Genomic DNA, 576,716 nt, shown 5'->3' with positions numbered 1-576,716 from the left:
ACGCTGAAGTAAACAGTCGTAAAACTGTGTACGACGAAACTGATTCTTTATTGGGCGAACCTGTGCCCACAAAAGCAAGCTACACTCAAAGCACAACGAAAGCGGCGAACACAGTCGGCGGTCGTCGAAAATCTGATCAGCGGCGAAGCGCGTCGGCTTTTATACCTGAGTCATCGAAGGTTCCAGATTAATCCCTGATGCCCGCGTGTCTTCCAGAAAGTTCTAGACAATTCGCGTCGGTCATACAATCAGATAACATAAGCGTCGGTGAAAACAGGCAACGGAAAGAAGCATCGATAACGTTCTAGAAACTTCCGATACAGGCGCGTCCTGCGCCGAGCGATTTGTTAGCCGGTGGAAAGCGGCCACCGGTGAAAGATAAACATGTATACGTGTCAATATTGACCCAAGGGATATTTGCAGCCATTATCATCATCATCATCATCATCATCATCATCAGCCTATATTTTATGTCCACTGCAGGACGAAGGCCTCTCCCTGCGATCTCCAATTACCCCTGTCTTGCGCTAGCGTTTTCCAACTTGCGCCTGCAAATTTCCTAACTTCATCATCCCATCTGGTTTTCTGCCGACCTCGACTGCGCTTCCCTTCTCTTGGTGTCAATTCTGTAGCCCTAATGGTCCACCGGTTATCCATCCTACGCATTACATGGCCTGCCCAGCTCCAATTCTTCCGCTTAATGTCAACTACAATATCGGCTATCCCCGTTTGTTCTCTGATCCACACCGCTCTCTTTCTTTCTTTTAACGTTAGTCCTAAGATTTTTCGTTCCATCGCTCTTTGTGCGGTCCTTAACTTGTTCTCGCGCTTCTTTGTTAACCTCCAAGTTTCTGCCCCATATGTTAGCACCGGTAGAATGCAATGATTGTACACTTTTCTCTTCAGCGACAGTGGTAAGCTCCCAGTCAGGATTTGGTAATGCCTGCCGTATGCACACCAACCCAATTTTATTCTTGTGTAAATTTCTTTCTCGTGATCAGGGTCCCCTGTGAGTAATTGACCTAGATAAACGTACTCCTTTACAGACTCTAGAGGCTGACTGGCGATCCTGAATTCTTGTTCCCTCGCAAACAAATATGCAGCTTTAGAAAAGGAAGATAAAGACAACGTAGAGGTAATGAATGAAACCGTAACTAGGTTGATCTCAGAAGCAGCAATTGAAGTGGGAGGTAGGGCACCAAGGCAACCAGTAGGTAAGCTCTCCCAAGAAACAAAGGACCTAATAAAGAAACGACAGAAGATGAAAATGTCCAACTCAAGAGATCAGATAGAATTCGCTGAACTGTCAAAACTAATCAACAGAAAAAAAAGTAAGGGATGTTCGAAATTATAACGTGGGAAAGATTGAGGAAGCCGTAAAATATGGACGCAGCATTAAATCAATAAGAAGAAAGCTTGGCATAGGACAAGGCAAGAGGTATGCACTGAAATATAAGCATGGTAATATCATCAGCAATTTCGATGACATAGTAAAAGCAGCGGAAGAATTCTATACTGACCTGTACAGTGCCCAAAACAGCCAAGCTACTTTCATTCAAAATAGTGATGAACCGGATACAGAGGCTCCTTCTACAACTAGCGCTGAAGTTAGAAGGGCCTTGAAAGACATGACCAGGGGAAAAGCTGCTGGAGAAGATGGAAGAACAGTAGATTTAATCAAAGATGGAGGAGATATCATGCTTGAAGAGCTTGCGGCCCTTTACACGCAATGCCTCACAACTTCATGTGTACCACAGAGCTGGAAGAACGCCAACATTATACTAATCCATAAGAAGGGAGACGTTAAAGAACTGATGAATTATAGGCCCATTAGCTTGCTTTCTGTATTGTATAAATTATTCACCAAGATAATTTCCAATAGAATCAGGGCAACACTTGACTTCAGTCAACCAAGAGAACAGGCTGGCTTCAGGAAGGGATATTCTACGATTGATCAATGTCATAAATCAGGTAATCGAGAAATCTGCGGAGTACAATCAACCTCTCTACATGGCTTTTATAGATTATGAAAAGGCAGCTATTATGGTCTCGTACAAATCGACGTTGAAAGCGTTCGTCCTGTCGTGTTTGAAGGCTGCTGTCAAAAACGACTGTTCCGATGTTGTCGTGCTTAACTTTTGCCAAGAGCACATTCCGTCTTCTCACGCTGTGCCAGATAGTATTTTTCTGGCAAGGAATCTGCGCAAATGCCTTAGGATTTCTTAAAGACGAAGCGTATTTTCAATATCAAAGCTTCAATGAATATGCTAACGTACTAAGCATCCTGACTGGCTCACACAATGTAAATAAATACGATAAGCATCAATAAACATTCTAACTTTAACAGCGAAGTGCTCGAACCACCCTGCCGCGTCTAATTTGATGGTAGAACTGCACTTGAGCAGAGTAAAGTCCCTAAAAAAATAAAGTAGCGCCATTCGTGTCGCCCATGCAGGCTCCTCCTCTCCCGCGTGTCTTGCAGATTGTAAATGGAGCCAGTTGAGGGGTGGCATGGCTGTTGGCCGAAAAGATGGGCTTGTTCAAATCTTTCCGCTAAACGGACTAGAGCGCTGCGGTCTAAAGCGATTCATTGGAAGAGTGTTCGAGAGATAAATACGGCAAGTATCATGCTTTGTAGACCAGTGAAATAATAAAAACGCTTGCACTGCAAAAAACATCACCTCAAGCAAGCAATACTCGATGCGAGAGCCGACCGTTTGCTTGCGGACGCGCTCGGCGCTGACGCTCTCGATGGCAGCGCCACTATCGCCGTGTAAACTCGGCGGCGCTAAGAATCTGCAAGCATGACGCACTAGATTTTCTGAAGGTAGTGAAGGCGCCATTTTGTCTGTCCACTGCGTTGTTTATTTTGGCACGCGATGCCGACCCGAAGAGCCGCGCGCCGCTTTCGCTTTCGCGTCCGTAGTTTCCTCCTGGACGCTGTAGGGGCGCTGCTGCAGCTACTGAGAGAGGAGGCAGAGGCGAAGGGGTGCGGTTGGCGCTACTTTATTTTTTTAGGGACTTTAGAGCAGAGGGCTGCCACGCGCGTCATACGACCACAACGTACTTGAAGAGCAAGGAGAAGCTCAGCCTCCACGGATGCAACATTAACTCAGCGCGGTGTGCGACGTCAATCCGCTAAATTCCACGATGGCAAGTATTAAAGCACCACGGCAGCAAATAAGGTACCAGAATTCAATCAGGTGCTAACTTGGCGTGGCGTACCTCGGTAATTCTTGCTGGCATCCCCATGTATTTAGCCTTGCAGCCACCAGGGGGACCTTGTTTTAACGAATGTTTAGTGCACAGCATAAAAACATGCTCCGTGCATCAGCGCTATCTTTTTGAAACATCGTCTTTGAGAATCAATCGATCAATTGGTCCTTCGATCAACAAATGTTTCAATGTTCACTTATCGCAGCATACAGGTACGGTATACATAGAATTGTGACTCGCTACCACAAAGTTTCTAACACATTTCGTCCCAATAACCTCAACGGTATTGAATGTTTATAACTTTATCAACAAAGCTAGCATGCAAAATAAGCAACGTTTTAACAAAAGCAGGTACCCAAAGGAGCGCTGTCTGCACTTTTCGAAACAATGCAAGTCCCTCCTTCCTTTTCTTACCGAAAGGGACAATATAGCGGACTAGGTTGAACCCCATGGAGTTACCAACACTGAATGTTGCCTTTTAAAATGAATAACGGTCTCAAACTGCACTCGAAAGCCAAACTTTAGGCTAAATATAGTGTTTATATAGGCGCCAATATTGATAGTAGGCACTTATATGCATTTATAGGCATTTAGGCACAAACGCCATAATAGGCATTTATCGGCACTATAAAAATACTGTAAAAGCCCTTTTTAACCCCTAATTAATGCTCATATATCGAAGTGTGGCAAGAGGAGCGCAAGGAACAAAATAGGCACTTGCCTAAAATCTGGTCTTTACTGATCATCATCAACATTAGCTAATAAATCAACATGAGCCAAATAATAAATCGGTCCAATCACAGCACGGCAGTTACACGCAGTTGATTCTGCCGTTAACAGCGTGTTCAAATGGTTCATTAATTACAGAAAATTACAGAAGCAGCGCGACACAGGACGAGTGAAGAGCTCAGGACAGAGCGCTGTCCTGTGCTCGAGTACTGTCTGCCACTCATTGAGTTTTTCTGGATTCTTTCAAAGCAAACTAATTTCAATTATTTTCCATTGACGTTTTAACATTTGATAGCATTCTAAGCGGAGCCACACCGAATGTTTTATTCAGCCAGGCAGTGATGACACGCAGCGCTCACATTCAATCCTTCTCTACGGGAATCGTCGAACCTGGTCGGAGCGAGCGACGAGTAAGCGTATTGAGACGGAATGTGCGGACATCATTACTGCGGCGACGGTGGTCTACAGAATGCATGGGCAAGGAGGCATTCCATGGCAGAAGCTTGTTCTACAACGGCTTACGGGCCAATGTAGCGATGGAGAAGAGAGAATGAGGAAGGCAGGGAGGTTAACGCGTGCAGGCGCTTCTGCGCTCCTTGAGAGCGATGGAGAAACTGTTGACAGAGGTTTGTATGAGGGTAGTTAGCAGAACTGCGCTGCCTGGGCGCAATGGTATCATGCGTCGTTTATCAAGACGCAGCGAAGCTTTGTCTACCTGGGCGGTGTCCGTCTAGCCGACACAACGGTAGTCGTCGGCTCGGCGTCTGGAAGAAACGCCGTGGTGACCGTGGCAGTAGAAAGGGTAGCATCGAAGGCAGAGGTGGGTTTCGCCCGCGGTGTAAATATTACAGCTGTTATGGGCTCATTCCAGTAGCCGTTTCGGTTCGCGATGATGAACCCTATCGCCGGAAATGCGAAAAAAGTATCGAACCCACGCCCGCTGCGCGAGAGCCACTCTACCACAGAGCCACGCAATTGACCCTTTTCGCGGAGCAGTTTGTTTTAGAGAAACGAGATGGCGCTTACGGCGGCGCGCCATTAAAACCCCTTGATGTTAGAAAGTAGCGACACGCTTTGATCTACGCCGCAACACGCTTGCCGGCGCGGCCAACCTCCTCTTTTTCTCCCCCTCTTTCGCGGAGGCAGCGCAGCCGCCACGCTGAATGGCTGCTGCGCGCGAGACCAATGCCTCCTTTAAAGACTAGATGCCTGCCGCGTGGTCCGGTAAACCCGGTTCCGTGTCCTCTCCCTTTTCTCTTCTCCGCGAAAAGGCAACGAGCGCCGCTTGTGGCGCACGTGTGCAACTTAGATCACGTGCTGCGGCCTCTGAGATTACTGTAGCATCTGTTACCGTCTCGGGCTGTGTTCCAATACTTTCCATCATCGTAGACAGTCTACTTTCCATCATCGTAGACAGTCCACTTTACTTTGCAGGCGCTGTAGAAGGGCCGGCGGAAGTCGTCGACCGCCGCTGCCACCGCCGCCGGAAGTTGAAAAGGCAACGAGCGCTGCCTCACGGAATTTATGCTGAACTAAGGGAACCGCCGTCCCAATAGGAAAGCGAGCAACGCGACGGGCATCTAGTAAAGGAGGCATTGGCAAGACTACCCCGTCAGGTGACCCTGACGTCACGAAACCGGCGCGAAACTTGCTTTCGCGCGCCTTTAGTTTCTCCCACCCGTCATGCGCAGTCCAAGTGGTGGTCGCCCTGCCGCTCCGAACGTGTGTTTCCCAAGTTTTTCCATCCTTTCGTAGGAATCTGAGATTCGTTCTCCGTGAAAATGCCTTGCTGCTGCGCGTTTCAATGCAGCAGCAGGCCAGATAAAGGGCAAGGCTTATTTTATATCCCCCGAGGTGAACGGAATGTCGTGCGTCGGAAGCAGTGGCTCCATAACATCGGCAGAAGGGATTTCGCCCCTTCTAAGCACGCCATTCTTTGCGAGGTGAATGAATTGCAGCTTTCCTCATATTTGTGGATGAAGTTGCATGGAGATTTTAATGCTCTTCGCATAGCCGGACTCTTCGTTCAGTTCAATACAGAGCACCGATAACTGTGCATATAGTTGTTGTTTTTTTTAAAGTGAGTCGGCTGAAATTTTCGTTGACTCTTCGAGCCGTGACAAAGCTTTTTGTGTTTTCGCGCGTGCGTTAGTTTTCAAATGTATGTAATTTGTGAGTTAATGCCTGTAACTCATATTTTGTAGTTGTGTGCGTGTGTGTGTGCGTGTTTGTGTATGTGCGTGCGTGTGTGCGTGTATGTGTTTGCATGTATGTGTGTGCGCGCGTGTGTGTGTGCGTGTGATCCTTGCGCCTGATACTTGTGAAGCCAAGGAACTATTTTACTCTTATTGCGTGCTTATTGTATCTTTGCAAAGTTTCAATACTGCGAGCATTTTTTTTTTCTTTACGTACTTTATGTTGCGAAGGCATGAACCGCAATATATAGGTAGATAAGTGGCATTATGTATTATTCGCGCATGCTCATTAAGTACAAGCCACGCGCTTCTGACAATATCCCTCAATTCTGATAAAGTTGACATCTTGAAGTCTGTAAGTTAATAATCAAGTGCCAGTCTTAGCAGTTTCCGTGTAAGCAATCAGCCTTTTTTTTTTTTTTTTGAGAGAGAGAGAGAGACTTAGGTTACTCCCAGAGGTGATGGAATGTAATTTCTCGTCGTTTCATAGTGACGGAATACAGGCGCGTGTGTAAAGTTCTATGTTGGCTGTTTCGCAAACACAGCACGTATTTTGCACAGTGGCATTGGTACAAAGGCTTTTGGCCCACTCATTTTGGCGAATTCACTTTAAGTAAACTATCACATTTCTTCTTGGTTACCTTCTCTGAGCCTTTTAAGAGCGAAGATTGTGAACCAAATTCTCGTTTATACTCTACGCTGCTTATATTGTATGCACCCAATACACCTCCGCGTTACGGACAACCCAAGTGGCGACGTAGAGGTAAACAGCTCAGCCACTGCTTGGTAATGATTTTTTCGGAGCGCTTCCGCCTGTATTTATCAAAGCGTCCTCAAAAAAAATGTCACGACGTTCTATCGGAAACGTACTTTCGTCATGACAGTTTCACAAGTGATAAGTTCCCATACAACGCTTCAAAGGGCCGAATAAACAAGCGCGCGCATTGATTCTAATGCGGCTGCAGCGAGCCACTGGAGGGTTCAGCGCCGCGCCGGCCCGGTGAGGGGGAGAAATCCGAGGAGAATTGAGGAGGGAAGCGCGCGCGCGGGGGAGAGTGTCGCTACTTTCTAACATCAAGGGGCTTTACGCGCCATACGTCTCCTCAGCGACCGCGCACGAATAGGAAACCACTATCGCTTCTGCCATGCTTCCGTGCAATCAGCTGTCGGAAATGCAGCTGAGTTTTCGTTAACGAACTGTGCTCTAATCATGCTAGATTAAATCATGTGGATTGAAGACGTGTGCTGTAGTTGGCTGCAAAAGTAGTGACGGGCATGTTAAGGAATGGAATGAATCTGTGTGGCCAAGTTCGCGGACAGCTGCTGCAACTGTCAGAACGTGTTACCAGCACTTCGAGATATCCGGCTTTCCGCGAGGATACAGAAATTTGCTCATCCGCCAGCATTGTATCGCTAACCTTCAAAGAAAGGGCTTCAGCAACCGAACGTCGGCAAGAGTGAGTACCACTCGTTAAACAATGACAGAGGGAGTAGCATCGCTTCCTATCATAGTAAGCTTCGCGCACGTTATTTATACGCATCTATCCCAAATGGCAGGAAAACTTACGCCCACTCTATCGACGACGTATCAAGAATAAGTGAATACGCGCACGCTTGAATATATGCGTCGCGGGATCGAATCCCGGCCACGGCGGCCGCATTTCGATGGCGGCGAAATGCGACACCCGTGTACTTAGATTTACGTGCACGTTAAAGAACCCCAGGTGGTCCAAATTTCCGCAGTCCCCCACTACGGCGTGCCTCATAATCAGATCGTGGTTTTGGCACGTAAAACCCCATAATTTAATTTAATTTTAATGAATATATGCGCTCTATATACGCACAATAAATGACGGACTACACCGATGGCGCACGAATGGTCGAAGCTGAATGTTTCGTGACGGTTCACAAGAGTAAGCGAGTTACTGGCGGTAATATATATTTGCTACAAGGTATTACAATGTACAAAACAGCTAAGCTCCAAGCCTTGCGCGCAGCAAGGACAAATCTATCGGCATTGAGCACACCCGCGAGCGATTAGGCAGAAAATAATCAGATAGTGGCCCTACCGAGGAACTTCCCTGAGTCAGAAACTGACAAGCCGCTGCTTCAAAATATTTCCCAAATAAAGAACAAAGAGCAAAACACACTAATCCTGATTCAATTCATGAGCGGAATGTTTGGATAGATTGGAATACATATTTAACCCCGCTTTTAGAACAAGCGCCTTCATGCTGCTCGCGCCGTTAGGACAAAGCTTAATGAGCTTCGAGAGTGTTTTTACATGCTCTCTGAAGCTGTGATCAAAGCTTCGTGTTGTTCACCCAGCTACCGTCTACGATATCTCCCGAAACAGAGGCTTTCTAAGCCGCACCGGCGTCATACACTTCCATTGTAAACAAGGAGGCAACGGAGGAAGTTGAGGCAAGCAATGGACGCGTCACCATGTGATAAAACATGGCAGCGCCCACGGGATCCCCGCGAAAAGGGTCAATAGACGAGAAAACGATCGCCAGAAGGCGCTACGATGGATGGATGGATGAGGCTGAACCCTTTAAATCGGGCGGTGGCATACGCCACCTAGGCGTGACTATTAACATATTTTGTACTTTGTGGTGGGTGAAATTTCACTCCTGCCTTGATTTTAGCCACCAATCAGATAACCTTCGTTTGGTTATTTCTACCCGCTTAAAGTCTATTTTGCCTTGACTGCCCCTAAACCCCAATGCTTTGAAAAAATCAGCCCCGTTGCTTTGCACTGTAGGGTTAAGCCCTTTACAGAAAAGTATGAGGTGTTCAGCCGTTTCCTCTTCCTCTCCACACGCACCGCACAACGTGTACTTGACTCGGGACATCTTAGTCCGCAATACTCCCGTCCTGGCTTCAAACAACAAAGTGCTTCCCCTAGAATTATCATATTGTGATATGACGATTTATTAGACGTCTCACGCAATCGAGGCAGTCCACGAACGCTGATGGTGCGCACAGCGACAGACGCAAGAGCACTTCTTCCTCTTCTTCACTACAATGGCCCCCGGGAGAGAAGATGAGCCATCCTGGCGACCTACGGCGTAGGTAGGATCAGGGGGTCATAGTATGGCTTAAGTCGGCTGACATGAACCGTGTCACGTCCGCGATGTCTAAGGTCGTGTGATGGCGTCACAGGCTCGACAACGTAGTTGACAGCCGAGGTACGGTCGATGACGCGGTAGGGACCATCATAGCGTGCAAGAAGTTTGGTTGAAAGGCCAGGGCTGTGAGGTGGGATCCACAACCAAACAAGGGAACCAGGCGGAAAATGTGGTGTAGGCACGTTACTGTCGTGCCGCACCTTTTGGCGACCTTGGGCGGCGGTCGTAAGGGTACGGGCGAGCTGCCTACAGTCCTCTGCGTATTTGGTGGCTTCAGACACTGGCGTGCATTCAGAAGCGTCGGGTCGGTATGGGAGCAGGGTGTCCACTGTACACGAGGGCTCGCGGCCATATCAATCAATCAATCAATCAATCAATCAATCATTTATTCATGTATCAGTGTACATGGTCGGCAGAAAGAATGGCGAAAAGCCAGTGGTAGCTTGTGTGGCGGTATTATAGGCATACGTTACGAACGGCAAAACAGTGTCCCAGTTACTGTGGTCCGAGGCAACGTACATAGTCAACATGTCACCGAGTGTGCGGTTGAACCTCTCTGTCAAGCCGTTCGTTTGCGGGTGGTAGGCGGTAGACTTGCGGTGAACGATGCTGCATGCAGCGAGAAGGGCTTGTATTACTTCGGACATGAACACACGCCCCCGGTCGCTGAGCAGTTCGCGTGGTGCTCCATGTCGAAGAATCGCAAGATGAAGAAGGCAACGTCACGCGCAGAAGCCGCCGGAAGTGCGGCAGTCTCGGCGTAGCGCGTCAAGTCGTCGACACCTACAATTATCCATCGTTTACCCGAGGAACTGCAGGGAAGTGGCCCGTATAGGTCTATGCCGACGCGATCAAATGGCCGGGCCGGGCAGGGGAGCGGCTGTAACTCGCTAGGAGGGCGCTGTTGAATTTTACGCCTTTGGCACGCCGTGCAAGCGCGTACGTACTGGCGCACGAAGTGATACATGCCGTGCCAGTAGAAACGCTGCCTCAGCCGAGTGTACGTTTTCAGAACGCCGGCGTGACCATTATGAGGAGCGGCATGGAAATAAGCGCATATGTCCGTACGCATGTGTCGTAGTATCACAAGCAGCCATTTGCGACCATCAGGCAAATAGTTTCTGCGGTAAAGGACGTTGTCGTGGACAGCAAAGTGAGCTGCTTGGCGACGAAGTAAGTAGACGACGTAGTTTCTTGAAGGCGTCGTCACACGAAGTTGACCACGTGGAGATGCCGCTGCTAGCCGTAAGCAAATTGGTCAGTGGTGCGATAATAGTGGCAAAATTGCGCACAAAACGCCGAAAGTAAGAGCAGAGCCCTATAAAGCTGCGGAGTGCCTTAAGAGTAGTGGGCATCGGGAACTCTGCGACCGCGCGAAGCTTGGCTGGGTCAGGAAGTACACCATCCTTCGAAACAACGTGGCCCTATATGGTTAACTTGCGGGCAGCAAAACGGCACTTTTTGATGTTGAGTTGGAGGCCGGCAGAGGTGAGGCAGGTAAGTATATCACGCAAGCGAACGAGGTGCGTCGGGAAATCGGGCGAAAACACGACAATATCATCAAGGTAGCATAGACATGTTTTCCACTTGTAGTTACGAAGGATAGTGTCCATCATACGCTCGAAAGTAGCGGGCGCGTTGCAGAACCCGAATGGCATTACGGTAAATTCATACAAGCCGTCGGGCGTGACGAAAGCGGTCTTCTCACAGTCATCTTCAGCCATCGGCACTTGCCAATAATAGCCGGAGCGAAGATCCAAAGATGAGAAGTACTCCGCGCCTTGTAGGGAGTCGAGGGCGTCATCTATCCGAGGCAGCGGATAGACATCTTTACGAGTTATCTTATTGAGCCGACGGTAATCCACACAGAGGCGTATTGAGCCGTCCTTCTTGCGTACTAATACTACAGGAGACGCCCAAGGACTGTGGGAAGGCCGAAGGACGCCACGGTGCAGCATATCGTCGACTTGCTCGGTAAGTAGCTGTCGCTCGGCTGCCGACACGCGGTATGACCGCTGGCGTAATGGTGGATGGGAACCGGTGTGGATGCTGTGAGTGACGGTCGCCGTACGTCCCAGGGATGGTTGGTCGCAATCAAACGACGAGCGAAAATTCTGAAGAAGCGCGAGGACTTGCTGGCGGTGCGGAGGTGGCAGATCGGCGTCCAAGGCATATTCAAGAACGTCTGACGACGACGACGACAATGATGATGATGATGATGATGATGATGAGATGATGATGATGATGATGATGATGATGCGCACAGCAATGGAGAAGTGAGGGTGTCGAGCTCATAACAGGCCATGTCGTCGGAAGTATCGAGAATGTGAAGCGGGTCAAGGGGCGGAACACGACCAAGGGATTCTCCACGCAGTAAGGTCACAGGGGATTGAAGCGGGTTACACACAAGCATAGTGGATAATCCAGATACAGTGTTGAGGACGGCAAATGGTAGAGGTAGACCCTTGCGACGTAGAAAATGAGGCGATGGTGTAAAAAGCACCGTAGCGTCTGGCGCGGCAGAGCAAGATACGGGCACAAGAACCGACATCTCGGGTGGTATGTTCGTATCGGAGACAACGGTGAGCTTGGCGGCTTTACTTTCAGAAGGGTCAGGCAGCAAGGCTTCGGAAAGCGGGAAAAGCGCTACTTCGGCCCGAGCACAGTCGATGATGGCACGATGGTGAGACAAGAAGTCCCAGCCGAGAATGATGTCATGTGAACATGAAGGAAGCACGAAAAATTTAACAACATAAACAACGTCGGCAATGAGCACTCTTGCGGTACATTGAGCAAGCGGTGCTATATGCTGCGCACTCGCGGTACGCAGTAGCAAACCAGACAATGGCGTGGTGACCTTGCGGAGCTTACGACAAAGCTTTTCGTCCATAACAGAAACCGCAGCCCCAGTATCAATAAGCGCAATTGTGGCGGTTCCTTCGACCAAAACGTCCAGTAAATTGCGTGGCGACTGTGCAGGCCTTGTAGAAGTCGCGAAGCTGGCAATTCGTGCCTGCAGAACTGCAGCAACTAGTTTCCCTCGCTAGGTGACTGGCGACGACGTAAGGGGGAAAGCGAGCGACGACGTGGTGACGGAGAACGATGGTTGCCGAAAGGGCGTCGAGAAGACGGCGGATACTCTGGGTCGGGATCACGGTGTAAGATACCGTGGTCGGGATGCATGGAATGGCCGGTAGCATCGTGGGAATATCCATACCCAGGCGTTGAGACAGCAGGGTTAATAGGTGGCATGCGACGATGGCAGAAGCGCGCGACATGGCCGGCGAAACCGCAAGCGAAACATATGGGTCGGTTGTCGCGCGTGCGCAAGGGTTCTGAACTTGGCTTCGAGGCGGAATAGGAGGCGACACGGGAGTTAGCACTGCTTGAGGTCGCACTGTCGCAGGAAATGCGAATGTCGGCGGCGCAGGTCGCGCTGCGACTGCGGCATAGGTCAGAGGTGCCGCCACGGGAGGACATGGTTGAGCCAAAGGTAGCGAGTCGGCAAGTTCCTCGCGAATGGCTCTCCTAATGGGAGCAGCCAGAGATGTGTCAGGCTGTAGGGGTCGATCGCTGATAGGCAGCATAGACAGTTGGCGCGCCACCTCCTCACGGATAAAATCCTTAATCTGAACGGAGAGTGAAGATTCTGGCGAGGAGTTGGAGGGAAGCGTGAGGCCCAAGAGAGAGTGGCCGGGTAAAACAGCGCTGCGCGCAAGGACCCTCTGGCGACGCAGCTCATCGAAGCTCTGGCAAAGAGTTACGACAGCTGCGACTGATGAAGGATTTCGTGCGAGAAGCATTTGAAATGCGTCGTCCACGATGCCCTTGACGATGTGCTTCACCTTGTCCTCTTCACTTATGGTAGAATCGACGCGGGCGCAAATACCGACGACATCCTCTATGTAGCTGGTGTACGTCTCGCCGGGCTGTTGAGCGCGCTGGCGTAGACGCTGTTCAGCACGGATCTTTCGTAAGGCTGGGCGGCCGAAGACTTCCGTGAATGCTGCCTTGAAAGCGGACCAGGATTGGAGTTCCCGCTCATGATTGTGGAACCAGAGGTTCGCAACGTCAGCAAGATAGAAGATGACGGAACGTAACTTCGTCGGGTCATCCCACTTGTTGTTCTCACTGACGCGCTCATAGGTAGAGAGCCAATCTTCCACGTCAGTCTCACCGGCTCCGCTGAAGACGGGGGGGGGGGGGGGGGGGGGGTCCCGCTGCTGCTGGACGGCGCCGCAGATGATGGGCGCGGCGGAAGCTGCAATATATATGTTTTCTTTGGCAACTTCTTGCTTGAAAGTTCTGTATGTTCCCAGTGCTGATTTTGTCTGCATCCCTGTTTTCCACAGACCCCTCTCTGTTTCTTTAACCTTTTTCTTAACCACTGTTTCCTGGTTTGCACCCCTCCTGCAGTCCAAATATTTGATTGACAATTTTCTGGTCCGCTTCCTCCATTTTGTGTCAACATTCCTCATGTACAAATAACTGAAAACTCTCCTTGCCCACCGCTTTTCTGCCATTTCTCTCAATCGCTCCTCAAATTCTATCTTGCTGCTAGCTTCCCTGCCCTCGAATGACGTCCATTCGTAGAGGCGCTACTGCGCTTCTACGACGTATCAAGAATAAGTGATATAAGCGGTATCATGATATATGCGGAATGACTTAGAGGCGCTACTGCGCCTCCTGACAGCGCCCCCAATGTGGAAATGTCAAGCAGCGCGGTCGCGCCGTGGTGCAGTCTCTGCTTTGGTGCCGCGCGGGCAAACTTTAGGTTGAGTGGTCTATAGAGAATTTTCCGCTGCCCGATAGGCGAGTCAACCTAAAGTTTGCCCGCGCGGCACCACCGCCGAATACTCCCCTGGCGGAAGGATGGAAGTGTCGAAGGTCGCCGCCGGGCCAGCGCGCGCCCGTGTTCTCTACGGCGTGAGCGATCGTGCACGTTCTTTTCGCGACGGCGAGCGCCACCTTATCAACCAGGAAAATGGGCACGCAGTACTGCTGTGTTGTTGAGTGCTACAACAGCCTCGAAAGGTCTAAAGCCGCCCGTGAAGTACGTCCTATAGATTTCCGGGGAGGTGGTACCAGAAGGACAGACAAGCGTGGATAACTGCAGTGCGCCGAGTCAAGTAAGTCACGTACTTTCGCATTCGTATGCAGTATCACGGCCGCTCGATAAAAACGCAATAGTAATGTGCCTGTATTTAACGCATGGCCGTTTGTTTAGACGTGTCGCGTAGTTGAATCGTACAGTGACATCCGCCGCGTTAGCTTAGCGGTAAATGCATACGTGTTGCACCGCTGAGCTCGACGACGCGAGCTCGATTCCCGGCCACGGCGGCCGCATTTCGATGGAAGCGAAATGCAAGAATACACTTGTTACCGTGTACTTTGGTTTTTGTGCACGTTAAAGATTTTTGTGCACGACCAGTGGTCAAAATTATTCCCGAGACCCTCCATTACAGCGTGCCTCATAATGATATCGTGGCTTTGGCACGTAAAAACCCCGAATTTAATTGATTCTACTGTTCGTTCACTCGTGATCGGCAAGGACGAGCTCAAGAGAATTGTATCCCTTTTCCAAACGCTGCAACTTAAATTGCTATCTGTGCAGGCAACAAAAGGGGCCGCGCGCTACTTGTCTTTTGTGCGGTGGCGTATTTAATGCAAGCTGCGGTCATCGCGTGCGTCGGTAAGCGGCAGATCGAAAAGCAGCTGCCCGAGACATGCGCGTTATGTTTGTTGCTTGGCCATGCTTTCTAGGTTCACAATATCCAAGCATGCTTTAAATTGCCAGCTTGCAAATTTTTCCTGCTTCACTCTCCCTGCCAAGAATCTTCGTTTCGTGTAATAGCCAGCCATCGATGTGAGCTTACTTTAGCCGCGGCGCGGCTAAAGTAAGCTCACACCGACGAGAAAGTAGATTTGCTTTGATGAGGCATGTACCGCTAATTCTTGCGCTCGTGCGGCTGGTCCCAAGGTAATTGCTGGTTACCGTGATCTGGGTTCATTTCGCGGAGCAGTTTGTACGAGCGATTTCTCATGAGCAGTGAAAAGATACCTTGCTCACTAATGCAATGAGTTGCCATGGATGACTTCGACATCTGCATTGAATAAGGCATGATATACATTAAATATTTATACAGTATGATATCAGGCATTATGCGCATATGCAATACTTACATCGTTAATTACTTTTATTGGCTTATTAGTGCCTAATACATGTGTTCTTTCTGTGCTGATGCCACTCCCTGGGAGCCAAAATGAGAGCAACCATGTGTGCGCGCCCAGCGACCAACGAAACCAACCGCAATCGTCACCGTCTCTGCACACCTCTGCAAGCATGCATGACCACTTTGTGACTGCATCATAGAGAAATAAAAGTGACCAAATTACTGAACTCGGTGTGTACCTCTCTAACTCAATGTCGTATATAAAACCTTGTTGGACACCTCCGACACGCACTTTGCTTTCACTGTCACATCACCGCCCACAATTTGTGCAACACCATACACGTGTGGAAGTAGACGCTCCCTTTTGTTGAGGTTGCCGCCACGAAAAAAGCTGTCGGCGTCGGCAACCTTCTTGAAACCACACTGCAGTCTTTGCATCGCTGTTCAGCAAGCAGGCGATCTGCCGCCGTCAAAAACGGAGCGCCGTGAGCACGAGCAGCGAAGGAAAGCGCGGGCGAAACAATGTAAACAAAGCAGAGACTGCACCACAGCGCGACCGCGCTGCTTGACATTTCCACATTGGGGGCGCTGTCAGGAGGCGCAGTAGCGCCTTCTGGCGATCGTTTTCTCATCTATAAGGCAAGCGCGCAGGGGCAGACGACCCCAGCCTCCGCTAGTATGATGGAGCCATCTAGGTAAGGTGCCTGCAAACGCAGCGTGCCCGACATTCAAGTTGCAGTTGTAAGGCTTGGTCGGGCTCAGCAGACTGCTGTGCAGAGAGCATTACAAGCCGCAGCTCGCCGTCGACGCCGGGCGGACAGTTCTGATCGTTCATGTCAAACAAGGTGAACAGGCTGCCGCGAAGGCTGTTGTGCGTGGTGCCCAAATTAGAGCTACTCTTGAGCCGCTCCTACGCTGTGATTGTGCTGCGTGTGCCGCGCAGGCTTCTGACTTTTTTCTTACACCGTGGTTTCGCCTATGGATGGGAAAGAAGGGGCTATATCTAGCTGTGCGTTGAACGGTCGACTTATGGGCGCACGTGACAAAAGGGAAAATGTTACGATCTGTACGAATGTAAATGGAAATTGCATCACATAAAGTTTCGTAAAAGCATTCCAGATGTCCAGATCCAGAGATACCTAGCAGTACAGATGTACTGGTTAACGGTTCCGTTCCCTACGAAATCACGCAATGAAACAAACGCAACCTAAATGTTCTCACTGCAACGAATATGCACCTTCAAGCTAATCACTATGACAAATAACTTTCTAAATGCATCCGGCTATTTGCTTACAGTCGATTGTTTCTGAAAAAAAATTGTTCAGCGAGGTGACGGAGAGAGTCAGCAAGAAGATGTAGGAAGTTTATAAATTGATGCCAGGGTGTGTAGAAAATCCCTTTTTCAATATTCCCCGAATTTTCCAGGTTTTCTCTGACTTTTGGAGTAAAAGTTTCCCAACGAAAGAACACTAGAAGACACCCACAACTTTTCACAGATGTCTAGTTTAACAGATTTGGTCATCCAGAGGAAACAAATCCTGACGGAGGGGGGGGGGGAGAGAGAGAGATTTGCACTTTAAACCAGCAGCAGGGAAGTATAATAGCCTTTTGCTCAGTTTTTGTACATTAGCACTATACTATATGTTCAAAAAGAGATGAACTCGTGACAACTGCTGTGCTATACCGGGGGTACGGTGGCTAGATGGGTAGATGTGCCGACCGGCGCGCCTGGAGTGTAGTTCACCGCGTCTCCGCGTCATGTCGCAAAATTGGCGCTGCGGCCAGGTTCCGCAGCGCGCGTCATCTGCTACAGGTGGCAGACGGCGCGCAAAAAATAAGGCCCGTATTGGAATAGTTGTATGACGTCTGTTCTTGTCAGCTTGAAAAGTGAAGAGCTCCGGGTCTCGCTTACGGTTTGAAAGTTCCTAAGAGATGTGCAATGTTCCTCATCGGAAAAATGCCCGACGAGATTAGCGGCGGTATTGCTCCCCCAAAGACCACCAAGGACACTTACTGCTTCGCTCCGAACTGCAAGTCGGGTTCTATATCTCTGAGAAAGAGGCCTAAAATATCTTTATTTTCGGTGCCAAAAGACCTTAACCTTTTTAGGAAATTGAACTTGCCCTTCATCGAGCAGACAAGCAACTGCAGCCGACATTAGTTGTGTGCGAGCGACAAGTTCAAGAACATTTTCCCTCAGCGCGATTTCACCCATGTGGTCAACGGAGAGGTTGACCTGATTCCAAGGGGAGCCTCCATGGCTTACCAACGATGCAGTACCATCAATTCTGCCAGGTGAAACTTAGGCCCGACAAATGCAAGTTCAGACAACCTTCAGTTACTTATCTTGGGCATCGAATAGATCGTGAAGGATTGCATCCCATTGATAATAACATAGATGCTATCACGCAAGCGCCACGACCACGTAATGTCACAGAGTTTCGTTCATTCTTCGGCATGCTCACGTATTATGCACGATTCTTGCCAAATATGCCCTCGCTTCTCTCTCTGTTGTACCGACTAATGGAAAAGAAATCGCGCTGTGAGTGGTTGCCACCGCATCAGGCTGCATTCGAACAAGCCAAAGAAAGCCTGAAGAACGCACAACTGTTGGTCCATTTAGACCGCAACAAAGAACTGAAGCTAGAATGCGACGCGTCTCCCTGGGAGCAGTGCTGTTTCATTCGGAAGGGAATAGGTTCATTCCGCTCAAGAACGCTAACGAAGGCAGAACAGAATTATTCGCAGTTGGAGCGAGAAGCGTTGGCACTGATTTTTGGCGTATCTCGTTTCCGCGATTATCCTTTAGATCGCCAGTCTACCCTGGTCACAAACCCCTGCTCGGGCTACTGAGGCCTGATCATCAGGCACCAACGATGGCGGCAACTCGCATTAAACGGTTGGCACTGTTCCTGGGCAGCTACCAGTACAAGCTGCAGTACGTGCCTGGGAAGCAACTGCTGACAGCAGATGCCCTCAGCAGACTTCCAGCAGAGGCGACTGGTCCAGCGTTGGATGGCGACCCACCCGAGCACCTCTTGTCATTGGAGGCCCTGGATGAAGGTATTGTAACCACCCACGAATTACAAGAGCTAACCGCCAAGGACCCAGTTCTAGTCCGTGACGCACACTATATATTGCATGCGTGGCCACGAACGGTTAAAGGAATGGAGAAGTCGCTGCTGACGTTCTTCGACCGCAAGTTAGAGCTGTCGTGGGCCCACAAGCTAGTCTACTGGGCAAGTTTGGGTTGTGATACCATCTGCGGCACAAAGAGGGGTGTTACAGCTGTTACATGAAACGCACCAGGGCTCATCGGCCACGAAATCAGTCACACGGTCATTATTCTGGTGGCCGGGCGTTTACAGGGACATAGAGGACGTGTCGGCACAGTGTGAAAACTGCGTGCAGAATCTACCCATGCCGGCAGCAGCCCCGCCAGTAAGTTGGCCTAAGACATATGACAAGTGGTCTCGGATCCACATTGATTTTGCAGGGCCAACAGCAGGCCAGATGATACTTGTGGCTGATGCGCATACAAAATGGATTGTAGCGGTTCCCATGAGGCACGCGAACACAGCTTGTACTCTTCGCTGTTTGCGAAGCGTGTTTTGCCATTTTGGAGTACCGCACACAATCGTGTCTGATAATGGCACTCAATTCACAAATGAGCCAAGTTCGTAACAAGAAATAACATTGTACATCTGCGTACAGCGCCGTTCTATCCGCAGTCGAACGAAGCCGCCCAAAGACGGTTCGAACCGTGAAAGATGGGTTGCGCAAGACGACACAAGGGGCGCTGGCAAGATGACACAGGGGCCTCATGCGAACCCTCCAAAGGGAAGGAAAGTCTCCCTCTCCTGGGCTACCAGATACGTTCGTGCCTGGACACAAGTTTGCCGCCTAGGGCTACAGGTTCTGCAACAGGCAAGGACGACTGGACTGTCTTGTCAGGCAGCTGTATGTCATTAGGACGGGAACAAACAGCGCGAAGGAGACCAGCACACTCCTCCATACTGTATGTGCGGGCACCGGCCCAAAGTGGGCACCAGGGCACGTGCAGTCCGGAGCTCCGGAGCCAGGATGGTAAAGGTCGAAACTCCAGCCGGAGTAGTGCAGCTCCATGTCGACCAAGTCCGCCACCGTCATGAAGGTACAACTGGAAGGAATGGTCATGACACCATTGCAAGCCAACAGTTGGACGGGCGACTTGACACAACTGGCACTGGCTCTTCGACTGGCGCGACAAGCACGGTCCCGGCAGCACCACAGCATCGCGCGGCGGACGAGGAAACGACCGCGGCTGAACAGCCACCGACGGACCACAATGACGACCCAACTCGACCGACGGAGGAAGTTTCAGACCGCGGAAACGACTAACCTTACACAGCCTCCACTACGGCGATCGACAAGAACTCGGACGGCGACACAGCGGTTCTAAATTAAGTGGGAAGCAATGTGTTCTGTGTTGCTGCGCACCATGCAGCCAAGCCAGCTCCTCGAACCCCTTTACCGCTGGCTACTGTGCCAAGATATCGTCTGCGTTTTCTTTCCCTTTTACCACTGCAATATATTGCAGCGGTGGCTTCAATAAACGTTGTTCCACCACCAGCTAGCGTCTCGTTGTGCTGCTGCCTGTCGCAGCCGGTTACTACAGAGTAAAATATGGATGCAGCACGAAATCGGTGAGAAAAAAATTTGGCATAGGAAGTATGCATGGAAAGATAAGCAGGGTAATATTATCCTCAATTTCAATGACAAAGTAAAAGCAGCGCAAGAATTCTACCTGTACAGTGCCCAGAGCAGCCACGCTACTTTCATTCGAAGTAGTGATTGATGAACAGGGGACGTATTCTGAAACGTTACACTTCGGCGATATTTCGCTTTTCGCCTTCAGATGCGCGCTGCTTGGCTGTTTTAGCAAAATTGGATGAGCTGACTGGCTGGTTTAGCCCGACGTCATTCAGTTTTGCACAACCAGCCAATAAGCGCGTATCTGAAGGCGAAAAGCGAAATATCGCCCAAGTGGAACGTTTCAGAATACGTCCCCAGGAAACAGCGGCTTCTTCTGTAACTGGCGATTAAGTTAGACGGGCCTTGCAAGATATGACGAGGGGAATAGCTGCTGGAAAAGATGAAATAACAGTCGATTTAATAAAAAATGGAGGCGATATCATGCTTGAAAAGCTTGCGGCCCATTATACGAAATGCCTCACGACTTCAAGTGTACCATAAAGCTGGAAGAACGCCAACATTATACTAATCCATAAGAAGGGCGACGTTAAAGAATTGAAGAATTTAGACCCATTAGCTTTCTTCAAGTATTCTATAAGATATTCACCAAGATAATTGCCAATAGAATCAGGGCAACACCTGACTTCAGTCAACCAAGGGAGCAGGCTGGCTTCAGGAAGGGATATTCTACGATGGATCATATACATGTCATCAATCAGGTAATCGAGAAATCTGCGGAGTACAATCAACCTTGCGATATGGCTTTTATAGATTATGAAAAGGCACTTGATTCAGCAGGGATACCAGCAGTCATAGAGGCATTGGGTAATCAAGGAGTACAGGATTATATATATATATATATATATATATATATATATTCGCTTAAAGGAATGGAGAAGTCGCAATGTGTGTGCGCGTGCGTGTGTGTGTGTGTGTGCGTGCGTGCGTGCGTGTGTGTGTGTGTGTGTGTGTGTGTGTGTGTGTGTGTGTGTGTGTGTGTGTGTGTGTGTGCGTGCGTGCGTGCGTGCGTGCGTGCGTGCGTGCGTGCGTGCGTGTGTGTGTGTGTGTGTGTGTGTGTGTGTGTGTGTGTGTGTGTGTGTGTGTGTGTGTGTGTGTGTGTGTGTGTGTGTGTGTGTGTGTGTGTGTGTGTGTGTGTGTGTGTGTGTGTGTGTGTGTGTGTGTGTGTGTGTGTGTGTGTGTGTGTGTGTGTGTGTAAAAAAATAACAGCACGTCGCAAAATATATCAGAATGTTAAGGCCGTTCCGGCCGAGGACCGGCCTCGGTCGGAGTGAAGGCCGGACCCCGGTCGAAACGTCGGTAACATCCTGGCATTTTTTTTTTAACGTCGGTAACATCCGGGTCACCATCGTCATCGTTTTCTATGAGTAAGCAAGCAACGCTCGCGCAACAATTCTCATGGCGCGCGTGTCACGCAAGCAACACTGGCGCAATAATTTTGATGGTGCGCAGGTCACCATCGTCACCGTGTTAATTTAGGCACTCGAACCCTTGAGTTTATGTGGGAGTCAAACCCACCACCTTTAGCGTTAAGGCGAGTTATACCCCTGTCACACGGGCATTCGAAAGTCTTTTGAGCAAAAAGAGTTTCGCCCGCAGACACACGACAGGGAGCGATCTCTTTTTCAGAAGCGGTCTTTTCTGGAAGAGGAGTTCGCCGATCTCCTTCACGGCCGAAAAGGAGTAGCCTCGAAACCTGTGGGCACCAGCAATTATCATATATTAAAGAAAGTAACGCTAATCATAAAAAATAATTTTATGTCTCGCAGAAGGTGTAGCAAACCCAGCAATGCTCATTTCCTTCTGTACTCTCGCAAGCAGGTCGAATAGGCTGGGGATGTCACGTGATGACGCTCTTTAAACTACTACAATAAATCTTTATATTAACGTTTCTTATGTTAAATTTATTTGGAAAACGTGTAAACAATAAGTTTTCACTTTATATTTCGAGATACATAAGTTTTTTTTTTGTTTTGTTTTTTTTTGCCGATATTGTTTCGAACGCTAGCGCCACGCTTTTGGTAGCGTGTCCAGAAGGAAACACTAAAAGGAGATCGTCGGCGCCGTGTGTCTGCTGCGCAACATCTCTTCATTCAAAAGTCTTTCAACTTGGTAAAAGACCGCTTGCGTAAAAGAGTTTTTGCGTGCTCGTGTCTAGACTTAAAGCACTCGAACCCAATACCTTTGGTGGGGGCTGAAACCATCACCTTTGATGTTAATTAGGATGATGATTAATAAAGGCATATTAAATTAAGGTAGCGTCAATTAAGGCAGCAACCTTTGTTCAGAAAAAACAATCAATAAGCAGTAACAACACATTCGAATGAGAATGTCAAGTAATTTAATGAACGTCTCTTGAGCGCACAGGCCTTCACCCTCTCTGGCGTTTGCTAAAGTGACTGTCAATTTTTGTACTACTCAGAGAGCGCAGCTTTGTCAGTCCATACATTTTTAGGTGCTGCAAAAATATTTTGCGAGGACAGGCTGCTCTTGTGAGTAGGTTTTATAGCTGGAAAGGTATACGTTGGGGCGGATCCAGGTTTTTTCTGAGGGGGGGGGTCAGCTTCTGTCAATGATGATGATGATGATAGTAGCCTTTCTGTTTTACCGAAATTCACCGTCTCTGCTCAGGATAAACCCGCGTTTTATACGGCTAGAGCAACACCTGTAGCCCACCGTGGTGGCTCAGACAGCGTTGCGCTGCTGAGCACGAGATCGCGGGATTCGCGGCGGCCGCATTTCGATGGAGGCGAAATGCAAAAACGCCCGTGTGCTTGCGTTGTAGTGCACGCTAAAGAACCCCAGGTGGTCAAAATTAATCCGGAGCCTTCCACTACCGCGTGCCTCATAATCAGAACTGGTTTTCCCTTACGAAAATGTCAGATATGGCCCTTATATGTTTTATATATGGCCATATTTGGACATATAAGTGCCCATATAAGGCCTTATACTGCCATATAAGGATCCATGTAAGGACTTATACTGCCATATAAGGGTCCAGATACGGCCTTATACTGCCATATAAGGGTCCATATATGGCCTTATACTGCCATATAAGGGTCCATATATGGCCTTATACTGCCATATAAGGGTCCAGATATGGCCTTACACTGCCATATAAGGGTCCAGATATGGCCTAATACTACTATATATGACTGCAAGTAAGGCTTTATAACGTCATATAAGGGTACAAATAGGCGTTCTACTGTCATATATGGCTGCAAGTAAGCGCCTTATATTGCCATATAAGGATTTAAAAGTATACCTAAATTGTAGTTGTAACCCCCCCCCCCCCCCTCCACTCACGCGTCCAGCCCCACCAGTCCAACGTGCACCTTCAGCGCTCAGTGCACACTGTCATTACCATTCAGGAGATGGCTTGAGGTCGAATTTTCCGGATTAACAAAAACACTCTATCACCTACTGTCTTCTATTTACTCATTCACTCACTCTTAACCCCCAGAAAGAGGAAGAAGACCTGTAGCGAAACCAGATATCGGTTTCTCCGAGCTTATAGGAAAAGGACGTTACCCAATACAGCCATGTGCTTGGCGGCTGTGCCTGATAATCCCGGGTGTTCAAAACTAAGCTTTGTGCTTTTCTTAAAATTAGGCACTGGGAGGCACACGAAGACCACCTGTGCAAATAAGTTATGTGGCCAGGGGGGCACAAAGTGAGATGATAATTATCGCTGTGAGCAGCCCAGTTAACTAAAATTGAACAATTATTTTTTGTCGACTGTAGTAAGCGAGTATGTTTGTATTGAAAACTTAGAGGCACTCGTGTTTATTACTGCAGTCAATAAAAAGTTAATTATTCAATTTTAGTCAATTAGGCTGCTGACAGCGATAATTATGATCTCACTTTGTGCCCCCCTGGCCACATGACTTATTTGCGCAAATGGTCTTCACGTGCCTCCCAGTGCCTAATTTTAAGAAAACCATAAAGCTTAATTTTGAACACCTGGTATGTCTAGCCTGTATTGTTTCTTAAAATAAAATTTGGGATGATCTGTTGCAGGTTCGTTATAAATGCGTAAGCACGGGTCCGTCTTTGGAGTTCTGTAGGGACACCTTGTTTTCTTTAAGGAGATTCTATGTGTTCGGCTGAGACACCTTCGTTTGCTTTGGAGCTCCAACGCGGCAACCACTACGCTGGTTGTTTACGATATGCGAATCACCGCATATGAAGACTCACGACGCCACCTACAAGAAGAGCGATGCGGCGTAGTAGCCGAGAGCGCGAGCCAACGTCTTCATGTTATGTTTCCCACGCGACGCCATCCTTTTACACAAGTCGCGTATCTGCTCCCGTTTCTCTAACCACGCGACTAGAGATGGGTCGCTCAGGAGCCAGCCGGATCTTGTGAATGGCTCTATTTAAACAGCGAGGGAGCGGTCGTTCAGTAAAAAAAAATGTCACAGTTTCGCCCTAAGGGCGAAGCAATGAATGCGATAGCAACACAGCAATGTCATACGAAGTAAGGTGAGCGGCTTTGGTAGCAATATGAATTGTAGTAAACATGAGCTGATTAAGTAAGCAGGTGTGCTGCGGCGTAAGTAGACCGACATGAAGAGAGACTCGATGACCACGAGAAGGCGCGTGTGAAACGGTGGTGTTGATGAGAAGCGCTTCCCGTGGGCAGCGCGCGTGCGAAGGGACACACCTGTAGCGCTGCACTGCCGATCCGGGCAGCATTACATGTGTAGCGTGCGTTGGAAAATGTGGCCCGACTATTACTAACTGAATTAACAAGCGTGGTGTGAGCGCGCACAAACAAACATGAATAGATCACACTGAATGACTGCAGACAACGACTGTCAAAACGCTGGCAGCGAGCGCATACGCCGCCGCGGGGCGAAGGTACGTGCGGTCTATCGCTGCAACGGAAACTGAGCGGCGAATGCACGGCGCATAAAGGTCAGAGCCGTGTGGAGATAAGAGACGGTGCGGGCGAGCGACGAGCGCGGTTGTTGGCAGAGTAGAAGTGCCCCCCCCCCCCCCCCGCGCTCCCTCCGGCGCTGGCTTCCCGCTTCCTTGCTTGCGCGTGGGTGATTGAGTGCGTTCGCTCTCCGTGATAGCGCGCGTCCCCGCACGCTTCCGCTCGGGCATACGGCGCGCGGCGAAGATTTTATCTATAGGGAACCTCACGGCGACGGCGACGGCAGAAATCCGGTTGAAGTGTCCATATAATTGCTATCGCAATAAAATGAGCGGCGGTTCTCTTGGAGAAAGGGAGCCGGTTCTCTCGCGTTCAGAGAGCCGTGCCGATGCGTTCCGTCAGAGGCGGGTCTTCTGCTGGGTTAGGGTGCCTCGATGCCAGCGCCGCCGTTCAGGGTGGTGCCATCCTTTGACCGCCCCCGCGCTGCCGCTTTCTCGCTGCGACGCCATCTTGAATCACAGCGAGCGGTTGCGATTGCTTGGTGCCGGTGCTTAGTTCGAGACACAGTGCGCGCGGATGCTTCGCTGACGCTTCTACTTGCTGGACAGTGTTCAGCCGCATGAATGACAAGCTTGTCAAGTGCATCGAGTCGACATGACGGGCTGTTGTGTTCCCAAGTGCACCGGATCGACGCGTAAAGGGCTTCGTTGTTTACGCTTCCCCCGGGACCCAGAGCGAAGGAAGAGATGGGAAGTCCAAGTAAAGCGGTATCACTGGAAGACAACGGATAGCTCCTACATTTGCGAGGTAAGTGTCAAGAAAGTTTAGACTATCGCACCGTGTTTTTCATTTAAATAAGAAAGTATTCTCTGATCCTCGCTCACTTGCCAACGTTCGCTCACGAACTAAGCACTGCACCGATGCACTGCACCGATGCACCGATGCTGTCATGGTTTGCGAGCGCGCGTCGCATAGGCTTTTGCCGTTTTGATCGGCGCAGTCTATGCGAGTAGTACCCTTATTTTAAGGACTGACGAAAATGCTTCGCCGCGAAATAGTCTTACATTAGCTACAAATCGTCATGTAAACCACCTATTTTACTTTTGCACGGGAAGCACACATCGTGTGTGTCTCTTGTTTCTTTTTTTTTTTCTCAGTTTCTTTTTTCGCTACTAGTTATTTGGGACTAAAGAACGCAGTGCTTCTGGGGAGAGCGGCTGTTGTGTACGTGGCAAGCAAATCATTGTGATTTTCTCTGATTTCTCAGCAGATACCTTGCGGATCTCAGGTTGTTACGTTATATAGCTGATTTTGTAGACGAATATATTTGTAGCGTGGTCCTCGTAAGCCGATGGTCATTCGTGCTCATTCCCGATCGTAGTGGGTACTGTGACGGTCTTTAAATGCCTGTGCAGGGTATGCCCAGGTGTAGTAGAGTTACGGGGCATCATGGAACCAGAATGTTTCGGCGCTTCTGGCATAGTGTCTGTTGTAGCCTGTGCATTTCTTCGAAACGTGTGAAGGGAAATAATACAGCATTACTTCCGCGAAAATTTATTTTTAAGCACTGTAATGGGTTCTCTGTATTTACAAGGTAACTTTCATATTAATAATCACTTTTGTTGTTTTACTTGTACTTATAAACACTTTGAAGAGGACCAGTACGAGGGAAATCGACAGGATGGGCGCCGTCTGTTAAAGTCAACAGCCCTACATCATCATGGACTATATTTTCGAAGTGAAAAACATTGCTAATCTGTATTTGACTGTTTTAGTTTCATTTACGGTTTTTGTACGCGATATGTATGCGGTGTTGTTTATTTTTTCAATGTAGTTATCAGTGTTCTAATGGCTATTTATAAAATGTTCTGCACTCGCCATCGATGTGTTTGGCTGATGCGACGTATTCGATGGTAGCTGATGTATTCTGGCTGGATATCTTGATTAATATTACCCGCGGTTGCATTTTCTTGTTTGTATTCTTGTTTTCAATTTATATTGTGTGTAATAAGGTTGATTTACTCACTTGAAATCCACCCCTACCCATGTAATGAATAAATTTTAAAAAACTCTCCCTATCTCGAATTGTGTGTGTCGAGCCTACCTTGCGAATTTTTTTATCTCGTCTTTCAACATAACCTTCAGGCGCCACACAGTACATATAATTTTTCATGTACATATCTCTTTCATGATTGACTGTACTAGACATTACTAAGTAAATGTATTTTGTGCGTCGTTTGGTTTCTTGTGTGTAATACGCAAGATTGACACAGACAAGTTACGTTACATTTTAAGGACGATAGTCTTTCTTGGGGAACTTAAACGCTGAAAATTTGGTTTGTTTGTCTGTCTGTTTGTCTGTCTGTCACCCGATTCAGCCACCCGGCCAAAGTTGGACCACTTGCTTACCTCCCACACTACTTAAACTGGTACGGCTGTTCATACTTGTGAACGTTATCGATCACAAAGTAAATATTACGCATATCTGAGGCGCAACATCACTAGGTAAGTATTAGGAGGTGCGTTCCTTTAATATAAAATACATAGATACGTAACTCTAAAGACCCTAGTTTCTTAAGCTGAGCTGAAAATGCCATGCTATGCGCGCCGACGAACGACGTTCCCCGACTGCCCGCCGACGAGCGCCCTCTGCCATGGAGGAAGGAAACCCTCTGCACAAGCTCATGTTTCCCGATGTATTGCCAGATGGCGTCCATGTCTCACGCAGCGCCTCCTCAATTTTATCAATGTTAGCCAGATGCGGCCGATTCAACATAAAGGAAGCGCTGTCTGAGGCAGGGCAAAACATAAATGGCCGCTTGATGAAATAATGCGGTAAAATGAAATCTGTTCAAACAAACCTTCATGCCAGGACGGAAATGGTACGAGAACAGCATCACGGGTGGCCGCGGATCAGACCAGCACTCATGTAGTACGGCCGGCAGAAGACTATCGTCTTTCGACGACATTTGCAGCGAAGCACGCAGATACGCGGCAATTTTTTTTTCTCTACAGCACTGTCATGAGTGAGTGGACAGCGTCAAAGCACTGCGTAGGAGCGTCTGCTCCAAACACCACCGAGTGGCCGACAAAGAAGACGATGTTGGCGGGCGGTGGCACGAGCGACCGCACGAAGGAGAAAGAGAATCGACCAATCAGTGGTGGACACGAAACCACAGGCTGTGGTACGAGGAACGAGGAGAGGGAAGAGACTGTGACGCCCGAAGACGAGGAAGTGTTTCAGAAGCAGGGCATTCTCGTAGGAAGCTTCCAGCGACGGCTTCAGGGTTCGCTCTCTGCCAGTCGGTGCTGCGTGTTCGGCTCTGGGGGTTGCGGCCAAGGATTGTGTAGTTTCTGACTCTATTTTGATTGTTAACTGTTTTAGTAGAGTACTTGTTGTCTAATATAAGTGCTTTTTTGCCAATCAGACCAGACAGATGTCATTTTCGTCACCAGGGCCAGGGGCTTCCCTCTGGTCCGCCTCTATACCCTCGCAGGATTTACCTGTGGATTTGTTTCTGCACAACGGCGTCAGATCAGTTCCCGTGGCTATCGTCCCAACCAATGATGGCTTCATACGGATGAAGAACCCGAAAGCGATTCAGGTGGAACTGAGATCGGCGACAGCCCATTTCCTGAATATCACAGAGGTCCGCCAGTTTGGCAGAGGAGATGTTCTATGCTTTTCCCCAGACCAGCCCTGTGTACAAGACCTTCTTAAGTGTTCCACGTTTGCTTCAAATCCGGTAAGGGAATTCATTCTACCTCACTTTGCGTGTGCGAAAGGGCTGGTGCGTGGCGTTGATGTTAACATGACACCAACAGAAATATTAGAGATGTTTTCTCCAGCAGGTGCAATTTCAGTCTATCGATGCGGACGTGTGGTAGACAAGAGCAAAATTCCTACTGAATCGGTCATTGTCACTTTTGCAGGAACAGATACACCAACAGAAATTAAGGCATGGCCCCTAATCTATCGAGTGGAACCTCTATCCCCTCGTCCTCTCCAATGTGTCAAGTGTTGGCGCTACGGACACACTATGAGAGGATGTAGGTCTGCTCCTAGGTGCCGAGTTTGTGGGGAGGAACACAATTCCAGCGAGTGCACCAGCAAGGAAGAAAAGTGCTGCCTCTGCAATGAAGGTCACTCTGCTGATGATATGAATTGCTCGGCAAGGGCACGAGAAATACAAGTTCTTGAAATCATTGAACGAAGACGTTGTTGTCGTCAAGAAGCCATATCTGAAATGCAGGCTAGAACACAGTGATACGCAGCTGTCACAACCCGTCATACAATCGCCACGGAAGCGTCTCTGTCAATTGCTATTGCTGATGCAGTCGAAAGGGCAATGGAGAAGGCCATGGAGCGACTAGCTGGAAACCTTTGTGAGTCCTTGTCACAAATCCTAACTAACCAGATGGCGCAGATATTCGGCACAACAGCAGCTATTAGCATGACTTCACAAACTACTGAGTGTCCAGGAACATCAAATGTTCCTGGACACGAGGTAGCGCCTAAACTCACGTCCCAAGATGATCAAATTGGTGGTCCATCTGTTGATGTAAGCAAGAACCACAGTGAAGGCATCAATGTGGATGCAGAAAGCTCAGATGAAATGGACATGGACCCACGATCGCTAAAGCGATCTAGATCCCCTTTGTCGAAAACAGCCACTTCACTTATTTACTCAAAGACGAAAAAATACCTCAAAGACAACCTTACAAAGAACGATTTCTTAAAAGACAGCATTTTTAATAAAGCAGTTACTGAGTCAATCCTTTCGCAACCATAGGATTCCTCAAAATTCTTCATTGGAATTGCCGATCCATTCACTCTGCCGTAACAGATTTATTGTATTTGGCATGGAAATTCTCCCCGGATATTATTGCACTGCAAGAAACATGGCTTTCAACACATCAATCTTTTCATGTAAATAACTTCCGATCTTTCCGATTAGACCGTCCTTCGAAAGGCGGAGGCTTAGCATTTTTCATTAGTAATAGAGTTAGTCTTAAGGTGAAGATTTCATATAAACATATGTCCCCTGAAAGTGAAATTTTTGCCTTAGATGTAACCTTACCGGGCTGCCTACCATTCACTTTAGTAAATGTATACTTCCCTGCGGGTGTGCAAGACACTCGATGTTTGGATTCCGCGGTGTCGTCATGGTGCAAGGATAAAATCCTTGTGGGAGATTTCAACTCCCATCACACGTGTTGGGGTTTCCGAACAGATCAATGTGGCAAACGTTTGTGGGATTGGTCAATAGATAACCATATGACTTAATTGTCTCAACACCAGAATTCCTACATTTATTTGCAATCGGTCGCGCTCAGCCTTAGATTTAAGTTTCATAAGTTCATCTCTCACTAGTTCATCTTGGGCAGCCTTGGACTGTGCCACCAACAGTGATCACTGTCCAATAATATTTGAAATTGCTTGCCCGTTAATACCATCGTGCTCTCAGATCCGAGTATTCGTAAACTACAATAAATTTAGAAATGATTTAAAAGCACATTTGGCTCACCATTCTGAAGAGCGCGAAGAAACAAAACCTGTGAAAATTTGTGCTGTAATCAAACGATCATACAAAGAAGCTGAATTTATTGTTGAGTCTGCCAAGAGAGCCTCTCATAGTCCTTGGTGGAATCCAGACTGTACACGCGACTACAGACGAAGAAAAGCAGCTTGGAAGAAACTACTTTATAACCAGTCCCCCCAAAATTGGGCTGATTACAAATTCTACGCTGCTGTATTTAAACGCACAGTAGCTAAATCTAAAGAAGATTATGATAGGAAACACTATGATTTCCTTTCAAATCCCAAAAACAAAAAGGCGCTGTTTAGATATATGCGAAATCGAAAAATTCTGCCACCACCAATTAATATTGATTATGTAACTCTATCATCGGATGAAATGATAAAATCACTAGAACAGATTGCAAAAGGCCTTGAGCGTAGATTCATGTCGTCTATGTCACATAACTTGCAAAAACCAGCCCTAACGTCAGACTTCAACGAAGTTACTGTGCCTGAATTAGCTCAAGTAATTCGAAACTTACCCTTGTCAGCTCCAGGTCCTGATGGAATTACAGTGCATATGATAAAAATTTTATTCTAAATATCTCCTTGTGACCTCCTAAGCATTATAAACTATTCTCTAAACAACGCCTGGATACCATACGATTGAAAACTAGCTAAAGTAATCCCGATACCTAAAGAACAAGGATTAGGTTACACCATAGAAAATATTAGACCTATCTCTCTTACTTCTAATATGGTCAAACTCATAGAGAGGATTCTACATTACAGAATTACTGTCTGGATGTCGGATAATTTAACATTGAATCCAAATCAAATAGGCTTCAGAGCTGACTGCTCTATATGGTGTGCCCATGCTGATTTAGAGAGCCGCATACAACTCGCTAGAAAAAGAAGACAATATTCTGCTTTAGTGACATTAGACATAGCTAAAGCATATGACTCCGTGGAACATACAGTTTTACTGAATGTACTACGGAATCATAATGTCCCAAAATATATTATTGCGTGGTTGGCAGAATTTTTGAGATCAAGAGAATTTTATTGCTTTAAGGATGGCTGCTCTTCCTCTAAATTCAAACAGACTCGTGGTGTCCCCCAAGGAGCAGTCTTATCTCCAATATTATTTAACATATTAATGAGCTCCATTCCAGCCAATCAGGACGTGCAAGTTTACGTTTATGCAGATGATATTGCATTCTTCGCGGCCGAAAACGACATATATTCTTTATACCAAACATTGCAGAGATACTTGAGTATGCTTGAGGTATGGCTTCAATCAATTTGCATGACATTAAATGTAAGTAAAAGCGCAATATTGGTGTTCCCACTAACGGATCCGGTTTCAGTCTCTATAGTTTACAATCAAGAACCAATTCCCCAGGTTGAATCTCTTAAATATTTAGGTATCATTTATGATGCAAAACTCAACTGGAGTCCACATATAGAAAATGTAGCATCTAAAGCACAGCGTGCTTTAGGTTTACTACGCAGACTGAGCAACCGAAAGTATGGGCTACGCAGGGACGCCCTCATAATGATATTGTGGGCGTTTATTACGCACATCTTCCTCATCTGTATGTTATCATCATCATCCTCGCACTTTTACCTATCCGCCTCTTCGCCTGTATATGTGTTCATCATCATCGCCTGCGTGCTGCGCTGGTTCGCTGACGAGCTCCCGGGCCTAATAAACGTCGTTCCAACCGAGACGTCACAAGTGGTGGAGTGTGCTCTTCGGTCCTACGTCCTCTGGCCGTCCGGTCTGCCTCCTGGAGCTTCGTTCAGGTCGCCGCTAGCTGACGGTGGGCGCAAGCCCACCGTCAGCTAGCATGCCGCAGGACGTGCAGCCTGGCGCCCCTATTGCCTCCATTCCGACATCGCAAGTGCCTCCTTCCTTTATCATCAACAGCGCCCAGCGTGACCCCCATCTCTTCGCTGGTCTTCGCAGAGAGGATGTCGAAGACTGGCTGGACGATTATGAGCGAGTCAGTTCCGCCAATCACTGGGATGATGTTAATAAACTACGCCATGTCTCCTTCTATCTGTCTGGCGTGGCGAAGACATGGTTCTTTAACCACGAGCCCGAATTGACCGACTGGACTCTCTTCAAGCACCAGCTTCGTGAAGTGTTCGGCACACCGGCTGTTCGGTCCACTCTAGCCAAGAAAAGCCTCGATGCTCGCAAACAACACCTGGGTGAGTCGTACACCTCCTACATCGAGGACGTCCTTGCACTCTGCCGACGTGTGAATTCTTCAATGTCGGAGTCGGACAGGGTACGCCACATTCTCAAAGGCATTGGAACTCTTGCCTTCAATGCACTCGCCACTAAGAATCCGGCTACCGTCGCTGACGTCGTAATCACTTGTCAGCGCCTCGATGAGCTCGAGTCTGTCCGCCTACAGCCCGACATTGACGATGCCCATTCTACGGGGGACCATGACCTACGTACACTGATACGCACGCTCATACGCGAAGAGTTACAATCGATGGGGTTAACCTAACCTTCGACGTATCCCAGCCAACCTTTTGGTGCGTCATTGCGTGACGTTATCAGGGAAGAGCTGGCGTCCTTGACCTGCGCTGTGCCAGCACAAGCTCCTGTCCCTCAAGCATTACCAACTACCGCACGAGCGACATACGCGCAAGTTGCTGCCAAGCCTGTCGGCCACGTCACTTCTCCGTTGCCGCTACCAACTTACGCGTCGGTTGCTACTGCGCCCACGGTTCACTTCCCGTCATCACCGCCAGAGCCTTCATCGGCCCATCTGACCTCCCTGTCACACGGTACACCGAACACCCCCTACTACCCCCCTTGGCGTCCGTCTCGTCCTACGTGCTATTATTGTGGCTATCGCGGCCACATATCACGCTTTTGCCGCAAGCGCCAGCAAGACGAGCGTCGGGGCTACGATATGTGTGAGCGCGATTTTTACAGTGGGGCCTCTTACCAAGGGCGGCGTTACTCTTCACCTTCGCAGCGCTCTCCATCTCCGCCTGCATCACCTGATGCACGAGGCGCTTACCGTTCGGCCAGACGCCGTTCTCCATCACCCTACCGCCGCTCATCGTCACCACTTAGGCCTGCCTCCCTTACCTCTACCGTTCGCGCGGAAAACTAAGCGATGCAGTTTCCGGAGGAAAAACTGCATACACACACAAGACTGAAATTCCTCCAGCGCGCCCATCCAATATGATCCGTGTGTACGTTGAAGGGGTGCCCGTGGATGCTTTAGTGGATACTGGTGCGGCTTTGTCGGTTATGAATGTTCATTTGTGTTCCCGTCTGAAGAAAGTTATGACGCCTTACGATGGTCCCACGCTGGTTGCAGCCGAAGGGAACACTATTCGACCTGCTGCCTTCTGTACTGCGCGTGTACTTATCGATGACATTCTCCATCACATACAGTTTGCTGTGCTATACCCGTGCTCTCACCAGCTGATTTTGGGATGGGATTTTCTATCTTCTGCCTCTGCTGCTATTTGTTGTGGGCAGCGTGTGATACACCTTACCGACACCGAACACTTGCTTGGCGAAGAAACCCACACGCCACTTCACCTGACCGCTGCGGAAGATACGGAACTACTCCCAGGACAAATCCAACTAGTTACTCTCCTATCCGACAACATTGACCATGGTGACGTCTTGGTGTTCCCTTCTTCACGTTGCCTTACTACAGGCATAACATTTACATCAGGAGTTGTTCGATTCCACAATGGATCTGCACTGGTCACTGCCACGAACGCAACTCCAGAAAAAATCCTCCTTCCGCAAGGCACAACCGTTGCATCTGTCGCCGATCTGGAGCCTGTCTGCGTCTTGCCACTTACACCAGTCTCTTCTGGGGACCCATCTTCTGGTGATTCTTCTTCGGCCGCCGCCCTTACAGCAGTCATCAGCACTGACTTGAAACCCGCGCAGACGCAACAGCTGCTGGCTTTGTTGAAAAAGCACGCCAATTCTTTCGACGTGTATTCGTCAACGTTGGGCCAAACAACCGTTGCAGAGCACCGCATTCTGACAGACAAAACATCTATCGTACGGCGCCGCCCATACCGTGTGTCTCTAGCCGAGCGGAAAATCATCGAAGACAACGTCGCAGACATGCTGGAACGCAAGGTAATTCGCCCCTCGGCTAGTTCTTGGTCGTCTCCTGTTGTCTTGGTCCGCAAGAAAGATGGCTCCGTGCGCTTTTGCGTCGATTACCGGGCGCTCAACAAGATAACTCGAAAAGACGTCTACCCTATGCCGCGCATTGATGACGCCCTTGATTCCCTCCAAGGTGCGGAATACTTTTCCAGCCTGGATCTGCGTTCCGGCTATTGGCAAATCCCCATGCACGAAGACGATAAAGAAAAAACGGCGTTCGCAACCCCCGATGGACTGTACGAGTTCAACGTAATGCCTTTCGGGCTCTGCAACGCGCCTGCGACTTTTGAGCGCATGATTGACACCGTGTTGCGTGGCCTGAACTGGAAGACCTGCCTGTGTTATCTGGACGACATTGTCATTTTTTCATCCACATTTAATCAGCACCTACAACGCTTGGATGAAGTTTTGACGTGCCTCGCCCGCGCTGGTCTTCAGCTGAACACCAAGAAATGCCGTTTCGCCAGCAAAGCCATTAAGGTCCTGGGTCATGTCGTGAGCAGGGATGGCATTCAGCCGGACCCTGATAAGACTGCTGCAGTTCTTCGCTTTCCTCGTCCTGACAGACCCAAAGACTTGCGCAGTTTCCTTGGCCTCGCCTCTTATTTCCGTCGCTTTATCCAGAACTTTGCCTCCATCGCAGCTCCATTACACAAGCTACTAGCTTCCGGTGTACCCTTTCTGTGGTCCCAGGAATGCGAATTGGCGTTTGCACGCTTGAAGGACGCCCTCACCTCTGCACCTGTGCTTTGCCATTTTGATGAGGCCGCACCGACTCTCCTACACACAGACGCGGTATAGGTGCTGTTCTTCTGCAACGCGACAACTCTTCGCGAGAGAGAGTCATTGCATACGCCAGCCGTGTACTCAGCGCTTCCGAAAAGAACTATACGATCACTGAGCAAGACTGCCTGGCTATTGTTTGGTCGATACAGAAGTTTCGCCCTTATCTCCACGGCCGCCATTTCACCATCGTTACGAACCACCACGCTTTATGCTGGCTTTCCACGCTCAAGAACTTGTCTGGACGCCTGGGTCGCTGGATTTTACGCCTCCAAGAGTATGATTTCGAAATCATATACAAGTCCGGGAAGAAACACCGAGACGCCGACGCTCTTTCTCGCTGCCCGCTTCCTACGGCCCCGCTCGACGCCTCTGCAATCGCTTCGCACGTCACCAGTTCGACCGACACTGCTACGGTTTCCTCCCTGGCCTCTATGTACCAACTGCCTTTCGACGATGATCAGCCACTCGCCTCTCGTCAGCTGGCTGACCCGTACTGTCAACGCTTCATTGATCACCTCTCTGGGGCTTCTCGTCCACCTAACGCGCGCCTCCGTCGCCAGCTCGCGCACTTTAAGCTGGACGATGGCGTGCTGTATCGCCGTATTTACCATCCTGACGGGCAACGCTGGGTGCCAGTTCTACCACGCTCTCTCCGACTTCGTGTCCTCAACGCCTTTCACGATGATTTGACAGCTGGCCACCTTGGGTTCCATAAAACCTATGACCGCATTCGAAGTCGTTTCTATTGCCCTGGCCTTTCTGCTAGCGTCGCCAGATACGTCGGTTCCTGCTCTTCCTGCCAGCGTCGCAAGCTCCCAACATCTGCTCCTGTCGGCCAATTACAGCCGCTTCCGTGCCCTGCAGCCCCGTTCGAGGTTGTTGGGATCGACCTTTACGGGCCCCTTCCGGTCACTACTGCTGGCAATCGATGGATAGTGACTGCCGTCGACCATCTGACGCGCTACGCTGAGACAGCTTCTGTGCTTACTGGCTCTGCTTCGGAAGTTGCTCACTTCGTTCTTGAAGCCATTATTCTACGCCATGGTGCTCCTCGTGTACTGCTCAGTGACCGTGGAAAGGCGTTCCTTTCCCAACTGCTAAACGAAGTTCTTCAAGCCTCCGGCACAGCCCACAAGACAGCTTCTAGCTATCAACCCCAGACTAACGGCCTGACCGAGCGGTTTCATCGCACCCTTGCCGACATGATCGCCGCTTATATTCAACCAGACCACAAAAACTGGGATGTTCTTTTACCATTCGTCACTTTCGCCTATAACACGGCCGTGCAGCGCACAACTGGCTACTCGCCATTTTACCTCGTTTATGGACGCTCCCCTACTTTCTTTCTGGACGTTTCATTCTTCAACTCCAAGGCTAATACATCTCTATCATCGTGCGAAGAGTACATTTCCCGACTCGACCACTGTCGCCAGCTTGCTCGCCTGAACACAGAGGCCAGACAACAAGACCGGAAAAATATTTACGACGAATGCCATCGCGTTGTATCTTTTCGACCTGGTGACGAGGTCCTGCTCCTGACTCCTGTTCGCACCCCTGGTTTATGCGAAAAATTTCAGCCACGGTTTATCGGGCCGTACATAGTCCTTGGACAGACTTCGCCTGTCAACTATCGCGTTACTCCTCTTGACGCCCCCACAGACCGCCGTTGCCGCAATACCGAGGTTGTCCACGTCTCCCGCATGAAGCCCTTCACGCGGCGTGCCTCGACACCTTGACGGCCGGCCAGGATGGCCGCTTTCACGTCGGGGGGAAATTAGTGTGGGCGTTTATTACGCACATCTTCCTCATCTGTATGTTATCATCATCATCCTCGCACTTTTACCTATCCGCCTCTTCGCCTGTATATGTGTTCATCATCATCGCCTGCGTGCTGCGCTGGTTCGCTGACGAGCTCCCGGGCCTAATAAACGTCGTTCCAACCGAGACGTCACAATATACAAAATGTACATCCGTCCAATATTGGAATTCGGCTGTGTATTATTCTCAGGAAGACCTGAGAATAAAACTAAGCCTCTGGTCCTTTTGGAGCGTGAAGCCCTGCGCCTGTGCCTGGGACTCCCTAGGTTTGTAGCAAACAATGTTCTTTATCAGGAAGCGTGCCTACCAACATTGCCCTGCAGATTCCGCATCTTAACAATACAAACATTTCTAAAATTTTACAGTTTTCCAATTAGACGATCCGAGTATGTATTTATAAACGATCCAAACTCCTTCTTTCTGGCTCATTGGCCACGTTTTCACACCCCACAGATTATTTTTGTACAAAAACAATTAGACAGTTTAAATGTAAAAATTCGAGACGTTATTCCATCGTATGACTCAAATCAGAATTTAAAGATTGAATTCGATGAAATTTTCCCACAGAACCCTAAGTTTCATTCAGTCAGGTTATTAAATAATTTATTGCAAGATTACCTTGCACACGTACACACAATTAACATAATTGCCACTGACGCTTCTGTGAACGACGATAAGGCGGGCGTGGGCATTTTCTCTATGTCACTTGGCTGGTCATTCTCCTTGAGACTGCCAGATTTTACTCCCGTATTTGAAGCTGAGCTAATATTATTTGAATAATATCGGTCCTTCCAGTGGTGGCACAAATAACCGCGATCAGATATCGGAATTTTTTAATTCGTAGAGATATAATTGAAACAATAACATCATGGACTGAATTTCAACACCTAAAATTTCCGTGGAAAATACATTGGTGTCCATCAAGACAATCGGAAGTAATAATCACAAAATTACGCTGCCGTGTCCCAACATTAAACCTATATTTACACAGGGCTGGTCTGGCGATATCGCCGCTGTGTCCATTCTGTCTAGAAATAGAAACCATAGAACACTACTTTTTAATATGTCGCCGGTATAAATTACAAAGAAAAAGACTTCTTGAAATTCCGCTCGCTAAATTAGGGGTAAATTTAACATCAGAAATAGTACTCTCTTTCGGTGCCTCGGTATTCGGCTTTTGCCACAGGGACGTGTTTGATGCCGTTTGTAGTTTCATTCAATCAACTAAACGAATAAAATTTTAAATACATACTTTTACAACTAGAGATATAGCATGACATTTATATTATAAAAAGTGCAGTATACGAAAATTATTCTGTCTGTTCTGATTACTAAATTGCACTGTAACAGTAGTTTCAAAAACCGTAGCTAAAAGTTCAGGTGCCCAATTCTTGGCCAATCCCCCTGAGTGGGTACGATCCATGTGCTGAGGATATCATCATCATCATCATCATCAGCTCGAAGAAGAGATCGCTCGGAGACAGGGGTGCAAAGATCGCTGGTGTCGAGGTCGGTGTCGTCGGGGTCCAGACCCGAACCCGAGAGCCTCAACAGAACCAGCACGACCCCGGCTGTCCCTGGAGAGATCCCCCGAGCGTAAGGCTCGGTTATTCCTGCGGCAGCTGCTGCTGCTGGCGTTCCTGTTCCTGTTGCTCTTACTGTTGGCGTTCCTGTTCCCGCTGGCGTGCCTGTTCCTGTTGGCGTTCCTGTTGCTGTTCCTGAGCCGCCGTGCGGAGAGCAGAGGTCACCTGGGGGTGACCAGAGGCCTGGAACGACGCTGGCGAGAGGCGCCAGGGCGAAGCCGCGAGCCAGGGAACCAGTACGGGCGCCGCTCAGCTGTAGCGGTCGGACTTGGTCGGTCTTCGACTCCGACAACCTTGGACTCGGACGTCCGGGTTGGCTCTACCGTGCGTCCGCGACCCTCGTATGCCACTGCCCGCCACGTCACTACTGCCGTCAACGCAAGTGCCAGTGCACGCCGTCAACACAAGTGCCCGAGTAAATAAGACTCGATGATTTTTGTTTCTTTGTTTTAGATTCAGACTCTTCTCGCGTGGACTAACCGGGTTAATTGTACTTTTGGTTTTTATGTACTTTCTGTGTGCTGTTTAGTGTTCTTTTCTTTTCCCCCTTTTTCTTGCTTTGAATATTAAGTTTGTTTTGAAAAAAAAATGGCTTCGTCTTTCCTGAACGGAGGCTCTGCCTCAGTTTAACAAATCATACACGAAGAACCTGACATCACAAGCACTAATTAAACCATATTTTCCCATCGCAGTTATTTTTGCACCAGCTTAATCCTGTCAGCACACAGTTTTGTGGGCAAAAAAGCAAGATTGCGCGTAGATATCGTCAAATAATTGCAACGAACGCGAAGAGCACGCGCAACGCAAGGGAAACTCAAGGTCGATCCACATAGGTCGCGAAGCTTCGGGCGAAAAGCGGTTCAGAACCAATTGTCACCGACATCAACAAGGGTGGTTATGAGAGCAGCGATTGAAGCGCGACTATGTTTGGAGGGAATTAACACTGGGAAAGAAAAAAGCGTTTTTAAATTAAAGCGAGACGAAGTTAGATTCATTCAACGAAAATAAAATTCCTAATTCATTTTATATACGCATGGCGAGAAAGGATACAACTGTATTTTACTAGATCATTATCAATAAATACATTTTTTTCAGGGCCCACCGTGAGAGCACCCATCGATAGCGGCGGGCATTGACACCGCTATCACTTGCAAAGCCATGCAACTCTTGGAGCGCGTGGAAAGGCGCGCTCGTAAAGTTCACCTGTTACAATACGCCCCCCTCACATGTTGTGTTGTTTTGCATGTCGACGTTTGTCTGAATTAGGTGACGCGGGTAGTTTTATTGTTTCTTAACCTGTGCAGTCAAAAGTAGCGAGTTGCGACCATCAGATACTTGTTTACTTTAGTTGTTTTCGTGCAACAGCGCTGGCTGACGGTCTTGGCGTCCGACGAAAGGACGAGCACTCTACGCAATCTACGCCCAAAGCGTTCGTCGGCCTCCAAAGAAAGTATGTTCTGTGCAGCGATGCGATTTCGACACCCGTACGGCTTTTCCGGCATCGCTTTTCGCGCTGAAAACTCGGAACGCCCATGAAGTCGAATGGCGGGGCATTTGAATATAAAGCTCTAATGGCAGGCCTCCGAAAACAAATTTCGCGCCTATGAAAACAAAATGACGTCACTTATTTTTTTAACGGATATGGCGTCAAATAACTTTTTCTTCCGCCGGAAGTGTTCCCTCCTCACACAGATGGCGCTAAGCCCCATGAACCGCCGGGAAGCAACCATGTTTTGAACGTATGGGCTTCTATGGAAGCTTCGCTACCAGATGTATTTACCTTGGGAAACTAACCGCCGTGCGCGAGTGGCTACGGTAAAGGAGGCGTGACGTGTAAGCCAAAATACAACAGCGAAAAAGAAAAACTTCCACACACAGGGGGTCGCAAACCTTATATACCAAGCTTCGACGCGCAAAATATATATATATATATATATATATATATATATATATAGTGCGTATTTCCAACATACACACGGCATATTAAATGTGATTGAATTAGGCAACTTGGGGCATGTTCCCAGTGCCATACATTTACGTCTTCGACTTTCGACGAGTTAACGGCTATTGGTTTTAAAGATGTGCAGATGACATTTACGTCTTCGACTTTCGACGAGTTAACGGCTATTGGTTTTAAAGATGTGCAGATGCGATACCAATAAAAAAATCCTCAACAAGGCAAAGCTTCACTTCGGAAGCGCGCCGCGAATAACACTATTTATGAACGCAAGCGTAGCCGAGTCTGAGCTCGTGTGATTCAATATGGCGTTGCCAGCGGGGTTGTCTCCACTAGAGTGTACTAGACTATGGTCGAGTGGGCCGAACGGCGCTCTCCCGCTGAGGCGCCGCGTGTGGAAAAATTGTGCGAGGGCCCTGCGAGCGAACTGGATTGGGGCGGAGACGCGCTCCGCGGCATATTCAACGTACTTTCGCTGCGGGCGCCGAGGCCGATTGCGCATAGTAGCTCTTAAAATAGTGCTTTATTTCAACTGCAAATTTATGTTTACACCATTTTGCCAAACATATATATTTGAGGCATGGGTTATACAACGCGACGTCGTCAATTTTGCTGTCGTTGTCAAGCGCGTCGTCTGCTAGCGAGCGCGCGTTAGCTGGCGGACGCCCAGTTTTTCTCGCAGAGCGCCTGTGCAGTATATTTTTTTAATGTTTAGTTGCTTTGGTGCGCCCATGACTCTTGACGGCCGGTACCAAATGTAGTTTTAGCCAGGTGAACTGCTGTTTTTACCACTGTCTTCTAAAAGTAACTGGTATCTCTGCAACATAAAGCTACGTGAGAAAATTTTATTATCGATATCGTGTCATTTTACGCACGCTTCTTGTTGGTGGATGTTGATCAGGGACAATCATCGAAGAAAACAGCATTAGAGTGAAATAAACTAGGTTTATTAACTGCGTGGCGCGAAGACTGACCAATGTATTTATAGATAATTAAATCAAAGAGTGCATAGACATATATGTTCACGATATATATGTAAGGGGAAAATAACAAATAGTCTAAATGCACGAAGTGAAAAAGCGAGAACTCCCGATCGGAATAAGCGCATGTGTTTGCAGTAACACACTTATTAGGGAATACTGCACATAAAACTCTCATTCGCAGAATTAATAATATTCAAACATCCTATATATATATATATATATATATATATATATATATATATATATATATATATGCATATGCAAGTGTTGTTGATATACTGTACGACGCCGAATAGTCGTTTCCGTTCGAATGTAACGCATAACAGCACTGTTGAAGTCTCAAAGGTGAGCGACCGATGGAAGTGAGGACTGTTATTCCGGATGATTGTGCTGCCGGAGAGTCGTGGTTGTTGTGCAGAGGCGCAGTTCCTGAGAGAATTAACGCATGGGTGTTAATAAGTCCTGCTTAACAAGTTCCTAGCTGTCATTGAATATAAACGCCCCGTTTTGGGGTAGCCTGTAAATCTGCTAACTTGATTCAGACAAGGAATACTTTTTTTGACAGTCTCATCATGTTTGCAACCCATTAAAACTGGGTGCCCCATGTGGTACCACACTTCTTCAACGAACGCAACAGATCTGCACATCTCTACGTGAATGTGAGGCATGCCGTTCCTTTAATTGTTTCATTATGATCGTTATGATATAACGCACCGAATAACAGAAAGCAGTCGTTTATAATGTACAAGCTGCTGAGTTGAGCGGTCATACATTTGGGAACGACATTACATTTATGTATCAAATATAGGATAAGCGCGTAACATGTTTTTCTAGGAAATAAGACTGGAGAATGATTTATTTTACCCCTAGAAAAAAGCCGAAGAACGCAGCCACCTACGTCTTTCTCTTTTTTTAATTTAAATTTGGTTTTACGTAGCAAAACTACGATGTCATTATAAGGCACCCGGTTTAGTTTCCACCACCTGGGTTCTTTAACGTGCACCTAAATAGAAGTGCACGAGTCTTTTTTCATTTCGTTCCCATCGAATTCCGCGACCTGGATTGAACCCGCGAGCTCCAGTTTAGCAGCGTAACGCTGTATCTACTATATAGCCACTAATTAGGCTACCGCGCAGGCTTTCTTTCTCTACTTTTTTTTAATTTTTGAAGTATCGACTGGAAAAAAATTCGACGTTCGGCTTACGGCCAAATATTAGCATATAGAATGACTAACTAAAACCATTTTCGGCGCTCGATCGCGGTCCGACTGCAATAAATGACCCCGTACCAATTACTCCGCATTCTGTTACGCCAGGAAGGCGGAAACTTTAATGGGATGCTGCGCTGCAGTTTACTCTTTTTTTTTAATCCATAACAATGCTTCCCGTAAATCTGAGTACAGGCGCCGGATGGGGCAGATATGCTTTACTTGTTTGAAGCGGCAAGCAAGAAGGTTACATGTGTTTCTTCGTCTGCTTTTCACAAGACCTACTGATGGAAAACTATATGCGCAACAATGCGCACGAGAGATACATGCTGCTTGAAGAACGAGAAAAACATTTGTTCTCCAAATGGAACCGTACAATAAAAAAAAGTGGTCGCAGTTTCACCTGAAAGGCGAAGCATCAATTGCGATAGCAAATTTGTAGAGAGCTATACGGAGTAAATGATAGTAGCTTTACCAGCTGTATAAACTTGGACATGCAGCAGCACCGGTAACACGCAGAACTAATGTCGACGCCGTCGGCGTTTTGCCCGCGTTCGCACAAAATGCGTACGGCGTTGCTGACTGCTGCCGGAGCCTCTGATATAAATAGGCACTTGGTGCCGCAGCTAAAAGTCATCTCCCTTCCATCCCCCCCCCCCCCCCCCACCGCCTTTAGCGCGTCGGAAGAAGGCGCGTTTGCTCTACATGTATGGTGATTGTAAAGGAGGAAAGAGACGCCTACTTCTGCAGCCCTTAAGGAAGCACGGCGCAGAACGCGCGTTTGTTTTCCGCCGTGGGTTCACTCCCCGTGAAAGAGCGCGTCCCTCGCGCCCTTTCACTCGCACATACAGTGTTCGGCGGCGCGCGGCAACGATTTCATCTCCATTGACGTCATACGGAACCTCACGGCAACGGCGACGACGACGGCGACGCCGACGGCAGAAACCTGCTTTGGAGTGTCCATATAATTGCTATCGCAATAATAACATAGTAGAATGAAAGCCGACACTGCGGCCGCAATGCACGCGCAATTACCGAGCGGCATTAAAAAATAAAATAAAAAAGTTGTCGCAGCTTCACCCGAAAGGCGAAACATAAATTGCGATAGCAACTTAGTAGAGAGCTATACGGAGTAAGGATAGTAGTTTTATTCGCTGTACAAACTTGGACATGCAGCAGCACCGGCAACACACAGCACTGTTGTCGACGCCGTCGGCGTTTTGCCCGCGTTCGCACAAAATGCGTGCGGCGTTGGTGACTGGCCTCTGATATAAATAGGCACTTGGTGCCGCAGCTAAACGTCGCCTCCCTTCCCTGCCCCCCCCCCCCCCCCCCCACGGCCTTTCGTGCGTCACAAGAAGGCGCGTTTGCTCTACATATATGGTGATTGTAAAGGAGGAAAGAGACGCCTACTTCTGCAGCCCTTAAGGGAGCACGGCACAGAACGCGCGTTTGTTCTCCGCCCTGCGTTCACTCCCCGTGAAAGCGCGCGTCCCTCGCGCCCTTTCACTCGCACATACAGCGTTCGGCGGCGCGCGGCGACGATTTCATCTCCATTGACGTCATACGGAACCTCACGGCGACGGCGACGGCGACGGCGACGGCAACGGCGACGGCGACGCCGACGGCAGAAATCTGCTTTGGAGTGTCCATATAATTGCTATCGCAATAAAAAGAGAAAGAAAGGAATTTATTCTTAAGGCATAAATACATCTCATATGCAATTATAAACACCATTTGAGCGATCTGAACGCAAATACGAGCAAGCGAAGTAGTACGAATGACCCTGCCGAGCTGCATCGCCAGCAGTTTCCAACGGCGCGACCTTGATGCGGCCCAATGATGATGATGATGATGATGATTTATTGGCATCCCCTTTGAAACGGGGCGGCGACAAATAGTCACCTAGCCTGCTTGATTTAATCAGGTATACTATACATGTTCTTTATCTAGCCTTTTTGTCTACCTCTCATTATTTTTCTTTTTCAAAAAATTACCTTGTACCGCTGCCTATGATTTTAAGAGATCAGGTCGTATCCATCTTTTCCCTGCTTTTTTTCCACCAGTACTCTAATCGTCTCTTGCTGATCTGTACGGCTGATCCGTTTATGTTTCCTTCCACTTTAAACCCAAGCGTTTCTGGGAGTTGCACGTTACCTACGGTTCTCGCTGGGTGGATCCCGTCGCATTCCATTAGGATGTGCTGAGTGGTCTCTGGATCTTTACTGCAGCATACACATGTCTCATCTAGTTCCGAATATTTGTTCCGATATGTTTTCGTCCTTAGGCAACCGGCTCGAGCCTCAAATAGCAAGGCACTGCCCTTTGTGTTATCGTACAAATTTTCCCTTCTAATTTCTTTCTTCTCATTCTTGTAAAACTCCATTGTCCTTTTTGTTTCCATTCTTTGCATCCAATTCACGGTCTCTATTTCTCTCACTTTCTTTCTGATGACCCCTGGTTGTCTATTTACAGTTTCGATTATCCTGTACTTGGTTGCCAACTTCCTTGACCTTTTCCTCCATTCTGTGTCCACGCTTTTCATGTAGAGATACTTGTGCACTTTAGCCGCCCATTTATTTTCATCCGTGTTCCTGAGCCTTTCTTCAAAACTAATTTTGCTCTGTGCTTCTCTGACTTCAAAAGAGGCCCAACCCATGTCACCATGCACTGCCTCATTTGTCGTATTACCGTGTGCTCCCAAAGCCAACCGGCCTACTGATCATTGGTTAACTTCCAAACCCGCCAATATATTCGATTTTAAGCATATAATGGCATTTGCGAATGTTAGCGCTGGCACCATTACTCTTTTCCAGATTCCACGCACCACCTCATACTTATTGTGGCCCCATAGTGCTCTGTGTTTCATTATTGCTGCATTCCGCTTCCCCTTTATTTTCAGATTATCTTGGTGGTTGCTTGAGTAATTCTTTCGTTCGTTTATGTGTACGCCGAGGTACTTATATTGCTTCACTATGGGTATTACTTGCTGTTGAATGGACACCACGAAGTTACTCGTGTATTCATTAAAGATCATAATCCCTGATTTCTCTGTGCTAAACTTAAGGCCTAGATTTGTCGCTGCGTTCCCACAGATATTCGCAAGTATCTGTAAATCTTTTTTATTGTCCTTGGCTTCCTTGGCTTCTGCTGTTGGCTTCTTATGATATTATTGTCCGCTAGTAGCACAATGTCGTCTGCGTACATCAGTCCAGGGACCTTCTGTTGCACCATTTGTCCATTACGCATGTAGGATAAATCAAAACCTAATTCGCTGTTTTCCAGTCGTCTTTCTATGCCCTTGACGTAAAGCATGAACAACAATGGTGACAGAGGGCATCCTTGCTTCAATCCTTGGTGAATTCCCACCATTTCATTTCCTTTTCGGCCTTCCCATACAACTTGTACTTGGTTGTCTCGATATATCTCCCTAAGCAGCTTCACGAAATCGTCATCTATGCCTTCGTATTGAATTCGTATTCCACAACAATTCCCTGTCTACGTTGTCATAAGCTCCTTTAATATCTAGAAATGCTATCCATAAAGGTCTTTTCTGAGCTACTGAAATCTCTATGCACTGAGTTAGTACAAACATATTGTCTTCTAAGCGTCTGCCTGGCCTAAACCCATTCTGTAGTTCCCCCAATACATCGTTTTCCTCCACCCACTTCGACAGTTCTAATTTTATGGCTTGCATTGCTATTCTATATATCACCGACGTTACTGTAACTGGCCTGTACGAGCTCGTCTTATCCTTATCTCCTTTGCCTTTGTAGATGAGTTTCATCTTGCTTTCACGCCATCCAACGGGAATATTCGTTGTTCTAATCACTTGCTCTATGGCATTAGTCAGCAGTGCCTTGCTTTTTGGACCGAGCTTTTTGATTAGCTGTATTGGGAATTCATCGGGTCCTGCTGCCGTGTTGTTAGGGACATTTTCTGCTGCCTTTTTCCAATAAAAGCTTTCTATGCTAAATTTTGATCTCTCAGGCCTCTCTGTTGTTGCTGGGTCTGTTGTCTGAACTACGCTTTTTCTCGTACTGAAGTTATGCCTGATAACATCTGTGATGTACCGCAGCGCATCATCGCCTTCATAGATGTTACCGTCTTCATCCCTTATAGCCGTTTGCGAGTTTCTAGCACCATTTTTGCAGCGCCCCCTGGGCAACGCAAGAGCCCCATAGGTAGTACTGTCGAAACGCTCCTCTAGCTTGCGCTGTGACTGTGCTGCGTGTGCCGCGCAGGCCTGGCATTTTTTCGTCAACTCATTTTCATTTACCGTGCAAGGTCGACAGCGCTCGTTGGAACAAAGTACCGCCGTCGAGTTTTGTGTGAAACTCGGCAAGTCTGCAGAGGAAACTTTTCCTATTATAAAGACAGCTTTTGGTGATAATTGTTTGTCACAACGTCAAGTTTACCGGGGGCACAAGGTCTTGTTAGAAGGTTGTGAAGAGGTCAGCGATGAAGCCCGCGCTGTACCGCCATCAACGACCATCACCGACGAAAATGTGACACGCGCGAGAGATCTTTTGTACTCAGACCCTCATTTGAGTGTCCGTTTAGTGGCACAGACAGTAAACATTCCAAAAAGTACCGTTCACAAGATTTTGAAGAATAATTTTCAGAAGCGAAAAGTGTGCGCGAAGATCTTGCGCAAAATGTTAATGGACGACCAACAATCGAACCGAGTTGAAAGGTGCCAGGAGGTTTGGAACTTGTGCGAAAGTGACCCCCACGTTTTGCACAATGTCATCACAGGTGACAAGACTTGGGTGTTTGAATACGACCCCGAAACAAAAAGGCTAAGTGCCAAGTGGCACAGCTCGGTGTCCCCTCGCCCCAAGAAGGCCAGAATTAGCAAGTCAAAGGTCAAAAGTGCTCAAGCGACTCAAACGAAGGATTAATCGCACCCGGCCTGATATCGCCCTAGCAAAAATTCTAATACAAAAACTAATAGCCTATTAGGTTATTGACACTAATACAGTCTATTAGGTCTATTAGTGTATTAGTCTAATACATGGGTTCTCAAAGTGGGTTCCGCGGAACCCTGGGGTTCCGCCGGCCCCTGCTCGGGGTTCCGCGAGCCACTGATAAATTTTCCGTGGTCCCGCGCTAACCAAGTGGCTAAAACGGCGAAAATGAGGTGCGCTCGATCTACAGAACCTCCGTTACTCACGCCCGAGTGTCCAAAAGCACTCACAGCGCGTAACGGCAACGCGCGAACTAACTAATAAATTCGCAAGCCGCTTGTAGCCACCCAACCTCCGAAAACGGGCATTACGCCTAAGCTTTCGCACTTAAATCTCGGAGGCCGTAATTTACCAATATGCGCATTTCTGCCGTTTGTAGATAGCGTAGGTGCCGATTGCGTGCGCACTAATGTATACGTTGGAGGAATAAAACAATGAACAAAAAAAAAAATGCGCGGAACACCGCAAATACGCGCCGCAGAAGAGCAAGAACGGCGCTAGCGTCCAACCGAAACGAAGCGGCGCAGTCCGCATCGCCATGGTCCTCAGTGGCAAGCGTGCGCGGCACGTGATTGACAGCAACGCCGGAGCGCTTCGTGCCTAATTGCGCCCTTAAGACTTTATTCTTGCGTTTATCGCCGCGCATAACACCGCGTTGGCGGCATGCCGCGTGCCTTCATAAGTGCATAGTTGCCATCCATGATCGCATCGATAACCACCGCAGTTTCGTCCACAGCAGTTGAGGCAAACAGTAGTTTCGTTTTCACTCGGTGCGCGCGTCGGCTGCGTGCCTTCACAAATGCGTAGTCACCAACCATGGTAGCGTCGACAGCGACCGCGAATTTGTCCGCACTTCTTGCAGCGAAAGGTAGTTTCGTTTTGACTTGGTGCGTGCGTCGGCCGCCTGCCTTCTGAACCGCAAGGTCGCCGTCCATGATCGCGTCGATAGCGGCCGCGGTTTCGTCCGCACTTGTTGCAGCGAACGGTAGTTTCGTTTTGACTTGGTGCGTGCGTCGGCCGCCTGCCTTCTGAACCGCAAGGTCGCCGTCCATGATCGCGTCGATAGCGGCCGCGGTTTCGTCCGCACTTGTTGCAGCGAACGGTAGTTTCGTTTTGACTTGGTGCGTGCGTCGGCCGCCTGCCTTCTGAACCGCAAGGTCGCCGTCCATGATCGCGTCGATAGCGGCCGCGGTTTCGTCCGCACTTGTTGCAGCGAACGGTAGTTTCGTTTTGACTTGGTGCGTGCGTCGGCCGCCTGCCTTCTGAACCGCAAGGTCGCCGTCCATGATCGCGTCGATAGCGGCCGCGGTTTCGTCCGCACTTGTTGCAGCGAACGGTAGTTTCGTTTTGACTTGGTGCGTGCGTCGACCGCCTGCCTTCTGAACCGCAAGGTCGCCGTCCATGATCGCGTCGATAGCGGCCGCGGTTTCGTCCGCACTTGTTGCAGCGAACGGTAGTTTCGTTTTGACTTGGTGCGTGCGTCGGCCGCCTGCCTTCTGAACCGCAAGGTCGCCGTCCATGATCGCGTCGATAGCGGCCGCGGTTTCGTCCGCACTTGTTGCAGCGAAAGGTAGTTTCGTTTTGACTTGGTGCGTGCGTCGGCCGCCTGCCTTCTGAACCGCAAGGTCGCCGTCCATGATCGCGTCGATAGCGGCCGCGGTTTCGTCCGCACTTGTTGCAGCGAACGGTAGTTTCGTTTTGACTTGGTGCGTGCGTCGGCCGCCTGCCTTCTGAACCGCAAGGTCGCCGTACATGATCGCGTCGATAGCGGCCGCGGTTTCGTCCACACTTGTTGCAGCGAACGGTAGTTTCGTTTTGACTTGGTGCGTGCGTCGGCCGCCTGCCTTCTGAACCGCAAGGTCTTCTTCTTTCTGGGGTTTTACGTGCCAAAACCAGTTCTGATTATGAGGCACGCCGTAGTGGAGGGCTCCGGATTAATTTTGACCACCTGGGGTTCTTTAACGTGCACTACAACGCAAGCACACGGGCGTTTTTGCATTTCGCCTCCATCGAAATGCGGCCGCCGGGGCCGGGATTCGATCCCGCGCCCTCGTGCTCAGCAGCGCAACGCCTGCTGAGCACGAGGACGCTGACTGAGCCACCCCGGCGGGTGAAAGAACCGCAAGGTCGCCGTCCATGATCGCGTCGATAGCGGCCGCGGTTTCGTCCGCACTTGTTGCAGCGAACGGTAGTTTCGTTTTGACTTGGTGCGTGCGTCGGCCGCCTGCCTTCTGAACCGCAAGGTCGCCGTCCATGATCGCGACGATAGCGGCCGCGGTTTCGTGCGCAGCGGTTGCGGCAAGCAGTAGTTTAAAGCTGTCGAAGATTAACAGCCCCGGCTACATCGCGATGGGCGGACAATTTGTTGACGAGCAGCTGACTGGCGAAAAAATAATCGGGATGTACGCGCGCGAGGCTTTCGCCGCTGCTAGCAGAAATCAGTCATGAGATGACGAGAATTTCAGCTTCTGCACTGGTCTTGTGCTAAATAAATATAATCAGAATTTGCTGATTCATTGAGTAAATAAAAGTGTGTTGATGTAGTTAAGCATTTGTTTATTGTTTTCTTGATACCCTCGATAATTCGACATTTGGTTAATTAGGACATTTTAATTCGGTTAACTTGGAGGGGGGGGGGTTCCTTGGCGCATCATGGAGCTTATCAGGGTTCCCTGGAACGAACATGCTTGAGAACCCCTGGTCTAATAGATATTGGTGTATTAGTCTAATAGGCCTATTAGTCTAGTAGGTCTATTAGTGTATTAGTCTAGTAGGTCTATTAGTGTATTAGTCTAATAGGCCTATTAGTGTTAGTCTACTAAGTCTATTGCTGTGAAAGAAAATGTTGCAATGCACCAGATAACGAAAAACAGGTAAGATTTCTAGAAGCATTTATTAGCACAGCATATCTTTTTACAGATTCCTCTTTCGAGATCTTCGTCAGGTCAGCAATCTTGATTGAGAGAGCTTTTCGTTGACTTCGACCAGAGGACGTCCTTTTGATGAAGTGGTTAAAAAAACCTGGGTACAAAAATACACACATATAGAAACAGTTGAAAGCAGGGGTGCTAGTTCTACCACGAAACGTTTAAGCTGGCAATATTTGCTTCCAAACTAGAATAAATGCGGCTCGGCAATATTTTAGGACAGCTGATATATGCTAGTTAGCTCAAAATATTTATAACAAACAATGACGTTACCTGACGTGACAGGACAATTACAAAGCACACAAAAACAACATAAGATGTGTGTTCCATCGAAACTGTAGACAGATATAAGGAACTCTAGACAGAAATCTTGCACAGCGTTGTCGGAAACAGGCATGTTATTGCTGCAACGCTCACAGCTATCGGCCCGACAGCACTGTACTTACGTCCACCGTCAGGATTTAAAAAAAAAGAAGAAAACGCTTCATACTGTACTACAGAGGCATAAATAAGAAGTATAATTACCTCGAAATGGCAAATCGGCGCCGGGGAAAACGCTGCACATCGATGCACGCTGATAGATCCACAAAGCCGCGAAGGACAGGGGTAAAACAGTTGCCTTGCGTTGTTTTGAAGTATTAACAGCATCCATAGATAAAACTATCCAAATATATTAGTTCACGAATGAGATTACGCAGGCGCTAACACCACGGGTTCCTTAAAAACACATCGTTCATTCACTAACACGCACGCCTCGCCTTGACATGGCGGCCGCCATTGCACACGTGCTGTGCGCAACTACGGCTTACTACGGTCGCAGTTTTATATCCTTCCCAACCGCCGTGTTCCCTTCTCTGCGATACTGCTCTTTGATGTCAATAAATATTACGGCCTTTTATATGCGGTATCAAGTCAGTAATTTAGGTTAAAAGTTTTTACATTTACTTTTTGCGCACTTCAACAGAAAATACGACACTAACGAAACTTCAGCCGCAAACAAATATGGTTGCTGCTAGAGTGTACTAGATACAGTGAACTAGAAGTATTGGGTAGTGGAAAGAGCGGAGGGCTGGGCGCACAGGCAGCGTGAAGCCAAGAGCGAAGACTCACCGCCGAATGCGGTACAGCTGCCCCCACCGCAGAGGCCTCCTGTCCCCATCGCCACGGAGCTGCCCGGGATTTCGAAGAGGCGCTCGCCCGCTTGCGCCCTGCAGCAGACGGCCGCCTGCCTCCTGGACGAGACCCTCGGAGACCACCTCCTGGTGTACGTCGACGGTTCGGTGGTACCGGACACCGGCTCTGCCACGGCGGCCTGCACGGCACCAGCCCTGCAGAAGAGCAGGCAGTGTCGACTGCCCAGACACGCCAGCTCGACTGCAGTGGAGGTGGCAGGCCTCCACCTGGCCGTCGACCTACTCTCCGAGGAGCTTCCTGGGGTACCAGCGGCCATCCTCTGCGACTCCAAGGCAGCCCTCCTCGGCCTGCAGAGGCCAGAAAGCGCCAGCCTTGGAGTCGCACTGCTGTCTACCCGGCTGACAGCGCTGCAGGACGCAGGCCACCCGGTGTCCCTGCACTGGATCCCCGCCCACGTAGGGATCCCGGGCAACGAGGCAGCCGACACCCTGGCGAAGGACGCCCACCACACCACTGTGCCCCTCAGTCGGGCCGTGACGGAGGGCGACTTCACAGGACTGAGGCTGCGGCGACACCTGGCGACCCACCACCCAGACAAACGGGTGGCACTGGGATGCCCCCCACGACCACTCCCCCAGCGAGGCCTGGCTCGCAGGGAGACCTCGCTCCTTCTCCGGCTCCGCATCGGCTGCAGCTGGACGGCAGCACGCAGCTACCGACTGGGACGAGCGACATCCCCGGCCTGCAGCTCCTGCGGGGAGCCGGAGACGATCGAACATCTCCTGCTGGCCTGCCTGGCGTACCTCCAGCAGCGGGGCCCACTCCTGCAGGAGTTCCGCCGCCTGGGCCTCCCCTCTGGCAAGGAGGAAGATCTCCTCTTCCCCGGCCGACACCACCTTTCTGCACTTCGAGGTGTCGTGGAGTTCCTTGACTCGTCAGGGCTCTCCGCACGCCTCTAAGGACATTTCTACAAGCGGGGAGGCCTCACGGCCTCCCACCCCACCCCGGGCCTGACCGGCCTGGCACAACACCCCTGCAGACTCTGCAGCACACCAAGGCCTTCCATCTCGGCCTGATACGTGCCGCCTATGCCTGCCGGTTTTGCTTCGCCCAGCCATGGCGACTCCACTCTATCCCTTCTTTCGCTCCCACTTACCCCTCCCCGTTGGCGCTGAGCCGTGCTCCCTCAAGGGCTGCAGAAGATAGCGCCAACCTTTCCCTTTCCCTCAAGAACCACTTATCAAGAGCGAAGACTCCGCTAGAGGCGCTAGTGTGCTCTTCCCGAGGAGAACGTGCCGGTTGGAGCCCGCGTTGCTCGCGTAGCTGCAACACCTCGTCGTTCTTGGTGTTACGAGCCCGCGTGCTTTTCGTGTTTTTGCAAGTGAAGCTACTGAAAGTGCCGAGCATGACCGTTTCTCTGTTCGATGCTGCCCTGTTGTCGCTTTTTGGATAATGTAAGAGAAGAAGAAAAAAAGCGATACGCATTGCTATGCGCCCGGATGCAAGTGAGGGACTGAGGGTATCCTGGTTTTCGAGAAGTAAATGAGCGCACGTTGCCACTTTTTGGAGTGCCTAAAGACAGTGACCGGCGGAAACAATGGGAGAGAAATCTTCGCTGCAAAGATAAGCCACTCTACGAGACTTCAACTGTGTGGGAGAGGCACTTTGATGCGCATTTTATTTTGCGCGACTATGTTCACTTCATCAACGGTGAGGAAGTAAGGATTCCTCGAGGGACACCGGCGTTGACCGACGCCGCGGTGCCCACGCTCCTGCCCGATTTGCCATCCTACCTCTCAAAGGAAATGCGTCAGAGAAGACCAGAGAGAAAACGCGTTGCAGTGTGCCCAGCTGTACGCACGAAGAAGGTGCGTTTGTCTCGTCGCGACGTTCATGAGTCATCATCCCCAGATGGTGGTGCGGATGGCAAGGACTGCCTGTATGTGACAGTGCCCCAGCATAATCTTCAAACTATCGTAAACAGTGTGGATATTAGAAAATACATTTTTGGGGCATGTTTTGTTGCAGGATGATCCGAGACGTCATTGAAATAATGAGATCCAGACTTCCAAGCCAAGCTCTGCAGCCAGAATCTGCTTCTGTGGAAAAGCTTCTTTCGTTTTTGACGTGCCTGACCGAATGGGAGCTGCATGTAGGTGGTCGAGGTGGCTTCCTGTCCGCATCTACTGCTGTTGGCCTGACAGTCGCAGTTGCAAGCGTTCTGTCGTTGCTGACCTACATGACAAATAATGTTAGCTACGAGTACTTAATGACCTCAAAGCTGAGTCAGAACCCAGTTCAAAATCTCTTCGGTATAGCACGGCAGTCAAGCGGTTCCAATACCCCAACAGTTTCTCATTACTGCAGTGTGTCTTGCCTAAGTATTTATGGGCTTGCCAGATCTGTTGCTAATGGGAATGCTGGCCTGGTGTTCTTACAGCAATCCTTGAGTCAGACATAATAGAAGGCCCAAAGCCTGGTAAAACTGACATAATCCAATGCCTTCTTCATGATAACATTCCCATTGCAGGGTATCAAAAGCAGCTAGGGCCCTGCACCAGACCATGTCTCCATGTTTTCAAGCAAAAGTGACGACCGGCTCATTTTTTTACATTTATGGTAATGTTGCCAGGAAGTTTTTGTTGAAATTGGAGTGCGATGAATGCCACAAATTGCTTCTCCCAAAGAAGGAGGATGTTGATAGTCTTGCTGCAGCTCAGTACACCAGGCTGCGAGACAATGGTGGCCTACTGTATCCAACCGGATGACTTTTCAGGTTTATTAAAAGATAAGAAAACCTTTTCACAGCCACATTCAGTGCACAGGAGCTGCATCATGAGAGTGTTAAGATGTTATTACTCTTAAGAGAAACCAACAAGACCGGATAGGGTGCGCCAGCCATACAGAATCTTTGATGGTGAAAGTTGTAGCTTTTCATGTTACCAAACGGTTGCACTTTTTTGTGAGGTCCTTAAACCATTCCAAAGAGTCGGGTGACCTCAAGATATATGAAGTTGAGCCGCTGTACATAAGTATGTGAAATGGTATTGTGTACTCTCTACCGTGCAACTCATCTGTTGCAGTATGTTTCTTGAAAATGCCTCCCCCCTACCGACTGATACTGAAAAACAAAATCTGTCTGCAGGCGGCTCATATACTCCTGAAATGCACATGTTCATCGCTTGCCTAAATCATAATGATAGAAGAATGCAGCAGTATGCATGCATTCATTAGAAATTTTAAGCTAAATATTTCGACAAAATTACCTGCTGGTTGGAAAAATTTATTAGGGCTTAGACAGTGACTCCAACAAAGTAAGGGTATTTATTAGCCCGACGTAATATAAACCGCGTGAAGGGCATCCTACCCTCTGTGTATGTCCATGGCCCTGGAGACACGGCGAAAAGAAGAAAAGACCCCCCGCTCTAGGTCACCAACACCAAAACATCTCGCTGCACACCGCAACCTCCGAAGAATACCCCCTGAAGAAGGAGCCGAAGTGGCTCCGAAACGTCGGGTTAATACATACCCTTACTTGGTTAGAGTTACTGTTCCTATTTGTATTGAATCCTATTCAATACAAATGTATTTTCTATGTTTCGAACGGGACTTGTGACTGGTGCAACTGGGTAAAAAAAAGTGAAATTTTTATGCTAAATGTCTGTCGATGCAGCACGAAGTGCATGCATCGCGATAACATACATTGCAGGTACGAACCGTGCCCTGCCATCCCATACTACAGATCTTAGGGTTCTTTACATAAAATCATACTGACATACTTGGCATGACACAGCATTCTGAAACTCTGCCGCCGCACTCGCCTGCTGCGCTCTGCCGCGGACTCCCTCAGCCGGTGCTCGGGAAGTGAGCGCGCGCGCCATCTGGTGAGCTTCTACACAATATGCCTCGCGCCGAGGCCGCCGCTTCTTCCACTACCCAATATTTTCTAGTGCACTGTAGTACTAGAATAGAGTGTACTAGAAGCTTTTGAGTGGCGCGAGCGCCTGCCTGAGCGCGGCCGTTTCAGCGTGGAATGATGCGGTGGCGCTGGCGTCGACCAATCTACCAGCGCGGATGGCTGGCAGGCGTTCCGCGTACGTGTTCGTACCTCTCCGTCGAGCCTAGGATGATCTTTTTCATTCTTTGTTATACCCCCTTTTCCAAAAATGTTAATGCAAATAAATATTATTTGACATTATTGTTACTGAAGTTGCCGCCGACTGTGTTGCAGCTTGAAGTAGCGTAGCACATCGTACCGCATAACGAGCGCTTCCCCCCCCCCCTTTTTTTTTTTTTTTTACAGTGTACAGTTACACGAGATACCAGCTAGCCGGCACACATCGGAAGCCTCCCTCATCCCCCCCCCCCTTCCCTCGAAAAAAAGAAAAAACAATGTGTTGCATATAAGACGAAGAACTCCGCCAGTTCCACGTAAAACACCAATGTTGGAATCAAATAAAGGGCGCGTTGCTTGTGGTTGCGTTCACTCACAAAAAAAGCAAGCTTTATTGACAATGTCACTGTCTGAAGAACAGCAGAGTTTTTCCAGAGCACCCTATCATTTTAAATATGGGAATGCGTTTATTGTTGTAGGACCCACAAAAATGCACATACGTAATGCTGCAGAAAAACGCCTTCAGTGAAACATAGCAGTGCAAGATTTCGAGAGTTTAAAGGCAACACCACTGCAAAGTCCTATTAACAATCGCATACTTATACAAACAATACATTTGCAATTAAAAATGATAAAAAGAATAAAATTATAGAGCCAGGATACACAATATAACATAAAACAAAACAGAATAGCAGAGCTTAGGTTGTCTTTGTAAAATGCATTTAAATAAATAAAAATGTTATTATGGTTGCAAAATTGTTTAAACCGACTCTAAAGTGGAACAATGAATCAGCTTAGTTCGAGTAATTGTGCTCCGAGAACCCTAAAGCTGCTAAATTAACCATCACAGATTCAAGATGAAATTTTATTTTCAGATTTTGCGTCAGAGTTTGCACGTTCTCTTGCTTACAAACCTCTTCTCAGAAAAATCATCTCTCTTCTTGGTGACCCTTAAAAAAATTAATAGTAATAAAATATGCTCAAAAACTGACATCCTTTTTATGCCAATGCAGCAATTTATAGCCTACTCAATTTCAGGTGCTGCTGTGCGCTTCTTCGTTTTTCATCTCGCGACTTGTTCAGACCCAGTTTCTGCTGCTCTACAACAGAGTGGGACGCTTGCAACAAGCTGCAGGGCATCTGAGGCCTCTTGAACCATTACTAAACTAGACTTGCTGATTAGTTTGTCTTGCACGAACGCTTCACATTCCACGCTTCCGTTGTTTGCACTGCTGAAGAATACGGCTCGTTCAATGGAAAGTTCACGCGTGCTAGAATTCAGTGAGCACGCTACGTATGACACGCCGTCAAACCCGGGAAACTCGTGCAACGCCCATGATTTTGACGGTAGGTCAAGCCCACGAAGGTCGTCGAGAGTGACAACCGCTTCAGACGAGGGACTTGAGCTTGCCTTGTCAGCTTCGTCGCTACCTGCAGAAGTTGCACAGTTAGTGTCCACAAGCACCTGCGCAGGAGTGCTAATGCGGCGCCGCTTCCTGTTGTCGTTCTCAGCCGGCACACCCTGATGCCGCCGCTTTGTTTGGGTCCGTGGAGCCGGAGTTTTCAGCGTCAGATATGCAGGCAGGTTGGGCAAGATCGCCGGGACTGCATCAGGGGCAAGCATCGGCGTTCCCCTAGGAATACGGACTTCAACACCATCGATCACATGCACGTAGTCTCTCACAATGAAATGCGATTCGAAGTGTAAGTCGCACACGGCACAATCGGCGTCAAGCGGTTTGTCAAGCCGATGGAGGTTCCGCTCCCAAAGAAGTCGTCGTTCTTCGTCTTTCGGGGCCTTAAAAAGGGATAACTTTCGACTTTGTTGCACACGCGGATATCCAGTTGTGCAACCTGGCGCGTAACAATGGTTTAAACGCTGTTTTTTTGCCATTACGCGACCAAAACAGAGATGCCGACTACAGAGGCTACCATGCCGCCGAGCAAACCTGGGTAGATTGGGCGATGGCAGCACCGCCGCTACTTTCGCCACAAGTTGGGGAAGGGGCAAGCAAGGGAACAGCGCTCCGGTCGCGCCACTCAAAAGCTTCTAGTACACTCTAACTAGAATATGGTCGAGTGGGACGAGCGGCTGGGGCGGCGCATGCTTTGTCGTGAGGCGCCTAACGTGGAAAAATACTGGGGCGGCGCTGCGGTCGAAATGGATTGGGCTGCATCAAGGTCGCGCCGTTTTGAAACTGCTGGCGGTACTGCTCGGGAGGGTCATTCGTACTACTTCGCGCGCTGGTATTTTCGTTCAGACCGCTCAAATGGGGTTCATAATTGCATATGACATGTATTTATGCCTTAAGAATAAATTACTTTCTTTCTCTTTATTTATTTTTTATTATTTTTCTAATACCGCTCGGTCATTGCGCATGCATTGCGGCCGCAGTGTCGGCTTTCATTCTACTATGTTATTGCACGGTTCCCTTCGGAGAAAAAAATATTTTTCTCGTTCTTCAAGCAACATGTATCTCTCGTGTGTATTGTTGCGCATAAAGTTTTTCATCAGTAGGTCCTGCGAAACGCAGAAGGAGAAACATATGCAACCTTCCTGCTTGCCGCTTCAAACAAGTATACAGCATGTCTGCCCCATCCGGCGCCTTGTACTCAGATTTACGGGAAGTATTGTTATAGAAAAAAAAAAAAAAGCTGCAGCGCAACATTTCATTCAAATTTTCGCCTTTCTCGCGTAACAGAATGCGGAGTAATCGTTAAGAGGTCATTTATTGCAGTCGGACCTCGAGCGCCGAAAACAGTTTTAGTTAATTAAATCAAATCAAAGGGGAATTACTTTTGTTATACAATAATATAAAAAATGCGTACAAAGATATTTGATCCCATAGCCTAAAGCGGCCATTCTATATGCTAATATTTGGCCGTAAGCCATACGTGGATTTTTTTTCCAGTCGATACTTCAAAAAAGAAAAGAAAACAAAAGAAGGTCTGCGCGGTCTGCCTAATTAAGGTCTGCCTAATTAGTGGCTATATAGTATAGTGGATACGGTCTTGAGCACGTGGGTTCAATCCAGGTCGCGGAATTCGATGGGAACGAAATAGAAAAAGACTCGTGTACTTCTATTTAGGTGCCCGTTTACGTGCACGGTTACGGTTACGTGGTTTTGCCACGTAAAACCGAATAATTTGCTTATATTAAAAAAAGACAAAAGCAGGTGGCTGCGTTCTTCGGCTTATTTCTGGGGGTGTCAACAACATAAATTATTCTCGAGTCTGATTTCTGAGAAAAACATGTTAAGGCTTATCCTACATTTCATGCATAAATGTAATGCCGTTCCCAAATGTATGACCGCTTAACTCAGCAGCTTGTATATTATAAACAGCTGCTTTTAGTTATTCGGTGCACTATCATAACGACCATAATGAAACAATGAAAGGAACGGCTTGTCTGACATACACGTAGAGATATGTGCAGATCTGTTGCGTTCGTTGAAGAAGATAAGTCTTGCACCACACGGGGCACTCAGTTTAACGGGTTGAAAACACGGTGAGACTGTCAAAAATCCTTGTCTGAATCATTTAGCAGATTTACAGGCTGCCCTAAAATGGGGCGTTTATATTTGATTGAGAGCTAGGAACTTGTTAAGCAGGACTCATTACCACCCGTCCGTGAATTCTCTCAGGAACTGCGCCTCTGCGCAACAGCCCGACTCTCCGGCAGCACAAACATTCGGAATGACAGTCCTCACTTGCATGCAGTCACTCACCTTTGAGACTTCCATAGTGCTGTTATGCGTTACAATCGAACGGAAACGACTATTCGGCATCGCACCGCGCGCACACACACACACACACACACACACACACACACACCACACACACAACACACACACACACACACACACACACACACACACACACATATATATATATATATATAGATATATAAAAGATGGTTTTGCCTGCTATGAATATTATTTCTGCGAATGCGAGTTTTATTTGCAGTATTCACTAGTAAGTGTGTTTGTTACTGCAAACACGTGGCTTATTCCGGTCGGGAGTTCTCACTTTTTCAATTATTGCATTTAGAAGATTTGTTCTTTTTTCCCTTACATATATATCGTGAACATATATGTCATTGTACCCTTTGATTTAATTACCTAGAAACGCATTGGTCATTCTTCGTGCCACGCAGTTAATAACCTGGTTTATTTCACTCTAATATTGTTTTCTTCGATCATTGTCCCTGATCAATATCCAGCAACAAGAAGCGCGCGTAAAATGACACGGTATCAATAATAAATTTTTCAACCTAGCCTTCATGGTGCGGAGATACCAGTACTTTTAGAGGACAGTGGTAAAAACAGCAGTTCACATGGCTAAAACTACATTTGGTACAGGCCGTCCAGAGTCATGGGCACACCGAAGCAACTAAAACATAAAAAAAAAAAATGTACTGCACAGAGGTTCTGCGAGAAAAAACGGGGCGTCCCGCGCTCGCTAGCAGACGACGCGCTTGACAAACGACAGCAAAATTGAAGACGTCGCGTTGTATAATCCATGCCTCAAATATATATGTTTGGCAAAATGGTGTAAACATAAATTTGCAGTTGAAATAAGCACTATTTTAAGAGCGTACTATGCGCAAATCGGCCTCGGCGCCCGCAGCGAAAGTACGTTGAATATGCAGCGGAGCGCGCCTTCCGCCCCAATCCAGTTCGCTTGCAGCGCCCTCGCACTATTTTCCACAACGCGGCGCCTCAGCGGCAGAGCGCCCGTTCGGACCACTCGACCATTGTCTAGTACACTCAAGTTGCTGCTATTGCCATGGGTACAGTGTACTAGAAGAGTTGTAGTGCGCTCACACCGCGGCAGAGCTTGACGCACTTCATGTCGCCGCCGACAGTGGCGCGGTTCACAGCGTCACCTAGCCATGGCTAGGTGGCGTATGCCACCGCCCGATTTAAAGGGTTCAGCCTCATCCTCCATCCATCCTTAAAATCATAGGCAGCGGTACAAGGTAAATTTTTTGAAAAAGAAAAATAATGAGAGGTATACAAAGTGCTAGATAAAGAACATGTATAGTATACCTGATTAAATCAAGCAGGCTAGGTGACTATTTGTCGCCGTCCCGTTTCAAAGGGGATGCCAATAAATCATCATCATCATCATCACCTGAAACTTTCCTACGCGTCGCGGTAAAACAGCTATCGCGTGTTGCTGTTTTCACCGTATAAAAGTAAAAGGCACGACGTGCAGCGCACGAAAGTTCTTTTGGTGCACCTTCGCAGTGTGCAGTGAAATAAATTACTATTGTTGCGGCTGATCTACAGTGGGTTGGCGATTTTTTTTTAGCCGGAGGCACGGATGAACTATGCTGTTCTGTTAAAGGCTTGATACTGGCCGCTGCAGTCACGGTAGCAGGGGGCACTCGAGTTTTTCTGCAGCTGATCGATAAAATGGCCAGTGTGGTTTCGCCACAACGACCGCACTCGGCGTTTCCAGCACCACCCGCGCCGAATTTAACACCACTTCCTTTGTTTGTTTTTCTCGCAGGTGAGGCGTGCAGTGCCTTAGACATTTTCACGTTGCTCCATCTATTCGCGAAATATTTAGGTATCACTGCTGCACATTTAAGCTGGTTAGCTGGTTATTTAGTATTACATCTTCGTACGTTAATGCGACATGAAATCGAAAGGATGAAAATACCAGGTACACGGTGAGCAAAAGATACAGACCAGGGTCGCCAAAAAAACTCAATTTCTTCGTAATTAACATGCATAAAGTGGAATGACCAGTACACGTTAAAGCTCGCAATGCCAAGATTGGACTAGAGTCCTCAATTTCAAGTTGCATTCGCAGGCAGTTGAAAAAAATCAGCTTTATCGCACAATCCTGGTCCCTACGCTCACGGGTGACATTTCGCAATAATTACAATGTTTATTTACAACGAAGTAAAGAATGATCCCGGAAGAGACGGGAGCAGCCGGTGAAAATTCCACAATAGCTACGTCAAGTGCGCTTTCGGCTTTCTTCGCGGTGCTGGTCCCTTTCACACCATTTCCTTTTGTTCCTGGGCTCGGTTGTCTTCGTCACGTACTGTGGTAAATTCGAAGAATCGTGGGAACAGCGTTTTCTGATAGCAGTGGCAATTGTCACGAGGAATTCACACTCTTTGCATTCTATATTTATAAGGTGCACGGTCCCTAATTATGAATCGCGGTTCGAAGTGTAAATCACAGACTCGCAAGATTCCTCCAGTGTCTTATCTGCGCGGTTGAGGTTCCTCCCATTCCTTTCGCCGTTCTCATCACGTGGAACGTGAGCAAAGAAGCCTTTGGGCATCTTTCACACGACTGTAGCAGATCTGCACTCGGGTTCAAAGCAGTATTTTCGACGGCGGCTAGCCATTCTCACTCACTAATGGCGTTTTTCACTGGCGATCTGGAGCGGCCGCCGAAATCCTGGGCGAGCGCTCGCAATCACCAACCCTAACTGCCAGCGGAGAGCGAAATGCTCTGCGCGGATCGTACCGAAGTTGCGCACACACGTCACAGAAATCAACTTCCGCTCTGCATGTTTTATGGCCACCAAGATCACGTCCCCACGAGTGAAAAGTGCGTATTCTTTCGTCCTTTTCCGCCCGAATCCGCGCCTCGGCAGCGGAGCAAGTGAGAGCGATCCGGCGGAGCGAGTTGATCCGAAACGACCAGTGAAAAGCGCGAACCCGCTCCAGATCGACCAGTGAAATTCGGATTCGCAGCCGTGGAGCAAAAAATCTTGCTCCAGATCGACCAGTGAAAAACGCCATAAGAGTGCCATTTGAGTCAAAGCGTCAGCAAGAGCAGCAACAGGATACTGCTGAAAACGCCGGCGGGACTTGCAGTCGAGAGCCGACAACGTCGACTTAAGTGGTTAGTTTTCAGAAAGAAAGGTTGGCGCTATCTTCTACAAGCCCTTGAGGGAGAACGGTCAACGTCGCGATCAAACAGAAGTACTCCATACCAAGCGAGGGAAGTTTCAGGATGGATGGATGGATGGATGGATGAGGCTGAACCCTTTAAATCGGCGGTGGCATACGCCACCTAGCATGACCATTAACATAATTTGTACTTTGTGGTGGGTGAAATTTCACCCCTGCCTTAATTTATCACCAATCATATAACCTCTGCTTGTTATTTCTACCCGCTTAAAGTCTATTTGCCTTCACTGTCCCTAAACCCCAATGCTTTGAAAAATCAGCCCCGTTGCCTTGCACTGTAGGGTTAAGCCCTTACAGAAAGTAGAGGTGTCAGCCGTTTCTCTTCTCTCACACGCACAGCCCAACGTGTCTATACATTGGTACTTGACTCGGTACATCTTATTCCGCAATACTCCTCTGGCTTCAAACAACAAAGAGCTTCCCCTAGAATTATCGTAGATATTTTCTTTGGCAATTTCTTGATTGAAAGTTCGGTATGTGCCCAGTGCTGATTTCGTCTGCATCCCTGGCTTTCCACAGACCCTCTCTGTTTCCTTAACCTTTTCTTAACCGCTGTTTCCTGGTCTGCACCCTCCTGCAGTCCAAATTTGATGACAGTTTTCTGGTCAGCTTCCTCCATTTTGTATCAACATTCCTCATGTACAAATAACTGAAACTCTCCTTGCCCACCGCTTTCTCCCATCTCTCTCAATCGCTCCTCAAATTCTATCTTGCTGCTGGCTTCCCTGCCCGAATGACGTCCATCCCATGTCACCCTGTACCCCCTGATTTGGTGTATTCCGTGTGCTCCCAGAGCCAGTCTACCTACCCTCGCGCTTAACTTCCAACCGTTGCTCGAACCTCTGATCTCATGCACAGGACCGCATTGCCGAAGTCAAACTAGGGACCATCACCCCTTTCCAAATCCCTCACCACTTCGTACCTATTGTAATCCACAGGAGAAACTGGCGGCAGCGCCTCTGGCGGCCGGAGCAGGCGACACTGAGTGGCGCCGCGGCGACGCGGCGCAGGGATATGGCAGTGAGCACATGCCCCTATTCTAGTACACTGTAGCCATGGGTGTTCTGTGCTATTTGCACCGTCGTTCGTAGCTGACCGGGCAGCGCGATTCTTGCCTTGCAGATTCCCAAGTAACCACGGACATCCGGGCAACGTCCGACGGACGTCCATTTGGGATATTCCGAGTCCGTGGGATATCCGTGAATTTCCAGCGTACGTCCGGGGGCGTCCCTGGAAATCCAAAGGTAACCGCTTTGGTCGCGTTAGGACGTCCGACGTGGATATCCAACACGGATATTCACGGACCTTCAAGGTATATATAGATTTGTGTGCGCACACCTTGAAGCATGAATAGTGGAATGCATTCAAGCACCTATATAGATATATATATATATATATATCTATATATTATATATTATAGATAGATATATATATAAATCCTGGTTCGGTGCTTCAATGCATTTCACTGTCACTGCTTGCTGTAACTAAACGCAAAATATGGCCCACACAAGCTTCAAAACACAGAAGTATTTTACTGCTAGCTTAAACTAACTCCAAAATGCACACATGAATAATGTCATAACAACAATATACGCGCCGATAAAAAAGAAATTGACAGATCCAGATAACATGACTGAAGCTAGGACAGCGCGAATACATAAAAAAAACCAATAGAAACTCCTTTCAGCATGTTAAACAGAGCAACAAATATGGAAAGACAACACCATTAAATGAGGTGGTGTTCGATTATCACATTTACTTATTTGTTCTGTCAAACCTACGACGATTCATTACAGGCACAAGCTTTAGAAAAGAAAAGAACAGTTAAACAAGAATATACGGTGGCAGAAACCACAAACGGCAGCACAGTACATAGTGTGCGCCTGCCTCTTGCTCGTCGCGCGGGACCCTGGCCGGCACACGCGTGTCACATTGCTCCAAAGCGGAGCGGCTTCCCGCTGGCCGACGCGCGCCGTCGCGCACTGTCTGGGCCTGCACATTCAGTTGCGCGGTACCGACCGGCGAACACCACGTTGCACTGCTAGGAAATAAACAGTTGTTTCTTTACGACGATGTGTTGAACTTCAGCACCAACTTGCCAGTCAGCACCAACTTGCCAGAAAAGTTCTTTTGAATGTGTTGACTTGCCACTCGGGCCGTTTGACTGCTGGCTGCCGGTGAGGGATCCGAGTCCTCAAATACAGCATTGTGTGCAGTGCGCTTTCTTTCGCGGTACCCTTTTCACTCACTTTAGGGCTTGATGGCACTGCAAACAAAACACATTCCGTTATTGTAATGGCTAAAATAGAGATCGATGTAGCCGTCATACCTCAATAGCTGAGCAGGCGACTTCGGCAGGCAGTGAAGATGGCAAACGAACCGACAGTGCACCGCCGTAAGAGTGTACTAGAAAAAGCTTCTAGTCCTCTACCGGCCGCATGGACACTTCGCCGCCATTGAGACGATGGCTTTACCGGATGGATTGGATCGCAACACGACACTGAATCGTCGCACAGCGTGCTTGCCAGTTTTTGACACAATCAACGTCAATATAGTTGTTGAAACTAGAGTGTACTAGACAATGGTCATTCTAGTACACTCTAGTTGAAACATTATTATTAATATATAAAATTAGACAGTGAAACAATTACTTGTTTTAGGAATAAGTGGTGTCGTAAAACTAAACATTTTGGACGTGTTTCCAGCTTCCAATGAATTCAATTAGCGAAAGCGTAGTAAAGTATAGCCTTAGAGATTGGAAACTACTACATGGCGCCTGTTTTATTTTTTGCTTCTGTAATCATTCATGCAGCCAGCGAAAACATAGCCTTTGACATCTGTTAGGCGGCTGAGATAAAGGTCACGAGTTCGATTCAGGTCGTGGCGGCTGCATTTTGATAAGGGAAAAATGCAAAAACGGTCGTGTACTTCGATACTGGTGCATGCTAAGGAACCCCCAGGTGATCAAAATTATTAGATAATGGTCCTGGCAAAATAAATTCGAGAATTTTTCCCAGTTACAAGTTGGAGGGCGGGGCTCATAATCGGCCTTTCTGCAATGATGGATAGCTTTAGTACACTCGCTCCATGTTCCATAATTAGTGATTTCTAGTGGGCGATTCAATGTTCTGCAAGTTTTCCATAAACATAATTTTAAATGTTACTGTACTCATGATCTAGGCATGTAATAGAATAATGCCAATTGCTGTATACGGAGAAAAATTGCGCAATTTTATGCTAGAGTGGGTTTGTCCAAATATTAAATTTTCATAATTGTCATCTTAAGTTGCAAGGATAGGTCAGTTACTCGTTTTGCCTTGCAAAAAGAACTCCAAGCATCCGATAGAGTGCAGAAACATGCAACTATTAATTACAAACCTATACAATTTCCAACCATAATTTTCATATTAGGACATCGATCCATCCATGTCCTAACTTATGTATGTCCTAGGCATGCACATTTATGTACAGCCACTGGACGATCAAAATCGGATGTCCCCTGGACATCCGAACGGCATATGGACATTCCTTGTACGTCCTATGGACGTCCGTGCTGGATATCCTGATGGATGGACATTCGGACTTGTGGCGGACGTCCCACGGATATCCGTGGTTACTTGGGTTACAGCTGGTAATTCGTTTTTTCTTTGTTTTTTTTTTCATGGGGAAGTATTCGCTGTGCTGTAAACACTAGCTGTTTCCTCAACGACTCATCGCGACGAGGTTCAGTGAAGCAAAATTGGCAAGACCATGTTGGCGCACGTCGCTTTTGTGTATGTCGCCGAGAGATGGCCAGTTTCACTAGCTTAGTGCGCTGAAACTAATGCAAACGTGCGAACGCAGTCTGCAGCACATTTGTACAGCAGGCCTGATTTTTAATTATTCAGTGATTAAATAGAAACACCTCTCCATGCAAGCAAGGGGTCCGCTAGTCTATTTTTTTCATCAACTTTCACCAGCAAACACGAGCTGTGGATCCAGCAATACATGTTGTATCAGACCAGAAACAATCTGCATAAGACCAATAGGACCTATTAGTCTAACAGAGATACTAGTAGACACGCAACACTGTTTGCATAAGACTAATACGGGGCCTATTGGTCTTATAGGTAAATCAGTACGACTAATAGAAATTTCTATTGGTCTAATACAAAACTGATACAACTAATACAAAACTGTATTAGACCAATACAAACTTCTATTAGAATTTTGCTAGGGCGGGGGCGATTGGAAACTTCACCATGACAATGCACCATGCAGCCTGCACCGCCTTCCTCGTGACCCGCTTCCTGGCCGATTGAAAGATGCCAACGGTTCCCCAGCCGCCTACAGTCCTGACGTGGCTCTCCCAGGCTTCTTCTTTCTGCGCTTGAAAATTCCCATGAAAGGACAACATTTCGCGACAATTGGCAAAGTCGAAGAGGCTTGCACCAAGGCTATAAAGGACATTCCTAAGCTTAGAGGCCTACCGTCAGTGGCGCCTTCGATGGTTGGAAATCTCGCTAGAAGCAATGTAACGACGCAGGAGGAGCCTATTTTGAAACATTTTATACATGGCTTGCACGTGACGTCACGTCCGCCCGCGCCGCTGCGCGCGCCATGCCGGAGCACCGCGCGCGCCGCCTTCGCATCTGATCGCGTGCGCTTATGCGGTCTCACTGTGTTTTCTAAGCGGATTTCACCGCTCCTCCCGAGAAATGCCACCCGTTTACAGTAGGCCTGCGTTTAACGAGGCATTTGACGCAGGACTGATCGGTTCGGCGCGTGCACGATATCAAGAAAAAGTGAAACTGTGCGACGATGTGGACCCGTACACGTTGCGACTGAGTGCGGATACGACGATGGACGTTAGCGCTTTCCCCGAGGTCTCGCACGGATGCATTGTAAACTGCCTAGTTTACACTGCATCCGTGCTTCGCGACACTGGAGGAAATGAAGGCTTATAAATCGCTTGAATCCCACAACTATTTCACAAGCGGTTGGGTGAAAACACTGTCGGCGAAGCGGCTGCAAGGAGAAAAGGTGCTCCTACTAGGAGATGTAGGCTGCAGCCCCCGTTTTCCATGCCGCATTTTGTTTATAACATTCAGAGGCATTCCCTGGTTAGTCAGTGGTGCGTGCAGGAGACACGCAAGATTGGAGCTTGGTGCAAAGAAACGAACTGATAGTCCATTTAACAACCACGCAAAAGCGGAGTTTATGTGCTAGGGTCTGAAAATTTTCAAACAGGATATGCAGCTTGCGCGAGTGTTTTGTGGCTGGGAGAATGATGTGCGTACTTTCCATGCTTTATTTGGATCGATATTTCTGCATTTTTTACATGTAAGTTTTGATTTCAACAGTTTTCAACGGGCTGTCTGTGTATGTGGGTCGTCGTCACCGTCGTCGTAGCGGTTTTCGGGTGGCGTTGCGCCGACTGCTCTTGCCGGTGCAGCGGTCACCGCGTCGACCTCGGGAGTCGGTCGTTTGAACCATCGCCTTGCAGCACGCTCGTAGCGCACAGTGCCTTCATTATTTGCTTTGTAGCCTAGCAAAAGCGTTGCGCCCAGTCCGGGTTCGTTTCTTCACAGAGCTTGGACGGTCTTCCTACAAATTCAACAAATGTGATTCTAGTGCAGCGTGAAGTGCGCATTATGTAATATTGCGCAGGCTTAGCTGTTACGAAGTGGGCGCCGCACACTCGAATGTTTGGGAGATTGCCCTTGAGATCAGCACGCTTGATACGCGCAAGCCACAGGCTGCGCCGCTTCGAGCTAAGTGCTTTCGTTCGTTCGTCTTGCCATTCCACAACCTTCGGAAGCCGAAAAAGGTTCGTGTTTGCCGACTCCTTCCTTGAGCTGCTTTTACTGCGGTTGCAACACCCAACAACTGCGCAAATAGCCATTGCAAAACAGTGCCATTCGCATACGACTAACAGCGTGGTGCCATATGGTGGTGCTCCGGTTGCTCCGGTATGGCGGAAACCTAACCCAGCATTGGCGGAAGTGACGTCAGTGCAAGCCATGTATTGTGTTGTACCGATCTGATCAATAGTTTCTTTTTAATCGACATTACTGACATTACTTTTCGGACAAACCCTGTTAATAATAACAACTAACAGCTAAACTAAGAACTACGCATGGGCAACTTTTTTTTAACTGTAGCACTCATTGTGATCACAGTTACACGTTGACAATATCGAGCACGAGCGCAGTACCCTACAAGTTTTTCATTGTAACTTCGCAGTTTTATTGTCGTACATTAAAGGGCAACTCCGTCGATTTTTCGATGTCAACGGATGTCGATGAAATTCGCTGGGTCTGTTCCTCTGAATACCTCCGTCATGTCCTAAATAAAGCAGGCTTGAGAGTTGCACAGATTTTTTACAAATGAATTTAATCTATTGCCTCGAGCACCCTACCTTACCCCTCCTCAGTTATAGGCCACATTGTGTATGACGTCAGGAATGGTCCACGCAGAGCATGCCGGTATCATGCAGACGACAGCGACGAGAGCGTGCAGGAGTCGACTATCGTGAGCTAGCGCTTGGCGTGAGATGTTGCTGTCGCGAGAAGTTGCATTCCTGTGGACGGGCAAGTGATGCGGAGTGGCAAGCGGTGTTGCGTTGTTGGCTGCACGAACTTCAGCCCTCGCCATCCCCAGACACAGTTTGAGCCGATCCCGATCGCGTTCAGCCGAGGTTAAGCCTATCACAGTGGCCGAGTTCGTGCGTCTGCTTGGCGGACCAGACCCACTGATATGAAGCTAATTAAGCTATTAGGACGAGGAAAGCTGCTTCTGTAGTTCAGTTTTGACCATACGGATTTGAAATAAACCATTCCTCATTTCGTACAGTGCACACGCAAAAAGCTAGAAGCGACAACACGACGCGCAATCAACATCCGTATACGTTGCCGTTCTCGAATGCGGCCGGTCGCACTCGCCGGCGCTTCCCTAAATGAAATGTGACTACGCAAATCCATGGGTGTATTATTACCTATTGTTATGCTGACTGATTATTTAGCTTACGAGGTGCACTGTTTCTCTCGTATCCCAAATGGGCAGCAAGCGGAGGCCCCTTCGATACAGCATGTGTAAACAACCGTCTCGTTCAGCTGCCAACGATGTCATACTTCATGGCATCTTCGTTTCCGCGAGCAAACTATACATTCTCTAAATGAACGTTCATACGCGCAATGTCCCAATGTCCCACTAATTTTGCGCATGAAGATAATACGAAGAATGATAAGCAGGCTGCACAACGCTTCCCTCCCAGTGAACCATTAATGTACCATAGATGTCCATAGAACATCATGTTTGAGACATTGCACACATCCTATAGATATCTATATTTATCCAAACAACATTACAAATACGTACCATGGATAATCTAAGTCCCATCCAGATCACGTTGCTCTAACGTTGAAAGGATGTCGCAGCTGGACATAAGTAACCTCTAATAGATGTTCTTTTTGGGGATGCAGGAGGTCCATAGAACATCTAGTGGATATTTCCTGCTGACGCTATACTGAGCTGCATACCTGCGAGTGCCACAGCAGATGTACTATTGAATACAAATGAAATGGGAACAGCAGAGTGTGTGGCCAAAACGTAACTAAAAGCACAGTCTGCGGCGTCGGCCAGCGATCATTTTACACGCATGTGGTTACATGTACAACCACATGTACATGCATGTGGTTTCGATGCGGAGTGCGGGGCTGCTTGTCCTAGTGCGTATTACGTCACCTGTATTTTGTTTGATGCTTGTATTCTCACCCCACTATTGCAGTGCCAATCCTATCTGTGATTACTTTTAAGGTCGCTAGCACTGTTGTTGCGCATCCAATGCAATACATTTTTCGTGCTATTTAAATTACGATTAGACACTGTCAGCTTTGATGGTGGTAACAAAAGCAGAGCAATGCACGTTAGCAAGCTGGGTAGCATGCCAGCTATATCACACTACAGATGTAGCGATGGTGCTAGTCACCATAACACTGTACTGCCAGGTGGGTATGGCACTGTCGAGGAGAGATGAGAAAACAACTTTCGGACAAAATACGGGTGACGTTTATCGCAATAGGGCGAGCAGCGCTGCACTCTTCCTCGAGAACTACATCCCCACGCACGTGCACAACGACTGGCCGACGACATGCACAGTATACCTTTAGTTATGCTTCGGCCACACACTCCGCTGTTCGCATTTAATTTGTCCTCGATGGTACGTCTGCTGAGGCACACTAATGGCACAGTTACCCCCATTGTCGGCATGTAGCTGGTGACTTTGCTTGAAATGTTTTGTTAACGTGTGAATGTGAAAATATAAATTGCAACACTTATTAAGGTGAAATCCTTAGATGGCTCAATGGTCGAAAAATCCGATGTCCAGCGTTGCAGCACCAAAATTTAATGGCACCAAAATTGGGGATTGAACCTTCGACCTTTGGTGTTAATTAGGTCGAAGCAAATTCAGGCATAGTTCATTAAGATAGAGTTAATTGAGGCACTCTAACCCACGGCCTTTGTTGGGAGTCAAAACCACTTGGAGAGATGGGCGAATCGGCCACATCTCCAAATTATCTCCAAGTTGGATTCCAATTGACATGGTGAAGGTAGAGTCGAACCCACTACCTTGGGTGTTCATTAGAGCGAAGTTACTTAAGGCAAGTTAATTAGGGCAGAGTTAATTAAGGCATTCGAACACTCGACCTTTGGTGGAAGTCATACCCACGACTTTTGGTGTTAATTAAGGCAAAGTTAATTAAGATACAATTAAGGCACTCAAACCCTCGACCTTTGGTGGGAGTAGAGCCCGCAACCATTGGTGTTAATTATGACGAAGTTAATTAAGGCACTCGAGCCCACAACTTTGGTAGGAGAAACAATAGAAGTAACAACGCATGCAAATGAGAATGACAAATAATTTAATTAATGCTTCGTGAGTGCGCAGGCTTCTGCCTTCATCCTCTTCAGTGTTCGCTAAAGTGACTGTCAACTTTTATATATAGTTCTAGCGCTCATCAAAATGCGAAAACTGTGCTAACAAAACCGTAAATCCGCATTTTGATCATTATGCATCATTACAAATCCTGCAATGGATAAATGAAAAATAGTGAGTTCAGTAAGCACTAGGTAAAGCACACCAGTTAAACTCACAATGTCATACCAATGTTACTTTTTTATTTATACAACTGATAATAGTCTTTATTACAAAAAGATCGGCCCCCAGCCACGCACATGTATGAATTATTCATTACATGTTCTCGCTGATATACAAACAGGTTAAACGCGGATCTAAAAAAAAAACGTAATCAAAAACAGATTCTTGAAATTCAACTTCATTAAAACACAAGTAACGAGTAGGCACAAAATGACTGTAGGCACAGTGCACATTATAATTAAAAGAATAAAACTGATTAGTAAGAGAAGGTAGTATAACATACTAATTAAGGACCAAAGCGCATGGCCTGCTTGCAGCACTGCTTCTGGGGCCACCGGATTCAAGATAGAAAGCCAGTACTTCTAGCTGCATTGAAAAATATATGGTGAAATAAATTTCCACGCAAGCAGAAATCCAGAGATGAATGTTCATCTTGATAGGCAACTTGGTCAGGCAGCTTCTCAGATCACAAAAGTGCCAATAACATAATGCTGCCAGAGACTTAGTGATAGGCATGCAAATGAGAAATATCCCTGACACTTGAAGAGGAACGCAGGAAACCAAGCGATACAAACATGTGCGAAAATTAACCATCAAAACATTGCCCTCCCGAGTATTCCCGTAAGCGCTCCGCAAGGCGAAGCAAACGTACACAAATAGCACTCAGAAGCACAGCTCGAAATTCAGCACGCAACTGTACAGTTCTGCCTAGTATACACGTACTTGGGCCATGGTCAACCGACCAAAAGTCGAAAAGACACAAATAAAGCACACGCTGCTCACGCCCGGAACATTGCTGCGCACTTGCACTATCTAGTACACTCATAGAGAAAGAAAAAAAAGTTTCTTTCGAGGCGCGTGTTGCTGAATTGATATCAGTGGCGATGCGAAGTCAGAGCTATTGCGAGTTCAAGCTGGTTCAAGCTTCTTTTTTCTTTATAAATTGTCGTATTACATCAGCAAGTTAAAGGTTACGTATTTTCAACAGTGTACTAATAGATATAACTGAAAAATAAAGCATCTTTGTATGAGAAAGAAAATGACGTAACCGAGACCGAAAGCATAGCGAAAAAATGGCGAAAGTATTGGCTTTCGCGCGGTGTCCGGCAGCAACGTTACTAGACCTCCAACAGTGCGAGCAAAGGTCGTGCTAAATTTCAAAATAATTAATTAAATGCTTTTGCTCTCCTAGCTTCCCATTGTTATGCATTAGAGACAATTTGCTTGTATTTCTGCGGCATAGTGCGTGCATCGACTCATAACGCACTATGTACGATCAATGCACGAGAGCTTTGAATGTGCAAGAGATGTCAAAATCATAAGGACATTCGACGTCCTCTGGATGACCTTTGACTGCCACGTACCAGTCGAACGTACGATAGATGTAAACTGGACGTCGTTAAATGTCTTGGATATTTGGTCTTTTGTGGTACATCCAATGGATATTTGTGGTTCACTGGGCTACTACGGTCTCCCGCTCGCTCTTTCCGAAGGTGTGTGGTAGCACGTATCAGCGCGACCCAGAGTGATGTAACGGTGCTTACATGCACAAGATCTACGTGTTTTGGTATGTTCTGACATTAATTGATGTCACCGATGAGCGGCTATCTCAAGCGAACGACGTACGAGTGGTCGCTGTACCTGCCGATGTAAACAAATGCACTGGTCGGTGCTTTGGACTGTCAGCGGCGTTCTTGTGGGATACAAATGCGGAAAGTCGTGCTCCAGATCTTACAGTGAGCATGCGATGCGGTTCGCTGAGAGGGGTAAAACACCTAAAATAGCAAGCAGCACGTATATCAGTGGTTAGGGCTACCCTTGGTCTTCATGTCGCAGCGCGATATGTTGCGCATGGTTGCTGGCTCTAGTGGTGGAGGACGGCGATTCGTGGCTATTGAATTCTTCTGAATCATAACTGTCACTGTTTGACAGATCCGAATAGGTGGTGCAGCTTACATACAATGTCACCCGAAGGTCCGGCGCGGTCACGAATAAGCTGAGCGTCTGCTCTTCGCCGCTTTCGTTCACCCCGCGGGCGAGACCGGCATGCGTTGCGCGCCTTCCCCGCCGGGGATACATTCGTGACGTCACACGCAGAGGTTCGCTCGGCTGCTTGCTCAGGTCGTTTCGGTTTCGTTTTTGCGCTTTTTTGCATATTTCAAATTATTTTCGACTTTGCGGAACAATTCTCCTATCAGGTGCGTCACAGGAGGGTCTCGGGAACCTAAATTTTATTAGCTCGACATGGTCAAAAAATCGCTGGAGTTGCCCTTTAAGCATAGGAGGCTCAAAGCCGCCGGATCCGTTTATCTGAGTGGGCGTTTTTGCGGAGCGGGGCGAAGCCTCGAGCAGCGGCTGCGAAGTGGGGGAGCGTGACGGCCAACGCCAGCGCGCGGGCCTAGGATGGCGTCGCGTGTAGAGATGGGCAAAACGGCTCACTTCAGTGAGCGGCTCGGAACGGCTCAGCTCACTGAAATGAACCGGTTCACTTGAACGGCTCATCGGTTCACTTAAACGTGTAACCTGTGTTATGCATATTCTATAGTTATGTGGCTTTGAAAAAAAAAAACGATATATGCATAATTTAATAACCGTGTTATTGGTATTTTCGCTGTTTAGAGAATATTTTTACATATATTAAAAGCGTGAATTTTTAGTTGTAATGAAGCCTTCTTTTCTGACATTGGGGATAAAATGTTATGATACTGTGACAGGCAGAATACGACGTACGTTTCTTAGAAAAAAAATATGTAACTTCATCGCCATTACAGGAGCTTGTCCGTTTTTGTGGTACTTTAAAATCAACTTTTGTCAAACGAAGAACACAATGATTGTACATTATGTGTCAACTTATTCATTTATTCACTACGTACGTTCACTATAATGTGAGTAAGCTGTAACGCCATGCAAAATGAATGTAGAAATCATTTCTTGAAGTACAATACAAAAATCATACGAAAGATCCACAAAACTGCCGCACGTACCTTTCGTTTTTTTTTTTTTTTTCTCGAGTGCACGCGCGGTACTGGCGATCATGCCATCATGCACCAGCACAAAAATAAAAAAAATAAATGAAGTTCTATTACAACAAAACAGATCATTGGCCTCGTTTTATTGACGTGCTAATGATACACGCTCAGAAAATGCACTGAAGTAGATGTCATGGGGGACATTTTCATGACTACACTAATTAGCACAAATGAAGACCAGGGCGTAAACTGTACGTTCACCTCTTGTGTTTAAAGGGCCCCTAAACCAACCAGAGGTCGAAATTTAGTTGTGGTGCTGCAGTTTTGCACGAGTCTACAACGAACACGTAGCCGCGAGAATTTTTTGAAATGGTGCCGTAATAGCGGTTACACGCGTTTCATGATCGAAAAACGGCCCTCGCTCGTTTCGCTACTCTCCTAATCGGCTTGTCTCCCCTCCTCGCCGAGTGCTTCTCGAAAGGTCACGTGACAAACGTCATAGCCAACGCGCTTCTCAAAACACTGCATACTTCCGGTCACGTCCACGCTAGCGGCACATATACCGACGGTGAACCGTCCGCCAGTGCCGTAAAACGTCTGCCGCGCGAGAGGTGTCCAAAGTAGACGGCAGTTCGGCCGGCGCCCCGCCCGCTGCACCATCAATGGTCCAATCGACGACCGCGAACCTGCGCGCCTCCGCCACCGGCAACGAAAACATCAGCTGCGGCCGGGAAACGACGGGCTCAGCTGTGCTCGCATCGCAGCCGACGGCGCCGCGAATATCAGCGTATTTTTCTTTGAGCACAAGTTTGCGAAGAGCGATAATAACGATAAGAAAATATTGCGGCTTGTGAGCGTCGGTATTTCATTCCAAAGCGCCGTCCGTTTTAGCTTTGAAGGGAACCAGAAAAGGCCTAGCGTCGATATCGGCGCCGTCGAGCGATCAGCGGCGGTGAACGTGCCGCACAAATGAGTCCCGGTCTCATACGTACGGCAAGGAAATCTCGCCGTTCGCGAGCAAGAACCACTGTCGAACGGCGGCCCGCGAATGGCAAAGGGCGTGCGATGAGTTACCGTGACGGTGCCGGTAACGTGGACTAAGCGCTTCTCGGCTACCCGCTGTTGCCATAGCTGTTGTTGCGGTACCAGCCCGTGTTATGCGAAGCGTACCGCTATGGACCCTGTGTTGAGCGCACGTCTGGAAAGGCACTTCTTCGATTTTCCACTTCTGGCTACCCGCGGGCTGCCAGAGCCAGCCTGCACGCCTTCGTTTTTTTCTCCGGTTGCTCCGCCGACCGCGTGACGCACTTCCGCCGCGCGTTCCTTTTACTCGGGCTGGACGCTTCTGGCTACCCGCGGGCTGCCAGAACCAGCCAGGACGATTTTGTTCTGGCTGCTCTCTGGAAGCTCTCTGGCTAGCAGACGACAAAAAGAGGCGATGCGCACTCGCCGCCAACTTTGTGAGGACTTGACGGATTGCAGCGCGGGCGCTTGAGGACTTTTACCTCGCTCAGCCAACTGGCTTGCGTCGACGCTATAGCGCGCGCCGCCCCGGCTGTTGTGGTTTTGGACTTCGTCTCGCGAACTCGTCGGCGCGGTGCGTGGATCGCCGATTGCGTTGCTTCTAGCGTTACTAGCTGTCGCACTCTGTTCGCGCAGCTAATCAGACCGCTAAGCACGACTGTGTTGGAACGCGAGCGATTTGGCACTTGCGTTGCGGGCTGTAATTGCCGATTCGCAAGGGCGCACAAACGAGCAACACGACGAGGAAGAGCAGAAAGCGCGCGTACCTGCTAGCAGACTAACCGGATCTCGTAGGTTCTTGTTCAACCAATGGAGATCGTTTCCGCAGTTGACATCATCAGATTCCCCCTGCTGACATCGTGACGACCGCTGGGGATACCGGAAAGGCGAGGGGAGGAGAACGGCACTGTTTTGTGGCGCTCCCGCGGCGCGTAGCGCTGCAGCGTTTGGCATCGTTGATCGTGACGGCATTCTGAACTCACCGATCTCACCGATCGCACGATGTGCGATCGGTGAGAGTCGTGCGACATCGTTCGAACAGCAGCAGGCAACGAACGGTACCATCCTTTGCCAATTAAGACTTCTTCTCCCCTCGGTGGCATAGGGTGCCACACCATAAGACGCACAAAAAACCAAGGGGACTGCTGCGCACACACACACTGCGAGCGAGTACCAGTACCGCGAGTCGGCCCACACCGGCCACCATACGTGGGTCGGAAATCGAAAAACATCGAAACTTAGCAGAAGACCCAGCTCTGACGGAACGGTTCGGCGCGGCTCATAAGTGGATAGCAAAATGACGATGTCGTCAGTTAGCGACTTCCGGTTCGCTGGTTAGCGCTTCTGTTGCTTCGTTCAGCCTTGTCAGCAGTTTTCTACAGTGCGATTTCCCGCTGTTCGCGAAGAAAACACGCTTCAGCAACGTGATTATGGATGGCTGCTCGGCATTAGGGTGCGCGAACTCTTCCGTGAAAGGAAAAAACAGTGTTTCGTTTTGCATGGAATGAAGCGCACAAACGTAAATGGGCAGTTGCCGTCAAACGAGCGACCATGAACGGCGAGCTGTGGGTACCGAACGTAGGAGCCAGAATATGTGAAGATCATTTCGCCACAGGCAAGCGTTTTGGCGAACAACTTCGTCTACTAACGTTCTAGTACAAATACCCTCTTTTTAACAATCAGTTAAATACACACAAGTGCACCCAGCAAGGATCCTCAGAACATTGATTTACGTGCCGTCTTGATTCCGGCACAACGAAAAGGCAACTGAGGCTGCACGAAAGAGGGAGGAGATGTAACGTCAAAATAATTCGGGCACTTTTGAGATACTTAAATCAGTGCTTTCTCTTTGCAGTTATACACGACATGCGTCTCTTGACAAAAAACGGGAGACTGCGAAGGCACAGCAGCCGACTACATGGCGCGCGCTGGGCACCGCTGCAGACAAAACAGCGGACGAAGCGATCGACTGTACCGTTTGTTAAGGGATGCGTTATCAACAGCCACTTATTAGGTTGACTGACCACTTATTAAAAACTTCTTCTAAGTTAACGAACGTTTATATCCGCTCGACAAACGTTTGCGCCTGATAAACGTTATGACTGTTTGACGCGACACAAACACGTCAGGGCATGAAATGCCTGCCACATAAAAATACACGAGTCAAGCGACGCGATGTAGTCGTTTGCTCGTTCCGTGCGACAATCGGTAGTACTTGACTGATGTATATCCAGTTCCGACTTCGCGCTATTGGCTAGTCGCTCATAGCACTTCCAAGCGACGAGCGACGAATTCTAGATTTCCAGAACCGAGCGATCGAGCGACAAGAACAATCGATCTGTTTGCGCGACGGCCCATTTCGTCGCTCGAAGCCGTCGCTCGTCGCCGTCGCGCACAAAATCGCTCTCATGCGCTTTGGGCTTAAGGGCGCCAACATAAGTACGAAGGAGCGATGGCTCACACCTACGTTTTGGAACCGCCCAGCGGTGGTTATATCGTGGTTTTTCACCAAAGTTCCGCAGTATATAAAAGACATAGCGCGTGAAGCATGGGCATCAAGTGACGGCGTCGTGGTCTCGAACCGGAAGTTGTAGCAGAATACGCCGTACCCCACAATTTCTTGCGACAACCGAGGTTTTGCTATCCACCTATTCAAGCAGAGAGAACCGGCTTCCTCACTCCGAAAGAACCGCCGCTCACTTACTGAACCACGGCTCCCTCGGTCTTCAAAAGAGCGGCCCGCTTCCGAGCGCTCAGGAGCGAGCCGGATCTTTTGAAGAGCGAGGGAGCCGTGGCGAAAAGAGCGGCTGGCTCCTGAGCGAGAGAGCCATGGTTCAGTAAGTGAGCGGCGGTTCTTTCGTTCTTCAGCCGAAGGTGAGGGGGTGAAGGAGACTCTTGCGAGGAAGGGTGGGAGGGCAGTTGCTCTCGTACCGCTAATAGATGGCGCGGAAGTCGCACCCAAACCCAGCCTAAAACCCCTTGATCTTGAAAGTAGCGACACTCTCCTCCGCGCGCGCGCTTTCCTCCTCAATTCTCCTCGCCCGCCGGCTGCGCGCGCGCGCACGGCACGCTATTGCGCCTGGGCTCCCGCGGACGGGCCGCAGAATTCAATGGAGCCGCATTATTTGGGCCAGTTGCGCGCCCCAGTGGCGTAGAATATTTTGAGAAATGGTGATAACAGCATGGAGAATGCTGAAGGCAACGTTTATGAGGAGGTTGGTTTTATCTTAAAGCCGTATGAATGACACACACTGATTTAAAAGGAGCTTTGAGGCGAGTTCTATACTCCAGTTATTTTTTCTGCCACACGATACGCTGCTTTACTTTTTGCATCTGATCTAGTATTGCTTGAGGTAGATCGCTCTATGTTTGGCAGTTTTTTCTTGTATGTGCGCGATGTGCACCGCAGGTATTATATTCAGTGTGCCTTCTTATAATGAATTACTGGCGAGAGCATCGTCCGTCCATGTGTTTGTCTCAATGTCAAAGTAGCTTTTGCGCTGTGGTTTCTGCATTGAATAGGACGGTTGCGCAATTTCAGTGCGGTGAAACAGTGCCGGCAGCCACTCATCACCCACAATAACAGAATCTGAGGAAAGGTATTTACAGATTATTCTTTAGGCGTCGGTGTCAATGAAGCTTAAAAAATAATCGGTATACCTATGGGAGAAGGCATTCTATATTTTTAGGCAGAAGAAACGCCTCTGGAAAAGGTATTTTGATAGTTCACACCAACATACCGTTTAATTGTGTAGTAGGCGGATAGTTAAAATTGTGATTTTGATTAGACATCAGAAAAACATTTATCACACAAAAAACAAAAGGAATGGTCAGTAAGATGCTTTATTTTCGTGCACGCGCAAAAAACTTTATTGACAAGATACAGATAACGTAGAAGAGTATCATATAATATTCAGAATGAGAAACAATGCTAGTGTACAAATATGCCATTTCCGAGTGAATAAGAGTGACGACGTGCGAGGTGATGGAGTCCCAGCAGAATATTCAGCATTCTGAGGAGAACCCCATTTTTATGCAACGTACAAATTGCCGCAGCAAAAACGCTAATGAGCAGGCCGGAAGAATTGAAAAATGCAGCATTAGGGATGCTTTGATACGAGCAATAAGAAAGGCGCCTTACCTCGCAAACAACACTGTTCCTTGTCGGAACAAAGTTCTTCCGGCCAATGTTGTGCAGCCACTGCTTCTTGCGCAAGCCATCACGCTTTCCTTGCGGTATCGTAAAAACTGCATAGCCATCATCACGCTTCTTGCTGCAGTTATATGCGCAGCAGCACGGCATAGCGCCAGCAGAGTGCACGAAACAGCGTGCAATGTTAGCGTGCGACGTTCTCTATACGCCGAGCCAGCCGAGCTGAGGCGCAAAATGGCGCGAACGAAAAAGCAAAACACAAGCAAAACGGAAGCTCCGCTCGTTTCCAAGGGCAACGGCAGGGAGACCAATCATCGTGCAGGAAAACGGGCGCAAGACCGTCTGCCGCGGAGGGGACTCGCGAGGGGCGAGGAGAAGGCGAGGAGGTCGCGCGCCGCGGCAGAGTACAAAGAGTGGTGGTACTTTCCTACATCAAGGGATTTTCACCCAGCCTTCACTCACGAGTGAAGCCGACGGGAGCGGACGTGTCGAGTTGAGGTGCCATTTCAGCGCACCAGGAGCAGCGTGCCAAAGAGATAAGTTTTGTTATTTTATATTTCACTTTTTGGTTTTTTTAGGAGGGTTAGCTTAGCCAAGCAATCTTTATAAATTATTTTAAGGCTTTCTCACTTCTTGGTCTTCTCGCTTAGATAAAAGTAGGTAAAGAATTTTTTTTCCACATCTACGCCTTGTTAGTACGAGATGATGGTTGGTACTAGGGGGAACCCACGCGTGCGTTGTGAGTGCGAGCGTTCCTACGCGCTGGAAGAAACGCGGTTTAAGTCAGCACGCGAAGCGAATGGCGCAGATTTTCTGTAGGATGTGTGTGCTAGGGTCGCGGCTAGACCGCCTAGAGCAAGACAAGGATAAGTTAGCTAAGCGTGTTGGAAAGCTAGAAAAGGAACTTAAAATCGAGCAGACAGAGGAAGGAGGCAGAAGAAAAGCTAGCTAACGCAGAAATCCAGCTGAGCGCCACCATTCTGCAAAGCAATGATGAACGCATCGAGGCGAGCACCGCGAACGGAGCTGGCTCCGATGCGAGTGCAGAGACAGCCGAACCCGCCACGCCGGGAAGCAGTGGCGGAAACGTCAGTGATAGTCACGAAGGGGATACCACTGACGCGGCCGGGGAAGAAAACAAAGCCAAGGGCAAGGATAAGAAAGGAGGGGAGGGCATTGTGACTTCGGGGGCAGCTTTCGGCGGTGAGGGGGAAGGAAAGCGTCGAGTTGTCTGTTGGGGATTCCAACATGCGTAAAGTAGAACCGGCGATAGCAGAGAGGGTAGGAGCAACGAACGAGTCCAGGTTAGCGCGCTTCCGGGAAAGCCGATTAGAGAGGTGATAGCGAAGGCCAAGGAACGCATGTGGTGATGATGATGATAATAATTTATTGGCATCCCCTTTGAAACGGGGGGGGGGGGGGGCGACAAAGTCACCTAGCCTGCTTGATTTATTCAGGTATATTATACATGTCTTTATCCATCATGTTTGTATACCTCTCATTATTTTTATTTTTCAAAAATTTACCTTGTACCGCTGCCTATGATTTTAAGAGATCAGGTCGTATCCATCTTTTCCCTGCTTTTTTTCCACCAGTACTCTGATCGTCTCTTGCTGATCTCTACGGCTGATCTGTTTATGTTTCCTTCCACTTTAAACCCAAGCGCTTCTGAGAGTTGCACGTTACCTACGGTTCTCGCTGGGTGGATCCCGTCGCATTTCATTAGGATGTGCTGAGTGGTCTCTGGATCTTTACTGCAGCATACACATAGCTCATGCTATGGGAGAGACACCTAGTGGTGATAATGGGCGAGTGATTGACGTACTGCACGGACGAGGAGCAGGGATCGCAAAGCAAATAGCCAAATGGGTCATCGACCTGCGGAATGTTTCAAAGGAAGTACAAATCGCGGTGTGCACGGTGCCAGAGGTTGAAAGGCAGGGTTATGAAATTGAACGGGCAGTTCTGGCAGTAAACAGGGAAATTTGGACTCTAGCTAAAGCAATGAATTTTACGGTCATTGTTATCAACCGAGAAGTGCACCGAGCAGGCCGCGAAGGCGCTTTTGTGCGTGACGGGATACATTTTAGTGAAAGTGTAGCAACACCGGTCGGACGTCGATTCGCGGCACGAGCTTTAGCTTTTTTAGGCGGGCCCCAGGCAATCAGGAAGCAGGATTAAGTATTGAACATAGCGAAACACCAGTAAAGGGCAGAATTAGGCTACCAGGAGTCAGGAAAAGACGCAGAAAGGATTAGAACAGAGAAGGTAAAATTTGCTACATTAACATGCAGGGTGGTCGCAAGCAGGAAAAATGGCTGGACATTCAAACGCAACTGAATGATGAAGCGATTAGCGTGTACGCCTTGACCGAAACGCATGTACGAGATTTGGAGCAGCCGCCTGTTATTGACAACTTGTATGGGAAGGGTGCAACAGAATTACCGGGTCAAGGAAAGGCGGAGGCGTAGGCGTACTAATTAGGCGAGGTCTGAAGTGGCGAAGGGTAAACGAGACATGTAAAGAGCATTTATGGATTAGTGGCACATGGCAAGGTAAAAAGACGTGTCTTGGAGTAGCTTACCTATGGACAGGTAGTGATAGCAGAGAAAAAAAATAAGGAATTGGTTGATTGCATTAGAAACGATATTAATGAGTTCAGTAACTCGGGCCAGGTGATATTAGTGGGAGATATGAACGCGCACATGGACGATTTAGACGGATATACTGATTACAACGGCTCTCTAGTGCTGGATTTGTGTGATGAACAGAACCTTATAGTAGTTAACAGGGAGAATAAGTGTCATGGACAGGTAACGTGGCAATGCGGAAGCAGGCAGTCATGTATCGACTACGCCTTAGTCTCACAAATGGTCTACGAACAACTAGACCAAATGATAATAGACGAAAATGGAAAAAACAGCCTGGGAAGCGATCATATAGACGTTTAGCATTAAAGTTTGAGCGAGATACCAGCGCAGAACATGAACCAATACCTCAGAGTTTTAAAAATGAATGACGAGCAAATAACAGAGATCGCAAACAACACAGAGAAGAAAATTGAGGCTTTTCCTACAGCAGTCTGGGAATATAAGAACTGGTGGAGGTTATGCAGCATGAAATAAGGCGGACACGGCAAACAATTGTTGGATTGGAAAGAGGAAACCACGTAAGTGGTGGAAAAGGAAATTAAACAAGCTATAGAAGAGCGTAAAGAGGCATCTAGGGTTCATCGAGAAGCCAAAAAGTTGGGATTTCAAGAAGAAGAGGTGCTCCTTAGATGGAATACATACCGAGAAAGAAAAGGGTTGCGAGTGAGCTCGTGCAAGAGAAAATTAAATGCGCAAGTGAACGTTGGGTGCATAACATTCACAAAAGAGACAAAGGCGCACCAAAAAGATTCTGGAACCATATAAAAGCACTCGGAGCTCCAACTAAAAACTCGCAAACGGCTATAAGGGATGAAGACGGTAACATCTATGAAGGTGATGATGAGCTGCGGTACATCACAGACGTTATCAGGCATAACTTCAGCACGAGAAAAAGCGTAGTTCAGACACAGACCCAGCAACAACAGAGAGGCCTGAGAGATCAAAATTTAGCATAGAAAGCTTTTATTGGAAAAAGGCAGCAGAAAATGTCCCTAACACACGGCAGCAGGACCCGATGAATTCCCAATACAGCTAATCAAAAACCTCGGTCCAAAAAGCAAGGCACTGCTGACTAATGCCATAGAGCAAGTGATTAGAACAACGAATATCCCGTTGGATGGCGTGAAAGCAAGAGACTCATCTACAAAGCAAAGGAGATAAGGATAAGACGAGCTCGTACAGGCCAGTTTACAGTAACGTCTGTGATATATAGAATGGCAATGCAAGCCATAAATTAGAACTGTCGAAGTGGTGAGGAAAACGATGTATTGGGGGAACTACAGAATGGGTTTAGGCCAGGCAGACGCTTAGAAGACAATATTTTGTACTAACTCAGTGCATAGAGATTTCAGTATCTCAGAAAAGACCTTTATGGATGCATTTAAGTATTAAAGGAGCTTATGAAACGTAACAGGGATTGTTGTGGAATAGAATTCAATCGAGGCATAGATGACGATTTCGTGAAGCTGCTTAGGGAGATATATCGAGACAACCAAGTACAAGTTGTATGGGAAGGCCGAAAAGGAAATGAAATGGTGGGAATTCACCAAGGATTGAAGCAAGGATGCCCTCTGTCACCATTGTTGTTCATGCTTTACGTCAAGGGCATAGAAAACGACTGGAAAACAGCGAATTAGGTTTGATTTATCCTACATGCGTAATGGACAAATGGTGCAACAGAAGGTCCCTGGACTGATGTACGCAGACGACATTGTGCTACTAGCGGACAATATCATAAGAAGCCAACAGCAGAAGCCAAGGAAGCCAAGGACAATAAAAAAGATTTACAGATACTTGCGAATATCTGTGGGAACGCAGCGACAAATCTAGGCCTTAAGTTTAGCACAGAGAAATCAGGGATTATGATCTTTAATGAATACACGAGTAACTTCGTGGTGTCCATTCAACAGCAAGTAATACCCATAGTGAAGCAATATAAGTACCTCGGCGTACACATAAACGAACGAAAGAATTACTCAAGCAACCACCAATAATCTGAAAATAAAGGGGAAGCGGAATGCAGCAATAATGAAACACAGAGCACTATGGGGCCACAATAAGTATGAGGTGGTGCGTGGAATCTGGAAAAGAGTAATGGTGCCAGCTAACATTCGCAAATGCCATTATATGCTTAAAATCGAATATATTGGCGGGTTTGGAAGTTAACCAATGATCAGTAGGCCGGTTGGCTTTGGGAGCACACGGTAATACGACAAATGAGGCAGTGCATGGTGACATGGGTTGGGCCTCTTTTGAAGTCAGAGAAGCACAGAGCAAAATTAGTTTTGAAGAAAGGCTCAGGAACACGGATGAAAATAAATGGGCGGCTAAAGTGCACAAGTATCTCTACATGAAAAGCGTGGACACAGAATGGAGGAAAAGGTCAAGGAAGTTGGCAACCAAGTACAGGATAATCGAAACTGTAAATAGACAACCAGGGGTCATCAGAAAGAAAGTGAGAGAAATAGAGACCGTGAATGGATGCAAGAATGGAAACAAAAGGACAATGGAGTTTTACAAGAATGAGAAGAAAGAAATTAGAAGGGAAAATTTGTACGATAACACAAAGGGCAGTGCCTTGCTATTTGAGGCTCGAGCCGGTTGCCTAAGGACGAAAACTATCGGAACAAATATTCGGAACTAGATGAGACATGTGTATGCTGCAGTAAAGATCCAGAGCCACTCACATCCTAATGGAATGCGACGGGATCCACCCAGCGAGAACCGTAGGTAACGTGCAACTCCCAGAAACGCTTGGGTTTAAAGTGGAAGGAAACATAAACGGATCAGCCGTACAGATCAGCAAGAGACGATTAGAGTACTGGTGGAAAAAAGCAGGGAAAAGTGGATACGACCTGATCTCTTAAAATCATAGGCAGCGGTACAAGGTAATTTTTTGAAAAGAAAATAATGAGAGGTAGACAAAAAGGCTAGATAAAGAACATGTATAGTATACCTGATTAAATCAAGCAGGCTAGGTGACTATTTGTCGCCGCCCCGTTTCAAAGGGGATGCCAATAAATCATCATCATCATCATCATTGGGCCGCATCAAGGTCGCGCCGTTGGAAACTGCTGGCGATGCAGCTCGGCAGGGTCATTCGTACTACTTCGCTTGCTCGTATTTGCGTTCAGATCGCTCAATGGTGTTTATAATTGCATATGAGATGTATTTATGCCTTAAGATAAATTCCTTTCTTTCTCTTTTATTGCGATAGCATTATATGGACACTCCAACAGATTTCTGCCGTCGCCGTCGCCGTTGCCGTCGCCGTCGCCGTCGCCGTCGCGCGTCGCCGTGAGGTTCCGTATGACGTCAATGGAGATGAAATCGTCGCCGCGCGCCGCCGAACGCTGTATGTGCGAGTGAAAGGGCGCGAGGGACGCGCGCTTTCACGGGGATGAACGCAGGGCGGAGAACAAACGCGCGTTCTGTGCCGTGCTCCCTTAAGGGCTGCAGAAGTAGGCGTCTCTTTCCTCCTTTACAATCACCATATATGTAGCAAACGCGCCTTCTTGTGACGCACGAAGGCCGTGGGGGGGGGGGGGGGGGGGGCAGGGAAGGAGCGACGTTTAGCTGCGGCACCAAGTGCCTATTATATAATAGGCACTTGGTGCCGCAGCTAAACGTCGCCTCCCTTCCCTGCCCCCCCCCCCCCCCCCCACGGCCTTTCGTGCGTCACAAGAAGGCGCGTTTGCTCTACATATATGGTGATTGTAAAGGAGGAAAGAGACGCCTACTTCTGCAGCCCTTAAGGGAGCACGGCACAGAACGCGCGTTTGTTCTCCGCCCTGCGTTCACTCCCCGTGAAAGCGCGCGTCCCTCGCGCCCTTTCACTCGCACATACAGCGTTCGGCGGCGCGCGGCGACGATTTCATCTCCATTGACGTCATACGGAACCTCACGGCGACGGCGACGGCGACGGCAACGGCGACGGCGACGCCGACGGCAGAAATCTGCTTTGGAGTGTCCATATAATTGCTATCGCAATAAAAAGAGAAAGAAAGGAATTTATTCTTAAGGCATAAATACATCTCATATGCAATTATAAACACCATTTGAGCGATCTGAACGCAAATACGAGCAAGCGAAGTAGTACGAATGACCCTGCCGAGCTGCATCGCCAGCAGTTTCCAACGGCGCGACCTTGATGCGGCCCAATGATGATGATGATGATGATGATTATTGGCATCCCCTTTGAAACGGGGCGGCGACAAATAGTCACCTAGCCTGCTTGATTTAATCAGGTATACTATACATGTTCTTTATCTAGCCTTTTTGTCTACCTCTCATTATTTTTCTTTTTCAAAAAATTACCTTGTACCGCTGCCTATGATTTTAAGAGATCAGGTCGTATCCATCTTTTCCCTGCTTTTTTTCCACCAGTACTCTAATCGTCTCTTGCTGATCTGTACGGCTGATCCGTTTATGTTTCCTTCCACTTTAAACCCAAGCGTTTCTGGGAGTTGCACGTTACCTACGGTTCTCGCTGGGTGGATCCCGTCGCATTCCATTAGGATGTGCTGAGTGGTCTCTGGATCTTTACTGCAGCATACACATGTCTCATCTAGTTCCGAATATTTGTTCCGATATGTTTTCGTCCTTAGGCAACCGGCTCGAGCCTCAAATAGCAAGGCACTGCCCTTTGTGTTATCGTACAAATTTTCCCTTCTAATTTCTTTCTTCTCATTCTTGTAAAACTCCATTGTCCTTTTTGTTTCCATTCTTTGCATCCAATTCACGGTCTCTATTTCTCTCACTTTCTTTCTGATGACCCCTGGTTGTCTATTTACAGTTTCGATTATCCTGTACTTGGTTGCCAACTTCCTTGACCTTTTCCTCCATTCTGTGTCCACGCTTTTCATGTAGAGATACTTGTGCACTTTAGCCGCCCATTTATTTTCATCCGTGTTCCTGAGCCTTTCTTCAAAACTAATTTTGCTCTGTGCTTCTCTGACTTCAAAAGAGGCCCAACCCATGTCACCATGCACTGCCTCATTTGTCGTATTACCGTGTGCTCCCAAAGCCAACCGGCCTACTGATCATTGGTTAACTTCCAAACCCGCCAATATATTCGATTTTAAGCATATAATGGCATTTGCGAATGTTAGCGCTGGCACCATTACTCTTTTCCAGATTCCACGCACCACCTCATACTTATTGTGGCCCCATAGTGCTCTGTGTTTCATTATTGCTGCATTCCGCTTCCCCTTTATTTTCAGATTATCTTGGTGGTTGCTTGAGTAATTCTTTCGTTCGTTTATGTGTACGCCGAGGTACTTATATTGCTTCACTATGGGTATTACTTGCTGTTGAATGGACACCACGAAGTTACTCGTGTATTCATTAAAGATCATAATCCCTGATTTCTCTGTGCTAAACTTAAGGCCTAGATTTGTCGCTGCGTTCCCACAGATATTCGCAAGTATCTGTAAATCTTTTTTATTGTCCTTGGCTTCCTTGGCTTCTGCTGTTGGCTTCTTATGATATTATTGTCCGCTAGTAGCACAATGTCGTCTGCGTACATCAGTCCAGGGACCTTCTGTTGCACCATTTGTCCATTACGCATGTAGGATAAATCAAAACCTAATTCGCTGTTTTCCAGTCGTCTTTCTATGCCCTTGACGTAAAGCATGAACAACAATGGTGACAGAGGGCATCCTTGCTTCAATCCTTGGTGAATTCCCACCATTTCATTTCCTTTTCGGCCTTCCCATACAACTTGTACTTGGTTGTCTCGATATATCTCCCTAAGCAGCTTCACGAAATCGTCATCTATGCCGTCGTATTGAATTCGTATTCCACAACAATTCCCTGTCTACGTTGTCATAAGCTCCTTTAATATCTAGAAATGCTATCCATAAAGGTCTTTTCTGAGCTACTGAAATCTCTATGCACTGAGTTAGTACAAACATATTGTCTTCTAAGCGTCTGCCTGGCCTAAACCCATTCTGTAGTTCCCCCAATACATCGTTTTCCTCCACCCACTTCGACAGTTCTAATTTTATGGCTTGCATTGCCATTCTATATCACCGACGTTACTGTAACTGGCCTGTACGAGCTCGTCTTATCCTTATCTCCTTTGCCTTTGTAGATGAGTTCATCTTGCTTTCACGCCATCCAACGGGAATATTCGTTGTTCTAATCACTTGCTCTATGGCATTAGTCAGCAGTGCCTTGCTTTTTGGACCGAGGTTTTTGATTAGCTGTATTGGGAATTCATCGGGTCCTGCTGCCGTGTTGTTAGGGACATTTTCTGCTGCCTTTTTCCAATAAAAGCTTTCTATGCTAAATTTTGATCTCTCAGGCCTCTCTGTTGTTGCTGGGTCTGTTGTCTGAACTACGCTTTTTCTCGTGCTGAAGTTATGCCTGATAACGTCTGTGATGTACCGCAGCTCATCATCACCTTCATAGATGTTACCGTCTTCATCCCTTATAGCCGTTTGCGAGTTTTTAGTTGGAGCTCCGAGTGCTTTTATATGGTTCCAGAATCTTTTTGGTGCGCCTTTGTCTCTTTTGTGAATGTTATGCACCCAACGTTCACTTGCGCATTTAATTTTCTCTTGCACGAGCTCACTCGCAACCCTTTTCTTTTCTCGGTATGTATTCCATCTAAGGAGCACCTCTTCTTCTTGTAATCCCAACTTTTTGGCTTCTCGATGAACCCTAGATGCCTCTTTACGCTCTTCTATAGCTTGTTTAATTTCCTTGTTCCACCACTTACGTGGTTTCCTCTTTCCAATCCAACAATTGTTTTGCCGTGTCCGCCTTATTTCATGCTGCATAACCTCCACCAGTTCCTTATATTCCCAGACTGCTGTAGGAAAAGCCTCAATTTTCTTCTCTGTGTTGTTTGCGATCTCTGTTATTTGCTCGTCATTCATTTTTAAAAACTCTGAGGCTATTGGTTCATGTTCTGCGCTGGTATCTCGCTCAAACTTTAATGCTAAACGTCTATATGATCGCTTCCCAGGCTGTTTTTTCCATTTTCGTCTATTATCATTTGGTCTAGTTGTTCGTAGACCATTTGTGAGACTAAGGCGTAGTCGATACATGACTGCCTGCTTCCGCATTGCCACGTTACCTGTCCATGACAACTTATTCTCCCTGTTAACTACTATAAGGTTCTGTTCATCACACAGATCCAGCACTAGAGAGCCGTTGTAATCAGTATATCCGTCTAAATCGTCCATGTGCGCGTTCATATCTCCCACTAATATCACCTGGCCCGATTTACTGAACTCATTAATATCGTTTCTAATGCAATCAACCAATTCCTTATTTTTTTTCTCTGCTATCACTACCTGTCCATAGGTAAGCTACTCCAAGACACGTCTTTTTACCTTGCCATGTGCCACTAATCCATAAATGCTCTTTACATGTCTCGTTTACCCTTCGCCACTTCAGACCTCGCCTAATTAGTACGCCTACGCCTCCGCCTTTCCTTGACCCGGTAATTCTGTTGCACCCTTCCCATACAAAGTTGTCAATAACAGGCGGCTGCTCCAAATCTCGTACATGCGTTTCGGTCAAGGCGTACACGCTAATCGCTTCATCATTCAGTTGCGTTTGAATGTCCAGCCATTTTTCCTGCTTGCGACCACCCTGCATGTTAATGTAGCAAATTTTACCTTCTCTGTTCTAATCCTTTCTGCGTCTTTTCCTGACTCCTGGTAGCCTAATTCTGCCCTTTACTGGTGTTTCGCTATGTTCAATACTTAATCCTGCTTCCTGATTGCCTGGGGCCCGCCTAAAAAAGCTAAAGCTCGTGCCGCGAATCGACGTCCGACCGGTGTTGCTACACTTTCACTAAAATGTATCCCGTCACGCACAAAAGCGCCTTCGCGGCCTGCTCGGTGCACTTCTCGGTTGATAACAATGACCGTAAAATTCATTGCTTTAGCTAGAGTCCAAATTTCCCTGTTTACTGCCAGAACTGCCCGTTCAATTTCATAACCCTGCCTTTCAACCTCTGGCACCGTGCACACCGCGATTTGTACTTCCTTTGAAACATTCCGCAGGTCGATGACCCATTTGGCTATTTGCTTTGCGATCCCTGCTCCTCGTCCGTGCAGTACGTCAATCACTCCGCCCATTATCACCACTAGGTGTCTCTCCTCCATAGCATGAGCTATGTGTATGCTGCAGTAAAGATCCAGAGACCACTCAGCACATCCTAATGAAATGCGACGGGATCCACCCAGCGAGAACCGTAGGTAACGTGCAACTCTCAGAAGCGCTTGGGTTTAAAGTGGAAGGAAACATAAACAGATCAGCCGTAGAGATCAGCAAGAGACGATCAGAGTACTGGTGGAAAAAAAGCAGGGAAAAGATGGATACGACCTGATCTCTTAAAATCATAGGCAGCGGTACAAGGTAAATTTTTGAAAAATAAAAATAATGAGAGGTATACAAACATGATGGATAAAGAACATGTATAATATACCTGAATAAATCAAGCAGGCTAGGTGACTATTTGTCGCCCCCCCCCCCCCCCCGTTTCAAAGGGGATGCCAATAAATTATTATCATCATCATCACCACATGCGTTCCTTGGCCTTCGCTATCACCTCTCTAATCGGCTTTCCCGGAAGCGCGCTAACCTGGACTCGTTCGTCTGCTCCTACCCTCTCTGCTATCGCCGGTTCTACTTTACGCATGTTGGAATCCCCAACAAAGACAACTCGACGCTTTCCTTCCCCCTCACCGCCGAAAGCTGCCCCCGAAGTCACAATGCCCTCCCCTCCTTTCTTATCCTTGCCCTTGGCTTTGTTTTCTTCCCCGGCCGCGTCAGTGGTATCCCCTTCGTGACTATCACTGACGTTTCCGCCACTGCTTCCCGGCGTGGCGGGTTCGGCTGTCTCTGCACTCGCATCGGAGCCAGCTCCGTTCGCGGTGCTCGCCTCGATGCGTTCATCATTGCTTTGCAGAATGGTGGCGCTCAGCTGGATTTCTGCGTTAGCTAGCTTTTCTTCTGCCTCCTTCCTCTGCTTCTGCTCGATTTTAAGTTCCTTTTCTAGCTTTCCAACACGCTTAGCTAACTTATCCTTGTCTTGCTCTAGGCGGTCTAGCCGCGACCCTAGCACACACATCCTACAGATAAAATCTGCGCCATTCGCTTCGCGTGCTGACTTAAACCGCGTTTCTTCCAGCGCGTAGGAACGCTCGCACTCAGAACAACGCACGCGTGGGTTCCCCCTAGTACCAACCATCATCTCGTACTAACAAGGCGTAGATGTGGAAAAAAAATTCTTTACCTACTTTTATCTAAGCGAGAAGACCAAGAAAGTGAGAAAGCCTTAAAATAATTTATAAAGATTGCTTGGCTAAGCTAACCCTCCTAAAAAAACCAAAAAGTGAAATATAAAATAACAAAACTTATCTCTTTGGCACGCTGCTCCTGGTGCGCTGAAATGGCACCTCAACTCGACACGTCCGCTCCCGTCGGCTTCACTCGTGAGTGAAGGCTGGGTGAAAATCCCTTGATGTAGGAAAGTACCACCACTCTTTGTACTCTGCCGCCGGCGCGCGACCTCCTCGCCTTCTCCTCGCCCCTCGCGAGTCCCCTCCGCGGCAGACGGTCTTGCGCCCGTTTTCCTGCACGATGATTGGTCTCCCTGCCGTTGCCCTTGGAAACGAGCGGAGCTTCCGTTTTGCTTGTGTTTTGCTTTTTCGTTCGCGCCATTTTGCGCCTCAGCTCGGCTGGCTCGGCGTATAGAGAACGTCGCACGCTAACATTGCACGCTGTTTCGTGCACTCTGCTGGCGCTATGCCGTGCTGCTGCGCATATAACTGCAGCAAGAAGCGTGATGATGGCTATGCAGTTTTTACGATACCGCAAGGAAAGCGTGATGGCTTGCGCAAGAAGCAGTGGCTGCACAACATTGGCCGGAAGAACTTTGTTCCGACAAGGAACAGTGTTGTTTGCGAGGTAAGGCGCCTTTCTTATTGCTCGTATCAAAGCATCCCCTAATGCTGCATTTTTCAATTCTTCCGGCCTGCTCATTAGCGTTTTTGCTGCGGCAATTTGTACGTTGCATAAAAATGGGGTTCTCCTCAGAATGCTGAATATTCTGCTGGGACTCCATCACCTCGCACGTCGTCAACTCTTATTCACTCGGAAATGGCATATTTGTACACTAGCATTGTTTCTCATTCTGAATATTATATGATACTCTTCTACGTTATCTGTATCTTGTCAAATAAAGTTTTTTGCGCGTGCACGAAAATAAAGCATCTTACTGACCATTCCTTTTGTTTTTTGTGTGATAAATGTTTTTCTGATGTCTAATCAAAATCACAATTTTAACTATCCGCCTACTACACAATTAAACGGTATGTTGGTGTGAACTATCAAAATACCTTTTCCAGAGGCGTTTCTTCTGCCTAAAAATATAGAATGCCTTCTCCCATAGGTATACCGATTATTTTTTAAGCTTCATTGACACCGACGCCTAAAGAATAATCTGTAAATACCTTTCCTCAGATTCTGTTATTGTGGGTGATGAGTGGCTGCCGGCACTGTTTCACCGCACTGAAATTGCGCAACCGTCCTATTCAATGCAGAAACCACAGCGCAAAAGCTACTTTGACATTGAGACAAACACATGGACGGACGATGCTCTCGCCAGTAATTCATTATAAGAAGGCACACTGAATATAATACCTGCGGTGCACATGCGCGCACATACAAGAAAAAACTGCCAAACATAGAGCGATCTACCTCAAGCAATACTAGATCAGATGCAAAAAGTAAAGCAGCGTATCGTGTGGCAGAAAAAATAACTGGAGTATAGAACTCGCCTCAAAGCTCCTTTTAAATCAGTGTGTGTCATTCATACGGCTTTAAGATAAAACCAACCTCCTCATAAACGTTGCCTTCAGCATTCTCCATGCTGTTATCACCATTTCTCAAAATATTCTACGCCACTGGGGCGCGCAACTGGCCCAAAATAATGCGGCTCCATTGAATTCTGCGGCCCGTCCGCGGGAGCCCAGGCGCAATAGCGTGCCGTGCGCAGCGCGCGCAGCCGGCGGGCGAGGAGAATTGAGGAGGAAAGCGCGCGCGCGGAGGAGAGTGTCGCTACTTTCAAGATCAAGGGGTTTTAGGCTGGGTTTGGGTGCGACTTCCGCGCCATCTATTAGCGGTACGAGAAAGCAACTGCCCTCCCACCCTTCCTCGCAAGAGTCTCCTTCACCCCCTCACCTTCGGCTGAAGAACGAAAGAACCGCCGCTCACTTACTGAACCATGGCTCTCTCGCTCAGGAGCCAGCCGCTCTTTTCGCCACGGCTCCCTCGCTCTTCAAAAGATCCGGCTCGCTCCTGAGCGCTCGGAAGCGGGCCGCTCTTTTGAAGACCGAGGGAGCCGTGGTTCAGTAAGTGAGCGGCGGTTCTTTCGGAGTGAGGAAGCCGGTTCTCTCTGCTTGAATAGGTGGATAGCAAAACCTCGGTTGTCGCAAGAAATTGTGGGGTACGGCGTATTCTGCTACAACTTCCGGTTCGAGACCACGACGCCGTCACTTGATGCCCATGCTTCACGCGCTATGTCTTTTATATACTGCGGAACTTTGGTGAAAAACCACGATATAACCACCGCTGGGCGGTTCCAAAACGTAGGTGTGAGCCATCGCTCCTTCGTACTTATGTTGGCGCCCTTAAGCCCAAAGCGCATGAGAGCGATTTTGTGCGCGACGGCGACGAGCGACGGCTTCGAGCGACGAAATGGGCCGTCGCGCAAACAGATCGATTGTTCTTGTCGCTCGATCGCTCGGTTCTGGAAATCTAGAATTCGTCGCTCGTCGCTTGGAAGTGCTATGAGCGACTAGCCAATAGCGCGAAGTCGGAACTGGATATACATCAGTCAAGTACTACCGATTGTCGCACGGAACGAGCAAACGACTACATCGCGTCGCTTGACTCGTGTATTTTTATGTGGCAGGCATTTCATGCCCTGACGTGTTTGTGTCGCGTCAAACAGTCATAACGTTTATCAGGCGCAAACGTTTGTCGAGCGGATATAAACGTTCGTTAACTTAGAAGAAGTTTTTAATAAGTGGTCAGTCAACCTAATAAGTGGCTGTTGATAACGCATCCCTTAACAAACGGTACAGTCGATCGCTTCGTCCGCTGTTTTGTCTGCAGCGGTGCCCAGCGCGCGCCATGTAGTCGGCTGCTGTGCCTTCGCAGTCTCCCGTTTTTTGTCAAGAGACGCATGTCGTGTATAACTGCAAAGAGAAAGCACTGATTTAAGTATCTCAAAAGTGCCCGAATTATTTTGACGTTACATCTCCTCCCTCTTTCGTGCAGCCTCAGTTGCCTTTTCGTTGTGCCGGAATCAAGACGGCACGTAAATCAATGTTCTGAGGATCCTTGCTGGGTGCACTTGTGTGTATTTAACTGATTGTTAAAAAGAGGGTATTTGTACTAGAACGTTAGTAGACGAAGTTGTTCGCCAAAACGCTTGCCTGTGGCGAAATGATCTTCACATATTCTGGCTCCTACGTTCGGTACCCACAGCTCGCCGTTCATGGTCGCTCGTTTGACGGCAACTGCCCATTTACGTTTGTGCGCTTCATTCCATGCAAAACGAAACACTGTTTTTTCCTTTCACGGAAGAGTTCGCGCACCCTAATGCCGAGCAGCCATCCATAATCACGTTGCTGAAGCGTGTTTTCTTCGCGAACAGCGGGAAATCGCACTGTAGAAAACTGCTGACAAGGCTGAACGAAGCAACAGAAGCGCTAACCAGCGAACCGGAAGTCGCTAACTGACGACATCGTCATTTTGCTATCCACTTATGAGCCGCGCCGAACCGTTCCGTCAGAGCTGGGTCTTCTGCTAAGTTTCGATGTTTTTCGATTTCCGACCCACGTATGGTGGCCGGTGTGGGCCGACTCGCGGTACTGGTACTCGCTCGCAGTGTGTGGTGTGCGCAGCAGTCCCCTTGGTTTTTTGTGCGTCTTATGGTGTGGCACCCTATGCCACCGAGGGGAGAAGAAGTCTTAATTGGCAAAGGATGGTACCGTTCGTTGCCTGCTGCTGTTCGAACGATGTCGCACGACTCTCACCGATCGCACATCGTGCGATCGGTGAGATCGGTGAGTTCAGAATGCCGTCACGATCAACGATGCCAAACGCTGCAGCGCTACGCGCCGCGGGAGCGCCACAAAACAGTGCCGTTCTCCTCCCCTCGCCTTTCCGGTATCCCCAGCGGTCGTCACGATGTCAGCAGGGGGAATCTGATGATGTCAACTGCGGAAACGATCTCCATTGGTTGAACAAGAACCTACGAGATCCGGTTAGTCTGCTAGCAGGTACGCGCGCTTTCTGCTCTTCCTCGTCGTGTTGCTCGTTTGTGCGCCCTTGCGAATCGGCAATTACAGCCCGCAACGCAAGTGCCAAATCGCTCGCGTTCCAACACAGTCGTGCTTAGCGGTCTGATTAGCTGCGCGAACAGAGTGCGACAGCTAGTAACGCTAGAAGCAACGCAATCGGCGATCCACGCACCGCGCCGACGAGTTCGCGAGACGAAGTCCAAAACCACAACAGCCGGGGCGGCGCGCGCTATAGCGTCGACGCAAGCCAGTTGGCTGAGCGAGGTAAAAGTCCTCAAGCGCCCGCGCTGCAATCCGTCAAGTCCTCACAAAGTTGGCGGCGAGTGCGCATCGCCTCTTTTTGTCGTCTGCTAGCCAGAGAGCTTCCAGAGAGCAGCCAGAACAAAATCGTCCTGGCTGGTTCTGGCAGCCCGCGGGTAGCCAGAAGCGTCCAGCCCGAGTAAAAGGAACGCGCGGCGGAAGTGCGTCACGCGGTCGGCGGAGCAACCGGAGAAAAAAACGAAGGCGTGCAGGCTGGCTCTGGCAGCCCGCGGGTAGCCAGAAGTGGAAAATCGAAGAAGTGCCTTTCCAGACGTGCGCTCAACACAGGGTCCATAGCGGTACGCTTCGCATAACACGGGCTGGTACCGCAACAACAGCTATGGCAACAGCGGGTAGCCGAGAAGCGCTTAGTCCACGTTACCGGCACCGTCACGGTAACTCATCGCACGCCCTTTGCCATTCGCGGGCCGCCGTTCGACAGTGGTTCTTGCTCGCGAACGGCGAGATTTCCTTGCCGTACGTATGAGACCGGGACTCATTTGTGCGGCACGTTCACCGCCGCTGATCGCTCGACGGCGCCGATATCGACGCTAGGCCTTTTCTGGTTCCCTTCAAAGCTAAAACGGACGGCGCTTTGGAATGAAATACCGACGCTCACAAGCCGCAATATTTTCTTATCGTTATTATCGCTCTTCGCAAACTTGTGCTCAAAGAAAAATACGCTGATATTCGCGGCGCCGTCGGCTGCGATGCGAGCACAGCTGAGCCCGTCGTTTCCCGGCCGCAGCTGATGTTTTCGTTGCCGGTGGCGGAGGCGCGCAGGTTCGCGGTCGTCGATTGGACCATTGATGGTGCAGCGGGCGGGGCGCCGGCCGAACTGCCGTCTACTTTGGACACCTCTCGCGCGGCAGACGTTTTACGGCACTGGCGGACGGTTCACCGTCGGTATATGTGCCGCTAGCGTGGACGTGACCGGAAGTATGCAGTGTTTTGAGAAGCGCGTTGGCTATGACGTTTGTCACGTGACCTTTCGAGAAGCACTCGGCGAGGAGGGGAGACAAGCCGATTAGGAGAGTAGCGAAACGAGCGAGGGCCGTTTTTCGATCATGAAACGCGTGTAACTCCGCTATTACGGCACCATTTCAAAAAATTCTCGCGGCTACGTGTTCGTTGTAGACTCGTGCAAAACTGCAGCACCACAACTAAATTTCGACCTCTGGTTGGTTTAGGGGCCCTTTAAACACAAGAGGTGAACGTACAGTTTACGCCCTGGTCTTCATTTGTGCTAATTAGTGTAGTCATGAAAATGTCCCCCATGACATCTACTTCAGTGCATTTTCTGAGCGTGTATCATTAGCACGTCAATAAAACGAGGCCAATGATCTGTTTTGTTGTAATAGAACTTCATTTATTTTTTTTATTTTTGTGCTGGTGTATGATGGCATGATCGCCAGTACCGCGCGTGCACTCGAGAAAAAAAAAAACGAAAGGTACGTGCGGCAGTTTTGTGGATCTTTCGTATGATTTTTGTATTGTACTTCAAGAAATGATTTCTACATTCATTTTGCATGGCGTTACAGCTTACTCACATTATAGTGAACGTACGTATGTGAATAAATGAATAAAGTTGACACATAATGTACAATCATTGTGTTCTTCGTTTGACAAAAGTTGATTTTAAAGTACCACAAAAACGGACAAGCTCCTGTAATGGCGATGAAGTTACATATTTTTTTTCTAAGAAACGTACGTCGTATTCTGCCTGTCACAGTATCATAACATTTTATCCCCAATGTCAGAAAAGAAGGCTTCATTACAACTAAAAATTCACGCTTTTAATATATGTAAAAATATTCTCTAAACATAGCGAAAATACCAATAACACGGTTATTAAATTATGCATATATCGTTTTTTTTTTTCAAAGCCACATAACTATAGAATATGCATAACACAGGTTACACGTTTAAGTGAACCGATGAGCCGTTCAAGTGAACCGGTTCATTTCAGTGAGCTGAGCCGTTCCGAGCCGCTCACTGAAGTGAGCCGTTTTGCCCATCTCTACACGCGACGCCATCCTAGGCCCGCGCGCTGGCGTTGGCCGTCACGCTCCCCCACTTCGCAGCCGCTGCTCGAGGCTTCGCCCCGCTCCGCAAAAACGCCCACTCAGATAAACGGATCCGGCGGCTTTGAGCCTCCTATGCTTAAAGGGCAACTCCAGCGATTTTTTGACCATGTCGAGCTAATAAAATATTTAGGTTCCCGAGACCCTCCTGTGACGCACCTGATAGGAGAATTGTTCCGCAAAGTCGAAAATAATTTGAAATATGCAAAAAAGCGCAAAAACGAAACCGAAACCTGAGCAAGCAGCCGAGCGAACCTCTGCGTGTGACGTCACGAATGTATCCCCGGCGGGGAAGGCGCGCAACGCATGCCGGTCTCGCCCGCGGGGTGAACGAAAGCGGCGAAGAGCAGACGCTCAGCTTATTCGTGACCGCGCCGGACCTTCGGGTGACATTGTATGTAAGCTGCACCACCTATTCGGATCTGTCAAACAGTGACAGTTATGATTCAGAAGAATTCAATAGCCACGAATCGCCGTCCTCCACCACTAGAGCCAGCAACCATGCGCAACATATCGCGCTGCGACATGAAGACCAAGGGTAGCCCTAACCACTGATATACGTGCTGCTTGCTATTTTAGGTGTTTTACCCCTCTCAGCGAACCGCATCGCATGCTCACTGTAAGATCTGGAGCACGACTTTCCGCATTTGTATCCCACAAGAACGCCGCTGACAGTCCAAAGCACCGACCAGTGCATTTGTTTACATCGGCAGGTACAGCGACCACTCGTACGTCGTTCGCTTGAGATAGCCGCTCATCGGTGACATCAATTAATGTCAGAACATACCAAAACACGTAGATCTTGTGCATGTAAGCACCGTTACATCACTCTGGGTCGCGCTGATACGTGCTACCACACACCTTCGGAAAGAGCGAGCGGGAGACCGTAGTAGCCCAGTGAACCACAAATATCCATTGGATGTACCACAAAAGACCAAATATCCAAGACATTTAACGACGTCCAGTTTACATCTATCGTACGTTCGACTGGTACGTGGCAGTCAAAGGTCATCCAGAGGACGTCGAATGTCCTTATGATTTTGACATCTCTTGCACATTCAAAGCTCTCGTGCATTGATCGTACATAGTGCGTTATGAGTCGATGCACGCACTATGCCGCAGAAATACAAGCAAATTGTCTCTAATGCATAACAATGGGAAGCTAGGAGAGCAAAAGCATTTAATTAATTATTTTGAAATTTAGCACGACCTTTGCTCGCACTGTTGGAGGTCTAGTAACGTTGCTGCCGGACACCGCGCGAAAGCCAATACTTTCGCCATTTTTTCGCTATGCTTTCGGTCTCGGTTACGTCATTTTCTTTCTCATACAAAGATGCTTTATTTTTCAGTTATATCTATTAGTACACTGTTGAAAATACGTAACCTTTAACTTGCTGATGTAATACGACAATTTATAAAGAAAAAAAGAAGCTTGAACCAGCTTGAACTCGCAATAGCTCTGACTTCGCATCGCCACTGATATCAATTCAGCAACACGCGCCTCGAAAGAAACTTTTTTTTTCTTTCTCTATGAGTGTACTAGATAGTGCAAGTGCGCAGCAATGTTCCGGGCGTGAGCAGCGTGTGCTTTATTTGTGTCTTTTCGACTTTTGTGCGGTTGACCATGGCCCAAGTACGTGTATACTAGGCAGAACTGTACAGTTGCGTGCTGAAATTTCGAGCTGTGCTTCTGACTGCTATTTGTGGTACGTTTGTTCGCCTTGCGGAGCGCTTACGGGAATACTCGGGAGGCAATGTTTTGATGGTTAATTTTCGCACATGTTTGTATCGCTTGGTTTCCTGCGTTCCTCTTCAAGTGTCAGGGATATTTCTCATTTGCAATGCCTATCTCTAAGTCTCTGGCAGCGTTATGTTATTGGCACTTTTGTGATCTGAGAAGCTGCCTGACCAAGTTGGCTATCAAGATGAACATTCCATCTCTGGATTCTGCTTGCGTGGAATTTATTTCACCATATATTTTTCAATGCAGCTAGAAAGTACTGGCTTTCTATCTTGAATCAGGTGGCCCCAGAAGCAAGTGCTGGCAAGCAGGCCATGCGCTTTTGGTCATTAATTAGTATGTTATACTACTTCTTACTAATCAGTTTTATTCTTTTTAATTATAATTGTGGCACTGTGCCTACTAGTCATTTTGTGCCTACTCGTTACTTGTGTTTTAATGAAGTTTAATTTTCAAGAATCTGTTTTTGATTACGTTTTTTTTTTAGATCCGCGTTTAACCTGTTTGTATACAGCGAGAACATGTAATGAATAATTTCATACATGTGCGTGGCTGGAGGCCGATCATTTTTGTAATAAAGCTTTATCAGTTGTATAAATAAAAAAGTAACATTGGTATGACATTGTGAGTTTAACTGGTGTGCTTTACCTAGTGCTTACTGAACTCACTATTTTTCATTTATCCATTGCAGGATTTGTAATGATGCATAATGATCAAAATGCGGATTTACGGTTTTGTTAGCACAGTTTTCGCATTTTGATGAGCGCTAGAACTATATATAAAAGTTGACAGTCACTTTAGCGAACACTGAAGAGGATGAAGGCAGAAGCCTGCGCACTCACGAAGCATTAATTAAATTATTTGTCATTCTCATTTGCATGCGTTGTTACTTCTATTGTTTTCTCCTACCAAAGTTGTGGGCTCGAGTGCCTTAATTAACTTCGTCATAATTAACACCAATGGTTGCGGGCTCTACTCCCACCAAAGGTCGAGGGTTTGAGTGCCTTAATTGTATCTTAATTAACTTTGCCTTAATTAACACCAAAAGTCGTGGGTATGACTTCCACCAAAGGTCGAGTGTTCGAATGCCTTAATTAACTCTGCCCTAATTAACTTGCCTTAAGTAACTTCGCTCTAATGAACACCCAAGGTAGTGGGTTCGACTCTACCTTCACCATGTCAATTGGAATCCAACTTGGAGATAATTTGGAGATGTGGCCGATTCGCCCATCTCTCCAAGTGGTTTTGACTCCCAACAAAGGCCGTGGGTTAGAGTGCCTCAATTAACTCTATCTTAATGAACTATGCCTGAATTTGCTTCGACCTAATTAACACCAAAGGTCGAAGGTTCAATCCCCAATTTTGGTGCCATTAAATTTTGGTGCTGCAACGCTGGACATCGGATTTTTCGACCATTGAGCCATCTAAGGATTTCACCTTAATAAGTGTTGCAATTTATATTTTCACATTCACACGTTAACAAAACATTTCAAGCAAAGTCACCAGCTACATGCCGACAATGGGGGTAACTGTGCCATTAGTGTGCCTCAGCAGACGTACCATCGAGGACAAATTAAATGCGAACAGCGGAGTGTGTGGCCGAAGCATAACTAAAGGTATACTGTGCATGTCGTCGGCCAGTCGTTGTGCACGTGCGTGGGGATGTAGTTCTCGAGGAAGAGTGCAGCGCTGCTCGCCCTATTGCGATAAACGTCACCCGTATTTTGTCCGAAAGTTGTTTTCTCATCTCTCCTCGACAGTGCCATACCCACCTGGCAGTACAGTGTTATGGTGACTAGCACCATCGCTACATCTGTAGTGTGATATAGCTGGCATGCTACCCAGCTTGCTAACGTGCATTGCTCTGCTTTTGTTACCACCATCAAAGCTGACAGTGTCTAATCGTAATTTAAATAGCACGAAAAATGTATTGCATTGGATGCGCAACAACAGTGCTAGCGACCTTAAAAGTAATCACAGATAGGATTGGCACTGCAATAGTGGGGTGAGAATACAAGCATCAAACAAAATACAGGTGACGTAATACGCACTAGGACAAGCAGCCCCGCACTCCGCATCGAAACCACATGCATGTACATGTGGTTGTACATGTAACCACATGCGTGTAAAATGATCGCTGGCCGACGCCGCAGACTGTGCTTTTAGTTACGTTTTGGCCACACACTCTGCTGTTCCCATTTCATTTGTATTCAATAGTACATCTGCTGTGGCACTCGCAGGTATGCAGCTCAGTATAGCGTCAGCAGGAAATATCCACTAGATGTTCTATGGACCTCCTGCATCCCCAAAAAGAACATCTATTAGAGGTTACTTATGTCCAGCTGCGACATCCTTTCAACGTTAGAGCAACGTGATCTGGATGGGACTTAGATTATCCATGGTACGTATTTGTAATGTTGTTTGGATAAATATAGATATCTATAGGATGTGTGCAATGTCTCAAACATGATGTTCTATGGACATCTATGGTACATTAATGGTTCACTGGGAGGGAAGCGTTGTGCAGCCTGCTTATCATTCTTCGTATTATCTTCATGCGCAAAATTAGTGGGACATTGGGACATTGCGCGTATGAACGTTCATTTAGAGAATGTATAGTTTGCTCGCGGAAACGAAGATGCCATGAAGTATGACATCGTTGGCAGCTGAACGAGACGGTTGTTTACACATGCTGTATCGAAGGGGCCTCCGCTTGCTGCCCATTTGGGATACGAGAGAAACAGTGCACCTCGTAAGCTAAATAATCAGTCAGCATAACAATAGGTAATAATACACCCATGGATTTGCGTAGTCACATTTCATTTAGGGAAGCGCCGGCGAGTGCGACCGGCCGCATTCGAGAACGGCAACGTATACGGATGTTGATTGCGCGTCGTGTTGTCGCTTCTAGCTTTTTGCGTGTGCACTGTACGAAATGAGGAATGGTTTATTTCAAATCCGTATGGTCAAAACTGAACTACAGAAGCAGCTTTCCTCGTCCTAATAGCTTAATTAGCTTCATATCAGTGGGTCTGGTCCGCCAGCAGCAGACGCACGAACTCGGCCACTGTGATAGGCTTAACCTCGGCTGAACGCGATCGGGATCGGCTCAAACTGTGTCTGGGGATGGCGAGGGCTGAAGTTCGTGCAGCCAACAACGCAACACCGCTTGCCACTCCGCATCACTTGCCCGTCCACAGGGAATGCAACTTCTCGCGACAGCAACATCTCACGCCAAGCGCTAGCTCACGATAGTCGACTCCTGCACGCTCTCGTCGCTGTCGTCTGCATGATACCGGCATGCTCTGCGTGGACCATTCCTGACGTCATACACAATGTGGCCTATAACTGAGGAGGGGGTAAGGTAGGGTGCTCGAGGCAATAGATTAAATTCATTTGTAAAAAATCTGTGCAACTCTCAAGCCTGCTTTATTTAGGACATGACGGAGGTATTCAGAGGAACAGACCCAGCGAATTTCATCGACATCCGTTGACATCGAAAAATCGACGGAGTTGCCCTTTAATGTACGACAATAAAACTGCGAAGTTACAATGAAAAACTTGTAGGGTACTGCGCTCGTGCTCGATATTGTCAACGTGTAACTGTGATCACAATGAGTGCTACAGTTAAAAAAAAGTTGCCCATGCGTAGTTCTTAGTTTAGCTGTTAGTTGTTATTAATTATACAGGGTTTGTCCGAAAAGTAATGTCAGTAATGTCGATTAAAAAGAAACTATTGATCAGATCGGTACAACACAATACATGGCTTGCACTGACGTCACTTCCGCCAATGCTGGGTTAGGTTTCCGCCATACCGGAGCAACCGGAGCACCACCATATGGCACCACGCTGTTAGTCGTATGCGAATGGCACTGTTTTGCAATGGCTATTTGCGCAGTTGTTGGGTGTTGCAACCGCAGTAAAAGCAGCTCAAGGAAGGAGTCGGCAAACACGAACCTTTTTCGGCTTCCGAAGGTTGTGGAATGGCAAGACGAACGAACGAAAGCACTTAGCTCGAAGCGGCGCAGCCTGTGGCTTGCGCGTATCAAGCGTGCTGATCTCAAGGGCAATCTCCCAAACATTCGAGTGTGCGGCGCCCACTTCGTAACAGCTAAGCCTGCGCAATATTACATAATGCGCACTTCACGCTGCACTAGAATCACATTTGTTTGAATTTGTAGGAAGACCGTCCAAGCTCTGTGAAGAAACGAACCCGGACTGGGCGCCAACGCTTTTGCTAGGCTACAAAGCAAATAATGAAGGCACTGTGCGCTACGAGCGTGCTGCAAGGCGATGGTTCAAACGACCGACTCCCGAGGTCGACGCGGTGACCGCTGCACCGGCAAGAGCAGTCGGCGCAACGCCACCCGAAAACCGCTACGACGACGGTGACGACGACCGCACATACACAGACAGCCCGTTGAAAACTGTTGAAATCAAAACTTACATGTAAAAAATGCAGAAATATCGATCCAAATAAAGCATGGAAAGTACGCACATCATTCTCCCAGCCACAAAACACTCGCGCAAGCTGCATATCCTGTTTGAAAATTTTCAGACCCTAGCACATAAACTCCGCTTTTGCGTGGTTGTTAAATGGACAGTATCAGTTCGTTTCTTTGCACCAAGCTCCAATCTTGCGTGTCTCCTGCACGCACCACTGACTAACCAGGGAATGCCTCTGAATGTTATAAACAAAATGCGGCATGGAAAACGGGGGCTGCAGCCTACATCTCCTAGTAGGAGCACCTTTTCTCCTTGCAGCCGCTTCGCCGACAGTGTTTTCACCCAACCGCTTGTGAAATAGTTGTGGGATTCAAGCGATTTATAAGCCTTCATTTCCTCCAGTGTCGCGAAGCACGGATGCAGTGTAAACTAGGCAGTTTACAATGCATCCGTGCGAGACCTCGGGGAAAGCGCTAACGTCCATCGTCGTATCCGCACTCAGTCGCAACGTGTACGGGTCCACATCGTCGCACAGTTTCACTTTTTCTTGATATCGTGCACGCGCCGAACCGATCAGTCCTGCGTCAAATGCCTCGTTAAACGCAGGCCTACTGTAAACGGGTGGCATTTCTCGGGAGGAGCGGTGAAATCCGCTTAGAAAACACAGTGAGACCGCATAAGCGCACGCGATCAGATGCGAAGGCGGCGCGCGCGGTGCTCCGGCATGGCGCGGACGCAGCGGCGCGGGCGGACGTGACGTCACGTGCAAGCCATGTATAAAATGTTTCAAAATAGGCTCCTCCTGCGTCGTTACATTGCTTCTAGCGAGATTTCCAACCATCGAAGGCGCCACTGACGGTAGGCCTCTAAGCTTAGGAATGTCCTTTATAGCCTTGGTGCAAGCCTCTTCGACTTTGCCAATTGTCGCGAAATGTTGTCCTTTCATGGGAATTTTCAAGCGCAGAAAGAAGAAGCCTGGGAGAGCCACGTCAGGACTGTAGGCGGCTGGGGAACCGTTGGCATCTTTCAATCGGCCAGGAAGCGGGTCACGAGGAAGGCGGTGCAGGCTGCATGGTGCATTGTCATGGTGAAGTTTCCAATCGCCCCCGCCCTAGCAAAAATTCTAATAGAAGTTTGTATTGGTCTAATACAGTTTTGTATTAGTTGTATCAGTTTTGTATTAGACCAATAGAAATTTCTATTAGTCGTACTGATTTACCTATAAGACCAATAGGCCCCGTATTAGTCTTATGCAAACAGTGTTGCGTGTCTACTAGTATCTCTGTTAGACTAATAGGTCCTATTGGTCTTATGCAGATTGTTTCTGGTCTGATACAACATGTATTGCTGGATCCACAGCTCGTGTTTGCTGGTGAAAGTTGATGAAAAAAATAGACTAGCGGACCCCTTGCTTGCATGGAGAGGTGTTTCTATTTAATCACTGAATAATTAAAAATCAGGCCTGCTGTACAAATGTGCTGCAGACTGCGTTCGCACGTTTGCATTAGTTTCAGCGCACTAAGCTAGTGAAACTGGCCATCTCTCGGCGACATACACAAAAGCGACGTGCGCCAACATGGTCTTGCCAATTTTGCTTCACTGAACCTCGTCGCGATGAGTCGTTGAGGAAACAGCTAGTGTTTACAGCACAGCGAATACTTCCCCATGAAAAAAAAAAACAAAGAAAAAACGAATTACCAGCTGTAACCCAAGTAACCACGGATATCCGTGGGACGTCCGCCACAAGTCCGAATGTCCATCCATCAGGATATCCAGCACGGACGTCCATAGGACGTACAAGGAATGTCCATATGCCGTTCGGATGTCCAGGGGACATCCGATTTTGATCGTCCAGTGGCTGTACATAAATGTGCATGCCTAGGACATACATAAGTTAGGACATGGATGGATCGATGTCCTAATATGAAAAATTATGGTTGGAAATTGTATAGGTTTGTAATTAATAGTTGCATGTTTCTGCACTCTATCGGATGCTTGGAGTTCTTTTTGCAAGGCAAAACGAGTAACTGACCTATCCTTGCAACTTAAGATGACAATTATGAAAATTTAATATTTGGACAAACCCACTCTAGCATAAAATTGCGCAATTTTTCTCCGTATACAGCAATTGGCATTATTCTATTACATGCCTAGATCATGAGTACAGTAACATTTAAAATTATGTTTATGGAAAACTTGCAGAACATTGAATCGCCCACTAGAAATCACTAATTATGGAACATGGAGCGAGTGTACTAAAGCTATCCATCATTGCAGAAAGGCCGATTATGAGCCCCGCCCTCCAACTTGTAACTGGGAAAAATTCTCGAATTTATTTTGCCAGGACCATTATCTAATAATTTTGATCACCTGGGGGTTCCTTAGCATGCACCAGTATCGAAGTACACGACCGTTTTTGCATTTTTCCCTTATCAAAATGCAGCCGCCACGACCTGAATCGAACTCGTGACCTTTATCTCAGCCGCCTAACAGATGTCAAAGGCTATGTTTTCGCTGGCTGCATGAATGATTACAGAAGCAAAAAATAAAACAGGCGCCATGTAGTAGTTTCCAATCTCTAAGGCTATACTTTTACTACGCTTTCGCTAATTGAATTCATTGGAAGCTGGAAACACGTCCAAAATGTTTAGTTTTACGACACCACTTATTCCTAAAACAAGTAATTGTTTCACTGTCTAATTTTATATATTAATAATAATGTTTCAACTAGAGTGTACTAGAATATGACCATTGTCTAGTACACTCTAGTTTCAACAAACTATATTGACGTTGATGTGTCAAAAACTCATGGCAAAGCACGCTGTGCGACGATTCAGTGTCGTGTTGCGATCCAATCCAATCCGAGGTAAAGCCATCGTCTCAATGGCGGCGAAGTGTCCATGCGGCCGGTAGAGTGTACTAGAAGCTTTTTCTAGTACACTCTACGGCCGGTGCACTGTCGGTTCGTTTGCCATCTTCACTGCCTGCCGAAGTCGCCTGCTCAGCTATTGAGGTATGACGGCTACATCGATCTCTATTTTAGCCATTACAATAACGGAATGTGTTTTGTTTGCAGGTGCCATCAAGCCCTAAAGTGAGTGAAAAGCCGTACACGCGAAAGAAAGCGCCACTGCACACAAATGCTGTATTTGAGGACTTCGGATCCCTCACCGGCAGCCAGCAGTCAACGGCCCGAGTGGCAAGTCAACACATTCCAAAAGAACTTCTTCTTGGGCAAGTTGGTGCTGACTGGCAAGTTGGTGCTGAAGTCAACACATCTTCGTAAAGAAACAACTGTTTATTTCCTAGCAGTGCAAACGTGGTGTTCGCCGGTCGGTACCGCGCAACTGAATGTGCAGGCCCAGAAAGTGCGCGACGGCGCGCGTCGGCCAGCGGGAAGCCGCTCCCTGCTTGGGAGCAATGTGACACGCGTGTGCCGGCCAGGGTCCCGCGCGACGAGCAAGAGGCAGGCGCACACTATGTACTGTGCTGCCGTTTTGTGGTTTCTGCCACACGTATATTCTTGCTTTTAACTGTTCTTTTCTTTATTCTAAAGCTTGTGCCTGTAATGAATCGTCGTAGGGTTTGACAGAACAAATAAGTAAATGTGATAATCGAACAACACCTCATTTAATGGTGTTGTCTTTCCCATATTTGTTGCTCTGTTTAACATGCTGAAAGGAGTTTCTATTGGTTTTTTTTTATGTATTCGCGCTGTCCTAGCTTCAGTCATGTTATCTGGATCTGTCAATTTTCTTTTTTATCGGCGAGTATATTTGTTGTTATGAACATTATTCATGTGTGCATTTTGGAGTTATGTTTAAGCTAGCAGTAAAATACTTCTTGTGTTTTGAAGCTTGTGTGGGCCTATTTTTTGCGTTTAGTTACAGCACAGCAGTGACAGTGAAATGCATTGAAGCACCGAACCAGTGCATTTATATATATATATATATATATATATATATATATATATATATATATATATATATATATATATAGGTGCTTGAATGCATTCCACTATTCATGCTTCAAGGTGTGCGCACACAAATCTATATATACCTTGAAGGTCCTGTGAATATCCGTGTTGGATATCCACGTCGGACGTCCTACGGACGACCAAAGCGGTTACCTTTGGATTTCCCAGGGACGTCCCTCGGACGTACGCTGGACATTCACGGATATCCCACGGACGTCCGGAATATCCCAAATGGACGTCCGTCGGACGTTGCCCGGATGTCCGTGGTTACTTGGGAATCTGCAAGGCAAGAATCGCGCTGCCCGGTCAGCTTACGAACGACGGTGCAATAGCACAGAACACCCATGGCTACAGTGTACTAGAATAGGGGCAGTGTGCTCACTGCCATATCCCTGCGCCGCGTCGCCGCGGCGCACTCAGTGTCGCCTGCTCCGGCGCCCGCCAGAGGCGCTGCCGCCAGTTTCTCCTGTGGAATTACAATAGGTACGAAGTGGTGAGAGGGATTTGGAAAGGGGTGATGGTCCCTAGTTTGACTTTCGGCAATGCGGTCCTGTGCATGAGATCAGAGGTTCGAGCAAGGTTGGAAGTTAAGCAGCGAGGGGTAGGTAGACTGGCTCTGGGAGCACACGGAAATACACCAAATCAGGGGGTACAGGGTGACATGGGATGGACGTCATTCGAGGGCAGGGAAGCCAGCAGCAAGATAGAATTTGAGGAGCGATTGAGAGAGATGGGAGAAAAGCGGTGGGCAAGGAGAGTTTTCAGTTATTTGTACATGAGGAATGTTGATACAAAATGGAGGAAGCTGACCAGAAAACTGTCAATCAAATATTTGGACTGCAGGAGGGGTGCAGACCAGGAAACAGCGGTTAAGAAAAAGGTTAAGGAAACAGAGAGGGGTCTGTGGAAAGCAGGGATGCAGACGAAATCAGCACTGGGCACATACCGAACTTTCAATCAAGAAATTGCCAAAGAAAATATCTACGATAATTCTAGGGGAAGCTCTTTGTTGTTTGAAGCCAGGACGGGAGTATTGCGGACTAAGATGTACCGAGTCAAGTACCAAGGTATAGACACGTTGTGCTGTGCGTGTGGAGAAGAGGAAACGGCTGAACACCTCATACTTTTCTGTAAGGGGCTTAACCCTACAGTGCAAGGCAACGGGGCTGATTTTTTCAAAGCATTGGGGTTTAGGGACAGTGAAGGCAAAATAGACTTTAAGCGGGTAGAAATAACCAAGCAGAGGTTATCTGATTGGTGGATAAAATTAAGGCAGGGGTGAAATTTCACCCACCACAAAGTACAAATTATGTTAATGGTCATGGCTAGGTGGCGTATGCCACCGCCCGATTTAAAGGGTTCAGCCTCATCCATCCATCCATCCATCCATCCTGAAAACTTCCCTCGCTTGGTATGGAGTACGTTCTGTTGGATCGCGACGTTGACCGTTCTCCCTCAAGGGCTGTAGAAGATAGCGCCAACCTTTCCTTTCTGAAAACTAACCACTTAATGTCGACGTTGTCGGCTCTCGACTGCAAGTCCCGCCGGCGTTTTCAGCAGTATCCTGTCTGCTTGCTCTCTGCTTGACGCTTTACTCAATGTGCACTCTTATGGCGTTTTTCACTGGTCGATCTGGAGCAAGATTTTTTGCTCCACGGCTGCGAATCCGAATTTCACTGGTCGATCTGGAGCGGGTTCGCGCTTTTCACTGGTCGTTTCGGATCAACTCGCTCCGCGCCGGATCGCTCTCACTTGCTCCGCTGCCGAGGCGCGGATTCGGGCGGAAATAGGACGAAAGAATACGTCACTTTCACTCGGTGGGGGACGGTGATCTTGGTGGCCATAAAAACATGCAGAGCGGAAGTTGATTTCTGTGACGTGTGTGCGCAAACTTCGGGTACGATCCAGCGCAGAGCATTTTCGCTCTCCGCTGGCAGATTAGGGTTGGTGAATTGCGAGCGCTCGCTCCAGGATTTCGGCGGCCGCTCCAGATCGACCAGTGAAAAACGCCATTAGTGAGTGAGAATGGCTAGCCGCCGTCGAAAATACTGCTTTGAACCCGAGTGCAGATCTGCCTACAGTCGTGTGAAAGATGCACCAAAGGCGTCTTTGCTCACGTTCCACGTGATGAAGAACGGCGAAAGGAATGGGAGAGGAACCTCAACCGCGCAGATAAGACACTGGAGGAATCTTGCGAGTCTGTGATTTACACTTCGAACCGCGATTCATAATTAGGGACCTGTGCACCTTATAAATATAGAATGCAAAGAGGTGTGAATTCCTCGTGACAATTGCCACTGCTATCAGAAAACGCTGTTCCCACGATTCTTCCGAATTTACCACAGTACGTGACGAAGACGACACCGAAGCCCAGGAACAAAAGGAAATGGTGTGAAAGGGACCAAGCAACCGCGAAGAAAAGCCGAAGCGCACTAGACAGTAGCTATTTGGAATTTTCACCGGCTGCTCCCGTCTCTTCCGGGATCATTCTTTACTTCGTTGTAAATAAACATTGTTAATTATTGCAGAAATGTACACCCGTGAGCGTAGGGACCAGGGATTGTGCGATAAAGCTGATTTTTTTCAACTGCCTGCGAATGCAACTTGAAATTGAGGACTCTAGTCCAATCTTGGCATTGCGAGCTTTAACGTGTACTGGTCAATTCCACTTTATGCATGTTAATTACGAAGAAATTGAGTTTTTTTGGCGACCCTGTGGTCTGTATACTTTTGCTCACCGGTGTACCTGGTATTTTCATCCTTTCGATTTCATGTCGCATTAACGTTACGAAAGATGTAATACATAAATAACCAGCTAACCAGCTTAAATTGTGCAGCAGTGATACCTAAATATTTCGCGAATAGATGGAGCAACGTGAAAATGTCTAAGGCACTGCACGCCTCACCTGCGAGAAAAACAAACAAAGGAAGTGGTGGTTAAATTCGGCGCGGTGGTGCTGGAAACGCCGATGTGCGGTCGTTGTGGCGAAACCACACTGGCCATTTTATCGATCAGCTGCAGAAAAAACTCGAGTGCCCCCTGCTACCGTGACTGCAGCGGCCGTATCAAGCCTTTAACAGAACAGCATAGTTCATCCGTGCCTCCGGCTAAAAAAAAATCGCCAACCCACTGTAGATCAGCCGCAACAATAGTAATTTATTTCACTGCACACTGCGAAGGTGCACCAAAAGAACTTTCGTGCGCTGCACGTCGTGCATTTTACTTTTATACGGTGAAAACAGCAACACGCGATAGCTGTTTTACCGCGACGCGTAGGAAAGTTTCAGGTGATGATGATGATGATGATTTATTGGCATCCCCTTTGAAACGGGACGGCGACAAATAGTCACCTAGCCTGCTTGATTTAATCAGGTATACTATACATGTTCTTTATCTAGCACTTTGTATACCTCTCATTATTTTTCTTTTTCAAAAATTTACCTTGTACCGCTGCCTATGATTTTAAGGATGGATGGATGGATGAGGCTGAACCCTTTAAATCGGGCGGTGGCATACGCCACCTAGCCATGGCTAGGTGACGCTGTGAACCGCGCCACTGTCGGCGGCGACATGAAGTGCGTCAAGCTCTGCCGCGGTGTGAGCGCACTACAACTCTTCTAGTACACTGTACCCATGGCAATAGCAGCAACTTGAGTGTACTAGACAATGGTCGAGTGGTCCGAACGGCGCTCTGCCGCTGAGGCGCCGCGTGTGGAAAAATAGTGCGAGGGCGCTGCAAGCGAACTGGATTGGGGCGGAGGCGCGCTCCGCTGCATATTCAACGTACTTTCGCTGCGGGCGCCGAGGCCGATTGCGCATAGTACGCTCTTAAAATAGTGCTTTATTTCAACTGCAAATTTATGTTTACACCATTTTGCCAAACATATATATTTGAGGCATGGATTATACAACGCGACGTCTTCAATTTTGCTGTCGTTGTCAAGCGCGTCGTCTGCTAGCGAGCGCGGGACGCCCCGTTTTTCTCGCAGAACCTCTGTGCAGTACATTTTTTTTTTTATGTTTTAGTTGCTTCGGTGTGCCCATGACTCTTGACGGCCTGTACCAAATGTAGTTTTAGCCATGTGAACTGCTGTTTTTACCACTGTCCTCTAAAAGTAACTGGTATCTCCGCACCATGAAGGCTAGGTTGAAAAATTTATTATTGATACCGTGTCATTTTACGCGCGCTTCTTGTTGCTGGATATTGATCAGGGACAATGATCGAAGAAAACAATATTAGAGTGAAATAAACCAGGTTTATTAACTGCGTGGCACGAAGAATGACCAATGCGTTTCTAGGTAATTAAATCAAAGGGTACATAGACATATATGTTCACGATATATATGTAAGGGAAAAAGAACAAATCTTCTAAATGCAATAATTGAAAAAGTGAGAACTCCCGACCGGAATAAGCGCACGTGTTTGCAGTAACAAACACACTTACTAGTGAATACTGCAAATAAAACTCGCATTCGCAGAAATAATATTCATAGCAGGCAAAACCATCTTATAGTTATATATATATATATATATATATATATATATATATATATATATGTGTGTGTGTGTGTGTGTGTGTGTGTGTGTGTGTGTGTGTGTGTGTGTGTGTGTGTGTGTGTGTGTGTGTGTGTGTGTGTGTGTGTGTGTGTGTGTGTGTGTGTGTGTGTGTGTGTGTGTGTGTGTGTGTGTGTGTGTGTGTGCGCGCGTGCGATGCCGAATAGTCGTTTCCGTTCGATTGTAACGCATAACAGCACTATGGAAGTCTCAAAGGTGAGTGACTGCATGCAAGTGAGGACTGTCATTCCGAATGTTTGTGCTGCCGGAGAGTCGTGGCTGTTGCGCAGAGGCGCAGTTCCTGAGAGAATTCACGGACGGGTGGTAATGAGTCCTGCTTAACAAGTTCCTAGCTCTCAATCAATATAAACGCCCCATTTTAGGGCAGCCTGTAAATCTGCTAACTTGATTCAGACAAGGATTTTTGACAGTCTCACCGTGTTTTCAACCCGTTAAAACTGAGTGCCCCGTGTGGTGCAAGACTTATCTTCTTCAACGAACGCAACAGATCTGCACATATCTCTACGTGTATGTCAGACAAGCCGTTCCTTTCATTGTTTCATTATGGTCGTTATGATAGTGCACCGAATAACTAAAAGCAGCTGTTTATAATATACAAGCTGCTGAGTTAAGCGGTCATACATTTGGGAACGGCATTACATTTATGCATGAAATGTAGGATAAGCCTTAACATGTTTTTCTCAGAAATCAGACTCGAGAATAATTTATGTTGTTGACACCCCCAGAAATAAGCCGAAGAACGCAGCCACCTGCTTTTGTCTTTTTTTAATATAAGCAAATTATTCGGTTTTACGTGGCAAAACCACGTAACCGTAAGCGTGCACGTAAACGGGCACCTAAATAGAAGTACACGAGTCTTTTTCTATTTCGTTCCCATCGAATTCCGCGACCTGGATTGAACCCACGTGCTCAAGACCGTATCCACTATACTATATAGCCACTAATTAGGCAGACCTTAATTAGGCAGACCGCGCAGACCTTCTTTTGTTTTTCTTTTCTTTTTTTGAAGTATCGACTGGAAAAAAAATCCACGTATGGCTTACGGCCAAATATTAGCATATAGAATGGCCGCTTTAGGCTATGGGATCAAATATCTTTGTACGCATTTTTTATATTATTGTATAACAAAAGTAATTCCCCTTTGATTTGATTTAATTAACTAAAACTGTTTTCGGCGCTCGAGGTCCGACTGCAATAAATGACCTCTTAACGATTACTCCGCATTCTGTTACGCGAGAAAGGCGAAAATTTGAATGAAATGTTGCGCTGCAGCTTTTTTTTTTTTCTATAACAATACTTCCCGTAAATCTGAGTACAAGGCGCCGGATGGGGCAGACATGCTGTATACTTGTTTGAAGCGGCAAGCAGGAAGGTTGCATATGTTTCTCCTTCTGCGTTTCGCAGGACCTACTGATGAAAAACTTTATGTGCAACACACGAGAGATACATGCTGCTGGAAGAACGAGAAAAATATTTTTTCTCCGAAGGGAACCGTGCAATAACATAGTAGAATGAAAGCCGACACTGCGGCCGCAATGCATGCGCAATGACCGAGCGGTATTAGAAAAATAATAAAAAATAAATAAAGAGAAAGAAAGTAATTTATTCTTAAGGCATAAATACATGTCATATGCAATTATGAACCCCATTTGAGCGGTCTGAACGAAAATACCAGCGCGCGAAGTAGTACGAATGACCCTCCCGAGCAGTACCGCCAGCAGTTTCAAACGGCGCGACCTTGATGCAGCCCAATCCATTTCGACCGCAGCGCCGCCCCAGTATTTTTCCACGTTAGGCGCCTCACGACAAAGCATGCGCCGCCCCAGCCGCTCGTCCCACTCGACCATATTCTAGTTAGAGTGTACTAGAAGCTTTTGAGTGGCGCGACCGGAGCGCTGTTCCCTTGCTTGCCCCTTCCCCAACTTGTGGCGAAAGTAGCGGCGGTGCTGCCATCGCCCAATCTACCCAGGTTTGCTCGGCGGCATGGTAGCCTCTGTAGTCGGCATCTCTGTTTTGGTCGCGTAATGGCAAAAAAACAGCGTTTAAACCATTGTTACGCGCCAGGTTGCACAACTGGATATCCGCGTGTGCAACAAAGTCGAAAGTTATCCCTTTTTAAGGCCCCGAAAGACGAAGAACGACGACTTCTTTGGGAGCGGAACCTCCATCGGCTTGACAAACCGCTTGACGCCGATTGTGCCGTGTGCGACTTACACTTCGAATCGCATTTCATTGTGAGAGACTACGTGCATGTGATCGATGGTGTTGAAGTCCGTATTCCTAGGGGAACGCCGATGCTTGCCCCTGATGCAGTCCCGGCGATCTTGCCCAACCTGCCTGCATATCTGACGCTGAAAACTCCGGCTCCACGGACCCAAACAAAGCGGCGGCATCAGGGTGTGCCGGCTGAGAACGACAACAGGAAGCGGCGCCGCATTAGCACTCCTGCGCAGGTGCTTGTGGACACTAACTGTGCAACTTCTGCAGGTAGCGACGAAGCTGACAAGGCAAGCTCAAGTCCCTCGTCTGAAGCGGTTGTCACTCTCGACGACCTTCGTGGGCTTGACCTACCGTCAAAATCATGGGCGTTGCACGAGTTTCCCGGGTTTGACGGCGTGTCATACGTAGCGTGCTCACTGAATTCTAGCACGCGTGAACTTTCCATTGAACGAGCCGTATTCTTCAGCAGTGCAAACAACGGAAGCGTGGAATGTGAAGCGTTCGTGCAAGACAAACTAATCAGCAAGTCTAGTTTAGTAATGGTTCAAGAGGCCTCAGATGCCCTGCAGCTTGTTGCAAGCGTCCCACTCTGTTGTGGAGCAGCAGAAACTGGGTCTGAACAAGTCGCGAGATGAAAAACGAAGAAGCGCACAGCAGCACCTGAAATTGAGTAGGCTATAAATTGCTGCATTGGCATAAAAAGGATGTCAGTTTTTGAGCATATTTTATTACTATTAATTTTTTTAAGGGTCACCAAGAAGAGAGATGATTTTTCTGAGAAGAGGTTTGTAAGCAAGAGAACGTGCAAACTCTGACGCAAAATCTGAAAATAAAATTTCATCTTGAATCTGTGATGGTTAATTTAGCAGCTTTAGGGTTCTCGGAGCACAATTACTCGAACTAAGCTGATTCATTGTTCCACTTTAGAGTCGGTTTAAACAATTTTGCAACCATAATAACATTTTTATTTATTTAAATGCATTTTACAAAGACAACCTAAGCTCTGCTATTCTGTTTTGTTTTATGTTATATTGTGTATCCTGGCTCTATAATTTTATTCTTTTTATCATTTTTAATTGCAAATGTATTGTTTGTATAAGTATGCGATTGTTAATAGGACTTTGCAGTGGTGTTGCCTTTAAACTCTCGAAATCTTGCACTGCTATGTTTCACTGAAGGCGTTTTTCTGCAGCATTACGTATGTGCATTTTTGTGGGTCCTACAACAATAAACGCATTCCCATATTTTAAAATGATAGGGTGCTCTGGAAAAACTCTGCTGTTCTTCAGACAGTGACATTGTCAATAAAGCTTGCTTTTTTTGTGAGTGAACGCAACCACAAGCAACGCGCCCTTTATTTGATTCCAACATTGGTGTTTTACGTGGAACTGGCGGAGTTCTTCGTCTTATATGCAACACATTGTTTTTTTCTTTTTTTCGAGGGAAGGGGGGGGGGGGGGGGGATGAGGGAGGCTTCCGATGTGTGCCGGCTAGCTGGTATCTCGTGTAACTGTACACTGTAAAAAAAAAAAAAAAAGGGGGGGGGGGAAGCGCTCGTTATGCGGTACGATGTGCTACGCTACTTCAAGCTGCAACACAGTCGGCGGCAACTTCAGTAACAATAATGTCAAATAATATTTATTTGCATTAACATTTTTGGAAAAGGGGGTATAACAAAGAATGAAAAAGATCATCCTAGGCTCGACGGAGAGGTACGAACACGTACGCGGAACGCCTGCCAGCCATCCGCGCTGGTAGATTGGTCGACGCCAGCGCCACCGCATCATTCCACGCTGAAACGGCCGCGCTCAGGCAGGCGCTCGCGCCACTCAAAAGCTTCTAGTACACTCTATTCTAGTACTACAGTGCACTAGAAAATATTGGGTAGTGGAAGAAGCGGCGGCCTCGGCGCGAGGCATATTGTGTAGAAGCTCACCAGATGGCGCGCGCGCTCACTTCCCGAGCACCGGCTGAGGGAGTCCGCGGCAGAGCGCAGCAGGCGAGTGCGGCGGCAGAGTTTCAGAATGCTGTGTCGTGCCAAATATGTCAGTGTGATTTTATGTAAAGAACCCTAAGATCTGTAGTATGGGATGGCAGGGCACGGTTCGTACCTGCAATGTATGTTATCGCGATGCATGCACTTCGTGCTGCATCGACAGACATTTAGCATAAAAATTTCACTTTTTTTTACCCAGTTGCACCAGTCACAAGTCCCGTTCGAAACATAGAAAATACATTTGTATTGAATAGGATTCAATACAAATAGGAACAGTAACTCTAACCAAGTAAGGGTATGTATTAACCCGACGTTTCGGAGCCACTTCGGCTCCTTCTTCAGGGGGTATTCTTCGGAGGTTGCGGTGTGCAGCGAGATGTTTTGGTGTTGGTGACCTAGAGCGGGGGGTCTTTTCTTCTTTTCGCCGTGTCTCCAGGGCCATGGACATACACAGAGGGTAGGATGCCCTTCACGCGGTTTATATTACGTCGGGCTAATAAATACCCTTACTTTGTTGGAGTCACTGTCTAAGCCCTAATAAATTTTTCCAACCAGCAGGTAATTTTGTCGAAATATTTAGCTTAAAATTTCTAATGAATGCATGCATACTGCTGCATTCTTCTATCATTATGATTTAGGCAAGCGATGAACATGTGCATTTCAGGAGTATATGAGCCGCCTGCAGACAGATTTTGTTTTTCAGTATCAGTCGGTAGGGGGGAGGCATTTTCAAGAAACATACTGCAACAGATGAGTTGCACGGTAGAGAGTACACAATACCATTTCACAAACTTATGTACAGCGGCTCAACTTCATATATCTTGAGGTCACCCGACTCTTTGGAATGGTTTAAGGACCTCACAAAAAAGTGCAACCGTTTGGTAACATGAAAAGCTACAACTTTCACCATCAAAGATTCTGTATGGCTGGCGCACCCTATCCGGTCTTGTTGGTTTCTCTTAAGAGTAATAACATCTTAACACTCTCATGATGCAGCTCCTGTGCACTGAATGTGGCTGTGAAAAGGTTTTCTTATCTTTTAATAAACCTGAAAAGTCATCCGGTTGGATACAGTAGGCCACCATTGTCTCGCAGCCTGGTGTACTGAGCTGCAGCAAGACTATCAACATCCTCCTTCTTTGGGAGAAGCAATTTGTGGCATTCATCGCACTCCAATTTCAACAAAAACTTCCTGGCAACATTACCATAAATGTAAAAAAATGAGCCGGTCGTCACTTTTTGCTTGAAAACATGGAGACATGGTCTGGTGCAGGGCCCTAGCTGCTTTTGATACCCTGCAATGGGAATGTTATCATGAAGAAGGCATTGGATTATGTCAGTTTTACCAGGCTTTGGGCCTTCTATTATGTCTGACTCAAGGATTGCTGTAAGAACACCAGGCCAGCATTCCCATTAGCAACAGATCTGGCAAGCCCATAAATACTTAGGCAAGACACACTGCAGTAATGAGAAACTGTTGGGGTATTGGAACCGCTTGACTGCCGTGCTATACCGAAGAGATTTTGAACTGGGTTCTGACTCAGCTTTGAGGTCATTAAGTACTCGTAGCTAACATTATTTGTCATGTAGGTCAGCAACGACAGAACGCTTGCAACTGCGACTGTCAGGCCAACAGCAGTAGATGCGGACAGGAAGCCACCTCGACCACCTACATGCAGCTCCCATTCGGTCAGGCACGTCAAAAACGAAAGAAGCTTTTCCACAGAAGCAGATTCTGGCTGCAGAGCTTGGCTTGGAAGTCTGGATCTCATTATTTCAATGACGTCTCGGATCATCCTGCAACAAAACATGCCCCAAAAATGTATTTTCTAATATCCACACTGTTTACGATAGTTTGAAGATTATGCTGGGGCACTGTCACATACAGGCAGTCCTTGCCATCCGCACCACCATCTGGGGATGATGACTCATGAACGTCGCGACGAGACAAACGCACCTTCTTCGTGCGTACAGCTGGGCACACTGCAACGCGTTTTCTCTCTGGTCTTCTCTGACGCATTTCCTTTGAGAGGTAGGATGGCAAATCGGGCAGGAGCGTGGGCACCGCGGCGTCGGTCAACGCCGGTGTCCCTCGAGGAATCCTTACTTCCTCACCGTTGATGAAGTGAACATAGTCGCGCAAAATAAAATGCGCATCAAAGTGCCTCTCCCACACAGTTGAAGTCTCGTAGAGTGGCTTATCTTTGCAGCGAAGATTTCTCTCCCATTGTTTCCGCCGGTCACTGTCTTTAGGCACTCCAAAAAGTGGCACCGTGCGCTCATTTACTTCTCGAAAACCAGGATACCCTCAGTCCCTCACTTGCATCCGGGCGCATAGCAATGCGTATCGCTTTTTTTCTTCTTCTCTTACATTATCCAAAAAGCGACAACAGGGCAGCATCGAACAGAGAAACGGTCATGCTCGGCACTTTCAGTAGCTTCACTTGCAAAAACACGAAAAGCACGCGGGCTCGTAACACCAAGAACGACGAGGTGTTGCAGCTACGCGAGCAACGCGGGCTCCAACCGGCACGTTCTCCTCGGGAAGAGCACACTAGCGCCTCTAGCGGAGTCTTCGCTCTTGATAAGTGGTTCTTGAGGGAAAGGGAAAGGTTGGCGCTATCTTCTGCAGCCCTTGAGGGAGCACGGCTCAGCGCCAACGGGGAGGGGTAAGTGGGAGCGAAAGAAGGGATAGAGTGGAGTCGCCATGGCTGGGCGAAGCAAAACCGGCAGGCATAGGCGGCACGTATCAGGCCGAGATGGAAGGCCTTGGTGTGCTGCAGAGTCTGCAGGGGTGTTGTGCCAGGCCGGTCAGGCCCGGGGTGGGGTGGGAGGCCGTGAGGCCTCCCCGCTTGTAGAAATGTCCTTAGAGGCGTGCGGAGAGCCCTGACGAGTCAAGGAACTCCACGACACCTCGAAGTGCAGAAAGGTGGTGTCGGCCGGGGAAGAGGAGATCTTCCTCCTTGCCAGAGGGGAGGCCCAGGCGGCGGAACTCCTGCAGGAGTGGGCCCCGCTGCTGGAGGTACGCCAGGCAGGCCAGCAGGAGATGTTCGATCGTCTCCGGCTCCCCGCAGGAGCTGCAGGCCGGGGATGTCGCTCGTCCCAGTCGGTAGCTGCGTGCTGCCGTCCAGCTGCAGCCGATGCGGAGCCGGAGAAGGAGCGAGGTCTCCCTGCGAGCCAGGCCTCGCTGGGGGAGTGGTCGTGGGGGGCATCCCAGTGCCACCCGTTTGTCTGGGTGGTGGGTCGCCAGGTGTCGCCGCAGCCTCAGTCCTGTGAAGTCGCCCTCCGTCACGGCCCGACTGAGGGGCACAGTGGTGTGGTGGGCGTCCTTCGCCAGGGTGTCGGCTGCCTCGTTGCCCGGGATCCCTACGTGGGCGGGGATCCAGTGCAGGGACACCGGGTGGCCTGCGTCCTGCAGCGCTGTCAGCCGGGTAGACAGCAGTGCGACTCCAAGGCTGGCGCTTTCTGGCCTCTGCAGGCCGAGGAGGGCTGCCTTGGAGTCGCAGAGGATGGCCGCTGGTACCCCAGGAAGCTCCTCGGAGAGTAGGTCGACGGCCAGGTGGAGGCCTGCCACCTCCACTGCAGTCGAGCTGGCGTGTCTGGGCAGTCGACACTGCCTGCTCTTCTGCAGGGCTGGTGCCGTGCAGGCCGCCGTGGCAGAGCCGGTGTCCGGTACCACCGAACCGTCGACGTACACCAGGAGGTGGTCTCCGAGGGTCTCGTCCAGGAGGCAGGCGGCCGTCTGCTGCAGGGCGCAAGCGGGCGAGCGCCTCTTCGAAATCCCGGGCAGCTCCGTGGCGATGGGGACAGGAGGCCTCTGCGGTGGGGGCAGCTGTACCGCATTCGGCGGTGAGTCTTCGCTCTTGGCTTCACGCTGCCTGTGCGCCCAGCCCTCCGCTCTTTCCACTACCCAATACTTCTAGTTCACTGTATCTAGTACACTCTAGCAGCAACCATATTTGTTTGCGGCTGAAGTTTCGTTAGTGTCGTATTTTCTGTTGAAGTGCGCAAAAAGTAAATGTAAAAACTTTTAACCTAAATTACTGACTTGATACCGCATATAAAAGGCCGTAATATTTATTGACATCAAAGAGCAGTATCGCAGAGAAGGGAACACGGCGGTTGGGAAGGATATAAAACTGCGACCGTAGTAAGCCGTAGTTGCGCACAGCACGTGTGCAATGGCGGCCGCCATGTCAAGGCGAGGCGTGCGTGTTAGTGAATGAACGATGTGTTTTTAAGGAACCCGTGGTGTTAGCGCCTGCGTAATCTCATTCGTGAACTAATATATTTGGATAGTTTTATCTATGGATGCTGTTAATACTTCAAAACAACGCAAGGCAACTGTTTTACCCCTGTCCTTCGCGGCTTTGTGGATCTATCAGCGTGCATCGATGTGCAGCGTTTTCCCCGGCGCCGATTTGCCATTTCGAGGTAATTATACTTCTTATTTATGCCTCTGTAGTACAGTATGAAGCGTTTTCTTCTTTTTTTTTAAATCCTGACGGTGGACGTAAGTACAGTGCTGTCGGGCCGATAGCTGTGAGCGTTGCAGCAATAACATGCCTGTTTCCGACAACGCTGTGCAAGATTTCTGTCTAGAGTTCCTTATATCTGTCTACAGTTTCGATGGAACACACATCTTATGTTGTTTTTGTGTGCTTTGTAATTGTCCTGTCACGTCAGGTAACGTCATTGTTTGTTATAAATATTTTGAGCTAACTAGCATATATCAGCTGTCCTAAAATATTGCCGAGCCGCATTTATTCTAGTTTGGAAGCAAATATTGCCAGCTTAAACGTTTCGTGGTAGAACTAGCACCCCTGCTTTCAACTGTTTCTATATGTGTGTATTTTTGTACCCAGGTTTTTTTAACCACTTCATCAAAAGGACGTCCTCTGGTCGAAGTCAACGAAAAGCTCTCTCAATCAAGATTGCTGACCTGACGAAGATCTCGAAAGAGGAATCTGTAAAAAGATATGCTGTGCTAATAAATGCTTCTAGAAATCTTACCTGTTTTTCGTTATCTGGTGCATTGCAACATTTTCTTTCACAGCAATAGACTTAGTAGACTAACACTAATAGGCCTATTCTGCTTATGACAACAGCTTATGACAACGTAGACAGGGAATTGTTGTGGGATATTCTTCAATACGAAGGCATAGATGACGATTTCGTGGAGCTGCTGAGGGAGATATATCGAGACAACCAAGTACAAGTGGCATGGGAAGGCCGAAAAGGAAATGAAATGGTGGGAATTCACCAAGGATTGAAGCAAGGATGCCCTCTGTCACCATTGTTGTTCACGCTTTACGTCAAGGGCATAGAAAGACGACTGGAAAACAGCGAATTAGGTTTTGATTTATCCTACATGCGTAATGGACAAATGGTGCAACAGAAGGTCCCTGGATTGATGTACGCAGACGACATTGTGCTACTAGCGGACAATAAAAAAGATTTACAGATACTTGCGAATATCTGTGGGAACGCAGCGACAAATCTAGGCCTTAAGTTTAGCACAGAGAAATCAGGGATTATGATCTTTAATGAACACACGAGTAACTTCGTGGTGTCAATTCAACAGCAAGTAATACCCATAGTGAAACAATATAAGTACCTCGGCGTACACATAAACGAAGGAAAGAATTACTCAAGCAACCACCAAGATAATCTGAAAATAAAGGGGAAGCGGAATGCAGCATTAATGAAACACAGAGCACTGTGGGGCCACAATAAGTATGAGGTGGTGCGTGGAATCTGGAAAGGAGTAATGGAGCCAGCGCTAACATTCGCAAATGCCATTATATGCTTAAAATCGGATATATTGGCGGGTTTGGAAGTTAACCAAAGATCAGTAGGCCGGTTGGCTTTTTTGGGAGCACACGGTAATACGACAAATTGGGCCTGGATTGGGCCTCTTTTGAAGACATGGATTGGGCCTCTTTTGAAGTCAGAGAAGTACAAAGCAAAATTAGTTTTGAAGAAAGGCTCAGGAGCATGGATGAAAATAAATGGGCGGCTAAAGTGCACAAGTATCTCTACATGAAAAGCGTGGACACAGAATGGAGGAAGAGGTCAAGGAAGTTGGCAACCAAGTACAGGATAATCGAAACTGTAAATAGACAACCAGGGGTCATCAGAAAGAAAGTGAGAGAAATAGAGACCGTGAATTGGATGCAAAGAATGGAAACGAAAAGGACAATGGAGATTTACAAGAATGAGAAGAAAGAAATTAGAAGGGAAAATCTGTACGATAACACAAAGGGCAGTGCCTTGCTATTTGAGGCTCGAGCCGGTTGCCTAAGGACGAAAACATATCGGAACAAATATTCGGAACTAGATGAGACATGTGTATGCTGCAGTAAAGATCCAGAGACCACTCAGCACATCCTAATGGAATGCGACGGGATCCACCCAGCGAGAACCGTAGGTAACGTGCAACTCCCAGAAACGCTTGGGTTTAAAGTGGAAGGAAACATAAACAGATCAGCCATAGAGATCAGCAAGAGACCATTAGAGTACTGGTGGAAAATAAGCAAGGAAAAGATGGATACGACCTGATCTCTTAAAATCATAGGCAGCGGTACAAGCTAAATTTTTGAAAAAGAAAGATAATGAGAGGTATACAAAAATGCTAGATAAAGAACATGTGTAGTATACCTGATTAAATCAAGCAGGCTAGGTGACTATTTGTCGCCACCCCGTTTCAAAGGGGATGCCAATAAATCATCATCATCATATAAAGGCGCTAATGGCACAGGCGGCGCGTAATCCCGGGTCAGCTCAGGCGTGCGGCGGGGACAGCGCGGAGACTCAGGCAGAGGCATGCCATGAGAGCAGGGAGGGACGCCTAGGGGCCGTTGAACAGCAGGCGAGAGCCGGCGGCAACACGGCGGTTCCACAACTCTACAGCGAGGTAGTGCGGCAGGCTTCGGGTGGGAAGGGACGAACGGCAGGAAGCACATCGTCACGTGTCAGTGGCGCACGGCGGGTGGAGAACCAGCTAGCTCGCGGCGAACTGGAGGACGACAATCGCAGGCGGGAGGCAAACGTGTAGAGCGAAGGGTCCTAGTGGTGGGGGACTCCAACGTAGCTAGGGTTAAGGAGGGCGTCCTTACAACAGTGAAGGCAGACGGGCGGGTGAGGGTGGAGGCCCAGTCAGGGAAATGCATGGTTGACGCAATGGCAAAAGCTCAGAAGGTGGTATCGGACAACCTCGAGCATGAACATCTGGTCGTTATCCATGCTGGTCTCAACGATGTGCTGAAGGGAAGCAGCCAGAACCTAAACAGACAGTTAGAGGTTAGGTTGCGTAAACTCAGAGAAACCTCTGCGAATGTGCATGTGACCATATGCACAATCCCACAGGTCCGGGGCCAGGCTAGCGGGATGGAACGGAGTGTGCTTGAGGCTAACCGGGTCATAAGGGGTCTGAGCCGACCACTTGGGTACGGCATAATGGAGATAAACCGGGAAGTGTACGAGTCTGGCTCCCACCCTTTTGCACAGGATGGCATTCACTACAGTGGTGCCACGGGCGGGAGCGTAGGCAGTAGGATAGGGCACCAAGCTACGGCTTTTTTGGGGGGACCCAGAGCCCTAAGACCACCAGTGTAGACGAAGACGGACCCAGAGAGGCCCCAAGATTCAAGAAACGTAGAATCGGTAGGAGAAGAAATAGACGTAAGCACCAGGGGCAAGGTCATTCTGACATAGGGTACATTAACATGCAAGGTGGCAGGAATAGGCTGAAGTGGGAGGAGATAGACGAGCAACTAAGGCAAGAAAAGCTGATGGTATACGGGTTTGTGGAGACACATCTTAGGGACATGGAGCAACCTCCCTGTAATCCTGACTATGAATGGGAATATTGCAAGAGAACAGAGGGCAGCAGAAAAGGGGGTGGAATTGGTGCATTCATTCATAAAAGTATGAACTGGCAAAGGGTCAAACAGGAATGCAAGGTGCATTTATGGCTAAAAGGGAAAGTTGCAGGAGAGCATACACTCCTTGGCTTTGTATACCTGTGGACAGGAGCAAATGCCAAAGAGGAAAACAAAAATGCTGGAATGCATATCAAGTGACATTAATGAGATAGAAGGGTGCGAGATTATTATACTAGGACAGGGGTTCTCAGGTACGTTCATCCCAGGGAACCCCCCCCCCCCCCCCCCCCCCGATTTAACCGAATTATCGAGGGTATCAAGAAAACAAACAAATGCTGCACTACGTCAACACGCTTTTATTTACTCAATGAATCGTCAAATCTTGTTTCTATTTAGCACAAGACCAGTGCGGAAGCTGAAATTCTCTTCATCTCATGACTGATTAGCGCTAGCAGCGGCGAAAGCCTCGCGACATCCTTCGCGGCACGCATTTTCATCTGAGACGCGCTTTGCACCAACGGGCGCACATCCCGATTATTTTTTCGCCACTCAGCTGCTCGCCAACAAATTGTCCGTCCATCGCGATGTAGCCGGTGCTTTTTATCTTCAACAGCTTTGCACTGAGTAAAAGCGAAGCTACTGCTTGCCGCAACCAATGTCGACGAAACCGCGGCCGCTATCGACGCGATCATGCACGGCGACCTTGCGGTTCAGAAGGCAGGCGGCTGACAGACGCACCAAGTCAAAACGAAGCTACCTTTCGCAGCAAGAAGTGCGGACGAAACTGCGGTCGCTATCGACGCTGCCATGGGAGGCGACTACGCAGTTGTGAAGGTACGCAGCCGACGCGCGCATCGAGTGAAAACGAAACTATTTGCCGCAACCGCTGCGGACGAAACTGCGGTGGTTATCGACGCGATCAGAGATAGCGACTACGCACTTACGGAGGCCCGCGACTAGCCGCGAACGCGGTGTTACGCGTGGCGATAAACGCAAGAATAGAGGCTTTAAAGGCACAATTAGGCACGAAGCGCTTCGGCGTTGCTGTCAGTCACTTGCCGCGTACGATTGCCGCTGCGGACCACGGTGCAAGCTGAGGACCACGGCGATGCGGACTGCGCCGCTTCGTTTCGGTTGGACGCTACGCCGTTCTTGCTCTTCTGCGGCGCGCATTTGCGGTGCTCCGCGTTTTTATTTTTTTTCTTTTAATTTTTCTCCAACGTATAGGTCATTGCGCACGCTATCGGCACCTACCCTATCTACAAATAGGAGAAAGGCGCATGGTGGTAAGTTACGGCCTCCGAGATTCAAGTGCGAAAGCTTAGGCGCGCTGCCCGTTCTCAGAGGTTGGGTGGCTACAAGCTGCTTGCGTATTTATTGCGCAGTTCGCGCGTTGCTGTTACGCACTGTGATGTGCTTTTTGACATTTTGACACTCGGGCACCATAACTCGGACATGAGTAATGGAGATTCTTTGGATCCAGCGCACCTCATGTTCGCCGTTTTAGACACTTGTCGAGAGCGGGACCAGGGAAAATTTATCAGTGGCTCGCGGAACCCCGAGCAGGGGCCTGCGGAACCCGTAGGTTCCGCGGAACCCACTTTGAGAACCCATGTGTAACTAGGGGTGCGATTTTGTACGCGTTCCAAAATGGAACGGAGGCGGTTCGTTCTTTACGTCACGAAATAGGCGGTCCGCCATGTTCGCGAGGACGAGAGGAAGCAAAGAGCCAATGAGCGAAGTGGACGCCTGCGTCACGCTTTTGACGTCTGCTTGGGGACCGTATAACATACTTAGAAGCGTTTCTAACATGTTGAGAAATATCTAGCTATTATGAATGAGTAGCAAAATGTGTTGGTGTTGCTTTTCAAAGATTCAGTTTGGAATGCGGAACGAGTTAAACAAATTATTGCGGTTAATGTCTTGAAATGGCGCTAGGTGGTGTCGCAATTTTGCGAAAGTTTTAGTGGTGGCGCTATCCACTACCCCGTTTCAAGCAATGCTTGTATGCATGTCTCCACCACTATTAAAATTCAAACGGCGCGAGTTTTGAAGCGGTTGGTTCGGTCGAGCCGTTACGTGCGGAGAGCCATGTAGGAAAACGTGTCGGCTTCTGCGCCCGTTATGGGACCGCGCGTTTCCGAGGGCCAGCGGGAGACGGTGCTCGCTTTTATGAAGCCGCATCTCCAGCTGGCTTTAAGATCCAGCGAGCTGGGGCCGGGCTTCAGCCTTGTCGACCGACGACGGCTGTGGCAGCAGCTGGCCGACGTGCTGAACGCGGAAGGGCCCGTTGTGAAAACGGTCGACCAGTGGAGGAAGCAGCAGGTCTACGAGGCCCGCCGCGATGCTACCGCTATAGCCCAAGAGCAAATGTGAGTGACCGTCGAATGGTCCGGGCGATTTGTCCTTCGACATTGGTGTGTATTTTCAGAAGCACTGGAGGGGGTCGCGCACCCGGCTTCCGGGGCCGAGTGCTCCAGCTGACGGGCGCGGTCCTCTTCCGTGGCGTCACCGACCTACCCTACCAAGAGGTAAGCACACTGCCGGCGTAATATCATGCGTTCCTGAACGGTGCCGACTTAGAGTTTGCCATTATCTGTAAGTGGTACCTTTAGCAGAACGCGACACTGTTGGTGAACAGGAAAATAGCGTCGGAAGCTTTAGGTTGGTAGATCCTTCGGTGTCATTTTACGTGAAGGACATAAATATTATTTATGCTCTGTTATCATAAGTGAATCATGAATCTGGAAAACAAGCCAACTTTTGATGTAAATAAGAAATATGCGTTGTATTAAGGACTCGGTATCCTATCTTGCCAACGATCAACAGCCGGGCAAAAGGTTGGTTGGCCCTGAAAAGGGTTGTTTGGTGGTAAGAGATGAATTTGAGTAGATGACTGAAAAGTAGTTCCAACAGGTCCTTGTCTGCCCAAACGAAGAGGGCATAGCTTGTACATGACGCGTGACACTGCCAACCCAGGTGAAAATTTCCAACTGGGATCAGCTGGGATGAACTGGTTCCAGCTGGAAACCAACTGGTCCCAGTTACACACCAACTGGTCCCAGTTGGAAAGCAACTGGGTAGCAACTGGTTCCAGTTGGGATCCAACTGGAACAATTTTCAGTTATACTGGGAGTGACTGGACCCAGTTGGGATCCAACTGGAACTTTGACCAGTTGTACTGGAATCAACTGGTTCCAGTAGAGAGGCAACTGGAACTTTCACCATTTGTACTGGAATCAACTGGTTCCAGTTGGATTCCAACTGGAACTTTGACCAGTTGTATCAGTAGCAACTGGAACCAACTTAAACATTGGCCAGTTGTTCTGGTAGCAACTGGTTCCAGTTAGAATCCAAATGAAACGGTGACCAGAAGTTTAAATGAAAGCAAGTAACATCCAGTAACATGCAGCAGCTAGTCCTACTTATACTGAGCAATTAAGTTTGGCAGTTTTAGCAATCCTAGCCAACATTCTAATAGAAGTCTGTAATAATTAGTCTAATACGTCAGTTTTGTATTAGTTGTATAAGTTTTGTATTAGACCAATAGAAATTTCTATTAGTCGTACTGATTTACCTATAAGACCAAGAGGCCGTGTGTATTAGACTTATTAGTCTTTTACAAGCAGTGTAGTAGACACGCGCGTGTCTACTAGTTTCTCTATTAGACTAACAGGTCCTATTGGCCTTATGCAGATTGTTGCTGGTCTGATACAACATGTACTGCTAGATTCCACAGCTCTTGTTTGCTGGTGAAAGTTAATTGACAAAAAATTAGAATAGCGGACCGTTTGCTTGCATGAAGGGGTGTTTCTAATTAATCACTGGATAATTAAAAATTCTGCTGTACAATTGTGCAGCAGATTGCGTTCGCACGTTTGCATTAGTTTCAGCACACCACCTCTCAGCGACGTACGCCTACATGGTCTTGCCAATTTTGCTTCACTGAGCCTCGTCGCGATGAGTCGAGGAAACAGCTAGTGTTTACAGCACAGCGAATACTCCCCCGCGAAAAAAAAAAGAAAAACGCGAACAACCAGCCGTCAGATCGCGGTGCCCGGTCGCGCATTTACATTCGCGCGCCCGTACAGCCGGATGACTGCAGTGCACCCGCGCGGCACTAACGGGAACTACGAATCTAGGTGCTTTTTGGTCCTAGGGGTCGCGCGTACCTATCTGCGTCGAGCCCCCTAGTCCCCGCTCGCCGCCATATCCGCGGGTGGCCGCGGGAACGCCTCCGCTGGACCAGGCTCGGCAACTCTCCGCGAGCAGGAGGCGTGCACACTGCTGGAATCGTAGCTATCCTGCATTGTTTGAGATAAAACGAAGCGATACAAGGTGGAACAACGCGTTTGCGCGAAAGGAGCTGTGCGTGCGCAAACAGCGCGATGACGACCACGTTGAGAAGACGATCGTTTTCTAGTGCGGCCGTGGCGAGCCGACTGTTGATCTCTAGCGCAGGTACTGAACGAGCATTAACTAGAGAAACACGGGATTTTAACGCGATTAGCGACAGTGTATACAACCGTACGAACCTCGGCTGCGGGAGGCTGTGGGTTCGATTCCCACCGCCGCCGGGCACCCTCTGGTTCAAATGGGTACAAGTGTGCCCCGGCCTGGCCTTCGGCTTCCTTCAGGGGTGATACGCTTGGGAAAGGAGCCTGCGCCCTGAATTCCCGTCGAAACCAACGTGAGCACGTTAAAACGACGATGGCATTTGTGCGCTGGCGAAGTGTTAAAACGTGATTAAAACGTGAAGTGTTAAAACGTGCCGATCATGAAGTCGGAGGGAAGTATGCATGTGATCGTGGACGAATGGTAGAGCATCAAGCTCGTAGTCATACCTGAAAGAACTGATTATGCCACAGTGCTAGAGCCTAATTTCTTGCCATTAGTAAGCAGGCAAGAAGACAATACATTGCTGCTCTGCTCCTGTCGCGACTGTTTAGTCAATTAGTTTTAGTAGTGCCGTGTAACGGTACGGTAAGTGCGGTAACGTACCGCGATGACCGAATACGTTTGAGCTGCGTGTGTGCTCGATGCGTACGGTAACTTGATAATGATGACAGCGGTTAACCTTCAGGCCTTGCGTATAAAAAGTAGGACTGTTTGTTTTAAATTGCACCGATGCCGACACTTTACACCAGCAGATAAGTGGAATATAGTTAGTTCCTGCAATAAAAACTCGGCGCCCCCTCTAAGTAAAATCTTCGTCACTAGATGGCGCCACCAACCTGAAGTGTTTTTTTTTTCCTGCCACGTTTTATGTTCTGTTTCTTTGGTTGATTTTCGGTTATTTGAATTTTTTTTCTCATTCGGCCTGAGTATATTACTCCCCTGTACGAAGGGTACGGCCACAAGTTCAGTTCAAGCTCAAGGTTATGCTTCCGGTTAGAGGGACTGACACACTTGCTGCCACGTTGCAGAAGGTGAATTAAATTTAACTCGTCTCTTGGCCCTACCATGGTGAAAAACGCACGCGAGACGCGGACATGCACGGCGTGGGCTCTGTGGCCGACGCCACTTGCTCGCTATGTTTAGGCTTGGTCCGGCTCGGCTTGCAAAACATGGTGCGCACCTTACCTTATGCGGTAACGTATGGTAAAACTAAAAGGGGAAAGAAATTGAGATCCAAGCTAAGTGACAAATGTGGCCAGTCAGTTTTCAACACCGTTAACTCAATGCATCATTCTGACGGACCACGGCGGCGCGGCCGCCCGGCCTTTAGCGCGGCGCGCTCCGTGGAGCCATGCAGAAGCTGGGGAGGCGGCGGCGCTAGGGCGCAGGGACTCGCAGAGCTAGGGGCGTTTGCGGAGACGCGTCGCCAGCAAGTACCTAGATCTGTAGTTCCCTTTAGCGCCGCGCGGGCGCGCTGCAATCGACCGAGCAACAATGTCACCATTGTTGTTCACGCTTTACGTCAAGGGCATAGAAAGACGACTGGAAAACAGCGAATTAGGTTTTGATTTATCCTACATGCGTAATGGACAAATGGTGCAACAGAAGATCCCTGGACTGATGTACGCAGACGACATTGTGCTACTAGCGGACAATAAAAAAGATTTACAGATACTTGCGAATATCTGTGGGAACGCAGCGACAAATCTAGGCCTTAAGTTTAGCACAGAGAAATCAGGGATTATGATCTTTAATGAGCACACGAGTAACTTCGTGGTGTCAATTCAACAGCAAGTAATACCCATAGTGAAGCAATATAAGTACCTCGGCGTACACATAAACGAAGGAAAGAATTACTCAAGCAACCACCAAGATAATCTGAAAATAAAGGGGAAGCGGAATGCAGCATTAATGAAACACAGAGCACTGTGGGGCCACAATAAGTATGAGGTGGTGCGTGGAATCTGGAAAGGAGTAATGGTGCCAGCGCTAACATTCGCAAATGCCATTATATGCTTAAAATCGGATATATTGGCGGGTTTGGAAGTTAACCAAAGATCAGTAGGCCGGTTGGCTTTGGGAGCACACGGTAATACGACAAATGAGGCAGTGCATGGAGACATGGGTTGGGCCTCTTTTGAAGTCAGAGAAGCACAAAGCAAAATTAGTTTTGAAGAAAGGCTCAGGAACATGGATGAAAATAAATGGGCGGCTAAAGTGCACAAGTATCTCTACATGAAAAGCGTGGACACAGAATGGAGGAAGAGGTCAAGGAAGTTGGCAACCAAGTACAGGATAATCGAAACTGTAAATAGACAACCAGGGGTCATCAGAAAGAAAGTGAGAGAAATAGAGACCGTGAATTGGATGCAAAGAATGGAAACGAAAAGGACAATGGAGATTTACAAGAATGAGAAGAAAGAAATTAGAAGGGAAAATCTGTACGATAACACAAAGGGCAGTGCCTTGCTATTTGAGGCTCGAGCCGGTTGCCTAAGGACGAAAACATATCGGAACAAATATTCGGAATTAGATGAGACATGTGTATGCTGCAGTAAAGATCCAGAGACCACTCAGCACATCCTAATGGAATGCGACGGGATCCACCCAGCGAGAACCGTAGGTAACGTGCAACTCCCAGAAGCGCTTGGGTTTAAAGTGGAAGGAAACATAAACAGATCAGCCGTAGAGATCAGCAAGAGACGATTAGAGTACTGGTGGAAAAAAAGTAGGGAAAAGATGGATGCGACCTGATCTCTTAAAATCATAGGCAGCGGTACAAGGTAAATTTTTGAAAAAGAAAAATAATGATAGGTATACAAAAATGCAAGATAAAGAACATGTATAGTATACCTGATTAAATCAAGCAGGCTAGGTGACTATTTGTCGCCGCCCCGTTTCAAAGGGGATGCCAATAGATCATCATCATCATCATCATGCACGGGCGTGCGAATGTAAATGCGCTGCCCGGTCAGCTTACGAACAACCATATTTGTTTGGCACTGAAGTTTCGTCAGTGTCGTATTTTCTGTTGAAGTGCGCATAAAGTAAATGTTAAACTTTTAATCTAAATTGCTAACTCGATATCGCATATAAAAGGCCGTAATATTTATTGACATCAAAGAGCAGTATCGCAGAGAAGGGAACGCGGCGGGTGGGAAGGATATAAAACTGCGACCATAGTCAGCGGTAGTTGCGCACAGCACGTGTGCAATGGCGGCCGCCATGTCAAGGCGAGGCGTCACGCGAGGTGTGCGTGCGTGTTAGTGAATTAACGATGTGTTTTTAAGGAACCCGTGGTGTTAGCGCCTGCGGAATCTCATTCGTGGAGTAGTATATTTGGATAGTTTTATCTATGGCTGCTGTTGTGACTTCAAAACAACCCAAGGCAACTGTGTTACCCCTGTCCTTCGCGGCTTTGTGGATCTATCAGCGTGCATCGATGTGCAGTGTTCTCCCCGGCGCCGATTTACCATTTCGAGGTAATTATACTTCTTGTTTATGCTTCTATAGTACAGAATGAGGTGTTTTCTTCTTTTTTTTATCCTGACGGTGGACGTAAGTACTTCTGAACAGTGCCGTCGGGCCGATTGCTGTGTGCGTTGCAGCAATGATCGACATGCCTGTTTCCGACAACGCTGTGCAAGATTTGTGTCTAGAGTTCTTTATATCTGCCTACTGTTTCGATGGAACACACATCTTATGTTGATTTTGTGTTCTTTATAATGGTCTTATCGTGTCGCGTGGCGTCATTTTTTATTATGATAAACATTTTGAGCTAGCATATATCACACTGTCCTAAAATTAGTTTGGTAATTGCGGAGCCACATTACTCTAATGTGGAAGCAAATATTGCCAGCTTAAACGTTTAGTGGTAGAACTAGCACCCCTGTTTCTAACTGCTTCTATATGTGTGTATTTTTGTGCCCAGGTTTTTTTAACCACTTCCTCAAAAGGACGCCCTTTGGTCGAAGTCAACGAAAAGCTCTCAATCAAGATTGCTGACCTGACGAAGATCTCGAAGGAGGAATCTGTAAAAATACATGCTGTGCTAATAAATGCTTTTAGCAATTTTACCTGTTTTTCGTTATGTATCTGGAACATTACAACATTTTCTTTCACTCCAATAGACCTATTACACTAATACACTAAGAGACCTACTAGACTGTATTAGTGTCGATAACCGAATAGGCTATTAGGGTTTGTATTAGAAATTTTGCTAGGGACTTAAGCAATAATAGCTGAACTGCCTTAGTTGTATGAAATCCATCAGCAGAATACACTTTTGATAGGCTTCTGCACGGGCCAGTTGCAATTGGGACCAACTGGGATCAGTTGTAATGGGCTCCAACTGGGACCAATTACAATGGGGACCAACTGGGACCAATTACAATGGGGACCAACTGGGACCAATTGCAACGGGGACCAACTGGGACCAGTTGCAACAGGGACCAACTGGGACCAGTTGCAACAGGGACCAACTGGGAATTGTTCCATAAACCAGTTTAACTGGAACCAGTTGCATTCCCAGTTGGAAATTTTCACCTGGGAAAGGATGCCATCAGGCCAGTGGCTCTTCAACAGAGAGAGAGAGAAATCACTTTTTTTTATTCTGCGATAAAAAAATGCATCAGTGCCCTGAGTCCAGGGCGTCGCTTGCGGCATGCTTCAGCATTAGGCCGATGAAGTCCCCAAGGAATCGTTGGTCGTGAAGGGTAGTTGCGGCGGTCAGCCACTCGGAGGAAGGGGTAGATGGGAGGGATGAAGGTTTGGGTAAGGGGGTAGTTTTGGATGGCATTGCCATAGGATATGTGATGTGTTAGGAGGATAGACACTACAGTGGCTACAGCGAGGGAGGTGGGCAATTGTTGTGCACGTTGCAATTCTTGACAACAACAGCTTCCAGCGATGAGCTGGTTGCGAGTAATCAGCAACTCATATGAACAATTCCCACCACAATTATTCATTTCAGGTGCTGCGAAGGATCGAACAATCCACCACCCGGCTCGCCATCGCGGCAGAGAGGATGGCAGCGGCTCAGGAGGGCATACTGGAGAAGGTGCGCTCCCTGGCACTAGTCGTAGCTGGCCACCTGCAACAAGAAAGGAGGAATTAATTTATTGTTTATTTTCACCTATTCAATTTTATTTTAGTCATTTATTGTTCTTTGAGTTTTATATCTTCACTTTCATTTTATGCACTTATTGTTGCTTCATTTTAAGTTTTACTGTTTAAGTTTCATTGTTGCCTTGTATGAGTAATGCAGGAGGATTTTTTGGACGAAAGGTGTAATGTGTGCACCCATTTTTGTATCGTAGTATTTTCCTCTTTCTATTTATACTAATCCAGCTGCAACGCCAGCGTGCTTTCTTTTATTTACACATTTCGAAGACACTGGAATCATTACAAGTAGTTGTCGATTTCTGTGTATGGGTTTTGTACTGTGATATTTATATTGCTTCACTATGTTTTGTAGCTTACTGCACTCATTATGAAGCGTTACCGCATAGTGTTTGCACTGTGATATTTTCATTTCGGCACAGTCATGCTAAGGTACAACTACAATGTGGTCTTTTTTCAGAGCACCAAACTAGTCACTCTGCAAGTTGCATAGTTTCACAAATGAAAATGGCCATCATCACTGCACCACGCCGGTGATTGGTTTCCTCTAGTTTTCGTTCCAAGTGAGCAAGAATAAGTTTTAAGTGTAACACGTTCTGGGTGCTGTGAGATTGCAGAGCTAATTATTCATGTTGTATGCAATTTATGTTTCATCACAGCTGGCAAGTGCACTCACCTTTCTACAATTATGATTCACCTGTTCTTTAGCATCACACTGCAATTGCTGTCGAAAAATGAATGCTTCTGGTCAGTGACTCATAACACTGAGAAGGGAATGGACATACATGTCAAAGTCATACTTTCTTGCAAGGTCACTTAAATGTAACTGCAAGTTTTATTTGCCGTGGTGAATACGAATTGTGTGATGCTCATGTTGCAATGTTCTCACATGCTTTGCTACGTGTAGCATGCTGTATGTACAAGGTTCATGATGTACAGAGGTCAACACTCATGTCTAGAACACACTTGCGAGGGCCAAAGCAGCCACCTAAGCTTAAGCCGACCACCAGGTCGATAAAAATCAATGGGAACTGTACATTTAGTCACGCAAGCTCACATACAGCAGATTTTATGCCACATGTCGTCATCAGATTCGCCAGCGCAGTCCTGCAAACATGATTTGCGCGTTCTAGAGATGTGTGTTGGCCTCTGTACTTGTCGTCATAGCATGTAATAAAGTTGACCTTTGTATTTTTTGTGCTTTCACGTTAATTTACGTCTACCCATTTAGACATGATGTGACGAGTATAATGTCACAACACTCAGTGCTAGATTTTTTCTTTTGTGGTTGAATCCGCATTCATTACGCTTTACTTGCTTGCCTCGTCTGCGTATTCATGCTTGCATGGAAGTTTTCATACACCTAGCACAAGAGGTGGCTAGCAAGCATATTGCATCGTTCCTACTAATGTACACCGAGCGCCCGAATGCACAGGATGTGGCGGTTGCGATCATTCTGGTGTTTTATGAAAATTATGCAAACCTGTGCAAGAGTCTCCGAGGTTTATGCAAACCTTGGAGCCTCTTGCACAGTGAAGAGGGTACAATTGTTTCCGAGTCCACGGCTGTGGCATTGTTTTTGAAGGATTTTTGTATAACTTTACTTCGTTTGTGTTTAAATTATCATAATCTGTCGGATGTTTTGATTTGGAAACATTGACCATCCGTATGGAGGGGTACTTGATGTGTATACAAGTTCTTTAATGTATTTTCCACTGTACAAATACAGCCTTGTGATAGCCTAGGGGCATTGCAATTTGTATAAATAAATTATGTATGTGTTATGAAAGCTCACCATTCCTGTGACATCAATATTCCTGTGACTATCAACAAAGTTGTTACCAACTAAAGTGCTCTGCCCTAGTTAGGGGTACACATTACGAATACTTACCAAGCAGAGACTCGCCAGGCTGCAGTTGTGCGGCGAGGCGCGTACACAGTGGATTATGCTGCCACATCCAAGAGTCATGGCCCGAATCAGGGAGCCGGAGGTCCACAACAAGGATGCAAAGTTCCGAGTTGCACACCTGCAATGAGGAGCAATACAAAATAGCGCTGCAGATATGCTCAAAATCCCTTTTTGCCATTCATATGCAGAAAACAATACATACATTTACGCTGGTATAAGCAGCTACACTGTTTCACTCATAGGCGTGCACAGGGTTTCGCATTTGGGGCCCTTTGTGCGCACGCCTATGGTTTGCACTAAGTGATCGCTAAATGAAAACTTGGGGCACGAAATTGCGCAAGAACACCCATACACGCCAAATCCAGCCCATGCAATGGTTGTAAGTACTTCCCTGTTCAAAATGCTTCCATCGTATCTTCCCTATAGTGTATCGATTTTTGCTACGACTGCTGCCCATGTTCCTAAATACCTCCAAAATGCACAACTCCATTGTGTATGCACGCCAGAACGAAAACACAATTTTGGTACGGCAAACGGCTCATGCACAGAAACACATGGCACTCATCATTACCGCTGACATGTCAGACTTCAACGAGCTCGTACACAGTTCCCCGCATGTCCTCTTTTAATCGTTACATTACTAGTTATGCCAGCTTGGGCATTAAACTGAACAATTGCTACTATGGGCGAGTAAAAATGGCGACTACAGTTTGAAGTAAAACATTCCAACGGTACTTACGACTATGACGTTGAGGGCGTAATAACCCTTTCTCGACATGAAGCTCGCCGTGTCGGCCGGGCTGAGTCCCTCTGGCTTCATAACGGCGATCAACGTGCCGTCGACGCACGCTAGCACGCCTGGAATGGCACCGCGTCGCGCAAACGCCGCCTTTGCCTCATCCTTGGCAGCCGGTGTCAATGAAAAGTCCACCAACTTTCTCCGGGCAGACACGGAAATGATGGCCTCCGTCACCTCCTGGATGGTGTTGCTCGCGGCCGGCTGCGCCATGCCTATTTGCTCCTCGCGACCAACGCTCCTCCGGAAGCTTCCAGTGCCGAAAAATCGCAGCGCGCACAACACCTTCCTTTCTGTGGAAAGGCCACTGGCTCGCTGGCATCCAATGATGGAGTCAAGCTCGTCGCACAAGCGACGCACTGTTCGTTTGGACAGACGAAAATATTGCCGGATCTCTTCCTCCGTCAACTCTTTAAATGCATCATCTACCTCGGGTCATCGTCTCTGCGCGACTGCAGCAGCCGCACAGGCGACACGAAAAGACACGGCAGAGAAAGAAAACGCCATTTTCTCCAACTGTTGGGATTCCCGATTTGGATTGAACCGAATACGAAAGAGGCTAACTGTCCCAAGCGCTTACGTTTTAATCCAATCCAAGTCGTCTGGTAGCCGTTCTAATCCGTTCTATCAAAACGGACGGACTCGGCAACCGTTCCGTTGCGTTCGTCCGTTAGCAGACGACACGGAATGATTGACAGCAGCAAGACGTCACGGTTCACGTCACAATTGACGTCATGGCGTTCGTCACGATTCAAATTGACCAATCGTGTGCGGCTCGATGGAACGGAACGCCTCCGTTCCATTTTGGAACGCGTACAAAATCGCACCCTAGGAGATATGAACGCACACATAGAAGACATGGACGGGTACACAGACTCAACAGGCAACATGATGCTGGATATGTGTGAAATCCATGACTTAGTTGTATGCAACAGTACTGAGAAGTGTGAAGGGCACATAACATGGGAGGTAGGGAGCCTGCAGTCGACGATAGATTATGCACTAATGTCACATAGGATGCACGATAGGCTAAATGTAATGAGCATAGATGAATATGGCTCCAGAAGTCTAGGTAGTGATCACAAACGTATTAAGGTGAGTTTTAGAAGGGAAATGAAAGTAGGTAGGAGGCAAGATGAACAACCAGGTGGGATATTTTACTCGGAAAAGCAGCTTGAAATAGCAACCCAGCAAATTGAGGAAGTAATTTCAGAGGATACAAAAACAGAATGGACATATACAAATTTAACAGAAATATTTGAGCTAGAGCCTACTAAGGTAAGAGTCAGGCCAAAAGGGAACAGAAAACGTAAACCCAAGAGCTGGTGGGATGAGGAGGTTAAGAACGCCATAGAGAAATGTCAGGAAGCATCCAGGGAACACAGATACTCAAAGCAGAAGGGTGAACCAGAGGCTGATTTAGACAGAAAATGGAATAACTTCTTAAACTGTAGAAGAGAAGCATCCCATTTGATCAATGAGAAGATTAGAAGAAAGGGGACCCAATGGTTGTCAGAAGTAAACAAAAAGGATAGAAAAGCAACGAAGAAATTTTGGAAACATCTCAACTCCTTGAGTAATAAGACTAGCCTAGAGCAGAGGTTTATAGTTACAGCTCAAGGTGTTCGGCTAGAAGGAGATGAGGCAATGAAACATATAGAACAGTGATGACAGAAAAATTTAAAGAAAGAAACGTAGCATGTGCTTAATCTGGTGAGGATAGACTGGTTAGTGCAGTGGCTCCACTTGAACAAAGCGAGTGGCAAAGGGCAGAGAAGAGGGTTCCTAGTAGCACGTCGACAGGTCCTGATGGCATCCCAATTATGTTGATAAAGACATTGGGCCCAAAATCTAAGAAAGCATTAAGAGAAGCAGTGAGCAAAATGATAATGGACGGCAGTGGCGCACCGACGGGGGGGGATTCGGTGGTTGTAACCCCCCCTGAGGCCGACTTAACCCCCCCTATTGTTTAACCCCATTTCTTTCCTTACGCATTTGAGTACTGCAACTAAGATGTAAGACGCGCAATCGTCTGCACACTCGCAAAAAGCGAATTTTTTTTTACAATTTCCCGTTAAGAAATCGAAATTAGTGCTGTTTAGATGGTATCGGCAAACTGTCAACCCCCCCCTGGCAGAGATCCTGGGTGCGCTACTGATGGACGGTAAAGCCCCAACGGGTGGAGACTGAGCAGGATGAGCATGATATATAAGGGAAAGGGGGACAAAGCCGACATAAACAACTACCGTCCCATAACAGTGACGTCAGTGGTTTACAGGGTGGTGATGCAGATTATAAAGGACAGACTGCAGGCATGGGTGGAGAGCGAGGAGGTGCTGGGGGAGCTACAAAATGGGTTCCGAAAACAAAGAAGGTTAGAAGATAATCTGTTCTCATTGACGTAGTGTATTGAAATAGCAGAAAAGGAACACAGGCCCCTATGGCTTGCCTTTCTGGATATCAAGGGAGCCTATGACAGTGTAATCCAAAAGGATTTGTGGGACATACTGGGCACTCTAGATGTGGAAGATGGAGTAAGAAATCTTTTAAAAGATATCTATAAAAGTAACAAGGTGCTTATAAAATGGGAAACAAGGTATCTGGGCCTATAGAGATACAGCAGGGGCTTAGGCAGGGGTGCCCTCTGTCACCTCTGTTGTTCATGCTGTATTTACAAGGATTAGAGAAAAAATTAGAGAGGAGCGGACTTGGCTTCAACCTTTCCTATTTCAAGCAAGGAGAATGGATTAAACAGTCATTACCAGGACTGATGTATGCGGATGACATTGTACTTATGGCTGACAGCAAGGAAGACTTGCAGAGATTAATGGACATCTGTGGTAAAGAGGGAGATAGCTTAGGTTTGAAGTTTAGTAAAGAAAAATCGGCAGTCATGACTTTTAATGATAATCAGGGCAGCGAGCATAGGATACAGGAGGTTATGCTGGAGGTGGTGGATAAGTACAAATATCTTGGAGTGTGGATAAACAATGGGGCTGAGTACCTAACGGAACATGAAAAATATGTGACGGCTAAAGGTAGCAGAAATGCAGCTGTGATGAAAAATAGGGCACTGTGGAATTACAATAGGTACGAAGTGGTGAGAGGGATTTGGAAAAGGGGTGATGGTCCCTAGTTTGACTTTCGGCAATGCGGTCCTGTGCATGAGATCAGAGGTTCGAGCAAGGTTGGAAGTTAAGCAGCGAGAGGTAGGTAGACTGGCTCTGGGAGCACACGGAAATACACCAAATCAGGGGGTACAGGGTAACATGGGATGGACGTCATTCGAGGGCAGGGAAGCCAGCAGCAAGTGAGGAGCGATTGAGAGAACTGGCAGAAAAGCGGTGGGCAAGGAGAGATTTCAGTTATTTGTACATGAGGAATGTTGATACAAAATGGAGGAAGCTGACCAGAAAACTGTCAATCAAATACTTGGACTGCAGGAGGGGTGCAAACCAGGAAACAGCGGTTAAGAAAAAGGTTAAGGAAACAGAGAGGGGTCTGTGGAAAACAGGGATGCAGATGAAATCAGCACTGGGAACATACCGAACTTTCAAGCAAGAAATTGCCAAAGAAAATATCTACAATAATTCTAGGGGAAGCTCTTTGTTGTTTGAAGCCAGGACGGGAGTATTGTGGACTAAGATGTACCGAGTCACGTACCAAGGTATAGACACGCTGTGCTGTGCGTGTGGAGAAGAAGAGGAAACAGCTGAACACCTCATACTTTTCTGTAAAGGGCTTAACCCTACAGTGCAAGGCAACGGGGCTGATTTTTTCAAAGCATTGGGGTTTAGGGACAGTGAAGGCAAACTAGACGTTAAGCGGGTAGAAATAACCAAACAGAGGTTATCTGATTGGTGGATAAAATCAAGGCAGGGGTAAAATTTCACCCACCACAAAGTACAAAATATGTTAATAGTCATGGCTAGGTGGCGTATGCCACCGCCGGGTTTAAAGGGTTCAGCCTCATCCATCCATCCATCCATCCATCCATCCATCCATCCATCCATCCATCCATCCATCCATCCAAAAAGCGCTCTCAATCCGAAACTGGGTAGTACCAAGCTCGGTCGTCTGCTTTGGGAAGCACGTTTACAATATGGACCCGCCACTTTCGGTTGTGTTGTACCACGGCTTGCAGCGAATATCGGGCGCCGAAGATTTTTCCATGGGTGGCATTCTGCGTAAAGGCAAGAAATTATGCAACGCCGAATACGTGTACACTGTTCAAGAAATAAGCGGCGAAGTTTTAGCGCATTGTCAATCGCAAGTGAAGCGAGTCAAGCACGTGCGAAGTTGAACTCCAGGTAAGGTTTGCATGCTGCTAGATTCAAGCGCACAAACGCGAGGAAATGCTTTCTATAAATGAATTCACAGCAGCGATAATCAGACATGTGTACGGAACTGCTCGAGCGCAAGACGGTACGCGCCGCGACGGCAGCGGTCTTTCAGCATGCCGCGGTGTACGAACTGCTCGAGCTCACGATCATACGCGCGACAGCAGCAGTCGTTCGACATGCCGCGAAACGGCGGGTCTCCTGCAATCTTCGTTGACTGCATGCCGCTAGACAAGTAATTATGCCTGCGCTGTAGTAGCGGCCATCTGTCCCTCTAGCAATTGATAAATGACTGATGCCATGCATATAAGCTCGCAGTAACGTATGTGCGTGCAAATCGCGCTGCAGCGCGAGCTCGTGCGCTGCTCGCTTGATGTAGCTCTTAATGACAGCGCTCGAACACCGATGTGCTGTAATCAATACTACCTTGCTGTGCTGCCTCAACGTGCTGGCTTGAGGTCAAGGATGAGCACATTCAACTCTCTAGCCTGTGCTGCTCGTAGTGGTGTAGTGCATTGTCACCGAATCAGCCCGACCATTTGTGGTCATTTGCACACACCTGGTCACTTCATCACTTCGCACCGGTCGAATTGTTAATTGTCGCTGTGGCCGGGTCTCGAATCGTGAATGTCTTTTGCTTCCAGCATTACGTCCCATGGCACACGGAGAGTCCGTTTTCGTATAACTATAGGCTGCGGCCAGCTCGCAGCCTGGTTGCCATGGTCTGTAAGAAGTTACGAGCCTTTTCGCACTCGAAACAGGGCCGAAAAAAGTGCGAATCGACGGAAAACGCGGGCTAGAAACGTGCTTCGCCACAGCCAAGGCTCATATAGTATCCAAGCTGGTACTACCCAGATGACGTTTTTCGCCGCCACCAGGCGCCGCTACTATACCTCAAACTCCAGCGCAAGACACCTATAGTAATTTGAGTGAATGCGTCAATAACGCGCTTGAGACGCCGTCGCGCGTGCAAGCCGACGCGTTCCATCGCCGATGGCTAGCGCTGTTCGGCCCCGCCAAGTGGCGGACAATGCAACTACGGCTGTCACATTCGCTCCCACTGCAACGCGCCCGATGCGGCCTGCTTGGGACTCCGTCGCGCGTGCAAGCCGACGCGTTCCATCGCCGGCGGCATCATCGCGACCCGAAACAGCTATTGGAATGAGCCCATAACAGGTTACGCTGTAAAACCTTGTCCTTACTCTCCAGATGGTCGCAGACGACTGAGCGACCGCACCTGCGTAAGCTAACTTCCCCCTAAACCAATCCCAACTGGTCTTAGCGCGCTGCGACGTATAGTCGCTTCACAATATAATCACTGACATTACTTTTCGGACAAACCCTGTATATGAACACTTCAGCAAGTGATCTCTTTCATCAAGCAGGTTGGTCGCGGAACCGATGACAGCCAATGAGGCAACCGATGACACCCCAAGGGGCAACTATAAGATGATCAGGCGCGAAGGCACTCGCGCGGACATCGGCGTGTTTGGCAAAAGGGACGACCCCTCGTTCATTCGACGCCACCGACGGGACGAGTAAGGCACCGCCGGCGCCAGGAGGTCGAGGTGTTCAAGAGAAAAAATAACTACGGCAACTTCACAACACCACACCCCGACGGAATACAACTAAGCTTGTGAGCGAGCTAGCTTTACTTCCACATGGCTGATATCACTGGTACTCGCGAAAAATACTTTTGAAGAATGCTAGTGGCCATATTTTTTTGCGACAGGGCCGTCCCACAGTCAGCAAGGGGGCGATGCGGACATCCGGACATCCCCACTGGATCCGCGCCTGCTGGCAGTGGGATCGGGGAACAGGGCATCGCGCACTATCGTGCACGCGTTGACTGGAATTGCCTAAGTTTGGGCACGTTGAAAGTACGCTGCACCGGTGAACAACATGCAAGCATCGTTCTGTTCTCCGCATCACCCTGCGTGATTAAAACGCGGTGCTTGCGCATTGCGCCTGTATACTATTTGGTACAAACTTCGTAGTGGAAAGCTCGAAGTAGGAGACAAAGAAAGCCTCGCTTGAAAAGTGGTTTCCCATCCTTCCTTTTCTGGGAAGGATGGGAAACTGAGCTGCTTACATGGCTGCCGCGGCTGCTGCTGGGAAGACTGTCTTGCACGCCACGTCGGGCGGTGGTTCAGAGCATGTATATAGGCTCCGTTCAGTGAACAGAGGGTGCTACAACCGAATACGGACGGATGGATGAGGCTGAACCCTTTAAATCGGGCGGTGGCATACGCCACCTAGCCGTGACTATAACATATTTTGTACTTTGTGGTGGGTGAAATTTCACCCCTGCCTTGATTTTAGCCACCAATCAGATAACCTCCGTTTGGTTATTTCTACCCGCTTAAAGTCTATTTTGCCTCCACTGCCCCAATGCTTTGAAAAAATCAGCCCCGTTGTTTTGCACTGTAGGGTTAAGCCCCTTACAGAAAAGTACGAGGTGTTCAGCCATTTCCTCTTCCTCTCCACATGCACCGCACAACGTGTCTATACCTTGGTACTTGACTCGGTACATCTTAGTCCGCAATACTCCCGTCCTGTCTTCAAACAACGAAGAGCGTCCCCTAGAATTATCATAGATATTTTCTTTGGCAATTTCGTGCTTGAAAGTTCTGTATGTTTCCAGTGCTGATTTCGTCTGCATCCCTGTTTTCCACAGACCCCTCTCTGTTTCCTTAACCTTTTTCTTAACCGCTGTTTCCTGGTTTGCACCCCTCCTGCAGTCCAAGTATTTGATTGACAGTTTTCTGGTCAGCTTCCTGCAATTTGTATCAACATTCCTCATGTACAAATAACTGAAAACTCTCCTTGCCCACCGCTTTTCTGCCATTTCTCTCAATCGCTCCTCAAATTCTATCTTGCTGATGGTTTCCCTGCCCTCGAAAGACGTCCATCCCATGTCACCCTTTACCCCCTGATTTGGTGTATTTCCGTGTGCTCCCAAAGCAAGCCTACGTACCCCTTGCTGCTTAACTTCCAACCTTGCTTGAACCTCTGGTCTCATGCAGAGGACCGCATTACCGAAAGTCAAACTAGGGACCATCACCCCTTTCCAAATCCCTCTCACCACTTCGTACCTATTGTAATTCCACAGTGCCCTATTTTTCATCACAGCTGCATTCCTGCTACCTTTAGTCGTTACATATTTTTCATGTTCCGTTAGGTACTCAGCCCCATTGTTTATCCACACTCCAAGATATTTGTACTTATCCACCAGCTCCAGCGTAACCTCCTGTATCCTATGCTCGCTGCCCTGATTATCATTAAAAATCATGACTTCCGATTTTTCTTTACTAAACTTCAAACCTAAACTATCTCCCTCTTTACCACAGATGTCCATTAATCCCTGCAAGTCTTCCTTGCTGTCAGCCATAAGTACAATGTCATCCGCATACATCAGTCCTGGTAATGACTGTTTAATCCATCCTCCTTGCTTGAAATAGGAAAGGTTGAAGCCAAGTCCGCTCCTCTCTCATTTTTTCTGTAATCCTTGTAAATACAGTATGAACAACAGAGGTGACAGAGGGCACCCCTGCCTAAGCCCCTGCTGTATCTCTATAGGCCCAGATACCTTGTTTTCCCATTTTATAAGCACCTTGTTACTTTTATAGATATCTTTTAAAAGATTTCTTACTCCATCTTCCACCTCTAGAGTGCCCAGTATGTCCCACAAATCCTTTTGGATTACACTGTCATAGGCTCCCTTGATATCCAGAAAGGCAAGCCATAGGGGCCTGTGTTCCTTTTCTGCTATTTCAATACACTGTGTCAATGAGAACAGATTATCTTCTAACCTTCTTTGTTTTCGGAACCCATTTTGTAGCTCCCCCAGCACCTCCTCGCTCTCCACCCATGCCTGCAGTCTGTCCTTTATAATCTGCATCACCACCCTGTAAACCACTGACGTCACTGTTATGGGACGGTAGTTGTTTATGTCGGCTTTGGCTCCCTTTCCCTTGTATATCATGCTCATCCTGCTCAGTCTCCACCCGTCGGGGCTTTACCTTCCGTTATCGTTTTGCTCACTGCCTCTCTTAATGCTTTCTTAGATGTTGGGCCCAATGTCTTTATCAACATAATTGGGATGCCATCAGGACCTGTCGACGTGCTACTAGGAACCCTCTTCTCTGCCCTTTGCCACTCGCTTTGTTCAAGTGGAGCCACTGCACTAACCAGTCTATCCTCACCAGATTAAGCACATGCTACGTTTCTTTCTTTAAATTTTTCTGTCATCACTGTTCTATATGTTTCATTGCCTCATCTCCTTCTAGCCGAACACCTTGAGCTGTAACTATAAACCTCTGCTCTAGGCTAGTCTTATTACTCAAGGAGTTGAGATGTTTCCAAAATTTCTTCGTTGCTTTTCTATCCTTTTTGTTTACTTCTGACAACCATTGGGTCCCCTTTCTTCTAATCTTCTCATTGATCAAATGGGATGCTTCTCTTCTACAGTTTAAGAAGTTATTCCATTTTCTGTCTAAATCAGCCTCTGGTTCACCCTTCTGCGTTGAGTATCTGTGTTCCCTGGATGCTTCCTGACATTTCTCTATGGCGTTCTTAACCTCCTCATCCCACCAGCTCTTGGGTTTACGTCTTCTGTTCCATTTGGGCCTCACTAGCACCTTAGCAAGCTCTAGCTCAAATAGCCCTGTTAAATTTGCATATGTCCATTCTGTTTTAGCATCCTCTGAGATTACTTCCTCAATTTGTTGGGTTGCTATTTCCAACTGCTTTTCCGAGTGAAATATTCCACGGCAATTCCATTGCACGGCAAATATTCCATTGCACGGCAAAAGGCCGCGCCGCGCCAATGGTGGTAGGAATGTGAAACACTGAGCCGGCTGCTCCGACCCCCGCAGCAGCTACTGAACGTGTGCCAACGCGCGTGTGATGTTCAAAATATTGCGTGTGTTGTTTTGCGGCTTTAAGCCAATAAGCTGTATTGAAAATTACTGTGATGCGCCTATACTCGACAAAGGAGAGAAGCTGTATGTGGTGGGCCACGTTTACGACATGAAGGAGACCAACGGCACCGACTTGAGGGCGCGAAGTGTCACTCGCAGCATGGGAAACAAGTGTACGACGTTTCCTTGCTATCGTGCTTTTTGCGCCGTTCACGAAGTGTTTGGAGCAGATCCTGCTCGTCTGCTTCGGCATCCACGGCGAGCCGTCCTTCTCGCTGAAGAAAACAAGAGGAGCATGGTTGCGAATACTACGCAGTTCATACTGACGACACAGCACCCTATGCATGCGGCCGCAAGCAACAGCGCCCATGCAGTAACCGAATGACTTCTTCACGAGACAGTAAACGAGGCAAACACGCCACAAAGCGCTGACAAGAGCGAGCAGTCTCACGGCAGGCGCCACTTGGTGAAGGCATTTGAAGTTTAGATGTTACACGCACCACCACTACCCCCAAAATCAACGCAAACAGAGTTTCCTTACTTCGCTGAAAGTATCACAGAAAAACGCAATTGAACAGTTAATTACCGGACTACACGCATGCAAGCAAATCAACAAAGATTCGCATGCACCCTACAAGAGCATTTCAGGCACAAATTCGTGCGTAAAATTTCGCGCTACGCAAGCTTGCTGTGCAAAACGTGCTCCATATACTTCCAACCGCGCTAAGCACACAAATACAGTTGCAGAACCTCAAGCAGCTAGACCTGGCTAGACCTTAAAGCATATAGTTACAATGACACTAGGAAAACGCTGTTTTCACAATGAGTTAACTCTTCGAACAGCAACAATCCATCTTTTCCGTTGTAAGGACTGTGTGGCGGAGACAACCACCGCAAGGCCGAGAGATGGCGCCACCGGACAGAGCGACATCATCATCACCGATACGGAGCCGAGAGATGGCGCCACTGGACGGAGCGACATCGTGAGGATGGAGAAGGAGTCGTGGGAGGCGGAGGAGAGTGAATAAAGGGTTGTACTTGTTCGAGACGCGGTGTGCACGCTTCCTCCCTGACAAGTGGGGGCTCGTCCGGGATTGGAAATGGATAGCGTGAATGTTCCGGAGGAAGTAGTGCAGTACCTCGTCAACCAGACAGACGGATCGCCCATCCAGCGGGAACAGGTCGCCTCCCTGCTGCGGCAACGAGTGATGACCGCCGCCGTGACTACCGCGCCGGTAGGCCTAGGGCTGCCGGTGGCTGTGTCGCAGCCGCCTGCCATGACTTGCATGCCATACGGGACATCAGAGCCGCCGAAGTTCACGGGATTCAACGACCTACAGTCGCCGGAGGTGTTCCTCGAACGTTTGGAGAACTTTTGCCTCGTGTCTGGTATCAACTCAGCCAGAAGGCTTAGTAACGTGGTGCCGGCCGCCTTGGAGGGCAGCGCTAAGCTGTGGTGGCGCTTTGTCGGCGTTTTCGCCACGTGGGAAGAGTTCACACAAGCGTTCTGCGCGGAGTTCGCTTCAATCGACTCGAAGCGCTGCCTGAAGGAAGAGCTTCAACAACGCACCCAGCACCCAGAGGAGAACCTGAAGGAGTTCATTTATGTCATATCGGCATACTATGACCGCATCGGTGAAACCATACCGGAAGAGGAAAAAGTCCAGCGGGTTCTCCGCCAAATGCACCCGCAGCTACAAGACCTCGCAGAAGGGTCAACCTTTACCACTCTGAGGGAGCTCGCGACGGAGGCGGACGGATTGATGGAAAGAGCGTGGCGGCGATGGCAGTACAAACCGCCGCCACCACCAACAAATCAGGTCGCAAAGGATTTGGCATTTCAACCACACAGGGCAGTCGCTAACGCTCTCGGACCGCGGCCCATGTCGGCGGCTGCCACCGTGGGCACCACTACGTCAGCCACAATGTCTCCGCCGTACCACTGGCCACTACACCCCGCGGTGGTCCAACCGTCCTATCTTCGTGATAGAATTCATCCCGCCCCCACCCTCCCTACGCTGACGCAGCCGATCGCCTACACTTCGCAACCGGCCGCTCGTTGGCAGCAGCCCAACACACGACAAGTCCACTGCCAGCGCTGCGGAGGGATCGGCCATGTTGCCCGCCAATGCGCCACGGGTAGGCAAAATGCGCCGCCCAGGTGTTTTCAGTGCCATCAACTGGGGCACGTGCGGGCCGAATGCCCAGAGAATCAGTACTCGGAAAACATCCATTGGTAGATGCTACGCCGGCGGGCATCTACGACAGCGCGCTCCATGTTGCGGCCACTGCTGGCAGAAAGGAACCCCTTCTCGACATCCGCATCGGAGCAACGACATTCCAGGCCCTCGTGGACATGGGATCCAGCGTCAGCCTTCTGGGACAACAAGCGATGGCGGCCGCTGAAGCCACAGGAGCCAGTCACAAAAGAGAGGCACGCACGCTCCGCCTGGCCACAGGCTGGTCTCAATCTACGTCCTCGCTCCGATGCAAAATCCACGGGCGGCAGGCTCCCGCCGCCAGCAGTTCCTGTGTGTGCCTGACCTCTGTAAGGACATTGTACTCGGGAGGGATTTCCTGACAGTGACTGGAATATCGCTCCATATTGCACTGGGAGGTTGGACAATTGGGACGGAACCGCAGTGCATAGTACCCTTCGTCAAAGGAGAGCAGCAGGTTAAGGGGGAGCTAGAATCATATGACCTGCAAGCAATCTTTACCGAGCAACCAATCTTCGCTGAGCAACCTGAGCCTATGGTCAGCTCTGAGGTCTCAACCGCCAATGACCCTGCTAGCTTTGCGGCTAAGATGAATGTTGATCCACGTCTGGTGCAGGTGCTCGACACTTTCAGCCCAATTATTACAACTACCCCCGGGCGCACGACAATTGCTGAACATCGAATTGACACTGGGGACAGCCTACCTGTACGTTGCAAGCTTCGCCCCGTCAATGCCAAAAAACAGGCCATTATGGATAATTGCATCCATGACCTCCTAGAACAGGAGCTCATACGCCCGAGTACCAGTCAGTGGACGAGTGCTCCTGTTTTGGTTGCAAAAAAGTCTGGTGGCTTCCGCCTCGCCATTGATTATCGGCCACTGAATAGCCGAACAAGGGTGCCTGTTTACCCTATGCCCAGGACCGACTGGCTGTTGGCACAGCTGGGTCAGGCACAATGGTTTTCAAGTTTTGATCTGTCACAAGGCTTTTTCCAAATCCCAGTGTGCCAACAGGATATCCCTAAAACTGCATTTATCTGCCACCAGGGCACCTTTGAATTCACTAGGATGCCCTTCGGAGTGGCAGGTGGGCCAGCAACCTTCCAAACGTTGATGGACAGAGTTTTGGATGGTATAAATCATAAATTCGCAATGGCACTCCTCGATGACGTCCTGGTGTATTCAGACACTCTGGACAACCACGTGGAACACATCCAATGTGTACTCGAGCGCATCAGAGCCGCAGGCCTCACCATCAACCCAGACAAAATCCAACTCTGCCACCACTCGCTCAGGTTCCTTGGACATATTATTTCACCTGGGCAGTGTAGACCTGACAAAGACAAAGTGCTTGCTGTGTTGCACTACCCTCGACCAGCAACAGTCAAACAACTGCAAGCTTTCCTTGGCCTGGCGGGGTATTATCGAAGCTTCATACCTCGATTTTCGCTCACAGCCCACCTCCTCACCAGCCTTTTGAAGAAAGATGCACCCTGGCAGTGGACCAACCAGCAAGAGTGCACATTCCAGAGTCTGAAGCAGTCCTTGGCCAATGATGCCGTGGTGAACCTGCCTGACCTCAACCAGCCCTTTGTGGTGGAAACAGATGCCAGTGGTATTGGAATAGCTGCTGTGCTACTCCAGGCAAGCCCCGAGGAACTCAGACCTGTGTCATTCATAAGCAGGGTCCTCACGGAGGCAGAAAAACAGTACACTGTTCAGGAATGGGAGTGCCTGGCAGTGGTCAGGCAGTCGATAAATTCAGACCTTACCTCGAATTCACGGAATTCGAAATCCATTGTGACCATTCTTCTCTCTCATGGATGTTTCAAACAAATCAAGCCTCACCTAGAGTCAAGCGGTGGGTCCTTGGGCTGCAAGGCCTTAACTGCAAGATCAAACACAGGAGAGGACTTGCCAACATTCCAGCAGATGCCCTTAGCAGAGCCCCCTTGAACTGTCCAGACAACCCAAGCCAGACTCTAACCGAAATTCTGTTCCCGATTACCGTTCAAGAGCCTGAGCAACACATTACGTTCGAGAGAGTTGCCCCCCTGTCTGTGACAGACGATGTGACTCTCCTCAACGATATAGAATGCCTGATTGAGGAGCAAGGTCGTGATCCACTGTTCGCCCAGCTGAAAAGCGTCATGCAAGGTACAACGCTCCCAGAGAACGACCCACAATCACGCCTAATTAGGGACTTGGCTGCTTCGACAGAACTGGAGTCTACTGGGTTGCTCGTTCAGCACAGAGGGAACCAAAAGGTGCCTTGGCTACCAGAGTGCTTGCGGACTCTGGTGCTGAAAATGGCGCATGACCACCCCACGAGTGCACATGCGGGTTTTTTCAAGACATTGCAGCGGGTCTCTTCTCGTTTCGTATGGCTGGGTATGCGAGCAGATGTATCTAAATATGTCAGATGCTGCAAAGTTTGCCAGCGCTCCAAGGCAAATCGCCAAAAGCCAGGGGGCCTTATGAGCAGCCAGTGGACCACTGCACCGATGGAGGAACTTAGTGTAGATGTCATTGGACCGTTACCACTCACACCACGGCGCCACCAGTACCTGCTGGTGGTGGTTGACAAGTTCACAAAGTTCATTGAATTGTTTCCTCTAAGAGCAGCTACCAGCCAAAACATTGTTGATTGTATGCGGCAAGTCTTCTGTCGGCATGGAGTACCAGTAGCAATTTCCAGCGACAACGGGCGCCCATTTGTCAGTACGCTTTGGAAGAGCCTCCTGAAGCAATGGGGCATAAAAGACCGTCATACCGTGCCTTACTGCTCCGCCGGACAGATGGTAGAACGTCATAACGGTACAGTTAAGGAATGCCTCCGGGCCTACTGCACAAACCACAGGGAGTGGGACTCTCACATCCCCGAAATTGCCTTTGCTCTCCGCACTGCAGAGAGTGTTGTGACAGGCTACACGCCTGCCTTCCTCTGTTATGGTCGAGAGCTGCGCACTCCATGGGAACCACCTGGCACCAAGGACAACGTTGAACCGCCTGCCACGGCTTACCATGCCTTTTCCGAAGAAGTCCGCCAGTGCCTTGCCCAGGCCTTTGAATTTACTCACGGACAGCAAACTGCCGCTCAGGCAAAACAAAAGACATATTACGACCACCACAGGCGGCCAGTTACCCTGAAACCAGGCGATCTTGTTCTCCTGGACAGCCATACTTTAAGTAATGCAGCAACAGGCGTATCATCGAAGCTCGCACCAAGACGTTCAGGTCCCTATAGGATTACAAGGAATGTCGGTGCTAACAACTTCATGCTGACAGACCCAACGACAGGGCGCCGTCGCGGGATAGCCCATGCTGACCAGCTGACCGCGTATTATGAACCTCGACTGGACATGCTCTTGTTGCTGTTCGAAGAGTTAACTCTTCGAACAGCAACAATCCATCTTTTCCGTTGTAAGGACTGTGTGGCGGAGACAACCACCGCAAGGCCGAGAGATGGCGCCACTGGACAGAGCGACATCATCATCACCGATACGGAGCCGAGAGATGGCGCCACTGGACGGAGCGACATCGTGAGGATGGAGGAGGAGTCGTGGGAGGCGGAGGAGAGTGAATAAAGGGTTGTACTTGTTCGAGACGCGGTGTGCGCGCTTCCTCCCTGACACCGTCGTTCTTGCTCCCACGGGCGGCCTAATCGGTACAATTTCATGCCAGGCTGGCCTTCGTGGCTGTGGCAGTCTTTTACACAGCAGTACCGGCACTTGTTCCTCTTCCGTACGCTTTCAGTCGATGGATTCGAATTAGTCGAGCTGAAGGATGACATTGTCTCAACGCCAGGAAAGACCGAACAGCACCATCGACGCCGCGCCTACGAATCGACCCCGCGCGCTTTGGCCGTCTCATTATTGTTGGCGGCGCTGCGACAGATGGCGCAGCAATCGCAGCAAACTTCACTGAGCCGAGTCTATACATGGAAGGAGCGTGGCAGGAGGAAAGGCGACACGAGAAACTTGCTTGGACCTGTCCAACGCGTCGCATGTGTACAGTGCCCTCTGGAGCTCCTTGGGCGTCGCCACATTAGCCTCTTGACAGCTGTAACTACTATCCTTGAACATCCCCCCCCCCCCACCCCCACCTCTGGCAAAGGCATTTAGAAACTGCAGCGATTACTTTTACACTAACGTGCAGGTCCGGAGGAGAGGTAAGTAGAATGAGTAGAACCGACGCAGTCGCGAAACGAGGGAGTAACAGCCTTGCCACTCTTCGCTCGCAGTTTCCATAAGGGGGGAGAGTAAAGGCGACATAAGAAGGCAAGAAATGCTACTAATATAGACAACACTGTGTTAGAGGGCAAACTGAAGGTACGGTACGTTCCTGCTATTTCTGAAAAATAAACATGCAAATTTGTCAAGCGGACAACTGAAGCAGGGCATGCCGACGAGAAGCCGCACGGTAGGGTCTAGGCAACACTACGAAAGCGTTCGCACGTCAAATCTGCGCCCGCCGCGGTAGCGTTACGGCATTGCTCGAGGGTTCGATCCCGACCGCGGCAGCCGCATTTCGACGGGAGCGAAATACAAAAACGATCATGGACGTTAACGAACACCAGGGCTTCAAAATTAATCCGTCACTGCAGCGTGCCTCATAATCAGTGATTGTGGTCCCATTAAGTGCCATTATTCAATTAAAGTTTGACACTTCCTCCACGATGTGATGTGCCATGTGAGGCAATAACAATGCTCAACCCTCACGAAGAATGGCGCACAACAACGCCTCAAGCTTGCACGTCTCCCTGTGTGTTCTGTGTACGACGTAGACAAACAGCTGTGGCGCACGCAAGGTAACATTCAACATCAACTCACCACTATTGTACTGGACTAAAGGTTGAAGAAATTAAATATTCGTAGTCAACATAACCACTAATTATTGTCAATCAAAGCAAACTTCTACCCGTGTTAACCGTAAAGTGTATAATTACAAAAAAAGCTGATTTAGGTAAAATAAGAGAGCTGTTAGATAGGTATTGTAAACTGCTACTGTTAGAACTGTTATATAGGTAAACCCAAGCAGAGGTAAAGAGTGCCAATGTGCTGAGGTTGTTGTTGAAGCAGAAAATATTTCAGCTGCGCGATCAACCATCCTGGATACGAACGGGAAAAGGCAAGCCATGGAGCAAGCCTTATCAAGAGTTTGTCGTTCTTTTTGTCAAACACAGTCAAGTAAGAACGCTGTAGAATTAAAATAACACATCAAGTCAAGGTTGCGAAAGACAGCTATCTTGAATCTATTCACATGCGATTTTAAGAGAAACCCAAGAAATTCTGGAAGCATGTTAAAAGAAACGGGAAAAAACTTGGAGGACGCCTTTAAGAGACGAACACGATAGCATTCAAAGATCCCTGACCCTGAATGCTTCTCACGCTTCCCGGCAACTGCAGCTTATGTAACCATACTGTTTACCGGGAAACGCTGGCGGCGAACTCTATGCACGAAGGCGAGGTTTCTGGTAGAAACTAGACCTCTTGCATGGGCTGATCCCGGAGGTAGTGCACAGCCGCGCCAAAATAATTACATCATTTTCAGGTTTCTGTCATTGTTTCGCACTTTTAATATTTACGTCTGAGAAGATTTAACATAAAAGACTTGTGCTTTCAGTGTTTTGTTTTATGACATTTGTTTGTGGGCTGTCATTCTGAAAATTCCCAGGAACTTTGTCAAGAATTCAAGACAACGTATGAGAAAGTTTAGTGATAGAATGGTGGGGCAATATAACCCGCATATACCGCATGTCATACAAGGCATGGCATACTACCTAAATATATAGGGTAATTTTCGCTCACTGACAACGCCGTCGATGCTGACGCACGATTTTCTGTGGCAGGGTGCCCTTAACGCTACCACGTTAAAATGTAGAATCTGTACCCCCACTCGGTGATGTCACTGCTCATGACGACATCGGTCCAACAACCTGCCTATAAGTCAGATTTGCTCAAGATGTCCTATTTTCCAAAAACTATTTGTGATTGGAATAGATTGCTTTCTGAAGTCGTCAGTGTTCTGTCTAGTCATGCTTTCCTTGTGCTATTGAAGTGAATGTAGGTTCTTGCTGCAGGGTTCGTACAGGTTTCCAAGGCAAAAATTCAAGGATATTCCAGGACCTGTCACAGGCTTTTCAAGAACTTAAAGCGGCATCCAAAGTATGATTTTTTTTTACTCTAGCATTTCCAAAGATGACTAGTTTATTGAAATTACAATAAATAACTGTATATCACAATAATAATAAAAATGTCTAGCCTTGATAACTTCTCAAGATCACAACACAAAATGAACGCTTGCAACAGCAGCTGAGATTTCTCCAGTATAGGCTGGGTAAAGTTCACGAAAAATGTTCAAAACATTCAGCATAGGGTTATTGCACTAAAATAAAAAGTCTAGCGAAGAGAGACGCTATAGTGGGTCCAGCGCTTTTGCTCGGCAATGGCGCTCATGCTTGAAAGCAGTGTCTCGTTTGACTGTTGCCGCTCCGAACTCTAATAAACCCTTTACAATTGGTGGAGGTGCTGGGAACGCTAATAAACCCTTTACAAAAGAAATAAATATATATCCCAATGATGTTAACAACATCTAGCCTGGATCACTTTGCAAGTTCACAACAATACCCCAAAAAAAAAAAACAATGAATGCTCCCAACAGCTACTCTGACTTCTCCAGTATTAACTGGGCAAGTTTATCGAACATTTCCAAACCATTCAGTGTAGTCTTGCTACACATCCATTATAAGAAATAGATGTATATTCCAATTTTGTAAAACATGCCTTGATCATTTCTTAAATCCGCATTATAAAAGTTAACACGACGAACAATCACAACAGCTGCTCAGACTTCTGCAGTATTAGCTGGGTTGGTTCATCAAATATTTCCAAAACATTCAGCATACCGTATTTTCCGGTGTATAAGACGCAGTTTTTTTTCTGAATTTTTTGTTGGTGCATTTTATAGAACGGTGCGACCTATGTACGTTTTTTTTCGGAAAAACTGCCGTCAAAATCGGATCCGATGTTATGGCCACACGAAGCGCGCTGGTTGACTTAATTGATACGGGTTCTGTGTGCACTATCGAGGTGCCGGGTTCTCGTGATCAAGTTCCCGAGCGCCGTGCGAGAACGATGGAGCAGCAGCGCAAACGGTGGTAGGCCAACCGCGAGTCAATCTACCCCGAAGTCGTCACATCTGCAGATAAGATACGGCGCACGCTGCTGCGCAAACTATGCAGTTGCTACGAGAGTACAGGCAGCCCCCCCCCCCCCCTCCCTCCCTCCCTCCTGGGCTGCCTTCCCGCTTTCACTCGCACATACATACATACAGCACATATGGCGCGCAGGGACCATGTTATCGCCCTTGGACTTTATACGGAACATCGCAGCAACCACGACGGCAGAAATGCGCCTGGAGTGGAAATATATGGCACCCATATGCTTGCATGTGACCCGTGTTCACGGAGCAAAACATCACGAACTTTTTTAAATTGATTACCGAAAGAGCAGGTGCGTCTTATACACCGATGCGACTTATATACTCTAAAAAAATATATAAAACTGCCGTTTTGAGGGTGGTGCGTCTTATACAATGTTGCGAATTATAGACCGGAAAATAAGGTAATGTTATTAATGTTACTTATATTATCATCAATAATATTATAACAAACCTCCATTCAAAGGCACTGAGCATCAGTGGTTAAGTTGCTCCACTACAGCTCTCTTTAGCTTCATCTCGCACGCAACAGTGAAAGTGGGACAAAGCAGACGGACGGGCGAAGAGTGAAACGATCAGGTGAGGAAAGCAGCGTGCCAGGCCGAGCCAGCATCGAAGCGCGGCATGGGTATCTTTCTGCGTTCGCGGTTTGACGCAGCGAAACCTGTTATTTTTTTCCACGCAGTTCTGCAAAACGGAACCATGTGTGCTTGTGCCGGCGTATTGTTTCTGAAATGGGGAGTTTATCAGATCAACGCTGATCTACCACAGAAAGGAGATCGCAATGTCAAGTGCATTGCTCACGAAATTCAAGGATTTTCAAGGAAGGAAAAAAAATTCCTGGACATTCAAGGGCCTTGAAAACGCACTTTTCAATTTCAAGGGTTTTCAAGGACCTGTACGCACCCTGTTGCTGTTATTTTGACTACTTTGAAACCCATCTTTCAGCCAGTGTTGTTTTTGTAGCCCATACGCTTGAGCAATAGGCATAACATATCACTCTTAATTAAGCACACACACCAGGAAGTCGAATCTATACTGAACACTGTAGGCACATACGGAAGGTGTCTATAGGAGCTTCAATATCAGCCACGATATGCATGACATTGACATATCAAGATATGAATTTACGGCTGCTACACACAATTGGTTGAATATGTACAGAGGGGTCCACTGTTAAAGGGAACACCAGAGTGCATGGCATCTGCAACGAACATTGTGCAAGCACAGTGAGCGCTGTGGGCGGCACTCTTTCGTTGTCTGCTAACGTCTGCTGCCGCGCTTCGGATCGTCGCGAAAGCAGTCAATTTCCTTCTAGCTGGAAGGAAAGTGACTGGATCGATTTATAATCAGATAAATTCCCGAAACATCAGCAGCAAGGACGCTGCCACCTTTCGTTCGCCTTCTCCTTTCAGAAAGATTTGTTCGCTTCAAAAAATGCTTACTGTGCACATCGATTGCAATGACTCAACGATAGATCGAATGATAGCTCTTTATAATTTAATATGCTCTTTAAATGCGCTTGTGAATTCTTTGTTCAGTCAACGCACTGCAGCGATTCGAATAGGCATTAGTACAAATGAGATGGGCACTACACACAAAGTATTATCTAATATAGCTGTGCCACAAAGACACGTCCAAAAAAAACAAACAAAAAAAACATCATGTCTGTCGTGTAACTTTAAGCGTCAAAAATACCAGCGAGTTAGTACTTTGCCTTGTCTAATTTTCTTTCAGCTTTGCAACGGGTGACCACGCAGTTACCGGCCAACATTAAAAAGGCGTGACCGGCCTGCTTCGCAACTATCTGATGCGCGGCAGCAGACAGTAGCAGACGATGAAATAGCACCGCTCACTGCTCCTGCGCGAAACTGAATGGTCTTTCCTTCTCCGCCGCTCCATACAGGGTGGGGACATTCTTTGAAGGGGTACTCTCCGCCTCGACCGGTTTATCCCGACGACCGCCGCCATTGCGTATCTCACATCGTGAGGCGATGGGTGTGAGGAAGGAGCTGCGGCCGTTTGGTCGCCGCCTTTTTCAGTGAAATGACTGGTTGCTGCGTGCCCATGTGCACGAACAATTCCAGCAATGGCTGGAAACTTCACCATTTTCCGACAGAGCCCAAGAGAAAGCTGCAGTGGATCGTGAATATTAGGCGGGACAAGTGGCAGCCTAAGAAGTCGTGCATATGCAGTGTATCATGACATATGTTCTTCTACCGTCGAATTCGATACCTCAAAGAAAAATTTATAGAGCCGGAAGCTGAAAGAACATGGTTCCTGGATTCAGCTGGTACACCCTGCTGCCTTCCCGCTACCCGTCAGTTACTCTCAACCTTCGAGACATGAAGACGTGTTACGGAGCAATCAAGTTGATGAACTCAGCACTTCAAGGAATGACAATGGGAAGCACGGCGCAGTGGAAGCCTTCATAGGCAGGTTTTCTGATAACAACAGTTGTTCTTCGTCTGCAGGACATTCTCTTGCGCAGTGAAGGATATGACTTTGTCCTCGTAAGCAGAATTTCACAAGACTGTCTTGAAAATTTGTTTTCAGTGGTGCGCATCAGGAAGCCTGTGCCGAACACTTATGATTTGAAGTGCGCCCTGAAGCTGGTGTGCGTGAGCCAATTTCTTCACACACCAGGAACAAGCTACGAAGTCGATAACACGCAGTACCTCGCTGACGTGCTGTCAAACGGTAAACAAGAAGTGGAGGCCAATGTCATCGATGACTCTGAAATGTTATTCATCGAAGAACTTCAGACAAATGAATGCAACATCATATTCTACATCGGCGGTTTTCTTTTAAAAGGGATGCTGCCAGCTGTTGCAGGATGCGAGCAGTGCAACACTGCCTTGTTAGGCTTAGGTGACAGCGTGCACGAGCATCTGTCTCTTTTTAAAGAACACAGACGTGAATGTGGCAACCTTACATATCCAAGTGAGAACTTTTTGCTGACGCTGAAATCATGCGAAGAGAATTTCAGGGGCACCATAACTGAGAGCTTGCTTCACTTGAGGTCTCCTTTGAAGGCTGTGACTGAGTATGTGAGGAAAATGGTATGCCCTTGTGTGAAGACCTGCCATGAACACAGCGAGTCTGTAGAGAAGCTCCTCATCTCGATTTATGCAATGCTGAGGCCTCGCATACATTGTGCCACGTTGGTGCGAATGACATCAACGAACATGTGCCGGGATGAGCCCCTGGTGACCGAAAAAACTGGATTGGTTTTTTATTGTGTGCATTGGTAGTTTTTTTTTCTTTCAGAACATTTGTTTGTTCCATTATATTATTTTGTGTTCATAGAAATTGCCCTTATTCATGAAAACATACCACATGCGCAAATAAAAGAAGCTATGTAATCTTTGATCTGAGTAAGATGATTTTTGCAAGTGGGTTATTCTCAGTGAAAACGATTGTCGGCGCAATACAAGACAGCATCAGTGATATTTTAGTGCTGATTCGATCGGGCGTTTTTATATAATAAAGGAAGTTCGAAAATGCAAGAGGTCTATGACAGTAGCGACACAATTATTACTATATTTCGCTTCCTCTGTAAGTTTTTTTTTCTCTATGATCGTACACACACAAAAAAAGAAAAAGACGCTAGATTCATTAATGTAAACACACTTTCACACTCTGTCAGCTTAAAGGGAAAAAGAGCGATCTGATAAACATTGACGTTCGCTCCATCAAGATTTGTCACAGCTACGAGGGCATACACCTTAGGTGGTGAAAGAAAGCACGTTTAAACCGTGTAAGATGGGTCCCAAGCACACAATGAGACAAACTATACTGAGTGGCTGACAGGCCGCACGGCCACCGAGTAGTGTGATAAGTTCCGGTGACAGGAGACAGCGTGTCACAGCTTAATTATTGTATTGAGTGTGCAAACAATCTACGAGCGCAGACATGCATATTCTGACCAGTCTCGAACGCGCGAAATGCCTTTGGCTGCAAAAAACTCCTGCCATACACGCGCGTGCCGGCAGTACGCTCCATAGGGAGTGAGATATGTAATCGTGGACGCTGTAGCAGACGACCCATTCTGTACGGAGCGGTAGAGAGGAAAAGACCATTAAGGCACCCTAGCCACACGCTCCGGCGTTCCCTTTAACAGTGGACCGCTCTGTACAAGCACAGGCACTTTGCACATCCCGACCATTCACTGCATAACTAAACTAATAAAAGTATTATGAACCAAGAAGTAAGCATCCATGTCCTTTGTACCAATAAAACTAAACCGCCACAAATATATGCAGGCATTTTCAACCCGATTCCGAACAGTTACATCCGCCTGGGTTTCTTGCTGTAACACCCCACCACTTTCGCGATAAAATCTTGAAAAATGCGTCGGTCATTCTCAGTGGCATCTCGGACATCAGGCAATTCTGGGCCTTCAATCGTGATGCTCAGCAGCTCATTCACATGGTTAGGGAGAAGGCAGCTGTTTTCTGATGATAAACACTGGTTGAGGGACGAAAAGGAGCGCTCGACAGTGCCTGTGGTGACCGGTAGCAACAAAAGATGACCGACATCATCTTGAACTTGGGAAACATAGCGACGAAGTGGGGAACAACGTGAAAGGGGTAAAAATGCTGTGGATGTCAAATCCTCTTTCAGGCGAGGAAAGATGTTCCACTCCGCATCTAAATTCCTCACGTGTTCTTCATCGTACGCCAAGCCAATTGCTGGAAGGATTTCTCTCTAGTTTACTGTGTCCTGCTTTTGCGATAGGCACACATAGAAAGATCATAGGGTTGAGGTGAGGTCGACTAGTCGATGTCAAAGGTTGTCCAGAATCAGGGCTTTGTACTTGTTTAACTCATGCCTGAGGTTTCTCTTGTTCTCTCCCGTTAATACCTCCACAAAAGTGCCTTTTTCAAGGAGCTTCTCTGCTGACGTTCTTACTTCTTTGAGCACTGCGTCCACAGAAATCGCCACAATAGCCTCCGTGGTGGCTTCAATCACAGGGCAAAGATCTACTAGTGTCATTGTAGTTACCAAGATTAGAGACGCCAATGGCCCCAGGAAACGATCAACAAGTGTAATAATAGCAATCGTTCTTTTTGAACGTAGCTGTAACAATAGTCCACCAGCTTCACTGCTCATGTCAGAACCATCTTGGTAAATGCTTTCCAAAGTAAATATCAGCGGCTCAAGTCCAGTATCGCAGCCAGCGATCGCTCATGAGAGAGCCACCAAGTTTTGCCTGGCTGCACAAGTTTCAGCTCCAACTCGACAGCATCTTCGATGTTTTCAAGAACACTCGAGCATTTAGGACTCTTACTGAAGAGTAGAGTGACGAGATGAGATTAAGTGTCCTTTTGATTTCCTTCTACGACTCTGCAGGACGCACTAGGGCAAGCTGGAGTAAATGACCTCTGCAGTTAGTGTAACAGAGATGAGGGCTGCATTTCTGCTTAAGTAAAGCCTGCACCCCTCCGTGCCTTCCAGAGAAATTCGCAGCCCCATCAAATGAACAAGAAGCCATCTTTGCACCGATTCCAGACTTGCTCAACTCGTGCACGATATGAGTGGTCACAGAAGAAGCCAATGTATCAGAGATAACTTCGACGTCGAGGAACGTGTCCATCGGTTGGCCATTGACATCAAGATAGCGTATGCAGTGACTCGGGATTTGGCATCTATTAATGTTGGTGGAATATGTTGGCGTAAGACAGGGGTAATTGGAGATCGCAGGGAGAGGCCTTCGTCCTGCAGTGAACATAAAATAGGCTGATGATGATGATGAATGTTGGTGCACTCGTTGGCCATGCAGGAAAAACTTGTTGAATGTTTTAGACCAGAGGTTTGGACCTTTTCAAGAGTTAATTTCTTCACCGTCGCCTCACATGCTTCCAACCAGTCAGTTGAATTCCTTGCAGAAAGGCAATGCGCTCTGCACGTCTGCTTCGCGGGATAGCCCATTTCTCACGCTCTGCTTTCTAAGGGAGAAGACCTTTCCTGCATTATAAATTGTTTTTCACCTTGCGCCGAAAGACTTCTCCGATTAGAATCAATAGTACGAGTTTGTTGCTTATACTTTTTATTAGAGTAAATAAATGTTTCAACAACGCTTACCGCTTTTTATTCTACTGTTCAGAAAAAAGCACAGCAAACATGCGCGAAGAAATAATCTCACAACCCGTAAAATAATAAATTCGCGAATAAAAAAGATTTCAGGATTTATAATGGAAAACGTACTCTGCAAGGATGTCCAGTTCGTAGTGTGGGCTTGAAAAGAAAGTAGAATGCTACAGCAATGTTCTTTCTCATAACCTTAGTTTTATCGTCGGGACTTTTTGCAGCCTCATTTATGACCTCTGAAACTGTCTGCGACTGGCTCAAAATGTTTACAGCATGTTTGTGGTGTCCCGAGGCATCGTGCTTCGGGCCTTTTCACCAAGCTTGGATGCATTGGACTTGCTGACTCGCTTGATGATCCATGCACCGCCTGTTTTTTCGTCAACATGAAGCTTCCCTACATTATATGTCCTTTAGCAAGTTTTGCACCAGTAGCCATCACTGGTAACCTCAATGAAGGAACATCTCGTGACCGATGAACAATGGGAATGCCCTTTTGGCTGAGCGCACTCTTCGGTGGTCAGTTCGGGGCGTTCTGGCGGGTAACTACTCGGATGCAGAGCGGAAGCGTCCCACGGTTTTACACTTTGATCTTGCTTCGACATTTTTAAAGGAAGGAAGAAGTTCCAGATACGTTGTTGCCACTTCATTGGCGACGTAACCTATACAAAAAAATAATTTATAAGCCTGGTCATTGAATTCTCATGTGTTTGTTACATCTACTGCATGATCTGCCGTAACGAGCCTGCTTCGCTGGATAGCCCATTTCTCACGCTCTGCTTTCTAAGGAAGAACACCTTTCCTGCATTATAAATTGTTTTTCACCTTGCGCCGAAAGACTTCTCCGATTAGAATCAATAGTACGAGTTTGTTGCTTATACTTTTTAGTAGAATAAATAAATGTTTCAACAACGCTTACCACTTTCTATTCTACTGTTCAGAAAAAAGCACAGCAAACATGTGCGAAGAAATAATCTCACGACCCGGGAAATAATAAAGTCGCGATTAAGAAAGATTACCATGTAGCATACCAGGGATATGATGTTATGAACCGAGGTCAACATTCTGCGCAGGATACCGACAATCAAAGGCATGACTGTTATCGACCGTGCTGAAGCAAATCAGCGTTTATATATTTATATATATATAGGCGAAGCATATATCTCGGTGGGTTAAGCCCACCGAATTGAAAACAATGCCAGAAAGGTTGGTCATCTAAACATAATATTCTGATAAAAAAAATTTTGAACAGTCTATTCCGCAACATCTATTTCCATAAGATATTGAGAAATAAAGCAAGAAAGGTTGCGTACGAAGGCAGGTCAACAAAAGGATAACTTACTGTAATGCGGAAAATCTGTGGTCAGAAGTGGGTAGAAGCAGCCGCAAGTTCATCGAGTGCTGGACATTTTGACTGCCTCTGTCTGCCTGTGTTTGACCTAAAAATAAATTACATCATGCGGCACACGCTCCTTTATAAGCGCGCTTGAAAAATCTAGAAATGGAAAGGGGCGCTGAGGAAGTGGGTGGGTGCCGCAGTGTGTGGAAGGCTACGTCCATTTCCCTGTGTCTTCTTGACAGCTCCGGTGCTTTCTCGAGCCTCCCGTTGGCACACGCCGCTTCGCCAAGGTCGCGGGAAGGAGGAGGGCCTTGTGCTGGGACATGTTCGCTGGCACGTGTGCCTAGAAGTTTGTTCGAGAAGCTGTTTTTTACTTTCTCCGATGCGTGCGCCATTAATGCTCGGCGCTGTTCATAGCGGCCTTAACCCTTTCACTGCCGGGTTTTTTTCTGACTGCTCCTCAACCCCTGCCGGGTACCCGATTTTTTCATGTAGGTTCAGTGCACCATTTCATGCACCATGATACTCCACAGAACATGTAAAGATATTTCGTCAGAATTCATCAGCAGTTCTTGAATTTCTTCGTCCAGCAAAGCGCGGACACACGTGGCGCGCTGACTCGCTATGGCTGCTGCGCTCTGCCGAGACGAAGCGACGCGGGTCTAAACACGCGCGCTCCATCTGTTGTCTAAAATTTAATTTACAAGTTCTGTGTGTTTAGGTGACGTCTCCATAGATGACGGGACATGAACGCAATTTTTTTTTGCACGAGTTATCTCAGGAGTGGCAGGGAGTGAGTTTAAAAAGCTACACGAGTATACTCGGGAGTAACAGAGGCTGCACGTGGGTGGTTTCACGAGTTATCTCGGTAGTGGCAGTTAAAGGGTTAAAGACGGCGTGTCACCGCTGATGACAGGGACAGATGCAGCGTCCTGAGGCTTTGAAGCCCGCGCAGTCGTCGTAATTACTGTACTTCCTTTCGTGTTGGAGTCTCCCATTACAAGCAAGCTATGAACAATGCGTCCTTTCGCATTGCCCTTCTTCCGGCGCTATTACACAAAATTTTCGTTGCGAATTAAGGGGGTACCTTCAGAAATACAAGGGGGAGTGTGTAGGGAAATCCCTGAAATTTCCTACTGCTGAATACCGTTTATATGTATTTTACCAGTTCTGCAAATATTATTTTATTATTCATTTACGTATCGTTCTGGTAAACCTAATTTATTCACGTTACTGAACTTTGTTTATATGTACCACGAAAGAATTTCTGCTCACATTATCATCGCTTTACGAATTGCAACACCTCCCCCCGCCCCGTAATGCCGGTAATTTATGGGGGGAGTAATGACTTGGTCTGAAGAACTTTAAAATACAATCAAATAAATAGTACTGATATTCATACAGATAAACTCCCTCGCTTTATTTCTTTGCCTGCTATTATAAAAGAGATGTATGGCAATTTGTGTCGAGCTGTACATGTTTGCAATACAAATGAACAACTGCTTTTGCCAATAGAAATAAACTAGTTTTTCTAAAAAAAACTATTTCCCAACTTGCTTAAAGGGACACTAAAGGCAAATACTAAGTCGATGTGGACTGTTTAATTACCTTTCCAGAAACCTTAAAACGCTTGTCTCGTGCAAAGAAAAGACTTAGTTTATGAGAAAATTGGATCTGGAGGGTCCAAATACCTTTATTGCAATTCAAATCACCCGCCATGCCAATCGAGGAGTGGTGACGTTGCCTATGTCATTTTCTGCCGTTGGTGAGTGTAACGGCGCCCGACAGATGGCGGTACAGTGCGCGCTGCAGCTGATTTTGGTAAAGTGGCGTAGACCGTTCGGGCATTCCGCGACGTCGCATGGAAGTGGAATTCTCTGCTATTTGCAGTTAGTGCGAGGTTCGCGAGCCAGAAAAACAAGCGCAACACTACACGATAACAGAAAAACTGAAACGCAAAAGTGCGGGTGGCGCAGAGTCGAGCGAACACGAAACCTTTTCACCGCCCGCGTCGTCAACGGTGTAATGTCAGTTAGTTCTTTTTTGTAAAAGTGTAATAGAACTGGTGAAGTAGTATTTTCTTTCTTCTTATACTACAGTACAATGATGTTTTTATAATGAGTGGTTCAGTACTAGTGACAGAATTTAAATGAGGAGTGCCTTCGTCATCGGGCGAGTACTTGAATGTCCAGGGGGAGTCACTAATCGTGTCCTGCATTTACCTTAATTTCTCTATTACTAAGGCTCTGCTCGCGATAATATTGACGCTTTAGAGATACTCGTGCACTAATACATCACTTTAGCTTAACTTAGTATTTGCCTTTAGTGTTCCTTTATGATCTATGGTTAACTATAATTTATCATGAGAGTAGCAGCTTGTAGCTTGCAAAATAATAATTTGGACTCTTGATGGTCGTATACGTATATTTTAATGTAATGGCCAATTATTAGGTCGCACACGTAAACCAGCAACATACCAAGCTTTTAAAGCAAACTATAGCCTTAAATGATACACAGCACTGCATCACAGCACTCACAATACATGTTGCCTTTTTCTTTTTTGGAGTACGCTCAGGAGCTGAGTTCTTGCACGTCACAAGAAAGTGCAGGCAAGCAATGAATTAGCTTGATGATGCTGTTCATAAGTTCAAGTTTGTGCTGCTCAAAAGCGTCCACTCCAGAATTAGACTTGAACTGGAAAAAGGAAGAAAAATCTGCCAGCTGCAGTGCACGCAGCTGTTGTTTTCTTGTGAACTACGGCCACTGCACCTGAAGCTAAATTTTATGTGGATGTTGATATTTGTTGTTGAACTTGCCAAAACGTCTGCAAGCTCATTTCTGGTGTTAACACAAAGAAAGCATGTTAACTGTTAACTTTCTGCAGCTTACACATCCTCCTTATTTACACCTCATTGAAACTCCAGAGAGCTTATTGAAACTCCAGGAAAACCAAAATTACATTCTATGAATGAATCCACGCAGCAATCACTCTGCTGCAGAATGGACACATGTCTCATTGTTGCAGTGCAGCAGACCACAACAATGAGTTGCAGAGGAATGATCAGAATGAGGCTGTCTTTTTCCATGCACTTCATTCACATTGGACAAAAATGCCTAGAGCACATCCAGACAACAGAAAAAAAAAAGGGGGGGGGGGGGGGGGCCATCAGCAAGTTGAAACAATTGAAATAAACCTAGCAGAGTCTCTCTCAAGAGGTCCACCATCACATGACCCCAGGCAGCACAGTGTTGTCAGAACCGCTGAGAGAAGGTGGGCGGGCCAGATGGCTGGGTGGTACCACTCGCCGAGGTGAATGCCAACACTGGTGGCTGGGTTGGTGGCACACCGGAGCTTAGGCTACTGTGAGTCTACGTTAACAAAGAGATAAGAGATCACAGTAAGTGCCATGACTACAGCAATGTTATGGGGCAAGAAAATTACTATAACAAATCCTACACTCCAAGGCAGCCACAAATACAACTGCTACAACGTACACGTTGGTGCTTGGATAAGACAACTGTTACAACAGCCAAGCACTGAGATGTCAACGTCACTTCCCCTTGTAGCACCTTTCTTTGCTCACCCACTTGCACTGATTCTTATGTGTTTCTTGCTGCATAGCCAGAGCACACAAAAAAAGTACAGCGAAACACTGAGAATTGGAGGACGCTTAAGCTTCGCCTTCAAGAGTGGAACGCGATAGCATTCAAAGATCCCTGGCTGCTTATCAGGCTCTTTTCTCTTATATTCAAATTGCAATCCGACGCTATCACGTTTGTAGATTCAAGATTCATTTATTTCTCCAAGAAAAAAAGGCCTGGGACAAAAAGCTGCCTTGAAAGAGCTTGACGGCGTCCGGGGCCCATTTACAAATTGGCAGCAGTGAAGGGAATCAAGGAACCGTACACAATGCAGAATTACAATTAAACTTAATGTAAGATGAAAGTAAAATTCAAATATACAATGCACTGAGAAGCTAAAAAGCATAAAACAACGGTATAGCAGAAACAGAAGGTTAAAACATAATTGCAATTAAACACTACAATATAGTTAATGGAGTTCAAACAAAATAAATAGCAGCATTTTTCCTTTTTATACCATGGCAAAAAAATATAAAATGAATACCCTAATTTGGGTTTGAGCCCACCACATGCTCAAAAAATTGCTCAACAATTGTTTTTTTGTTTAGGTTCATATTTTCTGTGAACCATTTGTTTGTGTAAAGGGTGTTTGGAACCAGGAAATGCAACATTTGGGAGCCATACGTTGTGCGAAGTCGGGGTAGATGCCATTTCTCTTTGCGTCTGGTGCTTGTGCGAGTGCGTTTATGTCACCGATGAGAGTTGGATTATGAACTTAGCCCGAGGTAAGCTCAAATTATTCAAGGCGCGAACTATGGCACATGACAGTAGATGATGAATGGGAGACATTCTATGTTTAATAAACAATGGTCTGGTATGAGCTAGGTAATCTGAGCCAAAAACTATGCGGATAGCTTTTTTTTTTGCAGAAGTAGTAGTTAGTTCAGATGCACGCGAGCCGCAGTTCCCCACACAAGATGACAGTAGCTTATTTGAGAATGAAATAACGAATGATATATTAATTTTGTCTCTTTCACGGGAAACAAGTCGCGACCTCGTGAAAGAGCTCCTACACATTTTGACAAGTTTAAAGAAGGATAACGAAAGTGATCAGCCCATTTAAGATGTTCGTCAAATAATATGACAAGAGATTTATAGTTACTTACGATTTCGATGGCGCAGTCTCCAATAAGCAGTGGGATTGATATCATAACATTCCGATTTATCGAGCGAAAAACAACCGCCTTTGTTTTATTATAATTAATCTTTAAGCTGTTTACATGTGACCAGTTATGGGGCTTTCTAATATGACGTTTGCTTCAAGCAGGAGTTCATTCGATGAGTTTCCAGATAAAAATAAACTAGCGTCGTCGGCATATATTATAAATTTAGCTCTCTTGGACATATGGACGAGATCGTTTATATACACGTTAAAAAGGAACGGACCAAAGATGATGCCCAGTGGTACTCCGCAATCTTAATATATTCATAACTGGAGCTACAACCATCGACACATACCGATTGCTGCCGTTTTTCAAGGTGTGACCTCAGCTTATGCGGATTGCCTCTTATACCGTATGCATAAAGTTTATCTAAAAGAATGTAATGATTAATACAGTCAAATGCTTTGCTGAAATCAACAAAAATTCCCAGTGTTAGAAGTTTATTTTCAATGTTATGCAAAATTCGTTCTTTTTGTTCAAGTGGCGCAGATTTTGTAGATAAGCCTTGTCTAAAACCAAATTGGGAATCTGTAAACACATCATTAAGGTAAATTTCCAAACGCTTAAGCAAAATTTTTTATAGTGGTTTCGAGAAAATTGGCAGAATGAATATTGGTCGACAGTTGCCCATGTCTTGTGTCGTCCCAGATTTATGGATATTTATTTATTTCACATACTTTCAACGCCCAAAGGCGTTACAGAAAGGAGTGGAGTCAAAAACAAAAAATAATGCAGTAAAAATACAAACAAAAAATATTAACAAATGGCATTCTGAGTCTTGAAGTTGATAGGGTCGGTGATGAGTGCGACTGATGCGGAATGGTGATTCAAGTCCGTGCTTGTCTTAGGGATGAACGAGTCACTGTACCGGTTTGTGCGGCACAAAGGTTTATCACTGGACTTTGAGGCTGTGGTCAGTGCGGGATGAAATATAAGACGGAGGGGCAAGAAGGGTTTCTTTTAAAAGGGGGTTCAAATGAAGAACTTTGTGAAAAAGGGAGAGACAGGAATACTTGCGGCGTGACAAAAGATCAGGTAAGTTAAAAGTTTGTTTCATTGATGTAATTGCATATAGAGAGAATAATTGGATAAGATAAAGGGTGCACTGCAATTTTTGAATATTTTGTAGAGTAGAAACTAATGAAGACTGAGTCGGATCTCAAATGGCTGAAGCATACTCCTATTTGGAGCAAACTAAAGTTTTGTATAAAGTTAGCTTCAAGGAGGAAGGGGCAGAGCTAAAATTACGGTGAAAGTAACCAAGCATGCAGTTAGCATTATTAGTAACATAGTCAATATGCTAATGCCAAGAAAGGTTATTTGATATGTGAAGGCCGAGATACTTGTAAGAGGTAACTGACGTCACGGGTGCACCATTAATAAAGTAGGTGTGAATGGCAGTGTTACGATATATTCGCATGGCCTTGCATTTATTTGAATTTAGTTGCATGCACCAAATAGAACACCACTCAGTCACACGGGTTAAGATCGTCCTTCAGTTCTTGGGAATCGGAAGGATTAGTTTTTTTACGGTAAATAACACAGTCATCGACGAAGAGTTTTATGGAAGAAGAAAGAATGCAGTTCGGAAGATCGTTAATATAGATTAAAAAGAGAAGTGGACCCAGGACTGAGCCTTGAGGAACACCTGCTGGTACATTAGAAAACCAAAAAGTACAGTTATTAGCGTTTACAAACTGCGTCCGGTTAGAAAGAAAATTTTTTATTCACTCGAGTACCTTTACGTCCAGGTTGAGTTCAGTAAGCTTAAGCAGAAGTAAATCATGCGACACAGAATCAAATGCTTTGGGAAAATCAAGATAACAATCACTTCGGCTAGTTTTAGTCTGTCTGGGAAGGCAGAGGAGGATATATATTGCTGCGACGCTACCTGTGCCCAACCACGCTGACGACAAAGACGACGACCTTGGGCTTGCAAGCGAGGTGCTAGAGAAGAAGAAGTTTGAACTGAGCGCTTTGTCCTCATTGCCTCAATTAAATACCGCTCTTCGCTCTTGTCTCCAGTGAGCCGTGACACTGGTGGAGGTGCTGGGTATCGCATCCTCGCCTAATGATTGGGACGACTCCTGCGAGTAGCCCTGCATCCAGCCCTTCAAGACATTATCCACGCGTCGAGACACCTGTGCACCGCGCAAGCCGCCGCCTGCAAGGTCTGTGCCCGGAATTCGGTCTCTTGCAAGGAAGTTTGTCAGCGACCGCACCGACTCAGGAAATGGCGCTTGCAAGTACAACACAGGTGACTGTTCAGAACAATCTAGTCCCCAAAAGCTTTCGCGGTGACACGTATGAAGACGCCGAAGACTGGCTGGACCAGTACGAACGCGTGGCTAGGGTCAATCAGTGGCGTCCGGACCAGAAGCTTTATAATGTGTACTTCGCTCTTGAAGGTAGCGCAAGGACGTGGTTTCAAAACCGTGAGGCACATTTGACAACGTGGGACGAATTTTGCCGTCGGCTAATTGATACCTTCGGAAGCACTGATCGCCGACATAATGCACAACGCCTTCTCGAGTTGCGCATTCAGAAACCCAACGAAAGTGTCTCCATGTTTGCCGAGGACATGTCTCGTTTGTTTCGCCGCGCGGATCCCAACATGCCTGATTCGAAGAAGCTGAGCCATCTCATGCGCGGCGTCAAAGAGCAGCTATTCGCTGGTCTCGTGCGAAACCCGCCTACAACAGTGGAAGAATTTATTAAGGAAGCCACAGCAATTGAGCGGGCGCTCCAGCAGCGTAGCCGGCAATACGAACACCTAACTAACGATGCCCCTGCAGGAGCCGCAGTTCTGGCAGTGACCGACGAGACCTCGCTGCGTCAACTGATCAGAGACATTGTGCGCGAGGAGATTGCGAAGCAAACTGCGACACCGAAGGAGTTTACTGTTGCTTCAGTCGCTGAAGTTGTCCGCCAAGAAATCCGGCAAGCATTTGCATCTCCTGAGCCACTCCCTGAACCGTGTCCCGAGCCGCACTTCGAGCCACGCTTCGAGCCACGCTACGAGCCCCATGCATATAGCTACGCAGATGCTGTCCGTCGCCCTCTTTCTACCGTGCCAGTACAGCAGTACCACCAGCGGCCACCTACTGCTGCCTGGATACAGAGAGAGCATTTGAGGCGACCCCAGCTTCACAGGACTGACGTATGGCGCACTGCTGATCTCCGACCATTGTCTTTTCACTGTGGCGAACCAGGGCACATTTATCGTTTTTTCCCTCGTCGCCAGGGTGGCATCCAGGAAATGTCACCTGCCAGCTTCCAGAGAGAAATCCACGCTTCGACGATAATATCACTCGGGAACAAGGCAGCTCCGCTAATCTCCGGTCGCGCTCACCGTCTCCGTTCCGCTATTCTTCGCCGGACCGTCGCAGTTTCGCCGACGTGGTAAGAGGCCGCTCTCCAAGCCCACGGCGGGGAAACTGAAATCAGCGACCTCCGGGGGGAAGGTTGCAAGTCGTCGAACCGCCGAAAATCCCCCATTATTACTGAGAAAGGAGCAGAGCAACCCGGAGAAACGGAACACCGACGAATTTGTGAGTGCCGACCTACTCTTAAGGATTGATGGACACGACGTGACAGCTTTAGTTGATACGGGCGCAGACTTTTCGATAATGAGTGAGCAGTTGGCAGACCGGCTTAAGAAAGTCAAAACGCAATGGACGGGCCCTCATATTCGAAATGCCGGGGGCCAGATAATGACGCCTACAGGAAAATGTACTGCACGACTCCAGAAAGGAAATACAGCTTTTGTCGCCTCTTTTATGATTTTAAAAGAGTGCTGCAGATCACTTATCCTTGGAATGGACTTCTTGCGGGAGTACGGCGCCGTGGTTAACATACGGGATGGAGAGATAACCTTATCGAATAGTATAGACATGAGCCACGACGACGAGCGCCAACGTACGTCGTTACGTGTCGCCGACGACGACGTCTGCATACCACCACTATCATGCAGTCTTGTCTCCGTCAGTTGCGGAGAACAGTTTAACAAGGACGGTGTAGCCGAACAATTAACTGCACTTCTGTTCCATCAAGGTGTTGCTATCGCTCGGGGTATCGTCAGCCTAATCGGTGGTCGCACAGAGGTACTACTGACAAATTTTACTAATGAACGCCGGCACATCAGTAAAGGCACCGCTGTGGCATACTTTGACGAAATTGACCACGTTCAATACTGCTTTGCTGTAAAAGAGGAATCAACCAGCGATATGATGCCACATGCACCCGTCGTCGACGTTGACCCAGGTTTAGCGCCGCAACAGAAACAAAGTCTCAGGGAACTGCTTGACCATCTTAAGGACTGCTTCTCTACAACGTCCCGAGTGCGTCATACACCACTGACGAAACACCGCATTATTACGGAGGAAACAGCAATACCCATCCGGCAGCATCCGTATCGCGTGGCTGAGAAAGAGCGTGAAGCAATACAGCAGCAAGTCCAGAAAATGCTAGAAGATGATGTCATCCAGCCGTCATAAAGTCCTTGGGCGTCACCCGTGGTACTCGTTAAGAAGGATGGTAGCCTGCGGTTTTGTATCGATTATCGCAAGCTCAATCGGATTACGAAAAAAGACGTGTATCCCTTACCACGCATCGACGATTCCCTCGACAGGCTACGGCATGCTCGGTACTTCTCATCAATGGACTTAAAGAGTGGGTACTGGCAAATAGAGGTCGATGAACGGGATCGCGAAAAGACTGCTTTTGTGACGCCTGATGGGCTCTATGAATTCAAAGTTCTCCCTTTTGGTTTGTGCTCCGCCCCAGCCACGTTTCAAAGGCTAATCGATACCGTTCTCTCAGACCTTAAGTGGAAGACTTGCTTAGTGTACCTAGACGATGTGATTGTTTATTCTGCCACATTTGATGAACATCTCAGACGGCTACGGTTAGTTCTTCAAGCCATACGGTCCGCTGGGCTTACTTTAAAACCGGAAAGTGTCACTTTGGCTATGAAGAACTGCAGTTTTTGGGCCACGTTGTAAGCCACACAGGTGTCAGACCTGATCCTGAGAAAATCGCAGCTGTCGCAAAGTTTTCAAGGCCTACGGACAAGAAGGCAGTCAGACGCTTCCTGGGCCTATGCGCATATTACCGGCGATTTCTTGCGGGTTTTGCACGCATCGCCTCACCGCATACCTGCCTAACCAGAGAAGATGTCGCGTTTTTTTATTTTATTTTATTTCGAGATACTGTCAATCCCATCAGGGATTTTTACAGCGTTTGTGTGGGGCGAGGAGCAGGAGGTGGCATTTAACGAGTTGCAGCACCGTCTACAAACTCCACCTGTTCTTGCCCACTTTGATGTGGATGCGCCCACAATGATCCACACCGATGCCAGCAACGTGGGTCTAGGCGCCGTCCTTGTTCAGCGGCAAGACGGCGCTGAGCGAGTCATCGCTTACGCGAGTAGAACACTGTCACGTGCCGAATCGAACTACTCCACCACAGAGAAGGAATGCTTGGCTGTAGTATGGGCAGTTACTAAGTTCCGCCTGTACATCTACGGCCGCCCATTTCAAGTCATAAGTGACCACCATTCTCTCTGTTGGTTGACCAACATGAAAGATCCATCTGCACGTTTGGCACGCTGGGCCCTACGGCTTCAAGAGTACGACATGACAGTGGTCTATAAATCGGGAAGGCAGCACTTAGATGCTGACTGCCTTTCCAGATCGCCGATCGAGTCGTCAGGCGAAGATGATGACGAATCCACAGGCTTTTTAGGAGTTGTTGATGCGGCCACCATCTCTCAACAACAACAAGAGGACCAGGAGCTCGCTTCTGTATTTGATTTCTTAGAAGGCCGCACCACAAACAAGCCTGGATTGTTCTCAAGGGACCTGTCATCATTCTGCATACGCAACAGTGTTCTTTTTAGAAAGAACTTCTTTTCAACAGGGAACAGCTATCTACTAGTCGTCCCTAAAACTCTTCGCAATGAAATATTGCAGGCCTGTCACGATGAAGCTACCTCAGGCCACCTAGGGTACACAAGAACATTAGCGCGGATCAAAGAGAAGTACTACTGGCCACGGCTTTCAGCACAGGTGAAGCACTACGTTCGAACGTGCCTTGACTGCCAACGTCGAAAAGTACCACCTGCGAAACCTGCCGGACTATTACATCCTGTTCCAGTGCCGGAAACGCCGTTTGCACAAATTGGGATGGACCTTTTGGGCCCATTCCCAATATCTGCCGCCGGAAATAAGTGGATCATAGTTGCGACTGACTACCTTACGCGATATGCGGAAACCAAGGCACTTCCGAGCAGCACAGCAGCCGAGGCCGCACAGTTCTTCATTGAAAACGTCGTCCTGAGGCACGGTGCTCCAGCGGTCATCGTAACCGACAGGGGAACCACGTTCACGGCCGACCTTTTGCGAACTGTACTAACGCTCAGTGGCACGGCACATAGAAGGACGACAGCCTATCACCCGCAAAGCAATGGACTTACGGAGCACCTCAACAAGACTCTCGCAGACATGCTGTGCATGTATGTCAATGTGGACCACAAGAACTGGGACCAAATATTACCCTACGTCACGTTTGCTTATAACACGGCTCGGCAAGAAACAACAAAAATGACACCATTCAGTCTCCTCCACGGTCGAGAAGTGACTACAATGCTGGATGCTATGCTGCCTCATGATTCCAGCGATTCCAAGACTGACGCCGCAGATTTTAGAGCGCGCGCTGAAGAAGCAAGACAGCTCACGCGCGTTCGCATAACTGGCCAGCAAGAGCGAGATGCCCGACGTTACAATCAACACCATCGATGCGCCGTCTACCATCCCGGCCAAAGAGTCTGGGTTTGGACTCCAGTACGCCGCCGGAGCCTCGCGGAGAAACTTCTACGCCGATACTTCGGACCATACAAGGTTCTACGACGCCTTAGCGACGTCAACTATGAAGTTGTTCCTGACAGCCCATCCTGCTCGAGGCGCCGTATGAACCTGCCTGAGACTGTGCACCTGGTGCGCATGAAACCTTATTTTTCTGAATGACATGGGTACTCTCTGGTTTGCTGATCACCGGGTGCTACCCCCCGAGCATCAGGTCGATGCTCCTCAAGGAGGGGGCAAATGCCGCGACGCTATCTGTGCCCAACCACGCTGACGACAAAGACGACGATCTTGGGCTTGCAAGCGAGGTGCTAGAGAAGAAGTTTGAACTGAGCGCTTTGTCCTCATTGCCTCAAATAAATACCGCTCTTCGCTCTTGTCTCCAGTGAGCCGTGATAATATGATAAGACAGGCGCAAGAATGTCAGCTACAAATTTATTTGGTTTTACTGACAGACCCTCTGCGTCAAGGCTGGAGCTAATCTTCAAAGTGTAGCAAAAACTTCGAATTGGTGGGTAGGGTGGAGAAAAAAGGAGTCAGGTGTCTGTACAGAAATTAGGCAGGTAGCATCTTTGTTGTCTGTTTTAGAGAGACCAATAAAGTGTTTATTAAAGCTATCCGTTAGTTCAGTACCCATTAAGGTTACACCGTTTATTGTAAATCCTATAGATTTGGAGGGCTTGGGCATGTTAATGACTGCGTTTATTGTTTTCTTAGCTAATTTCGCATCACAGCGGCTGTCTCTTTCACATATATTCGTATAGTATACCTTATGCAACTCACTGTTTAATTTATTTCTGAATTGTTCGAATGCAGTCAGGTCGGCCAAATCTCAGCTGAATAACAATTTTTGATACATCTTGTCTTTCTTATCTCTTTATAAAGAGATGGCGTAATCCATGGTTTTATTTTTTTAGATTGCTCCTTTTGGACTACGGGAAACATGCATCAAATATTTCCCAAAATTTATTTATAAAGATATTGTATGCTTCATCTGCACTGCTATAAGTATAAATTTCGTACCAGTCAGCACTGTTTATCATTTCTGTAAATTTATTATGATTTGTGTCATTAATTGACTGATAAGTAGCAAGGGCTTTTCTAGTGAAAGTTGAAAGTCTTTGTACAACCGACACAAAGATTGGAGAGTGGTCGCTAAGGTCGGACGACAATGTACCAGCACATTCAACAGTAGTGTCTGCGTTCACGACGTAGAAATCTATAGTTGTCTGGCTGGAAGCAGTAATTCTTGTGGGAGACACTATCATGTTTGTAAAACCATTCGATTCAATTGTGTTGGCAAGGCTAAGTGACGTGCAATTATCTTCAGCTACATTTATATTGAAATCGCCACCCAAGACCACAATATAACGGTTAATAGAACAAAATTCAAGAAATTTGCTAGCATAATTGAGAAACTGGTGCCTGTTTCCGCTCGGGGGCCTATAAACTACCGATAAGATTAGATTGTTATGACGTAATGTGAGAATTTCATAGTCATTTGTTATAACTGGAAATTCATCAACAAGCTCAAATGCATAACAAGGTTTAATACAGACTGCCCCCTCTGTTCAAGAAAAAGTGCGAGAATGATTCCATCGAGATGAGATGATTTTCTTGTGCGCACCATGTTTCAGTGAACATGAAACAATCAAAAGATACCGGAAGATTATGTATGAGCTGATCCAGTTGCTCGTGTTTATGCCTCATTCAGTGGTGCCACTGACGAACTGAGATTTGGAGCAGCAAAATCTTAATTTCAGAGCACTTTGGAGCTAATAAATCACAGCTGCTGGACACGTCCTAAGCTATTTCAAACACTAAAAATTGACAAGCGTTATTCCAGAAAGTATTTGCTTGCTGTAAAACAATGTTGCTTTGCCTCTAAATACACGAGTTTTCCTTCAATTTAAATGAAGACAACAGTGTGCTGTAATTAGTTTATTTCAAGTTGAATGAAGCTGCTCAGATGTTGCCTTTTACATCGTATGATTTTTTTCATTGACAGCTGACACTTTGTTATGTTTTCAGCAAGGCTCTAGCATCAGTCAGAAACACCTGGCCAGACTCAATGTCATCAATGCTTTTCTGAGCGAGGCCAGCCTTGAGGAGCCCCTCGTAACGCTCAGTCATTGCTTCCGACGACACCAGGTACTCTTCAATGGTCTGTTTTTCCTCGAGAAGCTGAAGCCTCTGTTCAGCAACTGGCCGATTCGCAACAGGCGTCGACCGATTATTCCGACACTAGCAATTCAAACAAGCTCGATTATTCGGACTACTGTGAGGCACCATCACTTACCCATGAATTTAAAGTATAAGTACGACTGAAATTACGGACACCTTAAGGTACTAAATATTATATAATTCGGGGTCCACCTGCACGACTGCGTGCCAATTTGACCGCCCAGTTGAGCGGAAATACCAATATTTTGGTGTTGATACGTCGTTGGCATCGCCGCAGCATGGTGGCCGGCCATGTCGCCGACACCTCCTGGAAACCGAAACTAGCAAAGCCTAGTTAATCTAGCACCGACCGCGCCCAAACCGTCGGGCAAGCGAACTCCGGCAAGCCGTTCGGGAGTGCATCCAGGTTGGCTCCGCGCGTCCAGCATTTATTCATTGACGTGTTAACTAGCGACACGGTCACGGCGACTTAAGTTGTTTAAGCGGCGCCGATTACGCCCTTGATGTCTCCGCCGACGAGGACAGTGAGTGTTTAAACAAAAAAAAAAGCCCGCCGTCATTCGGATATGATAGCGCAGTCGACTGCGGCGCGGCGATTTTGTAGCGATGCATTCCACTCGATTCTATGCATGCCGATTCCGCTCGATGCATGCCGCCCTTATCGTCCACCGTTCTCTGCCGGCTGATACCATGTACCGCAGGCGAAGCGCCGCTCTTCCACTGACGAAGCGCAAGGAGTGCGAGTGGAAAAGGCATCGCTACAAAATCCCGGTCCTGCTCCCAAAGGTTGAAGATTCGGCGCATGCATTAATTGTACTTTCGTCTTTTTGTGCTGACAGCATAACAATGGTAAAGAGAGGGACTGACCAGATCGTAGGCAAGCGTACATGCGCGCAGGACCGCGTTGACAAACTTCGACTTTATTTTTGGACGATCCCTTTCCGGGATGCTTTCACTTTCGCGGCATTTCGCGCGACTAGCACTGTACACGCCGACGGATGATAGCGTTCCTGGGACACTACCAAGTATGCCGACGCTGACGCTAGTGACGTGAAATCCCGCGAAAGTGAACGTATCCCCGAAAGTGGTCAACCCAGAATGTCTTTTTTTAGCCACTGGCGGAATAAATTCAGTTATTTTCTGGCGAATTTAGATATTTCCGACTACCAGTTATTCGGACATTTAGGGGGTCCCATTGAGCCCGAATTATCGGTTGCCGTTAGATTTATAAAGCCATTTTAGTAATGCGCGCTACGCACGTCTGCAGGCCACTGCGGCCACACACGTAATGAGCAGGAGCTAATTTGGCGCACTTCGGCGCAAAATCGTTTATTTTTATCAGGATGGCGCAGGAAATCTCGTATGGTGCAATCTGGCGCATTTGGCACTGAGAGGAGTTTAAATGCAACGCTGAGAACAAGCCTTTCTTTTTCATACTGAATCCCAGTTCACAGGGGCAAACACGTTCAAAATACCGATTGGCTGTCATCAAGAAATGATAAGAAGAACAAAGTATGTGAACATGCGGAAAATTGTTGGCAAGTGTAACTGCAAAGCCGAGTTCTTGCTGACAATGCACACGCTGACATGTGCAGATATCTCGAGTACAGCAACAATAACCATGTGGGGCTGTGAAATTGTACGATATAAAATTGGGCAATCAAACTGGATGCTTCATCACAACTGAAACTGTTTACTGCTACAACCTTAAACACAGGGCTGCAGCAACGTAATATGAAGCAATTGTTTTGGGTATACAGTTAAATCTGCTTATAACGAACCTCCATATAACGAATTCCTGGATATAACGAAGTTTTTATACTCCCAGCCATTACTCCATAGAAGCACATGTATTTGAGACCTCTATGTAACGAAGTGGCAGCAGGAGACCCCCTCGATATAACGAATTTCCCCCTCCGACAGCCTAGAGATTTCGCCCAAAATATTGTCATTTTTGCGCTAGGCAACAGGAAGCACCTTGTCCGCCGCGACGGAATGCGAAGCAAGCGCACGTGTGCATGCGTGCGTGTGCGAGGCGGGCCTGCAGTAGTAGTAAGTGGTTCGTGGGGAAAGGGAAAGGTTGACGCTATCTTCTGCAGCCCTTGAGGGAGCACGGCTCAGCGCCAAAGGCCTGCATCCCTCGACCCGGCGATCTTGCCGCTGCGGGCGTGACCTTTCCCCCTCCCTTCATTCAAACCTGATCCTGCCGCTTGCTGCAGCTGGCCTAGCCTGCCAAGCCGGCACTCTCTCCTTTTCCAGTTGATGTTGCCGACGCGCTGGTACACGCTGTGACACATCACACTCGATGAGCGCAGACACGCGCTGTCAAACGCTGGCGGCGTGTGGAAGCGCAGCTGGAGAAGCGAGCGAAGTGACCTTCGTGCTGTTGTCTATCGCTTCAACGCAAACTGAGCGCCGAGAACACACAGCACGCACAAAGCTACGAGCCACCGACACACCTACACTGCTAGACTCTGCCCTAACGCAGATCACTTTCAAGATACGGCCCGTGCGCCGCCGAGCAGTTGATGCCAGAGTACAGTACAACGGCGCCCCGCTATCCCTCCCGCCTCGCTCGCTGGTGCCTCGAGCGCAACGGAAGAAGGCGCGCTTCCTCCCTGCTTTTCTTGCGCGCGCGAGATTAGACACGGTCGTCGGCTCCCCTCGCACGTTTTCACTCGCACATACAGCATACGGCGCGCGGCGACTGCGTTATCGCCCTTTTTTAGGACCACAACGCGTCATAAACACCATCTTTATGAAGCAAAAACGGATCTCAAGGGCCATACTTTTTCTGGCGGAAACCGAAAATACGTCATAGTTGTCGCCCCCGGCACTTCGGGCGGCCAATGCCATCGTCCAGCCACTAAGCCAAGCGACATGAAAAGTCAAAATGGCCACTCGGGCCGGCGCGGGTGGCACTTCGCAACGTATGATACGGGAACGGTCCCACAGTTGCGACGCAACAGCGGGGTTACCAATGCATTGGGTTCTATGGGAGCTGTGCCGGGACCGGCCGAAAACGAACAGCCGGGAAAACGCAGCCCCCGGGAACGTAACAGCGGGGTTCTATGTAACACTATACGACGCTACAACGCAATTGTGACGCTCGCTCTTTGTTTCCGATGCCTCGCGCTTGTGCGAAACGACACGCGTCCACGTATCCGGTACCTGGTGTGACATTCCAAGGATGAGTGCTTCGACGAAAACGGAAAACAGGCGCGTTTCAATTGAGGGTGCGTTAGAATCGAGCAAATACGGTAAGCATTTCTTTTTCGAATTTTCGTGCCGAACCTGCATATAAGGAAATGCTCTTTATAACGAAGTTTTTCGGGAACTTGACGATTTCGTTATATCCAGGTTTAACTGTAATATCCTTACACACACTGTACGAGGGCATGACAAAATTTCTACAGAATAAACAAGTCGCACTGCAAGTGCACTTGGTTTTAGAAGCATAGATATGTGACATGTTTTGAAACATAACCATTTCTGCACAAGTAACACCTTTTGCATTAGACACCATCTGATGATGCAGTGAGCCTTTCAATGTCCACTCTGCATGCAATTCTGATTGTGGCCATATCATCGGTTTGACGAGCAAAGATTTTAACATTTCACACTCAAACATGCTTCCATTTGGCTTAGCGCTTCTGCGCAGTTGCCTCGCCCAGAAGGCGCTTGAGTTCAGGGAAAGGTGCTCATTAACAAAAATTCGAATGTCAGAATCAAGCATAACAATTTTGCAGCGCGCGCTTTCTGAGGAAAAGCGTCACAGACCTGCCTCCGATTGAACTGCACCAGTATATTTTTTACTGCCGAGTTTGCTGCTGGGATGCGGTGAATTACATCAATGTCCGTTGGCAAAATAGAGGCCATTCACTTTTGCAGCAATTCTACCAATTATCTCGGTTAGGTTCTCTGGCATGTTGCAAGGAACACCTTTAATTTATACATTTGTGTTCCGGGAGTACTGTTCGGCACAAAGATGACTTTCATGAGCCTTCAACTGCTGTGCAAGGTCACTGCAACGACTTTCAAGTTGAACGTTTGCCTCTTTCAGTTTTTTGTTCTCCACTTTCATTTTATCATACTCTTTACTAATGAACGTAAGGCTGGTCTTCACCTCCCTCATTTCTTTCCGAAAATCTCTGTCAAATGTGCCTCTAAAATCTTTAAACTCCGCATGAAGTTCACATTTCAGTTCCTCGAAAAGAGCCCTGATTTCTTTAGACATTGCAATGCAAATACATTGTGGCAGTAGCAGCAACAGCAGGAAACCGAACGAAAAAATAATTTCAGTAAAATAGAGCAGCACAGACCTGCGTGGAAGAAGCACACGGTTGCGAGTACGTCGTCGCTGTACCATTGCCGCTGCTGCCAAAATGAAAAAGCTGTGGTTAAGTCATACTTTACAATTTTTCTGGTGGATTTTATTTTGAAAAATTCAATTTTCGTTCATTAACGCCTTGCGCCACGCGAAGGGCACACCCGGCCGGGGTGGTTCGGGATGATTATTTGCGCCAAACGCCGATGCTTACGCCGACACCAACGCCGGATTTTCTGCGACACGGGGCCCTTAACGCTGTCGCATTAAAAGGTTTCTCTGCCTTGGGATGCACAAAATTCTCTTCATAGAATCTGCAGCAAACCATACTTCCCATGCAGACATTTCAGGCAAGAACTTTGTCTAGTAAGAGCAGTCTGTCTAAAAAATTAAGGCCATTAGACATAAGCATGCACAGTGCAGAAATGTGCTATGTAAATGGCAATATTCAAGAAGCGCCTCTCCAATTTTTTTTTTTTCTTTTTTGGCCAGCGGCAAACCACAGTCACATGTTGCATAAAATGAAGCAACAGTGAAAATATAACTGGAGCTATGCAGAAAAGTGCCTAAACAGATTCACCCTACACTGATACTAAGGAGGTAGTGATACAGAGATACTTAGGAGGTAGGCTCAAAGCATGCAGAACTTGTGTGTTACGGAAGTGTTGCATGAAAAAGCATGCAGAAGTGTTGCACGATAGTCCTGCAAGCCACACCTATCCAATCCCGAAAGTTAGAAATCAAAGCATAACACAGCAACACAACATGGTATTCAATATACAGCAAAGAAGGACACCACCATAATTGCTTACATTATGAGAAAATAAAAAAATTAAAATTTGGAGGACGCTCAAGCTTCGCCTTTCAGAGTGGACCACGATAGCATTCAAAGATCCCCGACTGTTCATCAGGCTTCCCGACAACTGCACGTTTTTTTTTTTTGTGCACCTTCGCCTCGGTGCGCCGCTGCCGAGGAGGCGAGTGACGTTTTTGGAAGGACCACCGACTGCGGCGCGCCGCTGTATGAATGCTGGAAAAAGGGTTTGTGTTCCAGTTTCCATGTAACAGAATTGTTTTCTCGTATATTCAAATTACAATCCGACGCTACCACCTGTAGGTTGTGGTTACATTGAGAAATTCAATTAGTTCAACAGTGCATCTGCGCCACGCGGAGAGCCTGCATGGTTGGCGTGGTTCGGGATTATTTTCTTGGCAGGACAACGCAGCTGACGCCGACACCACATTTTCCACAACGCGAGGCCCGTAACGCTATCACGTTAAAAATACTCTAACTCTCAAATTTGCAGTTTCTGGAACCCGAGGGACTGCCAACCACTGGCCTTGACTGCTTCTAGCAGTTCAGACAGGGGCTCAAATCCGTATACAGTGGAATCTCGTTCATACAATCTTTACGGGAACCGGAAAATAAAACGTATCATCCGAAAATTGAATGAACCGAAAATAATCGTACATAAGAAAAAAAAAAGCGTCGGCCCTTCCACTCCGTGAAGATAGATCCCCATCACAGCAAATTTAGGGTATACATACCTGTTCACAGTGCTGAATGCAGGCAGTTTTCCCTTGAATAAAGATTCGTTACATGTAACGCAAACTCTGAATTCACCAAGGTCTTCTCCACTAGTTGCGTAATGTTCATTCAGCACTTCCAAGGCATTGTGTCGCTGTTCGTCGGAGCGGATCACACTGATGAGGGACAAGTGTTGTCGAACCACAAACACTTGTGTTCGATGTTTCGAGTTTGCTCGGCGGTGTGGTTTGCAGCATCCACCCGCCATTGCCGCTTGCAATTCTTCAAAATCAAATCTGTCCGTCACGTAAGACAATAAATGGCTCATACGCCCCTAAGCAATGTGTCATACTCCCGTAAATGTGGCCTCCCCATTACGACAGCAAAGTGAAATTCCATGCCAGAATGATGAGCGGCAACGGAGCTAGCAGTGGAAGAAGACGACGAACGCGGGAGCAATGGCTGGAGCCTGATTGCACCTAGGGGTGCCAACAGGATGTGGAAGACGACGACGCTCGAGCCATTGCTGATGATGATAGTTTCTGCGAACAGACACGGACGTTCAGGCTAGACATAAACAAGCTTCGCTTGTAAAAACATATTATGCAGAAACGTATCAACGAGATTCCACTGTATCAGTATTTATGGGCGCAATTGCATTTCGAGATCAGTGTTACTTATCACTGCATGATGCTGCCGATTCTTTTTTAGAGTAGTTTAGAGTGGCTGTTGACATTCACATATTGAAAGAGCATCAACAACAGGATTAAAAAGAAGAGAGAGCGCAAGAGAAGGACCCTGAGCTGTCCCCCTCTTTCATCTTGCTACAGTAAAAGCTCGATGATACGAATCTCACGGGGTCACGAAAAATATTCGTATTAGCCGAAATTCGTATCATCCAAACACAATTAAAACTACTGTCGAATCTCGATAATTCGAACTCGAAGGGGCCCGAAAATTTGTTCGAATTAAAAGGACGTATTTTTGAAGTATTCGTGCACCATAGCACGATGCACGAACGGTGCGAGTCGTGAAATATTGCGGCGCGCAAGCGCATAGCAAGCGCGGGCCACGAAACTGCCCACGCCGGCTAACGGTCGCTTCCCGATAACGACAGAAAACGAAGCTTCAGGGAGCGAGCGAGCGGCGCCGGCACACAGCTGCGCGCGGAGACCGTCGAAGGTGAGGGAGGAGGGCGGCAGGGAAGCGGACGCATCGACTCCGCCGCTTCGGTGGCTCCCCTCGCCCTCCCTCTCAACTCCCTCGTAGCTCTCTCACCTTTGACTCCGTGCGCGCCCGCCGCCGTGCTGGCGCCAGCTTATTTTAGCCACCCCCTGAAGTTTCGTCTTCTGCCGTTATCGGGAAGCGAGCGTTTGTGGGCGTGACAGTTTCGTTGGCCCGACTGTGCCTCCGCCGCTGTTTCCCTCTGCGCTGCTGCCGCAGCGTGCAAGGTCAACATGTGACTAGAAAATAGAGGAGAAGGGTTCACTGCCATTTTATCCGCGTGGCTGAGACGTCGGCACTAGTGTGTGCTAGCATACGGTTGTCTAGAACTCACTAGTCGGCACGTACACGCTTGTTCCGGCGCGATGCAGAAACGGCGACCTTGCAATTTGAGAGAGGGGGAAATTTCCGCCGCAGGTTCTTTTTTTTTTTTTTCCCTGTTCCTTCGCGCGCGGCATTGAGGGGTCTCTCCTGAGCTTTTGCTCTATGGCGGTATCGGAGCAATGCCGGTCGGAGGCGCTGCCGCGTTATTTGGCGCGCTGCTAAGAGCATTGTCGGTACACGGTATGTTCGGAGTAAGCGTGTTCGAATTAACGAGATTCGACTGTAGCTAAATTAAAAGAGTCAGAGGTGAACTACCTCAGGCACGTGTACGTAAAAAGCATTTATTTCTTGAAGCGCCACCGCTTCAATCTCTTCGCGCCCAGTCGCGGAGTCCGCGCTGTCCGGCGCCGCGCCTCCGCCCCAAAAGAGAAGGAGAGAAAGCGCGTGACTGCGCGCTGTTCTCTTTCGCCGCCGTCGGTGGGGCGGCGTTTATTCGTATCAACCGACGCAGGCTGAAAATCGATTCGTAACAACCGTTCTCTAGCACGTTGCAAAGTAACAGGGCTCGGCCGGGACCACAGAAAAATTCGTATCATCCGGAAATTCGTATTAGCCGTGATCGTATCATCGAGCTTTTACTGTATTTGCACCACTTCAAGATGACATGCCACCGTTCAAATGCCTTCTAGGTCAATATTATTACATGAAATATATTTATATACATTAACCTTTATGTAGATGCACAAAAAGTGGTGATAGCAGTACCACAGTTGCCTACTGCAGGACCCTCCCAGACTTTTGGTTACTCGTCCTGTGTAGAGCCAGCTTCGTCCTTTCTCTGCAAATTTTCTAATCTCATCTATGGTAGTCAGCTACTGCCCATTTTCCTTCCCTTGGAACTCTTAATGGATTCTCGGTACCACTTTATGAACTTCCCACTGGTTCTACTTCTCCTTAACAAAGTGCACATTTGCTTCCTAAAAAATACTATCTTGCCAAGCATGCAGTTCCAAGTCTACTGAACCACAGCGCCCCACAACCTGCAACATTTTCACACTGGACAAATAGCAACAGCACCTGCAATTTCCTTGTGAATGTGGACACAAATTTCGGATGCAGAGGCTGAGTTTCCTCACTGTCGAAAGACTGCATTATGGAAGTAAATAAGAGACCAGCCATGCCAAGTGCAAGTTCTGTGACCATTCCCTGTGTATCAAAAAATGTAGTCACCAACTGGTGTTTTTGGTCGTTCACAGAATTTCTGATGAGTGAAATATGATCGCCAGAGCTAAAGAAGAAAACATCTACAGCAAGAAGAAAGCTACAAAGCTTATGCAAAGCCACATTAATGTCATTATACAGGGTACAAGGAAAACGAGAAAACATATAAACACGAGCAAACCAAGAAAACTAACAAAAGTGTACAATATGACTTAACGCAGCCTATGCAAAAGAATTTCTTTCCCAGCACTATCGAAGCTATGTTCACACAGTGATAGCCCAAGAGATGATAGCCCAAAACCGCACAAATGACAGTGGATCCCTAGAAGCCTTTGTACCAATTAGTGCACATAATCATGCTCACAGAACTTATCATTGTGGCATGTTTCTGTCTGCCCCATGTCTTTCATTCTCAGCACATGCTACAAATGATTGTCTGGCACACACCTTTGCATGTGTGTGTCTTTCCTCGTATACAGTGGAATCTCGATGATACGATCACGGCTAATACGAATTTCCGGATGATACGAATTTTCCTGTGGTCCCAGCCGAGCGCAATTACTTTGCAACGTGTTAGAGAACGGTTGTTACGAATCGATTTTCGAATAAACACAGCCCCAACACAGCAAATAAACACAGCCCCACCGACGGCCTCGAAAGAGAACAGCGCACAGTCACGCGCTTTCTCCCTTTCTCTTTTGGTGTGGACACGGCGCTGGACAGCGTAGAGGCCGCGACTGCCTGCGAAGAGTTTGAAGCTTTTGTGCTTTTCCTCACGCAGGCGTGGGGAAGCGCGGCTGCCGCAGCGAGCGCAGGTTCGTGCGGTCTATCGCTTCAATGGAAACTGAGCGGCGTAAGGCACAGCGCATACAAAGGTCAGAGCCGTGTGGAGATCCAAGATACGGTGCGCGTGACAACACCGACAGCCGGCACAGGCGCAAAGTACAAGAACGCATTTGTTGGCAGAGTAGAAGCTGCCACCCCTCCCTCCTTCTCTCCCGTGCTGCCTTCCCGCTTTGCTCTTTTCGCGTGGGAGATTGCATCGCCAGTTACCCTTGCGTCCGGTTGCAAGATACGCATTTGGTGCCGCAGTGCAGTATCACCCCCCCCCTCCCCTCTCTCCCATACCCCCACGGCCTTTCGGACGACTCCTCTGTCCGTTCGCTCTCCGTGAAGGCGCACGTCCCCCACGCACTTTCACTCGCATATACGGCGCGCGGCGGCGCTTTTATCGCCCTTGGACTCATGCTCCACGTCTCATGCTCCTTTGAATTGCCCTTGTTGATCTCCTCACCTATCGGTGGGTGCACCTCGTTGAGAAGCGTGCTCGCTATCGCCCTTGTCGGCGACATTTTCTCGCGGAAACCACATCTGACGTGGCTGCACTCTAATCGGTATGCGTATACATGGAGTTTTATGGGAGGGTAAATGAGAGTCTGAAAAGGCCGCGTTGTAGCCAGTTCTGCACTATAAACGGTTACGTTATAAGTGGTCTATACTGTAAATGCTTTTTACGTGCGTGTGCCTGAGTGAGTTCACTTATGACTCTTTAATTTAGCTAGTTTTAATTGTGTTTCGATGATACGAATTTCGGCTAATACGAATATTTTTCGTGACCCCGTGAAATTCGTATCATTGAGATTTCACTGTACCTCACAGCGTTTATGCGGGCATGAAAAAAGGAAAAACACTTTAACATGTTTGGTCACTTTTCTCGAATGCTGTGAAAATTCATGGAAATCAGCAACTGCCATCTTTTTGATGATCCTTTCCATTGCCAACTAAGTGAAATTTTTTTGTCTAGGGGAACATTCTTTAATTGAAGGTGGTGGAGTGCACCGTGTGCGCATGCTGCCACTGCAGCCAAGTGTGACAGCCCATACTTTCAATAATATTTTGATGACATCCTTGAAATTCTTCACATAAAAGATATAGCCATAATATACTGCCACAAAAACTTCACTTTACTCTCAATTTTGTAAATTAAAATGCAGGATGTCACTTTTCATCTAACGGACATCCTTCTGCCAAATTTGTGTGTTTATATCTTCCGAGACAAACAAGATAAGCTTGAAACTTGCCAGGTACATTCTACGTCAAGATCTAAATTGGTTGCTGCAAATCCTAGTTGTATATATTGCACAAATTTTATGCTATAAGTGCTCAAACTTTCACAAGATGCTGAACATCAAAGAAAAACTTTGCAAGCCTTAAAAGTTCAATTTATTTTTAAAAACATTGCGTAATGCAGCTGGAATAAAATTATCGAGCACCACAAATAATTCAAAGGCACACAATGACACTGCAAAGTGATGCTTAGGCTGCATGCAGAAATTTTATTTACACACGCATTATGCTGTAAATAGCTCCGATGATAAATAACCCTCACAGAACTTCCAAATACATTGGGTAATGTAGCGCACTCAAGCAAAAGCCTCCGGTTTCAAGGACAAATTGTCCAAGTACGCCTGCCTCCAGAAGTGCACTGTATCTGTATAAGCTAGCATCTAGAAAGAGATGCGTTGTCACATTAAGCAATGCGATGCCAGTGACTTCCCATCATCGCATTATTTTTACACGCAAAAAGTGCACTTCAATAATGACACATGCTGTGGTTAAATCAACAAAGATAGCTCCAGTGGTTATGATTGAGATGTGAAAATTTCTAAGAACATATTCTAAGACAACTGACAGGTCTCCTCCTCCTGAGACACCTTATTAAAGTACAAATTTGGCATTTTAGAATGGCGTCCTTCACACAAGTTGGTTTTCTTATACTGTTCACACGCTAAGGAGGACATTTCTGGAGCTGTCACTATGTGTGAATTCCAAACGAAAGCATGCACTTTGTAGTTCACGGAGCTCTGCAAGTTTGTTTTCGTGGAAATGGTTGAGGTCTGGGTAATTTTTTAGACGAAGCTGACACCAGGCCATTTGGACAGCACTTCTCTCAGCTAGTAAAGCATTGAACGTGCTTTACTAATCCTCTGATCCCATCGCACATTCCATGCATCCTTTCAATGTCCAGTTGCAGAGAACAACCAATAAAAGTTTGTATGGCCATTTTTCCTAAATTTGCAAAGCTGGTATCTGTTGATGGCTCCACCACGTACCTATTTGTTTTCCTCAAAGTATGAACCCAGCAACAAGTTTTATACATGAAATTGCCATGTTTTCATTAAGTATTTTTTATGGGCATAGGCAGAGTTGTGGCAGGGGCCATCACTGATAATGGTGAAGACGTGTTTGTGCATTGTCATTATGCAAGTGACAAGTTCACCAGGCTCATTTTTCTTTTTGCGATCATTGCTTCGATACTTCAGCTCGATGTCGTATTCACAAATCCAAGTTTCATCGGCAGTGACAACCCTTTGAAAAAATTCATTGCCCTTTTATGAAGCTTCCCAATAAATACATTTTTTTCGCTCGGGAGTCCACAGTTTTGGCACCATTTTTTTTCTAATTTCCAAGTTTTCAGTCAAAATTTGGCGAAACCTTGACTTTCCGAAGCCAAGTGACCATTTGGTGATCACCGAGTACAAGAAAACGCACACAACTGATGTTTTCGTTTTTGCACAAGACAGAGAAGCATCCTGATCTTGCTCAGTCTTGGGGTTTTCCCAGCATTCTCGAAAACACTGAACCCACTTGAACACTGTTCTTTCCATAGGGATTTTGCAATATTTGATGAATTTTTGGACAATTCTTGCTCAGTTTCACAAGACATTTGATATTGATCCTGTGTAACATTTTTTTATCAATCTCTCTTTCGACAAAGACTAAAAATGGGTTTCACAGAAGGTGCACGCATAAATCATGCCTATAGTCATACAGCAGTCATACTAGAGATCAACAGGGTCCTTTCAAGTGGAGATTGGCCCCTACACCATCTCCTACTTTTCTGCTGACTCACTGCATGAAACTTTGGGAGTATATTTCACCTACTGGGGCCTGAAACTTTATGAGCCCTATTCGGGAAGGAATATGTCAGCGCTTGTACATGTCAAACACTTCTCTCACTTATCCCATCACATGACAGGGTTCTTCTTGTTATCTGCCAAAATCAAAATGACATTGTTCTGACTGGCAGTTTACCTTGAGCCCCCTAATTCTTCTTTCATAAAGGTCTTTCATAAAGGTGGGAGGCCACAAACACAAAAAAGTTTTTTTTTTTAAATCAGAAGCCAGGATTGAAAAAACATTTTTTTCTGGAATAACCATGTCTTATTTAACTTACCCAACTATTGAAAGTGTAAAAAATGGTTTCTTTTATTTTTTGGCAGGTTATTTTTGTCATAAAATGTGTTAAAAGTGCTAGTCGCACCAATAATAAGTAACTAATGAATTGCTGAATTGAGCAAAGCTTGGGTATTTATGTAGCTAAGTGTGGGACCTATGCAATGAAGTAGGATAAATGCGAGTGGGCGTGGCAGACCGAGCTTCGGAATGATGTCTAAGCCTTTCTTCTGTATCGCGCAGGCTTTTCTGCTGAGCTTAGCCAGAGCATCAACGCCGCTTCCACAATTTTCTGGCCATTTCAAGATACAGTCGAGCCCGCTTATAACGAACCTGAGTGTCATGCAGCATCCATTTGTTATATCCCGAAGTTCGTAGTAAGTGGACCACAGCTAAAAAAAATAAGTTGCTAGTCAAAACAATTTTTTTTTTACAAAAAATTCTGTGATGCTTGTCTGTGTCTCCAGCTTAAAATATTTAACACGGAAGCACGTTCTTCGCCAAGGCCCTTGGCATAGACAAATTGCCTGAGACCCGTTATGTAGCCCACTGCTATAAGTTCGCTTATGAGTGCTGGCTCTGAAGTTTCATCGTCATCAGATTCCTCCGCGTCGCTCTAGGCCTGCACTTCATGAACGACGCCTCGTCCGTGCACGGTTCCGCAATATCAGTGTCTTCATCAGCAGAAATAAAATCATCCCAGCCAATGTCATGGCCCCCCATGTCGGAGTCGACGACGCACTGCCACAAATCGCCACCGGACTGATCCTCTTCGGAAGCGTCAGGCTCGTCATCAGATACTACGCCAATGACTCGACGAAGCCGGCCTTGCGGGACCACCTTCACCATCTCAACGGCTGAATACAGTGAAACTCGAAGCGGCACGTTGGTGGCTGGGCAAACAGCGATGAGCAAGCACTCCACAATGCGGCACCTATACGATGCTTTAAAGGCATGTATTATGCCTAAATCAAGCGGCTATTTAACAGAGGTAATAGATTCAAGGTTCCGATTGCCAATGTGGGAAGCATAAAGTAGCAGCTTTCGTTTCAATGTTATTGTCATTGACACTGTTTTGGAAAAGTTTATTTGCATTCCTCTGTCGTCATACCAGTCCGTGAGTTTACAAAGACTACTGTTAAGTGTATCCTGGCATGAAGAACTTCTGACAGCAGAATAAATGACATAATCATGAGCAAACAATTTCACCTTGACATTAGGATCCACATTTTTAGCAATATCATTTACATAGATAAGAAACAGCAGGGGTCCTAACACTGACCCCTGTGGTACACAGGCAGGCTATTAGATTTCACACCATCAATCTCCAGAAACTGAACACGATTTTCTAAGTAAACCTGAATCCAATGCACTCTATTTTCTGGCAGTCCAAGTGAATTAAGAATTTCAATTAAGTTTGCATGTGGCACACGGTCAAATGCCTTTGACAAGTCTAGAAATATTGCGGCAATCTGCAGGCGGTCATCTATGGCACTGGCAAAGTCGTGTACAATAGACAACAATTGAGTTGAGGTTGAAAACTTCCTACGAAAGCCACGCTGAAAATCAACAAAAAAGTTATTCGCTTCCAAGTGGTTACATATGTGATTAGCGATAATATGCTCCAAGAGCTTACAACATGTCCTTATGAGGAATATAGGTCTGTAATTGTTAAGAATAAGATTATCGCCTGATTTAAACACCAGTATTACCTTGGCCGATGAGCCAATCTTTTGGTAATGAGCTCTGTTCAAGGGATGCATTAAAAATGATGTATAGGAATTCAGAAGTTACTTCCGAGTAGCGTCGAAGAAAGTTGTTAGGCAAACCATCTGCTCCAGGCGATTTTTTTACGTCAATATCAAGCAGCATGGAAAGAATGCCTTCGCGACTAATCGAAACGTCAGGAATTGATTGCGCTGCAGATGGTGTATATGATTTATCATGGGCGCCGAGAACTGAAGGTACAGTGAATGCTTTATAAAATGTGTCATTTAATTCATTGACCATATCATTCGGATTAGAATTTACACTGTTGTTTATTCTTAGCTGCTGAACACTTCGATTAGAGTTGGACAGGAAACGCCAAAACTTGTCTGGGGAGTTTTTTAAGAATGTAATCTGTGGGGATGCGCGACTCTCACGCGTCTCCTGTGGTCCCGCTTCACCGCGTGGCTAAGTGCTGGCGGTGGTCGTAGTGGTTGCGGCGCATTGCGAGAGATGGCGCGAGTGTCGTGATGCTAACGCCACCGAACAGCGGGGTGACTTGGGAGAAAAAGGTCGAAGGGATCGGTGAGCGACACGGACGTCCCGCGCGTGCGCCGATCCACGCTTCGCGAGACGTCTCGCGTGGCTCGGGCGGGGCACCGGTATGGACGAACACGGATCGTTCGAACACACCACCGTTCGTGTGACCGTACACGTGAACGACTAGGGGATGGTGTCATGGCATGGGCCGAAAATATTCGCTCGCTGTCGGTTCGCGGTGAGTCGGACTTCCTTGATTTGTCGCGCGCCCATGTGAATGTTCTATTGGTTGTAATTCGGCTAGTGTGCATTGGTGTATGAAAGGCGCAATAAATGCCCTTGTGATTGTGTTGTCGTTCCTTTGTCCCAAGAGCACATGTGAGACCCTACATCTGGCGCCCAACGTGGGGCATCTTGGGGCATCGGACGATAATTTTACTTTTGCTCGGTTCGAGATGTTTCAACCGAAGCGTAGTCCTAGCGTGGATTTTGATCGCTAGTGTGGGCGGTGCGCTTTCTTGAGCGAGGCGACAGTTGCTGTAGCGTGTTTGAAGTTTTCGACATGCTAAGCCTTTTCCCGAGTGTTTTGTTGAAGTACTGTACACTCGTCGGTACGAGAGCCATGTGGTCTGCATCCTGGGAGAGCGAGGCCTAGCGCCCGCAGAGCATTGGCAAGCCTGAAGCGAGTGAGTACGGAAGCCTCGTGGGTGGTCCGAATTTCTTATGTAAATAGCTTCTTCTATCTCTTTGACTTCGGAAGTCACGGCCACGGGTGCCGCTACGGGCTGACTGGTATTGCGGCCTGGCACTGGGCGCTCCGCCACCATCTGGGACGGTGGGCGCCGTCAACTCGGATGCTGTGTGCACCGAGCGGGGTAGGACGACCTCACAGAGCTAACGTCTCCTCACGGCTGCGTGTTGTGCCCATTTTGGGTGATGTTTTTTTTTTTTGATGCCGGTTGTTGTCAAAGTAGCGACGCATTAGGCCTAAGGCTTAACATAGCCGCCTATCGCACGTTGAGGGACACAACCTGGTGGACCGTGGTGTTGAGGTGTCGCACATTGCTTCCTTCATTAGTTCGCCTCGCAGGAATTGTAATTACTCGTTCGACTCAAGAAAGCAAGCTTTGTTCACGTGAACTTAGCATCTGAAATGCCGTCCGAAATTTCGCTAGCCGAATCGAACATCGTACCATGTGGGCGATGCGTATGCCGAATTCCTCTCCCTTGCACTACTTTAGTGTTTGTCGAGTGCGTTGAGTGTACGCAGCGTGAGCGGAGTCACACCTGGTTTGCTGTCACCTGCACATCGTCAGCGCTGCTGCCCCGGACTACAATCGAGCTACCCCAGGCGATGCAGATGCCTGTGGCCAGTTCGGCGCAGCAATTTCGGCGGCTGGGAAAGGAGCCGGCAGTCACCAACGGCTACAGCGGATCTCGCCTGCAGGGCGCGTCGGCGCGAGCGACGCTTGCTCGGGCCGACTTCTGCATCGCCGTTTTCGGAGTCCTGTGCTGGAGTCGTGCCATCGAATCTGCAGAGCTGGTGCTATGACCAACGGACGCCAGCGGTGAACCCCAGAGACAATGTCGGCTCGCATGTTGTCGATAATGTGTGGACATTTCCTCGGCGGCACCACTGTCGCATGTACTAACTTTTGTTCGCGACGCGCGCGTTGATAGACCTTGTGACATGTTTCGACGGAGTATGTGTAGTGATTTAAGGTTGGGGGGATGTGGGGATGCGCGACTCTCACGCGTCTCCTGTGGTCCGGCTTCACCGCGTGGCTAAGTGCTGGCGGTGGTCGCAGTGGTTGCGGCGCGTTGCGAGAGATGGCGCGAGTGTCGCGATGCTAACGCCACCGAACGGCGGGGTGAGTTGGGAGAAAAAGGTCGAAGGCCTTTGCGCCCTCGGCGCAAGCAGGGTGTGCTCTTTGGGTTGGGATCGGTGAGCGACGCGGACGCCCCGCGCATGCGCCGATCCACGCTTCGCGAGACGTCTCACGTGGCTCGGAGCGGGGCACCGGTATGGACGAACACGGATCGTTCGAACACACCACCGTTCGCGTGACCGTACACGTGAACGACTAGGCATTGGTGTCATAGCATGGGGCGAACATATTCCCTCGCTATCAGGTCGCGGTGAGTCGGGCTTCCTTGATTTGTCGCGCGCCCATGTGAATGTTCTATTGGTTGTAATTCGGCTAGTGTGCATTGGTGTATGAAAGGCGCAATAAATGCCCTTGTGATTGTTTGCACTACTGTGTTGTCGTTCCTTTGTCCCAAGAGCACATGAGAGACCCCACAAATCATAGTCTGGTTATGGAATTTGTTACGGGCGTTACGTAGTTTGATGAGTAAAGCATCCCTTAAAGAGCGGAATTCAGTATTCTGAGCTAGCTTATACTTGCGTTCGCGCTTTATTCTACGTTTGAGATGAATGATTTCACGAGTGATCCATGGATTATGATTTTTAGTTTTCTTTCTACGCTTTGATACGAATTTATCAATGCAATACTTAACAACAGAATTAAACTTGTCCCAGAGAAGCATGACATCATCATCGTGTTTAACCTCATCAAAGGAAAGGTGTAAGCAATCCAAGATGGATTCGTCATCAGCCGATGAAAAATTCAGAAAGGACTGCGTGATAGGTGTAACTTGGAGGCATTTTTGTATTTCCAAGTCCACATGTACAAGCTTGTGGTGAGCTATACCTTCAGTTAAGATAACAGTAGGATTTTCTGACAATCCTTTGATAAATACAAGATCAAGAATCGATTGAGTCAGATCTGCGACACGTGTGGGATGTATTACAACCTGTTTAAGATCATGAAAGAACACAGAATCAAGAAGGACGTGTGCACTGTCAGCATCATGAGAGCCAGAGATTGATAGCTGTTCCCAAACAACACTAGGTGGATTGACGTCACCGGCCATCAAAAATTTATGTTTAGGCCGGAGCATGCGCTCTAGGTAGATGGCAAGAGATTCCACGAATGACACGAATGACAGATGGCTTTCAAGATACAGTGGCCTGGGCGGAAGCGCGCGACGTGGTACGCGGCCTCCCTCCCCGGAACCTTGCTGACGCGCGCGGTCACGCGGGCGGCGTGGAGACAGTGCGTGTCAGCTGGGAGAGGGCGTGCCTGCGGGAGAGGGTAGCTCGTTTGAGAGGGGCACAAAACAGGTAGTTTGCGTGCGAGGAGACTCGGGAAAACAGTCTGCGTGTGCAAAAGGGTCGGAGGCCATCGTTACATCTCGCATCGTGGCGCCGTGTTTACGCCGTCCGTTCGCTGTAACCGATCAGCAGGGCTCAAAGAGATTCGTTGTATGTGCAATTTTGTGCCATTGAAATAAGGTATACTTTAACGATTGCGCAGGTTTCGTTCGTTTTAAGCGAAAGTTCGTTTTAAGTGGGGCCGTTATTGACCCTTTTTGCGGCGATCCTGTGGGCACTGCCATGTTTGATCATGTGGTGACGCGTCCATTGCTTGCCTCAACTGCCTCCGTTGGCTCCTTGTTTACAATGGAAGTGTATGATGCCGGCGCAACTTAGAAAACCTTTGTTTTCGGAGATATTGTAGACGGTGACTAGGTGGACGACACGAAGCTTTGATCACAGCTTCAGAAAACATGCAAAAGCGCTTTCGGAGCTGATTAAGCTATGTCCAAACGACGCAAGCACCGTATATGGTGGTTGTTCTAAAAGCGGGGCTAAATATGTATTTCAAGCTATCCAAACATTCCGTTCATGAATTCAGTCAGGATTAGTGTGTTTTCCTCTTTGTTCTTTATTCGGCAAATATTTTGAAGCAGTGGCTTGTCAGTTTTTGACTCAGTAATGTTCCTCGGTGCGGCCACTACCTGCTTATTTTCTGCCTAATCACTCGCGGGTGTGCTCAGTTCCGATAGATTTGTTCTTGCTGCGCACAAGGCTTGAAACGTAGTTGTTTTGTACAGTGTAACACCTTGTAGCAAATATATATTACAGCTGGTAACTCGCTTACTCTTGTGGACCGTCACGAAACATTCAGCTTCGACCATTCGTGCGCCATCGGTGTAGTCCGTCATTTATTGTGCGTATACAGTGCGCATATATTCAAGTGTGCGCCCATTCACTTATTCTTGATACGTCGGCAATAGAGTGGGCGTAAGTTTTCCTGCCATTTGGGACGGATGTGCATAGATAACGTGCGCGAAACTTACTAATACAGGAAGCGGCGCTACTTCCTTTGTCATTCCTTAACGAGTGGCACTGACTCTTGCCGACGTTCTGGGGATGAAGCCCTTTCTTTGCCGGTTAGCGATACAAAGGTGGCGGATGAGCAAATTTCTGTAACCTCGAGGAAAGCCGTACATCACGAAGTGCCGTTAACACGTTCGGACAGTTACAGCAGCGGTCCGCGAACTTGGCCACACAGATTCATTCTATTCCTGAACATGCCAGTCACTATTTTTGCAGCCAACTACTGCACACGTGTTCAATGCACATGATTCAATCGAGCATGATTGGAGCACAGTGTGTTAGTGAAAACTCAGTTGCATTTCCGACAGCTGATCGCACAGAAGCAAGGTAGAAGCGGTAATGGTTTCGTATTCGTGCGTGGTCGCTGAGGAGACGTATGGCGCGCCACCGTAAGCGCCATCTCATTTCTCTAAAACAAACTGCTCCGTGAAAAGAGTCAATATGTGGACTCGACTGTACCGCCGGATGAATCTTGCTTGTGGAGAGCAGGAACAGCGACGCAGTGCCTCACTTTCCAGGATATCATCTGCGATGCGCCCTCAGCGCCACCTCAGGACCAAGTGACGTCAACATGCCTGACCATAAAAGAACACCTGCAGCTCTGCGAGTTCAGTGGGCATGGCAGACTGAGCTTTGGCATGATGTCTAAGCCTTTCTTCTGTATCGCGCAGGTTAGTTCTTACTTTACTACGCTTAGAAGTGATTGCCGCGGTACATTGGTCTTGCCATGCCCACAACAGTGCGTTATCATAGCATACAATGTGTATTATGTGTGCCAGCTTCTTCTTTGCGGGGACGTAGATTAGGCAAGGAGACACAATCTCTCCAATGCTATTCACTGCATGCTTAGAACTATTCAAGCTGGGAAGGCTTAGACTGGGAAGGCTTAGGAGTGAGGATCAACAGCGAATATCTCAGCAACCTTCGATTTGCAGATGACATTGTCCTATTCAGCAACGATAGGGACGAATTACAGCAAATGATTGAAGACCTTAACCGAGAAAGTGTAAGAGTGGGGTTGAAGATTAACATGCACAAGACAAAGATAATGTTCAATAGCCTGGCAAGGGAACAAGAATTCAGGATCGCCAGTCAGCCTCTAGAGTCTGTAAAGCAGTACGTTTATCTAGGTCAATTACTCACAGGGGACCCTGATCTTGAGAAAAAATTTACAGAAGAATAAAATTGGGTAGGAGTGCATACGGCAGGCATTGCCAAATCACAATTAACCTGACTTGAAAATTTTGTTTCAGTACTCCTGTAAGTGCTGCACTTAGGCATTCGGAGCTCACCCTAGATCTCGTCTAAGAGTTTGTTGTAGTAATAGAACTCGGGCTGGGTATGGCTGGCCACTCTGGTGAGAGTCTAAGCGCATGAGATCAGCTTTGGGAGCATCGGCAGGTCCATCATCAAGGGCATGGGGGGAGCAACGATGGTTGCGTGTGTTTCTTGGCAGACCTACGTAGTAGGTGATTCATGTGACGTCTTATCTCCCCAAGTCCTGTTTGGATGAGCCAAGACCGGGGTCTGATCCCTCTTAGAATACCACCTGGCATCCAATGTGACCCCTTTATGAAGTTACGTGCAATGAAATTATTTGTTTGAAACTGGCAAATTCGGTCAATGCACTGAATCAGTACGGAGCAGACTGTGGAGGTTTGATTGCAATTTTCTTCAAAACATCAACTGTGCTGGTGTTTTTCCAGTTGGTGAGCGCACAGTAAAATGTTGCTTGGAAAGAAATCTGGCCCCCCTCAGTCCAACGTTAACCCTTCGCTCGTAGACCACATGCTCCGCTTGCCCGTTTGTGGCTGGGTGGTGCTGACGTACGCCATTTCTTTTGTAAAAATCATTGATCTCTGCAGAGACTAATGCAGTACCATTGTCAGAGACAACCTTCTTCAGAAGCGTGGCGAAAAGTCTGCAAATCTCTCTGACGACGGCAGGTGAAGCCAATTGGGGATGCGTTGCACAAGAGAAGCAGCGGCTTGGATGCGACAAAGTGCCCGAGGAGGGTCTTGCGTAGCACGAGCTCTCTCTCTCAAGCTTCTTGAAAGCAGCTAAATGTCGCGGTTCCCACTTCCATGTGTCTTGTGCAATCAGTTAGTACAGGCTTTTTGCTATATTTGCACGGCTTTCGAAGAACCGGTCATAGAATGATATAATTCCTAGGCAGGACTAATGCATTGCCTTTGATGTTGGTTCTGGGAGCTCTTTGATGGCGATTAGCTTTTTCTCTGCTGCTGTCTTGCTGTTAGAGTCGATCTTGTGGGCCAGGAACACAACTTTAGAAGTGCCAAATATATGCACTTGGCCTTGTTAGCTCGAAACCCAATTGATTCTAGTTTGGAAAGAATGATGTCAAGACATGCGTGTTCCTCGTGGTTAGATTCATTGACTATTATGTTGTCCAGGGGTGGTATTCTGCAAATATCCTCCTAGTGAACATATCCATTTCGTCTCCTGCTGAAGTTCTTTTTGGCTGGTCTGGGGTACCCGTCAGAAGGCCATAGGTGCTCCCCGCCAATCAACAATTCAGTAGCAGACGAAATGGATATGTCCGTAGGGTGGACACTTACAGAATACCCCCCCCCCCCCCCCCCCAGGTAAACAATCCAAGGAAAGCACAGGGAATGCAGGAGATGAAAACTCAAGATGATGAGAAACACGAGAACAAGCTGAAAGCAGGAGCCAACGTTTTGACAAGTGGACTTGCTGAAACGTTGGCTCCTGCTTTAACCTTGTTCTTGTGTTGCTCACCCCCAAGTAAGCACATATGCCTGTGACTGCAGTAGTCACTGCAAAGTCAAATTTCATCGTCTCTTTTATGCACGATAACTACTGGGGTCGTTCAAGTAGCATGTTGCATGGGGCGAACTCCGTTTTGGCGTGTCAGACGATGAGCTCTTCGTCTACGGCTCGTCTCAGGGCAAAAGGTCATGCACCTAAGAACTTGGAAGAAGCTCAGTCGTGCAGTTTCAGCTTGATACCCTTGTACCCGTAATGCTGCCATCAAAAACGGCAGCACGCTTGGCGAGTACAGTAGTCACACTTCTGTCACAGTGGATGTGGTCAACACCATTTAGTGTGATGCCAAGTGACTGGAGCGGCCGAGGAGATTACAGCTTGGTTCCCTCATTACAACTAGTGGCAATGTATGCTTTTGATCTTTATTTCGACGAACGCTGTACCCAAAGGCCTTCTCCAGACCATGTTCACAAGGCGATGTTGGTTTTGAGGAGAGTGGGCGGGTGGTTAGTCCAGGCTTTTCGGAACATCTCTTACCTGATGAGTGGAGCAGCTCCTGAATCACCCTCGAATGTGAGGGTTGTGCCTTCAACTTCCAACAAGACCATAAGCTTCTGGTCTTGGATGGGCGTCACAACGCTCAAGTCATGCAATTTCGTTTGTTGCAGTGTTCTTGAGATGTCCAATACGTCAGGCTGGTCCACACAATGCAGCTTGCAATGTGGAGAGTGCGGCTTGTTAGAAGCGAGTTGCGTGCTTCATTCTTTCCATTTTTTCGTTAAGCAGGCTTTGCCAATGTGGCCTACCTTTTCGCAGTAGCGGCATATGACAGTGCCGTATGGGCAATTGTTTGGGCTGTGCCATTCACCACAACCGATGCAGAGCCATGCTGACTGCTTGTTCCAGTCATTGTTAGCAGATGACTTGGCAGTGGCTTTGCTGATTTTGGATGCCTAGACTTAAGATGCACTGTTGGTGGTCGTTGTCATTATCTACTCGCAAGGCGATGTCAAGTACCTTCTGGAAAGCTAAGTCTTTCTCGGCAAGCAATCTCTGCCAGACGTTACGGTCTTGAAGTCTGCAAACAAACTGGTCGTTCAGCATGACGTCAAGCGGTAGCATCGTTCCTGGTGATGTAGTCGAACTTGACTGTGCTTCGTCCGATTGCGACTGTTCTGGTGCCGATGTTAGAGCGCCGAAATTACACTGGGTTGCGAGTTTCTTAAGTGCTGCTAAGAAGGTTGCAATTGACTCGCCTGGCAGCTGGTCCCAATGCTGAAAGCAGCATCTGGTGTAGAGCTCGGATGGCTGTGGGTCGAAATGCTGGCAGAGGAGGGAGACGATGTCTGTCAATGGGTCGGTGCACGGCATTCTCGGTGCCATTAATGCCTTCACTGTCCCATAGGTGGTAGGCCCACAGAGTGCCAGCAAAACAGCACACTTCCGAATGTCCTCCTTGATGTCCTTGATGTTGTTGGTCTCGAAGTAAAAGTTGATGAGCTCTGACCACGATGCCCAGCTGGTCCCAGAAAATGCTTCAATTCAACTTGCTTGGCGGTTACAAGTGTTCTGCTTGCTCAATTTCTGGATCACTGAGAGTGGCTCTGCTTGTGTGCTGCATAGTTCAGGTTACCAGATGCAGCCGCTTGAGTTGTGGTGGTCGGAGCGGGCGAGGGTAGTGCATGGCACCTCGGCAATTGTATAAACAGAAGCGGTTGCCGAGGCGGGACACAGCAGCAATAAAATCAGGTAAATACAGTAATCAACGCACACACTGTTAACTGTCATTTTCACATTAAACTATGTTGATCGCAGGCCAAAAATCACTGTTCCTGGAAGGAGATAGTGTATCTTTGATGCATTCACAGGCCCCTATCGTTGCAAAGACCGAATCTCGTGGGTTGACCATGAGGTCAGGCGCACACATGCATCAGTTAAATTTGAACTATCCAGTGACGAAAGTCTCGACTCATAGAAATGTATGGACTCAGGCCAGGGCCTTGAAAAATTTTAAATATTGAACTGACCAAAATTGAATTAATGAATTAAGTGTGCTTTCAACTACACTGTTCAATTAGAACTTGCACATATACAGTCACCTTCCGTTAATTCGAGCCTGATGGAATGGACGAAACTGGTTCAATTATCCGGCGAGCCGATTTATCCGGGCGTCTAACAAAGGGCAAAAAAATGCCAAGATGCGACAGCGATTCCCATGACAGTATTTGCCTTTAAAGTTAATTTCACCGAAATACAGTGCCAGCAGTGTTATGCAGTGAAGCATACCAAATGGGGAAAGGTGCCTTTGTAGCGGGACATAGCACGCGTTCCTTGATTCACACACGCACATGCGCTGTCTCTGGTCACAGTACGGGCACCGAGACCACCTACTAAGTTTGCTGGCAGGCCTTCAGAGTTTTAGACACACTCCCACTCTTTTGTGGTCTTTGAACGTACCCTCGGTTTTCCAAGTAGTTTCATTTTACCGCCTTCCTTTTCGCTAGCTTTCCCAAAACACAGATGCTCTCCCCTCTTCTCGGTGAACGGCACGTGCGCGCACGTATAATTAAGGAACGCGTACTATAGTCCCCATTAACGGTATCATATACAAGACAGGCATGGCGGGTGAAACGAGGGCTCAAATCGCCACTACATCGCTGCCATCACCAGTTTTTCTACATTCACCGAAGAAGTGTCAGCAATTCTCGCACCTTAACTAATACTGTTTGAACTATTGTTGTAATCCCACCACTTCTTTGATACCCCCGTGCGGTACCTTAAGGAAATAAAGAAACAGCTCTGAATGGCTGCAAGTATGCTTATTAGGCGTCTAGGTGCTCGTACTGTGACCGGTACACGCCTGTGTTCGATTCAAAAAAGGTGTACGACACCACAAACGAAAAGGTGCAGGGGGTGCCAGTTATGGTGTGCCAGGCTGCACCCACTGAATGCAAGATCGAAGGGTGCACTGCCCCTTGCCTTGCACCCCCCGTGCAATCAGCACGGGGGTGCAGGGTGCAGCGCTGCACCTCGGGGAATCAAAGGCCTAGGTGCACTGCACTGTTAATAGGTGCAGAAAAACTTGGCTGAATCGAATTAAGCTAAAGAAACACGTATTATGTCCCGTGACAGTGGGCTCTTTCCGTTCTTGGTATGGTTCACCGCATAACATGGCTATATTGCGGCGAAGCTGACTAAAAAAAAAAAAAAATTAAATTATGGGGTTTTACGTGCCAAAACCAGTTCTGATTATGAGGCACGCCGTAGTGGGGGACTCCGGAAATTTGGACCACTTGGGGTTCTTTAACGTGCACCTAAATCTAAGTACACGGGTGTTTTCGCATTTCGCCCCCATCGAAATGCGGCCGCCGTGGCCGGGATTCGATCCCGCGACCTCGTGCTCAGCAGCCCAACACCATAGCCACTGAGCTACCACGGCGGGTAAGTCAAGTTCAAATTATCCAGCGATGGTCAATTTATAGATCGAAATAACAGAAGTTTGGGCCTAGAGAAATGTATGAGCGCCAGCCGGAACCTTCGGTCAGGATCGAATTAACCGAAAAATTGAATTAACCGGAGTCGTATTAACGGAAGTATACTGTATATGCCAACTTGCAATTGCCTGAAGTTCTACGTAAGCTCCACACTAAAGTTTGTATTCAAAAACAAGGATCAACATAATAGTATCAAAAGCTGGGCAAGCTGGTAGAGAAGCATGATGCAATGGCAAATGACACCAAAGAAGGTGGCAAACAAATGCATAAAAACATCAACTAGTCAACAGCTCAAATGATAAATCTGCTTTGCGACAGATATCTATGCAAACAACACATAACAGTGGTTCCTACCAGCACCTTGTATGTGGGAGCACATTTTCAGATGGTTCTCAGCTGAGCTGGTCGGCTCATACTTTGTGGGAAATCAGCAGGCACTTATTTTGACAGGACAGAAGTGTCAGCAATGTGTCCTCTTCCTTCCGTGCTGTCAAAATGAGTGTGTGCTGATTTCCTGGGGAAGGGAGACATTACTTGCATGTGAGGTAGGTCATCATGCATAGCGTTGACATAGATTTTATGGCAATTTCAGAAGAGTAGATGATTGTTGCTTTGCAGTGACTTGGGCTAAACACACTAACAAAATATATCACATATACGCAAAATCTTTCTTAGTTTCTTGAAAGAGGAAGTAGTTAACATGTAATTAGAGAGCCCACTCATAACAGTAACATAACATCATTTTGTGGGCCTAGTACCAGCATTTCTGAAATTGCTAATTACTACTTTGACACGTGTGTCTATACGAGAACTTGTCCTCCTGCATCAAACGTAAAAGAGTTTATTTATGTACAAGATGCAAAAGTACTTTCAGAGGAGCGGGCATTCCCAATGACCAGTTATGGCAGCCATTGCGAGTGGCAGGCACTGCTGGAAAAGCAATTATCATCACACACAAAGGCAAGAAAAGTGTGGTATCTGAGGCAAGTGTGCAAGTTTCAAACAATCAGGCAGGCAATGAAAGACATGCAGGACAAGGTGGCAAGACAAGCAAAGAGGCATGCACAAGAAAATTGCATCACTTTGGCCATTAAGCACCTGCTTTCAGCCAATGCAAAATGGTGCATAGCACTTGCCTTATGGCTTAGGCTCTACACAATGTGACCTGTATTGTGCTCAACACTCGTAAATATAGTGTTGCTTTCTCACTTGCCTGAGCTAACCATGAGCAGGCATGCTTTTAAATTTAGTGCTTAAGAGTAATATGTACAGAATATAACACAGAATGTCCCAAATGCGAGTGTCCGAGGTGTCGGCTGACCACAAACTGCAGCTCCAATCTGAGCAATGCAACCCATGTAACCACCAATGCTTCCTGTTCAAAACAAAAGCTCAAGTTGAGGCTGACAATAACAAATGGTGCGGGGAAATATTTTATGCAACACAAGAAAGAACGAAGATAGCAAGTCTTACAAACTTTCAAAAAGGAAATTTTGATCCCAAAAACAAAAGTGGCATAGTTACGTTTCTACAAGGTTATGAGAAAAATGAGAAAGCAGAGCTTGAGTTTCGTGCCTGTGATGCTGCAGACATAGCCTCCATCTCGTAAATACACTGTAGTACACACGCTTCCCCTTTTGCCTCCCCCTCACGCATCATTTTAATGCTACATCCCATGCAAATCTGAAGCGGATTCAGCCATGCCACCAGAACTACATGGACCGATAGGCAGCAATGGCTGCAGTGCCCACAATTCGCCCACAATCATCCCCATCACCCTGGGATGTTTCCCAGGACTGACAGCCATGGTGTTGAGGACTGCCTTCAAATATGCACATCACCGCAAATAGCAGATGAGCCCAGACTACTACGTCAGCCAAGAAAACTTTCTAGTTGAAAGAAACCGCACAGGTCTGGTTTGGGAACCTTGAAAAAGACACCACTAGTTGGAAGCAGTAAATTTCTTTTTGTCTTTGAACGAAACAGTGCATACAAGATGGGACAATAACAAACGAACACACAAACTGCTGTGTGTCTATTGCATAGTTTCATTCAAAGATGTTGCCTAACCAATTACCTCAGATTCAGATCTTAGTGCAGCACATTCCTTTTGTCATCATTCTCTAACTATGAATATGCAATTTAGATGAACATGTTTCACCTTCACGAGCACACGCTTACCAAAGGTGTAGCCTACTGCCGTCATTTCCAGCTGGCCGTGAAGCAAGCTCGCAGTCAACAGTCAAATTTTGGTTAGAGTTTAGCTGAAAAATCTGAAAGCTATCAAAGGTATGCATTCGCCAGTCCCAACAAATGTGCCTCTGCACAACTGTGGATTTGGTACAGTTACAGTCACTTGCAAAAGTGCTTGATGAAGCGGTCTTTGTTAGCGCTGCCATGCTTTTATTGATGGCATTGAGAAAGTGGAAGGTGCTTTCCATTTAAACATATTTTGACATATTCCATGCATTTTACAGCTAGCCAACACAGAAAAAGTGCTCACTGCAAAGGAGCTGGAACTAGCCTGAACAGCACTGTCTTGAAATGGGCGGAGGATGAAGCAAATGCCGTGCTTTTCAGCATAAATAATAAAGCAGGTTTGCAGTGCAAAACTTTCTATGAAATCTTGGTGAAATGATCTCACCCAGTACATTTTCTGGGATTCCACCACATCTCGAGGCGCCAGAAGGGGAGCTCGCGGGGCAACCATGTTTGTCGCCACACAAGCTGGTGAAGCAGCGGATTTCGGTCACATTTCTGGGGTTTCCTGCCATGCAAGAGCTGGCTGTGGTCAAGTTCGTGGATCCCGTGGTCGAGACCGAAAACAACCAGGCGACATCAGACCAGCTGTTTAGTGGTCTAGGCGAGCTACAGGAAGCGTACACTATACGCTTAAAACCAGACGCACACTCCTACTCACTGCAGTCCTCATGCGACGCACCGAGTCTCCAGACTGTGAGTTGTGCCATGTAAATGAGACTATAGGTCATGTGCTTTGTGACTGCCCTAAGTACGTGGAAGAGCGTCAAAGGTTGACCTTATGCGTCTCGACAGCCCACCGTTGTCGGGGGACGTTATTTTAGGCCGTGGCCCGACGCTCAATCGAGTTTCAAGGCCATCCAGGCGTTAGTGAACTTTTTAGAAAGTACGGGCCTGGACTGTAGGCTTTGAGCATGCCAAATCGCTTACCATATGTTTTATATCCTCCTTCTCTCGTCGTCACCCATCATGCCCCTCTTTCTTTCCTTCTTCCCCTTCCCCCAACGCCGAGTAGATGGCTAGAGGAATTTACCTAGGGCCGACCTCTCCGCATTTCGCATGATTAAACTTCTCTCTCTCTCTAGTCCCAAGACGGGTGCCCATTCCGTTACACGGTGCCGTTAAGGCAGAGCTCGACAAGCTTGAAGAGGAGGGCGTGACAAAGCCTACGCAGTGGTGCGCCGGTGTGGTCGTTGTACTTAAGACGCCAGGTTTGTACCACATCTGCGTCGACCTTACCAAGCTGAACCAGGTAGTGTTGCGAGAGCACCACATCTTGCCCACCGTAGATAAAGTTTTCGGACTTCTGGGTAATGTGCAGGTGTTCTCGACGCTCGATGCAACATCCAGCTTTCATCAAGTAAACCTGGCAGAAGAATCTCAAGAATTAACGACATTCATCATGCCGTTTGGATGTTATTGCTACTGCCGGCTGCCATTCGGGGTAACGTCCGCTCCGGAATATTTCCAGCGCCAAATGAGCTACATTCTTGAGGGTCAAGACGGCGTCGTGAATATGATCGACGACATTTTGGTTTTTGGCCGAGACCGGGCAGAGCGTGACTGCCAGCTTCAAGCAGTGCTGAGTCATCTTAGAAACGCCGGGCTGACCCTCAATAAGTCTAAATTCAAATTCGGTGTTACAAGCGTCAAGTTCCTTGGGGTAGTTATTAGTGGCAATGGTATTTTGCCGGACCCAGACAAGCTTGCCACTGTCAGATGCATGGAACATCCGATCAATATCGGTGGTGTCCGCAGACATGGCCAACCACGTGGGACGGGTCTTACCACACTTGTCAGAGGTGACGGCACCCATTCGTGGATTGCTCAACAAGAAAAGTGAGTGGATGTGGAGACCGGCCCAGCAGGATGCGTTCCAGAAGTTGAAAGATATAATGTCGTCCGACACCTGCACGGCGAACTACCACACACTGCACCCGACCACCATATCCGCAGATTCTAGTTCATTAGGCTTGGGTGCTGTTTTGCTACAAGACCAGCTGAGTGGGGAGCATAGAGTTGTTGTCTATGCATCACGCTCCCTCACACCAACGGAACAAAGGTACAGCCAGATGGAAAAGGAAGGCTTGGCAGTTGCATGGGCAGTCAAGCGGTTTGACGAGTATGTCCATGGCCGTCGAGACTGACCACTTACCGCTCACATCACTGCTGGGTTCCATGGATATCGATGCTTTACCACCAAAAATCCAAAGGATTTGACTAAAACTCATGAGGTACCAGTACAGGATTCTGTACGTTCCAGGGAAGCTGCTGGCAACGGCCGATACTCTTTCAAGAGCCCCTGTCGCACCAGCATCCACCGCTGAGGGAAACCAAGTGGAGTTGTAGGTGGGTGAGGTTGTCAGCAACATCGAGCAAGACACATCAATCGGCCTTGAAGCAGTGGGTCGACACCAGTCGATGGATGGCGAGTGCGTCGCCCTTGTGACATACTGCAGACAAGGTTGGCCCCGAAAGAGCAAGGTTCCATCGAACCTCTTGAAGTATTGGAAGTACCAAGGGGAGCTGACGGTATGCAAGGAATTGCTTTTTAAAGGAGGGCGTCTTGTGATTCCGGAAGCTCTGCAGAGGGACGTTACGTTTTGGATACCATCCATGAAGGCCATCAGGGCGTGAACCGGTGCAGGGCACGTACCCGCGACTGTTTGGTGGCCTAACATGCACCTAACCTAACATAACGGTGCACAACTACAAGAGTTCAGTGGGCTGAGTAGGGGCAGATTTGTTCCACATGGAGGGACAAAATTTTCTGCTGCTTGTGGACTACTATTCACATTATATCCTGAAGTCATCACGCTACGCAACACTTTCAGCCAGGCGGCGATTTCGGCTATCAAGAGTGTCATGGCTCGATTCGGCATACCGGAAGTGCTCCGAAGTGATAATGGACCCCAGTTCTCGTCACACAAGTTTGCCAGTTTTGCGAAATACTATGGGTTCAGTCACGCTATTAGCAGTCCCGGTTACCCCCAGGGAAATGGTGCAGTAGAACGGGCAGTGCACACTATGAAGGATCTCTTCCGCAAGAGCAATGACTGCTTACTGGCACTGCTAGCGTATCGCGACACATCAGGTGTCACAGGTTACAGCCCATCCCGGCTGGTCATGAATCGGCGGTTACGAACACGCATACCCAGGGACAATGGCAAGCTGTCGCCAGAAATGCCACCACCAGACATCTTCTCCCAAAAGGACACCACCGCAAAGAAACGGCAAGTTCGGAACTTTAACCTTTGCCACAGGGTGCGAGAGTTTCGGGGCCTCTCTTCAGGGGACGAAGTGTGGGTAACGGATGCCGAGTGCCGTGCTCAGGTTCTCAGCAGAGCCCAGCGGCCACACTCGTACATCGCGGAAACACCCAGGGGTGTAATGCCGCTTAACCGACGGCACCTGGTGCCTTTTGCAACCGAGCAGCCCACTCCCGATTCAAGTGCATCATCCCCCGATAAGCCAAACCTCACATCTCCAACCTTAATTCCAAGCCCGGGGCCAAGCCACCCTGCAAGCACGAGAGGTGTGCCAGGCGGGACACGGATGGCATCCCTAAAAGGTTACAAGGTCCGGAAGGCGTGTGGTGCCACCCAAGAGGCTGAACTTGTAAATCCGATTTTGGAAAGGAAGATGTAGTGTTGTGTTTTGTTACATTCAATCCATGGTGGCACCACTAACACTACTGCTGTTTACCCATCTAACAGAGGGCGCCACTGAAGTGGTTCCAGGCATTTGTGTATATATATTGTGTCAATAAACAGCGCCGGGCACTTCGTTCGTTGTCGGCCCAGCCGAAGTTCGCATCATTCCTCTCGTCTCGACAGTGATGCCTCTTAATAGATTTCCTACTTTGTCTTCACCGCACATATTTGCATTTACAATTCCGCAAAGCTTCAATATTTATTCAATATATGTTGTACACGTTTCGCCAGGCAACTGGGCTTTGCACGAGAGCATGTGTTCCACTTTCTTCTTTTTGGAGTTCGAGTCTCCAAAGCAGGCTTTCAATTCCTGGACAAAGTTTTCCCAAGTGGTCAGCCTGCGTTCATGATTGTCAAACCAAAATAGAGCAGTACCGACAAGAAAGAATGCAACATTCACAAGCTGCGCTCACATACTCCATCCGTTATAGCGGCTTACTGTTTCGTAGTGCCTCAGCCAGACATCCATGTCTTCATTGGTCTTATCTGAGAATATGCATGGTTCTGGCGTCCAGTAGCTAGGTTGCCTTGGTCTCTGGTTAACTTAACCGATGCCCTCTTCGGAGGTGTTCGTTGACCGGCCTGCTTAGGCATTGGCCATGCTTGTTGGTTCTGGTGGTAGTCCAGCGAGCCGTTTCCTTCTTCAAAGATCTTGTAGGATTCGGTTCTCCAGGGTGTCCAGTACCCAGCACCTCCACCACAGTTGTTATGGATGTAGAACTGATTTATTTACAGTAAAAAGGGTAGAGAAGACAGGGGGCAGTCTGAAACAGCCAATCACCGAAATTTTGCGCCGTTTCTTCCTCTTCTACGTTCCTCCTCTTTATACTGGCATTATAGCTCATTCATACTTCCATCCAATCGCACCTTTTATCACTCGCTCGCACTTTATCCAGTAACTGTGAAATCAGTGGGGAGTAAGTATGAGTGTGCCGATCCATGCAAAATACAACCTCTGCTTAAGTTCTTGGTCATCGTTTCGCTTAGCATTTCATGAACATGCTGGTGCGGTGATGCAAGCCTCCGACTTCATGCAACACCTGGCCCTAGTGAAAAGAAATCCTTGTTCTTGTTTTTTTCTTTCTTTTTTTCAGTGTCCGCTAGAGTACAGAAACGTGCACTGTACAAAACCGGAGGCTTGCCATGTTCTGCCAGCAGGCTCACGAAATGCTGTGTGAACTGCTAACTCTTCCCATACCGTGCCCACTGGGCATTGTTAGCACGCTATCTATGGTTTGAAACGCCGCTTTCGAGACTTTCTGCACCACTCACAGACACACTGCACTATCAGACGTGAAGGAGGAGAACTATATTTTAGTTTTGTAAGCAGTTCACTTTTTCCCCGCCAGGCGGTAACTTTTGAACGCACTCCGAAGTTTCGCGATCGTCAAAGTAGAAAGCAAAAATGGCCGCATCCAAGAGTGGCGCATGCGCTTCGAAAGATCACAGATCTTGTGATTGCACTGCGGCTGATTTTATCAATGGATTGTGCAGCAAAGAGTCTGAGGATGCTGCCTTTTGATTGAACTTTGACTGTAGGAGCGATGAAGACGCAAACCAGCCCAGTACATCGGTGGCCACAACGCAGCACGCCCAACTGTAGTGCTTGCAGTTAAATTTTTGTAGCGCAATACCCGTTCAATGAAAATTTTTGATGTTTTTTTGGAGATAGTGGCTATTAGACGGCAAAACATGATGATGATGATATTTTGTATATCTGATGATTTTCGTTACATTCTTTTCTTAGTAGATACAAGCATGTCTTTACAAACTTTGTTCAATTTTATCCCACAATCTTGATTTTGGCAATTTATATCTTTTTATGACATAAATCTCGTTAATAAAACTTTTATGCATGATAAGTGCATTCATACTGCTTTTTGTTTATGGACTACATAAAATATTGAGGGCAGTAGTTCCTGCAGAAAAAAATATCTGGCGTAACCTACAAGAAACACCTATTTTTCCCCATGATAGGGAAAGAGTTAGGCCACTACTTGTGCTCCCACAGCGATGATGAAATTAGAGAAGTCATGATGGCAGTCAGTGCGCTATGCAAAACAAGAGACAAAGATCAAGAATGTAACGAGCACACATCACTGCCCCCCCTTGTTCTGCAAGTGCGCTGACCGCCATCATGACTGAACTGTTTCAACTCACCCAAATCACCACTCTGTGAAATTGGAATAATTTTGACAGCTGCACTAGAGAACGCAGTCACCTCACTTATGAAGACGCAGCAGAAAGTAATCTCTCACAGTCATTCGGCAGTGTGCCGTGAGCTTTCCCATCAGCTTACTGGTTACTAAATGCCTTTCCTTACTTGATAGGCAATGACAGCCGTAAACTCCTGTTAGAACGAACTAAGCAGGGCTTCCATTCAGCTTCATTATACATGACTATAGGCACAGCACAAAGTACAGTACAGTCAACAGCCCATTTTTCACACATGCATGATAATTCAAATGCTTTCGCGGTAGAGCCATGCATAAGAAAATCTGAAATTAACCTTTGCCGTCCAATTTTCCTGACGTATTGCCGTGACCGCAGAACTAAAATGGCATTAATCAAAGCCACCATCACCGCCATTTTGATTATCTCGCAGCCTAGAACCAGTGCTCTCGCACACTGATCCACTGGCAGCCGTAGCCACCACTGCGGCAATGCTAGGCCTAGCTGCTTCCACATTTGCTACCAAGCTTCCTGCTCGGTGCCGTGTTTTTCATTGAAAGAATTTCTTGCTGTCAGCAATGGCACCGACTCCACCTCTGTCATCCTTGCCGATGGCTTCGAAGCGCGGAAAGCATGGCAAGGGTCAGGAATTGCAAAATGCCCGTTTCCAAAAGTCTGCTTCACCGCAATACAGGGGTGTTACGCGGTGAAGCATAACAAGAGGGGAATGGGGGTGAGGGGGGGGCAGTGTCACGGGACACAGTATTCATTTCTTAAATACCACCACCTCCTGTCACAGTACGAGCCTTGCTACGCCTAACAAGTGTACGGTCAGGCCTGCAGAGCTATTTTGGATGTGGATGTGACACTTTGAGCCCTTGGGGGGCAGTAAAAGGCATGTTTTGACTTCCCAATTTTTGGGAGATATTCTAGGCCCCTAGGGAGTCCGGAAAGTTGGACTTTAGCAGGAATTTTCTGTATCTTTCACAGTGGTGTAGCACAACCTACATTGTAAGCAGTCTACACTATCGCTGAGGCTACACGTAATGATTTGCATTAGCACATACATGAAAATAGAATAGAGAAAGCAAACTAAACTGCAAAAATTCTGCCAGGACGTCTTGGTGCTCTCACTAGTGCACTTATGGTCTCCAAGGTAACACTAAGCATTCCACAAAACACAAATACTGCACTTGTTCACTGATCAAAAACATGAGCACCTGTTAGGGTTTTGCGAGGGAATCTCAGTGGCACAAGTTTTGCCACTTATGCCGTTCACACATTTGAATACCTCGCCTAAGTTCCCTCAACATGCCGAGTATCGCTGAAGCTTTTTAGCTATCACTACAGTAAATCCTTCAGAAGTGATGCAAGAAGGTTGAGGGCAGCACATTGCAAGCTCGAAATTTGAATAACTGGTGACTTAACTGCTGTTCACGCACTCAACACATTATTAAACTACTCACTTTGCGTATTCAGCACAAACCATGTAATAACAAATGTGTAGCATATGGCATAGTGCATATTACACTGGCTTCGAGTTTAGATGATCTGCGCAGCTCACACCGACTGCACTGCCCACTTGTTATGCACATACTGTGATCACTTGTCACAGAACTGCAGACTGTCAATGCCTGATAAAACTTAGAAAAAAGAAAAAGAAATTCTTAAGAAGAGGACATAAAAAATTTAGCATTTCGGGCCGACGACATCTCTGCCTGTGCCACCCGTGTTTCCTATGCATTTGTTCTGGACATTCACCATGGCTGCAACATTGTGCATGGTAACAACATTGCTGGCCACTACACTAGGATTGCCTTGGCATGCATTGACTAGCCGCTTCAATGTGTCAGCTGGAAGTGCTAAGAATCTCTGCTCCATCCGTGTTACCGTTTAACCTGTACAGCAACTTCGTGCCGGCTAGTTCACTGTCTTGCTTACAATGCAACAAGCCATATGCCTGTTTGTCAGCTTTGCAACAACCACAGTCCACAGCAGGCACAAAATTGCAATCCATGCACACACTGCTGTCACCAAAGCAGGGAGTGCCAAGATGCTATAATTATGATGCAGGGGTATCGTGAGCCGCTGTGAATTTCACAATCAGAGAGCACAGAAACTACTGGATTGCGCAGCATGTGGACACCACGGAGACTTCACACCATCTTGGCATTGTTGACCAGCAGCATTCATCTAATGCCAGTGTGTAGCTGAGGCAACTCAAGCGATGGTTTTTAGACAAAGTGATGCTTGGTCACAACACATGGCTCTGCGAGCCGCCACTATGAACACAGCTGCTAAGGCGTGACGAATGTGGAGCACTGTCATGCAAGTCTCCCCCAAAGTTATCAGGTGCAATGACAGCTCCTGCATCACTGAGACTGTGGTTTCAAGAAGCGGGAGATGATGATGATGATGATGTGAGCTACGAGGAAGGAATCAGGGACGGGGACTCACACTGGCTGGGAGGAGGACTCTTACCTCGGGCTTCTTGAAACCATGATAATTTTTATTGTAACCTTGCATCTGAAGGGGAGGAGAAGAAGAAAAAACAATAAAAGTGGAGCTAACGAAAAGGGCACAGCTGCCAGGCTGCACCACAGCAACATAAAACAAACGTTACCGCGGGCAGTGAGGGCCAATTGAAATAAAAGGGGGCTGAGAAGAGCGTTGCCGCAAACTGTGTTCACAGCTTCCATCATTCACACCCACCTCAAGCCGTGGAGAATACCACACGCAAAATTTAGCACAGCAAAGCTCTTGACAACTCTCTTCTCCACTGGCTCTTTTGAGTTTGTCACTAACATGTACACACAGTGAACCTAGCACACTAATAACAGCTGCTGAAACCACACCTTTCAATAAATGAGCAACAACAAACTTTTTGACTTTTAGGACTGACCTAGACATCTTCACGTCCCAGAATCCTGGCAATATGGCCATAGAAACAGACATACCTTGAGCAGCATAACAGCTGCAGACAGCGGCTGCGTGTGTGTGCGTCTTTTAAGCCACCGTGATGTGACAATGGTCCAGGTTACCGCCAGCCACCAAAATCACAATAAGGGCCTCTTTCGAGATTCAGTGGAGTGAGCACACTAATACTATTTGGGCAAAGCTGCCTTTGACTGCCTACTGGCCACCAGCATGGTGGTCGGCCATTTTGCCGACACCTCCTGGAAACAAACTAGCGAAGCCCAGTTAACCCAGCACCGACCGCACCCAAACCGTCAAGCGAACTCCGGCAAGCTGTTCGGGAGTGCATTCGAGTTGGCTCTGCGCGTCCAGCCTTTATTCATTGTCGTGTTAACTAGCCACACGGTCGCGGCGTCGACTACACCCTCGATGTCCCCGCTGACGAGGACAGTGACTGTTTAAAGAAAACACCGTTATTCGGGTATGAAAGCGCGGTCGATTCCTGTGCGGAGATTTTGTAGCGATACATTCCGCTCGATTCTATATGCCGCCCTTATCATCCACCGTTCTCTGCCGGCTGATACCATATAACACAGGCGGAGCATCGCTCTTCCACTGACGAAGCGCACGGAGTGGCAGCGGAAAAGGCATCGCTCCAAAATCGGGGTCCTGTTGCCAAAGGTTGAAGATTCGGTGCATGCATTAATTGTACTTTCGTCTTTTTGTGCTGACAGCATAACAATGGTAGAGAGAGGGACTGACCAGATCGTAGGCAAGCGTACATGCGCGCAGGACCGCGTTGACAAACTTCGGCTTTATTTTTCGATGATCCCTTTCCGGGATGCTTTCACTTTCGCAGCATTTCGCGCGACTAGCACTGGACACGCCGACGGATGATAGCGTTCCTAGGACACTACCAAGTATGCCGATGTTGACGCTAGTGACGCGAAATTCTGCGAAAGTGAACGTATCCCCGAAAGTGGTCAACCCAGAATGTCTTTTTTAGCCACTGGCGGAATAAATTCAGTTATTTTCTGGCGAACTTAGATATTTCTGACTATCCCAGGCGGTCCGCATCGAGCCAGAATTATCGGTTGCCGTTCGATTTATGCAGCTGCTTTAGTCATGCGCACTAAGCACGTCTGCGGGCCACTGCGGCCACACACGTAATGCGCAGGAGCTAATTTGGCGCACTTCGGCGCAAAATCGTGTATCTTTATCAGGATGGCACAGGAAATCTCATATGGCGCAATCTGGCGCATTTGGCGCAGGAGTGGGAGCACTGCAATACAGTAAAACCTTCTTAATTCAAAGTAGTAGAAATTGGGAAAAAAAGCCGTAGTATAGTAGAACCTCATTCATACGTTTTCTAAAAAATATGCGAAAGATAAAAGTACGATCCAGGAAAATGTACAATCCGAATCCAGTAAAAATTGAAGCTGACAAGCCCATATTGAGGTGCAAGGGCAGAAAGCATTTATTTCTTGCAAAACATAGTTACAGTCGAATCTTGTTAATTCGAACTGACGCTGTGGTCCAGACAAAGTTGTGTATTCCAATGGGCAAGAACGCTCGGTAATTTGAACGCGAAAGCATTTGCGACGGCTAATTCGAACATAACCGCGCACCGACAATGCTCTCAGCAGCACGCCAAATCACGTGGCGGCGCCTCCAACCGGCATTGCTCCGACACCGCCATAAAGCAAAAGCTTAGGAGAGACCGCCGCGCGGAGAAATAAAAAAAAAAAATACCGCAGCAAAAATTTCCTCTCTCAAATGGTAGGGTCGCCGTTCTTGCGTCGCGCCGGAATACGCGTGTACGTGCCGACGTCTCAGCCAACGCTGCGGCTGCGGCGCAGAGGGAAGCAACGCGGAGGCCCAGTCCGGACAACGCTCGCTTCAACGGCAGAAAACGAAACTTCGGGGAGTGGGCTAAGCTGGCACCGGGCCGGCGGGCGCGCACGCAGACAGTCGAAGGTGAGGGAGCTACGAGAGAGTTGAGAGGGAGGGCGAGGAGAGCCACCGAAGCGATGGGGTTGCAGAGGGCAAATGCGCTTCCCTGCCGCCCTCCTCCCACACCTGCGACAGTCTCCGCGCGCGCACGCAGCACCGTGCCGGCGCCGCCCGCTCCCTGAAGTTTCGTTCACTGCCGTTATCGGGATGCGAGAGAGGGAGATTGCGGTTGTGAAGAGGAAGAGGCGCTATCGGGATGCGGGCGTTGGCCGGCGTGGGCAGTTTCGTGGCCCTCGCTCGCTATGTGCTTGCGCGCTGTGATATTTCACGACTCACACCGTTCGCACGTAGCGCTATGGTGCACAAATATGTCAAAAATAAGTCCTTTTAATTCTAACAAATTTTCGGGCCCCTTCAAGTTTGAATTATCGAGATTCGGCTGTATTTTCTGCTGGTGTGTCACACCTTTGAACAGGAACAACTCCTTTTTTACACATTGCAGACCCTTGTCCGCATTTTCGTTGTCTTTCGTGCGAAAGAAGCTTTGTAAGGCTTCCAAGCCAGCAAGGGCTTCGGCGAAGGTAGCCGTTGGGCGCAAGCCTTCGTTATCGCCGCCGTCTTCAGGCGCCTCGTCCCCCACCACCTCCGCTACGATCTCGGCGAGTCGTAGCGCCCGCGCGCGGCGTCCTCCTGTTTTCGCCGCTTAGTAGTTCGCAATGAGGCGAGGGGCGAAGTAGCGCAAAGGTCAATTCGCTCGCCGCTGCTGCCGCGCTTCGTCAATTCGGGCGAACCAGCAATGCAGAGAAATCGCAGAGGGAGGGGGGGGGGGGGAGGGGGGAATTGAGCACTGCGGAGAAGCCACGCGGCGACCGTATGCCACTTAGCACTTCACAAGCACACGAGAGCGGCCTTTTTGCACACCTGAATCATAATTTTTCGCTGCAGAACGTATCATACGACAGCAGTTTGCCGCAATGCTGAACGTTGCTGCCGAATCATCGTATTTTCTGGGAACGTATTAACCGGAACGTATTAACACACTCCTCTATGGGGTTATGTTTATTTTTCGCGATTGCGAACGTAGGAGCCGGGAAATCGTATTAAGCGGGAACGTATCAGCGAGGTTCTACTGTAGTCATCAGAAAAGCTACACACAAAGGTCACTGCCACCCCTCACACCTGGAGACACGGTCAGGGTCAAGAACTCTGCGTCAGAAACAAAAGCTCAAGTCATTCAGCATACTCACTTTCCTAGATCTTACGACGTACTGAATGAGCATGGGAAGCAGCTTCGACGAAATTGTCAGCATCTACTGCCAACTAAGGAGTGCTTCCGCCATCGCGACTACGAGGGCAGCGATGATGACACAAATGATGAAAACACCACTGCCGCAATATCATCTCCCGGCAGATCCACGGAGCGTAATGCACCGCCAAGCGCCCATAGGCCCCCTCCAAACGGTGCGACAACTGCACCAAGACGGTCACTCAGACAGCGAAGACCACCGAAGCGCCTGACGAATGACAAAGATGGTGTACAAATACCATGACCCTTCCTTGCAGCCATTGCTTTATGTTAGGTGCTGTGTGCATTCATTCAAGCTCTGCAATGGTTTGGTCGACATTAACTGAAAACTACGTTCCTGTTTCATTTTGTTTTTACAAAGGAGAATGTATCGTATGTCACGCCGCAGATGCCACGTGCCAGTGATGCCCCTGCATACTGGCACCTTTCAATGTATTGTGGGCATTTATTATGCTATGCATTGTCATCTGTACATGATTATCATCATGTGGGGTTCACATGGGGTTCTTCGTCATCACTTGTCCACCTCGTCCCATCTGCTACTAGCGCAGCTATCGTGGCCACATAGCACGTCTTTGCCACAAGCGCCAGCAAGACGAGCTACTTTCCAACATCTAGGGAGCCTACATGACCAACGCCATCCTTATTCTCCATCGTCTACTGTAGCATCCGAGACGGCTCCGACATACCGTCCTGTGAGACGCCGCTCGCCGTCACCCCTTCGCTGCTCTCCTTCCCCACTTTAGACTCGATTCGCCGAACGTCCTCCGGAAAACTAAATTATGCAGCTTTTGGAGGAAAAGCTGCATCGAACGACAGGACAGAAATTCTTCTATCGCATCCATGCAATATGATATTGGTTGTAGTAGAAGGTGTACAAGTGGAACCTTTGATAGACACTGGTGGTAGTGTTTCAGTTATTCACCGTGAATTGTTTTCGCGACTCCGGAAAGTTACGACCCGCTATGATGGACCTACACTACTCGCTTCTCAAGGGTCCGCCATTCGACCTACCACCACGTGCACTGCTCGTATTTCCTTCGATGGACTTCTGCATTACGTACAATTTGTAGTGCTAAGTTCATGTGCCCAGCAGCTTATATTGGGATGGGATTTTCTTTCTACGGCTTCCACCTCTATCTACTGCCGGCAACGCGTTCTCCACATGACCGACACGACCTATTCACTTCATGCAGATGACGCACCACTTCATTTACTTGCTGCAGAAGATACCGCCCTACCTCCTCGCCATCAGAGAATGGTTACGCCTGACGTCATTGACCGAGACGACGTGCTCGTACTACCATCTGCACGCTGTCTCGCCAGAGGGATAGCCTTTGCATCAGGGCTGGTTCAGTTTGATAATGGCTCTGCACTTCTCTACGCTACAAACCCGATAACCGAAAAGATTCTCATACCTAAAGGCACTACATTGGCTTGCGCCACTGAATCGGAGTCTATCTCTGGTGTTTCCTTTAAAGCAGCTTCCTCTGAATTTCCTTCTATTGGACGGGCTGCATTTCCTTCTGCTCTTGCAGCTTCCATCAGTTCTGACCTGACACCTTCACAGTCACGACAGTTGCTTGCTTTGCTCCAAAAACGTGAAGCTTCATTTGAAGCGCATTCCACTTCCTTGGGAAAGACTTAGATTACGACGCATCAGATAGAGACAGATGGTACATCCATCGTGCGCCGTCGACCGTATTGCATATTGCTAGCCGAGAGGAAAGTCATTGACGAGAACGTCACCGACATGCTCCATTGGAACATAATATGTCCCTCTGCTAGCCCTTGGTCATCCCCCGTTGTTCTGGTTCGCAAAAAAGACAGCTCTGTGCGATTTTGTGTTGACTACCGAGCACTGAACAAGATCACACGCAAGGATGTATACCCTACGCCGCGAATAGACGATGCCTTGTATTCCCTGCAGGGTGCCGAGTACTTCTCGAGTCTCGATCTGGTTCCCGGCTACTGGCAGATACCTATGCATGAAGACGATAAAGAGAAAACTGCGTTTTTAACACCAGATGGGCTCTACGAGTTTAATGTCATGCCGTTCGGCCTCTGCAATGCGTCCGCAACGTTCAAGCGCATGACTGACACCGTTCTTCATGGCCTAAAGTGGAAGACTTGCTTGTGCTATCTGGACGATATTGCTGTTTTCTCGTCAACCTTCTCGCACCACCGGAAACGTTTGGACGAAGTTCTCACGTGCCTTGCCAACGCTGAACTTCAGCTAAACACTAAGAAATGCCATTTTGTGAGCAAGACAATCAAGGTGTTAGGTCACATTGTGAGCATCCGTCCTGATCCTGACGAGGTTTCGGCAGTTGCGTACTTCCCTCGTCCCGAAAAGACCAAATATTTGCGTAGTGTCTTGGCCTCGCTTCCTATTTTTGCCGATTCCTTCCTATTTTCGCCTCGCTTCCTATTTTTGCCGATATCGTATCAAACCTTGTAACATAGTCAGGCAGCAATCTAGCAATCACCCAAAAAGATCAGGCAGAAAGGATGTTCCACAACTGCCACCAAGGTTTGTGAGTGGTGGCGCTGGCTAATAACACTCCCTGGGTTAGTTCTAGTAGTGAAGCATAAATACCCCAGAAAGTGGATGGGAAAACGCTGCCACGGTAGCTCAATAGGTAAGAGCATCACACGCGTAATGCGAAGACGTGGGATCGTTCCCTACCTGCGGCAAGTTGTTTTTTCATCCACTTTCATGTCCATTAATATATCATTTCTTTAATTCAATTAGTAAGTACAAATAATTTCCCCTATGTTGTCCTTGGTGTTTTGTTTGTTACCGTCTTCTGAGAGGCTTCTTATTGACGTTCTTGTAATTAGATGGTCGGCAAGCCAGAGCAGCGACTCCCATCAATTATAAAAGCGACAAGCGAAAACCGCTGACAGAGCAACGTATAAAGAGCATTCATGTTAAGCAGCTAAACCAACCCTACTAAAGTGTTTCGGAATGAAAATTTTAGACTTTTTGAGCAAGAAATACAAAAATTTGGGATACTAACTGACATTTCATACAAATGAAACAAGCTTGGTCGGAGTTAGGAATTGCCAAGTAAACATTTTTGTGCACATGCGGTTGCTGCCGCATTTTATAGATCTATAATAAGAAATTTGCAAATGTATCGAAGTATCTTACGACAATAATTGAAAGTATCATATGGGATACAATAATTACGGTACCCATTTCTAACGAACTTGATAGTTCAGCAAAAAGTGGTCGTGGTCGCTATATCAGTAGTTCCTTATATATGAACTCGCCCTTAAAAAGGCTAAAAAATTCACCGCACTAAAGCTCGCGTCGGCACTTGCAATTCGGCAAAATTGTGGCATGAAAACCAGATTTTCAGTGTCATTTTCAATCCCAGTGCGTGCCCGCACCCAGCTGCAAACTTCCGTTAGAAATGTCCATCTCAAGAACAAAAAGCTCTACCAAAACGGCACCCGGTTCTGATCACCTGTCATTTCAAAACTGCAAGCGCAGTCACCACTTTTTATTGGAGAGCTTGTGATTTTCTTTCTACGGCTTCCGCCTCTATCTACTGCCGGTGTGATACGGTTGTGATATGGTTGGCTACCAGCGAGACATGACTGTATTGTGTGTAGCGGTCCGGGTAGAATAACTAATAACCAGACATAACTTCGGTAAGACGGGTGTTGTCCGCCATTTAATATTATTCTCCGCCGACCCCTCTTCTTCCTCTTCTCCCTTCTCTTCTTCGTCTTCTTTTCACATTTCAGAAGTAGTCCGCTTCACCCTCCCCGGCTTCTTTTGTTTACACCTCCTGGTGTAATATTTGAACACATTGCCGATTGAGGCGCACTCTGTTTGGCCGGTGGCTCCCAGGTACCAAATAGTCTTGAATACACCGTGCTGCGATGCCGTTTTAACCACGGGGAAGGGTCCGTAAAATGTAGCGTTGGTACTTCCAATTCCTTTCCTGACTAGGACGTGGTCTTCTACTTCTATATCTGGTATGTCGCTGTTCCGCCTCTTGTCGAAGTTCCTCTTCATGCGCTGTCTGTAGGCGTCTTCTTGTTTCTCGCTTTTCTTGGCTTCACTAAGCGTAAGCTTCTCCAGGATGCCGAGTTCGCAATCCGCAGGAAGAGTAGGCACAATTCCAGAAGTGGCAAAGATAGGACTGCATCCTAAACCGCTCGTATAGGAACGGTTGTGGTGTCTTGTAGCAGCCTCCAGGCAGCACTTCCAGCCACCTCGGAATTTTGGGTACATCTTCATGAATTGCTTGATGTCCCTTATAGCACGTTCAGCAAGGCCGTTTGCTGCAGGATGGTAGGGTGAGCAAAATTTTACTGTTATCCCATGATCTCGTGTCCAGTTGGCTAACTTTTTGCTCCGGAAGGCCGGGCCATTGTCACACACTATCGTCTTTTTATTTTGGAAGCATTGAGCTTAAAGAAGAGCAATAACACTGTTGGCGTCTTCTTTTCCTGCCTTGGCAGTGATCATTCTTGTGCATTCGTCGATACTGAGTAAAAACGCTTGTGTTTTCTTTGTGCCTTCTCCCTTCGTTTTAAGTTCTGCGAAGTCTAAGTGAATGACTTCAAATGGGATGCTTGAATGCTTTGGTGTTATCATCACATCTGTCGCCTGCTTGAATTTCACTTTGTTCACTTGACATAGGTGGCACGTGCGAATGTAATTTCTGATGTCGTCCTTCATACTTGGCCAAGTAAACCTTTTCAGCAGTTTGTTGTAAGTGCGCCAGAAGCAGTCATGTCCCCCCGACTCTGGACTGTCATGGTATAGTTGAAGTATCTTGGGAACCATTGTCGATGGCACGTGATATCTTCCGTCCACAAACTTCATTTCCTCAGTGCCTTCCCACAACTTTACGTGATTTATTTCTTGTGGATGTTCGCTTGTCTCGTGGACAAGTAATCTAGACATAGCGTCCGCATCTGTCAGTAGTGGGCCAGGCCGATGTGATACATCAAAGTCGAACTGTTGTAGGTAATTAACCCATCTCGCGATTCGACCCTTTGGTTGTGCCATGCCTAGGAGATGAGTCAAAGCTTGATGATCGGTAAAAATAGTGAATTTCGCGCCTTCTAGATAGGTTCTAAAATATTGCACAGCTTTTAAAACTGCCAGCGCTTCTTTTTTTGTGGTAGTATAATGGACTTCAGCGGGCTTCGATGTATAGCTGTAACATCCAACGACGTAGTGCTTTTGATGATCAGATTGTCGTGGTGATTTCTCATATAGAACTGCGCCCGTTGCGTAGTGCGACGCATCAGTATTGAGCACACAAGGCAAGGAGAAGTCTGGTATGCGTAGGATGAGATCTGACGATATCAGTACGACTAGTTCGCCATAGGCCCTTTCACAATCGGGATCCCATTAGAAAGGCACGTCCTTTTGCATCAAACGTGTAAGACACCTGGTGTAAGACACCTGGTCTTGACCGCATAGTCTTTGATGAAGGACCTGAAATGTCCAGCTAGAACTAGAAACACCTGGAGAGAGTGGACATGGTATGGTTTCACCAACTTTGAAATTCTCTCAACGGAGTCGTGCTTCGTGCTTTTAGTAGACCCGTCGAACACCCTGCTGAGGAACACAACTTTCTCTTGAAAAAATGCGCTTTTCTTGAAGTTGACTTTAAGGTGGGCGTCGCTGAGGGCACTCGGGACTTGAGAGAGATATTCTCGTGTTCTTCTTTAGTCTTCGAAAAAACGATGATGTCATCTATGTAGACATTACAAGAAATACCTAGGTGCAGTTTCAATATGTCATTCATAATCTTTTGAAACTAAGCCGGAGAGTTCTTCCAACCGAACGGCATGCGATTGTACTCAAATAAGTCAAAAGGCGTAAAAAATGCGGTGTACTTCTTTGTGTCCTCAGTAAGCGGAATTTGCCAAAACCCCCTTACAAAGATCGATACGAGAAAACCAGCGGCATCCACCTGTTTCGTCAATAATGGTATCTATCTTTGGCATTGGGATAGGTACCAGTTCCGTTTGCTGGTTAAGGGCTCTATAATCAGTGCAAAGACGGAAGGTGCCATCTTCTTTGGGTGCAATTGTTATGGGTGAGGCAAACGGTGAGACGGAAGGTCGAATAATATTAGCCTCTAACATTGCTTGCAATTCCTTTTTAAGCCATATTTTCTTTGCTCTTGACATGTTGTATGGAGCTTTTCGTACCACCTTTTTATCAGCAATTTCAAATGGAACCGCATGTGACTTCATCGCTGGCGGGTAGTTTCCCACACAAACGAGCTCCGAATACATAGCTCTTATGTCTTCATTGCACTGAATTACTCGTAGTGGTCTAGGTACCTCAGCATTTGCCTTCACTGTTGAGTCTTCTTCAACGAGCACTTTGTCGTCCCAATAAAGATTAATCTTGAGTTTCTTCATGTCAGAGCGAGACAGCAGAAAGTCATATGAAACATCTGGGATTGCTAACACTTGGCTGGTGACTTCAATTGACTGAATTCAATTACTACGGACGCCCACTCGTTGTGTAAGCTCACCGAACCATCGTATCCTTGTACACGAACAGCTTTGCCAGAGTGAAAACGACTGATATCCAATCGATTCTTGTTCATAATTGATACTGAAGCTCCACTGTCTACCAAGGCTTTCATTTCGACACCATCTATCTTGACCAGTACCTGTAGTAAACTTGACGACACTACGTACACCATCTCATGGTGATCGTTACGGTGGTGCCGATGACTTTCACCGAGTTTTGCTTGTAGTTGGTAGGGTGCTTGATCCTGTGCACTGATAAAATGGTGTTCGACGCTGTTCCAGGCATTATCAGCAGATTGGCCCGAACTGTGAATGTAGTTACCTCCATAGCTGTTCGAGGATAGGCACTCCTTATGGGGACTCAACTTATTCACGTCCTGATTATTAAAAACCAGTTGTCTTCTCCGCACTGAGCCTTCCTGTTCGAGTTCTGGTCCTGGTAACAGATTCTGGAGGCACTGCAAAAGCTCGCCTAGGGTCTTCGGGGCTTTCATCTGAACTTCATTTCGAATGTCCAAACAGAAACCCTGCATAACTAAGGCAAGAACTGTCGTTGAGGCGAGCCTAGGTTCAGCGGCATGCAGCAAACGACGATTCTCAAGGACATACTCTAGAGGAGATCCTGATGCGTACTGGTAACTTAGAGCAGCATCCCATCTTTTTACAGCACTGATTTCGAAAGCAGCCAGGAAACTCACTTTCCATTTCTCCCAACACGGGGCTGCCTTGTCAAGAAGCTGCAAATCATACCATTTCCTGGCGGTGGCATGAAGATAACGTCGCATGTTTTAAATTTTTTCAACATCAGAAATCCACTTATTCTTTTCCGATGCGTACTCATAAAAGGATAGCCATTGGTGAGGACTTTGGTGGTTGCCTTCAAAAATGTCCGGCTCCACAAGCTTTTGTTGCGTCAACAAAAGCGTGTTGCGTCATTTGTCGCTGCTGCTCTTCAATAATTTTCATTACGATGCTCATCTTCTCCGCAGTGGTTCCTTGCGTGAAGCGTCCACATCGCATTGGCTCGAGGATCAGTTGTTCCAGTGCCGGTAGTGACAGATTCACCTTCACCGATTCCATTTGAAGAAGTTGCTCGCGTCCTATGGAGGCTTCTTTCATAACTGTGCCGATGAGGTCTGCTGAACTAACATGACGTGGAAGGTCAGTTGATGGCTCACCTTGCACTTGGTAACTCTTGAAGACAACATGCTGCGGCGACGTCTGGTCGATGCAGAACGTAACCCACATGTTCGTCGTCGGCTGCGCCAAAATATGTAGCAGTCCGGGTAGAATAACTAATCACCAGACATAACTTCGGTAAGACGGGTGTTGTCCGCCATTTAATATTATTCTCCGCCGACCCTTCTTCCTCTTCTCCCTTCTCTTCTTCGTCTTCTTTTCACATTCCAGAAGTAGTCCGCTTCATTGTGTACATGTGCACATGGCCGGAAGCACAATTAAATTGCAGAAACTACTGCGGCATGCCACCATTCTGCGAAGGTCTTGGACATCATGGTCTTGGCATTACAACTATGCGTCAGCCACACAAGTGCCGTAAATGTCGCTTTGGGCAAAAAAAGATGCAATGTTGAAAGGTAAAACGTCCCCACGAACCGTTATCAGCAATCAGCAACACGTATACGAAGCTCCACCGAACCGCGATCTCCCGATAACGGCGTAGTAACCGCTAACCCTTTGCAACATTGTGTCGCGGCAGCGCAGTGCATGGTGCACCGTTACTCGGGCCACATGGGGCTTCGTCAACAGGAATGCTAGAGCGGCCGTTGTTCCCATGGTGGAAAGACATATGTGGTCGTTCGAAATCACCCCCTGTATTGCACAGGGTGCCGCATAGCCGCGCGAGGCACTCACTCATTCATTTTGAAGGCCGTATCATAGTAGCAGTTGGACTGGAGCGGGACACGAGCTGCTGTGCGTCGAGTTTGGTTGCGCTTCCGTGCTTAGGCATTTCGCGTGTGCCCTCTTTTTACCGTGACTGGGTTCGAAGCATTCGTTGTAGCAGCACGGCGATTTAAAAAATGTTCGTTATATCTGGAAGCAGCTTTCGTAAAGACGGTTGGAAAATCGTAAGTGCACTGAAATATGGTGGTTATAACCGATAGATCTTTATATCTGGGATCGTTATAAGTGGGTTCGACTGTATATTGCATCTGCATCTCAAATACTTGTTACCCAGCTATCTTGCATCGTGTCATGATACAAGTATCTTTGCCCAGCACTGCTTATGACTGGGTGCTAGCCACCTTTCCCGTGCTGCCGCCGTCGTTTGTTCTGAATTTATTCGACGGAATGACGACATGGTCAGACGAGGTGACCAAGGCGCTCATATGCGGAATGCCTCGATAATAGCGTTTCTCACTGTTTGGATGGTGAGACGTTTGTCATTGTGGTACAAACGCCATACAGCCTCACTGTTGCTGGTAATAGGAAGCGGCTGGAAATCGTGTTTATGGTGCACTCAAAAAGCACAATGTTTCTTCGAGCATGCGTAAAGGCACAACGCTTCACTTGCTCGGGTGCCAAATAAACCAAACGGAGCGTGGCGGTGTTTCACTTCGTTGCCCTTATACAGTCAAGCTGACTGCACATAGCTTGCATGTTTAGCGCTCTTGACAATGTAAAATTGATGCATTTGATGATGATGTGGTGTTTAATGGCGCAAGGGCCAGGTCTGGCCAAAGAGCACCAACTGATGCGATTCTCTGTACTGTCCGAGCATGTGAAAAGTGAGCAGAGTCTTGGCAAGCGACAAATTAGCACTGCCATAACACGCTACAAATGCTCGCGATCCATTCATGTTCCCAGTGCCATTTTTCTTCTGCTCACCATGGATGCAATGCTCTCTTGTCTTGGCTCGTGATGACCAATAATATTATTGTGGTTGCAATGAAGTACTTCAGGTGCTCTAAAGTTAATTCTAAATGCTGTTTTAAACTATAACACACTGTTACTTTGCAAACAATGCATAAAGGGGCCCTCAAGCACTTTTCTAACTAATCATAGAATGGTCTCAGGCGCGGATCCAGGGGGGATGTCCAGATGTCCTGACCCCCCCCCCCCCCCACCTCAGATTTCTGTATCGCCCCCTCGCTGACAGGGGGATGGCCCTGTCGCAAAAAAATATGGCCACCAGCATTCTTGAAAAGCATTTTTCACGAGTACCAGTGATATCAGCCATGTATAGAAGTAAAGCTAGCTCGCTCACAAGCTTAGTTGTATTTCGTCGGGTGTGGTGTCGCGAAGTTGCCGTAGTTATTTCTTCTCATGAACACCTTGAACCTCCTGGCGCCGGCGGTGCCTCACTCGTCCCGTCGGTGGCGTCCAATGAACGAGGGGACGTCCCTTTTGCCAAGCACGCCGATGTCCGCGCGAGCGCCTTCGCGCCTGATCAACTTAGTTGCCCCTTGGGGTGTCATCAGTTGCCTCATTGGCTGTCATCGGTTCCGCGACCAACCTGCTTAATGAAAGAGATCACTTGCTGAAGTGTTCATATACAGTGTTTGTCCGAAAAGAAATGTCAGTGATTATATTGTGAAGCGACTAAGCGTCGCAGTGCGTTAAGACCAGTTGGGATTGGTGGAAGGGGAAGTTAGCATACGCACGCGTGGTCGCTCAGTCGTCTGCGACAATCTGGAGAGTAAGGACAAGGTTTTTCGTCAACTAATTTTTATTTACCATGCAAGCCGTAATGCAGCGCTCGTTGGGACAAAGGATTGCCATCGAGTTGTGTGTAAAACTCGGCAAGTCTGCAGTGGAAACTTTTCCAATGATAAAGACAGCTTTTGGTGACAATTGTTTGTCAGAACGTCAAGTTTACCGGGGGCACAACGTCTTTTTAGAAGGTTGTGAAAAGGTCAGCGATGAAGCCCACGCTGTACCGCCATCAACGACCGTCAGCGACGAAAATGTGACGCAGCGCGAGATCTTTTGTACTGAGACCCTCGTTTGAGTGTCCGTTTAGTGGCACAGACAGTAAACATTCCAAAAAGTACCGTTCACAAGATTTTGACGAATAATTTTCAAATGCGAAAAGTGTGCGCGAAGATCTTGCGCAAAATATTAATGGACGACCAACAATCAAGTCGAGTTGAAACATGACAGGAGGTTTGGGAGTTGTGCGAAAGTTACCCCCACGTTTTGGACAATGTCATCACAGGTGACAAGACTTGGGTGTTTGAATACGACCCCGAAACAAAAATGCAAAGTGCAAAGTGGCACAGGTTGGCGTCCCCTCGCCCCAAGAAGGCCAGAATTAGCAAGTCAAAGTTAAAGACCATGCTGATTGTGTTCTTTGACATCAGTGAGTTTGTACCAATGAGTTTGTACCCCATGGCACAACCGTGAACGCCAAATTCTACGTGAAAGTGCTCAAGCGACTCAAACGAAGGATTCATCGCACCCGGCCTGATACCGGGGGCGATTGGAAACTTCACCATGACAACGCACCATGCAGCCTGCACCGCCTTCCTCGTGACCCTCTTCCTGGCCGATTGAAAGATGTCAACAGTTCCCCAGCCGCCCTACAGTCCTGACGTGGCTCTCCCAGGCTTCTTCTTCTTTCTGCACTTGAAAATTCCCATGAAAGGACATCATTTCGCGGCAGTTGGCAAAGTCGAAGAGGCTTGCACCAAGGCTCGAAAGGACATTCCTGATCATGACGCCTTCGATGGTTGGAAATCTCGCTAGAAACAATGTAACGACGCAGGAGGAGCCTATTTTGAAACATTTTATTTTGTTGTACCGATCTGATCAATAATTTCTTTTTAATCGACTCACTGACATTACTTTTCGGACAAACCCTGTATAAATAACAACTAACAGCTAAACTAAGAACTCCGCATGGGCAACTTTTTTAACTGTAGCATTCATTATGATCACAGTTACACGTTGACAATATCCAGTACGAGCACAGTACCGTTCGTACGCTACAAGTTTTTCCTTGTAACTTTGCAGTTTTATTGCCGTACATTAGGCATAGTAGGGTCAAAGCCGCTGGATCCGTTTATCTGAGTGGGCGTTCTCGCGAAGCGGGGCGAAGTCTCGAGCAGTGGCTGCGAAGTGGGGGAGCGTGACATCAGAGGTCAACGCCAGAGCACGGGCCAAGGATGGCGTCGCGTGGTTAGAGAAACGGGAGCAGATGCGCGCCTTGTGTAAAAGGATGGCGTCGCGCGGGAAACAAAACATGAAGATGCTAGCTCGCGCTCTCGGCTACTAGAACACATCGTTCTTCTTCTAGGTGGCATCGCGAGTCTTCATATGCGGTGATTCGCATATCGTAAACAACAAGCGTAGTAGTTGCCACGTTGGAGCTCCAAAGCAAACGAAGGTGTCTCAGCCGAACACAAAGAATCTCCTTAAGGAAATCAATGTGTCCCAACAGAACTCCAAAGACGGGCCCGTGCTTACGCATTTATAATGAACCTGCAACAGATCATCCCAAACTTTATTTTAATAAACAATACAGGCTAGATATACCAGGTGTTCAAAATTAAGCATTATGGTTTTCTTAAAGTTAGGCACGGGGATGCACGTGAAGAGCACCTGCACAAATAAGTTATGTGGCCAGGGGGACACAAAGTGAGGTGATAATTATCGTTGTCAGCAGCCGAATTGACTAAAATTGAATAATTAACTTTTTATTGACTGCAGTAAGAAACACGACTGCCTCTAAGTTTTCAATACAAACATACCCACTTACTGCAGTCGACAAAAAATAATTGTTCAATTTTAGTTAATTGGACTGTTCACAGCGACTATTATCATCTCACTGTGTGCCCCCCCCTGGCTACATAACTTATCTGCACAGGTGGTCTTCGCGTGCCTCCCAGTGCCTAATTTTAAGAAAAGCATAAATCTTAGTTTTGAACACCCTGTATTATCGGGCACAGCCGCCACGCACATGGTTGTATTGGGTTACGTCCTTTTCCTATAAGCTCGGAGAAACCAATATCCGGCTTTGCTACAGGTCTTCTTCCTCTTTCTGGGCTTTTACGTGCCAAAACCAGTTCTTATTATGAGGCACGCCGTAGTGGAAGGCTCCGGATTGATTTTGACCACCTGGGGTTCTTTAACGTGCACTACAACGCAAGCACACGGTCATTTTTGCATTTCAACCTCCATCGAAATGCGGCCGCCGCGGCCGGGATTCGATCCCGCGATCTCGTGCTCAGCAGCAACGCCTGAGCTGACTCAGCCACCATGGTGGGCTACAGGTGTTGCTCTAGACGTATAAAACGCGGGTTTACCGTGAGCAGAAACGGTGAATTTCGATAAATAAGAAAGGCTACTATCATCATCATCATTGACAGAAGCTGACCCCCCCCCCCCCCCCTCAGAAAAAACCTGGATCGGCCCCTGAATGGTCTCACTACTTAAGTACATCATCCCACGAATCTCATGCCACAATATTTTTTCAAATCCAACTACAAGTCCAGTTATCGCACGAATACACCTTTTTCTCTCTGTATCACTAATTGGTGTGGCTTCCAGCGCACTAGCACTGGAAGCCACACCACAGAGAAGCCAAGAGGGGAAAGCCAAAAGTTGAGCATCACGACAGTGAAAGGGCTCATCGCAGCACCCCATGACGATATGCAACGCAGGACGCCACGGCAATCTCGGAGGCTAGCCACAGCAGACACAGCTATGCACAGTGCAAAGAACGCTTTTGTCTTTTTGAGAGACATATATTTTTCATTTATTTACCTCAAAATGAGCAATTATGTATTACTGAGAACATTCTCGCAATATGAAATCAGCCAAAAGCATTGGTCGGCCAAATGTTTTCGACCAGCTTTTGGTGACAAGTTTGTGGATGCGAGAGCAAGCGTCTGTTCACTGCTTTTGACACTAGATTGTAAATTCCCTGCTGTATGCAGTGCAATAATATTTGGCTCATGTGTTCACAGGAGCCTCGTTAACAAATCGGCAACATTGTTCTGCCATGTTGAAGAAGTGTTTCAGGGTCCCTTTAAAATAATACATATATGTTGTGCTTAGTGATTTAGCCAGTGCGATCAATTCCAAAGGACACTTTTCTTTCTTGTGTAGCAGCACGCTGCCAAGGTGACACTCCATGTGCTGAAGTGCACGTGCTCAATGTGACACGGGTACTATTCATCTGCATTCAATTCTACACTAACTTTTTGGAGATGCTTCACTCTCTCGCATCCCCGCAAGGCTCTCGCATTTAGCATTCGGCTTAGTGCATGGCATGCAACAGTTGGGAGTTCACAGTTTCCAGCTCTGACGAGAGGAAGGGGCAAGTGTTGAGATGCGAGCACCATTTGACAGAAGGTAAAAGAATGGATGCAGAAGGAACTTGTTTACTTCACTTTGATGACACGGACCAAATGCACGCTTGTCAGTGCACTTCGTGAGACTGTCCAGCAAAAGGGTTTGGAGAGTGGCACTGTTTGATTCAACGTGATTGCTTAACCCTTTGACTGCCAAGGCTTTTTTTTTCCAGCTGCTACACAGCCCTGCAGGGCTTTTTTCACATGTTGGTTCAGTAGACATCTCATGCTATATGGAAGCTGGTTTTTCTTTGCCGTTTCCTCCCATTTCAGTATTTGTGAACAGTTCATAAATTTCTTCGTCTGTCGTAGTGTGGACGACGGACATGCCTTGCTCATGATGGCCACAACTGCTCTTTCGATACTCAGTTCTGAACGGTTCTCTTTTTTTTTTTTTTCCTGCTTTTATTTTACTCTTGTTGGCTCAGCGGACATTTCAAGGCTAGCTGGCTTATTGTATAGAAGACACCATAAATGCCAGATGTGTATTGCAAATATCTAATTTGCAGAGTTTTCGTCAGCGCTGCACTTCCGTGAAATAATATCCACTTGGAATTTTGTAATAGTCAGCACTGACAAGGCATTTAACATTTGCCCTAGGTTCTGCTGTATGTAGTGGCAATGCCGCAAAGTGCACAAGTGCAGGCTGTTTAACACAAAATCTGTTTGGAGTATTCTGCCTACAAGCTTACATACAAGCTTACCCCTTTCTTGTCCACTGAGCACACAGGTTATCTTAGCAGGTCACTTGTGCACTAAGGGCTGCTTGTAGTATGGCCATCAATCTGACACATGCATAAGGCCACCAATGAACACTTGTACAGTTAAACCTGCTTGTAACGAACCTCCATATAACGAATTCCTGGATATAATTAAGTTTTTATATTCCCTGCCGTTACTCCATAGAAGCACATGTATTTGAGACCTCTACGTAACGAAGTGGCCAGCAGGAGACCCCCTCAAAATAATGAATTTTCCCCGCCGACAACCTAGAGATTTCGCCCCAAATTTTGTCATTTTTGCGCGAGCATCAACCGGAAGCACGTTCTCCGTCGCGACGGAACGCAAAGCGAGCACACGTGTGCATGCGTGCGAGCGTGTGCGAGTCGGGCCTGCATCCCTCGACCCGGCGATCTTGCCGCCGCGGGCGTGACCTTTCCCCCTCCCTTCATTCAAACCTGATCCTGCCGCTTGCTGCAGCTGGCCTAGCCAGCGCCTCCTCTACTTTGAGATGCCTGGTGCGCCAAAGCCCTCGCTCAACCCTCTCCTGTTTACGCACGCCACCGCCGCGCAGCGGCACTGTGTTCTGACACTATCGTGTGCCCCACCGGCCGAGTCAGCACCCGCGCAATCTTTGTGGTAGCCTATTCCGAGTGTGCATTAACGTTGCTGGTCGTTGTTTTTCTCGGCGCCCCACGTGCTTTATCGTGTGTCTTGCCGCTTCAATGCTTCGTCCCTCGGTCTAATAACCGCAGCGGAAGCCCTGCAGCCATGTGGGTGGTATTGCTGCGTGCCCTTTTGCACATCAAGCCAGCGCAAGAAGCAGCCTGGCGTTTCTTTCCACGAGATACCTGCAGACGCAACACTCAGGGAACAATGGTTGAAAGTTATATCAAGGAAGAACTGGCAGCCTAATTCTACATCCAATTATTCAGCTGTCTACAGCCTTCATTTTCTTGATGGGACTTCCGCGAAGACACCAAAAGACGCATGTTGAAGCCAGGTACCGTGCCCAGCGTGTTTCCCCAATACCCTTCTTACCTCAATCCAGCACCGTCGAAGCCGCGAGGTGCAAGAAGCATCGCAAAAAGAAAACGCGAATCTTCACCAACGAAATCAGCGTTGAATTGCGTGTCTGAAAACATCACCGGTGTTCGTTCAACGCAGCAACATGTGTCGGACTCGACGTTCTCCGTTGATTGCATGGTTATGTCTTTGTCTGACACCGACAGTGTCGCCTCTCAGGACTTGACGCAGCAATTTTGCACGTCCCGTACCACCGAAAATTCCACTGAGAGGCCCGATTTCACTTGCACAGAGAGACTGCCACATCTCGGCCAGACTGCATATGCCATGAGGTCGTTTGGCACGCAGACCAAACGAGCGAAGTGCGTCAGCGGCTTTTTTGCAGCGCAAAAAGTGGCATGAAAAAGAAAGGACCTTGAAGGCACTAAATGAGAGGCTGAGATCAACTGTTGACGCGTACAAGAAGGAGCTTCAACTAATGAAGGAGCAATGTCACGTTAGCAAGTTTCTTCACTTGGTCAAAGACTCGGAACTTGCGTGCACGAAGGTCAAAATTATTTTGGATCAAGTGGTTAATTATAAGGCCAAGAAGCCTATAAGGTCCAAAACAACTATTAGGCAATGTACGATTTTGCGCAACCTCTCAGCAAAATGTTACAAACATATGAGAACCGAGAACCTGCTCTCCTTTCCATGCAGAAATACTCTAAAGAAATACCTCGGAAGTTCCTCAGGGGAAGTTGGATTTAGTGAACTCCTCAAGAGAAGGCTGAGTGCTGAGCTTGAATGTCTCACAACACCCCAATCAAAGCTATGTAGCCTCGTCGTGGATGAGATGCACATTTGACAGAAGCTTGAGTACCACAAGCAATGAGATACATTTCTTGGAGACATTGACTTGAGTGAATTATTGTTGCCTTCCTTCATATGTATGGCACAATGAACCCCCCTCATTTCCCTACCCTTGTTTGGGATAATAAAGTCATTTCCCGCTTTACACCTTCATTAACTGTCAATCTTTTGCATTTTTCTTCATAGCCGGGACTGCTGCTAATATATGCATAAACAGTGTGATACTTATTCCTGCCAGAAAATTTATATTCTTTTTTTCTTCTTTGTTCATAATTATCTTAGCATTAGCTACGTGAACCCATATTTGATCTCACTTTGCATTAATGCTTTTGTCTTTTTGATGTTGAATCAATTTCTGATCTCATTATTACCGTTCTGTGATAATGCATTGTCTGCAACATTCCCTGTTGGCAAATAATCTTTAAACTGCACTTCTGCTGCACTGAATAAACAGTGTGCTATTGTTTTACTTCATTTACTTTCTCATTTCGTCTTCAAACCTTTACTTAATTTCACTCCGCTGCAACCTTGAAGCACAATTTCACTCTGCAAGCCTTGAAGCACAAAATTTCTTCACAGTTAGGCGCTGCAAACCTCCAGAAAGGGACTGGCGCAGTAACTTTCTGTTGCGGAGCCAGCGGTGCGTAGTGTCAGAAGCTAGCGCCACCTCGCGGAAAGCCGGAAAAACACAGCGGCCCTGGGCGAACAATAGGAGCGCGGTTGACGTGCCAGGCATCTCAAAGTAAAGGAGGCGCTGGCCTAGCCCGCCAAGCCGGCACTCTCCTTATTCAGTTGATGTTGCCGATGCGCTGTGACACATCACACTCAATGAGCGCGGCAAACGCTGGCGGCGTGTGGAAGTGCCCCTGCAGACGCGAGCAAAGTGACCTTCGTGCTGTTGTCTATCGCTTCAATGCAAACTGAGCGCTGAGAACACACAGCACGCACAAAGCTACGAGTCGCCGACGCACCTACACTGCCTAGATTAGGGTTGCCCGATGGCCCCAACAAAAAATAGCCAGACTCATATTTTTTGTGACCCAAAAGTAGCCAAAAACATAGCCAAAAGTAGGGTAAGGTATTCTAGTACACTGTAGCCAAAAGTTTGATGATGTTCTGCAGGTGTCCTTTTCATCGGGCGAGGAGGAAAGGGCGCGTGACAAGCCGGCTTGTGCGAGCCGGCGCGGCACGGCTTGAATGTGTTGCCGGTCGTGCACTGCGGTGTACTAGAATTATGGGGTAGTGGGTTCAGGAGAGGGCGCGCACCATACGATGGCGTGAAGCGGCGAGTGTTGACAGGTATGCGGTGGCGCTGCGGTAGCATGGGCTGTAAGCTCGGCACGGCGTGTTGCATCGCTGTGCTATGCTGTCTGACCTCGCTTGCCGAAAGAAGCAACCCACGTTTTCTTCGCTGTAAAAGGGACAGATGCAATGCCTGGCCGCAGGCGTCAACGTCATTGCTTCGCTCCCGCGTGCAAGACAGGATCCCAATGGACGAAAGGCTTACATTGATAACTGACATTTATAAACTCATCGAGTCAGGTAACCTGTCATTGGCAGAACGCAAGCTACATCGTATTTCTTTTGAACAGAGTGGCTACATCATAGAAAAGAGTGATGACCGGCTCATCCACTACATGGCAGGTTATGTAGCACGCAAGTTTATTGCTCGCAATGACTGTGTAGAATGCAAAAACTTGCTTCTACAAGGACCAAATGAGATATCCAAAGACGATATGTTCACTGCTATTTGTGACAAAGTAGGGCTGCTTTACCCGTCACATGTGGTTTTTTTAACAGTAAGAAAGTTGGAGAATGTGTTCACTACTTTCTTCAGCCAAGAAGAGCTGTGTAGCAACAGCATAGTAGATGTCATGCTGTTGGGCAACTCTCAGATTTCATATGGTGTAGGGTGCAGCGAGCACACCGAAGTGCTTACTGCCAGCATAGTGAAATTTTATGTCCTGACAAGGCTTTACTACTATGTAAAAGGATTTAATGAGTCATGGGAAGCGCGTAGGAAAAAGAACTTTCATGCAAAGATGAGTAAGTGCTCATAGTTGTTTCTCTAGCCTATGTTTAGTGCATGAATACCAGGAAGTGCTGTATAAACAGAATAGAATGAAGTACATTTGAGAATTGGAAACACCTGTATAGCTTCAAATAAAGAATTGTTGTGTTCTCAAAAGTTTTCTTTTTCTGCATTCAGCCATGTTTAGAAAGCATGCAGACGCCCATTTTTTTCCACGCCAGCGCTTTGGCTTCTTCTGTGGACAGATAAATTTGTTAAAACCGTTAACAGCTCAATGCATCAAGGGAGCTCAATATAAATCTATGACGGCACGAGAACCTGGAGGCAACTACAAGGTCGCATCGCCAGGCCTTTGCGAACCTTGAAGAATCGTTAGTTACAGGGAATGATAAAAATGGTTTATTCAGAAAGAGAAACATAACGATGTAGCTTAACCTAATACTTCTCTTCAGTGGTTTCTAACAAATCCTGACCGCACCTTTCGAAAAATTACAGAACATGGTTGAAGCTTTAAAATTGTCACGTTTGCGATAACCAGTTATCACACACGGAACAATATAAAAACAAAACTGAAATAGGATCGTCTCGGTCTGTTCGTGGAACGCCCCAGTAATAAATTACATGTACCGACGCCGCGAGTCCGTGCTGGGCTGCATTCGAAAATCGGCTGTTCCATGTTGGCTGCTTGGCAGTCTCAGCGTTTCCTGCGTTAGGTGGTGGTCGTTCAAAAGCCAGTAAGCCAGGCAATTCCTGTGGGCGGCGGCAATTACTTACGTGACATGCACTGAGACACAGAGCGACGATTCCAGGCCGCGATGCAACGCGTACAGCGAGTTTCATACAGCCCATGCTCTGCTGGCGCCACCTCGTGCCGTCAATGTGAGAAGCCTTGCTTGCGGGCGCTCCCTGAACCAACTACCCCATACTTCTAGTACACTGTAGCAGCGGAACGATTTGGAGGTGTTTTAGCTAGTTCTGAGTGCAATTTACGGGATGTCAGTTCTTACGAGGTCGTCGAACAACCACTGTGTAGCCTTTAGGTGCAGCAGTGGCCACAGTATCTGAGAATTTCTCTTCGATGTGCAAAAATGCGACGCACATCATCAGCCGCGGTGTGTGTATGTGTTGTGAGCTATGTTGGATGTATCGGTTTTCACTCGACGAAGGGCTGTTGTGAAACATTTGCATCAGCCACCGGCATCGTTCTCACGCATTTTAAGTCTAGTAGACTTCAAATCACTATGTCTACGCTAGCCTCCTGCAAGAGTCCGAAGGCTTTGCTCAACACAGTGAGCACTGCGATTGGCAAACCAACATGATACAAACAATTGCTTCGTGCTTAGATCGGCATTGTCTTTTTTGCCTTGTAAGGCACGTACAAAGGGGATCGCATAAAGAGAATCCAACAGCTATTTGTAGGGACACAACTTCTGTAACGTGGGTGAATGCGTCGTAAATGAGTGAACTTAGGAGACTGAAAAAAAAAAAAAGAGTTTGTATGTCCTTCTTTTGCGGCAAAATAAAACAGAACACGGGATAACGACGCAATAAGACTCCGCATGGTCGTGCCGCATGCTTGGACCACTTGGAACATGCGCTATATAGAACAAAAAGATCTATAACACAGTACTGCCTCGGGCGCTCGCACAGTCTGCAGCTGGTCGTTCGACCACTCGAAAAGTTTGATTCACACTGTACGGTATGCGGTTATTATTAACCAAACTATTTTATTTGTAGGCGGAAATCTTGCCCAGCAAACAAGGCAGTCGCCCAGTGTATCTACACATAACAACTTGAACGCTTGTCAAAGTAAACAGCACGACTTATTCTCCAGCAGAACGGTACTCACGCTGTTAGGATCGTCAAATGTTTCGTAACTACTCGTTGCAGCTAAACCAGAGCTTAGAATTACAGTGCAGAGAATGCTGCAGTAAGGTAACATTCGTGAAACGAATTTTCATAAATATTTAACTGATATCCGAGGCTGATTGTAAGCTGAAACAAACGGTGATCCGTCCACCCTAACACCAGCAGTTACTCCAGCCGCTTAATTACTTCAGACTTAAATTCCTTCACTATGCCTCACAGGACCATTCCCCACATAGAAGACACCATTTCATGCTAAATAGAACGCGCGAGTGCGAAAAAATCCACGAGAAACTGCCGCCGAGCGTATACCACAGCATACAACACGGGCGTTCGCCCAAGCCAGCATGCCAACTGCCCATAGATGGCGCCACTGCCTACGCAATGGCGGCACCCATGAAAAAACTGTCTATAGATGGTGCAGATGGTTTACCGCAGATTTCCGGCTCCAAAATTAATTCCGCCGCATGCAACCAGCACAACAGTGGCCTCAAGATCTGTGTAAAGAATTCTAGTGAGAGCTGCCACTCAGACCTGGATTTGGACACCACTTATTGTTACAACGAACCGAAGGATTTCGTTTCCGATTGATTCATGCCATTATCAGTATTTACTGAGCCACGTTGTGAGCTAACTTTAGTTCACGCCTCGCTTTACTCGAGGCATTTTTCTATAAGTGTTGGGCAAAATACTGCCAGCTCCAGCCTCTAGGATCAGCGTCGACTGGTCACGATCGAGTGCCCAAGAGGCGGCCCGAGCTCAACGCATTTTAGAATAGTGTTGCCTTTCCTAAGCTTGATTCATAAAATAAGCGTGTTACTTATATCCCGCGCTCTCTCTTTCTCTTTCTCAATTTTGTATTTTTTACTGGAAAGCAGCTTGACGCTTAGCAAATGCTGCCGCTTAGAGACACACTGGACTCTGGAGAAAACTTGAAACCTTCTCGCATTTTCCTCGTGCGAAGAAGGGCAGTTGTGACTGCAATTGTGCAAAAACGGAACCACCTGCTGGCCCGTAGGAGAAGTGGTGAATTAAAGTTTACCGTTTCAATTGCCACCTGAATTACGGCGCTGGCAATAACCCAGGTGATATTAGTATCGAAGCGTTGAACTGTGCAATTTTTAAACAGGGATTCCCTTGCAAAATTTGTGCAATCTGAAAGCGTGTGGGTAAGTTTCTGTGAATGCAGGCACGAATGCGTGTGTTGCCAAATTTCCGAGGGGGGGCTGTGTACTTTACCTTCAGTGGGACTTGAAAAAAATAAAGAAATGTAATTCCACTAGGGAATGCATACGCGCGCGGCGACGATGTTACCGTGTTTGAACTTTGGACGCAACCCCACAGCGACGACCACGACCACGATAGAAATGCACTTGGAGTGCCCATATAATTGCTATCGCAATAAAAGGAAATACCTCCTGCTCATTTATCTGTTATTTTATCATAGGCAACCACTTTTGTTAAACCTAGTGAAAGCCCATTCTCACGTTCCGAAAATACTCATTTTACGGGTGGTCAACCCGACGGGGCAGACAACAGTAAAGGAAAAGAGCCCGCGCACTCTGATAATTCATTCTTCGCGAACACACACGGCTCGACCAGGCTGGCGCACCCTCCATTACCGTCACTACGTCACGCTAAGTGAAAATGGCGCACGTGCGTTCTTGCTTCTGCAAAAAGGAAACGCAATAAATATCTTATAGCGCATTAGATTATCCTTTCATTACTAAAGCCGGTGGGCCGGCAATACCTGTGTGTTTCCAAAGACTAGAAGGGCAAGAGGGGCGGTCCTTCACACGCACCGTGCCGTGGCTACCGATCTTGAGATAACGGCAAACGACGAGCGGGTACAAAGTGCGCTCGTGCCTGTGCCGAAGTTCGTGATCATGTAGGAGCCTCACGCAATACCTTGACCATCCTCATTCTCAAGTGCAATATTTTAAATTTTGAACGGCTTTATGCTTTGCAGATGCAATAGTTGCCTTTGAATGCGGAATGAATTTCGGACATTCTGTATTAGAGTAAGAAATTTGCCGAATTTCTTACTCCATTCCGAAACAACGTACCACCAGACGCTTTTAAAACCAAATATGAGCATAAAGTAAAATTTACCTTTGAAAGAGGGGTCCTTCTCCCATTCCTTCTATATGAACGGCTGTATTTCCCCTACTTGCCCATGCTTAGTTTTGAGAACGGTTTTCTTACTGAACCACATGTGAAGCGGCAGCAGATGGCGCCGAAACCAAAACAAAAAGAGAGCTTAGCCTGGAAAGACGTGTAAACACGGCAGCGATGACTTAACGCCATCCACTCAGCGCCGACATTGCCTAAAAACACAGCCTTCGAGATTGCCTACATAACTTTTTAGCAGCAATGAGCTATGGGTTTTCATAAACCGGCGTTCCCAAATTTTGTCAGTGCTGACGTGGTCCGCGGGACCCGGAAGTCCTTAATACAAAAATAGCCCAAATATAGCCATGTAGCCAACTCGGAATTTTCGACGCCAAGCCGCGTAAAAAGTAGCCCACTTTGGCTATTAATAGCCCAACCTCGCAACCCTAGCCTAGACTCTGCCGCAACGCAGATCGCTTTCAAGATACGGCCCGCGTGAGCGCACGCCGCCTCGCATTACGCAGTTGATGCCAGAGTACAGTACAACGCCGCCCCACCATCCCTCCCCCCTCGCTCTCTCGCAGGTGCCTCGAGCGCAACGGAAGAAGGCGCGCTTCCTCCCTGCTTTTCCTGTGCGCGCGAGATTTAGACGCGGTCATCGGCTCGCACATACAGCATACGCCGCCCGACGACTGCGTTATCGCCCTTGGACTTTATACAAAACATCTATGAGCCAAAACCAATTTTAGGGCCACAACGCGTCATAGACACCATCTTTAGATAGCAAATACGGATCTCAAGGGCGATACTTTTGCTGGTGGAAACCGAAAATACGTCATAGTTGTGGCCCCCGGCACTTTGGACGGCCAATGCCATCGTCAAGCCACCAAGCCAAGCGACATGGAAAATCAAAATAGCCGCTCGGGCTGGTGCGGGGTGGCAGTTCGCAACGTATGATGTGGGAACGGTCCCACAGTTGCGACGCAACAGCGGGGTTACCAATGCATTGGGTTCTATGGGAGCTGTGCCGGAACCGGCCAAAAACGACGTAACGGCCGGGAAAACACAGCACCCGGGTTCTACTGTAACACTATACGACGCTACAATGCCATCGTGACGCTCGCCCTTCATTTCCGATGCCTTGCGCTTGTGCGAAACGACATGCGTCCACGCATCCAGTACCTGGTGTGACAATCCAAGGATGAGTGCTTTGACGAAAACGGAAAACGGGTGCGCGTTACAATCGAGGGAGCGTTAGAATCGAGTAAATATGGTAACCGTTTTTTTTTTTCGAATTTTCATGCCGAACCTGCATATAACGAAATCCTCTTCATAACGAAGTTTTTCGGGAATTTGTCAATTTAGTTATATCCAGGTGTCATGAGTAAGAGGCCGGAGGCGAAATAAAAGAAGACAAGGACGATGTGATCGGAGCGTTCCGAACGGCGCGAGCGCGCGAGGCGCGTGATCCGAGCTGTCATCGAGGGAGAAGCAAGGCTGAGCGAGCATTATCGACGTGGCTCCGGGCCAGGAAGGTCGCATCGCCAGCTCCGCTCTGGCGACGGGAGACTTGGGGGTCTGGCCGAGTCCGTGACGTTGGCCGTCCAAGGTGTGGCCGTCGACCTATGCAAGTTCGAGTGAGGCTCCTGGACTGGCTGCAGCCTATCACAGCAGGACCGGGCACCCCAGAAAGGACCCCTCTTCCACGGCAGACCGGCACGTTCGATGATCCCCGGAACGCCACGTCGGCACTCGGGAAAGAAGCTGGACAGAAGCGGCGGCCGAGCACGTCGCTAGGCCTAACCCGTCACCTCTCCCGGCCACGTCAGCAACAGCGACCGGGTTACCCAGGCTCCTGAGACGAGCGAGTTGAAGGGTAGGACCGACTTCAATGCAGCAAGGTTTATGCGACGGTCGCCGAAAAGACAACCACATGGAGAAAGATCCCACGAGATTCCCGCCGGGAAGAAACGTGCAACGAGAACAACGAACTCAGTAAGAGCGTCCCATCCTAGTAGCGCCACAACAGTAGGCCAGAGTTGCCAGACTTTCGAGTAGAAAACGTCCAGAATTAGTGTAGGCGCAGTTAAGGACATGTTTAGTGTTTATTAGTTCCTTAGGTTGTATTTTTGTCAGCATTTATTTATTCATTGTTCAGTGAGTATTTGAGTTTTTGGTTTGAGGGTTTTGAGTTTGTGGTGTGATTAAATATCTGCTTGCTGTGTCGCCATGCCTCTTCCCTCTCCATCTCTTCTAACACCAGCACGCCCCCGAGATCGGTGACAAAAACACATCACACCAGGTTTAACTGTATAAGCATATTCGTGACAAGCTTCCTGCTACGGCCTAGCACCTGCTACCATGCTACCAAGTTACAAATTTTTATTATGGCCACTGCCTGTCTACCTCCCCCATTAGGGTGGTTTTAACTGAGCTAGCTGGTTCATTCTTCGAGCTTTGTAGCAGCAGAAAATTGTGGAACGCAGACACAAAAAGGAACGAACAGACGTGGACGGAACAGCTACGTCCACATCTGTTCGTTCATTTCTGTGTCTGTGTTCAACAATTTTCTGCTGCTACAAACCTCGAAGAATCCACTATTAGGCCCAAGTCGAATGTTGGCGAGCAACGTTAGGGTTAAGTTCCAAGTCGAAGTCAATCTATTCGCCGTGCCCAAATGGCACTCAGAAAGCCAAAAAATGCCTCACAAATGAAAGCAAGGATACGAGTGGCAACCTGAATTACATGAACTTTGCCCATGGAGATAATCATTCAACTTCAGTAGACTTTGCATGAGTAGATAATGTTAGAAAAATCAAAGAAGGCCCCAGAAAATGTCCCAAATTTCGGTCATTGTTATACAGTTGTTCTACGGAGGGTATGACAATGCTGTGGAAGAGTCTGAATAATCGAGCAGATGAAAAAAAAAATCAGTTGGCGCCTTCTTTTCTTTTCAGAGGGGACCAGGTCTTGAGGGGGGCAGGTGTAGTACAGTAGAACCCCGCTGATACGTTTTTCACAGGAGCGTAAAAAAAAAAAAAAAAAAAAAAAACGTAAGAACCAGGTAACACAAGAGTCGAGAAACGGGAAAAATTGAGAAATGAAAGTAGTAGTGAACCGCACACAATTTTATTTTAATTATTATGTTTGAAAAATAGTTGCAGTTTTGCCCAAAAGCCGAAGCATCGATTGTGATAGCAAATTAGTAGACAGTTATTAAGTAAGGATAGTAGTTTTATTGTCCGTATAAACTTGTAAACATTCGCTTATCAAATATATTAACAACCACGGTGTTGGCGCACAGGCCAACATGAACACATCACAGTTGATGAGCGGTCACTTGCTGTCAAAACGCTGCCGTGAGAAAGCATGGCAGCAGCAGCAAGTGAAGTGACCTTCGTGCGGTCTATCGCTTCGATGCAAACTGAGCGCCGAGAACACACACCAAGCACAAAGCTACGAGCCGCTGACGCACCTACACTGCCTAGGCTGTGCCATCAACGCAGATCACTTTGAAGATACGGCCCGCACGCGGCCCCGCAGCACACAGTTCATGCCAAAGTACGTCGCCCCCTATCCCTCCCCCCCCCCCCCCCCCCCTTCCTGATGCCTCCTCAAAATTGGACGCTGACGCAATGCACGCGCCGGCCAGCGTATATTGCTTTCCGCGGATGATTGCACACGTCAGTGAGAAAAGAAGGAGGGCGAGGAGGATGGCCGGTAATCAAATCAAATAATTTATTTTTCCTTTCGTTACGTTACAAAAAGGATGGAACAGTCGCTAAAAGCTACTAAGCTGCCTAGTATGCGTCGATACGAATGCGCAATATGCTGCGCCAATACTGCGCTTGTCAGTGATGACTTCCGAAACGAGGTGGTGCGCACTGCGAGATTTCAGAGGCCATCACCAGCTAAATTTACCACTACTGACAAAGACGCTACTCCTCTTCGGTGGCCACTGCCTGTCGCAAGGCACGCGATTTGAGAGGTGCATTCGCAAGCAACCACATATAATGCAATCATTTGACCATCCGCATGTGCGGCAGTTCCCATTTATTGCCTCGGTATTCCTTTATGATGGCAATAAAACTTTATTTTATTGAAGTTTGTTATATCAAGTTTAACTGTACAAGCAGCACCTGTTGTTTGCTTTGCTGAAAGTGTGCTAACACCATTGCCTGTCTAAATATATGAAATGTAAGCCCAGTACTAGTACAGTATAGACCACTTATAATGTAACCGCTTATAGTGCAGGACCGGATATAGTGCGGTCTTTTCAGACTTCCATTAATTTTCCCATAGCACTCTATGTATACACGTATCGCCTATAGTGCAGTTGCGGGAAATGAAATACCGGTTACAGTGCGGCTATCTGGGAGTATGGAAGTCAGCGGAGACGGCAAACAGGCGCCCCAAGGAGTGCTCCCGGAAGAAAGAGAGACGAAGTGAAGGAGAAGGGCACGTGGTGCTAACGAACAGCCAGTGAGGCTGAAACCAGAATCTTGAGTGCAAGTCATGAAATATCACGGCGCATAGCGAGCCAAGGCCACGAAACTGCCAACGCCGGCCAACGCTCGCTTCCCGATAACGGCAGTAAATGAAACTTCAGGGAGCGGGCAGTGCCGGCACGGCACGGTGAAGGGCACACGCGGAGACCGTGGAATGTGAGGGAGGAGGGCGGCAGGGAAGCGGGTTTTGCCTCGGCACCTCTGCCGCTTCGGTGGCTCCCCTCGCCCTCCCTCGTAGCTCCCTCACTTTCGACTGTCACTTGCGTGCCCGCCGCCGTGTGCCGCTCCAGTCGGCCCGGCGCCAGCTCCCCGAAGTTTCGTTTTCTGCCATTATCGGGAAGCGGGCGTTTGCCGGCTTGAGCAGTTTCGTTCGCCGGCCTGGGACAGCGCCGCTGCTTCCCTCTGCGCCGTAGCCGCAGCGTGCAAGGTCAACACTTGACTAGAAAGTAGAGGAAGCATAAAGGAGAAAGAAGGGTTCACAGCCATTTTCTACGCGTGGCTACAGTAGCGTGGCTGAGACGTCGGCACGTACACGCATGTTTCGGCGCAACGCAGAATCGGCAACCTTGCCATTTGAGAGAGAGTGAAATTTCCGCCGCGTTTTTTTTTTTCTCCTCGCGCGACATTGAGGGGTCTCTCCTAAGCTTTTACTCTATATGGCGGTGCCGGAGCAATGCCAGTCGGAGGCACCACCGCGTGATTTGGTTAGAATTCGATTGTAAATTGAATGCAAACGTTCTAGCCGCATTCCTCGACTGTCGCATACGCGTGGCGGCTCAGTGCACATGTTTTGCATATGTGCGGGCCTTGAAAATTGTTGCTTTGGTTATAGTGCGGTACCGCTTATAATATTCGCGACTCCAGCGACTTACGTTATAAGCGGTCTACACTGTACTTGCTTTTTCCTGCTGGCCACATATGTTACAGTAAAAATATTGCTGCACATGCCAGTGTGCTTGCACATATTGTCACTTCGTACCCGTCTATGTGTCCATCCTTCTTAATATATGAGCACACAGCTGCAACTACGCATGGGGTACCATCGCTGGTCACTCCACCTGAAAAAGCAGTGGAACAGCACCGGCACTTCTGCTCACCTTTGTCAGCCGGTACTCTTTTGCAATGGCTCGACTGTCCCTGAAACTTTTTTAGATATAACCTTTGTGCCATGAAGTCAACAGCACGATGAAAGCCTGTCTGGTTGGGATGGTACATAGTAAAAAGGAAGGGACCAGGACACCAACCAAAAGGAGTTAACAGCATTTTAAGGTTCCGATTCCTCCACGGGAGCTGAAACTTCAAAAGGCTTTTAACACTTTCATGAATGCGCCTATTTCCTTCAATAGTATGTTATCGATGGTACAAATTTGAATTTTGACGCTGTCCGAATGGGTTGCTAGTGCCACCGAATGGGTTGAAAAGAAACTATTTAATCAGTTTTGCTTTTGTGCTTCTCTTTTCCACTGCACGGAGATTTTTAAAGCGCCTTCATAGTAGGGGAGACGAGCGCTTGTAGTTTCAAAGATGGCATCGACGTCGCGTGCCGCTGCTCCACGAACATGGCGAATTCAGAAGGATTCTGATGGATCTGGGCTCGAATTTCTTGATTATGGTAGCAGCACAGACTTGGAAGACTACTCAATTCGTCAGACTTTAGTATGGACGGCGAAACTGCCACAGAACGTCATGCCAGTGATTGTCGCTTTCTTCTCGGACAGTTTCATCCCGGATGCGCATTGATCTAAGTACATCAAGCAAGTTCTAAAGGTCACAGTTCTTGTCAACAGGCTGTGAACGTTGTTCGGGTCGGATGGAATGATGGAAATTAACGACCGCATAAAGAGTGGAGTTTTGTGCACACACAGAGACGGCCGGGAGTGGACCTTGGCACCGTGCTCCGGAGTGCCATGTGGCGGTTCGTAAGGGCTGATGTTTTCCTACGTATCTAAAGCAATTCTGTACAGCTCATATCTGTGGGATTATTACCATTGGAAAGATAATTTCTTTCTCTACAATTTGATACTATACACTTTAACAACAAGCCTTTTCTGTGGCAGGAAAACCCGAAAACTACTGATTTTTCAACGGTCACAAAAGTGTTAAGTCCTTTAAGTCGATGTCCTTGTTCTACTTTTGTGATGTGTAACTCCAACATGACCTTTGAAACAAAGTTGGTATGAACAAGATGTATATGCACCCACAGACTGGATGCTACTTGTGTGCTGACTGCCATGGTGCTTGCTTAGTGACAGCGGTGCAGTGCAACAACATGAAAGGAAGCAGCCCATCTCCACAAGTACCACCACAGGCCTCCAAGGACACCCACACCAAGCAAAGCAGGTAGCAGACCCCCACACCAGAAAAGGTGCAGAAGGGTGGATGGCCTCACCTGATTGGCTGCTGTCGTAGTAGGTGGTGCCATCCGCACTCGCTTGGCACTAGGACCATGGTTGTTGTTGTCTTGCGTGCCTCCTTGGTTGTTGGCAGCCGCCGTCTGAAATAACGCAATGCAGGAATTCCTCGGGGGCCACTCACAGTCAATTACTTTCCGTAAGTTTTGTTGTAGATTTATTGTGATAGCATTAGTATATACATACAGACAAAAACTGGAACTTCAGCATTGTTCAATGGTTCGTAACATGAGCCGATCTTGACACATACACGCTTCTTGCAAGGTTTTTAAAGGGGCCCTGCAAAGTTGCTGGAAAGCTTAGGTAGAACTTTCACAATGCAGAGATTTCTGGATAGATTTCTGGATTTCACTGGATAGATCATAGAGTCCCAACTAAGGTGACTGGTTAAAGATGTAATGCATAGTTGGTGCTAGTGCATTTTCACAAGTACTGTGTACCAAGTATGAAATTAAGTTTGATATCATCTTAAAAATTATGATCTACATCAGAAAAGCAAAGTAAATTAGTTTAAACAGCAGGCCACCCAAGACGCACTTGCAGCTAGGTTAAATTGCTCATTTTTCACAAATATATATTTGCCTCTTCAGAATAAAACAATATATGTGGGCATCTTTTTGAATTTTGCAATTTCTCCTTGCAAGGTGGGCACAAAATGCTTTTAGGAACTGCGAAGGCACTGTAATTAGTGTTTGTGCTATGCCAACGTCACCACTTTGGCACACTGAATGGATTTGCTGTATGTTTGTTTACCGCTTCCACCAGTAGTAGGAAAAATCCTATTGTCTTTTGCAGTTTTGCACTTCAGGGTGATGGTGTAAAAAACAGCTAAAACACACACAGAAGGAAGAACACAGGACGAACGCTGACTGCTAACGTTTTTAGCGCTGTTTTTTACACCATGAATGCATACCAACGAACTCGCCTTCAGACCCTTTCAAGTTTCAGGATGATATCGACTCAAAAAAACAACAGACTCATGGCAACATTGTGTCAAGTATATCGCACCAAGCAACTAACTCTTCAATGTTACACCTCAAACAACATAGGTACCATACATATCGTCGCCCCCTCCCCCCTCTTCAATGCACTTATTAGCGGCCCCTCAGTCTCACTTCTTCAACTCTCTCTTAACGCATAATTTGTCTGCCCCCCCCCCCCCCCCCCCCCGATCCAATGCGCACACCTAAGGGGCAAGCCTTGATGACGCGCCATTTGCTTAATGTGACGGCTTCACTGAGCTCATGTGTGTTCCCTCACAGCTACACAGCGTGCTTTGATCTGCTTTATTAGGCCCCACCATGTGACGGGGCATTACTGCTTAGACATAAGTGCAAGTCCCCTTCAACATTGACTCAGTGCCACCGCATGAATTGCACATTTTTTAGGGGCGAAGCTCCTTAGGGTGTGGGTCTGTCCCTCCTCTGTAGTAGTAGTAGTCGTAGTAGGTAGCCACGTCTACTTTTATGAGAAAAAAAAAATTCCGAGAGTTGTGGCCGTAGCGGAATCGAACCAGGGACCCCTCGCTTCTGAACGCGTGGCGCTAACCACTACGCCACGAAGCGCACATGGACAGACGCACCACGATGGCAATAAATACCCAACATTAACGAAAGACTGCGCATTTCTAACGCGTTTGTGCTAGCGCGTTACGGCCCGTGCAAGAAGCTGGTGTAAGACGCTGTGGCCTCTCCGCCTTACCCCCGTATTCATAAACGCTGATGGCGTCGGTAAACGCGGTGCACGTTCCGGCATGTGTAAACGGCTGCGTAAGACGCTGTGGCCTCTTCCCCTTAGAGTACTGCACGTTTCTAACGCGTTTGTGCTAGCGTCCCCTTAAGCGGGAGATGGTGCAATTATAATGAAGGGCGCTGTTATAAAATAGGAATGACGTCACATATGGCGCATGTCATTGGTGGAAGTCAATCGTTCGATTTAGTGCGGCGAGACTGGGCGAATTACACGGAAGATTCACGGTTTACCGATGATTCCCTCCGGAGCTTCGCCCACTCATCATCATTCACCCCGTGAATATGCGGTGTTTTTTTTTCTTTCTTTTTTGTGCAACTACTGTTATGCCGAAGTGTGTGTAGTGATTAGCACAAAGTGTGCGCTAACACCGTACCAGTTCCTCTCAAGCTGTTTGATCAGCTTCTCTTTCCTGGTCTCCTGCAACAATGTTGTAGATTTAGGGAACCAGATATAAACAGTAAAATTTGCTTTCACTTTCTCTAGTGTCTCATGCCATGTCCCAAATAAATTTTTGCAGTGAGGCGAAGAAAAGAATTTGCAATTTTGCATGCAACATGTAATGCACATTGCTGGAAGTACTGCTGGCAGTACAAAGAGACCTTTTCCTTAAATTATATTCATATTTTCCATTGCACAAAGTGGCTATGACGCAGCGGTATACAAAATGGTCACGAGAAGTGCAAGTAAATAGGGAGAAAGAAATGTGGAGAAAGATGGCTCATGCGTGTGCTCTGCAAATTCAATTGGAAGACTTTCAGCAGCATGTAAGCATTTGCGAGTGCGCTTTTAATTACACAGGCAAACTAGTTCACAGCTGGTGGACGTCACTAGCAGCTAGCCAGACAGGCACCGCAAATCTGTTCACACTTCATGTAAAGCATGTTATGTGAGCGTAATCTCTCTAGCTTTACCTTGGCAAAGTGACAGTTTAGTTCACAAAGTTACAATACAACATTCAAACTTTTCAACGTCTTACGTATCGCAGATGACAAGCCAGTAATTTAAAGTAAAAGGCTTTGTTGAATTGTATAAAAAGGGGGCAAAGCAGTGATAAAAAGTATTAGCCATATCATGCTGCTGTCTGGCAAAAAGCTGCAAGTTTCATTTATACCTCCCAACAAAGTTTTAATGCAGAGACTCTAAAAAAAAAAAAAAGAAAAACCCAAAAATTTTATTTATTTCCTTTGTGCTTCGAGCATCCAGCCTGCAACTCAGGGGTCCATTCTGCATGCAAGCATGGGGCCTATGCAGTGGCTTAGCCGCAAATTTATTTCAAGCGGGGCCCGCCAACCACTACCACTCCTCCCCCTCTTCCACCCCCTCTCCCTGCACATATCATCATCACCAGCCTATATTTATGTCCACTGCAGGACGAAGGCCTCTCCCTGCGATCTCCAATTACTCCTGTCTTGCGCTAGCGGATTCCAAATTGCGCCTGCAAATTTCCTAACTTCATCACTCCAGCTAGTTTCCTGCCATCCTCGACTGTGCTTCCCTCCTCTTGGTATCCATCCTGTAACTCTAATGGTCCACCGATTATCCATCCTACGCATTACATGGCCTGCCCAGCTCCATTTTTTTTTCTTCCATGCTTGGCATAGCGCATAACAATATCAATTAGAATATCGGCTATCCCCTTTTGCTCTCTGATCCACACCACTCTCTTCATCTCTCTTAACGTTAGGCCTAACATATTTCGTTCCATCGCTTTTTGTGCGGCCTTTAACTTGTTATCGAGCTTAAAGGGCCCCTAAACCCCCCAGAGGTCCAAATTTAGTTGTGATGTTGCAGTTTTGCACGAGTCTACAACGAACACGTAGCTGCGAGACTTTTTCGAAATGGTGCCGTCATAGTGGAGTTACACGCATTTGATGATCGAAAAACGGCCCTCGCTCGTTTCGCTGCTCTCCTCGTTGGCTGGTCTCTCCTCCTCGCCGAGTACTTCTCGAAAGGTCACGTGACAAACGTCATTGACAACTCGCTTCTCAAAACACCTCCTACTTCCGGCACGTCCACGCTAGCGGCAAATATACCAAAGACGAACCGGCCTCCCGTGCCCTAGAATGTCTGCCGCGCGAGAGGTGTCTAAAGTAGACGGTAGTTCGGCCGGCGCACGGCCCGCAGCACGATCAACGGGCCAATCGACGACTGCGAAGCTGCGCGCCTCCACCACCAGCAACGAAAACACCGGCTGCAGCTTCTGTTCCAAGCAAAATAATTTTCCCTAGATAAAGTGATGCGTAAATTGTACATGTTATGAAGAACGATATGCAATGTCAAATGTTAAACATGAACTCGAGATCTCTGATACTTCTCGAGCTCAGCTGCCATGCACGGCTACCGACGGGAGACGACCGGCTCGGCTGTGCTCGCATCGCAGCCGACGGCGCCGCTAATATAAGCATGTTTTCTTCTTCGTGTACAATTATTGCGAGCAGCGATAACAACGGTAAGAAAAATATTGTGGCTTGTGAGCATTGGTAATTCATTCTGAAGCGCCGTCCGTTTTAGCTTTGAAGTGAGTCGGAAAAGGCCTAGCGACGATATCGGCGCTGTCGAGCGATCGGCGGCGGTGAGGCTACCGCACAAATGGGTCTCAGTCTCATCCTCTCTACGGCAAAGAAATTTCGCCGTTCGCGAGAAAAACCGCCGTCGAATGAAGGACCGCGAATGGCAAACGGCATGTGGCAAGTTACCGTGCCGGGGTAATGGGGACGTGGACTCAGCGCTTCTCGGCTACCCGCTGTTGCTGAAGTGCCGGCCCATGTTCATGCGAAGCGTGCCGCTACAGACCCTGTGTCAGTGTTGGCCTTTCTAGACCACTCGTCTAGAAAGGCCAACACTGACGCACTCTGTTCGCGCAGCTAATCAGACCACTAAGCACGACTGTGTTGGAACGCGAGCAATTTGGCACTTGCGTTGCGGGCTGTAATTACCGATTCACAAGGGCGCAAAAGCGAGCAACACGACAAGGAAGAGCAGGGAGCGCGTGTACCTGCTAGCAGACTAACCGGAAGTCGTAGGTTCTTGTTCGACCAATGGGCATCGTCCCCGATACTGACATCACCAGATTCACCCTGCTGACATAGTGACGACCGCTGGGGATACCGGAAAGGCACGAGAGGAGGGCGGCGTTGTTTTTTTTTATTTTGTGGCGCACCCGTGGCGCATAGCAGCGCTGCAGCGTTGGGCATCGTTGATTGTGACGGCATTCTCAACTCGATGCGCATGTTTACTTGAAATGTTAGAAAAATATCTGAGGTGGTTTAGGGGCCCCTTAAGATTCTGCCCCATATGTTAGCACCGGTAGAATGCAATGATTATACACTTTTATTTTCAATGACAGTGGTAAGCTCCCAGTCAGGATTTGGCAGTGCCTGCTGTATGCACTCCAGCCCAATTTTATTCTTCTGTAAATTTCCTTCTCATGATTAGGGTCCCCTGTGAGTAATTGACTTAGATAAACATACTCGAGGAAAACAAATACACTGCGTGAGATTCAAACAAAGACGAAGTGAGGGACACGGTTTGCCTCGAAGTATGAACCAACTCGTCCAGCAAGTTTTATTTAAGAAAACATACTCCTTTAGACTTTAGAGGCTGGCTGGCGATCCTGAATTCTTGTTCCCTTGCCAGGCTACTGAACATTATCTTTGTCTTCTGCATATATAATGACACGCATAGTTCAATATTTTTATTCGGTTACCACTTTTCACCGGCTAACAAATGGTGAACGTTACCACTCAACGCAGGTGACGCCTGCATGTATCAGATGTTTATCGAATGTTATCGACTGTTCTATCTGTTGGCTGTTGTCACCAAACCTTTTGTAATCTGATCGTATGCACGTCGCGAATTGTGTAGTACTTTCTGGAAGCCACACGGCCACCAGCGAGAACACTGGAACCTTCGACAAGTCATGCATAGTAGCTGACGACCCGCAGATCAGGTTTCTGATGATCGCCAACTTCGCTCGCCTCTATCGTTGTGCTCGAGCATTACTTGTTGTGCTGGGCACAAGTTCGCCCAATAAAGAGTTAAATTTTTAACTCACAGTTTTGGCACTTCGTCGTTCTTCACCGTCACTACAAAGTGACAATATATATAATCATGAAAGAAATACTCACACGTTTAACAACAGCAATACAGTACTATTATGTTACTAACATTTCGACTGGTGGCCCTGCCTTCATCGGAGTGAACGAGACTACAGAAGATGTTCGTTCCCAAAGTGTTGGAAAGGGAAAAGACATGCGACTCCAAACAAAGTGCTAGCGAAAAAAGAATATTGAACAACTAAAATAGACATATTCTTCAAAACGGGGGAATAACACATGGACAGAACACAACACATGGATGGCTGCGATAAGCCGCCGTTGAGGAAGCGTTGTGCTAATCCTTGAAGAAGTGGGGAAAAAAGAAAACACGCAAAGCGTCCTTTCTACCGTGGTGCACAGACAGACAGACAGACAGACAGACAGACAGACAGACAGACAGACAGACAGACAGACAGACAGACAGACAATGAACTTTATTAAAGGTCCCGTGGCGGAAGGGAAAAAAATGTGGATGGCTGCAAAAAGCCGTGCCTAAGGCAGCGCTTTTCCCTGATCTCAAGGGACTGTCATTGTTTAAGGTAAAGAGACGCCACTCTACTTTGCCGTGCGAAGGGGGAATGCGACACAATAGCAGCTCGAAACAGAGTAAAAAAAAGAAAAGACATGCGAACGTGTCAGCACGAAGCAAGACCGTTTTACATGCATCATGGTTAAATCACAAGAAATTTCCTTTTGACTTTAACAACAAGGCAAGCAGGTGAGTTTGCCGGTGCTTTCGTTAATACCCGAGGCGGTGGTATTAAACTTATGAATAAGCTAGGACTCACAAATTTCCCGGTCATGGTGTGGGCGAAACCTTGATTCCAATATTGTCGTTTTTAAGTCATTGAAAGAGTGACCAAGAAGGTTGACATGTTTGGATACGAGAAGGTTTAAAAGAGTGTTTAAGTGTGACCTGTGGTGATTAAATCATATCCTGAAAGGAGTCTTACCAATATACTGTTGATTACAGGTAGTACATTCAAGAAGGTAGACCACAATGACAGTGTTACAGGTAAACTTTCACAGGAAATTTGAACAGAGAAGTTGTACGCGGTGCTGATTGCTTACTGTGTAATTCTCATGTAAGGACCGACCAGACAACATGCCTTGTTATAAGGTTACCGCCACGATTTAGGGTTCAAAGTATTGTGTAAATTTTTCTTTTTCCTATACAGAACGTGGGGCAATTCCACAAATTGTGCTTAAGGCACTCACTTTCAGCAAGGATGATATGGTGCTCTCTAAGAATAGCTGACACCTTAGGCACCGATACAGAGTGGGTGTATCAGACTGATTGCACAAGTGCGCCAGTGTCTCGGCAGCCAGTGAGGTTTATTATCAGTGGTATGCTTTTATACCGTTGGGGCATGTACAGCATTGGCAGCTTGCTACATGTTACACACTCTTTCTTTTGAAAGACAAAACATTGTCATTGACAATTTAACAAGTCAACTGGTTTGGCGAAATTGTTCATCGTAGTTCAACGTGGATGATATCATTATCTGGGGAGCCACATTGGAAGAGCATAACAAAAGGCTGTATAACACTTTAAATGCTGCTTGCGCCACTGGTTTAACGTTTAACTGGGATAAGTGCATGCTTGCAATGTCACAAATTGACTTCATGGGTGACAAAATCAGCGCTGCTGGAATCGAACCAAACGATAACCTAGTGAAATGCCTAGCGAAGTGCCCGATGCCGTCAACCAAAAAAAGACCTGCAGTTCTGTGAACTACTTTTCTAAGTACCTGCAAACTTGGTCAAGCGAACTAAAGCACTTAGTGCCTTGCTACAAGAAGATGCCATTTTCGAATGGACAGCACCGCACAACAGAGAATGGGCCCTTTTGCGCGAAATGTAATCACAAGCAAACCCCTGTCCTTGCAATATGTGATGCTTCACTCCCTACAAAGCTATCCGCCAATGCATCGGCCTTCGCTATAGGAGCTCCACTTTTTCAAAGACATGGCGAAGCATGGCGTCCGGTAGGCTATGCGTCCAAAATGTTGACAGGCACGGAGTGCAGGTACGCACAGATAGAGCAGGAGGCCCTGAGTTTTGTGTTTGGTTGCAAAAAGTTAAGCAAAAAGTTCAGCAATTTCTAAATAAGGGCTCGGTGATCTGAGGGTTCACCTTCAGGAAGCAGTGCAACGCCGTCAGAAAGCAGTGAAACATATGTGGGCACGCCATCGGAAAGAAGTGAATTTGCTGGAGGCTCAGCTCCGAATCCAACGGCACAGCCACTGTCTCCGGATGAGAGGACTGCCTGCACCACCTCTACCAGCCCCGTGGTGCGCAGATCGAGGAGGGAGAGACGACCATCCTGCCGGCTCTGCTACTGCATGGGCATTGTCCTTCAAGGTAACTTTGTACTCCTGTTGCAGCTTGCCAATACCTGTGAACAGGCCCTTAAACTTGAGCTGTATGCGCTTAGACAGTTCGCTTTCACCATTAATGTTGTAAACTTGGTTAACATTCACCAAGCCAAGCTGCTCACTCTCTTCAAGCCCCAGTATGGTCCGTCTTCCTTTTTTTCACGACGGAAAAATCGACCGGGTGACTATGGGATCCTATCTGAACAAGAAGGCGGACCTTTCCTATGTGCTTAATTTCGTTTCCTTCAAAACAGTGAAGAATGGCCTTTATTTGTAGTGGACGCTGTCGGACATTGAATGTCTCAACTATGCAAAGTGGAATCAAGTTTGCCTGAGCACCCGTATCAACTTTCAGCTTTACGGCATGGCCAAGGATGCGAGTTATGACAAGCCAGTCCTGCTTTGACTGCTGCTGCTGCCAGCCACGAAAATTTCGAGCACGTCAAAATCACTATCGCTGTCCTTCATTACTTTGCTTCGCTGTGCTATGTTCTACAACACACAGCGAAATGGTTTGGTTTGCTGTACTTCGCACATTTCACCAAAAGCTGTGCATTGTCTAACCTTGTGCACTCTGTTGCAAAAGCCGCATCTGCTTTTAGGTGCGAAGCACTTTATGGGCCTGGGCTGTCATCGGCGTCCGTCACGTGTGATCTGTCATGACCATGCTCAAAAACAAGTGCTCACAACAGGGTCAACACAAGTGCAGAATTGATCAAAACCGGTTCAAAATAAACAAACACAATTGAGAATAATTTAAAAGACAGGAATAATCAAGCATAGGGTGCATTGATTAACAGACATTGGTTAAAATTGCTTCTAACTATCATCAGCAAAGGCTTTGGCTCCATGGTGTGGTGGTTTGGCTCGATGTGCCTGGCAGTTTCCCACCAGTTGTGCCTAAGCACAGGTGTCAAAACAGATGATGGATTCCTAAATACCAGATAAACACGGGGTAAAACAAGATAAACACAAGGAAAACACAAGGGAAACACTTGCGCATCACTGCTTCGCACTTCCCCAGGTTTGCATTAGCGCTGGAATTGAACTACATTAGCGCTGGATTTGAACTACACAAGCGGAGGATGCACAATTTTTCCTTGGTATCTGTCCTGGTGTTTCTTCTTGGCGTGCTTTACTGCAGCAACACTTTTTTCCTCGCCCCATATTCTACTACGCGCAAGTGCAACTTCCTCTGCTTTTGCTCCCTGTACGGCTGCCTCAAGGGTTAAGTCTTTCTTGGCTAACAGCTTTTCTCGCAGGTTCTTGCTAGCGAGAACGTTCCTTCATTATCAAAGCTTCGCTCCACCATCTCGGAATGCTGCTGATTGGAGAACTTAAGATGATCGGCCTATCTGCTCTAACTGCCGCCGTGTTGGGCACGTTGCTCGCTACTGGAACAACCACTGGTCGTTCCCGCAAAGTACTCCATCCTTTGGCCATGCTCGCCGCCTTGATCGCAGCCCTTTTGAGCCACTATCTAAGGCACATTCCTACAACCTTGACATTTCCACGACTTGGTCCAGCCGCTCGCCGTCACCTAGAGGTCACCAGTCGTGTTCGCAACCTTTCTACCGTCCGTTCTCCTGCTCCCCGGCCACCTCGCCGCGCAACGTCGCTGAGCAACCGTGGCTCCTTCACTCCGGAAAACAAGACGATGCAGCGCCCAGAGGTAACGCTGCATCCATGACTCCAGCCCAAAACTCTCTAGTTACTCTGTCGACTCGACAATGTATGCCGGACGTTGACGTTGATGGTGTGATCATCTATGCACTTGTTGACCCCCAGGGCTCATATTTCTGTCATGAGCTCTGGTCTTCGCCGTCGCCTAAAGAAGGTGGTCACACCTGCTGTATCCCATGTTGTAAGAGTGGCCGATGGAGGAACTCCCGCCGTCCTTGGAATGTGCACCGTCTGCATCACCATCGCCGGTCACCCAACTTCAGTTTACTTGCCGTTCTTGAGCAATGTCCTTACGACGTTATACTTGGTATGGACTTTCTAACAACCTATGCTGCCCTAATTGACTGTGCGGCTGGCCTCCTGCAGCTCAAAATACCTCACCTAGCCAATGCACCAACCATGCCTTCGGCCGACTATGTGCGCATGCCCCCGCAAGCCGCCAGGTATATCTCCATGATCTCGAGCCCTCCTGTGGCTGATGCCAATTACGTGCTCTCCCCGGTAACAGGCATTCTGCTAGCGAAGAACGTCGCCGTGCCTAACACCCTCGTGACTGTAACCGGCAATTGAATCTCCATTTCCCATATTAAACTTCAGCGCCTCTCAACTGATTCTGATGGGCATGTCACTCGCCGCCATCACTGCTGCCAAAGACGCATTGCGCAAATTAGCGCATTGGATCCCACCAGTACCTCCAGTTCGTCCTTCAATTGCATCACAACCAGTTCGCTGCGCGATGCCTTTGTCGGAATGATCCCTGCTGACCTTTCTCCAGCTCAAGCTACAAACCTTTGCTGCATCCTGGAGTCATACCATGACATTTTTGACTTCGACGATCGTTCTCTGAGCCAAACGTCTGTTGTCCAGCATCGCATTGACACAGGGGACGCGAGCCCTATCCAAAGCCGTCCCTATCGTGTCTCCCTCGCTGAACATCATGTGCTTTAAGGCAAAGTTGACAAAATGCTCCCAAAAGGCGTTATCGAACCTTCTTCCAGTCCATCGGCGTCCACTGTGGTGCTAGTCAAAAAGAAAGACGGCAGATGGCGCTTTTGTGTTGACTACCGACACTTGAACAACATCACACGCAAGGACGTATACCCATTGCCCCGAACCGATGACACCTTGGACTGCCTCCGCGGTGCCACATACTTTTGTTCTATCGACCTGCGCTCCAGATACTGCCAGATTACCATTAATGCCATGGATCGCAAGAAGACTGCGTTCGTCACACCAGATGGACTTTACCAGTTCAAGGTTATGCCTTCTAGATTGTGTAATGCCCCCGCAACCTTCGAGCGAATGATGGATTCTCTCCTTTGGGGCTATAAGTGGTCTACTTGTCTTTGTTATCTAGATGACGTGACTGTCTTTTCGCTTACTTCTGAGAACCACCTGACCCGCCTGTCGGCCATTCTCGATGTGTTTCGCTGCACTGGCCTGCAACTTAACTCCTCCATGTGTCGTTTCGCTCGACATCATATCACCGTTCTCGGTCACCATGTTAGTGCTAGCAGCATCCAACCTGACCCCGACAAGGTGCGTGCTGTCGAAGACTTTCCTGTTCCTCGCTCAGTCAGAGATGTCCGGAGCTCTGTCAGCTTGTGTTCCTACTTCCGCCGCTTTGTCAGGAATTTTGCCGACATTGCCCGGCCGCTTACTGACCTACTGAATAAGGACATCTCTTTTTCTTGGGGTCATGAGCAAGTTACCGCATTCACCACCCTGGTCAGTTTGCTTACATTACCACCCATTTTGGCCCCTATGGAAGTTCGCACCGACGTTATGGCCACGGCATAGGTGCGGTCCTTGCTTAACGCCGCAACGATCAGGACCGTGTCATTGTCTACGCCAGCCGCCTCCTCTCATCATCGCAGCGGAATTTTTTGATAACTGAGCGCGAATGCCTCGCTTTGGTCTGGGCTGTGGCAAAGTTCCATCCTTCCTTATACGGCTGCACGTTTCTTTTAATGGACCACCATGCCCTTTGCTGGCTCTTGTCATTGAAGGATCCCACAGGAAGGCAAGGTCGCTGGGCTTTATGGCTACAGGAGTACACCTTTAACGTTTTGTAGAAATCTGGCTGGATGCACCAAGAAGCTGACTGTTTATTAAGCTACCCTGTTGACCCACCCTACACCGCCGAGCGTGATACCAGTGACTTTGTCATGGCTATTGCAGATCTGGCCAACATAAGCGCAGAACACAAAAGCGACGACACATTACGATTTAAATCGCCTGCCTCCATTCTCGTCAGCCCGACCCATTGCTGCGTCTGTTTGAGCTTCACGATGATATTCTTTACCGTCGTAGTACCACTCCCGAAGGCCCAGAGCTTCTGCTTGTTCTCTACAAGCAATTTCGTGCTACTGTTCTCAAAGAACTCCACGATGCTCCAACTGCTGGCCATCTTGGAGTATCCCGCACACACAGCCGTGTGCGGCGCCAGTTTCTCTGGCCCAGACTGTACCGATCTGTTCGACGCTACGTTGCTGCTTGTGACCTTTGTCAGCGATGTAAACAGCCCTCAGCATTGCCTGCAGGCTTTCTGCCGCCCATTGAAATACCCAAGGAGCCATTCTACCACATCGGTCTTGATCTTCTCGGTCCATTCCCTACGTCTGCTTCGAGGGAACAAGTGGGTCGCAATTGCAACCTACTACACTACGCTATATGCCATCACGTGAGCTTTGCCGACTACTTGCGCCACTGACGTCGCCGATTTCCACCTCCATGACATCATCCTTCATCATGGTGCCCCTAAGCAACTGCTCACCGACCGAGGCCGCTACTTCTTGTCCAAAATTGTCGATGACCTCCTTCGTTCCTGTTTTGTGGAGCATAAGTTCACTACGGCATAACACCCGTAGACCAACGGGCTCACTGAGAGGCTGAACCGCACCTTAACCGATATGCTGGCGATGTACGTGTCTGACGATCATCGGAACTGGGAAAGCACTTTTCCATACGTCAAGTTCACATACAACTCATCCCGTCACAACACAGCCAGTTTTTCGCCATTTTATCTACTGTTTGGCCACCACCCACCCTGCATTGGCTTTCGACACGCTGCTACCTGCTGTTGTAAAACAAGCACAGAGTATGCCCGCAATGCTGCTGCGCGAGCTTATCTGTCACATCAGATTGCTCATGAGTGACTATCTTACTTGCAACTATGTTAAAAGGACCGCTATAACCACTGCCACCGCCACCTCAGCTTTTCTCCGGGAACTCTCGTACTTCTCTAGACTCCAACTCGTCATGTAGGTTTTCCCGAAAAGGTATTGTTGCATTACACCAAACCTTACAAGGCTTTACGGCAACTTAGTGGCGTTAACTATGAGATCGCACCACTTGACAGTTCTTCACCTTCTACTCAATCATCTCATGATGTCATGCACACATCCCGGTTGATGCCGCACTTTTCCACCGCCTCCTCCGGCACTCTGCACGTCGGGGAGGTTAGATGTTACGAGGCACATCCTTGGATTAATGAGGAAGACGATCGCTGGATTGTTGCACAAGTTCAGCCATCTTGAACATCTCTGTAAATAGTCTGTTTAGATACCGCACTTCTCTTTTCATTTATTTGACGACCCGTCACAATACAAAGATTTTTTCAAATTATAAGCGTTCCAAATTTCCGCCTTGTACTATATATGGATTCAAACCAAAATTTCAGCCATAAATCGGGCTCAAAATTTTGGTTTCGTTATTGCTGCATGGCTACCATTATTTTCGTCGTCCTCTAGCATGCAGGAGGTGCCATCCAGACACGGCGTGGGTTTGGACAGTCCAGCATTGAACTCATCATCCGAGGGATGACGTCTCAGCTGCAGCCTCTAGACATCTGCATAAACAAGCCTTTCAAGGACAGAGTCAAGCAGTGCTACATGGAATAGATGTATTCAGGTGAGCCCAGAGTGATGCCGACCAGACAGCTAAAGCGGGCGTCGCCAGCCACGCTGTGCAAGTGGATTGTGGAAGCATGAGCGAGAATACCGGAGCACTTTGTGTCTGTCACGCTCTTAACCCCTTCAGCGTCACTGACGTACAAGTACATTTCTGCGTTTCTGACCTGTTATGTTCCTTTTGAAATCCCTTTTGTCAGATAAAAATGTGAGGACCACACAAAGAGAGCATTTGCCATTATCCACGTAATTTTTTCATTTCTACACAACCAAAAATAAACTTGTGTTTGTTTTATAACATCCGAGAAAACAGCCCGACACTGGGGTGCGCCACCTCCGAAAATAACTGACACTGAAATGGTTAAGAAATGTGGAATTTCGACCGCGCTCGACAGCACAGAAAATGACAATCTCTGGGAAGAGTTCTCTGACAAGGAACTGTCCGAAGACAGTGCAACCGAGGATGATTTACACTGGCGATTGAAAGCGGTCGCGCGACCAAGTTAGTCGCAAATGGTTGCAAATGGTTTTTTTTCTCGAAAAGCGACTTTCCGTGCTTTTCTTCGGTGCTGCCTCAGCTGACACCACGCCAGAGCAGGTCTTCCTATTCGCTCGAATCAAAATCCATGGACTTGCTTTGTGCTGCTGGGGCGCAGCAGTTCCAGCAACGTGTCGAATGTACGCCATGGTATTCGCACGTAGATAAACCGCAGCAAAGGAGAGCACAAAAATTATGCACCAATTCCCACACAACGCGAACTAGAAATTACAACTTACTCTCGATAATATACTCCTCGTCATGCGTGCGGAGTTCGAGCAGGAGGCGGCTTGCGTGGCCGGCCACTTCATCTGCTCGCGAGCGGAGGCACGGGCGCACCCACCAGCGTCCCTTTTTCTTCAGAGACTTCAATGCTGCTGCAGCTGATGCCAAGGCACAGCACATCAGCAGTTTTCCTCTTCGCTCGAATCAAAATCCATGGCTGTTGCCGGAATGCGAAACCAGCGAATATATTGCCAGCGAAGTGCGCACGAACTCCGTAGATCCCTGGCGTTCTCGCTGAGAACGATATTAATGCGGGGTTTCGACTTGCAGGTCACGCTCAGCCGGGCTTGCCGGTGCGAGCATCGGTCGCCTTCAGTCGCTTTTTGGTCGCCAGTCGCAAATGGTCATGCGACCTCCTCAAGTCGCTGGTGTGATTGACCCTTGACAATGATTTCAACACAAAGTTCAATGTAAATATAAATGTTTTCTCTGAGTTTGCCTCCCTCATATTACACGCGGATAGCATTAATTTTTTCCCTTTTCACTATCTCCGAATCTTGCCTCGTATTACATGCAGGTTTTTACAGTAATGCAAATCCATAAATATCTCTTTTTACAAATGCCTTTTGGTTTTAAACGAGAAGAAAGGGAAGTGAGCGGCCCGATTTTTATTAATCATAAGAAGCCAACAAACAATGACACCGAGGACAACATAGGAGTGTTGTCCCTATGTTGTCCTAGGTGTCATTGTTGGCTTCTTAAGTTTTGGTTTTAAAGTTGTTTCCTTTATTGCTTTCTGTTACAGATATTTGGGTGTATCAGGAATAGTAAAATTGTTTTGTGCATCACCAAAGATAAACTTTTGATAATATGAACAGGTTGTCACGGTCCCTTCGAGTTCATCTTAAGAGTCTTTCAGTAATGAGACATCAAAAAATAGGACATACCTAATACACCTTAAAAACAAAATCACGTGACTGGTTTGCCTTCAAGAATGCATTAGATGGAAGAAATTGTGACATAATTCTTACCAAAACTAACATCAATTTTCACAGAGTACACCGATTATCAGATTTGTTTACAAGGAGATAGTAGTCTAAAGCATGCTTCATCATTGCAAAACACGATAAAGCTTGATATAACTAATGCGACCCATTTGATATCAGTGAAACTTTGCAATTTTCCCCACTATTTTGTGATTAAGCTGCAACACCTTGCTTCAGTTCCCAAGCTGCATAGACTCTTATTTGGCGTGATGTTTAATGACTGCATCTCAAGATGGGCTCCGAGGCCGTCATAGCTGCTGCTTTAAAGCAAAGAGATAAAAAATATGTAGGCCTTATAAATGGATAAAGTTAGCACAAGGACAATATGCTGTGACACATCCATTAATTGCACTCCGGCTAATAATGTGACACCAGCTGAAGATCACGGCCAGGGTCCATACATTTCTATGGGTCAATACTTTTTTTACTTCGATGTTGAGATGGGCATCTCAACGAATAATGCGAACTTTACTATTTAGCATGCACGTGTGCCTGATGTGACCCTCCTGGCTGCAGCATCAGTCTTAGTGCCACTAGAGGGCAGTAAATCCATAAGCACTGTCTCTCGCTGAGAACGTCGATTTACGGCACACCCTCAGCAGTTTCTCAAGTGACAATGGCAGCTCACAACAAATAGTTACCATACTGACACACACATTTGTTTTCGTTGACCGATGACCGTCCTTCACCGGCTAACAAATATTAAAAGTTATCGCTCAGAGCAAGAGACACTTTTCTCCATCATAAGTTTCTGAATGTTCTCGCTCATTCTATTTGTTGTGTGTTGTCACTGAACCTTGTGTAATCAGATTTTACGTGATTGTGCAGATTGTGTTTATACTTTTGTGTAGATTTTACGCATATTGTGTAGTACTTTCTGGAAGGCAACCTTCGACATGCATAAAAGTCGACGTGCTTGCCCCGCAGATCAGATTTCAACGATCGCCACCATTGTTCTGCTCGAGTGTTACTTGTTTTGCTGGTTCACCCATTTAGAAGCCATGCTTTGGCAGTGTCTTATTCTACGTCGTCACGACAACTTGACAATATATCTTAATAAATCTTCTTGTTGGGCTAGCTGATACATGCAACGAAAAAGACAGGCGAAATTTCGTGTTGGTGCCTCGCATTTTTCTGTTGTATGAAATATTATTCAATTCTTATGCAGCACCTTTTCTAGAAAGAATTAAGGTTCAGAAATAGGTGCTGACCGTGTTAAGACGTACACCAACTTGAAAGGGTCTGAAGGCGAGCTCGCCGGTATGCATTCATGGTGTAGAAAAACAGCGCTAAAAATACGGACAGAAGGAAGAACACAGGACGAACGCTGACTGCCAACGGTGGCTTTATTGTGCGTGCACAAATCAAGGGTGGGACTGTCCAAATTCATTTTGGAGCAATTTTTGGGGCAAATAAAATTGTGTTTTGGAGCAGCTTGGATGAGAGTGTAGGAGGGACGAGACGGCGGCTGTACGAGCCGTGCCGTCGTCCCTACTCAGAAGGGCGAAGGCGGCGAGCCGAGCGACGGGGCTGCGACGACCAGCGTGGCTGGCTTTTGGAACGACACTGCGCGTGCCGAGCTTGCGCCCCGAGCACGCGCTGCGCTTCTTTTATTTTCTCCTTCGACAGCCGGCGCCAAGGCACCAGCTGAGAGCGCCGAACGAAGCGCCCCGCGCTGCGGCGTCGGTGGGCGCTACAGGGCCCCCCGCCCAGACGGAACGTCGAAAAGACAAGCCGGTTAAATCACGATTGAAAATTGTCCGTAGCCAGTCCGAGTTGTGAACTTGAAGGCACCGGGTCGCCACCACTACTCAGGCGGGCGGCACTGGGAGCTCCACAACGGTCGAGGGACTCGCAGAACGGACGCTGTTGGGAGGGGCGCGTCCAGCCGACGATATAATGATCGGCCCATGCGTCTTGAAGGAGGAACGGGGAGGCCTGTGAGGCGAATGGTACGCCGGCGGTACCCGCGCGAGCGTGGTCGGCGGCGTATTACGTGCCGCACCGTTACGTGGCGCGTAGGGTGCGCGCACGACCGATGGCGTTTAAGTGCTGGGCGGACCACGACGTGAGCAGTGCAGGTGGACGCGGCGCAGCCTGGCAGGGTACATAGCGACGGAATACGTCGCGAGTGCGCCACGAGCTGACCGGGCAAAGGGGGGTCAAGGCCTGCAGGAGCGTCCGGTGGTTCGTTGAGGACGCCTGACGTGGGATGCAGCGAGGGTCGCTGAAGGTCGTGACCCGTGTCCGCGGTGGTGGTAGCCGGCAGAGTCGGAGGCAGTGGCATCGGCGCGGTACCAAGCTCGCGCGCCGCCTCGGAGACCGGCTCAGCAGACCGCGTGGAACGGTCGGGTGCCGTTGATGCACGAGCGATGGCGTTGGAGACAGACCCTATGGCATGCGGCACGGTAGCCGGCGTTGGGTCGGTGATGTCTCCACTGTCGCCTGCCATCGTTGGGGGCGAGAAAGGCGATGACGTGGCCGGTGTCATGGTCATGACGATACCCTCGGCGACAACATTGTGCGCGTACTCGCACGAAAGAGACCCCTGGAGAGAGCCGGAGGCCGGGGACTGTGCGGTAGCGCATCGGGTGGTCACCGAGACGGTATCGGGGCAAGTCGAGGGAGGAAGGCTTGCCTGATGGTGGCTAACGGGCGCAGGAGCAGACGCGTCTGGTGCTGGCGGTGATGGCGCCGGCAGAGATGACTCGCACACCGCGTGGTCTACCTCTGGAAGAGGGTGGTAGACAGCGCCGAAGAAGTCGAGCACGCGCTGCCGCAGTTCGTCATACGGGCGCGGGCCAGGCGATGGAACACCGAGGTGGAGCTGGAGAGCAAGCGGCAGGACGTCGAGGAGTACCGCGTGCTTGAACTCCTGGATCCAGATGTGGTTAAGCTCCAGAGCAGCCTCGAATTGGGCGAACCAGACGCCGACGTAGCTGGACGAGAACGGCGGCAGTGGCGGGTCGAACTGGGGCTCCGGCCAGTGAGCCATGGCAGCGTGTCGCTCGGGAAAAGGGCGCTCTCCCGGGTCACCAATGTAGGAGAGTCTGGGACGGCGGCCGTACGAGCCGTGCCGTCGTCCCTGATCAGAAGGGCGAAGGCGGCGAGCCGAGCGATGGGGCTGCGACGACCAGCGTGGCTGGCTTTTGGAACGACACTGCGCGTGCCGAGCTTGCGCCCCGAGCACGCGCTGCGCTTCTTTTATTTTCTCCTTCGACAGCCGGCGCCAAGGCACCAGCTGAGAGCACCAGCTGAGAGCGCCGAACGAAGCGCCCCGCGCTGCGGCGTCGGTGGGCGCTACAAGAGTAAATTTCATTTTGGAGCAGATTGGAGCAGGCCACTTCAAAAGCGTGATGAAGCAGAGAATAAACCAGCACAAAGCGCACAGTAGAAGAACGCTTTGTAGCTATAGCGTACTAGAATATGGAAGAGTGGATCGAGCGGAGGCACGGCGCATGTTTTCCTGTAAAGCCGAAAACATAGGTGGAACTACAATCGAACTATATATTTTCGCACTGACGTTTATGATGATAGCGGAAAATGCTCTCAAATTATGCTGTCCAATCAACGCACTAACTAAATTTCTGGGTCACGGTTTGTCACCGCATAACCAAAGAGCCGCAATCAACCCTGGGCTGGTACAGTGCAGTCCACATATAACGATACCACATATAACGATATATCGGTTATAACGATGAGTCGATCTAAGAGTATCAACTTATGCATTGAGGCTATGAGAAAAAAAACCTTATATAACGATATATTATTCATCGCATATCGGATATAATGATTGAAATTTTGCTTCTGGGCAGTGCTTTTCATGCAGAATAATCGTGAAAATTGCGTTCCTACGTTGCCCTTAACCGAGACGGGGCGAAAAGTTTGCCTACGCGATTTCGTATCTGCCGCCATTACCGCGCAGCGCATTCCGCCCGCGCGCCGATTGCGAAAGCCACGGAGAGCATCGCAAGTTGGTGCAGCGTGCACAAGATGGCGCCAGCTGCTTCACTCCTGCGTCCCCGGCGGTCGCGCGAGGAGAGGGCGGAAGAAAGGCGATAAGCGAAGGCAACGCCTCCTCTGGCGAGGGGCGCCTGCGCTCCCTGCCGCGCTCTCTCTCAACGGAAGCAGCGGCAGGTGCGCCCCTTGAGACGAAACTAATTTTGCAAGAGGGGGGAGAAAGCGATAAGCAAGCGGCGCCTGCGCGGCCTATGCACCGCGGAAGCAGTGGGAGGTGCGCCGTCAAAGCGCAAAGCTGCGTCTCTCGAGACGAAGCTGCAAATTTTGCAAGCTCGCGCATTGGATGATATTGACGATTATGAAAACCGGGAGCGCCACGATCATGAAGGCTAGTGTCCATGCCGATCAACGGAAAAGGCAGGCTTCGTGCGCCACGACGAAACCCCCATGGGCGAAACCAACAAGATGGTGTCCGAACTCTGGGAGCCATGCTGGGAGCACGTCGCTACTGACGATGAAATAGGTGGTGCTTCGATGGAGGAGCTTCTGAGTGAAAATAGTGCTGCCTCGTTCTGCGAAGAGAGGCTCCGACGAGGCGATCGTTGTCGCGACAGGCAGCGGCGTTGTGCGACGGAGGCGATGACAGCAGCAGCAGTGACAACGAGATTGACAATGGCCCGCCTTTGACACCAACCCCGAGGTTCAACCAAAGTGCAACATCGTCGATCGAGTATCTCATTAGCCGCCAGTGTTCGCGCAGCAGATGGACGCGATGCACACGGCGGTTGTGAATCCGAAACCTCCGCGAAAGCAAGTGCAGATTTTTATTTCAGCGTGCGTAACGATTGAGACGCTATTTAGAGGTATAAATAAAGGTTTCATTTTTCACGGCCTACTTTCTACGACGTCGATATTTTATCGCAAGTTTCGGTTTTGGGACTGCAAAGGTATATTCGGCATTTTTTTTTCGCAGTCCAGATATAGCGATAATCGGTTATAACGATCGGATTTCTCATTTTTCTAGATATCGTTATAAGTGGACTGCACTGTATAACGTAAAACTATTCCAATCTGTCTTTATTGCGATAGCAATTGTATGGACACTCCAGGCGCATTTCTGCCGTCGTCGTGAAGTTCCTTATTGACCCTTTTCGCGGAGCAGTTTGCTCTAAAGGGACGAGATGGCGCTTTCGGCCACGCGCCATACGTTGCTTCAGCGAATGCGCACGAATACGAAACCATTACTACTTCTACCCTGCTACTGTGCGATCAGCTGTCGAAAATGCAACTGGGTGTGCGCTAATGCATTGTGCTCAATTCATACTGCAAAATGTGCAACGATAAAGGAAAAACGTGTGCGGTAGTTCGCAGCAAAAATAGTGATTCACGTATTAATGAATGTGATTAACCTGTGTCGCAGCTGCTGCATAAGGACTGCCTGTGTTGGCGCCCTTCGCGATGCACGGCTTTCCTCAAGGATGAAGAAATATAATTCATCCACCTGCGCTGTATAGATAACCTCCAAAGAAAGGACTTCAACTCCGGAACATCGGCACTTGGGAGTGAGTACCGCTCATTACAAAATGAAGTAGTGCCACTTACTGGCATTGTAAGTTTCCCGCACGTTATCTACACACGTCCACCCTTACTTGCACAAAAACTTACGCCCACCCTATCGCCAACGTGTGAGCGAATAGGCGCACACTTGAATCAATGTGCCGGAGCATGAGTGACGGCGACTACACCGACAAGACACGAATGCTGGAAGCTGAATGTTTAGTGACGGCCCACAGAGTAAGCGAGGGACTAGCGATAATACGTCTTTGCTACGAGCTACCACAAAGTACAGAACATTTAAATTCCAAGCTTTGTGCACAGCAAGAACAAATTTATCGCAGCAGAGCATACCCGCGAGTGATTACGCTGAAAATAAACAATCAGATAGTGGCCGCACCGAGGAACTTTACTGAGTCAGAAATATGACAAGCCGCTGGTTCAAAATGTTTGCCAAATAAAGAACGCAGAGCACACTGATCCCGATTTAATTCATAAACGGAAAGTTTGGACAGCTTGGAATACATTTCTAGCCCTGCTTTTAGTACAAGCACCGTATACGCTGCTCACGCCGTTTGGACAAGGCGTAATGAGCTCTGAAAGCACTTAAATGTCCTTTAAAGCTGTGGCCAAAGCTTCGTGTCGTGCACGCAGTCACCGTCTACGATACGCGTCGAAACAGAGGTTTGCTGCACAGCGCCGGTGTCACGCACTTGAATTGTAAACGCGGAGGGAACGGAGGCGGCTGAGGCAAGCAATGGACGCGTCACCACGTGATCAAACATGGCAGCGCCCACGGGAGCGAAAAGGGTCAATAAAGTCCAGGAGCAATAACATCGTCGTCGCGCACCGTGTGCTATATGTGCAAGTGAAAGAATGCGAGGGTGAGGCGATGATGGCTTCTAAATCCCGCGCTCGCAAGGGAGAAAAGTGGAGAGGAAGCGCTCTGTTTTCGGTCGTGCGCAAGGCACCGTGGGAGGAGGAGAGGGAGGGGGTGTTCTCCGACAGCTGCAGCGTATGGCGCCGCAACGCGAACCCTGTCCTAAAAATCGATCTGCGATGAAGACTAGTGCTCATAGCTTCGTGCGCACTGTGTTTCACCACTTATTTCGCGTTGAAGCAAGAAGCAGCCCGAAGGTCAATTCGCTCACTGCTGCACTTCCTCATTCCAGCGTTTTGACAGCGAGTTTCCGCGGTCATCCGAGTGAGATGTGTTCATGTTTGCTTGTGCGCGCGTAACACCATGCTTGTTAACAAATTTAGTAAATGAAAGTTTGTAAGTTTATACAGATGACAAAACTACTATCCTTACTTCGCATAGCTGTCGACTAATTTGCTATCGCAATCAATGCTTCACCTTTCGGGCAAAACTGCGACTTTTTATTCGAAATCCGCCATTACCCCTTTCTGAAATGTTAAAATGGCTCAGGCCTTGCCCATATGGCCATAAAAACAGATTGGAATATTTTTACGGTATACTGGCCCTGGGGACAGAAGCGACCGTCCACTGAACCCGCTGCAGGGCGCCTCCCTAAAATCTAGTTTAGGGAGCCTACATGCAATACTAATTTAGTTCCCTCGCAGCGCCCTCAGCTAGGGAGCGCCGCTCCACCCACTCAACCATTGTACAGCACACTCTAAATACAGCCGCCCTGGCCGTTCCAATAGCAGTGACAACAGCCAGGAGTGGCCCGCGCGCGCGTTGTCCACTTGCCGAATCCGCCAAAAAGTCCAGTGTTATAAGCGCGAAAATCACGAGAAACTGTGTGGGAGGCGCTGTTGCGCGATCTGAGGAACGTGCCCGGACGCATTCTTTTTCGGGGAATGAGTCACCTCGCTGTTCACGGCAACTTCCAGAGCACACATGCCGAAGCAGTTCTGGCGCAGCGTGGCGTAATTTCGGTCAATTTTCTGTGTTTGGCGCAAGAATCTGCATTTGGTACCAAATTAGTGCAATTGGCACAGGAGTCCCACCCCTGGCAAATATATAGCTTGAAATGGAAGGGTGAAAGGAAGACAAAAAAAGAAAAAAGAAGGGGGGAGTGGTTTAGATGCCAGTGGCACTTGGGTCTAAAGGTAAAACTAACAATCATATAATGATTAGTCAAGTAGATATCTGTATTCCTTGTCGGTGAGAACGAGTGAAGGGGAGCTGACACATAACAGCTGACACAAACCTTCACATCATTGTGAAGGTTTCAAAAATTTCCCGTACTCGACTGTCTCGATAACAGCGCAGTGGATAGCGAGATTGCTTCCATTCTTGTTTTTGACATTATCTAAACTACTCCCCCCCCCCTCTTTTTTTCTTTTTTTGTCTCCCTTTCGCCCTTCCATTTCAGGCTATATATTTGTGCATGCACAATAACGCAACCGTTGGCAGTCAGCGTTTGCCCTGTGTTCTTCCTTCTGTCCGTTTTTTTAGCGCTGTTTTATACACCATGAACGCAGACCAAGGTGAAAAAATTTAGAAACTTGACTTAATGTTTCGGCACCCACACTCCTCTTGCGAACAAGGCTCCCATGTGGGGGACGGAACGTGAAGCTTTTAAATATTTTTTACATTGGTCATCATCGTCTTTCACCATGCTTTTTCCTCACCCGAAGAGAATTGGTCAACACAATCAACAACCCATCTGACGAGCCATGCTTTTGCATACTGCAGGCACCAGAAAAACCTCACAGCTGCCACGTTTTGGATATCAGCTATCGCATGCACAAGGCAATTAGATACAAACTGTATATGCAGCATTAATAACAGCCCGCTGTCAGAGACAGTGTTATCACCATGGCAGCACATGCTGAGTCAGTGCTTATTTTGTGCTGCACCTTCGTGCCAGTCGTCTAGTGAAGTTCAGTTATTGGCTTTCAAGGGGTGAGATACCATGGGTATCACATGTAAGGGACCTCAGAGTTCAAATAGACAGCAAGCTGAACTTTTCTCTACACGTGTCAAATATTGTTAACATGGCCCTACGATCCCTTGGTGTTGTTTCACGGTTAACAAAGTAATTTTGTAGATAAGAAAGTAATTTTGCAATTCACAGCGCTAGCCCAGTTTGTTCTTCCTCCTCTTTGCTCGAGTGATGGCACCCGCACGTCTCCTTCAAATGACCAAATACAACATGCGTGTAGCAATATCAATATATTTGTGCTATCTACAGTGGGCTCATTCACAGCTAATGTTCGCATCAGTTGTTTGTAACTTTGTGTCCCTTTCTTAGAGCAACTTCGTTGATCATGACATTCTACGCCAAGTTGTGCGAGGTTACCTCGACTGTGCCACATCGCTCACATCCTTATGCTTTCGCATGTCATCAATGTCTATGTACATTTTATCCTGATGTTCATTTACTATGCCCAGTGTCACGACTTCAGTAAACATACCATTCTCTGTTTCTGGACAGTGATCTTTTTCTTTTACTTCGCGTGAAAGTTTGCATGTATTCTTGTGTGATTGCGTAGTCGTATCAGCCGTAGTCAGCTTTGTCATCACTTTTTCGCTTTTCTGCTGTACTATTATCCACTTGACAAATATTTTCCTTTTTTTTACATTAATTCTCCTTCACTGTGCAAAAATAAGATTGTATATGAACGCAGTGAGCCAAGGCCTTATCCGCCGCAGTGGCTCAGTCAGCTAAGGCGTTGCGCCGCTGAGCACAAGGTCGCGGGATCGAATCCCGGCCGCGGCGGCCGCATTTCGATGGAGGCGAAATGCACAAACGCCCGTGTGCTTGCGTTGTAGTGCACGTTAAAGAACCCCAGGTGGTAAAAATTTATCTGGAGCCCTCCACTACGGCGTGCCTCATAATCAGAGCTGGTTTTGGCACGTAAAACCCTAGAAAGAAGAAATGTCACCAAGGCCGCAAGGCAGTCACTCGAAATAATTTAAATCAAATCAAATCAATTTTTTTTCTCGACACCTGATTGATGCACAGGATCCCACTGTACCAAGTTGAGGCCATCAGCTCATCTCCTATCTCACGTTTTGGAGAACAGACAGCTAATTGAAACTACACAATTTTCCTAGTTAAGTACGTGAGTCAAATACCCAATCTTTCAATATAATGGGTTACTAGTCCAACTTTTTACCATTGACAATACAATTCCAATGTTTCAACATGTTAAAATAACCAAACTTGCTAATAAATGCATCTACACTTATCAGTATTCGATATTCAATTCGATATTTAAAGCTACGTATTCATATTCGATTCATAATTTGATATTCGCACACCTCTACTAATTTTGAATTACTTATACAGTCAATCACAAATTTTCGCACTGGGGAAAATTCATAGTGACCCACTTCAGCTTCACAGTGTTGTAGCTCAGCGCTCTATACTGTTCTTAATTTGTACGTGAATCATTTAGGTCTTTCATACATTTCATACTGTGAAGTGTTTCAATATGCTGACGACACTCTGTTTATATCTAGGCTTTGTAACCAAGTTGCCATGACTAATCTTCAATACCATTCACAACGACTTGCAAATTGGTTTCATAATACTATATAATTTTCGTAAACAGTAATAAGACAAAGCTGCCTTGTTTTTGTAAACCTTTTAAATAGATCCGTACTGATGTTGCTATCGTGGCAACTGTACCTGTCTACCTATCCAATCTGCATCTTTTGTGAAGTAATTGGTGTTTTTTTGTTTTTGTTTTTATAGCTGAGCAAGGTGCGCTGCAGTATTGTGGGCGCTTTCACTTGTTGGTCGTTTGGTATAACAGCCAAACAAATGTGTCAGCATAAGAATATCACAACCTATAGGTCCTTAACGAAACATAGAGCTACCACTATATGCAGTCGCGTTTTGTTCATGAAAGCACCAGCAAGTGCGATCAGTAGCCTTTGATCGATAAGGTGACATACCGATGTTGGCACTGCGCCGTGTCACTACTTCCTGCTACTTGTGTGCGCACCATACAATGCTTCAAATCGCCATGGCCAGAACTAAACTACAAAAGCAGTTTCTTGCGTCCTAATTACTTATCTTTTAGTTCAGGTCCGTCAGTAGTGAGTGCACAAACTCGTCTGTTGTGCTAGGCCTCACATTCGCTAATGAGATCGACACATCCTCAAGCTCGATTTGAATGGATCGCAAGGGCTGACAGTCATGCATTTCAATTTCAGAAGCACGTTCCAATTAACTATAAGTGCAAATAAATACAGGGTGTCCCAGCAAATGTTAGCCAATACGGTGTAAGAAGATAGGTGATCCGACGGCGGCGCGAGGCGCGGCCATTTAGTGTTACTTTACGCACGCCGCTTCCGCAAGAGGCAGCACCTGTTCTGGAGGCCACTTTTTCGCTCGCTTTGCTGGCGTTTCAATGGGCGCGCGCAACAGAGATGCTTTATTTCGATGTATATATGTCGTTCGCCTGCTTAAAACGACTCTATTTGGTTGGAGGAACGTCCCTTTATACTTCTGCCGACATTCCGATTGACTCCGATGCAGCGAGCAGCGGCTACCTAGCAGCGCAAGCGCAGCGCGCCGTCTGCTCGAGCAGACGACGCGTCTCTCTCGTGTCGGAAATGACAGTATTTTAACAGTAATGGCATGAAACCTTCTACCTGCTCAGGATTTGGCATCTTAATAACGAAAAATTGCATATCTTTAGGTATGGGTGTTTTAATGCTGACGGAGGTTGTGAATTATCCACTCTGTGCCGCTACTCCAAGGCCTCCTGAACACGTGCTGCCCCTAGCGGCGGCGCTCACTTCCGGTCACAAGAAGTGGCCGCTCTCTCGCCCCAGCGCGGGCGCACCGTCAGAGCACCTATCTTCTTACACCATGGTTAGCCAAGCTGTTAAAAAAAGAAACATGGTCTCACAACTGAACATTGTCAGTCTCAAATCGTATCTTGCACTATGTTTTTCTTTCATTTTCCTGAGGACCATTTGAGCTTCTGTGCACATGTTAGAAGCCAGAAAGAGTTGGCAACGTAGCGCAACGAATAAGTTTTGAGACCAATAAAAAGAGTATCAAAGGACTCTAGTTGTGCCTTCCTTGTAGGCTTGTACAAAAGCTTTCTCCACGTTGCCATTTCTTTTCTTTTCCTTTCTTTTTTTTCTGTGAGAGGATATGCTGTCTCGCCCTTGCTGGGATGACCGGCGAAAGCTGGTGGACCGTGGCATGAGTTCAAGGAATGAGGAAGCTGCCCACCTGAGGGCAATAGAGATCTCTCTCTTGTTAGGTCAGAAATAAACCTTTAGTTCTCTCTCTGTTGTCTTGTTTGCAGTACATATGGGAAGTGCATTCGCAAATGTTGTCGTTAACAGTCATAAAGAGCCTTACTGGACTTCCAGCATGATGCGAGGCGTCATTTTTTTTTTTTTTTTTTTTGCTATATCTTTAAGGCGAAGGTTTAGCTTGAGGCCAACTTCGTTCCTGCTTATTCACATACATGTAAAATGCAGAAATGCTTTTATGAGAATACCGCTGGACCGACTTAAATGACAGTTGCTGCATTTGAGAGAGAAAGTTAGATCATGGCGACTCTAGGAAGCACACTTTTGAGGTGCCATGTGGGCAATGTTGGGAATTAGGGCAGACAATGGTTATATCTAAGTAATCTCGGATACACCTTCATTTTGGTAGTAGAGAGGTTTCACTGTAACTTGTAAACACTTTTTATTTCATCATTTCTGTTCTGTCAGAATGTTATTGTTACGGCGGAACCAAAAGTGGCGCCAAAGTCAGAAGACGACGATTTCACGTGTTGAGGTGAAATCGGTTTCGAAAATAAAGATGTAATCTGGCACTGAGTATGGGTTGCAAACAAAACAGAACAAAGCCGTGTTTTCAAATAATAAGTGAAGTGGACCTTGCCACGTTTCCTGCACAAAGCCGTACCAGAGCATTGGCTGCCCATGTCATGGCATGCAATGCTAGTGTATGGTAATTTGACTACAAGCCTACATGCCGCACGAAAACAGATGTGCAATGCAGGAGTCCCTCTCAGAGCTCACCTTGCTGGCATCGGACTTGTCCTCCTGCTCCTCGTCCGTAAGGAAGTCCCGCTTCGGATACGGTATGGGCACACCTGCAAACACACTGCAGAGGCGGCACCATCATGCAATGCACACACGAACCACTATAATACAGAAGCAGCAGCTACAGCAACCCTTCGCATAAAAAGTGCAAGCGTTTCCTTCTCTGTAAGGCCAGTCACTTGTCTGACCGAGTGCACCTTTAAAGGGCCCCTCACTAAATTCCGGTTATACACTGAAAGTTGTTACAGGCCCTCTAGGGAGCGTTCTACCACCAGAATTTTTCAAATTCCTTCGTTAATAGCCGATGTAGAAATATTTCAGTGCGGCGAACCCACAATTTCAAGAGGCCACCGCCAACATAAACACTCTCTTCACTTGCCCCGTCTAGCTAATTCCTTCCCCTGCGTTCTCCCATACCGGAGCTGGAGGATTGTGTGACTTCTATGTCACAGGACCAGCATTTCTCTTTCCTTGTTTTTGTTATGCGGTGCACATCTGCTGACGGCCGCGTGCGCGAGCTCTTGCATTTGTCTTGTTTTGTGCACCGCAGGATTTTGCGCGCTGTGCACGAGAACACTTGATTAGCAGTGTAAGTCAGTGCTGCACGAACACTGAGGCAAGACACAAGCGGATCACAGAGCATGATCACGTGCTGGAACACAGTAGAAAATGACACAGCGCGTGACTGCACGACGTGGGAACTAGCAGACGAAATGGAAGTACACCTTTCTGGCTATGCTACGAAGCAAAACAAAGTGTGTCTTCTCTGTCCTCGTCTTGTGCGCATAAAGTTTCTTTCATGTCTTACCAACATGCCCAAACAGTCACCAAAGTGAATCTAATCAAATCAAATATCAAATACTTGTTTTTGAATAATGAACAGGCGTTATCATAACTAATATAAAACAATTTTCACATCCCCGTAAACTTGGCAAGTTTCTGTGACAACATTATGAAGCATTGTTTATGAAAAGCACAAATGGAGCACACAAGTAGCTTCTTCGCATGCACAGCACTTTGCAGAGAGTGCAAATGCACAGCCTGCAAAGGATGGCTATCAGACACGTTACAGAAAAAAAGTAACTGATTACAATGACTTCTTTCAAAAACGTAAATTACTGCCCCATTTGACCAATTACTAAAAAGTTATCTATTAATTTAACGTTACTTTTCTTTTTACTGTTATTAGCGCTGCACAAATACATTAAATAAAATGAGCTCATATAGCTCTTTGAATGCACCCTCTGCATTTGATGTGCGCACTGATGAGAAGTATAAGACAAACACATTGCCCAGGATATTGCTCAATGCTCTGGCTTCTTGATGAACTGCTGCGCTTAACTGTTGCTAGGGCTAAGGGAAGGCACTCCCAATAGGGCCAGTCAACAAACTGAAAGATTGTACAGTATAGACCACTTATAACGTAACCGCTTATAGTGCAGGACCGAATATAGTGTGGTCTTTTCAGACTCCCATAAACTTTCCCATACCACTCAATGTATACACGTATCGCGTATAGTGCAGTTGCGGGAAACGAAATACCGGTTATAGTGCGGCTGCCTGGGAGTACGGAAGTCAGCGGAGACGGCGAACGCTCCCCTCAAACGGGCGCCCCAAGGAGTGCTCGAGGAAGAAAGAGAGACGAAGTGGAGGAGAAGGGCATGTGGTGCGAACGAATGGCCAGTGAGGCTGAAACCAGAATCTTCAGTGCGAGTCGTGAAACATCACGGCACGCATAGCGAGCGAGGGCCACGAAACTGCCAATGCCGGCCAACGCTCGCTTTCACGATAACGGCAATAAACGAAACTTCAGGGAGCGGGCGGCGTCGGCACGGCACGGCACCCTTCAGGGCGCACGCGGAGACCATGGAATGTGAAGGAGTAGGGCGGGAGGGAAGCGGATTTCGCCTCGGCAACTCCGCCGCTTCGGTGGCTCCCCTCGCCTTCCTTCGTAACTCTCTCACTTTCGACTGTCACCGTGCGCGCCCGCCGCCGTGCAGGCGCCGCTGCTCTAGCCGTGCAGGCGCCGCTGCTCTAGCCGTGCCAGCGCCAGCTCCCCGAAGTTTCGTTTTGTGCCTGTTACTGGGAAGCGGGCATTAGCCGGCGTGGGCAGTTTCGTTGGCCGGCCTGGGACAGCGCCGCTGCTTCCCTCTGCACCGTAGCCACAGCGTGCAAGGTCAACACGTGACTAGAAAGTAGAGGAAGCATAAAGGAGAAAGAAGGGTGCACTGCCATTTTCTACGCATGGCTACGGTAGCGTGGCTGAGACGTCGGCACGTACACGCATGTTCCGGCGCAACACAGAATCGGCGACCTTGCCATTTGAGACAGGGTGAAATTTCCACCGCGCTTTTCTTTCTTCTTTTTTTGTTTTGTTCACGCGTGACGTTGAGGGGTCTCTCCTAAGCTTTTACTCTATATGGCGGTGCCAGAGCAATGCCGGTCGGAAGTGCCGCCGCGTGATCTGGTTCGAATTAACGAGATTCGATTGTAAATTGAATGCAAACGTTCTAGCCGCATTCCTCGACTTTCGCATACACGTGGCGGCTCGGTGCACATGTTTTGCATATGTGCGGGCCTTGAAAATTGTTGCTTTGGTTATAGTGCGGTACCGCTTATAGTGCGGATATTTGTGACTCCGGCGACTTACGTTATAAGCGGTCTATATATATATATATATATATATATATATATATACACACACACGCATGGGTAGGTTTGGGAAAGCTGGTAGGGCCCGAGCCCCCCCCCCCTCGGAAAAATGAGTACTTCCCGCCTATGCAGTGACCTTTAATGCTAGCCAGGTGTAACGCCAGGTATAACGCTAGCATTCATTCGTTACCACTAAACAATTTTTTAGTTGCCAATGGTGAACACCTTGCTAGCATGTAAATTGCTTCATCTGTATTATTGTTCTTTCTGTGTATGCAATTGCTTTTCAATTACACTTGGTTCAATTATTTCCTTGTAATTTCTTTGTTGTCTTTTGCTGACACTGTGTAGCATTTCCCACTCCTGCTATAGCTCTAAATTAGGGCTGCAGTATATGTAAATAAATAAATAAGTGAATAAAAATTCGGAGGATTCAGAAAGTTTGTCCGGTATGCTCAGACATCATGGAAACTGCAAAACAAGTTGTCCACTAACCTGGTTCTGCACTTCCCAGTGTGAGTTGACTGCAGTTGGAGGTATGCTCATAAGTGCATTGTTGGCGCCTCAGAACTTACCCATCACACCCTGGCTCCCAGGCAATGCAAAACCATGCAGCTTGGTGCACAACTACGATCGAGCATCACTAAAATTAAACACAACATTTGCCTTTGGAAATGTCTGGCCATTCTATCTCTTTTTCATGCCTACAATTCATGGCCATTTGGTCTCCCGTTACAAACACCATCGTGCATGTCTAGCCGGCTTCACAATCACTTAAGCTATAGTCGCTTATCAGGTGGCACGCTGGCTTTCAATTCATCTGCGCTTGCTCGTGTTATCCACCCAGCCTTCCCAGTGAAATAGTTTCACTACCCCGTCCAGTGGCCTTTCGGGAAAAGATGCAGCAGCAATGGTTTCCTCAAATGTATTATGATTGTCACGGATTTCTACTTTTATAGTGTGCGCCAGTTGTCCTGTCACTTTTTCCCTATCAAATGTAATAATGACTGCGTATTTCATGGTTTTTTTGTGTAACCATGATATGTCCGCTATAATTACTACTCGTATATTTTAATATGTTTGTAAATTGATGTTTTAAAACTGTTTTGTAACCCCCCCCCCCCTCACTCAATGCTCCATCTGCGGGAAATGAAAGGTACTGTAAAGAAATAAATAAACCCTGTATAGAGAACTACCGTTAACGTCGGATTTTTCAGACTCCCTAGGAGCCGCAAAAACGTCTGAAAAAAATGAATGCCTGCCATTTTACTGCCCCCAAGGGCTCAAATCTCCACGGGCACGTCCTAAATAGCTCTGAAGGCCTGCCAGTGCACTTATTCAGCATATCGGTGCTCATACTGTGATAGGAGTCTGCGGATGCACGCGTGCATAATGAAGGAATGCATACCGTATCCCGTGACAATTGCCCCTTCCCACTCATGATATGCTTCACCACACTACTTTGCATATGCTGCTTCACCGCGTAACACTGCTGCATTGAGGCAAAGCTGACTTTCGGGAACTGGCATTATTCAACGTGCCGTGCTTTCCGAGCTTCGAAGCCATTGGCGAGGATGACAAAGGCGGAGTCGGCGCCATTGCTAACAGTGGTGAATTACACCATCGCATCTTAGTAGTCATGATTGGAAATACATACAGTATAGACCGCTTATAACGTAAGTCGCCGGAGTCGCGAATATCTGCACTATAAGCGGTACCGCACTACGTATAACCAAAACAACGATTTTCAAGCCCTACATGTATGCAAAATATGTAGACCAAGCATGTAGACACGCTTTGTACTATCGCAATGTAGCCGGTGCTCTTCAAGTTTGGCAGCTTTGCAGCGAGCCAAAACAAAACAACTGTTTGCCGCAACCGCTGCGGAAAAAACCTTGACCGCTATCGACGCGATTATGAACGGCAACTTTGCGGTGCTGAAGGCACGCGCCCGACGCACGCACCAAGTCTCGATGAATTAACTACCATTCACTGCAACAACGGCAGTTGAAACCGCGGTCACTGTCTATGCAATCATCGATGGCAACTACGCAGTTTTTTAGGCACGCGGCCGCCGCGCGTACCGAGTAAAAGCGAAACTACTGTTCGGCGCAACCGCTGCAAAGAAAACCACGGCCGCTATCGACGCAATCGTGGATGACGACTACGCAGTTATGAAAGCCCGCGGCCAACGCGGTGTTATGCGCAGTGGTAAATGCAAGAATACAGGCTTTAAAGACACAAATAGGCTTGAAGCGTTTCGGCGTTGCTGTCATTCACGTACGATTTCAACTGATGGCTGTGGCGATGCGGACTCCTCCGCTTCGTTTCGGTTGGACGCTAGCGTCGTTCTTGCTCTTTTGCGTCGCACATTTGCGGCGCTCCACGCTCACCGAGCTCCGAAAGTAGTCCGAATTAACTGATGTGCGGCCAAATAAGTCCGAATTAACGAGAGTGTGGTTGCATTGAAAATGCATACGCCGGCCGGGAGCACGCACCTCGTTGAGAAGCGTGCTCGCTACCGCCCTTGTCGGCGAGATTTTCCCGCGGAAGCCGCATTGTAACTGGTAATTCGTCTCACCCAGCTGCACTGTAAGCGGTATGCGTATACATGAAGTGCTATAGGAAAATTAACGGGAGTCTGAAAAGACCATACTATATCCGGTCCTACACTATAAGCAGTTACGTTATAAGTGGTCTATACTGTAATTCCCACCATAGTACACCTTCGCTGGTCTTCCATCTCCACCCCAGTGGAAGGGCTGACAGTTTTTTTTAATTGCAAGTGATGCATTCTCCAAATGGATTGAAGTTTTTCCCGTTTCATCACCCTCAGTGGGATTGCATGCATGTGGGTCATGTTTGCAAATCAGGGCCTCCCAGACATCGTGGACAATGGACCCACATTCACGAGTGAAGCGTACGAGACATTCTTGAAGAAGAACGGCGTGAAGAGGACCGCCTTATCACGCTGCTTCTAATGGTGTGGCGGAGAGAGCCGTTCAAACTATAACAGTAAAATTACAGAAAGTTGGCCCAGGAGACCTTCGTGCACTAATTGCACGAATACTGTTATCATATAGGTCGACACCCGACGAGGTCACCGGGTGTTGCCCATCTGAGCTGTTGATGGGACGGAGGCTCAGGACTCCATTGGATCTGCTGTGGCCAGACCTAAGGAAAACAGTCCTCCAAAAACAACTCGCTCAGAAGATGGTGTACAATCAAAGAGCGAAACCGAGGGTGCCAGCACAACCAGGAGACAGAGTATTCACCAGGAATTTTCGGCCAGATTCGAGCTGGATTCCCACTGTAGTCACCAGGCAACAAAATTCGCAGGTGGTGCTACAATTGGATGATGGGGAACAATAGACCCGGCATCTCAACCATGTAAGGCAACAGTTGATGCCCGACCAACACAACCGTCGGTGCTCCAGCGAATCTACCGCTTGATCGGAACCACATTTGACTTTATCCTCAGGGACCGGAGGCTCAACTGACAGTGGTTTACCCGAAGCAGTGACAAACTTGGAGGGTCAACTACTACCATCCGGCGAGCCATATCAACTGAAGACCAGTGACACCATAACATCAACACGCACCGATTGCTCCCCGCCTCCTTCCACACCTCGGCTTTGTCGGAGCACTAGGGAACGCCGTCCGGTGTTTCGGTTTTCTCCTTGAACTGTAACTGCTTATATGCTGTTAATCTGTTGCGTTAAGGGGGGAGGAAGTGTGGTAACTGACACCACCAGGGGGCGTGCAATGTACAATAAAAAGCAGAGCGCATCACCTGTGCAGTCAGTGTGCCTAGGCCCCCCACAGCGGCTACTGTGTCTTCACTGCCATGCGCCATGGCCGTGGGTCCGGTCACCACAGATATACCTTGACATTTACAGAGTCATAGCATAACCAGGTTGCTGCCTTATTGCTTCAGTGACAGCATTTGATGTCATTGTTCTGCCGACAGTGGACTTCCATGCAGATCAGGTAAAGGAAATGCAATGGCTCAGGCGTTATGGCCTGCCTTTGAAGGATCCTAAATTGAGCACAGCTCGGAGGATGAGCAAACCTAGCATGCCTCACAACACTCTGCCTAACAATGTCAGACAATTTGGTAATCCATGAGCAAACTGTTTTAACGCACCAATACTAAATGATTACACCAATACAAGCAAGCATGCTTACTCCTGGGTGGGCACGGGGTCCTCCAGGAAGTAGGGGTCCTGCATAGCCTGCTCCGAGGTTATCCGCTTGGTTGGGTCCATCAGCAGCAGCTTCTGCAGCTGCACAGCACAACTTTATTTGTTAGTTCTGTTGGCCAACAGACCACTCTCAACCTGCTACGTGAGACATTGGGCTTGAGGTCATAGCCGCCAGCACTTAAGTTCTGTGTGAAGTTGGATCACGTGCATCTGCTTCAGTGCAGTCACATCTTCGTTTTTTGTTGTACTGCCACATAATTTTAGTCGGTTGTCGTATATTTATGCGAGAGGACTTGTGTGACCGATTCGGGCCAGGCTTTGCCATACATACTATCACAGAAATAGAAAGTATGGTAGCTTCTACAGAAGCTGAGCAGCCGTTCAACCCTGGTGGCACAATTTTGAAGCATGCATATACATGCATGAAATAACAAATTCCATTCACAAATGCTAAACAGTCAAATACGCGAGTAATGCAGCCAGTCACGTGCCTGGCGCAGTGACCTACCACTTAGGTCTTGGGGTTTTGGTTGGTTTGAACATTTAAAGGCACATCGCCGTGGATGTTCCCAATTTATTGGTATGGTTTTTCTAACACGTTTTCATCAAAGTAAATAAAGTGTGTACAATGGGCACACATGTCTGTATTGCACCATTTGGTTCAGTCAGATCACTCTCTCTGGTCGTTAATGTACCATGAAATGTGGCTGAATTATCTGCCAAGTTTTATGATCCAAGCATCTTCGTCACTTAACCTAGTAGAAATATTGCTGGTGGCTATCTGCAGTGGCTTTCCTAAGTTGTATCGCCCTTACAATACAAGGCCATCAGAATCGACAACCTTTATTATTTCCTGCATGAGAAGCGTACAGTGCTGTATATTTGCATCTCATTCGCATGTGCCACAGTGAGTGATAACACAGATCTTGAAACTTGCGGTAATTTTGTATTTTTAGCATAGCAGGTGCCCAAAGAGAACAAACAAAAACAAGAATGCGCAAAATCCCAAAGTGAGGTGGGGGATGGTCATATTTTTGCATTGTTCGGTAAAAATTGTGTAATTTTATCTCCTGTTTTTATCATATAGTAGCCAAGGCTGTCTTTATTTGCCCTGCAGGTGAAAAAACAAGTCCAGTACTTTTGTTTCTACTACAACAAACAGTGTCACCAACTGCAATATGGCCACATCTTGAACAGTGAAAATCTATGACAAGCTAACTTCGTGATAACAGATTCCGAGAAACGATGTTATGGTATAGACAGCACAAAGATCTTTGACAAGTTAACTTCCTGATAGCAAAATTGCAAGATGTCACGGTATACCTAACGTGAAGAAAGCGGACACGAGCAGAGGGCGTTTGTTCATCTGTTTTTGTTCTAGGCTGCTTTCTTCGTGCCAGCTAACCATGACATCTGCGCACCAACTTGTCCAACTAGAATTTTTGTGAGGAGAGATCTTTAACCCGTTTAGAATGGCAAGGAAAGCACTTTTGCATGGGCCAGTCACTGCATTCTAAATGGACAATCTGAGCAACACATGACCTTGTTTGGATATATCCAATACATTAAAAAGCATCTTGAATGCGGCAGTCAGTACTTACTATTAATCGACAAGGCACAACGTTTATGGACTTAGGAAATTGAAATCAGCTTTCTAAATCGCAGGAATTAAAATGGCCCTTTCTCCGACGCTCTTGCCGAGGCAAAGTAATGTAAGGTGACAAAACGATGGCACTTCCAGTGGTGGTGGTCCTCGCACCTAGTGTGTATCACCTACAATTGCTGGCACGCAAGGATTCAATCTGCACCTTTCATCTCTTCTGGTCTCAAACATCGTCTACACTAACACATTCATTTCTTTCTTGAACCAGCAAAGATGAGAATAATCTATGTATCCTCGTTGAGTATCGGAGATGCTTTAGTCAAATGCCTTCAGGGCATTCCTCCTTTTACATTTGTTACTCTGATTTCTACATTCATTTGTTTGTGTATTTGCGTGTTTGCTCACCAATATGTGTTTATTTCTGTCCCACTGTATATTTCTCTGAATAGTGTAGTGTTCACTATATATGCATAAATTTATTTTACCTTGAGGGTAAAATAAATAAATGAAATTGTTTCTGCATGATTTGTCTCCCGTCGCGTGCTCCTCACCGTATATGGAGCAGTTCGGGGTACATTCGTGTCCTTGGTTCGGATTATATGCCCCACACTTGGAGCACACGTTTGCGTTCAGAGTTGGGCACACGTCGGTTCGATGTCCTGTTGACCGACAGATCTTGCAAACTTGTATGGTGGGCTTATATAGGTAACAGATCGCCTCTACTCCCATGAAGTAGACGCCCCTTGGTAGTACGTTGCCCGTAAAAGTTATTATTGCTCATTTCGAAGGGCCCAGCATCCTGGCTCTATCTTCACCCCTTGAGTCCGTATTCGTAGGTTGGCCATAAGTTCGACCTGGGTGGTTCCGGGTGGTAGTCCGTGAACGATACCTCGCAAGACTAACCAGAACACTATTCTGCTTTCTGGCAAAACTAATCATATTACAGTATAGACCACTTATAACGTAACCGCTTATAGTGCAGGACCGGATATACCATATTTACACGATTGTAGGTCGACCCATTTTTTCAAATTTGGCAATCCAATGTTGGGGGGTCGACTTAGAATCGAAACCGAACCGTGTACCGCTAGTGTACCGCGCTACAGCGTGGTTACAACTTTGCACCTAAGTTTCCATGGTTACGGTAGAAGCGTAGCGTAATAATTTACTGTATTGCATACATTTTGATTGCGTGCACCACGAGCGCACGGCTCTTGTGGGAGCATCGATCATGGAAGAGCCGCCATTTAGGGGGTATTGGTAGATGGCGGAAGAACCGCCGTTTGGGGGGTACTGGTAGCTGGCGGAAGAGCCGCCGTTAGGGGGGTATTGGTAGTTGGCGGAAGAGCTTTTCTTTGAGATACGATTGTTTTCGACGGCCGCGCGCATCTGTCACTTCTGCTGTTGTGCTGAATCGTCGCGCCTGTCATGAGTGCCAAGAACTTTCGGCGCTCGTTCTCAGCAGCGTTCTTCAAACGGGCTGCTATCCTCCATGTTGAGGAAACTAACAACTGCGCAGCGGGACGCAAGTCTGGAGTCAGTGAACGTGTGGTGCGGCAGTGGCGGCTTCAGCGCGAGAAAATTTGGCCTCTCTGGCTACTGTGTGCGGGTGGGTCCTCTCTGCGTGAGGGGCTGTACCACGCGATGTCGTGGTGCAGTCGTTCGCGAAGTGTGGACTCACTTTTGATGACGACGTGCTGTGGGACCGCAGCAGCTATGACGGCAGCAGTACCAGTGAGGTCAACTATAGTGACGATGAGTAGTCTTAGCAACCCCATCAATAAAGTTCCCTTGTGTGAAATGCACTCGCGTGGTTTTTCTCCCCCCCCCCCCCCCCTCCACAAATTTTTTTTTTTTTGAGACAGGCAATTTTGGGGGGGTCGACCTACATTCGAGTCGACTTACAATCGTGTAAATACGGCAGTGCGGACTTTTCAGGCTCCCGTTAATTTTCCCGTAGCACTCCATGTATACACGTATCGCTTATAGTGCAGTTGCGGGAAACGAAATACCGGTTATAGTGCGGCTGCCTGGGAGTACGGAAGTCAGCGGAGACGGCGAACGCTCCCCTCAAACGGGCGCCCCAAGGAGTGCTCGAGGAAGAAAGAGAGACGAAGTGGAGGAGAAGGGCAGGTGGTGCGAACGAACAGCCAGTGAGGCTGAAACCAGAATCTTGAGTGCGAGTCGTGAAATATCACGGCGCGCATAGCGAGCGAGGGCCATGAAACCACCAATGCCAGCCAATGCTCACTTCATGATAACAGCAGCAAACGAAACTTCTGGGAGCGGGCGGCGCCGGCACAGCATGGCGAAGGGCGTGCGCGGAGACCGTGGAATGTGAGGGAGGAGAGCAGCAGGGAAGCGGATTTCGCTTCGGAAACTCCGCCGCTTCGGTGGATCCCCTCGCCCTCCCTCGTAGTTCCCTCACTTTCGACTGCCACCGTGCGCGCGCGCCGCCATGCAGGCGCCGCCGCTTCAGCCGACCCGACGCCAGCTCCCCAAAGGTTCGTTTTCTACCGTTACCGGGAAGCGGGTGTTTGCCGGCGTGGGCCGTTTTGTTGGCCAGCCTGGGACAGCCAGCCTGGGACAGCGCCGTTGCTTCCCTGTGCGTCGTAGCCGCAGCTTGCAAGGTCAACAAGTGACTAGAAAGTAGAGGAAGCATAAAGGAGAAAGAAGGGTTCACTGCCATTTTCTACGCGTGGCTACGGTAGCGTGGCTGAGATACGGTGGCTAGAAGGCCACCATAGCTTATACGTCGGCACGTACACGCATGTTCCGGCGCAACGCAGAATCGGCGACCTTGCCATTTGAGAGAGGGTGAAATTTCCGCCACTTTTTTTTTCTTTCTTCTTTTTTTGTTTTGTTCACGCGTGACGTTGAGGGGTCTCTCCTAAGCTTTTACTCTATATGGCGGTGCCAGAGCAATGCCGGTCGGAAGTGCCGCCGCGTGATCTGGTTCGAATTAACGAGATTCGATTGTAAATTGAATGCAAACGTTCTAGCCGCATTCCTCGACTTTCGCATACGCGTGGCGGCTCGGTGCACATGTTTTGCATATGTGCGGGCCTTGAAAATTGTTGCTTTGGTTATAGTGCGGTACCGCTTATAGTGCGGATATTCGCGACTCCGGCGACTTACGTTATAAGCGGTCTACACTGTATATTAGAACCTCTCCTTACATGCAATACTTATCTTTTTTTTTTATTCCCTCCCTTCTGATGCTTTGCTCTCCACAACCACCTCTTCCTATCTCCCTCAACTAGTAATCGCTCCTTTTCCGTTGCCCCTCTCACATGTTGCTTCCCACTTCTCGCCTTTGGAAAAAGAGGAAGCCGCACGCCAAGGAGAGAAGCTGCTGCCCTGATGAAAAGAAGTTGCAATAAAAAACAACGATTTGGGCTAGTTGGTTCACTTGGAAATTGTGAGCCAAGCAGCTTGCGCAAAACCTGTACACAGCAGGAACACACACTGAATAAGTGCTTTTTTTTTGTTCCTTGTGTGCTACTCTGCCTATATTTTTAAGTTGCAGAAGCTCATCATGGGTACCGCTAAATAGTGCACCATGTACTGAATGTCACTCCCTGCAGTTTAGGTCTGGTTCAACATAAATGCCTTGGTGAAAGACATGCCACAGCAATCCATAAGATCCATTTCTCCCTCTCGTACAAGTTGTGCCAAATAAATTTAGTTTTTCGACCTAAACTAGCACTTACCAAAAGGAAGGCCTTGCTGTCAGGCTTGACTTTGTGCTTCTCCATGTACTTCACAAGGGAGCAGCTAGCATAACTGCAACACCGGCACAGCAATTATAAAACCAGAAGTGGAACCACAAAATATTGGCTGCGCTAAAACATATATGTGGGGAAAAACAAAGAAGAGATGGAATGCCAAGTTACAACATTGATGGAAAAAAAAGTAATAATAAAGAAATAAATGCTTGCTTGTGACCTGGTACAGTCACCAAAGACACATAACGATGTCACCAACGTTGATAGGAGTAATCGCCTCCTCTATTTTTTCAAGGATAGCGCTTTTGGTGCGCCTTAGTTCGCATTTGGTGCCATGATGTGACACTACCCAGACGGTACGACTGCTTGCATCACGCGTGCGTCTGAGCGCGCTCCGCTTCTCTTCCGGTGGAGGAGTGTCCCTCTCCTATATCACCCGTCTGTCAGGTTCCTTCCTTCGTACGTCTTCCTTTGTAGCTCTCTCTCAATCTGCGGTGCAACGCTTTTTGCGTTTGCAAAAAGATGGACCAGCACTCACTGGATCGACAGCTTAGGCACTGGCATCGAGGCATCCTACGACAGGTTGGTTCCCTATTAGCAGTGGTTGTTCCACTGATTACTGTCTAAACAAAACACCCGTAACACCGTCAGATCGGGCCGGTTTGGGTAGGTGAAAATTTTTTCAGGCTCGGGTCGGGCCCGGGTATCGCTTTGAAACATCAGCACGGGCTCGGGAGGGTAAACATTTACAAGTTCTTATCTCGGACTGAGAATCGTAGTCCATGCAGTGCTCTTTTGTGAGGTATGTTTGCCATGCCTTAATTATTTCATTTGAAATTTTGCTTGCTAAGGATGAATACATCAAAAGCTACTTCAAAACAATTTATTACTCTAATAATTACATCTAACCTCTGTGGGGATGCGCGACTCTCACGCATCTCCTGTGGTCCGGCTTCACCGCGTGGCTGGGTGCCGGAGGCGGTCGTAGTGGTCGCGGCGCGTTGCGAGAGATGACGCGAGTGTCGCGATGCTAACGCCACCGAACGGCGGGGTGAGTTGGGAGAAAAAGGTCGAAGGCCTTTGCGCCCTCGGCGCAAGCAGGGTGTGCTCTTTGGGTTGGGATCGGTGAGCGACGCGGACGCCCCGCGCGTGCGCCGATCCACGCTTCGCGAGACGTCTCGCGTGGCTCGGAGCGGGGCACCGGTATGGACGAACACGGATCGTTCGAACGCGCCACCGTTCGCGTGACCGTACACGTGAACGACTAGGGGATGGTGTCATGGCATGGGGCGAACGTATTCGCTTGCTATCGGGTCGCGGTGAGTCGGACTTACTTGATTTGTCGCGCGCCCATGTGAATGTTCTATTGGTTGTAATTCGGCTAGTGTGCATTAGTGTATGAAAGGTGCAATAAATGCCCTTTTGATTGTTTGCACTACTGTGTTGTCGTTCCTTTGTCCCAAGAGCATGTGTGAAACCCCACACCCCTTATTCCATACTCCTGCTACAGTCAAACCTCGTTAATACGTAGTCGGCTGGGAACAACGTTTCGGTACGTACTACGAATTAACCGACAATGGCAGTTATGTGGCTACTTACCGGTCGGAAAAGAACTACGTCACAATGCTCTCTAACAAACACACTCAGGCAGGCTTTATTTGCGGATAGGCAGCAACAAATCGGTAATCTTCACTTGCCGCCGTGGCGGCCTTGCCGCGATGACGGCATCTTCGAATTCGATAAGGCCGCAAACCAGTTTGTCCGTGAGGCCCCACTTACTAACTCAATTAACAAGCACTATGTAAAGCGCGCACAGGTAAACATGAACCCGTCTTGCTTGATGACCACGGAAATTCGCTCTCAAAACGCTTGAGTGAGGAGGTGCGGGAGCAGCAGCGAGCGTGCCACACGTCTCTCGCTTCAATGCGAACTAGACGTCGAAAGCACAGCGCAAACGAAGCTACCGGCACTAGTTGCACTTTATCTGTAGATGACTTTGAAGACGAGGCCCGCGCTGGCACAAACCTTTTCCACGTCGCAGATTGCTTTCAAGATACGACGGCCGCCGCCGAAGTTTGGGCGAAGTAAATTCCTCCCTCACCATGCCTCACGCATGACAGAAGCGTGCTTCCGCCCAGCCTTTTTCCCTCACGTGCACGAGATTAAGTCGGCTGAGCCTCGCAAGCTTTCAGTAGCACACAGTGTACGGCGCGCGGCGACGATGTTGCCGTGTTTGGACTTTATACGGAACCTCAAAGCGGCATCCACGGTGACAAGCAGAAATGCGCCTTGCTATAAAACGTGCTTCTGCGTTGTTACTACTTGAATTGGATCCGACTTGAATTACTACTTGAATTACTACTTGATTGTCACAGTGGCAGAAGCTCTGCTTGCTTAATGTCGCATGGTTCACCGGACCACCACGGCGTACCATCCTCAAACTAATGGCCTTGTGGAGCATTTCAATCGGACCCTTGTTGACATACTCGATATGTACATTTCATCGGATCATACAAACTTGGACGTCATCCTCCTATTTGTCACGTATGCATACAATACGGCTACACAAAGTACTACAGGATTTTCCCAATACTTTTTCTTCTACGGTCGCGAATCTTCCCATACCATCAATATGGTTTTACCTTGTCAACCAGACGCGTCAGAATGTGCTCCCGTTTCAGCCGTCGCCCGATACGCCGAGGAATGCAGTCAAATAGCTCGAAATTTCACCTCTGATGACCAACAACGCCAAAAGGCAATCGTGATGGCGACACTACGAATCACGAACTTCGCTCCCGGCACACTTGTTTTGTTGTCCGTGCCTTGTACCACGCCTGGACTTTCGACAAAACTTCTCTCGAAGCATGACAGGCCATACCGCATCGTCGAACACACCTCTCCAGTCAACTATGTCATAGAGCCGCTTACACCGACATCCGACAGGCACCGCCATGGACAGGATGTGGTCCACATTCACCACCTGAAACAATACTATCACCCACTGGTCTCCACTTTGTAAGTCACCAGGACGGCTCTGCTTTTGCATGGGGGGTAATTGTAATGAAAAGAGAATATGGACAAGGCCAGCCAGATCATGTATTCGATGCCTGCAGTGCAACCACTGGGCCAGCTGGATTGCCAGTACTTGGCATGAGTGTGAGCCGCTCGGACAAGCAGCTGTTCCTGTTCTGCGTCACCTGACTTCTCGGTTACGCTACCAGTTGAGCTGTTCAATACACCCCTTTACACCCGCAATAATAAAAACAGTGGAGACGGCAAAAAAATTCACTTTTGAGATAATTTCGTTGTTGCGAAATGAGACAGCACAGACAAAAAATGCATAACAAAACGAAACTCGGCCGTCAAAATTTTATCAGCATGCTTTGCCAAGCCTTGCTGGACAGCACAAGGTGCTGCCACACTGCCCAAAGTGCACCCCATGTGTCGGTCAGCGATGGCAGCACTACTCTTGGTTGATCGCTTACAGAGATACGATCACTTTCACCGTATTTTGCGTAAGCCCCGGACAGGGTGTAACAGCATTCCTCCAGTGCACACTGTTGCCCGTAAACACTGACGCATCCGGTGCTGAGGGTGAAAGTGATCATATCTCATATCCCTGAAAGCAATCAACCAAGAATATGCCTCCTTCCGCAAATCAACGTCCTGTGACACCGCAAGCGATGCCTGTTCGAGTGGTAGCAAAACAAGTGTTCTTGAAGCACAAAATTCTAAGATGATCAATTACAGCCAATGGCGTGGAAGCCCCCGTGGCAGCCCAAGGGCCATAAGCAAGTCGGTGTGACATGGATTTATTTGTTTTTGCTCGCCGACCAGCAGATTAAGCAGTGTGCTAGGTAAGCAAAAACTGTGGTCACATGTTAGTAAAGACATGCGGCCATGTAATTTAAAACGAGCAATCAGCAAACAACATGGCAGCATAACTTGTCTGCGGTGCGCACAATCAGACGACGCAGGGCGTCGCAGCCCACGCATTTGGCAGTCATAGAGTGAGGGTTTCCCCGGAAGGACACGGGTTTGTTCAGTTTTGTGCTGCGAACAGGGGAGAAATGCTTCACACTGACTTAGATAATAATTAGGAAAGGTTTCTGCCACAATTTTTTTTACAATAGAACACACACAAAAGTCCACACTGCATTAGTTACATCTTGACGAGGGCTAGGTCGGTCATATTTAAAACTGAGGTTTAAGAGTGTGAATAAAACAAGGACACGAAGAAACACATACCACATACCGTATGTGTTTCTTGGTGTCCTAGTTTTATTCATGCTCTTAAACCTCAGTTCACACTGCAGCAGCTGCTCATCGTTACATCTGAGCGCTGTTAAAAGCAGTAATGCTATAAGTAGGTTCGACTTCACTTCTTTGTCTAATTAAAATGTTGGAATGTTTGTCCCCTCTGATTTTTTCGTGCAACCCGGTTATAACAATTATCAGTTATACCAATACAATTTTCTTCACACTTGAGTAGTGTTATTAGTGGGTTCGACTGTATGTCGAACATGGCGGAGTTAAGACACGTGTTGTGCAGTGCTATACTATTGCACGACATTTCTAAGGGGATCAAACAGACAATAATTTGATATCGCGAGTTTGGTATATCATGCAGCAAGAGCCGGTCTTGCATGTAAGACCGGCTCGGTCTCAGCTTGGTCTTGCATGAAGGAAGAATTTATTTGCACCCAACCTCCAATGCACAACACTACAAATGCCCACTGCTAAGCAGCATTGAAAGCAATTGTTTACTTTTTATAATTTGATATATCCATGAAAGACTGCATCCACTAAAACAAGCCGCTTGGCTTCCCCATCATTTTATCTTAACCTTTCCTGGGACATAGGCATGTTTACACTTTTTTTTTTTAATGCAGGCTTAGCCAACTACTGCTCAGTGCATTGACTCGGAGCACAGCGAAGGAGCCGTGCTTCAGAGCTAACCTTGAGCGTTTGAAGTCCTTCATCAGGGTGTGGTGCTCAGGCATCTTTTTGATGTCCTCCCAGTCCTTTTCTGTTGACAAAAAAAAAAAAAAAGTAGCAAAAGTACATCAGTAAGGCCAAATCAAAATGAACAGTACCACATCATCGGTAAGGCCAAATCAAAACGCGCCAAATGTCTCAACGACTCGCGAGGAGTTCATAGCTCAATGAACCACTCAGCGGCGTTCAAATTAATGCTTTTTATTTTATACACTAGTGATGTCCTCCTCGGGGTTGTCTGTGCCATCACGTGCCCAATGAAGCATTCACAAGGCCACACCTTTCGTTGGCTGTGATGTGACGTGTGCAATGCACGAGGCAAATCTTACGTCAACTAGAACTGTGGAGGGGCATCGAGCAAGCATGCTCGTCTGGCACCTCGGAGACCGATTCCCACCCAGACCGAAATTTACAAAATTTTCTTTTTAAAGGCATTCATTTACTTTTTTTACAGGAACCTATGAGAAATGTGACGTCAATCCTAGCATTTCGTGACGGGTTTTTACTCCTTGCAGCATCGGCCACTTTTGGTATCGTCTTTCAGTCACGCCAACAGATTTTTGCGTAATGGGGCATATAATGCTTTCACATTAAAGGAATGCATCAAAGACACTAATTAAATGGCAAAAAGACCATTTGTCAATGCACACCGCAAGAGTAAATGGCTGCGTTAATAAGAGCAACGAAAGAGCCTGCGCAAAAAGAAAGAAAAACAAAGTGTGGCGATTGAGTGCACGGGCACGGGCGTTCGTCTTCTTTCTGGAAAAAAAGCGAAAGCTTGCACTAGGCCGCGCAAAACTCAAGACACAGCGAAGCTGGCCGAAATGCCAACACCGCATTCTACCGCGTTGCAATGCCGACGATGCATTCCAGCAGACCCGCTCCGTGAATGCATGTCTCTCTCTTGAACTTACGGCCGTCACTGCGCGTTGCATAGCGCAGCTTGCAACACCGACACCGCGTTCCACAGCGTTGCAATGCCGACAACGCGTTCCAGTAGACCCACTCCGTGCATGCGTCTCTCTCTCTTTGTCTTTCTCTCTCTGAAGCGCGCAAAACTTCTTGTTCACCTCGCAGAGCATTGTACAAGCACGTGCAAACGCGCCAGCTGTGGACAAAGACGACGACGCTCGAACGCAACCATATGGCTCGCATAAATGCATGTTCTGCAAGCGTGGCTGTACAATCTAATAGTTACGATGCTTGCCTTGGGACCGTGGGTACACGGGTTTGAATCACGCCTCGGCAAGAAAGGTTATTTTCTTTTATTTCTTTCTTCATTGCTGACGATGATAGTTTCTTGATAGGAACCACAAGTTACGGCTGGCTTAAACAGCATCGCTGTTAATAATTGATGGCGTAAGACACGCTGCTCTCAGCTCTTCGGGCGTATTGTCCTTCATCATACTTGAAGCCTTGTCTACCGGACACTGAGGTCCTCGGACTTTGCACTGGTGCTGAAACCCCAACCGGCTTTCATGGAGGACCATGAAATGGCTGCGGAATGCAAGAGCAGCTCGGTAACAACTTAGCACTAAGATCATCAAATAATTTGAGGATCTTTTAGCCAACAACAAGTTCGATCACGCAGAGCTTCGCAGTATTCTTCAGCGCCTTTCGATATTGAAGGATCGGGTTCAGAGCCATGTGAATTACTGAAAAAAAAAAAAAGAAAAAATCGGGCACGTTTGCACTCGGTCGTGCAAAGCTTGGGCACAGCGAAAATGTCGAACCTCAAATCGTACTGGCTGCTACTGCTAGGTCTTACCTTCATTTAACTTAACTACGCATGTAGGGAAGACATTCTCGAACGTTCATTTTCAGAGGTACCTTCGCTTTCACGACATTTAGCATGAATAGTGCTGGACACGTCGGCGCCTACGAGCGACAGCGTTCCTGGCATGCCACAAACACAGGCAGGCTAACCAAGGTTGGCACAGTTCCAAGATCGCTGTTGCTTGCCGAGGCCGAACGCGTTGGAGGCTAGCTGTTCGATATCTAGCGAAAGTTGACACGACTAGGCGCAGCCTCCCATATGGCAAACTTCGGGGCCAAGCGCATGCACACTGGGCGAAAGCTATGCACAGTGCATAGGTTTCGCAGCAGACGACACACCGGGATGACGTCGCGGCGCATGCACAGTAGTGCGCAGCTGGCGGGTGCTCGGCTGAGCCGTGTCTACGTCGGGCGAAGCGAGCGCACACCTGCGCCTGCGGTTACTAAGCCACGCGAGATGACGTCATCGCTACTGCTTCGGCGCATGTGCGGCTAGGCAACGCGGGTGGCGTCAGCAGCAGCTCTGCACGTTGCCTCGTTGGTGCTGCTACAATTTATTTCTCTTTCTATCTCGCTCTCATTTTCTCTTTTCCTCTCCCGAGCATGCTCTCCTTCCCTCTCCGTAACGTCCCATGTCAAGGCAACATGTGCACGGCACGGAGAGGAGGCGAGGCACACGCAGCTCTGCGAGGTGGTTGCTAGGCAACGCAGTGACATCATAGCTCGGCAAGGTGTTGCAACAGCAGGCGGCACTTAAGCTAGAACAGCTTTGCTGTTAAAAACACTTGGAATACTTCCACCCTCTCTGCCCCATCACTACATCGGCGAATCTTACCTCACTTCTTTTTGAAGTCTATGCGGCTTTGTGCAAATAAACATCAGGGGCCTCAAAGGACTCAGAGTCTCGGAGCTGGCGAGGTGCTGGCGAAATGGGTTCCACAAGAAATAGCGGTAGAATATTACGGACGGCGTCTACTTCAGGCATCAAGTGTGAATGACCAGCCGAGCTCGGAACAAGAACTTTAGAAACTGCAGAAGTACATTCGCATCGAGGTGGAGTTTAGGGAGCAGACTGCCTACGAGCAACATGTCTTGTACCGTGGTTAACAGCAGCTTTCTGGCAGCCATAAGAATTAGCCAGTAGCATCAGCTGCAGCCCTCAATAACAAAGGCATTACAAAGAAGGAGGCGTGCGTCTTTCACAAGAAGGCATATTCAACAAAGGATTATGATGCACCAATTGATAACGCGGGGGAAAAGCATCTTCTATCGACGGCTGGCTGCTGCTTCAGGTGTGCAACAAAGGGACACCAAGCAAGGAGCTGTCAACGTAAGGTGAGCTGCACTGTCAAAGAAGACATGCTTCGATATGCTCCGGAATGGGCGTTAAACGTTCTCAGGTAACGACTCCACTGGAACATGCAACGAGCAGTACTTCCATGTATGCTGTGTCAGATGAAACTAAGCGAAGTAACATAGACACCCTACTTCTGCAAACGTTCAGAGCTTTGATAAAGGGTGCCAAGAGCACGTGCTACATCAGAGGTATTCTGGATAACATTAGCCAGCACACCTAGATTAAGGAAGATGGCTCACACAAAATGAGCCTCAGGAGAGATGTGTTAGGAAAGATGACCTTACCAGGGGTGGGGCTGCCCAAAGTCATTTTAGAGCAATTTTTGGAGTGAGTAAAACTGCGTTTTGGAGCAGTTTGGAGCAGGTGAAATTGCATTTTGAAGCAACTTGGAGCCGATAAAATTTTATTTTGAAGCAGTTTGGAGCAGGCCAATGTGAATTTTGGTTGAATAATGCAATACAGCAGCGCACTTTGAAACCACGAAAAAACATAAAATAAACCAACACGAAGCGCGTAGTAGAAGCGCGCTTCGTAGCTATAGCGTACTAGAATATGGAAGAGTGGGTCAAGCGGTGGCATGGAGCATGCTTTGTGGGGTCTCACACGTGCTCTTGGGACAAAGGAACGACAACACAGTAGTGCAAACAGTCAAAGGGGCATTTATTGTACCTTTCATACACTAATGCATGCTAGCCGAATTAGTACGGATAGAACATTCACATGGGCGCGCGACATATCAAGGAAGTCCGACTCACCGCGACCGGATAGCGAGCGAATATGTTCGCCCCATGCTATGACACCATCGCCTAGTCGTTCGCATGTACGGTCACGCGAACGGTGGCGCGTTCAAAAGATCTGTGTTCGTCCATACCGGTGTCCTGCTCCTAACCTTCTAGGGACGGTCCCGCGAAGCGGGCCGGCGCACGCACGAACAGTTCGTGCGTGCTGCTCGCCAACCCCCAAGCCAAGAGGAAGCGCTTTCGACCTTTCGCTCCCAAGTCACCCCGCCGTTCGGTGGCGTTAGCAACGCGACACTCGCACCATCTCTCGCAATGCATAGCAACCACCACGACCGCCGCCGGCGCTTAGCCACGCGGAGAAGCCGGATTACAGGATACGCAAGCTATGTGGGGAAAAGAACATCAGGGGACGCGTGAGAGTCGCGCGTCCCCACAGCTTTCCTGAAAAGCCGAAAACATTGGTGGCACTACGATCAAACTACAGTCGAATCTCGTTAATTCGAACACGCTTAATTCAAACTGCCCGTTTTATTCGAACTGATGCTGTGGTCCCCTCAAACATTTGCGTATTTCAATGGGCGAAAACGCTCGGTAATTCGAACGCGAAAGCATTTGCTACGGTTAATTCGAACATACCACGGACCGACAATCCTCTCAGCAGCGCGCCAAATAATGCGGCGGCGCCTCCCACCGGCATTGCTCCGACACCGCCACAGAGCAAAAGCTTAGGAGAGACTCCTTAATGCAGCGGCGGAGGCCCAGTCCGGCCAACGAAACTGCCCACGCCGGTAAACGCTCAGTTTCCGATAACGCCAAAAAACGAAACTTCAGGGAGTGGGCTAATCTGCGCTGCGCCGGCGCTATCGGCGGCGCCGGCACGCGCGCACGAAGACAGTCGAAAGTGAGGGAGCGGCGAGGGAGTTGAGAGAGAGGGCGAGGGGTGCCACCGAAGCCACTTCCACCGAAGCGGCAGAGTTGCCGGGGCCAAATCCGCTTCCCCGCCGCCCTCCTCCCTCACCTTCGACGGTCTCCGCGCATGCCCGTCCGTCGCTACCGTCGCCATGCCGGCGCCGTCCACTCCCAGAAGTTTTGTTTTCTGCCGTTATCAGGAACCGAGCGTTGGCCGGCATGGGCGGTTGCGCTCGCTATGCGCTTGCGCGCTGCGATATTTCCCGACTCGCACCATTCATGCATCGTGCTATGGTGTTGAAATACTTCAAAAATACGTCCTTCCTTTATTTCAAACTTCTTTTAATTCGAAAAAATTTTCGAGCCCCTACGAGTTCGAATTATCAAGATTTGACTGTACATATTCCCTCGCCAATGCTCATGACAGCGAAAAATGTTCTCAAATTAGGCAGTCCAATTGACGCTGTAACAATATCTGAGTCACCATCTGTCACCGCAGACCCAGAGAGTCGCAATCAACCCTGGGCTGGTATAATGTAAAACTATTCCAATTTTCTTTTATTGCACTAGCAATTATATGCACACTCCAGGCGCATTTCTGCCATCGGCATCGCCATGATGTTTCGTATAAAGTCCAGGGGCCATAACATCGTCGCCGTGTGCCATATGCTGTATGTCAAAGCCTGCAAGGGTGAGCCGACAATGGCGGCTCAATCTTGCACACACAAGGGAGGAAACCGGGAACATCGTCTTTCATCGCACGCAAGGCACCGAGGAGAGGAGAGAGAGAGGGCGGGGGCAATCAACTCCAGTGGCTGCTGGATATGGCGTGGCCCCATCTTGAAAGCGATCTGCGATGGGGACAGAGTGAAAGTGCTGATAGGTTTGTGCATGCTGTGTTTTCAGCGCTTAGTTCGTGTTGACGTGAGACGCAGCATGAAGGTCAATTCGTTTGCTGCTGCTGTCGCGCTTCCTCACTCCAGCATTTTGACAGCGAGTTTCTGCGGGCATCGAGTGAGATGTGTTCATGTTTGCTAGTGCGCGCATGACACGATGCTTGGTAATTTAGATAGTAAGCGAATGTTTTCAAGTTCATATGGCCAATAAAACTACAATCCTTACTCCGTACACCTGTCTACTAATTTGCTATCGCAATCGATGCTTCGCCTTTTGGGCGAAAGTGTGACTCTTTATTGCAAAACCATCGTGATAGGTCAGAATGGCTCAGGCCTCGCCGATGTGGGCATAAAAACAGATTGGAATAGTTATATCAAGCAGATTGGAATAGATCGGAATAGGAACGTTATACCGGCCCTGGTGACAGAGGCGCATACTCACTGAACCCGCTGAAGCGCGCACCTGCCTAATACAGTATAGACCACTTATAAAGTAACCAGTTATAGTGAAGGACCGGATATAAACAGTCTTTTGAGACTCCCGTTAATTTTCCTAGAGCACTCTATGTATACGCTTATCACTTATAGCTCAGTAGCGAGACACGAAATACCGGTTACAGTGCGGCTGCCTAGAAGTTCAGCAGTCAACCTAGACAGCAAACGCTCCCCTCAAGCCACAAATACCGTATTTACTCGAATCTAACGTGCACTTTGTTTCCGATAAAACAGGTCCAAAAATTGCGTGCGCATTAGAATCGAGTACGACCCTAAATCTGCGTTACCATATAGCCGTCGGCATTTCAAAATGGCTGCCTAGTACGCGCGTCGATTCTAGCTACTCTCAAGCCATAGCCTCCTATATACTTTATGTGCCTGCGCAATCATTCCGGGAGCGCCGTTCAACCTCCTTGCCTGACCTTCTCGCAGGTCGCCCGCTAGGGGCGCTGCTACCCCAGAACTACCGTCCCATAACAGTGACGTCAGTGGTTTACAGGGTGGTGATGCAGATTATAAAGGACAGACTGCAGGCATGGGTGGAGAGCGAGCAGGTGCTGGGGGAACTACAAAATGGGTTCCGAAAACAAAGAAGGTTAGAAGATAATCTGTTCTCATTGACACAGTGTATTGAAATAGCAGAAAAGGAACACAGGCCCCTATGGCTTGCCTTTCTGGATATCAAGGGAGCCTATGACAGTGTAATCCAAAAGGATTTGTGGGACATACTGGACACTCTAGAGGTGGAAGATGGAGTAAGAAATCTTTTAAAAGATATCTATAAAAGTAACAGGGTGCTTATAAAATGGGAAAACATCTGGGCCTATAGAGATACAGCAGGGGCTTAGGCAGGGGTGCCCTCTGTCACCTCTGTTGTTCATGCTGTATTTACAAGGATTAGAGAAAAAATTAGAGAGGAGCGGATTTGGCTTCAACCTTTCCTATTTCAAGCAAGGAGAATGGATTAAACAGTCATTACCAGGACTGATGTATGCGGATGACATTGTACTTATGGCTGACAGCAAGGAAGACTTGCAGAGATTAATGGACATCTGTGGTAAAGAGGGAGATAGCTTAGGTTTGAAGTTTAGTAAAGAAAAATCGGCAGTCATGACTTTTAATGATAATCAGGGCAGCGAGCATAGGATACAGGAGGTTATGCTGGAGGTGGTGGATAAGTACAAATATCTTGGAGTGTGGATAAACAATGGGGCTGAGTACCTAACGGAACATGAAAAATATGTGACGACTAAAGGTAGCAGAAATGCAGCTGTGATGAAAAATAGGGCACTGTGGAATTACAATAGGTACGAAGTGGTGAGAGGGATTTGGAAAGGGGTGATGGTCCCTAGTTTGACTTTCGGCAATGCGGTCCTGTGCATGAGATCAGAGGTTCGAGCAAGGTTGGAAGTTAAGCAGCGAGGGGTAGGTAGACTGGCTCTGGGAGCACACGGAAATGCACCAAATCAGGGGGTACAGGGTGACATGGGATGGACGTCATTCGAGGGCAGGGAAGCCAGCAGCAAGATAGAATTTGAGGAGCGATTGAGAGAAATGGCAGAAAAGCGGTGGGCAAGGAGAATTTTCAGTTATTTGTACATGAGGAATGTTGATACAAAATGGAGGAAGCTGACCAGAAAACTGTCAATCAAATATTTGGACTGCAGGAGGGGTGCAAACCAGGAAACAGCGGTTAAGAAAAAGGTTAAGGAAACAGAGAGGGGTCTGTGGAAAACAGGGATGCAGACGAAATCAGCACTGGGCACATACCGAACTTTCAAGCAAGAAATTGCCAAAGAAAATATCTACGATAATTCTAGGGGAAGCTCTTTGTTGTTTGAAGCCAGGACGGGAGTATTGCGGACTAAGATGTACCGAGTCAAGTACCAAGGTATAGACACGTTGTGCTGTGCGTGTGGAGAGGAAGAGGAAATGGCTGAACACCTCGTACTTTTCTGTAAGGGGCTTAACCCTACAGTGCAAGGCAACGGGGCTGATTTTTTCAAAGCATTGGGGTTTAGGGACAGTGAAGGCAAAATAGACTTTAAGCGGGTAGAAATAACCAAACAGAGGTTATCTGATTGGTGGATAAAATCAAGGCAGGGGTGAAATTTCACCCACCACAAAGTACAAAATATGTTAATAGTCATGGCTAGGTGGCGTATGCCACCGCCCGGTTTAAAGGGTTCAGCCTCATCCATCCATCCATCCATCCATCCATCCATGCATCCAACCAGAATAGTTCGCTAGCCGCCGTGCATGGTTAAAGGCGGGAAAAATTGCGTGTGCGCGTCTCTATTAGTGTCAAATCGAGACAATACCCATTTGCCTCGCTTGCCGACAGTTCGCTGGCTTGCTGAGCGATCACCACCTTTCTGCAACAGTCCTCGGCTGGGGAAAAAATGTATTCTGCCTTCGATTGACGCGGTGAGCTGCGGCAGGGTATTGAAGGACTGTGGCTGTGGTCAGACTGTCGGTGCCACATTGAGGACGTCTAGCAGCAATGCGAATGAGAGCCTTCTGGCCGAAAAGAAGACATCGCGGTCACGAGTGAGTTATGCTACTTTAAGTTATTTGATGGAGCGCTTTGCGAGTTGATACCCAGTGGTATGGCGTATTGTTGTGGACCTGGATGCACCTCGTACAGTAAGAGAAAGGTCCCGGGCATCTCATTTCATGAAATTCCGAGCGATCAAGAACTTCAAGTGGCTCAAAGTTGGAATGCGTCAAACCTGGAATGCGTCAGATACTTGCTAAGAGAGATGCACTTTCGATTTGTTCTGACTAGAAAGCTCTCGTACGTCTGACGCCATCGAATATTTTTTTTGTGTGTGGTTGAAGAGGTCAGCTGGAAGCAACGACCAGAGAGGCGCACGAGCAGTTTTGTGCGGAATAGAAATGCCTCTGAACACAGGCATTGCGTCAAGATCGAAGAACAGCAACGTGATGGACACGGAAGATAGCACATGCTCGTCTGAGTGTAGGCACTACGCCAGAACCATCCGAAGAATTTCCCAAAGAGGCAATAGCAGCGCTGGTCAATCACATTTCCCGCCGCAAAGAAACGCTTCGTTCGCCAGAATGTACAGCACTCGCGATGGTTGGCAGAAACCTGTAGAGAGCTGTTAATCAGCGGGTGTCTTGCAAAGAATGCCTCAGTTTGCTGACAAAGCCCAAGTCCTCGGTGCCGTCAGATTCCCTGATCAAGCTTCAAGACAGAAGCCGTCTGTTATATCCGTCAGACGAACTCGTAGTTGTGCTGAACTCTTTGCACAAGTAGGTTGTAGTGGTGCTCACTAAGCGAAGAAATTTTAAGCAGCCGCTGAGGGAGACTGCCGTGAATGCTGCTCAAGTGCTGCGAGAGCGTGAACTATTGAATTGTTCAGTGCCTGAGCATCACGAGAAGCTCTTTGAGATCATGCTGACCATGTTCTTCTGCCCTCTATTCACTAATTTTGCGCTGGAGATTACGGACTAGAACGACATCGCAAAAGTTTTTTCACAGAAGCCCCTGTCCCGAAAGCTCCTCAAACTTTAAATCCAAATGATGGCAATAAAAGTGTTTGTTGTGCAGTTATTAGAGCCGACATTATTTTTTTTCCCAAACTGACATACAAAACATATGTACTAATAAGCAGAAGGAAAATGAAGCTTCATAGTAGTACAGATGAGAGCTGTGGTTTTCCTTTTATCCTTTTTTTTTCGGAAGAATCAATTCGCAGCGGCCTGTACGCGTTTGTGTTGGCGTTAAACGCCCGCAGATATTGTAAAACAATAGAATCAGCACCGGTAAAAAAACAATAACGTGATATATAGTTATGCTACAGCGCGCGCCGCGGTAGAGCGTCCTGTATTTCTATTCTGGGGTAGCACCGCGAACTGGCGGTGAGTGACGGAACTAGGCGCGACGACCGGTTTCCTGCGTTCTCGGCGCCGATGGGCAGGCATGAAGTATATAGGAGGCTATGCTCAAGCCTAGCTACCGTAGCTTACTCCATGTGCTGCAGTACACGTGCTTAGGCAATAGTCTACTGTCTGTCTTCAGGTTCTCTGCGTCTGCTCTATCAGCATGAAGTACCGAGTTCATCATGATGCCGCATTTAAAAGGAAAGTGATCATGTGTGCAGAGACGGGCGGAAATCGGGCTGCATCACGAGCGTTCAGAGAATCCCAAACTTGCGTTTGGGATTGGTGCAAACAGAAGTAGATGATTTTCGCCAGCAAAGCAATATGAAACGGTTTCAGTGGACCGAATAAGGACGTAATCTGCGACGATCTACTTTGAGGATACGATCGCCTTCCAAGGACCCGTAAAAAGCGATGAGCCCCTCCACCCACACACACAAGCAAATGTTCGTGTACTTCGGACAAATGGCTGCATAAACGAAGAATGTGTATCCTTAGAACTGCAAAGTTTTGGCAGCTCAAAAGCTTAGCGATTACAGATGCTGTTGAACCATCCAACCTTGATAAGCAAGTTTTGAAAGCTTTCAACGAAACTATTCAGCTGCACAATGAGACTTGCAAGCAGACCTGCATGATAATCATGTGGTAGCCATCAAACGGCGTTGCTGCCTCCTCCGTCGGTTTTCTCAGAACAAAGACGTTCTGCTTAGCTATGATGCCGTAGTCATTTAAGGATGGCCATGTGAAACCAGTCCCTGTCATCGAAGATACGACTACCACGAAGTACTATATACTACCACATCGTGAGACAATCCAGGGAATCGTAAACCACAACTAAACCCAGGGTAGTCTACAATGCGTTCTCCCATGGCGCTGGAATAACTTCCCTGAACGACAACCTGGAAAAAGGCCCGAACGTCAGCAACGATGTGTTGAAGATGTTGCTGCTGTTTCACTGGCACCAGTTCAGAGTCGTGGCTGACGTCCAGAAAGCCTTCTTGTATATTCCAGGTGTCCACAATCATGGCTACCAAGACTCTTCTTCAAATTCCTCACATTTTCTGCACAGCACACATCTTGATGTAGGTCCAGAATAGAGTAGAACCTCGTTGATAGAATCATGCTTCAAACAATTTCCCAGCCCCAAAGTTCGCGATTGAAAACGGAAAAAATCACTCAATACAGCTATGTTTCTTTTTTACTAGTTCATACGTTCCCGGAAAACACAATCTTTCGGCACCCATGTTCAGTGTACAGTCAAACCTCGATATAACGCACCCCAATTTAACAAAATTCGCTATGTAATGAACTATTTTCATTTCCCGATCTTAGTTGCATTGAAAACAGTGTATATTTTTTTCTTTATTTAACAAACTAATCTTGTGACAAGGTTTCGATTTAACGAAGTTTATGGCCATTTCAAGCATGTACATGTAGCCTAGGCTGGTAAATCTAGCAAAAAACTAAAAATGTGGATAACGCAAAAGTTATTTGCAAGCATCCTTTGTGGGGGTCTTCAACCCATAGCGCGTATAATCGCAGCTACGTAGGGTTCGGGTGAATAAGGCAACAAGCGAGTCAACTCAACAACGTTTATTGCTGTTGGCAATAAAACACACTTGCAGAGGGAAGTCCGCTCTGTATAATAAGTAATAAATAGGCTTGCCTCTTTGCATGCGATAGTCGCGCAAGCGAGGTCACTCAGGAGTTGCAGCGGGTATATCCGTAGGGGCAGGTCAGGTGTAGCGAGCTCCGAGAGAGCCGGGGGTCTCTTGGTCGTGCTCTTTTATACCTTTTTACCATTTTGCGAGGGGAATGTCGTCCTCGATACGGAAACAGCGCAAAAACACGACAAGAAGGGAGACACACACCAGCGCTATCCAGTATGTACCGACTAGCCCAAGCCTCTACAGTCTTGCAATGTCCTCCTCGCCTGTCCTCCTTCCCGCACGGGTACGCGCGTCGTGAGAGGCGAGCGAGAATCGGGAGAAGGCAAAGTGCCTCTCTCTCATGTCCGCCCGGCTCCCTCTGCGCGCGCTACGTGCGCATGCGACGTCGAGCGTACACGGGAGAAGATAGGCGCGCGTGCTCCCCACACCTTTTCCACGAAAAGATTGAGCAGCAAAAATGTTATGGAAGCACCAGGATGTGGGATGCAGGAAACACCACTGCGCCATTTGTCACATAAGTAAACAACTTGCAGAGGCTGTGGGGTCAGCAGCTTGGAGCGCACTGAAAAATGCGAGCGCTGAGTGAACACGCTTGTGTAACATGATCAACCACTTGCTAGGGGGAGGGGGAACAACACTTCGTAATGCGCACTGCTTCCCATTACAGTAAAAGCTCGATGATACGATCACGGCTAATACAAATTTCCGGATGATACGAATTTTTCTGTGGTCCCGGCCGAGCCCCATTACTCTGCAACGTGCTAGAGAACGGTTGTTACGAATCGATTTTCAGCCTGCGTCGGTTGATACGAATAAACACCGCCCCACCAACGGCCGCGAAAGAGAACAGCGCGCAGTCACGCGCTTTCTCTCCTTCTCTTTTGGTGCGGAGGCGCGGCGCCGGACAGCGTGGACTCCGCGACTGGGCGCGAAGAGTTCGAAGCGGTGGCGCTTCAAGATATAAATGCTTTTTACGTACATGTGCCTGAGTGAGTTCACCTCTGACTCTTTAATTTAGCTACAGTCGAATCTCGTTAATTCGAACACGCTTACTTCGAACATACCGCGCACCGACAATGCTCTTAGCAGCGCGCCAAATAACGCGGCGGCGCCTCCGACCGGCATTGCTCCGACACCGCCATAGAGCAAAAGCTCAGGAGAGACCCCTCAATGCCGCGCGCGAAGGAACCGGGGGGGGGGGGGGGGGGGGGGTTGGAGGGGGGGGGGGAGTACCCGCGGCGGAAATTTCCCCCTCTCTCAAATTGCAAGGTCGCCGTTTCTGCATCGCGCCGGAACAAGCGTGTACGTGCCGACTAGAGTGTTCTAGACAACCGTATTCTAGCACACACTAGTGCCGACGTCTCAGCCACGTGGATAAAATGGCAGTTAACCCTTCTCCTCTATTTTCTAGTCACATGTTGACCTTACACGCTGCGGCAGCAGCGCAGAGGGAAGCAGCGGCGGAGGCACAGTCGGGCCAAGGAAACTGCCACGCCCGCAAACGCTCGCTTCCCGATAACGGCAGAAAACGAAACTTCAGGGGGCGGCTAAAATAAGCTGGCGCCAGCACGGCGGCGGGCGCACACGGAGATGTGCGCACGGAGTCGAAGGTGAGACAGCTACAAGGGAGTTGAGAGGGAGGGCGAGAGGTGCCACCGAAGCGGCGGAGTTGACGCGGACAAATCCGCTTCCCTGCCGCCCTCACCTTCGACGGTCTCCGCGCGCACCCGTGTGCCGGCGCCGCCCGCTCGCTCCCTGAAGCTTCGTTTTCTGTCGTTATCGGGAAGCGACCGTTAGCCGCCGTGGGCAGTTTCGTGGCCCGCGCTTGCTATGCGCTTGCGCGCCGCGATATTTCACGACTCGCACCGTTCGTGCATCGTGCTATGGTGCACGAATACTTCAAAAATACGTCCTTTTAATTCGAACAAATTTTCGGGCCCCTTCGAGTTCGAATTATCGAGATTCGACAATAGTTTTAATTGTGTTTCGATGATACGAATTTCGGCTAATACGAATATTTTTCGTGACCCCGTGAGATTCCTATCATCGAGCTTTTACTGTACATGGTTCCCCCCTCCCATTTGAGTTGCCACGCGGCATAACTTCAGTATGGAATTAAATACAGTAAAAGCTCGTTAATTCGCACCTCGTTAATTCGAATTTTCGAATAATTCGAACTAAGTGGCACAGTCCGGCCATGCTCCATAGAGCCCCATGTATTGAAAAGCTCGTTATTTCGAATGCTAATCCGGCCCGCCACGGATAATTCGAACTGCGCGCCGCCGTAGCCAGCTCGCAGTCTCTGCTGTTAAGCGACAGATGGCGCGACATACACTATCATCATCGCGTGTTTTTAGGGGGCAGCACTTGCGTTTATTCGCAAATGCTCTGCCGCATCGTCATGGACAGCGGGATACGCAGTGCGTTCGGTGGCAACCCCGAAATCGGCCATTCTCTCCGTCGCCAGTGCAATCGCAACGTCTAACTTCTAAGCCTCTCTTTTGTTCTGTACGCGTCCGTCGCAGACCGACAGTGCTCGCGTGCCGCTATGTCGTCGCGTGGAAAATACCGTGCCAAAACGTTGAAGGAAAAAGTGGAAATTCTGCGGGAAGTGGATGCAGGGAAGCAGAGTAAGAATGAAATTGCCAAAAAGCACGATATACCGAGAAGCACGCTGTCGACCTACATCCGCAATAAGAAGACTATTGAGGACTCGTACGCGGCTGAAACTTTCGCCAAGGATCGGAAGAGAATTCGTACAGCAAAGCACCCGGACCTGGAGGCAGCGTTGCTCGCATGGATTAAGGAAAAACGGAGCCAGGATATCCCATTGAGTGGCCCCATCATTGTAGCGAAGGCGGCTGATTTCGCGCTACGTCTGAACGTCTCCGACTTCGCCGCTTCGGACGGGTGGTTTCACCGCTTCAGGGACAGACACGACCACGTTTTCCGCAGTGTGTGCGGCGAAGCCAAAGCCGTAGACGCGGAAACCTGCACCGTGTGGTGGAATGGTGCGCTACTAGACCACCTCAACAGGTACGCACTATCCGATATTTTTAATGCCGACGAGACCGCCTTGTTTTTTAAACTCTTGCCGGACAAAACGATCACCTACAAGGGGGACGTGTGTGCAGGCGGCAAACGTTGCAAAGAGCGGGTGACGGTGTTGCTCGGGGCCAATATGACTGGAACTGAGAAGCTCCCCCTATTTGTGATAGGGAAGTCGCAAAAGCCTCGATGTTTTAAGAACATTCGCACGCTGCCGGCCGACTATGCAGCAAATAAGAAGGCCTGGATGACGGGCGAGCTTTTCAAGCAGTGGCTGAGGAAACTCGACCGAAAATTTGAGCTCGGCAAGAGGCAGATTCTCCTCCTCGTCGACAACTGCTCGGCGGACAAGGTGGAAGTCGAGTTGAGAGCCATTGAGCTGGTTTTTCTTCCGGCTAACACCACTGCGGCTCTTCAGCCTATGGATCAGGGCGTTATAAAAGTTTTGAAAAGCTTTTATAGACGCCACGTTCTCGAGAAGTTGCTCCTGTGCTCCGATAATGAGAAGAGCTACACCGTCACTCTGCTCACAGCCCTGCACATGCTTGTGCGTGCCTGGAATCAAGTAACCACAGAAACAATTGCGAATTGTTTCCGGCACTGTGGTTTCGGAGCCCTTAACGCAGACGCAAATGAAGTTGAAGAGGACGTCCGCGCTCCGGTTCATGTACGGGAGGTGCTCGGCGATGTGGACTTCGGCGACTACGTGAATGTCGACAGCTGCGCGGCGGTGTGCGGTGCCGTGACCGATGATGAAATCATCGCCCAAGTCGTCGGCAAAGACGAAAACCCAGCCGTGGACGATGACGACGCGAATGATGAAGAAGATGATGATGATGTTGGTGAAACACCGGTACGACCTTCGTTGGCACAGGTGATGGACGGACTAAATCACGCCCGGCTTTTCTTCAGTTTCGAAGAAGGCGAAGATGATGCTTTCCGGCTCATTCGAGCTCTGGAAGATAAAGCAGCAGCAATCGCTTTCAGAGGCAAAAAGCAGAAAACCATTACGGACTTTTTTTGCAAATAAATGTACCTAGAGGTGCTCTACCTTGTTTTTGTCATCAGATGTGGCTTTCTTTAATCACTTTCGTTAGTTCGAATTTCGGTTAATTCGAACTCGTTAAGTGTCCCCGTGAAATTCGAATTAACGAGCTTTTACTGTAGAAGCATGCAGACCCGTTTCACGCATTACGCAGTTGTCAACTACAGTTGAGCCTACAGAATATTTTAGGGACTTCAGATCGTATGTTTTCCCGGTTAGTGCAATTTTTTCTTGCATTTTTTTTACCCGAAGGATGGACAACGCATTATGCAACCAACCTCTCAGATGTGCAAATGCTATAACTGCTCACTGCGCACTTTACCAACAGCCATGGCGTTATCAGTGAGATTAGGCATAGCGGGTGCAATGCCTCGAGGCACATTATCTACCTATGCTCTGAAGGAACACATCACTGCATCGTTAATTCGCGAAAGTTTGCGCCAGCTCAAGACTCACCATGTCGTGATCGCTTTCGCCCTGCAGTATTGCATTTCATTCAACCACAGATAGAGCATGCACAGGACCGTGGCGACTGAACTCACTGTCAGTGACTGTCGGTACAGTGCACACCCACACGGCGTAAACAGATCCGAGGATTGTACAAGCTTTGCGCACACCAGGCGGAGATGACTTCACAAAAATGCGTGTTTTCACTCCTCTCCGGTCTCGTACTCGGCACTGGCATGACTCGTCACTTGAGGATATACGACTTTCAAATGTGGCCGATTCCTCTTGCAGTATGTAGCTTTTCAAGGGCTCTGAAACTTTTTTTTTTGAACATAGTAAAAGAAATGTAAACAAAATATTCCATGTATTCGGTGTAGAGACCCGCACAGTGCCACATGTCCCGTGCGCCACAGAGCCCCTTGTGCTCGACTTCGTTTTCGGAGCAAACGGAGGGCTGAGCGCACCGCAGACGGGCTGCCCCAGCTGACGCGGTAAGGCACTTTGTCACCACGAGCACTCCCCGACGTCGGCTCGGTGCAGAGATCGCACACACAGCACCCGAATGCCACAGTTCGCAGAACAACGCTGCATCAGCCTGGGCCGCCTCTGTCAGTACAAGGTTCGTCCAGGTCGACAGAACCGATAGAATAATAACACGACATGGACAGAGAGAACGGCAACAAAAGCAGCACATATTTCGTAAAGTGCAAAGATCGGGCCAATTACACGCCAGTAGGCACATAGATTGTGTTGGAATCACTTCATCAGCCATCAATCATTGATGAGCCACCTGTACGAACATATTAGCGTCGAGTATTCCGCAACAACTTGCAGCCCGCAACCACATACTACCCTGATGTTTATCGAGTGTGGCTTGTGTCTCCTAGCATCCAGCTTGCCCACACAGCACACATGATGGAGGGAGTCTGTGTCGTAGCTACTCAGTATGACAAGAGATGGCACGAGTGTTCCAATGCTAGCGCCACCTGCTGGTGCGGATACTCGGGTGCAACGGAAGCTTGCTTCCTCCTTTTCGACTAAGTGACAGTGGTACACACGTGCCGCTGCACACTTGTTTGTGGGCTCCGCAGAATTAACTCATTGAAAGCTTCTCTCCACAAGGCTTCAGAGCAGCGTGGGTGAACACAATTGTTCGAACCGTTCGTGAGACTGCCCCCACATACGACGGATGCACAAGTGTCTGGTATCATTCGCTTGGTCTCTGTGTGGCAAGTCGAACCTCCTCAATTTTGCAGCATATTCCTTTCTTCATGTGTAGTTTGGCTAGCTGGCATTGTTGAATAAAAGGCGCAATAAATGCTCTTTTGCGTTAGCGCTACTGTGTGTTGTTGCCAAGAGCACTTTAGAGACAACAGTTTAGCCCTAACAATGACAACACCACAGTTGCACTGCCCCGAAATCAAGGTTTCTTTTTTATCTCATCTCATTGTAGACGACATGTAATTCTGATTTACTCTAGACTACACAGCCACCCAAATGTGGAATTGAATTGCATGCTCTGCAGAATACCTCCCATCTGAAAAATTTTAAAGTGAACGAATGAAGTTGCAACAGACATGTATACCTGGTGACCACAAGTCTGAGGCAAGTGATAAGCACACCAACCATGGGGAAATCCCATGACATTGAAGATGCGGTCAAGCTGGTCATGGTGGTAAGGATTGCTGGTCTTGATGTCCTCCTGCCGGCAGTGGAAGATGGGCTCCGAGGTCAACAACTCAGCAAAGATGCACCCAATGGCCCAGATGTCTGCACGTTAAAAGGCAACCACACAAGTGTCTCAGTGAATGATCAAGCAGGACTGCCTTCACACTCAAATATTTCACTAAAATTTTCTGTATACTGAAAACTAGGGGTATGCAAATATCAAAGCTTGGAAATATGAATCAAATACAAATGCTTTGAATATTATTGAATAATGATATGCAGATGCATTTATTAGCAAGTTTTTTGCTTTAACATGAAACATTGCAATTGTGTATATGCCATTATAGAAAAAGCTTGTTCATTTGACCCTTCTTATTTGGGAAAATTGAGCAATTCACATTATCTGTCTGGTTCACCAACCTGTGCACAACTATGAAGCACCAAATGCCCATTAACTTGTAGGCCCTACGCCAGTTGTCCTTTAGCACATTTGTCATCAAGTGATAAGCTCAGGAGTGCAATAAGCACTGTAAAAGCATTGACAAAAATGTCAGCCAACTCATGTTACCACCTAATCAAGATGAAGTGGTGGTGAACTGTTCGCAGTGACCCTTTCTTAGAAAAGAACCACTGCAACACAGCATCTTTTCTTTTCCTATGTTTTGCATAACATACATGCAGGGCTACTGCAGCAAGACCTTTCTATTGTTTTCCCTTTAGTGTGTGATGTCCAACCGACTAAGTGTCGTCAAAGTGAAGGATATTGTCACGAGCCTCGAGAAGTAGTCCTGAAGGTTTAATAAACGTAGAGCAGCTGGCTCTTGGAAGACGCGACCGTCTGGGCTGGCTCGAGCAGAGAAGGTATGGTATGGTATGCCTTATCTGATGGCGCATACCCACTGCGGGGGATTGGCCAAGATTTGGATGGGATTAGGCAATCTTCTTTAATACTAAAATCGGTAAAGCTAAATGGAGAAAACGAACAAAAATAAAATATTTAAGAATTCAAGAAAATCTATTTGATGCATTTATAAATTTCTCCACGGCTGAGCAAATATCCCTGTGGCACTTTCCAAGAGAGGAGGCTCCTAAAGAAAGGATGTTTAGAATAGAAAAGCTTAAACCAAGCTGTGTAAATTTTGATTCTAGAATATTTTTCTTCAAAAAAAAAAGAAGAAAAATATTCTAGAATCAAAATTTACACAGCTTGGTTTAAGCTTTTGTATTCTAAACATCCTTTCTTTAGGAGCCTCCTCTCTTGGAAAGTGCCAGAGACCCTGGAAAGTGCCAGAGAAGGAGCGCACGGTCTTCTTTCTTCTCTTGGGCTCGACCCACTCTTGCCCTCGACCCACTACCTACAGGTGGCAATATCCCCCCTTCTGAACAAAAGCATCGCCTCGATGCTAAAAAAAAAATAAGCGTAGAAGACAAAGAAGAGGAAGACAGGCAAAGCGAAAGTACACAAAAAAAAATGTAGCCGTCACACCGGCACAGTCAATGAACGAAGAAGCAAGCTCCCAAAGATAAATGAAAAGTAGAAACAAAGAAGGGAATGAGAGAAAAAAAAATGAAAACACAAAAAAATTACGGACGCGCAATGTACGGCTTCATGCGCACAACATGAACTATGAGGTCGGTTGTCTTTGTGTCCTACTCCGTGTCTGCGATGTTGTGTCCGGAACAACTTCGTAGTTTACGTCACTGACGCGGCGGAGCACTTTATACGGACCAAAATACCGGCTCAGAAGCTTTTCACAGAGGCCAGGACGGCGAACGGGGGTCCACACCCAAACTTGGTCCCCGGGGTTGTAGGACACGTCCCTGTGGAGGATGTTGTAGCGTCGTGCGTCTGCCTGCTGTTGCTGGCCGATATGCAGCCGCGCGAGCTGCCGGGCTTCCTCAGCACGCTCTGCAAATTCCTCGGCGTCAGTTGTCAATAGGTCAGCGTCTTGACACGGCAGCATGGCGTCCAGCATCGTCTGGACTTCGTGACCATAGAGAAGGCGAAAGGGCGTGAAGCGCGTCGTCTCTTGCACGGCGGTGTTATACGCGAAGGTCACGTAAGGCAAGATCCGATCCCATGTTTTGTGTTGAACGTCGATGTACATTGCGAGCATGTCTGTGACAGTCTTATTCAGTCGCTCGGTAAGTCCGTTGGTCAGCGGATGGTACGCTTGCGATGCCTGGTGTTGCTCAATTCAAAAACTTCGTCCATAAGCTGCGCTGTGAATGCTGTCCCTCTGTCTGTTATTACAGTGGAGGGAGCACCGTGACGCAAGACGATGTGGCGCATGAAGAACTGCGCTACCTCTGAGTCCGTGGCTCGTGGGATCGCCTGCGTCTCAGCATAGCGTGTTAAATAATCAGTCGCGACGATCACACATTTGTTACCGTCGGCAGACAGAGGAAACGGTCCGAGAATGTCCATGCCGACTTGGTCGAAAGGCGTGTGAGGTGCTTCAATTGGCTGAAGTAAGCCAGCCGGTTTAACGGATGGTGTCTTGCGGCGCTGGCATTCACGGAAGCCTTTAACGTACTGTTTGACGCTTGCCGAAAGCCCGGGCCAATAGTACATTTCACTTACTCTAGCGAGTGTTCGTGAAAAGCCTAAATGACCAGATGTCGGTTCGTCATGGCAAGCGAAGAGGATGTCGTCGCGCATGTCCCTTGGAACCACCAGGAGGTAAGCACGGCTGGTCAAACGAGCATTCTTCTTATAAAGCACATTGTCTCGCAGACAGAAGGACGTCAGCGAGCGGGACAGATGGCGTGGTATGGTTGTGTCGCGGCCCTCTAAATGATCGATGATCGGTCTAATCTCAGCGTCGTCACGCTGCCGTCTGCTCAAGTCCGACGAACTAATGGCGCCCAGGAAGCCGTCATCATCCTCTGTTTCCTGACTGGCAGGATCAAAGGGTGCGCGGGACAACGTGTCAGCGTCTTCATGCTTACGGCCAGACTTATAAACGATGGTGATGTCAAATTCCTGTAGCCGCAAGCTCCACCGTGCCAGTCGTCCTGAAGAGTCGCGCATGCTTGCAAACCAACAGAGGGCATGGTGGTCCGTCACTACTTTGAAGGGACGACCACAGAGATAGGGGTGAAACTTGATGATCGCCCACACGACCGCGAGGCACTCTTTCTCCGTAGTCGAATAATTCGCCTCGGCACGGGACAGGGAGCGGCTGGCATACGCTATAACTCTTCCCACTCCATGTTGAAGCTGGATGAGCACTGCGCCAAGGCCAATGCTGTTGGCGTCGGTATGCACCTCAGTATCAGCATCATCGTCAAAATGTGCAAGAACGGGTGCTGACTGCAGGCGCTGTCGTAATTCAGCAAAAGCCGCCTGTTGCTCATTATGCCACACAAATGGCGTATCGTCCCTCGTAAGGCGTGTCAGGGGTTCCGCTATCTTCGAAAAGCCTTTAATAAACCGGCGATAGTAGGCGCACAAACCGAGGAAGCGCCGGACGGCCTTCTTATCGGCAGGAGCTGGAAACGCGGCCACAGCGGCAAGCTTGTCGGGATCGGGTCGGACCCCTTTGGCGCTTACTACATGCCCGAGGAACGTGAGCTCTTCATAACCAAAGTGGCACTTTTCGGGCTTAAGTGTGAGGTCTGCCGATCGGATGGCTTCTAGCACACTCCGTAGGTGGTGAAGATGCTGCTCGAACGTTTCAGAGAAGGCGACCACATCATCCAGGTACACAAGACAGGCCTGCCACTTCAGCCCAGTAAGGACAGTGTCCATCATTCGCTGGAAAGTAGCAGGGGCAGAACACAAGCCAAAAGGAAGCACTCAAAATTCATAGAGCCCATCTGGAGTCACAAAGGCTGTTTTCTCGCGGTCGCGTTCGTCTACCTCGATTTGCCAGTACCCACTTTTTAAATCGATAGAAGAAAAATAGTGGGCACGCCGTAGTCTATCTAATGAGTCGTCGATACGCGGCAGCGGGTACACGTCCTTTTTAGTCACGTTGTTGAGCTTGCGGTAGTCGACACAGAAGCGTAGCGTTCCGTCGTTCTTTTTGACAAGAACAACCGGAGACGACCACGGGCTGTTAGAAGGTTCGATGACGCCATCGTCAAGCATCTCCCGGACTTGCGTACTTATGGCTACGCGTTCTTTTGCCGACACGCGGTAAGGCTGCTGGTGTATCGGGAGTGCGTCTTCGCACGTGATGATCCTGTGTTTAGTGATGGAAGTCTCGCGTACCTTGGAAGAATGTGCGAAGCAGGTCCTGAATTCAAGCAAGAGCTTGCGCAGTGCTGTCTGGCTATCGGTGGATAGTTCAGAATTGATGTCGAGATGGCCCAGAGACGTGTCTGCTGTCTCCACTACTTCTGACGTGAAGCAGTTGTTAACGTTTGCTACTGCGTCAGCAAACGCTAACGAAGTGCCGCGGAACAGGTGTCAGTGCTCGTAGCTAAAGTTGGTAACAAGCAATTGCGAATGACCAGCACGAATCTGTATAACACTTCGAGGCACACAAACACCTTGCTTCAGTAGGTGTTCCAAGTTACTTTCGGCCACCACTTCGCCATCGCGTAAGCCACAGCATGTAACGTCGACGAGGACACTGGCTCGTGGAGGAAGCGTTACACTGTCTGCCGAAACACGAAGGACGTCGTCGCGCCGTTGGCCGTCTTGCACGTTGATTGCTCGTGCGGCAGAGAAAGTGATACGACGCTCTTGCAGATCGATAATCGCGCCATACTCCTGCAGGAAGTCAACCCCAAGAATAACGTCACGGGAGCATTCGCGTAAGACAAGGCAGCTCGCAACGAATCTAGATCCTTGAATCTCAACTCTAGTCGTGCAGGCGCCCAGCGGAGTAACGACGTGGCCGCCAGCCGTGCGAATCTGCAAGTTATGCCAGGGCGTGATCACTTTCTTCAGCTGCGTTGCTATTTTCCTGCTTAGTATCGTGTAGTCTGCGCCGGTGTCCACTAAAGCACTCACGGCATAACCGTCAATAGTCACTGGTATATCGAGCGAAAGCCGGTCGTCTCGTTCAGCTGCAGATGATGGCGGATCGGTATGTTTCCGTAACTGCGTCCGTCGGAGGTCTTCAGCGCTTCGACCGTCAGCGACCTCGCCCCCAAAGATCGCCTCAGTTAGTTTTCTCGGTGGGGACTGGTCGACCGCTCGGGAGAATAGCGCTGGGGCGGAGGTGAAAATCGTCTGGGAGACGGCGATCGCGACTGCCGCCTGGCAGGTGGTGGCAAGCTCTGCTGAGAGAGGTAGTGCTCAATGTCCCGGGGTCGCTGGCCGTATCGGGGTGGCGGCGAGTATGCAGAAAAGTCGCGAATCCCAAGGCGCCGGTATGGGCACTGGCGGTACAGGTGGTCAGCTTCACCGCAGTGGAAGCACAGAGGCCGATGATCGGGTGTGCGCCAAACATCCGACTTCCAAGGGGGCGGGCTAGGGATGGTAATATCGATGAATGATTAATCGATTAATTGACGAAAAGTACGCTGCAAAACGATTAATCGTCATCGATGTCTACCTTTAATTTAATCAGTTTAATCGATTAAACCACTTCGATTAATCGTTTTCCAGACAGTGACTAAAGTGGCGTGAAAATTTTGAAAGCGTACTATAGAATGCGGAGCACGAGCAACGACAGCGCGGCTGCGAAGACCGAGAGCGACTGTCAACTGTTTTCCCCGAGTCCTGCCGAGATTTCCAAGCGTTTCCCCGCTTTACGCACACGTCACACAGGCTACCTGGGGCCGGAGAGAGGCCGCCCCCGTGGAGGAAGAAATAAACTAGGAGAGAGCATTACGTGAGGCAGCAAGTCTTGGAAAGCGAACTCATCGACAAGCCATTTCCTTCGCTGTTTACCTCGCAGTATAGGGTCAGCACGTGACCCTGAGAGACAACGTATTGGCCGATAATGTTTGGTTCGCAGTAGTTTCAAATCGGTGCGCACCCGTTCAGCTGCGCTGCTGCCCTGCACCCGGCAGCATTAAACCGACCGCGCCGCTCTGATGTGGCGATCACGTGTTGCGCCGTTACTTCTTGATGTCAGTCGTGCTGCGATGCTCTGTTCTAATTTCTTCTTCCTCCACGCCCACCCTCCTCAGTAAGTGCCATTTTCAACATACAGAGTGTTCATTTTTAAGTTTTACGGAATTTTTAGAAATCGCCTGTGGCTTGTAGCATAATTCTTATCATTGATGAGGCGGACATTAGTACGAGAAATCGAAACACATATTCAACTAATTAATAAAAATTACTAATTAACTTCGTAGTTAATTAATTTACGACGCATATTGCAATTTACCAATTGCAGCCGGTGAAGTTATTTATTTGTTTATTGCACGTACTTTCCAGGCCCGAAGGCGTTACAGAAAGGAGTGGAGTCAAAAACAAAAAATAATGCAGCAAGAATACAAACCAAAAATATTAACAAAATGCATTCGAATAGCGGTCTTGAAGTTGGTAGAGTCGGTGATGAGTGCGGCTGATGCGGTAAGGCGATTCCAGTCCGTGCTTGTCCTAGGGATGTATGAGTCACTGTACCGGTTTGTGCGGAACAATGATGGTACCCCGACTTTAGGGCTGTGGTCAGTGCGAGACGAAATGTAAGATGGAGGGGCAAGACGGCCGGGTTTTTTTTAAAAGGGGGTTCAAATGAAAAATTTTGTGAAAAATGGAAAGGACGGGAACATTTGCGGCGCGACGAAAGATCTGGTAAGTTAAGAGTTCGTTTCATTGATAAAATACTTGCATAGCGAGAATAATTAGATAAGACAAAGCGTGCACCGCGCTTTTGAATACTTTCTAGAGTAGAAACTAATGAAGACTGAGTGGGATCCCAAATGGCTCAAGCATACTCCAATTTGGAGCGAACTAAAGTTTTCTAAAGAGTTAGCTTCAGGGACGAAGGGGCAGAGCTAAAATTACGGCGCGAATAATCAACCATACGGTTAGCGTTATTAGCAACATAGTCAATATGCGAATGCTAAGAAAGGTTATTTGATATGTGAAGGCCGAGATACTTGTAAGAAGTAACTGACGTAACAGGTGCACCATTAATAAAGTACGTGTGCATGACAGTGTTACGAGATATTCGCATGGCCTTGCATTTATTTAAATTTAGTTGCATGCACCAATTAGAACACCACTCAGTTACGCGGTTAAGGTCGTCCTGCAGTTCTTGGGAATCGGAAGGATTAGGAAGATTACGGTAGACAACACAGTCATCTGCGAATAGCTTTATGGAAGAACAAAAAACGCAGTTCGGAAGATCGTTAATATAGATTAAAAAAACAGCGCCCAAGCACTCCGTACAGATGGTTAACCAGCGAAGCTGAAACGTGCGGCCCCGGTGTTTAGCAGTGGTTAATCCCGACGCTGTATTGAAGCGTTTCTCAAATATTGGCTACATGTTTGTGTTTCTAGTGGAACGCAAGCGCCAATGGCGGGCGGATGCTGCTAATAACCACGACACCGAGCTAACTCGAGATATCGAACGCATGCGACAACGGCGAGCCGAGGAAGCGGCGTTGCGGGCAGAGCAGCGTCAACGTGGAAATGGCGGGAACGCGTTCGCCGGGGCAACGCCCGCTTTCGGCGGGAGTTTCTCGGGCGGCACTTTGGCTTCGGCTGCGACAAAACGTCCACGTTCAAATCACGAAGTGGAACGCAAGCGCCAATGGCGGGCGGATGCTGCTATCCACTACGCCGAGCTAACTCGAGATATCGAACGCATGCGACAACGGCGAGCCGAGGAGGAGGCGTTTCGGGCACAGCAGCGTCAACTTGGCAATGGCGGGAACGCGTTCGCTAACAATGTCACTAACGGCGCTAGCTGCCAATGGCGCGCACGCTTGGGTGCGACGTAGAGAACGACGTAACTGACGGCGCAGCCAATGGAGACGTTTATCGAAACATGGGACGAACGGTTTTTCGTTTCGCCTAGCCATATGCAGCTTTCGCTGTAAAAGAGAAGTGGACCGAGGACTGAGCCTTGAGGAACACCTGCTGGTACATTAGAAAACAGGCGTATCCACTTGTCAGGCGTATTCACTTGGAATGAATTTCCAGATTTTGGAACAGGTTTGAACAGCGCGAAGAAAACAAGGACACGAAGAAAAAAATACCACAAACAAGCGCTTGTTTGGGGTATTTCTTTCTTCGTGTCCTTGTTCGCGCTGTTCAAATCTCAGTTCCAAATTATGAACCAACTAGCCCTCATCAAGAACTTACTGAATTTCCAGAATGACACCAGTTTGAAGATATGCACCATCAAACTCGCCGTAAAGAAACGCTGTTGTTCCACTTACATTTCTACCAAAATGCATTGAAGAACTAAAGTAACTGGAACGCCCATGTATTTCGTCCCACACTTTGAGAAATATCTCGAAACTGGTGTCATCCTGTAAATTCCTTTCAAGTGGGTCTTCCAAACTCATCGGCTACAATTCATAAATTGTAATATGTCTCGTAAAGTAATTAACTAAGAAGCTCATTACTCAATGTTTGTTAATTAGTCAAATATGTATTTAGATTTTTCGTGCTACTAATGTCCGCCTCTTCGAATAACCCAGCTCAACGATAAGAATTATGCTACCTGCCACAGGCAATTTTGAAAAATTCCGTAAAACTTAAATATGAACACCCCGTACATTGTTTATTCGTTCACTAGTCCCTAGTGGCAATTATAGTTGGCCTTTAAGAAGTTAAAAAACATTATTCTTCATCAAAGGTTATACCCTTGTATTTCTTATCCTGGTTCCACCTTTCAAACGTTATAATGGGTACTTACGTGAGTAGATAACTGTGTTTCAGCCTTTTTAAAGCACCCGAAAAAAAAGTCGATTAATCGATTAATCGACGAAAAGCCCCGCATCGAAAGCGATTAATCGATTATAGGCTAAACCGACGAACGATTAATCGTTAATCGATTAAAATATTTAATCGACCATCCCTAGGGCGGGCGTCTGTCGTCGACGTAGTGAACCGCTTGCTCCAAATGGTGGGCAAATGGAGCGGCATGAACAACCAGCGGCGGTGTATACCCAGCGTCGTAGTACGACATCGGCTGCGCCGACTGAATTGACACCGTAGGAGGAGCACGAACGAACAGCGGCGGAGAGGGAGCAGGGCGCTTCAGGGCTTCCGCGTAGGTCGCACGCGGATATTCAGGAGGTACTGCCGCAGCGTTAGCAGGAGGCAAGGTATCACGGAGCGCCTGGTGCACTTCGTCCTTGATAATGCTCGCTATGGAGCTTACCGTAGGGTGCGGTGTTACGGCGGCCTTTTGCAACTCTTCACGCACGACAGAGCGGATGAGTTCTCGCAGACAGTCACTGTTGCTTCCTATGGCCGTGAAAATGTCAGCAGCAGACATGCTGTTCGCTTGCCGCTCATACAATTGGAGCGATGCAGAAGCATCTTTTCCATAGTCACGGCCTCGGACAAGAACTCCGCGACCGTCTTCGGAGGGCTCTGCACGAGGCCAGCGAAGAGTTGCTCCTTGACCCCGCGCATCAGATGACGTAACTTCTCCTCCGTCATTCTCGGATTCGCCCGTCGGAAGAGACGCGTCATGTCTTCGACGTAAGTGGTCACAGTTTCGTTTGGCAACTGGACACGGGCCTGAATCGCACGTTCCGCTCGTTCGTGGCGATCAGGACTGGTGAATGTCTCCAAAAGCTGACGACAAAACTCGCGCCACGACGTCAGTTGCCCCTCGCGGTTCTGAAACCACGTACGCGCACCATCCTCCAGGTAGAAGTAGACGTGTCGGAGTTTTTCCGTGTCGTTCCATTCGTTCACGGAGGCCACGCGCTCGTATTCGACCATCCAGTCTTCGACATCTTCGAACACTGTGCCATGAAACGTCTTTGGGATCCGTGGGCTCTCAAGTGTGTAACGGTTCGACATCGTGCTTCCCGTACCGGTTGGGGTGGTTTGAAGAGAAGCGCTGGTCATACCGGTTGATGTGGTGGGAACTGTAGCGTTGACGACTTCTGAAGACAGTCCCCTGATCCTGCGGCTGGCCCGATGCACGGAAGTGTCGACAGGCACTGGATTCGTAGCGCAGATCCTTGGAGGGGTCTGCAACATCCGTGAAGACGCTTACCCAGCACCTCCACCAGTTTGTCACGAGCCTCGAGAAGTAGTCCTGAAGGTTTAATAAACGTAGAGCAGCTGGCTCTTGGAAGACGCAACCGTCGGGGCTGGCTCGAGCAGAGAAGGAGTAATACAGTATGGACTTATACAAGTAATACAGTATAGACTTATAACGTAACCAGTTATAGTGCAGGATCGGATATAGTGCGGTCTTTTCAGACTCCCGTTAATTTTCCCATAGCACTCCATGTATACACGTATCGCTTATAGTGCAGTTGCGGGAAACGAAATACCGGTTACAGTGCAGCTGCCTGGGAGTACGGAAGTCAGCGGAGATGGCGAACGGTCCCCTCAAACGGGCGCCCCAAGGAGTGCTCGAGGAAGAAAGAGAGGCGAAGTGAAGGAGAAGGGCACGTGGTGCGAACAAACAGCCAGTGAGGCTGAAACCAGAATCTTGAGTGCGAGTCGTGAAATATCACGGCGCGCATAGCGAGCGAGGGCCACGAAACTGCCAATGCCAGCCAACGCTCGCTTCACGATATCGGCAGTACACGAAACTTCTGGGAGTGGGCGGCGCCGGCACAACACGGCAAAGGGCGCACGCGGAGACCGTGGAATGTGAAGAGGAGGGCGGCAGGGAAGCGGATCTCGCCTCGGCAACTCCGGCGCTTCGGTGGCTCCCCTCACCCTCCCTCGTAGCTCCCTCACTTTCGACTGTCACTGTGCGCGCCCGCAGCCGCTCCAGCCGGCCCGGCGCCAGCTCCCCGAAGTTTCGTTTTCTGCCGTTATCGCGAAGTGGGCGTTTGCCGGCGTGGGCAGTTTTGGTAAACTAGTATTATGATTGCCAGCACGCAGTTCTCGAATGCCTAACTTTCCGACGTAAATTGTGCTACTGGGCCATCATTCGCGCCCATATTTTGTCAGTGCTTTCAGATGCTGCTCTTCTAAATATCATCTCTTTTGAACGAGTTGGTAGAGTGTAGTAGAATGGGGAGTGGGTCCGTGGGAGGCGGTGGCAAACAGGTGGTAATGCGAAATACGTTGAAAGTTGCTGGCGGTGTGGCCGCTGCCTTAAGAGGAAGCTTTAGCTTGGTTGCTCCGATCTAAATACATGTGAAACGAGAATTCCTTTTTCTCGGCAACCACTGCTCCACATTTGATGACGTTTGTTGCAGTTCAAAGAAAAGTGAAACTCTAGTGGCTGTTGGTTGCGATTTTTTAATTTAAGTTGTCAACTGTCTAATAAAATTGACAAAATAGCAGAGCTTCAGAAAACAAAACTATCAAATTTACAACTCTAACTCAGAAATGAAACATGATAGCACAATCTTGTAAACTGCACCGAATAGTAAATCTAAAGTGTACAAAATTGCTATATTCTACATGGCTTTAAAATAGACTACTATTTTGTGTGTAGAACTTGTGCAAAATCCTTGTTAACAATGTAACAAATTCACGTAAGAAATAAATTGGCATATCAATTTTGTCTGCTTTGAATGCTCTAATAGATGCCGTTCACAGGTCTGCAATATCTTTTATATAGGTGCAGAGCTACGAATTTGTAAACTTTGTGCTTCTATTTTTTTCAAACTTACCAATGCTTGAAAATTCTAGTTAAATAATGCAGGCCAGAAATCGACATTTCACGTCCGACAGTCACTAGAATTTACCTTTCTCTCTCATGTGCAACAAATTGAAGTAAAATCGGCCCAGTGGTTATCTCAGAAAATCGTTTCTGCGTTTTACATGTATTTGAATAGACGGTATCGGAGTTGGGCCCGAGCTAAAGCTTCCTCTTAAGAGCAAGCTTTATTAGATTCGCTTCATTAGATCTACGTGATCTGGCCCTCTGGATCAGTTCGTCTTATTGAAAATGTGGAAAGAGCCGCCATTACTGCAGGCTTCATAAACTGAGGATGCGTTCTCAGCATGCTATCATCCTTTCGGATTTGCCAGCGGTGCTCCAACAATTATCCCGTGCATTGTATGGCAGCAAGTTCGGCCGACAGTCATGGGTGTTAGCTAAGGAGCGAAGCAATAGGCATTTCATTCTCAAGTTTCAGCAGATACCGCCACATGTTGGACTTGCAGGCAATGATGCAGCAGATTAAATTAAGAGTGCCAATGAATCACCCCTTATATAAAGACTTCTGAGCACTTTGAATATCACCTCACCATCCAGGAGTGGTTTTAGCACTTTGAATATCACCTCACCACCCAGGAGTGGTTTAAGGAATCCGCCACGCAGAAGCTATACGCTGTTTCATAGAGTAAGAACTAGTTGCGCGAAACCCCCACCCCCTCCTTGTTAATGTGGAACAGTTCATCTGTGCCTGCCAATACTTCAATAAAAACAGAAACGCTCTACTGGAGGTTTAGCACAGAAGACAATTTCCTTAAGAGTGCGCGGAACACGTAATGTTTTCCAAAACACAAGTTTCTGAGAGAGGAAGTGTCCGCCTGTTCAACCCCCTTTTTTAAAGAGGCGGTAGAAGAGAGCAACCGCTGGCACTATGTGCCAGCTAAATCAGCCCTAACCTTATCGAGGCCACGACCACCGCCATTTTGATTATCTCGCCACCTTGAACAGGCACTCCCGAGCGCGGATCCGCTGGCAGCCGCAGCCATTACCTTGGTAACGCTAGGCCTACCTGCTTTGATGTTCGCTACCAAGCTTCTTGCTGTTCGGTGCCATGTTTTTTATTGAAAGAATTCGTCACTGTCACCAATGGCACTGACTCTGCCTTTGTAATCCTCGCCAATGGCTTCAAAGCTCGGAAAGCACGACGCGTTTCACAATGCCGGTTCCCGAGAGTCACCTTCGCCTCAATAGAGAGGCATTGCGCAGTGAAGCATACCATGAGTGGGAAGGGGCAATTGTCACGGGACAGTGTATGTATTTCTTAATTATACACGCGTGCACCAGCATTTCCAATCACAGTACGGGCACCGATACACCAATAAGTGTACTGGCAGGACTTCAGGGCTATATTGGACGTGCCTGTGGCGATTTTAGCCCTTTGGGACAGTAAAAGGCATGCATTCGTTTTTTCGGACTGCTCGATTTTCGGATGTTTTCGCGGCGCCTAAGGAGTCCACAAAATCGGCCGTTGACTGTAGATCATAATGGCTCAGGCCGTGCCCATAAGGAGGTAAAAACAGATTGGAATAGTATTACGTTATACGGGCCCTAGAGATAGAGACGCCCGCCCGCTGCAGCTCGCGTCTTCCTAATTTCTAGTTTCCTCGCAGCACCCTCAGCCTTTTCGTTCTTTTGCGCCTCAGCCAGGGAGCGCCGCACCGCTCGGGCCACTCAACGGTATTCTGGTACACTCTAAATACAGCCGGCTGGCCGTTCCGACAGTAGCGACAACAGCTGGCCGAGCACGCACCAGCCACTTGCCGGAAGAGCCGAGAAATCTGGTGTCAAAAGCACGAAAATTGCGAGGAACTGCGGAAGGCGCTATGTGCGGAATGTGAACGGCTGCACTCTTTTTCAGAGAACTAATCCGCTCACTCTGGGCAGCCACTCTGGGCAGCCACTGCCGAAGCATGCATGCCAAAACCGTTCTGGCGCAGCATGGCACAATTTCGGTCAATTTTCTGTGTTTGGAGCAGTTTGATGCAGGGATTTGCGTTTGTATCAAAATGGCGCAATTGGCATAGGAGTCCCACCCCTGAGCTTCGTCCACACTGGCCAGTAAGGAATGAGGTAGCAGTCAGAGATGAACCTGACAAGAAAAAAAAATTGTCGACCCTTCCACTCCGTGAAGATGGATCATAAGCGAAGCTTATCGCCATCACAACAAATGGAATGTATAGGTACGTGTTCACAGGCAGCTTTCCCTTGATTAAAGAGTCCTTACAGGTAACGCAAACTCTAAATTCCCCAAGGTCTTCTCCACTAGCGTAATGTTCAACACTTTCAAGGCTTTCAAGGCGGCAACACTTTGTGGGTTCTTGGTGTCTCACAGGAGACCAACCACCGCGGGTTCGAGCTTAGCGAGCCACAGGGCCGCGTCAGCCGTCGCCTCCAGCACCACTCGCGCGCGAGCTCAGAGGCCGCAAGGGGCTACCGAGCGACGCACGCAAAAACATAGTAAAGCCCTGAGTTGACGGAAACCGTTTACTGAAACCGTCGGCACCAGCACTGCACAAACGCCCGCGCGGCGGGGAGCCAAAGGGGTCCCGCACCAGGGCGAAAATACAATAACAGGCGCCTATAGCACGTCGCGGCGAGAGCACAGGCTCAAGCTGGGACACGCCGCTAGGAAAAGTCCCGGCGGCTATGCTACTTGCTCTGGCGATAACCAATGGGTCAACTCGCGAGAGCACGGGCACTATCCTTCGGCTTAGGCTTTCGGCAAGTGCGGCTCGGCGGGGTACGACCTCGCGCGAGCACTAATGGCACCGCTCGTCGGCTTAGCGTCGGGAAAGGATCAGCACAAAGTACGCGCTCCCCGCACGGGCAAAGGCACCGTGCGCGAGCTCCAGTCCTAGTCACAAAGGTGTCGGCGGACAAGAGAAAAGCATGAACGTACCGTGCGCTGGTCCCGGAGAGAAGTCCACGCTTCGCCGCTAGCGACCGACAACCGGCCGCGTCGTGACGTCAGCGCTCCGCCCTCACCGCCAACCGCCGCGTGCGCAGCGCCACCGCGGGAACCGGTTAGGCGGCACAGGCGGAGAAGGAGGCCAGCGGGGAACGATGGCGAGGGATGGCAGAGCAGGCGAAGCGCGCGCAATCATGCCGGCGCAACCCTCAATCCCCACAACTTTCAAGGCATTGTGTCACTGTTCATCGGAGCAGATCCCACTGATGATGAGCAAACTCTGTCTCGAGTGTGCTCGGCGCCGTGGTTAGCAGCCTCCTCCCGCCATTGCCGCTTGTCATTCTTCAAAATGAAATCGCTTCAAAATTAAATCTGTCCATCATGTAAGACAATGAATTGCTCATACCCCCTTAAACAATGGCTCATAGCCCCGTAAACATGTCCTCCCCATTACGACGACAGCAGAGAAGTGAAATTCAACACTGGAACGACGAGCGGCAACGGAGCCAGCTGTGCAAGAAGACGATGACAAGCGCGGGAGTAATGGCACGAGCACGGTTGCGTCGAGGGGCGCCAACGTGCCAGCCTTGAAAGATGATGAAGCTCGAGCCATTGCTGATGATAGTTTCTGTGAACAGACACAGACATTCAGGCAAGTTGCTTGTAAAAACTGCTTAGGACTTCGACCGACGTCATTGCGCCAGCGATGTGCCGTCACTGCAAGTGGGCGAACAGGTGTGGATTCAGCTAGATCATGCCACAGTTCTGAGCCGTGCTCAGCGTTTAAGGTCATTTGTAGTCGAAACAAAGCATGGAACAGTTCTGCAGCAAAATCGCAGATATCTAGTTCCCTTCGTGCTAATGTCAGCAGGGATGCCATTACTTCAACCTCACTGCCCAATACAAGTGGCAGCAACACCTGAGCCACCTTCTCCAACAGCAGCATCTGCTCCTTCACATGATGCTGGTGATAGTGTTGTGAAGACCCGTAGCGGCTGTCATGTCGTTCCACCCGACCACTTGAACTTGTGACTTGAGGGGGGAGGTGCAGCGGTCGCCACATATCAGCTGACCAGAGGGCACGAGCAAGGGGCGTGTGGTAAATAAAACACTTGGAGTTTGAATCTGAAAGGGCGTGGTTGTCATCTCGCATGCTCTGCTCCGTTGTGGCCTGTCAGGAAGGCCACACGATACCCAAGAGACTTCCTTCAAAAAACCGCCCGTCAATGATCGCAAGAAGGCCACACATTCAACTCCATCCAATCTGCAGAAACCTGCTTGACTTCCTTACATACTCAGCACCAGCAAAGCCATTACCCACATACAGTAAAATATAATTTATTCAATCCTTGTTAATATGGAAAATCAGATAATTTGGACTCACCCTCCAGTCCCAGCAATTGTATAAGTTGTTTAACAGCATCAAACGATGGTTAATTTGCAGGTATTTGGCTGCACACCAGTTATTTCGGACAACATCCTGGCACACCGAGCATTGCTAATCTCCAACACAATATAGCAAAAATGTCACTAGCACCCAACAAAAACAAAGCTCCGGAGTCCACATCACCATAGTCAGTAGCGGGAACTGTATGCAGGGTTCGTACAGGTTTCCAAGGCAAAAATTCAAGGCTATTCCAGGACTTTCCAGGACATGTCACAGGTTTTTCAAGGACTCAAAGCGGCATCCAAAGTAGGATTTCTTTACTCCAACATTTCCAAAAATGACTACATTTATTGCACTTACAATAAATAGATGTATATCACAACTATAATAAAAATGTCTAGCCTTGATAACTTCTCAAGATCACAACACAAAATGAATGCTTACAACAGCAGCTGAGATTTCTCCAATATAGGTTGGGTAAAGTTCCCCAAAAACATTCAAAATACAGTATAGACCACTTATAAGGTAACCGCTTATAGTGCAGGACCGGATATTGTGCGGTCTTTTCAGTCTCCCATCAATTTTCCCATAGCACTCCATGTATACACGTATCGCTTATAGTGCAGTTGCGGGAAACGAAATACCGGTTACAGTGCGTCTGCCTGGGAGTACGGAAGTCAGCGGAGACGGCGAACGCTCCCCTCAAACGGGCGCCCCAAGGAGTGCTCGAGGAAGAAAGAGAGACGAAGTGGAGGAGAAGGGCAGGTGGTGTGAACGAACAGCCAGTGAGGCTGAAACCAGAATCTTGAGTGCGTCGTGAAATATCACGGTGCGCATTGCGAGCGAGGGCCACGAAAATGCCAACGCCGGCCAATGCTCGCTTCAACGAAACTTCAGGGAGCGCTCCTCGGCGTGCCTCCGCGCACGCGGAGACCGTGGAATGTGAGGGAGGAGGGCGGCAGGGAAGCGGATTTCGCCTCGGCAACTCCCCTTCCTCCACCCCTTCCTCCTCCGCCGCTTCGGTGGCTCCCCTCGCCCTCCCTCACTTTCGACTGTCACCGTGCGCGCGCGTCGCCATGCAGGTGCTGCCGCTCCAGCCGGCCCGGCGCCAGCTCCCCGAAGTTTCGTTTTCTGCTGTTATGGGGAAGCGGGCATTTGCCGGCGTGGGCAGTTTCGTTGGCCGGCCTGAGACAGCACCGCTGCTTCCCTCTGCGCCGTAACCGCAGCCTGCAAGGTCAACACGTGACTAGAATGTAGAGGAAGCATAAAGGAGAAAGAAGGGTTCACTGCCATTTTCTACGCGTGACTACGGTAGCGTGGCTGAGACATCGGCACATACACGCATGTTCCGGCGCAACGCAGAAAATCGGCGGCTTTGCTATTTGAGAGAGGGTGAAATTTCCGCCGCGTTTCCCCCCCCCCTTTTTTTGTTTCGTTCGCGCGCGACATTGATGGGTCTCTCCTAAGCTTTTACTCTAGGCGCGCGGACTCGTGACGCCCGCGAGCAGCGCGTAGCCGGAGCTGTCGGAGTCCCGAGGTGGCACGACGTCCGCAGCGCGATCATAGAATAAAGACCAGGCGCCATCTCGCCGCACAGTCGGACTGCAGAGGCGCGTGGACTCGTGACGCCCGCGAGCAGCGCGTAGCCGGAGCTGTCGGAGTCCCGAGGTGGCACGACGTCCGCAGCGCGATCAAAGAATAAAGACCAGGCGCGATCTCGCCGCACAGTCGGACTGCAGAGGCGCGCGGACTCGTGACGCCCGCGAGCAGCGCGTAGCCGGAGCTGTCGGAGTCCCGAGGTGGCACGACGTCCGCAGCGCGATCATAGAATAAAGACCAGGCGCCATCTCGCCGCACAGTCGGACTGCAGAGGCGCGCGGACTCGTGACGCCCGCGAGCAGCGCGTAGCCGGAGCTGTCGGAGTCCCGAGGTGGCACGACGTCCGCAGCGCGATCATAGAATAAAGACCAGTCGCGATCTCGCCGCACAGTCGGACTGCAGAGGCGCGCGGACTCGTGACGCCCGCGAGCCGCGCGTAGCCGGAGCTGTCGGAGTCCCGAGGTGGCACGACGTCCGCAGTGCGATCATAGAATAAAGACCAGGCGCGATGTCGCCGCACAGTCGGACTGCAGAGGCGCGCGGACTCGTGACGCCCGCGAGCAGCGCGTAGCCGGAGCTGTCGGAGTCCCGAGGTGGCACGACGTCCGCAGCGCGATCATAGAATAAAGACCAGGCGCGATCTCGCCGCACAGTCGGACTGCAGAGGCGCGCGGACTCGTGACGCCCGCGAGCCGCGCGTAGCCGGAGCTGTCGGAGTCCCGAGGTGGCACGACGTCCGCAGCGCGATCATAGAATAAAGACCAGTCGCGATGTCGCCGCACAGTCGGACTGCAGAGGCACGCGGACTCGTGACGCCCGCGAGCCGCGCGTAGCCGGAGCTGTCGGAGTCCCGAGGTGGCACGACGTCCGCAGCGCGATCATAGAATAAAGACCAGTCGCGATCTCGCCGCACAGTCGGACTGTAGAGGCGCGCGGACTCGTGACGCCCGCGAGCCGCGCGTAGCCGGAGCTGTCGGAGTCCCGAGGTGGCACGACGTCCGCAGCGCGATCATAGAATAAAGACCAGGCGCGATGTCGCCGCACAGTCGGACTGCAGAGGCGCGCGGACTCGTGACGCCCGCGAGCCGCGCGTAGCCGGAGCTGTCGGAGTCCCGAGGTGGCACGACGTCCGCAGCGCGATCATAGAATAAAGACCATGCGCGATCTCGCCGCACAGTCGGACTGCAGAGGCGCGCGGACTCGTGACGCCCGCGAGCAGCGCGTAGCCGGAGCTGTCGGAGTCCCGAGGTGGCACGACGTCCGCAACGCGATCATAGAATAAAGACCATGCGCGATCTCGCCGCACAGTCGGACTGTAGAGGCGCGCGGACTCGTGACGCCCGCGAGCCGTGCGTAGCCGGAGCTGTCGGAGTCCCGAGGTGGCACGACGTCCGCAACGCGATCATAGAATAAAGACCAGGCGCGATGTCGCCGCACAGTCGGACTGCAGAGGCGCGCGGACTCGTGACGCCCGCGAGCAGCGCGTAGCCGGAGCTGTCGGAGTCCCGAGGTGGCACGACGTCCGCAGCGCGATCATAGAATAAAGACCAGGCGCCATCTCGCCGCACAGTCGGACTGCAGAGGCGCGCGGACTCGTGACGCCCGCGAGCAGCGTGCAGCCGGAGCTGTCGGAGTCCCGAGGTGGCACGACGTCCGCAGCGCGATCATAGAATAAAGACCAGTCGCGATCTCGCCGCACAGTCGGACTGCAGAGGCGCGCGGACTCGTGACGCCCGCGAGCCGCGCGTAGCCGGAGCTGTCGGAGTCCCGAGGTGGCACGACGTCCGCAGCGCGATCATAGAATAAAGACCAGGCGCGATCGTCGCCGCACAGTCGGACTGCAGAGGCGCGCGGACTCGTGACGCCCGCGAGCAGCGCGTAGCCGGAGCTGTCGGAGTCCCGAGGTGGCACGACGTCCGCAGCGCGATCATAGAATAAAGACCAGGCGCGATCTCGCCGCACAGTCGGACTGCAGAGGCGCGCGGACTCGTGACGCCCGCGAGCCGCGCGTAGCCGGAGCTGTCGGAGTCCCGAGGTGGCACGACGTCCGCAGCGCGATCATAGAATAAAGACCAGTCGCGATGTCGCCGCACAGTCGGACTGCAGAGGCGCGCGGACTCGTGACGCCCGCGAGCCGCGCGTAGCCGGAGCTGTCGGAGTCCCGAGGTGGCACGACGTCCGCAGGCGATCATAGAATAAAGACCAGTCGCGATGTCGCCGCACAGTCGGACTGCAGAGGCGCGCGGACTCGTGACGCCCGCGAGCCGCGCGTAGCCGGAGCTGTCGGAGTCCCGAGGTGGCACGACGTCCGCAGCGCGATCATAGAATAAAGACCAGGCGCGATCTCGCCGCACAGTCGGACTGCAGAGGCGCGCGGACTCGTGACGCCCGCGAGCCGCGCGTAGCCGGAGCTGTCGGAGTCCCGAGGTGGCACGACGTCCGCAGCGCGATCATAGAATAAAGACCAGGCGCGATGTCGCCGCACAGTCGGACTGCAGAGGCGCGCGGACTCGTGACGCCCGCGAGCCGCGCGTAGCCGGAGCTGTCGGAGTCCCGAGGTGGCACGACGTCCGCAGCGCGATCATAGAATAAAGACCAGGCGCGATCTCGCCGCACAGTCGGACTGCAGAGGCGCGCGGACTCGTGACGCCCGCGAGCAGCGCGTAGCCGGAGCTGTCGGAGTCCCGAGGTGGCACGACGTCCGCAGCGCGATCATAGAATAAAGACCAGGCGCGATCTCGCCGCACAGTCGGACTGTAGAGGCGCGCGGACTCGTGACGCCCGCGAGCCGCGCGTAGCCGGAGCTGTCGGAGTCCCGAGGTGGCACGACGTCCGCAGCGCGATCATAGAATAAAGACCAGGCGCGATGTCGCCGCACAGTCGGACTGCAGAGGCGCGCGGACTCGTGACGCCCGCGAGCAGCGCGTAGCCGGAGCTGTCGGAGTCCCGAGGTGGCACGACGTCCGCAGCGCGATCATAGAATAAAGACCAGGCGCGATCTCGCCGCACAGTCGGACTGCAGAGGCGCGCGGACTCGTGACGCCCGCGAGCCGCGCGTAGCCGGAGCTGTCGGAGTCCCGAGGTGGCACGACGTCCGCAGCGCGATCATAGAATAAAGACCAGTCGCGATCTCGCCGCACAGTCGGACTGCAGAGGCGCGCGGACTCGTGACGCCCGCGAGCCGCGCGTAGCCGGAGCTGTCGGAGTCCCGAGGTGGCACGACGTCCGCAGCGCGATCATAGAATAAAGACCAGGCGCGATCTCGCCGCACAGTCGGACTGCAGAGGCGCGCGGACTCGTGACGCCCGCGAGCAGCGCGTAGCCGGAGCTGTCGGAGTCCCGAGGTGGCACGACGTCCGCAGCGCGATCATAGAATAAAGACCAGTCGCGATCTCGCCGCACAGTCGGACTGCAGAGGCGCGCGGACTCGTGACGCCCGCGAGCAGCGCGTAGCCGGAGCTGTCGGAGTCCCGAGGTGGCACGACGTCCGCAGCTGCGATCATAGAATAAAGACCAGGCGCGATGTCGCCGCACAGTCGGACTGCAGAGGCGCGCGGACTCGTGACGCCCGCGAGCAGCGCGTAGCCGGAGCTGTCGGAGTCCCGAGGTGGCACGACGTCCGCAGCGCGATCATAGAATAAAGACCAGGCGCGATCTCGCCGCACAGTCGGACTGCAGAGGCGCGCGGACTCGTGACGCCCGCGAGCCGCGCGTAGCCGGAGCTGTCGGAGTCCCGAGGTGGCACGACGTCCGCAGTGCGATCATAGAATAAAGACCAGGCGCGATGTCGCCGCACAGTCGGACTGCAGAGGCGCGCGGACTCGTGACGCCCGCGAGCAGCGCGTAGCCGGAGCTGTCGGAGTCCCGAGGTGGCACGACGTCCGCAGCGCGATCATAGAATAAAGACCAGGCGCGATCTCGCCGCACAGTCGGACTGCAGAGGCGCGCGGACTCGTGACGCCCGCGAGCCGCGCGTAGCCGGAGCTGTCGGAGTCCCGAGGTGGCACGACGTCCGCAGCGCGATCATAGAATAAAGACCAGTCGCGATGTCGCCGCACAGTCGGACTGCAGAGGCGCGCGGACTCGTGACGCCCGCGAGCCGCGCGTAGCCGGAGCTGTCGGAGTCCCGAGGTGGCACGACGTCCGCAGCGCGATCATAGAATAAATACCAGTCGCGATCTCGCCGCACAGTCGGACTGTAGAGGCGCGCGGACTCGTGACGCCCGCGAGCCGCGCGTAGCCGGAGCTGTCGGAGTCCCGAGGTGGCACGACGTCCGCAGCGCGATCATAGAATAAAGACCAGTCGCGATCTCGCCGCACAGTCGGACTGCAGAGGCGCGCGGACTCGTGACGCCCGCGCGCCGCCGGAGCCGAGCGTCACGAGAGCGTGGGAGCCGCGCGTCACGGAGATAATTCAAATCTAAGCCCCCCCACCCCCCCTCACTTTGGGCATCGTAATCATGAAAAAAAGGGGGTGCTTAGAATCGAGTAAATACGGTAGGTTGGTTCATCAAACATTGCCAGAACATTCAGCATACCGTATTTTCCGGTGTATAAGTCGCGTGTTTTATTTTTTTCAGAATTTTTGTCGGTACGTCTCATAGAACGGTGCGACCTATAAACGTTTTTTTTTTCAGGAAAAACTGCCGTCAAAATCGGATCATATGTTATGGCCACGCGAAGCGCGCTGGGTTCTGTGCACGCTATCGAGGTGCCGGGTTCTCGTGATCAAGTTCGCGAGCGCCGTGCGAGAAGGATGGAGCATCAACGCAAGCGGCGGTAGGCAGATCGGGAGTCGATCGACCCCGAAGTCGTCGCGTCGCGTCTGCAGATCGCTGGCAAGCTACGGCGCGGGCCGCTGCGCAAACTGCGCAGTTGCTACGAGAGTACAGGCAGACTTCCCCCTTTCCGGGCAGCCTTCCCGCTTTCCTCCCTTGTGCGCGATTCGGCTCACCGTCGCACGATTTCACTAGCACATACAGCATACGGCGCGCGGGAACGATGTTATCGCCCTTGGACGTCATACGGAACATCGCGGCAACCACGACGGCAGAAATACGCCTGGGGTGGAAATATATGGCACCCATACGCTTGCGCGTCACCCGCGCTCACGGAGCGAAACGTCACTGTAACGTTTTATTGCGATAGCAATTATATGGACACTTCAACCGGATTTCTGCCGTCGGCGTCATCACCGTGAGGTTCCGCATAGATAAAATATTCGCCGCGCGCCGTATGCCCGAGCGGAAGCGTGCGGGGACGCGCGCTATCACGGAGAGCGAACGCACTCAATCTCCCACGCGCAAGCAAGGAAGCGGGAAGCCAGCGCCCGCTCCGGGGGGGGGGGGGGGGGGGCGCACTTCTCCTCTGCCAACAACCGCGCTCGTCGCTCGCCCGCACCGTCTCTTATCTCCACACGGCTCTGACCTTTATGCGCTGTGCATTCGCCGCTCAGTTTCCGTTGAAGCGATAGACCGCACGTACCTTCGCCTGCTGCGGCGTGTTTTGACAGTCGTTGTCTACAGTCATTCAGTGTGATCTATTCATGTTTGTTTGTGCGCGCTCACACCACGCTTGTTCATTCAGTTAGTAATAGTCGGGCCCCATTTTCCAAGGCACGCTACACATGCAATGTGCCCGGATCGGCAGTGCAGCGCTACTGGTGTGTCCCTTCGCACGCGCTGCCCACGGGAAGCGGTTCTCATCAACATCACCGTTTCACACGCACCTTCTCGTGGTCATCGAGTCTCTCTTCATGTCGGTCTACTTACGCCGCAGCACACCTGCTTACTTAATCAGCTCATGTTTACTACAATTCATATTGCTACCAGAGCTGCTCACCTTATTTCGTATGACATTGCTGTGTTGCTATCACATTCATTGCTTTGCCCTTAGGGCGAAACTGTGACATTTTTTTAAATCGCTTACAGAAAGACCAGGCACTTTGTACGTCTTAATTTTTTTTTTTTCGGAAAAACTGCCGTTTTGAGGGGGGGTGCATCTTATACAGAAGTGCGAGTTACAGACCGTAAAATACGGTAATGTTAGTGCACTTGTATTATCATAAATAACATTATAACAAACTGCCACCCAAAGGCACTGAGCATCAGTGGTAAAGTTGCCCCACTAAAGCTCTCTTTAGCTTCACCAGCTTCACCTTTCACGCAAGAGTGAAAGTGGGACAAGGCAGACCGACGGGTGAGGAGTGAAACGAACGATAGGGTGAGGAAAGCAGCGCAAACACTTCCAGCCGAGCCAGCACCTAAGCACGGCACGGGTCTCTCCCTACGTTCGCGGTTTCGCGGTTTGACGCGGTGAAGCCTTTTATTTTTTCCGCGCAGTTCTGCAAAACAGAACCATATTCCCTCGCGCCGGCGTAAATGGGGAGTAAGTCAGATCGACGCCGATCATTTACCACAGAAAGCAGGTCACAATGTCGATATCAGAGTGCATTGCTCACAAAATTCAAGGATTTTCAAGGAAGGAAAAAAATTCCACGACTTTCAAGGGCCTTGAAAACGCACTTTTCAATTTCTAGGCTTTTCAAGGACTTCAAGGACCTGTACGCACCCTTGTATGGGAATGAAAAGACAGTCTTTCTTTTCAAATATTCGCCGGTGCTTTGTGCTTGCATAATGTTACGAATAAAGTCTCATTCTATTTATGTTCTAATGCCAAATGCACTCCCTTTTATTTCCTGCACAGTCAGGTCGCCATACCATGCCCGTTATGGACTGCTTCGCAAAAACTGTTATTCTGTCTATTGGATAAAACTATGGTGTTGAAGAGCAGGATGTGTAGTAATGCAGCATCTTTCAGCATCAAAAGATTTAGTGAACTCGATATTCCCTGAAAGTAGCTCGCAACCGAAGATGGGAAAATTTTTTCACCTGACAAAAATGCATAAATAAAAGAATGCTAATATTTAGACAAATAAAAGCTGAAAATGATGAACTTTAAACATAACTTATCTCTAAAATGAGCTTTTGTAATTAAACCATGAAAGTGGCATGCCATAATCACCAATCTACAGGAAATCTTGTTTTGTTGCCATCTTGTCATGTACGCTGGCTCTCACAGTACGCTGTTAGTAAGGCCATGAATGTGTTTCAGTTTCATATCCAACTGTAACATGCAGTACTCTTTGGGCCAATTTTCTTGGGAAAAGAAGGTACATTAAAATTGGGTAGATATGTAATTGTTCGTTGTAAGCTGCCACTTTCACTTCTAAATGTGAATAAGGGAGGCCAAAAATCAATATTTTGGTGGGGTATAACGTATCTTCGACACATTCACTGCATTTATTAAAGTCATCATTACGGCAAGATGCATGCGTGTTGCCCAGGCAACCTTGAATTACAGGGCAAGGGCAAATATCAAAATAAAAATAACAACATAGCGAATGTTCTGGTCAACAGAAATGTACGGGTGCCACTCAAGATTCAATAACTGAAACATATAATTAACCAGTCTAATTAATGATAGTTTATTATATATACAATGCATTTAAAATGCAACATTTACCCCATGATTAGAAGATCATCTTTCATGCTAAAACTAGCATGATTGCAGCAGAGTACTTATGATTAAAAATTAATACGACATAATACTAATAAACATAAGCCGACATAATGTTAGCAGGGTCTCACCGATGGCCTTAGTGTAGTGTCGGGCTCCAAGCAGGAGCTCAGGTGCCCGGTACCAGAATGTCACCACAACCGGGTCCAGGTCGGCTAGTGGCTTCAGCGGTGAGTTGAAAAGCCGCGCAAAGCCCATGTCCGCTGAAACAGTTATTCACAGCTCGCGTTCACATTTTTGGAAGCTTTACAACCTGCCCTCTTTTCAGATACTTGATTATTTTGTATTACTGGTTACAAACTGAAGCAAGTGTCCGGGGCTAAAGAAGTTTCGATAAACCGCTGTTAGGCTTATCTGAAAGAAATTTGTTGCATTTAAAATAAAGTTAAACCCTCGCCACTGCTCTGAGCAGAATTTTTACTTAAAATTTTTAAACAAAAATAGCCAAAATTCAGTAACTTAACAAAGAAGAATGGAAGCACCGGTTTGGAACTCAATAACTATGCAGCATAAGTAGACATTGCAAGTTAGTAAACTGCTTCTAATGGCAAGTCTACAGCAGGCAAACCTAATGCAATAGATTACAGTTTACGTGGAATTGTTTTTGCTAAAGCCTCGTTATAAATTGTCGGCACAATCAAAAGTTATGTATAATATATAAACTCTGTCTGCCTTAGAAAGCTTAATTGACACAGTTAACAGAGTTTCGATATGATGTTCATGCTGACAGGTTAGAAAGTTCTCAAGGTGAAACTCTAATTTTTCAAAATTTTTCAGTTTACAGAAATTGTTGTAAACGTATTCAGCAGCACCCAAATAAACGTTCCCGACAACCAGTAAAATTAATCTGTTTAGTGGTTGCCAAATGGGAGCATTTTCACATGAACATAAACCGCGCGAAGTCCATGACCCTAGGGGTGACACAAAGGTGGCTGAAAAGCATAAGGATGAGCAACATTAATTTCGGGAAAAGTGACCAGGCCACTCACCAATCTTCACTCTGCCTCGCTCTGGACCTTCACCCATTACGAGTATGTTGGCTGGTTTCTGGAACAGGCCAAGTAATCAGGTCCCATATCCATGTGCCAAAGGGCATAAACATTTCTCTAGATAAAAAAGCTGGCAGATTCCACGCCCTGTGGGAATCAATGTTATGCGAAGCAGTGTGCTACCAAGTTAACGAAACGACCATGAGAGCACCAAGACGTAAGCGGCTCTTTCATGACCTACATGACATGCATGTCATGACATTCATGTCACGAGTCCTCAAGAGTCCATTTAGCTACACCTAAGAGACCTTAGGGCGAAAGCCTTAGTCATACTCCTGACTAGGAGTAGACTTCTACCACCATCCCTTAGAGCAGGGGTTCTCAAGCATGTTCGTTCCGGGGAACCCTGCTAAGCTCCATAAAGCGCCAAGGAACCCCGCCCCCGAATTAAACAAATTAAAATGTCCTGAGTAAACTAATGTCGAATTATCCAGAGTACTAAGAAAACAACAAATGAATCAACACGCTTTTACTTACTGAATTCATCAGCAAATCTTGTTTCTATTTTGCACAAAAGCAGTGAGGAAGCTGAAATTGTTGTCATCTCATGACTGATTAAGGGCTAGCAGTGGCGAAGGCCTTCATCCTTTGCAGCGCAGCCAGGGGCGCGCATCTTCATCTGCAGACACGCTTTTCACTACCACGCGCACATCCGGTTATTTTTTCGCTAGGGAGCTGGTCGCCAACAAATCGTCCGTACATCGCAATGTAGCCGGTGCTCTCAATCTTTGACATTTTTGCACTGAGTCAAAGCGCAACTACTGCTTGCCGCAACCGCTGCTGACGAAACTGCGGCCGTCATCGACGCGATCATGGACGGCAACCTTGCGGTTCAGAAGGCAGGCGGCCGACGCACGCACCAAGTCAAAACGAAACTACCATTTGCTACAACAAGTATGGACAAATCCGCAGTCGCTATCGACGCGATCATGGATGGCGACTATGCAGTTATGAAGGCACGCAGCCAACGTGCGCACCAAGTCGAAACGAAACTACGGTTTGCCGCAACCGCTGCGGACGAAACTGTGGTGGCTATCGACGCGATCACAGATGGCGACTACGCACTTATGGAAGCACGCGGCTAGCCGCCAACGCAGTGGTACGCGCGGCGATTAACGCAACAATAAGGGCTTTGAGGCACAAATAAGCACAAAGCATTCCGGCGTTGCTGTTAGTCATGTATTGCGTACGATTGCCGCTGAGGACCATGGCGATGCGAACTGCGCCGCTTCGTTTTTGGACGCTAGCGCCGTTCTTGCTCTTTCCCGGCGCGCATTTGTGGTGCTCCACACTTTTATTTTTTTATTCCTTCGACGCATACGTCAGTGCGCATGCTATCGGTACCTACCCTATATCTACAAACGGGAGAAATGCGCATGTTGGTAAGTTACGGCCTCCGAGATTCAAGAACGAAAGCTCAGGCGCGCTGCCCGTTTTCAAAGGTTGGGTGGCTACAAGCTGCTTAGGGATTTATTGCGCAGTTCACGCACTGCCGTTATGCGCTGTGATGTGCTTTTTGACTCTCGGGTATGGGTAATGGAAGTTCTGTGGATCGAGCACACCTCTTCTTTGTCGTTTTAGCCACTTAATTGGTGAGCGCGGGACCACGGAAAATTTATCAGTGGCTCGCGGAACCCCGAGCAGGGACCTGCGGAACCCCAGGGTTCCACGGAACCCACTTTGAGAACTCATGTTTAGTGTTTCCTTCACTTAGTACCCATGTCCGAACCCATTTCAGTGTTTTTGAGTGTTGATGTTTTTTCGCTGAGTCATTGTCATTTTTTCTCCGTCATGGTCATGACTATGACTTCTACCACCATCTTTGAGTGTTTCCTTCACTTAGTGCCCACGTCTGAACGAATTCCAGTGGTTTTTGAATGTTAATCTTTTTTCACTGAGTCATTGCAGTTTTTTCTGAGTCATGCTCATGACTATAACTTCCACCATCATCATTGTGTTTCCTTCACTTAGTACCCACGTCCGAACCCATTTCAGTGGTTTTTGAGTGTGAATTTTTTTCGCTGGGCCATTGTCATGACCTACATCACACGCATGTCATGACATTTATGTCATGAGCTATCACTTACGTTCGTCATACACCCCTGTCATACTATACCAATTTTCGTACCTACAAAGTTAACTAAACGAACATGAGAGCACCAAGACGTAGGCGACTGTTTTATGACCTACATGACACGCATGTCATAACATAGCATTTATGTTCATCATATACTCTTGTCATAGTACGCCAATTTTGGTACATACCAAGTTACCGAAACGACCATGAGAGCACAAAGTCGTAGGCGGCTAGATAGATAGACAGAAAGATACTGTCAAAGTAGCAAATGATCACCAAGAAACTCTTCGCATTTAAAATGCTTAAGAAAAGTCTTCCGGGCTCGATATACAACAACGCAAGAGAGTGAGAGAAGCAGGGAGGTCGGCCGGCGGTCTCTATGTAAGGAGAGACAGAGCACAGTGAACTATGCACGCGTGCAATGTGTAAACGTGCTGTGTGCAGGCCCCTGTCATCTTCTACAGCCTGAGGCCACTGTCCATTGTAAAGAGCGCTCTTGTTGCTCCCAGTACACTTGTTCCATGGCCCCACTAAAAAAGGGGTCTGTCATTTAAAGCAGAGAATGTGGCATTAAAAGGAAACCTTTAGCTCGAGCCAATACAGCAGCCTATTCAAGCACCGTATTTACACGAATCTGACGCTCACCTTTTTTCTGAAAAAAAAAAAAAAAAAACTGGCTACAAAAATTGCCTGCACGTCACAATCTGATACGAAACAAAAACCGTGTCAGACCCACCAATCATAGCCATCACGAGATGGCAGCAGGGCACGCTTTTTTAACGTTGCCGTGAGTTTATTTTGGGCTCGACTATAATTACTTTCAGAGATATTGTCACGAGCTCTCATAACAGGGCAGAAACAGCGCGAATGACCACGGGGACTGTCGGTGGAGAAGGAAGACGACGTTCAGCTGGTTGCTTTTGTGCCGGGCTTGCAACACGCCAACCGTTCCGATTTATCTGCCCTGCAGATTTTAATAAACGCTTCTCGGTGTAACATTTGGTGGAGGTGCTGGGTACCTCCCACGACCGACAACGGAATCGTCCGTACAAGACCTTCGGAGAAGCCGCCGCCTTGCCGGACTTTTGCCATCGGCCACCATCATGCCTAGAGAGGAAGATGCTCCCAGTACTGCATCGGCAGGACCAGCTCCGATTCAGCACTACCGAGAGCCACGCACGTTCTCCGCAAAGGCAGGAGAAGATGTCGATGAGTGGCTCACCCATTATGAAAGGGTAAGCCAGTACAATCATTGGAACGCCGCCTCCCAACTGAGGAACGTTTTCTTTTTGAGTGGCACAGCGATGGTGTGGTATGACAACCATGCGGACACGCTAACTACCTGGGCCTGTTTCGTTGATGAGATTAAGAACTGTTTTGGTGATTCGGATGCCAAGAAGAAACGAGAGGAATCAACGTTAGCTCCGAGGGCTCAGGTCCCCGGAGAGACTTGCACCACATTCATCGAGGAAATTCTAAACCTGTGTAAGACCGTAAACCCCCAAATGTCAGAAGAGAATAAGGTGGGACACCCTTTGAAGGGAATCGCGGAAGATCTGTACAACTTCCTCATTGGGAAAGATAACTTGGAAACCATATCAGATGTGATATGGCACTGCCTTACCTTCAAAACACTGAAGACTCGTCGAATTGCCCCGAAATTTGGACGGCTAGATAATGTGATGACTGTAACCAGTGTGGACACGAATCCTCCAACAGACTTATCGTTCACCATTCGGCAGATTGTCCGTGAGGAACTCCTACACGAAGAACAAGCACGGTATGTGGCCCCACGTTACAGCTCCTGCGCTTTCCGAGACGCCATTTGTGCAACCCCCTCGACTCATTGGCAGCACTCAGTAAACGCAGCGGACTTTGACAGCTATGGAGATGGTCCACATCATGACCTGAACCAGCCGTCCTATAACCATTCTTTTGACCAAAGCCTTGATCAGCGCCCACGCAACAGTCGCTCACGACGACCAGCCACTGCCTATGACTCGCAAGGACAGTATATTGGTTACTCTCAACGCACGGCCACGGCTGAACAGTGTCATCAGCATCCCGATGTTCGCCCTATGCCTGTGTGCTACAGCTGTGGCACACCAGGTCACATAGCTAGATACTGCGCCCAACGTCGACCATCGAGCTATGGGCAATCAATACCGTCTGCGTGGCACAGTGGTCGTATCATGGACAACCAGCGGCCAGGGAACTCCGCTCTAGGAAGCCACTCCTGAGAAGAAAAGCCACGTACCTACACCTTAGGAAGCTACTTTGGAGAGGGAAGACCTCGTAACCGTTCGCCTGCTTCAGACCGCACCCTGCCACCACCACCAGCTTTCCAAGCGTATCGATCACCATCTCCCCGGCGGCGCATCCCGTCATCATCTCCACGGCGCCGCTTCCCGTCACCCCCGCCGGAAAATTAGCCAGCGCAACCGATGGGGGTGAGGTCGCTGGAAAATCTGTGCTGCCGACTGAGATACCTCCAACTATTTTCATGCTGAAGAATAGGGTTCATGTGTGTATTGACGGTGCGTCTACCATGGCTTTAGTCGACACGGGTGCAACTGTTTCTGTCATGAGTGTGCTGTTTAAAAGTCTTCTGGGGCGCAAGGTCATGTTTTGTTGGGACCAGAGCACAAGTTTTCGTGGAGTGGGTGGTGATTCGTTATATCCGGTCGGAGTTTGTAATGTGGATGTGTCATTAGGTGGTCGAGTTCTTAACACTGGGTTTATTTTCCTTCCTCGTTCCACCCACGATGTGATTCTAGGGATCGACTTTTTACAGTTGTGTGGTGCAAATGTTGACTGCCGCACAGGAGAACTCAGTGTGGGTAAAAGTGCTTTATCTGTGATCTTGGAAAACTCACCCAACCAAGAGAGTGTATGTTGCATCTCCGAGGATACCGTTGTGCCCTCTTTATCCACGATGGGTGTTTCAGTTGTTTGTTCTACTTGCAACCCGTTCGTTGCTGCAGTGGACCCTGTACATGTGAACTGCCTAAAGAAAAACGTGTTGGTTCCTCATTGCATGGTATCGGTGCTGAATGGACGCATACGACTATGGGCGATAAATTGTTCTACTGAAGCGGTGGTGCTGCCTTAAGGCTTAAAGCTGGCCACATTTCAAGAAGACTCGCCGATACCCATGGCAGTGCTTACAGAACTTCCGGACACAGCAGACGCCAGTAAAATGCACCCTGTGGACTCAAAATTCGTTTCCATGGTCGCTAAATCGCTCAGTAACCATAATCGTGCTGCATTGGTGGCGCTCCTTGTGAAACACTCCTCAGTATTCGACTTCCCGCAGCACGATGGCCTGACATCGATCCCTGTGTCTAGAACTCACCACCACATCAACACAGGATCTGCTCAACCGATTCGACAAAAACCCTATCACGTGTCGCCCGCAGAGCGCAAGATAATCAGTGAGTAAGTTGAAGAAATGCCAACCAAAGGAGTCATTCAAGAGTCATCTAGCCCTTGGGCAGCACCAATAATATTGGTGAAAAAGAAAGGTGGTACGTGGCGATTCTGTGTTGATTACCGACGCCTAAACAACGTTACCAAAAAAGACGTGTACCCGCTTCCGCGAATAGACGACGCCATCGATTGCCTTTATGCGGCCTCGTACTTCTCCTCTGTTGATCTGTGGTCAGGTTGCTGGCAGATTCCTATGCACATTGAGGATAAGAAAAAAACTGCATTTGTAACGCCCGACGGATTGTTTGAATTTAACGTCATGCCTTTCGGGCTGTGCAACGCACCCGCAACGTTCGAACGGTTCATGGACACTGTACTGCGTGGCTTGAAATGGGAAGTTTGCATGTGCTACCTGGACGACGTTGTGATCTTCGGCCGAACATTTAGTGAGCATAACAAGCGTCTGGAGTTGGTGCTGAACTACTTGGAGAAGGCTGGCCTGGTCCTCAATTCAAAGAAGTGTCATTTTGGGGAGCACACGAGCCTTTAGAAGATTGCTGTTTTCGCCTACGTGACAGCGTCCTGTACAAGAAGAGCTACTCGACCACTGGCGCGTGCTACCTTTTAGTTGTGTCCAAGAGTCTCCGCGTTCAAGTGCTATGTGCCATGCACGACGATCCCACTTCAGGTCATCTGAGATCCACACGAACACTCTACCATGCTAAAGAACGTTTTTACTGGCCCAAGATGCGTCATGATACCAAGCGGTACGTCGCCAGTTGCACCGAAAGCCAGCGTTACAAACGACCTACAAACACACCGCATGGTCGACTTCAGCCAGTTCCGCCTTCCAGCGCCCCTTTTGAACAAGTTGGCATAGATCTCCTGGGCCCCTTCCCGTGATCCTCCAATGGCAATCATTGGGTTATTGTGTGTGTAGACCACCTCACCCATTATTGTGAGACGGCAGCGCTGACATCGGCAACAGCAACAGAAGTTTCCATTTTCTTGTTATATTCCGTCATTCTCTGAAATGGGCCTCCTCGCATTATAATCAGCGATCTTGGGAGACAATTTACTGCAGACGTTGTCGAAGAGACCCTTCGTCTGTGCTCATCTATCTTCCGCCACTCGACGCCATACCATCCACAAACCAATGGTCTGGTCGAACGTACCAACCGAACGGTTGCCAACATGCTGTCGATGTATGTCGATTCCACACATAAGAACTGGGACAGCATCCTATCTTTTGTCACTTATGCCTTCAATACCGCAAGACACGAGACCACCGGTTACTCACCGTTCTTCCTGCTTTATGCTCGTCCGCCTCGTTATACACTCGACACCATGTTTCCCTACTTCGCTCATGACAATAGCTACTACCAAGGTCCTCTGTCGAGCAGAAGCGCGACGCATTGCTCAGCTACGCACCTTGGCCTCGCAGGACCGGTCAAAGATCAGCTACGACGGTCGTCGCCTACATGTATATTTCGATCCTGGCGACCTTGTGTGGCTCTGGACGCCTTTACGAAAGCGTGGCTTGTGCCAGAAGTTCTTGGCCCACTATGTTGGGCCCTACGTTATACTTGAACGCCTCAGCGAGGTCAACTATCGCATTGCACGGCTCACGAGCACTGGATGACACTCGGCCAAAACCGAAGTCACTCACGTTGCCCGCCTGAAGCCTTGCAATTCCCGAACGACTGACTGACTTGCCCGGCGGGTTTCGTCTGCCAACGGGGAAATGTCACGAGCTCTCATAACAGAGGGCAGAAACAGCGCAAATGACCACGGGGACTGTCAGTGGAGAAGGAAGACGACGTTCGGCTGGTTGCTCTTGTGCCGGGCTTGCAACACGCCAACCGTTCCGATTTATCTGCCCTGCAGATTTAAATAAATGCTTCTCGGCATAACAATATCACTTTCGCAAGATTTTGGGCGACTTAGCATCGAATGTGGAAGCGCATATGACTACCAGTGTTTCTTGCGTTGCACAAAGCTCGCTAGCTGTGCAGAGTGCCAGAAACGCTCTCTTAGCCGCATATTTCAACAAGTACAGTGCCGAGTCACGCAAAATTTCTTGCAAGTGGTAGTATCTGTAAAAGTGATCACTCAAAGATACCGCCTTGCGTGCTTGGTATCTTGGGCCAATGAAACGCAAATGGTGACAACACATACCTTTCATTATGAAAGCTTATCAAAAAAAAGTTCCTGTTCTGTAAAGGTTTACCTTTACACACATCTCGTTCCTGCACATCTCGTTCTTTGTGATCGCAAACATGGGAACATGCTATATTTTTCTTTCATAAATCAGGTGCATGTTACATTCCGGTGCACTTTTATTTTCTTACTCTAAGCCCGTGAAAGTTGGGTGCACATTAGATTGGAGGACGCTTTAGAATCGTGTAAAAACAGTACATGTAAAATGTAAAAATGCTGTTCCAAGATAAACCCCTGGGTCGATTTTAATGAATTGTGTTGCAATTGGGAGACAAAGATAAATTCTAGTCACTGTTGGAAGTGTCATTTTGATTTAGGGCCTAACTTTTTTTTTTTTGGCAAGATTTCATAAGTCTGAAAGAAAATAAAAGACAACCCTGTAACTCTGCACCAAGAACAGATATCGCAGTTCTGTAAACTGCATCTCCAAACCGGACAAATTTTATATCTCAAATGAACTTGCTACAATGGTTTATTAGGGTTTTAGAAAAGTCCTACTCAAATATTAGAGATGTATTTAACAGACATGCATAATACATCAATTTTGTCTGCTTTAGATCAACGCCTCCTCTAGCTAGATGCCAGGCAGACGGCTCGCTCTCCCATTGTTGACGTTCCCCCGCGGAGTTGCGCGCTTTCACTGAGCGGTGGCGCCACGCTCTGACACTGTCTCGCGCGGTGCTTCTATGGGTCAGGAAGAGCCGTTCCAATGGCTGGGACAGAGCAGCGGCTTTTCATTCAACATTTCGGGCATTATAATTTAAACATTTGCTGTTGGTGCTAGCAGATTATCCCATGTTAAGTTTCTTTAACATCAGTGCCAAGTAAATCGTAAGCAGCTTTCAGTACCAGAGCGGCACCAAGCGGGAAGAAGAGCAATCGGTCTGTTTCGATAAACATGGAAAAATGAAGTATGCCACGTAGTAGAGACACCAGTATAAACTGTGTTTTTTTCACCCTTACCGTGGGCAACTAAAATGATCACGCATTGTCGACTTCCTCATGAAGAACAACCCCACGGCTTCACTGAGTTATCCAGCTATAACTTCAACACTTTGCGGGACAATGGTTTCCGCTCAAGAAGCTTAGTCCCCATGTTTCTGTCCGTCACTCTAACGGCATAGTTCGTGAAAATGAGCTTCGTAAACTTCTTTGCGATGAGATGGAGAACCATATTTCCTTGCTTTTCGTCACACGTTTCGCAACAGAGCACAGGAAGTTCCATGAGAGTCCAGAGCGTTTGCGAAGCCTCGATAAGCTCGGAACGAGCAAGCACACACCCTAAGCACACCGCAACATCACGAGTGCTGCTTACGGAGGCTTTGGGCCTACCTTCAGAGGAGGGAACGTAGTGCCAGACCTCAGCGCCTCTAGCGGCCGCCCCGAGAGGGTTTGGCAGTGCCCCCGGCGCCCGTTTGACTGGCATATAGTATATAGTTAGAGGAGGCGTTGTTTAGTTGTACTATTAAATGCAATTTACAGAATTATGATTTCCTTTTCAATTGCTGGGTTAGAGTAATAAACTTTATTGTTTCGTTTTCTGAATATTTACTATTTTTGACAATTTTTATTTAAAAATTTATTATTTAAATCAAAATATCACTTGTAACGGTCACTAGATGTTTTTCTTTCAAATGCAACAAATCTGATGTAATTTGGTGTAGTGGTTGCCGAGAAAAACGATTCCTCCGTTCCCATGTATTCAAATAGGAGGTCCCAAGCTAAGGCTTCCTTTTAAATGACATTTTGTGCTGTAATGAGGACAACTGCAAAGGATGTGCAAGGTTGTCCCTGGAGTATCACATGCACAACATGGTTGAGGTCATTTTCACAACAACAGAAGTTTCACTAATGCAGTCAGCAAGCACTGTGCATCAGCTCACATAGCCACATTTCTTTTTTATATGTGAAGAGACTGTTATTTAGTGCAAATCCTTTTAAAAGTGAAATGTTCTGCACCTTGACAATGTGAAGTGAAAAACAAATCCATCTAAATGTCGCCCTTGGATGGCAGTTGCGTTTCACTGCAAATTGCCAACAAGAAAATTCAGGAAAATGAGCTAAAAGGATGCATGACCTTACAAGAACAGCGCACTTATCCCAATCTGTCAAGTTATCTTGCAGAAGATGGTCAAGCACGCACAAACAAAGACAGAGAGAGGTGTAGATGGTTTTCTAGCGTCTGTAGATCAGCTCATGACCCTTTTTGGTGAATGTTGTGATCCTTTAAAATAAACGAAGGAAATTCCAGAAGATGGTGTTTTACGGTTTCTTGATTTGAAGCTGAAATTCATTAAGAATCATGTGTGCTGGGAGTATCATCCAAGGGCATGTAAACCCCTGTTACCTTTTCATTCAACCCATTCGAAACTTGTTAAAAGAGCAATAGCTGGGCAGTGCTTAGGTAACGCTCTGAAGAAATCTTGTTTTCATTCCAGGGCAGAAAGTTTCCAAAGGCAAGGGACACGACTTGTGTTAGCAGGTTATCCTGACAACTGAGCTGATAGCTGATAACTGACAGCTGAGCAAAAATTGAAAAAACAAACAGGAAAGGGAACAAGCTTTCAAGAAGCAAATGGATTCCGCACTGTAGTAATTCCGTACATGCACAATACCTCGCACCGCCTAAAGATAGGAAATCGTAGCAATGTCAGCATGGTGCTTTCCACCCCCGAGAAGCTTGAAAAACTTTGCCAATGGCTAATCCTTTCGAGAAAAAGAAAGAGCCCTGCACTATTAAACATAGTGATCCTTTTGTAGCATGTGTGGCTGGCGTAGAAGTTCCTTTATCGTGTGGTTCCAGCTATATCGGTCAGACTGGTAGATGCCTGAATGACAGGCTTCGAGAACACAGGAGGAACGTGGGGAATTACCCTGATGGGAGTCTTTCTGTGCATTGTCATGAGTGTGGAATAACGAACAAGAAGCCGTGTAAACCGTTGTTCAACATGTGTAGGATAGTAGACAAAAATAAGAACCAGGATGTTAGGGAGATAATTGAAGCAAATTGCATTAGAAAGGCGGGTGCTGCGTGTGTCAGTGCACCTTCTGTTTTTCTGTACTCTAAAGAAACTAAGTTTCTGTGCATGGCTACCTGATATCGGCATTTCGGTCTTGTGACAACATGAATGCAAGTGTTCATATTGTGCAATTCTGTGAATAAACCATCAGTTGGAAGTAAGCGCTTGTGTTGCCTATACCGCGCTCTGTCCTTGTTTGGGCGTGCTTGACAGTCTTCTGCTATGCAAAACCAATTCACCCAAAAGTCGGTGCTCCTAAGTTATCTTGGCCTGATGCAGTGCCCATCATATATATAGTATATATAACCCACTTGCATGCTGACATTTAAAGTGTTAGTGTGTTGTTTACCAGTCAACCAAATTTCTAGATACCTTCTCCACTGCTTCCACTTAATACAAGTGAAACTATGGCCCACAGAGGCGAGCCCATATGTGCGAGCATACCAAATCCCTGTGCAGGACCCAGTTGGAGTGCAGGTAGTGGATTCCATCCAAAATTTGGTAGAGCAAAGACTTGACCATCCCACGTGGCACCAGAACCTGCTTCTTGTTGGCCTTGGCTGTCCGGTGGAATTTGATAATGTGCTGCACATGCAAACCATAACACGTCTGTTGCACAGAGACTTATGGTGCTGCAATTATGCCATGTGCCCAAACCTGCTATCATTATTCAGTGGTCACAAGAGCTAAATCACCAGGTTAAGATTTGATTCCCCTTCCAAAATATAGGCCCTCCCGGCACATGAAAACAGCTATCGACCAAATTTTCAGAAGGAAAACTGAATCCTCTACTTGAACGATGCCAATTGTGTTTATTTCACATGCTATCACACTGCGTAAATTCAAACCAATGCTACGTCCCACCACAGGAATATACAGGTAAAGCTCAATTATAACAAATTTTGATATAACGAAGTTCTCAATATAACAAAGTATTTACCTTTTTAAAACTTGTTGTTCATAGAACACTATGTATTTAGAACCTCAATACAACGAAGTGCATTTATACACGATTTCAATATAATCAAGCTCTGCCGCCGTGAAGGAATACCAAGACAATAAATGGAAAGTTCCGTGGACACAGATGGCCAAATGGGTGAATTACAAATAGCTGCTGGCGAACGCACCTCTCGAATTGTGGGCTGCGCAACCAAGAGGGGAGCAGTGTCATGTTATAAATAAGGTCCAATGGCGACTATCGTGTCGCCCCACATGCTTTGGGTACAATGAGAAAGCGCACAAATGTGAGCCGACAGGGCTTGACGAGTGCCGTCTTCCCGCGTGAGCAAGGGGAGGGGATCAAGCTATGCATTAACACAACAACCAAGGCAGTGAGCGTGCCGATTATGCATAATCTCGAGCTTTGGACTGATGGGCAGAGGCATGATAGTGTCGTCCCACTGCGGGCGACACTATCAGCCATGGGGGCAGAGTGAACGCTTCCGTTCACACTGCCAATGTGAAGATATTCTCGACATGACATGAAACCATATCTTTCGTTGCAGCCTCTCAAATCCAACAACATTTAATTTTTTTCCATTCAAGTTTGCTTTTTTCCGATTGCCCGATAATTCAAAAATCTCTCGGCCCCTTACGTGGAAGAAAAATCTATCAGCGACTGTACTTATTTCGCGAATTTCAATGATCGAAATTTTAATGGATGATGGATGGATGAAGAACTTTATTATTCGAAATTTTAATGTAACGAAACAAATTGCCGATATTGCCGACTTCGTTATATAGAGGTTTGACCGTATGTGTCAATTCTAGAAAATGGACCGCAAACTATTCACTCACTTCATTAGTACGTCTTTACTGCCACATCTAGCTATACTTGCCCTGTTTCCCCTTGTTTTCTGCTGGCATAGATATTAGAAGAAGGCATGAAAAACTTGTGCAAGCAGAAAAAGGTGCAGACTTTCAGCTAGGGGTGTGATAATACAGTAGAACCCTGCTGATACGTTCCTCATTCATACATTTTCCTGGGTACAACGTCGCTAAAGCCCGGTCCCAGAAAAGGGCTCATAGACACCTACGTATTAGAATCCCCCTTGACACAATGTCGTTCTGGCAACGTTGCAGCGTAATATGCTGTGACTGTGGCATATAATTACTAGAAAATATTAGGTGTACCACCCATAAATTTTGAAAAACCTAAAAGATTAACATCAATCGTGCTAGCCGCCCTAGCTGCACGCTTCCAACCACCATCAATGTGTGCTTTTGACGTGCCACGGTTATTGGCAGTGTGATCCTGGCGAGAATTGTGGACACCTTACAGTGCACTATTCGGACTCCACCTGCATCACCGCATGCCAATTTAGTCACAGAATCAAGGAAAAATAGCTATATTTTGGTTTTAATATTGTTACGTTGTGGAAGTCACATATACAGGTGTATTTACAATACATATATACAAGAGAGGCTACGATGCACAAACAAGATGGCTGGCGAGACTGACTCTACACGTCAAATCGTCGCCTTCTGACTAGTGCCATTCTTGGTTGCGCCGTAACATAACCGCAGCGTGCAAAGGCGCCATCTCGGCGCTAACTATAAGGGAGGTGAACTCGCGGCAAAGTAGGGTTTCAGCCGGGATACATGCACAACGTCAGTGGGAACACGAGAGTCCAGTGGAGCGATCTGATAGTTCATATCGCCATGCTGACGCAATGTCGTGTAGGGCCATGTGTAGCGCTGCAGCAGCTTTTCAGATAAGCCAATACGGTGACGTGGCGTCCACAGGAGGACAACGAGCCAGGGGAAAAGTGTGCGTCCCGATGTCGGCTGTCGTACCGAATCTTCCGCGCTGCTTGAGACTCGGTGAGCCGAAGCCGGCAATCTGGCATGCCATGTGAGCCCAGGCGAAGACATCTTGAGCGTATTCAGTGGGAGTGTTCGTCGAGGAAGGAAACTGCGTGTCAAAGAGCAAAGTAGGGTGCCGGCCGAACACAAGGTAAAAGGATGAAAAGCGAACGGTCGCATGACGGGACGAAGTATAGTCGAAGGTCACGAAGCGTAACGTGCTGTCCCAATCACTGTGGTCGTCAGAAACGTACATAGACAGCATTTCTGTCAACATGCGATTGAGCCGCTCCATGTCTGCGGGAGGTAGGCTGTGGAAAGCTTGCACTTGGCAAAACGGGAGCGAAGTAGGTCTTCAACAATGCGGGAGAAGAAGGTGCAGCCACGATCAGTGAGCCTAGGTGCGCCGTGATGGAGGATAACGTCATGTAAAAGGAAATCCGCCACCTCAGTTGCACAGCTTGTGCGCAAAGCTCACGTGATCACATACCCGGTCCCCAGATTTGGAGGTCGGGAAAGGGCCAAGAAGCTTGAGACCAACGATAAAGAATGGTTCTGAGGGCACATCGATGGGGTGAAGGCGTCCAGCGGCAGCAGAGCAGCGGCAGCGCACACAGGCTGCAACGTAGCGGTGCACATACAGGCCTGGTCATACGCGGTCATAGGTACGCAAAACGCCCAGGTGGCCTGCGGTCCAGAGATGGCGTGGCACAACGAGTAAAAATTCTGGTCCTTCAGGGCATAAGTTGCGACGGTAGAGAACGTCGTCACGGAACACGAACATGCGCAGCGTGGGCTCCAAATTTCCAGAATTGAGACGATCGATGAAAACACGTAAGCCGTCATCACGCCTTTGTTCAGTGCGGATGTCTCGCAGATTAGAAATGGCCAGGAGGCAAGAGTCGGTGTCATGCGCATCATATTCAGGGCAGTCGGCGTCCTTGTGCAAGCGGCCTGGCCTGACTTGTATAAAACAGTAAATGAATATTCTTGGAGCCATAATGCCCATCTGCAAAATCGTTCAGTGGGGTCCTTCAGTGACGAGAGCCAGCACAAGGCGTGGTGATCGATAACCACAAAAATGTGCAGCCGTACAAGTAGGGGCGGAATTTGGTTACTGCCCAAACAGGCACTGCCACTCAGTAATTAAAAAATTCCTCTCGGTGGGTGACAGGAGGTGGCTGGCGTATGTAATTACGCGCTCTGAGTTACGCTGCCATTAAATGAGTACAGCCCCGATTCCATGGCCACTGGCATCTGTGTCAAGTTCAGTGGCGGCAGATGGATAATGAGCGTACGAGGGCAGAGAAGGCTTTGGTTTCAGCAAAGCCCCATGGGAAAGTAACGTCCTTTTTAAGCAAGTCGGTAAATGGGCGGGCGGTTTGGGCGAAATTCTTGATGAAACAATGGATTTACAAGCACAGTCCTACAAAGCTTCTTACATCTGTGGTGGAAGACGGAACAGGAAAGTTCTGGACAGCACGAATCTTGTCAGGGTCGGGTTGAACACCAGCGGCAATGACGAGATGGCCAAGAACGTTAATTTGACGACGTCCAAAGTGGCACTTAGATGAGTTCAACTGCAGGCCGGCGCGTCGGAAAAATGCAAGAATGGCCGACAGTGTCACCTTTACTTGGGAGTGTGGAGAGTTGCGTGCATGCGCTACTCTCGATGGAGGAGAGACGCGACCGGCGGCACAGCAAACGAGGATTTAATATGTACAGGGACGGTGAACACACGCGACACACAACACTAAAACCACAACTAAACAACTAAAGCCTCTCAAAACTAAAGACATAACTCAACGAAAATGCTTACTCAATACAAAATACACAACTCTAACTAAATACCAAAACTCCCAGAAAATAATCTATCTCGGAGCGTAACTCCGCCTTAATGTCTCTAAGTCAGTCCTATCCCTGACTCGTCCAAGTCTGACCACCCTGGCCCCGGCCTAACTGCGTCGCGATTACAGTGCACTAGAAAATATTGGGTAGTGGAAGAAGCGGCGGCCTCGGCGCGAGGCATATTGTGTAGAAGCTCACCAGATGGCGCGCGCGCTCACTTCCCGAGCACCGGCTGAGGGAGTCTGCGGCAGAACGCAGCAGGCGAGTGCGGCGGCACAGAGTTTCAGAATGCTGTGTTTATTTTTCCTCATGCCAAATATGTCAATATGATTTTATGTAAGCAACACTAAGATCTGTTGCATGGTATGGCGGGGCACAGTACGTACCTACAATGTATGTTCTCACGATGCACGCACTTCGTGCTGCAGCAGCAGAGTGCACTTTTAGCATCAAAATTTAACTTTTTTTACCCAGTTGCACCAGTCACAAGTCCCGTTGGAAACAGAGAAAATACATTTGTCTTGCATAGAACTTAGACAGTGACTTCAACCAAGTAAGGGTATTTACTAACCCGACGTTTCGGAGCCAATTCGCCTCCTTCTTCAGAGGGTATTCTTCGGAGGTGACGGTGTGCAGCTTTTAAAGGGTCCATCGTAAGAAAGGGGAGAGAAAGGAAGGTGGGGAGACACTCGACAGGGCACCTGTTATTGACACACGAAAATGGCGAAATGGTGGGGAGGCTGCGGCGTTGCTGGTCGACTGGGATGACCGATACTGGGGGACGCTTTACCCGCGGGAAAGCCGTTGAAGGGGGGGCGGGGGGGAGTGAGATGTTTTAGTATTGGTGACCTAGAGCGGGGGTCTTTACTTCTTTTCGCCGTATCTCCAAGGCCATTGACATACACAGAGGGTAGGATGCCCTTCACGCGGTTTATATTACGTCGGGCTAATAAATACCCTTACTGGGTTGGAGTCACTGTCTATGTCCTAATCTATTTTCCCAACCAGACAGGTAATTCTCTAGAAATGTTTAGCATAAAATTTGTACTGAATGCATGCATAGTGCTGCATTCTTCTATCATTATGATTTAAGCAAGCGATGCATTTCAGAAGCCTGAGTCTCCTGCAGACAGTTTATTTCAGTCACTCTATCAGTAGGTAGGGAGAGGCATTCTCAAGAAACATACTGCAAAAGATGAGTTGCACGGTAGAGAGTACACAATACCATTTCTCATACTTATCTACAGCGGCTCAACTTGATATCTTGAGGTCACCCGACTCTTTGGAACGGTTTAAGGACTTCACAAAAAAGTGCAGCCTTGTGAGGTAACATAAGAAGCTGCAACCTTCGTCGTCAAAGATTCTGCATGGCTGGCGCACCCTATACGGTCATGTCGGTTTCTCTTAACAAGAGTAATAACAATATTAACACTCTCACGATGCAGCTCCCGCATGCTGAATGTGGCTGTGAAAAGGTTTTCTAATCTTCGAATAAACATGAAAAGCCATCCGGTTGGATACAGTAGGCCACCATTGTCTCCTGGTGTACAGCCTGGTGTACTGAGCTGCAGCAAGACTATCAACATCCTCCTTCTTTGGGAGAAGCAATTTGTGGAATTCCCCCATCACACTCCAATTTCAACAAAAACTTCCTGGCAACATGACCACAAATATAAAAAATGAGCTGGTCGTTACTTTTTGCTTGAACACATGAGACATGGTCTGGTACAGGGCCCTGCTTTTGATACCCTGCAATGGGAATGTCATCATCATCAAGAAGGCTTTGAATAATGTCAGTTTTGCCAGGCTTTGGGCCTTCCATCATGTCTGGCTCAAGGAATGCTGTAAGAACACCAGGCTCAGCATTCCTATTAGCAACAGATCCGGCAAGCCCATAAATACTTAGGCAAGACACAGTAATGAGGAACTGTGTATTGGATGGGCATTGCAACCGCTTGACTGCCGTGCTATACCGAAGCGATTTTCCACTGGGTCCTGACTCAGTTTTGAGATCATTACGTACTTGTAGCTAACATTCTTTGTAATGTAGGTCAGCAACGACAGAACGCTTAAACTGTGACTCTCAGGCCAACAGCAGTAGATGCGGACAGGAAGCCACCTCGACCACCTGCATGCAGCTCCCATTCGGTCATGCGTGTCAAAAACGAAAGAATCTTTTCCACAGAAGCAGACTCTGGCCGCAGAACTTGCCTTGGAAATCTGGATCTCATTATTTCAGTGATGTCTCGGATCATCCTGCAGCAGAAATGCACAAAGAATTTACTTTCTAATATCCACACTGTTTACGATCATTTGAAGATAGGGCTGGGGCGCTGTCACATCTAGGCTGTCGTTGCCATCCGCACTATCATCTTGGGATGATGAATCATGAACGTTGCGACGAGACAAACGCACCTTCTTCGTGCGTGCAGCTGGGCACACTGCAACGCGTTTTCTCTCTGGTCTTCTCTGACGCATTTCCTTTGAGAGGTAGGACGGCAAATCGGGCAGGAGCTTGGGCACCGCGGCGTCGGTCAGCGCTGTTTTACCTCGAGGAATCCTTATTTCCTCACCCTTGATGAAGTGAACATAGTGGCACAAAATAAAATGTGACTCAAAGTGCCTCTCCCACAAAGTTGAAGTCTCAGAGAGTGTCTTATCTTTGCAATGAAGACTCCTCTCCCATTGTTTCCTCCGGTGATTGTGTTTAGGCACTCCAAAAAAGGCACTCTAAAATGCATTTGTTGGCACTCATCGTTTTGATACTGGTCATCGTGGTGAGGTGGTCGTCATAGCGTAAAGGCCAGGGCAACGATATAGAAGACGGTGCTCTGGCAAGCAACCAGGCGACAAGAACAAAGTACAGGCAATGTCGAGTACAACAAATCCGGATGAAGCAAATTATTTTATATACTGGACACGCGAAACATATTGGCCGATTCTCATGTAACCCTCGTAATGCATTGGACGTTGGATGTTCCGAACTCGGATATGTCCGCTGCTAGCAGAGGAACCGTCTTGCCCGACACATTATGACGCACTTCTGTGCTAGATTTGCAATGCCTGTATTGTGTTGACGTTTATATGAACGGACTGAGACAGGTCTATAACACAATCTGGCGAATTGAGAGCGCCATTCTTAGTGATTTTGAGCGCCCATTTACTTCTCGAAAACCAGGATACCCGCTCTTGCATCCGGGCGCATAGCAATGCGTATCGCTTTTTTTCTTCTTCCTTTACGTTATCCAAAAAGCGACAACAGGGCAGCATCGAACAGACAAATGGTCATGCTCGGCACTTTCAGTAGCTTCACTTGCAAAAACACGAAAAGCACGCTCGCTCGTAACACCAAGAACGACGCGGTAAAGCGGTTGCAGCTACGCGTGCAACGCGGGCTCCAACAGGCACGGTCTCCTCGGGAAGACCGCACCAGCGCCCTTAGCGGGAGTCTTCGCTCTTGGCTTCACGTTGCCTGTGCGCCCAGCCCTCCGCTCTTTCCACTACCCAATACTTCTAGTTCACTGTAGTCGCGATCAAAACGTGGGCTCTTACGGACCGCCGACTTGGAGCTCCTCTCGTTGGGTCCAAGTCGCATTCATTCGGGGCGTCGTTACTGCAGTAGATGCCGACGACTCGCGTTGCCTCCTTTGTCGGTGGTGAGCTCGTCGGTATCTCGCCGGTGATGCGCTCGTCAGCGATGGCGCTCGGCGTAGCTTAGGCCCACCTGGATAGGCCTAGCGTCGGGATGCGTCGCAATCTCTTCGTGAGTGCCGACGTGGCGTCCCGAGGAGAATCGAACGTGCCGGTCTGCCGCAGAAGGGGGATCCTCTCTGGGGTGCCTGGTCCTGCCGTGAGAAGCTGCAGCTCGTCCAGGAGCCTCGCCCGAACTTGCCGAGGTCGACGGCCACACCTTGAACGGCCAGCGTCGCGGACTCGGCCAGACCCCCAAGTTTCCCGTCGCCAGTGCGGAGCTCGCGATGCGACCTTCCTGACCCGGTGCCACGTTGAAACTCCACGGACAGCGCCGTTCATCCCTCGACTATGTCTCGGTTCGTGCGTCTCGCGCGCTCGCGCCGTTCGGAACACCGGGCATCGCGTGCTCCTCTTCTTTTTCGCGCCACCGGCGGCCTCTTACATGTGACATAGGCCCCCTCTTCAAGAGTTTTTTCTCAAAAAACTGCTCACTCTTGGCGTTCAGGTGATGACTGTGACTCCTCGTAGTGACATTGGTGCTGGTTCATTGAAGACTCGATGCACTACACAACACCACACTGTTGCGCACAATTCACCAGACGCACTGTTCACCGCGTTTAAGAGTTCACTTTATGCACTTTTCACCACCTAATACACTTCACTCAATTGTCCACAATGTTCACTATTTAATGTTCTGAGACACTCTCACATGAATAAACTTTGGGCCTAGACATATTTTACAATACTTCACATGCCCTAGATAAGCGTAGGTACTGCTAGTGTTTTCCTTTCTATACACATTTCTGCATCCCGCATTGTTCCGCATGCCATTCCTAAATGTTTTTCCTTTTGATTCCGACCATCGCGTCTGCCCTATTTTTTCCATCTCTTGCGAATCTTTTTCCTACCCTTACGCGTTACATGTCTAGGGCGATTTGGGTATCTAGCCCCTTCGCCCTTTTTCTCGGGGTCCCGATGTCCCATCACGTCTAGTGCTTGATACTCCCTGGACTCAACATCACTTATAGACTTCCTATCTTTCCGAGGTGAAACCACTTCTTTCTCTACCCTCTTCCGCTCTTCGGGTATATAAACCTCGATCGGGATGTTGTCCATCCTCTTATCCCGGTTAACCTGAACCAAGGGCTCTCTAGTCGTGAGCTTCTTTACGGCGTCATGGGCACTCTCTGGTCTGCCTGTGTCCTTCCCTTCAGCAATCGTGCACACACTCATATTCTCGTTTTTCCCCTTAACCATAGTCTTTTGACATACGTCACATGACCTGACGTATCTCCTCACGTCGCTCTGCACCCCGATCCAAAAGAAATCTGTTATTTTTTCTAAAGTGTCTCTTATTCCCTGCTGGCCTGCCATTGCATTATCGTGTCCTAATTTCAGTACTTTATCTCTCAGTTCCTTTGGGACCATCAATTGCTGAACCTCTCTTCCCGAACTGAACACACACCTCCGGTGTAATAAGTCGTTCTTGAAAAACTCCACCACGTTTCGACTTCTTTGTCTTCGTACTACTTCCCCTATCTTCTGTACGCACTTCTGTAATGATTCGTCTTTCTCCTGTAATTCTTTGAACTCAGCGACCGTTATGTTCAACCCTTTAATGTTCGTGACCGGTAATGGTTTTAAGGGCTTAGTACTCTTACTCCTGGCTCGCGTTTGTACTGCCGCTGCTACCTCTACCTCAGGTGACTCCTCTTCTAGCGTTTCTGGCTTTTCTCTCTTCTCTAAATCTTCTGTCCTCTTCCAGTTAGGGTCTGGGTCTTCGGCCCTTCTCACCCTGGTACATTTCCCAAAATCAAGTCAAACAGAGGATCTTCTACACACCTAGCTATGATTACTCCTGTGAAATATGGTGTTGATACTTGAACTCGCGCCTCTGGTAAATACTTAACAGACCTGTCCGCCAACATGACTGGTTTGAAATAGCCGGTCATGTTCTCGGATGGTACCAGACTCTCCCTGACTAAGACTGTGTTCGCCCCCGTGTCTCTCAATACCGTGGCCCTGCGTCCTTGAACTTCTCCCTCTACCACGGGCATGTTCTTTTCTCTCGGCCCATCCTCTTTACCTTTCATCATACATGCAGCTTTGTCTGCGTATCCTGATCTGCATTCGTGCACTCCATGCCCTCTCTTTTGACATATCTGGCAAACCACTGGTGGACCACGTCTATTATCCTTCGCCCGACAGTTCATTGCTATATGTCCCAGCCGGTTACAAAGAAAACATCTTTGGGGCATCTTTGGGGCGTCCCTTGCCTGTTCATGGGGCCCCGATTCCTCGTCTCCCCTACTGCTGCCATCGGCGCGTCCTTGCCACTCTTTCCTAAATTTCTTAGACCCTGCGCCTCTACAAACTGATCTGAGTGCGTTGCCATTTCCTCTACTGTTTTTAATTTCCTCTCCTTGAGGAATATCGCCAGACTGTCGCTGCACCTGGCGAGAAATTGTTCTCCTACGACCTTGTCTCGCACCCCTTCATATGTCTTGTTGGTCTCTGACAACTCCATCCATCTCTCAAAGTAGTTTGTCAATCTACATGCAAACTGTTTTCCAGTTCCCGCATCTTCCGGCTTGCATGACCTGAACTTTTCGCGGAAACCCTCAGCAGTTAGCCGAAATCTTTGTAATAAAGTGTTTTTCACCTTGTCGTAGTCTAAGCTCTCTTCGGCGGGCATCCGTCCAAACACACTCAAAGCCTCACCAACTAGACACAGGCTTAAGGCGCTAGCCCACTCATTTTTTGCCCAGCCTTGCCCGACCGCTATTCTCTCAAAGCGATGCAAATACGCATCTAAATCATCTCTGCGCTCATCAAAGGGAGCCATCAATTTCCTTGGGCAAATCTGTTTGGGCCTGGGCGAAGTCGAGTCGAATAACGCCGACCTGGGGGAAATCGACCCCTCGCGAGACCCGGAGTTCATCTCTGCCAACTTTAACTTCAACTCTAAAATTTCCTTCTCGCGCTCATGATTTTCGCGTGCTTGTTGCTGCTGCTTATCCCGTTCTTGCCGAGCAAAGAATGTCATCGCCTCCTCCTTAGTCATGTTCAAATCCTTTGCTACTGCCGCCAACCGCTCCAACTCCATCTTTACAACTCCCGACTATCGGTGACTGGGCCGTATCAATCCTGGCAGGCTCGCCAATATTTGTCACCTTTACTTGGGAGTGTGGAGAGTTGCGTGCATGCGCTACTCTCGATGGAGGAGAGACGCGACCGGCGGCACAGCAAACGAGGATTTAATATGTACAGGGACGGTGAACACACGCGACACACAACACTAAAACCACAACTAAACAACTAAAGCCTCTCAAAACTAAAGACATAACTCAACGAAAATGCTTACTCAATACAAAATACACAACTCTAACTAAATACCAAAACTCCCAGAAAATAATCTATCTCGGAGCCTAACTCCGCCTTAATGTCTCTAAGTCAGTCCTATCCCTGACTCGTCCAAGTCTGACCACCCTGGCCCCGGCCTAACTGCGTCGCGATCAAAACGTGGGCTCTTACGGACCGCCGACTTGGAGCTCCTCTCGTTGGGTCCAAGTCGCATTCATTTGGGGCGTCGTTACTGCAGTAGATGCCGACGACTCGCGTTGCCTCCTTTGTCGGTGGTGAGCTCGTCGGTATCTCGCCGGTGATGCGCTCGTCAGCGATGGCGCTCGGCGTAGCTTAGGCCCACCTGGATAGGCCTAGCGTCGGGATGCGTCGCAATCTCTTCGTGAGTGCCGACGTGGCGTCCCGAGGAGAATCGAACGTGCCGGTCTGCCGCAGAAGGGGGATCTCTCTGGGGTGCCTGGTCCTGCCGTGAGAAGCTGCAGCTCGTCCAGGAGCCTCGCCCGAACTTGCCGAGGTCGACGGCCACACCTTGAACGGCCAGCGTCGCGGACTCGGCCAGACCCCCAAGTCTCCCGTCGCCAGTGCGGAGCTCGGGATGCGACCTTCCTGACCCGGAGCCACGTTGAAACCCCACGGACAGCGCCGTTCATCCCTCGACTATGTCTCGGTTCGTGCGCCTCGCGCGCTCGCGCCGTTCGGAACACCGGGCATCGCGTGCTCCTCTTCTTTTTCGCGCCACCGGCGGCCTCTTACATGTGGCAGACAGACACGTTAGAAGACTCGCAAAAGTTGGTGAAAAGACTATCACGTCGTCTAGATAACACAGACATGTGGATCATTTATAGCCACGCAGTAAAGCATCCATCATTCTTTCGAAGGTTGCTGGGGCATTACAAAGACCAAACGGCACAACCGTGAATTGGTAGTGGTCGTCAGGTGTTACGAAGGCAGTTTTCTCGCGGCCATGTCGTCTACCGAGATTTGTCAACTGCCTGATCGAAGGTTTATGGACGAGAAGTACTTGGCTCCGTGCAAGCTGTCTGAAGCATCATCAATACTGCCACGCGCCTTCAAAGGGGGCTAACGACGTTTATTTATCAGCAGCTGGGCTCTGGAGAAAATGGCGGCGAGAGCTAACCATTGAGCGGGGCGGTTAGCACGCGCACTTCTTCCTTCTTGCGCCTCTGCGCTTGCCCTATTCCCACTACTACAGGTGACATTTCCCCCCTTCCTCGGAAAGAGCATCGCCTCGATGCTCAAGAAGTGGTGTGGGAAAGGGAAAAAAACAACAACAAAAAAAGAAAGAAAGAAGAAAGAAAACACGCTCAATAAAAATGCGCGCGCACAGAACACAGTGATAGCTACAGCAGCATAGCTAGAAGCACTTCTCTACGTCTCTAGAAACAGAGAGGTAAGCGCATGAGGTGCAAATGGGAGCGTAAAAATTACGAACGCGCAACGTAGGGCTTCATGCGTACGACGTGAACGACGTCAGGGCTAGGTGATTGTCTACGCCGTGTTTGCACCGCACTGTCTGGAACGACTTCATAGTTCACGTCACTAATGCGGCGCAGCACTTTGTATGGGCCAAAATACCGGCTGAGCAACTTTTCACAAAGGCCACGGCGGCGAACAGGGGTCCACACCAACACTTGGTCTCCGGGACTGTAGCGCACTTGCCGGTGACGGATGTTATAGCGCCGTGCATCTGAGACTTGCTGCTTACCGATGTGCAGCCGCGCGAGCTGGCGAGCCTCCTCAGCGCGCTGAGCAAACTCTTCGGCGTCAGTAGTTAGGTGCTCGGCGTCGTGGCATGGAAGCATAGCGTCCAGCATCGTTTGTACTTCGCGGCCGTAGACGAGGCGAAATGGTGTGAAGCGCGTTGTTTCTTGTACGGCGGTGTTATACGCGAAGGTCACATAAGGCAGGATACGATCCCATGTTTTGTGCTGGACGTCGATGTACATAGAGATCATGTCTGTGATGGTCCTGTTTAGTCGCTCCGTAAGGCCGTTGGACTGCGGATGGTAAGCGGTCGTCTTTCGATGCCTGGTGTTGCTTAGTTGAAAAATTTCGTCCATGAGCTGTGCCGTGAACGCCGTTCCTCTGTCTGTGATAACAATGGATGGGGCACCATGGCGCAAGACAATGCGACACATGAAGAACTGCGCTACCTCAGAAGCCGTGGCTCGTGGGAGCGCCTCTGTCTCAGCATAGCGGGTTAAATAGTCAGTGGCGACAATCACCCACTTGTTGCCGTCGGTTGATAGAAGAAACGGCCCAAGAATGTCCAAGCCGACTTGGTTGAATGGCTTATGAGGTGGTTCGATGGCTTGCAATAACCCGGCGGGCTTCAGGGGTGGTGACTTTCGCCGCTGACATTCACGACAGCCTTTACCATACTGTTTGACGCTTGCCGACAGCCCGGGCCAGTAATACATCTCGCGCACTCTAGCAAGCGTTCGTGAGGAGCCGAGGTGGCCAGATGTAGGCTCGTCGTGGCAAGCGAAAAGAATATCATCCCGCAAGTTTTTGGGAACTACTAGGAGGTAGGCTCGGTCATTCGGGCGGGCGTTCTTCTTGTACAGCACATTGTCTCGTAGACAGAAGGACGTCAAGACGCGGCGTAGATGGCGTGGTATGGTTGTTTGACGGCCCTCTAAGTGGTCGATCAGAGGTCGAATTTCAGCGCCGTCACGCTGCCATCTGACCAAGTCCGACGTAATAAGGGCGCCCAGGAAGCCGTCCTCGTCCTCTGACTGTCGACTGACAGATTCGGCGGGGGCACGCGACAACGTGTCGGCGTCTTCGTGCTTGCGGCCAGACTTATAAACTATGGTGACGTCGAATTCCTGTAGCCGCAAGCTCCACCGTGCCAGTCGGCCTGAAGGATCGCGTATGTTCGCCAACCAACATAGAGCATCATGGTCTGTCACCACTTTAAAGGGACGGCCGTAGAGATAAGGGCGAAACTTCGTGATCGCCCAGACGACCGCAAGACACTCTTTTTCGGTAGTAGAGTAGTTCGCCTCGGCACGGGACAGCGAGCGGCTAGCATAAGCAATTACTCTTTCAATGCCGTCTTGATGTTGGACGGGTACTGCACCAAGGCCGATGTTGCTGGCGTCAGTATGCACCTCGGTGTCAGCCTCTTCGTCGAAATGTGCCAGGACGGGTGCTGACTGCATGCGTTGGCGTAGTTCAGCAAAGGCCGCCTGTTGCTCATTCGTCCAGGCAAATGGCGTGTCATCCCTGGTAAGGCGAGTCAGGGGTTCCGCAATCTTCGAGAAGTTGTCAATGAAGCGGCGATAATACGCACACAAGCCCAGGAAGCGTCGGACTGCCTTCTTGTCGGCAGGAGGAGGAAAAGCTTGTCGGGATCGGGTCGAACTCCTTTGGCGCTGACGACGTGTCCGAGAAACTTGAGCTCTTCATAACCGAAGTGGCACTTTTCTGGTTTAAGCGTGAGATCAGCCGATCGGAGCGCTTCTAGCACATGCCGCAGGCGCTGAAGATGTTGCTCAAATGTTTCAGAAAAGACAACTACGTCGTCAAGATACACAAGGCAAGTCTGCCACTTCAATCCAGCGAGGACAGTATCCATCATTCGCTGGAAAGTAGCGCCTTCAAAGGGGGCTAATGACGTTTATTTATCAGCAGCTGGGCTCTGGAGAAAATGGCGGCGAGAGCTAACCATCGAGCGGGGTGGTTAGCACGCGCACTTCTTTCTTCTTGCGCCTCTGCGCTTGCCCTATTCCCACTACTACAGGTGACAATACGCAACAAGGGGTAGACATCCTTGCACGTGGTTTTGTTGAGGTGTCTGTCCACATAACAATGGGCCTCTTCGATTTTCCACTTCTGACTACCCGCAGGCTGCCAGGGCCAGCCAGAGCGCCTTCATTTTTCTTTGGTTGCTCCGCCCATCACGTGACGCACTTCCGCTGCGCGTTCATTTTGCTCAGGCTGGACGGTTCTGGATAGCCGCGGGCTGCCAGAACCAGCCTGCACGATTTTGGTCTGGCTGCTCTCTGGAAGTTCTCTGGCTGCATTACTAGTCTGAATGAGTTTACAGCAGGGAAGGCATGACTGCTGCAGAGAGGCACCGAATGTTAAGCAAACACATGGAGAAGATAACTTCTGTTCAATAATTTCTAGTCATTGAACAGAGATACCTCGCTTTTAGGCAGCCTTCAAAAGTGTTTTCTCGATTTAAGCAAAGTTTCTTATTTGGACAAGCAGACCATGTTTGCATCCTTTAAAACAATGTGTGGTGCCGTAGTATTGCACTTTCCTCTGTCACTTTTTAAGTATCTGGTGACATGGTGTTTCATTAGCCTGTAGCCCCAGCAACATCAACGCGATCGCCCTAGGAAAGAAGACGAGGTCAGGCGACGCCACGAATGGCACCGCGCGGTAGCTTAGTGGGTGGGGAACCAGTGTGATGAAGAAGACGTACACCTTACTCTGAAGATGATGCACACCGCGTCAACCACTGCACGCGCAGACTCCACCATGCGCCCCTTGCCCTGTCCCCATGGCCCCAAACCCTTAGCGTACTCCTGACAACAAACCTATTTACTTTGCCTGTGGCCGCCTTGCCCGATGGGCTCTTCGACTTCAAAAGTTCGACATCAACGTCGTCTACCGCTCTGGCCGCAAGCACTCAGACCGCAAGCACTCAAGCTCTGTCACGGTCTCCTCTGCCTGCCGACCTTAGTTGCCTGTCAACACTAACAACTGTCGTCTCGCCTCTCATCATCGACAGAATTGCTTCAGAGCAGCGCCACGACCCCTGAATAGCGGCCTCCTCGACCTACTTTCCGACACGCCCACGCTGCCAGCTTCTCGCGCACTCCGCCGCCAAGCTGTTCACTTCACCATTCGCGTCGACCTTCTGCACCGACGCAACTACGCATCTGACGGCCGCAAATGGCTACTCGTCATACCGCGCAGCCTGCAGTCCACTATCTGCGCGTACTTTCCTGTTGACCCGCAGTGCGCCCACGCTGGAGTCTTCAAAACACATGAACGACTTTGTCAGCACTACTACTGGCGACGAATGTTTACATACGTCCACAAATTCGTTCGCTCATGTACGGACTGCCAACGTCAGAAATCTGCGCCTTACCGTTCAGGTGGAGCTTTGCAGCCCCTTCCCTCTCCCGCCCGACCATTTGATCGAGTGGGCATTGATCTCTATGGTACGCATCCTCTGACACCCGCCGATAACCGCTGGATCATCGTCGCCGTCGACCATCTTACGCGATATGCTGAAACTGCAACACTACCTGCCGCCACAGCACGTGACGTCGCGTTGTTCCTGCTCCGCTGTTTCACCCTCCGTCACAGCCCACCACGTGAACTTCTCAGCGACAGAGGGCGCATCTTTTTATCAGAGGTTGTCGAAGCTCTCCTGGCTAAGTGCCACGTTATTCATAGGACAACCACCGCCTACCACCCCAAGACCCATGAACTCACTGAACATTTCAACCGGACCCTGGGTGACATGCTGGCCATATACATCGCATCTGACCACACAGATTGGGACCTTATCCTACCATTTGTTACATTCGCCTATTACACTGCAACCCAGACTACCACTGGCTTTTCTCCCTACTTTTTGCTCTACGGCCGTCACCCATCCCACACCGTGGACACCCTGCTACCCTACCAGCCCGATGCTTCCGAATGTGTACCCGTCGAAACGGGCACACGTCATGCCGAGGAGTGTCGCAAGTTAGCACGCCACTTCACCACCACTGAGCAACAGCGTCAGAAAAGGCTCCATGACGCTCACTGTATGCAACCTGTCTTCTCTCCCGGCGACCTCGTCTGGCTGTCAGTACCTTCGAATGCTCCTGGCCTCTCTTCAAAACCTCTACCCCGCTTCGATGGACCTTATCGTATTGTCCAGCACACGTCTACGGTGAATTACCTCATCGAACCACTGACACCCCCCTCTGACCTCCGTCGTCGTGGACGTGACATTGTTTACGTCGATCGCCTTAAGCACTACCGTGAGCCGCTCGTGGTCACTACTGTTTGAGTCGCCCGGAATGCTGCTTTTTCTCCCGGGGGTGATTGTGATGAAGAATACCTACACCATACTCCGAAGAAGATGCACACCACCAACAGCAGCAGCATCGTGATCGCTCCGCGAAAGACGACGCCAAAGTTACGGTTCAGAGCGCTGCCCGAGGTAACTATTCTAGCCGCCCGTTCTGTGCCAGTATATCCCAAGGATCTACATCTACGCCTGTTCAAATAAACCTCATTTCAGAAGAAATAAACGATCAGTTGAGTTTGAGCTCCGGTGCTGGAACAACATCTCGTCTCTTTCTCTCATGTGCTAGTAAAGTGGTATTACGGCTGACACTTTGCGTAACCGTGGCGCCACAGCACTCCAGCAGCTCCTTAGCATCATTGCGCTCGATGCATTCCATCAAGTCCGGGTCACCAATTGTAGAGCACGTGAGAGAGAGAGAGAGACAACGAGACGCTAGCACTGGAGCTCAAACTCAACTGACCTTTTATTTCTTCGGTTCCCCGCAAACTAAGCCACCGCACAGCTCGTGGCATCGCTTGACCTCGTCTTCTTTCCTAGAGTGATCGCGTCGCTGGCGCTACGTCATTGTGTACCAGATACGATCACCTTTCAATTGATCAGTTACAAGCTCTTCAGTTAAGTAGAAATCCATTTCAACATTACATGTCTCAAATGACGTGAATAAGCCTGCTTTGTTATTACCCGACAGACTATACACAGCCTTTAAATATAACTTCCTTTAAAAATTCAAACACCCCTACTTTCAGCTTGTTCTTCTATAACTGTGCTGGCGAAAAAAAAAAAAAAAGCAGCAGCAGTAAAGGTAGCTTTTCTTTCCAAACCACTCAAACTAGCGAGTCTCAAGTTACCTCCCAATGTCAAACTTAAGAGGTGCTAATAAAAACGCAGAAATCCCTTGTGCCAAAACACAGTCCAGTATAAGAAGTGCAGGCGAAATTAAAAAAAGTGTAGTACGTAGTGGAAGACACACAGCCTTTGAAGGGCCCCTAAACCACCCAGAGGTCGAAATTTAGTTGTGGTGTTGCAGTTGTGCACGAGTCTACAACGAACATGTAGCCGTGAGAATTTTTCGAAATGGTGCCGTAATAGCGGAATTACACGCGTTTGATGATCAAAAACTGCCCTCGCTCGTTTCACTCTTTCCTTCACTACTCTCCTCGTCGGCTGGTCTCCCCTCCTCGCCAAGTGCTTCTCGAAAGGTCACGTGACATACGTAATCGCCAACGCGCTTCTCAAAACACTGCCTACTTCCAGTTAAGGCACGTCCATACTAGCAGCACATATACCGACGGCGAACCGGCCGCCAGTGCCGTAGAACGTCTGCCGCGCGAGAGGTGTCCAAAGTAAAGGCAGTTCGGCCGGCGCCCCGCCTGCTGCACAATCAATGGGCCAATCGACGACTGCGAAACTGCGCGCCTCCGCCACCGGCAAGGAAAACATCAACTGCAGCTACCGCCGGGAGACAACGGGCTCGGCTGTGCTCGCATCGCAGCCGACGGCGTCGCTAATATTAGAGTACTTTTCTCTGTGTACAATTATTGCGAAGAGCGATAACAACGATAAGAAAATGTTGCGGCTTGTGAGCGTCGGTATTTCATTTTGAAGCGCCGTCCGTGTTAGCTTTGAAGGGAACCAGAAAAGGCCTAGCGACTATATTGGCGCCGTTGAGCGATCAGCAGCGGTGAGGCTGCCGCACAAATGAGTCCCGGTCTCACCCTCTCTATGTACGGCAAGGAAATCTCGCCGTTCACGAGCAAACACCGCTGTTGAACAGCAGCCCGCGAATGGCAAACGGCGTGCGACGAGTTACCGTGCTGGTAACGTGGACGTGGACTCAGCGCTTCTTGGCTACCCGCTGTTGCTGCGATGCCAGCCCGTGTTATGCGAAGCGTACTGCTATAGACCCTGCGTTGCATGCACGTCTGGAAAGGCCAACAATGTCGCACTCTGTTCGCGCAGCTAATCAGACCGCTAAGCACGACTGTGTTGGAACGCGAGCGATTTGGCACTTGCGTTGCGGGCTGTAATTACCGATTCAAAAGGGCGCACAAACAAGCAACACAACGAGGAAGAGCAGAAAGCGCGCGTACCTGCTAGCAGACTAACTGGAAGTCGTAGGTGCTTGTTTGACAAATGGACATTGTTACCGCAGTTGACTTCACCAGGTTCCCCCTGCTGACATCGTGACGACCGATGGGGATACCGGAAAGGCGAGGGGAGGAGGACGGCATTGTTTTTTTTATTTTGTGGCGCTCTCGCGGCGCGTAGCGCTGCAGCGTTTGGCATCGTTGATCGTGACAGCATTCTCGACTCGATGCGCGTGTTTACTTGAAATGTTAAAAAAATATCTGAGGTGGTTTAAGGGCCCTTTAAGATCCGGTAGGCCTCAATGAGTGAAGTTGTAGGCAGCATTACACAGTTTTCATTCAACATTTTAGTATAGCGTAATAGGGTAGTTTACGTACTGGATACTATTCCATTACGCTTTGAATTTCGCATACACAGTGCACCTAAGTGATTCTATCTGTGTGTGCGTCTGGAAGGCAGCGCAATGAAAGCCAGGAGCGCGTTGTATTTGTACTTCCCATATCCACCGATCTGCGGCGAAAAAGACAAACAGTACAAGCTACCATAGCCTCCGAAATATTCGGATCTCAGATGTCACTGTGGTGGGAGGGTTCGAGCCGAGGCGGCCGAGGAGGCAGGCTGAAGCCCGAGGGCCGCGGAGTAAAGACACACGCTCCGAGTCCCCAGCAGAAGTGCCCCCGTTTATTCACAGCACAGCCTTTATATGCTACATCCTATAGAGGGCGCCTCATAATCGGCTTAGCACTCGCGCCCTCTACATCCCCCCTTTTGGGAAAGTAACAGAAAGCAACCCCTTGCTCTCAGGTATACAACGTAATGACAAATGTCTCATGGCACGTTCTACAAGTTCAGCCGCACCGGCGGCCTAACACAACGTCCAGACCGAGTGCGTACAACTGACCCAGGCGGTCTTGAGGGAGTAGCCGGGGCAACCGGTGGCGATGCAACTGGTAGAGGAGTAAGTGCCCTGGGAGTTGGACTGCTGCACACAGGCTCTGGGCGAGTTGGAGTCTGTGGCAGGCTTTCAGATCCTCGTGTCCGTGGACTGGAGCTGCCGAGGTCTAGACCACCTGATGACGGAGACTGCTGCGGAACCAGATGTCTCCGGTTGCGGACGAGAGCACCTGCATCCGTCTGGACCACGTAGGAGCGTGGACGCTGCGCTGGGCTAAGAACAGTGCCAGCACAATCTGTGTCGCGAATCCACACTCTCTCTCCCTCCTCCAGGGGCCGCAAATCTTGTGCAGCATGTCGACGGTCAAAATCTTGACGCTGGCGACGTCGTTGGGTAGTGTCACGCCGGTGGAAGTCGGCAGCGTTAGGTGGTTCTGGAAGCAACGCGGCCATGGGGACCGGAAGGCGAGTCCTGAGGCTGCGCCCCATGAGCAGCTGAGCAGGGCTGTACCCGGTCACGCCAGGTGCGTTGCGGTATGCCAAGAGGGCCAAAGGCCAGTCCGGAGACTTCTTGAAGAGTTCCTTAACCGTCCGCACCATACGCTCGACTTCCCCATTAGACTGCGGGTACCTGGGACTGCTGGTGACGTGGGAGAATCCGTAGCTCTGGGCGAAGACGCGGAATTCTGCCGACGAAAATTGAGGCCCATTATCGCTGACGAGGGTCTCTGGGATCCCATGCCTTGCGAAGACACTTTTGATGATGGAGATCACCGCTGTAGACGTCGTCGAGCGAAGGGACAGCACTTCAGGGTACCTCGAGTAGTAATCTACGAGGAGAAGGTAGTCGGCTTCTTCGTGATGAAATATGTCCACCCCGACTCGCTCCCAGGGACGGCTAGGCGTCACGGTAGGCAGCAGTGGCTCTGCTCGCTGGACCCGCGTGGTAGCACAGTTGGGACAGTTCTCCACCATTGTCTTGATCTGAATCCCCATGGTCGGCCACCAGACAGCTCCCCTGGCGATGGCGCGGCAACGGTTCACTCCGAGGTGTCCGTCATGGATGAGGGAGAGGACGTGCTTCCGCAGAGAAGCGGGCACCAGCAGGCGTCCACCGCAGAGGAGAAGGCCGTCACCAATACTGAACTCGGCCCGATGAGCCCAGAACTGAGCCATGCTGAGAGGCAGATTCTCTTTCCTAGGCCACCCTTGCTCACAGTACAACTTGAGCTGCGCGCACTCCCCATCTGCAGCCTGGTGAGCTCGGAAGTCGTCGAGGAGGACTGCAAATGTAGGAGGGATAGCACGGAGTGCTTCTTGAACGTACAGCTCCACCTTGTCAACAGCTGGAGTCGCTGGCAGCTGGACGACTGGGTCCCTTGAGAGTGCATCTGCGGTGGCCAGCTGTTTCCCAGGAACGTACTTGACATCAAACTGGTACTGGAGAAGGCGGATGCGGAAGCGCTGGATTCGTGGTGGCATGAGATCGAGATCCGCGGTTCCTAGGAGCTGTACTAACGGCTTATGGTCGGTCTCGAGGGTGAAACGAAGACCCCGAAGAAACTCGTCGAATCGGTTGATGGCCCAGGTGGCAGCCAGTGCCTCCTTTTCGATCTGGCTGTACCTCCGTTCCGTTTCAGTCAGCGCTCGAGAGGCGTATGCAACTGGTCGGCGCTCCCCTGATGGCTGGTCTTGAAGGAGGACAGCACCCAACCCGAAGGAACTGGCATCTGCGGAGACTGTCGTCAACAGTGCAGGGTTGTACCTTGCGAGGCAGATGTCCGACGACAGCATGCTCTTGAGCTTTTCAAATGCTGAAGCCTGCGCTGGTCCCCATGTCCAGGCTGCAAGCTTGTTCAGGAGACTTCTGATTGGCGCAGTCGTTTGAGAGAGGCCCGGGAGGAAGCGACCGACATGGTTGAGCATACCGAGAAAACGTTGGACACCATGAACGTCCTGAGGAGCTGGCATGCGCTGAATGGCGGCCACTTTCTCTGGATCCGGAGTGATGCCATTGGCACCGACGACAACGCCAAGGAACCGCACGCTGGACACGCCGAAAGTGCACTTGGCAGCGTTGAGGGTGACCCCCGCTTGTTGGAGGCGACCAAGGACTGCCTGGAGGCGTTGGTCGTGTTCTTCTGTGGTGCGGCCAAACACAAGGATGTCGTCCATAAGGTTAACAACACCAGCCAACCCTTCCAGCAGGCGAGACATCTGACGCTGGAAGTATTCCGGGGCCGATGTTATGCCGAATGGGAGGCGGCAGTAGCAATACCTGCCAAACGGAGTGATGAAAGTCGTGTACTTCTGGGAGTCGCGCGCCAGGCGTACTTGGTGGAAGCCTGAAGTTGCGTCCAACTTCGAAAAAACGTGTGCGTCACCGAGAAGTCCGAGGGTTTGGTCGACGGTCGGGAGTACGTGGCGTTCACGCAGAACGACTTGGTTGAGTTTGGTCAAATCAACGCACAGGCGGTAACCCCCCGCTGGCTTCGGGACGACGACAAGTCCCGCGCACCAGTCCGTCGGTTCGTCGACGCACCGGATCACGCCCTCCTGCTCCATCTTGTCGAGCTCCTTTTTGACTACGTCTCGTAGCGGTATCGGGATACGCCGGGCTGTGCTGAGGGCATACGGTACCGCGTCAGGCTTGATACGTATCGTGTACTCTTCCGGAAACGTGCCCAGGCCGGTGAAAAGGGCTGGAGGGACTTCACGAGGTGGTGCGTCCGGCAGAGCTGGTGCGACGGCGCCGACAAACTTGACGACCCCAAGGGCAACGATAGCGGGATAGCCGAGAAGTGGCTGCTCTTGTCCCGCAACGACGTAGAGGCGCTCGTTGACTTGCCTGCCTCTCCAAGACAGCGCCGCGTCGAAGGTGCCGAGAAGCTTCAGGGCTTGTTTCCCGGGTCCGAAAAGTTCTTCGCCTCGCGGCTTATCGAGGACGGCTGGGCAGCCGGGAAACGTGCGCGGAACCACCGAGACGTCGGCTCCAGAGTCCACTTTGAAGACGAGAGGGTTCCCGTTGACACGCACCTCAACGTACCGCCCGTTGCGGGCCACCGCCGCGACGGAGTGGAGCTCGACGGATCCGAGGCGCTTCCCTGAGCGACATACCGCCGCGAAGTGGCCTCGCTTCTTGCAGTGGTTACAGACCGCTTTGGCCGCTGGACAGTCAGACCGTCGGTGAAACTCGTGACCGCAAAATCCGCATTGCCTACTTAGGCCTAGGCCGCATTTCAAAGCCTCGCCAGCTCTGTTGCTCGAGTGCGAACCGTCGGGTCGGTCACGTGACGCAAAGTCAGCAAAGTTGCCAGAGTCCCGTCTATTGCGTCGTCCGCGTGCACGCTGCGCGGGTTTACGCGAAGTCGCCGCGTCCACGTGAGCTGCCGTAAGCGGTTGCCCAGCGGTGAGGGACAGGCGTTGTCTTTCGCGTTCGGCGTCTTCGTGCTGACGAGCTTGCACGAGTGCGTCGTCCAGGGAAAGGCTCGGAGTGCGGCACAGCTTGTCTGAAAGGCGAGAATCCGCCAAACCCACGACGAAACGGTCGCGAACAAGACGCTCTTCAACGGCAGGTGACGGGTAGTTACACTTGCGTACCATGTTCCGAAGGGCCGTGAAGAAACTGTCGACGGTTTCGCCTGGCTCTTGCGTCCGCTTGTGGAACCGAGAGCTCTCGTACACCTCGTTTACGGGGTGCACGAAGTAGCTTGTGAGCCGCCGGGTGACTTCCGCGTAGGACTTGTACGCTTCTTCATCGGACATGAGAGAACTGAGGACAATGCGTGCACGGGGGCCCATACAGTAGAGGAGAGTCCTAACCCTCGTCTCGTCCGGGGCTGCGTGCATGCCGGTGGCGAAGGCATAGTCCTCAAATTGCCGTAACCAGGGCAGCCACTCGCCGACATCGTCGAAGGGGAACGGAGCGGGACTCCGGAGACTGGCGGCAGCGAGAGCAGGAACTGGAGCGTCTTTGTTAGCCATGGCAAGTCGCGGGAACCACGCATCCCACTTCTGACACCATGTGGTGGGAGGGTTCGAGCCGAGGCGGCCGAGGAGGCAGGCTGAAGCCCGAGGGCCGCGGAGTAAAGACACACGCTCCGAGTCCCCAGCAGAAGTGCCCCCGTTTATTCACAGCACAGCCTTTATATGCTACATCCTATAGAGGGCGCCTCATAATCGGCTTAGCACTCGCGCCCTCTACAGTCACATGCCGTCGTCGCACCTATCTCCCGACTTCACCGATAGTTGGCGCTGGTATCTCGGAGATTTCTCTCGTTAGGCTTAGACGCGTTCAAAACGAGAAGTGATCTCGAAAACTACTCAAGGTTATCAATAATACTCTGTCGTCGAAGAGGCCTGAGAATAAGCGAAAGCCGTTAACACAGTCATTTGCTATGAGAGTAAGCGAAACCCGTTAACACACTCATTTGCTACGAATGAAGTAAATTGTACAAGAACAACGCCAAATTCAGTTCGAAGCGTGCGGCTGGGACTGCTGCCATGTTTTACATAAACTAGTTAAACCTCGCAAAGAAGGTAACTGAGAAATAGCGCGCGTTCGCTAAACGGTATGGGTCATTTAGCGTAATGCAGGGGTGGGACTCCCCAAAGTCATTTCGGAGCAATTTTTGGAGCAAGTAAAATTGCATTTTGGAGGTGTTTGGAGCAGACAAAATTGCATTTTCGAGCAACTTGGAGCAGGGTAAATTTCATTTTGGAGCAGGCCAATCTGAACTTTAGTGGAATAATAGCATATGGCAGCACACTTCGAAACCACGATAGAACGGAGAATAAACCAACACAAAGTGCATAGTAGAAGCATGCTTTATAGCTATAGCGTACTGGAACATGGAAGGGTGGGCCGAGCGGCGGCACAACGTTTGTTTTCCTGTTAAGCCGAAAACATCGGTGGAACTACAATTGAACTATATATTCCCGCGCCGACGCTCATGATGATAGCGGAAGATGTTCTCAAATTATGGGGTCCAATCGAAACGCTAACATAATTTCTGGGTCACCATGTCACCGCAGACCCAGAGAGCCGCAATCAACCCTGGGTTGGTACAACCCAGGGTTGATTGCGATATCAATTATATGGACACTCCAGGCGCATTTCTGCTGTCATCACCGCCCTGAGGTTCTGTATAAAATCCAGGGGCAATAACATTGTCGCCACGCGCTGTATGCTGTATATGCGAGTGAAAGTGTGTGAAGGTGAGCCGACCATGGCGGCTCAATCTCGCGCGCGCAAGGGAGGGAAGCAGGGAGGGAAGCAGGGAGGAAGCGCACCGTCTTAGGTCGCACGCAAGGAACTGTGGGGCAAGGGGAGGTAGGGGGGCATTCTCAGGCGGCGGCAACGCAGGACCTATCTTGGAAGCGATCTGCGATGGGGGCAGATCTAGTGCGAGTGCTCATAGCTTTGTGCACGCTGAGTTTTCGCCAATTAGCTCACAGTGAAGTGAGAGGCAGCACAAACGTCAATTCGCTCACAGTTGCTGCCACGCTTGCTCACTCCAGCGTTTAGACAGCTAATTCCCACGGTCATCGAGTGAGACGTGTTCATGTTTGCTTATGCGCACATGACACCTGTTAATTTAGTTAGTAAGCGAATGTTTACAAGTTTATATGACCGATAAAACTACTATCCTTACTTCGTATAGCTGTCTACTAATTTGCTATCGCAATCGATGCTTCGCCTTTCCGGCGAAACTGCGACTTTTTATTCCAAGTTGGCCATTAGCCCTTCCCAATATGTCAAAATGTCTAAGGCCTCACCGATGTGGGCATAAAAACAGACTGAAATATTTTTATGGTATACTGGCCCTGGGGACAGAAACGGCCCCCCGCTGAACCCGCGGCAGCGTGCGCCTCCCTAATGTCTAGTTCACTCGCAGTGCCCCGAGCCTGCTTTTCGTTATTTTGCGCCTCACCGAACACCGCGCCGCTTGGCCCACTCAACTGTATTCTAGTACACTCTGAATACAGCCGCCGTTGCCGTTCTGACAGCAGTGATAACAGCCGAGAGTGACCGCGTGCTGGCCACTTGCCAGAAGCGCCAAAAAGTCCAGTGTGAAAATCCCGAGAAACTGTGCGGGAAGCGCCGTCGTGCGGTCGGCGGAATGTGAACGGCCGCACTCTTTTTTTGGAGAACGAATCCGCTCGCTGCTCGCAGCTACTGCCGGAGCACACATGCCGGAGCCGTTCATCAGGCGCAGCATGGCGCAATTTCAGTCAATTTTCTGTGTTTGGCGCAGTTTGGCACAGAAATCTGCGTTTGGATCAAAATGGCGCAATTTGCGCAGGAGTCCCACCCCTGGTACTGTGCATGCTCATTTCAATCCAACTATTCCGCTAATCCTGCTATTACGGTAAACACGCTAAACTAAAACTGTCTATTAAGCACTAGCTTTATCAACTGCCTTGTCATGGCAGTGCTCCTCTCATCCCAATAGTTAATCAGCAATGGCACTGAACCACATCATGCCCATAAAAACCTCAATAACACACAGGGCATTTATCAGATAACAACTTGCCCACATTTTGTCAGGTGGCAAACACCCAGAACAGATAAGGGGGATCGACATGTGTGATGGCTCACCCACAAATCGTGTTCAGCAAAGTCAAAAAGGAGGTAGACTTTTCGGTCATTGTGCGAGAGGAACACTCGTTGCAGACTGATGACATTGGTGTGCTTCAGCTCCCGCAGCAGCTGCAAGGAGCACAAGACAATGGATAAGCACTGCAGTGTCACACACAGCTGGCTGTTTCACAAGTAGACTGCAAGTGCACTTATGCAATAAATGCCCAATTCAGAGAATATGCAGCTGTGCAGGAGGCACCGACGATGGATGAACCAAGAAAACAACTACAAAACTGGCCAAAAACACCAATGACGGCCCTATCCACAAGTACACGTTGCACAACATCACAGCATGAGTGGGAGGTGAACCTTGATAGTTACAACACTTTACTCTTATCCCAATGACTTTACAAAGGTTTATAAATGTGCACATGTTCTTATTCGCCATCATGTTACTTCTACAGTTGTGCTTTTATTTTTCTTTCCTGATTGTAAACCTACATCGATCAAGATAAAAATTAAAATTAACAAATCACAGATAACTTTGCTGGTTCTTATTCACCATCATGTAAGTTCTACAGCTGTGCTTTTATTTTCCTTTCCAGATTGTAAGCCTACATTGACCAACATAAAAATTAACAAAGCAAATTGCAGATAACTTTGCAATCCAAAGCCATGTTCCATGTTAGCATCCACAGAGCAGCGCCACACCGATTCGGAAGCTCTAAACATGTGGGAGCAAACATGAATGTAGGTATAAAACTGCATCATATTTACTATAAAATGACCTCACATAAGATGTAGCAAGTGGTGGTTAGTCAATACTGTTAAACTGCTCTATATATTGAATTCCTGATGTCTACAATAATGTAATCCACGCTAAGAAAAAATAAATTGCACATGAAAACATGGTATGCTGTGCTTACATAGCTTAAAACACAGGCAGGTGAGTGTCCCCTTTGTTGGGTACCTTGCTTCACAAGCCCCCCGCCCCTTTTTTGCCTATCCTGCACACATTGTTCCATATGGCAAGCTCATTTCATGAGCTCACTACTAGGTGGAGTTACTTGTCTGCCAAATTATTTGAATACGCAGCAGAAACTGGCGATTAAAATTGTCGATCAATGGTGATCAATTTGACGGGGTGTAATAATGAAAGCGTTAACCCAGTATTGTGTACTTCGCTACTTGTTCTCAATATGACAATGTCCACTCTCCTTTTAGTGGCTAGTCAGTGTTTCCTGTAAAGATCACAAGGTAAAAACACATCAATTCAACCTTCGTCATTTTAAATACTGAATCATGCACATGGGTTTTCATGAGTAAACTAGATTCATATACTGCACTTAGTCCCAATGGCATACCAAGTCAAACACTAACGTGTTGCAGCGAACACATTTCACATTATTTAGATGTGATGTTTAACTAATCATTAGAGGGTAAAAAACTGCTCAAGGATTGGAAAATAGCCAATGTCACAGCCAAAGATGAAGCTGGTGATGCATATTTAAAAACCAGTGTCATTTTCATTTGGTGTAAAATGCTTGAACATGTAGTGAAATCGGGTCTTATAGAGCATCTTAACAAAAACCACTTTTCCAGGTCCACTGAGCATGGTTCTTGCTTAGGTTTATTCTGTTTATTCTGCACAACACAGTTCATTTAATTCACTTATGACCTCACATAAGGACTCAACTCTGTGCTCATACAGTCGGTAGACCTACTTATAACCATACTGATGTGCCCTCAACTTTGGTACGTGTTCTACAGCAAAATAAATCCCTTACTACATGCTCCCTTGCTGTATTATTGTTCCAAGTCCTGCAAGAATAGGTAGTACCCATCAGGCTGTGGACCATTCAATACGCATGGTATCATCTCGTGCACTGTGCAATACGCTGAACTTGTAGATCTCCCAGAGATTCTTACAAGGAGACGCAGGCCGTCACGCGAAATGGCCGCCCACACGTTTACTGACGTGCGTGCACTCAATTGCGGCGACCTCCTTGATGTTCTGCGCACAGAAGCGTGTATTCTGCAGGCGCCACACTCTTTGCTGCTGGTCCCAGCGACTGCAGAAAGTAGATTCGTCGGAGAAGATGACGTATTTCCAATCCTCGACCCTCCAACTGCGCTGATCGAGAGCGAACTTGAGACGAGCAGTCTTGTTGGCACATGTGAGTTCTGAGCAGCGATGCGGCTCCGGAGGGCGGCTTCCCTTAGTCTTTGCCGTACCTTGCTGTAACTTACATGTGCCAGGTTGTGAGTACGGCGCACATCTTTCGCACTTTGAAATGGCTTCTCACTGATTATAGCAACAATTTGTAAATCTTCGGCCATCGACGTGGCGCGGGCTAGCCTTTTGTGCGGCGCATATCTTGAATGCGTCCTTCATCTCGGTATGCTTGGACTATCCTGTTGTGTTCAACCGACAACCTGTCAAGGTTGCAATACTGCGCTGCGAGAAACCTTTTTTCGACAGTTGAATGACTTCCCGTATATGCAAAGGCACTCGCAACATCATTAGGCACTGAAACCGATATGACCACATGCAGGCAGCCGTTGTCTACTTTATAGACATTTTGCACGAAAAGAGTAATAAAAGATGCGTATCAAAGCTCAGCCGACCCCACCACAGATCACGGTAGACTACGTCACAGCCGACCCCTAAGTAGCTGCATAGCCTGATGGGTCCTTGTAATATGTGCCTGTGTGTCTTGATGTGAACTCATATCACGCTTGCAGCCCCTGACACGCTATCAGTTGCTGTTTTTACGAACACTAGCGAGGCGGGAGTGCCAACATTTAGCAGAACTGCCGGGCCCTTTCCACTTTGTTTCCTGCAGTGGCCACTGCGAATCGCCTGACGTAGGGTACGAGGCTATTTGCCACGCGTTCGCGTGTTCCAACTCATATTCACGATAGGACGTGCTTTATCAGGAGCTACTGGTAATAAGCAAGGCACGAATGGCACGAACCAATACGAGGGTCCTTTTGCCCTTCATCTGTCAACTGGCGTGTCTCAGTCTGCTCTTTGGCCACAGCGTGCTCTAGACACAACATGGTGCGAGCAGTGGGATAGTGTTCGTCTTCCACATGTCTTGGGGGCGTTTGTTGTGGCACTCGACTGACAGCAGCTGTTGCAATGGACACTCCTTCGTCAGCACCCGCCCATCCTGCCACCACATTGGCAATTCCACCGCCAGGGAACTTCAACTTCGACCAGACGTCGGAGTGGTTTGAATGGGTTCAGGAGTCTGATCACTACCGATACGCCACAGGCCTGAACGAAAGGTTAGAAGTCTAAGTCCAGACGCTGCTGTATACCATGGGCAGACAAGCCAGGAAAACGTTCCAAACATTTGGTCTCTCGGAAGAAGAATAAGAAATTGTACCAGACTATGTGCAAAAATTCTCTGCTCTTTTCGTGGCAACCAAGAACGTGGTGTACAAAAACGCCTGTTTAAACCGTAGGCAACAGGAAGCAGTCCGGTGAGACGGCTGACCAGCTCGTAACCGCTCTACATGCCTGGCCCCCCCCAGACTGCTGCAATTTTGCTGCATTCCACACACGGTCGATCCGGAACAGATTCGTCGTGGGACTTGCTGCACTGTCGGCGGCGCTCCAGATGGATTCAAGCCTTACTCTAGAACCAGCGACTGAAGGAGGATGTTCACTGACAACAGCGGGAACTATGCTCCACCGCGGCAACATCAGAGGAAGTCGGGGCTGTAGCTCAACAGGAGACACCTAGGGCTTCAACTGATAGCGACAGCAATGTTCACCGACCTCCTGTCACCTGGTGCTGAAAAATCAACAGGACTTGCAGCAGTGCCAATTTTGTGGACGTTCTTACCGTCCTAGGTTCAAGTGCCTGGCTTGGGCAGTGCGGTGTAACAGTTGTAAAGCCAAAGGACACTTCGCTGTGGTTTGCGGGAGTAGCCCCCAAAGCCATGACATAGAAATTTCTGCATAAATTCAGAGCAAGAAAGTTATTTTGTTGGAATGGTAACAGTTGTGCAAATAACGATAAATGAGGAATCCGTGACGGCTAAGATTGATTCCGGAGCTGTAGTCTCCGTCGTACTCCCCAATTTCTCTGGAGTTCTTTTGTGGTTACAGCCGCCACCTGCAGTTTTGATGGGGGCAGGAAGTCAACACCTCCGCTTGAAGGGCACTTTTGTGGCAGACATGGCCTGGAAGCAGCAAGCCACACGACAGACACTGTACATTGTAGGTTCGGTGCACACTGTACACCTGGGCCTTCCAGCTATTGATGCCCTGGGTGTGGTAAAGTTGGTTGATGTGCTGTGGGATAAAAAGTTTAAAGCGATGTACCCCAATTGTTCCCCCAATGCACCCCCAAAGGCATCAAGCCAATTGAGTGGTGCGCAGGCATCGTGCCAGTGCTCAAACCGTCAAGCAAAGTGCATATCTGCGTAGATTTAACCAACCTTAACAGGAGTCTGTTGTGGGAGCACTTTGCGTTCCCGAAAGTTAATGATGTGTTGGGCATATTGGGGAAAGCGTCATACTATTCGTAGTTGAATACTAATCCTGTCTTCCATCAAATTAAACTGGCATGCCTTTCAGCCGCAACTGTTTTTGCCGTTTACCATTTGAGATAAGTTCCTCCCAGGAATATTTTCAGAAGTGCAAGGGCGTAATTTTGGATGGCTTTCCGGTTGTAGTCAGCCTAATAGATGACATACTGGTTTTTGGCACATCAAAAAGCGAACACGGTGAGAGGCTGTACGCACTTCTAAGGAAGCTCTCTACGGCCAGTGTCACGCTCAATCGTGCTAAATGTTCGTTTGGGGTTTGCAAAGTAGCCCTTTTTGGGCTATGTTGTTGACCCAACGGGCATCAAACCAGACCCCGGAAAAGGGGCAAGCAATCCAAAGATGGTTGCACCGTCACTGGTACCAGACCTGTGCAAGTTGTTGGGCCTGGTGAATTATTTGGGAAGGTTTATATTGCTACACGCGTGGGGTACTTGATTGTTTGAACGATGCGCGTGGGCGCCATCACTCAAGAAAAGAAGAGGAAGAAGGAGCTGGGCTCGCGCTGTGAGTCTAACCGGTCAGCGCTGCAACCTGTTGTAAATACAACCTGTAAATAGTTGGTAGTCTTACTGACTGGTCCTTCGCGTAACATTCTGGTGGAGGTGGAACGTTCCCCGTCCTCGCCACGGAGTTCCGAAGCAGCCGCACCGTCGTCTTCTCAGCCATGGCTTCCGATGGAAACACCTCGTCGCCACCTACACCTGCGGCGCCAACCACCACGTACGTTACGGTTCCTAGTCTCCGCGATCCTGGGACATTCTCTGCCCAAAATGGCGTTGACGTCGACGACCGGCTCAGCATGTATGAGCGTGTTAGCCGAAGCCACCACTGGGACCCTACCATCATGCTTGCCAATGTGCTATTTTATCTGGACGGGACACCGCGTGTCTGGTTGCTTCGCGACCTATTTGGCAACCCGTCAGGTCGCCAACACGCTGCGCGACAAGAGCTTGCTTCCCGTGTCCAGTCGTCGACAGAATCGTATGTCTCCTACATACAGGAAGTGCTCGCGCTTTGCCGGAAAGTCGACGAGCACATGACCGAGGTTGACAAGGTGGGCCATATCCTAAAAGGCATCGCAGACGACGCCTTCAATTTGCTCGTCTATAACGACGTTTCTACTGTCGACGCCATCGTCAAAGAATGCCGCCGCTTCGAGGTAGCCAAAAGCCGCCGCGTCGTCCCACAGTTGTCCCGACTCCCAAACACCCCTGCCACGTCCTCTTGCTCCGCCGTTCCTCCCACACGACCATTTCAAGAGAACGTCACGCGTATCGTTCGCCGTGAGATTGAAGCGGCGAGTCCGACCCCCCTTCATCCTCGACCCCTCGACGGTACCTTTGACCCAGCGGCCCCTACTATTTCCGTTATACAAGCAGTTGTGCGGCAAGAAATTGCCAACCTTGGCATCCCTACCACCTGCTCTGTCTCCCGACCTGATTCGGCACCCATTTCTATGTCCTCAACCTTTAATGGCCAGTATTTCGCACCCAGACCACGCAATCCTGCTGAATGGCGAACACCTGACGACAAACCGATCAGATTCCGCTGCCACAGAGTTGGTCACGTATCCCGCCACTGGCGCACCACCTGGATGCCGCCGTACTGGAGCTCATTCCCTGCTCCTCGCCCTGACGCTGACGCTCGCCGTTACTCAACTCGCCGTCCGTACCCTACTTCTGATGACCCTGACAGCCGCTCCTCCGGGCGATCGCCGTCGCCTCAACGCCGTCGCTCCCCGTCACCCCAACCTCGCCGCTTTTCCTCGCCAAACCGCCGGACGGAAAACTAGGCCATGCAGCTCTTGGAGGTAGTGCTGCATCCCATTCGTCCTGTCCAAATCCTCCGTTGACGCTCCTCACGAACACGAACCTAATTGAAGTAGACGTCGATGGTGTCCCGTTAACGGCATTGATTGATACTGGAGCCCAAGTGTCCATAATGAGCGCTACCCTATGTCGTCGCCTCAAAAAAGTTCTTACGCCTGCCGTCACTCGAGCTGTACGCGTCGCCAATGGCGCCACTGTTGCCGTCTGTGGTATGTGCACTGCTCGCGTCGGAATTGCTGGCCGCCAAGTTCCCGTCCTGTTCTCCATGCTGACCAGTTGCCCTCATGATCTAATCTTCGGGCTCGACTTTCTGACGACGCATTCTGCCCTCATCGACTGTTCCACCGGTACGCTGTGCCTCGAGCTTCCTCTTCTTTCCGACGTTTGCCCCGCACAACCGAACACCCTATGCACTACAGCGTTTGTTCGGTTACCTCCAAAAGCCCTAACGTTCATCGAATTGGCCTCAACGGCAACCGTGCCTGATGGTGACTATGTCGTCGCCCCTATTCGTGATGTCCTCCTGGCGCGCGACATCTCTGTACCACACTCCGTCGTTACTCTTGCCGCTAATCGGATGTGTCTCCCCGTTGTCAATTTTGGCTTGACGAAGCAAGTGTTACCTGAAGGCATAGCGGTGGCCACGCTCCGATCAGTGACAGACGACCACGTCACTGCCTTTGCAGCCGACGCGTCTCCAGATTCTCCTGATTACCCGCAGGATGCCTTGAACCTCGATGGCCCTTTACGTCCCATGGTCGCTCCGGACCTCGCCCCTGGCCAAGCAGCCGCCCTATATCTCCTTTTCCTTTCTTACCGCGACATATTTGACACTGAAAATCGCCCACTTGGTCAGACGTCCCTTGTTAAGCATCGGATAAACACTGGTGATGCTGTTCCCATTCATCGCCGACCGTATCGCGTGTCCACGGCAGAGCGGCAAGTTATTCAGCAGGAAGTCAACAAGATGCTCGCCAAAGGCATTGTTGAGCCCTCTTCAAGCCCTTGGGCGTCGCCGGTCGTGCTCATCAAAAAGAAAGATGGCACGTGGCGTTTCTGCGTTGATTACCGCCACCTAAACCGAATCACTAAAAAGGACGTTTACCCGCTACCACGAATTGACGACGCTCTTGATTATCTTCACAGTGGCAAATACTTTTCGTCCATTGACCTTCGATCTGGTTATTGGCAGATTTCCGTCGATGAGCGAGACCAAGAAAAGACCGCTTTCGTCACTCCAGATGGCCTCTACCAATTTAAGGTTATGCCGTTTGGTTTATGCAATGCCCCAGCCACGTTCGAACGGATGATGGACTCTCTGCTTCAAGGTTTCAAATGGTCAACTTGCCTTTGTTACCTCGACGACGTCCTTCTGTTTTCTCCTACATTTGAGACGCACCTTGAGTGCGTTAAAGTCATCCTTGACGTCTTCCGCAAGGCTGGGCTCCAATTAAACTCCTCGAAGTGCCACTTCGGGCGCCAACAGATTACAGTGCTCGGCCATCTCGTCGATGCTTCCGGAGTACAACCCGACCCGGAGAAGGTTCGAGCAGTAACAGCTTTTCCTGTACCTCAGTCTGTCAAAGACGTCCGGAGTTTTGTGGGGCTCTGCTCTTATTTCAGACGGTCTGTGAAAGATTTCGCAGCAATCACTCGGCCACTCACTGAACTTCTGAAGAAAGACGTGCCTTTTACGTGGGGTTCCCCTCAGGCTGCCGCATTTTCACGCCTTATCACGATTCTGACCAATCCACCGATCTTAGCCCACTTTGACCCGTCCGCACCTACAGAGGTCCGAACCGATGCCAGTGGTTATGGGATCGGCGCAGTCTTAGCGCAACGGCAACATGGACACGACCGCGTTATAGCCTACGCTAGCCGGCTCCTGACAACTGCAGAGCGCAACTATTCGATTACTGAGCGCGAATGTCTTGCTCTCGTCTGGGCTGTTTCAAAGTTCCGCCCATATTTATATGGCAAGCCCTTCTCGTAATCACAGACCATCATGCGCTGTGTTGGCTTTCGTCGCTCAAGGATCCTACTGGCAGGCTCGGTCGTTGGGCTCTCCGACTACAAGAATATCCCTACACAGTGATGTACAAGTCGGGACGCCAACACCAGGACGCAGATTGTCTCTCTCGCTACCCAGTCCAAGACCCGACCTCTATGTCTGAACCTGACAGCGACGCCTGAGTTCTCTCTGTTTTTCCACTGGTCCATGTCGCCGACGAGCAGCGCCGTGACTCGTCCTTGCATATCATCATTGACCGCCTGGAATCGTCACTTGCTGACCGCTCCCTTCGCCTATTCACACTTCAAGATGGCGTACTCTACCGCCACAACGTTCACCCCGAGGGCCCAGCATTACTCCTTGTGATCCCTAAACACCTTCGCTCGGCTGTTCTCCACAAACTTCGCGACCTCCCCACTGCCGGTCACCTCGGTGTGTCACGTACCTACGACCGGATCCGCCGACGCTTCTTTTGGCAAGGGCTTGCTCGCCCCGTTCGAAGATACGTAGCTGCGTGTGAGAAATGCCAGCGACGCAAGACACCGTCGACGCTCCCTGCTGGGTACCTTCAACCAATTGACATTCCCGCGGAACCATTCTTTCGGGTTGATTTAGATTTACTTGGTCCTTTTCCTCTTTCTACCTCTGGGAACAGGTGGGTCGCTGTGGCCACAGATTACGCCACGTGCTGCGCCATCACCGAGCGCTCCCTACAAGCTGCGCCACAGATGTTGCCGATTTTCTTCTACACGACGTGATTTTATTACATGGAGCTCCGCGACAACTTCTCACAGACCGTGGCCCGACATTCCTGTCAAAAGTTATCGCGGACATCCTGCAGTCCTGTGCCACAAGGCACAAGCTATCCACGTCATACCATCCGCAAACAAATGGCCTCACGGAGCGTCTTAATCGCACTCTCACAGACATGCTCGCGAAGTATGTCTCTTCTGACCACACTGACTGGGACCTCGCTCTACCGTTTGTCACCTTTGCGTATAATACCTCGCGCCACGACACAGCCGGTTATTTGCCGTTTTTCCTTCTGTTCGGCTGAGAACCAACATTGCCCCTCGACACAACCCTCCCTGTTCACCCAGTGCCCACCAGTGAATATGCACTTGATGCCGTCGGCCGCGCTGCCCACGCAAGGGAAATTGCCCGTGACCGCCTTCTGCACTCCCAAGAGAGTCAAAGGCGTTTGTACGACCAGCGACACCGAGACGTGCACTTCCCGCCTGGTTCTTTGGTGCTTCTATGGTCTCCCTCGCGTCAGGTCGGCCTGTCAGAAAAACTGCTGTCTCGTTACACAGGCCTCTACCGAGTGCTTCGTGCCGTGACTCCCGTCACCTACGAGATCGCCCCTGACGCCCCAACTGCTTCCCAGTCCAGTGATATCGTGCACGTTACACGACTGAAGCAGTATCACCCTCCCAGTGATGGCATTTAGACGCTCCGGGACGTCGCTTCTGCCGCCGGGGGATTATGCTACACGCGTGGGGTATTTGATTGTTTGAACGATGCGCGTGGGCGGCATCACTCGAGAAAAGAAGAGGAAGAAGGAGCTGGGCTCGCGCTGCGAGTCTAACCGGTGAGCGCTGCAACCGCTGTTGTAAATACAACCTGTAAATAGTTGGTAGTCTTACTGAGTGGTTCTTCACGTAACAATATCAAATCTAGCTGAGCAATCTGTGCTGCTCCGTTAACTGCTCGTGAAGGGAAAGAGTGGCATTAGGGCCAACCACAGGAAAGAGTGTTTGCTTGTTTGAAACAACTGGTGTCAGCTCTGTGCGTTACGAAGTTCGATCACACGCTTCCCACGGTCTGATCGGCTGATGAGTCTTGTTCGGCATTTGGGAGATGTTGCTTCAAGTGCAGCCAGATGGGCAGAAGCGAGCTGTTGCTTTTATCTCCCATGCTTTAACACCCACTGAGCAGAGATAAATACAAATTGAAAAACAAGCACTGGCTCTGACGTGGGCGGCCGAATGCCTGGAATGTTACATAAGAAGGCTGGAGTTACAATTTGAGACTGATCACAGGCTGCTCGTTACGCTTCTGGGTAAATCTCAAATAGACGTGTCACCGCCCAGAATTCAAAGGTTCTGTATGAGGCTTATGCAGTTTTCCTTCACCATCACCTAGGTTACGGGGAAGCAGGTTGTCACGGCTGATGCCCTTTCTCGAGCGCCTTGTAAGGAAATCAGTCTGGTGCGGGGCTAGTTGTTGCCTGATGAAGTTTTAAGCTTTGTGGAAGGTCGCATCGGCAAAGTTCAGTCTTCAGCACGTCTAAACAAGGTGCGGTTGGCACAACAAGGCAATGTCTTGTGTCAGCAGCTTTTCTTCTAGTGCCGTAATGGTTGGCCGCGGTTCACAAACGCCAAGAGTTGGCCGAGGCCTTTTTAGCCCAACTTAGCATGCCTTACAGAATGTGACAGGGTGCGTATGTATGGACCTCGCCCAGTCATTCTTCAAGAGATGAGGGGTGAAGTGTTGGCAGCATTGCATGAAGGCCATCAAGGGATCATAAGATGTTGCGTTTGAGCCCGCGAATCTGTCTGGTGGCCAGGTTCAGAGTTGGTTACTGTAGTGAATAATTGCCTAGAGTGCGCTAAGGTGGGAATACAAAGAGTAGAACCAATGGTACCATCCGAACCCCCTTCTTTGCCCGAGCAGAAACTAGGAGCAGACCTGTTTTATTTCAACCAGAGGCATTATCTTGCAGTTGTGGACCACTTCTCGCACTTTCCAGAAGTCACATTGTTTCCATAAACTAATTCTGTTGCGGTTATAGAAGTCCAGTTCGAAAGTTCTTTTGCCAGGCATGGCATGGCCATGCACCCTGCATGGTACCCCTTTGTCACTCCTCCCACTTCCCTTCCACCCCTCCAACATCAGCAAGAGGGTAGACTCCCGGGCACACAAGGCCAACGATGCAATGCAACGAAGGCGACAGGAGGGTGTGGCAAGCGGCTTTCCCAGAGGAGTTTGCCTTTTTTCTTTCGGTGCACATTGCCAGTAGCCAGATTTAATTGTTTTAAAATGGTCTTCAAGCAGGCCTGGAATGGGCGTTATAGAAGGCTATTCGAAAGGCAGGTCTGGTTACTGGCGAGCGTGAACAACAACCACCACTCATCGTCTTTTCCCAGACATCGAAGCGCAGTCATTCCCTTTTAGTACAATTACCCCCCGCGGAATAAGGAGCCATCCTGGCGACCTAGGGGCAAGAAAACACAGGGGGATCGTAGCACTGCTTGAGTCGGGACACGTGGACAATTTCTTTGGCAGCGACGACGATGGTCAGAAGACGGTTATAACGACTCGATGAGGTAGTTCACCGGAGATGTTTGGTTAAGTACACGATATGGACCCTGGTACTTGGAGACCAGCTTTGTTGAAAGGCCAGGTGTAGTGGACGGGACACGCAGCCAGACTAGCGAGCCAGGAGAATAGCACGTAGTCGTAGCGGATGCATCGTGGTGTTGCTTCTGGCGCCACTGGTCTTGTGATGTGAATGAACGTGCAAGTTGGCGGCATTCTTCAGCATATGTAGCTGCTTGAGATAGAGTTGTGGATTCTGAGGCGTCGGGCCGGTATAAAAGAATAGTGTCCATGGTGCAAGAAGGTTTTCGTGCGTGAAGGAGATAGAAAGGGGAGAATCCAGTTGTGCTTTGAACGGCAGTGTTGTAAGCGAATGTAAGAAAAGGCAGCACTCGGTCCCAATTGGAGTGGTCTGACGAGATGCACATAGCGAGCATGTCCCCCAGGGTTCGGTTAAAACGTTCCGTCATCCCGTTTGTCTGTGGATGATACGCACTGGTGGTGCGGTGAACGACGCGGCATTCACGAAGCAATGCTGCGATGATGTCGGAGAGGAACACACGACCACGGTCACTCAGCAACTCTCGAGGAGCTCCATGACGAAGGACGAGATTGTGAAGAATGAAAGTCGACACGTCTTACGCTGTGGACGACGGCAGAGGTGAAGTTTCGGCATACCGTGTGAGGTGATCGACGGCAACGATTATCCAACGGTTACCGTCTGGTGTACTGGGAAGGGGACCGTACATGTCGATGCCGACGCGGTCAAATGGTCGGGCGGGGCATGGCAGAGGTAATAAGGTGCCGGCGGCGTGTTGAGGAGGAGTCTTGCGTCGCTGGCACGTGGAACATGATCGAACATACTGTCGAACATAACGGTACATGCCACGCCAGTAGTACCGAAGCCTAATACATGAATACGTCTTCAGGAAACCTGCGTGACCACATTGTGGGCCGTCGTGGAAAGTGGAGCAGATTTCGGAGCACAGATGGCGGGGAATGACGAGGAGCCACTTGCGGTAAAGCACGTCTTCCCGAGTGGCGAAGTGCTGAGTCTGCCGACGCAACGTCCAGGAAGTGGGAGCAGGAGTCCGGCCAGACAGAAAGTGTGGAATGGAAGGCTGCCACGGGTCCTTGCGCTGCTCATTTGGCATGTCAGAGATGGCGAGAGTGGGGGTATCGTAGGTAGTATTTGTGAAGCAGACAGGGTCGGGAGGCAAAGGTGAACGGGAGAGGGCGTCTGCATCCGAATGTTTCCGACCAGAGCGATACACGACGCGGATGTCGTATTCCTGGAGGCGCAATGCCCATCCAGCGAGGCGACCACTTGGATCTTTCAGTGACGATAACCAGCACAGGGCGTGGTGGTCGGTCACTATGTCGAATGGGCGCCCGTACACGTAAGGACGAAATTTCTCTATGGCCCAAATTATGGCAAGACATTCTTTTCAGTGACAGAATAGTTGCCTTCGACTTTGTTCAGAGTTCGGCTTGCATAGGCAACGACGTACTCTTCAAACCCATCTTTCCGTTGAGCAAGAATATCGCCTAACCCGACACCGCTGGTGGCGTCCGTGTGGATCTCAGTGGGTGCAGAGGGGTCGAAGTGTCGCAGTATAGGAAGTGACGTAAGGAGCCAGCGCAATTCGTTGAAAGCGTCGTCGCAAGCAGGAGACCATGCCGAAAGGTTATTACTGCCAGCAAGGAGCTTGGTCAAAGTGTTGATGATCATAGCGAAATTGCGAATAAAGCGGCGGAAATAAGAACATACGCCGATAAGGCTGTGGAGATCTTTCATGGTACGTGGTTTTGGAAACGCTGAAACGGCTGTAAGTTTGGCAGGGTCGGAGAGAATACCGTCCTTCGGAACAACATGCCCTAGAATCGTAAGGTTTCGAGCGGCGAAGTGGCATTTCTTCAAGTTCAGTTGTAGTCCTGCAGCTGAGAGGCAAGCGAGCACTTGTTCGAGGCGAGTTAGATGGGACGCAAAATCGGAGGAAAAGACCACAATGTTGTCTAAATAGCAAAGGCAAATATGCCACTTGAGGCCTCGAAGGATCGTGTCCATCATGCGCTCGAAAGTAGCAGGCGCGTTGCAGAGGCCGAAGGGCATGACTGTGAACTCGTACAGGCCATCGGGCGTCACAGAAGCCGTTTTTTCGCGATCAGCCTCCGCCATCGGTACCTGCCAATATCCCGAGCGCAGATCTAAGGACGAGAAGAATTTTGCTCCCTGTAGGCAGTCCAGCGCATCGTCGATGCGTGGTAGAGGGTACACATCCTTGCGCGTTATTCAATTCAGACGTCGGTAATCCACGCAGAATCTGATGGATCTGTCCTTTTTCTTCACCAGCACAACTGGAGAGGCCCAGGGACTGCTGGAGGGCTGGATTATTTCACGTTTCAGCATATCGTCTACCTGTTCATCGATGACACGGCGTTCTGCAGTCGACACAAGGTATGGGCGCTGGCACAATGGTGCTTGTTGACCGGTATCGATGCGGTGAACAACTGCTGAGGTTCGACCTAAGGAAGACTGGTTGTGGTCAAAGGAGGCTCGAAAATGCTGCAGGAGTTGCACGATCTCCTTGTGCTGTGAAGGTGTGAGGGCGGAATCGACGGCATTTAAGAATATGTCAACAGGATCATCGGTGCCAGCGGCAGGAGCGACGGCACAAATCGGTAGTGATGCCTAATCTCCAAGCATTGCATCCTCGAAAAGGCAGTCAAAAGTCTCAAAGCTCCCCAGACACTCGCCGCATAGTAGAAGTGACGGACATGCAGATACATTGCACATGCAGATAGCCGCAGAACCATTGCAGAAGTTGATGACAGCCCACGGGAGGAGGAAGTTTAGGCGACGAGCAGGAGCAGCAGATGGTGAAAACAAAACAGGTGAGTTGGTGGCAGCAGGTGAAAAAACAGGCACCAGAACCACGGACAAAGGGGCGATGTGGACATCAGCCGCGGCAAACACTTTAGGGGGAGTGTGGTCGTCGAGGTCAGGGCACGGCATCGTCAATGTGAGTTCGGCACGAGCGCAGTCCACGAGGGCTTGATGAGTAGATATAAAATGCCATCCTAGGATTACATCGTAGGATGATCGGGGCAGGACGACAAACTTAACGGCATACATAACATTTTGAATGACACGGGCTGTGCACTGAGCTGTAGGCTTGACGTGATGCGAGGTCGCCGTACGCAGGGAAGTATCGGTAAGCGGGGTGGTCACTTTTCGCAGATCGTGGCACAATTTTTCGCTAATTATAGAAACAACAGCTCCTGTGTCGACAAGTGCACGTACGGCGATACCTTCTACCAATAAATCAATTTCGTTAGGCGGGTAACAATGAAGTCTTGGAGAGTTCGATGACGGCGCAGTTCTTGCCTCAGGAACTGCAGCTGTTAGTTTTCCTCTCGTGCGGGGCTAGGTCGGCGAAGCATCGGGGAGATTGATCGGCGACGGGGAGAAGACCGGCGTGAGTCATACGGGCGGCGTGTAGAAAACGGGTCGGCGACAGGGGAAGAAACTCGTGGTGAATGCTGAACACCTTGATAGGTAGGTGCAGGGGCGGATCCAGGTTTTTTCTGAGGGGGGGGTCAGCTTCTGTCAATGATGATGATGATGATGATGGTGGCCTTTATCATTTACCGAAATTCACCGTTTCTGCTCACGATAAACCCGCGTTTTATACGGCAAGAGCAACACCTGTAGCCCGCCGTGGTGGCTCAGTCAGTTCAGGTGTTGCGCTGCTGAGCACGAGATCGCGCGATCGCATCCCGGCCGCGACGGCCGCATTTCGATGTAAGCGAAATGCAAAAACTCCCGTGTGCTTGCGTTGTACTGCACATTAAAGAACCCCAGGTGGTCAAAGTTAATCCGAAGTCTTCCACTATGGCGTGCCTCATAATCAGAACTGGTTTTTGCACGTAAAACCCCAGAAAGAGGAAGAAGCCCTATAGCTAAGCCAGGTATCGGTTTCTCCGAGCTTATAGGAAAAGGACGTTACCCAATACAGCCATGTGCTTGGCGGCTGTGCCTGATAATACAGGTTGTTCAAAACTAAGCTTTATGGTTTTCTTAAAATTAGGCACTGGGAGGCACGCGAATACCACCTGTGCAAATAAGTTATGTGGCCAGGGGGGCACAAAGTGAGATGATAATCATCGCTGTGAGCAGCCCAATTAACTAAAATTGAACAATTATTTTTTGTCGACTGCAGTAAGTGGGTATGTTTGTACTGAAAACTTAGAGGCAGTCATGGTTCTACTCAGTATCAGTCGGAAGAATTATTCTAGCGTGTTCGTGCTCCGAGATATCCAACTCCAAATTTCAATTGTACTGCGCAGAGTTATCGACTCGACACGAGAGTGGTTTATGCTTTGCGTTGCTGTGGAAGGGAGGCATTTTGAACATTTTTAGGGCATTGACATATTGATGGGTGAAGTGTTGTCATGAGATTTGTGCATGACAACACCAAAGTTAAAGCGGCAGTATGAAATATTCGTTAGCATAGCTAAAAAGGTTTCTGCTGTTGATGGTGCAGTTGTTGCTTTTGATTTCAATAAAACTTACAATACTTGGAAATCAGCAGTCACTTTATTTGCATAGCCCAAACAAGGACCATGCCCGGTCGTCTAGTCCCCATTACGCACGCGCACTGCCCTCCGGCTTCTCCGCTCGCGCCATTATCTCGGCATGGCAGCTGCCGCCATCTTTACAGGCTGCGCGGTCGCGTGTTACGACAGCGGTTACAGGTTCTTCGATTTTTTATTTTTTTTTTCGCCAGCCGTGAGGGGAAGGGGGGCAGTTATTATTTTTGCCAATGCCTCCGCCGCGTTGTCAGACTAAACGCTGCACCCAACAGCCGCGTCACATCAGGGAGGAGCTTTGCGCCGATCCTCACTCTCTTGCATGCGTAATCATGCGAACGACAATTAAAATTTGGAGTTGGATTTCTCGGAGCATAGACATGCTAGAAGAATTCTTCCAAGTGAAACTGTGCAGAAACACGACTGCCTCTAACTTTTGAATACAAACATACACACTTACTGCAGTCAATAAAAAGTTAATTATTCAATTGTAGTTAATTCGGTTGCTGGAGGAGGTGTTTATTATACATAAGGAAGAGACGCTTAATTCTGCAGCCCATAAGGGAGCACGGCGCAGCGTCGTAGGGGATAGGGGGAGTAGGAGGTAAAGAAAAAGAGAAGAGAGATAGTTCAGGGGGCTCGTCCGCACATGGGTAGGCAGCAGAGGCGGCAGGGACCGGCAAGGGCAGGTACGCTCAGCGGTATGCTGCTATCCCACTCGCCTCCACGAACTCCATGAGGCTGTGTAGTGCGGGGAGATGGTAGCGGGATGGAGACAGCAGGTTGGTCAGTGAGTCAGCAGGAATTCCCTGCAGTCTATAGGCTCGGATGACCTTCGAACGTTCCTGTGCTTGGGCTGGACAGGCGCAGAGGAGGTGTTCGAGTGTCTCGGGGTCACCGCATCGTCGGCACGAGGGGGAGGCGCTGCGGCCTTTGGCATGAAGCCTAGCTGCTGTCCATATGCAGCCAGTCCGGATTTGCAGCAGGGTGGCTCTGTCTCGCCTGGTGAGGCCAGACTCGGGGAGCAGCTTGGGTCCCTTTCCATTTGCCACCCTCGGGTCGGGGTGGATCGCCAGTAGAAGCTGCTTCAGTCGTGGCCTCGAGTAGTCTGAAGCCGCCACTGATCAAGTGAATGTGACTCCTGGGGGGTGGGCAGCTTTAACGAGGGTGTCCGCCTCCTCGTTACCAGCTATGCCCACATGGGAGGGCAGCCAGTGAAAGGAGACGGACACTCCGGAGGAGGCGAGCACCGAGAACTTCGCGGCCAAGAGGGACCCCGTCAGTCCAACTCGATGGCAGTTGGAAAGGGACTGCAGCGCCGGTTTGCTGTCGCATAGCACAGCAACCGGCCGTGCAGGAGGGTCCTCAGCCAGGAGGTCAGCCGCCAGGTGAAGCCCCGCCAGCTCCGCCGCTGTCGAACTCGCTGGGAACGGCAAACGGCATTGCCTGCTGATGGCTCTGGCAGGGATGACGCACGCCGCTGCTGCTGACCCATCCGGCATCACAGATCCGTCGGTGAACACCTGCAGCCGACCCTCCAGTTGTTCCTGGAGTTTGCAGGATGCTGCCTGCTGCAGAGCGGTCACAGGTGTCCCACGCTTTGTAGCCCCATCGAGGGAGAGGTGGACCTCCGGTGGCCGGTGGTGTGGTGGCGGTGAGGGAACCGCCACTGGTGGGTGAGTCACCATCTGCTCGTAGAGAAGGCAGAGCCCTCCCATCCGTGACGATGGTAGGCTGCGAAGCCGTTCTAGGAGGGCCCTGCCATCAGGTGTCCGGTGTAGCCGGTCCAGGTGTCCCAGCGCTCGCTGGAGCATTCGGAGAGAGAGAGGCCACTCGTTGGCCTCGGCGAGTGTTGCTGCTACTGGGGAATACTTGGGGAGCTGACAGCGATAATTATCTCACTTTTTGTCCCCCTGGCCACGCAACTTAATTGCGCAGGTGGTCTTCACGTGCCTCCCAGTGCTGAATTTTAAGAAAACCATAAAGCTTAATTTTGAACACCCGGTATATCAACCTGTATTGTTTCTTAAAATAAAATTTGGGATGGTCTGTCACAGGTTCGTTATAAATGCGTAAGCACGGGTCCGTCTTTGGAGTTCTGTTTGGACACCTTGATTTCCTTAAGAAGATTCTTTGTGTTCGGCTGAGACACCTTCGTTTCAACGCGGCAACCACTACGCTGGTTGTTTGCGATATGCGAATCACCGCGCATGAAGACTCACGACGCCACCTACAAGAAGAACGATGTGGCGTAGTAGCCGTGAGCGCGAGCCAGCGTCTTCATGTTTTGTTTCCCACGCGACGTCATCCTTTTACACAAGGCGCGCATCCGCTCCCGTTTCTCTAACCACGCGACGCCATCCAAGGCCCGCACGCTGGCGTTGGCCGCTGACGTCATGCTCCCCCACTTCGCAGCCGCTGCTCGAGGCTTCGCCCCGCTCCACGAGAACACCCACTCAGATAAATGGATCCGGCGGCTTCGAGCTTCTTATGCTTAATGTACGACAATAAAACTGCGAAGTTACAATGAAAAACTTGCAGCGTACGAACGGTACTGTGCTCGTACTGTATATTGTTAACGTGTAACTGTGATCACAATGAGTGCTACAGTTAAAAAAAAAAGTTGCCTATGCGTAGTTCTTAGTTTAGCTGTTAGTCGTTATTATTTATATATGAACACTTCAGCGAGAGATCTCTTTCATTAAGCAGGTTGGTCGCGGAACCGATGACAGCAAATGAGGCAACCGATGACACCCCAATGCGGAACTAAGTTGATCAGGCGCGAAGGCGCTCGCGCGGACATCGGCGTGCTTGGCAAAAGGGACGTCCCCTCGTTCATTCGACGCCACCGACGGGACGAGTAAGGCACGGCCGGCGTCAGGAGGTCCAAGGTGTTCATGAGAAAAATTAACTACGGCAACTTCGCGACATCACACCCCTACGGAGTGCAACTAAGCTTGTGAGCGAGCTACCTTTACTTCTACATGGCTGATACCACTGGTACTCACGAAAAATAATTTTAAAGAATGCTGGTGGCCATATTTTTTTGACAGGGCGTCCCCCTATCAGCGAGGGGGCGATACAGAAATCTGAAGGGGGGGGGGGGGGTCAGGACATCCGGACATCCCCCCTGCATCCGCGCCTGGGTAGGTGACGCCACACCGTTTTGAGACCGGAAGCTGCGATGGTGACAGTGGCGGGCTATATGGCCCGCAAGGCCATATGCGAAACATATGGGCCGGTTATCAAAGGTACGCCACGGCTTCACATTAGATGGTCCGGTGGGCGAAGAAGGATGCGGCACCGTGCGTGAGGGTGGCGGCGACGTATAGAAGGACCCGGTGGCCCGGTAGGTGCCAGAAAGAGATGGTACCTGTGGTCTGGCACGAACGGCAGCGTAAGTTCGTGGAGTAGTGACAGGTAACGCCGGAGGGGCAGCTGGTAGTGCCTGGGCGACTTGCGTCTCAATGACGTGACGAAGAGGTGGGTCTAAAGATGACGGCGCAAGCTCAGGTGTGTGGGCGACAAGGGAAAGTTGACGTGCAACTTCCTTGCGGATGAACTGCTTTATGTGTGATAGCAAAACGGTGTGATCAGAAGTGGCGTCGTTGGCAAGGCTGAAATTGTCTGCTGTATCTTGAGCAGCACGGCGCGACGATGCTTGCTGCTTTCGCAGCTCGTCGTAAGTCTGGCAGAGTTGAATCAAGTCGGCTACCGTCTGGGGGTTCCTAGCGACAAGCATCTGAAATGCATCATCGTCGACTCCTTTCATGATGTGCTTTATTTTTTCCCCTTCGGCGAGAGATGGGTCGACGCGCTTGCACAGAAAGAGAACATCTTCGATGTAGCTTGTAAAGGTCTCCTCCCTGCGTTGGACTCGACTGCGCAAGCGCTGTTCCGCGCGAAGCCGGCGCACGGCGGGACGACCGAAGACCTCCACGACGGCTGCCGTGAAGGTCGACCAGTTCGTGATTTCGGTTTCATGGTTTTTGAACCAGAGGCCGGCTACATTAGTGACGTAGGCTACATTCGTGAGCTTGGCGCGGTCATCCCATTGGTTACAAGAGCTCACTCGTTCGTACGCGACGATCCAATCCTCGCCGTCCTGGGCGTCGGCGCCGCGTTGTCGGGGCACGCCAGCACAGTGGATTGTCATTGGCACGGGAGCAGCTTGCAATGGGCCAGGATCAGTCATGGTGAAAGCTGATGGTAGCGTCCGGCTGCGAAGTTCCAGGATGAACAGTACCCCGCTACCTCCCCCACTTAAAATGGGGGTGTTGGTCTTCAAGCAGGCCTGGACGTGGCGTTGTAGAAGGTTATTTGAAAGGCAGGTCTGGTTACTGGCGAGCGCGAGCTAGAGCGCCAACAACCACCACTCATCGTCGTCGTCTTTTCCCAGTCATTCGCCTTCAGTACAGTTTTAATGAAAAACGTGGAACGGGAGCATTGTTTATTGCACTATAGAACACATAAAAAAGTTGATGGTGCATCGGGTTCTCACTGTTATATATTGTTAAAATTGGTTTCGTTATAAGCAGGTTCGACTGTAATAACAAATCATCATCATCAGCAGCCTATATTGTCACGTAGTAGTGACGATGAAGCAAACAGTTGTAAAACTGTGAATGACTAAACTGATTCTTTATTGGGCGAACCTGTACCCACAAAAGCAAGTTACACTAGAAGCACAACGATAGCGGTGAACACAGTCGGCGATCGTTGAAAATCTGATCAGCGGCGAAACGCGTCGGCTTTTATACATGAGTCATCGAAGGTTCCAGATTATTTCCTGGTGCCCGCGTATCTTCCAGAAAGTTCTAGACCATTCGCGTCGGTCATACTATCAGATTACGTAAGCGTCGGTGACAACAGACAACGGATAGAAGCATCGATAACGTTCGAGAAAATTTGGAAACATGCAGGCGCGTCCTGTGCCTAGCGATAACGTTTAACCTTTTTAGTCAGTGAAAAGTGGTCACCGGTAAAAGCTAAACATGTACACGTGTCAATACCCTCCCCTTAAATATACAGTGGAATCTTGATGATACGATCGCGGCTAATACGAATTTCCGGATGATACAAATTTTGCTGCGGTCCCGGCCAAGCCCCATTACTTTGCAACGTGCTAGTAAACGGTTGTTACGAATCTATTTTCGACCCGCGTCGGTTGATACGACGAGGTTCGACGGCCGCGAAAGAACAGCGCGCAGTCACGCGCTTTCTCCCTTTCTCTTTTGGTGTGGAGGCGCAGACGCGACGCCGGACAGCGGGGAGGCCGCGACGTACCGCGACTGGGCGCGAAGAGTTTGAAGCGGTGGCGCTTTTGTTGCTTTTGTGCTTTTCCTCCTTTTCCGCGTGCCATCGGACACTCCGGAGTGGCTGTCGTGCTTCAGGCGGCGTTCTTTGTGTTTGCGCCATTTTGCCTACTCGCAGCCAGCTATGTCTACCGAGATACGATCTCGGCTGATTCGCGCGGCCGTACGCCAAGGCGCGGGAGCCTCCGTTGGCGCGTCTTCCGTCGGCTGCGTTATCGGTGCCGATGGCACAGGGCGATTGTCGGTTTCTCTGCCGGAGTCCCACGGTGCAAGATAGCGCGGCACGTAATCCACGGTGCAAGGTTGCGCTCGTTCAGTCGGGTGCTCCTCCGCTTCTCCCGCTAATCGCCGTATTTCTCTTGCCGTAGGAGCGCTTCCGTATTCCGAAGGCGTGCTTCGTACAAATTTTATTCGCCAACGAAAGATGATCCATCACTAACCTGGGAGCTCTCAGTAATCTGAATTCTGTGTGTCAAGTGAAGACGCCGGCGTGATTTACGAAGCAGACAACTACGGTTGCCATCTTGCCCCTGCCACAGCAGCAACCAATGGAGAGACGCCTTTCAGCACGGCAGCCGATGATCGGAGGCCCGCTTTCATCGGAGGGCCCGTGTGACTACCTAACGCAGACCCGCACTTCTTTTGTGTTTGTGCTTTTGTTACAAGATGGCGACGACGGACGAATTGGGAAGCAGAATGGCGAAACTTTGAGCTTTCGAACGATACCAAGATGGCAGCGCTCGGTGGCAGGAAATACGAGATATGGCTCCGTGAACTGCGGTGATCTTGTGCGATTTAAAGCTGTTTTCTCGCCCTGCGCACTGACGAATTAAACTTTTTCGGGCACTTTTAGTGCGTTTTCAGCCTAACCATTTTGATGCAGCGTAGAATAGATTTGCAGATGCCCAAACGCGTGGTTTTCAAAAATCGATTTTTCTCGCGATTTTCGCGATCTAATCCCCGCCCCCCCTTAATTTAGCTAGTTGTATATGTGTTTCGATGATCCGAATTTCGGCTAATACGAATATTTTTCGTGACCCCGTGAGATTCGTATCATCGAGATTCCACTGTACATCATCCCGATGCTACAACCACGAAAGCAAAAACAAAACCACGCCTATTAGAGACAAAAACAAAAAACAATAATAACAAAGTACCTAAGTTCCTCAGCGTGCGTAGAAAGGCCTAAGACGCACCACATGGATGACTTCAGATCGTGCACGGCGTCACTGTGATTGCGAAATGCCGTCTGGCACGACCTCACAGTCACGTGTGCCAATACATCAGATGATCTTATAGGGTCCAAAATAGCACCGTAACAGTTTCTCGCCGAGTCCTCGTCGGCATATCAGAGTCCAGACCCAAACACGGTCGCCGGGCTGGTACTCGACATAGCGTCGTCGAAGATTGTAGTGTCGGCTGTAGGTCATCTGCTGGTTCTTGATGCACATGCAGGCGAGCCGTCTACCTTCTTCGGCACACTGCAAATAGGTGTCAACGTCGATATTTTCTTCGTCGGTGACGTCCGTTAGCATGGCGTCAAGCGTCGTTGCCGGGTTCCTTCCGTAGACCAGGTTGAACGGCGCCGTGTGCATCGTTTCTTGCATGGCCGTGTTGTATGTGAAGGTCACGTACGGAAGGATGGCATCCCACGTCTTGTGTTCGACGTCGACATACATACATTGCCAGCATGTCTGCGAGGGTCTTGTTAAGCCGCTCAGTGCGGCCATTCTTCTGCAGGTGGTAGACGGTGGTCTGGCAATGGCTTGTCTGGCTGTATCGCAGGATGGCTCGAGTTAATTCTGCCGTGAAGGCCGTGCCTCTGTCGGTGATGAGGACTTATGGGGCACCGTGACGCAGGAGGATGTTCTCAACGAAGAATCGGGCTACCTCGGCGGCACTGCCTTTGGGCAAGGCTTTTGTTTCGGCGTAGCGGGTGAGGTAGCCCGTAGCTACGACGATCCATTTATTCCCGGACGTCGACGTCGGAAAAGGCCCCAGTAAGTCCATCCCGATCTGCTGGAACGGTTGGCTAGGTGGCTCGATTGCCTGTAGAAGTCCGGCTGGCCTTGTCGGCGGTGTTTTGCGTCGCTGAAAGACTCGGGATGTCCTTACGTAATGGGCGACGTCGGCAGAGAGGCGAGGCCAGTAGTATTTTTCTTGTATCCTCGCGAGCATGCGGGAAAAACCGAGGTGTCTAGCCGTTGGGTCGTAATAGAGAGCTTGCAGAACCTCTGCACGCAATGCTGAGGGTACCACGACGAGGTAGTTGGCTCAGAGAGGCGAGAAGTTCTTCTTTAGGAGAATGTAATTTTGAAAGAAAAACGACGCCAATCCTCGCCAGAACACCTTCGGCATAATGACGGTCTTGTCTTCCAGGTAGTCTACAAGGCTGCTTAGTTCCGGGTCGGCTCGCTGTTGTTCGGTAAATTCGTCAGCACTGATGGGTCCAAAGAAAGTGTCGTCATCCTGGTCGTCCTGTGGCGCCGGTTCGACGGGGGCGCGAGACAAGCAGTCGGCGTCAGAGTGCTTTCGCCCGGACTTGCGAACAACGGTGATGTCGAAAGCTTGAAGTCTCAGACTCCATCGTGCGAGGCGACCTGAAGGATCCTTCAAGTTAGCTAGCCAACACAAGGCGTGGTGGTCGCTCACAACTTTGAAGGACCTGCCATAGAGGTAGGGGCGAAACTTTGATGTACCCCAGATGATGGCGAGGCACTCCTTTTCTGTTGTGGAATAATTTGCTTCCGCCTTCGATAGCGACCGGCTAGCGTAACTTACAAGCCTACTAGTCCGTCAGTCCTCTGCGCAAGCACGGCACCGAGTCCTACAGTGCTTGCGTCGGTGTGGACTTCGGTATCGGTGTTTTCGTCAAAATGCGCAAGTATTGGCGGCAATTGCAGGCGTCGCTTTAGTTCTTCAAATGCTATGCCTTGCGGCGTATTAAACTCGACGTCGGCCTTCGTGAGGTACGTCAGTGGCTCGGCGATCCGTGAAAAGTCCTTGACGAAGCGTCTGTAATAGGCGCACAGTCCAAGAAATCTACGCACTGCCTTCTTGTCGGCGGGCGGAGGAAAGTCAGTGATGGCCGCTGTTTTCTGTGGGTCAGGGCACACTCCCGACTTGCTGATGACGTGGCCCAAAAACAAGAGCTCCTCGTATGCGAAGCGGCACTTTTCTGGCTTCAACGTGAGTCCGGAGGTCTTGATTGCTTGACGAACTGTTTCAAGGCGCCGGAGGTGTTCCTCGAAGCTTGCGGCAAACACAACGACGACGTCCAAATAGACGAGGCCAGTCGGCCACTTCAAGCCTGCCAGTCTGTATCCATGACACGTTGGAAAGTCGCAGGTGCCTTGAACTCGAACAGTCCATCTGGTGTTATAAAGGCAGTCTTCTCCCGGTCCCTCTCGTCGACTTCGATTTGCCAGTAGCCGGTTTTGAGGTCCATCGACAAAAAATACTTTGCGTTGTAGAGTTGATCCAAGGCGCCGTCAATCCGTGGGAGAGGGTATACATCCTTCTTGGTGATTTTGTTGAGGTGACGATAATCGACACAGAAACGTAGGGTTCCATCCTTTTTCTTCACGAACACAACAGCGGACGCCCACGAACCCTTGAACGGCTGGATGATGTCGTCACGTAGCATTTCGTTCACTTGTTGCCTTATGGCCTCGCGTTCGCGCACCGAAACACGGTACGGGCTCTAAAGGAGTGGGCGGACATATTCGTCGGTTATGATGCGGTGCTTGGCGACAGAGGTTTGTCGAACTTTTGACGACAACGAGAAGCTGTCCTTGTATTGCAGGAGCCGAGCTTTTAGCTGTTCTTTCTTATGCCTGGGAAGGTTCTCATTAACGTCGAAAGCTGGTTCAGGTACTACAGTCGTCGTTGCATGTTCTTTAGAGTCCATGAAGGCGAAAGCACTGCTGGCTTGGACTATTTCATCCATGTAGGCAACCGTGGTGGCTTTCTTAATGTGCATGTATACGTGGCTGAAGTTTGTGAGCATCACTCTTGCTCTCCCTTCACGTAGTTCACCTATGCCTCTAGCGACGCAAATCTCACGGTCGAGCAGTAAGTGATGATTGCCCTCAACGACGCCCTCCATGTCTGCAGGCACTTCGGTACTGACGGATATCATTACGCTTGAACGACGCGAAACGGTCACTTGTTCTTCAAGCATATTCAAGGCATGGTAACTGATGTTTGTATCCAGCGGTATCGCTTTGTGCGTTGACAGCGTTATCGACTACCGGCTTGTTCGGAAGCTGCCGTCGCGTTAGCACTAGGTCTCTGATTTTGTGCCGCTACATCCGACAACATGAAAAATCTAGAAAGTCAGACAAGCCCGTCGCCATTGTTTGCTGTAACTTCAGTAGTCCCAGCTCCAAAAAAACGGAAAAAGACTTGCCGTGTTGCCGAATTCGAACCACGTTGGTAGCGCCAAATGTGGAGGTCTTCCCCAACCCGTAGCATGTATAATCGCAGCTACGTAGGGTTTGGGCAAATAAGGCAACAAGCGAGTCAACTCAACAATGTTTATTGCTGTTGGAAATAAAACAGACATGCAGAGGGAAGTCTGCTCTCTATAATAAGTAATAAAATAGGCTTGCCTCGTCGCGTGTGATAGTCACGCAAATGAGGCCCCTCACAGGTTGCAGCGGGTATATCTGTAGGAGCAGGTCAGGTGTAGCAAGATCAGAGAGGCCGGGCGCTTTCGGTCGCGCTCTTTTATACCTTTCAACCTTTTCGCGAGGGGAATGTCCTCCTCGCCCGCCGGATACTTTCTCTCTTCCCGCGCGGGTACGCACGTCGTGAGAGGCGAGCGAGAACCGGGAGAGGGCAAAGTGCATCTCTTCCGTGTCCGCCCGGCTCCCGCCACGTGCACAAGCGATGGCGAGCGCCTGCGGGAGAAGGTGGTGGCGAGTGCTCCCCACAGCGTATCTTCCAGAAAGTTCTAGACCATTCGTGTCGGTCATACTATCAGATTACGTAAGCGTCGGTGACAACAGACAACGGATAGCAGCATCGATAACGTTCGAGAAACTTCGAAAACATGCAGGCGCGTCCTGTGCCTAGCGATAACGTTTAACATTTGTCAGTCGGTGAAAAGCGGTCACCGGTGAAAGATAAACATGTACAAGTGTTAATATTTATGTCCACTGCAGAACAAAGGCCTCTCCCTGCGATCTCCAATTACCCCTGTCTTGCACTAGCCAATTCCAACTTGCGCCTGCAAATTTCTTAACTTCATCACCCCACCAAGTTTTCTGCCGTTCTCGACTGTGCTTCCCTTCTCTTGGTATCCATTCTGTAACTCTAACGGTCCATCGGTTATTAGAAAGTGATTTTGGCTTTGTGACGATCATTTGACCTCACCCGGATCATTTGAGTACCCAGAGGTACTCTCCAGATCTGCGGTGTCGCAGGCGACCAGCCAGGACCCAGTCCTGTCCCAGGTGGTCAAGGGGGTGTCACGAGGGGAGGAGTTGGTGCAGCAGGCTTACAGCCACAAGGCTGCCGAGCTGAGCCTACAGCAGGGCTGCCTACTGTGGGGTTCCAGGGTGGTCATCCCACAAAGTTTCCGGTCCGGGGTCCTGCAGTTGCTGCACGCGGGTCATCCTGATGTAGAAAACACGAAGATGGTGGCCCGGTCCCACGTTTGGTGGCCTGGCCTGGACCAGGATATCACTCACATGGTGCAGAGCTGCCAAGTCTGCCAGGGGCACCAGCGGGCCTCACGTGATGTGGAGGTCACCCCCTGGCCGTTCCCACAGAGACCCTGGTTTGGTCCCGATGGCAAGTGGATTTTGGGGGTCCCTTCAAGGGCCACTACTTCCTGGTAGTGGTGGACACCTTTTCGAAGTGGGCAGAGGTCCTACCTGCCACCACTCCTTCAGCAGGTGCAATCATTGCGGCGCTGCGACAGGTCTTCACCGCCGACAATGGCCCTTTCGTGTCCGACAATGGCCCCGCTTTCGCAACACAGAGTACCTGGCTACGGTGGCTAGATGGGTAGGTGTGCCGACCGAGCGTAGTTCACCACTTCTCCGCATCATGACGCAAAATTGGCGCTGCGGACAGTAGAAAGGTTCAGCGGCGCACAAGGGCGGCTGCGCTCTGTAGACGAGCTGCGTGTCTGATAGTATCGCTTGCCTCTGATTGTATCTTTGAAGTGCGCGTTATAATACCGTTCTGAGCAGTGTAGGCCAAGCCAGAATGAGGAACTTGTTGTTGACGTCTAGTCAGAAAAAACGAAACGCTGAAGTAAATTTTCTAGCTTGGCAATCGGTCACATTTATTGATATAAACGCGGCGCTCCAGCCCATTGCATTAAAGACGTAAATGCATTTTTTCCATGCATAAAACAATACTTCAATGGTTTTATACGGTATGTGGAACCGTGTTTACATGATATTTAGCGAGTTCTAATGTTTCAATTTCGAGAAATCCAGCTATTGTTTTATTGCTGCATCAGTTACGGTATCTAAATTGGTGCGAGAAGAATTGTGTTGGTATAAGTGCATATGGTTCACTGTTTCATTGTAATAAAATAAAGCAATATGTCTTGGACTAGATTCGTGAATATATTTAAAATACAAGAAAAGCTCTCGTAACTTGAGTCAGCAGACACACCAACATAAATTAGCTAGCGCCAGCAAGGCCGCAACGTTGGTCCACCACATCATATATAGCATTGTTCACAGCACACGCCTCATCTTCAGGTGCTTCCTCTTCTCCCCGTTACTTTCGCGCGCCATGTTCTTGCCCTTTACAAGAAAGTAAAGGCGTGTAATTGTATAGAATTTCACAACATCGTTTGTGAGCTCTTTCTTGTGCCGCTTACAGCCGATCAAATTCGGGGGATTCAGCTGCAGAAAGGATGCAAAGTTGGCGATACTGTTCCTTCGTAACTCATTTAAACAAGCACAGCTTGAAGGCGTCTTCGAGCGATGCTACCAGTTTTTTTAGTGCTTCAGAAGGGAGTAACAGCCCTGACCTACTCATTCTGTTGAATTCAGTAACGTCCCTGAGCAATCGGAGCACTTGGTTCTTTGCAGGAACTTCCTTGCTACATAGCCTGCTATATAGAATATCAGTCTAGAATCACTTTTCTTTTCCCTGTAGCAGCGCAGCAGTGCTCGATGTCGCAGGCGCTGAGCACGTCATGTGCGGCTAGAAAATTTCCAATGTCGAGGAGCTCATGGACGTACGCTTTTCGGTGTACCGCTTGCTCATTAACGTCGCCGATACAATCTAGCCACCGTACCGATACTGAGCAAGCTACTGAGCAGCTCGGGGCGAACATTTCCGCTGTCAGACAGCGGAACAATTCCGCTGTCTTTCTCACAAATTTAGAGCCCGACTTGCAGTTTGGAGCGAAGCAGTAGGTCTCCTTGGTGGTCTTCTTTGGTGGAGCAACGCCGCCGCTAATCTCGCCGGTCATCTTTCCTACCTGGAACATTCCACATCGCTTAGGAACTTACAAACAGTACGAGAGATGCGGAGCTCTTCACCTTTGAAACTGACACGAACAGACGACATACAACTATTCCAATACGGGCTTTATTTTTTTTGCTCGCCGCCAGTCTGCCAGCCCCCTGTAGCAGACGACGTGCGCTGCGGAACCGTTCTACTGACCGCAGCGCCAATTTTGCGTCATGACGCGGAGAAGCAGTGAACTACGCTCCAGAGGCGCCGGTCGGCACACCTACCCATCTAGCCACCGTAACCTGGCCTGGCTGACGAAGAACAGAATTCGCCGGATGATGGTTCCGCCGTACCACCCTGCTTCAAACGGTGCAGCTGAGCGGATCATTTGACCTCACCTCGGCCATATTCTTCGTTGACCCGCTAGGCTCAGTGCCCCGCCAAAGCTCGGTGGCTAACATTGGTTCACCGCATGTAATAAACATCGCGAGCACAGCTGCTCGGCGGTGAGTCATCGTTCACCACCACCACGCTGTGCGTCGTATCTGGGACGGGGGTTCCTCGCCCCCTCCTTTCGTTCATCGGTGACGACCCAAGGTGTCGTCATGGATGCTGCTGGGCCGAAACTGGATTCACGCGCTGGGCGTTTCGGTTGCCGGAGTACCAAGAGGCCGTCCTACATGTGGTTAAAGATGTCCCAAGCCTCTTGACCGATTTCAAGTCCCTGTTCCAACCGGGGCTGAGCACATTTGCCGGCACCACAGCTAGCATTTACGTTCTTGAGGGAGCCCGGCCTCGATTTTTCAAGCCTCACCCACTGCCTTCACCCTGAAGGATGGGGTCACCCAGGAGCTGCAACAGTTACAGCGAGAGGGCATCCTGGTGCCCGTCATGACGTCTGAGTGGGCTGCTCCCATGGTTCCAGGTCTCAAGTGAGATGGCAGTGTGAGGATCTGCGGGGATTTGAAGGTTACCATCAATCCCGTCGCTACCGTCGAGAAGTAGCCGCTGCCCCGGATTGAAGATCTCTGGTCAGCGTTGTCCAGGGGACAGAAGTTCACAAAGCTCGACCTCAGAGACGCTTACCAGCAGCTGGTGCTCCAGGGTACCTCCCGGAAGTATGTCACAATATCGACAACTTTGGGGCTCTTCCAGTACACGTACTTACCGTTTGGCGTGGCCTCAGCCTCGGCCATTTTTCAGAGGGAGATGGACAACCTCTGCAGGGGCATGAGGCACGTGGCGGTGTACTTGGACGTCATCCTGGTTACTGGCACCGACAACGGAGACCACCTGCACAACCCGCACAACGTCCTGGCACAATTGCTGGACGCCGGTTTCAAACTCAAGCTGGAAAAGTGCATTTTCCTGGCCCCCAGCGTTGAGTACCTGGGACACGTCATTTCCCAGGCAGTACACCTGGGACATGTCATTTCCCATCCCGACCTGTCCCCGGCCCCCTGCAAAGTTGATGCTGTGCTCAAGGCGCCAAAGCCCCACAACAAGAAGGAGCTTCAGAGCTACCTCGGCCTCATCAACTTCTACAGGAGTTTCCTGCCGAACCTGACAGCGCATCTACAGCCCCTCCATCTTCTGCTTCGAGATGGTCAGCAGTGGACCTGGAAGAAGGCGCATGACATGGCATTCCAGCGCAACAAGGAGCTAATCACCAAGGCTCCAGTGCTGGTACACTTCGACCCGGGCAAGCCTGTCGTCCTTACAGTAGATGTGTCTCCGTATGGTGTGGGAGCCGTCCTGACGCACCGGGACAAGGATGGCCAGGAATGCCCTGTGTCGTATGCTTCCTGTCGGCTTCTTGCTGCAGAGCAACGTTACAGCCAGCAGGATAAGGAAGACCTGGCCGTCATGTTCGGGGTCGAGCGTGTTCACCAGTACCCGTGGGGCAGGAAATTTGAGGCGGTCATGGACCGCAAGCCGCTGCTGGGTCTGCTGGGGCCAGACAAGGCGGTTCCCGTGCAGGCATCGCCTCGAGTGGTACGCTGGGCCTTGAGGCTTGCGGCCTACAGCTACCAGCTGGTCTACCGTCCGGAAAAGGACCTGGGACCTGCTGATGCCCTTAGCCGCCTGCCCCTGCCGGAGGTGCCAGCTGCTGCTCCAGAGCCTGCTGAACTGTTCATGCTGGAGCACGCGTACCTGGAGGTACTCTCCAGATGTGCGGTGTCGCAGGCGACCAGCCAGGACCCAGTCCTGTCCCAGGTGGTCAAGGGGGTGTCACGAGGGGAGGAGTTGGTGCAGCAGGCTTACAGCCACAAGGCTGCCGAGCTGAGCCTACAGCAGGGCTGCCTACTGTGGGGTTCCAGGGTGGTGATCCCACAAAGTTTCCGGTCCGGGGTCCTGCAGTTGCTGCACACGGGTCATCCTGATGTAGAAAACACGAAGATGGTGGCCCGCTCCCACGTTTGGTGGCCTGGCCTGGACCAGGATATCACTCACATGGTGCAGAGCTGCCAAGTCTGCCAGGAGCACCAGCGGGCCTCACGTCATGTGGAGGTCACCCCCTGGCCGTTCCCACAGAGACCCTGGTCTGGTCCCGATGGCATGTGGATTTTGGGGGTCTCTTCAAGGGCCACTACTTCCTGGTAGTGGTGGACACCTTTTCGAAGTGGGTAGAGGTCCTACCTGTCACCACTCCTTCAGCAGGCGCGACCATTGCGACGCTGCGACAGGTCTTCGCGGCCTACAATGGCCCTGCTTTCATGTCCGACAATGGCCCCGCTTTTGCCAGCACAGAGTACCTGGCCTGGCTGACGAAGAACGGAATTCACCGGATGATGGTTCCGCCGTACCACCCTGCTTCAAACGGTGCAGCTGAGCGGGTCATGCAGACAAAGACAAGCTGAAAAAGAGTAAGGCTGGAGATTTCCGGACTCAGGTTGCCCGGGTACCGTTTCAGTACCGGACGACGCCCCACGATGTCACTGGCCGTGCCCCCTGTGAGCTCCTGCTGGGTCGGATGGTCAAGAAACCCTTGGACATCCTGCATCCGGACCTCCGGTCCACAGCGCTCCTGAAACTGCTGAAGCAGAAGCTGGCTGCTGACCCATGGTGCTGACCCGAGCCTTTTCCGAAGTCAGGAGCTCTGGTCTATGCCAGGAATTTCCGTCCTGGTCCACCCTGTTCCGCCAGAAAGGTGCTATCTCCTGCCAGCGCCTCATCGCTGCTCATCCGCATGCCGGACGGGATCACGTGGCACTGGCACGCCGACCATGTTCGCCCTCGCCTCGTGAGCCAGCCTGCAACCTCGGGCGCCACTTCAGAAGTCCAGCCCGCAGGGGGGTCAACGAAGCACCAGAGGCGGCAAGCGTCGCCAGTTGTGCGGCACCCGTTGGACCACTACCAAGTTCGGCAACATTTTCGAGGCCGGTCAATGCTGACCCTCCAGACAGAGCCACAGTGGCTCAGGGAGCACTCGGTGTTGCCACACCCGGATCGTCAACACCTGTGCCCAAGCGGAGTACTCGACAGTGGAGGCCGCCGGACCGTTACTCGCCTGGTTAACAGGCACTTTTTTGTTTGTTGTTTCGGGGAGCACTTCTTGTGACAAGGTCCATAACTGTGTCAGCGGGGGCTGCCCGTTTGCGGGGCGCTCCATGCTTATTTTGCACTGAAAACGCTCACTTGGGCGGCATCGAGCCCGAAGGACTCTGCAGCGCAAGTGACATGTGGCACTGCATGAGTCTCTACCTGAATATATCCATTATTCGAAAAATCTAATAGTAGATATTTGATTTGCGAATCGATTTATTTGTGTTCACTATTTCATCCAATTAAATGATAGTAGAGTATTCGCAGACTTCTACAAAAAAAATCCTTGCTGGGTGAGTTAAATGCAAAAGGGTATGCCTCTTTTTTTCGTCTGCGCTTATTTCGGATGTGTAAGCTGAATAACTTTCTTTTGCCCATGTCAATTTTTGTCATTCTTTTTTAATTCACCTCAGGACCATACAAGGAATGTGTTGTGGTGCAGCATTGCAGGGCCCCCGTTAAGGAACAGCCCTCGTAGATGTGAGTGCTTGATATCAAAACAATAAGCTGCATGCAGGCCATTGAAGAAGAAAGGCATGACTTACAGCAATCTCTCTGCAGGCTGACATGGAAATGCCCGTGCCTTCAATTTGCTTCAGCGCGTAGTCCCTATTGTCACTTCTGTAATAAGAGAAACAGTTCACAGGATCAGCAAGATGACAACATTTTAAAAATCCCCCCCCCCCCCTTAAACTCTGTTTTTTCCCTCGTTCCCTTTGTTTGTCTGGAAGTGTTGTGCTCAGGACCTTACTTCAGCTCATGGGGTCAGTCACCGCTACTGCCACTTTGCATTGGTCTACGAGTCAACGAACACATACTCAAGAGTTTCACAAAAAAACATCTGATCAGGTAAAGTCATTGTCAGGAAAGAAGCAGGTTAATGAACAGAGGCAAAAATAAAAAGACGTTTCAACATTTTTGCATGGGTATTTCCACAAACTTAGCTTTCATAACATCACCTCATTACTAGAGACCGGATTACAGGCAAATATTTGTTCCCCCACGCCAGGGCATCTACCCTTCGATGAATGAGCACGAATTATGTGTTAAGTGGCTTAGCTCCAACTTTATAGTGCCTATAAATGCCTATTTCCAACTTTTACACCTGTAAATGCCTATTTTTGCTTTGATCACCTGAAAATGCTTTTTTGAGGCATTTTTTTATTGCAACAGCAATTATATAGACATTACAAGAGAATTTTCGCCGCCGGCATTGATGTCGCCATGAGGTTCCACATAAAGTCCAGGTGCGGTAGGATGCTGTAGGTGCAAGAGAAAGCGTGGGAAAGTGAGCCGAGAAGGCTCACTAATTAGGGACAGCACGAAGGAGCTCTTCATCCCGCCAGCATTGTGACAGCGAGTGTTTGCAGTCACCGAGAGAGATCTGTTCATGTTTGCTTGGGCATGATGACACTGACCGTGCTTAGTAATTTAACTAGCAAGCAAATGTTTATTGCAATTTCCACAGCCAATAAAACTATGAGTCTGACTTCACGTAGTTGTCTAATAATTTGCTATTGCTATCAATCCATCACCTCTTTCTTTTTTCTTCGAAAGTACATTGGCTTATTATCTACACAAGACTTGGCAACATTAACAAACAGACACTGCTGCCAATGGTAGTAAATGCACATGGCAATGTGACCTAACAAATAAGTTCTTGTGTAGACAAAGGTTGCGAGGGCCTCTCACCAACTGCAGGACACTAATTGGTTAGCATAGCCAGAGAGCACCGAAAGTATCCTTGTTTGGCAGTGGGCACACAACTTCATGCTACGTTCAAGGCGGGGATTTGAGGGAGAAAGGTGCAGCATTGAGAAAGATGCACTGCCAACTGCTGCTTCAAAAGACTGCACGGCACGTGTGTTAGGTGGAAGCTTGCAAAGTTAATTGGAAGTACTGTCAACTGTAGTTATGTGGTCACCTTTTTCGGCTCCATTGCTTCTTTTGTGGTTGTGCAGATATACCTGCTAATCACCTGAACTCTCCAGTAGACCAGAAACTAACTGGGCTCCCTTACCATAAACTCTGCCTACCACACAGCTCAGCCCCGCACTGCAGTCGCTTTTTCCAACCGTATTTTGTATTTTTCATGCTTGCACCACTTGATGTGTCAGCGTAAGCAAGGAACGTTTGGCTATTGAATATACACTATACCTGCTCAATATTTCAAGATAAACATTAAAGTGTGTCGGCTGCAGTACGCGGATTGACAAAAAAGCGGCCTCTCATTTGCCCACCAAAGTCCTGTGCCCAATACGGCTGCTGCCTTTCTAATCTCACAAGTCAATTTTCTTACCATGAAAATGGGCTAAACACATTCAATACATAAAACAGCTCATTGTTTGAGAGCAGTTTAAAATGCCTATTTCGGCTTCTATAGTGGCTAAAATAAGGCTAAGTGCCTGTTTTGGCCGCCTAAAACGCAATTTCTTGTGCATAAAGATCCCCCCTTCACTGATTACATTAGACATTTAATTGATCTTGGTAATTTTGCTGGTTCAGTTTTCTTAGATTTTTACTAAAACACTCAACACTATAAACCATAGCATTCTGTTAGTCAAACTAGAATCAATTTGTATAACCAGTCCTGCACTAGCTTTGTTAAAACGTTATCTACGTAATCAAGAACTAACAGTGTATACAGGAGGTGCTCATTCTGAAAACAAACTCATTAATCAAGGAGAGCCACAAGGTTTTATATTAGGTACGGGATTGTTTTGCATGTACTATCGACCAAAAAAGTTTACAGACCACGGGATCACAGAAAACGCTAAATATCCAAGCAGCCTTTAAACATAGCCAGTAAAACCGTACATCACAATCAGGCGCGTAGCCAGGGGGGGGGGGCTGATGGGGCTTCAGCCCCCCCCCCCCCCCCCGAAATTTTTCCGTGCTGTCATGCACCGCCGTCCAAAACAACCACCGGCGCCGGGAATCATCGTGGATTTTGTCTACAATGTCTTTTTGACACTCGAAAAGACATTTCGGCGCGAAAATTTCGAACTCGGGCTGGATTTCGTGGAAACGCCCATGCACCTGGAGTCGCATAACGTAAGGAGCCCCAGCCGAGCACAAAGTTTGAAGGGATTTTTGATAGCGAGTGGGCGCGTCGCGGCATCTCGCAGCGGCACCGGAATCTACGGAGCGCATGGATTTCAATTACGAAACTTGATGGGTACAAAGTTCTCATACACTTTTGACGCGAAAAGTGCACTGACATTTCCAAAGGCGTGCTTCTGATTTTTAATTATGGAACTTTCTGGGTTTAATGTTTTTATAAACTTGGGCCAACATGCACGCACTCGAACGCGCGTGTCCAAGCCGTTCCAGAAATCGAAGCACGCGCTCGCAATCTTCCACACACACGAAAATATGCAATATCACTGTGACTGTCAGCTGGCATCTGATAATTTTCTCCAAACATTTTCAGGAAGCACGCCCAATGTAATCGATAAGCTGGACCAGGGCAGGCAAAGTAAAATAAGAGAAAACAGAAGAAGCTCAACGGCCTATTTAATTTGAGACAGTTCTTTTTTGCGGGCGGCAAGGTCTTACTCTCCATGGCGATAGGGACACTGGTCCTATGGATTTAAGCAAAGCCCCCGCTGAAAATACTGGTATTTCCAGAGCGCTTCTTCGCATGCGAGCTGATTGTGGAGATACACATCTGAAGAACCATTTGGAAAGTTGCCCCAGTAATGCCTCGTATTTAAAGCAGACGCACAAAACCAAATTATAGAAATTTGTGGGGAAATTATCGAAGAAGCAAAAGTGAACGCTGCAGGCTGCTTCTCCGTACTTGCTGACGAAACGACGGATATTGCTGGAATCGAACAGCTTACTGTTTGTGCAAGATACGTAAACAAGGATGTCAACGATATCGAAGGAAGGAAAATAAGAGGTGATAGGCAGAGAGGTTAACCAGGTTAAGTGTCCGATTGGCTACTCTGCACAGGGGGATGGGGTAAGGGCAGAAAAGATTAGAAAACAAAAAAAGATTAAAAAGAAAAGAAAAAGAAACGTATCAGTCCGCACATTCAATAGTTTTTGACTAAGTCCCGTTTCTTTTAAAAAGCGTAATAGCGCTTTTAAAGCAGTTCGTTCCGACGTCGGCTGGGACAAGGGACCAAGAATTGTGGCTTCCGTAAGAGGACGGCTGTCTACCTTGTCGAGCGTGGTGCTGAGGAAACGATATCGAAGTGGTTTTAGGTTTTAGCACAAGAATAGATGCCCTCTCTCATGGAGACTGCAGATTATATGTACATGTGTACAAACTAGAGCACTGCACGGGCTCGGGCTTACCCGAAAGCCCGGGCCGGGCCGGGTAGAGCAGTTTTTTCACGGGCTCGGGCCCAGCTCGGGCACGACGTGTGCTTTTTGACCCGGGCCCGGGCCGGGCTCGGGCTTACTGGTGGTGTGCATGTAACATGCAGCGAGTTATTCTCGGGCGTCTCAACTCTGAAAAACATGTATTTTTCGGTCTCGGGCCAGGTTCGGGCCGGGCCTCGGGCCTAAGGTAAAGGGGTGGCAGGCCGGACCGGGCGGGTAACGTAGATCATTTCCAGGCCCGGGCCGGACCCGGGTCTCGCCATAAAAGTTTTATTCGGGCTCGAGCGGGCAGCCCAACGTAAAAACAGGCCCGGGCCGGGTCCGGGCTGAAAAAATCGGCCCGTGCAGTGCTCTAGTACAAACTACTGCATATTCTAGTCGCCCTTCCAGTGCCACTGCCAGCGCAGCGAGATTTTCAAACGTGAGATTACTAAAAAAAACCACTTGCGCTTTACAATGAGGAACGCATGGTTATGCTGGCGCTTCTATACGCCCAAAGAGACATCGCCATCAACGAGTCCGAAGTTACTGAACACTTCGCTAAACCTCCCCGCCGAGTGAAGTTTATCGTTTAGATAGCGAAGCAGCAAAAATCAATGCCTGTAAAAATATCTGTTCCTTCACGTTCCTATATAAGCTCGTAATTATGAAAACGTATGACTGTTCATTAGCTTTTAAAACCACAGAAATTTTCACCGTTTATTGTAACAGTTAGCATGATGATCAAAATTATCCTGGGAATACAAAAATTACGGGGACATCAATAACCAATTTTGACAAACCTTGCTCATTGAAAGCCCGGCACACGCGGCGTTTCCCAAAAACGCACTCTGATGTTAGGTAAATCAACTTGCCGCGTCATCTGTGGCTTTCGTTTGTCCTTTTCTTTCCTTTTTAGCTACATGTATTTACTTCTTTTTTGAAACGAAGCAATAGCCTTCTTTGACTTCGGGTGCAGAATAATTGTTGCCGCTGTGCAGGCAGTTAAAATACGCATTTTCGTATTGATTTCTGCATTCTTTTTCTCTTATTCTAGCCACATGGTGCTGCCGCGATCGCAGCATGGCCCAAATGCATATCACAATTTCTGAGATCATAGTTTTGTTCTTGTCTGGATCGTCTGTCTTTATACTCGTATGCGTGAAGTTTACTATCCGTGATTGCGCAACAGGTTTATTTGTCTTGTTTGACGCATTATATACAATGACGTTTCCTTAGATACGTAGATTTATTGCAGACTTATACGTATATTTAAATATCTTGTTGCGAGGTTTTCTGTACACAAGCAGTGAACTTGGTTTCACGCGACACTTTCTTGCCGTTTACCTTGGCATTTGTATATTCCATTCTATCTTCGCATTTCTAATGTATATTTTGCGGAACTTCTGCTTTTTATATGTACTCGTTGTTGCAACTATAATTTCGGTGCAATTACAATATACGACCGGTAACATCTGCTGCTGAGCAATCCATTGCAACGAAGAACAGCGTCATTGAGGTTTTTCCCTGGCCGTTGCATATGTACAAAAATGTAAACAAGGTTGTTAAATGACAAAGATTCATCAAAATATTTGTCAACTTGTTCATTTTATGGCCTTTACGTTTTTCATACCAGCCGCATGCACTGCTTTACTGGTTTCGAACTGATATAGTTCTAAAGTTCGCGTTATATTTTCTTTACTTATTAGATAGGCCAAAAAAAAAAAATGCGGTAGCATTGATATCAGCTATTACTGCCACAATTTGTGGGACATACGAAGCTATTTTTTTAGGAAACAAACGCATAATTTACTTGTCTTGACTGTGCGTAGCGTTAAATAATTCGTTTTCTGCACCTAATATACAATGGCATTGGTAATGGCAATGCAGTTATTATTCATGTATTTGATGCCTCGACAAATTTTGTAAGGAGGAGGCCGCGTTGCAACTTGAGCCCCCCCCCCCCCCCCCCGAAAAAAATTTCTGGCTACGCCACTGATCACAATGTTGTTCGCACATACCAGTTGTGGGGTCTCGCACGTACTCTTAGGACAAAGGAACGACAACACAGCAGTGCAAACAATCCAAAGGGCATTTATTGCACCTTTCATACACTAATACACGCTAGCCAAATTACTACCCATAGAACATTCACATGGGCGCACGACAAATCAAGAAAGTCCGACTCACCGTGACCGGATAGCGAGCGAATATGTTTGGCGGCATGCTAGACACCAACATCTAATCGTTTACATGTACGGTCGCACAAATGGTGGCGCGCTCGAACAATCCGTGTTCGTCCATACTGGTGCCCTGCTCCTAGCCTCGTGAGACAGTCGCATCGCTCACCACTTCGAAGAGGAAGCGCCTTCTTCCTTTTGCGCCCAAATAACCCTGCCGTTTAGCAGCGCAACACTCGCGACATCTCTCGTAATACGCCGCAACCAGGCCGACCTTCGACGCCATAAAGCCACGCGGCAAAGCCGTATTACAGGAGATGGGAGCCATGCGGGGAAAACAACACCAGGGGAGCGTGAGAGTCGCACATCCCTACACAGTATGTATTTATTTATTTACTTACTCTCAAGGCCCGAGGGCATTACAGAGGAGTGGTGAGTACATATGAAGTCGTTGGCAATCTTTTTGAAATTAATGGTGTCACAGATAGCAGCGATGGAGGCGGGAAGGTGGTTCCAGTCGTCGGTAGTGCGCGGTATAAATGAGTAAAAGTAATAGTTGGATTTGCATCTTGGTATCCCCACCTTCATTTGGTGATCGTTGCGAGGTGAGATATAGGATGGGTGAAGGAACAACTCATTTTTAAGAACAGGATTAGTGTAGTAGATCTTATAAAAGAGGCACAAGCGCATAAACTTACGACGTACTGCGAGGTCAGGCAAATCAAGCGTCAGTTTCATTGATGATACGCTTGTGTGGCGCGAATAATTGATGAAACGGGTGGCCCTGTTCTGAAGTGATTCTAGAAGATTTGTTAGATTAGCTTGACCAGGGTCCCAAATGGAGCAGGCATATTCGAGCTTGGGACGTACCAATGTTTTATAAAGTTGTGATTTAACGGGAACAGTCGCACTGGAAAAATTACGACATATGAAACCAAGCATGTGGTTAGGGTTATTAAATATGTATTGAAGATGCACGTTCCACGAGAGATTACTAGTGATATGTATACCAAGATATTTGTAATTTTCTACAGAGGCTAATGGTGTGTTATTGAGGGTATAGTTCAAAGAAACAGGGAAAGAGGAAGTCCGTGAGACACGCATGCTTTTATATTTAATAATATTAAGGGTCATAAAAGAATCGGAACACCAAGAAGATATGGCTGATTGCAGGGCAGCATGATCAGAGGCGTTAGTGATGACGCGGTAAACTACGCAGTCATCGGCGAAAAGTTTTATATAAAAAGTAACAAACATGGGAAGGTCGTTAATAAATGTTAGAAAGAGTAGTGGACCCAGAGCAAACTGCTGATTTACTCCAGACTGCACAAAAGCAATGGAAGAGTAATGACCGTTAGCAGATACATATTGGAAGCGATTAGAAAGGAAACATTCAATCCAGCGCAAGATATGAGTATCGAGATGAAGATTATGCAACTTATCGAAAAGCAATTTGTGAGACATTGAGTCGAAAGCCTTCGTGAAGTCCAAGAATATATAATCTATGGTTAGTCCCTTGTCTACAGCCACTAAATAAATTATAAATATTTATATCTATATTTATATTTTATTTATTTTATCTTCGCTGGGTCAGAATTGCTAGTGCCACTTCTTGGTAGCTCCCACATGCTAATATATGGACTTTTTACCATCCTGCCTCCAAAGGCCTGCACCAGCAGCTGAACCTCTTCATCCGAGTGGCTCATCGTCCTGCACAAAATGCTGTGGCCTGAGCTTTCCTGTTGTTGCCAAGCTAGTGCACAGCTGCCCTCTCTGCCATGCGAGTCCCCTTCATCACACCTTGGACCCACCATGACAAACACTCAGTGGCGCACCGACGGGGGGGGATTCGGGGGTTGTAACCCCCCCCCCCCCTGAGGCCGACTTAAGCCCCCCCTATTGTTTGACCCCTTTTCTTTCCTTACGCATTTGAGCACTGCAACTAAGATGTAAGACGCGCAATCGTCTGCACACTCGCAAAAAGCGAATTTTTTTTTACAATTTCCCGTTAAGAAATCGAAATTAGTGCTGTTTAGATGGTATCGGCAAACTGTCAACCCCCCCCCTGGCAGAGATCCTGGGTGCGCTACTGCAAACACTACAGTCCCCCTTGACATGTCCATATTGGTGCATCACCCAACAGGACCCCTACGACAGCGTCTTTTCCATCTGGAAGAAATCTTTACAATTTTTCCCCATCACTTGCAACTGTTGAGCGCCTTAAGTTCACTGCTATCATAGCCAGCATGAAATACGTCTGCCCAAATACGTCAAGTGACCACTGGAAAAGAGAGGGAGGAGGTAGCAACTCCTTTCTCAGAGCAGTACTGCTTGGAGGTGCGTGCCATCTTGAAATGAAATGTCGGAATGAGTGGTGCAAAAGGTTAGGACAGGAAAAAAGAGCATCGTACTCGCACGTCACCACCATCATACTTTGCTAAACTACATTTCTTCTACAATGGGCCCTTTTATATTTTTTCTTCCAAGCATCAAACCTCAGGACTTGGTGCGTTTAATTGCATCTGCTTTGTGCCACGCAAGGTTCATTGGATCCTGCCTGAGGAAAGGTGTAGTACCCTAAGACGTTCTCGCTCTTGTTTGGTTTAGCGCGACCATCTCTCGGTCATATGAAGCGCATCTGCAAAATTCTCCGCTCCAAGTTTTGGAGACAAGTGCACCTTTACCAGAACTGCTTGCACGTCATCATTCAGTCACATTTCCTACCATAAATGGTTGACTCACAGTTGCAAAACTTTCTTCAAATGGCAGCGGACACTACCGAGTTTTGATGCTGCAGTTTTCTGCTGCGGCGACCAAGGAATGCATACAAGTCCCCTGAAATTTCTGACAAACTGCTTCTCCTCAGAAATGGCTTCGTCCCCGAAGGTGTAGCTTCAGTCCTCAGGAAAAGACTGAAGTTCAGCTTGGATCCCAGAATCCCTGGCCATGATAAGCTCCTTGCCCTGAACCGCAAGGTTCTGATGAAAGCAGAAGAGGATCGCAAATGCAGTCTCATTGAAGGTGCTGATTCAAAAAAACTATGTCCCCACTGCTGTCAAGGCGTCAAGGTAAAAAGCAGCACAGTGGCCAGCTCAATTTGGTGAAACTAGCAAACTCCATCAGTAAGTCAAAAGGTGTGAACCTATAAGTGTTTCTTACTGGGAAGATGCATAAATTAGAGATGACTTTTAGATCCATTGTAACTGAGAACAGTACATTCAACTACGGGTAAGCCATTTTCTTCAAACCCACCAAAATATGCTACTGTACGACGATCCGTTTGCCCTTAACAGTTCGTTTCAAGTCACCAACTTCTTGAAAAGCATTGGTAATGCCTTTTCTATAGATTTATTTTATTCTGTGCCTCACAAAGAACTTTTGTCGTAGGTTAAAGATTGAATTGAGAACAAATGTTGCATTTAGGGGCAGTGAATATTCAAAACTTGAAATATTCAATGCGGATTGGTTAGCACTCGACTCGATTCGAAAGACACGTTTACTATTCGAAATAATCCAACCCCCAAAAACTGCTATTGTTGGCTTTTTTAAGTCAGCTTTGCCGCAGTAGAGCCGTGTTATGCGGCGAAGCATACAGACTGTATTGCGGTGAAGCATATCAAAAGTAAGAAGCGGGCACTGTCACGGGGCCGCTGCTAGTGCTTATGGCTACCTGACACACTGTGCTGCCTGGACAACACCAGCCGTCAGGTGGAAACCTCTGTGTCTGCTACTATCTGGCTAAGTGCTTAAAAATTCCGTTTCCAAACAACTAAATTTGACCAAGGAGAAAGCTTGGCAATGTTTTTAGACCGTCGTTCTAGAGTAGTTGAGTACCACCAGGAGATGCTTCAGTTTCAGTTCACTCTGGGTGCGACGATGACGAGCCAAGAAAGGCAAGGACACGCTTTTATTCATAAACAAACTCTGGTTTTCGTTTCGGCAGCCTTTTTTGTTTTTGCCAGGTTTTGCTCTACGACATTTGCCGCTGCTTGGACGCACCTTCACTGAGTGCTCTGCCTGCGGGTCAGTCATTTTATCAAGCGTGTAGAAGCATTACTTAGAAAATCCAATGGCTATAGCAGCCTGGTAAATACTGCCCTGTGATCGTCGCTGCAACCGGTATCGTCAGTAACGGCGCAGCTAGCATAATTAGAAAATGAAGTGCTGAAAATGTTTGAAAACTTGCGAGCTGTCAACGGCATTTCTTTGTCAAAACTCGAGGTTCAGTTGAAGTGGTACGTAGTTAGAAGTTCTCATTTTTTTTTCAACAGGATGGGGAAATGGCCATATCGCCGACATATTACGGCTCTGCATTATCTCTATCTGTATTCAAGGAACTAAGGTGGGCTAGTTGGTTACGAGTATTATGTATGTATGTCACTTAGTCCCGTATAAATTTGCGCCGTAAAACCATGTTTCATAATACCGCATGTGTATTCGTGTACTGCATATGTGCATGCGTGTACTGAAATAGTTATTATTGCCTGAGTCAATGTTAGAGAAAGAAATATCTTGGGGAATCATTCCGTGTCATTCCAGTTTTGGAAGTGGAAGCCATGCCTCTGATGCTTGTGCACAGCTGACTCAGCAAGGGATCCTGCAAGGCAGTAGTTACATGAGTTTACCTTTAACGCTTGAATTTGAGCAGCCAACGGCTGATCAGCCGACCATGGTTTAGCTAGGCGCCTGCAATCGGGTAGTCTTCGAGTGTGACAAAGCTGGACTGCAAGCGCATCAATAGGCAATAGGTGAAGCGCTGGCAGCGGCTGTGCTTCCCCGAACCGGAAACAGCTAGCACACGGTGCATCCCTGAATCCCTCGCTCTTTTACGGGTGCCGCCAGTGTTCACGTAGCAGCTGGACGCGATGCACACGGCAGTTGCGAATCCCAAACTACTGCGAAAGCAAGCGCAGATTTCTATTTCAGCGCGCCTAACGATTGAGACACTAGACGTTTTGTTTTTCACAGCCTACTTTCTACAGCGTCGATTTTTTATCGCAAGTGGCAAATTTGGTTACCCGGACTACAAAAATATATTAGTTTTTTTTAAGGCAGTCCAGATATAGCGACGATTGGTTATAACGATCGATTTTTCGTTCTTCTCCATATCGTTATAAGTGGACTGCACTGTACAATGTTAAATAACTGCAGTTATGATGCTGTCAAGCAAATGTGTTCTGATACTGTCAAGCAAAAGCACAAAGCAAAATTTCCTGCACATTATTTGCTGTGCAATAAACATGGTTTGTTTTTTTCGTAGCTCGTACCAAAAATAGCATTTTTGCAAAATCAATAGTATTTGTATTCGAAAAACATTTTAAAAAATTCTATTCAATTTGGCTTGCTTTATTCGAATTCGTTTCGAAATTGAAAAGTGAGTATTTGCACTACCATACCGCAAAATCCAGAGCAAGCACCCCCCCCCCCCCCCCCCTCTATGGTGAAAGATAATCTGAGAGGTTGGGTGGGTAGGGGGGGGGGGGCTCGCTCGGTCACAGACTGAAATTTAAGGGCTGTCAGCCCTGGATCCGGCGGCCAGCGAGCTAGGCCTATACCGTCTCCCAGTGGTCGCCTGCTCTCCCAGCCTGATCACTTCTCAGTCCAAAGCCCCTCGTGCTTTTGGCACCTCTTCAATGGCTAACCCAACCCACAGAGAACGTCCGTTTCTTGCAAAGCCTTCTCACACAATCCAGTAGACAATGTGAAAAGGATAACATTGTGGACAAAAAACAAATGGGAACCCCTTTTGTGCTAGCAAGTACGAAAGGTGTGTTCCCACAGCACGGTCGCAGTGAGCATACCCATCTTTCCGACGAGCCTTGTAGACGTGTCCATATGTTCCCCGGCCAACCTTGCAGCCCTCAAACTCAAAAATGTCCTCCACCTTGGCACGCACACTAGCCGTCTTAACCTTGAAGTCGTAATCCATGGCTCACACACCCAGCAGCAGCAGGGGAAGCTGTGGCACTCCCCCTCCCACTGCCACTGGCTGACGACCACAAGCACAGCACCTGAAAATCAAAGTTCAACATGATGATTTGCGAGTCGGAACTTGCTAGAACTCCTTTTGAAAAATTCCCAAAGCAATGCAGCCAGCATAAAGCTAGAATGCCTGTGTGTAAGGTAACATTTTGCATTAAGTGTCACATTTGAAACTACTTCGGTTGCACTGACTAGTGCATTACCATTATGAGAGAGAGTGTGAAAAATAGAAGAGGTGCTTGCTCAATAAAGGAGAAAAAGTTAGCCTGTACAACATCAGCCAACAGAGTGAATCAAAAGCCAACAGAGTGAATAAAAGCTCCAGAGTTTGTTCACAGAAAACACTGCTACAAGAAAGTAGCCAAGCAATAAAATGTTACCGAGACAGACAACAATAGGGGTGAAATGTTACGCCAACGTTGGCTGGGCTCAAACAAAAACCCTTGACTTGTCAGCCTTATGTGCTTGCATGAAAATCTTGCTCTTTTGCTCTCCTAAAAGCAGTTCTTAGTGCCTGTCCTGTGTGCTTCAGTTTTTGGTTTGCAAACTGCACAAAGAACAAGCAAAGAGACAGCAAGACAATCACAATCCTTATTTGCCCCTTGTGCTTGCAAGCCATGAAAAACAAACTAGCCAACAATGGATACTGACTAGCCCTTTTGTGAGGTCAACTAATGTGCTTGTTTCCATCAAGTCATTTCACAGTTGCTATGCATTATCGTGCATCTCACATTCACTAACCAAAACAGCCATCCAGTTTCACTGCCACTTAAAGCCAGTAATTCACAAGTAACTTATGAAAACGGAAAAACTGTGCTGGAAGGTTCTGCAAAAGTGCAAATATAATTTTAAAAAGTGCCTTTGTCTACTTTCATCAATATTTACGAACCTTCCAAAGTTGGGAACCCCTTTCCCTTTCCTTTCACCGCATAATAAGTATTCACATGGTAATGATAATGCACACATGTTCATGGTGCTCCCTACTTGTCATACCGTGCCTAATTTGCATGCATAATATTCCTCATGTGGGAACTTGCTCAAATAGTACTAGTGTTGGGTTATTTTCCAGCTTGAAAGGCTTAGCTTATGCAGAATTCTGCCTTCTGGGTATCTGTTAAATACCACCTTATGTAATATATATCCCACATCACAACAGAAAGCAGTAAACCACCATGTCAGACACATTTAGCATTCCTAGAAAAATTCCTCCTGCTAGTTAGTTCACGTAAATCATGTAAAAGAAGAGAAATCAGCAATAGTTAACAACATTAGGGAAAGAATGTGTGAATGCCACTTTATAAATCAGGTCTGTTGTTTCTAGCTTCTTCGAATTTCAAGGGACCTGGATTGTGCTGTGATTCTACCTATCCAACAATGGCCAGTGGTGGAAATTTGAGGTTGTTCCAAGCATAAAGCCACATTTATTGAAAGCAGTGAAAATACTGCCAAAATAATAAATAAAAAACCAGTTTATATGAAGGACCCCATACCACTATTACCACCTCTACCTTTCACCTGCATTCTAGAGAATGCATTACATGTATATTCTCCTCAGAGGGCAGCGGATGACATGTTCGGATGATCTGCACTGCCAGTTTGCCTATGTGATCTTTCATATGAAAATTGACTAGCATTGCATGAATACAAGGGGAACAACGTAGACTAAACAACACCCATCTCTACAAGCTTAAATGTTGAAATGAACTCTGTGATTTTACATGGAAAAGCCATAGTTCTTATGAGGCATGCCGTAGTGGGGGACTCCGGATTAATTTTGACCCCCTGGGCCTCTTTAATATGCACCCAATGCCCAATACATGTGCGTTATTGCATTTCGCCCCCTCTGAATCATGGCCACCTCCACCAAAGCCACTAGGTCACCACGGCGGGTATCTATAAAAGCTTTGAAAGCACAAACCTAAAATAGAAAAATAAATTTTGCAGCCTTCATAAGTGCAAATTGTAAGAGTTTCCACTCAGAATTGAGCTGTAGTGGTCATTGTCAGAGTTCCGTTTTTTTGGCTGTAAGCGACTTACTCCACTATCGTCCTGTTTTGCTATGGCAATCGCTTGCCAAGGTTGCCCATGAGCACGGCAGCACAACAACGACTATGTGACACCGACGTAGTGACCATAGAATGACGTCAATGGAACGTCAAAAGTGGTATGACCACAGAGCAAGAATTACTGAGGAGGCGAAACTGCGCTCGCTCGGGCGTACCAATATAGTTAGTTAAATTGGATTTGCCGCAAAGGCGGCTACGGCTATGCTGCGCCAGACACAGGGTGATAAAATTTCCTTCGAAATGGAGCATACACTGGAGTAATTAAAGCTTGCTTAAAAACCCTGTTTCAACACGGAAACTTATCACGTGAGTCAGAGATACCAGTGCGTCATCTCCTAACAGCAACATCGGGTGAAGTGGAGTGTTTGACTTATACAATGCTCGGAAGTATTTTTTCCTAAGCATTTCGAGACGCGGACATGTGATTAAAATGTGTATTACTGTTAACGGTTCATGGCATTTATCACATGTTGGTTGTTCCTCCTCTGCCAAAAGGTAATTATGTGTCATGTTCGTGTGGCCTATCCGAATATTATTACTTCGATGAAACGTTCTTGATAATAGCATGTCTTCCACTCCCCAAGGACAAGTTTAATAAGTTTGTTATCTTTCAGTTTCCATTCGCGCTACAAGTTAGAAAGGAGTGCCTTGCGAACAGCTTGGATCCCGTCCCTAGCATTAACTTTTGAAGTATTTATATTTTTTTGCCGTTGTTGCACATTCATCCGCCTTTTCATTTCCGGAGATCCCAGCATGGCTTGGCGCCCATCAGAAACGAATAGTCTGGCCTTCTCTTAGATGTGCTAGTGTGTTTAGGATATTGCCGATGATGGGTTCGTATTGTAATTTTTTCATTAATTTCATCGACGCCTCGATCGGCTGAAAAGTGTTCTTCTAGTTTGGCAGTTTCTGTGAAAAGCATCCAGTCTGCCAGTTGGAAGTTCCAACGACGCGGCCTGCAGGTGATGATGGGTAAAGTTGATGACAGTTTAATTATCGCCGGTAAGTTGTCACTGCCGTATGGATTGTCCAACATTTCCTAGTTAAAATCAATAAAAAGAGAAGGTGAGCATAAAGATAAATCAAGACAGCTAAAATTACGTGATGTAGGTGAAAAGTAAGTAGGTGCTCCTGAGTTTAAAAAACACATGTTGTTAGATAAAATGAAATCTTCTATGAGTTGTCCTCTTTGGTCAGTCTTGTCACTTTCAAAGAGTACAATGAGCATTAGAATCTCCTATAAACGGGTCTGGTAGCTGTTCGATGAGCTTTTCAAGTTCTTTAAGAGATATACTTTCGTGGGGTGGAATGTTATCGAACAAACTGTTAAAGTTTTAAAATAGAGAATAGTGACAGCAACCGCTTCGAATGGAGTATTCAGTTTAACTTCTCGGGTGCCGCCTTTCACGAACATCATGAAAGGCGCAGACACCAGCCTGCAGAAACCTGCAGACGCCAGCCATACACCGCCACTATAATCTAATATATATACCCAAGGTAGGATATAATACACAGGGTTAACCCCTGCCGCCAGGAAAGTTGGAAGTAAACGGAAGGAGAAGACAGGAAAGATTAAAAGTGAGAGAGAAAGACGAAGATTGGCGAGAAGGATAGAAAAAGGCAACTACCGATTTCCCCCGGGTGGGTCAGTCCGGGGGTGCTGTCTAGGTGAAGCGAAGGCCAAAGAGGTGTGTTGCCTCCGCCGGGGAGCCATAAAGGTCCAAAAACCCGGCTTCGGCTCAACCTCCAGGATCCCCTTTTCCCCGGACACGGCTAAGCCACGTACGGTTAAACGCGGGAGGGGCCAACCCTCATGTGCTCGGGTCCGCGGTGTCGCAACACACCGAACGCCTGCTTACGCAGACGCCCCTGCGGGGGCGTACCAATATAGTCGCAGCATCGCGCATGATGCTGAAGCACCCCCTGCCATGAGTCAGCTCGCCGAGAAGGCAAAACAAGCATGGCGCTCTCTCCGAAAAGGCTCCCCAGTTCAAGGCCATTCGGTGGCGATTCACCATTAGCGCTTTACGCACGAATGGGATTGTTTCTTGCACCTCTTCGCCAGCTCCAAATGCTTTGAAAAATTAACGAAAAAAATGTGTCACTTACAGAGAAATTATCTGCGTGATGTTTTTAGAATGCCAAATCTATATTGCATGTTTTTTTGAAAACGTGAGATCGATAAGTTAGGTATGATTTGTTCCAGCGAATGACGGCACTTACCCTCTATGCTATTAGTTCATATTTAGATTGTTCATCTAACTTCTCCCCGCCGTACTTTAGATGATTGAAAGCATCGTTAATGATCATTGTTGGGAACTGCTAACTCCTGCGATAGTATCGCTTCAGGTGTCTGACGATCCGTAGGACGCTAGTAAAAAATAAAGTGTGCGGAATGCACTTTGCCTAATTCTGTATCCTGTGGACGAGTGAATGTGAGAGAGTGAACTGTGGTAGCGTCGGCAGACGTCGTCTGCTCTGGGATTACTACTAGTAGCTTATTTCAAGTGCAGTATGACATGTAATTAGGACAGTATTCATTAACAGCTGCTGCTAAAATATTCGCCACTTCTATTGTCGCGGGAAATTCGGCGTCGGCACAGGCATCCGCGGCCCAAAAAAATCATCCCTAACCACCCCGACCTACACGGTGCAGAGGCGTTAATGAACTAATTTATTTCTCAAAGTAAAATGCATCAGAAAAATCGTAAAGTACGACTTAACCACAACCTACAGATGTGATAGCGTCGAATTGTAATTTGAACACACGAGAAAACATAATTCTCTTACGCAGAAACTCACACACAAACCCCTTTTCCAGCATTTCTACAATTCATACAACGGCGGGCCGCGATTTGTTCCTTGCTTAGTCTTGTGAAGCAAGTAAACTACTGCACGAGTACTTCTAGGAGGCTTTACATATCAGAAAAAGATGCACAAACTGTGTTATTGACACGCCTGTCTGCCTGTTGGAAGCGAGATTCGGTTTTTCAATTCTTTTTCTTTGCCATGGTGAACCTGTACGCATGCACATCATTCTCCTGCTTGGCTCGGGAAACCCAATCAATCATTTCAAGGAAGGCCTTTTCAGTGGTTAAGTGCAACTTGAAAGAAATTTAGAGACACACATGAAGCCTACTCTCTGATAGCAGGTAGTACTAGTACTACTGGTAGATAATAGTTTCACAGAGCAGCCTCAGTGTAAAATTTTACATTTGAAATACAAGCGTGTGCGTCACAGAATATTTACAAATGTAGACGGTTTTAATAGGAAAGCTTTTAGAAAAAATAGAAAATACAGCGCTACTAGAACTTGCCTCAACGGGCAAGAATGCACAGCCTCGGAGATTAGGCAGTGCCCTCGGCAAACTAAAATATTACGAAGCTGACATCTGCTAACCACGAGCTGCAGGTGTCAACTGCTTTGGCGCTAATTAAAGGCTGCTAATAAGAAAATTACAGTTAGCAGCCTTGCTGCTGCAGTGTATACTAGTTATTTATTGACAATTTAGCAATTTCCTTGCAGCCCTTTACTACTGCTTTGCACACAAGCTTTGCCCAGAGGGTGCCACTAACAGCAAAGCCGTCTGCTGTCAGAATGTAACAGCCCAGTGGCTTCCTTCAGCTTGTACTATGCCTTTCTTTAATGGCGTCTACGTAGCTCACTTTTTATGGGATCGAACCAGAGCACCTTGATTGGTTGAAACATCTCAAGGAGCTTTCACTACACAAATGATACTTTGTTGCTTTTATATTGTAAATCAGTTGGCTTAAATGTTTAAACTTAATATAATGAAGTCGCATCTGACATAAAAAGGATATATTAGTTAAGAGTAACGGTTAAAGATCTCATTATATTTGTGTTCATTATACCGAGGCCCAAAGGTGCAACTGACTGTTGCTGTGTTCCGCAACTGTCTGGACCTGCTCATTTTAACCCATGAAACACCAGAAATAACACGCTTTCTCCAAGGTCTCACTTCCACCATGCCTACTCGTTATACGAGTCGTGAGAAAATAAATCACTGCTTCCATCTTGAAACTGCAGCGCGCACACAAGAAACGAGGGCAATAAGGCAAAGGTGACAGGCACTGTTTCCATTTGCTTCAGCATATTCCAAGTTGGTCAAGTGAATTTTCTCCCCCCACCTGAATGCGATCAGATCGTGGTTTTGGCACGTAAGACCCCTGAATATTTAATGCGTGGGTGTCAGCTTTCAGTGCAACTATGCGCAAAGGTCAACATGTAGACACGACAAAGTGCTACCAACTAAACACAGGCACATGAATTTGTTGGGGGCAGGCCGAGAGAGCACAGCAACAACATGCCTCTGCAGTGTTGCATAGGCATCTTGATAAACCCACAAATACTGCGAGCCTTCAAGATTGACTGCACAAATGATAATTGTGTCAGCATTTCTTCCGAAAGCATTTCACAAAGAGAAACGCAGTTTTGTGACCAATTTGATAAATGCGCAATGAAATGCCTCAAGTGCCCTCTATTTTGCCTCTTGGTCTTTCGTTGATGTCATCTCAGTATAAGTTGCAAAACATGAGAATAAAAGAATGTCCTTTCAAATAAAAAAACTATCTTGTGTAGCAATGTAATCAGATGTAGGTGCTCAAAGGGAACATGCTTGACTTCGAGGGACGAGGCAGGTGAGGTGCACTCGTCATCATGTTTGGAAAACCAATGCAACCTGCCGCTTTGCTGATTCTCGGACACGTTGGTGCAGCGACACTTTAGTTCATTTAACCGGCGAAAACCTGCCACATATGATAGTTTCCAGATGCACACTACAGCTGTTCCGAGTGATTGTGGCCGATTCTAGTAAATGGCGTACCTTTAGACACAGCGTTATTACAATCTCAGGTGCGCTCCTGAGGCCTCCATTTCCCGGTTACATGTACTGGAGTGTAAAAAAGCTAATCTATCGTCGCGATGAAAAAATGCACCCAGCAGCGAAGAAAGCACCCCAGAACTTGTATAACACCAGTCGGAACCTTGCCCTCAAGCTGTGCAGTGAACAAAGCGCAAACGTGAGAGCCCTCAATGCAACGGAGGGCTACCTTTCTTGTCAAACACATTTTCACTTGGAAGACGTAACAGTTTTCAGCACCTTAGTGACTCAAGACCGAAGATCACAGGAAGGTGAAGCGATTTACAGTGGTCGATCAAGGGGTTTCGCTGGAACCAACGTCTTGACAAGTGGAATTGAGACTAGCGCTAAAAAGACGTAGTCCGAGAAGCACTAGTGTCGTGTGTGTGGCATTGGCTCCAGCGACAAAACTTGTATTAGCGATCAAGGCGGCCGACAACAAACCATGCCCGTCCAATGGAACCTGCAACTTCTCAGCGTTGAAATTTGTCAATAAAATGGTTTATGCAGATTTCCGCGTGAGGCTTCCTCGCCATCAGCCCCAGCAAACAATTTTGACGTCTCCGGCAATGACAGAGTGCCAAGCCAAAGTACAATATAAATGGAGAATTGGCTCGAAGACAATATATTGCCACCTGTAAAAATGAAATGGAGAAAGACACCGAGGCGCATGGTGTCACGAAGGGTTTGAAGCCATTCAAGGCAGCCCGAGTACAACCCCAATAGTACAGTGCCTAGAATATACTTAAATTCTAGGCACTGTACCAATAGGACGCCACCAGCGAGGGCCGGTGATGCCGACTGTGCATTTCTTCACAGTGCACGGCGAGCGCACGGGCGTTTGCTCACCTCGGAAATCGCCGGAGCGCCTGCTCCGCAGCACGCGATCACTTCACCGGCAGTATTCGCTTTCACGAGCACGCACCGAAGCACCAGACTGAACACCGGCCGGTCAATCACCGGATTGTGCGCCGAATCTGCGGGAAAAGCTGTATTACAGTGAACTTCAACTCAAAAGCTGTAATGACAGTGTTGGACGCGCGTAATCATAGGGGGCGCCGGCTACGAGTGTCAAAACGAACGAGTGGCAGTGGCTCACACAATCTAAAAAAATTGCCATGCAAAGAAAAAATAGGACTTATTTAACATTTTTAACAAGAACACCGATGTATGTTAACCCTGGTAACTAGTTAGCGTTCCTTAGCGCGAATAGGTGGTGTCCAAAACCTATGATGATGATGTCTCAACCAGCAAAAAGCATAGCCTTTAAGATCTGAAGTTAGACACCACCTGTATCATTTACACCATCTACTTATTGCTTGCATATCTGAACTTAAATTAAAAAATTAACTTAGTGATGCTCTAAAAGAGGTCATTTTGCAATCTACAAAGCCTCTGCGACTCGCGAGTGTTTTTCCGTAGGATGTGACGCAACCGATCAACTTCCGGCGATCAGTCGTCTGCTCTGTGTGTTGTTGCTGCCCGCACAGCAACCGGCATTCGAGCTTGCGCACTCGGATCGTTAGGACGTCCAGCACCGCCGTCGTTCCATCGGCCGTTCCAACCTGCGGCCTCAGCGGTAGCGTGGGCTCCCGTCCTGAGACCGTCGCACGCTTCAAGCTGTCGAAATGGATGTGCAAAACAATTACTCTGACTTTTTTGAAGGAACTGAGAAATTACTAGAGGTGTGGTTCAGCCGCAGCGACGGAAAGGATGATAACTGCGACCTCCGCAGGATCTCCAGGTAAGCCGTTTCTGTGCACTTGAAGCTTTCTTGTTGCGTGTTTTAGGCAGATCACATGGCAGATGTACCACTTTAATCTCGGCAGTAAAGGGGACTCGCTTGAGGCGCACCGAGTGCGTGGATGCATAGGCCTACGCCACTACTCTGAAGCCATGCAGTGAAGGAGTCGGCAGGCCCCCCATTCATTGGCGTTATACCAGCTGCAAGGCTGAGGAGCGAGTACCTTTTGTGTGCGCCGCCTTTTTGTAATTATTGACGCTCTGTGGTGTGCGGTTGATAGCGGACAAGACTTCCGGTGCGCGAACCTGCGGGCACATTGATTGCATGGTCAGCGCATGCAGCTACGGACCCGTCCGGCTTTGTTCGCGTTTCAATGATCGTAGCCTAGCCACGTGCAAGGTTATTTCCGAGTCATCGTTCTTATCGTCTGCGAGAGCCACACGGCCGTCTGAACGGCTCCACATGCTCTCGGCGGCGTTCCCTTACCGGCCAAAGTCGAATCGAACCCGGAACTCGTGACAGGCGTGTTGCTTCGACACGGCCAATCACCGACCGAACCGGTGATGACGTCATGCGTGGCTCTTATCGCTCACCCTACTGGGTCTGCAAATCATACTGAAGAGATCAATGTGACCAGATCAGCTGTACCTAAAATGCCCGCCCTTGCTACTCGTCTGGATGCACACGGCCCAGTTTGCGTGCTTCGTGCACGCTTGGAGACAGCGCCGTTCGATAGGCAGCAATCGCGCAGAGTGGCCTTATATACTTGTACTGATTAGGGCTATCGGCGCTTTATTCTCGGAGCCGATAAGGAACGGCCCTCCATTGTCGCGCACACTGCGTTGGCGAGCCTCCGTACGTATAGGAAGGCCCATAACCTGAATGCAACCATATGATGAGCATTGCTCACTTGGGTTGACCACGTGACACGAAGCGCGGATATCAGCCTGTCTTCCCGTGGGTGCGTGCATGATGATGATTTAATGGCATCCCCATTGAAACGGGGCGGTGGCAAATAGTCACCTAGCCTGCTTGATTTAATCAGACATGTTCCTTACCTACCATTTTTGTACACCCCTCATTGATCTTTTTTCCAAAGTCTAGCTTGTACCGCTACCTATGTTTTCAAGAGATCAGGTCGTATCGATCTCTTGCCTGCTTTTTTTTTTCAGCAATACTCTAATCGTGTCCTGCTTATTTCTGCGGCTGATCGGTTCATGTTTCTTTTGACTGGCATTTCCCGAGATGGGTTTTCAGGAATGATTAAATCCCACGATCATATCCCTGAAGCTGTCCAGTACGCCCGTGATAGGGCTATGAGGCTTGACCTCCCGGTCCCAACATGGCAGGCAGGTGGCAACACAGGACCTGAATCCATCCATCCATCGAACCCAAGCGCTTCGGGAAGTTGTACGTTACCTACGGTTCTCGTTGGGTTCGCATTCCATTAGGATGTGCACTGACATAACTGAGCGGCCCTCTTTGCGATTACCCTCGCACCAAGGTGGCTTAGTGCTTTCCCAACAGTTACGGGCACTGCAGTGAGCCTGCGTCACAAGAAATTTCGTCAACGCGAACTAAGCGTCGAAAACACAGCGCATACGAAGCTACTAGCACTCGCGCACTTTGCAGATCGCTTTAAAGATGAGGCCCGCGCGACCGCGCACTTTGTCCACATCGCTTTCAAGATATGGGCGTCCACGCGGCGTACGCACAGCCGCCGCTAGTGGCGTGCTAAGTCCCAGTTTGACCTTGGCCGAGCTTGAAGGTCAGATTTACGAGATCAGGCGTTTTCTGGGTCTGGTAGAGCTCTAATAACCTCTCGACCAGTTTCGGGTGTGTTATTATAATGCGTCACGCTATCTTGCGACACGTGGACGCCCTTTCGGATTACTGGTCAAACGAAGGCTGTACTCCTTAAAATAGCGTCAACTTAGAGCGTGGTGCCTGCGTAGATGCGCTAATGGTGCGCGTACATTGCAATCGGTTCTGGCAAGGTCGTTTCGTCTGCGGCGATCGCCTTAATAGATCGCTGCTGCTTTCCTGGTGCAACGCTATTGTGCGCCTTTAAATCGTCGCTCAGAAAGCGCGCGATGGCCGGTTTCCCCCTGTCAGGTCTGGCCGCCCTCATCGTCATCCGCGGAGACGTGGCGGCAGCCGAGCTGCTTCTCGCCAACCGTGACGCTCGAAAAGGTTTTGCCAGACGCGCGCACCAGGCTGGACGTTGCGCGCTTAATCTCCGTCACGTATCCTACTCAAACCACATTTGAGTGCTAACAATAGCCATCATCATCAGCCTATATGTCCACTGCAGGACGAAGGCAATTTTCGATCACCCCTCTCTTGCGCTAGCTGATTCCAGCTTGCGCCTGCAAATTTCCTGACTTCATCACACCACCTAGTTTTCTACCGTCCTCGACTGCGCTTCCCTCCTCTTGGCACCCATTCTGTAACTCTAATGGTCCACCGGTTATCTACCCTACGTATTACATGGCCTACCCAGCTCCATTTTTTTTTCTCTTAATGTCAGCTAGAGTATCAGCTATCCCCGTTTGCTCTCTGATCCACACCGCTCTCTTCCCGTCTCTTAACCTTGGGCCTAACATGTTTCTTTCCATCGCTCTTTGTGCGGTCCTTGTTCTCGAGCTTCTTTGTTAACCTGCCCCATATGTTAGCACCGGTAGAGTGCAATGATTGTACACTTTTTTTTTTCAAGGACAGTGGTAAATTCCCAGCCAGGATGCACTCCAAGCCAATGTTATTCTTCTGTAAGTTTCCTTCTCATGACCCCTGTCAGCTAGATACTCCTTTCCGAACTCTAGAGGCTGAATTCTTGTTCCCTTGCCAGGCTTTGTCTTCAACCTTTCCCTATGCAAACTCGCTAAGTGACATACCACTCCCTGTTCGGACCTTGTGTGCCATGGCGGCGGCAGCTGCGAGGGTCTTGCAGCGATGTCTACTCGATAGCCCGCATACGTGCAGCGTAACAACGAATTGTACCATTATTGGACCCTTCTTCCGCGCAACTCGTTAGTTCGGTTTACACGAACGAGATATAAGAAATCGTTTAGAACTATTTCTTTACCACGAGTCAATTAAGTTACTAACAAGGCGCGCACTGCAGCACCGTTAATCGTGATGATGGGCCACCCCATGCCGCTCGGTTGGTCCGAGTCTAAACCGGCTGTGACACAGGCACTGACTGCCACGACAAAGGGTGTCAACACAATTCGTTACACGAATCGCGGCAAGAGTCAACTTTCACCACCCATTAAGTACAACGTATATATTACCAGTCGCGGCTAGGTGGCGTGAGCCGCCGCCCAATTTAAAGGGTTCAGCCTCATCCATCCGTCGCGCGACATGTCCCAATATTCGTGCACCATTTCGGAGACAATCCGTCCAACGGCTAATTTCGGATACATCCTATCGCAGACGCCCCAAGAACGTATTTGGGCCCGCGCTTGAATCCTTCCAGATGCTTTGTCGTTTCTTAGTGACAGTTCTATGTTCAAAAGATAATCCAAAGCTATCCTTCCTATACAGCTCGCTCGGACGTCGTGCCTTGCCTAACTTACAGCGCACTTGTAAGCGCGCATGCGTGTGGGCATTCTGCCCGTTGCGTGACACAGCGACTGCTGCGAATGCAATATTCATTATAGCAAAGGCGGCTCAAATGTCCGTGCTCCAGCGGACTTCCGCTGGGCAAGTTGAGCACATTCCAGGGGTATCCATATCGCCGCGGGCGTCATTACGGTCACTGGGACTGGGCAATCATCCGATTGCAACGGCTTCAAAACACTGTCCCTCCTTGCACGCTCGACTCGCAACTGCGAGCGCTTATTGCGCCCAACGGGTCACGTGACCGGCGAGACTGCATGTTCCACGGCCATGAAACGAGCTCAGAGGCGCAAGTGCTGGAACAGATTGGGTCGGGAGGGCAAGTGCTCGTAGAGAAGCTATCCTGCTTTCGTTGTTCCTCACATTTGTGGCACATCCCACCGCCCACGCAGCTCGAGGACTTTGTTAAGTCGTTTTTTCCAGCAATATGTGTGGGGCGTATAGACTGCGCAGCATATCAGCTGGGCATTTTTCCACCAGGTGTCCACCACAATTCTTAAAACCAAGTGGGAAGGCGACGGCGCCATCCGTCGCGCGTGGCTTACCCTTCTCGCGGTTTCGAGTGGTGTCTTTGGTATTGTGCAAGGGACCTTTAAGAAATCACATTTCCCTTTAGTGACCCTTTAAAGTATGTTGTCCCACGAATCTTATGCTGGAAAAGATTTCTTTCAATAATTTTAGAAAATGTTTCCTGAGCAGAAGTGCATTCATCGTAATGCAAGGTGTTGAAAGCCTGCCTCGAAATGTCCCTCGTCGAGTTGTATTATTCCTGGGCGTTATTTTTCAAGCCCATTCTGGACTTGGTTGAAGCTCATGTGGGAGTATTATGCACATCTTTCAGTTTCCGAGGGTTTTTTTTTCCATTGTTTTAACCCGTATTGGACAATACTCGTGCTGGAGTATGTTTTACATCATTTATCAAGTTTTCGCGGGTCTGAGTTTTAAAGTCCGTTCGAAAGTTTCTTATAGCTGATGGCATCTTTTTTACATCCGCCAGCCACTCTTTGTGGTTCTTCCTGGGTTAATTTTTCCTTCATTTTGATAGTTTTATTGAGAGAATCGTAGCAGTAGATATATACTTGTTCGAGGTTTGACAGTCTGTTACATGATCATTTTTACTATTTATCATTCAAAGCAAGGAATCCAGACTTTGTACAGAACATTCAAGGACAATTGAGATTTCAAGGATGTCGAAATTCAGGAAAGAGGAACGAACTTTGTTCATACGCAGAAACAACAAATATTTAAATCCTTCTTAGCTGCGAAATTGCAGCTAAGTTGGGCACGTGATTCAAGCTCTTCGGGTGGCTTTTCGAAGTCGAATTGTTCATTGTAGTGATGCCAATCACCTTTTCAAAACGTTTGAGCCGTAAAATCCCCAATCTTGGCTCCATCGTAGAACGATGGAGCCGCCACCTAGGAAACTCCGCGCGTCCAAGAAATTTTTCTGCGTTTCTCACGGTCCATCAGCCAAATGGGAATTTAGACTAGTCTGTTTTCTTTCGCAAACTTCCCCCTGCAGCGAAAGATCGGCGCCGAAGAGCCACGTGGGGGCTCCTGCTTTGCCCAGGGGGCGCTGCGAATATGGTGCTAAATAGGGAGCCTTAAGACTTCGAGATTGACTCCAACCAAATAAGGAAATTTACTAGCCCGACGTTTCGGAACTAATTCGGCTCCTTCTTCAGGGGGTATTCTTCGGAGGTGGCGGTGTGCCGCTTTTAAAAGGTCCGTCGCTCTCTCCCCCTTCCTCTCCTTTGTTACGACGGACCTTTTAAAAGCGGCACACCGCCACCTCCGAAGAATACCCCCTGAAGAAGGAGCCGAATTGGTACCGAAACGTCGGGCTAGTAAATTTCCTTATTTGGTTGGAGTCAATCTCGAAGTCTTAATCAATTTTCCCAACCAGACAGGTAATTCTGTCGAAATGTTTAGCTTCAAATAGGGAGCCTACATGCAAGCGCTGTTTAGGCTCCCTAGGTGCTAAAGAGCGCCCTCTGTTCTGAACTGGATAGTACCAAGCTCGGTCGTTTGCTTCGGGAAGCACGTTTACAATATGGACCCGCCACTTTCGGTTGTGTTGTACCACGGCTTGCAGCGAATATCGGGCGCCGAAGATTTCTTCAGGGGTGGCACGCTAGGCAAGAAATTATGCAACGCCGAATACGTGTACGCCTATCAAGAAATAAGCGGCGAAGTGAGGCGAGTCGCGTACGAAGTTGAACGTCAGGTAAAGTTTGCACGCTGCTATATTCAGGCGCACAAACGCGAGGAAATGCTTGCCATAAATGAATTCACAGCAGCGATAAGCAGACATCATGTGTACGGAACTGCGACGGCAGCGCTCCTTCAGCATGCCGCGAAACGGCGGGCCTCCTGCAATCTGTGGTGACTGCATGCCGCTAGACAAGTAGTCATGTCTGCGCTGTAATAGGCGACCTTTAGCAACATATAACTGATGCAATGCATATGAGCTCGCAGAAACGTACGTGCGAATCGCGCGCTGCAGCGCGAGCTCGTGCGCTGCTCGTTAATGTAGCTATTAATGACAGCGCTCGAACATCGATGTGCTGTAATCAATACTGCCTTGATGCTCTGCGCTAACGTGTTGGCTTGACGTCAAGGGTGAGAGCATTTAACTCTCGAATCTGTGCTGCTCGTAGTGGAGTAATGAAGTTATCCAGTGCGCCCGACGCTCCGCTGCGTGAGGCCTCGAAGGAAAACGGTAGCATCTGATGTTGGGATTCAGGACTTGTTGCTCGTGGCAGCCCACGACGCAGCAGTAACCTACGATGGGGACGCTTTTTCGAGGCTGAGCTCTCCGGATCGGCGTCGCCGATTCCTTCTGCTTCCAGCATAACGTCCCACGGCACGCGGAGAGTCCGTCTTCGTTAAACTAGGCTGCGGCCAGCTCGCAGCGTGGTCTGTGAGAAGTGACGAGCCTTTTCGCACTCGCAACAGGACAGAAAAAAGTGCGAATCAACGCAAAACTCGGACTAGAAACGTGCTTCGCCACAGCCGGGGCTCAATGCTACCCAAGCTGGTACTACCCAGATGACTTTTCTCGCCGCCCCAGGCGCCGCTACTATACCTCAAACTCCAGCGCAAGAGGCCCTACTCGACATTTTGATCGAGACCGTTTTTCTTTCCCCAGGCGAGGATCGGTTCATTCCTAGTGTGAAAAGATCGCGAACTTGGTACTTGTGCGATTTTTGCATGGTCCGATGAGTGGTGTCTGAGGCGGTCAGTGATCTTTCTTTCCATTGCGAAGTCAAACAATGGCGGGGGCTAAGCTGCAGTGAGGCAGCTTGAGGTGTTACATGGTGGCAGTGAGTCGCTCAATCAACATTATATACTGTACAGAAACATTATATATAAATGTTACAGTACAATAATTAATCACTCCAAGATAGTTTCCATATTGGGCAACAAGGAAATTGAATAGAATTTGTTGCTGGGCGCCAAGTTCTGGTGTGGTTTTTCTGGCATCCTGACTTCTGTCAACGCGGCTCATGCGTGGACAGTCCAGCCAACTTATATGGCGCCGAGAAAGCACCAAATCTATGTGCGACTTTCTTCAAATTGTGGGAAAATTTGTTGGCACCACTGCGGGCTTGCATCCTTTTTGGTTAGGGCTAGGCATACGCTTTTTGCCCTTCACCTTCTGGAGCAATGTGTCCGCGCATTAGCCGCGTTAACAAAAAGTCAGGATGCCAGAAAAACCACACCAGACCGCACGTGGGCCAAACAGGGAGACCTGGCACGGGAGCATCAATTGTCCATCATGAACAAAGGTAATGCGCACTTACCTGCGCATTGCTTGGCCGGCACATGTGAGCCACTACTGCGTGACATTAATTGGCAAGATAACTTTTGGAGGCTTATCACATAAAAGAGAGAGACACGAGTTGTATTAGTGATACGTCCGTTTTTCTGTTTGGCAACGAGATGCAGCTGTTAAAAACGTCACTGTAATCGCTTTATGCGACACACGCAGGCGCATTTGTTAAATGCCTCCTGCTTTGCTGTAAGAGTAAAACAGCTCAAGTTCTGTGCCCAACCTATCGTTTCCTACTTTTCTTAAGTCTGTTTTCCTGGTAGCGCAACCATGTATTCCTCAAAGGAAATTGAACAATGGCAAATAACAATTCAGACAGTACACACCACCACATTACATACACTTGGCAATACGTAAATAAAAATGAAAATTACGTACGCTTGACAATTCATAATTAAAGGTGAAAATGGTGCTAGATTAATATTGGAATGATTAGGAGAAATAATAGGATGAGCGAAAATTATTTTATTACAAACAATACGTATATGTGAATACAGGTGAAAAAGAAATTATGCTTGATTCATTAATTAGGAGAAGGTTCGGATAAGGGAGTACAGTTCTGACCGTGTTATGTTGATGATATCAATGTCGGCGTCATGAAATGAATTAAGCAGTCTGGGTAATTTATTTTTGGTCATTTGCAAGCCATATCGGTGGTTCTTGAAGGGGGTACAGACCAAAATTCTCCATGATGGAAAACTGTAGGAAGCCGTTTTTGTCCATACCCGCCGCGGTGACTCAGTCAGCTGCTGAGCACGAGATCGAATCCCGGCCGCGGCGGCCGCATTTCGATGGAGGCGAAATGCAAAAACGCCCATGTGCGTTGTAGTGCGCCCGTGCGTTGTAGTGCACGTTAAAGAGGTAGTCAAAATTAATCCGGCGCCCTCCACTACGGCGTGCCTCATAATCAGTACTGGTTTTGGCACGTAAAACCCCAGAAAGAAGATGCAGACAAGCAATTTCATTAAATACGCTGTTTTCAGGGTTTGAGTGCCATATACGAAGGAGAGAGCGGTTGTATAGGGAGTAGATTGTGGGTATGTTGTAGTGTTTAAAGAGGTGCTCACTGTGATTGTGGTATGGCACGTTTGCTACGACACGTATTTTTTTTCTGTAGTAAACGTATTTTCCTGAGGTTAGAGTCAGTTGTGTATAATTAATGTGTGATGCAAATAATGAGTGGTAAATTGATATTTTTACAGATGTTGGTAGACGATATCTGTTCCTGTTTAGCATTCCTGTGATACGGCAAAGCGTTTTTACTACAGTTGTTGATCCCAGTGTAGCGTACTAGAGAAGTATGTGCCTAATACTTTAATTTCACTGACTATTTCTATGCACCCTTTGTTCATCTCTAAAGTGACCTTATGGAATCCTTGTGCCTTTCGCATAAAAAATTACGGCTTTTCTTATTTTAATTTATTTTTAGATAATTTTCTGTAGACCGTGTTTATGCATTCTGGAGAAACTCGTTTTGCGCTATTTATTAAGCTAGTATAACATGCCGAACACACTAGTATCGTCTGCATATATGATGAATTTTGCCTTCTGATAGATCAGAACAGCATCGTTTATACATAAATTAAAAAGCAGCGGACCAAGAATGCTTCCTTGTGGGACTAGTGTTTTTATTTCTCCAGGAAACAATTTAAAGTTGTGTGCACATAGTGGTGTCTAAATGTGACCTAACTGCTGTGGGAGGCCCCTGATATCTCAAGCTTTGTTAATAATACGTTATGGTTACTGTCACAGCTCTCCCCGATTTGTCGTCGGCGCGAAGTCGATCGACGGGGTAGACAAGCTGGTTGGTCGTTGCGTACTCAAGCGAACACAGTGAAAAGAGTCAGAGTCGGGAGTAAACAAAAAAAACAGATATTTATCGACGGATAAATATGCACAATTAAAAAATAAAAAATAAAAAAGACAAAAGACAGACTAATACACCTGAACTTAAGATAACACAATGATGACACAGAAATATGATGAACAATTAACAATACATACACATATGAAACAGGGCGCGGATCAAATATACAAGAATAACACCTAACAGCGTTTCACTAAAAATAAAGTTAAAAAGAAACAAACGATGCCATACGCGTGGCCGGGCAGCAGCAGCAAGTCCATAAACCGTGAAGTCGGTGCACAGAGCTTTCCCGAAGAATGCTGGCGGTCCGATCTTGTCGAGGTGGATGCGAATTGCTGGGCTAGGTTTCCCGGGAGTCTAGATCTGACGACTTCTTTCAAGCAGGTTGAGCTAACTTGAGGCGAACTACCGTGAACTTCGTTGCAGACGCTGGTCTGACGTCTCGTACGCCAACTAGTTACTTGGCGCTCCGACATGGCCAGGCGGCCCAGGCGATACTGGACGGCACTAGCCCCCCGACGGCTTCTCAGCAGCGCATAGGTTCAGCTTCTAGACTAATCAGCAGGGCACAAAACCTGCGCTTAAATAGCCTCTCCTTTCCCTAGTTCCCTATGTAGGGGAACTGAAGACAGGAGAGGCCCCGCCCAGTTGACCGAAGCGCAGCAGCCAATTGCTCCGCGACTAAAGAAATAGTCCCGCTCAAAAAATTGTGACTGCTTCTAAAACGCGTACTTGTCGGCATAAATAAGATTTGTGTATTTTGACGAGTGGATTGGTAAAACTATCATGATGGAAATGCTACCGCACATGCCGGATCGCGAGAGAAAAATAACTCCGTGCCTTCTACAACGCTGTGCGTCGTCTGCTACGGAGCAAGATTGACGGCACCGGGCGTAGTAGTCGCTGGCTTAATAGCATAAGATTCATATATACTTTTTGTGTGTTTGCACAACCTTATTTTTTTAATGTGTTGGGCTTAATTTTAATTAATATTTTTTTCTTTTTTTTTTCGCGGTTGCGAACCTGCGATCTCGTGAGTTCGCGAACGATCGCGCGCGGCATTCCGTGCCAGTTTTCAGCCATGGAGCCCAGCGAGGTGACATCGGAACGCGATCCTTTGTTGCCGAACGAGCCTTGTGTCGCCTCGATGACCACACCACCAAGGAGCCTCGGCAAGAACAAGAGCGGCCACATCCTGAACAGCGATTCACGCAACATGATCTTGCAGTGCTACACGTTTTGGGGTAACAGGGAGCCTGAACGCAGCGTGGAGGACACGAGCAAGTTTGTCGCCGACATGCTCGGTGTCAGCGATAGGACTGTGTTTAGGGTGAGGGAAGATGTTAAAGCTTCGCATTTTTCGGGTGGCAAACTGACGACGCCCTCGCGAAAGCGCCCACGCAATGCGGAGAAGAGAAGACGCAGCGCGAAGTTTGACAGCTTCACGTTGTGCGTGCTGAGGTCATGTGTGCACGATTTCTTTCGCCGCAACGAGATACCGACGGTCGAGAAGATAACTACCGACTTCTCGGCGCTTATGGAACTCCCATCACAAAGGCGGTGTACTGTGCGTCGCCTGCTTGCCGATATCGGCTTCGATCACGAAAAGAGAAGTCGCAACTCGCTGCTTATCGACCGGGATGACATCACCGATTGGCGCAATCGCTACCTCCGTGACCTGAAGCGCTACCGGGCGGAAGACCGAAAGATCTACCTGGACGAGACATGGGTGACGGCGGGACACACTCGGTCGATCGTGTGGACAGCAGTGGCGCACCGACGGGGGGGGGATTCGGGGGTTGTAACCCCCCCCCCTGAGGCCGACTTAAACCCCCCTTTTGTTTAACCCCTTTTCGTTCCTTGCGCATTTGAGTACTGCAACTAAGATGTAAGACGCGCAATCGTCTGCACACTCGCAAAAAGCGCATTTTTTTGACAATTTCCCGTGAAGAAACCGAAATTAGTGCAGTTTAGATGGTATTGGCAAACTGTCAACCCCCCCCCCCCCCCCTGGCAGAAATCCTGGGTGCGCTACTGGTGGACAGACACCGTGGTGCAGAAGCGCGGACGCCTGTTCGCTCGAGCAAATGGCCTGACGACGTGTCTTAAACAACCTTCTGGGAAAGGTCAGCGCCTGATCGTGACACACATCGGCAGCGAGGGTGGTTTCGTCGATGGCTGCTTGGATGTATTCCGAGGCCAAAAGACAGGCGACTACCACGAGAAAATGGACGGCAATCGCTTTGAGGGCTGGTTCAATGACGTTCTGCAGAAGTTGCCAGCTGGTAGCGTCATTGTTTTAGACAATGCACCTTACCATAGCCGGCGAGAAAAGAAATTGCCGACGACGGCCTGGAAGGAAAAAATACAGGAGCGGCTCACAAGCAAGAACATCACTTACGGTGAAAGAATGACAAAGAAGCAGCTGCTTGAGCTGGTGGCATCTGTAAAGTCACGCTTTCTGAGTTACATCGTAGGCAACACAGCTGTAAGGGCCGGTTGCATTGTACTCGGGCTCCCGCCGTACCACTGCGAATTTAATCCGATTGAGATTCTGTGGGCCAAGGTCAAAAATGGCATCGCTGCGGACAACAGAGACTTCAAGCTGTCCACGGTTGACGCCATCTTGAGGGAGAAATCAAGCTGGTAACGGCGAAAGACTCGAGGAAGAGCATTCAGCACGTGATGGACTTGGAGGCAAAGTTCAGACTTGACACGTCTGGGAGTGAGCACATTCAACACATCATCATCCAGCTGGGTGAAGATGACACTAAAGAAAGCGACTCCGACTGCGAGCTGTCTGGCATTGAGCCACTCGACGAAGCATAACGGCTTCTTTTAACAAAAGAACAGCCCTTATTAGGGCTACCAAAATTTTGCCGGTGGGTTCGCAACAGCCAACCATCCATTCCGTGACCTCTCAAATAAATAAGCAGTTCCATTTATGGCATATTCCTTATAACAGAAGCTCAATTCTGATAAGCAACGTCCTGCACACATTGTACTTGATTTAAGAAGTGGCATAGAAACACATTTAAATGCTGGCATATCTGAATTGAAACACTATTGTTAACCCTGATTATCGTTGGCGGGCTCAAAATGCTCATTCGGGCAGCCACCGTCGAGTTTGATGCGCCCCATAGTGAAATAGCAGAAGTCAGAGCATGCTTTATGGTTCTGTTAGCAGTCTGCACTGGAAATCACTCATGTCATAGCGAGTGGTGGTGAAATAGCAGCAGACAACACGAAACTGACAGCCACTGTCAGCAGCTTGAATGCCAAAGCACATTCATGTGGTTGCATTATTTATTTTGTTATCTGGCTCACACAAGTAATGCAATTAAGAGAACAAATATAAGACATCATTAGCTTGGTGAGGCCCAAAATGCTCATTCAGGCAGCCACCGTCGAGTTTGACGCGCCCCATAGTGAAATAGCAGTAGTCGGAGCACGCTTTATGGCTCCGTTAGCAGTCTGCACTGAAAATTGAAGTGTTGTCATAGCCAATTTTCAATTTATTAATCTTGACTCGAGCAAGTAATGCGAATGCAAACACAATTATTAACGTGATTAACTTTGCTAGCATTTTTTGTCATATTTACGTACCGGAAAAATGCTCAGTAAAGTTGAACGTGTTTTAGTGAGTCACTTTGTTCATTACAAGCAGTAGGCAAAGTGACGGACAGATTCAGACAGTGATATTGGGGAAGTAATAAATGGTGAAAGTTGCAAAAGCTCTCACAGCACTGCTTTGCTGGATTCCATTCACTAGAAAATTGCATTTGTAATATTGAAAGCGTCAAGACGGGAAACGATACCCCACTGCACAATGTTATATATGTGTACCACCACATGTGACGTGCAGCAAAACCATCTGTTTATTAAGACTGAATGCAACAACTTAGCAAGGTGCTGTTTCACAATATGGCACCTTTTCATGTGCACTTCTGGCAAGCTACCGTATGCACTGATGCATAAACACATTAACAGGGGTAAGCAGGCGCGGATCCAGGGGGGATGTCCGGATGTCCTGACCCCCCCCCCCCCCTCAGATCTTTGCATCGCCCCCTCGCTGACAGGGGGATGGCCCTGTCGCAAAAAAAAATATGGCCACCAGCATTCTTCAAAAGTATTTTTCGCCAGTACCCGTGGTATCAGCCATGTAGAAGTAAAGCTAGCTCGCTCACAAGCTTAGTTGTGTTCCGTAGGAGTGTGGTGTCGCGAAGTTGCCGTAGTTATTTTTTCTCATGAACACCTTGGACCTCCTGGCGCCTGCCGTGCCTTACCCGTCCCGTCGGTGGCGTCGAATGAATGAGGGGACGTCCCTTTTGCCAAGCACGCCGAGGTCCGCTTGAGCGCCTTCGCGCCTGATTAAATTAGTTTCCCCTTGGGGTGTCAACGGTTGCCTCATTGGCTGTCATCGGTTCCGCGACCTACCTGCTTAGTGAAAGAGATCTCTTGCTGAAGTGTTCATATATAAATAATACAACAGCTAAACTAAGAACTACGCATAGGCAACTTTCTTTAACTGTAGCACTCATTCCAGTACGAGCACAGTACCGTTCGTACGCTACAAGTTTTTCATTGTAACTTCGCAGTTTTATTGTCGTACATTAAGCATAGGAGGCTCAAGCCCGCCGGATCTGTTTATCTGAGTGGGCGTTCTCGCGGAGCGGGGCGAAGCCTCGAGCCGCGGCTGCGAAGTGGGGGAGCGTGACGTCAGCGGCCAACGCCAGCGCGCGGGCCTAGGATGGCGTCGCGTGGTTAGAGAAACGGGAGCAGATGCGCGCCTTGTGTAAAAGTATGACGTCGCGTGAGAAACAAAACATGAAGACGCTGGCTCGCGCTCTCGCCTACTACGCCACATCGTTATTCGTGTAGGTGGCGTCGTGAGTCTTCATACGCGGTGATTCGCATATCGTAAACAACCAGCGTAGTGGTTAAAAATTATGGGGTTTTACGTGCCAAAACCACGGTCTGATTATGAGGCACGCCGTAGTGGGGGACTCCGGAAATTTGGACCACCCGGGGTTCTTTAACGTACGTGCACCTAAATCTTAAGTACACGGGTGTTTTCGCATTTCGCCCTCATCGAAATGCGGCCGCCGTGGCCGGGATTCGATCCCGCGACCTCGTGCTCAGCAGCCCAACACCATAGCCACTGAGCAACCACGGCGGGTCAGCGTAGTGGTTGCTGCGTTGGAGCGGAGCGTTACGCCGGTATTCAAGAACGTTCCTCTAGTCAACACACCACCACGAGAGAAGATGGCACCGCCATCCCTCCACAGAAGTGGTCACTGAGCTTCATAATCATTCACTGGAATTCATGACAATTGTCGCGTCTTAATTCTCGATTATTCTGCGCAGTACGACAATTGAAATTTGGAGTCTGATATCTCGGAGCACGGACACGCTAGAATAACTCTTCCGACTGATACTGTGTAGAAACTCGACTGTCTCTAAGTTTTCAATACAAACATACCCACTTACTGCAGTCAACAAAAAATAATTGTTCAATTTTAGTTAATTGGGCTGCTCACAGCGATAATTATCATCTCACTTTGTGCCCCCCTAGCCACATAACTTATTTGCACAGCTGGTCGTCGCGTGCCTCCCAGTGCCTAACTTAAAAAAACCATAAAGCTTAGTTTTGAACACCCTGTATTATCATGCGCAGCCGCCAAGCACATGGCTGTATTGGGTAACGTCCTTTTCCTATTAGCTCGGAGAAACCGATACCTGGCTTCGCTGCAGGTCTTCTTCCTCTTTCTGGGGTTTTGCGTGCTAAAACCAGTTCAGATTATGAGGCACGCCGTAGTGGAAGGCTCCGGATTAATTTTGACCACCTGGGGTTCTTTAACCTGCACTACAACGCAAAAACACGGGCGTTTTTGCATTTCGCCTCCATCGAAATGGGGCCGCCGCGGCCGGGATTTGATCCCGCGATCTCGTGCTCAACGCCTGAGCTGACTGAGCCACCACGGAAGGCTACACGTATTGCTTTAGCCGTATAAAACGCGGGTTTATCGTCAGGAAAAACGGTAAATTTCGGTAAATAAGAAAGGCTACTATCATCATCATCATTGACAGAAGCTGACCCCGCCCTCAGAAAAAACCTGGATCCGCCCCTGCGGGGTAAGAGACGAAGTAACTGTGCAAGCCACGTGATGCTTTTAACATTTTGTATCTGTCAATGTTTCTGTTGTCACAGCTGATAGAACTTTCTTTGGTGCAATTTAATTGATCACGTTGCGGCAACAGCACAAGAAGCAAGGTCAGAATAGTAGGGGAAAACAAAGCAAGGTGACAGACTGAGGAGGCATGGTAGACAAGAGATGATGGCTTTAATTACATCGAAGAAGCCAGCACTGCTATTCACAGGACTTGGTGCTTTGAATGCGACGAGTTAATGGAATTATAAAGAAATACGTGGCTGCAACATGCTTACAAGAACAAATGCAAAAATAAAAGGATAGAAATAGGAATAAATACACACAGGCACGGAAGAACTCACGTATTCACACACATGAACACAAACGCGAGCGCGAAAACTAAGATCTAAAATACAAAAAAGGGCAAAATAACAAATATACACAAACACACAAGAAAACACGCACACACATTTAACGCAGACGCGAGTAGAACTATTAGGAGTCAGTTCACAAGCAGCTGTGCCTACTTTGTCGTACTTTTTTTTTTAATGTACATATTGGCTCTGTTGCCTTCACTGTCATAGGAATTTTTTAGTAGCTACATATCAAGACAAAGCGCAAAGCTGTGTTGTGGGAAAGCAAGTCGAGCGCTGGCAGCACAGCTTATGCGCGATTGTGTCACAGCAGGCTTTCTACAGCTGGCGCGTGCAGTGAGCGAAGAGTTCTAAGCCACACAGCGACGCGAATTCATGCCAAGCTCCCTTGCAACGGCACCAGTGTATCAGTCATAATTTTATATTAGCATTGAGGCTGACATTAAGGAAACAAACACTGCTTCCAAACGCCTGACCGTTAACAATCCAATGACATTCGCTCAAGCAGCGCTGATTGGTGGAAAGCAATCAATCGACGGTGCTACACAACACTCGAACGACGCTGCTAGACGCTCGGCTATCTTATCACACTGCTGCCAACGATCGGTCGTTTGCACGCTTATATTATAATATATTACTTATAATTAATTAACGACTCCTCCCAAAGTTCTTGGCCGGTAGATTCCCCTCTCTGCCAAGGTCGAGCCCGGCACTACCACGCGGACGTACACGCACACTTCTGTGTCCGTAATCGGCGTGTCGCGTCTCGAATCGAGATGCCACCCCGTGAGGCCACGATGCTTTTGACGGCCGTAATTCGGCGTGTCGCTAATGGAAATTGTACGCCGCATAGTGAGGACACCGTTTTTGGCGGCCGTTAATTGGCGTCAAAACCAGTCGAGAAAATATGCCGCTCCGTGACAGTCGGCTGCCACCGAACTTGACGGAGACTCGGGAATGTCAGCGTGCACCAAAATGTCAAACTCGGTTTAACTCGCCCTCGGGGCGCCACTGCATGTTGGTTCCCTGGAAAGCGACGGGCGCGCTGTTGCGTCAAGTGGGCAGCGACCAGGGCTTGGACCGCAGCATCCACGCAGGCCACCGCAGTGATGATGACCCGTGCTGCACACACAATCCTCTTTTTCCGACAACAGCAGGCCTGACGAGAAGCGAGGCCGGCATGGTCCGCTACAGCAAGTTGCGGCTAAAGGCCAACCTCCATGGAGCTAATTTTCGCGACCGATTTCACGTTACGAAAAATCCAGCGCGAAGCGCTGCCGTGAATTCGTCACTCCGTGCAACAAAGAGCGGGCGAACCATGCCGGCGACGCAGCCCGCGAGAAGTCAATGTGGCCAGACGAGCTAGGCTACGTTGACGAATGAAAGTAGTAGGCAAAAATGCGCATAAACCAATGTTTTTACACCTAAAATAAGACCTGAAAAGTGCGTACATAAGTGTTCGCTGTTAGCCAGAACCTATTTAGATTGCAACTCATTTTGTGTTCTTTTTTTAACGCGACAGTGTCGGTATTTCGCTGATACTATCCCTCGTCTGTGACGCTGTGTTTGTTTACGGCTCACATGGCGGAGGCCGTATCCGCGTCGCGGTAAAGGCGGTAAAGAGAGGAGACCGATCCTCAGGTCACGTAGTTGCAAAAGTCACGTGACCAAGTAGGCTAGGCACTTAGGTATTTCTCTGCCTAAAATATAGGGAACGCCTAGGTACAACTGGTGCCCTTAAATATTCGAAAATGGCTTAACTGTGGCTGCTGTGAAGGGATCGGTACTATTCCTAAATAAACGCATCACTGTTTTGATGATCCAAATATCTCACTATCAGGGAGGGAGCAGTCTACCTGACTGGAGCAGTATTCTTTTATTTGGGGTGTTGCTACGCTGCGCTCCGCAACACCCCAACGACCGCCACTTCGCGTCGGCGCCCGGCACCACGGCTTCCGCCGTGGCACCGGGGTCCAAACGCGAGCAGTATCCGCTTGCGCAAGAGCGCACGCTCGCATCGTCGGCGGCCGGACGACTAATAAGTATTGATACAAAATGCAAAAACAAGTTTTAAAATTGAATAGTCAAAAGTGCGATTCGAACACACGCCCAGAAGACCGCACTAGAACATGAACGCAGCGCCTTAAACCACTCGGCCATCCTAACATCACGAACATCACGGAACACACAGCACTTAGGAGCTCAGTTTACGACATTTGTGACATTACGGTATCTTTAGAAGCAATCGTTTTCAGTTATGCGCTACAGGAGTGTTGCGGAACAATAACAGCTATTCTTATTGCTCCGTGGCGTACACTGCAGCATGCGACGAGCGATTGTGGCGGCACGTCGTGCCACCATCGCCCTGCCACGTCGGGCATATAACTTGTCACAAAATTTGCAGCAATGCATCACGACGCGCGAAGTAGACAAAGCGGTCCTATAGCGTAGCGCTTTCACAGATGTCCAACTCAGTGCGCAAGGCGGGCGGCGAACGTGGGCGACAGCATGCGAAGCTCTAGGTACAGCGTACCCTAGGGCGGCATTGCCTATGGCGGCTTTGTTTTCCCTGTTCATTGAAGCGGAGAATTCCCTGGAAAATGGCGTTTCGAGGATACTTTTAACCGACCAATGAAAACGAGGATCAGTCTCCTGTGGATACGGCCTCCGCTAGACGGGGGAGGCGAGAGCAACGGCGGCGGCGAAGTGAAGCAAGTAATCATGACAGCAGCGGCGGCGCTGCAGTCGCCAGCAAGATCGCTCCCCGGGCGGCAACACTCCAATTGCTAGTCTAGGTACAGCGTTTGACCGCTGGCGCCACGCTGCGCCGCTCGCGCGTACCGCGTTTCTAAGTGGTTTCTTTCGCCGAGGGCGCTCGAACGCAATCATATGGTTCGCATGAATGCAACCCTTAGAAGCGTGGCTGTATGGCTGAGTGGCTACGGCGCTCGCTCTGGGATCATGCGTACGCTGGTTCGAATCCCGCCCGGGCTAGAATTTTGTAGCGTTAGCTACACTGGCCTAGCCAAGCCCGTTTCGCGCGGCACATCAAGAGCCGTGTTGCGCATGCGCAAGGATCAGTGATGTCACACGGCTTGCGCACCGGAGCCGGCACCTCTCGCGCACTCCGCCGCCGCCGGTCTGCGCATTCCAGAGGAGTGACGTCGTAGCCGTGGTAGACGCGCCGGCGCGCGCTCGCTGTGCAGTCGCCGTCTGACACTACAGTGCGCTGGAGCCGCTGCGCTTCTGACTGGCGTTTGCCAGTGTGGTATAGCCATGGAGAAGGAGAGCGCAAATGCTGCTCAACAGCACAGAAGAACGGAGAAGCTTGACTCATCGGATCCCGAAGTAGTTGCCTGGCAATTAGCGGTTGAGCGTAGGAGACAACCAGTAAAGCTAAGAATAATCAGCTGAACCTTTGCTAACGCTACGTATATCCTGACATAGCCGAGCTAAGCCACTGCAACTTTTTTTTCCCTTAATATCACGCTTTTCTTTTTTTTTTTTTTTGCTCTCTGTTTGCCAGCGTGGTCGTTTGAACCCCGGTGCCGCCGTGGCACCGGGGTTCACCGGGGCACCGACGCGAAGCGGCGGTCGTTGGGGTGTTGCGGAGGGCAGCGTAGCAACACCCCAAATAAAAAAATACTGCTCCAGTCAGGTAGACTGCTCCCTCCCTGATAGTGAGATTATATTTGGATCATCAAAACAGTGATGCGTTTGTAATACCACCGATCCCAACAGCAGCCAGTCACCACCAGCCCAGCGTTTTCTCCGTCAACGCCTCCTCCGTTCCAACGGCGGCGGCTAGAAACATGGTACGCGCGAGCGGCGCAGCGTGGCGCCAGCGGTCAAACGCTGTACCTACTAGCAATGGGAAATACGCCCCCGGGCGCGGAGGCAAGTCGGTTGGTGCCGCCGGTTTCAAAGCGTGCTTTTTAGGGGCGAAGCTCCTTAGGGTGTGGGTCGTTCCCTCCTCTGTAGTAGTAGTATGTATCCACCTGTAGTTTTATGAAGTGTTCACTAGATATGGCGTTCCGGTTCCACATCAGGTTCCACTTTGCGCGCCTTCTTTGCGAACGCGGGCAAAACGCCGACGGCGTCGACAACAGTTCTGCGCGTTGCTGGTGCTGCTGCATGTCCAAGTTTATAGAGCTGATAAAACTACCTTGAGTCGACCCCCCATGGCTGCTTCGCATACTACTCAGGGTTCCCCTACGGGAAGATGGTGTAATTTTCTCTCTCGTTTCCGACGCACGCTCTCTTTATCTCTCGTCCGTAGCTGTGGTTTACCCGAATGATCCCCCGGTGCTTCGCCCACTCATCATTCACTTCGTGGATATGCTGTGATTTTTTGTTCGCAATTAGCGATCGCATATTTGTCATAAATAGCGTTATGCTAATTCATATCATACCTTGTTAGAAGAGGATACAATAAATCACTGGCACATATCCTCTGATGAGTGGTTAAGTGTTAAAGATGCATTCCCTTCGGGCGCGTCACGGCCGGCACAAAGATTTTTCGCAGGTCTTGGCCGCACGCGTTCTAAGTGCTTTCCCGAACCGTCGGGAGGGGAAAAAATGATTTCAGCTAATGCGAAGAATATTATGCTAGTGGTGCGGGTACAGAAAGGTGCGCCACGCAAAATACACGCAAAATTGCCGCGCGACCTTCCGCTCGAGGCACCTTGCGTGTATTCGCGGGTTTCTTTCACGCTCAGAAAAACGCTTTTATGTAGCACGTGTTGAGCAACAAAAAGCTGTATCGGGAGTTTTTCATGTTGCTCTACAATTTTTTCATTGACACTTTTCATCTATTTATAATATTTGAGAAGTTGATTCGTTAATTATGACTAATTATGTAATTAGGCGCAATGCAAAAAAAAATAATCTCAGTATCTCCAAGCTACGGCAAGCAACATCATCTTTGTTCTGTCCCGCTGCCACGCTCTAAGTGCCTCATCATCAACAGGCACCGCAAAAAAGGGATGGTTTCTTTCCTGCTATTCTAGCAGAAACATAGCCTGTTGTGGAGCCGGGCGCAAAACAGTGCGTCTGTCGTTTCACGCGACTTTCCATTACTCCTGACGGCATGGCAACGTGTAAGACTATTGTCACCACAAGGAGGCACAACTGCACAGCGTGAATGTGAACAGAAACGAGCGTGGATCATGAACAGAACCATGCCAACAAAGCGCACTCGCTAGCTCCGGCAGCAGCCAAACTACAGCGGAGGCATCCAAGCGTCGACGCGCGCGCCAACACTCGGCAGCATGATTCACTGCATCACGCGCCGTGCTCTCCGAAGGCTGCGTGGGATCCCCTTCTAGCCACCATATCACTCCGCTCGGCAACAGCTGGGTTTTTCTCCCGTCAGCTTCCGCCTTCGAGCCTGCTCTGCCATCGAGGAAACACGGAAAGATGTACACGATGGACATGGCAATCGTCCGTCGAAACCGTCTTTTCCAGTTGAAGTCGCTGCTTTAAAAGCAAGAAGGGAAGGAGCGATGCATCGATAGTCGTCACTGCAAATTGTTGTCAACCGACTTTTCCAGAGAAAAAGATCCCGACAAATCCGGCACGCACCACCTGACGGTCACCCCTGTCGTCGCGCCGTAATTGTTGCCACGTGGTGTAGCCCCCCCGCGAGGTGACACACAGGTGGCACCGATTTTGACTATTGTCGCAAGAGCTGCGCAAAAGGTGTACAAAAAGCGCGTGCCGAAATGGAGGGGGGGGGGGGGGGGGCTTACGTGGCTTGCGAGAAGGCTCTTTTGTTTCTTAAAGTAGCGAGCCGCCCATATGCCGCACCTACTCGGTGCTTCAGCTCGCGTTTTTCTCGGATGTGCCAGTGATCTACACCCTGCAAACGTCAATCAACGGTCTTTCCAAATCAACGCAAGGCATCATGTTGCGGGTATGCATGGGCAGAGCATCATCCTGAAGCCTCTAACTACATAGCGTAAACAAAACAAGCAGGCACCACGTACTAGAACATTGAGGCAGAATACCAGACAAGGAGGAGAAACGGCGCTGGAAAACAAGCGTTTGAAGCGAAGCCAAGCGCCTACGGGCGACCGACGGAAGCCAACCTGTGGTCCGATTGGCCCACGCCGCGCGTAGCGTGGCGGCGAATATCTGGAGGGAACAGCCAGCTGGTCGCGTTTTCGCTCCATTCCAGCCCTGTGGCATAAAGCCCCTATATTTATAAAAGTAGCGCCATTCTTAGATCTTGCCGCCACCGCGCTCATCCCGGCGCTTCCTCCTCGCCCTCTCTTAGCCGCCTCCTGTCGCCCCAGCCTCCTCCGCTCCCCCATTGGCCAATCCGTGTCACGTGGAAGTTCGCGTCGCGCTTTTGTATATTTTTTTCTTTCCAGCGCGCTCCGACTGCCATTCTCGGGCCTGTGCGACGAAAGTGCTGTACGCACAAACGGATCAAACGTGTTATGGACAAGAACTTCGTTGTGATGGCATGCTGCTGCGCCTTAATTTGCCGCAACCGACAAGGCGAGGGCAAAAGGCATTTTTTGTTTACCATCCGGCGTGCGCAAACGCTTGCTGCACACTTGATATTTGCGCCGTCTCGCATCGTCGCGTTGCTACTTCCAAAACGGCATTATTAAGACCAGTTACTGACTGACGAAGCAAAATCGCGCCTCAAGAACGTCTCCGCAGGGCGCGATCGAAGTTTTCTTTCCTCGGATTTCCTCTGGTAGCGCGTTAGCTGTCGTCTGCCACGGCAGGCCCGACGCAGGCGGCGCCACTGTCGATATCGCGCCTCGATCGCGCTGGTCGCGCCGAGCGCGATAGTGGAACGGAGGAGGAGGGAAGTGGATGGCGCTACTTTTATAAATATGGCAAGCACAGCAGCGCCGCTTCAGAATGGCCCTGCAATCATCCGTGGACAGCCTCGAAAACCTGAGAAGCGGGCAAGACTGGTAGCAACGGAGCCAGGGAACTTCGCTGAGCGGCCGCCCGACAATCTGGTTGCGCGCTGGACGGCTCAGCACTGACGATGCAAGCCGTGCCGGAAACCTGTCGCGAGTGCCATCCTTTACACTCTGTCTTAGATGGAAGGGGCCACGAGCATGCAGCGAGAGCTCAACTTGTGACACTGCAAAATTGCTTGCACTGTGCTGCAGAAACGGCGCAAATCGTCCGTGGACCTATTCCGTTTCGTCGTTTATTACAGATCATTTTGGCTTTGCTTAAAAGCAATCTCTTCGTCCATTCATGGTCGCTAATCGTGCGAACACGCCTCATAGGAAAAACCCGGATTTCAACGTCGTATGACATTCGCAGCATTTGCGAAATGGTGCCTTCCGTCTCCTGCACGTCGTAAAGGTACTGCGCGTCGATGAGCTGCCCTTTCGAAGAATGCTTGGCCTATAGAATTCTTGCACAAATCCAAATTCTTGCCGAAATCCAAAACGTAACAAAAGCGAAAGCGGCGGCGCTATTGCGCTCCTGAGCTTTCAGCAGCAGACTCGAAACCAGGGTAACCAGGTCCAAAATGTAAAAAGTAGCCAACTGTGGCCGGAGAAAAAAATTTAGATAACAAAGTAGCCAAATTAAGCAAGTATGTTGCATTTGCTTTTATTGTGTTTTATTGTGTTTTATTGTGTTAGGCATTATCAGAGCCAAAGCTTAAAGCTGCTTTTAGGAAATATAGGAACATACAGAAACGCTATGGAACATGACTAAAGCTAACAGCGCTTTAACATGTTATATGGCAAGACTGTCAGAATCACAGCTCAGGTGTACATGTTTTGCGATCATGTTGCACTAATTTCTGGAGGGATATCAAAGTCCCTCTTTAGTAGCTGGTCAAGTACTTCCGTCCAAACTTTATGTTTAGATTTGAGACTATATAGGAGATCACCGGGCATTCTGTTTCTGTTGTGCTGCCGTGCAGTTTGCTACTACAATCTGCGGCGCAACAGTGTGTAGTCAATGCGATGTGAGGTCACTAGTGCGAAATTCCTTGGATGAAGCAAAAGCGCCCGGACAATGATGGACCAGTTCGAAAACATTTCAAGTGTCGTCGTCGTACGGTGGCCTAAATACTTGCTAATGTTGCTGCATAATAGTGTCACGGCTGTCACCCGTCGGCGCGAAGTCGATCGACGGGGTCTACAAGCCGGTTGGTCGTTCCGTGCTCAAGCGAATATTTATCGACTGGCAACGATACACAAATTACTAAAATAAAATAATAAAAAATGACAAGAAAACTAACACACTTGAACTTAATATAGCTCGATGACGACAAAGCAATATGAACAGTGGATATAAAAATGAAACAGGGCGCGGATCAAATATACAGGAATACACTTAACAGTAGTTCACTAAAACAAAGTTCAAAAGAAAACCAACAATGCCATACGCGTGGCCGGGCAGCATCAAGTCCATTAAACGTCAAGCTTTCCCCCAAAAATGCCGCCGAGCCCATGTCGTGGATGCGACTGCTGGGCTGGGTTTCCCGGGAGTCCAGATCTGATGACTTCCCTCAAGCAGGTTGAGCTAACTTGAGGCGAACTGCCGTGAGCTTCGTTGCAGACGTTGATTTGTCGTCTCGTACGCCAACTAGTTCCGACGCGGCTAGGCGGCCCACTCGACAGCACTAGCTCCTTGACTGCTTCTCACCAAATTAGGCTCAGCTTCTACACTGATTAGCGGGGGCTAAATAGCCTCTGCTTTCCCTAGTTCCCTATGTCGGGGAAGTGCAAGTATGCAGAGTTGGCCTTTCATGACTACTCCGAAAAGTCTTGGCCGCGCCCCTCAGGGGCGAGGGAACGGTTGATTCTCCCCTCGCTGTCCGAGGTCGCGCGCACTTAGGTCCGTTGACCAGCACAGAAGCAACAGCGGCCGACGGCCGTACGGCGTCCGTTAATCGGCATGTCGCTATTTTGAAATTATATGCCGCACCGTGAGACCACGGCGCTTTTTTGACGCCCGTTAATCGGCGTGTCGATGACTCGAAACTATGCCGCTCCGTGACAATAAGCTACACAAATCTATATCCAATTTTTACAATAGTCAAACTATTTCAAGAGTAGCCAAGTAACCAAGGCAAATTTTTCCCGCCAGCAGCCTCAAAAAGTAGTCAATTTGGCGCAATGTAGTCAAATCTGGCAACCCTGCTCGAAACCAATGAATTGGGGCGCTGTTTAGCGGCGCTCTTTGTTTAGCCAAAAGTTGGGACTACACGAGGTGCTCCTTGGATGGAACAAATACCGAGAAGAGAAAATGCGCAAGTTGGGTGCATAACATTCGCAAAAGAGACAAAGGCGTCCCTAAAAGATTCTGGAACCATATAAGAGCACTCGGAGCTCCAACTAAAAATTCGCAAACGCCTATAAGGGATGGAGACGGTAGCATCATCGAAGGAGACGGTGCGCGGCGGTACATTATTAGGCAAACCTTCGGCACGATGGAAAGCGTAGTTCAGACAACAGATCCGGCAACAACAGAGAAGCCGCAGAGATGAAAATTTAGCATAGAAAGCTTTTATTGGAAAAAGGGGCAGCAGAAAATGTTCCGAATAACGCGGCAGCAGGACCCGACGAAATCCTAATACAGCCAATCAAACACCTCGGTCCAAAGAGCAAGGCACTGCTGACTGTCATAGAACAAGTGATTAGAAAGAAGAAAATTCCAGTTGGATGCATGGCGCGAGAGCAAGATGGACCTTATCTACAAAGTCAAAGGTGATAAGGATGATGAGACGAGCTCGTACAGGCCAGTTACGGTAACGTCTGTTATGTCTAGGAATGGCAATGCAAGCCATAAAATTACAACTGTCGAAGTGGGTGGATAAAAATGATGCACCGGGGCAACTACAGAATGGGTTCAGGCCAGTGCGGCGCTTAGACGATGTACTAACTCAGTGCATAGAGATTTCAGTAGCTCTGAATATAATAGCATTTCTAGATGTTAAGAATTGTTATGGGATATTCTGAAGCACGAAGACATAGATGACGATTTCTTTCTTCTTTCTGGGGTTTTACGTGCCAAAATCAGTTCTGATTATGAGGCACGCGGTAGTGGAGGGCTCCGGATTAATTTTGACCACCTGGGGTTCTTTAACGTGCACTACAACGCAAGCACACGGGCGTTTTTTCGATCCCGCGATCTCGTGCTCAGCAGCGCAATAGATGACGATTTCGTGCAGCTGCTGAGAAAGATAGACAACCGAGTACAAGTTGTATGGGGAGGTCTAAAATGTAATGAAGTGGTGGGGATTCACCAAGGACTGAAGCAAGGATGTCCTATGTCTTCATTGTTATTCACGCTTCATTTTAAGGGCGTAGAAAGACGACTGGAAAATAGCGAATTAGGGTTTAATTTATCCTACATGCGTAATGGACGCAACAGAAGGTCCCTGGACTGGTGTTTGCGGACGACATAGTGCTACTGGCGGACGATGCAAGAGATTTACATAAACTTGCGAATATGTGTGGCAACGCAGCGCCACGTTAGAGAAATCGGGTATTATGATTTTTAATGAATGAACGAGTAATTACGTGGTGTCAATTCAAGAGCAAGTCATAATCAGTCACGCAATACAGATATACCTCGGCGTATAAATAAACGAAGGAAAGACTTACTCAAGCACTTACCAAGATAATCTGAAAATAAAGGGGAAGTTGAATGCAGCAATAATGAAACATAGATCGCTTTAGGGCCACAATAAATATGAGGTGGTGCGTGGAATCTTGAAATCAGTAATGGTGCCAGCGCTAACGTTGACAAATGTCATTCTGGGCTTAAAATCGGATGTCTTGTCGATGTTGGAAGTTAACCAAAGATCGCTAGTCCGGTTGGCTTTGGGAGCCCACGGTAAAACCACAAATGAGGCAGTGCAGGTTGACATGGGTTGAGCCTCTTTTGAAGTCCTAAGCGCAGAGTAAAATTATTCTTGAAGAAAGACTCAAGAACATGGATGAAAATGAATTGGCGGCTAAAGTGCACAAGTATCTGTACTTCAAAAGCGTGGACACAGAATGGAGGAAGAGGTCAATAAATTGGCAACCAAATACAGGATCATTATCGAAACTGTAAATAGACAACCAGGAGTCATCAGAACGAAAGTGGGAGTAATAGAGGCAGTGAATTGGATGCAAAGAATGGAAACAAAAAGGACCATAGAGATTTAAACGAATGAGAAGAAAATCTGTACGATAACACAAAGGCCTTGCTATTTGAGGCTCGCGCCGGTATTTTAAGGACAAAAACATACCGGAGCAAATATTCAGAATTAGATGAGGCATGTGTATGCTGCAATAAAGATCCAGAGACCACTCAGCACATCCTCATGGAATGTGACGGGATCCACCGCGCGCTATCACAGAGAGCGAACGCACGGCCGAAAGCAAACGCGACCGTCGCGCGAAAGGCCGTGGGGGTATGGGAGGGAGGGAGGCGGGGCGACGCTGTGTTCCGGCACCAAAGGCGTATCTTGCAATCGGGCGTAAGGGGAACTTGCCACTCTATCTCCCACGCGAAAGCAAGCAAGCGGGAAGACAGCGCGGGAGGGGGGGGGGGCACTAGCTTCTACTCTGCCAACAACTCCGTTCGTACTTTGCCCGGCTGTGGCCGTCGCCCGCACGGCTCTGACCTTTGTATGCACTGTGCATCCACCGCTCAGTTTCCTTTGAAGCGATAGACCGCACGAACCTTGCCCGCTGCGGCGGCTGCGATTTCTGCCAGCGTTTTGACAGTCGTCTGCGGTCATTCAGTGTGATCTATTCATGTTTGCTTGTGCGCGCTGACACCACGCTTGTTAATTCAGTTAGTAAGTTAATTCAGTGTCCAAGTTTATGCAGCCGATAAAACTACTATCCCTACTCCGAATAGCTCTCTACTAATTTGCTATCGCAATTGATGCTTCGCCTTTCGGGCGAAACTGCGACTTTTCTTTTTCTTTTTTGCAGAGATATGTAGATGATTCGCGTGAGTTTCCGTTAAACTAAGACTTTCTTTTCGGATTTCGCGAGTTCTGAAAAAAAAAAAACGCTGTATCAGGTTAGATCGTTACTCTGCAGTCTACTTCAGCTGAATTTAGAAATCGGCGGATGCTTGTTTCCGCACGCACGTAGAGAGTACCGCGCCTTAGAAACGGGCTGCGCGGATCGCTTTTAGTAATGGTATGCTCTACATATATATATTTTTTTCTCTTCGACATATTATGTAAGGGTGTGTCTAAGGCTGTGCGTGTCTCGCACGTGTATTTAGAAGACGATAGTTTCATTGAGTGCGTGGAAGTACTTATAAATAAGCGCGAATCTTGTAGTCTTGAACGCGTAATTTACGCAAGTTGTTTTTTAATGCGTGAGTCGCACGCAAGAGTTTTGACCGTTTCAAAGCGGAGGCCATTAGCAGCGCCGCCTGGGCAGCGAGTCTTTCCCATACGCGTCAACTCTGTTTTGGAAACAAATTTGCGAGCGAAAGCGCGGCAAAAAGTGCTAGTTATCTGCGGGGCTCATTCTAGGATTGCTTTACCGTAAATGTTGCACCTCCGTTTGCGAGGTGATGTCAATGCACGTAAGCATGTCTCTGGTGTATCGCCCACCGAGCGGCAATGTAGTCACTTTTCTACAGTTTTTCGAACCATTCCTAGATTATGCAAGCATGAACAATCTGAAGCTTGTGTGTGGCGGCGATCTTAATATAGATGTGCTCAAACAGAGTAACTCATCCTTTCAACTGAACTTGTGCCTCCTGTCTGCAGGTTTTGTAAATACAATCACCACACCAACACGCATTACAAGTCATACATCTTCTTTACTTGACTTACTCATTGTCGATATTTCTACTACTGTATGCAACACAGGCACATTGGTGTCTGACATAAGCGACCACTGCCCTATATTTTTAATCTACACCGATGACTCTAAGAAAACAGCTGATGCCTGTCAACAGTTCACTTATCAGCGTATAACACAAGCAAGTTTAGAACAGTTCAAAAATGACGTTATGAATCACAATTGGTCACATGTTTTGAACAAAACAGATGCAAATAAGGCATATAACGAATTTATTAGAGCTTTTACCCATATGTATGCCAGCAATTTTCCAATGAAGACAGCTAAACATTCTAAAAAAGTAAGAAAGCCTTGGGTTACTCATGAGCTTGCAAAAATGATCAAAACAAAAAATAATCTCTATCATTCCTTCTTGCGCACGCGGTGTGAATTAGCATTACAAGCATTCAAAAAATTTAGAAGCAGGCTGAATGCTGAACTAAGAAAGGCAAAGGCGGCGTACTTATTCGCAAATGTTTCGAGACAACGCCCAGAGATTGCGTGGCAAACGATTAATCTTGTTCTAGGTCGCCGCAAGGACGATACGCACCTGACATCGATAAAGCTGGGTTCACGTGAGGCAGAGCACTTTCCGATTACTTTAACCACCACTTCGTAACTGCACAAAGCGATATTCCTGAAGGCATAGGGGTGGCTTGTCATAGCGATGCTGTTCGCGAAAGCGCTTTCTTTGTGCCTACTGATGCATATAAAGTATACAGTGTGTACATGGGACTGCAAAACAGTGAAGCTTTAGATGCAAATAATTTGCAGATTAAACCTATAAAGCATGTCTTGCAATTTATTGTACTTCCACTTGTGCACATTTACAACTTAATTTTAGAGACTGCAGTTTTTCCAGATGCAATGAAACACGCGAAAATTTCGGTTATTTATAAAGGTGGTGATCGAAATACTGCGTCTAACTATAGACCGATATCGGTACTCCCAGTCTTTTCAAAGGGAATAGAAAAGCTTATTTTTGCTCGAATGACGGAATTTTTCAATAAAAAGAGTGTGCTTACTGATTCACAATACGGATTTCGGAAAGACAGGTCCACAGAAATGGCTCTTCTTACGCTGAAAGAATACGTTTTGCAGAGCTTTGAAAATAACTACTACACAGTCGGCATTTTTATAGACTTTAGTAAAGCTTTTGACAGCCTCAATCACGAAATCCTTATTCGGAAGCTTTGTTTATATGGAATTCGTGGAAAACCGCTAGAATTACTCAAATCATATCTCAAACATCGACGTCAGTACGTTTCTATTAATAAACAGAACTCGTCCCTCTTACCTATTGTATGTGGTGTGCCTCAAGGAAGCATTCTTGGGCCACTTTTGTTTAACGTTTTCATAAATGATATCGTAACCATAAACAGTGAGGTTCAATTCATTATGTACGCGGATGATTGCACATTGTGTGTCTCAGGTTCTGATGCGAACAGACTTGTGCAAAAGTGAAATAAAATTATGGCAAGTTTGTCCGATTGGACACAGGCAAATAAGCTTAAAGTAAATTCGATGAAAACGAAAGCTGTAATATTTCGTGCAAAAAATAAACCACTTAACTTTAATCATGCTATTTATTTTCAGAACCAACGCATTGAACTGATTGAAGAGTTTAAAATTCTTGGAGTATATTTTTCTTATAATTTAGGTTTGGATGGCCGTATCAAACATCTCTGCGGCAAACTCTCTGCGGTTACCGGTGCTATGGCACGCTGCCGCACATTTCTACCTACGAGAGCAAAACTTCAAATATACTATGGTCTCTTCTTATCGTATATAAATTACTCTTACCTTGTCTGGGCTACATCTAAATCTAACTTGCAAAAGCTGGTAATACTTCAAAAGAAAATCGCTCGGTATATAGAGAACACCAACAGAAAATATATTTCTTAAATACAGACTAAACCGCGTAGATAAATTATACGAACATAGATTACTAGACACGATTTACTTCTCATCCGAATATGTTAAGAATTATTTGACATCCCTTGCTCAGCTAGAACTCTGCACTCACACAAAACATGCTACACGAAACCCCGAGGTATGGAAGGTACCATGGTCTCGAAACAATTACAGCCTACAGTCTTTAACACATAATATACCGACTGTACTAAACAAATATAGGCACACAGCTACGCTAAACAAAGATGGTTTGCGTGACTACTTTCTTTCTTTATAGCGACGTACCGATCAGTATATTGCATTCAAGTGTAAAATGTCATTGTTTATGCATACCAGCGATGTGTGTGTATGAAACCTTTCATGAAAGTGTATAAAGCCTTCTGTGTATATGTCATGTGATTACTACTGCCATGTAGGGGACCCTGGGCCTCCGTCAAGCTGCTACGACAGCTTTTTGCCCAGGTGTCCCTCCATTTCCTTTTGTTTCTGGTAAATAAAATTGATTGATTGATGAAAACCGCGAGAATTCCAAATTTCGCATTGTCAGCGAGTGCATAGCCTAAATTGCTGCCCTCCGTCAAAGCGCTCCTTTACGTGTTCGGCATAATATGGCGGTGCAAACGGACGTGTCACCACTAGAGTGTACTAGACCATGGTCCGTATTCTAGTACACTCTAGTCACCACAAGCGCGGTATCGGCGCCGATCATAGCGGCGGCGTCCGGCGCTGCATGGGGCCGCGCGGGTGCTGGCGATTGGAACACTTGTTAGCGTGCCGCTACTAAGGTTTGGCCTTCGACCTCAACCCCGAGAAGAGTGCGGTTGAAGATTAACGTGCAGAAGATAATAGCCTGGCAAGGGAATATACGACTTCAGGGGCGCGCCAGTCAGCCTCTAGTCTGTAAAGGAGTATGTTTATCTATAGGTCAATTACTTGACATTCTCATGATCAGGGGACCCTGATCATGAGAAGGAAATTTACAGAAGATTAAAATTGGGTTGGAGTGCACACGGCAGGCATCGCCAAATCCTGACTGGGAGCTTACCACTGTCCTTGAAAAGAAAAGTGTACAATCATTTTGCATCCTACCGGTGCTAACATATGGGGCAGGTTAACAAAGAAGCTCGAGAACAAGGACCACACAAAGAGCGATGGAAAGAAACATGTTAGGCCCAAGGTTAAGAGACGGGAAGAGAGCGGTGTGGATCAGAGAGCAAACGGGGATAGCTGATACTCTAGCTGATATTAAGAGAAAAAAAAATGGAGCTGGGTAGGCCATGTAATACGTAGGGTAGATAACCGGTGGACCATTAGAGTTACAGAATGGGTGCCAAGAGGAGGGAAGCGCAGTCGAGGACGGTAGAAAACTAGGTGGTGTCAGGAAATTTGCAGGCGCAAGCTGGAATCGGCTAGCGCAAGAGAGGTGGACATAGGCTGATGAATGAATTGACCCAAACAGGCCTAGAGGCCTACGACCTAAATAGGAGGCGAGTCAGGTCATTGTCGATACGTGTCTTGAGCTCAAAGGGCCCCTCACGGGCCATATTGAGCTGACAGTGCATCGTGTGTGACAAGTATTCACGCGCCGCGGAAACCCGTTCTCGCGCGCTTCAAGCCGGAGGGATGGCGTGCGCCTGTGCTGTGCACACGTCGCTCATAGGGACGCGTTTGACAATTATTCGAGCGAATCTGTTGCTTCAATAAATGGGGCCCGAACCACCCCGCAAACCACCTGCTCCTCTCTCTCTCTATGCGAATTACTATTATATTATCTGATAGAGCCCTGAAAACGCGTCTGTTAGTTATTTTTATATGGCCTATTTATCAATCACACATGGTGAACCACAGGGCCCGGGAAATTGTTTTAATTTGCATTTATTTCTTGGAACTATACAAAATGTCAAGATGATGTACTAAGGCAATCAGTGCCTCACAGAGGTCCCTGATCCCGCACTGTAGCAGCAGTACGGCGCGCAGTAATAGATAGATAGATAGATAGATAGATAGATAGATAGATAGATAGATATAGATAGATAGATAGATAGATAGATAGATAGATAGATAGATAGATAGATAGATAGATAGATAGATAGATAGATAGATAGATAGATAGATAAGATAGATAGATAGATAGATAGATAGATAGATAGATAGATAGATAGATAGATAGATAGATAGATAGATAGATAGATAGATAGATAGATAGATAGATAGATAGATAGATAGATAGATAGATAGATAGATAGATAGATAGATAGATAGATAGATAGATAGATAGATAGATAGATAGATAGATAATAGATAGATAGATAGATAGATAGATAGATAGATAGATAGATAGATAGATAGATAGATAGATAGATAGATAGATAGATAAAGAACTTTATTGAGGTCCTGAAGGATTCCGCCCCCGTTTTATAGGGGGAGGATCGCGGGCCGCTCCCACGTAGGGACGGGGAGGCCTAGCCTCACCGCTGCGTCGTGGGCCTTCTGGACAGCCTGGAGTTGTTGTAGTAGGACCGGGCTCTTGATCATGGAATGAAATTCATCTTCAGAGAAGTCGTGATGCTTTCCCTGTAAAGAGGGGCACCTCCAGAGCATGTGTCTGAAATCACTGCGATCGTTACAGTCTGGACAATGTGCTGAAATGTCTGAGTAGTGACTGTAAATGGAGAGACTGGGGTATGTCTCCGTCTGAAGCATGCGAAGAGAGATTGCCTGTGGCCGAGACAACTTTTCGTGTGGGAGTGGGAAGGACCTACGGCCCATTTGATAGTGTTTCGTGACCTCGTTGAAAGTAGTCAAAATGTCCCTAAAATGAAGGCTGGGGGCTGGTTCCTCTGCCTGAGCCGCGCAAGTCCCGGCGCGGCAAGTGAGACCTCGCGCCTGGGAGTGGGCTAGCTCGTTGACATTGGAAAGGCCCCCGACCCTCGAGCCAAGATGAGCAGGGAACCAAGTGATGGTGTGGTGTGTGAGTTCCTTGTGAGCGAGAGTTCTAAAAACTTCCTTGCAGACGGTCCCGGAAGCAAAGGCCCTAGCAGCCAATCTAGAGTCAGTGTAAATATCAGTTCTTTGCAGATCAAGGAGAGCGAGTGCGATGGCCATCTGCTCTGCGTTGTGAGAAGAAGAGGTTCGAACCGATGCTGAGGATAGAATCCGACCCTTAGTATCTGTGGATACTACTGCAAAGTGAGCGGAAGCGCCGTACTGGGCGGCATCGACAAAGCATGCTAGCGGAGAGTGGGCGTGAGCGTGGGCTAAAAGATAGGAGGCTCGAGCGACACGCCTGCCCACGTTGTATTGTGGCTGCATGTTTCGTGGAAGGGGAGAGACCTTGATGCAAGATCTCATGCGATCAGAGAGATGTGTGTTTTGCACTTCGAGCGTGAAGGGGTTGTGTCCCGTGTCAATGAGGATCTTTCTCCCTGCTGATGTAATTGAAAGCCTGACAACCTGTGCCGTTTGCTGAGCCTCGATGACTTCTTCAAGCGTATTGTGGATTCCAAGGTCCATCAGTTTCTCTGTGCTCGTGCGCATCGGAATACCTAGGACTCTCTTGATGCTTTTTCGAATGAGAGTGTTTAATTTAGTCCTCTCGTGGCGTTGCCACTTGTGCATGGATGCGACATAGTTTATGTGGCTCATCAAAAAGACATGGAACAGTCTGAGGAGGTTGTCCTCCCGAAGACCACCCCGATTGTTGGAGATCCTAACGATTAATCGGATGACCCCTTCCGCCTTGGAAGTCAGACGGTCGATCGTACGGCCGTTCTGTCCGTTGGCTTCGATGATCATGCCCAGAACACGTATGCAATCCAACCTCGGGATTCGCTTCCCCGCAGCCGTGTGCAGCCTAATGTCGACGTCGGCCAGTGGTTTCCAGTTTTTGGGTTTAGGACCCCTTCTCGTGGGCCGATATAAAAGAAGTTCGGACTTTGACGGCGAGAGCTTGAGACCCATTTCCTTGATGTACACTTCAACACAGTCGACGGCCTCCTGAAGGGAGCTCTCCACGCAGCCCTCCGAGCCACCGACACTCCATATGGTAATATCGTCCGCGTAAAGGGAGTACTTGATGCCGTCCAGGCTTGAGAGCTCGGCAGCAAGCCCGCACATGGCAATGTTAAACAGCAGCGGGGAGACGACTGAGCCCTGAGGAGGGCCGAAGGAACCCAGATCGTAGGGCTCAGATTTGAGGTCCCCTAGCTTGATAGTGGCTCTTCTATCCCTAAGGAACGAGCTGGCGAACTTGTGAAAGTTGGTTCCTAGGTTGAGGCGAGAGATGGATTCGAGTATGTGGGAGTGCGAAACACTGTCAAAGGCCTTCTCTAGATCGAGGCCGAGAATGGCCCTAACGTCCTTTGTCTCCTGATCTATAATATGATGTTTCAACATTTTCATGACGTCCTGAGTCGATAGGTGTGGTCTGAAACCTATCATGTTGATAGGGAACAGGTTTGTTTCCTCAATGTGTTTTGATATGCGATCGTTGATGACGTGCTCGGCGACCTTGCCTATACAAGACGTGAGAGAAATCGGTCTCAAATTGTTAAGACTGGGACTCCGGCCTGGTTTGGGGATGAGAATGACTGACGCCATTTTCCAGTGCTCGGGGAAAACCCCCGACTCCTAAATACGATTGATTTCTTTGGTGAGGATGATGACAGAATCGTCGTCTAGATTACGTAGCGTCTGGTTCGTGATGCCGTCTGGGCCGGGGGCGGATTTCCCGTTAAGATTGGTTAATGCGTTCCGGACCTCTGCTTCATGGAAGGGCTTGTCCATCTCGAGGGCTGGCGATCCCGTGTATTGCGGGTAGCCAGAAGGAGGTCGGGCTATAGCCAAAGGTAGGTATGTTCGGGCTAAAGACTCAATTATTTCCGCGTCTGATTTCGCTTTTTTTTTCCGAGTGTAGTATTCTGTCTACCAGGCGTGTCTGTGTGGATCTGGATTTGGTCTCCTGCAGCAGGTGTTTGAGGAGGTTCCATTTTCCCCCCACTCTCATTTGGCCATCAACCGTGTTGCAAATTTCGTCCCAATGCTGTTTCTCCAGCGTCTGACAGTGTACGGATATGTCCCGATTAAGACTCGCTATGCGCTGGCGTAGTCTGCGATTCAGGCGGTGTGCTTTCCACCTGGTAACGAGGGCGCTTTTTGCCTCCAGAAGATGGGCAAGCCTGCTATCCATTTTACTGACCTTAAGATCAGTCTTGATCGTTTTGGTGGCCGACTTGACGTCTTCACCAAGCTGAGATAGCCACTTGGAGAAATCCGGTGGGTCATTGCCTTCTTGTGTGTTCCTAGATCTGATCTTACGAAAGAGGTCCCAGTCTGTGAACTTGAAATTTCTAGGGGGTTTGCCCTGAATTTGTAATGTTGTACTTAGTATATAGTGGTCGCTCCCCAAGTCCTCGGCCAAGTTAGACCACGAGACCTCTCCCGTGGTTGCAACAAAGGTGAGGTCTGGGGTGGTATCCCTAGAGCAAGAATTTCCAGTGCGGGTAGGAAACGCGGGGTCCGTTACCAGAGTCAGGTGTAGATCCGAGGCCGCTTGCCAGAGCTCGGCTCCTTTGGCAATGGTGCGAGGGTAGCCCCAAGCGTGATGGGGTGCGTTGAAATCCCCCGCAATCACTATGGGTGCGCCCGCATTGCTAGCGATCGTAATAGCTTTCGATAACAACGTGGTGAAGCGATGGTGCCTACCTTTTGGAGAGCTATATATGTGGAGTATGAAGATGCTGTTTCTTAGCTTGCTGCCTGGTATGATCTCTATCAGAGAGTGTTCAACCTTGCTGTGTCTCATGTGTAGATTGTGCGTGATTGAAGTGTACTGGTTAGACACCAACGTGCAGATACCTCTGCCATCTGGACTTTTCGTGATGTGGGGTGTGTAGCCCGACAGGCTCACCATTTCCGTCAGCGTCTCCTGCAGCATAATAACTTGTGGTCGGATTGACTGGGATTTGATGTACTGCTGTAGGGCTGCCCTTTTTGACTGGAAGCCCCAACAGTTCCATTGCCAAATTACGAAATTGTTATGGTGTCCCGCCATTGTTGAGTATCGCTGGAGCTTTCTCCTGCGAATTGCTACGGGGTGGCAGCGTCTGTGCGATCGTGACCTTAGGATTTACTTTGACCGGGGTAGCCTCGGCTGAGTGTACAACTTTAATTTGGTCAGCTTCAATCTTTGTGATTCTGCTGTCCAATGCCGCTATCGACTGGACCACTGCCTTTAGTGCATTTTTGATCTCGGCTAAGGTATCCTTGACCTGCGTTTTGAAATTGCATCCTCGTCCTTGGCCGGGTTTGCTAGCGCTCTCCTTTTTGTGGGTTTTGCCCCTGGCTGGACGTCCATAGGGACCTCATCGAGGATCGTAGCCGATGCGGCTACTGTACTGGGATGCGTGATAGGAGGAGACGGTGATGGAACCGGGTGGGATTTCCTTAAGTCGGCTATTTCAGCTCTAAGTTGCTCAACAATTGCTCTAAGGCTAGCATTTTCTCTCTGCATCTGTACAAAGATATCCGTATGTTGCTCTGGATGAGTGCCCCCCTTTACCTGTGGGTGTAGGCTCTTAACCTTGGATGCCCAGGTCTGGTGCTGATCTCCTTGCTGCATAGCGATGCGGACGGCAGGTACCCTGGAGCGGGAACGGCCCCTGGATCTCGAACGGCCTCTGGATAACGAACGGTTACCCGCTCCGCCCCTGGAACGGGAGCGCCCTCGTGATGGGTGTAGCTGTTGGCTGACGTCAGGCGAGCGCCAGCTGCTGCTCGGGCCCGCATCGGTATCGCGTCCACCTGCGCCGGCTGGTAGCGGCGGGAAGTCTCCGCCGCCATCTGTGAAGTTTATGTCGTCGTCGATGTCTTCCGCAAAGGCCGACGTATGTTGCATCAGCCGCTCTCTTCTTCTTCTTCGGACTGTGTAAGGCACTTGAAAACGTTGTTTACACGTCTTGTCTGCCGTCGGATGTGGACCCCCGCACAACTTGCATTCCGGGGTGCAGATGTGACCCTCCGGAGGAGATTGAATACCGCAGCCTCTACAGACCGCCTCTTCTGGGTTGGGACAAACATCGACTCGATGACCGAGCTTTCCACAGGCATAACAGACATCCGTCTGTCTGCGAAACAGGTTGCAACGCACCAAGCTTGTGCCACACATGATGTAATTGGGAACTTTTAGTCCGTCAAAGAAGACTATCACCGTGGTGGAATTCTTGATTCTCTTGACCTGTAGTGCAGTAGGGTTCCTTTGGTGCACGATAAGTGAATACAGCTGTTCTTGACCAATGTCCAAGTCTATACCCCTGATGACACCTTTCCATGTGTTGTCGGGGGCAGCTCGGTAGGCTCTAACTTCAAAACTGGCCTTACCGATAGTAATAGTGTTGATCTTGGAGTATGCCCTGGCGTTCTTCTCCGCCGGGGTACTGATAACTGCGATGTTCTGCATCATGTTCGGGCAAACCACGTCTTCTGCGACGTCTTCTTCACTGAGCGCTGCAGCCATTGCGAGTGACTGGGCAAACTTGATTTGACTCACATTTCTCATGTCGAGGCCATTTCTAGGTCTCACGATGATTCGATGGTGGTCTTTTGGGAGGTGAGGAAGTCTCGACGCAGCAATAACGCGCGCGCAGTAATAAATAAAAAAAAAACATGTGCTACAAACGATTTTAATAATTAGACAAAGAATTCTACTTGGTGTTGAAGTCTACAGCACGAATTTATCACTAGTTAACGTAATAGTATTGTTGGTGTCATACGCAACAAAACACAATACACATACATTACTTGCAATGTTCACAAGAAAAAAAAAAGACAGCAGATGTGTGCGATCTTGGAGAATTACTACCCCATTTCCAGCGAAGCTGTTTCTTTCGAGCAGTTGTAATAAAAGTTTCAGTTTCCTGTAATTATATCGCATGCTTGAAAACGTTGCCCGTATATATATGACTGTTCTGTTTGAAATCATGCCCACGTGTAATGTTTTGGAGCTCTTTGTGTTGAGATAAATTTTTAAAAAGCCAGTAATTCATCAACGCGCATGTTACTTCGCCAGAACATTTACCATATAGTGTGCCAGGGTAGCGGTCTCAGTTCTGCCTCGATCGTTAGACACGCTCATAACGCTTTAGAGCACTTGCATAGGGAATTTATTGATTACCTATCTATTTTAAGCTTTACCTACACATCACCCATTACCTGGTCCTTACAGTTACCAAACATAAAGAAGCTGCCTTTTTTAGTTCAGTGAGAACACCAGGCGAGCCTAATATATCACGCAAGAAAAGGAAGAGTGTTCAAGAATTATTCGTAACGCTTCTAAATAAGCCACTAACGTTAGAACTTCGCGACACATTGCATTTAAAGTGCTGCTTATTCCTTCAAAGTATAAAATTTTTGAAACGCAGAGTTGTCTTGGGACATTGGGAGGGTAAAGATTTGCCGTGGTTCAACGCGGTTAAACCAAGTTAAACCACACTGCTCAGCGCGGTCAGCAAGTACCGCATTTGCAATTGCACCACAGACGCTGCTCGGCGCGGCGGCAGCAGCGATCGAATGCTGCGTCTCGCTTCAACGCCAACTAAGCGTCGATAGCACAGCGCATACCAGCACTCGGAGCACTTTGTCCACATCGCTTTCAAGACATGGGCGCGGCGTACGCAGCCGCCGCCGGTAGTCCCAGTCTGACCTTTGCTAAGCTTGAAGGTCAGATTTGCGGAACCAGACGTTTTTTGGGTTTGTACCTGGAGTAGTAGAGCTATCGCTCCAATAACAGTTGTGTGATATTTTCAAATGCTTGCTTGCGATGTTTCAAATCTGTGTTTGATCAACAGGCATTTACCATCGTACATATAAACTTGGCGTGTTGTTCTCCTCATGTTCGCAAAATTAGACCTCAGTTGTAATTATGCCAGTGCAGCAGTATAAGTTTAACACCGCTCATAAAACACACTAATAACTCTATGGACCACTTGCTTACGTAATTTACTGAAAACGGCGCATTTAATCTACTCATTTGAAACATCCCCTGCACATTACCCATACCATGCCCCTAGCTTTCCCCAGATAGAAACAAGATGCCTTGTTTAGCGCACCGAGGACACTGGAGAAACAAATTACGCATCTCATACGATGCACAACAAGCACATGGAGAAATAAGGGTTTAGTAATTATCTGCAGTAATTTCATTTAAAGCAGGAACGTGAATGTTCAGCAACGCATCTGACTCAAAATTCTGCATATTCTGACAAAGTTTCAAGTTCTTATAACGTGTAGTTGTTTTATGAGTCTGGAAAACATTTACATCTGTGGCAGTATGGCACCCTGGAATGCTTGAATGAGTAACTTTCTACAAACTCTGTAATGAACCTACACAGACTAAACATTTATCGCTCTTCACTCAGAACATTGCTTCATACCTCTTCGAAGAAATATAAGCAACGTTCCTCGCATAGTTTGCCGAGCATACCGGGAAAAAACACCTAAATGCCGTGTATAACGCATAAAAATTGCGAGATGGTTGAAGAAAACGAGCACTCGCCAACCAAAAAACAAAGAAAAACGAGAATGTTTTTGGCGTTTTTCCACCCAATACCTTGCACCCAATACCCAATGCCTTGTTCACAATGAACAACGTACCATGACGGTCTTTATTATATACATGCCGAATGACGTAATGCGTTTGCGTATAGCTCAGGGGGAGTCCCCGTGTCCAGTCAATCGTGTGTGCCGTAGATTATGTGCAAAATGCTTCAAGGAACAAGCGGAATTATAAGTTCTTCTCCTTTTCAATGACGACAGTCAATTTCCAATCAATACCGTGTCCTGTTTTTCCGTGATGCTCTGGCAGTGCGTTTGATACAGTGTGCCACTTGGTTACATCATTGCGGCGCTGTTGTAGCCTTCTTTTTAAGTTCCCAGTTTCGTCTTTATATTTCGCATTCCGCTTTTATACTACACTGCTGTCGCACGAAAACTTGAGCTGAAGACTTCCTCGTCAATGGCTATCCCGACCAACCTATAACGACGGAAAAAAGGCGCGCTGCTAACCCTCCTGCCAGAGCAAGGACAACGAGGGAGCGTGCTTCACTTCCTTAGGCACGAGGGGCACGCGAGTCATTTCAAGGATTTTCAAAGGTTACGAAGTGCGAATCTGCCACATGTCTACAAGCAAATAATGCAGCAACTCGTCAGAGTCAAAGACCACCTCAAAAAAGAAATTACCCTAGCATCGTTCTACAAAAATTCGTGCCAAGAGTGCCAGGCGTGCTATAAGGCGGAACTGGGAACTGAAAAACAAGCCTACAACAGCGCCGCAATTATTTAGCCAAAGGGTCAAGCGCACTGGCGGAGCATCACGAAAAAATACAGTATTGATTGGCAATCGGCTTCCGTCACCGAAAAGAGGAAATTGAGTTTTGCTTCAGCTGTGTTTTGTTCGAAAGTGTCGGCTTTCAAAAGTGGGGGCAAATGGCATACTTTGCCCCCCCCCCCCCCCCCCACTTTTGACAGTGTCGTTTTGAACGCTCAGCTAGCCTTGCCAGCGCTCTCTCACTCGTGGCCCACTGGTAGACTCAATGATAGCGCTTCCAAAGCCCAAGTCAAGCTGGTCTCGTGCACAACTGCATGTAGCTGCGGTCTGCTTAGCCTCGCCGAGGACAGCCGCTTCTAAAATTGCGACTGCGCCGATTTTCGTCGCTCCAGTCGCATCATGTGAAACAGCCTTTACGTTTGGCGCGTCGTAGGCGTCAAAATCGCAAGTGGCGTCGTCGTTAACATCCAAATTTCAACTGCGCGCCACGGGGACATTTAGAAGGCACGCTTTTGTGGGCACGCTCCGCCTTCGCAATGCAAGGTATTGAAGGAAGCACCGCGGAGGCCGTGTTTGATTGCCAATAACTCCGCTTCTGCTGAACGCATTCAAGTATACTTTTTTCCAGCAAAGTATCTCTGAAATAGCCTATTTTTGATTCAAATGAATTTCTCCACTTGGATAAAAAGTGGTTCAGGGCCCCTATAAAGTTGAGAAATAATAACACACCCTGCGTGTTCGCACCGCAGAGACGCTGCCTGTCGTTCAGTCGCACGTGCAAAGAGTGAAACTGTGTCTTCCATGCTCTGTGATCTGCTTGCGTTCAACCGGGTGCCCTCGTGCACAGCACGCAAAATCGTGCACAAAATCGCAAAAGATCACCGCATATCCACGGGGTGAATGATGATGAGTGGGCGAAGCTCCGGAGGGAATCATCGGTAAACCGTGAATCTTCCGCGCCCAGTCTCGCCGCACTAAATCGACCGATTGACTTCCACCAATGACACGCGCCATATGTGACGTCATTCCTATTTTATAACAGCGCCCTTCACTATAATTGCACCATCTCCCGCTTAAGGGGACGCTAGCACAAACGCGTTAGAAACGTGCAGTACTCTCTAGTAAGGGGGAGAGGCCACAGCGTCTTACGCAGCCGTTTACACATGCCGGAACGTGCACCGCGTTTGCCGACGCCATCACATGACTGCCGAGAGAGTATAACCCCCGTATTCATAAACGCTCCTCGACTTGAACTTGACTTGCCACCGCCTTCAACGCGTTTCGAACGCGCTAATGAACACCCACATAACGACAAGATAATCCTGGCACTCGATCTCAAGGGTGCCTTTGATAATGTTAAGCACGCCGTCATACTAAAGCATCTTAGCGAGACCAACTGCGGCGCTAGTACGTTCAACTATATCAAACATTTCTTAACGGACCGCTTGGCCTTTATACGCCTACAAGAGACCGAGTATGGCCCGTTTGAGATGGGAACACGGGACGCACACCACAAAGCGCTGTGTTGTCCCCGCTTCTCTTTAACATTGCCATGACACACCTCCCGGCACAGTTGGCGGGTGTCGATGGTGTTCAGCATGCGCTGTACGCCGACGACATCACCATCTGGGCCACTACAGGAAACATAGGAGTGATGGAGGAATGCCTGCAAGCAGCGGCGAGCATAGTAGACCACTATGCTACGTACTGCGGCCTCAAATGCTCCCCGTCCAAGTCTCAATTTGTGCATATTCGACCTTCCCCGAAATGCAAAATCTCAGTTCAGCTTTCTCTCGCCAGTGGCCCCATCCGAGAAGTGGAGGAGATTCGAATACTGGGTCTCTTCATTAATCAACATCGCAAGGCAGACACAACTCTTGCCAAACTCCGCAAGGTCGGCGACCAGGTGGGCCGGATGGTTCGCCGCGTTTCCAACAAGCGAGGAGGGTTGCGAAGTAAGGATGCGGTGCGGCTCGCACATGCCTTCGTGACTAGTAGAGTACTGTACTCGACTCCATACCTACGCTTACGGAAACATGACGAAGATTGCTTGGAGGTTGTACTCCGCAAAATGCTCAAGAGAGCCCTCAACCTCCCGATCTCCACTTCCAACGCGCGTCTTCTCGCGTTGGGGGTGGTGAACACCTATCGGGAACTTCGCGAGGCGCATCTTGTTAACCAATACACGCGTCTCGCCCAGACCGTGTCCGGTCGCCGCCTCTTGGACCGGTTACATATTAAACATGACCACCATACGATGGAAAGGGTTCGAGTGCCCGAACTGTGGAGACGCGCCCTCTACGTTCGACCCCTTCCAACTAAGATGAACAAGGAGGACCATAATGGCCGGCGCCAGGCGCGGGCCAATGCCCTGCACCGCCACTATGGCTCTAAGAAACACGTCTTCTACGTCGATATTGCAGGCCCAAACCACACCAGGGGGGGATGGTTCACGGCTGCAATCATACACTTCTACTCTGCCAACAACCGCGCTCGTCGCTCGCTCGCACCGTCGCTTATCTCCACACGGCTCTGACCTTTATGCGCCGTGCATTCGCCGCTCAGTTTCCGTTGAAGCGATAGACCGCACGTGTACCTTCGCCCGTTGCTGCGGCGTATGCGCTTGCTGCCAGCGTTTTGACAGTCGTTGTCTGCAGTCATTCAGTGTGATCTATTCATGTTTGTTTGGGCGCGCTCACACCACGCTTGTTCAATCAGTTAGTAATAGTCGGGCCACATTTTCCAACGCACGCTACACATGCAATGCTGCCCGGGTCGGCAGTGCAGCGCTACAGGTGTGTCCTTTCGCACGCGCTGCCCACGGGAATCGCTTCTCATCAACACCACCGTTTCACACGCGCCTTCTCGTGGTCATCGAGTCTCTCTTCATGTCGGTCTACTTACGCACACCTGCTTACTTAATCAGCTCATGTTTACTATAATTCATATTGCTACCAAAGCCGCTCACCTTACTTCGTATGACATTGCTGTGTTGCTATCGCATTCATTGCTTCGCCCTTAGGGCGAAACTGTGACATTTTTTAATTCTTGCGGTAGGTTTCTCCCTTCCAGCCCCTAAACGGCTGCTGCTCGGGTGACAATCTCCTTGTGCCATGCCGCCCCAGCAGCGTAACTAACAAAACTGCGAGGAAACGCGTAGCTTTCTTGGTCATGAAGCATTGTTTACCCGGGCATTGACAAAATAAAGATGCACTGTGGGAATCGATGTGTGCTGTTTAGCGGTGATGTTTGTAGTGTCCATGCATAGCACCTTTTGTAATGTAGGAAGGCAACCCTGGTAGAGAGCAGGGGAGCTTCCAAGATGGCTGCGATGTAGCACAAGCAAAACCGTTCCCGACACAATCGGTCGTAATCAGTCGTATTACTAAAGCTACGGCACGTTACAATGGCGACGAGGATGGGATCCGAACCCACGCGGGCAAAGCCCATTGGATTGACATACAACAAGATGCCCTGGACAAACTGAAGAGAAAGCTTTCCGAGGCCACAGCTCTTGCCTACTTTGACCCAGGAAAGGACATCACACTCATTGTTGATGCTGCTCCTCATGGCCTAGGTGCCATTTTCACGCAGACATCCGGAAGCGAAACCAGGGTGGTAGCATATGGGAGTCGTGCCCTTTCTCCTGTGGAGGCACGCTACTCTCAAATTGAAAGGGAAATGCTGGCTGTAGTGTGGGGAATTGAGCACTTTCACATCTACCTGTATGGGACAGCATTCCACCTACTAACGGACCACAAGCCATTGGTCAGTATTCTCAGCAACCCCCGCTCCCTACCTTCAGCACGGCTAGAGCGTTTGGCACTTCGAATTCAACAATACACCTTTGAAGTGCAACACACTAGTGGTCCAAGCAACCCATCTGACTACTTGTCCCGCCACCCAGTAAACTCCACGGAACCATTTCGGCGCATGGAGTCTGTCGCTGAACAGTATGTGAAGTTCATCGTGTCTCACAGCCTACCTCGTGCCATGACCATAAAGGAAATAACCGAAGCGACGTTAGCTGACCCCGTGATCAACTCGCTCAAGCAAGCCCTAAAGCAACCCCTGAAAGGCAAACATTGGAAGAGCACAACTCTACAGCCTTTCTCTCGTGTTGCGACAGAACTGTCAGTCTCCAAAGAAGGCCTTGTGTTAAGAGGCACGCGGATAGTACTGCCAGCACAACTTCACACAAAGGCGGTGCACCTTGCACATCGAGGCCACCAAGGCATTGTCAAGACAAAACAGCTGTTGCGTGAGAAGGTGTGGTTCCCAGGGATAGACTCTCTAGTGGACCAGACAGTTAAGAGCTGCCTGGCATGCGAAGCTAACACACCGGTACACCATCGAGACCCTTTGCCAATTCAGGAGCTTCCTCAAGGCCCGTGGACAGAACTGTCGTTAGATTTTGCTGGCCCTTTCCCTGATGGCAAGTATGCCATGGTAGTTGTGGATGATTTCTCCAAGTACCCAGTCGTTAGCATCTTACACACTCTTGCAGCACCTACAGTCATCAAGCAACTGCGCACTATAGGCTCCGTACAGTGAACAGGCGGCGCTGCTGCGCAGCAGCGGTGGCGCGATGCTCAGCGTCGCATGTGGCGGGCGGCGCGAAACTGGGAAGGGGGGAAGACTGCGAGATTTCGGAACTACGTATACACGCCTCCGAAAGCCGCACGTATATCCGCGATCCGCCTTCTTTTTTTGTGCTTGTGTGTACGTGAAAGTACAAGCGTGGCCCTCTGTGATGGCACAAATAGTTTTTGCGCGGTTCATGCCTATTAAAGGAATAGACGATTACTTTCACGGTGCAGCGTTAACCAGCGGAGACAAGCTCTACGCTGCTTCGCATGTTGCTTGTGTGAAAGAAGTGGACGACGTGGACGTTCACGCGAACTGCCGTTCGCAACAGGGAAAGTAAGTAAACGACGTCATCCTTCACGTGAGTAAAGCTTACTGTTATACTAAAATTGAAGTCACTAAACTGGCACCCTGAAAACGTTGTAGTTGACCGATTTTTAATCGACGCCTCACTGTTGGCAATACATGCCTCATTTCGCTCCGGCGCGTTGTACGCCGCGGCCTATCATTTGATGCCCCTGTGACACTGTTACTTTAGATTGTCATACAGCTCGATCTGGACCGCATGCAGCTACACGCTCACTCGTAGGCTGTCGTCAGCACAGTCATGTCGAGTGAGCTAAACTATTCGGATTGTTGGATCGTGTGGCAGTGACCATGCTGTCCTCGTTGACTCGTTTGGGACCCAGTCGGAGCCACCTGCTGCGCTGATAAACGAGATTTATTAACTAGGCGATCTTAATTTACATGACGCGAATGTTCGTTTTTCATCATGTACAATGATCGAGGCTCATTAGGCCCCTCTCACAAGATACGATTTCGCTTACGAATTCCTTTCCTTGCATACGCGCTTTGCTTTTACAATGATACATCGCAAGTGTATATCACAAGAAAAATCGCACCATGTGAAACCGCGCCTCTCAAGCGCCAGCGGCCGAAACGAGGATCGTTGAATTAGTGCTCGCCAGCACAAAATAGGCTTCCTTGGCATAAAATATTGCTCATCGCACATGCCAGTGCTATGCTGATCATACCGAATGCTAAGACAACGGCAAGCAGTCGTCAAATCAGCAAAGTCGTGACAAATTTCTTTTAAATGTTCAGCAGCTGGCCATGGCCGCTGGCGTCGCACAACGAGCTGTGAAACGCGCATGTGTAGCACGCTTTACAGAACAAAACCTTCTCACAAATATCAAAGAAGCTGACTTATAGTGAATTCCACTGGCGGATCTGGAGCGGTGTGCCGAATCCACGACGGAGCAAGAAAATCCGCCGCGGAGCGACCCGATCCCGATCGACCAGTGAAAAATAAACACGCTCCCGCAGGGATTGCAGCGGAAGTTGTCGCACGCATCCGGTTACCCATGTTGCCAATCTCGCATTAGACCACGTTGGGGGTTCTAGGCACAGCGGCAACTGCACTTCGCGTCTTCTTCGACGTAGCCGACGATTTTGGGGCGTTTGTGCGGAGGCTCTGCAAACATTTCATTAAATAAAATTTCGTACAGTACGTACGACTCATCCTCATCGCTGCTGCTGCTGCTTTCTGAAGAGGAACTGTGCGAACTGTCGCTGTCGCTCAAAGCAACGAGCAATCCGGCAGGGTCGAACGACGCCATTTCAGAACGCCACAGGGTTACCAGACAGCGCTTGAAAAAGCGCTGCAAGCAACCGACGTACCCGATTGTTCCGGAAGTGACGGCGCCTAGTCGCTGGAGTTCCGGCGAAATCCGGCTCTATAAGACGGATCAACGCGGAGCGCTCCGTCGCGGAGCAAGTTGCCCCAAATCGCCCAGTGGAACATGCGATCTTGCTCTGGATCCGCCAGTGGAATTCAAATTCTCGGCCGCGGAGCAAAAAAACTTGCTCCAGATCCGCCAGTGGAATTTACTATTACTTTACTCTCCTCACAGCTGCGATTCATTTCTTTCGCCGTTCGATCTCATAAGATTTGCCAGGAAACCTGTACAACTTTATCCCGGGCTGGCCTTCGTGGTTGTGACAGCCCTTTACGCAGCAGTATCGCCGGTTCCACTTGCCTTTTTTTTTTTTTTTTTCACCTCCGACGCTTGCCGATGAAGCGCATGCCATTGCACCGTCGCAAGACGTATAAAAAAAAGGAGGCTGGTGAACAAAGCAAAACGGCTTCAACCGTGGCCGAGACGAAATGAAGCGCGCGTGAACGAATACTCATCGAGCCGGCCGAGCTGAGGCGCCCACTTCCCAACACTGTTGCGTCGCTGCGCCAGATGGCGCCAGAGCAGCCGCAAACTCGACTGTACGGAGCCTATATTCGCTCAGTTCGGCTGTCCGGAAATTGAAAAGTCAGACAATGGCCCACCCTTTCAGAGTGAGGGTTTTGCAGAGTTTGCTAGCGAGCTTGGATTCAAGCATCACCGCATCACTCCACGGTGGCCAGAGGCTAATGGGGAAGCCGAAACGATTCATGCGCACCCTCAAGAAGTCAATACTCGCAAGTCGTGTCAGCCACTTGGATTGGACCAATGAGCTTCAGTCGTTCCTCCTGGCTTACAGGTCCACACCCCATGGTTCCACAGGAAAGTCTCCGTTTGAACTTCTACTTGGGAGACCTATGAGGAATCTTTTACCGACACTTGCTGCTGATACTTAGAACTCAGCTCTCTCTGAGGGGAGACAGAATGACACCCAAAGAAAAGCGTACAACAAGCAGTACGTCGACTCTCGGAGACACACCAGTCACAACCAGCTGCATGTTGTACAACAAGTCCTCTGCAAACAAGACAGGTCAAGCAAGTTCTCGTCTTACTATGACCCCCACCCATACACAATCACCAAAGTCACTGGCTCCAAAATCACAGCGTGCAGAGATCGAGTGTCGATTTGTCGCAACTCTAGCTTCTTCAAAGATGCGAGCACAGTTCAAATGGAACGACACCAGGACCAGACTTACATGCCAGACCTGGACGATGCAGCTGTGCCAAGTAACTGTGACCTTCCAAGCCACAGCACAGCTACTCCTCGTGAAGCTCCACCAGCAACTACCAAGACCGTCACACAGCGGTACCCCCAAAGAACAAGGCAACGACCTGAGCGCCTGAAAGACTATGTGTGAACAAAAGTGCATTTTTCTTTTTCTACTATGTGTTTGAACAAAACTGAATTTTTCCTTCCCTGAGGGGATGATGTAGTGTCCATGCATAGCACCTTTTGTAATGTAGGAAGGCAACCCTGGTAGAAAGCAGGGGAGCTTCCAAGATGGCTGCGATGTAGCACAAATAAAACCGTTCCCGACACAATCGGTCGTAATCAGTCGTATTACTAAAGCTACAGCACGTTACAATGTTGATGGCGAATGTGTAGCTTATTCAACGAATCCAGTATACGAGAGTGGTGAGTTGATGTTACCTTGCGTGTACCACTGCTGTTCAGTGTCTACCCACACCACACACAAGCATACGTGTTTGCTTGAGGCGTTGTTGTGCGCCGTTGTTCACAACAAAGCTTGAATATTGTTTTTGCATCATCGTCGAAATGCCGCGGTCGGGATCCAACCCGCGACATATGCCACAGCGGACGCTTGTCTGCAACCGCAGCGGCGAAGCCCACGCGGAGTCGCTGCGGCTCAAGATGCGCTTCGCGTGAAATTCGCTACCTTAGGCCTGCTTGAATTGGAAAGCCTTATCGCTATATGATCGCTTGGCATCAAGGTGACATTCGCGAAACTACACAACTGAGCTTCGAGGCTGACACGCGCGCACACATCGCGCTGGTTGTTCCGTACGCCTCAACGCCAGCAGGAACCCCGGCCATGCTGACTTACATCAGTGCGTCTCGCAGAACCGTTTCCAACGTTCAAGACGCCACGTCACACAGAATCGACTGTACGAGCTCGAGAACGACCACCATTAATTGCCGCTGAGCGGCATTCAAAACTGAGCGCCCGCCCAAGTTGCGTCGCCCACGAAAAAAAGGTCTTGTAGTGTGTCTCGCTATAGGGCAGACAAGTTGTTAGCCCCTTCTGAATCTTACATGTGCATAAAACAGGCAGTATGCGCCAAGAAATTCGATACTTATGTCGCTAACTGTGACCAGGAGCCAGACTCCGTATCCACTACTCACACCAACAGGTGGCACCACGCTTCTTTCGAAACTATAGCGCAGGAGTAGATCTAAGGGCCGGGAGAAAAAAAAAAAAAGAAAGAACGGAAAGATACTTGCCATTCTCTTATGCGCCGCATACGATTCTAAAAGCGATGACAACGGCCGCGCAGTTTCCAAGTGTGTGCTTTCATTGCGTTTTGAAAATGTAGCATAGCTTTGAAACGCCCTCTGTGCTTGGAGTGGCAAGTCCTTTTCGCTGATCAGTTGTGAACGAAACTGCGTCGGTGTCATCGTCCCTCGTAACCGAGCACAGGAGGAGGCGAAAGCGTGAGAAGCGTAGCGCCAGAGTAGCGCTGCATGGTCGGTCTGCGGCTGCTGTGCATCGCGTCACGATTAGCGAGGCACTTCGCACCGTTTGCCGCGCGAGACAGCCAATATATCGCGAAATGAAAACAGCTGCGCTCATATTTCGCATTAGGGAGTATTCGGTCAATTTTTTTTAAATAACCATTCAGTTTTGCGACAGGCTCACTTGTAAACATGTTCGAAAACTCATCTATGCGCAATACAATTTCAATTTGGAAGGAGCCACGATCGATTCTAATGCGAGTGTGTCCAGCGAGAGTGACTGATCGGACACGAGTGACCTTTTTCTCAGTTATCAGGTTAGCAACCTTTCGTAGAAAACAAGGTGTTCATTCCATTGTCCTCGCAGTATCTGCGAAATCTTTACTCAAGTTTCAATATTCCTGTTAATTTTAAAATTTCTTTAAAACAGAAATACTTTTCCCGCCCAAAAGTTGCAAAATGGTTGCATCCATGCGCAGGAGACCTAAGGTGGCGCATTCTACAGGCGGCGATCGATTCATGTCCTTCCAAAAGTGTTTCGACAGAGCGGCGCGCCTCGCTTATGATACGAGAGAAACGCAGTCGATGACGGCGCGAAATCGCTGGGAATGGCCGAATGTATGCAACACGGCTTGGCCGTGTTGCATACGGACCCTTTTCCTGGAATCACTCAAGTTTCCCCACCACCTCAAAAGGCAGTTGCATTCCAATTATGGTGCGCCGAGGCGCATCAACCACCCTACTGGACCCGTCGACAGGTTGGCGACCCCCCCTCATGCGCCTCACGTCTCTCACCCTGCTTGACTCTTCCCGAAAGTGCAACGGGAGGCGGGCACGGTTCCAGGTAGGAGGCCTTGGTCCCGAGCAAAGCGGTTTTGCAGCTCTGGAGGGTCGTTCCGAGAACATCCCGTCTCCGCCAGCTGAGCGCTTCCAGGCGAGCAGGCAACGCCGGAGGCAAATCAACCATCGAACAATGGAGCCCTCGGAGCGTCCCCATTGGCCGAATATGACGGCACTTGCACGGGCCAATACCAGGGGAGGAAAATGACGACACCTGAGCTGGCTCGACGATTGGCCGAAAATGACGGGACCCCGAGGGACCTCAATGGACCCCGAGAAACTCCGAGCCACCGAAGGGGTTAAAAGAGCCACAAATCGAGGACAAGGACATTCCTCTTCTTGCCACGGGCCGCAGCGTCCGATTTGCTGCCGGCCTTCGATCACTGTATGACTGTTCCTTACTGTAAATAAACCTTCATTTCGCAAAAGCCGTCGGCCAACTCCCGCACTCAACGGCAAGAGCCGCCATGCCTTGTTGCTGTGTGCGCTCCTGGGCGCATCGCTGGCCTTGAGCAGCTGCGTGTCCTTACGTCAAACGCTCATCGCCGCACGTTTCGTTTCTTTGAAGGACAGCTGTTCTCACGGCCGTTTTTACGCAGCTGCGCACATGACGCCGAGTATCTCCGCCCTGCAGGGCGCACGTAGTGGTGGCCCGCAAAGGCTGGAACGCAGTTGAATGACGAAGCTTTGACCGCATCTACGAGATTTGGAGCAGCCGCCTGCTATTGCCCCGATTTGTGTGGGAGGGTCAAGGAATGGCAGAGGCATGCTAATTAGGCGAGGTATGAAGGGCTAGCAGAGATACAAATAAAGCATTGATTAGGAGCGATATTGAGTTCAAGCGATATAACGCGGCAGCAGGACCCGATGAAATCCTAATACAGCCAATCAGAAACCTCGGTCCAAAGAGCAAGTGATTAGAAAGAAGAAAAGTCTATTTGGATGGATGGCGCGAGAGCAAGATGAACCTCATCTACAAAGGCAATAAGGATGATAAGACGAGCTCATACAGGCCAGTTACGGTAACGTCTGTTATGTATAGAAATGGCAATGCAAGTCATAAAATTACAACTGTGAATTGGGTGGAGAAAAATTGGCAGCCGATCCACGAAGTAAATGCTGATGATGGAGCGAAGCTCCTTGGACGATTACGGCTGCTGCTCGAGCTTTTGCTTCGGTTTCTTGCTGCCGTTGCCGGCGTGCTGCTGCTTCTCGTGCTCGTAGCTCGCGTTTAGATTCGCGGCGTTGCCGTTGGGCTGCCGCGTCTCGAAGTGTAGGATCAGTCACGACGTTTGCGCTTACTACGTTCGCGCTCCTCCATACTGCAGTAGTGTAGCGACAGCGGCGCAACACCTGCGCCCGGTCGGTATGCGCGCTGCATGCGCTCTGCGAACGGTTCTGCGCATGACGTCGTGCGCTTGCTCGGAGAGGGTATTCGGCGCAGTGCAACACCTGTGCGCGGTCGGTATGCGCGCTGCATGCGCGATGGGGAGCTACGACGGCGACAACGGACATCGTCAGAGCCTAAGGAGCTTCGCTCCTGAATATGATGTACTGGGGGAACTACAGAATGGGCTCAGGCTAATGCGATGCTTAGAGGATGTACTAACTCAGTGCATAGAGATTTCAGTAGCTCGGAATAGAATAGCATTTCTAGATGTTAAGAATTGTTATGGGATATTCTGAAGCAAGAAGACATAGATGACAATTTCGTGCAGCTGCTGAGAAAGATAGACAACCGAGTACAAGTTGTATGGGAAGGTCTAAAATGTAATGAAGTGGTGGGGGATTCACCAAGGACTGAAGCAAGGATGTCCTATGTCTTCATTGTTATTCACGCTTTATGTTAAGGGCGTAGAAAGACGTCTGGAAAATAGCGCATTAGGGTTTAATTTATCCTACATGCGTAATGGACGAATGGTGCAATAGAAGACCCCTGGACTGGTTGGTGTCTTCGGACGACATAGTGCTACTAGCGGACAATGCAAGAGATTTACATACACTCGCGAATATGTGTGGCAACGCAGCGCCACGTTAGAGAAATCGAGTATTATGATTTTTAATGAATGAACGAGTAATTACGTGGTATCAATTCAAGAGCAAGTCATAATACAGATGAGTATGAGGAAGTCACGCAATACAGATATGAGACCTCGGCTTATAAATAAACGAAGGAAAGACTCAAGCACCCACCAAGATAATCTGAAAATAAAGGGGAAGTTGAATGCAGCAATAATGAAACATAGACCGCTTTAGGGCCACAATAAATATGAGGTGGTGCGTGGAATCTTGAAATCTGTAATGGTGCCAGCGCTAACATTGACAAATGTCATTCTGTGCTTAAAATCGGATGTCTTGTCGGGGTTGGAAGTTAACCAAAGATCGCTAGTCCGGTTGGCTTTGGGAGCCCACGGTAAAACCACAAGTGAGGCAGTGCAGGTGGACATGGGTTGGGCCTCTTTTGAAGTCGGAAGCGCAGAGCAAAAGTATTCTTGAAGAAAGTATCAAGAACATGGACGAAAATAAATTGGCGGCTAAAGTGCACAAGTATCTATATCTTAAAATAGTGGATACAGAATGGAGGAAGAGATCAAGAAAGTTGACAACCAAGTACAGGATACTTAAATCTGTAAATAGACAACCAGGAGTCATCAGAAAGTGAAACAGGGGCAGAGAATTGGATGCAAAGAATGGAAACAAAAAGGTCCATGGAGAATGAGAAGTAAATTTTTACGATAACACAAAGGGCCTTGCTATTTGAGTCGCACGCTGGTGACGGCGGTGTGCATTTCGCCGTCTTGATACGTGTGACGCAAGACTTGATGCGACCCGTCCACAAAAATGCCGCCGCAATTGCTCGTGTACCTAGGTGTTTAGGTACGTGTGCGCGTTCCTCAGGTGACCAAAACTGTTCCGCAGTTTCCCTCTACGGCGTGCCTCGTAATGTTTTGTCACCCAGGTTTCTTCTTCTTTTCGTAATCGCCACAGTAACGCTGCATCGGGCTAAGTATCACCGTCTGTATTGAAGCTTTGAATTTTGAACACTGTTTAATAACAGGATAGCCGGTGTCGCAACACGTATCATCTCGCAGGCAAAAATATTCCAAATTATGATGCAAGGAGCACCCGCCGCGAGATGAAATGGGCCCGGTTATTTGGGGCTGGTGGTCAGAATTAATGCAGAGTCTACCACGTGGCGTACCTCATAATCAAATCGTACTTCTGGCACGTACAGAAAGAAAACTAGGTTGAAAAACGAATGTTCCAGCTTAAGTAAATGTGCAAATGGCACGAATAAAGTTTCTGCTTTGACTTTGAAACGAGCTTCCCATATAACATAGCCCGGTTTGTCCCTCATGAGTGTGTGCGCGATGACATGTGCGACGGGAGGCCAAGGACGACGCCCCCGATTGTTTCCCGCACCTCGCTGTTTAGTAGTGAGTGCAGTCGGCAAGCGTGTCGCCGTAAATTATATATCTGCACTGGATATCCTTCGCCTTGGCTGTTGAGAGAGAGAATTAACTTTATTAAAGGTCCTGAAGGGCACCCCTTACGGGGGCCGGTCCGGTGGCTCCGCCCATGTGGGGACTGGGAGCTCGATCGCCAACCACCTGTTGGGCCTTCTGGACAGCCTGGTGTGGCCCTGTCGGGGCTCCTGAGGTGGTTGATCCAGCCGTCCTCGGTGGCAGGAGACCCGCAGCAAGCGTTTAGCGCGGGACACTGCCACAGAATGTCATCTAAGTCGCACTTTGGATTTTGGCATTTAGGGCATTCTGGCCTTATATCTGTGAGGTATTTGCTGCATATATAGGGGTCGGGGTAACTGTGCGTTTGCAGCAATCTAAGCGTTAATTGTTGTGCTTTATTTAGTGTTAGGTGAGGTGAGGGGAATTCCTTTCTCGATATAACTTATAGTGCGAGCAAATCTCGTGCTAGGAGTGGCTCCGGGTGCGTGTTGGGGCTCCCGGTCGGTGAGCCGGCCCCCGTCCCCGCGCGGCGCGTTAGATCTCGCGCGAGGTTATGGGCCAGCTCATTACCGTTGGGGACCCCTCCCTTACAAAAATTTCTAGTAACTTTGAACTAAATTTTTTTAGACAAATGTTACTTGAACCTACCAAAGGTCTATTGAAAGTTTTCAAACCGTTTTTAAACTTCCTAAATACTTCATGCCAACATCCTGTAGACTATTGGCCACCGATATTGAATTAAAATTTTATTTACAAACTTTCTTTAAACGATGAATGAACATCCTTCAAACATTAAAAGCAGAACATCATTATACTTCTTAGAAACATCCTTGTAACTTTTTTCCAACTTTCTGGTTGACCTAGAAACATCCTAGTAACTTTTTTCCTACTTTTTTGCTGTTCGCCCTAGAAACATCCTTGTAACTTTTTCCCAACTTTGTTGCTTGCCCTAGAAACATCCTGGTGACATTTACCCACATTTTCCAGCATTTTTTAAAAATTTCTGGTAGTGTTCTGATGTAACCTTGAACATGAGTGGGATATAAAAAAAGTATGTACCTTTTAGCGAAACACAGCAATCTTTTCAAACACTGATATTTATTTTGCAACCCTTTCATACATGTCCTCAGAAGCCACAAGCAAGCAGTGACTATAATGTGGTCTTGATATCCCCCTTGCTGCAAGCCTAAAGGGGGGGAAATGCAATAATAGTTAGAATAGCCTTATGAATTATTGTACCTGGACGAGATAGCATGATGCAGTCATCCACAAGAATTTGAATTCAAATGACCCACAATAAAACGAAGATTTCAACTGACTGCATTGCCACACATACTTAGCATGGCATTCACACCTCTGGGGTGCAAAGCTTCTTTTTGGGCGACGTCCTTGTGGGTACTGGAACGCCACCCAAAGAGTGACTGAAGCATTGCTGAAGCAGTACTGCTGCACAGAATATGCACGTGTTACATGTAGAAATATACACTTGTGTGCAGTAGCCGTAAATCAGTTGCAGTAAAGATATTCCAAGTTTTTAGAACGGATTCAGCGAGATATGGCTAACTCAATAAATGTGATGACATTCGTAAAACCCTTTTTGCCTAAACCATGTATTTAAGTGGTAGAAACCATTTTTATAGACCATCTAGTGTGCATTATTCAGTTTAAAAACTCAATTTGCTAAAAGCACAACCAATTATTATATTAAAAAGTGATTATTTCAATATTTCCACCAAGTGCAGGGCAGCTTGAGCATGAAGCCAGCTTCCTTGTGACATCGCAGGAAATCCGAGGTAGTGAGCATGTGGTACCACAAACCACAGACGCAAACATCAGTTCTGGGCAGTATTCAACGCTGTTACCATGTCACCGGAAGCTTGTGTATTAGGCAGCTGACAATACACCATTCCACTCGCTGGGCCATTCCACCAGCGAGTGGAATGGCCCCTATGGCGTTAGATGAGATGGGTTAACGGCACCATTGTATCTAGTGGTAGTTTTATGTCGGCTTCCCACATTTATTGGGCACCGAGTGCCGCCTGCAGTCATCTGGCCACTCGTCCAAACTGTCCGACAGCGTATCTCGTTCGTCCAAGCACTGCCCCAGGTTACAGACATTCTGACGGCGCGCTTCTCGTGCTGACAGCTTCCATGGCTGTCGCGAGCTCCGCGTGAATCGCAGGTAGTCAGCCGCGGCTCAAGAAAACTATGCTGAGCCGCTGGCCAGCCGACGCAGTTCATCACCTACAAGTGAACGTCCCTCTTCGGACTCGGCGGGGACCACCCTCGTCTCTCCTGCGGTCTGGACAAGCGTTTCTCGTCCACGTCGAGTTTGGGCCGCTGTTGTTGGCACTCATGGCGCGAAACAGTCGGCCTGCGCCCGTCCTCTCGCCAAATTCGGCAGGCGCCGTTAATCAGATTCCGTTTCTACAAAGGTGTGCAGGCGTGCCCGCGCGGCCTACCGGTTCGCGAACGGGATGGTGCGGGTTGCTGCTTGAGTGTCACGTCGATTGTCATGATCCATACGCTCTAGGGCTTAAAGGGCCAGGTCTGGCCATTTTGAGCTGACAAGCGCAGTGCATACAATGCGCGCTCACGATCTACATTTCAAACTAAATGTCGTTTGCCCTTCTTCTCCCAGGCGGATAGTCGACGTATATCGCACAAGTGCGCCTACGTACATGGCAGTGCTGTGACGTCGCTCATAGTCACACGTGACACTTCGAGAACTCCGATGCGGCCTATTCAAATACATGTAAAATGCAGAGTTCAATTCAACGCCTTTCTGAGATAACCCCTGGACCGATCTTAATCAACTTTGTTGCATTTCAGAGAGAGTTAAATTCTAGTGACTGTTGGAAGCGGAATTTCGATTTAAGGCCTGGATTCTTAAAAAATAGCTTAGAGAAATAATAACACACTAACCGAATGTGTGTTTTTGTTTTACTTCGATCACACCGCAGCAAGAGAGATGTACTATCGACCAAGAAAGTTTACAGACCACGGGATTTCAGAAAACGCTAAATATCCGAGCAGCCTTTAAAAGTAGCCAGTAAAACAGTACATCACAATGTTGTTCGCATATACCAATACAGGCTGGAAATAGGAATACCAGGCTGCGTTTGGGGGTTGCGGAGATATTCAGATTTTTGTCAGATCCCTTGATCCGTAAACTTTGTGGTCGATAGTACTTCCGTTTCGTCTGCTTGTTCCTATGTCGTGCAGTCGCGCGCGCTGAGAGCGAATCTGTCATTTTCTACCGTGTCTCTCTCTCCCAGTGTAGACCCAGTGTAGCGCGCGCACACTCCCACATGCTCATATAGTCATATCGGAAGAAACCAATTAAGAATGAGACCAAGGGCAGCATAGGGGAAAATCACTTTCACTTACGTGAGTTAGTGCCCCATCTACGGGCAGTTGCCTTTTCATCTATTTTCATCTCCATGAATCTATCATTTCTTTAATTCAATTGATAAGTACAAGTAATTTCCCCTACGCTATCCTTGGTGTCCTTGTATGTTGTCTTCTTATGATATGACTGCTAAACATCGGGCTCCTCGGGTTTCCTTTCTTCTTGTTCATTGCATAGCGAGGGTCTCGAATCGGGCAACATTGATGCCTTCAAGTAGCATGTGTGGGTTTATTGACCAGTTGCCTTGATCCAAAAAGTTAACGTATCCGTGACGACAGCGGCAGAAAGTATGTTCCATATCCGCCGCCAAGGCTTACGAGTGGTGGCGCTGGCTAACACTCCCAAGGTTAGTTCTAATAGAACTAACCTTGAGAGTGTTAAACAAATACCCCAGAAAGTGGATGGGAAACCGGCGCCGTGATAGCTCAGTAAAGAGAGCTCAGTAAAGAGCATCGCACGCTTACTCTTTGTTGGCTTCCTATGATATGACCAATAAACATCTGGCCCCTCTGTTTCCTTTCTTCCTTTAAGAGGAAGCTTTAGCTCGGGCCCAACTCCGATAAGCGGCCTATTCAAATACATGTAAAACGCGTTAAATTCTGAGAGAGTTAAATTCTAGTGACTGTTGGAAGCAAAATTCCGATGTAGGGCCTACTTCTAAAAAAAGAATTTTCAAAAATTCTAAAGATCGAAAAAAAAAATAGAAGCACGAAGTTTACAAATTAATAGAACAGATATTGCGGTTCTGTAAACAGCATCCTTTAGGGCATTCAAAGCGGACAAATTCCGTCTGTCAATTTATATCTTGCGTGAATTTGTTACATTGATTTCATTCACCCAATGTCAATTTATATCTTGCGTGAATTTGTTACGTTGATTTCATTCACCCAATGTCAATTTATATCTTACGTGAATTTGTTACGTTGTGCAGAAGGGTTCTGCGTAACAAATTTACGTAAGATATAAATTAACATATAGTGAATTTGTTACATTGTGCACAATGGTTCTGCTGATCCCGGCCGCGGCGGCCGCATTTCGATGGCGAAATGCAAAAACGTCCGTGTGCTTGCGTTGTAGTGCACGTTAAAGAACCCCAGGCGGTCAAAATTAATCCGGAGCCCTCCACTACGGCGTGCCTCATAATCAGAACTGGTTTTGGCACTTAAAACCCCAGAAAGAACAAGGGTTCCGCAAAAGATGTATTTCCATAATACTAATGGTTTTGAGATTCATGTGCAACGTATCAATTTTGTCCGCTTTAGATGTACTATCAGATAAAATTCACAGAATTGTGATACCACTTTTCATTGCTGAGTTAGTTGTAAACTTGATAGTTTCGTTTTCTGAAAATTTGCAATTTTCGCCAATTTTTAATAAACGCGATTGACGACCTAAATAAAAATTTGGAAACCAACCGTCTCTAGATTTTAAGTTTTTATTTTAAATGTAACCAACCTCGTCAAATTTGGTGCAGTGGTTGCCGAGAAAAACGAATTTTTCTTTTACATGTATTTAGATCGGAGCGCCCGAGCTAAACCTTCCTCTTAAGACAAAGAATGAAAACTTGTTCGTCGTATCAGAAGTTAGTCTTAATGGAAGTGCCTTCCAAAACATAACCAGGTGCATCCAATTATCTCACTTCAAAACGGTAAATGAAGTATGGGGGCAAATGGCATGAAAATCATTTATTTAGCTGAACTTAATACAAAACTGTCAAGTGGTACTCTTCCTTGGTTTCACCCAGTCCGTGATATATATGTTCGTCGTTTCTGTGCAAATCGGCGAGCAGCCACAAACGTCATGTCACCTGATGACCTTAAAAATACTTCTGTGCCTTCGTGCTGCTGCAAAAGGTTCATTAGAAAGTTCAATGGAGAGCCTGTAGGACCCGTAGGATGACGCGAGGTCACATGTTCCCGCGTAAAAACGGCATTGGCCAGGAGTGTTTCTACGCTTTTTTTTTACTTATTTTGTTTCTTCATCTCTCCTCACCGAATCCTCCGCCGCGCGCAAAATAAAGCGCAAGCAAACTGGAACCGTGCAACACACGGAAATGCACTGAATTGACGTCATTATCACCTCCACCCCCCCCCCCCCCCTTTAAAAGCATCGGCTCGTTGCTTCCGAAGTAGGGAAGGTCAGCGTAGGGAAGGTCAGCGTGCGTAGTATGGCTTCATCCTAGCCACGTGGACGATGTCCGGTTGTGGTGTACGGCGGGAGCATCGCGTGGTGCTGTCTCGAACAACTGTGTAGTTGATGTCATTGAGGTGTTGAACCCGGTAATGCCCGAAATAACGACGACGTTTCGCCCACCTCCCGCGTTGGCGAACGGGACTCCAGATCCATACTTTGTCTCCGGGGCGGTAGGTAACTTCTCTGTGGCGGAGGTTGTACCTGTGAGCATCGTAGTGTTGCTGATCGAGAGCGCAGGCGAGCTAGCTGGCGAGCTAGCTGACGAGCTAGCTGACGAGCTTCCTCGGCACACCGAGCATATTGGGCAGCATTCACTGTGGTAGATGCGAAGGCGTCGAGCAGAAGCATTACGTCTAACATTGTGGTAACCTCGCGGCCGTGAAGCAAGCGGAAAGGAGTAAATCCTGTGGTTTCTTGAAAGGCAGTATTATAGGCGAAGGTTACGAAGGGAAGAACGCTGTCCTAGTTTTTTGTTTTCCACGTCGACATACATTGAAAGCATGTCAGCAATGGTCTTGTTGAGCCGTTCGGTCAGGCCGTTCGGTCAGGCCGTTCGGTCAGGCCGTTCGGTCAGGCCGTTGGTCAGGCCGTTCGGTCAGGTCGTTCGGTCAGGCCGTTCGGTCAGGCCGTTCGGTCAGGCCGTTTGGTCAGGCCGTTTGGTCAGGCCGTTTGGTCAGGCCGTTTGGTCAGGCCGTTTGGTCAGGCCGTTTGGTCAGGCCGTTTGGTCAGGCCGTTTGGTCAGGCCGTTTGGTCAGGCCGTTTGGTCAGGCCGTTTCGGTCAGGCCGTTTCGGTCAGGCCGTTCGGTCAGGCCGTTCGGTCAGGCCGTTCGGTCAGGCCGTTCGGATAAGCAGTCGCCCGACGATTAACAGTGCCGCGGAGGGTCATTACTTCTTCCAGGAGTTGGGCTGTGAAAGCAGTCCCTCTGTCGGTAATCACCACTGCTGGTGCACCATGGCGGAGGACGATAGCATGAATGAAGAAGTAGGCGACGTCGTTAACAGTACCTCGTTGAAGTGGTCTTGTTTCACTGTAACGAGTCAGATAATCTGTCGCGACTATTATCCATCGGTTGCCAACCGAAGATTTAGGAAATGGTCAAGCAAGTCGATTCCGACTTGTTGAAAGGGTGCCCGAGGTAGTTCGACAGGTTGTAACAAGCCAGATGCTTTTATGGGCGGTGTCTTGCGCCGCTGGCAGTCTCGGCATGTCTTCACGTAGTGCTTGATGGTACGGGACAGTTTAGGCCAGTAGTACTTGTGGCGGATACGTCCGACAGTGCGCGTGAACCCCAAATGGCCACAAGACGGTTCGTCGTGACAAGCATGCATGATCTCTTCTCGCATCGCAGTTGGCACCACCAGGAGATCGGTTTGAGAGCTGGTGGTGGTGAAAACTTTTATTGAACAAAGAGAGAGGGTGAAGCCCGTGAGCTCCATGAAACTAGGTGTCATCCTTAGTCCGGGACGTCATTGGTCGAAGCCGCCACTTGAGCCCGTTGGACCAGAGCTCGTTGTTTCTCTAGTCCGGAGCTGTTGAGCACGGTCGCCTCCCAGTCCTCTCGAGTTGGGTGGGGAATAGGGGATAGTTTTTGAGAGCTGGAGTCAAAGCTTTGCTTGTACAAGACGTTGTTGCGTAGAAAAAACTACGAAATTATGCGTCGGAATGCCCGTGGTGGCTGCGTAAGTTGGCCCTCAAGGTAGTCTACTCTGCTTTCTACTCTACTCTGCCAACAACCGCGCTCGTCGCTCGCTCGCACCGTCTCTTATCTCCATACGGCTCTGACCTTTATGCGCTGTGCATTCGCCACTCAGTTTCCGTTGAAGCGATAGACCGCACGTACCTTCGCCCGCTGCGGCGTATATGCGCTTGCTGCCAGCGTTATGACAGTCGTTGTCTGCAGTCATTCAGTGTGATCTATTCATGTTTGTTTGTGCGCGCTCACACCACAGTTAGTAATAGTCGGGCCACATTTTCCAACGCACGCTGCACATGCAATGCTGCCCGGATCGGCAGTGCAGCGCTACAGGTGTGTCCCTTCGCACGCGCTGCCCACGGGCAGCGCTTCTCATCAACACCACCTTTTCACACGCGCCTTCTCGTGGTCATCGAGTCTCTCTTCGTGTCGGTCTACTTACGCCGCAGCACACCTGCTTACTTAATCAGCTCATGTTTACTACAATTCATATTGCTACCAAAGCCGCTCACCTTACTTCGTATGACATTGCTGTGTTGCTATCGCATTCATTGCTTCGCCCTTAGGGCGAAACTGTGACATTTTTTAACTGGCACCATTTGTGATGCCCATGGGCTTGTAGATGGCTGAATGATGTCGTCAGCAAGCATTTGTTTGATTTGTTCACGAATGGCGTCTTGTTCTCTTCGAGACGCACAGTAGGCATGCTGTCGGATGGGTCTTTCGGCGGTTTCGGTTATAATTCTATGCTTCGCAACGGGTGTCTGCTTTCGCCACTCAGTTTCCGTTGAAGCAATAGACCGTACGAACCTTCGCTCGCTGCTGCAGGCGCGCTTGCTCACACCAGCGTTTTGACAGCGGTTGTCTGCGGTAATCTAGTATCATCTATTCACGTTTGCTTGTGCGCGCTAACACCATGCTTGTTAATTCATTTAGTAAGCGAATGTGTACAAGTTTATACAGCCGATTAGACTAAGATCATTACTCCGTATAACTCTACTAATTTGCTATCGCAATTGATGCTTCGCCTTTCGGGCGAAACTGCGACTTTTTCTTTAGATGACGGCGAAGGTGGGAGTTCATAGTGATGTGTGCGCCAGTATCAATAAAAGCCGTGACAGGTGTGCCATCGACTTGAGCATTAAGTAGGTTGTGCCTTGTTGATAGCGTCAGTGACGGATTTTGCAGCGAATCGGCCAATGCACCACCACCTCTAGGTGCCGCATCGTCTAGTTTTCCGGCTGTGTGGGTCTGCGAAGTTGGGGCGGACGTGACTGACGACGTTTCGGGGTGGAGGGATTCCACAAGGTGCTTCGGGCCGGGGGCGTCCAAAGACTGCGGCAGTGACGGGGCACGTGACCAATTCGGCCGGAGCATATCGGTTTGTCGTCCGGTGTGCGCCGTTCACGTGGATTCCGGTACCGGGAATAAAAGGCGGGCTGCGGTAGGGCATGGTCATAGGAGGAATGATATTGGCGTCAGGGCGATTAAGAACTAGCCCCTCCTTGAAAAATGGAGCTGATCTGCTCTCGTTAGTCGCCGCCCGTCATTGACCGTGTCAGCTTTGGGTGTCCTCCACTCGCGCGCAAGAGTGCGGCCACGTATAGTGCGCCGCTGTGTGAGGCGGTGCTCGATTGATCGCAAAGTGATAAGGAAAAACACCTCCACTCAGGATTTCGGAGCCGCTGGCAGTGACCTCGATATTGAGGTCGGGTTTTCCAACCAAGTCCGATGTCTCTGATGCAGGTAGGCTCCAAATTCATGGTTCGGCCAGGCGTATCATCGCCTATAAACTGCACGTATATGTAGCCAAATGTGTACCGGTATGTTTCTAAAGATGGAAAAAATTACAGTATTTCAGTCATGCTTGAAAACACGACCTCGCTGAGCGACCTCCTCAAAGTCGAAATTGTTGACCTCACCTGTCGAGGTTGCACCTCGTTGCGCACCGTTGTTTGAGCAGGGCGGAGAGAAGCATGCCTGAATTCGCGATGAAACGTTTCGTGTGAAACAAATGCCTCCGTTGTGCCTGCAGGCACGAAGGGATTAGCATCGCTTGGATCATTAGCGAGATTATTGCAGGCTTTCGTGTCAAGATTCGGTGAAAACAGCGCCAGTGGGGAAGAAGCAAGTTCTGGTATAGCGCTGTTTTCATCTAATCATGAGCGATCATCCCGCGACAGTCATACTCGCCAATTACATGGCATCAGCAGCGATTGTGAAGCGATCCGTGTGTGTCGGCTGGTGTGGGAAAGGGGGCCGCCTCCTTCGCGGAGGAGGTCACGCGGCCTATCGACCGTCAGAGTGCGCGTCACTTCCGCCCACCGGTCGATGACGGTCACTGCAGCAGAGAGAACGGCGAAAGCATTTCGAGGTGCAAGCTTTTTTTCTCATTCGCGGCAGCTGTCGCGACCTTCGCGTGTAGAGGAGGCGTTATATGGTTGCCTCTCCGTCGGGCGCGCCACTGTTGCCACGTGGTCGCGGCATTGTGAAGCGCGCTGAACATCATGTTGCCGAAATACTACTGATCTGTACTATGTTTTCATTTTAGTTGAGATCAGTGGGAAAAAACAGTGGCCAAAGCGGCGCGTAAATGCACGGGGAGCGTCAAGCTTTTCCGATAAACAGCCGCCAGGGGCGCTGCTGTGTTAAGTCTCGGGACCATAAAGGGCAACTCCGGCGATTTTTCGATGTCAATGGCTCGGAAATTTGCTGAGTGCGTTCTTCTGCTCGCTTCCGTAATTTCTTGAAAACGTCTGGTTTGAGAGTTGCGCACATTTCTTAGACATAAATTTCGTTAATTCCCTCGTACCACCTGCCTTGCCTGCTTCTCAGCTACTTCCCTTTGGCATTAGGCACCACTTCTCCTGGCATTATTTCTAGGCATGTAGGTAACCGCCATTTGCAATGAAATCTGTTTTAGCGTTCTTAAATGACGTCCAATATGCTCAACGTATTCTGTCCAAGAAATTCGTAGCACGGCCTCCTGCGAGAGCCCGCTGTTGCGATGTCAACCCTTCTTAAAGCACATGCCCTTGTACTCAAGGGTCCCGGCGAGGCTGTAGTGCTATTCCATTTTTTTAAATATGCTTGTTGCTCATCTCATACTCGTAGCATATTCCACTTCAGTCACTAATTCCTATATGTTTTAAGCAATTTACAGCTCGTTTTAGGCCTCTATACAGCCATGTCACATGAACCATCAGTCCATTGAGCACTCATCATTACTGCTTTGGCGCTCTTTGGCCACACTTGGCCCTTGCGCCATAAAACACCACATATCAATAAGCAGGGTCCCTGCCAGTGCACTTCTAAACTTTAGTGTAGACCATAGCTAATTTAGATTAGTGACAATTCGAATAAAGTGGTTTTGTTATAATTAGGGGCGTGCAAATATGCAAAACTTTCAAAAAATGAGTTGAATAGTCTCCAGTTCGATTCGGTCTTCGAATCGAATAGACACTTTGTAAAGGCGAATATTTTTCGAGTACTTTTGAAATATTTCTAAACATCACTTGCGCCTAAATAAACATAAAATTCGAACAAAACTATGCTGAATTTTCATCCCCTCAGACATAGTAGAGACATAATACATGAAACTTGCATACTGGAGCAGGCTACTTCCCTTAGGTAGCCATACTTTACATCCTGTACAGCATCGTGCACCTTCTGAAAAGCCCCGTGCATGCGAAGAAACTATACACTTGTTTGCTGCTAATGCTCCATTTGTGATTTTAATAAACAACGCTTCATGTGATTACAAAAACTTGCTAGCTTTAAGAATACTGGAACGTGAACATATTAACTGTGTAATGAAGCTGATGCGCCTCGTGTTTCCGATAGCAGCTCGGAGACGACCTGTGCTGTGATTTGCAAGAGAGCTCGGGCTGTTCGCTGCTGCTAGGCTTATCTACTGCTTCTCACCTTTAATTAAACATCGTTACATTTGGTGGAGATTGCTGGAATCCCTCCAGTCACCCTGGAGCTCCACAATCGTATGTTGCCCACCGACACCAAGACTGACACGACCTACGCACCGACTGAACCCATGGCTGCCCCTGTCACTTGCGCCGGCGTTCTCAGTCAGTGCGACCCGGTCATCTTTAGCAGGACCGGAGAACATGACGTCGAAGACTGGCTATCCTCCTATGAATGTGTAAGTGCTCACAATAAGTGGGACGACCAGAGTAAACTGAATAACGTCGTCTTTTTACCTTGCTGATGTCGCAAACCTATGGTTTAAGAATAACGAATCTGACATTTCGAGTTGGTCCGCATTCAAGACACATTTCACCGAAGTGTTTGGCCGCCCCACTGTCCACTAGCTACGCGCCAAACAGCGTCTACACCAGTGAGCACAGCAACCGGGCGAGACTTTTCCCAGCTATATTGAGGATATCTTCGATCTCTGCAGCCGTGTTAATCCAACGGTGGCAGAGGACGAGAACATCAACCATATTCTGAAGAGTATTGAGGACGATGCGTTTCAAATGCTGCTGGCCAAGAGTCCAACCAGCCACACCTTCAGCCTGTGTCAGAGCTTCGACGAATTGCGCCGCCAACGTAACATCACCCGCCAAAACGTCCCACAGGCTGACTCGGTCTCGGCCGTTGCTGCTGGCCATACCAATCCTTCTGCTCTTGTTCTTCAGGTCAAGGATTTCATTCGCGAGGAAGTGGCTCGCCAGCTGTCGCTGCTCCCTCAGTCAGGAGCCTGCCCCAACACTGACTCCGGATGTGCAACAAGCCATCCGTGCCCAAATATCTGGCGCACTTACCCCTGTTTGCCCGCCAGCTCCTGTGACGGCACCGCTCTCTTATGCCGATTACCCGTCGTGGGTCACACCTCCGCCGCTCAACTATGCTGCCGCGGTCGCAAGGCCACCTCCCCCCCCCTCCGCCTGTTATATTCCGTCGCGCCACCAATGCACCGGGTTCCCCCTGCTCCCGTGCCACAGCAGTCACCCCAGCTTCTTCATCGAGCCGACACGTGGCGCACGCCAGACAACAGGCCTATTTGCTTCGCCTGTGGCATTGCTGGTCACGTTGTGCGCTTTTTGTCGTCGTAACATGCCCTCGAACCGTGACGCCTTCGACCAGTTTCCATACGCGCCACCACATGCCGCCGAGATGCTGCTGAGACCCTTTGATCGCGACCGCCATTCAGACAGTCGCCGTTCTCCTTCTAGGCATCGGCGGTCGCTGTCACCTAGGCGTTGTCGGCCACCTACTGCTAAGGGAAACTGACTTCATCAAACTAAGGCCTCACCGCAGAATGTCATTGACGTCCATGTCGAGAAAGCATCCGCCCAAGCGCTTATCAGGGCCACGGTTTCCGTCATCCATGAAAATCTTTGTTACAAGCTGAAAAAAGTCACGATCTGGCTTGGCACTCTGCACTGCTAGCGCGCAAGGTTTTGGCACGTAAAACCCCAGAAAGAAGAACTGCTAGCGCGCAACGCATTCATTCTGCAGCTGTATGCACCGCCCGTGTGGTCATCCAAGATGTTTTCTACATCAAGATTTAGTGTTGCCATCTTGTTCTCATGATCTCATCCTCGGGTGGGACTTCCTGTCACGTCATAGTGCCATCATCGATTGTTCTCACAGGCAAGTGACTCGCCATCGGTCGGCGCCGACCTCAGTGTTCACAAAGTCTTCATTGATGATGATACTGATCGACCTCCAGAGACGTTGGTGCTTGTGACCTTGTCATCTGCTGCCGTGCCAGACTCAACTGTGGCATTTATGCCATCTGACATGCTTGCTCACCACAAGGACTTATTTCTCCCGTTCGCTGTCCTCACTGTTGGGTCTGAATCCGCTTTGATACCCATCTGTAATCCACCCTGGTATCCAGTGACCATACTGCGCGGTGAGACCTTAGGATTTGTGCAAGCTGTCACGTGTATTGAAGACCTTCACGTTCATGATGGCGCCACCCGTTTACATCTGGACATCATAACTTCTGTCTCATCAACACCACCTTCAGCAGTTTTCGACAATGCCATCGCCGCAGACCTTTCGCCATCTCATCGCACCCAACTTCTTACTCTACTGAACAAGTTCGTTTCTTCGTTCGACTGCAGCGAGCCATCCTTCGGTCACACGACAAGTGTCTCTCATACTATCAACACCAGTTCCCATGCCCCCTTGCGACAGCGCACGTCCCCACAAGAGCAACAATCTATTGCGGAACAAGTGGACGACATGCTGCAGCGCGGCGTCATTCAGCCTTCTCAAAGCCTTTGGTTGTCATATGTCGTTCTAGTGCACAAAAAAAGATGGCACCATTCGGTTTTGTATCGATTATCGCCGCCTAAACAGGATTATGAGAAAAGACGTCTACCCACTTCCTCGGATCGACGATGCTCTTGACTGTCTGCAAGGCGCCGAATACTTCTCGTCTTTAGATCTCCGCTCTGGCTATAGGCAGGTTCTCATGGCTAGGCTGACCGCCCAAAGACAGCTTTCATCACTCCCGATGGCCTGTACGTTATGCCTTTCGGGCTCTGCAATGCTCCCGCTATCTTCGAGCTCATGATTGATGCCATCCTTCGCGGACACAAACGGGAGATTTGCTTATGTTACCTGGATGACATAGTTTTTCTCGCAGAATTTTTCCGACACATCTCGCCCATCGGCATGACGTCCTGACTTGTCTCACTTCAGCTGGCCTACAGCTCAACCTCAAGAAGCGCCGTTTTGCTGCCCGAAAATTGTCTTTGGTCACGTTGTCTTGAAAGACAGCAACCTTCCTGATCCCGACAAGCTTCGGGCAGTTGCCGAGTTTCCGAAGCCCACATCTATCCAGGCCTTGCGAAGTTACATAGGCCTGTGCTCATAATTTCGTCGTTTCATTCAGAACTTCGCCTTTATCATCGCACCCTTGACGGAGCTGCTTACCGCAAGCAAAGGCATTTCCACGTGGTCATCAGCATGCGATGAAGCCTTTGACAAGATACGCGAGTTGCTGACGTCACCGCCAATTCTTTGCCATTACGACCCAACTGCGCCGACATAGATTCACACCGACACCAGTGGTGTCGGCCTTGGTGTGGTCTTGGCCCAACGGAAAGCCCTGAATGAAGAATACGTCATGGCTTATGCCAGCCATACCCTTAAGAAAGCTGAGATGAATTACACCGTTACAGAGAAGGAATGCTTAGCCATCATTTGGGCATTGGGCAAGTTTCGTCCTGATTTCTATGGCCGTCCTTTCAGCATCATCACTGACCATCATGCCCTTTGTTGGCTCTCCTCCTTGAAAGACCCATCAGGCCGCCTCGGCCGTTGGGTGCTTCGCCTGCAGAAATATGACACTCGTGTCATATAACACTCTGGTTGAAAGCATTCCGACGCTGACGCGCTCTTCCGCTTGCCGATGACACCTGATGTGGCTTCTCTTTCCGTTCCTTCTCAGACCTCTGACCCGTCACTATTGACCACTATTGACATACCCTCCGAGCAATGCAAGGACCCATCTCTTGCCCTGCTGCTCGACTACCTTGCCTCTCCATCGGGCGTTTGTTCAATGCGGACGCTACGCCGTCAAGCAGCCCACTTTGCTGTGCGAGACAACACCCTCTACCGCCGCAACTATATGCCTGACGGTCGGAAATGGTTTCTGGCTATCCCTCATCACATGCGCTCCGATATCTGTGCGTACTTCCATGCTGACCCTCAAAGCGCCCACGCCGGCGTCCTAAACACCTTCACAAGGCTGCGTCAACGATATTACTGGCGTGGAATGTATCGGTTTGTCCAGCAGTACGTTCAATCATGCACCGCCTGCCAACAAAGCAAAACTCCCCCACTGCACCCTACTGGCCCACTACAGCTGCTATCATGTCCTGCTCGACCGTTCGACCGCGTAAGCATCGACCTCTATGGCCCACTCCAATACAGCGGATGTGGAAACCGCTGGATTATTGTTACTCATTGAGTTCTATTCTGTTCTCTGTAGAACGTATATATCTATTCAGAATGCTACTATATGCTACTATATGCTGGGTGCCTGGCCATAGAGGCATCGAGGGTAATGTGCTAGCAGACCAAATGGCCACATCAGCTACATCGCACGCTTTTAACTGTACACCTGCTGTTCCTACAACAGATTTGAAGCCTTTCTTGCGAAGCAAACTGAAACCCCACTGGTAACGCTTGTGGGACGCTGAAAGGAATAAGCTTCACTTGATTAAGCCACAGTTAGGTTTCTGGCCCTCTGCAACGAAAACGCGATGAACTGATGTCCTATTCTGTCGCCTCAGAATAGGACACACGTATGGCACCCACAGTTTTTTGCTGACTGGCGATGAATCACCAACTTATGGTAAATGTGGAGAGACACTGACTGTCCTCCACGTCCTCCTGGAGTGTCGGGAAGCCGAAACAGAGAAAGAAACATTTTTCTCTAGCATATCGCTATCATGTCCCTCTCCATCCCAATATTTTTCTTGGCTAAGAACCGCTTTTTAACACCAAAGCAATCCTAGGTTTCTTGAATGACGTATTACATGTAATTAGCCCGATAAATGCATAGGGCATCCTCTCTCCAGAGGATGCCGCCGCTGTGATAGTTTTTTTGTAGAAGCACATGCCTCCATGTCCTTGTGTCTAAAGGGCTCTGTTGAGGCATTAATGCTTCATGCCAATCCTTGCATCTGACATATTTTGTATCATCCTTTTGCAATGCATTTTTCATGTCCATAGTACACCTCATTAGTCATTGTCACGATCTTATTACCTATAGATTTTACGCACTTTACAGTGACAATTTTTAGGCCCCTGGCTATGGGCCTGATTTTTTTGAAGAGTATTCGATATTCATTTCAATTCACTTCTGGCACTATTCGATTCGTATTCGATTCAGTCTTAAAAATCACTTTCGCGCTCTATAGCCTAGGTGTAAATGTGCAAGTGTTCTTGTTACAGCTGTGAAAATCCCTTCGGTGACTATTGGCACCAAATTTTGCTGGGCCCTTAGTGAGAATGGTAAATGGTGCTTCTACATTGTCTTAAGAGTTTAAAATTGGTCTTGCATACGTCCTTTCGAAAAAATGCGCTGTGAATGATCCTTTTCAGTATTTCAGTGTTACGTAGTTGTGGAGAAACTTTGCAGGAATTGTGTTTAACTACAGGCACACAAGGTTCTTATTGTGAGCACCTACGGAAACATGCACTGACTAATGTTTCCCCTCTCTTATGCTAGGGACCACTGGGAGTCACTGCTGCAAGTGGTCAAGTGTGAGATCATCAGCTTCAAGAAGAATGAACATCTTGACTCGTATGTGCTTAGGTATGTCCATCCACAATGATCCACTGAGCCATACATGTGATCTCTCCTAGACAAGCAAGCCTTCATTTTATTTCTAGCTTGCCACAAAGCAAATAGGTGCACTCTCATGCGGTGTTCTTCCCTGGTTATTCCTATGTCGTTTTTACCTACAGTTAGTGACAAATCATGAATGCAGGCCCGCAAAGCACTTGATTCATGAGGAAGGTTACAATGGCCATTAGGTGCTTCTGGAATGGCTGTTGTGAAGAGTTGCTTTGTTCTTGTAATCACTTTGTCAGAATGCAGAATTAAGCTGTGGCAGTACATGAAACAGCCTCCTGTGCAGAAGAAAGACATTGTGTGCAATCTCAACAAAGACAAAAGTTCAAGAGGATCCTTACGAGATGAGAACACGAAAGCGTTTCTTTTGGCTAGGTTGTTGTTACGGAGGGCGGCTGCAGAGTTGTGTTACAAAGAATGGGGCAGTGTGAGAGGTGTGCGCCTACCTAGCCCATAAACGCGGCTGCAGGTTGTTGCTGCAGCAGGCTTTGACGCCGGTTCTGGTGGGAGAAGTCACGTGCTTTCCAGACACGCCTTTTGCGGACGCCAGCTGGGTGTGAGCTTTCGCCAACCTAGCCAAGAAACGGCGTTAAAATTCTTTCCACAAGTGTATCATGTGCCAGATGACTTCCAAGTTGGTGATAATTGTCTTCCACTGTTGTCCTGGGTGACTTCAGGATTCAGTCTTCTTGTACCATCATTGGCCATGTATGTCAACCTGCTGCATGAAATGCATTGCATGTCATTTTTATAAATCCAGAGAAAGTTGCCAGTGCATATAACGCATTTCAAGGTAAGTGAAAGTGTGGCCAGTGCTGATTGCAAGATAAGCACAAGGCAAAGAGCTAAAGCAGCTCGTACATTCAACCAAACGTAATCGGTTCACAACTGAATTGCCACTATTATCTCATCAGTATATGGGCTAGGCAATTCCTTTGGTGCTTCTTTTCAATGCATTTTTTTGCCACCTTTGCTACGGCTGTCAAGTGCTTGTTAACTCATGCACTGGTTTCTCATGTCTTGTGCCTCCATGAAAAGTTGTACCCTCTCTGTTGGTCAGCTGTGCCATCATTGAATGGTGGAGATGGTCATCCTGAAAACATGCCATCATGCTTGGCAAGCCATTTAATGAAGCTTGATGCTATTGTGATTGTACCTTAAGGTCTGTATCATTACGTGCACTGTTAGATGGAGCTCCCAACATAAGAACATGGTAATTCAGCAATTCAGGACGCACCATCGCTGTTGGCAGAGCTGCAAAATTGCCAACTGTTGACACTTTTCTGTAAAGTTTAAGAATTGTAACTCAATCTACAATTCTAGAATGTTGTGTCAGGTTTTACTAAAAGTAAATACTGTTTGAAAAAAATTACGTAAAGGTGTTGAAAGGTACGGCAGTGAAAGATTGCAAGAAGTGCGTGCAAAAGCTTCTGTTGGATGTATTATAAACAAAACAAGGTGCACTGGGTACCAGTGTCTCCATGTGCCAGTGTTCTTCCACATAGTCGGTGATATCACCTTGTCTGATAGTGAAAGAAGTTTATCCAGACAAGTTCTAAAAGCAGGCAAGGTCACTAAGAAACTTCTCGGTTCCAGGTTTGTCGCTACTTGTGTGCTATGCCTACAGGTGTGTGTATCATGCAAAGGGCAAACATTGAAGGTGTGCTGCCTCCTCTAGTTGTCAGCCGAGAAAAGTACACAGTGGCACCACCACATATATTATGATGCAGTGCTTGTGTGTCCAGCATACATCTGTTATTCTCTAGTGAACTCCCACTAGCTGTCTTTGGCTAGTGCCTCAGTACAAGGGTTAACCTTTGCATTTAGCAGTTCCTTTTTACCATGATATCCCATCATCTCTTGCTGGGCAGTGAGTGGCTGTTGAGCAACACAGTGTGTCGTCCTATTTCAGTGAGAGCAGCATGTTTGTGTCCAAGAGGTGCTTTATTCTCAAGACCTGTGGCTCCACCACATTGCTGAATGCAGTCCAGCCTCTGCTCTATATTGTCCAAGAGCTGACAGGCTTCAATGAAGTGCTGGTGAGTAGGTCCATGAGATGCTTTAGCTTGTTTACAATTGTCAAAACTGGTTTGGCAAAATTGGCAAAAATGATTTCAATTTGGCCAACACTGATTCTTAAAGAATAAAGATACACTCACTTACAGGTTTTTATGGCCCTTTTTTTTTTTTTGGACTTGCTCAAATATTCTGACCTGATTGTAGCAGCTCTACCCACTATATAGAAATGTATAACTGCAACTGAAATTTCTGCTGTTGTGTGAATGCTTAATGAATAAACTTTAATAAACTTTAATAATGTTTAAAGAACAGATCATTCTTGCTGTGAACAGAATGACTGTTCATAGCAGCTGTACAGAAGAGTCTGCCAATTTTCAATAAACTGACATTTCAATCGTGAAACAATCTTTAGTGTTTCTTCCACAAGTTTTAGTACTTCTTGGTATTGACTGTAGTATTTTAGAACTTCTATGGTTGTCAGATCTGCTTTAATGACAACAATTTTAATTTGCGTCCAGTTCAGTGAAAAACTGAATTCAAAAGAGTACAATACAGTCGTGGACCGATTTTCAGGGCAACTTTTTTTTTTTTTTTTTTGAGCTTTTGGTATTTTCCACGAAATTTTTCTAGCTTCTTGGCTTCAGCTGTTAAGGTTAAGGTTGATAGGTCTGCTAAGGCAAAGTTAAGCACCCTATCGCTAATGCTCATCAAAACAGTTCATTTATTCACTGCTCTTGAGCATTACAGTGCGACCCACTGCGGTGGGTGTGCCTCACTACGGTGTGCCTCATCAAGTCGTTGTTTTGGCCCCTGAATTCAATTCAGTCTTACAGTGTGAAGAGATAGTATTGCTGCACATACGCAAAAAAGTAATGCAGGTAGCTTCAATGTTAAGAGCATGAAAAAAGAAATGCAAAGCTGAAGCACTGAACTTTGAACGTACTGAGCATGTCAAAGATGGCCACCAATTTGTCATCACTGCACGAGAAAAATGTTTATTTGCATGTGCCAATTTATTTAGTTGCATCAGGCTTTGCTTCATATAAGGAACGTGTAGGAGTCGAGTAAGCATTCAAAGACCTCATCATTTAACCGCATGATTGCATAATTGCTTGCTGCTCTTCTTTGCAAGCATTTCTTTGGTGCTGCTGAACAAAGGTTCACGCAGCAGGTGTTGGTTGCTGTGCAGCTGTTTGTGCCTACATTTGTCAAGTTTGTTGCCGAACTCTTGCAGGATATTTTCTACTCCCGCAAGAACTTCATGAGACCAGAACTGCAAACCAAGCCACATACCAGCTTTGAGGATGAGGTGAGGCTCAAAAATTGGTGCACCACTCACTTCTATCCAAGCTGTTGCCTAGATGCATGCAAGGTAGCATTTGCATATTGGGTTACTCACACGACTTAAAAAGCATATGCACGGCTTCAGCAGAGACAAGGTTTGAGTGTGCACAGAGAAAAACGCACTGGTTGGTGCTGTCGTAACGGTTCTCTCTTCCATGACAGGTTGAGGTTTTGGATCGCCTTTTTCAGGGTAAGTTGACTTTGCATGATGATCTCGTTGCTATGACTGATGTGATAACCTCGTTGCCACAGATGGTGCAGCCTACTGCATGGGCAGAATAAACCACGACTGCTGGTGAGTGCTCTCAGTGCTGCAATGTTGACACGGGTGCCTTCTGGTGGCATTTGTGGCAGTGATGATTGTGCTTGGCAATGCATTAGGGGGTAGGAAATAAATGGCATCGTAATGGGCGCCTGAACGTGGACAATGAAGTAGACGTAGAGAAAATAGGAAAAAAGTGGACATACCTATAAATGCTTGACTATACGTGAAAATGTAATGGGTGCACTCCAAAATGGCTTTTAATAACGTTGAGGAGACAGTTGGCTGAATAACTGCACAGGTACAAGTTTTCCCAGCCACTGTTGCATTGCATATGCGGGCAGCTGCCTCAAATAGACAAGCAGTTAGGCTGTTGCAGGGCTTTTAAATCTGCAAATGATAAAAGGCAACACTTCTCAGTCCTGCAGAAGCAAGTGTGTTGCAACATGATCGCCTGGGACTTCTGAGCAATTTTTGGTTTAGCATGTATGGTGGGGATTGTTGAGCCAGTACAATAGTTTATTGGGACATGTCCAGAAGCACAGCTTCGCCTGACATAGCAGGCAAAGCTGCTACATCAAGCTGCTAAGAAGCACCCATGCGGTCATTCTCAGACACCTCATGCAGGGCCTCAAGGTGTTTGTGACCAACAGTGAGAGCCACATTGTAAATCGTTAGCATAATGTGAGAATATGAGTGATCTTATTACATTTAATTCTGACATTTTGTATCTTGAGACACAATGTATACAAAACATCATGAAAAGCAGCCATAGCATGCTCACTTGGTTGAGAACCATACTGAGTTGGACTGTATGGTACAATAAACCACACCTCCTCAAAGTTTTAAGCATTACGTTTCACATTTATGCATAAATGCCTGAGGGTTGGTTTAAATTGGAGTGAACACAATCCTAGATCAGCACTTCGTAGATTAACAGTCATCAGAAATGTTCGTTATACATGATACTCTGCCTGCTGTGCCTTCAGTATGTGAACATTTGAGAGGCCTTACTGTAAATGCTAGCACAGTCCAATTCTGCATTGAAAAGTTTGTTTTCTTTTCACAGGCTTACAGCCTGCACTGCAACTAAATGTGCCACTGAATAAAGAATTCCTAGGCATATAATACTTGATGGGATCTTGTGTTGCACTGCACCTTCTACAGATTTATCTAGCGTAGCTGTGGTGTTCAGCTTTGATTCCTGGTCATCATTCGATTGGGGGCAGAGTGCTAAGTTACTCGGTCAACTTAAGATCAAGTGAGGTGGCCGGAATTTGATCTAGAGCCTCTGTGTTTCTTTGGGATCAAAACTTGGCAAATGAATTAAACTTGTGTGCATTAACAATAACATTACTATAGTCTATGGGTCAGCAAAACACCTGTTGATTGCACTACTGCAGTTGTCAACTGGTTCCTCCTTACAGCTAATTAGAAAAGGGCACTACAGATGACAACGCACATCAACAGTACTTGAACTAGAGCCAACACTTTTGTCGGGGCAACCGCTGCCAATCATTTGAAGTCCTCCTATTGCACTTTGAGCTCTTTCAAGACTTGTTGTTATGAAGACAAGTTCTTGTTCTACGGGAAGTGGCATCTTGTGCAGATAGATTGTGTGGAAGCTGTGTAACTAAGTGGTGGTAGATTACCACTACTATTAATTGTACTGCTGAGGTTTGCACACTATGGCTAGAAGTAACCACACCACTCTCTTGCATTTGCAAGTTCCATAGGACTGGGTGGCACATTGCTGAACTTGAAGGAAACAGCGCTACAAGACAGGATGGTCATGAAAGTAGACTAACTCAGTGCTGACGAACAACCAATATTTATTGCATCTGAACATTGCATATACTGGAAGTACAATCAGTATATATACTGATTGTACTTGTACTTGTACATATTGTCACGTAGTAGTCCCTGTCGTGGTTTCGACAATATATACTTGTACTATATATATCAGTACAAGGGGAAAGCAACAAAACAAGGTCATAAGATATCACAATCTTGCTCTTCTCCTATTCCTAACCTATGCTAGCAAGTAGTTACCCGTGCATGAACTTACCCGTGCAACTTACCCGTAATATATGCATGTTTGCCAATAAATCTACTACCATGTGATACACAATGCTATTCTTAAAATGGTGCAACACTTGGTTAGTGACACTTAATTGTTAACGAATGCAAAACCATATTCATCTGCAGTTCCAATCCTCTCAGGTTTTTGTATCCAGCAAATAGCCTCCCCCACATATCAATCGATATGTGCATGTACCCGCCATGGTTGCTCAGTGACTATGGTGTTGGGCTGCTGAGCACGAGGTGGCGGGATCGAATCCCGGCCACAGTCCGCATGTCGATGGGGGCGAAATGCAAAAACACCCATGTACTTAGATTTAGGTGCATGTTAAAGAACCCCAGGTGGTTTAAATTTCCGGAGTCCCCCACTACAGCGTGCCTCATAATCAGATCATGGTTTTGGCACGTAGAACCCCATAATTTAATTTTAATTTGATATGTGCATGTTTCTAATATCATTTCATCACCTGCTAAAATTCTAGGCTTCCAGAAACATATGCGCAACTCTCCAAAACATGGCTGCACTTGTAGGACCCCCCCTCCCCCTCTCCTCCCCTCCCCCACCTGGGTGGGGGTGGGGCTTTGGTTCGTGCCAATGGCCCGTCCCGGACAAGGGGGCCACTGTGGAGCAGCACGAACTGAGTTTCTGCGCTCAACACACCAACAGCCATGTTGGTCGTGAGGGACACGAGCCCAACAGACCCTTGGATTGCCTTAATGCAAAAGAGGTCACGTTTCAGTGTACCCAACGACCTCGGGGAAACATGCCGCAACCTTTGAGTGACTGACTGTCACACGGAACTATTTGTTACCTATTACAGAGTGCACTGCCCTCTGCAAGTGGTACTCACGCAGCAATAAACATTGTTATACACCCCTGGTTGTGTTATTCGCCTGAACCCAACATAGCTGCGATTACACGGGTTGGGAAGTACTGTGTGTGTGGCCTCTCACGGAGCATACCCCAACAAAGTTGAAGCATTCTTTGCCTTTATGCGGTGGCAGACGTCACCTTAGTTGTGCACCTCTTCTACCCCTCTCCTTATGTGACAGCACGTCGGAGGTAGCTGCTCATCCATTTCAAAATATTCTGGGTGTCCAAATGTTTCTCGCAGTGTGTTGAAGAAAAATCCAATTTTGATGCTAGAAAACTAAACCGTGATGGAAATTCATACCATGCCATCTACACTTTTTCTCTAAGATACACACATCTCTTGTCTTCTTTTGTTTTTGTTTGTTTCTCAAACTCAATTCAAATGATAAATGTTATGCACGCTTTCTTGCAAAGCCACAAACCTCATTTTCAAAGGAATAAACCGGAATGGTTTTTAGATTGGCAGTTGTAGGCTGATTTACATTGGTTGCGCAGGTACCTGTACACTTTGAACACTCCTCTTGGCTATCGTGGATTTCAAGTGGCTGATCAAACCCTGGAGGTGATCATGCAGGACTTGGATCAGAAAGTGATGAGTATCTTCACCCGGGAAGGCTCTTCAAGTGCCAGGGATGCGACACAGAAGTCTGGCATTGACCGTCTCTACCCAACAGCCACGCTCGACGAGTATCTCTTTACTCCTTGTGGATACTCAGTCAATGGTATTCTCAAAGGGGTACGTACACCTTATTTACTCAACTGCACTGCCTAATGCATATGGTGGCAGCTGCAATTTGAATGCATGCTGCGCCAGTGTTTCTCATATACAAGGGAGGGCATTTATTGCTCATGTCCAAAGAAAGGTTGGACATTTCCCATCATTGGTCAGCTGACGAGAGCATCGAAGTATGGTGACAATATCGAGACTGTTGTGTATCATCCTGTTAAACAATGTGTCCTTCTACAATTGTAAACTTGAGTGCCCAAGTTCAATCAAGTATTGTTAAAAAAAAAAGTCTGTTTCGCTCGAAAGGCGAAGCATCGATTGTGATAGCAAGTTAGTAGACAGCTATACGAAGTAAGGAAAGTATCTATAGGTTTATCAGCCATATAAACTTGTAAACATAGGCATAGTAACTAAATTAACAAGCATGGCGTGCACAAGCAGACATGAACACATCTCTCTCGATGACAGCCGAAACTCGCTGTCAAAACGCTGGAGTGAGGAAGTGCAGCAGCAGCTGCAAGTGAATTCTCCTTCGTGCTGCCTCTCACATCGAGAACTACGCGGCGAAAATAAAGTGTACGGCGGACTCTGTCCCCATTGCAGGCGGCTTTCAAGCTAGGGTGGGCGCGCGCAGCCACACCTAACAGTAGTTGCTGGAGTAGAATGCCCTACCTCCCATCCCCCCAAAGCCGACAGAAGGCAGCGCGCTTATTCCCCGCTTTCCTGCCTTGCGTGCGCAAGATTGAACCGCCATCGCCTGCTCAACCTCGCACGCTTACACTCACAATACAGTATACGGCGTGCAGCGACGATTTTATCGCCCCTGGACTTTATACGGAACCTCACAGCAAGGGCAGAAATGTGCCTGGAGTGTTCATATAATTGCCATCTCAATAAAACAGTCCTGCCAAGGAAATTCATTGTAGAATTAGCCATTGTTAGAGCTCTTAAATCGCACCCTGTGCAAAACATGCCATGGGCCACGTACGTGCTTCAATGCCCAGACGCTGTGATTAGCAAATGCAGAGGCTTGCTGACTCGTGTCACCACTTTTTGACCACAACAGAATATGACCTCTGCACACACTGTAAGCAAACCTAAATAGTATTTTTAATCAGTATAAATTAGAGCACTGCACGGCCCCGGGCCGGCCCAAAAGCCCGGGCCCGGCCCGGCCGAAGCGTTTGTCGGCGGGCTCGGGCCGGGCCCGAGCTTAAAGCCGCGGGCACGGGCCGGGCTCGGGCTTGAGGCCCGGGCCGGACTCGAGCACACGCGACCGTTATGCATTGCATGGTTCAATGCATTCTGTGCCAAGCTGAAGTGACACGTGCGAGATGACTGTCATCATCATCATCATCAGCCTATATTCATGTCCACTGCAGGACGAAGGCCTCTCCCTGCGATCTCCAATTAACCCTGTCTTGCGCTAGCCGATTTCAATTTGCGCCTGCGAATTTCCTAACTTCATCACCCCACCTAGTTTTCTGCCGTCCTGGACTGCGCTTGTCTTCCCTTGGTATCCATTCTGTAGCTCTAATGGTCCATCGGTTATCCATCCTACGCATTACATGGCCTGCCAGATTCATTTTTTCCGCTTAATGTCAACTAGAATATCGGTTATCCCAGTTTGTTCTCAGATCCACACCGCTCTCTTGACTGCATATCTTATCAGATGACTATATCTCATCAAAGAAAATTGTAAAACAGATGAAGTTCTCATTTTTAACAGCGGAGCTGTTTCAGCCGTGCCTAATGTGTCCGCTGAATCCAAAAATGTGGGCCGATCCTGGCAGCAGTGCAGAATAAAGTCCCTATATAAGAAAAGTACCGCCATCCTTTGATAAACGCCGCTTCTCTCTCTCCTGTATCTCCGATTGGACGATGACAGCGCGCGCTTTTCACTTCTTTATATTTTCTTTTTTTCCGTCTCGGAGCCATGTTGAAAGTCCTCTGCGCAGCCGCAGTCTCCGGCGGCGGCGGCGGCGCGCGCCCGGCCTGAAAGCTTCAACGTGGACTTTCTAGGTGCGCCACCGTCGACTTGGCTTTCGCAAGCAAAAAGTAAAGAAAAAAGCAAGCGCTTTAGGAGAGGAGGCGGCGGAGGAAAGAGTAGATGGCGGTACTTTTCTTATATAGGGACTTTAGTGCAGGAAGGGTCCAAGAGCAATGGCACATACACCTGTGAACTAGGAAAGCTGAGCCTGGATATGTCTAGCTAAGAATGGTGGGGACTAATTGCCTATCGATAGGCAATTGATAGCCAATCAATAGCTAGTCGATAATCGATCAATAATCAATAAATTCCCAAAAATGCTGGGGATTACTTGGTAGTGCTTAGCCTAGCCCAAATACGTGGCCAATACCTTACGATAACCAATCAACAGCCAATCAAAAGCTAATCAATGATGGATCACTAATCAATAAATTCGGATAACTTGGTAGTGCTTAGCCTATCCCAAGTACGTGGCCAATATCTTGTAATAGACAATCGATAGCCAATCAATAGCTAATGAATAATCAATCAATAATAAATAAATTCAGGGAAATGCTGGGGATGACTTGGTAGTGCTCAGTCTAGCCCAAAAGCCAGGACTAGCTAGGTGCCCATCATCTCCGCTGTCTCTTTAGCATTGCGCCGCCAGTGCAAGCTACGCAAATTTTTTTTCTTTTCCGCAAAAACGAACATTGTTTCCGCGTAAGGAAAAATAAATTATACAAAGAACCACTCCTCAAACCATTTCCATGTTACCGCTTTTGCGATCGCACTATTATCAGTGTCGATACTATGGCATTATTTTAGCGCTAAGGCCAGTTACTTTTGTGCTTCAATGCATAAAACAGCGTTTTCCTCAAAAAGTTAACTGGAACGCCCATGCATTTCGTCTGACACTTTGAAAATTAATTTCTCGAAACTAGTTCAGTTCTGAGAATTCGTTCCAAGTGGATGCGCCTTGCGAACTAAGTGGCTATAATTCGTAGATTGAAAGATGTTCCGTTAAATAATTAATTAAAAAGTTAATTTGCGTAATTAGGTTAATATTCAATTAGGCCTTTTGACCATCCATTAGGCCATCCATGTCAGAATTAGCTTGGAACTACATAAAACAATTAGCCTTCTTAGAGCGTCATCGCATTAATGCGAACACAAGAAATCTTGAGATATGGTCAATTCCATACTTCAGAACACTCTATAAGCATCAGTCGTTAATACATTACCTACCATTCACTTTGAACAGATACAAAAATGGTGGTAATTTCAGTAAGAAAGAACTCAGCTGACACTTTGGTCTCTTGTAATGTATCTGACGTGATTATTATTCTGCCTTTCTGTATGGTTCTGAGTATATAATGTACATCCTCTTTCGTTTTCTTAGCAAATGTTAATCTTGTAAAATTCAGTCTCATGCTATGTTGTATAGCTGGTGTTGCGTTGTTTTGTATACCTAGTATTGCTATTGTAGTGTTGTTTAAAATGCATTCAGTTAAAACCTTTTTCCAATTCTATTAACTCGCCGTGACGGAAATATTCTTTGTCTTTCCGTTCATAGCTATTTCGTCTATGAGGAGTTCCAGCGACAGCTGGAAATATATGTGAATTATTGTGCATTTGTACACACTGTTTGCTGTACTATTGCCCCGCCTGGTCTTTTGGGTCACGTCAAGCTACATATCTAGCTTTTAATCCAAAATTACCGTCCAGCATGTAAACTGGACAATAAATTGATTTGATTTGATTGATTTCGTCGGACACTTTGAAAATTATCTGGAAACTGGTTTAGTCCTGAGAATTCGTTCCAAGTGGATACGCCTTGCGAACTCGGCGGCTATAATTCGTAGATTGAAAGATGTGCCATAAAATAATTATTTAAAACGTTAATTAGCGTCATTATGTTAATTATTCAATTAGGCATTTTGATTTCTCATGGAAGTAATGGCCGCCTCATCGAGTACTTTAGATCAAGGATTATAACTGTGCTATCTGCCACAGGCAATCTTTAAACATTTGGTTCTGCTAAAATGAAACGCCTTGTATATTTGCATGCCAAATGACATCATAGAACCATATCGTACAAATCAAGGTAAGTGCATGTGCACCAGCGGAAAAATAGCAGCACAGGAAATGGTCGGATTACTGATGTTCCCGTGGGTGAAACAGATTTCGGCCTTTTATTGCTTATAAACTGCAGCTGATTAAACCTCGAGAAGGTGAGGCTGACAGATACGGTACAATCTGTAAGCAAAAAAAAAGAATTTTTTTCTTACAGGCCGGGCCTGGTCATGCACACGCGGGCCCTAGCTAAGCTTAGTAATGAACGCCCGGGCCGGGCCCGGGCTTGGAACCATGGGCCCGGGCCGGGCCCGGGCTGGGCTCGGGCCTCGTAATGCGGGCCCGGATCGGGCTCGGGCCGAAAAATCGGGCCCGTGCAGTGCTCTAGTATAAATCACTGATCAGTATGAGTATCAATTTTCAATCACACATAATCTCTCAGCATCTGAGCAGACTTTTGGAAGTGGCCGTGGTGTATGGTAATGAATGCCCTTATAGAGTAACTTGTTGGTTCACAAATTTAAATGCAGTTTTGTTTGCGTGCATGATGACTCATGTTGTTTTTCAATTTGCATAATAATGCACGACAACCCCATATTTGTGCTGCATTGTGCTAACATTCACTGCAAATGCTTGAGGCCACACAACAGGGATTGCTGACACATCCTGCTGCACAATATCCCAGTTGGCAAGTTTCACTTGCCCGGGATGCCATGTGGGAATGCATCTGAAAAGCAACCTCAAGGGGGAACAGTGTGCAATAGCTTAAAATTCATTAAACGCAGAAGTGATTCAGCGAGCAAGAAGAAAGTTTTTTTTTTTATTGGTTTCCGAAATGTTTCCGACAAACAAAGTAAGCCGACATGTTCGAATAGTGCCATTTTCAAATCCACAAATATTCAAGAAAAATTACCTTGGAATATTGAATCAAGTACCAAAAATTTTGTGCATGTCTACACACTGATATTGGTGAACAAAATGCTCAGGGAGCATGCGTTAAAAGTTAGGAAGATGACAAATATGCACATTTGGTTGCCCATATCGCCATGTACGGTTGCAAGGCACGATTTTATAAGACCACCATCTTAGGCAAATCTGCAAACCACATGGCTCGAGTGGCTTTAGAAGCATTCTTTATACAAAAGAATTCAGCAGTATGTATAAGTGAAGCTTCTGTTTTGCACAGTGCCGAACTGGACTTCTTGAGCTCTGTTGTCTGAGACAGATAGTTCACCTTTTTAGATTTGTTTTTATCACCTTGCATGAGAAAGGGGGCATGACACTTGTGTACGTGGTTCACTTTATAAATCGGAGTGTGTGTCGATTGTAATAAACAGTTGGTAGTAGCGCTCGTTCGCGTCTGTCGTGTCTTCTTCGGGTGTATGTGTTCTTATTTGCGCTATATGTGGAAGTGACCAACTAGCCCAGCAGACAGTCCTTCTAACAATCAAGATCAGATCTGTACAAAAGAAAAAAAAATCACGCATGATTTCTTTGATTAGCCAGCAAAGGGTACCTGCTGATTTGGTGTCTTGTTGATGGATTCTGTGCCAATACATGGCAGGGGGAGAATAAATTACATGGGATTTGAATCATTGCTAATATGCAACCATGCAATTTGTGTGATCACACAGGATCAGCATAGTGGCTTGACAGCTGTGGTACAACCACGCCAAAGTGTGCACGCAAATCCAGGATAGTAAGACATTTCAAATTGCTTAGCTGAGTACAGTCTCCCGGCCACGGTGGTCACATTTCGATGGAGGCAAAATGCAAAATTGCCCGTGTCGTGCCTTGGGTGCACGTTAAAGAACCCCAGATGGTCAAAATTAATCCATAATGAGGATACTACGACATGTCTCATAATCATATCGTGGATTTGGCACATAAAATCACATTGTTAAATTAAAATTAGAGTACAATCTATGGACTGAGTGGTGCTTGTGTAGTACCCGAACTCCATCAGTGCAATGGCAGTCAGTGTAGCACGTGATCTCGCAGTCGATTACTGACTGGTATGAACAAGGTTCTGGTGCAGATCACGCCCAAAAAATTGAGCGACACAGTGTGCAGTGTCTGAAACTTCACTTGTGATTGTACATTGGTTGCAGGCCTATAGAGTTTCCTACAATAATTACTAGAGGGAACTGTAGTGCTGGTGTCTATGCATGGGGATCTACTAGCATGGCAGTTCAACCAGTGATGGTTGGTACATGAATTTGCCTAAACTTGGTCCTTATATGGCTTCGAATGGCTTTGTGACTTTGAAAACTATACATTTCCAACAAATATTTTGGAATAAATAAATAAGTAGACATAAATAAAATTGTCTGCCAGCTGCATTCATTCAGAGGACCTCTAGCACAGAAGGCAGATATTATGACCATTACGCCATAGTTGCAACTTGCAAAATCGAACATCTTTACAAATTTCCTTCGAGCAAGCCAGTGCGTTGAAACACTCGATTTGGCTGTGCACTCAAGAGACAGAATCTCTGCAATTATTAGCGATTATGCATGTTCGCAATCTTACTTAGAAAAGTATAGACTGCTTTGCAGTGTAGGCTAATATAAAGGCAGATGCCGCAGGCATCCCACTTATTGCTGTAGCTGGACGAACGCAGCGCCAGTATTCTAGCGGTGCAGTGAGTGGCAGTGCCGCACTTTGTTGATTGCACAGGTAAGATAAATGAGTTGGTAACTGTATTTTGAGCCACGTGCAAGCCAAAATTTGCTTCATATCCCACATTGTTACCACTGCTCTAGTGGGAGTCATTAGTTCTGGCAGCATTGTGCACTTCCTGATTTCGACTAAATAGGTGCAAAATGGCGAGTCAGAAAAAGTTTGTTATACTATCCATTTATGGGAAATGTTAACTTTTGATGTTACATATTGGTTTCCATGAAAAATTGAAAAATTAACGGGCAATACAATTACTTAGTCATATTGGTTTGTTCGTTATAGTAGTGACAGTTTGTGAAAAGGGCAGTTTGTCATTGTTTGTGCCTCTTGGGATGGAGGAAGAAATCGGCATTTTCGGCACTGAAAGCTTCAAGTTCTCTTCAAAAAAACAAGTTTACAACTATGAGAAGATGCTTTATAACTCTGCAGTTATCCTTTTGCCTGGCAGCAACTACACAGGCATAGGCCAGATGTGATGTGGAGTGTCTGTGTCAAGTCATAATTATACTCATTTGTACTGTCATTATAGTAATAACTATTCGGATCGTTTAGTCAAACATGCCCTATCTCAGCATAGCAATGTTAAAAGCCAGTGTTACAGCATGACCTGTATGCCAACTAACGCACATCACAGCTACACCAAGCATAAAAGTGGTGTTTCGATTGACATCTGCTTGTGGCATTTGTTTCAGCCTGCAAAGAACACTTAAAAAATCTGTCAATCATCTAAATGACAGCTGGTATGCAGAAAGGTGAAAATTTGGCTACAATGGTTTCAGTGTATGATGCCTTTTTTTTTTTTTCTTTTTAACGAGACATTTAAAGTTACACTTGCCTTGAAGAAAGATATATTCTGAACCATTAAGATGGAAGAGCATCTTCCCCCTCGTACTGCAATCAGCTTGTTACGTTTATTTCAATTAAATGCATAATTTCTTTTCAGGGTTATTACTTTACGATCCACATCACACCTGAGCCACATTGCTCCTATGTGAGCTTTGAGACCAACGCTCCACAGGTGAGTTTTAGGGGTATGACAAGAAATATGCAATGTTTTCGACAAGTGCATATTCGTGTGCACAATCTTGCTGTAATAGCGCTGTCCTATAGGAGCGCTAAATAAAATCATTCAGTTCACCTAGATTACAGTTGTGAAATCCCAGATAGGCTGCGCAAGTCTGGAGGAATGCTAAAAACAATACAGGCATTAATGCTCCCATCAGTTTCATGTATTTTTCAACAATGTGTGCTCTGCACTAATTGTTTACTGAAACATAATGTTCACAAGTAGGTAAAACCTCAATGGAGGCTTTTAGAAACTTTGTAAGCACAACAACGTCGTAAACGTGTGAAAATACCATGCAGATATTAGCGGTGCCATAGGTTGTACTCGAAAGTCAAATCGAGTTTTTCAACCCCAAAAATGCAATACAAATTCCAAAATGACTTTACCAGTCTAAACTGATTTAATGTTTCTTTTTAGTGTATGTTGAAGACAGATGCAATTTCTGATTTTGGCATGCTAGCAGCATTTCGGCACCGTTGCACTTTGATGTACTGTCTTGCCATGCATATTATTACGATATCATCTAGAGATGCTCAAGAGACGAGCTGCCGTGAGAAAGACAAAGTGTGTCTGGGCTTTTGGCGCGAGCAAGGTGTCGGCCTGGCGGTTTGGTTCCAGTGTAAATATATTGTAAATAGCCTCTTTCGTGTGTGTCTTTCCACACGTAACATTCTGGTGGAGGTTTGCGATCCCCGTCCTCGCCATGGAACTCCGAAGTGGTCGGTACATCGAGCTTGTCACCATGCCTCCCGGTGACCAATTTAAAGTAATGCCGTTTGGATTATGCAATGCCCCTGCCACCTTTGAGCGTATGATGGACTCCTTGCTCCAGGGTTTTAAATGGTCCACGTGTCTCTGTTACCTCGACGACGTCATCATCTTGTCGCCAACGCTCGACACTCACCTTGAGCGTCTAACTATACTTGATGTATTTCGAAAGGTGAAGCTGCAACTCAACTCGTCCAAATGTCGTTTTGGCCGCCGCCAAATTACGGTTCTGTGCCATCTCGTCGACGCTTCCAGAGTACAGCCTGATCCCGACAAAGCTCGTGCTGTCCGAGACTTCCCGGTTCCGAAGACAGCTGCCGACGTTCGCAGTTTTGTTAGGCTTTTCTTGTACTTTCGTCATTTCGTTCAAGATTTTGCGGCAATGGCTAGACCCCTCACTAATCTCTTGAAGAAAGGCGTACAATTTTCGTGGGGTACTTCAGAAGCCACCGCCTTCTCTCGTCTCGTCACTCTTCTCACCTCACCACCTATTCTCGGCCACTTTGACCCTGATGCCCCTACAGAATTGCGTACAGATGCCAGCGGTCATGGCGTAGGTGCCGTCTTAGCCCAGCGTCAACGTGGCCAGGATCGCGTTATTGCTTATGCAAGCCGCCTCCTATCACCATCGGAGCGCAACTACAGTGCAGACCACTTATAACGTAACTGCTTTTAGCGCGGGACCGGTTATTGCGTGGGTTTTTTGACCACCGATATATCTCCCATAGAACTCAATGTATAGGCGAACCGTTTATTGCGTAGGCGCGCGAAGCAGAATACCCGTTATAGCGCGGTTCTTTTAAGCGCGTGACCATGAAATCGGTGCACGGAGCACGGCCTTTTCTAGGAGGCGTTAAGCATGGCCCGCACGGTTGCTGGGCTCCGCAAACGGGGAGAAGTGGGAGCGCGGGCGCGCGCATGGGGACCAGCAGCGAAAAGAGAAACAAAAAGTCGCAGTTTCCCCCGAAAGGTAAAGCATCAATTGCGATGGCAAATTTACTAGCTGAGTATACGGAGTAAGGATAGTAGTTTTATCGCCTGCATAAACTTGGACACATCTGCTTACTAACTGAATTAACAAGCATGATGTCAGCACGCACAAGCAAACATGAATACATCACACTCGATGACCGCAGACAATCACTGTAAAAGCGCTGACGTGAGCAGACGCGGCTGGGGCAGCGGCCGAAGGTTCGTGTGGTCTATCTGAGCAGGAAACTGAGCGGCAAAAGCACAGCGCGTACAAAGGTCAGAGCCGTGTGGAGATCGCTTTCAAGATACGGTGCACGCGGCAGCCCTCAGGTGCGCGAAGTACACAGTGGCTTGCAGAAAGCCACGCCCCCTCCCTCCCGCGCTGCCTTCCCGCTTTCCTCATTTCGCGTGGAAGCTTGAGTCGCCAGTTCCCCTCGCGCCTGGTGGCAAGTTATGCATCGAGTGCCGCAGCTAAATGTCGCCTCCCTTCCTTCCCTCCCATCTCCCCAGGGCCTTCCGCACGACGAGTGTCGTCGCGTTTGCTGTCCGCCGTACGTTAGCTCTCCTTGAAAGTACGCGTCCCTAGCAAGATTTCACTCGCACATACAGCATACGGCATACAGCATTTTTTTCATTTATTTTTTTTCAGGAGTGGGAGCGTGGGCACGCGCGTGGTGACAGCCGCGAAAAGCGAAACGAAAAAGAAGGGTGGTCGACTTTGAAGGAAGGAGGGCGCATGTTTTGATCACTATAGCAGCGTCCAATGAGCGTGCGCGGAGAGCGGGGTAGAATGGTAGCGCACTCCTTTTTTTTTTTTTTTCTGGAATGGGAGCGGGCGCATGGGAGACCAGTCTCCAGATGAAAATAACAGCGTTCTTCCGCTGATGTCGCACTTGTCAGGAGAACTTGGTTTCTTTGCTGTGTTGCAATTGTGTTGCATGTGTGTGTGGGTGAAATATGTAATAAATTGTGTTTGAAAGGTGGGTTGCCCGTTTGGCATAAGCAAAAGCCAAAAAAAGCATGTGAAATGAGGTTTATTGATGCAGGCGTAGATGTAGGTCCTTCGGGTAGACTGGCACAGAACGGGCGGCTAAACAGTTACGTCGGGCAGCGCTTTTAGCGGTAACTTCGGCGTCGTCTTTTGCAGAGCGATCACGATGCTGCTACTGCTGGTGGTGTGCATCATCTGCAGAACATATTGCACGTCTTCTTCATCACAATCACCCCCGGGATAAAAAGCAGCCATCCTGGCGACTCAAACAGTAGTGATCACGAGCGGCTCACGGTAGGGCTTAAGGCGATCGACGTGAACAATGTCACGTCCACGACAACGGAGGTCAGAGGGGGGTGTCAGTGGTTCGATTAGGTAATTCACCGCAGACGTGCGCTGGACAATGCGATAAGGTCCATCGAAGCGGGGAAGAAGTTTTGAAGAGAGCCCAGGAGCATGCGCAGGTACTGACAGCCAGACGAGGTCGCCGGGAGAGAAGACAGGTTGCTCACAGTGAGCGTCATGGAGCCTTTTCTGGCGCTGTTGCTCGGCGGTGGTGAAGTGGCGCGCTAACTTGCGACACTCCTCGGCATGACGTGCTGCAGTCGAAACGGGCACACACTCAGAAGCATCGGGCTGGTAGGGTAGCAGGGTGTCCATGGTGTGGGATGGGTGACGGCCATAAAGCAAAAAGTAGGGAGAAAAGCCAGTGGTAGTCTGGGTTGCACTGTTGTAGGCGAACGTAACAAATGGTAGGATAAGGTCCCAATCTGTGTGGTCAGATGCGACGTACATGGCCAGCATGTCACCCAGGGTCCGGTTGAAACGTTCCGTGAGTCCATTCGTCTGGGGGTGGTAGGCAGTGGTTGTCCTATGAATAACGTGGCACTGAGCCAGAAGAGCTTCGACAACCTCAGACAAAAAGACGCGCCCTCTGTCGCTGAGAAGTTCACGAGGTGGGCCGTGACGGAGGATGAAACAGCGGAGCAGGAAGGAGGCGACGTCGCGCGCAGTGGCGGAAGGTAGTGCCGCAGTTTCAGCATATCGCGTAAGATGGTCGACGGCGACGATGATCCAGCGGTTACCGGCGGGTGTCATAGGAAGCGGACCATAGAGATCAATGCCCACTCTATCAAATGGTCGGGCGGGACAGGGAAGGGGCTGCAAAGCTCCAGCTGAACGGCAAGGCGCAGATTTCCGACGTTGGCAGTCCGTACATGAACGAACGAATTTGCGGACGTATGTAAACATTCCGCGCCAGTAGTAGCGCTGACGAAGTCGTTCATATGTTTTGAAGACTCCAGCGTGGGCGCACTGCGGGTCAACGTGAAAGGATGCGCAGATAGTGGAGCGCAGGCTGCGCGGTATGACGAGTAGCCATTTACGGCCGTCAGATGCGTAGTTGCGTCGGTGCAGAAGGTCGTCGCGAATGGTGAAGTGAACAGCTTGGCGGCGGAGTGCACGAGAGGCTGGCAGCGTGGGCGTCTCAGAAAGTAGGTCACGGAGGGCCGCTATCCAGGGGTCGTGGCCCTGCTCTGAAGCAATTCTGTCGATGGTGAGAGGCAGGACGATGGGTGTTAATGTTGACAGGCAACTAAGGTCGGTAGGCAGAGGAGACCGTGACAGAGCATCAGCATCCGAGTGCTTGCGGCCAGAGCGGTAGACGACGTTGATGTCGAACTCTTGAAGTCGAAGAGCCCATCGGGCAAGACGTCCACATGGGTCTTTCAAATTTGATAGCCAACAAAGGGCGTGATGATCTGTGACGACGTCAAACGGGCGGCCGTACAAGTAAGGGCGGAACTTGCTAAGGGCTCATACAATGGCTAAGCATTCTTTTTCAGTCACAGTATAGTTGGTCTCAGCTTTGGTGAGGGTACGGCTGGCATAAGCAACAACGCATTCAGGGTGCCCGGGTTTTCGTTGTGCTAGCACGGCGCCGAGACCTATTCCGCTGGCGTCTGTGTGTACCTCCGTCGAAGCTTCAGGATCGAAGTGACGCAGAATAGGAGGTGAAGCGAGAAGACGTCGTAAAGTAGTGAACACCTCGTCGCAGGCTGGAGACCATGATGACAGGTCGCCGGAGCTACCCAGAAGCTGTGTCAGAGGGCGTATTATGTGCGCGAAGTTGCGAATGAAACGTCGAAAGTATGAACATAAGCCGACGAAACTGCGAAGTTCTTTGAGATTTGTCGGCCTAGGAAAGTCAGTAACGGCACGCAATTTCGCGGGATCAGGTTGGACGCCGTGCTTAGACACGACGTGGCCAAGAATGGTTAGCTTTCGAGCGGCAAAGTGGAATTTTTTGAGATTAAGTTGGAGCCCAGCGTTGGTAAGACACGTCAGAACGCACTTGAGGCGGTGAAGATGTGTCGTAAAATCCGGAGCGAAGACGACAATATCATCGAGGTAACACAGACACGTTTGCCATTTCAATCCACGCAAAACAGTGTCCATCATTCGCTCGAACGTTGCGGGGGCATTACAGAGGCCGAAGGGCATCACTTTGAACTCATAAAGTCCATCAGAGGTAACAAATGCAGTTTTGGGCTTGTCAGCGGCGGCCATGGGAACCTGCCAATACCCTGAGCGCAAGTCGAGTGAGGAGAAGAATTCAGACCCTTGTAAACAGTCAAGGGCATCATCTATTCTCGGTAGAGGGTACACGTCCTTGCGGGTGATCTTATTTAGGCGGCGAAAGTCAACACAGAAGCGGACAGAGTCATCCTTCTTCTTAACGAGAACGACCGGCGAGGCCCACGGACTGTGAGAGGGCTGAACGATGTTGCGGCGAAGCATGTCGTCGACATGCTCACTAATGACACGGCGCTCCGTAGGAGACACACGGTATGGGCGTTGCCGCAGTGGTGAATGGGAGCCCGTGTCGATGTGGTGCGTGACAGTTGACGTGCGTCCAAGGGAAGGCTGAATAGCGTCGAAAGAAGAACGAAAATGGTACAGGACGGCGAGAAGCTCCGAACGCTGCTCTGGTGTAAGGCCGTCAGCGATGGATGGGCTAAAGATGTCGGTGCAGGACTTGTCGGAAGCAGAAAGAGTGCAGATGTCAGTAAGGTCGTCGCGAGAAGTAGCATCGGGCACGTCGACGATGTACAGGGACTGAATGGCTTGGACATGGCCGAGACACTGGCCACGGAGCAATGTGAGCGGAGCGGACAAAAGGTTGCATACGAAAATATGGCTGAAACCAGCCGAAAAATGGAGGGTCGCGAAGGGAAGCAGTACAGTATTTTTTGCGATGAAGGTCTCAGAAGGGGCGAACAAGACAGTGGCGTCAGAGATGCTTCCACAAGACACAGGTAACACAACAGCGGCGTGCGGAGGAATGTGTCTCCTCAGCGACGACTAATTTAGGGGGATGTTCGGGAGAATCGTCGGAATGGAGGTCGCACAAAGGAGAAAGTTCGACTTCAGCCCGCTCGCAGTCGATGATGGCTTTGTGTCGCGAGAGAAAATCCCATCCAAGAATGACGTCATGAGAGCAGGATGGCAGCACAATGAACTCAATAATGTACATCATGTCCTCAATTACAACTCGGGCCGTACAAGCTGCTAACGGCTGAACATGCTGCGCTGTTGCGGTACGGAGGGCTACACCCGCAACTGGCGTCGTAACTTTCCGGATGGAGCGACAGAGTCTTTCATTTATTACAGAAACGGCGGCACCAGTGTCCACAAGGGCAAGAGTTGACACTCCCTCAACAGAAACAGCAAGTACATTCGACGGAGAATTGTGAGGACTTGGACGTTGTGACGGCGACGCAGTTCTTGCCTCAGGAACTGCGGCGTTTAGTTTTCCTCTTCTGAAGGCATGGGACGATGACGCATTGGGGAGAGAGAGCGCCGACGTGGTGATGGAGATCGTCGGTCGAAGGACGCTTGACGATCAGGAGCTCTTGGAGGTGATCCTGGAGTGTAGCGGAGCGGTGGCTGGTCGGCATAGCGAGTCGTTGGTTCATAGCCATATGAGACGGCCAACGGCATGCGGCGGCGACAGTAGCGAGCGATATGTCCGGGGCGGCCACAGGCAAAGCAAATTGGTTTGTCGTCAGGAGTACGCCAAGGGTTTGTGGCCATGGGGCCAGCGCCAGGGGCGCGGGGTGGGGTCGGCGCGTGCAGTGGTTGACGCGGTGTGAAAGCAGGGTGCGTTCGAGGCCGTGCGACGACGTCGGCGTACGTGAGAGGAGCAGCTACCGGATGTGACTGAGGGGACACTGGCACAGCGTCGGCAATTTCTGCTTCGATCGCCTGCCGAATAGCGGGTGACAGGTAAGGAGCAGGACGGGGCTGGGGCTGTTGCTGAGCAAACTGCACCAGTGAGAGCTGCCGAGCAACTTCCTCGCGTATGAACGCCTGGAGCTGTGGCAGCAGTGTTGACTGGTCCGAGTGGACGGCCAGGCCTGCGAGGCTGTCGTCGTTAGTAACCAGGCGACGAGTCAAGGCCCGCTGTTTCCGGAGTTCATCGTAGCTCTGACACAGTTTGATGAGTTCCGCTACGCTGGTCGGGTTTTTTGCAAGAAGCATCTGAAAGACGTCATCATCAATGCCTTTCAAGATGTGCTTGATTCTGTCAGACTCGGGCATCGAGGCATTGACGCGCTTCGAGAGGTCAAGAACGTCCTCAATGTAGCTTGTGAACGACTCGCCCGGCTGCTGGGCGCGCTGGCGCAAACGCTGTTCAGCGCGTAACTGGCGCACGGCGGGGCGTCCGAACACATCTATGAGGGCGGCCTTGAATGCAGACCAGGTGGTAAAATCTTTCTCGTGGTTTTTAAACCACAGATGAGCCACATTTGAAAGATAGAAGATGACATTGTTCAGTTTAGCGGTGTCATCCCATCGGTTGGGGACGCTTACCCTATCATAAGTCGATAGCCAGTCCTCCACATCACTGTCGTCGGTGCCGCTGAAGACCACCGGATCCCTCAGGTAAGGCACCCCGGAGCAGATGACGGGCGGAGGGGCCGTGAACGGCGGGGCCGTGGACGGCGGGGCCGTGGACGGCGGGGCCGTGGACGGCGGGGCCGTGGACGGCGGGGCCGTGGATGGCGGGGCCGTGGACGGCGGGGCCGTGGACGGCGGGGCCGTGGACGGCGGGGCCGTGGACGGCGGGGCCGTGGACGGCGGGGCCGTGGACGGTGGGGGCGTGGTTGCGTCTTCGGGCATAGCGGGACGAAGCGTACGGGTGCAGAGTTCCAGGATGGAAGCTTGGCAGGTCGTACCCAGCACCTTCCACCAATTGAAATGAGGTTTATTGATGCAGGCGTAGATGTAGGTCCTTCGGGTAGACTGGCACAGAACGGGCGGCTAAACAGTTACGTCGGGCAGCGCTTTTAGCAGTAACTTCAGCGTCGTCTTTTGCGGAGCGATCACGATGCTGCTACTGCTGGTGGTGTGCATCATCTGCAGAACATATTGCACGTCTTCTTCATCACACATGCTTTATTTATAACGCGGTACCGCTTATAGTGTGGATTTTTACAACTCGCACGACTTACGTTATAAGCGGTCTAGACTGTATTCCATTACGGAAAGGGAATGCCTTCCTGTAGTCTGGGCAGTTGTGAAGTTCCGGCCTTACCTTTACGGTCGTCCTTTCTCCGTTGTCACTGACCATCATGCCCTCTGCTGGCTGTCATCGATAATAGATCCTACAGGCCGGTTTAGTCAATGGGTTTTGAGGCTACAAGAGTTTTCATATTCTGTGGTCTACAAGTCTGGCTGCCTGCACCAAGACGCTGACAGCTTGTTGCGTCTTGTTACCCTGTTGACGACTCTGACTCCTCCAATATTGACAGTGCTTGCATTTTCCCAGTATCCAAGCTCCTTAATTTCGCCGATGAGCAACGTCGTGATGCCTACATCAGAGCGCTCGTCAACCGTTTTGAACACCCTCCGGCCGTGCTACTCTACGCCTCTTCGTCCTCTGCGACGTTACTCTATACTGTCGTAACCTTCATCCGGAAGGCTCCGAGTTGCTACTTGTAGTACCTAAACACCTCCGCTCAACCGTTCTAGAAGAGCTTCACGATGCTCCAATGGCAGGACACCTTGGCATATCTCGAACCTATGACCGAGTACGTCGCCGTTTTTTCTGCCCGGGCCTTGCACGCTCCGTACGGCGTTACGTCGCCGCTTGTGAGCTTTGCCAACGACGCAAGAAGCCTTCCCAGTTCCCCGCTGATTACCTGCAACCGCTCGACATCCCTGCCACCGTGTCGGCTTAGACCTTCTCGGTCCATTTCCGGAATCTACATCAAGAAACAAGTGGGTTGCCGTCGCTGCAGACCACGCGACCCGCTACGCCATAACACGCACTCTTCCGACCAGTTGCGCTACTGATGCCGCGGACTTCCTCCTACACGATATCATTTTGATGCTTTGGACAAAAAAATACGGCCACCGACCGTGGCCGTACGTTTTTGTCCAAAGTCATTGACGACATAATGCGTGCATGCTCAATAGAGCATAAAATTACCACCTCCTACCACCCACAAACGAACGGCCTCACTGAACGTTTGAACCGCACCCTTACAGACATGCTATCGAAATACGTTTCAGCCGACCACCGTGACTGGGACCTGGCTCTACCTTAGATTACCTTCGCATACAACTCTTCCCGTCTTCAAACTGCTGACTTTTTCCCATTTTACCTCTTGTATGGCCGAGAACTGACTCTACCACTAGACACTGTGCGTCCGTCCACCACAGCTTCAACTAGCGATTATGCCCGTGATGCAATCGCCCGTGCTGACCATGCTCGTCTGCAAGTGTCTCAAGACAAACAGAAGCAACGCTACGACCTCCGTCACCGTGATGTGCATTTTGCGCCCGGCACCCTCGTGTTGCTTTGGTCACCATCGCGTAAAGTTGGCCTTTGTGAAAAACTGCTCTCCTGTTACACAGGCCCATATCGCGTGCTCCGCCAAGTGACCGATGTCACCTATGAAATCGTTCTAGCCACGCCCACTATGTCCTCCGCTGTGACAACTAGTGATATTGTCCATGTCGCCCGACTCAAACCCTACACCTCTCCAAGCGCCTTGGATATTTAACAGCACCGTGACGGTGCTTTTGCCGCCGGTGGGGGGGGTAGTATTACGATATCATCTAGAGATGCTCAAGAGACGAGCCGCCGCAAGAAAGACGAAGTGTGTCTGGGCTTGTGGTGTGAGCAAGGTGTTAGCCTGGCAGTTTGGTTCCAGGGTAAATATATTGTAAATAGCCTCTTTCGTGTGTGTCTTTCCACACGTAACAATATACTTTCACTGTTGATCCGTTCAGTCAACTACTGACGCAATACGTTCACTGGACTGAATAGGGCAAAAACTTGTCAGCGGGCCAGCTTCTTAGAATGTTGCATATTGGTCACTAAAGCCACTCTGCACGGACATTGTATGTAATCTGAATCCCTGTATTGTCAACGCAGTCAGGATGTCAAACTGAGGGGACAGTTTCACTCCACTGTGCTTTGGAGAAATGGGAAATGTTTGTGAACCAGTTCAGTACAGTGCACTTCGTCCTCAGCCTCCAAGAGTGGCACAGTGCAACATTTACAGCTGCAACACAAAGACTTGTTCCCCTGCTACTCTTCTGCATGCATGCCATTCACTGTTAGTGTGAAGTGACTGACAGCAGCACTTCCTAGGTCAGATCCTTAGCAGCGGCATAGTTTGCACAATTGTTGCACTATAACCAAGCTCCTGCAGTCAAATTATGTGTGCTGTGCTTTAAATGTGCCATGACCGAGTTGTTGTGCAGAACCTTTCAGTCCTAACTCCATTTTATTTCAATCAAGTTTTGGTTTGGGTACGAGCACATTCGAACTCAAGCTCCATTTGTGGGTTTGTGTGACAGTCGGGAAAGACACTCCTCCACTCTTCAGTGCACAATGGCAGGGTTCGTCAGCTCTCCGAAAGGGTGCAGAGAAGTGTCAGATTGACAACAAACAGACTTTGCGTCCACCAATGCCGCAACGCTATGGTCGGCGCTCTCGGTCGGTGCCTTGGAGCCGGCTGCGAAAGAAGAAAGAAATTAAGATGGGCGGTGCGTGCTCGAGGCCCAAGCACGGCACGTGCAATGTCGTTGTAGAAGCGCTGGTCCTCTTGATCGGGCGCTCCACGGCGACCCTTACAAACCCAAGAAACGCCACCCTACGACAGTTGTGCACCCGCTGCGCAGCCAAGCACGAGAAGTCATGCGAGTCCCATGTGAGCATCAGCTGTGATGAGGAAGCACTCAGCCAGGAGGAAATTTTTGTGCAGGAACATAGCTCCGGCCTCTCAAGGGTGTTGGTAAAGTTGCACTTTTGGTTAGCAGCGTGACGATCTACATGGAAACGAGAGAGAAGGGATAGGAAAGAGCGCTGACTGGTTGTTGTAAGTCGGCGCTCTTTCCTGTAGATCGTCGCGCTGCTAACCTACGGCCTCTATTTTGCCATTCCTGGAGATTGAGCTTGGAAAATGGCTGCCCCACGCACGAGCTGCAGGATGAGGCATGAGGAGGCAACTTGCTCACGAGTTCCGACTACAATTCCACTTTAAGTTAAATTCAACACTGTTGCACGTGCATTGCTTGCATTGTTTGCAATGCTTGACTTGCTCAGCCAAGTGTACCAGTGAAATTCTGTTTGCATGTTAACCCTGACTGTAAATGGTCGTCAGCTACAGCGAGGGAACAGTCACAGCCAGGTTGTCAATCAGTGGGAACGATCAGCAATGTTCTCACATCTTGCAGAAAATCTATTGTGTGCAAGTCATCGCTACTTCGTGTTATACAATGGGTCTGATAAAGCATTGCTATTTCTTTTAGGACAACTACCATGACTTGGTTACTACTCTGCTGAAGATGTTTCTTCCAGGCAAATTTGTGATGACACTGTTTGCAAACAAGGTAAGTTGACGCAGGAGCAATACTCTCTTCAGAACACACTTCTACATGGACCTCTGCATGGTACAAATGAATGTCAGAATAAGGATTTTGCACTAAACCTGGCCTTTATGACGAAAATCCATAAGCAAGGAGACAATAATTAGTAGTGTTGTAGAATTATTTAGCTTGCTTTCTGTATTACGCAACAGTCAGCTGACCCCCACGCTGTTTGCCAAGCACTGTGTCCAGGTTTTGAAGTATGGGAACTAGGAAGCTGGTGTGATCGAACAGCTCTGTGAAAAGCTTGTTGCTGGAAAAGGGGGCTAGTTGTCGAAGAGGCAGATATGCTTGGTTTAGTGGCTCTTGAATTTTTCACTCCTCTGAAGCAAGGAAGACCAGGAAGAGGATGTATAAACAGCACATAAGCTGTGTCATAAACTCGTTTTTTAAAGAAGTAAACGAAAAATGGAATTTGGGAAAATGTAACTGTCAAATGAAGACTGAAAAACTAATGTTGCAGAATAGAATTCATAAAAAGAAATGTGACTTGTAAAACAACCTTTGTTCTGACCAGTCGACATAGGCACTCTTGCGTACATTTTCATCATTAGCATAAGAAATAAGAGCTTCCTTTGAAGCCTTTTGATTGCAAGGTATTAGAGCTTGTGGGTAAAACGGGGGTATATTTTCTGTGTCTAGGAAAATGTGTTCTAATATATAGCAGGATCTAATGTATAGAGTGTCCCAGCTAACTTTAGCCAAGCTGTTCAACAAAAGAAAGTATAAAAAAGACACAGTGCAAGATACAGTTATACGACCTATGGTGTTCGGTTGTCAGATCTCCGACGACCGAACAGCATAAGTCTTAAAATCTGGTCTTGCACAATGTTTTTTTTTTTCCTTCAGTCTTTCTTTTCAATGCAGCGAGGGCAGCAGGGACGGAGGAGACGTCGCCCGAATGTTCGTTTGAGATACCTGCACCCAGCAGAGAGTGTATAATCATAGGCATATCGCCATGCCACGATTTCGGTGATGCCAACAAACTTCACAGACGGGCTATGTTGTGTTACATTCAACAAGTATCATGTAACAGCAAAATGATCAATCAGCAACAGAAACAATACAAGGAAAAGCAAAAAATTGTGCTGGGAACTAGCAGTATATCCTGTAAGCAAGCTACACAAAGGAAGGCACGTTGTGTTGAAAAAGTCCGGCCAACTAAGTCCCAAACTATGCAGACATATTCAAAAATGGGCCGAGGAGAGTGTTAACGGCCTGAGGAGAGTGTTTGAAGTCTCTAATAATATTCAAGACTTTACCAGCTTTAGCTGGTTATATTGTCCATGTGTTTATGCCATGTAAGGTCCGATGAAAACATTACACTTAAATAAGTTGTACAGTGAAGTTCGGGAATTCTTCCGTTACGTAAGCAATACCCCGAGGTTGTAGCGTTTCGTTTGCAAGTGGAGCGTATGTATTTTCACTTTGAATTATTTAACGTCATGCGCCATTTGTCGGACCATGAACAGATTTGGTTTAAATCGGACTGTAAAGTAGTTACATCGGACAGTAGTGCACCGACGGGGGTGGGGGAGTTGCAGCCTCCCCCCCTGAGTTAACCCCCCCCCCCCCCCACGCATTATTTTGATGCTCTATCCATGCTATTACTGACATTCCTAAGTTCTTCCACTCCATCAGTCATAAGTGGCCTCCTCAAACACTTCCACCTCTCACTGCTGCCACGACCGCTTAGGTAAGAGCCTCAACGGATGACCACGTGCACTGCTCTGCAGACCGGCTTCTTGGTCCTATCAACCTCTTTCAAGAGTTTGAGTAAAACACTGAAGAAATATACGTCGTAATCATCCTTGGTGTCATTATTATTATAATTATTAGGCATTTTATTTGCTGTTGGATTCCTCTGGCTAAAGCAAGGAAATTGCATATTATGCAAAGTGCTTGCTCCCCCCCCTCACCTGGCAGAGGTCCTGGGTGCGCTACTGACATCCGAGTATTCCTTAATCTTCCTGTATACAATGCAGTCATCTGCACATAGCCTAATCTGAGGTAACGTTATTGCCAGTATCATTAATATTGTCACCCAGCTAGTACAGCTAGAATAGTTCACCAGCAACAGATAGGCAAAAAAAACATGTCAGCCTTTAATAATGGCTGGACCTTTAGCCGTTAGTCTGGGGATGATAGGCTGTGGTCCTTCGGTGGTCAGTATGCGTCAGCGTGACGACTTGTTAAACGCTGCACCGCGATCAGTAATGAGCACAGCGGGTGCACCGTGACGAAGCACAATGTTGTGGACGAAGAAGCTGGCGACTTCAGCAGCAGTTCCCCGCGGCACAGCTTTTGTCTCCGCATAGCGAGTTAAATAATCGGTTGCCACGATTATCCACTTGTTTTGCAAGGAAAACGTGGGGAACTGACCACTAAGGTTCATTCCCACTTGCTGGAACGGCGCCGGAGGCGGATCCAAAGGCTGAAGGAGGCCGGCAGGCTTGACGGGTGGGACTTTACGCCTCTGACAGTCACGGCACGTTCGCACATAGTGCTGAACCGACGAAAATAGGTGTGGCCAATAGTATTTCTGCCGTATGCGCACTAATGTCCTCGCGAAGCCTAAGTGGCCGGCACAGGGATCGTCGTGACACGCCTGTAAAACTTCCTCGCGCAGCGCCGTCGGAACGACGGGAAGGAACGTTTCTTGGCTGTTCTCGAAATTTTTCTTGTACACGACATCGTTCCGCAGGCAGTACGATGTCAATCCTCGTGAAAGTGGGCGTGGGACAACAACGTCAGCTCCCTCGAGATATCGGATGACTGGAAGCAGTTCAGAGTCTGCACGTTGGTAGTCAGCCATGCGCACCACGTCGATGACACCAAGAAATGGCAAATCGAGCTTCAAGTCGGAGGATGTCAAGGGAATAGGAGAACGTGACAAGCAGTCAGCGTCGCTATGCTTACGGCCCGATCTGTAGACAAGTCATGTCGTATTCCTGGAGGCGGAGGCTCCAACGAGCGAGGCGACCTGACGGGTCTCGTAGATTGGCAAGCCAGCAGAGCGAATGGTGGTCACTGATCGCTCGAAATGGCCGGCCGTATAAGTAACGTCGGAACTTGCTGATGGCCCACACGACTGCTAAACATTCTTTTTCGGTGGTTGAATAATTAGCTTCTGCTTTTGTGAGACTACGGCTCGCGTACGCAATTACACGTTCTGCGCCGTCTTGCCATTGAACCAGAATAGCCCCGAGTCCTACGTTGCTTGCGTCTGTGTGAATTTCAGTTGCCGCGGTGTCATCAAAATGCGCCAGCACTGGAGCGGATTGAAGGCGTTTGCGCAATTCAGTGAAGGCCTGCTCCTGGTCTGCCGTCCACGCAAAGGGCACATCTTGTCGCGTCAGTCTCGTGAGAGGTTCAGCAATCCTCGAGAAGCCTTCAACGAAACGGCGGTAGTAAGCGCAGAGGCCCAGGAACCGCTGAACAGCCTTCTTGTCTTTAGGGTGAGGAAACTCGGTAACGGCAGCGAGCTTTTCTGGGTCTGGTCGTACTCCTTGGGAGCTGACCACGTGGCCTAAAAACTTGAGTTCCCGGAAGCCAAAGTAACATTTTTCAGGCTTGATAGTGAGGTTTGCCTTGCGTATTGCGGTAAGGACACTTCGTAGTCGGGTGAGATGTTCATCGAACTTGCTGGAAAACACAACAATGTCGTCAAAGTACACTAGACACGTCTGCCACTTTAGTCCGACGAGTACAGTGTCCATCATTCGTTGAAATGTAGCAGGAGCGGAACAGAGACCGAAAGGCAGGACTTTAAATTCGTATAGCCCGTCGGGAGTCACGAAGGCGGTTTTTTCACGGCCACGCTCGTCCACTTCGATTTGCCAGTACCCTGACTTTAGGTCTAACGAAGTAAAGAACTCAGCATGACGCAGACGGTCCAAAGCGTCATCGATCCGTGGCAGGGGGTAAACGTCGCGTTTGGTGACTCGGTTAAGCCGTCTGTAGTCAACGCAGAAGCGGAGCGTGTTGTCTTTCTTTTTTACTAGTACGACAGGCGACGCCCAGATGACGTCATCATTGAGCATTTCTTCAACTTGACGCTTAATCGCCTCCCGCTCCATAGGTGACACGCGGTACGGGTGCTGACGAAAAGGCCACGCCGACTCCTCTGTAACTATCCGGTGTTGCGTAATGGAGGTGTGCTGGACTCTAGATTCTGTGGAAAAACAGCCAGAGAATTCTGTCACTAGGCCCAGTAGCTGATCCTTCTGTACATCTGCTAAGTCAGCATTAATGTGGACGCGGGTACTCAGGCTGGCGTGAGTTGTTGCATCCGGTGAAGTCACCTCTAACGTGCCGACGTCGGAGAAGTCAGCAATGCCATTCAGAAAGGCCACAGCTGTACCTTGAGCGACGTGCTGATACTCATGGCTGAAGTTTGTCAGCAAAACTTGCGAGCACTTATTCTGTATTCGAACAAGGCCCCGGGCGATGCATATGTGTCTTTCGAGCAACAGCGGGATATTTGCCTCGGCAATACCCTCATAGTCGTCGAATGCGTTGCAGGTTACGAGGGTCAATACGCTGCTCCTTGGCGGCACCGTGATGTTCTCGTCGACAATCCTCAAGGCGTTGACATACGTGTCGTCAGTGCTGCTCCCTGCTAAGGCCTGCGCCGTTGAAAACGTTACCAGCGACTTTTGTAAGTTTATCACGGCTCCATTAGCCTGCAGAAAGTCCATTCCCAGAATTAGGTCCCTCGAACAGCTTGGGAGGATACCGAAATCTCCGAGGTACGTAAATCCACGAATGTTCACTCGCGCTGTGCATCTTCCTACCGGGGTTAGCAGATGGCCTCCTGCAGTGCGAATCTGCGACCCAGTCCACTCGGTAGAAACTTTCTTCAGCTTGCAGGCAAGGTCCATGCTCATAACTGAGGTGTTCGCTCCAGTGTCGATTAATGCTGTCTTCGTCGTCTACAGTGATGGGAATGTCCAACGTTATTACCTCTCGTACGGTGTTTGACTGGGTCTGTACGTCTGTGTCGTTCTGTTTTCGTCGTTGTCGTCGTAGTGGAGAATCTTGCGCACAGTCGACGTCAGCGGCCTCACCTCCGGAGGTCGCTGAACTCAGTTTTCCCGAGCCCACCGGGCTTGGCGAGCGGCGTCTGAGAGTGCCGCGAGAGAAGGCTTGGCTTGGTGATGGTGACCTGTAACGAGCAGGAGACGACGAACGGGGCTCGTGCCATGGTTGATCACCATTGCGACGATTCGCGACGAAACTCTCTATTTCCAGCGGCCGCTCACCAGGTCGTGGACGAGGTGCATTTGGGGCGAATCCTCTGAGCCCCACATGACGATAAGGACACATTCTGTAGATGTGCCCGGCTTCGCCACAATGGTAACAAAGGGGCTTGTAGTCTGCGGTGCGCCAGACGTCGCTCTTCCTAGTTCTTGCTTCAGCGATGTGCGGTGTGCTGCGAGGCCTGAAGCTAACGTCCAATTGCTGAGCGGGGTGTACCATGCTATACGCGCTTGAGGGTGGTGGACGGCGTACTGTTTCTGCGTAACTCATTTCGGGACGCGGTCTCTGCTGTGGTGCCTCGTACTGTTCAGGAACATGGACGGCCTGTCGGACCTCGGCGCGCACCATTTCCGCAATGGAAAATTGTCCCACAGAGGCAGCGGTCGTCTGCATCTTCTGCAGTTCCTCCTTGATGACAGCCCTGATGAGTTCTCGCAAGGCGCCGACGTCGTTGCCGAGGGTAACGGCAGAGAGTTCCCTTGAAATCACGGCGTCGCGGTTGTATTGCTTGGCCCGCTGTTGAAGGGCCTTTTCCATGGTGGTGGCCTCGTCGTGGAACTCTGCCACTGTCGTCGGCGGATTTCGAATGAGGCCAGCAAAGATTTCCTCTTTGACGCCACGCATTAGGTGGCGCACCTTCTTTGCTTCAGTCATAGAGAGGTCCGCACGTCTGAAGAGCCGATTCATTTCTTCTACGTACGCCGTCACTCACTCATTCGGGCCTTGAATTCTCGACTCCATTGCTAACTCCGCCCTCTCCTTCCTGTCCGCCCTGGCGAAGGCATTGAGGAACTGCCGACGAAATTCTTCCCATGACGTCAGTGTCGCCTCGTGGTTCTCAAACCATATTTTAGCAGAATCTTCAAGAGCGAAGTAGACTTAGCGAAGCTTACGCTCGTGGGTCCAGTCATTGACGTTGGCGACCCGGTCAAAACGGTCAAGCCAGTCGTCGGCGTCCTCTGAAGCACTCCCGTGGAAATGATTCGGCGTCCGGATCTGATTGACGACCACGTGCGATGCTGCAGTAGCGGCAGGAGGTGTTTGGTTCGTCATTCTACTTCGTTCGGGTAGCAGACCGTGCTGTGGCTGGAGTCCCTGGAGACGTCGGCTGGTACGTACGTGCACAGGGGTAAGCTCGTCCGAACTACTCGCGGGGCTTAGGTCTGGGGTACGCTCCGGAGATCTTAACATCGACCGTACCCAGCACTTCCACCAGAAATGTCACCCAGCTAGTACAGCTGGAATAGTTCACCAGCAACAGATAGGCAAAAAAAACACGTCAGCCTTTAATAATGGCTGGACCTCAGAGAGCGCGCGCGCAACCACGAACTTTGTCGTTCTCGCCTCAAGGGGCCAGTGTCACCACGTGCCAACTTATTTCGCGTCAATATAAACAAAGAATAAAAGCAGGCCCAGCAGAGATTCTTACGCGGATGCCAGAAGTAATTGAAATGGAGTCAGAATGGATACCATTAATCATTACCTTTTGAGATTGGTTAGCTATATAATTCTGGAGCCAAAAAAGAATGCTGCTGTGCTTACCACGAAAAAAAAAAAGCCGGCAGATTCCACGCCTTGTGGGAATCAATGTTATGCGAAGCAGTGTGCGAGGAGCCTACCAAGTTAACGAAACGACCATGAGAGCACCAAGACGTAGGCGGTTCTTTCATGACCTACATGACATGCATGCCATGACATTCATGTCATGAGTCCTCGGAAGTCCCTTTAGATACACCTAAGAGACCTTGCTCGTGATAGTCATAGTCATGCTCGTGACTATGACTTTTCTTTCACTTAGTTCCATGTCCGAACCCATTTTGGTGGTTTTTGAGGTAATTTTTTTCTTGCTAGGTCATTGTCATTTTTTCTGAGTCATGACTGTTACTTCTACCATCATCCTTTAGTGTTTCCTTCACTTAGTACCCACGTCCGAAACCATTTCAGTGGTTTTTGAGTGTTAATCCTTTTTCGCTAAGTCATTGTCATTTTTGCTCAGTCATGGTCCATGACTTCTACAATCATCCTTTAGTGTTTCCTTCACTTAGTACCCATGTCAGAACCCATCTCAGTGGTTTTTGAATTGTAATCTTTCTTTCCCTGAGTCAGTCATTTTTGCCAAGTCATGCTCATGACTGACCAGAATCCTTTAGTGTTTCCTTCACTTAGTACCCATGTTCGAACCCAGTTCAGTGGCCTTTGAGTTAATATTTTTTGCTGGGTCATTGTCATGACCTACATGTTATGCATGACATGACAATGACCTATCTCTTATGTTAGTCATACACTCCTGTCATGTCAAATTTGGTACCTACTAAGTTAACGAAACGACCATGAGAGCACCAAGATGTAGGAGGCTGTTTCATGACCTACATGACACGCATGTCATGACATTCATGTTATGACATCATTTATGTTCAGCATATACTGTTATCATAGTATGCCAATTTTGGTACATACCAAGTTAACGAAACGACCATGAGAGCACAAAGTCGTAGGCGGCTAGATAGATAGATAGATAGATACTGTCAAAGTAGCAAATGTTGGCCAAGAAATGCTTCGCATTTAATAAATTCTGTAAAAAATCGACACGAGACACTTGATCAAAAGCTTTCTGAACATCCAAAATAAGGCAGTCGGTGTCTAAGCGGTTATCAAATGAACAGGATATGTTGTGTGGAAACTGTATTAACTATGTTATGCACAAGTGTTTCGAACAGAATCCGCTCTCAAGCTAACGAAAAAATTATTACTTTCAAGATGCTTAGGTATGCATGTGTAGGTTATATGCTCAAAGACTTTGCTGGAGGTACTGGTTAAAAGTATTAGCCTATAGTTCCTGACTGTGTTCTGATGCCCACCCCTTATGAAATGGGAATTCAGTTTTCCAGTCTGTAGGGAGTTCATGGGCAGCAAGCGACTTATTGTAAATTACTTAGATACGAAGACTTGCACAGCAGTCATATCTGAATAACGTAGTTTCAAATACTCTCAGGCCCGGGAGAAGAGTTTTTTTATTTCTTAAAGTAATTTGTATATTTTATTGCTAGGTAACAGTAATTCTGAACATCGAATGAAAAGTGCAACCTGAATAATTCAGTGGATCAGTTGCCACAGAATTAAGAAATACAGTATAGACCACTTATAACGTAACCGCTTATAGTGCAGGACCGGATATAGTGCGGTCTTTTCAGTCTCCCGTTAATTTTCCCATAGCACTCCATGTATACACATATCGCTTATAGTGCAGTTGCGGGAAACGAAATACCGGTTACAGTGCAGCTGCCTAGGAGTACGGAAGTCAGCAGAGACGGCGAACGCTCCCTCAAATGGGCGCCCCAAGGAGTGCTCGAGGAAGAAAGAGAGGCGAAGTGGAGGAGAAGGGCACGTGGTGCGAACGAACAGCCAGTGAGGCTGAAACCCGAATCATGAGTCCGAGTCGTGAAATATCACGGCGCGCATAGCGAGCGAGGGCCGGCCAACCGTGCAGGCGCAGCCGCTACAGACGGCCCGGTGCCAGCTCCCCGAAGTTTCGTTTTCTGCCGTTATCAGGAAGCGGGCGTTTGCCGGCGTGGGCATATTCGTTGGCCGGCCTGGGACAGTGCCGCTGCTTCCCTCTGCGCCATAGCCGCAGCGTGCAAGGTCAACACGTGACTAGAAAGTAGAGGAAGCATAAAGGAGAAAGAAGGGTTCACTGCCATTTTCTACGCGCGGCTACGGTAGCGTGACTGAGCTGTCGGCAAGTACACGCATGTTCCGGTGCAATGCAGAATCGGCGACCTTGCCATTTGAGAGAGGGTGAAATTTCCGCCGCGTTTCTTTTTTTTTTTTCTTTTTTTTTTTTGTTGTTCTTTCGTTCGCGCGGCATTGAGGGGTCTCTCCTAAGCTTTTACTCTATGGCAGTGCCGGAGCAATGCCAGTCGGATGCGCCGCCGCGTGATTTGGTTCGAATTAACGAGATTTGACTGTAAATTGAATGCAAACGTTCTATAGCCGTATTCCTCAACTGTCGCATACGCGTGGCGGCTTGGTGCACATGTTTTGCATATGTGTGGGCCTTGAAAATTGTTGCTTTGGTTATAGTGCGGATATTCGCGACTCCGGCGACTTACGTTATAAGCGGTCTACACTATACTAATTCAAAGTATTTGTTAAAACAAGTGGCTTTCTGCACATTGTTGATGATAGGACAGTTACTGTGCATAAAGGGGTGGAATTTCAATATTGCCACGAAGTTAGCAAACTTGGCAAAACGGTGTTCTTTTTCTAATCTAGGCTCAGAGAGCGCGCGTTCCAGTGCGCACTTCGTCGTGTCCGCAAAGTGACGTGCCATATATATTCGCATCACTAATGTCAAGTAGCAAATCGACATTGTCTTTCGCGAGCAAAAAGACTACACCACCGCGCGCATTCCTGTCATTTCGAAATGATACATAGTCCACAAGGAAGACGTCTTCAATTAGTACTGATTCGTCTAACCGTCTCACAGCCTGTAACAGCATCGAGGCATAGGGAAGATAAAAATCGTTCAAGTTCATCTGTTTTATTTCTGATACTTTGGCAGTTTATATGTAGCATGCTAATATTCATGACATAGCATAAAAGAGGGGGGAAATGCGACGTCAGACGAGATGCAGAGGCTACTGTTTTGATATAACAATGGAGTTCAAAGAAGCATTGTATGTGTAGCAGCGGCTACCAATAAAAAGCCTTTAAAAATGCAGTGTGAACTGCAAAGTCTGTCTTTTGCCAAACTCAAGCCGTTTCTGTCGAGTGTAGCAAACTGACTTCGAAAAGTCTTCGCAAACAGAAAAATCTGTTCCCTTTAATCTGTGACAGGCCGCCAACACTGCTTGCTTTTCTTTAAATCTTGCGAACCGTGCAATGATTGGGCAATTTTTATTTTGCTTAAATGTGCCAAGTCTGTGCATGATAAGTGTCAACAGGATCAATCGATACTTCAAGAGTGGTTGAACAGAAAACAAGTATCTTGGGCCTGTTTGGACTTCTCAGGCTAATTATCTTGATAATCAAAGAACAGAAGATTTTTTCTTTATGAATATTTGTTTTTTACATCATCTGAAGTGGCCTTCAAAGCAAATATTTCTGCTTGCTCGTCATGGAAATTGCTGCCACCAGTGATTACATCGTTTCCTTGCTTTAACGCAGTCACTATTTCAGTAAGGTTCTTGTTGTCGGCTGAACAGATCGCATGTTAGATAGTTGAGATGAAATTTTAACTGCCTCGGCTGTATAAAAGTGGGCATATTAGATTATTCAGTACAGCAAAGGTATGGTGGAAACAGAAAAACATGTGCTGCTTGTTCTTTTCAGCTTTCAGTTGCTGCTAAAGGGATGAAGGAGAGCTGCAACACAGAGTTCCGCAACTACAACCGCAAGGAGCTGCAGGTGTGCCGCTTCAATGCATACGACCTGACATACGCGCTGTTTGCCAAGGCCCCTAGTTGAGGCCCATCAAGCCGCCTTGTCTGGACATGCCTCTTAACTGCCTGGTGGCAGCCTTTTCTTGTCACCACAGCAGATGGGTGGTGAGTGTGTCACCCTGCTGTTCCAGCTGTAAGCGACAAGCACTGGCGTTCCTCACCCACCCCAGAAAGACCCAGGACCATGTCCGTAGGATTTTGGACGCCGTGCTTCAAGGACAGGGCGGGCCTTGGACAGGCTCTGCCTCTTCTCGCTCCTCTTTTTGCGATGTTACTTTCAGGCATTCCATTTCGGCTCTGCAGATGTTTGGCATGGTAAATGAATTGGGCGTTAGCGAGCATGTTCATGAACTCACCCAGTTAAATCATCCCATGGTCTTTCACTAGACTGTTTCTAGCAATCTGTCCCTACACTTCGTGTAGTTTCTCTGGGAGGTGCCTAATGTGGGTTTCTTTCCGGCACACAGTGTGCTGGCTGTGGTGCTGACAGGGACCGCCGCTAACTGCACCGCAGTCTCATGTCGGAAGCCCCTCCTGTTTGAGGAGTCTACTACGATAAAGATAGAAAAACCAAAGAAGCTTCTCATGCCAAGCTCTCTCTGCCAGTTGCAAAACATTTGTTTCTCTGCAGTGAACCTTTTGGTTTTGTTTTCTGCATCCAACCTTTTTTTTTTTTTTTGATATCCTGCAGCAAGCTTTTTTTTATTTACCTGTATCACCATTCCTTTATTTCTTTAAATGGGGGCAACCCACTAAAGCTGTTCCAAAGGTTCAGGGAGGAACGGCTTGCAGGCAAGCATTGTGTGGCTGCAGCCAGCATCATCCCATTTGCTCACCAATTTCCTTTCAGTCTTGACTTGAACGAGATGTAGGCTCACAATGTTGCCAGGTTGTTTTGCAATCACACTCTGCTTCTTCACCTGTGCAAGCAAAGCACATTATGGGGATCCACATAAAAGCCAGAATTAGCATTGGTTGGGCATGATTAGCTGGTGTACCTTATTAGCCTTTCATTTTGGGATTGTCAGTTGGCTACATTGACGGGTCCAGCCATGCACTGTCAGCATTGAGCCACAAACTGCTCAAGAGGCACTGCTTTTTAGATGAAAACCTGTAGAGGATGTCGGCAGAGCAGTAGTGGCCTTGAGACAGTCCAGCATAAAGAGAATGCCTACAAGTGTAGCAGTTTAAACACTTGAAGCAGCATGCTCTTTGTGCATTACTCAGATTGATCGTCCTGAGAACTTGTAGCTGCATCATAGTTCCTAGCAACACTATCAAGCAGTATAACATAACATACAGGGCACCCTGATGCTGGCTGTGCCGACATTCCTCCAGAGACTTCTCGAAATCATTGTTCCTAGATTTTTAGCTTGTGTGTCTGTCTGTTGTCTTTTCAACGTGAGTGTTCTGAAACGTGAGGCATGTCCAGACGAGGTGATGAGGCTGATGAGGCATTTTCGGGGAAGCTTCATGTGTTCTTTCTCGAATAATTCTCTTGATGTGGTGAATTTTTATTTTCTAGTGATAGCGCATTGGGCCTGTTCATGCATGACGCATGTACACAAGTGTAACCTTGATGATGAAAATCAAAAATGTTCTCCATGGTACTTGTATAAGGCTTGTGTTTCAATAAATGACGAAAACAACTCTACAATTTTCTTATTCAACAAACACAGTATTGTTCGACCACAACTGAGTTGCTGAACAATTGGCAAGCTATACTTCAATGGCTTTAATTGCATTTGCCAGGATAGTGCAAACACAATTTTGTGTTAATGTCGTAATTTAGTACTTTTGGTTTCTTCTGACATGTCCGAGGTTCACTAGCTGCCTACCAGATTAATGTAGTCAAGGATTCGGTGAAAAATGGGCGAGCAAAGGTTGTTGAAGAAAGCATATACTTCTTAGCATGTACTTGGGTAAGGCCTGAGTGCAAACAAAAAATGGTGCAGATCCCACACACTGTGGAAATCAGGATGTGAAGCTTTTCGCAGGCAGCTGGCTATGCAGCATTGTCTGAGGTTTTGCAAAGCATTGCCAGGTTGACCACTGTGTTTGTGTGAATCCAGCATTTGCTTGTGTTATGCGAGTACAGTGAACTAGAATTAACGCGTGTGCGACGACAGCAGCAAACTGATGATGATGGCAACAACGATTGCACGAGTTGTATGAAATTGATGTGAACGAGCAGCATGGAGGCATCAGACGAGTATGAAACACAGGAACTAAGTGCTCACCGACGGCAGCACGTGGTATCACTTGGAGGACACAGCGGGTGACTTGACAGTGGCAAAGCTCGGACACTATGTGCACCACAAAAGAGCAGGTCTTGATGAGCCTCGTAACGGTGAGAGGGGCTGTGAAAGTTGCTTTGGGAGGAACGAGGAGGCGGCAGCGTTTTGCTGTATGGCACTTGGAAATCGACTCTCGTGGCAAAATTGCTGTTTGAGCAGGTGCAGCCACAACCCGCTGTTCTGCTGCCGAGATACTGGCTGAGATCATCTTACGAACACAAGCATATAATAGTCATCAGCCCAAGTGAGTAGGTCCACTGTGTATGCATAAATTCTTATTATGGTAATGTCATGACAGTAATGGGAATCGCATCATGGCTTTACATATAAACCATTGCAATAATGTTATGACACATTGCATGACATTTAATTAATGTCACACATGCATGTCATGACACTCATATCCAGAATATTATCTTCATCAGCCTATACTTATGTCCACTGCATGACAAAGGCCGCTCCCTGTGATCTCCAATTACCCCTGTCTTGCACTAGCTGATTACAACTTGCGCCTGCGAATTTCCTAACTTCATCACCCCACCTAGTTTTCTGCCGCCCTCGACTGCGCTTCCTTTCTCTTGGTATCCATTCTGTAACTCTAATGGTCCACCGGTTATCCATCCTACACATTAGCCTGCCCAGCTCCATTTTTTCCGTTTAATGTCAACTAGAATATCAGTTATCCCCTTTTGTTCTCTGATCCACACCGCTCTCTTCGTGTCTCAACGTTAGGCCTAACATTTTTCGTTCCATCGCTCTTTGCGCTGTCCTTAATTTGTTCTCGAGGTTCTTTGAACCTCCAAGTTTCTGCCCCATATGTTAGTACCGGTAGAATGCAATGATTGTACACTTTTCAATGACAGTGGTAAGTTCCCAGTCAAGATTTGGCAATGCCTGCCGTATGCACTCCAACCAAATTTTATTCTTCTGTAAATTTATTTCTCATGATCAGGGTCCCCTGTGAGTAATTGACCTAGATAAACATACTCCTTTACAGACTCTAGAGGCTGACTGGCGATCCTGAATTCTTGTTCTCTTGCCAGGCTATTTAACATTATCTTTGTCTTCTGCATGTTAATCTTCAACCCCACTCTTACACTTTCTCGGTTAAGGTCCTCAATCATTAGCTGTAATTCGTCCCCATTGTTGCTGAATAGGATAATGTCATCTGCAAACCGAAGGTTGTTGAGATATTCGCCATTGATCCTCACTCCTAAGCCTTCCCAGTCATAAGAGCTTGAATACTTCTAAGCATGCAGTGAATAGCATTGGAGAGATTGTGTCTCCTTGACTGACCCTTTCTTGATAGGTATCTTAATTTCTACTTTTTCTTATGGAGAACCAAGGTTTCTGTGCAAATCTTGTAGATATTTGCCAAGATGCCTCCTGTACTCCTTGATTTCGCAGTGCCTCTATGACTGCTTGCTGGTATCTCTACTGAATCAAGTGCTTTTTCATAATCTAAGAAAGCCATACAGAGAGGTTGATTGTACTCTGTAGATTTCTCTATTACCTGATGACATGGATATGATCTATCATAGAATATCCCTTCCTGAAGCCAGCCTGTTCTCTTGGTTGGCTGAAGTCGTGTTGCCCTGATTCTATTCGAAATTATCTTAGTGAACAATGGGTACAAGCTAATGGGTCTATAATTCTTCAGTTCTTTAACGTCTCCCTTCTTATGGATGAGTATAATGTTGGCATTCTTCCAGCTCTCTGGTACACTTGAAGTCATCGAGCATTGCATATAAAGGGCCGCAAGCTTTTCAAGCATGATATCTCCTCCATCTTTGATTAAATCGACTGTTATTTCTCCAGCAGCTTTTCCCCTGCTCATGTCTTTCAAGGCCCTTCTAATTTCAGCGCTAGAAGGAGCCTCTATATCCTGTTCATCACTACTTTGGATGAAAGTAGCTTGGCTGATCTGGGTACTGTACAGGTCAGTATAGAATTCTTGCACTGCTTTTACTATGTCATCGAAATTGCAGATGATATTACCCTGCTTATCTTTCAGTGCATACATTTTGCCTTGTCCTGTGCCAAGTTTTCTTCTCACTGATTTCATACTGCATTCATATTTTACTGCTTCCTCAATCTTTTCCACGTTATAATTTCGAATATCCATTACTTTCTTCTTGTTGAACAGTTTCGACAGTTCAGCAAATTCTATCTGATCTCTCGAGTTTGCACTTTCATGTTTTGCCGTTTCTTTATTAGGTCCTTTGTTATTTGGGAGAGCTTACCTACTGGTCGCCTTCGAGCCTTATCTCCCACTTCAATTGCTGCTTCGAAGATCAGCATAGTTACGGTTTCATTCATTACCTCTATGTTGTCTTCATCTTCCTGTTCTAAAGCTGCATATTTGTTTGCGAGCACCAGCCTGAATTGGTCTGCTTTTACCCTTACTGCATGTAGGTTGGCCTGTTCCTTCTTGACTAATTTTATTCTTTCTCTCTTCAAATTGAGAGAAATCCTAGACCTCACTAGCCTATGGTTACTGCACTTAATCCTACCTAACACTTCTACATCCTGCACTATGCTGGGATTGGCAGAGAGTATGAAATCTATTTAATTCCTTGTCTCTCCATTAGGGCTTTTCCAGGTCTACTTCCTGTTGCTGCCTTCCTGAAGAAGGTATTCATTATTCGGAGCCTATTCCTTTCCGCAAATTCTACCAACATCTTTCCTCTAGTGTTCCTAGAATCGATGCCGTAGTTGCCAATTGCTTGCTCACCAGCCTGCTTTTTCTTCCCTTTTTCAATGAAGTCGCCCATTACTACAGTATACTGAGTTTGCAACTTCCTCATTGTTAATTCAACATATCTTCATAAAACTGTTCTATTTCTTCATCATCGTGACTGGAGGTTGGGGCGTAGGCTTGTACTACCTTCATTCTATACCTCCTATTAAGCTTTATTACGACGACTGCTACCATCTCATAAATGCTGTAGAATTCATCAATGTCGCCCGCTATGTCCTATGGACCAGAAATCCTACCCTGAATTCTCTCTTATCTGGAAGCTCTCTAGCAGAGGACGTGGCCATTAGTCAGCACTGTATAAGCCTCCCCAGTTCTTCTAACCTCACTAAGGTCAATAATATTCTAGGCAATACCTAATAATTCTTCAAATAGCCCCGCTAAGCTAGCCTCACTCGATAGGGTGCACATGTTGAACGTTGCCAGGTTCAGTTTCCATTGGCAGCCTGTCCAAACCAAGAGATTCTTAGCACCCTCTGCCACGTCGCAGATCTGACCGCCGCCTTGGTCAGGTGCTCCGCAGCCGCTTGGGACTGGGGGCCATGGGTTAATTGTAGAAGTCATTAGGGAGGTAGTGGCCGAATACTGCACCAGGGAGGCCAATTGCTGTTCTGGTGAGGGAGTGACTTTGTTGAAGCTTAGTGGGCCTTCCCAATTTGGTGGCACCTTGGCTAGTATAGCCCTACTAGCTCACGGCGATATTTTTCTTTTTTTTTTGCTGGTTAAGGCAAAATAAAAAACCATACCCTTAAATAAATGGTAATTGCAATATCATATGTGGCACAAACGCCATAAACTGTCTGTTCATGCTCTACATTCATTATTAACGCATATAATAGTGCCCCTGAGAGCCTCGTTGACTTCACAGATGTACTATCAGAGTCGCTCTCATTTTGCGGTCAAAACTCTTAAGTGCAACTCGCGCATTAAAGAAAAAAACACAAACAGAACACTACACGTCTGCATACCACACCAAAATCCTCCAACTTAACTGCAGAATGACCCTAAATCATTGAGAATTGAAATGTCATATGTTCGTACTCTACACCTGTTATTAACGCACGTAATAGAAGACTCCACTGAGAGCCTCGTTGACTTCACGAATGTGTTATAAGACTCGCTTTCATTTTGCCGTGAGAACTCTTGCGTGCGACTCACGCATTAAAGAAACAAAAAACTTTCACAAATTACGCGTTCAAAACTACAAGAAGATTCGCGCTTATTTATAAGTAGTTCCACGCACTAAATGAAACTCAAATGCTGCCGTCTTCTAAATACACGTGCGAGACACGCACAGCCTTAGACATACCCTTATATAATACGTCGAAGAGAAAAGAAATCTGTAGAGTATACCATTACTAAAAGCGATCCGCGCAGCCCGTTTCTAAGGCGCACTACTCTCTAAGGGCGTGCGGGAACAACCATCCGGCGATTTCTAAAATTGGCTGAAGTAGTCTGCAGAATAACCAGTATCTAACATGATACAGCGTTATTTTCAGAACTCGCGAAATCCGAAAAGAAAGTCTTAGTTTAACGGAAGCTCATGCGAACGATCTACATATCTCTGCGAAAAAAACCACTGACGCTATCTTTTCTCGAGCATTTAGCTGTCACGTTTTCCTGAAAGCAAACATGAAATCAACTCGAAAATTTATCTGCCTCTACCACGATCAGAAGACCAATACTGCCCTCTGCCTAACTGAACGTTACTAAAACTCAAAGTTGTTCCAATGTATCCTCAGAGAAATGAATAATAATGAATGCAACTTATCAAACGTGCCTTGAAAGAAAAGCACTACTGTCAAACAAAACACAACTTGTCACGAACTCTCGCAGAAGCGTCGCTCATCAACTATATATCCACTTAAATAAATGCATGTCATGTCATTCAAGCCACATTTGTCATCTCATTTATGAAATTCATGACATGAATGGCATGATTGTCATTCATGTCAGTTCCATTTTATGACAAGAGACGTATCGGAATATCCATGACATGATTGAAATGACATGACATGCATCACATAAATAACATGCATGTCATGGAATGATTACCATGAATGACATAGATGACGAGGCGTCGTGGTCAATTCTTTAACTACTTGTGTGTGGCGAGACATGCATGCATGACCTGTTCATGTATGCTTTGTCATTAATATCACGTCATGCAATTCATGGCATTCATGTCATGTTATGCACGTCATTTATGTGACGGCATTTATGTCGTTCATATCCTGACCCAGACAACACTCAACGCCCCCAGGACATCCTCAAGTGGTACAAATGTCCTCGCAGTTTTTACGACGTCCTCAGTACATCCTCAGGACGACATTCACTGGTTCATCCTGAAAACATCTTCTGCAGGACTTTTTAGGATGTCTGATTGTCCAAAGAACGTCCACAACAGGACCTTTTGAGGACATTTAGTTTTATGTTAGAAGACACAATGAAATTGAAATTTTTACGATTATTTTGGTTGATGAACGAAAAATTAAGGGCTATACTTCATGTAAGGTCGTTATTACGCCATCGAGCTCGATCTTGATTTTTTTTATGTGGAGTTAAACTCTGATCAATTGGTCTTGATGCCTTACCACTGTGTTTGATTGAACCCTTTTTTTTTTTTTGCAACTTGTATTGTTTTGAGTACCCGCAAGTGATAAGTTGTGGTTGGCAATGGAAGAGTGAACAAGCGAGGTATCCTTAAAGCACGGAATAAAATAAACAGGAGCGCAGACTCTGCCGCCACGCAATGCATTCGCTCGGGATAAACCGTGTTAACGCAGACGCCGGGGGTCTAGCTCATGCCTTTGCTCTCTCCCTGCACTCCTCTTCACACTTTCGCGAGTGCTTTCGCCTTCCCATCTGCTGGATGGATGGATGGATGGATGGATGGATGGATGGATGGATGGATGGATGGATCAGGCTGAACCCTTTAAATCTGGCGGTGGCACATGCCACCTAGCCTTGACTATTAACATATGTTGTACTTTGTGGAGGGTGAAATTTCGCCCCTGCCTTGATTTTTGCCTCCAATCAGATAACCTCCGTTTGGTTATTTCTACCCGCTTAAAGTCTATTTTGCCTCCACTGTCCCTAAACCCCAATGCTTTGAAAAAATCAGCCCCATTGTTTTGCACTGTAGGGTTAAGCCCTTTACAGAAAAGTATGAGGTGTTCAGCCGTTTTCTCTTCCTCTCCACATGCACCGCACAACGTGTCTATACCTTGGTAGTTGACTCGGTACATCTTAGTCCACAATACTCCTGTCCTGGCTTCAAACAACAAAGAGCTTCCCCTAGAATTATCGTAGATATTTTCTTTGGCAATTTCTTGCTTGAAAGTTCGGTATGTTCCCAGTGCTGATTTCGTCTGCATCCCTGTTTTCCACAGACCCCTCTCTGTTTCCTTAACCTTTTTCCTAACTGCTGTTTCCTGGTTTGCACCCCTCCTGCAGTCCAAATATTTGATTGACAGTTTTCTGGTCAGCTTCCTCCATTTTGTATCAACATTCCTCATGTACAATTAACTGAAAACTCTCCTTGCCCACCGCTTTTCTGCCATTTCTCTCAATCGCTCCTCAAATTCTATCTTGCTGCTAGCTTCCCTGCCCTCGAATGACGTCCATCCCATGTCACCCTGTACCCCCTGATTTGGTGTATTTCCGTGTGCTCCCAAAGCAAGCCTACGTACCCCTTGCTGCTTAACTTCTAACCTTGCTCGAACCTCTGGTCTCATGCACAGGACCGCATTACTGAAAGTCAAACTAGGGACCATCACCCCTTTCCAAATCCCTCTCACCACTTTGTACTATTATATTCCACAGTGCCCTATTTTTCATCACAGCTGCATTCCTGCTACCTTTAGTCGTTACATATTTTTCATGTTCTGTTTGGTACTCAGCTCCATTGTTTATCGGGATGGGATGGATGGATGCTATGAGCGTCCCCTTTGAAACGGGGTGGTGGGTTGCGCCACCAAGCTCTCATTATTTTGCCTAATGTCCTACCTTTATTTTTCTGAAACACAGAAATACAAAGAATTCCAGGCATCAACCTTTTTGAACCATAACTGGGAACTCTGTTTCTGTACGTCTCCTTTGTTTGTGGTCTCCCTACTTTTCTGCCACCAAACCTCCAACCGCCTCTTACTAATCTCTACAGCTGTCATGTTTACCTTCCCGTGCCATCCCTGAACCCAAGGACTTCAAGGAGGTCAGAGGAGCCTAGACTTGCAACTGGGTAGATTTCTTCACATTCCAATAAAACATGTTCCACCATTTCTCTAGATTTACCACAACATGCACATGCGGCTTTGTCCTTGGTGTACTTCGCTTTATAACTGCGCGTTCGAAGGCATCCTGATCTCGCTTCAAAAAGTAAGGGGCTTCCCTTTGAGTGTTCATAAATTGTTTCTTTCCTGCTTTCCTTTTTTCCTTTGAGGTAGTTAGTCATAGCAGGTTTCTCTTCCATTGCCGCCACCCATAATCTTGTCTCAGCCTCTCTCACTTTGCGTTTGACGTTCTTTGTTGCCGTGTTGCTGGCCATACCAGTAGCATATTTGCTGGTAAGTTTGCTAGTTCTTTTCCTCCACTGTGAGTCAATGTTTTGCCTGTACAAATACCTGAACACTCCTGCGCCCCATCTACTTTCTTCCATATTCCTCAGTCGTTCTTCAAAATCAATTTTACTCTGAGCCTCCCTTGCTTCAAAATTTTTCCAGCCCATATCACCCTGCACAGCTTCATTAGTAGTCTTCCCGTGGACGCCCAACACAAGGCGTCCCACTGACCTTTGGTTGCCATCGAGTCCTGATTGTACCCCTGACTTCAAGCAAACAACCGCATTTCCAAATGTAAGCCCTGGAACCATGACACCTTTCCACATACCCCGGAGCACCTCGTACCTATTGTATCCCCATAGCACTCTGTGTTTCATTATGGCCGCATTTCTCTTCCCTTTTGCTGTTATTGTTTTCTCCTGTGTCTCCAGATATCTATCGCTTTCGTTTATCCATATACCATATATTCTTTTACCCGAGGTATTTCCTGGCCCTGCATCAACACTGTCTGTTCACTGTTTTCACTGAATACCATAAAACCTGATTTTTTAACGCGACATTTTAATCCTAACTTCTCACATTCTTCTCCACAGGTATCAGCCAGACGTTGCATATGACTTTGCTTGTTAGCAAGCAAGCAACACAATGTTGTCCGCATAAAATAAACCTGGAACCTGCTGCTCAGCTATTGTGCCGGCTTGTTTGTATGAGAGGTTAAACCCGATATTGATTCCTTCTAGCGCTCTTTCCATCCTTACCACGTACATCATAAACAGCAGCGGGGATAAAGGGCAACCCTGTCTCAGTCCCTTGTTGATATCAACTTTATCCTCGCTCGTCATCCCTTCCCATTCAACGCAAACAGTATTTTCCCGATAAATCTCCCTCAATAGCTGTATACAGTCGTTGCCTATACCTTCCCCTTCTAGAATATTCCACAAAATGCTGCGATCTACGTTGTCATACGCTCCGGTAATGTCTAGAAAAGTTACATATAGCAGTCTCCTTTCTTTTCTGGATATTTCAATACACTGAGTAAGGACAAATAAGTTATCATCCAGCCGCCTACAGATTCTGAAACCATTCTGAAGTTCTCCCAATATGCCATTATTCTCTGCCCATGTTTGCAGCTTCAATTTAATCGCCTGCATTGCTAACCTGTGTATTACCGATGTAATGGTCAGCGGTCTATAAGAGTGAATTTTATCTTTTTCCCCCTTACCTTTATAAATTAATTTCATCCTACTTTGTCTCCAACTGTCTGCTATTCGCTTATGTTGTAAGCATTTTGCTGCCTCTTTCAACAGAGCTTCCTTACTTTTTGGTCCTAGCTCATCAATCTAATCAATCTAACGGAAACCTTGTCTAAACCTGTGGCTGTGCATTTAGAAATTTTCTCTTCAGCTTTCTTCCAGTTGAAATTTCTCAGCACCAACTCTCTTTCCGTCTGGTTTTTGTTCATTCTCTTTCTTTTTCTTCAGAAACCACCTCGCCATTGCGCTGAAATGATTCGGCTGTTATTTTTCGAACATACTTTAATGCCGTGTCCCCTTCGAGTTTATTTCCATCTTCGTCAAGGATATGTTGCTGTACTGCTCCCAACTTGCTGCCTAATACGTTAATGTGGTTCCAAAATATTCTAGGTGCGGCCTTCTTTTTCTCACGTACAGTATAGACCACTTATAAGGTAACCGCTTATAGTGCAGGTCCGGATATTGTGCGGTCTTTTCAGTCTCCCATCAATTTTCCCATAGCACTCCATGTATACACGTATCGCTTATAGTGCAGTTGCGGGAAACACTGGTTACAGTGCGGCTGCCTGGGAGTACGGAAGTCAGCGGAGACGGCGAACGCTCCCCTCAAATGGGCGCCCCAAGGAGTGCTCGAGGAAGAAAGAGAGGCGAAGTGAAGGAGAAGGGCACGTGGTGCGAACGAACAGCCAGTGAGGCTGAAACCAGAATCTTGAGTGCGAGTCGTGAAATATCACGGCGCGCATAGCGAGCGAGGGCCACGAAACTGCCAACGCCGGCCAAGGCTCGCTTCACGATAACGGCAGTAAACGAAACTTCAGGGAGCGGGCGGCGCCGGCACGGCACGGCGAAGGGCGCACGCGGACACCGTGGAATGTGAGGAGGAGGGCTGCAGGGAAGCGGATTTCGCCTCGGCAACTCCGCCTCTTCGGTGGCTCCCCTCGCCCTCCCTCGTAGCTCCCTCACTTTCGACTGTCACCGTGCGTGCGCGCCGCCGTGCAGGCGCCGCCGCTCCAGCTGGCCCGGCGCCAGCTCCCCGAAGTTTCGTTTTCTACCGTTATTGGGAAGCGGGCGTTTGCCGGCGTGGGCCGTTTCGTTGGCCGGCCTGGGACAGCGCCGCTGCTTCCCTCTGCGCGCGACATTGAGGGGTCTCTCCTAAGCTTTTACTCTATGGCGGTGCCGGAGAAATGCCGGTCGGAGGCGCCGCCGCGTGATTAGGTTCGAATTAACGAGATTCGACTGTAAATTGAATGCAAACGTTCTAGCCGCATTCCTCGACTGTCGCATACGCGTGGCGGCTCGGTGCACATGTTTTGCATATGTGCGGGCCTTGAAAATTGTTGCTTTGGTTATAGTGCGGATATTCGCGACTCCGGCGACTTACGTTATAAGCGGTCTACACTGTATTTCTGACAACCAATGTTCACTTTCACCTTTAATCTTTGCTTGAACCATTTGAACCCGCGGTATATTTCCTATTTTCTGTCTATTTCATCCTTCGGCAACTGTGAATTTTTTGCCTGTCTGTGTTCTCGTGATGCTTTGTTTCGCTCGTCGATCGCCTCCCGTATCTCCCTGTTGCACCAGCTTTTCGGCTTCCTTTTTCCTTTCCAACAAGCTTGTTGCTTCTCTTTCCTCATTACACTTACAAGCTCTCCTTGCTTGGCCATTTGTCAAGTTCTTTCTCGACTCTTGTGGCTATACTTGCTATTTGTTCATCGTTCAAATTTGGACTGGTCATTCTTTGTTCCTTGGTCTCTTTCCCAACTACATATCCCATTACAAAATCATGCATTTATGGTTACTCCCTATGCTGCTATCCCCTTCCTCGTCAAGAGAGAGAGAGAGAGAGAGAGAAGAGACTTTATTTGCACCGGTCAACTAGATGACGGGGTAGAGGCTTCAGCCTAAACCCACACTCATCCTCCCTAACCATCGACCATCCCGGGATCCCTTGGGACGCGGCGGCGGTCAGGGCGAGACCGATGACTTGCCGTTGTGCATTTTGAACATTTCTTTCAGCTTATCATAAATTTCTTCTGTCATCAGACAGTAATCGATGGTCAATTGTCTATTTCCACCTTCCCATGTGATCTGGCTATCACATTTTGGCCCCGTGTTCACGATAACGAGGGCATGTTGCTCGCAGTGATCTAGCATTAACCTCCCATTGTCGGTATAACCGTCTAGATCCTGTATGTGAGCATTCATGTCACCCAACAGGATAATTTCAAGAGATGTTGAGGCAACACTTACGCACTTATCACCTGCTTCAATGGTCGTTTAATAATTGAGGCCAAAAGGATCATTGAGGCAGGTGATAAGTGCATAAGTGTTGCCTCAATATCTCTATCACGCACAGAACTACTTTACCTGAACGCGAATGCGCACTGAGAAACTGCGATTGTGCTTCCTGTATAAATTAGTGGCGTTCTTTTCTGATTAAACATTGTTGGAAGTGGCGCCCTGTGTGTGTGTCTGCTCTCTCTTCGTCCGTCGTCGTTTTCGCGCCTTCACTTGAAATCATGCTTAACCAACACGCCCAACTATCCATCCTAACGCTGTGAATGTGATGGCTGTCATGTTGCACTGTATATTTGTGGTTGGCGGAGCAGGAAGTGTCCCCATTTCACTTGTGAAAACTGATGAAAACGCGTTGTTGAACATGTTAGCGCAGCTTAGATCGTGTTAGCGCAGTTTGATACGTGTTCACGTTTTCGTAGAAAGCTACGTATGTTAGAAAAAATTACTGAAAAAGACAGATTATTACGCGGGGTGACAGGGGGAGTTCTCTTTAGATTCGTAGGATAATGCGATTGCTATGCTATTTCTTTGACAGTCTGTGATGGCTCGTCAAATATGTAGCGTTTAGTACATATATGTGCAATGTTTTATAACGCAATGAAAAGCGAGCAGATTTCCCTTTTGCAAAAGCGACAAGGTGCCTGCGGGCGTTCTGCACAGTCTTAGAAAAATCTTCACCGACACTGTGTTCTGTGCCTTTAAACATGCGGCCATTTCATAAGATGGTCTCTTTTGTCCTGAAGTATCTAAATTTGATAATTATTATTATTATTATTATTATTATTATTATTATTATTATTATTATTATTATTAATCTTTATTTGCACTTGAAAGAGAAAGAGGGGGATCGCCCTGGGTGTCGTGCTAGGCGTGGCAGATAGGTACAAACCCGTACGCGGAGCGCCTGCCCGCCATCCACCCAGGGGAGGGGGGAGGAGGATGAAAACACTGTGGAGGATGGTAGACAAAAGGCGAATTATTGAGGGCGGCGGCGCCCAGCGGCGTGCCTCCCGAGGCGATGTGCTCGTTCAATTTCTTTTGTGTCTATGCTAATGCTAAGGTGCTGAGAGCACAGCTGGGTTACGGTTTCTTCAGACTGGGCAAATGCCCAGTCTGAACGCCATAAAAGATTAAGTTGTTCCTACGGGATTGGTTTTCAGCATCATCCATACGTCCGTTCCAAGCAAGCGGCTAGGTCAGTAATTTTAGTAGTTTCTGTTTTTACGGCTTCGATTTCAGTTCGTAAAGGGATGATGCTTTGACAAAGATTTTAGACGACTGTCATTCGGGAATTCAAGTCTGACACCAACTTGTTCGTCGCCAGTAGTTGGCTCTTAATATCTTTCATTTCTGTAATTATTTCCTTTTGGCCGGCTGTTAGTTTCTGCAGTTCTATTAGTACAAGGTCAGCACTATCGGGACCCGGGTTTGATTCGATGTCTCCTGATAAGAAAAGCAAAGAGCGAACTGCAAGAACACATTCAACAGCAATAGCGACACTGCACCGGGGGCTCGGCAGCTCCACCAGAAGGTAATTGCTAGATCTTTTTGCAAAAAGAGAATACTTGTTACCAACCTGCGTAGCGAAGAGCAACGGGTTAGTTGTCTGCATTGTGATACTACAGTGGTTAGAATAGGGAAGTGTGATTACCGCCCGGCGGCTCCCATGGCAACCACCGTCGCCGCTTGTGATGCATCCGCCAGGGGGCGCTCGCACTCGTTTATACGTATTAATATGTTAATAGTCATGGCTAGGTGGCGTATGCCACCGCCCGGTTTAAAGGGTTCAGCGCCTCATCCATCCATCCATCCATCCACGTCAAGCTGCGCGCCCGATACGAATTGGTCCGCGAGTTTCTCCCGCTTTCTGTTGGAAATTCTCGTGCGAAGTAATGTTTCGTGCGGTGCCGACAAGTGCTCAGCGATGAGCCGCCGTCAAAGTCGCTGTTTTGTGCCTGTCTGCACGACTGGTTACAAATCGTGCAAAAAGAAGTCGCTCTTCGGGGTACCGTAAGACGAGGAGACGTACCGAAAGTGGCAGCGCAACATACCTCGGGTGGACAAGCCACTCGAACGAAATGCCGCTTTGTGCGAACTGCATTTCGATCCGCAGTTTGTGTCGCGTCACTTTGAACACATCATCAGTGGTGAGCTGGTGCGCCTGGAAAGGAGCAGGCCATTGCTACAGCCGGATGCGATACTGACGATCTTTCCAAACGTCCCCAAGTACATCTCCAAGCCAGTACCTAAGAAAAGTAATCCGAAAGAAATGTTGGACCCACAGTTTGCACCTCCACAAAAATGAAATAGCGAATCGACGTGGCCTCACCCGACACATCGGATGAAGCACCCACGCTTGCCTCCAACTCTGGGTTACCAAAATGTGATCGTGTCTTCCAATCAGTGGGGTAAGCACGTTTTTTTTCTGAAACTTCCCTTTTTGTCGCATATAGCGTCTGCATACTGGGGCCAATCATGAGCTTGCTTCACGCCCAAAAGCTTGTGCTGTTTCGTTGCGGGGACAGCATGATGGAACACTAATGGCGTTTTTCACTGGTCGATCTGGAGCAGGATTTTTTGCTCCACGGCGGCGAATCCGAATTTCACTGGTCGTTCCGGATCAACTCGCTCCGCGCCGGATCGCTCTCACTTGCTCCGCTGCCGAGGCGCGAATTCGGGCGGAAATAGGACGGACGAGAGGTACGTCACTTCTGCTCGCTGGGGGACGGCGATCTTGGTGGCCATGGAAACATGCAGAGCGGAAGTCGATTTTTGTGACGTGTGTGCGCAGACTTCCGGTACGATCCAGCGCGGAGCATTTTCGGTATCCGCTGGCAGATTAGCGTTGGTGAATTGCGAGCGCTCGCTCCAGGATTTCGGCGGCCGCTCCAGATCGACCAGTGAAAAACGCCATAAGTGTTTGTACGTGGTGTCGAGCTCTCACTTGATGAGCACTGCGATCCTCCATCCCTCCTAGAGGCTGTTGACAGCATGCAGCTCTGTTCTGACGCTGCGCGGTCGGTGGAGTTGCCTCTTGCGCGCAGCTCCAACATGACAAGCTGGTATGAAAGCCTCTACCCCACGAAATGCAAGGGGCTTGTAAGTGGCCCTGAGAAGTGCTGCATCGCCTCCAAGTACCTCAGAAGGCTACTGCTCAACCAGAGGTGTCGACCTAGGCAGCTAAAGCGTAAGGAAAATTACCAAAGCTCCGGTGCGCCGCCTAAGAGCCAAAGCGAAAAGCTTGGACGAGGCTCTCGCGCAGCAAAAACAGGCAAATCACGCGATTGAAGAAAGTGCACTAAAGAAGAAGATCGAGAAGCTCCCACCCAAACAGAAGGCAGCAATCATGCAGTGCTTTGAAGCTGAAAAAATGATCAATAATTGCACCATATTTTGCTTATAACATACCAGTTTTCAAGAAATCTTGCAAACGTGAAAATATTGAGCGAGCCAAGGCAACTCTTATGTAACATAATCATCGGTGCATGCCAATTAAGGGCAGTTACATATATTTAAGTGAAATCCGATTGCATCTTTCTTTAACGAACAACTCGGACTCAATTCATCTTTGCAAGCAAGAACAGTTGTTTTCGTTCAAGCGTGCGTTTATAGACAGTAATTTGGCGCGTAAAATAAGACCGCAGTGAAGCAAAACTCGAGGCGTGTCCGCGCGGCCTCCGAGGTAAACATGCCAAGACGGCCTAGATCTCGCAAGCAAATGTACGCGAATTTATAGGGCGCATATGTCGCTATAATGTTGTTGCGATCTTCGCGAACACGAGTGGCTGAGCAAGATGTGCCATTTGAGGTAAAGAAAAGGAAATTCGCATCGCGAATCGGGGCGCTTATCTGGCTAGTCGATCGTCGGGCCTGGTCGGGCGACGTGAATACAAGCGTCAGCGCCGCCTTGCGGCTGCATCTGAAACGCGCACGCGAGCGGCGGGGCCTTCGTCACACTTCCCTATTCTAGCCACTGTAGTGATACAGCAACCGAGCCCACCGAGCGCGGCGCGTTTCCCTTGCCAGACATTAGGTTTTGATTTATCCTACATGCGTAATGGACAAATGGTGCAACAAAAGGTCCCTGGATTGATGTACGCAGACGACATTGTGCTACTAGCGGACAATAAAAAAGATTTACAGATACTTGCGAATATCTGTGGGAACGCAGCGACAAATCTAGGCCTTAAGTTTAGCACAGAGAAATCAGGGATTATGATCTTTAATGAACACACGAGTAACTTCGTGGTGTCAATTCAACAGCAAGTAATACCCATAGTGAAGCAATATAAGTACCTCGGCGTACACATAAAGGAAGGAAAGAATTACTCAAGCAACCACCAAGATAATCTGAAAATAAAGGGGAAGCGGAATGCAGCATTAATGAAACACGGAGCACTGTGGGGCCACAATAAGTATGAGGTGGTGCGTGGAATCTGGAAAGGAGTAATGGTGCCAGCGCTAACATTCGCAAATGCCATTATATGCTTAAAATCGGATATATTGGCGGGTTTAGAAGTTAACCAAAGATCAGTAGGCCGGTTGGCTTTGGGAGCACACGGTAATACGACAAATGAGGCAGTGCATGGAGACATGGGTTGGGCCTCTTTTGAAGTCAGAGAAGCACAAAGCAAAATTAGTTTTGAAGAAAGGCTCAGGAACATGGATGAAAATAAATGGGCGGCTAAAGTGCACAAGTATCTCTACATGAAAAGCGTGGACACAGAATGGAGGAAGAGGTCAAGGAAGTTGGCAACCAAGTACAGGATAATCGAAACTGTAAATAGACAACCAGGGGTCATCAGAAAGAAAGTGAGAGAAATAGAGACCGTGAATTGGATGCAAAGAATGGAAACGAAAAGGACAATGGAGATTTACAAGAATGAGAAGAAAGAAATTAGAAGGGAAAATCTGTACGATAACACAAAGGGCAGTGCCTTGCTATTTGAGGCTCGAGCCGGTTGCCTAAGGACGAAAACATATCGGAACAAATATTCGGAACTAGATGAGACATGTGTATGCTGCAGTAAAAATCCAGAGACCACTCAGCACATCCTAATGGAATGCGACGGGATCCACCCAGCGAGAACCGTAGGTAACGTGCAACTCCCAGAAGCGCTTGGGTTTAAAGTGGAAGGAAACATAAACAGCTGTAGAGATCAGCAAGAGACGATTAGAGTACTGGTGGAAAAAAAGCAGGGAAAAGATCGATACGACCTGATCTCTTAAAATCATAGGCAGCGGTACAAGCTAAATTTTTGAAAAAGGTATACAAAAATGCGAGATAAAGAACATGTGTAGTATACCTGATTAAATCAAGCAGGCTAGGTGACTATTTGTCGCCACCCCGTTTCAAAGGGGATGCCAATAAATCATCATCATCATCATCATCATCATCGGGCTAGGTGACTACTTGTCGCCACCCCGTTTCAAAGGGGATGCCAATAAATCATCATCATCATCGGGCCGTGCCGCCACCGCCGTCGCAGATTCGCGGCAGCATCACGGGGTTGCTGCTGCGTCGTTTTTTTTAATCGGTTACGTGATTTTTATTTACGTGGGTCATGCATTTGTGAGCTGTAGTAAAGATGCACTCTAAAACGAAGAAGAAAATTGAACGCTGGTGCTTCGTTCCTGAGTGCAATTCTGGGTACCGGTCGTCCGCCGAAAAAGTATTTGTTCCCAGCACCGGCGTTATACCGGCGTGCAAAGACGTGTTTCAAAAGTGGGCTCGCGCAATACCGAGATCTGACAGGCAACTCCAAGAGAATAAAGTAAACTTCTCTTGGAAAGTTCTGCAAAGTTCAAATAAACTTGTTACTGCATGCATGTGTTTTACAGCAAAGCTATCGCGGACACGATCCCCCAGGGTCGTGTCCGCGTGTAAAAAACAAAAAAGAAAAAAAAGAAAACTAGCATCATCAGCATTTCGGCTCCATGTGCGTCGCGGTTTCCCCGCAGTTGTGCCTTAATACAGGTGTCAAATTACTCAAGTATTATTGAGTAATGGACACAAGTAATACTTGTATACCATTATTCCGTTACATTACATCCATTACTCAAGTAATACTTGAGCAATGGATTACCAACTTGCCCAGAATGCTGCTCTCACAGGTGTCAAAACGGATGAGTAACATGACTGATAGGTCATGAGATCAATAACATCACATGCTCGTCAGTTACGTCACGATTAACGATAATAAAATCACGTGTGGCGCATACCCGCACTGGATATGCGCGGGTATGAGCCAGGGACAATAAAGAAAGAGAGCACGAAAGAAAGGAGGAAGCTAAGAAAGAAATCACCTGTGGCTCATACCCGAGCTGCTGGATATGTGGGCATGAGCCGCCGAGAAGAGGAGCGGGAGAGATCTCGTCGGCGTCGCGGGCGGACTTGACGCAGCAAACGCACTATTTGGGCATCGCGCCGGGCGAAAACAAGACACTGGTGTCCTTGCTCTTTGACGAACATACCGAAGACGCTCAATATTGTGACTGGCTGATGAAGAAGACGTGTACGATTACTCCAAAGAAGACGATGCGCTTAATTTCGCGAGCTAGGCGACACCAACAACTACCATCTTGTCAGCCGCTACAGTTATTGTAAATATCCTGTAAATATATTGCTTACGTCTTTCCCCCCGTAACAATTAAGATAATCAATAAAGATAATACATAAATTCACTATAGCAATATTCACTACAGCAGACCCACCATAGTCACAGCTTCGCTGGCTTCCATCTTCACAATAGTGGAAGGGCTCTGGATTTCTTTTATTTCAATTTTCCTGTGTGCAGAGAAAATGTACACACAATTTTGAGACCAGTGGCATGTAACGGGTCTAAATACATGTTTCTGCAAAGGAGCAGGCAAGCATTTAACAATGGGACTAAACATTAAAAACATGGTTTGAATTAGTTGCAGCGATTCATAATTGTAATGGGGAAAACGGCATGACACTTAAGTACATTGGAATTAAAATTAATGCTAAGTTGCTATCTGGAAAAGTTCTGAATAGAGAGTCTGGAATAAAGCTTTTTCCTGACATAAAAGTTTGGTTAATTTCTCTATACCTGTAACTATAATGCATAAGCTAATATATTCTTTCATTTGCACTACTGATGTTTTTTTTTTTTTTTCAGCGGAACATGTTTCCGCAAAGAAAAAAAAAAAAGGGTGGTGCATTCAACCTTTGGCTAAATGTTTACATTGCGGAATGTAAAGAAAGATCCGTGTCCTGACATTTCTGCACCTGAAAGGAGGAGCCTAACACGATCCGAATGAATGTGTAGCTCTCTGATACACTTTCGCTTCTAAATCAGGTGCTCTTGTGCCGTGTCGAACCTCGTCATTAAATCCAGTTTCTCGTTGGTGCGCGCCACGTCTCACTCCGTCCCCTCTCGACGCGCATGCTTTCACGGGCATCCGAGAAGAACAAGCTGCGCGATTAGAGTGTGCCATATGTTAGTGCAGAAGCTCAGAAAAAAAAAAAACACTTAATACTCAGAACTGGTGCGCACAAAGTAGCACGAGTGAGATTCGTCGGGCGCGAGCAGCGCTACGCAGTACGCCGTCTGCTCCACTCTACTCCCGTCCGTCCGGCGTATTTACAATTGCTAGTAGGTACAGCGTTTGACCGCTGGCGCCGCGCTGCGCCGCTCGCGCGTACCATGTTTCTAGCCGCCGCCGTTGGAACGGAGGAGGCGTTGACGGAGAAAACGCTGGGCTGGTGGTGACTAGCCTGCTGTTGGGATCGGTGGTATTATAAACGCATCACTGTTTTGATGATCCAAATATAATCTCACTATCAGGGAGGGAGCAGTCTACCTGACTGGAGCAGTATATTTTTTATTTGGGGTGTTGCTACGCTGCGCTCCGCAACACCCCAACGACCGCCGCTTCGCGTCGGCGCCCGGTACTACGGCTGCCGCCGTGGCACCGGGGTTCAAACGACCACGCTGGCAAACAGAGAGGAAAGAAAAGAAAAGCGTGATATTAAAAAAAATTCTAGCCCCGGCGGGATTCGAACCAGCGTACGCATGTTCCCAAAGCGAGCGCCGTAGCCACTCAGCCATACAGCCACGCTTGGAAGCGTTGCATTCATGCGAACCATGATGATGATGATGATTTATTGGCAACCCCTTTGAAACGGGGTGGCGAGAAATAGTCACCTAGCCTGCTTGATTTAATCAGGTATACTACACATGTTCTTTATCTAGCATTTTTGTATACCTCTCATTATCTTTCTTTTTCAAAAATTTAGCTTGTACCGCTGCCTATGATTTTAAGAGATCAGGTCGTATCCATCTTTTCCCTGCTTTTTTTTCCACCAGTACTCTAATCGTCTCTTGCTGATCTCTACGGCTGATCTGTTTATGTTTCCTTCCACTTTAAACCCAAGCGCTTCTGGGAGTTGCACGTTACCTACGGTTCTCGCTGGGTGGATCCCGTCGCATTCCATTAGGATGTGCTGAGTGGTCTCTGGATCTTTACTGCAGCATACACATGTCTCATCTAGTTCCGAATATTTGTTCCGATATGTTTTCGTCCTTAGGCAACCGGCTCGAGCCTCAAATAGCAAGGCACTGCCCTTTGTGTTATCGTACAGATTTTCCCTTCTAATTTCTTTCTTCTCATTCTTGTAAATCTCCATTGTCCTTTTCGTTTCCATTCTTTGCATCCAATTCACGGTCTCTATTTCTCTCACTTTCTTTCTGATGACCCCTGGTTGTCTATTTACAGTTTCGATTATCCTGTACTTGGTTGCCAACTTCCTTGACCTCTTCCTCCATTCTGTGTCCACGCTTTTCATGTAGAGATACTTGTGCACTTTAGCCGCCCATTGTGGCCCCACAGTGCTCTGTGTTTCATTATTGCTGCATTCCGCTTCCCCTTTATTTTCAGATTATCTTGGTGGTTGCTTGAGTAATTCTTTCCTTCGTTTATGTGTACGCCGAGGTACTTATATTGCTTCACTATGGGTATTACTTGCTGTTGAATTGACACCACGAAGTTACTCGTGTGTTCATTAAAAATTCATAATCCCTGATTTCTCTGTGCTAAACTTAAGGCCTAGATTTGTCGCTGCGTTCCCACAGATATTCGCAAGTATCTGTAAATCTTTTTTATTGTCCGCTAGTAGCACAATGTCGTGTGCGTACATCAATCCAGGGACCTTCTGTTGCACCATTTGTCCATTACGCATGTAGGATAAATCAAAACCTAATTCGCTGTTTCCCAGTCGTCTTTCTATGCCCTTGACGTAAAGCGTGAACAACAATGGTGACAGAGGGCATCCTTGCTTCAATCCTTGGTGAATTCCCACCATTTCATTTCCTTTTCGGCCTTCCCATGCCACGGCCTTCCCATGCCATATGAATGCGTTCGAGCGCCCTCGGCGAAAGAAACCACCTAGAAACGCGGTACGCGCGAGCGGCGCAGCCTGGCGCCAGCGGTCAAACGCTGTACCTACTAGCAAATGTAGTGTTGCCTCCCGTCCTGGCTTCAACAACAACAATACTCCCGTCCTGGCTTCAATTATTGTAGATATTTTCTTTGGCAATTTCGTGCTTGAAAGTTCTGTATGTTCCCAGTGCTGATTTCGTCTGCATCTGTTTTCCATAGATCCCGCGTACAGGATGGATGGATGGATGGATGGATGGATGGATGGATGGATGGATGGATGGATGAGGCTGAACCCTTTAAACCGGGCGGTGGCATACGCCACCTAGCCAACATATTTTGTACTTTGTGGTGGGTGAAATTTCACCCCTGCCTTGATTTTATCCACCAATCAGATAACCTCTGTTTGGTTATTTCTACCCGCTTAAAAGTCTATTTTGCCTTCACTGTCCCTAAACCCCAATGCTTTGAAAAAATCAGCCCCGTTGCCTTGCACTGTAGGGTTAAGCCCTTTACAGAAAAGTATGAGGTGTTCAGCCGTCTCCTCTTCTTCTCCACACGCACAGCACAACGTGTCTATACCTTGGTACTTGACTCGGTACATCTTAGTCCGCAATACTCCCATCCTGGCTTCAAACAACAAAGAGCTTCCCCTAGAATTATCGTAGATATTTTCTTTGGCAATTTCTTGCTTGAAAGTTCGGTATGTTCGCAGTGCTGATTTCATCTGCATCCCTGTTTTCCACAGACCCCTCTCTGTTTCCTTAACCGCTGTTTCCTGGTTTGCACCCCTACTGCAATCCAAATATTTGATTGTCAGTTTTCTGGTCAGCTTCCTCCATTTTGTATCAACATTCCTCATGTACAAATAACTGAAAACTCTCCTTGCCCACCGCTTTTCTGCCATTTCTCTCAATCGCTCCTCAAATTATATCTTGCTGCTGGCTTCCCTGCCCTCGAATGACGTCCATCCCACGTCACCCTGTACCCCCTGATTTGGTGTATTTCCGTGTGCTCCCAGAGCCAGTCTACCTACCCCTCGCTGCTTAACTTCCAACCTTGCTCGAACCTCTGATCTCATGCACAGGACCGCATTGCCGAAAGTCAAACTAGGGACCATCACCCCTTTCCAAATCCCTCTCACCACTTCGTACCTATTGTAATTCCACAGTGCCCTATTTTTCATCACAGCTGCATTTCTGCTACCTTTAGCCGTCACATATTTTTCATGTTCCGTTAGGCACTCAGCCCCATTGTTTATCCACACTCCAAGATATTTGTACTTATCCACCACCTCCAGCATAACCTCCTGTATCCTATGCTCGCTGCCCTGATTATCATTAAAAGTCATGACTGCCGATTTTTCTTTACTAAACTTCAGACCTAAGCTATCTCCCTCTTTACCACAGATGTCCATTAATCTCTGCAAGTCTTCCTTGCTGTCAGCCATAAGCACAATGTCATCCGCATACATCAGTCCTGGTAATGACTGTTTAATCCATTCTCCTTGCTTGAAATAGGAAAGGTTGAAGCCAAGTCCGCTCCTCTCTAATTTTTTCTCTAATCCTTGTAAATACAGCATGAACAACAGAGGTGACAGAGGGCACCCCTGCCTAAGCCCCTGCTGTATCTCTATAGGCCCAGATACCTTGTTTTCCCATTTTATAAGCACCTTGTTACTTTTATAGATATCTTTTAAAAGATTTCTTACTCCATCTTCCACCTCTAGAGTGCCCAGTATGTCCCACAAATCCTTTTGGATTACACTGTCATAGGCTCCCTTGATATCCAGAAAGGCAAGCCATAGGGGCCTGTGTTCCTTTTCTGCTATTTCAATACACTGTGTCAATGAGAACAGATTATCTTCTAACCTTCTTTGTTTTCGGAACCCATTTTGTAGCTCCCCCAGCACCTCCTCGCTCTCCACCCATGCCTGCAGTCTGTCCTTTATAATCTGCATCACCACCCTGTAAACCACTGACGTCACTGTTATGGGACGATAGTTGTTTATGTCGGCTTTGGCTCCCTTTCCCTTGTATATCATGCTCATCCTGCTCAGTCTCCACCCGTCGGGGCTTTACCTTCCATTATCGTTTTGCTCACTGCCTCTCTTAATGCTTTCTTAGATTTTGGGCCCAATGTCTTTATCAACATAATTGGGATGCCATCAGGACCTGTCGACGTGCTACTAGGAACCCTCTTCTCTGCCCTTTGCCACTCGCTTTGTGCCAGTGGAGCCACTGCACTAACTAGTCTATCCTCACGTGATTGAGCACATGCTATGTTTCGTTCTTTAAATTTTTCTGCCATCATTGTTCTTATATGTTCCATTGCCTCATCTCCCTCTCGTCGAACACCTTGAGCTGTAACTATAAACCTCTGCTCTAGGCTAGTCTTATTACTCAAGGAGTTGAGATGTTTCCAAAATTTCTTCGCTGCTTTTCTATCCTTTTTGTTTACTTCTGACAACCATTGGCTCCCCTTTCTTCTGATCTTCTCATTGATCAAATTGGATGCTTCCCTTCTACAGCTTAAGAAGTTATTCCATTTTCTGCCTACATCAGCTTCTGGTTCACCCCTCTGCTTTGAATATCTGTGTTCCCTGGATGCTTCCTGACGTTTCTCTATGGCCTTCTTAACCTCCTCATCCCACCAGCTCTTGGGTTCACGTCTTCTGTTCCCTTTTGTCCTGACTCGTACCTTAGTAAGCTCTAGCTCAAATAGTCCTGTTAAATTTACATATGTCCATTCTGTTTTTGTATCCTCTGAAATTACTTCCTCAATTTGCTGGGTTGCTATTTCAAGCTGCTTTTCCGAGTAAAATATCCCACCTGGTTGTTCATCTTGCCTCCTACCTACTTTCATTTCCCTTCTAAAACTCACCTTAATACGTTTGTGATCACTACCTAGACTTCTGGAGCCATATTCATCTATGCTCATTACATTTAGCCTATCGTGCATCCTATGTGACATTAGTGCATAATCTATCGTCGACTGCAGGCTCCCTACCTCCCATGTTATGTGCCCTTCACACTTCTCAGTACTGTTGCATACAACTAAGTCATGCATTTCACACATATCCAGCAACATGTTGCCTGTTGAGTCTGTGTACCCATCCATGTCTTCTATGTGTGCGTTCATATCTCCTAGTATAATAATCTCGCACCCTTCTCCTAGCTCATTAATGTCACTTGATATGCATTCCAGCATTTTTTTGTTTTCCTCTTTGGCATTTGCTCCTGTCCACAGGTATACAAAGCCAAGGAGTGTCTGCTCTCCTGCAACTTTCCCTTTTAGCCATAAATGCTCCTTGCATTCCTGTTTGACCCTTTGCCAGTTCATACTTTTATGAATGAATGCACCAATTCCACCCCCTTTCCTGCTGCCCTCTGTTCTATTGCAATATTCCCATGCATAGTCAGGATTACAGGGAGGTTGCTCCATGTCCCTAAGATGTGTCTCCACAAACCCGTATACCATCAGCTTTTCTTGCCTTAGTTGCTCGTCTATCTCCTCCCACTTCAGCCTATTCCTGCCACCTTGCATGTTAATGTACCCTATGTCAGAATGACCTTGCCCCTGGTGCTTACGTCTATTTCTTCTACCGATTCTACGTTTCTTGAATCTTGGAGCCTCTCTGGGTCCGTCTTCGTCTACACTGGTGGTCTTAGGGCTCTGGGTCCCCCCAAAAAAGCCGTAGCTTGGCGCCCTATCCTACTACCTACGCTCCCGCCCGTGGCACCACTGTAGTGAATGCCATCCTGTGCAAAAGGGTGGGAGCCAGACTCGTACACTTCCCGGTTTACCTCCATTGTGCCGTACCCAAGTGGTCTGCTCAGACCCCTAATGACCCGGTTAGCCTCAAGTACCTTCCATTCCATCTCGCTAGCCTGGCCCCGGACATGTGGGATTGTGCCTACATGCACATTCGCATGCATTTGTGTCACATGCACATTCGCATGCACATTTGTGTCACATGCACATTCGCAGAGGTTTCTCTGAGTTTACGCAACCCAACCTCTAACTGTCCGTTTAGGTTCTGGCTCCTTCCCTTCAGCACATCGTTGAGACCAGCATGGATAACGACCAGATGTTCATGCTCGAGGTTGTCTGATACCACCTTCTGAGCTTTTGCCATTGCGTCAACCATGCACTTCCCTGACTGGGCCTCCACCCTCACCCGCCCGTCTGCCTTCACTGTTGTAAGGACGCCCTCCTTAACTCTAGCTACGTTGGAGTCCCCCACCACTAGGACCCTTCGCTCTACACGTTTGCCTCCCGCCTGCGATTGTCGTCCTCCAGTTCGCGCTAGCTGGTTCTCCACCCGCCGTGCGCCACTGACACGTGACGATGTGCTCCCTGCCGTTCGTCCCTTCCCACCCGAAGCCTGCCGCACTACCTCGCTGTGGAACCGCCGTGTTACCGCCGGCTCTCGCCTGCTGTTCAACGGTCCCTAGGCGTCCCTCCCTGCTCTCATGGCATGCCTCTGCCTGAGTCTCCGCGCTGTCCCCGCCGCCCACCTGAGCTGACCCGGGATTACGCGCCGCCTGTACCATTAACGCCTCCACCCGCTCTTCCAGCACGGCCCGCTTTTCCCGTTCTTCTTGTAGCTCGCCAGCTATTCGCTTTACCAGGACGGCCTCGGCCCACTCCCTGTGAAGCAACTCGCCGATGCGAGTTTCGAGCTCAATTCGCCGCTCTCGCTCCACCTTCAGCTCCCCTTTGAGCTCTTCCACACTGGCTGCCCATTCCCCTTCCATCCGCCGCACAGCTCCCTTAAATCCTTCACACGACCTGCACGCGAAGCTAGCCTCCTCAGCGTCGGCTAAACTGGCGAAGTGCGTCTCGTCCAAATAACACCAACGTTTGCACTCCTCGCACTGCACCAGCTCGTCATCACCCCTGTCCTTCCTAGCCTGCCGCACCATTGTCCACCCGTCCACCTAACGAGAAAGCCCACCAAAATATCTGAACAAAGCCCCACGGTAAGCCGTACGGCAAACTCGCTATCCGGCTACCTCCGCTAGCTTCCCTAACGCGGTTTAAAACTGCCGCTTTACACTGCTTTCACCATGCAACACGTGCGCCACAACCCGCTTCCAAAAAAAAAAAAAAAAAAAATTGAACTATTCGCTGCCTACTAACGTCCTACCAAACTAACCAAGAAACTAAAAAAGCATGAAAAACAATATATATATAGATAGCTCGGGTACTCTAACACTTCTATCAACCAAATAAGAATAAACAAAAATTGAACTTATTCACTGCTCCTGCTGTGCTGAGCTCCACTCGGCTACGGTGGCTAGTAGACACCGTAACTCGGCCACGACCGTCCTGAGCCGCTATTCTGGACATTCCGCCATTTTCTTCGAAGCGTGACGTAGGCGCGACGCTTACAAAATGGCGCTCATGGCCCCGTTTGCTTTCGTAACGTGACGCAAATTTGACGTTTCGCCTAAGAAACTGTAATATAGGCATTTAAACTAGCGTGGTTGATAAAGCAAAACAGTTTTCCTCCCCAGTAAAAATAAAGCAGCTAGCTCAAAGCGTACGATTATTCTATCAAAATCGTTTCTCGCTTCCGTCGTCTGCATGCGCGCAGGCTGTCGTCTGCTTCATTAGCTAGGATGCGTGTCCTCGGGAAACTGAATGAGTCATCGTATGTTGGCGCCCACGCGCTTGCTTTCTACCTTGAGACAACATACGCGACCTGCCAGTGATGATCAGCGCACGCTCTAGGCCGCGTTATCGCTATCTCGTGATCCGCAAGTGACTCAGCCAGACTCGTCTGGCTGAGAAGCGGCCGAATATCATCGATAGCGTTGCGCGCGCCACAGGTATCCGCTTGAGCGACGCAAAGCGCCGGCACTGCCATCTCTTGTGCACTTCGCTGCTTACTCGCACCGCGAGAGGAAACTTCAAGGACGCCGTCCTTGCGTACATTTCTTTTTGTAAATTAAAAAGTCAGCCAGTTGTCATAGCCTTTGATGACGCGAAAAGATCATTAATATTGATTACAATACAAACGCATAGTGGAAAAGTGCGAAAATGTCGCAAGAAAGTTTGCTAGTTGCAACCAATATTATTTCAAATAAACGTGTTTTTAATAAAAATGATGGTTCAAAACACAAATGCCAACACCATCCGAGAGCGATGCAAATGCTATGAACACGCGTTGTGAACAAAAGCTTTTATGGCCCCGAATGACAGGGAAAATGCGGCGATACGCATGCCTCTCCACTGCCATTGCATATGGCCGCTCATTACCATAATTCGCGGGGCTCGTCACTCCACAAATTATGGCGGAAGATCTCTGCTATGGCGGCCCAGCGCAACGTCACGCAACGTCAAATTGACGTTTACGAAACAGCCCTTCCTGTGACGCTCTTCACGGGATATTCCTTCAGCCAATCAGCAAGCTGACATGCCGGCTATCTTGGGACGCCACCACATATTCGCGAAATTGCAGATGCATTGCATCGAGCTTCTGCACGCTACCGTCCACTTTCTTTTTAAGCGCTAAAGTCGCAATAGAGGTGCCAAGGACCACAAAAATGTATTAGTCGATAAAGTTTGCAGCTCCACGTCACGTTTCATCATTCTGACGAAAACGCAAAATCGCATTTAGCAAAACTTCCGTTTCCCGGCACAAATTTCAAAACACGTGACCTCCGGACAGCCAATGAGACAGCCAAGATGGCGGATAATGGCGGCCGTGCAGCCGCCATGCGTGTCCAGAATAGAGCCCTAGTACACTCTAGCTTCACTCGAGAGAGTCCGCCATCAGTTCCGACAGCAGCGCCGCCGCCGTTTTCAAACAAGTACTAGGTTATTGCTCAACTGGAGAAGAAGCTATTCCAAGCACCTTCAACCGTCCACATTTTCATCAGCTTACTTAGATAACACCTTAACGTGTTGGCCATCACATATCAACGACATTCAAGTGACTTGTCGGGTCTCTGCCAAATTTGGCACCAGTCAGTAGACGATTGAAAAACGGCACGTGCTTTGGAATATGCTCACAACAGATGCTCATAACGCTGCGCGCCTCGTTTTTGCTGCCTTCTAGAGTTTTCTCTCAATTTGTAATGGTAGCTGGAATGTGCAGGTTTCTCGTTGACACTGCAAGTTCGTACTGTTTACACGTAAGTCGGGACTTTGCGCTTCGCCCGATGCTGTACCGTCGACGACTGAGCAGTACCGGCACGTGCATCTACCGGCGGGAAAGTTCACTTACTTCGAAACCAGGTATCTTGCCCAAGATAGTCACTACTTCTCGCAGCTTGTCTTTGTTGCCGGTTACAAATATGATGCGAGAGACGACGCTCGAAGCCATTTGCGAATTTGTGTGTATTCCTGGGCCTGATGCAACTGGAGAAGCTGGAGCTGGCACTTGCACATCATATTTGGAGTTGTCCGCTTTCTGCGCATGCGCGAGGAGTAGTGGGTGCGAGAGAGAAAAAATGTGAGGACTTTCGGTCCCTAAAATTTCTCTTCGCCTAGGTACTAAGGGGACGAAAGTTGTTAGCGCCGTTCGTCCCTAGCCGAGCTCGCAGCACAGAATCGTAGAATCGACAGACTGCGTGGCCGGCAAGGCGAAGAAGCCGTGTCCGAGGTGAGTTGGTCACTATTTTGTTGCGACGGTAGCATATTCAATTTTTGTACTCGCAGGGCAATAGGTTTGGAAGTGAGGTGTCTTCTCCGATGACTTTATTGGTGCCGATGTCGTGCGATGCTCATTAGTGTCGTTGAGCAAGGTCAACATGCCGCACACTTCAGGAGGTGCGCGGGAACGGAAACACTTTATGAATACGGAACAAATGTATGCTAAAGAAAAATGATCGTCATGTAATTTCACAACACTATACCCTTGTGAGAGCTCTACAGTGCAGATTCGTAACGATTCTGAGGTGCTTGTGCGCTACGGGGACGAAAGTTGTTAAGGCCCAACCACAAGGAACGGATTTCCGACGGATATTCGGCGTCGGCGCCGGCCGGCGGCACGCGGCGTGGGCGCTCATTGACGGCTCTCAACCACAAGAGACTCTCGGCGTCGACGTATTTCAAGCGTGGCGCAATGTGGCCAGATCCTTGGCCCCGAATTTAGCCGGTCAGTTTTGCAAAATGTTGCGCTAACAGAACAATTGTTTTTACTAAGCAAGGACTTCTTGTACTTTTAAAACTTCATAAAAATTGTCCGTATCTCTAGCAAACATATACGCTGGTTGTCTGTGCTGAAAAACGTAGCACCAGTCGCATAGCATGAATAGCATCACCAGCAGCTTCTGTTCCTAGCAAAAATACTTTCCGCTAGATAACGTGACGCGTAAATTCTACATTGTATGAAAAACTATATCCGCTGTCGAACGCTAAACACGAACGAGAGCTCCGATGCTTGTCGAGCTCAGCTACAGTGCACGGCTACCGGCGGCAGACGACCGGGTCGGTTGTGCCCGCATCACAGCCGACGGCGCCGCTAACATCAGCGCATTTTCTTCTTTGTGTATAATTATAGCGAAGAGCGACAACGGTGAGAAAATATCGCGGCTGGTGAGCGTCGGTGATTCATTCCGAAGCGCCGTCAGCTTAAGCTTTCGAGTGAGCCGGAGAAGGCCTAGCGACGATATCGGCGCCGCCGAACGATCAGTGGCGGTGAGGCTGCCGTCGGTGCCAGGGTGACCACCCCTCGGTCACTGATTGGCCACTTCACTGTACAGCTGCAGCACAAATGAGTCCCGGTCCCATCCTGTCTACGGCAAGGAAATCTCGCCGCTCGCGAGCGAAACCACCGTCAAACGGCGACCCGCGAACGGCGTACGGCGAGTTGGCGTGCCGGTAACGTGGACGGGCCTTAAGTGTGCACTTCGGCGTTCCTTGCATGTCCCTGTCTGGAAAAAGTATACATAATTATCTATGATACCGTACAAAGCTGCACCCATAGAGTTTCACACTATAGTGAGAAACTCTATGGCTGCACCACTTGCAATAGCCGGAGCACGCGCGAGCGATCGGCTGTTTGGGACGCAGACGAGGCACAGGCACTCGCGGACGACAACGCCGGAAGCTCGCTTTGTAAATGGCCTCCGAGCTCACTCACATGGCACGGTGCACCATCTCGGAGGCTATATTTTGTTTGTCTCCTGCGTCTACCGCCACTTCCGCCGTCAGCGCTGCAGTCTGGCCTGCTCGGTCTTGCGGCGCCGACCGGCGGCGCATTGTTCTCCACGCCGCCGGCCGCCGTCGCGTGCCGCCGGCCGGCGCCGACGCCGAAAATCCGTCGGAAATCCGTTCCTTGTGGTTGGGCCTTTAGCGCCGTTCGTCCCTAGCCGAGCTGGCAGCACAGAATCGACAGAATGCGTACCGGCAAGGCGAAGAAGCCGTGTCCGAGGTGAGTTTGTTGCGACGGTAGTATATTCAATTTTTATAGTCGCAGGGGGATAGGTTTGGAAGTGAGGTGTGTTCTCGGATGACTTTAGTGGCAAAGCATTACATCGTGCCGATGCATTGTTCATTAGTGTTGTTGAGCAAGCGTATGCTTGACCGCGTAGCACCCATGCATTGCGGCGAAGCTGATAGGGAACCGGGCATTATGCAGCGCTCGAGCCTAGCTTCTTGTCAGTGACTGCGGATGGAAAACACATACACGTTCAAGAGCTTTTCGTCGATCTTTACACCTCTTTATTGAAAGTAAAGGATAGCGTACGCCTGTATCCGTGAGTTAAAAGATCGATAAAGACTCTGGGCACTTACTTGCAGTGTGTGAAAAATAGAGAACTTTATTTATGCAGGTGTCCATGCTCCTGCAGTCCTGTGGTGACCCTGTGGAGCTGGATCCGGTCTCGTGGAAACACAGCCGGCTCATCAGTCACAAAGTAGGAGCTGAAGAGAACAGTCTAATGCTGATATTACACCTGACTGTATAGTGCTTAACTTGTGGTTAGCAGTGACAAAGGCATTGCACTAAAGATTGAGAGTATGTCTTAATACGCAGCGCTTATCTGGCGAATAGGAGAGCAGAAGGTGAGAACAATGTTTTGAGATGAGGTATGCTTCATCTGTGTAGTGAAATCGTGTTTATTATTTGTGTAACGTCAGTGCACTCACTTGCTTAAGTATAACGTTTACTGCAGCTTACAGCTTCTGTCGATGCAGGTGCTTCTCTACTGGAAACAACCTTTCACTTACCAAATAAAGTTGCCATTTTGTAGTTTTACAAGTTTTCCTCTGGAGCTTTAGTCTCTTCTGAATCTGGAAGATCTGACTGAATGCATGGGTATCACAGTTTGTACTCCACATTTAATGGTACATTCCACCTCGAGATAGCCAACGCACTTTCAAAACCACAGGATATACTGCATGTGGTTCAGTGCAGGTAAGCACTGTGAATTCATTTTTGGTGATAAGACACCTAATGTTTCCTTCTGCTTGCTCTTGCTACTATTGAATTCTCCAGCAGCTACTGTACTAGTTTCTGTGCGCGCGTATACCCATGCAATGGCGAGTGCCAGAGCAATTCATGTGCTGCTCACAGTTGGCACAAACACTTGTGCATCACAGACTAGTTTGAGCAAAAGCAGCACATGATGACAACTGTTTCCTTTCATGCCATATAGCGCTGTGCCTGGTAGGCATGAGATATTTCTACTGTGTAAATGCACTTAGCTAAAGCAGTGAAGTTGGCATCCGAGTCCCTGGTTCTAGTCCCCATTGACATCCAAGTCAGGCCTCCCCTTGTGCACCAATAAATGTGCAAGCACAGTCTCTCTGCCTACTATGCCTAGTGTAACATGCTGGGTGACGTCACATTTTGTAACATTCTTTATTACCATAGAAGTGAATTTCTCTACATTCTAGAATAATCCTTGACGTTTACTTTGACACTATAGGTCACTGTATACAGCAAAAGCTCTCGAGCCGAAAACATTTTTATTGCACAAATGTTAATGTATTTATGCAGTGTACTTGATTTTTCTAATGCTCAACCCCATTGGTGGCATGCTTGCACTATAACATGCACAAACTGAACAGCATATCCAAACAAAGAAAAGGAAATGGCTAGCCCCATCACAGTCATGTCAAGTATCATGCTATTTGAAAACTTGGCAGCTTATGTATCGGGCATCCCATCTCATATCGCCCTTGTAGTGGCAGTGATGACGTTATGCAGGGTGTCCCACATAACTTGAGCCAAGGTTTAAAAAATAAGAGGCACGTCAGAAGCGAATTGAACCAAATGCATACTATTCGCACTGGCCTACAGTAACTCAGGCCATTTTTTGTTTTCCCCATAACTCACTCATTAATTAAGTTTAATTACCCAACTTTTTAATTATTGGCTAAGGACCCCAAGTATGATTCACAGATTTGTAGAGCACCTTCTGAAACCACCGATGGTGTTGTTTCCTGTGCGATACCATCTCGCGTAGTCCTTTTTTCAGCGTTGCAAAGAAAGCCCGCGAAATATGAAAAAAAAGCCACGTGACGGAGCCCTTGCGCAGTGGTATCGTGCTGCTCTCAAGCATGCGTTCGGTGAACAAGGCCGGCTGCATCGCGACAGGCAACAGGGAAGCAGCAAGGCGTTGTGATGGTTGTAGGCCGCTGAACTGGCGGCTCCGTCGGATGACGGCGCAAATGCATGCTGCTGGCTGAGTGCTGCCGAGGAGACTAAACATTCAAGACTGCTAAAGAAAACAAGGAAATACCTTTTTATTTACTTTTGAACTTGGAATGCGTGAGAGGGGGTGACAATGTGGAGGATTTGGAAGTAGGGGGGTGCTAGTGGGGTGGGAGGGAGCATTAGCAGTAGGTTTTTTTTTCTTTCAGTGGTCAGTACTAGCGAAATCGTCCCATGATTATAATGCGTGTTCAAACAGATCGCCATCTGCTGCAATGCAACTCTGGCATCTCTTTAGCACATTTTCCGTGGCGTTCTTGATCATGGTTTCGGGAATGAAGTTGCAAACTTGTCTTATTTTTTCCTTTAAGTTGGCTGATGATCTGGTTGTTCTCCGGTATACTTGATTCTTGACGGACCCCCAAAGAAAGAAATTCAGGGGGTTAAATCCGGTAACCTTGCTGGCCAGGAAATGGGCCCATGTGGCTTTATCCACTGCTGCGTGAAAACCTCATCCAGCCAATTGCAAGCTTTGCGACTGCCATGCGCAGGAGCTCCATCATGCTGATACCAGATATCTTTGATCCTAGCCAATGGAACTTCGCAGAGAAAATCCTGAAGTGGCCCATTGAGGATATTGTTGACATATTGTTCACCGGCAAGCATGTAGTAAAAAAATACAGGCCCAATGTTAGTGCCACTGTAAATTCCACACCACACATTAAAGGACCACTGATATTGATCATGCGCCTGCAAAACCCAGTGAGGGTTTTCGTCCTGCCAATAGCGAGTGTTGTGAATGTTCACTTGGGCATTGCGCGAAAAGTTAGCTTCATCGGTCCACAGGATCTTGCTAACAAAACCTGGGTACTCTTCTGTTTTGATTAGAATCCAGTTTGAAAAGTCTGTTCTACTCTGGAAGTCGCGGGGCTCCAGCATTTGGGGCAACTGCACATGGTAAGGATGAAGTTGTCTCTTCTTCAGTATTCTCCACACTGAAGATTTCGACACACCAGCTTCAGCAGCCACACTACAGACACTTTCCCGGGGGTGTGCAGAAAACTTGGACAGAATATCTGTCTCCGCTTCCTCTCCAAAAATTGCAGATTTGTGTCGTTTCATGGCAAATGTCCCATTCTGTTTCAGCGTCTCATGTGCACGCACAATTGTCATTGAGCTTGGACGGGTACCTGGATGCCAGCCTTGAAACAGCTTAACTGCCTGCCTTCAATGGCTGCTTGATGAGGCAGAGCCGGAACCATATCCGCTCTTTCTTCATTGGAATACGGCATGTCTGCTGCTCTGTGTAGATTAAAGCCAAATTATGAAGCAGTCGAGAACACGAAGGAATATGGGCGCCTGAGGAGCACCTAATGAATGGCGGCGAGGTCTTTCTTTTTTTCCCCCCCACAGGCGAAATTGAAGCAGCCATCATCACCTTCTATAGTCCTCTAGCGCTTTACCCTTTCCTTCCTTAAACAGAATGAAAAGGCTATTTTCTTTTTTTAGCACTCTTGGACGCTTTATCGCTATCTCCTCGGCAGCGCTTGGCCCAGCAGCATGCATTTGCGCCGTCCTCCAACGGGAGCCGCCGGCCCAGCAGCCTACAACCATCACAATGCCTTGCCACTTCCCCGTTGCCACTCGCGATGCAGCTGACCTTGTTCACCGAACGCACGCTTGAAAGCAGCACGATACCACTGTGCAAGTGCTCCATCATGTGTCTCTTTTTTCACATTTCGCGGGCTTTCTTTGCAACCCTGAAAAAAGGACTACGTGAGACGATCGGATCGCACAGGAATCAACTCTACCAGTGGTTTCTGAAGGTGCTCTACAAATCTGCGAATCATACTTGGGGTCCTCAGCCAATAATGAAAAAGTTGGGTAATTAAACTTAATTAGTGAGCGAGTTATGGGGAAAACAAAAAATGGCCCGAGTTACTATAGGCCAGTGCGAATGGTACGAGTTTGGTTCAATTTGCTTCTGACGCGCCTTTCATTTTTAAAATTTGCGCAAGTTACGTGGGACACCCTGTATATGTATACAGCAAGAGCAGTTTTATTAGACTGTGGTGCTTTACATGCACCTATCTTCAAGCACAAAGATGTCTTTGCATGTCGCCTGTGTTGATATGAAGCCACTGCAGCTGGTGAGCAATGTGCACGCACATGGCGCTGGCTTCGTCCTTTGGGAAACTATCTTATGATTTTACAATGTAGTGATGGTGAAGTCCTTTAAATCAATGTCTGTACTTGAGTTTTATTTACCTTTCACCTACTGTTGCTAATAGAAATGGTGCCTTCTAGTAAGTCAGATGCCTGTGAATGTTGCAAGGCACAGTGTCGGGCAACCTTTCATAATCTTAAACATAAGACTGTAGAAAGCTGCTTTCTGGTTTGTATACATGAAATGAACAGCAAAGCAAGCTAGACGGACTAAAGGCTGGCTGATCTGACAGCTCTACACAGCCTGTACTGCAGTTGCATTGGTCGTGGGACCTATAGCAGTGGCATGCAGATTGATGTAGTTGTTACCTTCGTATATTGTGTGTGTACATAACCTTTCTTTGAAAAATATGTTTCGTCACTTTTCATTAACTTTATTTTGTCAGCACATGCATAACCACTTAAATTGCTTGGTCTTCAAATAAAAGAAGTGAGCACTTTCTGCATAGTAACTTTTATTATTCACACGAAATATGTAGTGGTGTTGACCTGTAAAAGAGTAAACAATACCGAAATTATTTAAGCAGAATGTTCGAACTGACAAATTGGTCTGTGCAACACAGTAGTATAGGGCTTTCTTGACTTTCTTGACAGCCTAGTTCCTTCAAAGTATTCTAGAACGAGAACATTGGAAACTGATTGGAAAAGGAAAGGAGACAGACACGGCACTGACTTGTGACTATTTTATTTTGTGTGTGGCAAAGTATACGCACGGAAAGGATGGGGTTCAAGAACATGAACAAGTCTTTTGAATGTGGGGTAGGAGTGAAATGTCTAAACCAAGGCAGCAAGCTAACCTTGAAATGATTAACAGAACAGGAATGCTAGGGGAGCTGCTGTACCCTTAAGTGCAACAACTACTCGAATGTTGAAGTGTCTTTTCAACGTCCCATTAATTTCCACTGCTTTCATTCTAAACGGGCAAATGCATCTCCAGTCATTTACCAGAAGACGCAAATTTCTTCAAAAGACAAAACCTACTAATGCTAGCTCTTTCTACTTCTATTCTACTTTCTATTTCTACTTTCTATTCACTGAAGCAAAATAGCATTTGGTTCATTCAGAATTGAAGTAACCTTCCAATCACTCCCACCATGAAATAGTTCAGTTGTCCACCTTGAGCAAGGTAGTTATTAGCTGGTATAATGTCAGGATTTGTCTATTGTTTACCGCTGATGACCTGCTGATCCTGGTGATAATGTAGCTAGAATGCTGTTGCAACCACTCACAAAGCGTGTACAGGAAAATTATTGCATTGTTCCAGGCATCAGTTCCTCAAAAGGCCACGTGTGGACTTCTGGGCAGTGCCATTACATGGCATATTCAGAAAGAAGCGTGGGAGGAGCCTGGTTGCCGCATGCCGCATTTCTTAGCGTTTGCACGCACCTGTGTGCCATTGTCACGGTGTAGATCTTTTTACCGTACTAGGTTCTTTAACGTGGTCAATATATACCGATTTAGGAAATGAAATATGACGCGTATGTTCTCTGTCGCACACTCACAAACAATGCTGTATATCAATTCGATGACCTATAACTGCTGACAAGCGTAAATATGGAACACCTCTAAGTATGGAGTCTCTAAACAGTCTGCAAACTACTGAATCAAATGATTAATGTTCACACATCCCCATATGGTTTGGTGTGAGGCGTCGGATGAGGTCACGGCTGGAATGTTGCAGACGAGTGGGCTGCTGCTGAGGTACCCCAGCTGGAGTCGAGAGGTGAGAAGATGTGGCACGACGGGACAGGAACATAAGCCTGGAGGGAAAGCCGCGAGCAAAGCCACGGTTGGTGCTCTGGTGGACGGCCTGCAGATGAACACCAGCTGCAGACGTTGAGCCGTAGGCTCAGGAACACCAGACACAGGCAGGAGCCCGGACCCACGGGCTGACGGGCTGCTTCTTCCGTCGTGGCTGTCTTCTTCGCTCACTTTCCTCTCTCACAATGGCGCCTCTCCAGCATTCCACGTGACGAGGTTCTCTGTAGATTCTTCTTTTTCTTTCGCCTTTTCTGGGTGCCAATGCACGGTCATGCTCGTGCCTTCATCGTCGTATTTGCCTTTGTTGTAATGCAGCACGTGCAGCTCATGATAGCCATACATTTCAGAGGTCCACATACAGGCTTCTGGGCAGTGGCACTACATGGCACCAAGTGTGCTTACAGAAGGGCAAAAGAGGAGCACCGCTGCAATACATGCCTGATACATAACTTGTTGCGATGGTGGCAATACGTTGTGTCGCTATACTGATTCAATGCTAACACATTACCATCGACAGTCATCGTGAGATTGGTTCTGTAGCGATTTTTACACTCTCCGCTTTCATCCATGCCACCTCACACTTCTACAACTGAGCCTAGCTTTTTTTGGAGAAACTCTTTATTCCATGCCTTCACTAGCACACATGTGCAGATATGTACATGGACAGATAACAACTGTAGCAGACAATCTGCAATCTTAGGCAAAAGTCTACCACTTGTTCAAGAAACATTTACATGTCTCGAATTTGTGTGATTATATTTACGTGATCCTGATCCTGATAAAGAAATTTACAGAAGAATAAAATTGGGTTGGAGGGCATACGGCAGGCATTGGCAAATCCTGACTGGGAGCTTACCACTGTCATTGAAAAGAAAAGAGTACAATCATTGCATTCTACCGGTGCTAACATATGGGGCAGAAACTTGGAGGTTAACAAAGAAGCTCGAGAACAAGTTAAGGACTGCACAAAGAGCGATGGAACGAAAAATGTTGACCTAACATTAAGAGACAGTAAGAGAGCGGTGTGGATCAGAGAGGAAACGAGGATAGCCAATATTCTAGCTGACATTAAGAGAAAGAAACTGAGCTGGGCAGGCCATGTAATGCATAGGGTAGATAACCGATGGACCATCAGAGTAACATAATGGTTTACAGGTACACAAATTACTATTTATGCATATACTAAAAAGAAGCTTAATAGCATACGATTACCAGTCTGCAGGATAAACATTCGTGCTAGCAACATAAGCTCCACTTTGTGAAAGCACATTAAAATTTTTTTTCTGGGCATTCCAAGATTGTAAAAACTGGCATTGTTTACACCACACTGTGTTTTGTGCTCCAGAGAGCATACACACATATATTAAGGGAATGCCTCCAGCGTCAAGTTGCACGTAGCTGATTTGTTTAATGTTGGGGCCATGCCAAAAATCGATCAAATTGGTTAAAAGATGCAGACAAGAACACAAATGTCAAAAGAGTCCCTGCGTAATGACAAAAGGCTGATATTTGTGTCGTGTGTGCATAAATTTTCATACTGCTTAAAGAGTATAGCAGTAGGATATGGTGTGCATAGTGGCATCAGTGGGGGGGGGGGGGGGGGGGGGTTCGCCTTGGGTGCTGCTCGCTGAGTG

General features: G+C 48.3%; 4 protein-coding genes and 4 long non-coding RNA genes across 10 annotated transcripts; 4 read left to right on the top strand and 4 right to left on the bottom strand.

The window, feature by feature from the left end:
- Window positions 1-50,951: 50,951 nt before the first annotated feature.
- On the bottom strand, window positions 50,952-51,674 carry LOC125947642 (uncharacterized). Its single transcript, XR_007468466.1, has 2 exons — window positions 51,530-51,674; window positions 50,952-51,098 (listed from the first exon to the last, which is right to left on the bottom strand). It is a non-coding gene; the product is annotated as an uncharacterized LOC125947642 (long non-coding RNA).
- A 70,419-nt stretch (window positions 51,675-122,093) lies between these two features.
- On the top strand, window positions 122,094-122,816 carry LOC125947641 (uncharacterized). Its single transcript, XR_007468465.1, has 2 exons — window positions 122,094-122,238; window positions 122,670-122,816. It is a non-coding gene; the product is annotated as an uncharacterized LOC125947641 (long non-coding RNA).
- A 10,486-nt stretch (window positions 122,817-133,302) lies between these two features.
- On the top strand, window positions 133,303-134,164 carry LOC125947639 (uncharacterized). The gene is made up of 2 exons (XR_007468463.1): window positions 133,303-133,570; window positions 134,020-134,164. It is a non-coding gene; the product is annotated as an uncharacterized LOC125947639 (long non-coding RNA).
- A 255-nt stretch (window positions 134,165-134,419) lies between these two features.
- Window positions 134,420-138,446, bottom strand: LOC119462595 (uncharacterized). Its single transcript, XM_049673051.1, has 4 exons — window positions 137,858-138,446; window positions 137,101-137,236; window positions 134,749-135,180; window positions 134,420-134,439 (listed from the first exon to the last, which is right to left on the bottom strand). The coding sequence occupies exons 1-4, from the start codon at window positions 138,125-138,127 to the stop codon at window positions 134,420-134,422; spliced, it is 858 nt and encodes a 285-aa protein (XP_049529008.1). The 5' UTR covers window positions 138,128-138,446.
- Window positions 138,447-167,119: 28,673 nt separating this feature from the next.
- LOC119461880 (cyclin-dependent kinase 8) lies at window positions 167,120-427,844 on the bottom strand. 3 transcript variants are annotated; one of them, XM_049672776.1, is made up of 15 exons: window positions 427,691-427,844; window positions 419,715-419,924; window positions 407,968-408,043; window positions 374,829-374,939; window positions 347,911-348,051; window positions 336,661-336,718; window positions 335,743-335,874; window positions 310,426-310,569; window positions 292,472-292,541; window positions 287,498-287,570; window positions 282,165-282,262; window positions 275,301-275,385; window positions 247,159-247,263; window positions 214,095-214,163; window positions 167,120-167,415 (listed from the first exon to the last, which is right to left on the bottom strand). In XM_049672776.1, the coding sequence occupies exons 2-15, from the start codon at window positions 419,840-419,842 to the stop codon at window positions 167,299-167,301; spliced, it is 1,407 nt and encodes a 468-aa protein (XP_049528733.1). In that variant the 5' UTR covers window positions 419,843-419,924; window positions 427,691-427,844; the 3' UTR covers window positions 167,120-167,298. The 3 variants fall into 3 exon arrangements, with proteins under 3 accessions (XP_049528733.1, XP_037579177.1, XP_037579178.1); XM_037723249.2 differs by having other exon boundaries at window positions 214,119-214,163; XM_037723250.2 differs by lacking the exon at window positions 214,095-214,163.
- Window positions 327,081-548,630, top strand: LOC125947643 (uncharacterized). Its single transcript, XR_007468467.1, has 2 exons — window positions 327,081-327,310; window positions 548,499-548,630. It is a non-coding gene; the product is annotated as an uncharacterized LOC125947643 (long non-coding RNA).
- LOC125947634 (uncharacterized) lies at window positions 368,174-368,827 on the bottom strand. Its single transcript, XM_049672782.1, has one exon. The coding sequence runs from the start codon at window positions 368,825-368,827 to the stop codon at window positions 368,174-368,176; it is 654 nt and encodes a 217-aa protein (XP_049528739.1).
- Window positions 428,332-538,560, top strand: LOC119461878 (S-adenosylmethionine decarboxylase proenzyme-like). Its single transcript, XM_037723248.2, has 10 exons — window positions 428,332-428,585; window positions 499,305-499,391; window positions 501,343-501,469; window positions 502,684-502,758; window positions 502,956-502,983; window positions 503,046-503,088; window positions 506,507-506,747; window positions 514,409-514,483; window positions 526,092-526,172; window positions 536,802-538,560. Exons 1-10 carry the CDS (start codon window positions 428,470-428,472, stop codon window positions 536,934-536,936), a joined length of 1,008 nt encoding a protein of 335 aa, XP_037579176.1. The 5' UTR covers window positions 428,332-428,469; the 3' UTR covers window positions 536,937-538,560.
- Window positions 548,631-576,716: the final 28,086 nt, after the last annotated feature.

This window comes from Dermacentor silvarum, chromosome 8 (genome assembly GCF_013339745.2).
Source record: "Dermacentor silvarum isolate Dsil-2018 chromosome 8, BIME_Dsil_1.4, whole genome shotgun sequence".
NCBI lineage: Eukaryota > Metazoa > Arthropoda > Arachnida > Ixodida > Ixodidae > Dermacentor > Dermacentor silvarum.
This window is presented reverse-complemented; position numbering and strand designations above follow the sequence as displayed.

Bases quoted from the DNA above. Each gene is read 5' to 3' on its own strand.
- LOC119462595 (XM_049673051.1), bottom strand. From the start codon at position 138,127: ATGGCGCAGCCGGCCGCGAGCAACACCATCCAGGAGGTGACGGAGGCC. The intron at 135,181-137,100 runs GTAAGTATTCGT...TTCTTGTTGCAG, and splicing joins GCCTGGCGAGTCTCTGCTTG to GTGGCCAGCTACGACTAGTG. The intron at 134,440-134,748 runs GCAAGCGACGCC...AATTGGTCCCAG, and splicing joins GCCTAATGCTGAAGCATGCC to TTGGAGCCCATTACAACTGA.
- LOC119461880 (XM_049672776.1), bottom strand. From the start codon at position 419,842: ATGGATTACGACTTCAAGGTTAAGACGGCTAGTGTGCGTGCCAAGGTG. The intron at 335,875-336,660 runs GTGAGTGGCCTG...TAACTGTTTCAG, and splicing joins GCGAGGCAGAGTGAAGATTG to CGGACATGGGCTTTGCGCGG. The intron at 247,264-275,300 runs GTGAGCTCTGAG...GCGTTATTTCAG, and splicing joins ACAAGTCCGATGCCAGCAAG to ACGGCGGCTGCCAACAACCA.
- LOC119461878 (XM_037723248.2), top strand. From the start codon at position 428,470: ATGGATGTGCAAAACAATTACTCTGACTTTTTTGAAGGAACTGAGAAA. The intron at 499,392-501,342 runs GTATGTCCATCC...GTCCTATTTCAG, and splicing joins CTTGACTCGTATGTGCTTAG to TGAGAGCAGCATGTTTGTGT. The intron at 501,470-502,683 runs GTGAGTAGGTCC...GAACTCTTGCAG, and splicing joins CAGGCTTCAATGAAGTGCTG to GATATTTTCTACTCCCGCAA.
- LOC125947634 (XM_049672782.1), bottom strand. From the start codon at position 368,827: ATGGTGCGGACGGTTAAGGAACTCTTCAAGAAGTCTCCGGACTGGCCT.